General features: G+C 38.9%; 3 protein-coding genes and 1 long non-coding RNA gene across 10 annotated transcripts; 1 reads left to right on the top strand and 3 right to left on the bottom strand.

Moving 5' to 3' along the window:
- Window positions 1-148,447: 148,447 nt before the first annotated feature.
- Window positions 148,448-385,759, bottom strand: COMMD10 (COMM domain containing 10). Of its 6 annotated transcripts, none has more exons than XM_012528512.4 (8): window positions 385,666-385,759; window positions 383,739-383,829; window positions 368,745-368,855; window positions 367,310-367,465; window positions 318,686-318,796; window positions 243,752-243,847; window positions 152,167-152,226; window positions 148,448-150,922 (listed from the first exon to the last, which is right to left on the bottom strand). In XM_012528512.4, the coding sequence occupies exons 1-8, from the start codon at window positions 385,704-385,706 to the stop codon at window positions 150,884-150,886; spliced, it is 705 nt and encodes a 234-aa protein (XP_012383966.2). In that variant the 5' UTR covers window positions 385,707-385,759; the 3' UTR covers window positions 148,448-150,883. The 6 variants fall into 6 exon arrangements, with proteins under 6 accessions (XP_012383966.2, XP_023447131.2, XP_004467319.1 ...); XM_023591363.3 differs by lacking the exon at window positions 385,666-385,759 and adding an exon at window positions 385,271-385,463; XM_004467262.5 differs by lacking the exon at window positions 243,752-243,847.
- Window positions 385,543-388,866, top strand: LOC105746979 (uncharacterized). 2 transcript variants are annotated; one of them, XR_011646427.1, is made up of 3 exons: window positions 385,543-385,735; window positions 385,964-386,131; window positions 388,624-388,866. It is a non-coding gene; the product is annotated as an uncharacterized lncRNA (long non-coding RNA). The 2 variants fall into 2 exon arrangements; XR_011646428.1 differs by lacking the exons at window positions 385,543-385,735; window positions 385,964-386,131 and adding an exon at window positions 385,787-385,918.
- A 31,340-nt stretch (window positions 388,867-420,206) lies between these two features.
- LOC131280155 (small ribosomal subunit protein eS17) lies at window positions 420,207-420,696 on the bottom strand. Its single transcript, XM_058306255.2, has one exon. The coding sequence runs from the start codon at window positions 420,685-420,687 to the stop codon at window positions 420,280-420,282; it is 408 nt and encodes a 135-aa protein (XP_058162238.1). The 5' UTR covers window positions 420,688-420,696; the 3' UTR covers window positions 420,207-420,279.
- A 12,236-nt stretch (window positions 420,697-432,932) lies between these two features.
- ARL14EPL (ARF like GTPase 14 effector protein like) lies at window positions 432,933-439,090 on the bottom strand. The gene is made up of 3 exons (XM_004467261.1): window positions 438,995-439,090; window positions 437,283-437,422; window positions 432,933-433,155 (listed from the first exon to the last, which is right to left on the bottom strand). Exons 1-3 carry the CDS (start codon window positions 439,088-439,090, stop codon window positions 432,933-432,935), a joined length of 459 nt encoding a protein of 152 aa, XP_004467318.1.
- Between the last annotated feature and the right edge of the window lie 15,819 nt (window positions 439,091-454,909).

The raw sequence follows: 454,909 nt of genomic DNA, 5'->3' as shown, positions 1-454,909 counted from the left end.
ATTCAGGGAGAGACTGTGGGAAGGCAGAGTAATGTGCCAAATGGCATATCCGTTGGTAGGAGCAACACAAGTGAAAACTCCACTTCTATTTTGAGATTCAGTTCTGTGATTGCCCCCTCTTTTGCTAGTCAAAGGAGCTTCCTTCCCCTTTCATGACTGGCTGGTTTTCCCTGACCAGTTATACTCAATCATCTTATAGAACTGAGAGAATGGACAATGGCAAAACTGACCCTTTCAATTTAAAAAATGGGGGAACTTGAGGTCCGTTGAGTTAAAGGGATTTGCTCATGATCCCAAAGCTGGCTGTAGAGCAACTGTGTAGAAGACAAATGCATTGTCTCCTACCCCCAGTCATTCAGATCAGCACAGTTGAACTAGAAAGATTTGAACCCCAGCTTCCCCAGACAGCATCTCCCTCTCACTCAGTCATCTTCTTGCAGGAAGCCCCTCATATCACCTCACCCTTTCCCAGATGGGCAAATTCCTTCGTCTGGGCTGAGGCAGGGTGTGAAAGAGTCTCTGGGATTACATTGGATTGAAGCAGACAATCCCTGAAGTGCAATCTGATCCTCAAAAGTGGTCGCTTTTCCTGCAGTCAGCTTTGTTCTGGTCTGGTGGAGAGGTGACAGGAGTTGAACAGGTGCAGCCTGCATTTTAGCTGGTGCCCCAGGGATGTCCCTGCACAGATGTGAGAAGTGCCTCAGACAACCCAGATTTTTGGTTTTTGTGTTGGTTGGTTGGTGGGTTGGTTGGTTGGTTGGTTCATTTGTTGGTACAGAGTTGGAGGCTTCTATAGGGTGTTTTTAGACTTCTGGCCCAAAGAAGTAACTGACCCAGTATGGCCACCAGGCTCGGTGTTTCACTGAATAGGAACACCATGAGCTGGCAGATCCAAAGTCTTGGAACTGCCTGCTTTCCTTAAGTGCTATATCAAGTAAACACAAACTGGTCTCATTGTTCAGCCTTGTAATTTGGCAGAAGCTAAACCAAATGCCCCAGAACCACAGGGCCTAGGTTTTACTGCTTGAACAAAAGCTCTTTCAAAAAAAGTCATTCAGCAAGTGAAATAAAAGGTGTCAGAAAGTCACCCACAATTTCAGACACTAGTAGATTTTTCATGAGGGAAAGGAGTTAGGGGAATTTAAAAGAACCCTTCAGTAACAAAATAACATGATTAAGAGCATAATACTTCTCCTGGCTCAACACTGTGACAGCTGAGCGCTTGGACTCACTAACCCTTATAAACCCACATCTCACGCTTGTCTTAAAAACAGTTGGTGACGTGTCTCTTGTACAGAAGTGGGAAGGAAGGGTTCACATTTATTGATCAAGACTGCCAGACAGATGGGAATCTTCAGTATTCCATTTAGAGTATTATGTATCCTTAGCTCTAACACGGCCACCCCCCACCTTCCCTGGGATGCCTGGAAGTAGGGGGGGTTGACCTCACAGAGGCTTAGGGCTGAACTGATGTGCATTAAATGTGGCTGGGCAGAAAAATGTGCAGATGTCCTTCTAGCAAATGGAAATGAAATTTGAGCAAATCAAAAGAGACAGCTGAGCAGCGGGGTGCTCTCCCTTCCCCGCTCCCTGCAACCACATTCATGCACACATGTGCCCACACAAATGCAACATGGCAGCTTTTCCCTCTTGGCGTCTAATACAAAAAAATGTTGCAGAGGTCAAAACCCATGGCTGCTGAAGGTGGACGGTTTGGGAAGTCTTTCACCTCTTTTTCTGGTAGAATATGGATTTTGACTTTCTGGTTAAAAGTAAACTGTCATAAACTACCTTCTCAGAAATGGGACCCAAGACCTTTGCAGAGGAGCCTGGACACAAGCCCCTTACAGCCCCCTTGACCCTAGCCGAGGTGTCTAGCCACCTTTTTATTCTTCCTAATCACCTTCAGATAGAAGTCTCTCTTGAGAATCATTAACAGCATCCTCAGAGCAAGTTATCAGTCCTGCTAACGGGCTGCAATAATTGTCCAAGTAAGGGGAAGCTGTGAAGGAAAAAGTAGGCAACCATGAAATAAGAAGCATTTTCCATTGATGGTTTCCAGCTAAAAACAGTTGAAGGTGACATTGGACACAGTACTAAATGCCAGAAAACCAACGTGAAAAAAACACAGGCAGGATTCTCAGGGGTTTCCCAGGATAAGAAAGATGATGAAAAATCTCCCCAAGAGCCACACATTCCCTTTTTTCCTGTTCATCGTGAAAATGGCTCTTACCATGTATCTGACTGGCAAGAAAGTGGGCTGGTCTCAGGCAATCTTAATATTTCTCTGGTGTGGATACAGGACATCGTGTATGTCTAGTCCCATGTCTGTGCGACAGCATGCCTTTCAACAACGGGGCTAAGGTTTGCTTCATAAACATTGAAAACCAGAATGATACCATCCAGAGAGGGGCAGGGTTCCCAATGGGCAACAACAAAGACACTTCACACATGTAGAATTTTCCAGTTTGCAGGTAATAATCTTGTTCATTATAGTACTGGATCCTCATAATGGCCCAGAAGGGTGGACAATACATATGCGATTACCCCCATTTTACAGATAATGGAGTTTGGAGAAGAGGGATCCATTGGCACATTGATCAGCAGAAATAAGTAGTAAGGTTTCAAAAACCTATGTGTTGACATCATCCCCTCAGCTCTCTCGGGATCACCTCAAGTTACACAATTACTCTGCTTCACTGAAGGGGAAGAGCCTCTCATGGCCTTTCCCAGGAGAGGTAGTTACAACAATGAAGTCCCCAAAATAAAGGATAGGCACACACGTTCTATTTTAAGGACAGTGTAAGCTAATATTTTTCCATCATTAAAGAACACACTCTTCCTTCCTGTGTCTGCAAAAGCCCTGATGCCAGCAGTGTTATTAGGAAATGTCAACAAAGCAGGAAAAGACAGAGCTGGTGCCAAATCCAGTAAGCTCCCTTCTTGAAGCAAACCTGGCCGCTTGGGCGGCAGCCACACAGACTGCCACTGAGGAAGGCTCGACTTGTATAACTGCTTCTCACCCGAGCTGCACACATCACTAGAGAAGTCTGAGACATTTAAGAGAAGGCAGGGTTAATTGGGAATGGAGAAGAAATGCTCTATCCCTACAAGGGTGAAGAATTTACCACCTGTCCACGGAAAACTGAGAAATAAAATTTAGTGTGGAAGTAAGAGGTAAGTAAGAAATATTTACGTGTCTTTTCATGTGAACCCCATTGGCCACTTTGGCACCATGGGCACCAACTAAACAATTCAACTTCATCCCAGAAATCAGTAGTTGAATGATTTGGTTGAGGGTCTAGAAAAATCTTCCAGTGAACTGGTAAAAGACAGAAGGTTTTCACCTAGGAAGCTCTTTTCCTCCTCCACTTTGCTGCCCCACATTCTGTGCTGCCTCTGGCCCAAACTGCCCCCCTTAAATCAATAAGCTACTTGGTCGCCCCATGGTGGTGAGTGTGCATGGAGCAGGAGACACACGATCATCCTCTTGGGAGCACCAGGCAGGGCGGCATGGCCAGCGCCTTCCTCACAGCCTCTCCACTGACCCTCACACAGGTAGGTCCCACTCAGGCACAGAGGACGTGGGTGCTGCTCCTGAACCCCTTGTTCTCTTTCAGCTTTGTTGGTTGTTGCTATTGTTTTCATTTATTTGTTTGTTTAACCAAGTGAAGCAAGCAAACTTCAATTTGTTTCAACTTCAGTCCACAAAGTCTTTTCTCAATACAAGAATATCCTTTTTAGTAAACACAGAGGCTTGACTTGGTTACATCCAACTTCGATAACTCTGGTATAAATATATATACATACATATTTTTATATAATATATAAATTATATATATATCTCTCCAAGTGCCATTCAATGCTATTTACTTAAGTATGTGCTCAATAAAGATAGCAGCCTTTGAAACAGCAGTCCATGATCTAAAAGGTCAGAGCCAATAGTTGATGAAATATGAAAAGGAAGTTATCTATTCCAAAAGTGTGGATTCCGGTTCATTACCAAATGCTACAGTTGTTTTCAAGACCTGCCTTCCACATTCCTGGGAAGGGGATGCATTCATGTGTGTGTATGTGTGTGTGTGTAAATAAGTGATTTTTTGAAATTTAACATAGGTGTTGGCTGGTTTTGGTTCTTATTGGCATTTAACTTTGTTTAGGAACCAAAGATTTATTCCCCTTTGGTTTCCAGAGTGAAGAGAAGGACTGTGATCACATTTCTTGCTTAGGGAGAAAAGATAATGTGTTAGCCTTATATGTATGAATAGAAACAGGTAAATAGCCATATTTTCTTCTGGCTTTGTAATTTAAACAGTGTAAGTCAGTAGGGAAGGGCTGTAATTGGAGCCAAAGTAAGTGAGGTGAAAATTACTAGGTGTTGGAGCATCTGCCTCTCATTTTAATTAAGTGACTATAATAGCAAGATCAAAAACTTTTTCTTGTCATTCGATCTGTTGGGCTTTCTAATTGAGACGCCAAAGGATACAGTGTGTCCTCAGGTAAGAGTGACCCAAAATGATCCTCCCTAATTACCTGGCCAGAGCAGCAGACAGGTGCTGGTCGGAGCATGGCTCCGTGGGGTCAGAGACCTCAGGGCAAGGTGCCCAAGCCAATGCCACCCAGACCAGCCCAAGGACCCTGAGGGACAGGCATTGTTCCTTCGAAGGCTTGGAGTTTTCCCTAATAGGCCATGCCTGCTCACAAGGCAAAGTACCTTAGAAAGCCCGTGGCCCTGGGCTCTAATTGGAGCCTGCCTCACCATTTGTGGATCATTTGGGGGCAGTCATTCAAACTGTTGGTATCTCATTTTCCCCACCTGCAAAATAGACTCAATGCCTGCCTGTCTAACTCACAGGACTGTGTAAAAGTCAAATGAGATGGATATGTTTTATCGGTGCTTGCAAATCTCAGAACCCACGGTGTCCCACCGCTTCAACATGGCATTCAAAATGAGAGCCTGGTCTTTGGAACCTTCAAATTAAGTCACTTTGAGCCCCCATCCTGTTGATAATGAAAATGTTTTGTTTTGCTTTGCTTTTTCTCTCCCCTAGATACTCCTTGTCTGCTAACAAAAGCAGCCGGTTGATCTTGGTTAAACAAAGTTCTGCTTAGCCTGATAAAGAGTTCTGGTTCTTTTAGGCTGGTGTGGCCATCTCAGCAACTCGATGCCCCCACTGGGGCCCAGAGGTTTCTGAGCGCTTTAATACTGTCCTCCTCATTCCCAGATGAATGATCTGGCGCAACTGGTCAGACTCTGCTGAATCCTGCCTTCCCTGCCGTCTGGGGTTCTTCCTGTCTGCTTGGCAGGAACATTTGCTTCTGGACAGGCATCCCTGGCCTCAAGCATGGGATCCAGAAGGCACTGTGTGCACAGAGAGAGCACAGCTCTCAGCGTGTACTCGTGGACACAGGACGTTTGCCCAATGCCTTGGCTTGCCTCTGCTTTGGTGACTCACCCTTTGAGCTGGTACATTCATAGACATTTTCACTAAGTAGACCTGCAGGACTGGGCCCAAAAGTTTCCCACCTCAGCTTCAGATGCCTTGTATGGAAGAACCTTTCACTCAGGCCCAAGCCTATCCCTAGTTCCTGTCTCAAGAGGTTGTGACGTTCCTTTCCAGGGAAAAACCTCTACTTTGTTTTTACAGCTAAAAAACATTATACCAACCATGTACATGATAATCATTATTCCATATTAATGGTGATGAAAGATCTAGTTCAACACCCTCCTTTTAGAGAAAAATAAATCAAAACCTGAGAGGTTGCTCAATAACACTCCGTTAATTAGTGGCAGAGCTGGGGACAAGAAGCAGATGTCCCAATTCCTAACTCATTGCATGATACCAGATTCTATTAAGGTACAGAGTTAACTTGGAAGGGAGGGAGGAAGGCAGGCCAGAAAATGACAGCTGAAAAAAGATAGAAATTGATTATAACAGCCCAGAAAACCAAGATCCAGGACTGGTGGGGTGACTCTACAATCTCTAATATTGGCTTTCATCTTTGGATTCAAGAAGCTCTTCTAATTGTGCCGATTTCTCAGTCAACGGGACAGGAAAAAAATGGAGTGGGTAGGGCAAACGCAGTCAGTTTTCAAGGTTAGTCCCGATGGTTGCACAGGCCACATTAGCTCACATCCCTCTGGCAGGAACATAGTCAAAATACCCCACCTAGGAGTAAGAGGCTGGGAAATGCAGACTTCAGGGCCTGTGGTCTGCTAAAGGTCAGGGGTGTTCTATTGTTTAAAAAAAAAAAAGAAGGGAGAATGGAAACCGCAGAACTTAAAATCTATTGAACTGTGCATACACACACACACAAAGTAATAATAATAATAAAATGCAAATGACCACTAGGCATGCCCCCTTAACACCCAGTTTAGGCATCCTGTCCTCCACCAAGCCTTCCCTGAGCTCCCAGGCTGTTGTCTTCCCATCCCTCTTCCCCAAAAGCACTCCATACATAAAAAAGCACTCCATACCTAAAGGGTTCGAATAACCAGTACATTGTATTAGAAAGACTTGCTTCCCCAATAGAGTGTAAGCTTATCAAGGTCGGGAATTGTTTCTTTTCCACTTTTGTAAATACAGTCTATACTTTGCCTGACAAATTGTCACTGCACAATAAATCATTTGCTAAACTCTGCCATCGTTACCAGACATCAGATAGGAGGGGCTGAGACTGCACACACCTCAGAAATAAAATTACCGCCAGTGGTTGCCATGGTTGTCGAGATGGTAGCATTGACTGAGGAGAGCTCATGTGGGGCCAGGCTCTGAGCACTGTGATTCTTGAGCATGAGCTCGTTTAATTCTCACAACTCCGCTCAGGTAGGTACTCTTGGTTATTTCCATTTGACAGATATGGCAATTGAAGCACAGAGAAATTAAGGAATTTTCCCCAAAACACCAAGCTAGTAGTTGGTGAGTCCCAGATATATATGTGGGTGACCACATGGCCGGTGTTTTAATCATCCTGTGTTTTGGAAGGGGTTGTGAGATCAGGAATCCTTTTCTCACATGGTAAAGTATGCCTAGCAGAAACCACGAGACAGCCAAACCCATAGGAACGCAGGTGATCAATGACACAAGGGAGGGGAGTCAGAAGAATCCCTTAGCCACATTCTCCCAACAACACACAATCGACCTGACCCGCAGATGTTCCATATGTACACATCCATGTTGATAGTGGAGAGATACGCCGTCCTGTTTTCCAAAAGGCTTTAATATATAAGACAAAGTTAGCTGAAATTTAAGTTTTTTGTTTGTTTGTTTTTAACCTTCTAATACTCTAAACCCTTCATTCTCATCAGATCCCATCCCATCACACATTTTGTACCTCAATCTTTTGCAAAACCACAACAGCAAGTGACCAAGCATCAACAGTGGAACATAAATGAGAGATCATCCTGAGGGGATGGCAGAGTTGGCACAGAAGATTCAGAGCTGGGTAATGGCACTGGGAACTCACAATCCTATCGGCGATGGAAACTAAAAACAGGTATGCAGGTCTTGGCTGAGTACAAGCCCTGTTCAGGGATGGAGAAAAAGAGAGGGGGAGAGACAGAGTGAGAGCACACCCCACAATGCTGATTTCTCCCTTGTTTATGTTCTGCTGTGTAAGTACTGATAAGAATCTCTTAAAACTATTTTAGGAGGTTTCTTACTGCAACTTTGGTGTGTTGGGGTGGTGGGGGAGACTCACGATTTGGAGGGAAGAAAGACAAGAAGATTTGATTTCAGCGATGTTTCAGAAATAATGGCATAATCTTATCCGTTTTCAGCAAACACAATCTGAAGCATTCAAGTCTCTGATAAAGGTGTATCGCCTTCATTGGTGCAGCAAACTGCAGATTAAGCTTTTTTTAAATGCTGTTTAAATTGCTTGTGAAGCAACCTTTCATGAGATATGATGGTTCAAACAATTTTGCAAAGAGCAGAAGACAAAGAATACGTTTTACACTGAACTGGTTTCCTAGGAAACACTGAAAAAAAAATGTAATATGATATCTCATAGAGGTAGTTCAAGGACCAGGGCTCCTCTTAGTTAATTTTTTTCTGGACAATGTATAGTATCAGCCTCTTCCTCTCCCTGCAGTAGAAGCCGACAAGAGTTGAACAAGCTCTCTTGTATGGGGCTGCCCCACTGAATGTCCTCCGTTAATTGAATGCCCATTCTACACAAAGGGAAAATATTTGAGCCAAGTTGTGCCTTCGTTACTCACTGGAGCAATTTGAAGTTAAGAAATGAAAGGAAGAGGAATTTGTAACTTTTGCTCTACCATTAAAAAAAAACATCTCTAAATCCCAACTAAGAATATTTTATAAAGAAAAAACCAACCCACTCTTTTTCAGAGCACATCTAAATTAATCTGTTTCAAGGTCTTCAAATACCATTTATTTTAGGTTTATTTGTACTTTGGCTCCTCATCCGTCTCTGTGATATGCTGGCATATGTAGGCTGATAGAATGGTGTCTGAATTAGCACACTTACACATTTTCCCACGTTCAGCAAAAGAGCCCAGGACCTAGAGGTGGAAGAGGTTCAGGACGGGGGCTGGGGAGTCTGTGGGTCAGGAAACACTCGAGGAGCACGAGGTTGCTTGCGTTGCCACCTCCACTGGCCCTGATTGTCATTGTTCGTCTCTCTTGTCAAGAGGAAATCAAAACAGGAAAGTAAAGGAACATCTGGGCCGTGTGGGAAGGAGTTAAATTAGATTTTAAAATAAATAAGTTGTCAAAGCTTCAAATTTCACTTATCCAAAAACTTGGGATGAAAATCAAAATATTACTTTAAGGACTTTTGGGACCTCCTTGTGGGTGGGTGAGGGAGGAAGTGGGGGAGGGGTCTGTAGCCCCTACAGAGTTCTTCATTCTGCGGGTACTGTCACCCCACTTCTGTGCTAAGGACTGGCTAGGGCTGGGAGAAGGCAGCAGGGCTGAGAGGGCAGTGATGGTGGATCCCCCACATCCCCTTTCTTCCTTCACTGCCACTGAGGCCCGGTGTGTGTGGCATTCTGGGAGGAAGCAAGCTCTTTAAGCTGAAAACTACACCATTGTTTTTCGTTCGGGATCTTTGAGGAGGAGAATTGTTTGAGAGTCCTTAGGCTGCTCAAAACACAGGTATTGACTCCCTCTTTAGTTGGGATATTGTGTGAAGAGTTACCCAAGAAGAAGGAGGCACCCACTGTCTGTGGTCTTCACGAAGATAAAGGAACTGTGCCAGACCACGCCAGCAAAAGCAGATGGACATGCCCGATGGACAGCCTTAGGGCATCATGGGACTCAGGCTCCTGCTAGATGACATTTTACAGGCCTGGGAGGGGTCCCCAGCTCCACCCTACACATTTTTAGGCAGGGCACATAAGGAGGTGAGACGGGCAGTGTGGTATAGGCACTGCCAGAGCCCTCGGTCTAGAAGAGGTGGGGTTACTGGTAGCATCATTCAGGCAAATCACCCGAGGGCCTCCAGGAGAGCATGTCGCTTTAGGAGCAGTTGGCCTGGCATGAGGCAGCAGCGTTGGTGAATCACGGGCCTCCAGACAAAGGATACAACTTGGGGGCCAGACTAATAGTTCCTGTTCATTTGGTTACAAATAACAGACGCCTACTCAGATTAGTTTAAGTAAAATGGGGAGTTGTGATCAGAATATGGGGGTATGACAAAGAACACAAGTCAAGAGTTGAGGTGGGTCTCAAGAGGGCCTGGAACCCAGAACTGCAAAGTCATGAAGCAGGGCTTCTTTCTGTTTCTCTCTGGGACCTCTTGGCCTCTGGTGTCCTCTCTAAGTTCAGCTTCAGAGCCTATTGCTCTCTAGTTCTCTGCATGTATGTCTAAGGAGACTACTGCAGAAATTCAGCCTGAACCTCCAGAGTACACCTGGTTCAGATGCCTAGCAGAGATTTTTAGAGGGTCCCAGGGATTCAACCCAGGATCTCTCTCATGGGAAGCAGGTGCTCAACCACTGAGCTACGTCTGCTTCCCAGTGAAAGTTGGTTGTTTCATTTGTTTGTTTGTTTTGTTTTTAGGAGGTACCAGGGATCAAACCTGGGACCTCATATATGAAAAGCAGGTGCTCAACCACATGAGCTACATCTGTTCCCCTAGCAGAGATTTACCAGCTTCTCTGAACCCCAACCTTGGGACATGGGATTGTGCAGCCTTGGCAGCCTGTGTCAGTCGAAGCCATCCTGTCTGGCCAGTTCACAGCCTACCTGTGCTCCCCAGAGCCTCCAGGCAGATACGAGTGTTACTCAAGTGCCTCTAAGGATAGAAGGAGGTGCATTGTCTGATATGGAGTTCAAATAATTACCACTTATAAGTTGGACAGCGTGGGGGAGCCTCACCTTCCTCATTTAGAAAAATAAGAGACTGGTTCTCAATCAACACACACACACACCCCAACCCTGTCTTGCCTTGGCAGATAGGGGTCACTTGGGGTTAAAAGACAGGGAAACTCTCCTGTAATATTCACATGACCCTGTACCGATTTTTGTTAGCATTTCTGGATGTCCATTCTAGTCGCAAATACAAATTCACTGGGCTTGCTCTAACATACATACCCACCATGTGAAAGGGTTATGCTGAGTGACAACTCTGTAAGCAGTCCCTGAAGGCTGAATGTGTTTAAATTTGACAGAGATATTCATTTCCATGAACTACGTGGAAAATGTGACTCCATAGATGTTCAATATAATTTGTCCCTTAATGTTAAAATCAAAATGCTTTTTTTTTTCCCAGAAATCAGAGCATCATCTGTCAGGTAAGGAAGGAAAATCTCAATACATGCATTGTATTCACAGATATGGGGGGTGTGGAGCAGGTAGAAAAAGAAAATTTTAAGAATATATATAGAGGAGAGTCTCCCCTTTGATTAAGTCTTAGTCTGGTTGTTTTTAGCATTAGGCTGACAAGAATTGTGACATAATTGCAGTGACCACAAAAGAAGTGTGTTTTCCCAAAACGTCTTTTGGGAAATATGAAATGATTCATTTAGTCAGCAAACATTTATTGCACATCATACTTCATGCGCTGTCCTAGGGGCTGGAGAAGTGAACACATCAAGAGAGAAATGGGGTGCAGTGGGCCAAGTGCTCTGATAGGCCAGGTGTGGGTCCACTGATAAGCCAGAGGAGGAATCCCCACCCACACTGTAGGGATGGAGAAGGCTTCTGGGAAGGCTTCTTGGAGGAGGTGGACTCCAAGCTCATCTTAAAGGATTAGTGGAAATCAGCCACAGGAGTGGGGTTGAAGTTTGGGTTTAGGACTGGAGTGGCAAAAGTATTATTCTATGAGAAACAAACAGCCTGTGTAAATAAAGATCCAATCAAATATGGCTCCTGCAAGAAAGTGCAAGCACACAAAGTCTTCAAATCTAAGACAGACATGTATTTTCAGAGTTTAAGTTCTCTGAAACCAGCATACATTATACAATCAATACTTATACATACTGCTTTTCCCTGGGCAGTCTTCACACACATACACACATGCACAAATACATTGTAACCACTGCTGACAATTTGAGAAGTGCCCTTATATACTTTCTCTTTTGTAGTTTTTTCAAATATAGAATCTATCTTTATTTCCATTAAACATATATCATGAATCACATTTTTCCCCATTAACCAGGTAGCCAAGTAAATAGCAGTGATGTGTTTCATGATGGTATAAATAACCTAAGTATTTAGCATTGTGAATTTAGTCATTCCCCTATCAACAAGGCTATAATGCATAACCCTGAACCTCTGTCTTTAAGAAGAGTCCTATTATTTCTATTTGTTAGATGCCTAGAATTTGGATTACCATGAGAGAGAGTATGTGTGTTTCAGTTTTAGCAACATCTTCTGAAATTCATTCAAAAATGCTTCTATAATTCACAGTCATACCCATAACAAACGCAATTCATCTTTCCTCCACAGCCTGACCCCCCTTGGGGGAGGGTCTCCATCTTTTTAAGGTTGGCCAATTTTGTGGGTAAAAAGGCTCATTGTTGTTTCAGTTTTCATTTTCCTGAATTTTAATTAACTTGAGTGTCTTTTCATTCGCTTAGGAAAACAAAAATAAAACATTTTCTGCTTCCACTCAGGTAATTTCTTCATTGTTCGTAGTTTATTTGTGCATAAGGGAAGACTTTAAACATATTGTCTTCCAAACAGATACAAACTGCTCTAACCATATGTATTAAGTAAGCCATCCTTTCCCTGCTGTTTTTTTACTTATTTATTTTTAAGGTTTATTTTTTATTCCTCCCCACCCCCCCATCACCTCCCCCCCCCCCCCCCCCCCCCCCCGCTCCCTGTGTCCATTCGCTGCGTGTTCTTCTGTGACCGCTTCTATCCTTATCAGCGGCACCGGGAATCTGTGTTTCTTTTGGTTGCATCATCTTGTTGTGTCAGCTCTCCATGTGTGCGGCACCATTCTTGGGCAGGCTGCATTTTCTTTCACGCTGGGCAGTACGGGGGCGCACTCCTTGAGCGTGGGGCTCCCCTATCCCCTGCGTGGCAGGGCGCTCCTTCCGCACATCTGCGCTGTGCATGGGCCAACTCAACACGGGTCAAGGAGGCCAGGGATTTGAAGCGCAGACCTCCCATGTGGTAGACCAACGCCCTATCCATTGGGCCAAGTCCGCTTCCCTCCCTGCTGTTTTGCAATGTCAATGTGATGACTTTGAACTGTGTGAACTAAGCTAAGCTGGAACTACATTTCCCAGAATCCCCTTCTCTGCATGGTTCTGGTTTAAGAAATCTGAAATGTTAGAGATGCAGCAGCCATTGTGTTTGATGGTCATTGTACAGTACGAGATCTTGTTGCCAGAGCTTCATATTGTTGGCGTGAGGCAGCACCCAGGCCTGAGGCTTCTTCAGCACCCATTAGATCTCCTCCTTCAGCTTCTCTGAGTCCTGCGCCAGGTGCAGCTCCAGAGCATTGAGTCCCAGCCTCTCCTGCAAGTCATTCACATCACTGAGGCTAGAGACAGTGAGAGACAGACCCAGGTTCCAGTTTGTCTTCATGGATTCCAGTTTGCTCTCACTGGTTCACCCAGGTTTGTCAGTTCTCTTCCATATTCAGCCGTCCTTCTTGAACTGTTTGCCCAGCTAACAACCTCAGGCCCTAACCACGGAGGCAGAGGCAACAGCCTGGCATAGATTTCTCCACAAGCTCCCATGGTTGTTCAAGGTCTGATTCCTACAATAAATCGTCTTTGTCAGGATTTCTCAACCGTGACACTGTTGATATTTTGGGCAGGATGGTTCTTGTTGTGTGAGGCTGTTCTGAGGATTGTAGAATGTGTAGCAACATCTCTGGCTCTTCCCACGAGATACCAGTAGCCCACACCCTCCAATTGCGACTGTAAAACTTTTCTCCAGATATTGCCAGATGTTCCCCCTTCCCCTTGAAGGGTAAAATCACCCCCATTGAAAAGCACTGCTCTATTTTACTGCTAGTGCTTCTGCTTCTGAGATTGATTTCTAACTGATAACATCACCTGAATCATATATTGTTTCCATAATTACTTGGCTTCCTTTCCTTAATCTCTTCCATTGATCAATTTGTGTAATTTTGTCAGTACCATGGTTTTTTTTCTGGCTGTTCCAATAAACCTTTATTTACAAAAATAGGCAGTTTTAATGCAGATAAAGCAAAATCATCATGCTGTTTTCTGTTTAAAGATTTCCTTGGCATTTATCATGTGTGTATTCATCTGTATAGCAACATCCCTTTTGAGCCAGTCTGTGCAGAAAAGATTTTCAAAGTGGAGTCCCTGATCCCCTTGAAATTGTATGTAAAATTGCATTTGTTTCCAAGAGATATTATTTTAAGATGGTCACTCTGAGTCTTGGGGTTTTCTAATCTCCCTACTTTTCAGAACCTTCCACCTAAGGACCTAAAGGTCTGGTAGGCAAATCCAAGTAGTTCATCCACAATAAAGAGTAATCCGTTGCATGCAAAGAACCGCCTCCCTGCACTCTGTGAGAGGCCCTCTGGAGAAGAACCTGACCTAAGGACTCTTCTCAGGTCCAGCTAGGACTGATATGAACAATGACGGAGACTTCATTGCTACCTGAGAGTGACCTGGAATCAAGGATGTGTATCCCAGGGGGCCAGAGTGCACATCTGGCTATAGGGGGGGCAAACGCCTTGCCTTAGCAGGTGGTGAAATGTCAGAAGAGCACGATATTATATGTCTATCTCTCATTTATTATTTATATGTCACTTGCTTCCACAGCTTTCAATGGAAAGCACAGCTATAAAGAATTGTACAACCTCTAAACCTGATGTGCGAAAGCAAGGGCCAAGAAAGGGAAGAGGCAATGGGAGGAGGGTCTGTAAATAATTATACCTGCAAGCATTGACTTAGCTCTGAGCTTCCTGTTATCAAAGAGAAAAAAAGAAAGCACAATAGTATATCTTTTTTCTTTAGCTAGCAACAGGAAGCAGAACATTGGCGAGACAGTAAGAACCTCCAGGAAATTCTGGCCCCTTTCACCAGCAGAGCCAGGCAAGCAGAGAACATATGTGGGTTCCACCCCACCCCCACCCCCAAAAGTCCCTGCCTTGCAGGGACCCGTGTCATATAAAAGCTGCTAATTTCCTGATGACCAAGGGAGATGAGCATTCCCAGCTGAGGGCCCTGTAGATGTGAAGAAAGCATGTTGCTAGTTTGGGGGAAAGGAGCAATGTGCCTGGCATGTCTGAATGTGAAGTGCATGATCATAAGGGAACAAGTGGAATCTTGAGAATTTGGCTGGAGTTAAATCATTTAAGGCCTTTTGTGTAAGGCTGAAGAATCCTGGCCTTAGCATGGGAGCCAGCAAAGGTTATTAAGCAGGGGCATGATAATCTCAGGCTGGGATTTTGTGTATTTGCCTAAAATCCTCACATCTATACCCAGAATTGCCTCACTTAGAACAACCCAGAGCCAACTGAAAGGCATCTCAGGCAGAGCTGCATCCCCTTCTTCATCATAAAACACATAACAAGGACTTCTGGCTCAAGGATGCTACTTAGTCACAGTCAAGAAGAGAAGTAAAGTCAGCAGCAGGGGACTGCCTCCAAGAATAAATCTAGGAGTGCTGGAGGTAAAAAAAGAAAAGACGCATGTGCGCTATCTAAAAATACATTCCTTGGTGAAAGACACACAGGTACTTTCAACTTCTCTGTGTAGTTAACAGAACAAAATACGGCTGGCTCCCACTATTGCAAATGATTAAAGTGGATTTCTAGTGGGATAAAAAAGCCAAGGGCAGCACAGCAAGGGCTGAATGAGGGACAGGAGTCTGGAATGAATCGGGGGACCAAGGACAACAGTTCCAGGCAGTCTGATGGTTCGTGGATGATGTGGGCAAGAAAAACACCCACTGTAAATATTGGGGGCACAAGAAAACAGGGAAGGTAAACTAGGTGCTGAATGCTGTTCTCCCAGCTCTCTGCAACACAAAAGACCATGGCCTGGATCCCTGCTCAGGCAAAAACCCTTTACTCTCATCCTTGTTAACAAGCTTCAGCGGCTTCCTAACAGGACCCATAGCCCTTTGCTGGGGCTACCACTCTGAAAGTTTGCTCACTAGTTACATGTTTTCTGAGCATGAAGAATTGGATAGATAAAGGAAATATCCCTCACAGTCTGAACATGCAAGCAATTTATGGTGCCAGAAACCCTGAAGCAGGAGTGGGCTGCCATCCAGCTAGGACACTTTCATTTTATGACTCTCAAGACCTCGGCATGCTGATCCTGAGAGTTTGTTGTGACCTGCCGTTTGATGGAGTAAGTCCATTCCATAGGGCTGCGTGATGCCATAAGTTTGTTTGCTTGCTTTTCTGAGAGCCAGTTATGATTTATTTCCCTCTGATTTTTCTGAGAACCAAGCTTCTCATGGTCTCCCATGGTTTTTATGACTTCCCAGCAAATATTTCTCTGACTGGCTCTGCCTATGGCCATTCAACACCTCAGGTGTCCCAGGATCTATAGCAAAGATGTTCCTCAGAGCTTTAAACTCAGCTAGTAAAAGGAGAATTACTCTTTCTTGGAGCTTTTCCCCATTTCCTCTCTGGTCACACGTGGATTGGGTTGTCTTGAGAAAGTTTTGAAAATGGGCTTCGTTTAAAGAGTTGTACGTAGTTAATAGAGAAAGCCACAATCTGAAAGTCAGAGTCCTCCCTTGACAAAACTGTCAACTCAACACATTTTAAGGTCAAAACCTGTCACCATCCTTATAGCATCCCCAGCTCATGTGACACCAACTGAAGTTTGGATTCTTCTCCTTCTCTTGGATCTTCCACCCAGGTTGGTCTCATCACTTTCCACATTCCTAAGTGTTCCTGATGTGCGCCCTTCCATTGAATCACATCTGTCCCATCTCCTCATATCCTGCACTTTGTTACTGATTCTAATGACAAAGTGACACTGCCACAAAAGTCCTCCCAGATGGCAGGTTGTTAAGGAAGGCATGTCTACTCCTAGAGTGCATGTGAAAAATGTGTGCTGTCGTGCGCTTCTTCCCTACTCTTTGAAAGAACACTTGGATCCCTTGCAGAGCTTATCCCCTCCATAGCATGCCATCCTGAAGGCATTATGAGCCAGGGGCCCTGGGCTGTCACTAAGGGTGGACACATGACTCTAGCTGGCCAATCAGGCTTTTCTTCAGAGAAGTGACAAAGGATAACCAACAGCTCCAGTGAATGATTCAAAATGGGGGCTCTGAAAAAAAAATGCACATTAATTCCAACCACCTAGATCTCCAGACATGGCTTGCTTCCCATCTTGTCCTTTCTGATGTCTTAATTTCATCAGATCCTTTTTATCTGCCCAATGAAATGCCCCACTTTATTCCCCCTTAGATTAGTTAGCAGGATAAAAACCAATACCATTGCTTAATCTGAAAGAATAATAAATGTGGATATTTAAGAAAAGGAAGTCTTAGAAGAGATTCTTTTAGACAAAGTGGCCTTTGGGGAGTTTTGGATATGTTCCTTCAGAGAACAGAAAATACTGGTAAGTGCCTCTGGTATATCACAAGGTCTCCTTGTTTTACCAAGAGCCTCTGCTAAGGAGATGATGAAAGGCTAAGGGTAACATTTGATAAATGCCTACACTCCTGTCTGAGTAGCCCACTCATTTTAGGGTTAGGAGGCATGATGCCAGCCAAGCCGCCCCGACCATGCTCTCCATGGCACCCTCCCCTAGGGTGGGCTACGCTAACAGAACTAGTGGCCATGAGGGCAGGGCACCACCTCCTCTCCCATCACCCCATCCCTGACATGCGCAGTGCAGAGCAGCTGGAGGACAGCCCCAGAGGAAGGCTCTCCCTCTCCCCTTGAGGAGAGCTCTGGCTCCTGGCTGTCACCCTCCTAGACAAAAGGTGGAGAAAGAAAATCAAGTGTGGTCAGAAGTAGAAATACCCGGAGGCTAATAAAAACCTCACACTTAATATCCCTACGCTTGCACAGAACTCTTCCATTCTCATACTAAATAATTACCCATTTCTATACCTAATTTCATATTGTTATTTTTTTCATAAAGCAGGCCCTCCGACTTTGTATGTAAGCATTGGTCCCCACAAAATGTGGACCTATCCTTGAGGGTAATACAAACACAGGACAGAGAAGTAAAACAAGGAAACTCAGAGGTGGGTGTTCTCTGAATAAAATTAAAAGCTAGAAAGGATTTTTACTTTTGAAATAGCCTAGAATTGTCATCTGGGCGTGTCAGGATCTTGTTTCTGTCTCACAGGGTGACACTACCCAATATGGGAGAGGGTTAAATGTAATTTTAAAAAAGAAGAAGAAGAAAAAAACAACCTTATGGTCCCTCAGGCTTGGGAAATTGTCTACCAGTCTTTAATCCACTCCTAACACTCCAAAAGGGAAAAGCTGGTGGTTGCCAGTCGGTCAGGAAACAGCTGCTTCCTCTTAGGAAGAACCACCACACCCATCTTCCCCAAAAGGAGGCCACTTTGAACCCAGCAGGGTGTTTTACTGAAGGGTCAAGAAAGTATCCCAAAGCTGACAAAGTGGATGAGCCGGAAGATAGAGCTTTATTTAACTGGCATTGTTCCTTGCTCCATACAAGGTTGTGGGTGGGAGAACGAGGCCTCCCAGCTTAACTTCAGGGGATGTTCCACGTCCTTTGTTCTTGCCCAGAGTGCTGGTAGTTTGTACTATGCTTTGGTAAGAATTAGGAAAAGAAAGGAAGTTCCACCCTTTAAAGGGTGCTGTAGCAGACACAGCCTCGGGCCTGACACACGGTTTGGTCAGCGGAACACAGGCTGGATTTTGGTCTTTGCTCACGCTTCAGTCTGCCACTAATGCACAGTGCATGAACTGCCCAGCCAGCCCGGGAACCCCAGTGTCAACTAACTCTATGTCCTAGACTCTTCTTCATCCGCTTCCTGTAGTCTCTCTCTAAACACCACTTCTTTCAGTTTCTTTCCCCCATCTGTTAGGAAACTGCAACCCTCCCCATGGGAGAGAAGCCTGCAGGGTCAACGTGAATGATAGCTTCTGGAGCTCTGTAAGGAGCTGTGCCCTTCCCTCTGCTTTCCTGTGCTGGCTGCAAAGAGAGGCAGGCTCTGTCCCATGTATCATAAGGAAGCCATGGATGCTCCAAATCCACTGTAGTTTCCCCACCATTGATGGCTTTGGCTACTTTCTGATTACATAAGAGCTAACAATCACACCCAATGAGAATTAGTTTCTGTTGATGACAATATAATCTGGTTTCTTGTGAAGTGTGCCTATTTTTCCTATTAACCATAGTGGCCCTGCCATTATTAGTGTAGAGGAGATAGTCCCATTTCCAAAGTTTCATTCTGATATGAAACCTCCCACCCACAAATAAAGATGGAGGGGAAGTTTCAGTACATGGCACCAAAAAATGTTTTTAGGGTTGATAGAAGACTAAAGTTCTAGCTCCTTCAATGCACCAGCGATTTGCCTTCTTCTTGTTTCCCTGGAGCAGTTGCTTTCTCTATTGTTTAGTATATACAGCTATTGTTATTATAGATTTTAAAGATATAAGGTTTAGCTATGGATACAACAACACTACATGACAAGCTCAGAGACATATGACAATAAATATTTAGTTCTTCCTCATGCATCTGTAGGTCAGCTGGGGTTTGGCCGATATAGACTGGGCTCAGCTGGACTTGACTCCAAGCTGCCTACTGTAAGAAAGAAATCTTCTGGAAGAAAATAAGTCTCACTTGATTGTGGAGAAGAAAAGAATTTATTTTCAATCTTGCAAGAAGGGGCGCACAACCAGAAAACATGACTGGCATGCCGAACAAAGAAAAATGACACAATTTATACCCCTAAGCCTAGCATGCAAGCCCTTCCTCTGTTTCCCCATAGATTGGATACTTTAGAGGTTACAGCCTATCCAAGAAGTCTAACTTTCCTGTGCAAGTTTTCCAGTTTTTGATTAACTGCTTCCCCCATCACATTCCAACCATTTTAGTATTTACTTGCTCCTTTTGTCAAATAAGGAACGGAATTTAGTGCTGAACTGGTATTGACTTAGCTCTTCCTTGTGCATCCTTTTTACTGGCTGTAGGACTAGCTTAAGCTGGTTTCCTTTGTTTCTGCTTAACCTGGGAGTGGGAGATTGAGGCAGTAGGCTGCCAGGTTACATTAATTTATGTGAAAATTAAACTAATCTCTGTTTCTTACACTAGTGGGTCCAGGTCTCCTCTACCTGTCTATAAACCTCCTTGGGCCAGCAACTTCTTGAGACATGTTGTTTCTCATGGTAAGAGGTGCAAAAGAAAAGTCCCAACCAGACAAACATATCACGGTCATTTCTACTAAAATCCCACTTGTTGAAGTAAGTCACATAGCCAAACCCAACAGAAGAATAGACATTGCCTCTGGTGGAAGTATCTTCAAAGTTATATTGGCGAATGGTGCACAGGGATGGGTGAGGATTTGAGAACAAGGATGTCATCCACTACAGAGAAGGAGAAAAGAAAGGTGGCAAAATAAATCACGTATAGTAGGCACCTGCTTTTTTCCAGGTATTGTACTATGTGCTTCAGGCTCCCATTTTCATTTATTCTTCACTAGAACTCTATATGGTGGATGCAAAACTGACATTCAGATGGGGAAGCTGTTGATTCACAGGTAGTTCCAACAGAGTTTTAGAGCCTAAAACAGCAAACTCTGGAATGGTTTCTTGCTCTTTCAGAGCTAGAGATAAATATTGAGCCAGGAAAGGGGTAAATAAACTGTGATTCTTTCCAACGTAGTCTCCTCCCAAAGGGCCTGAAGCAGAGACACGCTTGAATTAAGTGTTGGAGGCCAGTGACCGAGTCCGTCATTTGGCAGACACGGCTTGCTCATTCCCAGTGCTCTTTCAGACATTTAAGCTAGTTGGTTGTATGATTCACACAATTCTGCCTTAATATCTGTATTATAATAGGATGAGGCCTATATATGGGCCATTTTCAAGACCAATATAACGACTATCGGTATTTACATTTCCTAATTGCTCTCCTGCATTTTGACCTACTGTGTGTTAATGCGGAATGAAAGTGCAGGAGAAAAAAGGAAATGTCATTAGACACTGCCCAAGTATGGCTGTGACTCTCTTAGCATCAAATTTTAGATTGACTAGGAGGCACTTAGGAAGGATAAAACAAGACTCAGAAGTGTGTGGCTCCAGTATTAAGTCAGGTGGTGAGTATCTGTCTAAAGAATGAACACATCAATAAAGGTTTTCCTCCCGAGCTGAGAAGCTATGCTGGGCTTTGGACCTGGGAGCATGATCAAGATCCTTCTAAATCACAACTGTGCCTCTATTGAGAGAAAACACCACCTCTGAGGTTTATTCCATTCTGCTCACCCTACTCCCTCCTTTTGGACACTTGCTGACAAGGCTGAGCACGTCCCCAGATTCACGGATGATTTGGGCTCGTATATTATGACCTTTCTTTGATCTGTTGGTCCCACCTCTATCCTGGGGAATGTGGGTGCCCCTGTGAATGGTTGGTGGAAAACCCAAGCCTTGCAATTCCTGACTTCCAACTCCAGCAGCCTAAATCTTCACCACATCCCCATTTCTATGGCCTGTTTTTTCACTCCAGGTCCTGTTTCCAAACTGCAGTTCAACACCACTGGTGAGTCACAAAATCAATCTAGCAAATTGCAACCAGCATTTTAACAAAATAAAATAGAAAAGAAAAAAATCCCAGAACGTTTCATGTAATAAGTTTTTGTGAAGCTTCTGTTTAAATTATGTCTTATTGTGTGCAGGGCTGTGATGTCAGATTTTTTTCCTGAGAGTTAAGGTAAAAAAAGTTAAAAGTACTTCTCTTGACTTTTTTATTTGCAAAAAGTGTTCCGTCTTTAAACATATCCCTTTCTTCTAGACACATAGGATTATATTGTCTCACTCTATATTCTTCATATACCCACTGTTCCTGCTTATCCAGTTCTAAGTGGGCCCATTAGTGACGCAGCTGACAAAATTTTCAGAATCAGAATATTGTGGCATTATAAACCTCTTACTCCACCCCCGTAGCTCCTGACACACATATATCCAGACAAACAGACAATATTGTAAATACTTTATATATACCTTAATTGTCTAGTATGGATGGTGTATGTGCATGCACACATCACATGTAGGCATGCTTGTGCTCACACTTTAATGGCGATTTAGACAGAAGCTCAGGTTCATATCTGAGCTGACATGGAAAAGAGACACCTCACGTGATAGAGTAAGATGACCAGGAGCTTGTGCCGGTTTGAGTCTTTTGTGGGCCCTCCAAAATCCTATTCTCACAGTGAATCCATTCCTGTGCCATAAATCCATTGTAGATGGAACCTTTTGATTAAATCACCAGTGATCAGATCACTTCTGATAAGGACCTTGGGGAAAAAAAAACCACAGAGACAGACAGAAGGAGCCCAAGGCATCAGAGAGGAACCTGGACAGAGAAAAGCCACAGGCAAAACAGCCCGAAGCAGAACTAGCAATGAAACCCAGGAAAGGGGAGAGATGAGCAGACCCTGCTGTGTGCCCGATTACCCACAGCTGAACTCAAGGGGGAAAGTGAGCCTGGAGGAGAAGGTAGAGACTGGCAGAGCCACCATTGTGCCTTGCCATGTGGCAGGAGTCCAGGATCACCAGCAATCGACCTTCAGAAGACAGCATCTCTGCTGATGCCTTCATTTGGAAATTTTTACAGCCTGAGTACTGTAAGCTTTTAACCTACTAATTCCCTTTGTAAAGGCCATTTCTGGTATATTGCACTGGCAACATTTTGCAAACTAAAATAGAGCTCAAACATGGAAATCTGCAGAAATCTTAACCCCAGATGCAGGGAGATTTCAGCTGTCATCTGGATTACAAAATCATAACCCAGAAAAGAAAGTCCAGCATTATAAACTCAAAATATATTCTAACCTTTGATTCAAAGCACATCACCAGGTTCAAACGTTCACTTTGGATGACAAAAAATAGCAGGGTTTCTCAACCACTATTGACACTTGGGTTGGATAATACCCTGTTGTTGGGAACTGTCCTGGGCTTTGTAGGTTGTTTAGCAGCATCCCTGGACTTTACCTACTAGATTCCAGAATAATCTCCTTTACCACTGGGTCATACTAAAAACAATGTCATGATGTCTCTTGGTTGGCAAGTTCCTCTCCATCCACTATTTTCTTTGACCAGCATAGCAGCCCCATGAGGTAAGACAGTCCCCATTATCCCTTCCTATTGTCCAGAGGCATCTTAGTGCTCTCGAGAATCATCCTCAGCCTTTCAACTCAGAGTAGACACTCTGATTCAAGGTACTAACTCAATCACTTAATGGCCACCTCTCACCCCATTCTCAGTCCTCTGGAAGTGTGAAGACAGGAATCAAAATACCAGGAGATAAGACATGGAAAATACTGTAGGAGGCCAAGCTTGTACTTTTCTACCCTGCATTAATTGACAGGAAAGTAAATTCATGCTCCTCATTTACAGTCCAGACAAAAGAAACACTAGATCAAGAACACAGAGATATCAGTGGTGCTCCCTGCACTGGACTTTATGTCTTTGAGACATAAATGTAAACCCCAGACAATTACAGTCCTAATCTGTCTGCATTCAAATTCCAAATTCCTGGAAGGATGTCACTGTCAAGGCTGGCAGCATTGCGACACTCCAGGGGGCACCGTTCACATAGAATATGGCAAAATCCCACAGTATCTGGCTTCATAGTATAAATAGGCCTTCAGAGGACATCCTACAGTTAAGTAGCAAATCTCAGAGAAGATGGTAATGAGTAGAGCAGGCTCTCAAAAGGAGTCACTGCAATGCTCCCAGACAAGGCATTATATTTCTTGGAGATTCAATTCCCTCGTCTCAATTTGGCCCCAAAATGCTTTGATACTCCTCCCATTGAGAGGTCTAGGTCTTTACCTCTTCCCCTTGCATCTCAGCTTGGTTTGTGACAGATCAACCAATAAAATAGGGTCCAAATTCTGCCATTCCAGTTTCCAGATGCAGGTCTGGAAATTGGATGTTTTCACTTCACATCCCTCGGGATGTTTGCTCTTGGAACCCAGCCACTACACAGCCAGGAAACCCAAGCAATCCATGGAGAAGCCTAAGTGGACAGCCAGAACCAACCTGACAGCCAGATAAGCAAGCCTCCTTGGAAAATGATCCTCCAGTCCCAAGTAAATTTGTCTCACCTTATCCCTCATGGAACAGAAATGAACCTTCCCAGTGGAGACCATCCCAAATTGCAAAACCGGGAGCTAAATAAAATATAGTTGTTGCTTCTGGCCACTAAGTGTTGGGGTGGGCTGTTAGGTAACAATGGACAAGCAAGATCGCTCATGTTCTCAGCCTTCTTCATGAAAGTAATCTGGCAGTCTCATGAAACAGAGAGTATGAAAAGTGAACACTCTTGGTAAACCAGAGAGAGTTCACTCAGCTTTATTTTTTATTACACCGTGGTTCTCCTAGCCAAGTCAGCAGCTGGCCTGTGTTCATGGGAGAGGAGGTGGTTGCTCCAGATGGAGACCAAAGGAGCCAGGCTGGAAGGGGGAGGCCCGAAGGAGGAACCTGGGACGGAATGCTGCAGTTTATCAAGGCTCAGGGCTAAAGGTGACCATGTGAGGCTGTCTGAGACCCTTCCTCCAGACAGATAGATGAAGAATATTGATTTTATTTTAAAGGTTCTACAAGGAAGCAAATGTCAGTGTCTAGCAGTAAGTTTGAATTATTGTATAGTCTCTGTCAGGAAATTATAAACCATGTTGTTTTGGTTTCCTATTTGGCCTGTATCATTGGGTTCATTGTCAAATAAACTAGGGAACAAAAGTAGAAAGTCTAAAGGGGAAACAATTTAGGGGAGTTGCCTGGATAGGAGCAACTGAAAAAAGAGAAGCCTGAAGAATGGGGCAGGTGCCAGGGATACTGGGAAGGCAAATTCACCAAGCACCTGCCTATGCTAGTACATGCTAGTAACTTTGGCTCAAAGGGTGTTTCCAAAAGTCTCAATCACTGTCAAGGGGTGTTGTGCTTTTTGTATTCAATCATATTTCCCCATATTTATTGTGTATATATTTTAAACTGAGTAGAAACCTGATAGTGTACATTCCAACTTGGTCATGGAAGTCAATAAGTTACTGTGCACCTCAAGGTACAAATACCACCAACAGGTCTTTCTGAACTAAGTTCAATGCCTGGACATTGTCCTCCAGGACTTTCTCTCTTTTGCAGTACAGAGCTAGCCCTGAATTTGGTGGAAATGACCTTTGGCCCTCCTGCTACACTGGATGTGCAGAAAAACTGAAGAGGCTAGTAGGAAAGGACTAGGTCTTTGAAACGAAAGACAATGTAGGGGCTGGTGATACTGCTACCATGTTAGTACTGTACAAAGCCAGAGCCTAGAAGGCAACGTAGTTTAAAAAATGGAGAGAAAGAAGTAGGGCAAGATGGCGTCTGAGTGAGTACACCTCATAGTCTCTCCTGCAAAGACGCGGCTGAGTAGGGTCAGAGTCCTGCTGGACCAGGATGTTTTGGGTGCATGCAGGCAGGAGGTGTCTGGATGTCGATTTGGTGAGACAGTGATGAAAGAGATTCTTGCAAGAAGTGTTGCAGGGGAACGCTTCACATTTCCTGTGTTTCTTCATCCTCCATTTACGCTTTTCTGTGTGTATTGATTTTGGCCACTGACACTATCCCCTTTCCCCTACATCTTTCTATCCTTCATCATCTACTGTTTCTCTTACATTCCACCTCCCTTTCTTTGGCCCCCAAATTGTCTGACTTTTTATTTCTAATATCTTTGTTCTGTTTTCTGTCTTTTATCCACTCTTGATATTATTGTCTTTCTTTTCTCTTTCCCTCTCTCATGAAAACACTGGCCTTTTAATTCATACTATATTCCTCCCCATATTCAGTTGACTGTCTCATTATAAGTACTCTACTTACTGTTATAACTGTACACAACTTACATGAGTCTAATATCCACTCTCCTAAATCTCACATTGTGCTCTGTTAACATTTATTACCAATACAACTTTATACATTTTCTTTTCTTATTCATTTTGCTTTCCCTGGCCCTGAAATTTTCCTTCAAAGTGAACTTAGCCAGCAACAAGAAAACAGAGTAAGAAGAACAAAGTGACAAAGAGAAGACATAACACTTATGCACAAACAACAACTAATTAATCTCCAAGATTAGACAAAGAAGCTAAGGAACTGATTAAACCCAACAAGATAAAATGATGACCAGACAGCAACAAAAAACTACAAACCAAACCAATAATCAGGAAAACATGGCCAAATCCAATGAACAAACTAAAAACTGGGAAGAGGAACACAACATCAGACAAGTAATTAAAGATCTCAAAACATATATTACAGACCAACTTAATGAAGTAAAGGAAAGGGAAGCCAGTGTGGTTCAGTGGTTGAGCATTGGCTTCCCACATATGAGGTCCCAGGTTCAATCCCTGACCCTGGAACTTAAAAAAAAAAAAGTATTTAAATGAAGTAAAGGAAGAGATTAACAATATGAAGAGAATACAGAATACTTGGAGAGAATACAGAAGAAATTGCAGACATACACAAAAAGATAACAGATATGATGGTGATGAACACCACAGTTCAAGAAATCAAAAATATACTCTAGCAAATAGCAGCAGTTTAGAAGAGGCAGAGGAGGGAATTAGAGACATGGAAGACAGTACATCTGAAATCAAACAGATAGTAGAACAGATCGATAAAAAGTTAGAAAAAACCCAGCTGGGACTTAGGGACATGAATGATAATGCAAAATGCACAAACATACGTATTATAGTCATCCCAGAAGGAGAAGAGAAGGGAATGGGGACAGAAGGGATGCTGGAGGAAATAATGGATGAAAACGTCCCAAATCTACTGAGGAAGATGGCTGTACATGTCCAGGAAGCACAACACACTCCAAACACCCTAAATCCCAACAGGCCTGCCCCAAGACATATACTTATCAAATTATCCAATTCTCAAGACAAGAGAAAATTCTAAAAGCAGCAAAAGAAAAGAGAACCATCACATACAAGGGATCCATAAGATTAAGTGCTAATTTCTCATCTAAAACCATGGAGGCAAGAAGGCAGTGGTATGATATAGTCAAGGTACTAAAAGAAAAAAATTTCCAACCAAGAATACTCTACCCAGCTAAACTAGCATTCAAAAATGATGGAGACTTCAAAATATTCACAAATAAACAGAAATTAAAAGAGGATGCCAACAAGAACCCTGCCCTTCAAGAAATACTAAAGGGAGTTCTGAAAGAAGAAAGAAAAAACCAGGAAAGGCAGAGTTGGAGAAGAGTGTAAGAACAACAAAAAAGACAAAAAGTGAAGGAAAAAAACAAACAAAATTTGACAAACACAAGTCCAAACAAAATATGGCTAACATAAATAATTCCTTGAAAGTAATAACACTGAATGTCAATGGATTAAACTCACCTGTCAAAAGATTCAGACTGGAAGACTGGATAAGGAAATATGACCCATCTATATGCTGTCTGCAAGAAACACATTTTAGACCTAGGGATTCAAGGAGGTTGAAAGTGAATGGCTGGAAAACAATCTTACAAGCAAACAATAACCAAAAGAAGGCAGGAGTAGCTATATTAATATCAGACAAAATAGACTTCAAATTCAAAACAATTGTGAGAGACAAAGATGGATGCTACATATTAGTGAAAGGGATAATCCTTCAAGAAGAATGAACAGTCATAAATATTTATGCTCCTAACAAGGGCATCTCCAAATACATGTGGCAAACACTGGAAAAGCTACATGAAAGAATAGATGCCTCTACAGTTATAGTGGGGGACTTTAATACACCACTATCAACTTTGGACAGAACATCTCAAAAGAGAATCAATAAAGAAACAAAAACCTTGAACAGTATATTAGAGGAGCTAGACCTAATAGACATATACAGATCATTACACCTGAATACAGCAGGATATACATTTTCCTCAAGTGCACATGGATCATTCTCCAAGATAGACCATATGCTAGGCCACAAAGAAAGGCTCAATGAATTCAGAAAGATCGAAATCATACAAAATAATATCTCTGACCACAGTGGAGTGAAGCTGGAAGTCTGCAAGGGGCAGAGGCCCAGATTTCACATCAAGATACGGAAATTAAACAGCACACTCTTAGAAAAACAGTGGGTCAAAGAGGAAATCTCAAAACAAATTAATAATTACCTTGAAGCTAATGAAAATGATAACACAACATACCAGAACTTATGGGATGCAGCAAAAGCAGTACTGAGAGGGAAATTTATAGCCATAAATTCATATATCAAAAAAGAAGAAAGAGCAAAAATTGAAGAACTAATTGCACATTTGGAGGAATTAGTAAAAAAACAACTAAGTAATCCTGCAGGAAGAAGAAAGAAAGAAATAACAAAGATAAGAGTAGAACTAAATGAAATAGAAAATAAGAAAGCACTTGAAAAGATAAACAAAACCAAGAGCTTGTTCTTTGAGAAGATCAATAAAATCGACAAACTCTTAGCTAGACTAACAGAAAAAAAGAGAGAAGATGCAAATACACAAAATAAGAAATGAGAAAGGAAATATCACTACTGACCCCCACAGAAATAAAGACTGTCATAAGAGGATACTTTGAAAAACTATATTCCAATAAAAATGACAATTCAGAGGAAATGGACAAATTCCTAGAAACACAAGCAGCCTGTATTGATGAAAGAAGAAATTGATGATCTCAACAAACCAATCACAAGTAAAGAGATAGAATCAGTCATTAAAACCTCCCAACTAAAAAGAGCCCCAGGCCAGATGGCTTCACAGGTGAATTCTACAAAACATTCCAGAAAGAACTGACACCAATCTTGCTGAAAGTCTTCCAAAAAATTGAAACAGAAGGAACATTGCCTAACTCATTCTATGATGTCAACATTACCCTAGTGCCAAAGCCAAACAAAGACACCACAAGAAAGGAAAATAACAGACCAATTTCTCTGATGAACCTAGAAGCAAAAATCCTCAACAAAATACTTGCTAACCATATTCAACAACACATTAAACAAATTATACACCATGACCAAGTGGAATTCCTTCCGGGTATGCAAGGATGGTTCAACATAAGAAAATCAATCAATGTAATGCACCATATAAACAGATTGAAGGAAGAAAATCACATCATTATATCTATAGATGCAGAAAAAGCATTTGACAAAATATAGCACCCTATCTTGATAAAAACACTGCAAAAGATTGGAATACAAGGAAATTTCTGAACATGATAAAAAGTATATATGAAAAACCCACAGCCAACATCGTTTACAATGGTGAAATCCTAAAATCTTTCCCTCTAAGATCAGGAACAAGACAAGGATGCCTACTATCACCTCTTCTATTTAACATTGTCTTAGAAGTACTTGCCCAAGCACTAAGGCAAGAACCAGATATAAAAGGCATTCGAATTGGAAATGAGGAAGTCGGAATTCCATTATTTGCAGATGACATGATCCTATACATGGAAAACCCTGAGAGGTCTACAACAAAGCTTCTAGAACTCATAAATGAGTTTAGTAAAGTCGCAGATTATAAGATCAATGCACAAAAATCACTAGCATTTCTGTACACCGATAATGAGCAAGTTCAAGAGGAAATCAAGAAACAAATACCATTAGTAAATTAAAAAATCAAATACCTAGGAATAAATTTACTAAAGATGCAAAAAAACTTATACCCAGAGAACTACACAACACTGTTCAAGGAAATCAAGGAAGACCTAAATAAATGGAAAAATAGTCCCTGTTAATGGATAGGAAGACTAAATATTATTAAGATGTCTATCCTACCAAAACTGATCTACACATTCAATGCAATCCCAATAAAAATCAACACAGCATTCTTTTAATGAACTAGAAAAACTAGCTATGAAATATATTTGGAAAGGAAAGAGGCCTCAAATAGCCAAAGACATATTGAAAAAGAATGAAAGAGGATTACCAACTCACACCTTATATAAAAATCAACTCAAGATGGATCAAAGACCTAAATATAAGAGCCAAGACCATAAAGACTTTGGAAAGCAGCATAGGGAAGCATCTACAGGACCTTGTAATAAGAAATGGCTTCATGAACTTCACACCCAAAGCTCAAGCAGCAAAAGAACAAATAGATAAATGGGACTTCCTCAAAATTAAAGCCTTACACACTTCAAAGGAGTTTGTCAAGAAAGTGAAAAGAGAGCCTACACAATGGGAGAAAATAAATGGTAGCTATATATCTGATAGGAGACTTATAACCTGCATATATAAAGAACTCCTATATCTTGAAAATAAAAAGACAAACAACCCATTTTAAAAATGGGAAAAAGATTTAAACATATTTAAAAGATTTAAACTTCTCCAAAGAAGAAATACAAATGGTTAAAAAGCACATGAAAAAATGCTCCAAATCTCTAGCTATTAGGGAAATGCAAATCAAAACTACAATGAGATACCATCTTATTCCCATAAGACTGGCCACTATGAGAAAAACAGAAGACTACAAATGCTGGAGAGAATGTGGAGGAATGGGAACACTCATCCACTGCTGGTGGGAATGCAGAAGGATCCAGCCATGCTGAAGGACAGTTTGGTAGTTTCTCAAAAACTAGCTATAGATTTGCCATATGACCCAGCAATTCCACTGCTGAGTATATACCCAATAGAACCGAAAACTAGGACACAAATCGATATATGCACACCAATGTTCATAGCAGCATTGTTCACTATTGCCAAAAGTTGGAACCAGCCCAAATGCCCATCAACAGATGAATGGATAAATACAATGTGGTATATACATACAATGGAATACTACTCAACTTTAAGAATGAATACACTACAAACACACGAGATAACATGGATGAATCTTGTGAACCTTATGTTGAGTGAAGCAACCCAGGCATTGAAGGACAATTACTACATAATCTCAATGATATGAAATAAGTAAACCAAGCTGCCTCAGAGAGCTAGAGACTGGATGATAGGCTTAAAGGAAATTGGGGGTAGAGGAAAGATTAAGCTGACACCGACATGGGTGAAATCTATGATAAGCTGGAGGTAAGTATTTGTATAAGGAAGGGATAAAATGGGGGAATAGGGTTACCTTTGGGTGGGGATTTGTGGGCTTCAGGGGGGCTAGGGATGGGAGGATGGGTAATATTGCCCAAGAAATTGGGGGGAGAGTGGGGAAACATGCAAACATAGGAGATTGTCAGGTATTTCATTGAGAGTATACTGCTGAGAAAACTTTTTCAAAAATATAATAAGGAAAGTTACCTGTTTAAGATGCTTAAAGGGGATAATCTGACACAGGACAGGCTCCTAGGGAGTATGTGAGTGCTCATTTTGCCATAGTGGGTTATATCATTGGATAGAGACCCATATGAGAGTGAAGGTATACCCACATCCTGGGGAGGACTGATGCCCTCAAATAGAGGGAATTGTATCTCTCAAGAGAAATGGTGACTCCCAGTGCATTAGAGCAGTTGAGCATGTCAAGCCCTCAACACAGTTGCAAGTATCACAGAACATGGCCCTTCAAGCAATGAAGATTGACTGTCACTGTGGGCCTTAAGGGGAGGGGGAAAGAGGTATTGAATAGATGGAATAATGTAACTGTGTGGGCAACAGAAATGTTCCATGAGATTATGCAAGGATTGATATAAGACATGTTAAATTACACCGAAAATATATATAGGAGCTGATAGGCTAAAATGTAAATCATAATGTAAAACATAAGATAACAAAAAATTTAGAAAATTGCATAGTCTAAAATATAAACTACAATGTAAACCCAAATGTTACTTTGTTTGAAATCTATTGTCTCAATATCTGTACATCAGTTTCAGTAAATATAGTATGAATATGTAAAAAGATTATTGCTGTGGAAGGGAAAAGGGTTTTATGTTGGATATGTGGGAGTACTGTATATTGTATATATGAATTACTGTGATCTAAAACTTTTGTGAAGATAAGCTTAATAATTAAGAAAAAAAAGAAAAAAAAAGATGTAGACACTGAAGAAAAGACGGAAGAAGTTGCCTTGTGAATTTGCATACAGGGCAACACTTATTGCAGTGATGCAAGGCAAAACATCAAAAACAAAGCTTTTGCATTTTTAAATTTTTTGATACCCCCATTTATTTTTACCTTAATTTTTCTAAATTAATATGTATTCTATATCTAACCTTTAAACTCATCACTATATTTCATTTTACTATTAATGAAACCTGGCAATATATTGGGCTTCATTTTTGAAGAAGTTTTGGATCACAGAGAGATTCAACAATGGCAGGAGAGGAATACTGGTGTGGGATGTTATTGACAGTGGACACATGGTTGGCAGGGATTTCTCCAGGGCATATATCCAGGGCACATAAAAATGACTGGATATTTTCATAGTGGTTACAATTAAAAACAACAACTGAGGGAGTGCTGAGTTCTTAGCCAGGGGAGCTCTATCACAGTCCCTAAAGGAACAGCAACAATCCCCCAAGTGCAATAGCAAAGAACAAAGAAAAAGGAAGGTCCAGTAATGAGCCCTTGATATTAATGACTATGCTTATAAGCCTGTGCACCTGAAATAAGACCAAGGCCTAGTGCTGCAGGGTGTCTAAGAATTACCTCCTGAGAGCCTCCATGTTGCTCAAATGTGGCCAGTCTCAAAGTCAAAATCAGCATTTAAATGTGTTGCCTTTCCCCCAGTGTGGGACATGACTCCTGGGGATGAGCCTCCGTGGCGCCAAGGGATTGCTACCAAGTACCAGCTGATGATGTAACTAGAAAATGACCTTGAATAAAAGGGTCAACTCGGACCAGTAGAATATCTCAATCTACATATAATACCAGGAGTTAAAAATACTTTTTGACCTGAATAAAAGGGGGAAATGGAAAGGACAAATGAGTTTATATGGCTATGAGTCTCCTAAAAGAGTGGGGAAGTTATCAGAGGGGTTGCCTTTATGCACACTTCATCAGAGTCCCAGAGACAGATAAAGTAGATACAACCCCAGGTATTGGTTCTTCTGAGGGCTACAGAGACTCACAGATTCTATGGTCATGGCAGATGGAGTACAGTGCCATGTCAGTTGGCCCTACTTTGGAGTTTGTGTTTCTGTGTGATGGAGCTGGACTCAGATGTGATCTTTGTCCAGAAGCCTCTCCTGTTACTTTTACTGGAGCTGTAGTTAGTGCTGGGGTTTAGTGTATACCCAGGGGACCTGAATCTCTGGACTGACCATGTGATAGCCAGGCCCTGAGCCTCAACAGACTTGCAACTCCTACACTCTGGTTTATTGGACTTACCCCTCTCAGCTAACATGGAGGTGAAGAAGGTCAGCCACCACACCAGGATGCCAAGAGTGCCTACAACTGGAAGCAGGAGAATTGCATCCAGCATCCTTGTGGAATCTAAGCCCCCTCTTGATATAGATGTGGAGTGGACACAACCATTCTAAGGTCCACAGGATGGAGGACTAGAGTATGGATTAGAGTGGACTACTGATATTCTATTCATGAGCCATTGTGATTAGTAATCGAAGAAAATGTGGCATTGGTGTGGAGAAAGTGGCCATGGTGGCTGCTGGAGGTAGGGAGTGGGAGGAAGAGATGTGATGTGGGGGTATTTTTAGGGTTTGGAGTTGTCCTGGGTGGTGTTGCAGGGACAGTTACCGGACATTGTATGTCCTCCCATGGTCCACTATAGACTGTGGGAGAGTGTGGGCTATGGTGTGGACCATTGACCATGAGATACAGCAGGGCTCAGAGATGTATTCACTAAGTGCAATGAATGTCTCATGATGATGAAAGAGGTTGTTGTTATGGGGGGAGGAGTGGGGTGAGGGGTTCGGGGGTATATGGGGACCTCATATTTTTTAATGTAACATTAAAAAAATAAAGACAAAAAAAATGGAGAGAAAATGAGTCCTGAGGACAGTATCTGAGTCCCACATCCAGCCAAACCTGAAGCCAGTCCTCTTCTTGTGCATCATAGCCTACATGTATCAATATATTCTGCTTTTGCTGCAGACATTTTGAGTTGGATCTTCTGTCACTTGCAACCAAGAGTCCTAACTGACAGACAAATATTAAAAAAATGTCCTCAGGTGGCTGAAGCAGGCAAAGCATATGGTTGGTGGCTCACTTTTTGTATCAATATTACAAAATATCACAAAACCCCAGCCCAGTGGGACTGCTTTTGTCTTCTCTTCTGGCCACCTAGCAGCCTTCACTGAGGCAGAAAAGGGCACAACTCCTGAGTATGCACATTTTCCTCCCTCTCAGGGTTGAGCCTGGTGATCCTTGCATCAACTCAGGTGACCTCTTCTCCTTCCTCCACCCACCCTTCCCCCCTCCCCCCGCTCCCCAAGGAATCTGCCTGTAGTACCAGTTGTCTCCAGGTGGGTCTGCATTGCCCCTAAGAACTAAGCCCAACAAAGGGTCAGAAGAACCTCCCCTCAGAACTTACTATATGACAAGAACCTCACTCTGGGACTGTGTCATTTTTATTTTTATTTTTTTTTAAGATTTATTTTTTTTATTTCTCTCCCCTTCCCCCTGCCCCCAGTTGTCTGCTCTCTGTGTCCATTTGCTGTGTGTTCTTCTGTGACCGCTTCTATTCTTATCAGCGGCACCGGGAATCTGTGTTTCTTTTTGTTGCGTCATCTTGTTGTGTCAGCTCTCCGTGTGTGCGGTGCCATTCCTGGGCAGGCTGCACTTCCTTTCGCACTGGGTGGCTCTCCTTACGGGGCGCACTCCTTGCACGTGGGGCTCCCCTATGCAGGGGACACCCTTGCATGGCAGGGCACTCCTTGCACGCATCAGCACTGCACATGTGTCAGATCCACAGGGGTCAAGGAGGCCCGGGGTTTGAACCGCGGACCTTACATGTGGTAGGTGGACGCCCTATCCATTGGGCCAAGTCCACTTCCCTGTGTCATTTTAAAATATTTGGTCCTGTACCTAAAGCATGTGTCCTGATTTGGGGTTCTCAAAATATGGCTACTATTCAGAAAGTAGTGACAAAGCTAGATTTTGTTCTCAGGAAATGCAGGTCCCGTTCCAGTGGATAGGAGCTGCCCAGTTGTAACTCAGAACCTGTCTGTACTGTCCAGGTCCCACACCAAGGAAGAGGGCAGGGAGAAGGTGGGAGCTGGCAGCCTGTAGCTCTTAGAGTCACCAAGTAGAGAGGGTCTCCCGGGACGTTGATTACCAAAGTATGGCTCTTTCGATGATTTTTAAGTGGTCCATAATTTATTTTATTTCAATTGTCATGTCTTTATGCAAGGGTGTTTTAGAAAAAATATCACTAGTAAGTAATTTCATAGATATTATTGCTTGAGATGAGGCAAAAACAAATTTTATTTTATTTTTTTTTTTTTTTTTTTAAAGATTTATTATTTTATTTAATTTCCCCCCCCCCTCCCCTGGTTGTCTGTTCTTGGTGTCTATTTGCTGTGTCTTGTTTCTTTGTCCGCTTCTGTTGTCGTCAGCAGCACGGGAAGTGTGGGCGGTGCCATTCCTGGGCAGGCTGCTCTTTCTTTTCACGCTGGGCGGCTCTCCTTACGGGGTGCACTCCTTGCGCGTGGGGCTCTCACGTGGGGGACACCCTTGCGTGGCAGGGCACGCCTTGCGCGCATCAGCACTGCGCATGGCCAGCTCCACACGGGTCAAGGAGGCCCGGGGTTTGAACCGCGGACCTCCCATATGGTAGACGGACGCCCTAACCACTGGGCCAAAGTCCGTTTCCCCAAAAACAAATTTTAAAAGTGAACCAGATTAAAAGATTAAACAAACAATGGCTTGGTGACAGATACATGTAAAGACAAAAACCACACAGATGGTAGAGAGGGAAAGAACATTTGTAACCTCTGCTCCTGGTTATTGATCTAATATCTTCAAAGGGGTCTGCTTCTCTGGGCCAAATTTCTTCATAATATCCAGTTTTCTTTCCTTGTCTTCACCTCTAACCTACCCTCCCGGCTGAACCCAGAAATGTCACATTTGATTATGTAAAAATAGTGACAACGCAGTTGGACTTAACAATAACTTCCCAAACCCTATGCTGTAAAGAACAATTGTTCCCTCTATTAAATAGACTAGAACGATGATGCAAGCGTTATGTGATTATAATGCAAACTTCACAGTAAGACATAAAAAGTTTGATCTGTTCACAACTTTATTTTGACTGCAGCTCAGTACTGTTTGGATTTGTACTGAAGGGAATTGCAGTGTTTGATGCTATCGAGGGGAGTGGGCTGGAGGGGAGAGGACTCTTCTCCATGAGCAGGAAGGGCCTGTCTCCTGGGGGAAGAGATGTCAAATCTACACAACCCACTTTATCTACAATTCTCTGGCCCTAGCTTGACCACCTGCCAGTTACTCATGCATAAAAACACTCGGTAGACTAGATATAGACGTCTCCCTATCTAAGCTAATTTCAAAAGCCATCCAAAAGGGTCTCGCAGACTACAAGAGTAAATTTTTTTTTAAAAAAAGTAGACTTAGACTTACAGTCTTCGAACAGGCTGCAACCCTGAAGGATCCATTATTTCAAAGTCAAAAAATCCAGATCCAAATCTTGATGGTCTCACTTATTGCTGTATGATTTTAGTTGATTTATTTCTTAGATCTTTAACTTTAATTTCCTCATTTTAAAAAGAAGACTAGCACAGCAATTTCCCAAAGTTCTTGTGAAGAACAGATTCAGACAGATTCTTTGATGTAAAACAATTGGCTCACACTTGACAAATACTAGCTGTTCATTCTCTAGTTTCCTCCTCCTTCCTCCTTCAAAAGTACAGTCCCGGCAGGGGAAAAGAGAGTTGGCGTCTGTCTGGAAGAGGCCGGGGGCTGGAAGTAGAAGGGATGGCAGGCAGCTTAGCTGTGGTTTCTGCAGGCAGAAAGCTCCAGCTATGCTACTGTTGTGCCTGTCCCTTCAGGCTTTAAAGGCACTTTGCTGTATTCTCAGGAAATCCTGCTACTTCCACACCATCTGCCTGGGAGCAGCAGACCTCTCAGTGGGAGGGTCAGGCAAGGACAAAGAAATTGGGCTAAAACAGGAAGCCAAGCCTTCAATTCCCAGCCTGCTCTGCCGGGCGCGTCTCCCCTGCTAGAGAACACATTTTGGATTTCCCTCCTACAGATGCTCTCCAATCCACAGGCCTGTTTGCCAACTAGAATCCAAGTGACTATTGCAGACCATGTGGCTCACATGCCATCCTGGGCTCCATGCATTTGGATACATGCTTTTTGGAGGAACTTGACTACAGCCACCATGCATGTCATCAGATTCCTGTGTACAAAGGAGACTTCTATGGGCTTTGTCTTTCCATCCCATCCCTCTTATTGTTGAGTATCCTTTTATTATTATTAGAAAGGGAATGTATGCCTATGCCAAAAAGTGGGGCAGTGAGCTGAAAAGTTGCCAGTAATCTCACCTCCCAGAAATAACCACTGTCAATAAATCTCATCTGTAAGCATTTCAATTTTCCCCTTGTTAAAACTAAATTTTTCTGACACTTCTACTTCTTCTTAAGCAGCTCTCATTCCATTTAACAAGACACTGGGTAAGTGGTTTCTATAAAGTATATTCCAAAACAATCAAAGGCTATTGGAGCTGAATGAACCCCTGCTTGGAGAGATGCAGGTGGAGCTTCTCTGGAGGGTGGGGCTAGACACCCTACGCACGTCCCACACCCAGGGGCCCCTGCAGGAGCCAATGCTGGGGAGGGTGTCTTATGCTGTTGGGAAGCCAAATCAGCTGGCCTTCCCGTGGACTCAAAAACTCAGCAGATGGGGAGCAGATGTGGCTCAAATGATAGGGCCTCTGCCTACCATATGGGAGGACCCAGTTTCGATCCCTGGGGCCTTTTGGTGAAAAAGAAGAAGAGAAAGCATGCCTGCATGGTAAGGCAATGCCTGTGTGGCAAGATGAGTGCCCATGTGGCGAGGCCAGTGCTCAAACAAGTGCCCATGTGGTGAGCCAGTGCCCGCAAGGTGAGCCGAGTGCCCATGCAGTGAGCCAGTGCCCACACAAGTAAGTCATGCAGCAAAATGATGATGCAACAAAAGAGAGACAAAGGGAAGAGACAAGGTGAAGCTCAGCAGAGACCAGGAACTGAGGTCCCCAGGATCAAATCCTGGTGAATCCTAGAGGAGAAAAATGAGAAGACAAAAAGTGAAATAGATACAGAAAATCACACAGTGAATGGACACAGACAGCAGAAACAGCAGGGTGGGGAAGGGGGAGGGGAAGAAAAAATACTCAGCAGAGAGGAGGAATATGGATTTGCTACTTCAGATTTCTGCTATCCCAAGAGGACAGGTAGAGAAAGACAGGGACAGAGAGGGACTAAAGAGCTTAAGCATTCCTCTCCTCACCCGGCCTCATATTCTATATGCTCTGGGCACTTTTCCCCACTGCAAGGTCTCTCAAGGGCAGTCCATTCTACTCGCCTCTGCGTTTCAAAAGGGGCCAGAGATAGGGCTTGTAATTACTCCAAATTGCTCTGAATTAAACTAGTATTCAATTAGTACACTGTGCATTTAAATGACTTATTTACAATGCATAATTGACAAAGTTTTATGCACCCAGCTTTGCTGACTCACTTTAAAAGTTTTGAGGTCTCAGATGGTAACTCAGCTTTCTCCTGGTATTTGGGTTCCTTGCCACCTGCTCTTTTGGGGCCTGTTCTACCGAAGAGGTGAGAGTCCTTGTAGCTCCCAGGTTTGCGACTTCAAAACAAAAACTGTTGCCTCTCAGCTGTTGAGAAACCAGCACAAGTCCTTGCATTTTCCCTGCCAACCCAGAAGGGAGAGACAGAGAAAACAGTGGTGTGGAAACCAGAAGGCACCCTCCAGGAGCTGCGGGGCAGCCATGGCAGGGGTGCAGGGAAGCCTCCCACCATGGCCCGTGCCTCCAGCCACGGCTTCAGGGAGGGGCTGAAACACCCGAGTGTGGATCAGCTCACCTGGCTTCCTGTCATGAAACCTCATTGGCTGTCTGCGTCAGTCACAAGTTTGCAGCCCAGTCAGGCTAAGCAAGCAGAAAAATTGGGCCCAGAGTGAAGGAACTCCTTGGGGGTCATTTCTCCTAGCCGTGTGGTTTCTGTGATTTCTGTGAACTCTGTGAACATCTCAGCCAGACGGCTCTCCCAGTTTCCTCCAGAATCCACACATCCCTCCCTCCCCCCACTCCAACCTATTTAACCCAGGGAATTTTTCATTGTCAGTCCTTGAAACTGATTTCATGACATTTAGTTCAATTTAGCAAATACTTTAAGCACCAACTGTATGGAACAAGGCAATCCTAGAATTGGTCCTTCTCTGTTGGGGACTGAATCATGCCCTCCACAAAAAGCATGTTTGGGTCCCAACCCCTGGTCCTGTGAGTGTGATCCCATTTCTAAATAGGACCTTTGAAATTATTATTAACTAAGGTGTGCCCAAACTGAGTGAGGGTGGCCTTGATCCAACATGGCTGAAGTCCCTATAAGGGAAAGAAATTGGACACAAAAGGCGAAGTCATGGGAAGCAGTCAGAAGGTGGGTCAGTGGAACCTGGAAGAGAAAGGAGAAGATGCTGCTTGTACATCGCTGTATGATGGAAAATTCAAGGGACCCCAAAGATTGCCAGCCAGTCACAAGATACTGACCCTGGGAGAAAGCAAGCCTTCTAGTCTCTGAAACCATGAGCCAATAAATCCTTGTTAAGCCAATCCATGGTATGGTATTGGTTTTAGCAGCTGGGAAACTAAAACACTCTCATAACCACTGATCAGTAAATGACCTAAGAAGTTCTTTGATCAGGCACTACACATGAATATAGGTGATAGACCCAGGGACACTTACCTGACCCAGGACAGCCAATCAAATGGTTGATGTGGTGGGAAAAGCTCTTCCCAACTGCAAATGATGACATTAACTAGGTCAATCTGATATTCTCTCTCTCCCTTTCAGTAATATAAACAGGAAATATGGAGAAAAGCAGTCCATTGGTAATGAGAAAAAGAAAAGACCCAAGAATAGAAATTGCTGGAGCACTCTAGATTGACAATTTGTTCTGAACCCACTGGCTGTTAGCCTTGGGGCTACCATGGACCTAGAAACACCTTCCAGTTTCAGTCACTGTGACCCACATTGGGGGTTTGGGTTCTGAGATTTCTGAGAGATTATACCAGGATACAGATAATAAGATCCCCTTATTTGAGCTGACCAAGCCATGTCTCTATCCTTTGCAATAGCAACAGACAAGATAAACCTCTAGGGCAACAGTTTGTGCAATAGAAATATAACACAAGCCACATATATATTTTTAGATTTTCTAGTTTAAATTTTAATTAAAAATGTTAAAAGGAATAGGAAATTAATATTAATAATTTATTTTATTTATCCAATATATCCCAAAATATTGTCATTTCAACATACAGATAAATGATTAATCGGATTTTTTTTTTGTACAAAGTCTTCAAAATCTGGTGTGTATCACTTACATTACATCTTAGTTTTGATCAGCCATACATTTCCAACTATTCAATCACCAATGGGGCTAGTGGCTACCATATCGGACAGCACAACTCTAGGGAACCAGCTCAGTGGGTGCCTCCTGTTAAAGTCGTTATCTGGATCATTCTGGTCTGAAGCTCACATTTTTCTTTGTTGTCTAAGTTGAGTGTTTTCTTTTCTCTTGACTCTAAACTCTGACTACCTCAGAGAACAAGGATGCACTTACTTACCTGGGAGCTTATAGAGAAACCTTCACTTTTAGATTTGGAAATAAGGGAAAGACTGGGGTGATTTTAAATCCTGGGAAAATCTGCCAATGGGTTCAAATCATGTGACTTGATCCATCCCCGGAGGTAGGGCCACCCAGGGATCTCCCGACAGTGCCCAAGCACTGTGTAAAGCACAATCTCAAATGCTATCTTGTCTAACTGTTAAGACAATCACTGCAGAGTTGGCACTGTTATTCCCTTGCCCCTGACAGATGAGGAAACATGCTGAGAGGGGATGTGACTTGCTGGAGGTCACTGGTGGTAGAGACAAGACTCAAACCTGAATCCCTCTAATTTCAAAACTGGTGCTTTACTTGGTGCTTCAAGGTTCCAGGGACTTGGGTTTAAAAATAACTACTCTAGAAAATACAATCTCAGGTGAAGTGGGAAGTGTTTTTGTTGTTATTGTTAAAACATATTTTCTAGGTCCCAAATTGGGTACTTTTTGTGGAGCGAGCCTCCAGGAAAACTGCATCTTCTTGCTCAGCCATGAGGCCTGAAGACAAACCCATCTATTCCTTGCTGGCTAGGGCATTGAAAGGGAAGAAAAAGCCTGTCCTCTCTGAGGGCTGGAGTGAGGTGAATAAGATGATATCTTTTAAGAACATCTTAAAACAGGGGAGCTCCCCCAACCTTTATTTATAAACTCCGCGGTCTGCCCTTAGCACACCAGGTTGCCTGCAGGATGAACTCTCTCGCTCCAGCCTCTGGAACTGCTCCTGCCTCAGCCCCAGCCCGGGCCTCTTGATCCCTTGGATGTACTAGAAGACTCACCTGTGTGGATCTGAGTTTAATTACACTCGTCAGGCAAGGGATTTGGGGAGCTTTAATTTAAGGCTGGTGCCAAATGCTTTTAAATTATTTTAAATTTTCTGAGGCACCCAGGTGCAACGCACGTCTTTTATAAATTACAGAGCAAATGCTGTGGAGGTTGGGTGTGCAGAAGGGCCAAGGATCAGAACAGCTCCCCAAAGGATGAAATATATTTCTGGCAATGAGACAGAGCTTAGCGCACACCTATCATTATTGTTAATGGGACCGGGTGTTCAGTTCACTCTAGAGGCGCAGCACAATGCAGATATGGCTCTCAGAATTCAGTTGCTCGCTGCTGCTCCCTGTCCACTCACTAGCACTGAGCCCTGGTGAAATGTGTGTCAAGTTCTCCAAAACAATTATTGCTGCTAGAGGAAAAATGATCAGCAAAGTACCACGAAGTTAACACCTCCTCAGAGCTAGAAATGGAAATGAATTCTGGAAATGTTTGCATTCTGTTGAATATGAATCTGCAGACATCTCAGCTGCTGTGTGTGAAACAGGAGAAGGAATTTCAACAGATGATGATGAGCTAAGGGAGTCAGCTTGCTAGGTCTATAGGCTAGAGAAATGGACTGGCAGTCACACTCCCAAGGTCCTATCATGTCTCTGCTTATGAGCTGGGAGATGCTTCCTAATCTCTCCAGGACCCCTTTCATGCGGCTGACTCACAAGGGAGCTTGAACCAATAATTTATGGTAGAATCCAAATAACAGTGCAAGACACCAGGTAAGAGTGACTGGAGGTCCCATCAGATGTCACTGGAATCCTCCCAAATGAGCATGGCAGCAAGGTGTCTGAATGAATACTCCTATGGAAAGGTAAACTTTCATTGCACTGACCGCTGTGGCCCAGATCCTGTTGATTCCTGGACAGAGTGACAGTTTAGGGAAAGGCCCAAGGATGGGATGGGAGACCCCTCCCACAACAAGAGGAAATTCTGACATGGTCAAGGCATTAAAATGGCACCCTTTCCCAGAGGCAGAGAATGAACCAGCAAACATGAAGAGCCAAGAAAATCCCCATCCAAAGTGAAGTGCTAGGCCATTTGTGCAGCCATTGCAAAAATTCATTCCCCGGCTATGTCTGCCTGGAGAATATAAAAGGGTTGAGGTTACAGAAGCTGAGAGACGTTTTTTGAGAGAGTTGAGAGTGTGCTGAAAGTCATGCAGGTGCTCCCTCCCTTCACGGAGGTTTGGGAAGGACAGCTGATTTCCCTCTTTTCCATACAGCTGAGATAGGCTTTATTTACTTATTTATTATTTATTTCTCCCCCCGTTGTTCCCCTGCCCCAGTTGTCTGTTCTCTGTGTCCATTTGCTGCATCTTTTGTTCACTTCTGTTGTTGTCAGCAGCGTGGGAATCTGAGTCTCTTTTTGTTGCGTCATCTTGTTGTGTCAGCTCTCCATGTGTGCAGCGCCATTCCTGGGCAGCCTGCACTTTCTTTCACGCTGGGCGGCTCTCCTTACGGGGCGCACTTCTTGAGCATGGGGCACCCCTACACGGGGGACACCCCTGCGTGGCAGGGCACTCCTTGTGCGTATCAGCACTGAGCATGAGCCAGCTCCACATGGGTCAAGGAAGCCCAGGGTTTGAACCACAGACCTCCCATGTGGTAGACGGATGCCCTTTCCACTGGGTCAAGTCTGCTTCCCTGAGATAGGCTTTAAAAGAATCACTGGGAGAGTCTGACCTATGTCCTCTGGAGGATGTTAAGTACAGAGACTTGGTTCAGACTCACACTTGAAAAAGTTCACAGGCCAGAGACTTGCTGAAGCAGCCAGGAATGGCTGAGTTGGGAGGGCAGACTGAGGGCGGACTGTTCTTCAACCATGGCAACTTCCCAAGAATTAGATGTGGACCCTGGAAGGGAACCGGCTTGGTGACATGTTAGACCCTACTCAAGTGGGCCCCTGGAGAGAGCCAGTGGACTGCTGGTGTTCAGAGACTAAAGGGATAAAGATGACACCCCTGTCAATGAAGTTGCAGTTGAGGAATCTCAAGAGGAGAGTGACCCCACAGAAACCCACAAATCTTGGCATATTTGGGAATCTGCCAGACCCGCAGGCACCAGCATGGGCTACAACTATTCCCCCTTATCTTTCTTCCCTCCACCCTCTTCAGCTCTGGAGGAGCCAGAAGCAGCCTGGTGGAATGGGGAGGGGAACAAAGATCAGGCAGGGAAAGAAGGAAGAAGAAATCAACCATTCTCCCTCCCCTACTGCTTAGGCTCAAGCTGGGAGGAGATAGAAGATTTAAATTTTAAATTAAGGTTGAAGTTTAATTATTACAGTAGACTGGGCATTTTAACTATGGAAATGAAACAATTATTGGAATTTAAAGTGACTAGAATACTTTTAATTGTCTAAGAATGATAGGAAAAGCCATGAGATTTTCTTAAGCATTTATCCAAGAGGTGAGGAAGAAATAGGCCACAGGATGAATTTCAAAGATAAACAGTAAGAAAGAATGAAACTGGTTTCTGCCTGCACCCCACCTAGTTCAGGTTGTTCAGTGTGTCAGTTACACACTCTTCAGGGACTGCAGTGTGTGAGCAGTTATTGAGTTACCACCCCCTTTTCCTGGGTCTGACTTGGTGAGAGCAGTTAGTCCATTCACCAGCCCCGCTAGACATCTGAGATGGCTCCGTGATGACAATGGAGCCACTATCCCTGGGTATGTAGTTTAGAAAGATTTGGAGAAGAGTCTTTCTGGTCCTGGAATATTTAGTTGATGTCATGGAATAAATACACCTCTAAAAATGCTTTGTTGCCTCCAGAATGTATATTAGAGTCATAGATATTCTTAGATAAAAGGGATCCCATTTCATCTCATTTTATTAATTTTAAACTGAAGCCCAGAGAGGTTAAGTCATTTGCTAAGGTCACTGTTCTTTCAGTTGCAAATAATAAAAACCAAGCCAGAGGAAGGAGGGAGGGGAGGGAGGAAAGAAGAAAGGAATAAACATACGAACTAAGAAAAAAAAAAGGTGTTGTATTAGTCAGCCGAAGGGATGCTGATGCAAAATACCAGAAATTGGTTTGTTTTCATAAAGGGTATTTATTTAGGGTAGGAGCTTACAGATACCAGGCCATAAAACCTATGTTACTTCCCTCACCAAAGTCTATTTTCACGTTTTGGAGCAAGATGGCTGCCAATGTCTGCAAGAGTTCAGGCTTCCTGGGTTCCTCCCTTCCTGGGGCTGGCTTTTCTTTCCTCTGTGAGCTTACTTTCCGGGGCTTCAGCTTAAGGCTTCGGCATCAATCTCCAACACCAAAACTCCAACATCAACCCCCCCCCCCAACTCTGTCCTTTTTCATATCTTTTATCTGAGAATCCCCACCCACCAAGGGGTAGGGACTCAATGCCCTACAGGCACAAGAGGTTTACCTGATAACTTAATCAAGTAAACCTCTGAATCCAATATAATCTAATATGCCCTGAGAAAAAGATCAGTTTACAAACATAATCCAATATTTCTTTTTGGAATTCATCAATAATATCCAACTGCCACAGGTGGGGAGGGGAAGAAACATTTACTAAGTTATTTATCTGAAAAGTCTTGGCATTACTTGTTGCAGAAATGGCTGGATGAAGGTGCTCAGGTAATATTGTACCAAATGTAGCTTTCTCCATTTCTTGACAATGCATCTGCCTTCCTATGTGAAAGTCACGGATGACATTTCATTGGCCTGGTTAAATTTCATGTCCAGCTCTCAACTAATCATTGTGATTCTTAATGGCCTGGCCTCGCAGATAAACTCCTTAAGACTGGAAGGTGGAATCAGCTCCATTAAGTGGGACAGAGCTGCTGTTACTTAATGACAGGGACACTGGTGACAGGGAGGCAAAAGCAACAGCTCTCACTGTCAATTTTGAGCCAGTAAGCAAACAGCAAAGCCAGAATTAGAACTCACATTTTTTTATTTCTAAACACCCTGCTTAGGCCCAAGGTGATTTCATCGATGTGTACCTCCTTTTAATTGTTTTAGCCTGTATTAATATGGTAAAATTTGGATCCAAGAGCTTAATTCACCCTGCACGCCTAGGTAAAGGACCTACTAAAAATAAATCCATGTAAACAATATAGTATTATATCTGAGATAGCAAATAGAACTATCAGACTCATTTTATTAGTATTATTCAAGAAAATCATTTTTGTTCTAATTTACTCTGACATTAGAGAAAGCCATAATTGGATAAACTCCTGATTCAGGATTACATTGTGCCATTGCTTTCACATGAGTGAGACAAAATTTAGTGCAAGCTGGCAGTGGAGTCAAATGTATTCTTCAACACTCTCTGGTGTTCTGTCAACCCTATCACAATTAATTCTAAAAGTTAAGAGAGCTTATTATGGCTTGTGGAAGTGACAAAGTTGTTAATTTGTCAGACAAGATCAAAAGCATAAATAAAATGTCTAATGTGAAGTTTGGGTTTTCTTTTGTTTATTTGCTTGCACAGAAGAACTGTAGAAAATTATTTCCCAGAGAAATCGCAACCAGAATTTAGGAGTCTACTCCTAAAGTCTTGCTACATAAAACTGTAGAAGCTTAAATGAAGTAAGAGCAGATTCTCTTGGTGGTTGGCCAGTTGCTAATTCTAATCATGGGGTGCTTTACCTGAAGTGCAGAAACATGGAAATGGGAGGCTCTGATACAAATGGAATGTTATGTCCAAAATCTGTTATTAACTCCTTGCTCAGTGCATATTGCATCCTGGATTAGAAAACCAGACCCTCTGCCACTGCTTGAGATTATGTGAGAGGTAGTTAGAAAGTGGAGGGCATGGGTTCTGCACAGGCTTTCAAGGGCCAAGGCCCGAAATGTGAGTTAGACAAATTAGAATGAAGCACACATATGGAGGGTGGGTTGGGCTGTTTGAAAGTTTAGGAATCAATGGACATAATTTTCAATACATTTTCCCATAAATCATTTATCCACACAAAGTCCCTGAGAAAGATAGGCGTGCTCTGACTTCCCCAGTGAGAATCTTGAGCCACGGCAGGGTAAGAACACACCCAGAATTTCTAGATTAGTGACAAAACCAGCACTAGAACCAAGTCTATCAATTATCAGTCCTTTATAGGGATTTGACCAGGACCAAGCATTCAATAAAGACCACTCGAAAACTTGACATGCTCCCATCCATCCACCCATCCACCCATCCACCCATCCATCCATCCATCCAACAAATATTCCCAAGTACCTACAAGTGCCAGATTGCAAAACTGAGGCACAATCTCTACCACCTCAGAGCATATAGCATCAGGGAAGCACACACTAAACAAACTGTTCTAAGTGATGAGTACTTTGGGAGTGCAGAACAAGAGGCCTGAACTAATCTAGGGGTCCTGCTTTTCAAGAAACACTGCTGCCCCAGGTGTGGGTCTCTGAGGGTATCACAGTCAACATGGGACAACAGCTGGAAGGCTGAGGCGGCCCAGGGCACCCCTGCACAGAAGGAAGGCTTTGTGCTAGCTCAGTGTGGAAACTCTGACTCAGGGCAGTGTGGGCTTTCAGATGGATTTCCTATCATTTATCTTCTTATCAAAAGGTTTAATCACTTTCCGCTCTCCTAATGTATGGGAATAATGAGCTTATTCTCTCCCTACCAATACAATGCACAATAGAAACAGTTCAGAGACGACTTGGCCTTCTAAAATGAATGTTTTTATTGTATAAACATCATTAAAACCACAGTAAAAGGAATGTTTAAAGAAGAAAAATAAATCTCAGTAATCCCACGCACAGCAATTCCGTCATTGCACATTGCCTGCTGGTCTTTGTGTGCACACCAAGATGAATTTTATGTGAAAATGAGTTGTCATCTCATTTCCCCAAAAAGATGAATATATTCTGACATGTAATGGACCTGTGGCTTTTGGAGAAGAAAGCAGACTCCTTCATGAGTTTCAACTTCTCTGTTTGGAATAAAAAAAGTACTTAGAAACTGAAAATTAATCAGGCTGGTTTCTGAACAAAGTGTGGTTGCTTAGGTCTTGTTCTGGAAACAGTTAAAAATTACTTTACATTCCTTGAGGGCAAGGTCTATATCCTATACCTTGATACCTCGATTAACCCCCTCCCCCTAAACAAAGCTCCTTTATATGAAGTCAGACATATTAAATAACAAAAGCTGTGTGAAACCTGAGCCATCCCGATGGCCTCTGTACTTGTTGGCAGGACCCCTGCAGATCGGTCAAGTCTTCAAAGTGAATCTGGCTTCCCCAATCTCCTTTTTCTGTTCACTCTCCCAGGACAAAGTTAGGTCCCTCATCCTCTCTACTCCTCCTACAAGGAGAATTCTTTGCTATTCACCAGTCATTTTGTTCCACAGAAATATTTATCACAGACACTTCTCCCAAAGAATCTATCACTTAGGCTGTGTTAAATCTTTTCCATAATTGTACAATAAGGAGGATTTTAGGCACTTACAAGTGGGTGAAGAGAAAATGAATGGGTGGGGAGGTAGATGGGTCCTAAAAGCACCCTAGAGCTTTGCTTCTCAAAGCGCTGTACATGGACGACCAGCAACTGTATCCCATGGGAAATTGTTAAAAATGCAGATTCTCAGGCCCAATCCAACCCTACTGAACCAGAATCTGCATTCAGATAACATCCTCCAAAGATGCTGATACTGCTGATCAGAGACCACATTTTGAGAACCGCTGCCCTGAAGCTATTTGGGAAATTCGCACATTGCCTGGGGTGTTTTCCAGGAGAGTTGGGGGAAGAAGAGGCAGTTGACTGGACTTTTATTCCTTTGCTGACAGAGGAGACCAACCAGTAAGGCTACTGGATATGGAAAAGCTGCTTCCCTTTACCACCAGCTGTTCCCCAGGTCCAGCCTACCCCTCACATCTTCTCAGGGCCTGTCTCTCTTCCTGGAGCATTTCCAGTATAAACTGTCAAGCACATGGGACTCCATTTAGTTATTAGAAAGTGGTCATGATCTATAAAATTGTTAATTGTAGAAACCTCATGTCATGTGATTTAAACTAGTATTGATAAAATCTTATGCTATACACAAAATTAGAAATAACATGAATCCTCCAAACCAAAAAAAAAAAATCCATGAAGAATTACACAAGTTCAAGATTGGCAGAGGGCCTTGGAAACAATTTACACTTTTCCCACATGTCAGCTGACAGAAACACCTGCCATTCTTTATCAGTATCTATATTCTACGTTTGTTCTCATTTATCAAAGAGCTTGCTTATGTCTTTGTGATTATTTTACTAATATTTTAATATTCGTGATTATAATTTATTATCTTTTAAAAATATATTAGAGCAGTGCAGTATCATCTAGAAGAGTTCTCAATGGGGCTGGTCATGCCAGGCTTACAGAAAGTGACCCCAATCAATAACTTTGCCAAGGATTAGATGTGGTAAAATGCCACCGTGAAGCCCAACTACGTGCTCTGTTACGCTGTTAAGTCAGGGAGAAGTTTTGCCAAATATTAAAGATAATGCTAAAAAAAAAAAGAAAAAGAAAAACAGCTTTGAAGCAAATAATACATCATAAGTACATATTTCTGCTCTCCTGGAACATATCACCCTGACTTTACATTTATTGCTGTGGAAAATTTGTCTTGAATGATGCAAGGTCTTCAAAAAAGAATCCTTTGCATAAAATATAACCATCATATACATGAGAATATTTTATTCATCAACTCATTGTAGTCAGAAATGTTTCCAGATGTGTCCAACATGATTTCTCTCTTGGTTACGAACATCTAAGAGATGGTCACAGGAACTCATCCCCTCAACTGAGTGAGCCTCACAGCCTCTCTTTGTCCCCAAGTGCTCGACACATCACATTGCAATAACATGATAAATATGCCATTACCAACCAGAGCTGGTTTTCATCTTTCTCCCTCCCTCCCTCCTTCTCTGCTCTGCCCCATGGTTTTTAACTCCTCAGGGCTTCATTTCTCCATCTGTGCAAAGAGATTTGCCCTCTGCCTAACAGACATTGCTTGGAGGGAGTTGTACAAGGATATAGAGCCTTGAACCGTGGTGCCCTATAGAAGCAAGGAAAGGCAGGGCCTCAGCTCTGTCGCCAGCAGTGGGAAAGATTTTGCAAGTCAGTCCATACCCCTGTGTCCATTCTCACTCTTGGGTGAGGGAGACTATTGGGATACAACCTTCACATTCTTTTCTCCTTTGCAAGACTTATTGTGGTACCTCTCAGGCAGTAGGAAACGAAGGGTTGTACCTCAGCAGAGAGAGCAGGGTTAGTTCTGGAATCTCTCTATGACATGGCTAGTCAAAGCTGTTAATGGGTGAGTTCTGAGTATTAAGAGGTAATAAAGAAATGACGTCAGAGCTGTGGGAAACACTCCCACTTGAGGAACCAAACGAGGAGAAGCTTGCAAAAGAGGAGTCAGTGGAGAAGATCACCTGAGAGATGGAGTGAGAGGGACACGAACAGCACGGGCCATTTGCCTCTTTTTTACAAACTCCTTCAAGGACAAGGAAGGGAATTAAATTAAACCACATGAAATTGCTACTTTTAGGGGTTTTTTGTTATAAAAAGGTTGACTATTGGTAATTTCATACGGTTTAACCTAAAAATTCATAGTGGAAAGTTTTGGAAGAGAAAGTGTGGGTCCCTGTGAAACCTGCCTGTGGTAGGAGATGGGCATGAGGAGGGTGGCAGTGAGAAACGCTGAGCCTCACAGAGAGAGCTCCGACTTCTGTCACTGTGGGGCACATGGTGTTGAGATGGGGAATGGGCTTCAAGAAGGAATCTGCCCTCTCCACCTGGTAGATGTCTACCAACATGAGAGATTATTTTTCCTGTGAGTTGCCTCCATACAGCTGTTTGTTCTCATCACACTGCCTTGTTTTCAGGTATGTCTCCTGTACTAGGGGATGAGTGCCTTAAGGCCTGGGACTGCCTCTATCTACTCTGTATTTCCAGCACCTAGCCTGGGTGCCGCACACATGGAGGCTCAAACAAATGGTGTCCGAATTGAAGGAGGAGCAGGTTAATAAAAAGGAAGAGTTGGCTTATTGTGAAATCCAAAGATGCAGCATCCCATGGACAGCCAGTATCCAGGAATCTTCAAGAGCAAAGAATAAGATATTGCATTTCCCAAAATTATTTGACCACAAAATGTTTTCTTAAGGGAGCATCTCCCAGGGTTTGGTGTTTCCCAGAATGTATTTTGTCATTCAGACAGATATTAGGCTGAAATGAGATATATCTATGTATGATATCTATGAATAAGAAATTCATAGTGTAAACCAGATTTCAAGGTAGAAAGATTTAAATACTTAGGAGGAAAAAAATTGTTTCCAAAGACCTGGAAGTATTTCAGAAGCACCAAGTATATATAAATAATTGATGTATTATTAATAATAATTTAATTATTCATTAAAATAGGTTCCCTAAAGTATGAATGGGGCAAGACTAAATCAGTCTAGTTGAAGACATATACTTGAAAGTAATATGAATACATTGCTTCAAATATATTCAAACTTTTCAATAATTCAAACTAGTTCCATCGTTTTATTTGGTACTTAAAAGATTTTAATCTATTCATTAAATTCACTAATTCATTTGAAAATATGTGAAAGGTACTGTGCTTGATATCATGGGACCACAAAGATGAATCAGGCAGGGGATTTGCCGTCAAGGAAACTTCTATGAGAAGAGGTGCTAAGACAGGTAGATTAGATTAAATGAATATGCTTCAAAGTAGAACGTGATAAGTGGGATATGAAAGACCAGACAAGTGCTAGGGGCTTCTGAGGGAGGGACGTTGCTTCCAGCTGTGGGATAAGAGATGGCTTTGCAGAAAGAGCTACCTTTGAAGAGGCAGAGTTGCTGGTGAGGAAGAGGACTGAGGATGGGGCTCAAGGCAGGAGGAAAGAAAGTCCTCCAGTGGGCATCACGGATAGCGTCTGGACACTCCAGTGTAATGTTTGTTACACTCTTACTAAACCAAATCAAAGATTTGGGACTTGATTCTGACCATGGCAAACCCAAAGAACAGAAGGTTGTAAGAAGCTTTAATGGAGAACTCTGAGTCAAAAGAAGTAACCAATATTTTGAAGACGTGAATCCTCAGCCTGGCTCTGTCTGCCTTGGTATTAACATATTCCACCAGCCCATGCCTTAGAGTAACCAAGAGGTTCTGGTTATAAGTAGAAGGGCCTGGATTCAAAGCACAGCAGAATTGTCCCCACTGGAGATATGGGTGGACCATTTAAAACAGTAGTCAAGGGCGGTGGTCTCACCAGAAGCCAGATGAGTTAAGGGCAAACTTCGCAAGCTCTCTAGTTTTGCCAAAGGTCGTCTTTGTGTCTCATTTAAGTGGGACAGGAAACCCCGCTCCACTGTCCTAGATGGCCTTGAGGCAGTGAGCTGTAACTCTAAAGGTGAGGCTAGGCCTGTGGACCCCCTTCCCTGATTTCCTGTCCCTTCAAGGTGTCTGTACAGTCCCCTTCCCTGCTGGTCAGGCTCTAGGCTTCTGGCCAGGTACTTGTGCTGATAGATAACCCAGAGCCAAGGCCGCCAGCAACATTGCCTAAGGGATTTGGTCCTGGTTCACGAAGCTTGTCCTACCGCTGAGAGAGAAATGTATCTAAAATGAAGTCAGGAAGCCTTCCTTTTTCTGCTAACGGGGGGGTCCATGGGTCCCCACAGTCTGAGTGATAAATCAATTCAAAGACATCAACTTGGAGGCCCTAGGGGGCTCCTGTTATCATGGGCCAAACTCAGAGTCAGTGCTGCAGGATTTATTTTCTAGTTCATAAATTCTGGTTGACTGTAGCATGCCCTCCCAGCTTTGCTGAATTGTCCCTAGCGGGAGCCGGCGCACAAACACACATGGCTGCTGTGCTCAGCCTTTGCCTCCTGTTCCCAGGCTGAGGGTGAGGGCCCTCAAAGAAGGTACCACTTTTCTAGCAAACAGCAAGCTTTTGGTTTGAATTCTGAATGTAAAAAATATTGCATGGGGGGAAGGGATGGAGGCAAGATTCTGCTTAAACTATCCTGAAAGCGGCCTCTGCCTTCTTGCGTGACTTAGGCCATGGAGGGCTGCTCTCTTCTGAAAGATATAGGTTCTAACCAGAAAATTTCCCTGGGCTCCAGACTCCCAGCTGGCCTTGACTGGGTGTCAGCAGGTCAATGAGCTTCCGGAAATTGCCTGAGACATGTGCAGGTGCCATGTGTTATCTGGCAATGAGAATTCTAATTGGACAGCATCTGTAGCTTTCTTAGTTCTGAAGAGATCCATGATAAAAAAACAAAATAGCTATGAATTGCAGTTCTTCCTCTCTCAGATCTTCCTCTTCTTCAGAGAGGCCTTCACGCCCAGACTTTTTTGAGCTCTTTTCACCTGCCTGGAAAATGAGCTGAGCGCAGGGTTCTGTGGCCTGGGCCTAGAATTGGTATTTAGCTTTTCAAAAATTAGCGGCACTTACTCACTGGCTCCTGAGGGAACACTGTTGCCTTCCTCAGCTTCACCCTTCCTGGTTCTTCTCCCTCCTTTTAAAGCAGGTTTCTAAAAGAGTAGAAACAGACGCTCAGTTAACTCCTTGATTAGGTTCCAAGGCAGCAAGGGTCTTCTCCGGGGGACAGCATGCAATCTGCAAAGAGACTCAGGGGGCCTCTTTGCTGTCTGAGGCCTTGCAAATCCAAGAAGCTGCTGACTAGCCCTAGGATGAGAATGTAACAGTTTGCACTGAGCTGAGTGTGCCACATAATCCTGTCTTAAAAGAAAGAATACCCCCTAGAGGTAAACAAGAACCATCGGAAGACTGGAGAGCAGCAGCAGCCACCCTAGCCAGGGAAGACCTGACAACAGAACTGCAGAGAGCCGGCTGAAAACAGCACAAGGATGGGTCTAGATGCAAAACATTTCCAGTGCCAAAAAAAAGAGAAAGAAAGTGCCACCGATACCCAAAGTCAGGGGTATTCAGGCAAAGGAGCACAAAAGAGTCCTCTGAGTGCCTCTCCTGTCTCTCAGGAAGAGATACCTTGGGGATCCTTGCAAACTGGTAGGGCTTGCCAGAGAGACAGGGAGGGTTGAATGCCACGCTCCAATTAAAGCCCAGAAACCGCAGCATCCTGGCTGTGCTGCTGCTGCTCTTGGGAATGCAAACCTGGAAAAGCTTTGCCATTATGAAAAGCTTCAATTCTGCATAATTCCCACGGTGCTCAGATGTAACAGAAAATCCTGAATCTGCCAGACCCTCTCTTCTCAGCAGTTCCACTTAGATTCACTGCTGTCCTTTGCTTCTACAGAGGGAGAGGAGAGGATGTAGAAACAACTTTTTCTATCACTTCTCTCTTTTTTTTAAAAGGTGAGCCCTGCTCCCAGCTCTGTTTCTCAAGGGGATGGAGGGGGGAGGGAAAGGAGATGAGAAGTCCGGCAGCAGTGGGCAGTGGGCACCTGACATTTGGGACCCATTTTATCATCCCGTCCATCTGGGGGCTCTGGCAGGTAAGTGGAGACTATGGCAAAATGGAAAACAGACTCAGTCCCAATAGCTGGTTACCATGAGGGCATGAGTCTCAGGCTAATTTTTTTAAGAGAAGCAGGAAATCTACATCTGTATTTGCAATGTCCTACTTTCAAATGCTGGTTCAAACTTTGAATGAATAGTTTTGTAGGTCAAATTCTGCCAGGGGTTTACTTTTTGCTCCATCTCCTATAGGCAGGAGTTCCCAGAGGCACAGCAGCCAGAGCTCCGCCAGCCCCACCAGCTCCTGTCCCCTCCAAGGTGAAATGAGCCAGGTATGGGAGCGGAGCGGGGCACAGCCTATGCCACTGTCCAGAGGAGCTGGCTTCAGTAAGTCTTGATGCTGAGGAAGAGATTTCCTCTTTCTGTGATGCAGAATCCACAGATCCACTGACCCACTGATCCAAGCAGTAATTCTGGCCCCTCCACAAGCACCATTTCTGGTCTGGAACAAGTTAGCACATTCTTGTCCACTGATGAATCTGAAACAAGAGATGGTGGAATGGCACATCCCACCTTCACATTGGGAAAATCATAGCCTTGAAGTAGTCAGAGCTCCTCTGAAAACAAATTAATATAATAGTTTCATCATAGCACTATTATACTAAGAATAGTTACTGGCATCATTATGAAGCCTCAGTACTCTTGCTGCATGATACCTTTGCCATATCTATGAAGTACCAGAAATAGTCACTATTTTCACTATTTTATGGATTGAAAATGATGCTTGAAAAGGCTAAGAGTTGCTCAGAGTCCATCTGCACAGTCCAGTTTAGGACTTGGACCGTGTGGTTTTCAACCTGACACTGCTACATGAGGCCTCCTCTAGGACTGTTCTTACAGCTCTTCCCAACTATTACAGACCAAAAAACCCAAAGAGATACACCCCATTTTCATATGATTCCTTGTGAAACATATATGACAGGTGGGTGAACCAGACAGCAATTAGAAGAGCCCATTAAACCGTCCCCTTTCAGGATATTGCTCTCTGGTTTCCTAAGGTATTGTATATATAAGCTGCACAAGGAAAAATGGGGAGGGGGGAATCCATCATTGATAGTTACTTTCTACATTCTTATATATTCCTGATTTGCTTTTGAGCACAGAAATATTGTTCATAGACTTGCTTTCTCAATCAATTAGCCAATCAATTAACAACTGATCATTTCTGCCCCCGTCCCTAAAAGGCATCTAGAAGGAGTATTTGTAATACTTAATGTATTAGTCAGCCAAAGGGGTGCTAATGCAAAATACCAGAAGCCTGTTGGTTTTTATAAAGGGTATTTATTTGGGGTGGGAGCTCACAGGTATCTACCAGGCCATAAAGCATAAGTTACTTCCCTCACCAAAGTCTATTTTCATGTGTTGGAGCAAGATGGCTGCCAACATCTGCCAGGGTTTAGGTTTCCTGGGTTCCTCTCTTCCCAGTTCTTGCTTCTTTCCAGGGTCAGGGTTCCTCTCTTCCTGGGGCTTGCTTCTCTTCTCTCTGTGTGCTTACTTCCTGGGGGTGCAGCTTCAGCATCAAACTCTAACATCAAAACGACAACATCAAAAACTCTCAACTCTGTCCTTTGCCATGTCTTTTATCTGTGAGTCCCCACAGGCGTGGGGACTCAGCACACTACTGACGTGACCCAATCAAAGCCCTAATCATAATTTAATCAAGCCCAGGTACAGACCAGATTACCAACATAATCTAATAACTATTTTTGGAATTCATAACTATATAAAACTGCTACACCTGGGTCCTTCATTGATCAGTGAAAAAAAAAAGTATATATAAATAAATAAAAGAATATATAGTTAAACTGCTAAAATATATGATAGAGACAGCAATTTCTCCAAGAGTTCAAAGAAAGGGTAAAAAGAGATCAATGCGAGCTGAAGAAATCAGGGCAACTCTTGGAGGAGATGAGATTTGAACTAGACCTTGAGAAATGGGAGCAAACGATATGAAGCCCTAGGGACCGGAATGACCTTGCTTCCGTTGGCCAGGAGAAATGCAATTTCCCATTGAGATGGGGTGGGAAGCAGGTGAAACCCAATAAACAACTGGGGAAAAAACCCTGGATGATGCAAGAGGGAAATAGCAGTTTCAAGAAAATAAACACTCTCTGAAAAAAATGAGCAAAGAACAATATCATGCATATTACAAAGGAAGAAAAACATGAGAATAGGCTCAACTTAACGAGAAAAAAAGAGGAAGCTAAAAAATATGATCTTGAAGAGATTAAAGAAAATGATAAACTCTCAATATTAATTGGCAAAGGGGTACTGTCATATCCTTCTAGGAAGAGTACAAAGTATACAGGCTCTGGATATTTACCTGATATCACATGCAGACCTTCAATCTAGCAAGTAAGTCCACCTTTTAGAACTTACCCTAAAGAAAGAAGTTACAGTTTATGCAAAGAATTTGCACAAGGATGTTTCATTACATCAAGATTATCATGATCAAAAATGAAAATATGTAAACGTGCTTTCATTTGGGAGCCAAGGGTATTGGATAAGAAATGTTTATTTACTTGGAAGGCTGTTGGAAACCTACCATAAAGGTCTTTAAAAGGTATAGCACAGATTACAAAACACTATGTGCAGTAGGATTCCATTTGTGTATAAAAGTGAAATGGACCAATAAAACTATCTAAACCTAAATACACACACATATAAATAAATAAGCATACATACATATGTACACACACACATTAAGATACATATATCTAGATCTATTTCTCTCTCCATCCATACAGGTATATATACATTCATATGAAATAAATAAATAGATGTCTATACACCTACATGTTCACATTGTATAGGGGGATTATGGACAATGCCTCTTTATTTCATTTGCTTATGTTATCAGATTTTGTCTAGGTTCTTAACTATGCTGCAAAAATGAATTTAAAGAACATGTTGGGTAAGTTAGGCCAGTAATTTATTCAGGTAGGGAGGGAAGAGACATGGGAAAAAATAACAGATCATGGGTCCCAGGTAGAGAGGAAGAGGCTGAAAAGTGATAAAGTGGGCTGATTTTCAGACTACAATTCCCCATTATAGATTATAAATGCCCAGGTTTTACTTGCATGGTCGTCATGACAAGGGAAAAATGATGAGAGCAGGATGCAGATGGCAGGAACAGGGGTCCAAAGGTGAGAGGGTGCAAGAGAGAGAATTCAGGCCTTGCTCCTGCTTTTTGAACTATAATTATCCTATCCTTTTGCTAATGGCAGGGGAGGAGTTCCAGCTGTTTGCTGTTTTGATTGATTACCCAACCCATCACTCCCCTAGGAGGGCCCAATGATAAAGTCCTTGGGGAATATCCAGACTTCTCCTGGTTTCTGGAGGGAGTCTTGTTCTGAATGGCAGAATCTTGGGGAGGGTCTTCCAGCAGCCATCTTGGGGGTCCACATGGTCCACTGATCTCCACATGGACTCTCTGCCAGGTTCCAGATTCATTTATTGATTACCTATCTTATTAGCCAGCCTCATTACCCACTCAGAGAGTTTATACCTTTATTCTTAAAGGGGTGCTGAAGGAGAAGATCATTCTTCTGTAGCTACTTCCTGCTGCTTTGGGGCAGTAGACCCTACCTGACAAGGTGTAAAACCCTCCTGCTATTCTATCTCAGTTGGAGGAAGACAGATCTGGCATCTTGGGCGAAGCTGGATGAAATTACCATATGGCTAACAAGAGGTTGATTTCTGGAAGAAATAATCTTATTAGAATTTTGAGAATATATGGTTCCACTAAGATGACACTGGACCACAGAAGTAGAAAAACCCAGGTGACTGCAAAGGCTGCATTTTCCCAAAGTTGAGGGGAAAGAGTATTTTTCCTTCAGTAAAATGGGAAGAAGCATTGCCCATTTTAGTGAAGTAAAGGAGATGAAAACAGACAAGGTTTTTTAAAGGAATGTCTGGTTTGCCCTCCCCCTAGCAATAGGCGTTTGGGCTAGAGTTAGAGGGAACAGTTGACTTTGACATAGATACAACTTAGCTTTTTCTCTTGAAGAGTATTTCAGGCCATCCAATGACTGGCATTTGTACATCCCATCAGGTGCTTCTGGTGAGCTGGTACTTTCTTGGGCAGCTGGCTTCACTTGGGATTAGTGCATCAAGCTGGAAATTCCTTTAACTTTAATAGCTGTGGGAGTGATCAGAACCTACAGAGTAAAGGTCCTTCCATTTTAGTGAGGCTTGTTTTCTTGCCAAGTTGTGACCAGAACCTAGTTTTCAAGTCCTGGGTGAGGAAAGGTTATTTATGGACCATCTCAAAGGGGCAAGCTGAAGTGGGTCTTAGCCACTTCATTTGCCATTTCCCCTCTGGTGGGAAAATGCTTAGCTCTGGTAGGATGGCATATGGGTTTGCCAGTCCTCTCCAGGGTATGAGTGAGACAGGTTTTTGAATAAGGGCTAGGAAAGAGACCTGGGCTAAGCACATTTATTAACTACTTAGAAAATGATGTTTACCAGGACTTTTAACATGTTCAATATTTCCCTGCATATGATCTAGAATAGAAAAGATATCACCATAATCATCAGGCATATATCTAGAATAGAATATAGGTACAGTATTTAATATTAATTAATGTATTACCCAATGCATAAGTTTCTCTTTGAGCTGCAATTAATAGATTCAAGTTCCAGGTTTGCAATGCCATACATGTTATCTCTTCATGGGAGCAGGCCATAATGTCAATTGTGTTTAAGTTCTACTCACAGTACTCTGGTGACCTTTGCTCCACTTGGTATGTTCTTCACACATTCAGCAAGCTACAGCACCATTGACCCTAGAGAAGCTAGAAAACTAATTTCCAGTATTCCACCAAGGGATACTGCCTAGCATCCTTCAGCACTATGAAACAGTGCCAGTCTGGAGGCAATATCCATTATGCATTCAGCTATATCGAGCCATCATTGGCTGCTATAGGAGTTTGAAACTGCAACATAGTCTCCATTGACTTCAGGAGCCCAACCAGAGATATAGTAGATACCTTTATGGTTTTAGGGGTCAGTGACTAACCTAGCCAATAACTCATATGGAGAGGTAACCTGCAGTGTATTGAAGACCTGGTTTGAAAACACAAGATAGTTTGACAATGCCAAAGTCTATCTCTTGAGCAACTTTGTGAAGTTTCTCTGCTTTTCTGGTAACTGAATCAATTCTACTTGTGATTTATGCATTAAATCCACTAGCAAGACAGTATTGACATTTAAAGACTCATTTTTAGGTTACCTTTCACCATTATCCAATTTTTAACAGGTGAACCCAAAATCTGATTTCCTAGGCACAAGCAAACTGACAAAGTTAAACACAGATTTCAAAGTTGAACATAAAGTTAAGCACAGATTAAAACAGAAGAGAGAATTCTATACCTTTAGCATTTCTAGCAACTCTTTGATCTTAATTGATGGCACATGAGGTTTCTTTACCTTGATCACTATTCATACATTTTATAGGCACAACCAAGTTTAAACTAATAGAAGTTTGAGGTTTATTTCCTCATTTCTCTAAGGAGACACAACATGAGGTTTCTGGGCCCCAGATCTATCTGTCTTCTTTCCTTACACTGGCTTAAATGGAATTCAGGGTCCTATACAGAGGCTTCTCTTGGCTATACTGTGGCCATGTAGACCAGCAGGAGGCAGAATTTCCTATTCTTGGGAAGACACTCCTATGGGAATTTTGCTGGTATGCGAGAGGCTGCACCCATTATTCTAGGAAGAATGAAGTAGCACCTTTTAGTCAACCAATCTGGCATCCCAGAGTTCTAGTTGGGCTAAAACATTCACCACTTCATATAATTTGGAGCTGATGCTCTGTTCTCAGCATCCTGAGAATTTTAATTTTCAGGGCCTGCCTGGCCTACAGGTGTCCCTATGAGTGTCCTAGGTCTTAGGGATATCTGATGATTCCAGCCATCAGATCAATGTGCCCAAGCTGAGGTGGTGGGAGACATCTGAGTAGTTATCCTGAATCAGAGTGTCTGAGATAAGTCTCAAGGGATATTTGGCTGCCCTTTGACTGGAAGGGCCCAAGGAATGGGGGCCGTTCAGAATTTACTGCTCTGGTTCTCAGCACCTCTGACATTTCAGGGTCTGAGACTGACTGCACGCTTACCCAAACAGAAGTTTCTGAGTTAAATCTCAGGAAACATTTGACTTCTCTGATTCCTTCTGCCCCAGGAATCACAGAGCCCTTGCCACTGGGCGTTCCCATGGCAGTTCTGGACTTAGAAGACAGACCAATAGATCAGATGCCTTTCAAGCTGAATATTGCTTCTTCCTCAGAGAAGGGGCAAAAAGCTTCTTCCTATTATTACAGAGGTCCTCAAAGCCATCCTAGTTTTATGACTTTACTGTCTAGGAGTTTCCTAGTTAGACCAGCCATCAAAAGGCCATTAGGTTTTCAATGTAACATTTATATAAACTAAAGCTTCTTTAAAAATAAAGAAAAAATGCACATACATTGCAGTTTGGTGCAAAAAAGAAAAGGCCATTAAGTGATTAGAGATTAATTGTTCTAGCTAAAGGCATTTCCATTTTACAATTTTTAAGACTTTCCAAAGAAAGGCTTATTTAACACAAACCTGTAATGAGAGATTCAGTAGCAAGAAGTAGGAAGGTAAAAACATGGGTAAACATTAAATATGCAAGGGTATCCTGGCCTGTGACTCCCCTGGGGAAGGGAACTCCCGGGGCATCCATTTTGGCCTCTCCTGGCCCTTCCTAGAAAAGCGGACCTACAAAGGCATGGACCCTCGAAGCCTCGCTCTCACTCACTGCCATGTGCCCCCTAGGGGAAAGGGCAGGAGAAGGCAATGGCCACCAGCCCTGAGGGCAGAGATGATGGCTGCTAAAAGGGAGTGAAAGAGCTGTGCAGGGAGCTCCTGCCCTGCACCCCAGCCCTCCCGTCAGGGTCAGATCTAATAAGCCTGGACTTGCAGCATGGATACAGGCCATTCCCGTGCCCCAGCCTCTTCCCTCCAGGATTATGTCCTGTGGGGCCTCATAGGTGAACCCATTTAAAATGAAGAAGCAAAGGAAGGCATTAAACAGGCCATAGGCCATAGTTTCTCATCAATAAGCTCTTGATATGGCTGACCAAATATGTTACCAGATTTTGTCTAGGTTCTTGGCTATGCTGCAGAAATGAATTTCAAGAGCATGTCGCGTGAGTTAGGCCAGTAATTTGTTCAGGTAGGGAAGGAAGAAAAATGGGAGAAAATAACAGATCATGGGTCCCAGGTAGAGAGGAAGGGGCTGAAAATTGATAAAGCGGTCTGATTTTCAGACTACAATTCCCCATTATAGTTATAAATTCCTAGGTTTTACTTGCATGGTCATCATGACAGAGGAAAAACAATGAAGGCAGGGTGCAGAGGGAAGAAAGAGGGGTCCAAAGGCAAGAGAGTGCAAGAGAACAAATTCAGGCCTTGTGCCTCCTTTTTGAACTATTAATTATTTCCCCCTTTGCTAATGGCAGGGGAGGAGTTCCAGCTGTTTGTTGTTTTGATTGATTACGGCACTCATCAATCCCCTATGAGAGCCCAATGATAAAGTCCTTGGGAAATATCCGGACTTCTCCTGGCTTCCGGAGGGAGTCTTGTTCTGGATGGCAGAATCTTGGGAAGGGTCTCCCAGCAGCTATCTTGGGGGTCACTAATCTCCACATGGACTGTCTGCCTTGTTACAGATCCATCTTACTAGCTGGCTAGTTTTATAACTTTTTTTGACAGTAAGCATATGTAATTTTTTTTCTTTAATTTAAAACCAAAAGGCTCAGATTCCTCTACCAAGAACTCATATTAGTAGGGTGGGCATATGTGATAGTAATTCACTGTGATATAAAATTATATCGAAGGACAAAGCACTTCATGGTTCTAAAAGGAGCATCCAAATGTTTATAGTCAAGAACTCAGCACTGGTGTGGACTAGCAAGAAAAAATCTTTTCTCTGCTTCCAAGACATGTTGCATTTCTCAGTGTGTATTTTAAAAACCTCAACCTAGATAGGGCAAGTGGTGAGAAAACAGGAAAGTCAAGTAACCAACATGAGGTCCAACAAGAAGACAGGGGAAACAGGACATACAATCCAGCGTCCCAAGCTGCCATTTTGTACCCAACACCCTGGATATTTAACCCACCTCACCACTTCTAAGTGGCTTCCATGTTTCTGAAGAAGTTGAGCAAAGAATCCACATTACAGAAGGGATATGTGTGTCCTAGAATTTCTCTCAATGGAGTACAGCTCAACAAATGTGTGTTGAGTGTCATCTATCGTGTTCTAAAAGAAAGACTCCCTCCCTCTCCTAGAAATGACAGTGTCAACAATGACAATACCTGCTTATGAAGCATTTCTTGTATCTGGTCAGTCACTCCTTACAACAGCATCATCACCTGTGTCCATACTCTAGATGGGGAAAGTGAAATTTAGCAGCACAAACAGGGTTTGACTTCAATGTATTGACTATTCCCTCCCTAGATAATTTGTAGGAGCATTGTTAAAACAAACCCATTCAAAGAAAGCCACTTATTCAAATATGCATTACAATGTTGGATATTTAAGCAAAGGAAAGGGCCCAGTCTTGCGAATCTTATTTATCTTCTTGGCTCATTACACAATCAAATTAAAGTCACTGATACACTGAAGTGGGAGCCCAAGTTTTTGTTTTGTTTTGTTTTGTTTTGTTAATCACACAATGGAATTTCTGGTCTACTAATCAACCTTACTCCTGGCCTTTCCTCCTCCTGAGCACTCTCTGGAAAGAGGAAACTCACTCTGCTGGCAGAAGGTGACCTGGCCTCTTTGGTTGACTGGGATTCTGAATGGGCCCCAGGATCTCTGCCCTTTTACCTCTTGCTGGCCAGGTTTGTGCTGCCACATTCCGGTCCCTTCCGGAGGAGAGTCTGTGGGTGCCGTGGGAGGAAGCAAGGGCACGAGTAATTTCCTCCCTCATTTCACATCCTTTCAGAAAGGCCAGTTCTGGCTTCCCCACAGTTCGCTTGCGGCCTCTTTCTCCTGCTTAGAAACACCCTGATGCTTTTAAAATCGAGGCTGCAATCTTCAAAACTCCCTCAGAGTGAAGCAGCCTTTATGAGGGTGCTGTATACACTCTCCGTTTCCTTTTATGCTGAAAAGTAACCAGGGAGGACAAAAGACTCTGCTGTTTAGGAGCAGAGGTGCCCCTGAGTGCTACGGCAGGTATGAGGAGAAGGCAGGCTCCCAGCCAGGAAGGGGGCCTTTGCTTGGTTTGAGGAAGAATTAATAGAGCAGAAGGTGTTGCTTGCTTGCTTGTTTTTGTTTAGTGGCTCCCTGGATGTCCCTTATTTTTGTTTACATATACCTTGGTACTCAACACTCCTTGTTTGTTTTGTACTCGAAGCACAAGCTAGAACTTGTCAGTGTCAGTTGTTTTGTGACTCCCTACCCAATCCAGCTGAAATAAAGGGTCACGCGTTAGTCATGCATTAGCTCTTCCCTGTGCACATCCCATTGCAGTCTTATCTTAGCTTGGGGTCATCTTGTGAATTTTTGCATTTTTTTTCTCATTGTGGATCCTAAGGAAATGAGCAGTGATAGTGCTGAGCAGAAAAGAAAATTACTTCACACCACTATTGAGCAAAAAGTGATAATAGGTAAATATAAGAGTGGTATCTGCATTACTGAACTTGCCAGGGAATACAGTATGCTTAGACCTACAGTCTCCACCATCATTAAGAATAAAAAAGACATTAAAAAGGCTGATGTTGCAAAAGGAGTTAAAGCAGTAACAAAGCAGCATTCCCAAACCCAGCAAGGGAAGTTGAAAAGCTGTTACTAATTTGGGTAAAGGAGAAGCAGTTAGCAGGCGACAGTGTATCAGAAGCCATGATATGTGAAAAAGCGAAAGTGTTGCATACCTATCTTTTGAAAAACAAACCAGAACCTTGTGATGAGAGCACTGAAGTTCTCAGGGCCAGCTATGCTGGTTTGATAATTTTAAAAAGGGGACAGGCATCCATAGTGTCGTGAGGCACGGCGAGGCAGCAAGTGCTAATCAAAAGGTTGCTGATGAATTTGTCAGTGAATTTCAAGACTATATAGAGGCTGAGAGTTTTATTTCCCACCAAGTGCTTAACTATGATGAGACCAGAGTTTTGGAAAAGAAATGCCAAGTAGAACCTACATCACAAAAGAGGAGAAGGTATTACCAGGCCACAACCTGATGAAGGACAGGCTCACCCTACTGTTGTATTAGTCAGCCAATACAAGGGGTGCTGATGCAAAGTACCAGAAGTCTGTTGGCTTTTATAAAAGTGTACTTATTCGGCGTAGAAGCTTACAGTCACAGGGCCCTAACAAGTCCAACTCAAGATAGCATAAGAGGTACTTTCTCACCCAGAGTCTGTTGCCACATGTTGATGCAAAATGGCTACAATCGTTCAGCCTCCCCCTACCTCTTAAGTCTCCATGGTCCCAGCTTCTTCCAATATCAGCTGCAGGTTGGGATAAATCGAGTCTCTCTCCTGGGACTCGTTTCTCTCCTGGGACTCGTTTCTCTCCTGGCTCAGTTGCTCTGCTCTTGCCACAAGGCCAGGTGTAAACTTTCAGGTGAACAGCCCCAGCTCTCTTTTGGGGCCTCTATTGTGTCTAATGAAGTCTTATGTCTTTCCTCAAGTATCTGGTTCTCTGTATATTTACTTCCTGGGGCATCAGGATCAAAAGCTCTCACCTCCCTTCTCTGTGGTGCAGGGCACTCAATGTCCTACTGACATGGCCCAATCAAAGCCTTAATCATTATTTAATCAAGTAAAAGTGAAACCTCTGAATCCAACATAATCTAATATGCCCAGAGGAACAGATTAGTTTACAAGCAGAATCCAATATCTATTTTTGGAATTCATAAACAATATCAAACTGCTACAATTGTGTGGGAATGCTGGTGGGGACTTAAAACTCAAACCTTTACTAGTCTATCATAATGAAAACCCATGAATTTTCAAGAAGTAAAATGTCATAAAAAGCAAACTCCATGTGATACGGAGGACAAATAACAAAATTTGGGTCATGAGACAATTGTTTCCTGAGTGCATAAATGAAGTATTTGGTCCCTCAGTGAAAAAAGTATTTGCTGGAGAAAGATTTGCCTCTGAAAGTCCTACTTTTGGGCAATGCACCTGCCCACCCTCCAGGCTTGGAGGATGACTTACTGGAGGAGTTCAGCTTCATCACTGTTAGGTTCCTGCTCCCCAACACTACTCCTCTCATCCAGCCCATGGACCAGCTGGCCATTTCAAACTTCAAAAAGTTGTACACCAAGGCACTTTTCCAGAGGTGCATTAGATCACCTCTGATATCTACAGAATTCTGGAAGGAGCATTTCAATATTCTGTGCTGTCTTAACCTTATTGATAAAACCTGGAATAAAGTCTCTTATAGGACAATGAATTTGGCATGGAAACATTTGTGGCTGTGACTCAGAGAGACTTTGAAGGGTTTGAGCCTTCAGGTACAGAAGGTAGATTTGTGCAGGATATTGTATCTTTGGGCCAATCCATGGGTCTGGAGGTTGAAGCTGCTGATGTTGAGGAGTCTGTGGAGAAACACTGTACAGAGCCCAGCACTGAGGAGCTGCAGGAGCTATAGAAGGAGCAGCAACAAGAGGAGGCTAGAGCGATTTCTTCAGGTGAGGAGAAGAGAAGGGAGGATGTCCCCAGTTCCTTGATAATAGAAATGTGTGCAAAATGGGCAGAAGTTCAGAACTTTGTGGAGAAGTGCCATCTGGACAAAGCTCTGAAGCAGAAATGTGAATTTATTTAATGACCAAACAATGTCTCACTTTTGAGGAATTTTGAAAAGAAGATAGAAGCAGTCTTCATTGGACAAGGTTTTAGTGAAAATGACAGAGTGTGTCAGAGCCTGCGATGCAAGTTGAAAAAAGGCAGAAAAGAGAAAGAACACCTGAAGTGCAAGTGCCTGATGTTCTATTGGAGGGGGACTCTTCTTCCAAGCAACCACTCCATGTGACATCCCTCCTCACCACTCTGCTCCCACCATCCCATTAGGTGATGGACCCTTTTCAGAAATGTGCATTGTCTTTAGTTTTGGGAATGCATGAAATTTATTTTATATTATTACTTTGGAAATTTGTTTGGTACTCATTGTTTTTGATACTCATAGCACCTCCCAGAACCAATTAATTACATGTACCAAGGTACCACTGTATTTGTTTGACTTTAGAAAAAGTGAATTTATATGTCCTTAAATTTTATTATGTTTTGAATAGGCAATACATTGGCATTGTTCAAAAATCAAAGTAATATAAAAAGGAATACATGGAGAAATCTTGGTCACTTTATGCCCCCATTCCCCTCTCCTCTTCTTACAGGCAATCATTTTACAATTCTTTTTTTTTTTAACTTTTTCTGTCTTTATTTTTTTAATATTACATTAAAAAAATATGAGGTCCCCATATACCCCTCACCCCTCTCACCCCACTCCTCCCTCCATAACAACAACCTCCTCCATCATCATGAGACAGTCATCACATTTTACAGTTTTCTTATGCATCCTTCCATTTTGTAACATAATATGCTTATTTTTTTTACCCAACATGTATTTTCAATGGAGGTGATATTCACCCCATGCCCAAGAGGGTGAAAATATTTGGCCTTTTTATATATAAAGCATAGACATACAGCACATAAGCAGATATACACTGTGTTGAAAAATATCAGGTGGAGGACAGCAAGGAAAAAAAATGTCTAAAGAAGCTAAAAAAAGACTCCTTAGGAGAGTGATAATGAAAACCAGGTTGAGAAACACTGTTACAGAAAGTACAATACAATATACACTGTTCTGCACACCTTGCTATTTTCAAACTTCACAATGTATCCTAGAGGTCTGTCCATATCAGTTAATCCAGATTTACCTCAATCTTTTTTGCAGCTGCATAATATTCTATAATGTAGACCTGCCATTGTTTATTTAACCAGTTTCCTATTCATGAATACTTGGATTGATTCTAGTCTTTAGCTATTGCAACATCACAGTAAATAGGTAGCCCATTGCAAAATCATTGAATATATCACAGGCATATCTACACTATAGATCCCAGCAAATTCCTCTGAAATGCTGATGAACATTCCTGATAGGTGCTCATATCACACACCCACCTGAGTCTACCATCCAGTAAGTCAGGAACAGTTAGATACCCTTTTAGTGACTTTGTCTCACACCTGCTGAGGGTCACATTAGTGGTAGGTGGGTGAAGGGAGGGTGGTCATTGAGGTTCTGGGGTCTCCTCACGGCTGGGCTGTGACCAGGCTTTCCCCAGCTCTGGGCTAAGCAGAGAGAGGGCACTTGATTTTACTACCTCAGGCAAAGAGACGCCACTGCATCGTGGATGAGGAGCTTTCAGGCCATCAGAGCATTGCTTGGGACAAGGCCACAGTGTGGGCCTTGGCACCCCTTCCCCAAAATCTGGAGCCTCCAATTTGTGAGACGCAGCTCCCTACAGCGCTAACACTTCCTAATGCCTGGAAGCAACAGGCGCGGCCACGTGGCTTATTTCCACTAGGCATCATCAGGCTGCCACACAGCTCGGCTCCTGACACAGTTCCCTTTGCACTGTGCTTTGTCTGCAGTGGCTGCACGGAAGAGGACCATGTGGGCAGCGAATCGCCTTCAACAGAAACCTCGTGGGACCTCGCTTCTGACTGCAAGCTCTGGCAGGAACGTACCAGGTGCAGCACCTCTGTGCAGCCCGCTGGCCCTTTGATCTGGGCGGCAATTAATTGCCAGCTGGAGAGACACTTGCGCTTATCACCTCAACTGACTCTGAGACTCTGCAAAGAGTTTATTTGGTTTTTAAATTATTCAAATCGATGTAATCATATTAGTTTTCAAAAGAAATCTGCTGTGTTTGAAGGAAGACCCCGGGGTGGCTCAGCTGCTGCCTTGGGCTCTGTGAATCACCTTGTGAAGGCAGAGTCAGCTCAGTAGGGGGCACGAGGGCCGTTTCCCTGGTGCTTGTTAACTGAGGTCGAATAAATCACAAAATACAGAAATTTCATGCTGCATTACAATCACGTCTAAACTATTGCTGTGTGGGATTTTGACCATTGTAATTTATTCAAAACTTCTTCTCTCCTTCCTCATTTTCCAATCAACCCTCTGCATCAAGACCCAAATCCCATTTTCTTGCACAGTTCTGTGAGCAACTTCGGACCCACACCCTGCTCAAAGAATACTTTGGCTGAAGGTCTGCGTAAATAAATTAACAACCTGTCCTAAACATGATTTCAGAGATGGCATGGGCCGCAGTGCCTCCACTCTTGCCTCTGCCACTTCATCGGAGTGGAATAAAGCTTCCTACCTGCGAGAAACACAGTAGAAGTGTCAAACTACATAAATTGTGAATCATAAGTCACGGTTCCATTTGCCCTGCCACAGTGTAAAAATTGCAGATTTTTCATCAGGAAAGAAAAGAACTGTGAGTGCTTCAGTATAATTCAGCTGCCAATGACTCCTCGGAATCACCCGCCTCCACCTGGCTGCTGTGCGTCTCCTCTGGCCCAGGAGCTGGCTTGTCGGTACCAGCAACTCCAGGGCTCATCTTCTCCGGCCACACGCAGTCCTTACTTTCTCCTCCAGTGTATCAATGTTTCAGACAGGTTCCATAACACGAGAGGGAAAAGATATTAAAATTTAAATCTCTCCTTTTGTTCCCTGATAATTTTCTCTTTGGCTCTTCCTTTCCAACAATGTCCTTTTATATCTCTCTCCCTCCCTCTTCTCTCTCTCTCCATGTCTCCACTCCATTCTTTTTCCCATAATATTTTCTTTCTTCTGCTCTAGAATTCCAAAGAGAGCTGGGATGGGAACGAGTAGGGTCCTAGGCTCAGGAGGAAATACCAGATTCTTTTACAAAATGCTCTCCACGACTATAGACAGCTGTGTTTGTGGGCCTGCTCTCCCCACACCCCAGAGGGGTCACACTGTGGGTATGACAGAAATTATCTGGTTTCCTTAAGGCCCTGCATAGGTCCAAGATGTGTCTGAATCTCCAACTTCTACTTCTAGATCCCACTTCTGGTCTTACTGAGCCAATCTCCACACAGTAGGCCAAGCACTACTGCCAGATGCCAGGTACTACTAGACAGGCATAGGCCCAGTGGTGTTTGTTTATTATTGGGTTGTGGTTAGAAGGCTTGGTTGGACTATGGACTCTTAAGGGCCAAGCCTGGCTTTACACCACCTTCCCACGATGGCACCCAGAGGGTCTCAGTATCACCTCTGGGCAATGATGGCATGAGATGACATTTTGTGATGGGAAGGTTGATCATCCAATGTGACACATGTGTTGATAATGTCATCCAAAATCTAAATCAGTTTTATCAAGTTCCCTTTAACTCAAAACTAATAGAAGAAAGTTGGATGAACTTGAAAGCAAAGGAAGTCAATAGATAATTTACTTTTTCATTTATTTATTCTTTGGCCTTCTACTTATTTATTTTACAAACATGTATCAACTCTTCAACATGCAAGGTGGTAGGTAGTAAAGTGGAAAGACAGACAAGATGGGTCCCTCCATCAGAAAGTTTAAAGGAAAGGGATAATAATTATAATTAATAAATAATAGTGATAACCACAAATAACATTGCTGAGCATTGCCAGGCACTCTCAGTGTAGACTAGCTCATTTGATCTGCACAACAGTCCTATGTGAAAGGTACTGTTATTAAGCCCACCTTACAAATCAAGAAACACAGAAAGGCTAAGTAATTTGCCCAAGGTCACACAGTCAATGACTAATTCGGAGACTGTGCCAGGAAACCTGCCTCGAGAATCCATTCTTAACCACTAAACCATGAAACTAAACAACCATGAAATGATGCAGAAATGAATGAAATCCATAAATTAGGCCAAAATAAAGAACTGTGGCTATGGGAATCCTGAAGAGAAGGAGATCATCTTTGGGTGAGAAGGGAGCTGGGGGGGGACTCAGCCAAGGCATCATAGAGGATGTGGCATTTGTACTTAACCTTAAGAATGGGTGGGTTTGGGAAATGGGAAATATCAGATAAGTTTCCTAGGTAGAAACAATATGGTCTTAGAAGCAAAGAGAAGCACACAGCTTGCACTAGGAATAGTAAGAAGTCCAGCTTTGCCAGAGCACAAAGGGGAATCATATGAGATAAAATTGAAAATGGTTTGGAGAGATGAGGTCATGCATTTTATATTGAAAAATAAATCTTTCTCAAACCTGATAGGGCCCACTTAGGTTTGATTCCCTTATAGAGAAGCCTCTAACCAGCAGGATGTAAGAGCATCTGCCTGGGGATGCTAGGAAAAATGAGGAGGCCAGGGGACACCGGGCAAAGGTGTATTAACTCAGGTACTCTCCCATTTGCTGTGGCTGCAAAACTCTCCTGTGGAAACATAACTTTTATTATCCGAGTTAGAATAGACCCAAACCAATGCCCCAGATTTCTTCAGGTCTCTTTTTAAGGGGAGGTATCATCAAGTTCCAGCAAGAAATGACTTGACCGTAGCGAATGGCTGCTCCTTGGCCATGTTCTCTCACCCTGAGTCTCAGTAAGATACATGCCTTGCTGGAGACGGGTGGTAGCTTCTCCCTCAAATTTAATGGCTTGTCTCATTGCTGAAAATACCATTCTCAGAACTGTGGCCTCCGGCGCTCTGCACAAGGCAGGCTGTGCTGCAGGACTGCAGGCCAGCATGAGCTGGTGGCAAGCAAGCCCTGGACGCGGGGCGAGGGGTGATGCAGGGCCCGCCTGGGCCCAGGGGCAGCTCCAGCCCAGTGGAAGGTTTTAGCGCCCCTGAGCTGAGGAGGCCTGGCCAGAACAGGGCAGTGAGGGGGAAGGAGGGAGATGCGTGAGGGAGAGCATCAGTCCCCTGGTTTACAGGACTGGTCAGTTGTTCATTTGGTTATAGAACTACCTTAGGAGACGGTAGGATAATAAGATAACAGCAAATGCTGCTTCTTCCTCTGGCATCGCCTTCCTTGTACTGTACTCAAAAGAGTTCCAGATTGTTTCTTTCTGTGTTTTTGGTATATGCATATAAACGGAAATTAGACAAAGCAGAACATAGAAATCTTTGGCACACTGTGTCTCAGGGCGAGGGGAGGTGTGTAGTCTCGGCAGAAGACAGGACTGGATTTTGTTTCTGTACTGCCAGATCAGTGGCAAAGGAAAGGAATCATAATAGCAAAGAGCAACAGGGTTTCAGTTCCTGGGCACATGAGCACATCAGGCGAACTAATTGGGCTTCTGCTCCCAGCTGAAATCTTTTGCAGGGCAGAGCACGATAGCACGGAGGAGGCAGCACTCTCAGAGACGCGCTTCCGGTAATAAATTCTTCACCCGTGCTGGGAAAAATAAAGCATCTTCTTACACGTTCGTTTGTCAGACATCTTGGGCATGCTGAGGTGAGAGAGGAAAAAAATAACAGAACCCAAAATAGCACAGCATTGCGTGGGAAGGATGATAAAATTATGGCACTTTGAATGGTGACAGACATTGAGGTTTCATTTTATCACTCTGTGAAAGAGTGCCTTGGGAGGTTCGCTGTTTCTATTCCTTTCCTTTCTCCACGTCTCCATGTTTTCCTCACATGAATATGTACATTGTCGCATATTTTACTTCAGTTTGGGATGTTTTGCCTCATCTCGTCCCGCCTCAGATCGGCGCAGCCTCGCTGCGTGGCACTGGCTGGGAGCCTCTGCTCCTTCGCCCCGCCCGGAACGCTCGCGTCTCGGCATCTCCAGCGGCCAAGGCTCGGGACCCACTTGCAGCCCCAGGGCCACATCCTCTAAGAGCCAGGTGTGGACGCTGCTCCCTGGGAGGCGAAAGCAGGCACTGAATCTGGGAAATGGAGATCCCTGGCATCCCTTCCCACAGCCAGTTCACAGAAGACAGGCAATAAATAGCTGCTGAACTGGAAGGAAACTGCTCTATCTCTCACTCCCAGGCATGGCTGCTCGCAGTGGCTTTTTAATCTTCATGGTTACAAATTTTGTGATGAATAGATTGTCCCTCCAGTCACGGTCATGTGCACAGTCGATCCCAGCATTTTTTACATCAGCCCCAGCCTCCACTGAACAGCTGAGCAGAGGCAGGGAGTGTGAGGACCTCAGACCCCACCTCTGGAATGGCAATTGAAAGGTTCCCATCACACACATGTGCATGTAAGTGAGACTACACATGACATAGTACCTGCATGTAATGAGGAGGCCACACATGTTAGCTGTTATGCTAATTGGGGCAGGAAGGGTTTGATCACAGAAGCAGAACCACTCTGGGTGATTTTTAAAAAAGGATTTGTTAGAGTTTGCAAGAGTTAGACATTCTGCAATTGTGGTTGCAGTCTAAGCTGATAGAGCAGTCTCTGCAGGTTTGGTCACTTGCGTGTCTAACACTGAGCCTGAAGTCACTAAAGGTCAGCCAGACCATCAGTTGCGCAGGGGAGCTGGATGTGGGTGAGAGCAAGGACAAACTGGAATCTGCAAAGATGAACTGGGATGCACAAGGACAAATGGAACCCACGAGGACAAACCGGAACCAGGCTCTGACTCTCATACTTCCAATCACGATGCTGTGGTGATCCGAAGGAGAAGCTGGTGTCCTTCACCGCAGAGCTGCACAGGACTTAGAAAAGCCAAAGGAAGAGCTAGGGTGGGATTTGGAAGAACTGTGGGACCAGGTGCTGCCCTCCCCAACCCCAGGTCAGTGATGATGTGTGCAAGCTGCTACCGTGCTTGGCACTCTGTGCCAACTTTCAGAGCTTAAGAAATATGTCTCCTGCATATTCCAAATTTCAAAATGTCTTTTGTGGCCAACGCTCACCCAGAACCATATGGGACAGGGAATTCTGGGAAATGTGGCTGTAGTTTAGCTAAGTTGATATGGCACAAGCTACCATAATACTAAGAAAATACTAAGGAGCTGAGATCTCCACATCCAGGCCCCTCAGACCTATCCACTGAAGAGGGTTCAGCAAATGCCAACTCCAGTGTGATGCAGTCATCCCCCTCAACACCTGTCAGGAGACTGCAAGGCCTGGGGAAAGCAGGCACTGTGAGGGTTTCATTCACTCTGTACTCCTGTACGTGCCTTGAAGTTGCTGAGTAAAGAGTTGAAGGAATCCATGCCAGAGATAATCAGAACAAACTCTAATCTTTGTTTAATGTTTAGCCCACTCAACTGTGTTTTTGCATCAGTCTATGAATTAATGTGTTTCTTGAGCAGCTATTATAAGCCAGGCACTGGGCTAGAGACTTAGGAAAATGCAAAGAAGTAGAAAAAGCCAACATGCCCTCAAAGTCATAATTGTTTGGTTTAAAAGTTGACATGGATTCACCTGGAGCTCAGTAAGATCTCAGTGTTACATTTGGTAAATTCTAGGTAGGGCCAATAAATACTCTTAAGAAATCATAAGGAGGTAGAGATCCTTATGGATAGCTTTAGGGAAGTCTTCGCAGAAGAGATGAGACTTCAAAAGGAGAGGAGGAGGTAAGAAGACAAGAGCCAAAGGCAGAAGTCAGAGCTCAAAAGGCCCATCCAGGGCAGCAGGAATGCCCCAACATGGCCGATTTTGTGTAGAGGATGAGAGGACTGAAAGTTGGGTTTACATCAAGGGTGCTACGGGGATGTAATCCTTCCACTGCCTGAGCTCTCCCAGCATGGTCAATGGGAAGACACATTCGTGTTGATCTCCACAGATGATTAAAAATAGCTAACACAGACTAAGCATCTACATAATGCCAGGTCCAGCACTAGGCACTTTACACCCCCCACTTCGCTTAACCCCCAGCGAACCACACGTCGTCATTATTATCTGCATTTATGGATGTGGAATCTGAAGCTTAGAGGAAAGAAGTTCCTTGGCCGAGAGCACCCAGCTGGGAAGTGGTCGAGCTGGGATCTGAATCCCCGCCGGGGTGATGACTGCTCCCCGCCTGCAAGCCCACAGTGATTCTTCCCGTATTTTCGAGGACTGCCCAATCAGGCCCAGAGCGCTCAATCCTAGTGACAAAGGTGTTGCTGCTAATTCTAAGCAGTCAACTGAATGTCAAACTCATGGGGGCCTTCATCTGTTGTTTTGTTTCAGTTTTGATTATGGACGGAAACATCTGGGAATTTAAAAGCAGCCAAATTAGGGGAGAATTCTGCTGCTTAAAAGGTGGCTGCTTCAACACAGAAGTCTGGACAAGGGAGAGAGCCTACATTGTGGTATAAATGCATTTATCTTGGAATGAGCCCTTGGTACCACCTTGCTTTTCATTTTACAGAGGTTTTCCCCCTGTGAATTATAGTTCCTTGTGTGAAAAATGTTTTCAGTTTTTAAGGTTAAAAAGCACTCGCTAATAGTGGTAAAGAAAAGATATATGTATATGTAAATCACCACCTGAACGCTGGGCCTGGGACCACCCTTCAGACAGATCAGACCCTGTCCTGTCCCATGCTGGGGGAGCCCACGCCCCTTGAGTTCTGCTCCAGTGAGGAGAGGCCTGGCTAAGGCAACGAAGCGGGAATGGAAAAGCAGCTTAAGTTAGTAAATGTGTCAATTTGTTTGGACTCCCTGCAATTTAGAAACTGATTTCAAAGAAAAATTGCTTCAGGCTTCAGACTCCTTCTGTTGCCAAATGTGGCCCATTTTTACAGCTGACTGCCCACCATCTAAAAATGAGGGTCCCTGATAGACAGTCATGGCAGGCCTTGATGGCCCCTCGTTGCCCCAGAGCAGAAGTCATCAACATAATTACAGCTAATGGAGACTGGGCTGGGGCAGGCCTGCCCCTCATGTCACCGCCACCTGCTTCCCCAGGGACTCGGCTGAGGCTTGCACACACAGCTGCTTGTTGCAAATCCCAAGTCAACAGCTGCCATGATTCATTAGACCTTCACGCTTCCTCCACTGTGATCCCCTCCTGCCTCTTGGAGCTGCTCTGCTATCCCTCACGCAGAGTCCCAATCCACTGGCTTCAAGCTCCTGTGGTCTTCTCTTCCACTCTCCCTGATGCGACCTGGAAGGTTAATTACGCTCCTGCAAGGCCTCCACCCAGGAGGAAAATAAACAGTCTGATTTGGCAGGGAGTGACTGGGCCAGGGTCAAGAAATCCAGCCCCCTCCATAAATCACAGAACAGACCTTTTCTTCAGCTGCCTAAATCTTGGTAGGTCTCATTTAAAATCCATCTCTCCCGTTGCCAGCCTGAGATGGGGGAGAAGGGGTTATCACACTGCTTGGTGGTCAAAAGGAATATTAACCTCAACCTAGTCTCCAGAGAGAGTCCTTTTATTTATTTATTTTTGGTTCAGAAAGGGCAGTTCTTTAAATAGGGTGGTTTGGAGGATGAGCCATTTATATGGCATCGCTCAACAAACCCTTCAAGACCCTATTAACAGAGCCTCGGTTGTTCAGAGTGGTTCTTCTGCATGGCTTATCGCGGAGCATGCGTTATATCTGCTCAAAGAGAGGCCTCTTCTGAGGAAACTGGCAATCTGGGGGAGAACTCCAGAATGGTACCTCAGCCAGCACGGCAGGGCTTCTTAACCAGGGGGTCCGTGAGCTTGAATTAAACATTCAGAAAAGCATTACTCTTGTGGGGATGTGTTGGTGCAGGTGGGATACATTTATTAAATAATACACAGTATAGTGTGGACTTGGTAAGGGGTCCGTGTTTATCACCTGACTGGCAAAGGGGTCTGTGGAACAAACAAGGTTAAGAAGCCCTGCAGCAGGGTTATTCTAGGTAAGCGTGTGATACAATGTGGGAGGTCAGAAGCAAATGGAAGTAGCCATCTGTAGGTGGAGCCCAGTGATGGAGGGGGCAGCCCAGGTGACTTTTCTACTCTGCTGCACCCCAGCCCTGGGCTCCTTGCCTGCACTTTCCCCTTTTGTGAAGGAAACCGTCTAGACAATGGAGATAACCTTTCCAGACCAATCATAATCTTTCGCAGGAGCATTTGCATGCAATTCTTATGGAAAGGTCACCCAGAAAACTCCTTGGTCAAAAAGCATCTTTCTAAACAACAAATGTGACAATTAAAACAAAGTACCCTTCTCATTTGATGGCAAGGAAGCAGCTGGGTTCCCGGACAGCTTGGCTGGCCTAGTCCGGTGGCATTTGTTACCTGAGGGAAACAATAGCAGCTCTGTAGACACTTCTGTCTGAAAGGGCAGGAGCGGTGCACTGGCTCGGCTCCTTAAGTTCAGGCCCACAAGAGAGTGGGGAGTTTCACATCTTCCCCAACAGTCTCTCCATGCCTGCCCTGCCCCCCACACATGCACACATGCACACATGCACGCAGAGACGCACACGCAGTAGTGAAGAAGATGCTCATTGTCATGATTCCAGAACAGGACTTGAAGCCGTTAGCATACAGCAGGTCAAGAGGCTGCGGGCATATCTCTTCCATACCTCTTTGAAATAATCAGATTCATTCATAGCTTTGTCCTTGAATTGAAAGATGTGTGTTGGACTTTTTGTTGAAGAGATTTGTTCCCTTCTCCCACTTTTTCCTACTTGGACAACACTCTATTCAGAGGGAAGCTGACCCACATAAAACCCTTGCTGCTTAGGTAGTCTAATTTTGACCCATTCTTCTCCACTCATGCCCCTCCTACATTGCTGATTGAACCAGATGTTAGACACTTAAGCCACAAACAACCAATTGATAACTCTCCAATGACCTATGACCTATGTGCTTAAAAAAAGGAGGAGAAGGAGAAGGAAATGAACCAATTAAATTCTTTCTTAAATTCTCTCTCTCCCCTTTTCTCTCTCTTGAATGTGAACTGTGAATCAGAGAGAAGATTCCTGTTGGTGGGAGAAATTGCTTCTGAAGAGTCATGAACTAGAGCTGGAGGGGCCAAAGTTAAGGGTAAGAAGGGCAGAGACATTCCCTAGTAAGGGACCATGAAATTATATTGGGCTTCAAATTTCGGGGAGTTCTGGATCACAGAGTGTTTCAACAATGGCAATGGAGGGATACTGGTATGGGGTACCAATGATAGGTGATGTATGGCTGACAGGGAGCTGTACAGAACATATGTCCAGGGTGCATGGTAATGTTTGGATATACTCATAGTGGCAACAATTAAAAACCACAGTAGGGGGGGTACTGGGTTCCTGGCCAGTGGTGCTCTGTCGTGGTCCCTAGGGGAGCAGCGACAGTCTCCCAGGTACAGTGGCGGGGACCGGGAGGGAGTGAGGGTTCAACAGTGAGCCCCTGATGCTAATGACTATGCTTGTGAGCTGATAAACCCAAAATAAGAACAAGGCCTAGAACAACCTTGTGCCTGGGAATTTCCTCCTGTCAGCCTTCATGTTACTCAAATGTGGCCAGTCTCGAAGCCAAACTCAGCATGTAAATGCAATGCCTTCCCCCCAGCGTGGGACATGACACCCGGGGATGAGCCTCCCTGGCAACGAGGGACCACTATCAACTACCAACTGATGCTGCAACTGGAAAATGACCTTATACGGAAGGTTCAATGCGGATCAGCAGAATATCCATGTCTACATAAAATACCATGACTTTAAAATGCTGTTTGACCTAAAGTAAGGGGGAAATGGAAAGGAGAAATGAGTTTATATGGCTACGAGTTTCTAAAAAAAGAGTCTGGAGGCTGGCAGAAGGATTGCCCTCATGCACAACTGAGCAGAGTCAGAGAGACAGATAAAGCAGATACAACCCCCAGATATTGGTTCCTTTGAGGGCTAAAGAGACCCACGTGAGTTATGGTCATGGCCGATGGGGTTAACTACCAGGGCAGATGGCCCCTCTTTGGAAATGGTGTTTATGTGTGATGAATCTGGACTCAGATGGGATCTCCCTTCATAAGACTTTCATGCCAATGTGCTGGAGGTGCAGTTAATGTTGGGGTTTAAGATATATTTAGGGGATTTGAATCTCTGGACTGACAATGTGATAGCCAGATCCTGAGCCTCAACAGACTCCAGCACCTACAATCTGATTTATTGGACTTACCACACTCAGCTAAGATGGAGTTGAAGAAGGACAACCACCACACCATGGAGCCTAGAGTGATTACAACTGAAAATGGGAGGATTGCATCCAGCATCCAGGTGGAATCTGACCCTCCTCTTGACATAGAGGTGCAATGGACACAACCAATCCAATGTCCACATAGAAGAGGTGGCATTGGAATGGGAAAAGTGGACATAGTGGACGAAGGGTATGGGGAAAGGCAGGAAGAGATGAGAGGTGGAGGCGTCTTTGGGACATGGAGCTGCCCTGGATGGTACTTCAGAGGCAACCACCGGACATTGTAAATCCTCACAGGGCCCACTGGATGGAATGGAGGAGAGTATGGGCTATGATGTGAACCAATGTATATGAGGTGCAGAGGTGCCCAAAGATGTACTTACAAAATCCAATGGATGTGTCATGATGATGGGAACGAGTGTTGTTGGGGGGGGGAAGGGGGGGGGGGGTGGGGGGATGGGGTTGAATGGGACCTCACATATATATTTTTAATGTAATATTATTACAAAGTCAATAAAAAATAAAAAAATTAAAAAAAAATAAAAAATAAATAAATAAATAAATAAATAAAAAAAAAGAAGGGCAGAGAACAAGCACAGTGAGAGTTGGAAGAAAGAGAGAAACTGTCACACAGAACATAGACATTTCATCTTTTTTTTTTAAATATTGGAGATATTCTATATTTTTATTTTATTTTATTTATCTTCTCCTCCCCCTCCCTGCCCTGCTGTTTTTGCTGTCTGTGTCCATTCTCTGTGTTATCTTCTGTATCTATTTCTCTTTTTGTCTTCTCATCTTTCTCCTAGGATTCCCTGGGATTTGATCCTGGGGACCTCTGATGTGGAGAGAGGTTCCCTGTCAATTGCATCACCTCAGTTCCTGGTTTCTGCTGTGCTTCACCTTGACTTTCCCCTCCGTCTCTCTTTTTGTTGCGTCATCATCTTGCTGTGTGACTCATTTGCACGGGCACTGGCTCACTGTGTGGACACTCGGCTCACCGTGTGGGCACTTGGCTCAAGGTGCAGGCACCCACATAGGCCCTTGGCTCACCATGAGGGCACTCGGCTCACTGCATGGGCACTTGGTTCATTGCACGGTCACTCGGCCCCCCTGAATCCTTCTGGTCCAGTTGCTGGCCACCCAGTTGTTCCTTGGTTTCTGTCCTAGAAGACCCAAGAAACTCTGATCTCCATTTCTCCACAAATACCCTAACATTAATCAATGCCCCTTTACTTGAGTTAGTTTAAAGAGGTCCTTTCCTGAAAACAAGACTGGAAAAAACAGATATCTTGAAGAGACTTATTTCCCAGGGACCACGGAGAAAAGTGTGATTGCACTAACAACACTTTTAATTGTTGCTGTTTTATTTGATTAAAGGAAGGGGGACAAAAGCTCTGATTTATGAGGCAATCACCAGACACAGAGAGGATGAACCAGGCAGCCAAAGGCAATGCCATTTATACAGAGTGAGTAAGCTGATTGCCTCAGAAGGAGAAAGATGTGCATCGGTCACCCCCACCAGAACAGCTGCTCATTTAGACACTGGAGGAACTGAAGTGGTGCCAGGCTGCTCTCGAGTCTCCATCTGGGCAGGGCCAGAAACCACAAATACAACAGACCTGGCCTAGGAAGACTCAAAGCCCTGTTTTGCTTGATTTGTCCACTGTAGAACCTGCTAGGAAATGGGAGAAATGCAGGAGGGTTAAATAGATTCCTATTCTAGGTTGGGCATCAGTCACTTAGGTGTTCTGGTTTTTTCTCATTTGATTTACAATAGAGACATTCTAGGTTAGGGAAAATGTGTGTTTATAAATACCAAGAAATTTCTATGCCAATAATACTTTTTCACAACTTAGTTGAGGAAGCTGGCAGGTCAAAGATAGAGTAGTTAAAATAACATGAAAAGACCTTGATTAACCAGAATTCAACTAACCCTGACTTCTCAATTAACCAGACATTTGACTCTACCTACATAAACATGAAGGGTCAAATGACTGAAAAAAATCAATAAAAATTTCACTCTACAGTATGCCTTCGCAGTTGCACACAGAGATCCCTAGGATGATCTAGGATGATGACCTTGAGATACTACCAGTATCTTGAATCATGCTAGAATGCTTCAGTTATGCTTACTAAACTCTCCTTAACTAAGTAAGGCAGGGACATGGCTTCAAATATTTTAGAAAAATTTGCAACAAGAGAAATTTCTGTTTTGTTCTTATGGAAGCAGGGACTTTGGTGTTTAAATGCCCATCCAGGAGATCCCAGACATTCTTTAAGACCTTTATGCACAAGTCTAAGCATCACAAGGGACCCTGAGGAAGAATTTGACCAAATGCGCCTGCACTAGATGAAAGTCTCAAGTACCCAAAAGCATGAGTAAGCCACTAAACATAAGCAACTCTTAGGATTTAGACAAGGGAGTCAAAAGATGTTAGGTTTAAGTCCCAGCTATGTCACTCAAGGAATGACTTTGGGAAAACCCTTGAGTCTCAGTTTCCTCAACTGTAAAATGAATAAATGAAAAGATTATATTAATATTAAATGATCTGTCTTCAAAATCTCTCAGTTCCAAAATTCTGCACCATTGTCTGGAAAAAAAACTTAGAGCCTTGTTTGTCTTAACTTTTAGCACTAAATTCCAGGCAAGTTGTAATGTTAGACACTTTGGGTGGAATTCCGTGTTGTGCAATGTCATTTTGCCCTTTGAGGGAAATTTACCTGGGACAATAATCCTGCATTCTAGTTCCCAAATACCTTTTCTGGCTATGGAAAGATCTTTAATTCTTCAGACATTCACCCAAGTGTGACATTTAAAGACATATTCCCACCACAGTGGGGAACCCTGATCAACCAAAATTACGAGCCCAGAAGATATCCTTTCTGTCCATCAGGCTCTTAACCCCAAACCAAACCCAGGAGCTCTTCTACATCTAAAGGAGAAGAGAGGAAGGGTCCATATGGAGAAATTATAGGTGCTTCCCTTTTCTTGGGGCTAAGTAAGTTACCTTTTCAGGACTCCCATAGCCTCAGAGGCCAAGGGTCAGGGACCTGAGAAATGGGGAGAATCAGTTTTCTCTTTAGGGCATAAACAGCTGGGGCTGATTTCAAACTCAATCCACTACAATGAATGCATGTAACCTAATAAATTAAAGTATGAGACAGAGTATTCCTAGTGGCTACCCTCTCAGGCTCTGGGGTCACATCTTAGGCATGTGGACTTGGATAAGTAATTTCATCTACTTAAGCCTTGGTCTCCTCATCTGTAAAATGGGATTAGAGAAAATCGCCACTTCACAAAGTCAGATTGATAATTCAATGAGGTAATCCATGCCAAGTATTATACTTGGTGTGTAAAAAGTGTTTAGTAATATATAGCCTTTATTTTTGTTGTGTTCCAAAGTTCATGAAAAACAAAAACCACTTTTTGTATTGTCCCCAAAAGGTTTCTCTGAGACAGGGTATCACAGGAGTTGACATTGCTATGACCTAAATGCCCTGCCTTGGAGAAGGCTGCAGAACCTTCTGGTTTGGGGTGGACATGAAGCAGTTCAGTGGCTATGAAGAAACATCCCACATGAGCCAAGACCCTTGATTCTGCATCTGTGATTTCACTTCACTCAATAACCCCCAAACCCCACCTCTACCATTTTTAGACAGAGGTGAGAAATTAGTCATTTTTGCCACCCTCCTCAAAGCCCTGATTATTTCAATCACACCTATGTTCATTAGTGTTCCATGTAAAATATAAAATAACTTTTAGTTGAGATTTGGACATTCAACTGCACCCAAGCTTAAATAGAAATTCCCACAACGAAAGATATCCAAAGCCTTAGAAGAGTATCTGTGTTGTGGTGTAGTGGGTGAACCAGTGGGATCAAGGGCAAAGTCATGGATTACACATCCTGGCTCTGACACTTGCAAGCTTCAAAACCATGGACAAGGCGTTGAACTTCCCCAAGTCCACATTTCCTCCTTTATGATGAAGAAATGGCATTAGCCTAGTAATAATCCCTTCCTAGAGTCATGATGGAGACAGTGTTCTGTAGTTAAGTATTTGTTCCTACAGAATCCACTGAGTTTCTCTCCCACATCCACAGAGGACTGGCAGGAAAGTCTGCAGTTTGGTATCTGTCTGTCATAGGAGGTTCCTGCTCCCTCTGGACTTGTCTCCAACTGGCTCACTCGGCTGTACCTCCCTGAGAGATGCCAAATCCAGTATGAGCAGAGGGACCATTTCCCAGTCATCTCACATGTGAACAGGCTGGGAACGAGTTGGAGTCAGTAGGACAGGGACCACCATCATGCTACTCCAACTGGAGATCTCTTAGCCCTGGAGAGCTCACTTCTAGATGGAATCTGGTGGGGACTTGATGACTCAGATTCTGGTCCCTTTGGGTTACAGAGAAAAGCCTCCTCCTCCTTCTCTTCTCCCTTTCACTACTGTTCCTCCTACGAAGCTACCCCTCTCCATCTGATGTCCTTCAAGTCTTGGTCAAAGCATTTCCCACCTCGACTTGCTGCTTACTTCATTTAATATTTCCTTACCGATGACCTTTTAACCAGTAATAGTATGGACTCTGGACTCAGATTACCTGAATTTAAACCTTGCTCTGTCACTTGCTACCTTGGCCAAGTGTCTTAACCTCTCTGTGTCATGTCTGTGAAATGGGGATAATAGTTCCTCCCTCACAGAGCAGTTGTGAGGATTAAAAGTGTTCATGCATGTAAAGCACTCAGAATGGTGTCTGGAACAGAGGAAGCACCATGTAAGGAGTGACAATTTTATTATTGTTTCCTTAGGCCTCAGTGGCATCTCACAATTAGCAGAGATAGTCAGCGGTTTCCGCTCTCGGGAAAGAGGGGCTAGAGGCTGCCGCATCAGCTCACCACTCGGGACAGGACATGTAGTTAATCCACTCATCTTGCAACACACAGGTGGAGTCTCTTTCTGCCCGTTTATTGTCCTTCCTGTTCTTGGGACAATTCCTCTTTTTCCGGAACTATCTGTTTACTCACAGTACCCCACTTACAAAGAGAGAAACATATATCTATAGTTTACAAACATACACATACTTAATAAAAGAAAGAAAACACCCAAACAGGTCATCCCCGTGACCACCACCACCATGCTCAAACCCACACCATAGCTCAGAGATGGGAGAAAAAGGGCAGCCATGCTATGTCCCAGCTCTCTCTAAATATGGATGGTGAATAGGAGCTTGCTTTGTTTTTCAAAATATTTCCCTTCAATAGAGGTTTTTGAAAGCTTGAAAAACAGGAGTTAAATTAAAGGCGGGTCCTCTAAAGTACATCTGTCTTTTTTTGGCCATCCGGGTAAAAATTATGGAAATAATTTTCTATTATAATAAAACACCAAACAATATCCTTTCCTACCTAGACCTCCAATCCCGACAGCTCACAGAGCATCTTTGTAACAAAATTCACCTTCACATAAAGCTCTGGTGGAGACATGGCAGAGAGAGTCTTAGTTTCCCAGGGCTACTACAAATTGGGTGGCTTAAAACAACAGAAATTTACAGTCTCATGGCTCTGGATACCAGAAGTCCACAGTCCGTAGGAATGAGTCCTCTCCTGCCTCATCCTAGCTTCTAATTGGGTTGCAATCCTTGGGCTTCAGTCTCCTCCTCCATCATCACGTAGTGTTCTCACCTCTGTCTGTCTGTCCGTCTCCAATTCCCCCCTTCTTGCCCCAGACACATTGAATTGGGCCCTCCCTAATCCAGTTTGACCTCATCTTAACTAATCACATCTTCAAAGACCCTGTTTCCAAATAAAGTCACATTCATAGGACTGGGGGTTAGGACTTGAGCATGTCTTTTTGGGGGGCACAAGTCAACCATCACACCCAGCTTTGCTGAGACACCTGTCTGTCTCCCAGGCCATCTTAAAGCGCTCCTTGTGCCTTCCCCAGTCTGTGTGGTACTCAACCATCCAGCCAAAAAACTTGCCCACCAGCTTCCTAGTAAAACAAAAGGTTAGTAATTTCTTTTCTTCCTCCACCCAAGCTATGCATGCAGAAAAAATATAATTTAGGTCTACATTGTGAAAAAGTCTTTTATTTTTTAAGCAACTACCCACATGAAAGGAAGACTGTTTAATTCTAGATCTACAGCTAGAAGATCAAAAATAGGAATAATTAAAGCCTGAGATGAAACTGTTAAGAAAGGCATTTTTCATCCTCTTTGCCAAGTACTTAAACAGGTAAACCATATATTTAAAGAAAGCACAAAGATCTGAAAGCCCCAATGGGAATTTTTTTTTTTTAAGACATAATGAATTCAGTCTTCAGAGACCATGGAATAGGGTTTGTTAAGTTCTCTGAACTGTCAGCTGAATAATTATCTATCAAAGGCTGTGGAGGTGACTCCCTGTGATTCAGCTTCTTTCCTGTTTTGAAATAGGTTACTAACCTCTGGAACAAAATTTGGCAAAGTCAGGGAATGTCAATTTTGTGCAAACAGCATTTCCTTTTTGTGACCTTCCTTTTGTTCTTATGCTATTTGATTTTTGAAAGTCTTCTAAATATACTGAATTCTACTCAAAAACCCTTTCCAAATGCCCCACAGAATATGTCGAACTTTATAACAAACAAAAAAATTCCCTTTTCCAGGCGGCTGTAGCCAAATGTCACGAATATTCTGACAATGTATATTCCAAGAAGAAGGTGAAGCAGGCATGTTAAGGTTGTATACAAAATAAGAATTCTGGGATAAAAAAAAATTCATTACTGCCAAACCTGTTGGTTCTTAACACGATTATAATTTTAAATTGTGGCTATAAGGTATCTGTCTGAGTGCTTGGATGTGGCTGTTTTAAAGTGTCCATGTGAGGGGTGGTGGCTATGGTTTCACTTTTACCAAAAAGTAACCCGGACAGCTTAATAATGGGCTTATCCTCTTATTGCAGAGACCTCAAAATCATATTTTGAATCTAACTTTTTCAGCCTTCTTCCCCACCGCAAGCAAGAATCTCAAGCAACGACAAGGCATGTTATTATCCTAACTTGACTAAAGCGAAGCAATTAATTCAAGGTCAGATGCAAAACCAGAAGTGGAGCAGAAAATAATACGGGGTTTGATGGTGTCCCCAAACGAACCTCGCTGGGTGTCAGTCAGGGTGTCATTTGGCTGCACCTCACCAGGCAGGAGATGTGGGATTTGCAGGCAGCAGAACACAAAAACACAGTTCATTGAGTGTAAAAGAGAAAACTCTGCAGCCCACCTGTTCCAAAAGCTCGCCAGCTTCCCTCAAGCTTAGTCAAACAGGATATGTTGTTCTTTGCTCTAAAAACAGAAAACTACCTACTGCTGCTGTTGCTGCTGCTGCGCCAGTGTCATCTCTCAGACACATACATGAGCTGAGCAAGCAGGGAGATTTGCTGCTTTGCTCTCAAGGCAGAGAGGGGTTGGGAAGACACTGAACAGGAATATTATCCTAGACTCCTGTCCCCAGCTGGAAATTACACAGTCTCCATTATCCCTGTTAGAGAAAGATGGTTGCAGAAATGGGCAAGTCCACAAAGCAGCTGTCAGCTGTAACCATTCCGGACAGTTCCTACAACACTTCTTCCAGGCCCTGTCCTCGAAAGGCAAGTCAAGGAGCAGGCAGCCTCATCAGCCTGGACTGTGCTTCCGAGATCGGAACAAGGTAGAGGCACCACCTATATTCACTGGACACACCAATAAATGAAGAAACAAGCAGCCACATGCTTGGTAGATTCCCCTGGAATCAGGAGTTAGGTTGCTAGAATATTTTATTTTACCCTGATTTTTTTCAGGCTACCCCAGCCAGCCCTGGAAAGGCACATCTTTTTGTGACTCTCTCTTATCTCAAGACAAATGGATAACTCCTCAGGAAACTTTTCTATACCGATACCTACACTTCCACCCCCAAATTTAAAGCTTTCATGAAAACTGACCTCCGAGGAATACTGTCCTGATGTCTTGGAGTTCCTGGCTTGGACTCCTAAATTAGGTCCTGAGTTAGTCTGCAAGGTCAGTTTCAAATGGGTGGCATGCCCACCAGAATACCACAAGAACTTGACAGCTGCCATTCTCAGTGTCAGCCTGCTTTCGTATGCAGAAAATGGCACGTGTACTCTGTCCACAAGAGCTGTTGGGAAAATATTGTGCATGACCAGTGTTGTGAATTGAATCATGTCCACACGTTCAAGTCCTAACCCTGTGTCCTGTGGGTGGTATAAACCATTTGTGAGGATCCCATTAAGATGGTGACACACTGAGCCAAAGTGGGTCTCAATCCAATAGAACTGGGGTCCTATAAGCAGAGGAAATTTGGACACAGGAGTAGGAGGCAGTAGGAGAAAGAAAGAGAGAGAATGCCATGGAATGGAGGCAAAGACTGAATTTGAGATGGATGGCAAACCACCGCCAGAAAGCGGCAGACTTCAGAGAACGTGCCATCTGTCAATACCTTGTTACTGGGTTTCTAGTCTCCAAAACTAGGAGGCAATAAATTCCTGTTGTTTAAGTCTACCAGTCTGTGGTGTTTGTTATAGCAGTCCTGGCAAACAGAGACAACCAGGTACAGGGGTTTACTGAAATACCTTGTATTCTTCAGTCATATTAACCCCTTGGCTCCCAAGATCACTGATGTTACCAAACCATTCTGCAGCCAATCCCAGTCCTTCTCTGCTGTCTAAAGACCAGGGAGGAGCTATCTCCATCCCTCTATTCACTTCACTTCATTATAGAAACTATAGTGATTATACGACATGCTTGAACTGACCAGTGAATAAATGACCAGAGGTAATTTGGGGGCATAGGGACCAGCTCTGCAAAACCTATAGATCAGATCCAAAACAACAACATGGAGTCTTCAGGCTGAGGGGCTAAAATAATAAATATCTCATTTGGGCAGGTGGTTGGAATTGTTACTTTAAATTCCAGCAAACCTATAGGAGAAAAATAAGTCCAGGGTTTTGATGGGGTCATTGGTCAAATATGACAACGTAGATCCATCTCACCCAGGCAAATCCATCATAACTCCCACTGCATTGATACCTAAGAAATTCTTCATGAGGTTTTCTTAAATTGTCTCAGGTTTTTTTTTATCATGTATGTCTTATATATTTCTCATTGTTTATTCTTAGATAACGTAGACTCTTCTAAATGCTACCTTATTTCTTGATTTATTTTTGCAACTGCTTATTATTGGGATATAGTATCTGCCCAATTTGATGACTTCTTTTATTAGTTCAAATCATTTTTCAGTTGATTTGCATGGATTTTCTAGATAGACAATTATATTGTCTGCAAGTAAAAATGGTTTTGTCTCCTCCTGTTCAATATTTATACATTTTATTTCTTTTTATTGCTTTATTCCATTAGCTAGGATGTTGAATAATAATAGCATTGGGACCTTCTTGTCTCTATTTCTGATTTCAAACTAATGATTCACCATTGAACATGATGTTTCTGTAGGATTTCTTTCCTTTAGTAAAGTGAAGATGTTTTCATTGTAATTTCCATTTTGTTGGGGTTTTTATTTTTATCAACACTTTTTCTAAATCTATCAAGATGATGTTATGATTATTCCCTCTTAATTTCTGACCAAATGAATCATAGTAACAGATTTCCCAATGTTGACATATCCTGGCAAATCCCTACTTAGTAAAAATGTATTATTCTTTTAATATACAAACAAATTTAATTTGCTAATTTTTACTTAGGATTTTTGTATGTGTATTGATATTTATAATTTATCTACAGTTTTCTTTTCCCACAATATTTTTGCTTAGTCTTGGTATATGGTTATAGAAGCTTCATTGATGGCTTGAGATGCTTCCAATTCAATCTATGTCCTGAAAGAAGTTAAATAACCCCAAAATTATCTTTGGGGATTGGAGCTTAATAACTAACTTTGACTAATTTGTCAATGTTTTCTGTAATTTTTTTGTCTCCTTACTCAATTTTAGAATTCATATTTGCCTAGAAAATCACCCACTTTTAATCTATTAATAGAAGTTCAAATTTATTTTAATGAAATTAAACATGCTATATTTTTATGTTTTAACTCTCCTGACGAGATACGTTGCCTTTTTATTTCTAATTTTATCTCATGATTTCCTCCTTTTTACAACTGAAGTTGCAAACACTTGATCAATTTTTTTCTTTTTACTTCATTAACCCATGCATTTTCACATGTTCATTCATTCATTCTTTCTACTTTCTTAGAGTTTACCTTATTATTTGTTATCTAGCTTCTTGAATCATTAGCTTAGTTCATTTTCTTAAATATTTATTATTGTCTATTTAGGACATTTAAAATTATATAATGACCTCTGAGTGTCATTTTGTATCTATCCTACTGATGCTTTGCTTGATACTATGCTCACCTTTTCATTTACCCCCAAACTGTTTGTAATTTCCATAAGATTTTTTCTTTAACCCAGAAGTTATTTTGAAGTCCATATAAAAACTCCCTAGTAACATTTCTCCAAAGAAGATATACAAATGGCCAAAAAAGCACATGAAAAGATGCTCAGCACCATTAGCCATAAGGGAAAAGAGAAATACAAATAAGCACTACAATGAGATACCATTTCACATCCACTAGAATGGCTACTACTAAAAACAAAAACAAAAACTGGAGTATTACAAGCGTTACTGAGGATGTGGAGAAATAGGGACATTCATTCATTGCATTCATTCATGGCAATGTAATATTGTGCAGCTGTTCCTCAGAAAGTTAAGTATAGAATTAATATTTGACCCAACATTTCCACTTCTAGGTAAATACCCAAAAGAATTGATAGCAGGGATTGAAACAGATATTTGCACACCAATGTTCATAGTGGCATTATTCACAATTGCCAAAAGAGGGAAGTAACCCAAGTGTCCATCAACTGATGATTGGATAAATAAAATGTGGCATAAAAATATAATGAAATATTATTCAGCCATAAAAAGGAATGAAGTTCTGATACATGTGATAACAGGGATGAACCTTAAAGATAACATGCTGAGGAGCAGATGTGGCTCAAGCAGTTGAGTGCCTGCTTCCCACCTGGGAAGTCCTGGGTTCGATTCCCCGTGTCTCCTGAAATAGCTCCTTAAATAGCTTAAATACCATCAGAATAGCTGATGTAGCTCGGTGGTTGAGCACTGGCTTCCCACAAGTCCCAGGTTCAATCCCTGGCCCCCAGTACCTAAAAAAAAAGCAACAAAAAAAGATAAAGAACATATTGAGTGAAATAAGCCAAACACAAAAGGACAAATATTATATGACTTCACTGATATGAAATAATTAGAATAAGCAGACTCATAGAGTCAGAATCTAGAATATAGGTTACCAGGGGATGGGGTGGGGGTAAGAAATAGGGAGTTAAGGCTTAAATGTACAGAGTTTCTATTTGGGACAATAGAAAAGTTTTGGTAGTGGATGATGGTGATGGTAGCACAACATTGTGAATGCAATTAACAACATTGAATTATATATTTAAATGTGGTTAAAGGAGAAATTTTAGGTTGTATATATGTTCTAGAATAAATTTTTTAAAAATCCATGGTTCTGCACAACACAAATAGTGAATCCTAAGTTAAATCATGAATTATAGTTAGTAGTATAACTATAAAAATGTGTTTTCATCAACTCTAATAAATGTACCATACCAATCCGAGGTGTTAATAATAGGATGGCAAATGGGAATTCTGTATTTTATGCATGATTATTATGTAAACTTACAATTTTTCTAATAAAAAATTTTATTAGATGTCTAGACTATATTATGAACTCCTACAAATTAATAATGAAAAGACAAACCTTTATAAAATTGTCAAAAATTTGGACAGCCACTTCACAAAAGATATCTGAGTGGCCAATAAGCATGTGAAAAGATGGCTAACACCAGCTAATCATCAAAGAAATGCAAATTAAAGGCATAATGAGATACCACTTTTCACCCACCAAAATGGCTGCCCTTTAAAAGAGGGACAATATAAAAAAAAAAGTTACCTCCTGAAAGCTTCCATGTTGCTCAAATGTGGCCACTCGCTAAGTCAAACTCAGCATGTAAATGCATTACCTGCCACCCAGCGTGGGACATGATTCCCAGGGATTAGCCTCCCTGGTGCTGAGGGATTACTACCAAGTACAAGTTGATGATGTAACTAGAAAAAGACCTTGAATAAAAGGGTCAACTCAGACCAGCAGAATATCTCAGCCTACATGTAATATCAGGAGTTAAAAACTCCTTTATGATTTTAGATGAAAGGGGGAAATGCGAGGGGGAAGCGGACTTGGCCCAGTGGTTAGGGCATCTGTCTACCACATGGGAGGCTGCGGTTTGAACCCTGGGCCTCCTTGACCCATGTGGAGCTGACCCATGTGCAGTGCTGATGCGTGCAAGGAGTGCCGTGCCACGCAGGGGTGTCCCCCACGTAGGGGAGCCCCATGCGCAAGGAGTGCATCCTGTAAGGAGAGCCACCCAGTGCAAAAGAAAGTGCAGCCTGCCTAAGAATGGTGCCGCCCACACACGGAGAGCTGGCAGAACAAGATGACACAACAAAAAGAAACACAGATTCCCGTGCCGCTGACCACAACAGAAGCAGACAAAGAGGACGACACAGCAAATACACATAGAGAACAGACAACCAGGGTGGGGGTGGGGAAGGGGAGAGAAATAAATAAATAAATAAATCTTTAAAAAAAAGGGGGGGGGAATGGAAAGGACAAATGACTTTATATGGCTATGAGTCTCGAAAAAAGAGCTGGGAGGTCATCAGAGGGGTAATGCTTATGCACACCTCAGCAAGGTCCCAGAGACAACCAAAGTAGATAGAAACCCAGATACTGGTTCTCCTGAGGGCTACAGAGACCCACAGGTTCTCAGGTCATGGCAGATGGCTCTGGAGTTCAGTGCCAAGTCGGTTGGCCCTACTTTGGAGTTTGTGTTCCTGAGTGTGATGGAGTTGGACTCAGATATGACCTTTCTACACATGCCTTTTCTGTTACTTTTACCAGACCAGTGGTTGGCACTGGGGTTGGTGCATACTCAGGAGACCTGAATCTCTGAAATGTCCATGTGACAGCCAGGTCCTGAGCTTCAGCAGACTTGCAACTCCTACCCTCTGGTTTATTGGACTTACCCTGACCAGCTAACAGGGAGGTGAAGAAGGTCACCTGGCCAGCTGACAGGGAGGTGAAGAAGGTCACCTGGCCAGCTGACAGGGAGGTGAAGAAGGTCAACCACCACACCAAGAGTGCCTACAATTGCAAGTAAGAGAATTGCACCCATCATCCATGTGGAATCTAAGACCCCTCTTGATATAGAGGTGGAGTGGACATAACCATCGCAGGGTCCACAGGCTGGAGGAATAGAGTGTAGTTTAGAGTTGACTTACTGATATTCAACTATGGAACTATTGTGATTAGTAATGGAAGAAATTGTAGCACTGATGTGGAGAAATTGGCCATGGTAGCTGGGTAGGGAAAAGAAAGAAGAGATATGATGTGGGGGCATTTTCAGGACTTGGGGTTGTCCTGGGTGGTACTGCAGGGACAGATGCTGGACATTGTACGTCCTGCCATGGCCCACTGGGTGGACTGGGGGAGAGTGTAAACTACAATGTAAACCACTCTCCACGTGGTGCAGCAGTGCTCCAAAATGTATTCACCAAATGCAATGAATGTGCCATGATGATGAAAGAGTTTGTTGATGTGGGAGGAGTGGGGTGAGGGGGATGGGGGGTATATGGGGCCCTTATATTTTTTTAATGTAACATTTTTTAAAAATTGTAAAAAAAAAAAATCAGGAAGTGGAGCAAATAAATAAGAAAAAAACCTCTCATACATTGCTGATGGAAGTGTAAAATGATATGACCAATCTGGAAAACAGTTTGGCTGTCTTAGTTTCCTAGGGCTACTGTAACACATTAACACAAACTTGGTGACTTAAAGTAACAGAAATTATTTTCTCCCAGTTCTGGAATCTAAAATTCCAAAACCAAGGTGTCAGTAGGGTCACGCTCCTGAGGAAACCTGAAGAGGAGTCTCCTTCCTTTCTTTTGTAACTTTTGGGTGCACCTTTGGTGTTCCTTGGCTTGCAGCACTTCCAAGTCCGCCTCAGTGTCACGTGGCATTCTTCTCCCTATGTCTGTCTGCATCTCTTCTCCTAGTTTTACAAGATACCTGCCATGTTAGATTAAGGGCTTACCCTACTCCATGGTGAACTTTCCTCTGTTAATTAAAAAATTTATTTTTTATATCAATGTTACAAGATAGTAAACACAAGATAATAGCTACAATTATAATAAATCTGCTTTTGTTCATTCCTGAAGCTTGAGGGATTTGGGACCATGTATGCTCTAACTGCTTCAGGCTGAGATGGGACATGAGATAGTGGAATGGAATTGATTTGCTTGCAGTTGAAGATATTCCTTGCTTTTGGGGCGGGGTTGGTCTTTCCTCATTGTTGTCCACGGTAAGCCTGAAGTAGTGGAGAGGAGAAGTTAGTCACTTGTCTGCTAGTTTTCAGGGCTCAATCAGTACAGGAGCAATCCAAAGGCTGTAACTCTCTTAGAAATATACTTAACAGGTAAATTGAAAAGTATAGGGTCAGTTAAAGGAGGAGAAGAATCATAATCAGGGTATTTATAAATGAGCATAACCATTATATTGGTGAAAATGATTTTCATATATTCCCAGATAGAGCCCGCTGAGGGGGTGCTGATTTCTTGAGGCTGTGTGACTTGCCTATGGTGCCTGTAACAGGCAATTTCTAATAGAAATTAAACAATGCCTACCCTGCAACCCAGCAATTCTATACTAGGTACGAACCCATGAGAAATCAATGTTCATGTCCAGTGTACAGGGATATACATCTGCCAAAATTCATTGAGTAGTATATTGAATTCTTGTGCATTTAAGTATGTAAATTATATCTTTAAAAAGAACAACAAAAAGTGTTCTTTGCCCTCCATCTGTTGTTAATTTATACAGCTATTGTTTTACAGCCAGTGTGTGCCAATAAATGTGTCTAAATATATTGAGCTTCTTAGACTTTATTGAGATGTTCTTTGAATCCTAGTAGATAGTAAATTTTTGTTACTGCTCTATGAGTGTTTGAAAGGACACATTATCTTGTTAGAAATTGTTTCAAACATTTTTATTAGATCAAGTGTGTAGTTTGCTATCGAAATACAACATTTCTCTTCTCTTTTTTTCCCCATAATCTTTCTATTTCTGAGAAAACCATGGTAAATTTTGTGCTGGTCATTCATTTCACTCTATAAACATTCATAAGCGCCTATCCTTTGGTAACATACATTAAGTATTGAGAGGAGAAGGTATAGAGCTGGACCACCTTAATTTGAATCCTGGCTCTGCTACCTACTAACTATGTGACACTGAACATGCTACTTAGCCTCTCTGTGCCCCAGTTTCTATATCTCTAAAATTTGGATAAAATTAGTACCTGCCTCATGTGTTTTTTTTGAGTATTAAATGAATTAATACATGTAAAGCCATAGAACAATGCCTGCATATACTAAGAACTTAATAAATATTAGTTATTTCATGTCAGGTGTTGTTTTTTAAGTCCTAGAAATATGAAGATAAGAGAAAGAATTTGGAAAAAGATCTGTGACCTCATGCAGCTTATCTTCTAGTGGAGGAGTCAGACTTTTCATCAAGTGGTCACACAAACAAGCATTGAATTACAGTGTGACAAGTGCAATAAAGGTGAGAACACAGTATCATAAGAGCATATATAACAATGGGACTGATCTCTTTTGAGAGGTCAGAGATGAGAACATAACTATGACCTTAGAGTAAAAAAAGATTTCTTAAGCAAGATACAATAATTATAATCCAAAAATTTGACAGCATTAAAATTGTATACTTCCCTTAAAATCTCAACCTGCGACACAGGCTTACCTGCAGGTAGTTTATATGGAGGTGTATAAATCAGGGTTCTCCAGAGAAACAGACCCAACAGTATATACACCTATGTAAACATTAACAGACTTATTGTAGGAATTGGTTCACATGACTATGGGATTGGAGAGTACAAATTCTATAGGGCAGGCTGTAAATTGGAAACTTCAATGAAGGCGAGGCTGAATTCAAAAGCAGGTTGGCTGAACTAGAGATAGAAACTCTTCCTTCCGACTGGTGAAATCTTCAGTTCTCCCTTTAAGGCCTCCAACTGATTACATGAGGACACTCCTCTCATTGCTGAAGCCAGTCTCCTTTGTTGATTGTAGATGTAAACAGACTTAAATACAATCAACTGACTGATGATTTAAACACATGGTATACCCTCACAGTAAGAATCAGGCCAGTGCTTGCTTGACCAAACAACTGGATGCCATAACCTAGCCAAGTTGACACAGAACTTAACCATAACAGGAAGGGATCCCAGGGATCCAGAGAGAGGACTCAAATTGCAAAACAGGAAAAGTGGGAAAGGCAGAGATACATAACTGAGTTGACTCCTCCCATGGGCAACCAATTTCTCCATCTAGGGAATGAAATGGACAAGCATTTATCATTAGACTCCCATCCTCCCTTGCTCAAGGGTGGCCCCTTAGCACTAACTCATATGCCCTATCCCATTTCCAGGTTGTCCTTGACTAATTGCCCAGCATTCCACGCAGCAGCCTCCGCTAAGCCCTGGGGCAAGCCCTCTCACATTGCTGCTGAGCAAGGCTGCTTTGAAGCTTATGCAGAACTGGTCCCTGCAACAGTTGGTAGAATAGGAAGTGTCCCTTGCATCTCTCATATCTGCCATAACTCCAAACTGAGAAGGCTGCAACCACTGCTGAGACTCAGTGAAAGAGGGTGAGTGTGGCAAGTTCTGGGTCTCTTGCCCCTGCTGATCCCAAGGGCATAACTGATATTTATCATCCCCCTTTTCTATCATCCATTCATTTCCCTCCTCCTCAGCCAGCACTTGGTTGGTCAAAGTTGCTTGTTTTGTGCAGTGACAAAGACCTTCATCCCCAGAAGTCTGATGCAGTATTGCCTTGCCCTAACACATCACGGCTGCTCAATTGTCCATTCACTACAGTTACTGAGAAGAAAGCTCTGTAAGTCACTCCTGTAGTCCACATTGGTCAGTTAGCTGCAATCCACCCCTCTTGGTAATGGGGGTCTAGGGCAACAGGAGGAGTCTGAGGGCATTGGCCTGGAAGAACAAAAGAGAGATGATCCAAAATTTTTGAGGAGACCGTCTCCGTTAACTTCACAAAGAAGGGTCTATCTTTTATTGAGTCCCTACTTCGTGCCAGGTGCTTTAGGTGACTTCTGTCACTTTCTTGTGAGAGTGGTAATGTTACCTCTGCTTTCATAAAGGGAAACTGAAGTTCAGAGAAGGGAACCAAGCTCTTGAGCCAAAGCCCTAGACAAGCTGCCTCCATCCTGGGCACAGTGAGGCCTATGAGGTGACACGTGAGAACCGGCCTTTCAAGGCCCAGACGACTCAACCTGACTAGACCTGCGTGTGAAGCACGTAAAGGATGGAGTACAAAGATGCACGCGGAGAATTAGACAGTGAAAGGCCAGCCCCACGCCAGGCCCGCTGCGGCCTCTCTCCCTCCCTCCCTCCTTTCTTCCTGCAGCTCTTGGATTCTTTCTCACTTTCCCTTCTCGGAGAGGAGCGGGGTCTTTTGGGCAGACCCGTAAGTGCGTTTCTTCCAAACCCCTCAGGAAACACGCCTGTCTCCTTCAGGTCTGCTAATGATTGCCCTCTCTTCCCACCGGCCCTGTTCACCCTCTGAGCACAGCGCCCGAGGTCCCCTTCCCCGGGGGTGGAGGAGCCGCGGGCCGCAGCGCTGAGCCGGGAGCGAGCCCGAGCGGCGGCCGCCTCCAGGAGGGCGACACCCGGAACCGCAGCGTGCGGGCAGGGCGCGGCGAGGGCGCGGCGAGGGCGCGGCGAGGGCGCGGCGAGGGCGCGGCGGGGCCCGAGTTAGAGCCTCCGGCTCCCCTCGGGGAGAGGCAGGAAGTCTGCCAAGGCCCCGGAGCGCGCCGCTCCCACTGGAAAGCGCCGGGCGCCTGCGGGAAGAGCCTTCGGCGGGGGAGGCCTAAATGTGGAGACGTTTCGAGAAGGCAGCGGCTCGCCCAAGGGCAAGCTGCCGGGGAAGCAGCCGCCGCCGGCAGATCGCGCCAGCCTGGTAGAGCCGGTCAGGACGCAGCCTGATCTCCAGAGCGCCGCCGGGGCGGCCTGGGCGCCTGCGGGCTCGGGCAGGCCTGGGGACGCGCAGCCCTTCCTGCCCCGGCCCCGCCTGCGCATTCCCGCGGTGACCGACTTCTGGGAGTGCGCCTCAGCGTCCCCGCCCTGACTCCGCCTCTCCTAGGGCTCAGTCGGGTCCTGTAAGCCGGCCTTCCAGGCCACTGTCCTTCCAGATGGGAGCCAGAGTAGCGCCCCGAGCAGCTCTAGGTGGTGAGAGTAGAACAGCGGTGCCTTCTCAGTCCCCGCTTGGAGCCAGAAGCTTCACAGTTTGACCAGAAGCAGGGAACACAAGAGCTCCAGTTATGCCGCTTAGTGGCTGTGAGACCATGCGCAAGTCACTTAACTTCTCTCTGCCTCAGTTTCCTCCTCCAGAAACAGGGATGATGATATTTCCTTCCTCCTCGGTGTGTTGTGTAGATGAAATGAATGACTATGTGGCAGTCCTTAGAGAGGGGCTTGGTGCAAAGCTGATGAGTGTTTTGCATTATTTCGTTTACTCCACAGAACAATATGTGATTTGTCACATTTTACAGATAGGGAAGCTGAGGCTCCAAAGGGAACAGGCACTTGCCAGATACATCCAGCAGGAACTGAGATTTAAAGCCCAAACCTTGAGACTCCAAGGCCCATGCTCTCTTCCGTCTCTCTAAGTCAGAGGCACAGACAGATAAGCAGGCAGGTAGACAGGAAGAGTATTTCTGCCCCCGTGCTACTGCGGGTCTTGGAACCCTGCCAAGAACAGGGATTCCAAGTGGTGCTGCTTTACTTTACATATACCCAGCATCCTGGAACCAGACCAGGGTCTGGAGCCAAAATTGCTGCTGCAGAACGAGAAGCCTGACTCCAAATGAGATGGGTACAAGAATAGAGACACGGGGGATCTTCCCAGCCCTTTCCTTTCACCCCCTCTCCACATCTCCTCTGGCCACCTGCCAAGAAGCCATGGGCCCTGTGGGAGATTCTTCTCTCCCCCCATGGTGTGGGACAACTGTGTGACTTATACTCAAGCAGGAGTTGCTACCTAATTTCAGAATCATATCAACGTCCTTCCTTCTAACTTCCTCCAGCCACTGAGATAACGATCTCCACCTTGACCTTCTTGGACAGAAACCTACGGGGGTGGACACCGAGGCTGTGGAGTTTTGGTACCATGCAAAGACTTCAACCCCATTCTCAAGTCCTCCCAGTCTTTCCCTTGCTCCTCTGTTTCCTTCTTACAGCCCCGTGCCAAGCATTCAATTTACTGCCCTGCTCCTGCCTCCTCCTCACCCAAATGGGTACCACATGCACCGTGTAGACCTTGGACAAAGTGGAGAAGAAAAACTTTACTCAGACAAATCAGCAGAGAAAACACAATTAGGCAAAGCAAACAGAACTGAGGATGCAGAAGTCAAGTCAAGTGTCCAGGAGCCCACCTGCAGTGCATTTCCAGGAGCCCCCCAGAAAGCCATCCTCTTCTAATGGGGGCCATATGGAAGACCCCTCCCAGCTGAGGGAGGCTCTGAGCATGGCAAATCAAGACAGCCACCATGCCAGGGGCTGGGGAAGTGGTGAGAGGTAAGTTTGCTTGTGTTCCACCCGAGAGTCTCCAGGAAGGATGCAGGGCTGTGGCTGCTGTAAAAACACAAGTGCTCAGTGCCAAGAAGTAACCAGAAAATTGGCCCAGCTTCTTCCTTATCTGACTATCTAAAACCCGGGCCAGAGCTGGGAATTGCAATCAGTAGAAGAGGGAGGGGCAAAGATCGAGTTTGCAATAACTTTCCTTGGGAGGCCTGTTCAGCTCACTAGGCTGGAAACCACAGCTCGCTCCCTGGGGGCTCCCTGATGGCCTGCTGGGAGTGTCACTGGAGCCTGGAGGAGCTTTTGCCCAGAGGCAAGCCCACAAACCCTCAGCAGTTTGGTCCTGCCACTCCCTGGGAACAGCAGCTAAGATGCAGTATTCATTCACCCCTCCAACAGCACAGACACTAAAGTGATAGAGAGCTCCCTCTTACCTCCCAGAGCAGCGCAGTGCCAGGAGGTAGCGCTAGGGGCACAGTCTTTGGGATCAGACAGACATAAACGCAAATCCCTGTTTCACCACTTATAATCTGTGTGACCTTAAGCTAGTTATTGAACTTCTCTGGGTCTCATTTGTAAATGGGAGATAATACACTTAAAAGGTAGATGTGCTAGAATGATTAAGTGAGATACATGCATGTATGGCGCTGAGCATATACCTGGCACATAGACAGTACTCAATAAATGGCAGAAACTTTGTACTGGGCTTATTAGAAGAACTGAAACACCTTCTAAATAGGAGAGATAGGAGAGAGAAATGGAGTGAATATGAAGAATAAAGCTGTAGCCAAAAGGTGTGAGGAGATGAGAAAAAGCTACAGTTGAAAAAAACGTAGCAAAGTGTCAAAAGAACTACGTCATCCACACCCTCTTATAAAAGAGCAGAACTCTGTTAGTTTATTAGCAGGGGAAATGTTCTATTTTAAAAATCAAAACAGCCCCAAGTACTGCAGCTACAAGGTGAAAATTATCTCCCAGTTCTGTTTCTTTTCCTTCTCCAAACCCTTGCATGCTCCATGAACCTGGCTCCCAAACACTTCTCCAAGCCTTTCACCCACTAAGGTTGCCTTTCCTCTTGCCTACCCACCTTTCCTTTGTTGCAGAAATGATGCCAGGTGAAAGCGGTGAGTTCCATCTGGAAAGGAAAGTGTCCCAGATCCCGCAGGAAACTCAGTTTTATGGCTCAGTCCCAGGAGCTGGTCCTGACAGCTGAGAGGTGTGGGTGACCTCCACAGTTGGGCCAGAGTTCACCACCTCTGCCCATAGGTCTGACACCCACTGGTTAGTTTCCCAGGCTTCCTAAGTCAATACATTGCAATGGGGTGAATTAAACAGTGGGAATTTAAAAGCTCATGGTTTTGAGACCAGGAAAAAGTCTAAATCAAGGTGTCATCAAGGCTATGCTTTCCTCCCAAAGACTGAGTGCTGGCGCTGGCGCTGGCTGCTGGCAGTTCTTGTCCTGGGCAATGTACATGGTGGCCTCTCCTGTCCTCTCCCTTCTCTTTTGGGTGTTGTTGTCTTTCAGCTTCGTGCTTTCCTTGGCTTTTTCTCTCTTTAAAAGACTCCAGTAATATGATTAAGACCCATCCTGATTGAATTGGGCCATATCTTAACTGAAGTAGCCTCATCAAAAGGTCCTACTTGCAATGGGTCCATACTCACAGGAATTTATTGTGTAAGAACATGTTTTTCTGGGGGGTACCTAGCTCCAAACCACCATACCCCATACCCTATGAGTGCAGCCGAGCAACTACTACCTACCCTTCCCCAGAGCCCACCGGCACTGCCAACCTCAGCACTCACAGGGTTGGCTGGAGAGCCACATGGCTGACTCCTGGACAAACAGGCCACGAGCTTGTATATTTAATTTGACTATGTGAGGCACTGGATCTAAAACTGAAAATTAACTTTATTTTTTTAATCTTAAAATCCAACTCAGAGTTGCCAATCGAGGTGGTCGGTAAGTGATTCAATCCAGTAACTGGCAGAGCTCTTCCCTTCCCAAGCTGCACTGGAATCTGGGAGACTTACTTATATTCAGAAAATGGGAGAAGAGCCTGTAGCTGCCCGAATACTGAAATTGTCTCTCACCCCTATAGCCACCACTGTGGTCCCTTGAAATCTGGTGGCTTTTGACTGAACGACAGAGTTGATGTTGTGCAGAGAGTGGGAGGGAGGGCCTTGGCTCCAGCCTGTAAAGATGTACCATGCAGCCATCCCCTCCACATTTCACCTCCGCCTTGGGACATGGCTGTCAAACGGTACTGAGGCTGCTCTCTCTCCCTCCCCGTATCTCCAACACCATTCAGTCAACAGGTAAATCTCGCCCACTCCTTCCTCATTGCCCACGTAGCCAATGAGTTTGGTTGATTGGCATCCCCCCAAAAGATATGTCCACCCAGAACCTCATAATATGATCTTATTTGCAATAAGCGTCTTTCAGATGTAATTAAGGTAAGGATCTCAAGAGATCATCTTTGATTAAGGGGGGGTTAAATCAAGTGACAGGTGCCCTCACAAGAGGCAGAAAACCCAGAGGCACAAAGAAGGTGACCATCTGAAGGTGGAGGCAGATGTGGAGTGATGCAGTTACAAGCCAAGGCAGGCCAAGGGCTGCCAGCAGCCCACAGAAGCCAGGGAAGAGGCACAGGCTGGACTCTGTCTCAGCGCCTCCAGAGGGACCCAGCATTGCTGACATCTTGATTTCAGATGTCTGACCTCCAGAACTGTGAGAGAATAAATTTCTGTTGTTTTAAGCCACCAAGTTTGTGGTAATTTGTTACGGCAGCCCTAGGAGACCAAGACAGGCCCTTAACATCCATTCTTTAATCACTTAGACTTTTACAAAGGACAGCCTTTTATCTCCAGTAGCTTTTCCCTTCTGCCCTACAAAAATGCCTAAGGCACACAGTTAGTAAGGCCCTCACTCCCTGTTAACAATGTGGGGGAAGGGGAAGGGGCTGATAAATACAAGAGGATGCACGCAAACTAAACTCTCAATACCTTATCCGGTCTCAACTTTTACTTGGAGCAAAGAACTGTGATCAGTGGGGTATGGGAGGATACAGAGGCAAACCAGGAAGCACCGGCTGTCTTGGGCTTCCAAAGAGGAACACTGAAGCTTGTGGGTTTGTAGGTCTGGCCCAGTGGCAGGGGCTGCAGTTAATCAATCTCCCAGGGAGGTCCAAGGCAGGGAGCCAGGCAAATTCTCCTGGTTCTGACTTTGCTCGTAATTCTTATAAAATGTTGCTTTGAAGAATCTAGGACCGTTGGCCTTGGTGGAAGCTTTTGCAGGCAGATAGAGTATAAGTGAGATGTATGAATACAGAAACCATAGCTAAGCCCTGTCCCTCATCCTCTTTATCTTGTCCCTGATTGATGTTAGGAAAAATATTCTCTCCCTTTCCCTCTGTCTCTCTCTCTGTCTCTTTCCCTTTCCGTCCTTTTGTCCTCCTTTATTCTGCAAGCTCTCTCCTGCTTATACAAGTCTTTATATTTGCAGATTCATGCTTTTAGGAAACTTGCTTAAACTTTTCACCAATCTTCTATGCATCTAAATGGTCCTGAGTGGTGGTCACAGGGCAAGGGAATGGGTGGTCAAGTGAGTTACCCAGGGTGGATTTTAATCCTCTTACTGGAGTTCATTACAAGAGAATGAAATTCAGATAAGAAAGAGAGCTCCAGAAGCAAGAAGCAAAAAGTAACAAAACCTAGAAAAGAAGGGAGAAACCAGCAGACACTGCTTTATGTCTTGCCATGTGGCAGAGGAGTCAAGGATCACTGGTAGCCAGGCTCAAGAAGAAAGCAATTGTCTCAAAGATGCCTTAATTTGCACACGTTTTGCAGCCTTCAAACTGTAAGCTAATAAATTCCCATTTTTAAGCAAATCCATTTCATAGTATCTTCTTTCAGCAGCCTAGGAAACAAAAACAACCCTAATTGAGGGAGTTATGAAAATAAAAAGAAGTACTCATGCCTCAGACAATGGGTTGTAAATTCTTTCCAGGCAGTTGACATTCAAAAGTGAGAGGTGACACTGACTTTGAGACTTTCCAGTAGAGTTAATTATCAACCAAGCCTCTCCCAGCCCTTCCAAACCAGCTGCTGGCAACAAAGAACAGCTGCCTGCTACTCCAGCACTACCCAGTATGCCAGTCCCTGGGCCCAGAGCACAGTAGTGTATTGTCCTACCTCATCCCTAGAATTACCTGCACCAGGACTTGGGTTTGACAACAAAGAGCAGTAGTTGTCAGAAAGGAATTCTCTCTGACTAGAAACTGTTTGGAAAGTGGAATGCCTTTGTTCTTGAAAGCTACTAAATAATTAGCACCCCAATTTGGCAGGAGAAGGCAGGTGATGAGGAGGAAACACTTAGGCCACAAAGCCAAGACAATGAATACCATGTCCCAGCAAGAAACTCCACAAGAACAATCCCTGCCAATGTCCAGCATGTGCAACATATCTGCAGAATGAGTAGCGGCCACCAAGGGGGCAGTGGTGTTAAAATCTGATTTATCTCACTTTTACTTCCAACAGTGCAGCATTTTCTAAATTAACCTCTTTCTAACAACTGTGATATAGATTAATGCTGATTTTAGTCTAAGTAGTGAGTGCATGGATATCCAGCAATGTTTAAAGAACTAATGATTCATAGCTACAAAAATGCTTTCTGACTAACTTAAATGGTTCTATTTATTTATTTATGGTTTTTAATGCATCATCTCAGAAAAGCTTATATTTTTAAATCCAGGCCCATTGTTTTTCATAGATATTTACAAATAAATTGTGGCTTCAGTATCAAAATTTCTGTGCAACATCCAAAGGCTCCATTAGCCGGTCTCTTCTGCCCTCATGAAATATAGGTGGCAAAATAAATTAAAAAAAAAAAGCAGAAGTGGGCTCTAACCATCTCTGATCTGTCATTCAATTGCTTTGACCCACTCTGCTCAAGAGAGTCTCACCTGCCTGTGTTCCCTGGCTGCTTTGACAGCTCAGTTTTAATGATCAACATAGACATGCTCCTCAGCACTGCCTGCCTCACTGCTTCCCTTCTATGTTTGGTAGAATAATAATGACTTGAAATGGCTTAGGCAAAAAGTAAAAATTTTGGAAGGGAAGGAACAGAGTGGGCCCTCAGGGCTAATGGAACAAAGGATTTGGATGCTACCAAGTACATCTTTCTCCATTTCCTTCTGTGGTTTCTAGTTCATTTTAAAAAAGATGTTTCCTTCACATTGTTGGAAATTGGCTATCAGCAACTCCCACAACTCACATCCTTTATCCAGAGAAGGATTAATCTCTTTCTACAGCATCAGTTCAAAAATATTCAAGGGAAGGATTCTGATTGGGCAACTTAGGTCCTTTACTAATTTCCATCACCATTGGGTTTTAGGATTGCCAGCACCAACAAAAGCATGTGAATGGAGGGGGGTAATTCCTCCAAAGAAGAGGGGAAATTCCCCCAAAGAAGAGGGGAGATATTCCAGATGAAAGGAGGGTGATTGCAGACAAAAATAAAATAATGATGTCTGCTATACCTTCCTTGACCACAGTCTTGTATCTCTAGATATGCTGCTTCAGATTGTTCTGACTCAAGGAATCCTTCAGACAACTTTCCTGTACCTGGTCTTCCCACCCAATAGGAATCATTCTCACCCTGTTGTCCCAGGTTACAGGAGAAGGGTGTTGTTAAGTCTTCATTTGTACATATGTGTGTTAGGGACAGCCGGAGTGTGGCTGCTGCCTTTCCCTGGGACCCACAAATAAGCCCTGTGCTTGGGGCTAGATGTGTTAGTCTGGCTCCTAGGAGAAGATGATAAATGTGAGCTGATTGCCCTCTTGGGAGTCCTGGAGATAAAACTCCTCCCCTAGCATACAGTGGCCTGCTGGCATATTCCTTCTCCTTTTGCTCGGAGCATTCGTAAACTTTCACTGGGACTGTTTTGCTAGGCACCCGGCCTAACCCCCACCCCTACTGATATATCTGTTCCCAGTAGGCAGGCAGCTGGGTCGTTTGCTTGCAGCACAAGAGGGGTGCCTGTAGACATTTCCGTCTCAGCCACAGATCAAATCCTGCTGGCGAGGGAGGACTGATGCCCCTATTGAGGTTGACCTTGCCTCATCTCTTCCCCAGGTGAATAAACGTTATTCCATCCAGTGCCTGTGTAAGTCACATCTGTTTTAGAGTGGTTGACAACTCTTTGCTATCCTCTATGCAGTAGGATTCCTCCCCTGGCAGTGGTAGCAGGGTCTTTCCCCTGACAATGTGTGTATCTGGACACACATGCACACACTCACAAACAAAATTGTATTTTAATTAATCCTCTGTTGTTTATAAAATCAGAGTTCATTTAGGTTTACATACATATTTCCACTTCAGTTGCTCTTAATTCCTTTTTACAACTCATACGTTCCTTCTGAGATCTCATTCTTTTTGCCTAAAGTGCGTCCTTTAGAATTTTCTTTGGTGGGAGTCTACCAGTGGTGAAATCTCTCCATCTTTTGTTTGGGTTTGAGATTCATTGTTTGTTCTTATTTCTTCTTTATTCTTGAAGAATATTTTAGTTGAGTATAGAATTTTGTGTTGGTAGATTTTTCCTTACAACATGTTAACTATAACATTCTACTACTCACTGGCTTCCTTTGTGGCAGTGGTGAGGTCAGCTGCCAGTCTAACTGCTGCTCCTTTGATGGTAATCTTTTTTCTCTGCCTGTTGTTAACAGTTGTCTCAAAAATTCTCAGCTAATCTCTTTAGGTGTGCCTCTGCCCCCATTCTCTAACTCTTCTTCTAAGACTCATATTAAGGTTATTTTAGGTCTTTTTACGCTATCATTTATTTCTTTCATACTTTGTATTTTTCTTTTCTCTTTCTAGCTCTTTTTTTTTTTTTTTTGTCTTTCTGTGCTGCAGTCTAGATAAATTTCTTTGATCTATTTTTGAATTACAATCAGTTGGGTCTAATTGCTAATTAATTCAGTTATTAAATTCTTAAATTAAGTTATATCATTGTAGCTGTTTGATATTATTGATTAATTCCAAAAAGAAATATTGGATTATGTTTGTAAACTGATCTTTTCCTCAGGGAATATTAGATTATAATGGATTCAGAGGTTTACTTGATTAGGTAATTACGTAAACCACTTGTGCCAGTAGGGCATTGAGTCCCCACCCTTTGGTGGATGGGGACTCACAGATAAAAGGCATGGCAAAGGACAGAGTTAGGGGCTTTTGATGTTGGAGTTTGATGCTGAAGCCTTAAGGTGGAGCCCCAGGAAGTAAGCACACACAGAGGAAGGAGAAGCAAGACCCTGGAAGGGAGGAACCCAGGAAGTCTGAACCCTCACAGCCATTGGCAGCCATCTTGCTCCAACATGTGAAATAGACTTTGGTGAGGGAAATAACTTATGCTTTATGGCCTGGTAACTGTATGCTCTTACCCCAAATAAACACCCTTTATGAAAACCAACCAATTTCTGTTATTTTTGCATCAGAACCCCTTTGGCTGACTAATATAATCATTGTTAGTTTTAGAAGTTCTATCTGGTTATTTTAAGTATATATTATTATATTTTTTTAATTGTATTTTTTTATTTTTTTAATTGATTTTGTAAAAATATTACATTAAAAAATATATATGAGGACCCCTTCAAGCCCACCACCCCCACCCCACCACTCCCCCCCCCCCCCCAGCAACATTCATTCCCATCATCATGACACATCCATTGCATTTGGTAAGTACGTCTCTGGGCACCTCTGCACCTCATGGTCAATGGTCCACATCATGGCCCATACTCTCCCCCATTCCATCCAGTGGGCCCTGTGAGGATTTACAATGTCTGGTGATTGCCCCTGAAGTACCATCCAGGGCAGCTCCAAGTCCCAAAGACGCCTCCACATCTCGTCTCTTCCTGCCATTCCCCATACCCATCAGCCACCATGTCCACTTTTCCCACTCCAATGCCACCTTTTCTCTGTGGACATTGGATTGGTTGTGTCCATTGCACCTCTATGTCAAGAGGAGGCTCAGATTCCACATGGATACTGGATGCAATCCTCCCGCTTTCAGTTGTAGGCACTCTAGGCTCCATGGTGTGGTGGTTGTCCTTCTTCAACTCCATCTTAGCTTAGTGAGATGAGTCCAATAAATCAGATTGTAGGTGCTGGAGTCTGTTGAGGCTCAGGGCCTGGCTATCACATTGTCAGTCCAGAGATTCAGATCCTCTAAATATATCTTAAACCCCAACACCAACTACAACTCCAGCACAGTAGCATGAAAGTCTTATGAAGAGAGATCCCATCTGAGTCCAGATTCATCACACATAAACACCAGCTCCAAAGAAGGGCCATCTGACATGGCAGTGAACCCCATCTGCCATGACCATAGCACCCATGGGCCTCTTTAGCCCTCAAAGGAACCAATACCTGGGGGTTGTAATTATTGATATAACATATCTTTAGTTTCCTGTTTTCTAAAGATTAAGCCTGACTTTTACACCAAGCTTAGCAGTTGTTTTTTTAAAGATTTATTTATTTCTCCCCCTCCCCCCGTTCCCTCATTATATGCTCTCTGTGATCATTTGCTATGTGTTCTTCTTTGTCTCCTTGTCTTCCCTTTAGGCAGCATGGGGAACTGATCCTGGGACCTTCCAAAGTGGGAGAGAGGTGCTTAATCTCTTGTGCCACCTCAGCTCCCTCATTTGCTGCATGCCTCATTGTCTCTCTTCTGTGTCTCTTTTTGTTGCATCATCTTGCTGTGCCAGCTCTCTGCTTGGGTCAGTGTGCCATGCAGGCCAGCATACCTGCACAGGCCAGCTTGGCTTCATCAGGCCCTGGGAATCGAACCCTGGACCTCCCCCATATGGTAGATAGGAGCACAATTGCTTGAGCCACATCCACTTCCTGAGAGGTTTAAAGTTGTATTTGACAATTCTAATCTTTTAAATCTTTTATGCTATCATGTCTTTGAATTGTTTCTTGCTCAAGATGTCTTTTTATTTTATGTCTGGTTATCTCAGAATGCATGATAGTCTTTGTTTTTGAAAATAAAATGTTTTTAGAAACAGCATGTAGTTTAAGATGAAGTTCCCTTCCTCCAGAGAGGATGTTTTTATTTGTTCTTGACGGGAACCTAGACTTATCACTAGTCTGGGACCACCTTAATTCAGTTCCAGGACTTGAAGTTCTCCATGTGACACAGGTGATGTTAACCTAGGCTGCAAGTCTGAGAAAAAAGTAATAGTAAAAACAACTGGGAAGCAGCTGTGGCTCAATCAGTTGGGCTCCCATCTACCATATGAGAAGCTCTGGGTTCGTGTCCCGGAGCCTCCTTGTGAAGGCAGGCTCGCCTGCATGCTGCAGAGCGCCACCCGGCCCACACGTGCTGCAGAGAGCCAACTCAGCAAGGTGACACAACAAAAGGGAGACAAGTAAAAACACAGAAGAGCGCACAATGAAAGGACACAGAGAGCAGACAACAAGCAAAAGAGGGGGGGAATAAATAAAAAAATAAATGCAGACACAGAGAAGAACATACAGCAAATGGACACAGAGAGCAGACAGCAAGCAAGCTGCGGGCGGGGGGGGGGGGGGGGGAGGGGATTAAAAAAAACGTCACCTGAGGAAAGATTGAATGGCTTCAAGTTTACCCTTACCCTGATAATGAAACCATTCAGAATATCCGCTTAATATGTATATGGGAGAATGAATATCAGACTCCCACCATGAGCTGCAAAACCCCAGGGTTTGATTTCTTCCCCCTCTGCTTCATGAGGGCACCAGAACTACAACTGTGTTTTACAGTTGTTTCTTATTATTAAATGTCCTCAGGGAAAGTGTGACTTTCAGTGAGGAATTTACCTAGTCCTAGATTTTGACTTGGTAACCCCTCCCCATCTGGTGCTTAAAGCACTCCTTAGTACTTTATGATTATGATTTTTATATTTCATCCAGCAAAAAAAAAAAAGGCCTAAATTTCCTACCTTGCCATTTAAGAAGTTATATTACATTATATATTAATGTAAAATATCAAGATGTCATAAAATTATAAACAAGAAATTTAAAATTACCTGAAATACCACCATCAGAGACATTCAGTGTTAAAATTACTACATCTTTCCAGTACTCTTTCTATGTATGCATTCACACATAAATTACATAAATGAAAAACTTTATTACTAGCTATTATGTCACATTTATTCAACATGAGCATTTTTCATGTTAATAATATAGATAGAATCATAACTTATAATGTTTGCACTATAATAATAAATCTGACAATTATTAAGTGCTTACTATGTGCCCGGCCTTTCAATGTATCAACTCCTTTAATCTTTGCAACAAATCTCTGAAGTAGATTTTATAGCTTTTGAAGCTACTTTGTAGATTTTATAGTTGTGTAACATTTTATAGATTAGAAATGTAAGCAAAGAGACACTAAATAACAGGATCAAAATAAAACAAGCAATAAGTGGTTGGGTCAGATTTAAACGCAGACAATCTGACTCCAAAGCCTGCGCTTTTAAGAACTACACAATACACAGTATTCCACAGTATGGATGTACTTAAATGATTAAACCAAGTCTCTTGATGAATTAAATTATTCACATTTTTTTCTATTACATGAAAATCACTTTTTAAAAAACTCTGCTGTATATCATCATGCACTTGTTTATTTATGTTCTCAGAGAAAATTCCTACAAAGAGAATTGCCAAGTCAAGGGTATATACATTTAAAATTTTAAATTTTGATAACATTTAAAATGTAATCCAGAAAGGTTTACCAATTCACACTCTCTCCACCAGTTTATAAAAGTGTCCATTCATTTTTTTTTCCTCCCCCACCCCTGCCCTGCTATTTTTGCTGTGTCCATTCACTGTGTGATCTTCTGTATCTGTTTGTCTTTTTGTCTTCTCATCTTTCCCTGCTAGTATTCAATCCCAGAGACCTCTGATGTGGAGAGAGGTTCCCTGTCAATTGCGCCTCCTCAGTTCCTGGTCTCTGCTGTGCTTCACCTTGACTCTCCCCTTCATTTCTCTTCTGTTGTGTCATCATCTTGCTGTGTGACTCACTTCCATGCGCACTCAGCTTGCCTCGCAGGCACTGGCTCACCACGTGGGCACTCATGCAGGCACTCACGCAGGCACTCGGCTCACTGAGCAGGCACTCAGCTTGCTGCATTGGCACTCGACTCGCCACATGGACACTGTCTCACCATGCGGACACTGGTGTGGGCACTCGGCTCACCACATGGGAACTCAGCTCACTGCATGGGCACTGGCTCACCATGAGGGCACTCAGTAAACCACGCAAAAGTGCCCATTCATTAACACCCACTTTAGTTCTGAGTTTTGTCAATATTTTTATTCTGATACTCTGAAAAATGGGTATATCATATTATTTGCATTTTTTAAAAAACTATGTTTATTGAACTGTTACCGCCTAATGAGCTGTCTGGATTTCCATTTGCTGTATTTCTTCTGTTCAGCTTTGGCTTTGACTCTGTTGTTGTTGTTGTTTTCCTTCTTCATCAATTTGCTGGGTTCATGCAGCTTTATGCTTAGGTTTTCTTTCAGAATTTAAAGCAGTCTTTGGGATTTAGAATCATTCAGATTCTCTCCTAAACTGTTTTCTGATTAGGATGTGGTTACCTGAGTGACCAAGATACTGATTTTAGAGTTGCTATTTCTGCTCTTTATGTTCCAGAATCTGCTCACTTCCTCTCTCTTCTCTTCAATGAGTCTCCAAATAAAGAAATTCCTTGATGACTTCACAAGTTTCTCCCCAAGCCTATGTGAGGTCGGGGACAGTCCTAGGGTGGTCTACAGCCTTCCCTGGGACCCACAAATACATCCTGTGTTCACGGCCAGGTGTGTCAGGCTGGTGGGATAAAGCACTATCCCCTAGCAGAGAAGGGGACTGTGGGTACATTCCTTCCCCGATTGTCCCAAGCACAGGTAAATGTTCACCAGAGATAGTCTAGCTCTGCAGGGCACATTTTACAACATCCAGCTCAGACCCTGGTAATACAGCCTGGCAGGGAGGGAGCGGGTCTCTGCACTGTGCAGCACACACTTAACAGAGGGTGCTGTGCTCAGAACACCTCCCTGCTTCAGCCACGATTGAGACCCTGATTGAGACCCTCTGGCATGGTGAACGGACACCCACCAGTGATGCTGCCCTTGCTCTGTCTCCTCCCTATGTGAGTAAAACGTCTTTCCATCAGAGCCCGCGTGGATCATGCTTTTGCTGGTGAATCTGATCCCTGTATTGGAATGGGCCAACATCTCTTTAGGTGCCTCTTTTTGACTGATATTATCTTCTACAATAATAGATTATTAATATTATTGTACTTCTACTTAGGATGTGTGGGCTTTTACAACTGTTACACTATTGAAGGTGACTCACATGGACCATCTAAGGTGTATACTTTGTTCAAAGGACTTCAGTTTTGCAACCAAAATAGAATTTTCAAGATAACAATAATTCCTCCCTCCTTTCCTTCCACATTTCTTTCTTTGGCATTTCTTGAACACCTTAAAGGCAATACCCTGCCTATAGTAACAATTCTTAAAATCATACTTTCTCTCTTCCTTCTACTTCTCTCATGTATTTCCTCCCTTGAGTTTCTCTTTCAAATTCTATTCAAAATTCCTCCCTACAGCTTGCCTTTCACCTCTTCTTCCTTCCCCTTTCTCCCAAATCTACATCACTAGAGTACAAAGAATACCACAGGAAACAGCAGAGCCTTCCTAGGAGAAGAAAAAAATGATCAGCCAAATCTGAAAACCCAGATCTCTCTACTAGAGGAAATAGAAATGATGGAAACATTTATATGCTAATAATTTTTGTCCCATCAGAAACAAAGTTTCATGGTGTGTTAATATGAATGCAAGTATTTTCTGGTATCTTTACTTCTGATATACTGATGGGAAGGAATGATCATGTACAGGTAAATCCCGCTATAGGGAGTGGGGGTGGTACTGGACAATGAAGTGATCAGGTCATGATTTCTTGTCTTGGGGAGAAGAGGAGAGAGTTAGGATAGACCTCGAGCTATAGATGTCACTGTAGTTGTCACTAGAGATGTTACAATAAGCCATGCCATAGAACCAAACATATTGAGATTGAGAAAAGGGTCTTAAAAAGTCCCGAGCATATTATGTCCTAAACTCTGTTCTTTGGAACACTAGGCCATAAGTAAGATGTTTAGAGAGGGGGAGGGCAAAAGAGAGAAAAACTGCAGGTTAAACAGTTAATGTTCCTTATTGTAGGATTACTCAGAAACTTTAATATGTTAGTAGTAACTTCATATCTCCAAGATATCTCCAAGAGGACAAGACCATGAAATAAAATTTTAACTCTAAAAGAGCACAGAACTCTTCTCTGGGTGGAACATCTACTTTTCACAACATAATTTGATGAGAGGATACAGTATATTATTTTTATTGTGGTAACACCTATGTAAAATAAAATTTGCCATTTTAACCATTTTTAAATGTACAACTCAAGAGCATTAATTACATTTACAATGTTGTGTTGCAATCACTATCATCTGTTACCAAAATTTTTCATCACCCCAAACAGAAACTCTGTACCAATTAAGCAAAACCTCCCATTCTCCTCTTGTCCTAGCACCTGGTAACCTCTGGTCTACTTTCTGTCTCTTTGAAACATATAGTGTATTTTGTATTCATTTTTATAGATCAGAGTTTTTTATAGATCCAGATGTTTTATTTGGTCAACAACATACAGAGTGATTGGGAAAAGACTGTACAAATATGATGCAAGGTCTTTCTTTTATGTGAAAGATGCTGTAAAGTATTAAGGATTTAATTTTTTTCTAAATCACCTTTTAAGTTGTCTTAAAAACAATACATGTTCTTCAGAGAAAAACTGTAAAATAAAGGTAATTATCAAGAAATTATTGAAAATCATATCAAGAAGATATTGAAATTCAATAATATTGAATTATCACCAAGAGATAATCCTCTTAAGATGTGGTGTATTTTTTGTGTGCATTGCATATGTTAATAATATTGCATGGATCTCATTCCATGTTAGCACATAAAGGATGTCCTCGTATATTTTTAAAGATGCTAGGCATTCCATTGTATAAAATGTGCTACCATTTTTTAAACCAATCCTCTGACAGACAGTTGTGCTAACAAAAAAATGCATGTAATTTCACAAATGTACAAGAACATCTAGGCCATATTCTTAGACATAGAATTGTTTCAAAAGTTGTGCACAATCAATAGCCTTGCTAGATATTAACAAAATACTTTGTGGACGCTATGCTACTTTATATTCAAAACAACAATGGTATAGAGGGCCTGTTTTCCTATACTCTTACCTGGTAGTATGCTAGTAATTGATTAACAACCTGCTTTCAGGAGGAAAAAGGCCTTGATTTGTGCATTTGCAAATTTCCATGATATAAATACTATCACAATAGCTGATTTTAAGGTATTAACATAAAGTCAATGTGTAGGGAACTGGAAAAAGATGTCCACAATCAGCCCTTGTAAACTGGCTCCAGCATACTATTGTCCTAACCCACAGAGTGTATTAGCAAACATTTTAATATTCATCAATCTGACAGGTAAAAAATGATTTTGTGCATGAGACTAAACATTCTTTCATATATTTAAGAACACTTAATCTCCCTTTATTTTTGTTTTATTTTTACTCCTTTGTTCACTTTACTGTGGCATAGGAACCCTTATATATTTGTAGAAGTACTTTATAAAATAAGATTAATTGCTTCTTATATGATTGGAATAGCAAATATTTTCTTTGATTTATTTGATTTTGACTTTGCTTACGATGGTTTTTGCCACAAGGAAATTTTAAATTTCATATCATTGTAGTTATATTTCTTTTATTTTATGCTTTTGTGTTGTGTGTTATAGTTAGGTATTCTCCACTCTAAGATAAAAAACATGATTTATTTTCATATTTTTGTGATTTTATTTTTTACACATAAAACCTTTGAAACATTTCTTTTCCTCTCTGTTTCATTTGTGTGGTACATTCTCTCAGTGTCAATTAGGTCAAGTTAGTTGATAGTGTTGCACAAGTCCCCTATATACTTACTGAATTTTTTTGTCTACTGATTCTATCAGTTGAAATCTTCAGCTACGTCTGTGGATTCTTTTTTTTTTTCTTTTTAGTTTTATCAGTTTTAGTTTTATGTTTTTGCTTGTCTGTAATTAGATGCATATATATATATGACTACTATCTCTTTTTAATGTTTTGACTCCTTTATCATTATGTAGTGGCCCTCTTCATTCCTGGAAATATTCCTTGTTCTGAAGTCCACTTTGTCTTCTATTGATATAGCCACTCTAGTTTTCTTTAATTTGTATTTATATTGTATATCTTTTTTCAGTCTTTTACTTTTAATCTTTCTCTGTGCTTATGTTGAAAGTGGATTTCTTGTACACTGTTACAAAGTCAGTTCTTTTTTATTCTGACAATCTGTCTTTTCATTGGTATGCTTAGAGCATTTATATTTAATGTAATTATCAATATAGTTTGGCTTATATCTACTATATTCCTGTTTGTGGTCTATTAATCAGTGTTCTTTTATTTCTTTGTTCACAATCTTTTCCTTCTCTTGGATTGAGTATTTTTAGTATTCAATTCTAGCTCTACTATTAGCTTATTTGCTGCATATTAATTTTTATTATATTTTAGTTGTTGCTCTATGGCTTACCATATATACCTCTAAATTATTAAAGTCTTCTTTCCCATAATATTATACAAATTTATATATAGTTAAAGAATCTTAAAACAGTATTCTTCTCATTCTTTCTTTCCATCCTTTGTGCTATTGTTGCCATATATTTTTCTACTACATATATCATAAACCTCACAGAATATTGTTACTATTTTTGTTTTAAACAATTATGTTTACAAGACAGCAAAAAGTAGAAAAAGTATTTATTTTATATTTACCCACATCTTTATCATTTCCAGCATTCTTCATTAGCATGTGTGTGTACATGTAATTCCAAATTTCCATCAGGAACTATCTACTTCAGCCTGAAAAGCTTCCTTTAGCATGTCTTTGCACTGCAGATCAAGTTGTAATGAATTCTTTTAGATTTGTTTGTTTGAAAGCCTTTATTTTGCCTTCATTTTTCAAGGATATTTTCATTATGTTAGAATTCTAGGTTGATAGCTTTCCCCCCTGCACTTTAAAAATACCATTCAAGTATATTCTTGAGAAGTCTGCTGTGATATTGATCCTTATTTCTCTGTAGGTAATATGTATTTTTACTCAGGATATTTTTTTAAGATTATTCTTAATCACTGGTTTCTAGCAATTTGCTTTATTTTTATGTTTCTTCTGCTTGTACTTCTTGGACCTATGGGTTAAAGTTTTTGTCTACTTTGAAAAATTTTAAACTATTGCTTCTTTAAATATTTTCTACCCCTCCCCACATCTTTTCCTTCTTAAATTCCAATCACACACGTTTGACCACTTGATATTGTCCCAGAGCTCGTTGATTGGTGTTCATTTTTTTTTCAGTCAATTTTCTGTCTTTGATTCATTTTGGATAATTTACTGATCCAGAGTTCACTGATGTTTCCTTTTGCAGTGTCTAATCTATTCTTAAACTCACTAAGTATTTTTCATTTCAGATACTGTATTTTTCATTGCTTGAATTTTCATTTAAATTCTCTTTATATCTTCCACATCTCTCTTCATTAAATTCATGTTTTTATTTAATTACTTGAGCAAACAGAACATATTTATAATAGCTGTTTTATCCACTATCTTGTAATTCTACCACCCCTGTAATTTCTGGGTTTGTTTGTATTGAAGGATTTTTCTCCCTATTATGTATTGTGTTTTCCTAATTCTTTGAATGTATAGTAAATATTTGTTGATTGTCCAGACACTGTGAATTTTATATTGTTGAGTGCTTCATTTTGTTGTATTCCTTTCCATAGTATTACATCTTTTCCAGTAGGCAGTTAGATTACTTTCAGATTAATTTGATCCATTTGAGATGTTTTTTTTTTTTAAGATTTATTTTTTATTTATTTCTCTCCCCTTCCCCACCACACTCTCCCCTGCTTGTCTGCTCTCTGTGTTCATTTGCTGTGTGTTCTTCTGTGTCCGCTTGTATTCTTGTCAGCGGCACCCAGAATCTGTGTCTTATTTGGTTGTGTCATCTTGCTGTGTCATCTTGCTGTGTCAGCTCTCCATGTGTGCGGCGCCATTCCTGGGCGGGTTGCACTTTTTTTCATGCTGGCAGCTCTCCTTATGGGGCACACTCCTTGCATGTGGGGCTCCCCTACACAGGGCCACCCCTGCATGGCACAGTACTCCTTGCACACAGCAGCACTGCACGTGGGCCAGCTCATCACATGGGTTTGAATCTTGGACTTCCCATGTGGTAGGCTGACGCCCTATCCATTGGGCCAAATCCACTTCCCTTGAGGTGTTTTTAAAAAAATGCTTTTAAAAGGGCCTGGAATAGCCTTTGTTTTAGGGCTATTTTGCCACACTTCTATGGCTTGGCCTTTCTGAGGGCTCTTAAGAATATTCCTGAATTCAATAATGTCTCCTCATTCTGGTTAATCAGTAGTCAAATGATTTCCAGCCCTGGGTGAATTCAAAAATTGTTTACCTTACAGTTTCTCAGAAATTCTTTACCTTGGAAGTTGTTCTTGCCTACCTTGGTGGATATCTTCCATTACTGTGCTCATTATTTTCATGTTTTCCTTTAATTCATTGAACAACAACAAAAAAGCATGCACAGATTAGTAATCAACCAAAGACTCAAGGGACGCTTATGTACATTTCTATGATAGTTATTACTGTATTGTTAGAAGCAGAAGTAGTACTATCCATGTTTAGTCAGGAAAGGGGGAGATGTGGAGATGTTGTACCATGTCCTTGCCCTTAAATACTCATATCCCCAAAGCTCAAGGGACCAAAGGCTATTTTTAATAAATGTTCTCCTACCAAATATTTATATGTTAATGGTTTAGATGCTATTCCTAGAAATGATCATTTAGGACCATATCTAAATTATTTTATATAACTAACAAAATTTCAGCTCTCTGGATCCCTGCTCTATATGAAGAAAGGGGAAGTGGATTAGTACTGAAGCAGAATAAATGGTCCAGCCTTATAAAGATTAAGTATAATCTATGGTGCCCTCTATACCTTTGTAAGTAGGGCTTAGACTTTAACCTCTATAAAGTAGCTGGGTAATTTCCCACCACCTCATGCCCCTGTAAAAACTTAGGCATAACAAAAGAGCATTGCCCATCCTCTCTCCTTGCATCCTATCACTATGAACAGATGCTCAGAGAGGATATGTTATTACAAAGACCTCTGAACATATCTCCAAATGTTCCCTGGTTTATCTGACCCTTCTTCTGCCAACACAACCTAACATCCCACTTTTCTTCAACCTGTGAATATCTCTGGCATAGGCATATCAGGATTATGGAAAGAGAATTCACTGCTAGAGGGAACTCAGCAGCAATTCTTACAGCTATTTTATCTAGTAAATGGCACGGAGTTGAATTCTGATAGCATACCCAGTTCTGATCTCCTTTCCACTGAAGATAGGGAAATTAGAAGGGAAAAAACCACGTATTTTATGAGATAAAATAGCAGAAGGGAAATAGATTGTACATAATCGCTTTAAATGTTGCTATCAGCAGAGCTGGAAAAATCCCTTGGCTAAATCCCATGGTAAAAATCCACTAATTTTGAGGGGATTAAATCAACTGAAAAATTTTGGTTGGGCAGATAATGGAAATAACCATTCCGACAGTTAAACAACTCCAGGGAAGGAAACTTAATTTTTAAGTCTCTGATAATATTTGAAAGTAGAGTGTTTGGTATTTTTTCAGTTACATAATAGGGACCATTTCTTATGATAGAATTTACATTTCTATAATCTCTGCATGCTAGTAGTATTAATATTTTATTCAGATACAAATATGCTGTTTAACTATTATCATCTGGAAATCAATAGGTAGTAATTGCTCCTAAAATTTACCTTGTCAGGAAAAGGACCCAGGTCTGATTGGATCTGATTGATATAACAATCTCCACAAAATATTTATTTTTCCCATTTTCAAAACAGTGACAGAACTCTGAGAATAATCTTAATGTATTTAGCAGAGGATTGTGACCTGTGGGGTCAGTTTCAGACTTTCAGAAGCATGAAATTTTCTCAGTTCCCTTGAGTACAACTTTCTGCATGATCAGTATTAACTGGAGCGATATAAATTTGGCAGGTGGAAAGGAAGAAACAAAGACATCTCATCGAGCACATTATTAGACTCTTCTTTCAGCAACTGTTAGGCCCTCACACATGCAGGAAAACCACTGATGAAGTCTGAAGCTCCTTTGGGGTAGAGATTTGTGTTTCAGTTTACTCTCATATCTGTAGTGCCTAACATACTGCCAGACACAAACAGCAGCTCAAGACTTGCCTGATGAACCAGCAGTGGCAGAACATTGGGCAGTCCCCTCTGTCTGAGATGGAATGCTCTTATTTCTTTCCATGCAGAAGCAGTGGTCAACAGAGGAAAATGAACCCACATGGGACTCATCCCCCAGCACTCCAAGAGCATGTCTTCCCAGATGAACTCATCCTTCACCCTTCTGACCAAAATGTGAGGTCTTACGGTTTTTACCTGTCCTTAAACTTGATTGTTAGGATATTTCCAGCAGAGTTGACATCATGTGATAAATGGGAAGACATGAGATTGTAAGCATGCTTGAGGAACTATGGACTATTTCTGGAATATTTAGAGCTAGGTGAATTGTGGGAAATTGAGGATGGAGATACAGGCCCTGGGCTCGTTAGGACCTTGGCACACACAGAACCTCTACCTTTGAAACACTCTTCCCATGTCCTTGTCTTTCCCTGGCTAGTTTATACTCATCTTTCATGTCTCAGTTCAAATGTTACTTCCTTAGAGATCTTCCCTGACCCCACCACATCCATATTAGATTCCCCCTGTTATTCGTTCCTATACATCCTGCTTTTTTTTTCCTCTTAGCTACCAGGGTCTTCTCATTATTTGTAATTACAAAGATATACATAGTTAGGTATATGACAATAGATCAGTATGGATGATAGATTGAGAGAGTTAGGAAATAGAAAAATAGAAGATTGTATTAGTTTGCTAAAGGGGTGCTGATGTAAAATACCAGAAACTGCTTGGTTTTTATAAAGGGTATTTATTTTGGGTAGGAGCTTACAGATACCAGGCCATAAAGCATAAGTTACTTCCCTCACCAAAGTCTATTTGGAGCAGGATGGCTGATGACGTCTGCGAGGGTTCAGACTTCCTGGGTTCCTACGTTCCTGGGACTTGCTTTTCTCTGGGTTCAAGTTTCCTTCTTTCCTGGTGCTGGCTTCTCTTTCCTTTGCTGACTTCCTGGGTCTTCAACATCAAACTCTAACATCAGAAATCCCCTACTCTGTTCTTTGCCATGCCTTTTATATGTGAGTCCCCACCCACTAAGGGGTGGGGATGCAATGCCCTAATCATAACTCAGTCATGCCAAGGTACAGATCAGATTACAAGCATAATCCAATATTTCTTTTTGGAATTCATCAATTAAATCAAACTGCTACAAAGACCAACTAATATTTGTGTTTACACGTTTGTATTCCCAGCAATAACATAGGTCTGGAACATAGGAAATACTCAACAAATGTTTAAAGAATGAAAGGATAAGTCTGTACACAGCTAAAGAATATCGGAACTCATACTAAAGTGATGTAGATGGATAAGGAATGTAAGTAGAATAAGGTGTGTCATAGTCGCAAAACACTTTCCCATAAGACATCACATACGGGCCTCACAATATCTTTGTGAAAATACACACTGAAAGACACATTTCAGAGTGTGTTATAGGTATGGATAAGCTATTTCAGCCTCAAACTGTATTCCAAATCCTGAAATTCTGAATTTCATGGTTGGAGGTTGAACTTCCAGAATAGTGGAGTGAGGATCTCCATAAATCTGGCCTTCTATAAAAGCAACAAAAGCAATGGAAAATATTTTAAATTCAACATTTTTAGAATTCTCTATATTAACCAAAGGCTTACAAAAATATGAGGAGTATTTAATCAAGAAAAACTGCTGAATCTTGGTGAGAAGAGCAGGATTTGTGGCATTGTAACTTAACCTGCTCCCATATCCCTGTTCTGGACTCTGAGGTAGTGTTGAGAACCAGCGAGTTTGCAACTGCTGGGATGGGGAAGACCAACTCTGGAGCCCCTTGAAAAGCCCCACTCCAGGAATTAATGTGTAATGGAGAAAGGGTCTCTGTTTGGGGAGATGGGAAATTGTTAGTAATAGAAAGTGATGAGAGTACTGCAACATTGTAAATATGAGTATTTCCACTGAATTTAGCTTGGGAGTGGTTGAAATAAGAAATTTTATGTTATATATATATATATGTGTGTGTGTGTTCCCACAATTAATTAAAAAAAAAGAGAGAGGCAAAAAAAAAGACAATGGCAATTAAATACCATGTATGATACTGGATAGACCCTATTGAGGGAAGAGAAAAGGCTCAAAAGGATACATTATTGGGACATAAAAATTGTAGTACAGACTACAATTTTAAATGTTAAATTGCTTAAACTTGATAACTGTATTAAGGTGCTTATATATGTGAATGTCCTTGTTCTTAAGAAGTGTACATGACAGTATTAATTATGCAAGGAGCATGATATATACAATCTACATGCAAGTGTTCAGAAAATGGATTGATATTTAGATAGTGTTTTAGTTTTGCTAAAGCTACCAAAAGCAATATACCAGAAATGGGTTGGCTCTTACAATGGGGATTTATGAGGCTGTAAGCTTACAGTTTTGAGGCTGAGAAAAATGTCCAAATCAAGGCATCTTCAGAAAATGCTTTCTCACTGAAGACAGGCTGCTGGCAATCCTGGATTTTTCTCTAATATGGTATAGCACACGATGGCATCTGCTGGTCTCTCCCTTCTCTTCTGGATTTTGTTGCTTTCAGCTTCTTGCTTCCTCCGTCTTTCTCTCTGCTCCTGTGACTTTCTCTCAGCTTTTGGGGCTCTTTTTTTCTCTCTCTCTCTCCACATTCATACCACTTATAAAGGCTCCAGTAAGAGGAGTAGGACCCACCTTGGGCCATGCCTTACTGAAGTAATCTTATCAAGAGGCCCTTAACTGCAGTAATCTAATCAAAAGCTCCCCCTATAGCAGGTTCTCACCTACAGGGATGGATTAGCTCTAAGGGCATGATTTTCTGGGGTCCATCACTTCAAACCATCAGAGATAGAAAGATAGAGGGACAGGTAGATTAACTGCTAGATTGATGGATAGATAGCATGATGTGGCATGTGTGGCAAAATGCTAAAATTGGTGGATCTGGGGTGGGTAGAGTCATGTTGGAATTCTCTGTATTGGGCCTATATTATTATTATTATTTTTTTACTTTTTAAAATTTTTTAATTTTAATTTTTTATTTAAGTATATCATTCATACATGAACACACATAAACAATGTGTATAGTAAAGATTGTGAACTTACATAATAAACATGTATAACATCACATGGGATCTCATACATCACCCCTCCACTAACACTTTGCATTGTTGTGAAACATTTGTTACAAACTATGCAAGAGCATCATCAAAATATTGCTATGAACTATAGTCCTTATCTTATATTTGGTATATATTTACCCCAACACATACTATTTTTTAAAAATATTTTTTGTTACAGATATTGTGACCCTGCAAAGCAATCATATAGATGTATAGATTTCCCATACAACTCCACACTATGGTGGAACATTTGTTACAGATTATAAGACAATATCATCGGACTATTACCACCAATCATGGTCCATAGCATACATTTGGCACACTTTTTCCACATACCTCTGTTATCAACACAGTACAGCTTTGGCATTGATGCAAGAATATCATAATATTGCTGTTAAAGGGTCTATATTATTTTCGTAACTGCCCTGTAAGTGTGAAAGTATTTGAAAATAAAAAGTTTTGTGGTTTTAAGTCCTACTCCCAGAGCACTTTCACTATTTGACCTGTCTCTGCTGCTCAGAAAAGTCCTATTCACAGGGCACTGTTATTTGGTCTGACTTGGAAATTGTTCACAGGAAAAGCCCTATCCCCAGGACATTTGTCAAAAATAATCAGCAGCAATTGTTTAACATAACCTGAGGCAGTGATTCTAGTTTGGCCAAACAAGAGCCTCGCCCAACACTAAAAAGGAAGTTCTAGGAATGAGATCCCACAAAGGGCTTTGAAAAGCACTGACATCTTTCTGGGGAATCTAGAAAGCCTTGTGCATGTGAGGGCCTGGGTGTATGCCCAGGAAAGACCTGAGAGGGTCTCAGTCTCCCACCTCTTGCTGACCATGAGGCCCTCCACAATCAGTAAATTAAACTAAGGCAGAGTTGTAAAATGTCTCAGGGTTGAAGGTATGCTCCCAACACACACAGAGACCCTTGGCAAAGGGTACAAGACTAATTGCTTCAAGGTATTTAAGGGAATATATGACAAATCATTTAGTGGTCACTAAGCAGAGACTTCAGAGGCTACACACCAAAGAAAATATAGACTTTATAGAATTAGCCCAGGAAAGTCACTAAACAAACAAAGAAAAGGAAAAAATTAACAATGACAAGTCATGGGGACAGGATCTCTGATTTCCAGAGTTGCCACGTATTTCCAGAGTGGCCACATTATATTATCTACAATGTCCAATCTTAAACAAAAATGACAAAAAAAAAAAAAAAAAAAGTAAAGAAATAGGAAAGAGAATCCATACAAAGAAAGTAAAAAAGAACGCAGTTGTAATGGAAACTATCCCAGAGAGGGCCAAGATGTTAGATTTTCTGGACAAGGGTTTTAAATCAGCTATGTTAAGTATGATTTAAAAAATAAAGAAAACAAGTCTAAAGAACTGAAGATAAGTATGAAAACAATGTTTTACGAATTAAAGAATATCAATAAAGAGAAAGACATTACAAACAGAAATTCTAGGTTAAACGGTAAAAAAAAAAAAGCAAATGAAAAAATTCACTAGAGGGATTTTATAGTAGATTTAAGCTAGCAGAAGAATCAGTAAGCTTGAAAACAGGTCAATTGAAATAACCTGCTCTGAGGAACAACAACAACAACAAAATAGTGGAGAAAAATGAACAGCACTCAGAGAGCTGTGGGACAACATCAAGTATATCAATATGTGCATAATGGAAGTTCCAGAAGGAGAGAAAGGTGCAGAAAGAATCTTTGAGAAATAATTATAAAAATGCCCCAAATTTGAGGAAAACATTAATCTATACATTCAAGAATTTCAACAAACTACAAGTAGGATAAGCCCAAGGAGATAACACACAGATATATCATAGACAAACTGTCAGAAAACAGAAACAAAGAGAGTATGTTGAAAGCAGATAGAGAAAAGAACTCATCATGCAAAAGGAATCCTCAATAAGAGTAACAGCTCACTTCTTATCAGAAACTATAGAGGCTAGAAGGCAGTGGGATAATATACTTGAAGTGGTGAAAGCAAAAAGACTGTCAACCAAGAATTCTATGTGCAGCAAACTATCCCTAGAAAATAAAGGAGAAATTAAGACATTCTCAGATGAACAATAACTGAGAGAATTATCACTAGCAGATCTGTACTACAAGAAATAATAAAGTGAGGCTGCAAGCAAGGGAAATTAGATAATAATCTGTATCCACATGAACAAATAAAAAGCACTAGTAAAGATAAATATATAAGTAAATGTAAAGAAAATATAAATGTATTTTTGAACTCTTTTCTTCTATCTGATTTAATAGACAACTGGATAAAGCAGCAATTTTAAACTGCATTATTTGTCTTATTTTGTGTCAATATGTAATTTGTATGACAATAATAGTGTTAAGGAGTGGGGAAGGAATGGGGCTAAATTGGAGCAAAGTTTCTGTGTACTGTTGAATTAAGTTAGTATTAATCTGAACTAGATGGTTTCATTTTATTTTATTTTTTTTAAACATTTATTTATTTATTTCTCTCCCCTCCCCACCTCAGTTGTCTGTTCTCTGTGTCTATTTGCTGCATCTTGTTTCTTTGTCCGCTTCTGTTGTTGTCAGTGGCACGGGAATCTGTGTCTCTTTTTGTTGCGTCATCTTGTTGTGTCAGCTCTCCATGTGGGCGGCGCCATTCTTAGGCAGGCTGAACTTTTCTTTTGTGCTGGGCGGCTCTCCTTACGGTGCGCACTCCTTGCGCATGGGGCTCCCCTACACAGGGGACACCCTTGCGTGGCAGGGCACTCCTTGCACGCACCAGCACTGCGCATGGGCCAGCTCCACACGGATCAAGGAGGCCCGGGGTTTGAATCATGGACTTCCCATATGGTAGATGGATGCCCTAACCACTGGGCCAAGTCCATTTCCCTAGATGGTTTTAAATTGTTAATTATAATCCCCAGGGCAGCCACTCATAAAACAACTGAGAGATAAAGTAAAAGAAACAAGAAGAGAATCTAAATGGTAGATAAAAATATGTATTTGAACACCAAAGAAGGCAGCAATGGAGAATTAGAGGAATAAAAAAATATGTAAGCCATATAAAAACAAATAAAAAAGGGCAGACACAAAATCCTACATTATTAGTAATTACATTAAATGTAATAAACACTCTGATTAAAAGTCCAAGATCTGTGGAATATACTAAAAAATCATCCAATTATATGCTGTCAAAAAAATCACCCAATTATATGCTGTCAACAAGAGACACTATAAGACAGAAATAGGTTGAAAGAAAAGGATGGGAAAAGCTATACCATGTAAAAAATAAAGAAAAGAGAGTTGGAGTAGCTATAATAATAGACAAAATAGACACTTAGACAAAAAATTGTTACAAGAGACAAAAAAGGAAACTTTATAATGATAAAAGTGTCAATCCATCAGAAAGCTAAAGCAATTATAAATATATATGCACCCCCAAAAAGATCCCTGAAATACATTAAGCAAAAACTGACAGAATTAAAAGAAGAAATAAACAATTCAATACTGATAGTTGGAGACTTAATCCCACTTTCAATAATTAATAGAACAACTAGATAGAAGATCAATAAGGAAATAGAGAATCTGGACAACACTATAACTAGATCTAATGTACATTTTAGAACACTCACCCAGTTACAAGAGAATAAATATTTTTTGCTGAAGTGTTCATGGAATATTCTCCAGAATTGACCATATGCTGAGCCATTACACAAGCCTCAACAAACTTAAAATATTGAAATCATACAAAGTTTGTTCTCTGACCACAAAGGAATTGAATTAAATCTCATAGTGTCCTCTATATTTGAAGTAAGACATCCTCAGGAAAAGAGAAAAGAGTTACCCTCAGGAAGCTACAGACTGGAAATCTGCAGGGACCCAGGATAGACTTGCACAAAGTCATCCAACATGTGGTAGATCACCTATTGATTTGCCTGACTAGCTTCATCTCCCCCATTCCTTTGGTAAATTCTCTTTCCTCCCACTACATTCAGACTTGGTGGAACTGTCAACAAAGGTGTCCTGTCCTCTCCAAATTATGGGTGGATATGTGAGCAAAGGCAGATCAAGCCAATCTCTTTCTCTGGAATTTGAATCTTGAGATGGAATATGGATAAAGAAGTTTCATTTCAATGGTTATGTACTAAGGAGCCCATCTATTAATTTCTGTTGTTAAATGGCTGAAACTATTCTGGCTTCTACTCCATCTAATGCCAGTGTATTCATTTTTTAATTTACTTTGATTTATTTAGTGAGATCATGTCCTTCCAACTAAGTCCCTTATTTCTGACCAAATTATTCAGAGTTGGTTGTTGTTGTATGTAGCCAAAAATCTTAACTTACTCAAGTGATCATTAACATATGAATAAGTAAAACTATATGGCCTTGGTGTCTCTATATAAGTTTCTGAAGGGATTCAAGGGTTCTATTCCCCTCACCTGACAAGTTATTTTATCTATTGGTCCCCTGCCCACATATATAAGAAGAGAGAGAGAAAGAGAAGATCTGCAATCAGGGGAGATGACCTTAGAAAAGAAAATAAGGAGGAAGAAGGAGCCAGCCTTCAAGTGACAGTGACGCAAGATGGCAGCCACCAAGGGCTCGGACAATTTATGAAAACTGAATATACAGCCTTAAAATAAAATGTGGACCTAAATACTCAGAAGCACCCCCTTTGTAATATTTGTAACAAAAATTAATATGAATGGAGTTAACAGTTCTAATGGAGTATCAGTGCTAGCAACATGGCAGAATTCATATAGCATCAAAGTTGTCCTGCAGGAGCTTCGGCACATAATAATGTCGAAAGAAAATATGAAACTCCCTCAGCCACCTGAAGGACAGTGTTACAGCAATTAATCAAAAAGAAAAACCACAGGCCCTTCCCCCACCCCATTCAATTTAAGCAGTCTTCATTTCCCACAGTAGTAAATTTTCTAGATACATCTTGTAGCCCTCAAAGTACTGGAAAGGAAGCTCCCATTCAAAAGCATTTTATCTTAAGATACTGTAAATGCTACTAATTTTTTGTCCATTTGAAATATGTAAGTTGTGCTATAACAAAAAAAAAAAAGAAAGAAAGTAATGACAAACATTTTGGCAAATGAATTAATGGCATTTTCTAGCAGGAGAGTACCTATAGAATATTTTTTAACAGAAATTATCAGGTTGTCTAATATTGATAAGTGCAAACAAATATGGAATCTATGGGTTTGCAGGACATAGCTCTCTGGGAAAATGTTGTATAAGCTAGTAACTATCTGAGGATAAAAGGAGATGATTCGTGCCTCAAATGCTCCATATTCATAAATTGTGTGACCACCCATACAGCTTAGAAATTTCCTTTGTTAATCTGCACCAGAGCATGTCCTGATGCAATAAGAAAGAAACCGAGATGCAATGTAGGCCACAGAAAATCTTGATACCAGGTATGATATCACTTATATGACTATTTGACAAATCTGATCATATGGCTGTGAGTGTATGTTTATTTTTAAAATTTTGGGTATCTAAAGAAAAGCCAACATGGTTATACTAGGTAAGAATGTATCAATAGGGAGGTGGATATGGCTCAAGTGATGAGGCTTCTGTCTATGGGAGACCTGGGTTTGATCCCTGGGGCCTCCTGGTAAAGGTGTGCCCATGCAGCAAGCCATGCAGCAAGGTGATGCAACAAAAGGAAAGACGAAGGGAAGAGTCAAGGCAAGATGCAGCAGAAACCAGGAAATGAGGTGGCGCAAGTGACAGGGAAACTCTCTCCACATCAGCGTTACCCAGGATCAAATCCTGGTAATTCTTACAGGAGAAAAAATGAGAAGATAAGACAAAAAGAGAAATAGATACAGAAGATGACACAATGAATGGACACACACAGCAAAAACAGCGGGGGGGGGGGGCAAAGTTTGTGTGATGGTTGTGAAATTGTTCTCTCTCTCTTTTTGTTTATCTTTCCTTATATTAGCTGTTGAAATCAGAGGTTAAAGTGAATCATACACCTTAGTTCATGGTATACTACCATAATTGGTCTATACAGGTTTCTCTCTTGTTTTATTTATGTATCTATTACTTTTCCCCACAGACTGTCCTCTAGCTTGTGAGAGACAAAGATTCCCATTGACAACATCTCTAAAAAGCCATGTATATTTTTAAAAAATCATTTGTATAGACACCTGAGGGTAATATAGGGGCCAACATTCTAGAGAGGCTGAAGAGAAGTGAACTGACCCGTTGCAACTTTTTCTTTAGAGTCATTTGTTGATTTGACCAAAGCACACGAGAATCAGGCTTTGCCTGAGCAGAGGAAGAAAAATCATTAGAACTCTTTCACAGTCTCACAGGGGCCTCAACACACGATTTTTTCCCCCTAAAATCATTTGCCAAATTCTGAACATGCACTGATTGGGAGCCTAAAAAGTTAAGTAAAAGATCTTTAAAAAGCAGAGTGAAGTTTGGAGCAGTCTAGTAGTGATGAGGAAAACAAAGAATAGAGTTCAGGACTTACCAAGAATGTTGGCCCCAAAGACCATACATACCAGGTTTTCAGTGGAAGGATCTGTAGGACTGTGCTTTAGGAGCAGGGATGAACCAGAGGTAGATGGACAAAAAATTACACTAAGCATTTTCTCAGCTCATGCCTTGATTGAATTAAGTTAGCAGCTCTACTCTATGTGCCTAGTAAAGGATGACTTAACTCTGGTGAAAAATATGATTATTTGAAGTCTCTGAAAAAAGTTTAAAAATCTACAGTGCTAGCATACAATAAAATAGAACTAGAGTTAAGAAGAAGCAGTTAAATGACTGTTAAGTAAGCGATAGAAGAGTTACTAGAGGCAGAATGAGAAATGAACTAGATGTCAAAGTTTGCAGAAAAAGGTTTAAAAATGAATAAGATTAATATAAAAAGAAAAGAAAGTATGGAACAAATTAAGAGGTAAAATGATGTATTATAACAGAGAATTTGAATCTATATTTTTTAAAAGTCAAATTGACATTACAGAACTGCAAATACAGTATCTGAGAGAATCTGTTTCTAGTCCTGAGAAGTGAGCTCTTAATAAACTGATTCTCCTTCAAATGTCAGCTATAAAACCTGGAAAATACAGAACAAATAAAAATTGTCTTAAGGATATGGAGACTGAAAGACACAGGATGCCTATGGGGGAGGGAGTTGAAAGCACAGAATCACTTTATCCAAAAGGTAGCCACAGGCATAGTATTTACCAGTGCTAGGTCACTAAAACTCTAATAGAAAAAAATCCACATGTGGGCCAGAGGAAGCAGGAAAAGGACTCTGGACAATCAGAGCCACCGAAGAATGAAGGGGAACCTTGGAAAGGACAGAGCTATAAAAAGTAAACCCTAATTCTCTGTGTAAGCTCAGCCCAAGTCTATGGCTCATCCATGAACCATGCATGCTTGAGAAAGAGTTCTTTGTGGAGTGGAATGACCCCAATCTTAATTTCTGAAGATTCTTCTGGTCTCTTCTTTGCTGGATTACAATAGTCCCCTATTTCCTTTGGACATGGTAATACAAAGAGGAGCCTAGAACAGCATCAGGAGTCTTCCCTGGCCTTTTACATGTCAGTCTCCCACTGTGGTCTTGATTGTAGCCTGTTGGCCACTAATACGAGAAGCTTGAAATACCCAAGTAAGTTCATGCTTCAGTTGGAGAAAATGTGTCCCTTGGTAGAAGCATACCCCACTTTGGTACTAAGCTTTCATAATCAGCAGAATTCAGAATGGAGAGAATGAGAAGGAAGCATTATGCACGAAGTTTATGTAGTCATGAAAAGTCTTCCCCCTTGGCTTCCAGACACGGGTATTTTGGCCACTGGAAGCACAGCATCATTTGTTGACAGTTGGGTTAGAGCTCATATATCACATTTTTCAAGGTGAGTGCCTCAGTTTTGCCAGGTGTGTCTCTCAACTGGCACCATGATTCAATCTTCAACAGGCTATTTTACCACTCATGGTATTGATGTCCATCAAAATATTTATGTGCTCCATTAATATCAGTACATTTCCTTATTCCTATGATTGTAAAGTGTGTTCCTTAGTCAGAACCAATGTTGGGTGAGATAGCATACAGAACTGGATAGTGTTGCCTTCAAATACATAACAGGTGGACGAGCAAATCCAAATCTATATTAACTGTTGAGTTTAGTGAAGACCAATACTCCATCTATGATGTAAGGGGATCCAATGTAAACCATTTGCCACCAAGGAGCAAGCTCATCCTTTCAAGATAAGATTGCTATCACAGAGAATGAGGATTGGATCCTTCTGTAGCTAAACTGGGCCTTCAGCAAGGATAGCCAGGTTGGCAATGTAGTTGAGCCATCATTACTTCTTTGTTCCTGAGTCTTCTGAGCTGGGTCTTGTTAGGAGATAAGGGTCACTGGTATCCACAGAGAAGATCATTCTGCCCATTTAGTTGCTCTGATATTTTTCTATAATAAGGGTCTTTGGGAGACTACTTCTACGGTGAGGTCTTTTATATACATTTTCCCACTCCCTTCCCTCAATATGTCCATATCCTAGTCCATCCAGACTGCTAGAATTAGGACAGATTGTATTTCAGGGTTCAGACCATCTTCATTTCTCAGCAAATGGAAAACAATATGTACTGATCAAAGTTCTGTCTATCAGGAGGATTTTGGCTCCCTAGTATCTTTCAAGGTGCCTGACCATTTCCCGCATTTTCAGCTGCCAATACACCATACAGAGCTATCTGTAATTAGGCCTGAATTTTAATTTTTGCCCCTTCAGGTTGCTGATCACAGGGAATTTCCCATGAGGCCTAATGGGTAAAAACAGGCCCTGTCCTCATAATCTCCATTTCCATCCAATAATGGCATGCATCTTGGCCTTCTCAACATTACAGACAGAGAGAACAGAGAGCAGTCATGGTAAGTAGCTTGGATCATATGATTACCTAGTGCTCCATGTCCAAACCAGAGCCCAGTTAAGAGCCAGGAGTAATGTCTCAAAGAAGAATAGTTACCTGTCAAAGGCTTTGCTCCGAAACCTTAAAAGCCTCATTACAGATCACAAGCCGATCTTAAAGGCCTCATTACAGATCATTACTCATCACAAGCCCTGTTGGAATCCACCAGATCATTAGCACTCGTGCTTGGACACAGTGCAGAGCCTTGCTTACCTTAAGACACACTCAAGTCTTGCACCATTTTTGCCACCTGGCTAGATTATCCAATAAAAAGAATACCTATGTGCTTGGAGAATACCTATGTACTTGTGTCAGGGTTGAGATCGATTCATTTTCAATGAACTTATCAAGATGTTTTGCAATTTGAAAAATCTAGAAAGAAATTATTTCCATAATACTATAAATTGTGCCTTTTAATAAACTAAAATTTTATTTTGAATTGCACATAGGGTAGCAAAATTGTTTCATTTACTTGGGTCATCTAAAGGTCTTAATTGAGTATTTGGCGAATGGGCCAAAGCTGCCACTGCAGTGAGAAATAGTTTGCCTCCAAATCCAAAAAAGCCCACAAGACATTATGCCCCTTCTTTATCAGATAAGAACAGAGCACAAGATTCAGCAATTTGTCTGGCATGTCCTTGACTACTGATCAGGTCACTACATATTTAACTGAGGTGAAATCTTCCTGTATTTTTACGGATGTGGCTCTTTCCTGTTGACATGTATATCTTTTCAATTCTTAAAGCTGTAAGCAACCTAGTTGAGGGTTCAAAATCTTCTACAGTTTACTTCAATGTGCAATACAAATATTTTCTGCGTGAACCATGTGAGAAAAAGTTTGGTAGGTACTGAGGTAAGGGATATATGACTACAGTGAAGTTTGTAAAACAAGTTCGTAACATTTCCTTAGGGATGATATTGAATTTTGCCTCAGCCTGTATATATGTTCTTCTGGGTGAAAATTAAATATTATAAAAACATATTTTAATTTAATAGTTAAAACTCTGTAGAAGATGTTTTAATAATAGCTCATCTTGGGAAGCAGACTTGGCCTAGTGGTTAGGGCATCTGCCTACCACATGGGAGGCCCACGGTTCAAGCCCTGGGCCTCCTTGACCCGTGTGGAGCTGGGTGTGCAGTGCTGATGCGCGCATGGAGTGCCCTGCCATAGGGATGTCCCCCGCATAGGGGAGCCCCACGCGCAAGGAGTGTGCCCTGTAAGGAGAGCCGCCCAGCGCTAAAGAAAGTTCAGTCTGCCCAGGAATGGCACCGCACACATGGAGAGCTAACACAACAAGATGATGCAACAAAAAGAAACACAGATTCCCATGCCGCTGACAACAAAAGAAGTGGACAAAGAAGAACACACAGCAAATAGACACAGAGAACAGACAACTGGGGTGGGAGTGGGGGAAGGGGAGAGAAATAAAGAAATCTTTAAAAAAAAATAATAGCTCATCTCATTTTTAAGAAAAGCTCTAAGTCCGGTCCCCATTTGGTCACCACAGCCATCACCAGACAGCTGGGACAGCAGACGAAATTCAATCCTAGTGCATAGGAAGAGTTAATCAGCCTTTATAAAGCTTGTCCCCATAACTCAAAAAGGAGAAAGGAAATCTTAACAAGGTACCCTAAAACCACCCTGGTCATGCAGCTCTGTGTTTTGAACCCAAAGTGTATCACCACTTGACTGTGAGAGGCCAGAAAGTGGAGACGGGACTTTTATCTCTGAACTGCCAGAATAGTGCCTGGAACCACAATGGTTTGTGGAATCCATGATCAAATCATAAACAAAGACTTTTGGCCTCCTTGTCCAGGGTCACTCCTTGGATCTCTAAGAAGATGGTTCTATTTTCAGTTAGCTCACTAGCATTGACACATAAAAGGTGTTTTTCCTTCTTTAGTCTTTTCTATTGCAAAGAATTAAAGGGAGGAAAGATCACAATGAGATCCATAGTGCTAAAGCAAGACAGCCAAATAACAAGAAATAACAAGAGACTGCACACATTCCTGTTCAAAACACAGCCTCCTGGGGTATGGGGGGGGGGGGGGGCGGGGGCTCTTCATCCCTCTGTGTGATTCACATAATGAAGCGAGGGATGAGTTGATTTATGAAGGCCAGAGAGAGGCTGACACCAAAGCACCATTCTCAGTTTCATCTTTTCCTCCCAGGTTCCTTTGGGGGAGGGGCAGTGGGGACTGGGAAAGTAAACCTGAGCACTTTCTCCAAAAGTGATACCTTTCGAAACCCAGACACTATCAAGTGGCCCAGGGTGATGGTTTTTTTAATGTACTGGTACCCTCAAAGGTAGGGCATGGTCAGCCCTGGGTACTCATTCTTGTGGGAACAAGCACCAGAATCTTTTTCAGAATTCAGATAAGAGCTAATAGGCCATCTTTTAAAATATCAAACTGTGCCTCGCTGAGGCTTTACTCACAGGTTCTGGGAAGTCTCTCATTTCTACAGGATGGAAAAACCTTTGTGAGGCCATGAGTATAGTCACACAGCCCTGCTGTTAGGAGACTCATTGCCCCAACCTCATGGCTCAGGTTAAGTGTGTGCTTTATTGATCTCTATCTAAAAAGGAAAATTCCAGAACGTTTTCATCCTAAATCTCTCTGCATGGATGTTAGAGATACTTATTTAAATATCATTTATTAAAATAACAAGATGGTAGATTTTAATCTAAGCATATGAATGATCACTATAAATGTGAGTAGTCTAATCACACCAGTTAAATGCAGAGAATGTCAGATGGAAACAAAGTTTGACCTAACTACATGTCATCAACAAGAAACTCACCTTAAATTTAAAAATACAAATAGGTTAAAAGTGAAGAATTAAGAAAGATATGCCATGCAAACCCTAAACAAACAAACAAAACTATTTCAATTTCAGGCAAAGTGGACTCCAGAATAAGAAATAATGTTAAGGATAAGGAAGAACATTACACAGTGATAAAATTTTCCAAAATTATAAAACAACCCTAAACGTGTTTGTACCTTACCTTAGTGTTTCCAAACACGTAAAGAAAAAATAAGTTTACAGCTCTGAAAGAAGAAATAGACAAAACCACAATCATTTTTGTAGACTTCAACGTGCCTCTCTCAGCATTTGATGGAACAAGTAGGCAGAAATCAGCAAGGTTGTAGACACTGAGCAACACTTCAACCAATTTACCTATTTGACATTTATAGGATGCTGTGCCAAAAATAGTAGAATGTACATTCTTCTGAAGTGCAATGTAACATTCTTCAAGACAGATCATTGTCTGGTCTATAAAACAAACTATCAAATACAAAAGAATAGAAATCATATAAAGTATATTCTTGGTCCATGCCAGAATTCAACTAAAAAACAGTAACAGAAAGAGTTCTTGAAATTCTCGAAATATTTGGAAATCAAACAGCACATTTCTAAATATGAATCAAAGAGGAAGTCTAAAATGAAATTTAAAAATATTTTTAACTGAGTGGAAATGAAAATTCAATTTATCAGTTTTGGGAGATTCAGCTAAAAAAGTCCTTTTGTAGAAATATATAGCATTAAATGCTTATATTAGAAAAGAAAGATCTAAAGATCTAAAAGCGGGAAACGGACTTTGGCCCAGTGGTTAGGGCGTCCGTCTACCACATGGGAGGTCCGCGGTTCAAGCCCCGGGCCTCCTTGACCCGTGTGGAGCTGGCCCATGCGCAGTGCTGATGCGCGCAAGGAGTGCCTGCCACACAGGGGAGTCCCCCGCGTAGGGGAGCCCCACGCGCAAGGAGTGCACCCATGAGAGCTGCCCAGCGCGAAGGAGGGAGCAGCCTGCCGAGGAATGGCGCCGCCCACGCTTCCCGTGCCGCTGTCAACAACAGAAGCGGACAAAGAAACAAGACGCAGCAAAAACACACAGAAAACAAACAACCGGGGGAGGGGAGGGTAATTAAATAAATAAAAATAATTAAAAAAATAAAATAAAATAAAGATCTAAAAGCTTCTACTTTAAGAAAAAAGTCAATGAACAAAGTAAGTCCAAAGAAGAGAAGGAAGGAGAAAGAAAGATTAGTGCAGAAATCAAGGAAATTGAAAATAGAAAAATAAGAGAAAATAAATAAAGCAAAAACTTACTTGCAAAGATCAATAAAACGAATAAACTTCTAGCCAAACTGACCAGAAAAAAAAGAGAGAAAAAGCAAACTGCTAATAACAGGAATAAAAGGGGCCATCACTGCTAATTCAACAGACAACAAGATAATAACCTAAGCCCTTCCAAATCCTGACAGCATCCTTCCTCACTGATTTCATTGGGCAATCCCAACTGTAGCAGATTTCCCAATGATGAAAATTTTATTCCCATGTACCTGCAATTTCCAATGATACCATTCTTTACCAGGACTCGTCTGCAAAGTACAGCTCTCATTGCATTGGAATTCCTTGCAGATCATCTGCTCTCTCCCAGGATGACCACACACAGGCCCATTTTCTCTGAACCTGTGAGTCTCTTGCTTCCCAACACAGAGGTGGATGCACATCCCACATCAATTAATCAGCATGGGCTCCTTCCATCGACAGTGAACAAAGACATTTTAAACATGGCTTGACACTTCACACGGCTCTTGCTACACTGATACCCCTCCTTGGCTCATGTGTGACCCATCTGTTGATGAACAGTTAATCACACATAATATGTCACATGTATGCACAGGTTCATTGTAGGATTCAAGCTAGAAGCCATACTTTTGGGAAGCTTCATAGTAGTATGTGGAACCAGGCTTGCTGTCTGTCTTTACCATGTAATAAAGGATTCCAGGCCTTGGCTCCTTGGAAAAACATCTGATCAGAAACAGCAAAATATTCTGCTAAAAAACCAAAATGATAAAAGAAAATTATTAGCATAAGCTTCAAATATTGGAGCAGCTTCATGAGGGGGATATAAGACCGTCTCAGAGAAACCAATGATATTTCAAGGACAAGAAGCATTTTGCCTTGCCCCAAAATCCAGAGATGCTGTGGGTTAGTAGGTAACCAATTATCTTGAAAAAGTCAATCCCCAAATTAAAAATATTTAACAGACTGCTAGTTCCCTTCCAAAAGGTAGGGGAAGGGGGAATTTGTTAGATTCCAAAATGGGCTCTTCAAGAACTGCTAAAAAAAGATGATAACATTTTGGGGTATTTTCCCCATTTCTTGGGATGGCAGTTTGTATCACCACCCCTACCTGATTTGGAAAAGCAGTGCAGTGTATTGGTGAGGATTTGGATTAAGGATCATGAGACTTGCTTTCTACTCCTGGCTCTGCCAAGAAAGGGCAATATGGCCTTGGAGAAGTCAGTTATCTTCTCTGAGCCTCAGGAGTGGTTAAAACATTTGACATTTCCCTAGTTCCTTCCACGTCTGTCCAAGTTGTCTGTTCTTTCCTCCAGAATATTTCCTTAGCTTATCCTCTACTAGAAACGATGTTACTTGGCCTTCCCACTGCGGCCCTTGCTGTGTGTGAACTGTCTTGCTGCTCCTAGTTGTCATTTCATCAACTTTGTTGAACAGATAATTAAATGCATGGATGAATTCCTGACTCCCTTCTGCATATTGGCTCTTTCTGTGGGTTGCTATTACTTTCCATCAAACAAGAGTGTTAAAAGGAACTTAAGTTGTGTTCAGCTGGTCAGTCCTTATTCAGCACATTTCATGTGTCAGGCATTAAAGTCAGCAGGTGCTTGAAGTGATCAAAGACAAGATCCTGACCCATAAGACACTTTCTTTCCTTTACCTGTGACACCACACCAAGAGGTGATGACTATATCATTTTGGGTCCAGTCGGGAGACAGAAACCACAAAGTGATTGAAATAGGGGAAGTCTGATATAAAGGATTATTAAGCTATGGTAACTATAAGATGTAAATAGAACTTTATTAGGGTACCATGGGGCTAGGAGTACCAAAGGTAAATGAACTTGGAAGGAGGTATCCCCTTCCTAAGGACGGGATTCTTATCTGGTTGGAGAAGGTATAGCTGTAGTCCATAGTTTGGAAAGGAAGTTCACTGCTGTGCCCAGGCCAGGGTTGGTCCACAGTCACTAGGCAAGCAGGAAGCAACCTTCTGGGGAGTAGGTGAACCACAGTTGGTGACCAAATGTGCACAGAGAATGTCACCGTGGTTGGAAGGCCTGAAGGGAAAACCTTGGGGGAGGGGAGCATGCAAGCAGAGGGTATCAGGGTGCAGGTGAGTCAGAGCCAGTGGGTGGGGTAACAGGTATGCATAAGAGCTATGAGTGCTGCTCCAGCTGAGAGACCAGGTGTGCAGTCCTGGGTTGGGAAAGCCATGGGAAGGTGTTCCCCAGGCTAGGCCAGTGCAAGGTGGCTGAGGGACTACATTCTGGACACATGGCTGGGGCAGAGCAACACTTGATACCTAATGCTCAATGACTGACAGATGCTGGAACTTGCAAGAAAAGCTCCTTCCCCCTGCAGAGTCTCTCCAGCACCCTCTACTTAGAAAGTTTAACATTGTGCTGACTGTAAAGGAGAAGGAACACAGCTTAAAGGAATTCCATTCATTATTGCAGAACAGATATTAAAGGGTGAATTTGAGGTGAAAGCCAAAAATCCATAATAGGCACAGTGAGATTTCAAGAGTCCAATACATAGACTCAGAAATTCTGAGCTCTAATCTGAGTTGGGCTGCCTGACGCTGGATATGGGTGTCTCATTTGCAGTTTGTTCATTTATAAAATGAAAATAATATTTGTTCAATTTACCAAACAAAACTATTGTGAGACTCAGATGAGCGCAAGAGTATGAAAGGGCTTTATAAATGCTAAAGTGCTGTACAAATGCAATGGGCCATTGTTGTAATAATTGTGTTACACACACTGCCCATCAAACTGGATGATGCTCAGCCTGGAATTAAGGCCACAGAGATGAGACCCTGCCTTATTTAGTTTGAATCTCTCTTACTTAGAGCACTATCTGAAACATAGTAGGCAGTTGATCAGTCTTTGTGGCCATAACTGCACTGTTTTACTTAGTTACAGGTGGATTGATAACCTCATTAACTTAGGAGCTGAAGCTGAAAGTAATGCTGCCGGATCAAGGACCAACCATAGCCCCTCAGAGGGGGCCCACACTGATGCCTGCCCCCGCCCCCCACCTTTCTTCCTATCACCAGAAAGCTGCAGGGAGAGCCTCTTTGCCCATTTTAGTTTTCTAGGCTGCCAAGACGCAATACACCAGAAGTGGGTTGGCTTTTACAATGGTGGTTTATTTGCTTGCAAGCTTACAGCTCTGATGTTGAGAAAAATGTCCAAATCAAGGCATCATCAGGCGATGCTTTCTCCCCTAGGACCAACTGCTGGCAATCCTGGACTCCCCTGTCATATGGCAAGGAGCTTGGCGATGTCTGCTGGTCTCTCCCTTCTCTTCTGGGTTTCCTTGCTTCAGCTTCTGGCTTCAGTGCCTTTCTCCATGTTTCTGTAACTTTCTCTGTCTCTCTCTCTCCGTATTCATGCCATTTATAAAGGACTCCAGTAAGAGAATTAAGACCCATATCCCAGGCAAGCCTCCTGCGCTATGCCTTACTGAAGTAACCTAATCAAAAGGTCCCACCAAACTAGATTAACACCCACAGGAATGGATTGGCTCTATGGACATGATTTTTCTGTGGGCCATAAAAACCTCAAGCTACTACACCCCCTGATCAGCCAGCACCCAAGACTCTGGAACAACACCTTTATTGTAGATCCTGAAAAGCAGAACAAGAGATTTCCACCAGGACCTCCCTTGCTGGACTATTAAATAGTTGGTAGATGAATAAATGTATAAATGAATGAATGAATGAATGAATGAATGAATAAGCACAGAGTTGCTCAGCTAAGTCCTTGGTTAGCATCCTATGTGGATGTGATAATCATAAGAGCACCAAAAAAAAACCAAACCCATTTTTCTTTAAATCCACACTCATCCCAAATCTCCTTCCTTTCTCTCTCTCCCTACCTCCCTTTTTAAAAAAATAAATGAAGAAACCTGAGTATATATGCAACGGCTGCTTTATTCATTTATTTATTGTACTTCAACAGCAGAAACCTCACAGTAGGACATGCCAGAGCTCTGTCTGAGCATCTTGGGCACTGCCAGGCTCTCTCTGTGTGAAGGTAAGTTCCTGGTGGTCTGCAGCTCCAGTTTGTCCTGGGACTGCTGATGACTCCTGCTGGGAGAAAAGCCAGGGGGGGGGGTAGGGGGGCAAAAAACTGAGGACATGCTGATTGGTTTGGGGGAGGAAACTCCTGCCATCTCCCCCACAATGGCAGTCCAGAAGGAGAAGCAGGAAGAGTCAAGCAAATTTCATTACTCCGAAACCTATCCTGGGACATTGCAGAGCTCCTTGTAGACAACTGAACTGTTGCATATTCTTTAGACCTAAACTTTGCTAATATAATTAGAAAATTCTTTTATACTGCCTGTAACACATTCTGTAGATGAAGTTCAGCCAACAAGCACTTACACTAATTTGGGCATGCTAGTGGTTAATTGTTTAAGGCTGAAACAGTTTGGCATTGCAGGATCAGTTTCCTCTGCTTTTGATGTACACTGGGATGGGTTAAATACATCAGGGTGAAAATAACATATGGAAGAAGCCTTTCATTCATTCATTCCCTTGCCCGAAGCAAATCCTATGGGTTTCATATGATGTGAATCAGCTCTACTTGCAGATGACCAAACACATTTAGAAAACCAGGCACAGAGGTAGCCCTGAAGTGGCTTGGACATCTGTTACTGGAGCACATAAGGGTAACTTGATCAGTCAGTTAAATTCCCTCCTTTTTCTCAGTTTCCTACTTAGCTGTGTTGCATTGTAAATGTTGTCTGGAAAGAGAGGAGCAGTGTTTTCTATTGTTCTTTTCCTTCCACAATTTCAGCAAATGGCCAAAAGAAATATTTATGTCAGGCTACCAAGGCACATTCCATCCCTCCTTAGCCTCCCAGGGAGCTGGAGAGAGGTTGAAGTTCAAGTTCTCACTCAGAAGTGCAGAGGAAGGTGAGTGTGAGGTCAATTTCTATACTGCCAGGAACTGGGAGCAAAGCCTCTCACTGGTCTATTGTGGCAGGTGGGTAGCCAGCACCTTTGAAATTGACCTAGCAATGTCTCCCCTCTGTTTTCAGAGAAGTGGATATTTTGCTTATTTAGAATGGAGGGTTAGAAGTGTCAAGCTAGTCTTCTTCAGAGGAGTCAGAATCACTGTTTTCAAAGCCATCTTCTCTTATTCAGTGCCCACTTCAGAGTTGAAAGCTATGAATGTTGCCTTTGATATTTTTATCCATAGCTCTTGACACATGTTTACCACTGAAAAATAAGATAGAAAGTCTGAGAAGAGCTATAAGAGACAGAGGTAAAATTTTGATTGCATTTAATGACACTTTACTAGAGAACCTCCAAATGCCCAAAATCTTGTTCTGCCAATCACTTCTCAACCCTTAAAATTCCCAAGGGAGCCATATACAGAAAGACTGAAAGCAAAGAGGAAACATTTTTGCCCTTTAGAGCTTCCTAAGGCAGGGTTTAGAGCATAGGGTTTGCTCTTAGGGCCTAAGAAGGGCACCCTGGGTGCGCATACATACACACACCTACCTCTGCCTCACTCAAGTTTTCATGTGTCACTAGCCCCTGCCACCAACATGGTATGAAGCTAAAGCTATGGCTTTGCTGAGGCAGAGGAAGATGGCCAGACCCGAAGGGATCACTGGTTGCACTGTGGCTGCAACGCATGGAGTGGAAGCAGGAAGTGCAAGGCAGGAGTGCCACGCATGGACATGGTTGTTTTATAGTTCCTCTGCCCCTAGTAAACCAGGCCAGCCAGTGTTCTATAACTGACCAAAGAAAATTGTAAGTCACTCTTGTTTGAGGCATGTGGGGGAATAGAAAGGAGGACAACAAGGAAGTAGGTGGAGAGGCAGAAGCATATCTTCCCCTATAAAACAGTCACCTTCTCCACAAAAGTGTCCTCTTTGAATACCTATACAGGGAAGCTTATGAAATACAGGTGACTTCCAAGAGTAAAACCTAAAATGCATATTTAGTCTTAGAAACTAGCAGATGAAATAAGGAGAAGTCATTCACATTATAGGAGAATTTTTCACTTCTCAAAAAATATGAGTCTATGGAAAGAAAAGCTGATTTGTAGTGGACACAACAGTTGATTTGTAGTGGGCCCAACCTTTCAAGCAGACTTTTGTAATCCTGGATTTCCCTGCATAGATTATGGAGCTAAATATAAGTATTAATTTAAATGGTTGCGAGATTATCTTGACAGGATTCAACTAACCCAAAGAGAAGGGATCCAAAAGTAGTGTAACCTGAAGAGAAGGGATCCAAAAGTAGAAATGCATTCATGGGAATGATATTAACTCAAGGAAAATGATCCAGGGAAATCAGAGAAGGGACTGCTTCTTGGGAGCCAGCAGAGCAGAACCACAGCAGTGTACAAAAAGTACACTTGGGCAAACACTCAAATGAGTGCCTGGAGGGATTATAACTGCACAGACGGTGAAGAAACCTGACTTTTACTGGTCCATCAGCTCAGGGCACCTGTCTACATACCTGAGCCTGTCCAGCACAACTTTACAATAACGCTGACCCAAACATATGAGAGAGGTTAATAGTATATTTGGCAAAGGTGGACACCCCAGAGTCCTCCAAGTCTGCTGTGTGAGGGAATATCCTGACTGGGTAACTTGCAAGTCTAGAAAGCTGCTGCACCCAAACTGGATTTTTTTAAAAACCTACTCCAGTTACATTAGATCGCACAAGCATAGGATTGAACACATTCTTCAGTAAGAAATACCTCTGACAAAGAGGGCCCTGGGTTTTAAGGGTTCATGGGGTTTTTTAGTTGGCTAAAAGCCACTGGAAGCAATATACCAGAAAAGAGTTGGCTTTTACAATGGAGATTTATTAGATTAAAAGCTCACAGTTCTGCCAGCCAAGGATTCTGTATCTGGCAAACTGTTCTTCAAAAATGAGGGTCAGTTCAAAGTCTTCACAGACAATCAAAAACTGTTAGAATATGTTACCAAAGGATGAGAATTACAAGAGATACTAAAGGGAGTGCTTCAGCTGAAAGGAAAAAAAAAACATGGTTAAAGCATATCATGATGTTTGTAACTAGCAGAGCTATTATATGGGTATGACAGTGGTTGAAAGGGAAAGTCTAAGGTCATATATATTACTAGAGGGAAAGCTAAAAAACTGTAACATGGGACTGTATTAGATAGTAAAACCTCATGTAAAACATGAATATGGGTGATACTGCATATATGAAACTCCTTTTACAAAATATAAATACAAATATGCTAGAGAGAAGAAAAGAGAATAGCAGCTATGTATGGCAGGTGAAGTATAGAGAGGTTGAGAGGTGATGTTTGTTCATTTGTTTATTATTATTGGAAAACTGAAAGTACTCTGGGAATTACTGGAGTGATGAATGCACAAATATGCAATTACACCGAAAACCATAGATTGTAATCTTTGGATGGATTTATGCTTTATTAATATGTTATCAATGAAATTGTTTTAAAAAAACAGAAAACTGCAAGTGTTGGAGATGTGGAGAGTCAGGAATATTTATTCACCGCTGGTGGAATGTGGAATGGTACAGTCACTGTGGAAGTCTGTTTGGCATTTCCTAAGGAAGTTAGATATAGATTTACCTGGCAATGCCACTAGGTACATACCCAGGAGAACTGAGAGCAGTGACACAGACAGACATAAGCACACCGATGTTCATAGCAGCATTATTCATGATTGCCAAAAGTTGGAAACAACCCATGTGTCCATCAGCCAATGAATGAATAAACAAATTGTGATGTATACACACAATGGAATATTATGCAGGTGTCATAAGAAATGAAGTAGTGAAGCATATGACAACATGGATGAACCATTATGTTGAGTGAAGCTAGCCAGGCACAATAGGACAATTATTGTATGATTTCATTATTATGAACTAAATATAATGAGCAATCTCATGGACTTAATAGCTAGAATATAAGCCACCAGAGAACAGAATGTTATTAGAGAAAGAAAAGCTGAGTTTTAATCTATGCAGAACTGATAAAAAGTTGTTTGTGAATATTTGGAAATGAAATAAATGGTGAAAGCACACCATAGGATTTGTAATCACTAGAGCTAACATATGGGTATGATAGTGGGTTTTGTTTTGTTTTTTTCTTTTTTGGAGTAATGAAAATTCTCTAATACTGATTGAAGTGATGAATGCACAACTCTGTGATTATACCAAATGCCATTGATTGTACATTTTAGATAAATTGTATGGTTTATGAACAAAAAAATAATAGGGTGATTTTGGGGAAAAACACAGCAAATGTAAGATATGGACTATATAGTTGTAGTAATACTTTGACACTGCTCTTTCATATTTGCTACAAATGTTTAAACAATGCAAAATATTGGTGGTGGGATGAGATATGGGAGCCCTGTATTATGTTATGTATTTTTGTTTTGTAAGTTCACAACTTTTACTATACTCTTATCGTTTATGTATGTTCATGTATAAACGATATACTTTAATAAATTTTTTAATGGAAGGAAAAAAGCTTACAGTTCTGAGGCCATAAAAGTGTCCGATATAAAGGCATCATCAGCTGTGGATGGTCAGACACACGGCAGGGCACAATGGCTGCATCAGCTCTTCTCTCCACGGGCTTGTTGCTTTTAGCTTCTAGCTGTTCCCTCTGTGGTTTCCTCTCAGCTACTGTGTCCATTGATTCAGCCTCTGACTCCCGGGGACTTCTCTCCCAGCTTCTGGAAGTTTTCTCTCTGTCTCTGGAGCTTTTTTCTGTCTGCAGCATTTTATTCCTCTGTTATAAAGGACTTTAGTAAGAGGATTAAGACTCACCCTGGGTCATGCAACCCAACCAAAGGCCCTTACCTGAAGTAATTTAATCAAAAGGTCCCACCTACAATAGATTTACATGCACAGGAATGGATTGGCTTTAAGAACATTCTTTTCTGGGATTCACAAAATGTCATACAGTATTCTGCCATGAGGTAGCAAAGTTTGATGTTGTAAATTGTTACTTTATCAAGAAAGAAACTTATTCCTTACAGTGACTTCTACATCTAAAAGCAGTCTTGATTGCATGGCTTTCTGCATCTTGCCTGCATTCTTTACTATCTATGTGAATTTTCAATATTTATTTATCCATCCTGTGATCACTTGGAATAATTTGTGCCATATAAAGGGAGACTAAAAAATGCTCTGTCATTGAAATGTCCCGTATCAGTGAGGAAAGCCTCTTTGGAGATGGTGTGTATACATGGGCATTATGTGTATATGTCTTTAATCCAACACCAGAATTTTCAGCAGGAAATTAAAATCTTCTGGATAATAAGCTCATGAAATCTATATACATATAATATGCATCTCAATTTAAGAACATTGCTGATGGTCTCTCTGGAGCACTTCCTTTGACCCTGTCATGTAAATCACCTTTGAATTTCATAGGAATGTAATTGTTTTTCAGTCTTTGCAGCATCAGTACTGGGAGCATGTCTAGGTCAACTTCATAACTATCATAAATCTCCTTACAGCCGTGGGAGAACTTCCTCTAGCCTTGTGGACAGGAGAAATCTGGGCCTCTAGCTGGCTTACTGCAATTTATCAGCTTTTATTCTCCTCATGTGTATCTCCTGCTCTATGAATGAAGGGCTCAGTGACTTCAGGAGGCCCTCTCCAGAGATGTGGCTATTCCCTAATGACATTACAATGTATTTGGCCTAAGCAGTTTGAAAACCTCTCATACAACTTAAGATTTACAATTGTTTTGCTTGTTTGAAGAATTCAGTTGATACTGTGCAAATAAAGGAAGAGAAGCCGAGGGAGAAAAACTATTTATATACCCCATTAAGTCTTACAGTCAATATTTCCTGAGTATCCTGACATTCATAGGACTACTGACATTGGCCTGTAATAGAATGAGAGGCTGGATCGCAAAGTAGAGTATGTGGTCTGGATTGCAGTTGTGACTTTATCCAATAGTTTGGAAAATTACTATGTACTCCTGTGCTGAAGCATAACCACATTCCTGGTTGGAAAGGGATGCTGGAGTTTCCAATGGTGAAGTGTTAGAGCAGTCTGTTTCTGGGGACAGCTTTTTGCTTTGTCCCTAGTTAAACATGCAGGACGAATTTGAATGTGAACCAGAAATAGAGCGCACTAGAAATAGAGCAGAAAGGAAATCTGGAGACATGAGGGAAAACGTTGAGAAATCACTGAACTCCATGCCTCACAGAAAATCTGCATTAACTATGGATGAGAAAAGTTTATTATTGACTTTTCCTTAAGGCAGGATCATTGTGGGCTTTAAAATCAATTTCAAAAATAAATGCAATTATTAAATTTACTATTAATTGCCTTCCTCTTCTTTTGAAAAGAACTCCTTTAAAGACAAATATTAACCAAGAAAATCAAGTTATTTCTAAAAAATGAGGTTCTCATATTTTCATTAAAGATGCCAAAAATGACTGAACTCTGGTTTCATTAGGGAAACATTATTATATATTCCTATTTTCTGCCTAGGAGATTAAAGCCATCTCCCCAATCCTATAGCATCTTCCTTATAGACTAGACTGGCTCCATCTTTCTTGTCCTTGCAGACAATTCTTTTTGAATAACTTTTTCTTTTCTTTTAAGATTTATTTCTCTCCCCTCCCCCCCACTCCAGTTGTCTGTTCTCTATTTGCTGCGTCTTCTTTGTCCACTTCTGTTGTTGTCAGTGGCACGGGAATCTGTGTTTCTCTTTGTTGCATCATCTTGTTGTGTCAGCTCTGTGTGGGCAGTGCCATTCTCAGGCAGGCTGCATTTTCTGTCGCGCTGGGCAGCTCTCCTTATGGGGCGCACTCCTTGCGCATGGGGCTCCCCTATGCAGGGGACACTCCTGCGTGGCAGGGCACTCCTTGAGCGCATCAGCACTGCGCATGGGCCAGCTCCACGTGGGTCAAGGAGGCCTGGGGTTTGAACTGCGGACCTCCCATGTGGTAGATAGATGCCCTAACCACTGGGCTAAGTCCGCCACCACTTTTTCTTTTAAATAAAAGAAAGAAAATAGGCCATGAAAATTGCCATCACTTGGATTTGGATCATAGCCATCCACGCCAGTTAGTACAACCTTTCATTCCAGAGAGAAGCAAAAGAATGTCAAAAAGATTCAAGAGTGTGTGTAAGGTGGGCTAAGGGTGGGGATGCAATGATAATTCTTTAAATTCTCCAAAATTATAAATGCCATTAAGTTTACTATAATATCCCTCAAATTAATGTGTTCCTAATTTTAGCATTAAATGATCTTGTCAATTGAGTAGAACTATTTGCATAATGATGGCAAAAATCGAAGTTTTAGGGAAGCAAAATTGATCTGAAACTTAAAATTCTAATTCCTGAGTGGCTCCTGACTAATGAGCCTGAACAAGTCAGAATTGTCTCAACCTTCTTTATCAGGGTTAAGGGGATTATGTGAACACTTCAAAGGAAATTTCCAATATACCCCTATAGTGTATAAACACCTAGTTTCTCAAAATTTTCCTACAAAGTAGCCACATTGGAGGAGGGGTGAATTATGCTTCCAGTAGCTCTGAGGGTTTTGTCTGAAGTTGCTAGCTATGCCATAAAATCATCAATCTTTAAAAATAAAAATGCTTTAAATTACATTACCTCTATATTAGTTAGGCTGTAAATTAAATTGTTGTATGAAGAAGACCCCAAATACAGCTGCTCAAACAAGGTATTTCCTTTCTCATGTAATGGTCTGGAGACAGCTATTTGTCAAGGGCATGTAGGCAGTACTGCTTTGTGAGATATTCAGGAACCCAGGCTCCTTCCATCTTGTTGCACACCCCCGAATACATTATCCTCATCTGCCCAGTCAAAGCTGACCTAGCTCCAAATTTGTGTTTCAGTCACAGAGAGGGGGAAAGAAAAGTGGAAGTGAATATCATATCCACTCACATTTCATTGGTGAGAACACAGTTACTAGGCTAAAGTAGCTGCAAAAGAGGCTGGAAATTATAATAGTTCTATGACCATGTGCCTGGAAAAACTAAAGTAAAAGTGATGCTAGAGTTATCTTGGGAATTCATGCATCTCCTACCAATTGATATATTCCTCTAGAGAAGTCTCAGTTTAAGAAGTATGGTGTAAAGCAGGGGTTGACTAACTTTTTCTGTAAAGGGCCAGGTAGTAAACATTTTAGGGTTTGCAGGTCATATGGTTTTTTGACAACTATTCAACCTGCTCTTTTGGTGTGAAAACAGCCATAGACACTGTGTAAGAGAATGACCACACATGTTGTTTTATATATTTCAGCACAACAAATTACTATAATTTTAGAGGTTTAAAACTACACACATTTATTATCTCACAATTACTCTGGGGTCAGCAGTCCAAGAATGGCTTAGGGTCCTCTGCTTAGGTCTCATAAGTCTGTTGGCTAGACTGCACTCAACTGGAGGCCTGACTGGGAAAGAAAGAATCCACTTCCAAGTTCACTCAGGTTGTTTGAAGAATTTATTTCCTTGTAGCTGCACGGCTGAGGCCCTCAGCTTTTTTTTTTTTTTAAAGATTTATTTATTTCTCTCCCCTTCCTCTCCCCCCTCCCAGGTTGTCTGCTCTCTGTGTCCATTCGCTGTGTGTTCTTCTGTGTCTGCTTGTATCATCTGGCGGCACTGGGAAACTGCATCTCTTTTTTTGTTGTATCATCTTGCTGGGTCAGCTCTCCATGTGTGAGGTGCCACTCCTGGGTGGGCTGTGCTTTTTTGTTTCAGGCAGGGTGGCTCTCCTTGTGAGGCACACTCTTTGCGCATAGGACACCCCTATGTGGAGGCGCCCTGTGTGGCATGGCACTCCTTGTGCACGGCTGAACTGCACAGGGCCAGCTCACCACACTGGTCAGGAGGCCCTGAGAATTGAACCCTGGACCCTCCATATGGTAGATGGATGCTCTATCAGTTGAGCCACATCCACTTCCCAGCCCTCAGCTTTTTTGATGGCTGTTGGTGACCTTCAGCAATTAGAGGCTGCCTGCAGTTCCTTGCCTGGTCCATAGTACCTCTCACAACACTGCAGTTTGCTTCTTTGAAGCCAACAAGGAAGAAAGTAGGTAGAGTGAATTTGCTAGCACAATCATAGGACTGATATCCCTCACCTTTGCCATATTCTATTGGTCAGAAAGAATGCACAGGTCCTAACCATCAAAGCTGTGTTCCAATAAAAATTCATAAAAACAAGTGGTAGGCTGCATTAAAACCCACACAGGCTGTAGTTTACTGACCCCTGGAATAACAAATTAAGCATAGAAAGAATTATTTAAGGAAGAAGATATCAAAATTCATTGAGTAGACTTAGAGAAAAAGTTATATTGCTCAGAGCCAGAAGGGTCATGTTAGAAGGTACTTACAGAAAAGAATATTTCTGTTTCTGGTCCTATAATATACCTAACACCTTATTTTGTCCAAAATAACAGTGGGAGAGATTGGATTTACATTAAAATCCAATAGTCATAAAACAGAATTGTTATTGGAATTCCAAATAAATTAAAAGCAAAGTGGCTTCACAGTAAGCTTTCTGCAATTCTAACTTTAAGTTAACCATGGAGGGAAGTGGACTTGGCCCAGTGGATAGGGTGTCTGTCTACCACATGGGAGGTCCGTGGTTCAAACCCTGGACCTCCTTGACCCATGTGGAGCTGGCCCACATGCATTGCTGATGCGCGCAAGGAGTGCCGTGCCACGCAGGGGTGTTCCCCATGTAGGGGAGAGCCCCACGCGCAAGGAGTATGCCTCGTAAGGAGAGCCACCCAGTGCGAAAGAAAGTGCAGCCTGCCCAGGAATGGTACCACACACACGGAGAGCTGATGCAGCAAGATAACACAACAAAAATAAATAGATTCCTGTGCCGCTGACAACAACAGAAGCAGACAAAAACAAGAACACGCAGCAAATGGACACAAAGAACAGACAACTGGGGGCGCGGAGGGGAGAGAAATAAATAAAAATAAAATCTTAAAAAAAAAAAGTTAACCATGAAACAATTTCAACAGAAAGCCTGCTCATTTTCTTATTGTTTATGAAAATGGCAGCTAACACTTACGATGAGATTACTGTAAATTAGGAAATATGCTAAATGTTTTATTATGAATTACCTCATTTAATCTTCACACACACTCCTGTACTACTTAGATTATTATTATTCCCATTACAAAGATGATGAAACTGCTTAATTTTAGCAAATAAAGTAACTTGCTCAACACACACAAAGTAGTAGAACTAGGATATGACTTTTGGTTTGTCCTGAGGAGAAAGATCATTGTACTTTTATTTGGATGTAACCAGAATCCTTTGAAAGATTTTAAGCAGTATGATTAATGTTTTAAAAATATTAGCTCTATGCGAAGACTGGACATGAGGAAGCTAGAGTAGAAGCAGGGTAGTCCAGGACAAAGATGATGGTGGTTTGGAAAGGATAGTGCTCTAGAGATAAATCTGAAATATATTTTGGTGGTAGAAATGAAAGGACTTGGTGAGAGAATGACTCCTTCTCCACCTCTCTAACTGTACTGCATTCCATTATCCCGCATTGTTTTCCATACTCTAGCCATGCTGATCTTCTTTTGGTTCTTGAAACACACTAAGTCTTTTCTAACCTCTAGGATGTTGAATGGCTTGTTTGCTCTGCTAGAATACTTTTCACTCTATTCTTTTATTACTTCATTCTAACTTGTCCTATAGGATGCAGCCCAAATCTCACTTTTTCAGAGACTCTTCCTTGATGTTCCAATCTAAGGTTCATCCCACCTTTTATTTTCTTTTAATAATCTAATTAAAATTCAATCCAAATATTTTTCATCCCAAACATATCACAAATTCTTACATACTTATTTGCTAACTTTTTATTGACTATCTAGATAATAAGCTTTAAGAGGCCAGGAACTATGTTTATTTTGTTTGTTACTCTTAAGATGGTGCCTAGCAGGAACACACAGTTCCTGGCACCACAGGGAGTTGGTAAATATTTGTTGAGGAAATAGATGTCTGAGTTCAATATCTTTAATTCTTGTTTTTAAAAAAATTTCTTTTTAGGAGGTACTGTAGATTATACCCAGGACCTCATACATGTGAAGCAGGCATTCAACCACTGAGCTACACCTGCTCCCCTGTAATTTTTCAATACAGTGCTGCAATGCCTCTCACATTTGCTGACTTTAGAGATTTTTTTCTTCAATCCTTCTGAGTCATCAACATGGCATATTCCAAGTAACTGGTGATGTTCTATTCAACCCACTCTCATTGGTCATTCTTCCCAAACTCTAATCCCAGGTTAAAAAGAATTTTGAGCATGAAAGGTATAGCAGGAAGAGTGGGCTGATGAAAGTAGCTTGAGGCAGTTCAATCTGCATTCATTGTTGGAGGGAGTATAAATTGATATATGGTCCTTAGGGAAATAATCCAGTAACATGCATCAAAGACCTTGAAATAAATGTAAGGAAAAACATACACAAAGATGTGTGGGGTATGTTGGTATTTATATAAGATGTCTGACAAGATAGAAACCAAAATGTAATAGTTAGATAGGTACTATTGAGGAGTGGGATGGCAGAACAGAGCAACATTAGTTTTTTATATATAGGCAATTATTTTAAACAAAAATCCATTAAAGATAAAAATAGAAAATTAATCTTCATACTTTTGACATATTAATTACACATTTAGGAATCTGTATGAATAAAATAGCTAGATATTTGGCCAAAGGTTTATGTATATTGGTGCTTACCACTGAGCTCTTTATTATGCTAAAAAATAGGAAATAATCTAAGTGTCCAACAATAAGGAGATAATGAAATAGTATGCAGCTCATTCAAATGATGGACTATTTAATATACATTAAAATATGTTTTGGGCAATACTGAAGGACATTAAAAACTCTCCGTGATATACAAACAAAGCCGAAGTATAAAACTGTGTTTATGGTATTACTATAATTTGTTAGGAAAGGAAATTAGAAAAAAAGAAAAAAGGGAAGAAGGAGAAAGATACATGGATGGAAAAAACCTACAATAATATCCACTGAAATATCATTAAGGGTCATTCCTGGATAATGGAACTATAATTTTAGGCTACTGCTTTATTAATTTTTAGGTGTTTCCTAATTTAAAATGATTATGATATTTTATAATCAGATAATTGTTATTTGTAATAGGTATAAAAATAGAACTGGTTTCTTCAACAATTAATTTTTTATCTATTCAATCCTGTCAAAAACTCATAGAAGTCATATTTATTTTCCAAGATAGTAGGTTCCAGTCCCCACTAACCCTCCCCGTTTTATTTTTATGAAGAAGTAACATGCATTTAACACTCTTTGGGAATGAATATTTTCTTTAACTTATGTATTGTAACAATGGTGGTGTCTTAAGGAATAAAATGATTTGTAATTACATATATTTCAGGAATAATTATGTTCTTAGCTGGAATTAGAGTATTTGTCCTTTCTTCAATGTCTTTGGCTAGTGGAGAGATAATTATTTACTATATTTTTGTGTAAGTATACTCTTAGAGAGTATGAAGCCAGCTCTATTAGGTGGCGTAAAATAAACTACTTTTAGAAAACTTAATTTCTAACTATCACATTTAATAATCACATTTAATTTAGATACCTATATTGGAAGTTATATCTGGCCATTAAATCAATGAAAACTCCCTGTCAGGAAAGCCTAACAAATTCAACTTGGGATAATGTATGTTTATATATATATATATATATTTATGATGTCTGAAAGAATAGTTACCAAAATATTTATAGTAGTCAGGTAGTTACCTCTGGGAGAGTGGCAGAATACAGTTCATAAAGAAATAAGAAATACCCTACAATATATAAACAAATATAATTACACTATAAACATGGGAGACATTTAACATTTATATTACCTAGATATTTCATATAAGGAATATGATTCAATTTCAATGGTTCTGTTTAATACAGATCACTTCTGAAATCAAAGTCCAGTCATGACACATGTTTGAATCAATCTCTCTCTCTCTGGAAAGAGGACAGAAGGACAGCTATTTCATCATAAACAATTCAACTTATATTATTTTCTTATAGGCAATCACATTATTTACATATATTCATAGCATAAGATACTTGTGAACCAATCCTAAGAAATAAAAATTTTATTTACTGGAATCAATGAACATGTATACAGAAAGGGAATGTAAAGTGTAACTGTTTTGAAATTTCCAGGATGCTCATTTAGCAATCATTACAACTGTTTTTATTCATGATTTGAATGTATCCCACACTATGAAGTGAATCATTATTAATTTGCAATATAAAGATAAGCACAAAAATCTGGACTATTAAATAATTAAATGCAGGAAAAAAATTAAAATGGACAGAGAAGCTCACACTCAAATTAAATGACATACTAATACTAGCTCTATTATAAATTTCTTTCCTTTATTATTTCCCAAGCAAAATACACTCATTATATCCAATGGACAATACCATAATGTATTAGATTGCATGTGGCTGCTTTCCTACTTTTACTAATGTAATTACTGAAATTCTGTATTCTGCTAAGATATACATTATGCCTTGTATCCTTGATGCATAAGGAATTATCAAGCATGTAAAAAATAAACAGATCCGGAAATAAAGCAACAACAGGACAGTAAAAACAATATGATAATCACTCTTGTTTCCTTTTGAGTGAAAGTGTTCTTAACAATTGTTGGCTCACAGAACTGGAGAAAGTGTATCAGAACCTCAACACTCTTAACAATGATCTCCCTTGGCTATATTTGTCTAAGAAGCGATAAGCCATATAATTTACAGGAAGAAAGCCACTGAATCCTTCAGGAAACACAACCTGGCAATCTGTCTTCAATGCAATATAATGAGCTGGCAGGAGTATGATGGAGAGATCAGTCTTGGAAAACATCATGTAAGGGAATCCAACTGTGCTTGAATGGTCTCTAGCTATTTACAAAGGAAAAAAAAGAAGAAAGTTAGTGAAGGGAGAGAAATTCACATAAAGTGTTGTTTAGAAACATGCAAATGAAAGGGAAAGAATGGCATTGTTAACAATGCATAATAAATTTATTCATATAGCAATAAAAATATCATTTAGAATGTTTTTAATGTGACGATATTAGAATTCATTTTTGCAATTAAGTTCTCAATTTTGTAAAAAAGGTTTTCTAAATACTACTGTTTTAAATGTACCCAGCTGTTTCATTTAAATATATAAAAATACATTTTAAATACATATAAAAAGAAATGAGCTATCTAGAGGAGGAACCTTAAACACACATTACTAAGTGAAAGAATTCAGTCTGAAAAGGCTACATACTGTATGGTTCCAACTATAACGTTGTGGAAAAGGCAAAACTACAGCGACAGTAAAAAGATTAGTGGCTGCCATGAATTATGCAGATAGAATGGAGGGCAGGGATACATGGGTGGAACACAGGGCATTTTTAGGGCAGTGAAACTATTCTGTATGATATTGTAATGGTGGATTTACGACACTACGCATCTGTTAAAATCCAGAAAATCATAAAACACAGTGAACCCTAAGGTAAACTATAGACTTTAGTAACTTACAATGTATCAATATTGGTTCATCGATCGTAACAAATGTGCCACACTATCACGAGATGCTAATAATAGGAGAAACTATGTTTGTGGGGTATATGGAAAGAAACTCTCTTTACTTTCTGTGCAATTTTTATGTAAACCTAAAACTGCTCTAAAAATGAAGTTTATTTAAAAATCACTACACAAGATTTTAAAAGTGGGGGGGCTGCATTTTACTGGATTAGGAAATCAGTATTTGGAAAGAAACATGAAATATGCTCAAAGATAAATCTTTAAAGGCTGGGCATTTTCCTTTCCATGTTTCTTTTTATTCTTGAGCCCAGTAATTAAAGTATTTAACATTTCCATCAAAAGGTCAGACTGGCTAGGTACAATATAGTTCACTACTTAAAGCTTTACAAGAAAGTAATGATCTTGCTGCTTTATTTAAAGCCATATCTGCTTTTTTTCCTGCTTTACTTCGTCAGATTCTCTTCATTTCAGTTATGCATCCTGAAACATAAGGTGTTTAAATGGGAAGTTTAAAGAATTTAGCTTCATGAGAGGGAATTTAAAATAAGAATTTATCATATGAAGGAAACATGAAGAAACCCACATCAGAAAATTATTTTAATAATAAAGACCTTGTTATAGAACTCAAACAACTCCTTGTGACTGAATTCCATAAGTACTTTCTCCAGGCTCTGTAAGGAAGAGGAAAAAAAAAAAAAAGAATTTAGTTATATAGAATTTATATTGCATTTTTTTTTCTCTCTAGCTAGCCTTAGAATAAGCTATATTATTCTCTGAGTGGTTTTAAAAGAATACTTACCTGTTTTACTCAATTCTACCATTCCTAGAACTCATAATGCACTTAGTAACACTTCACTTTAGCAAAAGGTTTTAACTCTACAGGGATATCTGTTCTTTAAATTGACTCCACCAAGGTTAATAAAATATATGCCAGCAAGAGAACAATTTCATTATCTATTTTTTTTCAAGGCAGAGATAATACATGAGATTATATTTCATCTTTCTCAGCAGTCCGTTTGAAATCTAGTAAATACCATTACACAAAGACACTGGAGGCAGCATATCTGATTGAACTCATCCAGCCATTAATGCCTCACATCAGTACAGCTACTGCCTCCAAGCTTTAATCTAACAGTTATGCTCTTAACATGCTGAGATTGTTACCTTCTTTAATGTAAAGACTCAGCAAAAGTTAACAACACAAGAGCTTCAAAGCCAGCTGTAAACACTCTTCTTCCTATTACCTCACATCTATTACAAAAACCTTTATGGATGTTACAGGTGCTAAGTAATATTGTGTCTATATATGTATGGTGGTGTAGTAAAGTACAACATTAAACTAAACCAAACTAACCAAACCAAAATTGCTTTTGGTTGATTTTGCAAAATGAGGAAATGCTCAAACTAGTTGTTGATTTCTCAAACATATTTATTTTTATTCAAGGTCCCTTTGGAGAAGTGAAAGTTAAGGAGAGAATGACATGAATGTACTACCTGCTCTAACCCCACTGTCTGTGCTCACATGACATGAAATGGACACCGTCAACTGAAAAGGTAGAAAGTTGCTACGAAACAGGCAGTGTAAATATTGAATGCAAACAAATTTTTATGGCTAAGAGATTTCAAAGTGAGTTGGGAGGTCATTCCAGAAGTTATGCTTATGCTCCTCTCAGAAGGATCTCACTGCTTGCCACAGTAAACAATGCTTCAAATAAGGGTGCTCCTGGGGGTTCTAGAGAGATCAAGACACTATCAGCAGGGCAGACAAGCTCAGGAAATCAGCACCCTGTCAATGGGCCTTCCCTTGAAATATATGAAACCCATCGCTCTCCCTATATCAGAGTTAGACTCATTTATAATTTTCCTACACATGGTTCTCCTGCCCCATTTATTTGAACCTATAATTAGCACTATACCCATTAAATATATGTCCCAGAGACTTAATCTTCTGGCTGTTCATGTGCTGGGTGAGCTCTAATCTCAGCAGAGTTATAGCCAATACCTACTCTCTAGTTTATCATATTCAACCAGGACAACTAACAAAAGGATGATGATGGACAACGCCCATCCTAGGAAGCAGGATTATCTGAAACTGCAAGCAAGACAGTTCCATTCATCAGTCCCATGGGATTTAAGCCCCTTCTCAATTGGAAACAGAGTGGGCATCACTACCCCCAAATCCTCAAGACAGAGGAATGAACAAACAAAAAGGGGGGGCGGGGAATGCAACTATGGACTAAGGTAGACATTACTATTCTAATAATGGAAGAACTTGTAACATTAATATAAAGACAATGGTCACCAGAGATTCTGAGAGGAGGGAGAGGGGAAAACAGGTGTAACATGGGGCATTTTTGATACACTAGAATCATTCTGCATGATATTGCAATGACAAATATAAGCCATTATACAACTTGTCAAAACCTATAAAATTGTGCAGTGCAAAGTGTAAAACATAACGGAAACTATAGACCATGTTTAGCAACAGTGCTTCTATATATGTTCATTAATTGTAACAAATGTACCACACTAATGGAAGATGTTGTTAATGGGGAAAAGTGTGTGTGTGTGGGGTATATGGGAAGCCCCTATAAAACTGATGTAACATTTATGTAATCTGAAGCTCCTTTAAAAATAAAGGGAAAAAATTAAAACAAAACAAAACAGGCATTGGTTCATGCACTTGATTGCCTGTGGTCATTTCCTACATCTTATTAATTCTAGTTCTCAGTTTCTATGTTAACTTGTTTGTTTAATCCATTTTAATGATTTCAATTTATAATTTCAAGGCAACATTTCCAAACCAAGTTATCTCCATCTAACTCCAGAAGCATCCAAGGTGTCACATTCAGAAACGTCATCTGCTTCCTTGAAGCCTAAGCACATAAGATCAAATCCCATACTTCATTTTCTCTCATAAACCCACCTAAGAACTTAAAGCTTTAAAATGAGTGAGAAAGCATATCTGCTGCTTTAAATTCTCATCCTTTAGGACTGACATTAAATTATGAAAATTTCAAAGTATATTAGAGAAATTGGTTAATTGGCACATATAATTAAACTATAGATTTAATCAACATTATAAAGCAGTACCATATTTCCTCCTAGCAATTAAAAGGTGGCGGTAGGCCTAGGTTTACTTCCAAGTTCTAGGGACAAGCCAAATTCATGACTTTCACCCCTATGCAAATTTTTGGATGGAATAGAGACTGAATTAGTGAGTGAGTAACTCTGATCTGCTGTATCTCCAGAGGTAGACAAGCCAGGTTCTTGTCTCCTGAATTTTGCTTTGTTTATTTCAAGGCAGTTTTTCCCAAAATGATACAAACTATAGTTGACCATGGCAAGGAATGTAATTTTGAAAACTCATAGCTTAAAATATCAATAGCTATCATATATGTGTGTGTGAGTGCACCTATGAGCCTGTGTGTATATATATGTATGTATACAATTTAAATATGCACACAAATGCACACAATTTAGTGTCTTGCTTTACTGAAATACTTAGCCATAAGAAGGGAAGATGCTGGAACCTGAGATAAAATGTATCAAAAACCTAGCCTAATCAATGGAATCTACTATTGTTGCCATTTCCCACAATGATTCAAAAAAGACCATGAGAATATGGGAATGGTCATGTTTCTGTTTAGAGAGTATATCCTCAGAATTTAAAAATCTACGTTTACCCAGGAGCCAATATGCACTGAAACCTGCTCTCTTTTCAATTTTATTTATTTTTCTACTTTGTGCACTCTCTCCTCTGCTATGGTAGTTTTCTTAGAGGGGATAAGATGAGAGAATAGACAGAAAGGTACCAGGTAACATATGGAGTCATTCATCTCTTATTGTGAAATATTTTATCAGTTGATCTGTTTTTATATTGGAAAGACCAGGAGAAAGGGAAATGAAGGTTAAGAAAAGCTTCCTCTTCAGAAATTTGCAGGACTATTAAACTGTGAAGTAAGTTACTGATATAAAATTGTGAATCAATTACGCATGTTGAAAAACCACTTTTCCCCCTTAAAGTGACTCTCTGTAAACATAAGAAGAGAAAAGAGGTGGAATGTAGAGATTAAGGGCACAGGAGTTGGAGTCAGGTAGATTTAGGTTCAAGTCTTGGCTCCACCACTTTCTAGAATGAGGGTAGGTTACATAACATCTATAAATATCATATCTCATCTGCATAATGGTCTATCCCATGAAGTCGTTATTAAAACAAATGAAGTAACATGGATGAAATGTTTAGCATACTGCCTTGCACCCTAATTTCTCAGTAATTACTAGTCAGTAAACTTAACTGAGATCCATTTTGATTAGTCAATAGTCATTCACTGGTTGGCTTACTTTCTGGTTGGCACCCTGAGGGGACTGCTCACTGGTAAAGTTTACAGTGCTCTGACTTGAATTATGATTTCCTTTACTTGAAGAATAATAGCAAAAAATTGGGCATATCTTTATTAACTTTATAGTTCTTTGCTAGCACTAACAGTAGCAAGAAAACATGCTGCTTTGCTTACATTTTATTTTTACATTTACAATATCTAGACCTTAGTCAACAGGGTGCTTCAATAAAGTCAATGATAACATTTTTATGAAATTTAAATTATGAAAATTAACTGCCTTGACAGTTTAGCAATTATTTACTATGTAAAAGTTTTTCTCCTCTGAGACTTTTCAAGAATTCAAGAAAACTCATTCTTAAAAACAAAATAAAAATGAAATAAGGAAAAAAAACCCCAAAATAACCATGGCATTTAAAAGGACTATTTATCAGACACATTTTTTTTTCAATTTTGTAAAAATAATAGTCATATCAAAACTGCTATTTAATGCTTCAGTATTCTAAATTAGTATTTTAGAGTTCAAACAGCTATTGTAGCATTTTACCCTCATATAAATTCCCAGTATAAAAATAAATAATGTTGCTGATATGACCAGAGAAAAGAGATTAAAAGTCACAGGTCTCAACTACTGAGAGAGTCTCATTCCTTTCCTGGTCATTAATTCCCTCAGCTAAGACGCCTACTGCTATTTCGATAAAAGGGAAAATTAACCTCTTGATCCTCAATTTAATTACTCTGAAAAGAGGTATATTACAGAGGAACCTTCCCTCAAGATACCTCAGTAAGAAATAAAGATTAAACTACGAACATATAATTTCACCATTTACATTCCTCATAGTTTTTGCAAATGAAGAATTCAAACAGTATATACCCCCTTTAGGTCTACAATTTGAACTTCTCCTATATTTTCTGTAGTCATTCACAAACTTTACCACAGGGATGATATTCTGTCATAAATAGGAGTGTGGAAGAATAATTGGAACACAGTAGAGGATTAATTTTTAAATTTCCAAAATTTTAACTCTTAGCATGATATTTTAAAAAAACCATAACTCTTCCTGGATATGCAATCAAATGTTGCAAAAACAAATTAACTATACACTACATATAAAATTGGACCAAATCTAACATAATTTCGTATTTCAGAGGTACTTCTCTTTGGATTATCTAGGCTCTACACATCTCTGCCTTTGCTTTATATACTTCCCTGGCCTCTGAGTCAACTTATGGGTCATTAGTATTTCTGTTAAGGAGAAAAGAAGAGAAAATGAACTGAAATTGAAACCTGTCATTTCAGCTATCAATTAGCAACTCTGCAGGATCAAGATATAATTTTTCTTAATCTCTTATTCTTGGCTTTAAACAATCTTCCCTAATCTAATGTTCTAGCTTTATTTCCCAGAAAAGCCACCAAAAATCTCTGTTCCAACCAAACTGCATTTCCCCGTCTCCCTAATATCCCACTTTCTTACATCTGTTTTTGCTTATGTGGTTTCCTATTTCCAGACTGAATGTTCCTAAATGGGACAGGTAAAATAAAACAAAACAAAATTGTAAAAGAAAATATAGGTGAATATCTCCATGATCTTGTGGTATAGAAAGATTTTGGACAAAGGACAAAAAGTACTAACTATAAAGGAAATGACTGATAAATACATTAAAATTCAGTATTTCCATTCATCAAAATACACCACTAAGGAAGTGAAAGGCTCACCACAGATACCCAGATCCAGAACACACAGAGAACTCCTACAAATACATAAAAACAAGACAAAATAGCAATTAAAAATGGCCAAGCAACTTAAACTTCATTTAACAAAGAGGGTGTCCAAATGGCCAATGCACATATGAAAATATAATAGTAAGCAGGGAAATGCAAATTTAAACCACAATGATCTATCACTACATGCTTGCATTAATGGCGAAAATAAAAAAGGATAATGACCACAAGCAGTAAGAAAGTGAAGCGTTAGCATGGAGGTGGAGTATGTTAGAATTCTGACACATGGCTAGAAAGAATGAAAAGTTGTACAATTACTTTGGGAGCTTGTTTATAATTATTTACTAAAGCTGAATACATGCACGCCCTATGACCCAGCAATTCACTCCTAATTATTATACTGTGCTCAATGAAAGTGTTCACATTTGGGTACCATGAGATATGTACAAGAATACTGATAGCACCATTATTCAAAATAACCAAAAAAATGGAAGTAACAAAAACTTCTTTCAAGAGAAGAATATATAAATAAATTATGGTATAGTACTGCAATGTAATGTTATACAGAAATGAAAGCAAATTAAAGCTAAATGTAATACCATGAATGACTCTCACATTCATAATATATGAACAAGGCAGACATAGAACAAACACTAATTTAATTTATATAAAGATTTTAAAACAAAACTAAACTAAAGCAAAAGTTTTAGAGACAAATGCTGTGGTGCACAATCTAAAAAAGCAATCAGGCAACAGAGATAGTACCAGAAGAGTGAGAATAGTGGTTCCCTTTGGGTAAATGGAGAGAGGAGGTAGTAATTGGGAAGATGCATACAAGAGGCTTCTGAGGTGCTGGCAATAATTTATTTCTAGATCTCAGTGGTGGGTAACCGATTGTTCTCTTTGTAATAGATCATTGTGCTCTCTTCTGTATGTGACTTATATTTCCCCAATAAAATAAGTCTTTTTTTTAAAGATGGCATTGCTGGTTGTTATGTTCCTTCATTCGTTGATATTCAATATATATTTATTAAATGCCTACCAGTCCTGTTCTAGGTAATGAGCAATAGAGATAAAAATTCCTCATATTCTATTTGAAGGAGACAGACAATAAACAAGTTCTGTTGCAATAATAAACATAAACTATGGAAATATGTTTGCTTGTGATAAAGAGAAAAGTAAAGCAAGAACAGGCAATGTGTTTGGGGAGTTCAGAATCAATGTTATGTCATCAAAGAAGGTCTCACTTATTAATAGATAGTGACATTTGAGTTAAGACCTAAGAAGTGAGGAAGCAAACCTGGAAGATAACTGAGGGAAGAGCATTCTAGGAAGTAAATTAAATATCTGTGATAAATACAACTTTTTTTCTGTGTACCCTTTCAGTCAGGAACTATGCTTATTATTCTGCTTCATATCTCCATGGGGCTAACATAATTTCACAAAGCAATTTCATATATTCATCCACTTACCCAGTTAATCCCATTCATTCTTTCATTCAACACATATTTATATAGCTCAGACCCTGTACTGGGCATTTTCTAGGTGTGCAGGATAGGGTAGTCCTGCCCTTGATGGTGGCCAGAGTTTAAGGTTTGGAGTGGATCTGGGAGCTGTCAGTCATCAAACTATAGGTCTGGGTGGTGGAGAAGGAAGGCAACTAGAGGAGAACAAGATAAAATATTGCTCCTCTGTCCTCCAGAGGGAGCAAATTTTCAATAATTATTTAAGATAATATATTGACATAACAGTAGTTAAGGTTTTGATGAAAAGATGTAGAGGAAGCAGAGTGAGAGCAAGTCCGTGAGGCACACAGATAAGTTACTCAGAGTAGTGCATTTTGTATGTGCTTACTCCTCCATCAACCCTCAGTTTAGGCCCTATCATCTCCTCTGGAATGGATAGAAGAGAACGTTTTCTAGAGCAATGGAAAGCCACTGAAGAGTTTTAAGGACAAGAGTGATATAATTATATATACATACTTAATAATTCACTCTAGCTCTTATCTGGAAATGGATTTGAGTTGGCCAAATTAGACGTAGAGAAATAAGGTAGGAGGCTACATTAGTCTAGGCAAGAGATAAAGAGGCTTGATCTAATGTGATAGTACTAGCAATAGAGAAAAGTGGAAACACTTGAGTTTTAAAGGCAGAAGAGATAGCAATTAGTGGCCGGTCTAACTTGGGGTGGTATGGGAAGTGAAGGAATGAAGGAATCAAGAATGATGCCCAGTTTCTGGCAAAAACAACTGGATGGCTGTAACTAAGATTGGAAACACCAGAGAAGCAGGTATGAAGGAGAAATGGAGAATAAAAATGCAGTTTCAGACATAATCAGTTTGATATGTTTGTAAGATATCCCTGAGAATACTTGAAATAATTCTGGACATCCAGAAGAGAGATCTAGATAAGAGAATCACTGAAACATTGTTGATATTTAAAACTGTAAGAGTGAATAAGAAGAATGTGCAGGAAAAGAATGCAGTATGAAGGAAGAGAGTAGCCTGGACTTCAGTCCAAAGAAACTCCAATATTTAGAGTAGGTAGGGTTCAAAAAATGTTGATTAACACCAGATTCACAAATGTTCTCTTCATAGTATTTCAAAATGAATGGTGGAAATGTGTTATGTGAATCAAAGTAATTCAATGAGTTACTATACAAGCAATAAAACTGGGTGGCTTTTCTTAACTATGCCTTCAATCTTCCATATTCTAATGCTAACTAAACCTACACAGAGTGGATGATTTATGCTTTTTCTTCTGCCTTATATATTTAAGATTATAAGCAAGAAGACACTTAGAAAATTCATTACTTTTATTGTCTAAGCCGATCTCAATTAGTACCAAACTGAGACTTTCTGCATTCGATCTCAAAACACTGCAAAGTGAAAATGAAAATGCAAGGATTAACCTTCTGTCAATTTCTTAAAAGATAAAAAAGATATATGTGTTCACACATTTATTTTTTAAATGTATTTTTTATTGAAGTATATCATACATGAACATGCAGAAACAATAAGTGTGTAGTAAAGATGGTGAACTTACAAAATAATAAGTTCACCCTTCCACCAACACTTTGCATTGTTGTGAAACATTTGTTACAACTATGCAAGAGCATCGTCAAAATATTACTAACTATAGTGCCTACCTTACATTTGGTGTATTTTCCCACAATCTACCCTAATTTTTAAAAATATATTTTTATTACAGAGGTTGTGAACTTACAAAACAATCATAAGCATGTGTAGAATTACCATAAAACCCCTCACCAACACAACACACTGTAGTAGAACATATGTTGCAGATTATGAGGTAATATCATCAGAGTATTACCACCAGTCATGGTCCATAGTGTACACTTAGCATGCATTATCAACATAGAACATCTCTGACACTGATGCAAGAAAATTATAGTATTGCTGTTAACCACAGTCTATAGGTCACATCAGTTGTAATTTTCCCATGCTTCTCCACATTCTCACCACTCTGCAATAGTGATGCACATGTGCTCTAGCATACTGAGGGACACTCTTGCATTTGTACCTCAACTATAATTCTCATCCACCTCTGAGTTTACTGTGTTATTCAGTCCCCAGATTATTCTTTAACTTTCTTTCAATTGACATTTCATTCCCCAGACTACCCTTTTCAGCCACAATCCCATTTATAAACCAGTTGCTACTCACTATACTGCATTACTGTTAACTTCTACACACATTATATACATACTATTGATGCTTACATCAGTAGTTCTTCTCAACTCTCCTTTTATCTCCTAATAACATATACTCTAGATTTTAACTCCATGTGTTTATTCTTCATATTTAGTTCATATTAATGAGACCATGCAATATTTGTCCTTTAGTGTCTGGCGTACTTTGCTTAGTATAAGGTCTTCAAGATTCATCCATGTTATGATATGTGTCCCAATTTCATTTCTTCTTACTGAAGCACTGTATTCCATTGTATGTACAGACCACATTTTGTTTATCCACTCATTGGCTGATGGAAACTTGGGTTGTTTCCATCTTTTGGCAATTGTGAATTACACTGCAATGAACTTTGGTGTGCAGATGTCTGTTCATGTCATAGTTTTTAGTTCCTAGTAGAGGAATTGCTGGATCATATGGCAGTTCTACATTTAGCTTCCTGAGTAACTGCCAAACTGTCTTCCACAGAGGCTGCACCATTTTACAATCCCACCAACAGTGAAGTAGTGTTCCCATTTCTCCACATCCTCTTCAGTACTTATTATTGTCTGTTTTTAAAATAATGGCCATTCTGTGTGGTGTTAGATGATAGCTTATTGTTGTTTTGATTTGTATTTCTCTAATAGCTAGTGATATGAACTTTTTTCATGTGCTTTTTTGGGCATTTGTATTTCCTCTTTGGAGAAATGTCTATTTAAATCTTCTGCACATTTTTTTAAACTGGATTGCCTGATATTTTATTATTGAGTTGTATGATCTCTTTATATAGAATGGAAATCAAACCCTTATCGGATAAGTGGTTTCCAAATATTTTTTCCCATTGAGTGGACTGCCTTTTCACCTTCTTGATGAAGTCCTTTGAATCACAGAAGTGTTTAAGTTTGAGGAGGTCCCATTTACCCATGCTTTTGTTCGTTGTTAGTGCTTTCAATGTAAGGTTTAAGAATCTCCCACCTACCACCAGGTCTTGAAGATGCTTCATTACATTTTCTTCTAGGAGTTTTATGGTACTTGCTTTTATATTTAGGTCTTTGCTTCATTTTGAGTTGATTTTTGTTTAAGGTGTGAGATAGGGGTCTTCTTTTTCAATTTGGCTATGGATATCCAGTTCTCCCAGCACCATTTGTTGAACAGACTGTTTGCCCCAGCTGAATGTGTTTGACAGGCTTGTCAAAAATCACTTGGACATAGATATGAGGGTCCATTTCTGAACCATCAATTCAGTTCCATTGGTCTATGTGTCTATCTTTATGCCAATATCATGCTGTTTTGTTTTTTTTCTCCCCTTCCCCCCTCCCCCCCGCCCCAGTTGTCTGCTCTCTGTGTCCATTTGCTGTGTGTGCTTCTGTGACTGCTTCTATCGTTACCAGTGGCACTGGGAATCTGTGTTTCTTTCTTTTGCGTCATCTCTCCATTGTGTCAGCTCTCCGTGTGTGCGGTGCCATTCTTGGGCAGGCTGCACTTTCTTTCACGTTGGGTGGCTCTCCTTACAGGGCACACTCCTTGCACATGGGGTTCCCCTATGCGGGGGACATCCCTGTGTGGCATGGCACTCCTTGTGCGCATCAGCACTGTGCATGGGCCAGTTCCACACGGGTCAAGGAGGTCCCGAGTTTGTAGCTAGGTAATATGATTTAAAGTCTGGAAGTGAGAATCCTCTCAACTTTATTTTTCCTTTTTAAGATATTTCTGGGTATTTGGGGCCTCTTAACCTTTCAGATAAATTTGATAATTGTGTCCTCTATTTGTTTAAAAAATGCTGGTGGAATCTTTATTGGGATGGCACTGAATCTGTACAGTGATTTGGGTAGAATTGACATCTTAATGATATTTTGTCTTCCAATCCATGAGCATGAAATGTTCTGCCAATTATTTAGATCTCTTTTGATTTCTTTTAGCAATGCATTATAGTTTTCTGAACACAAGTGCTTTATATCCTTGGTTAAGTTTATTCCTAAATATTTGATTCTTTTAGTTGCTATTGCAAATGGAATTTTTTTCCTGAATTCCTCCTCAGATTGCACATTACTAGTGTATAAAAACACCACTGATTTTTGCATATTGATCTTGTATCCTGGCTCTACTGAAATTTAATAGCTCTGGCAGCTTTGTTGTAGATTTTTCAGGACTTTCTAAATATAGGATATCATCTGTGACTAGTGAAGGTTTTACTTCTTCCTTTCGAATTTGGATGCTTTTTATTTCTTTTTCTTGCCTGATTGCTCTAGCTAGAACATTTAGCACTATATTGAACAACAGTGGTGACAATGGACATCCTTGTCTTGCCCCAGATCACAATGGGAAAGCTTTGAGTCTTTCACCATTGAGTACAATGTTAGCTGTGGGTTTTTCACATATGGCCTTATCATGTTGAGAAAATTTCCTTCAATTCCTATCTTTCTTGGTATTTTTATCAAGAAAGGATGCTATATTTTGTCAAATGGCTTTTCTGCAGCAATTGATAAAATTGTAGTATTTTTCTTCTTTGAATTATTAAAGTGATGTATTATGTCGATTGATTTTCTTGTGTTGGACCACCCTTGCATGCCTGGTATAAAACCCACTTGATCATGATGAATAATTCCTTTAATTTGTTGTTTGATTTGACTAGCAAGTATTTTATTGAGGATTTTTGCATCAGTATTCATTAGAGAAATGGGTCTGTAATTTTCTTTTTTCGTAATATCTTTATATCTGGCTTTGGTATTAGGGTGATAATGGCTTCATAGAATGGGTCTGGTAGCATTCCTTCTTGTTCAATTTTTTAGGAAGAGTTTGAGTAAGATTGGTATTAAATCTTTGAATGCTTGGTAGAACTCACCTGTGAAACCATCTGGTCCTGGGCTTTTGTTTTGGGGGAGCTGTTTGATGACTGTTTCAATCTCTTCACTTGTGATTGGTTTGTTGAGGTCTTCTATTTCTTCTAGGGTCAGTGTAGGTTGTTTTTATGTTCCTAGGAATTTTTCCATTTTGTGTACATTGTCTAGTTTTTTGGCATAAAGTTGTTCATAGTATCCTCTTACGAGCTGTCTTATTTCTGTGGGGTCGGTAGTAATGTTTCCACTTTCATTTTTTATTTCATTTATTTGCATCTTCTCTCTTTTTTTCTTAGTCAGTCTAGCTAAGGGTTTGTCGATATTGTTAATCTTCTTGAAGAGCCAACTTTTGTTCTCAATTTCATTTATTTCTGCTCTGATCTTTGTTATTTTACTTCTTCTACTTGTTTTGGGATTAGCTTGCTGTTCTTTTCCTAGTTCCTCCAGCTGTGTAGTTAGGTCATTGATTTTAACTTTCTTCCTTTTTAATATAAGCATTGAGAGCTATAGATTTTCCTCACAACACCATCTTTGCTACATCTCATAGGTGCTGATATGTTGTGTTCTCATTGTCATTGTCTTGGGATATTTATTGATTTCTCTTGAAGTTTCTTCTTTGACTCACTGATTATTTAAGAGTATGTTGTTTAATCTCCATATATATGTGAAATTTCCCCTTTTCTGCTGCTTACTTATTTCCAACTTTATTATGATCAGAGTAAGTGCTTTGTATAATTTCGATTTTGTTGAATTAACTGAGATCTGCTTTGTGACCCAATATATAGTTTATCCTGGAGGAAGAAGATCCATGAGACTTGAAAAGAATGTATATCCTGCTGTTTTGGGATGCAATGTTCTGAATATGACTATTAGGTTTAGTCCATTTATCATATTATGTAAGCTCTCTGTTTCTTTATTGATCCTCTGCCCAGATGTTCTATCTAATGCTGAGAGTAGTGTACTGAAGTCTCCAACTATTGTTATAGACATGTCTATTTCTCCCTTCAGTTTTGCCAGTGTTTGTCTCATGTATCTAGGGGCATCCTGATTAGGTCCCTATACATTTATGGTTGTTATTTCTTCCTGGTAAATCATGCCTTTTATTATTATGTAATATCCTTCCTTGTCTCTAACAACAGTTTTATTTTTAAAGTCTATATCATCTGATATAAGCACAGCTACCCCAGTTTTTTATTTGGTTTCTGCAAGCATGGAATAACTTTTTCCAACATTTCACTTTCAATCTATTGGTGTCCTTGGGTCTAAGGTGAGTCTCTTGCAGACAGCATATATATGGCTCATATTTTCTTATCCATTCCACCAGTCTGTGTCTTTTGAGTGGGGAGTTAATCCATTAACATTCAATGTTATTACTATAAAGGTAGCTTTTATTTCATGCATTTTGTTCTTTGTGTTTTATCTGTCATTTTATTTTTGACATTTTTAGTTACTGTTACTGATACAGTTGTCATTTCTAGACTCTCTTCCAGGCCTCTCTTTCATGTCTTTTCTTTTCAGGCTGTAACACTCCCTTTAATATTTCCTGTAAAGCTGGTATTTTTGTTATAAACTCTTTCAGTTTCTGTTTATCTTTGAATATTCTAATCTCACCCTCATTTTAAAAGATAATCTTGCTGGGTATAAAATTCTTGCCTGGCAGTTTTTCTCCTGCAGTATCTTAAATATATCATACCACTGTCTTCTTGCCTCCACGGTTTCCAATGAGAAATCGGAACTCAATCTTATTGGGTATCTCTTATATGTTATGCATTGCTTTTCTCTTGTTGCTCTCAGAATTCTCTGCCTTTCGTATTTGACATTCTGATTAGTATGTGTCTTGGGGTTTGTTTATTTGGATGGGAGTAAGTTGTGCTTCTTGGACACGGATATCTATGTCCTTCAAAAAGGGTGGGGAATTTTACACCATTATTTCTTCAACTATTCCTTCTGCCCCCTTTCCCCTCTCTTCTCCTTCTGGGACACCCATGACACATATGTTCGCATGTATCTTGCTGTCATTTAGTTCCCTGAGAGACTGTTCAATTTTTTCCATTCTTTTCTTCATCTGTTCTTTGGTATGTTTGCTTTCAGAGGCCATGTGTTCAAGCTTGCTGATCCTTTCATCTACTTCAAATTTGCTGTTATATGCCTCCAGTGTACTTCTAATTTCATTTATTGCAGCTTTCATTCCTATAAGGTCAGTTATTTCTCTATGTATGCTTTCAAATTCTTCGTTGTGCTCATCCAATGTCTTCTGAACATCCTTAATCTCTTCAGCCATCTCATTGAATTTATTAAGGAGATTTGTTTGAACATCTATGAATAGTTGTCTCAACTCCTTTGTGTCATCTATAGGACTACCCTTTTCCTTTAACTGGACCATATCTTCCTGTTTCTTGGTATGGATTGTAATTTTTTGTTGGTGTTTTCACATCTGGCTTGCTAGCTGTATTTATTCTGGGTGTAGTTTCTCCCTTTATTTTATTTTATTTGTGTGTGTGTGTGTTTTCTTGCTTGCTCATTTTGTAGTAAGAGTTGAGGATGTAGTTAGTGCTGTAAGCTATGGAGACTGAAGCTGCCCATGTTGCCCCAGGAATTGATGAAGTATCTCCCACCTTTCTCCTCTGTCAGGGATAGGGAGAGACCTGAAGCTGTGTATATTAATCCAAGTTGGGCAGAACAAGATTGTCTGTAATTGCCTGGAGAGAAGGATGAAACTTCATCACCGTCCTCCCCTACTTTGGGTGGGGATGGAGTTATAATTGTGGGCAGCAAACTATACCATGTGGGTCCAAAATTACCATAGTTTACCAGGTAAACTGATGTAGCTCCAGATCCTCTCCCTGCTGGGGTGAGAATGGACCCTCTGGAGTGCCCAACAATCTAATACATGTGGGTCAAGTATGCCTGTAGTTGCCCTGAGAGGCTGAGGGAGCACGGTCCCTTCTGCCCTTTAGGAGGTGGGAACAGAACCACCAACATCCAGCAGTTCGGTCCCTGTAGGCTGAAAGTACCCACTATTGTCCAAAGAGGCTGAGGAGGCACCAACCTCCTCCTATCATATTAGGGTGCAGGGTTGGATCCAAAGGCACCCAACGGTTCAGTCTCTGCAGGCCAGAAGGTATCTGCCATTGCCTGGAAAGGCTGTGGAAACACCAACCCACTCCTTTGCTATTGGGGGGTGAGGGTGGATCCACAAGTACCCACCAGCCCAGGCTATGTGAGCCAAAAGCACCTGCAGTTACCCAGAGAGGCTGGGCAAACTCAGTCCATCTCTTGTCCTACTGGGGATGGGGATGGAGCCTCGGGTGCCCAATGGTTGGGTATGTACAGGCCAAAAGAACCTGCAATTGTCCTGACAGATTGAGGGAACACCAGCCCCCTCCTATCCTATGGGGGAGCAGAGGTGGAGATGGATTTGAAGGCACTCAGCAAACCAGTTCTTGTGGGCTGAAAACTCCTGCCATTGCTCGGAGAGGCTGAGGATACCCAGCTCCTCTCCTATCCTACTGGGATGCTGGGATGCAGCCCCAGGTGACCCACTATTCATTTGTGCTGGTGGAGGGCACTTGCAGTTGCCTGGAGAGCCTGGTGTAGGTTGTGCCAGCTTCCTCTCTGCTGGAGGTAGGACTGTACCCTAGGCTTGGGCTGCAGTCCAGTCTTGGTGGAAAGAAACCAGTCCCTAACTTCACTGAATTTTCAGTCAGCCAGGTTTCCCCTCATATGGGGGGCAGACTCAAAATGGCAGCTGCTGGACTCTTTCCAACCAGCACAGGCTCAAACCCTAGCTGTTTCTAGGATTATACTTTAGCCAGCTGAGTTGACTACTCAGTAGGTGAAGTCTGTGGACAAGTGTCTTTTCCTTCACTATTTATGGGGAATGGAGCTTCTAACTCCAGCCACAGAATAGCTCCTAAGGCAGCGTGAACTGCTGGATCGGATGGCCACTGGCCTTTGTGGCATGGCTTGCAGTTTCCCAGAGAGGTAGTGCAGGTCCCCCCAGCTTCCTCCTTGCCAGAGGTGGGGCTGGGATTCAGGCTAGACCTGCAATCTGATCTGGGTGGAAAGAAGCCAGTTCCTACCAGCACTGTGATTTTCAATCAGCCCTGCTTCCCCTCATACCAGGGGCAGAGTCAATTTGGTGGGTTACCACATCCTTCTGACCTGGACAGGCTCAAAGTTTGGCTGTTCCTAGGATTATACTTGAGCCCACATAATTTACAAATCAATAGCTGAAGTTGGTGCCACACCATGTCTTCCTCCCATGTTTTTTGGGAAAGCTCCCAAGGCAGCTTGTGTCACTGGCACCAACCTCCGTGGCGTGGAGGGCTCTACTCACGAATCCTCTCTGCAGATGGGCAGTATCCTCCTTCCAAACTTTCAAGGATGTTGCAGGATACTCTTTTGGTCTCCTGGGTCCCCAAAGGTGCTTTTTTTTTTTTTTAAAGATTTATTTTTATTATTTCTCTCCCCTTACTCCCCCTCCCAGTTGTCTGCTCTCTGTATCCATTCGCTGTGTGTTCTTCTGTGACTGCTTCTATCCTTATCAGCAGCACTGGGAATCTGTGTTTCTTTTTGTTGTGTCAGCTCTCCGTGTGTGCGGTGCCATTCTTGGGTAGGCTGCACTTTCTTTCGTGCTGGGTGGCTCTCCATACGGGGCGCACTTCTTGCGCGTGGGGCTTCCCTATGCGGGGGACACTCCTGTGTGGCACAGCACTCCTTGAGCACATCAGCACTGTGCATGGGCTAGCTCCACATGGGTCAAGGAGGCCCAGGGTTTGAACCACGGACCTTCCATGTGGTAGGTGGACGCCCTATCCATTGGGCTAAGTCCGCTTCCCCCCAAAGGTGCTTTACATAGCCCTGGGTGAGTACTAAGTGCCCTGTAGCATGAGATGACTCTAGGAGCGCCTTACTCTGCTGCCATCTTGGCTTCCCCCTCTCACCCATTTATTTTTATTTTAATTTGTAATCTTGTTTATGAGCATCTGGATAATGTTGTACATACCATTAATAAAGTATCTTCAGAGGAGTCTGACTTGATGGAAGCTGACAATAAAAATATCCTGTTTTCCCAGTAGTTAGGAATTAGAAACATGAATACATTTTCCAAGAAAGAAATGCATTAACCTCTTCATAAATTATCTGAGTAGCTGTATTTTCTAAATAAGACAGATATGAAATGAAACAAACTGAATTTACATTGCTTAGCTTTTAAACTTAAATTGGCTATCAGAATTAGAACTGATACAATTATCCTTCCACTTAGAAATTCAAAAGGTAGAAGACTCTAGTTGAAGAAAAACTACTAATATCTCTTGTCTGAATTGAATCTAAAAATACTTTCCTAGGTATCTGAAGAGGAATTTTTCTCCTTTTTAGTTGCAGAAATGAAGGCAGAGATAATAATTTAAATAAAATCTCAGGTCTTGTTGAATGAGTTTATAGAACAAAAATCATTAGGTAGCCTTTACTAAATAACTACGTCTATAGAGTAAATATTTATTTTATAGTTATAGATAATTATAAATATATTTCAATATCTCTATTATTTGTTGACTATCTTTGCTAACTATTAGTGTTCAAAAAACTACAGCTCTAATTTCTTTTTTATTCTTTTTAAAGATTTATTTATTTATTTCTCTTCCCTTCCCCCCCCAACCCTCCACCCTGGTTGTCTGTTCTATGTGTCTATTTGCTGCATCTTTTTCTTTGTCCGTTTCTATTGTAGTCAGTGGCACGGGAATCTGTGTCTCTTTTTTGTTGTGTCATCTTGTTGTGTCAGCTCTCTGTGTGGGCGGGGCCATTCTTAGGCAGGCTGCACTTTCTTTTGCGCTGGACAGCTCTCCTTATGGGGCGCACTCCTTGTGCATGGGGCTCCCCTATGTGGGGGACACCCCTGGGTGGCACGGCACTCCTTGTGCGCATCAGCACTGCATATGCACCAGCTCCACAAGGGTCAAGGAGGCCCAGGGTTTGAACCGCAGACCTCCCATGTGGTAGACGGACGCCCTAACCACTGGGCCAAGTCTGCTTCCCTATAGCTCTAATTTCAGCTCCCACCACAGAATGATGAAAACATGAAACTCTACTCATATGTACAAGCTGTGCCATTTCTGTCACCCATAATACTCAGTCATTCAATAAACATTTAAGAGTACGAGGCACCCCGCTAGGTGCTCACGATATCAAGATGAATATGCCACAGGGAGGAGTATACTCTTGACCAGAGAATGGTCCTTCCCTCTAGAGGCAGGGTGCTCTTTACATCTAAGCTCCCAACTATAGGGGCCCTCTTCCCACCTGTCAGATCCTTGGAATCAAATCTGGCAACCAAAGGGATAATAAATGTTATAACCAGCTCTGAGTCAAAGGGCACCAGCTCGAGAAGGTTCAGGCAAAGGCATTCTAGGCAGAGGGAAAGAACAAATTGCTACTTTTCTTTAAGGCAAATAGACTAAATCATCTCCCAAGGTTCTTTTCAGTTCTATGATTCAGAATGTTGAAAGGCACACCAGTATATACAAATTAAACTGGTGAACTGAGGTAATTAGAGAATCACAAAATGTCAGTTTGAAAGAGCTGTAGCAATAAGGTAGTTCAGCCGTTTCACTTAATTGATGAGGAAACATGTAAAGTATACAAGGGTGGGACTAGTCAGTGATCTTTCCACTGCATTATTGTGATAACTCAAGATAAAATAAGACTTTCACCTGAATATTAAGGTAATTTGTAGAAGAAAAATTCTTCCTATGAATTTTCACAATTCCATTTTCTAACGCACTCTATACAAATACATAAATGCTATGCTGAATATAAATACTTAATAAATATGGCTGGGGAGATGCCAATATAATGTTTTAATAATAAGAGGTTTAAGTCACGGTGTAAGTCTACAATTTCTCAAAAATATTCAGGAAAACAACAAGAATGAGAAACAAATTTTGTGTTGGTTACATTAATTAAAAGGAAAAAACTGCCACATGAAAATTCTACAAAAGTTAAGAAGATACCATTGCTAACTTAAAAATTCTAATTCTAAAAAACAAACAAAAATGTTATACTCCATCATGCTGACTCAGGGCAAGAGAAATGATCATTTTCACCTGAATAAGGAGCAGGTTTTTGTTGCTCCATGAAGGCCTGTGATTCCAAAAGCTCATCATTAAAGTATTTCCCAGATGAGCAGGCTCCCAAAACTCACAAGCATAGCCCTATTCCCTGAGGGGTATAGCAGACAAACAGAAAATCCTGAGTTTACATCAAAATTAGATACAAGTTACAAAAGGACAACTGCAACAAATACGTGGAATACAATACACAAAAGGCATTTTCCCTGGGTTAAATCAGCCAATTTATAACTTTTCTTTTTTTAATCTTTGGAAAGTTAACAGTTTGACAAAATGCTTATCCACTTAAGAATATAAGCAACATATATATAGCAGAGGCCAATCCCAAGCTCATCAGGAAATCATTCAAAAGACTTCCAAAACCTGGTCCATAACTCTTTCTATGGCCTCGTTATTCCATCATCCTCTGTGTACCGCATGCACTAGCAGTACTGAGGAACCAACCGTGTCCCATATACTGCATTTCCAGTCTTTGTTCATGCTGTTTTATGTGTTCTCCCAGTACTACTTCCAACTGTATGCATGTACACATGCACACACACCAGCCATTTCACTTGGCTAGATTCTTTAAGACTTAGTTTCATTGTTACCCTAAGCAAATCGCTGTCATTGTCCTTACCCACTACACTATATGGAATTGTCTACCTATAGACTATACATGGTAGGCTCTTCAAGGGCGGGGGCTATGCTTTATTCTCTTTATTTTAAGTTTTTATTTTATTTATTTCTCTCTTCTCCCTGCCCCAGTTGTCTGTTCTCTGTGTCCATTTGCTGCGTGTTCTTTGTCTGCTTCTGTTGTTGTCAGTGGCGCAGGAATCTGTGTTTCTTTTAGTTGCGTCATCTTGCTGTGTCAGCTCTCTATGTGTGCAGCGCCATTCCTGGGAAGGCTGCACTTTCTTTCGTGCTGGGCGGCTCTCCTTACGGGGCACACTCCTTGCGCATGGGGCTCCCCTACGCGGGGGACACCCCTGCGTGGCAGGGCACTCCTTGCACACATCAGCACTGCGTGTGGGCCAGCTGCACATGGGTCAAGGAGGCCTGGGGTTTGAACCACAGACCTCCCATGTGGTAGACAGACACCCTAGCCAAGTCCGCTTCCCTTATTTTCTTTATGAAGCCCAATAGCCTAGTGTGGTGTCTGAATCACAGTAGTTAATACTGCTTATTCAGCTTAATTTTAAGATGATGAGACTGCTAAATTTAATTACCCTTTTCTCTGGCTTTTTTCCCCCCACAGGAAAAAATACCATATTTGGAGAATATGTGAATAAGAGGATTTTGTCTACATGATGACAATATTTTCTAATTATTTGACCCTAGTCAAATATTATATGTCAAATGTTATATTTGACCCTAGTGATGATAGTAGTCTTATAGTCTATAGTCTCTCAGAAACATGATAAAGGCTAAATAGTACAGTAAATAAACCCTATATATTCCCTAATCAGCTTGAAAAATGGCTTCTCACACTTGAAGGAGACCCCCTACTCCCTGCACCGCCCCCATTCCCTGACAAATTGGTAGAAATAGAAAACTTGAGGTTTTATATGTATTTAGCCAAAATACACAATAGTTTTGGCTGTTAACATACGAACAAGCCTTTTTTGCCAGAAACCTTTTTTTTTTTCAGCATAGAAATTGTATGAGTATGCATGAAACATTTTAATTAATGCTTAATTAGAGGTATCTATTTTTTGGCTGCTAGGACATTTTAACCCGTATCTGTATACTCCCTTTTCATTCTAGCTAAAACATTATTTTGTTCCTGAACAGATAAAACAAAACTTGACAGACATGTCATCACCATATTTTCCTTCTTTTAAAAATACAATATGCTATGCATGAACAAATCACAAACTTGGAGTAAATAAAAAAATGTACCTCCCAGAGCATTCATTAACTGTAATTTATTATGTGTGTGCTGATATGTCATTATGATTTTCAGCTTCGGTGCTGAAATATTTAGCTATGGTTGCTGAACATAATCAGCAAGATAAGAGGTTTTGAATATGATTACATGAAGCTCCTTAAACATAGGGAGAAATGTTTAGAAGAGCACTGATGCTTAAAAATGGAGACTTTTCTGTAATAAATGTTCTAGGTGATTTTATATTTTTCTGGAAATTATAATTTATTCTAATTATAAATCTTAAATACTTACCTGATTACCGAAGCATTTTCATTACCGATTTGGAATAGCAGCATTACTTCACAAAAACATATGTTTAGTATGCTAACTGAGGGATTCCTGGTGAACTGGAGATATCGAATTGAAACCATACTATGTTTACAGTGCATAGTTTTAAAGTCTGTGAACTGAATACCCAAATGTGGGTTTCTCCTTTGTTCATAATATCACTTTATTGTATTCATAGATCGAAATCTGGATGATGTGTACGTACTTTCAAGAGCTACCATGTATTTGGCATCCTAATTAAATAACCTAGTGTAATTCACAGTGTAAGAGAAAGGTAATTAAAAACATATGCTGGCTTGATTTTTTCTATCTTGGGCTGTCATGTCAGTCTTCAAGAAGAGAGGACCAATATGTGTACCTAAATGAATGTTAATTTCACAATTTAGTTACAACTTACACTTCTTAACTAATTGGAAGCTCTGTTTCTGGAAAATAAAAAGAGCAATTTCAGCTTGTTTCATGTGAGGAAGAGCACCGAATTTATCATATAATGGGCACCTGAAAATCCATTGCGAATCTGCAATATAGTAATTGGAAACCCTCTATTGCACTTTCAACACTTGTTCTCCCAAAGTCCTAAAGAGGGGCAGGCACAATAACTAATTTGATAGGGTATGGGGTTAATTGAAGGCAATAACTGCCCAGAGGACATTCTTAACCTGTAATGGTTCTGTTCCAAATATATGACAGATGAAAACTGAGCTCATTTTTCCATCCACATTAGTTCTCTCTTAACCTAATTACCTTATTATGATTTGTAAAATCCTCTTGGAATCATCAGGTTAACTAATGATATATATTCTAAAAACTAAATGGTTGTAACAATTTGATAGTTTCTATAATCCTCAGGATTTCTGAAGCTCATAAATAAGGCTTTTATTTTTCATTTGAACTGTAATGTCTAGTGTATACTACTGTGAACTCAATACAGTAAGTAATGGCAGATATTTCTAGCCTGTTTGAATAAAGACATTCAGTTCTAGTTGAATAAAGGAAGGAGCATGGATTTTTTTCTTTTTTAACTTAAGGAAAATAATAACATTGGAGAATTTAACTTGCTTTTTTGGGTAAAAGCTTTATTGTGATAGAATTTATTTACCATATAATTCACCCCCATTTAAAGTGTATAATTCTATGTTTTTTAGTGTAGTCATAGAGTTGTGTGATGATCACTGTAGATGTCTTTAGAATATTTTCATTACCTAAAAAGAAACCTGAACCCTTTAGCTATCACTCCCCAGTCCTATCCAATGCTAGGCAATCACTAACGTGCTTTCTGTCCTTACAGGTTTGCCCATTCTGGGCATTTCATATAAATGGATTCATAACAAGGGGTCTTTTGTGACCAGCTTCTTTCATTTAGCATGTTTTCAAGGCTCATCCATGTCAAAGTATCTATAACATAACTTCTACTTAGTGAAAATTGTACCTCAATCAACTGAATTGTTATAGTTAGGTCTTTCAATTAAGATAAAAAATCATGTATAATTACAAGCCTGTGTTTAAATATAATATATAAAAAAGTGCTACAAACATTTTCTTGTTTCTTCCTGGCAACCTTGTACTTATACTTTAAGACCTTCCTGAAATGCTACCTCCTCTGTGAAACCCTACCTGATTTCCTTCCTCCTCCCCTCCAACCTGTTTCCTTGCTTTGCTGCTCCAAAGAACCTAGTGCAGACTTCTATTAGCACTTATAAAGTTTTGCAAAAGTGGCTTCCAAAAGATGCTGTGTGTTCCTTGAGGTCAAGGTATTACCACAGTTGTAAATATTTTTGTCTCCAGTACCTAAAATACACATAGACAAAGTTGGTTTTCACAATACGTATCTTATCTATGTGAGACATTTTGATGTTTAATCAGTTCAAGTGATGAAAAAAATGCAACAAAAAGCAAAAATAATAATAATTTAATCAATAATAACAGCAAACATTTAGATATCACTTACTATGTGTCAGGCACTATTCAAAGTGATTTATATGTACTAATTTAATTCTCATTTCAATTCCATGAGGTTATGTACTATTATTATTCCATTAAAGACAAAGAATCTGAAGCACAGAGTATTAGGTAACTTGACAAATATCTAACAGCTAGTAAGTGGCAATGGAGTCCCAGGAGTCTGTATGCTTAACTGGATATCTGATGTATTTTAGATTTTGGAGGCACTGTGGTAGAGAATGAAGATTCTAGGGGTAGCAGAGACCTAGTTTGAATCCCAGTCACTATACTTCTCTAATCACTAACTAGTCCTCAATTATCAAACAGTAATAATAATACCTCTCCTGCCAGGCTTACTGAAAATGATGTAGTATTTAGCATAGTGTCTGGAATATTCATAAATGTTTATTTATCAACATGTATACATATCTAACAATAGTTAAGGCACTTGTGGTGGATTGAATTATGTACCCCAGTATGGACATGCTCTTGGTCTTGGTCCATATTCTGGTGGATACAGGCCCACTGTAAGTAGGATCACTTGAAGATGTGGCCCAGCTAGTCAGGTTAGGCTTTACTCCACATTATTGGAGTCTTTTAAAAGCAGAATGAAATTCAGACATAGAAAGAGAAAGACGTGGAAAGAAGCCAGAAGTAAACAAAACCCAGAGGAGAAAGAAGATGATACTGCCACATGCAATGCCATGCAGCAGAAAAGCCAATGACCAAGAATGGCTGGCAGCCAGCCTCTAAACACCAGTCTTCAAGGAGAAAGCATAGCCTTGATTTTGGACTTCTCCTAGCCTTAAAACTGTGAGCTAATAAATTCCCATTGGTATAGCCAAATCATTGCATGATATTTGTTTTAGCAGCCAGGAAACTAATACAGCACTAAACCTGGATTATAAGGACTGTGAGGCTGAGAACACTGACATACATTTCGAACTTCAGCAGGTATTCCTCAATCACTTTTAGGATTTTTCCTTTAATTTCTTTATAAGAAATATACTTTAAAAAATTACATTAGAAATTCTCAGTTGCCAGAAAAAGATTTGTAGTTTTATTCATTTCTACCACACCATGGATTTTTCAAAGTGATATAAACCTAGGACAAAAGGAGGTACATGACAATCTCTACTCTTTAGTTCATTCTATGTATGAAATTACAGAAAACTATAGAATATCTTTATGTTTATCAGATTAATGCTAATAGATTTTATGATGCTCATTACTAAAATGCTGTGTTGCTTTTATATACAACATATCCAGATTGAAAATGTATTTTAAAAATGACCTTTTAAGGGACAAACTCAAATAGATTTCATACTGAAATGGATTGCACTACAGAACAAATAGAAATTATTATTTTTTGAGATACTGGGGGCTGGGGGTTGAACCCAGGATCACATGTGGGAAACTGGCGCTCAACCACTGAGCCATATCTGCTTCCCTGAGTTGGTTTTATCATTTGTTTTGCTTGTTGTTTGTTTTTTCAGGGGCACTGGGAACTGAACCCAGGACCTCCCATGTGGGAGGCAGGACCTCCCATGTGTTTGAGCCACATCTGCTCCCTAGGCATTATTTTTTGTAAGATCAATGGAAAAGCAGATGGCTTTTATTGTGTTTTTACAAAACCAAACTTTACAATTAATCTCTGGTAATAAAAAATTCTAAAAGGCAGCTTTAACATAGTATCTAAGTCAAATTGGTTTATATTGCTACTTTTTGTCGAAAACCCAGAATTCGATACAAATACAGGATTCCTATATTATTGTTAAGCACAGCAACTCCATGATTGAACATTAACATAAAGGTCAAAGCAAATCTAGCCATTAGCAGAGTATGCTGTGGTCTAAAGTTCTACATAAAATAAAACACCTATGTGAGGTATGACCTCCTCTTTGTGATTATATATTTCTTTCAACTGACCCTGAAAATTAAGTCTTATTAGACATTTTCTAGTGCTTAAGTAGAAAACATTGCCTATTTTATGGCTATTCAGACTAATTTCATTTATTTTTTTCAATTTATACTTATGAGCCTTGGGCTAAGGATTACAGTAGTAAGAAAGACTATATATACAATCTTTGCTTTCCTTCAGTTTTAGATACAAGTAAATATCAAGTACAAAACAATGTAAGTGCCATAATAGGGAAAGTATAGAGCATGAAAAATAAGCACTAGACCCAGATTCTGGAGTCAATAGGATTTCTATTGGAAATATAGCTAATCTGAGGTCTGAAAGAAAAAATGTTGGGAATGTGGCAGACTAGAATAGTCTTATGAGGAGATGAAAACATGAGAGGGAGAAGCAGACTTCCGTAGTAGTAATCTAAGTTAGATATGATGGTAGCCTGAACTAGGGTTGAAGCAGTAGGAAATTAAAAGAAATATACGGGTTTAAGAGCTTTTTAGGAGGTAGGATTCACAAAACTCAGTGATTCTTTCAATGAAAGACATGAATGGGATAAGACTGAATAATTTAGGAACCAAAGATGAAACATAGGTAGGGCCATTCACTGAGATAGGATGGGGTGGGGAAGGCAGTCTTGGGAATGGAATGGAGGGTGGGAATTATGAGTTCAATTTAAAACATGTTGATTTTGAAGTATCTTTGGATACCCAAGTGGGAAAAGACCAGCAGGCCATTTTATTTATAAGCTCAGTATTCAGGTTAGAGATCTGAGCTATAGATAAGTATTTGAGAATCCTCAGGGAGGGAAAAAAGGTCAGGAATTCAAGTGATAGGAACACAAATGATTGCTTGGGGAGTATATGTACAGAAGGTAAAGAACGGATCCCAAATGGACACCAATATTTAAGGGATAGTCTGTTAAAATGGGGTTATGCAAAAATGAAAACAGAGGTATGTCTTTAGGATAAAAATCAGAAAAGGGCTCTCATGGACCTAAAGGAAAGAAAGTTTTAAGAAGGACAGAGAGATTAAATTGTACAAGACTTCCAACTAACTTAACCAACTGTGATAAGGAGTAAGTTTTTATTTATATTCAGTGACAAGGAAAATGTTGCTGACACTGACAAAAACATTTTTGGTGAACTGGAGGGGTAGTTCTCATAAGGTGAGGAAGGTGAGATGAGGAAGTCAAGTGAATGTAGACCAGGGGTTGACAAATTACAGTCTGCAGGCTAAATCCAGCCTGTCTGTTTTTGTAAATACAGGTCTATTAGAGGCACACTCATTCATCCATACACTGTTTATGGCTATGTTTGTGCTATAACGGCAGAGTCGTATAGTCTGCAAACTTAAAATACTTACTATTTGGCCCTTTACAAAAAAAGTCTCCAACCCCTATTTATAGTCAAACATCTCAAATTATTAATTCTATTTACCAAAAATGACCCAATATTATCTTCTATCTTTCATTTTATGTTCACCACTGCCAGTTAAAAAGGAACTGATATTTATGTGTAATTGGAATGTAAGTAAAATCAGCTGTATTTAATACTCATCTCAAGGTTGAAATTTCAGGCTGTCTTCACTACTATCTAATGCATTGCTGTTTTATAGGAAAGGCTGATGATAGTCGTGGAAACTGTTAGATTATATCCTTGGATAATAAGAATAAATCACTTAAAAGCTCACACTTATAAAAATTTTACAAGCATAAATAATGACTTACGTTATGCAAAGTTCCTTAAGAGAAAGCTAATGCAGTTTTAAGATTAATACTCTTAAAAAAGGATATTGTACTCAACTTTTCTCTTTTTTATAGTTTATTAATGCTTTTGGAGAATGATGAGTAGAATTTGTTCAAAGTATTTTATTTTAATGAGTCTCATATTAAGTCAAGAAAAATTTTGAGTATCACTTGTCCAGTGTATCTATAAAGAGGGAATCAAAGGTTTGGTTCAGAAACATTATAAACAGATTGTTCAGCTTTTGCTTGTTATATGTGGTCTTAGCCTGCCATGACTCACAGTTACAATAAAGTTATACAATTTGATTTAAAATTTTATATCTAGTTATGATTAGAGAGGCTAAAAGCCTCTCTACTCTAGTCACTAATATTAATGAGTCTTGCAGTGAAGGAACAAATCTTTAAAATAGAAAGATTGGTAAGATTTACCTAAATAGTTGTAAAAAAAAGTTTACTCATTTGTGTCATAAGTTGGAAAAAGTCAACGATTTAATGAAAATAGAATGTGTAGAGCAATGTTATTTGAGGTGGTAAAAATAACAGTTTACGGGTTTGTCTTTCAAATGTTTAAGAAGTGACAGGCTAATGATTTTTGACAAGGCAGTCAAGCCCTTCCAGCTGGGCCAGGACAGTCTATTCAACAAATGGTGCTGAGAGAATGGGACAACCATATCTAAAAGAAAGAGGACTCCTATCTCACACCTTACACAAAAATGAACTCAAAATGGATCAAGGAACTAAATGTAAAAGCAACAACCATAAAACTCCTAGAAGAAAATGTAGAAAATGTCTTCAAGATCTTGTCATAAGTGGTAGTTTCCTAAACCTTACATCCAAAGCACAAGCAACAAAAGAAAAAAAACAGATAAATGGGACCTCTTCAAAATTAATCACTTTTGTACCTCAAAGGACTTTGTCAAAAGGGTGAAAAGGCAGCCACCTCAAAGAGTGAAAATATTTGACAATCACATATCTGATGGGTTTAATAGCTATGATATATAAAGAGATCATATGACTCAACCATAAAAAGACAAACTACCCAATTAAAAAATGGGCAAAAGATTTAAAAAGACAATTATCCAAAGAAGACATACAAATGGCAAAGAAACATATGAAAAATGTTCAATATCACCAGTGATTACGGAAATGCAAATCAAAACTACAATGAGATATCATTTCACACCTATCAGACTGGTTACTATTAAAAAGTCAGAAAACTATAGACGTTGGAGAGGATGTGGGGAGAAAGGAACGCTCCCACTGCTGGAGGGAATGTAGAATGGTACAGTCACTGTGGAGGACTGTTAGGCAGTTCCTAAAGAAGTTGAATATAGAGTTGCCATGTGACCCAGCAATACAATTATAAACCCAGAAGAACTGAGAGCAGTGACACAAACAGACATCTGCACATTGATATTCATAGTGGTGCTATTCACGATTGCCAAAATTTGGAAACAACCTGGGTGTTCATCAGCTGATGAAGGGATAAATAAATTGTGTACAAACACGATGGAATATTATGCAGTGGTAAAAAGAAATGAAGCATATGATGAACCAGAAGGACATTATGTTGAACAAAGCAAGCCAGACACAAAAGGACCAAATACTGTATGACTGCACTATGATAAGCTAAATATGTTGTGTAAACTCGTGGAGTTAATAATTAGAATATAGGTCACCTGAGGAAAGTTCACCTCTTCCAAGACATTTACCCTTCACTGGACATAACATTTCTATATAATCCTGCTCAGTTTTCAGATGAAATGTGTATTTATAACACAACTGGTACTCTCTTAGGTGTTAAAATATTTTTAAAGACTAAAGTAAGTGGAGGACACAAATCATAAATGTCCAGTAGAAGAGCTTCAGGTACCATGGACAGGCTGGTAGGGGGTAATATTTTTACTCTGACTACTTATGGGGAATATTACCTTCTTTTGTCCATTCCTCTCTCTCAAATAAGGATAAAATGTCTTTTTGTTGGCTCCCAGGACAATTTAAAAGAAAAAGAGTAAATGAAGCAAAAAGTTAAAGTCTGCCACTCATCCTATCTCCTTCCCTATAGAATCAGGATAAAGTCTTATTGCAAATAAAAATATAAAGTAGGAAATGAGAGACAATGAATGAAAGACTTAAATATATAAAAATATAATTATTTATGTGAAGATTAGAAGAATGATTTTTAAATGCTGCCCACTTATTAACCTTAGATTAGAAAGTGGAAAACAATTAGAAATTATCAATAAAATGACAATATGTCTTTTGCCTAAATTTTAAAATTTGTGATGAATGTGAAATTAGAACCAGTCTTTGAAGAAGAGATGAGATTTGAATATGCAGAAATGGGGTAAAGAGTATTTCGTAATTTTCCCATCCCCATTATTTATTCCCCTAACAAAAGTAGAAAATCAAGCTGGCAAGACAGAAACCAGAGGGGTTAGAAGCCAAATATCTTTCAAAATAATCTTTATGAATGTAAACCAAAATAGTTTACAACCTAAAGAACCAAGATAATTGGTAAAAATCATTGCTCGGTACATAGTTACATTTAAGGAAAAACTGGGGGCAGAAATGGGCTTAAAAAGAAACTAAAATATCTGAAAAGAATTAATATGATATTTTTAGAAAAAGATAAAAGGGATAATCTTAAAATAAAAAAAAAATTTATAATTCTAAATCATTCAAAAAATAACATGAAAGTGCTTGAAAAAAAAAAATACCAGGTAAAACTATGGCTCAGACTAATCCAATTTTTTCGAACATGACCTAACATTTTTTATTTTAGTTACTGCCTGAAATCCAAAGTCAGTATGACCTATGATATAAGTGTGAAAGTCATAAGGAAGAATCACAGACTTCATAATAACCTAGTATAATTTGGTTCCTAAATTGGGTCAGGAAATCATAGGTTTGGTTCCCAAATTGGGTCAGGAAATCTTGGGTGGCCCAAGATTTCGCCAAGTGTATCAGCTTTCCTCTGACAGTCTTGGTTGGAAATTTTTCATCTAGAAAGATCTACAACGTTCAGAGCTATGCTTTCTGTTTATATTTTAAAAGTCTCAGGGTCTCCCTCCTCTTGCCCCTTTAATCCATACAACCCAGATCATGGACTGCTTTTTCTAGAGTCTAGATCCTTCAAAGGTTCTTCATTACTGGTAGAAGAAAATCCAAAATCCCTTAAGTGCCACTTCAAAACTTCCATAATTAAAGCCCAACTGCTTTTTCCCTATTACCTCTCCAAGGGTGCTACGCTAATTTGCTAATTACCACCCTTGCACACTCCCGCATTTTCTTAAGACAATGCCTTTGTTCACATTGCCTCCTTCAGTGAGAATGCTTTCCTTTAACTCATTTCCACATGGCAAAATCCTGTCCATTCTTCAAGGGTCAGCTAAAACCACCCTTCCTTGAGGTCTTCCCATCTCCCAACAGGAATGCCTCTCTCCTGAGCTCCACTGCCTTCCATATTTGAGTCAGTAGTATAGCATCTAATATGTTCTGCCTATATTGAATTTCTTTCTGAATTTATCATCCCTTTTCTCACAGGATGACAGCTTTTTGGGTGTAGGATCTTATCTTCATTTCAGTATAGCACAATGATTAAGAATGTGACCTCTGGTGACAAACTGCTTGTTTTGTTTTAAATCAGTCTTCCTAAGTCACTGGCTGTGTGACCTAGAGCAGATTATGAAATGTCTTATGCCTTAGTTTCCTTCTCTGTAGTATCTACCTGATAAGATATGAGGATTAAATAAGTCATCACATGTAAAAGATCTTAGAGCAGTAGTCTTGTCTGGTACCTAATAAGTAATGAATACTTAGTAAGTGCTTATAATTATTATCCTCCTCATCTTCATTTTTTAAGCTATACAAGGTACATAGCCCAGGACCCTGAAAACAGCAGAAGCTTAATAAATGTCTTTTTTTTCACTAGAATAGAATTTTTTTTGGCACTTCAAATTGGATGGAAAATACTGAGTAGTGAAAACAAAAATTCTTACAAATGCACAGTTTTAAATAAACAATGAGTGGATAAACAAATTTAAACACCTAGAATTGTGTAAATGTTGCCCCAATAAATTACTTTTTGGATAGGGTATAACAGCAATGCATGTAACCTAAATGTGATTACAATTCTGAAAGCTATTCTCAAACAAATAGGTGCCGGAGAAGCTCTCTACATCGAAAATCAAGGTCAAATTCAAAAGTACTAACAGAAATGCATGACTTTTTTGGAGAGTGAAAAAGAGACAATATGTAGAATATTATGCTTTGAGACCATCTAGGCAGAGAGCATGGGGAGGGCTGGCCTCCTTGGCATATGAATTGTCTCATGTTAAAAATGCAACTTATACCTATTTTTGGACATAATGTCTCTTGAAAACAGAGTGTTGAATCTCTTGAACACAGACTGTCAATATTGTGATACTGTGACTATTTTGCCAAAAAGACAAAATGTATGTAATGGAATGGTTTATGAAATTAATTTTTATTGGTGACTTAAGCTAGACATTAAGCCATAATATTAGTATCAGAAATATATCCCTCACTATTTTTAATGAACTCATGAAAACAAACAAACAAAAAAATGCCAGCTACTCTGAACATGGTATTTGAGATTTTCAGGATATGAACTTACTCATGGTAAGCACCATATAGTACTGATTGTGGTTTAAAGAAATGAATATTATTCTTAATAGCAAGACAAATAAATAAAATGGTGTCTTAGATTAAAAGAACTGGCCATATTTTGCATTTAGGTGACATGTATCTTTCAAGGAGCTCAGGACATTTTGCATATTCTTACAGGGATATGTAAGAATATCTTCCTTCATCAAGCTCCTAACTAGAGAAAAATACATTTAAAAAGGCAAGTGAGAAATTAGCAACATGAGCAGTGCACAGATAAAGGAGATCACAGCGCAGAGTCTGGTATGTAAACAGGGGACCTCAAAACTCCAGACTTCTATTACCAAATTAAGCCTTGATTTGTCTTTTACATGGCATTGTAGTTAATGTCCTCCCACCTTCTAATAAGAGATTGAGAGTTGCAGAAAATCAAATCTTTGCACACAAAGTACTATGACAAAGGTAACAGGAATGTTAGGTGCTGTGAAATGAATTGTCAAATTACAGACCTAGATTTTAGTGAAGGGATGTCCTGACTAGCTGAACTTTGAGTAAGCAGTAATTTTGTAACTACTAAGGGAATGAACTAGAATACTGAACAGCAATATGGCTTCATACATACCTTCAAAATTTGACCTGAATTAGAGTTGATCGAATCTGTAAAATAAAACCATCTTACTTCCCCCAGCACCATGTCTTGTGCTTCAATAACTAGGATTCATCTAAAGAAAATTTATATTTGGGAAAGCCTGGTGGATCCTATACAATAGGTAGTTGCGACCCAGAACAGCTTGAGTTTATTTGAGGGTCAGTCATTAGTTAAAGACTCTGACGTTTTGAATTCTAGGTTGCAGTATATCCAGTCTTTCTGTTTGACTCAATCTTCCCAGGAAGTGTGTTTGTACCAATTCAAATACATCTCTAGTATTTAGCAGATGTTAAAAAAAAGAAAATCCTACAAGAGCAATCTATGTACTATTCATTTTCTAAACTGTGTGTATAAAGAAATACTTGCTCATGTGTTAATGAAGAATTTTATAAAATCAAATTTTTTAGTTATTACAAACAAATAGCAAACCTTATTTCAGGTTTTATCCTTTGCTAGAATAAATATATCTGCTACAATGACTAAAAAGACAATCTCCAAGGTAATGTCTTCAAAATTTATACTCTTAAAGAAAAGGGAAACAATGGTGCCTATTAATACTCATTTACATTGGCCATTTTAAATGTAAGACTATAAAACATTTGTTTTATACTGTGCTGTCAACTACTGTGTAAATGGGCCTAAGTTGTACCTTAAATCATAATGGAAAAGTTTAATGAAGTTATAAAAAATTATTTTCATTTTGCTGGTACAAAATATAAAGAACAAAATGTTTAGACGGTTTCATTAGCTTACTTCAGAAAAAAAAGCTTGAGAATGCAAAGACTAGGACTTAAAAACCAATACTTAGACAGCAATCCATTTCAGAATTACATGTTTTCAAAGTAATTAACATACTTGAAAAAACTGGCCCAATTTGAGTCTTCAACTCTAAGAAAATCATTTTAATTGCTAATAATAAAATTTGGGCATTATAAGGACATACAATTAAGAAACTGAAGATTTATGGATAAAATAAAACATATCCATGACCTCTCTGAATTCTCATAGGTCTAATTTTGAACTTTGTAATGGCTGTTCTCTTTAGACTTAAATTTAAAGGGTAACACAATGAAATTTGCCCATGACATGTATTAAACTCCAACTCTGTTGAAAACTATATAAACTGGTATTTGGGCAGTTTTGAGGGATGTAATAGAATAGGTAGTTGTGGGCCAACTGAAAATACAAAAAGCTACATCAAATGAAAATAAGATGAGAGAAAACACTGGTGGGAAGTGCAGTATAGCACTTGGAGGTTATAAGTATTGGCTCTTGGGTCAGATTGCCTGTATCTGAATATTGGTTTCATTATGATGAACTAGTTGGGTGACCTCACACAAGGTAATTAACCAATCTGTGCCTTATAATTCTTATCTGTATGTGGGAATAATAATAGTAACTTATAAGATAGTTAGGAAGATTTAAGATATACAAAGTGCTTAGAATAGTGAATGACCCAAAGCATTGCTCAATGCATATTAGCTAATATAAAACTAAGGAGGAAAGAATATTTCTGAAGCCAAAACACTACGAATGGCTAGCCAGTAGTACCAGAGGTTGAAGAGAGACCTAAAAGATGCAGACCAGACATGGCAGCATTGAATCTACTGGTAACTCTGAAAAAAAATTTTTTAAGTTGATGTGAAAATAAAAGTTAGACCACTAAAACTTAGTGCTGGTTGATAGAAACAAACAAGCAAGAGATCGGTATATATGCAAAAGAATGCAAAATGTAATGGAGAATATGGATGTAAAGACAGAAGAGGCAGAAGTCATATATTTTGGAAAATCATAACCAGAAAGTTGTCAAATAAATGCACTGAAATAAAAACTTGTAGTCATGTTAACACGTTTTTGAGGTACCTAGCTGAAGGCTGTACTGATGATCAATTTGATATAAAGAGCTTTACTAAAATTTTATAAGACTACGTATCCAAATCACTCTATAAATAACTAATAAATAACTACAAGAAGCAACCCCCCAAGAAAGCTCTCCAAATACCTGCAAAAGAACTACTTAGTATTCTTAGCATGATTAGTAAAACCTTAAAAGGAAAGAGCAATTGTCATATCAAGATTTTCAAATTCAGTTATCGCCATGGGCGCAACTCTGATTTCTGATTGCATCTAGCTTTTCTGTTCAAAAAACATTCTGAACATTATAATCAACTTCTTTTTAATCAAAACTAGTCATATTGGCAAATTAGGTAGTACTAAGAAATGCCATTCATTATGGTAGTTTTCTTTTTAAGTATGTTTTTAATCAGTTTTGGATGCAGGTGCAGTTATAAAAGAAAAGCAACAAATTTCCACAGGCTACTGATGTCTCTAAAGTAGAAGTTAACTTTGCTAGAAAAAGGTAGAAGAGAAAAAAGAAATCAAATTTTGTAAGTCTCCATTAAGTAGTATAAGTACAAAAGCAATCTTACTGATATTAATAATATCTAACTTTACAAAGAGAACTTTAAATGGGATCATGCTGTTTCACAGCTTCCTATTTTTGAATAATGAAGAATATATAATACTTATTCTATAAATAAACCTAAATGTGTAAACCAAAATCTTTCCTTATTCTTTTCTAAACACCTATTAGCAAACTTTGTTTCAAAATACAATTACGAAAAATATGACAAAATTCACCCTGGGGTTTAATTTTAAATTGCATTCATTTCCCAAAAATGCAATTAATTAAAATGAGGTGATAAACAAATCAATCTGCCCATTTCAGAAGACAGTTAACTGCTTTGTACAACCATTAATATGATACACAATATTCTTTAATTTTCCTGAATTTGCCAACAGCAACACAGTGAGATTCTTTTATAATCCCTATTAAAGTACATAAGGTTTACTTCTTTTAATCTTGATAGATTAAAATTTACCAATCAAAATGCTGGATGTCATGTTTCTTTTGAAAATAACATGCCTACTTAATCAAAGGGGTCAAGACTGAGTACCGAATGCAATAAAATAATCCATTTTTTACCATGATACCACCTAAGCAAGTTCCTCTTAAGTAGCATGACTAACAATAAATCTTGCCTAAGAAATTTCTCCAAAGTCAGTAGTTTCCTCTATTTGTATTATTAGAATATAAAAAGTGAACTCATTAAGGAGGTTAATGCTAAGTAAATGGCTTTTATTAATTCATCAAGCACTATAAACATTCAACATATTTCCTCCTTTTAAAATGTTGATAAACCTCCACTAAAATGATTTCATTATCTTTTTAGTATCTCTTAATTTCAAAATCTGTATTTACATATTATTTTGAGGGAGTAGAACAGGATGGCAAATTAGGACACGCTTCTTTATCTCAAAGGTCCAGAGAAACTCAATATTCATGGTTACTAAATAACAAGAGCAGGAGTATATTCCCTCAAATGTGATTTCTGACTGGGGAGAGTCCCAAGTGGACAATGGGATTAGAGAAGTAGAGCACAGGCAGGCAATTTGAGGGAAGGGAGTCCTAAACCTAGACGATACACTCCTTTAGCAAGGTACACCCTTCTCAGTCATACCCCACTTTTGCCCTGTAGTTCTTGGGCAAAAGCTTCTGAAATGAAAACCTACCTACCCCAAGAAGTAATAGGGGATTCTCATTTAGACTGAGGAGTAAATACTCTCCAGCTACCAAGGCTGCTCAACCTAGACTCTCAACTACAAATATTAACAAACAACCAAGAATCATCTATCACTTAAGGAAATATTAGCAATAAAGTCACCAAACTTAACAACTAGAAACACTAACATACAGGCAGAGTAAAAGAAACAGAAGAAAACTGATCAATAAATATAATTGACATTCTTACTGAGATTTGAAAAGATAGTACATCACCAATTAAAAAAACAGGTTATTATGAGAAAGGCCTACAAAATTAAAAACATGACTGATAAAAATAACAAAACAAAGCATAAACAAATGGGCTGAAAATAAGACACCGACTAACGATCAAATTATTGAGCTAGAAGATAAAGCCAAGAGATTCTCCAGTAACCACTGCAAAATGAGAAAAAGAGGGAAGCAGATGTGGCTCAACTGATAGAGCTTCTACCTACCATATGGGAGGACCTGGGTTCAATCCCTGAGGCCTCCTGGTGAAAAAGAAAAAAGAGAAAGCATGCCCACACAGCAAACCAGTGGTCGCGCAAGTGCCCACATAGTGAGCCAATGCCCACCCAAGTGCCTACACGGTGAGCCAGTACCCCACTCAAGTGAATCATGCAGCAAGATGACTACACATCAAAAGAGAGACAAGGGGAGAGTCAAGGTGAAGCTTAGTAGAAACCAGGAACTGTGGTGTTGCAGCTGACAGGAAACCTCTCTCCCCATCAGAGGTCTCCAGGATTGAATCCCAGTGAATCCTAGAGGACAGAAAATGAAAAGGGAAGACAACATAGACAGCAAAAACAGCAGGGTGGGAGGAGGATAAGGGAGGAAAATAAAGAAATCTGTTTTTAAAAAATGAGAAAAAGAACAGAAAAGAAGGATAGAATTAGAAGTACTAGGAGCTAACTAATAGAAGAACTAAATAGCAAAGAATTGAGCGGAAAATGTAATCATGGAAATGAGAAGAAAATTTCCCTTAGCTAAAGACAGACCCAGTCTATCAGACAAAAGGGAGGCCACCTGAAGCAGAACACTAATAATAATAACCACTACCACTGACATTTAATCACATCCTGGTGTAATATCAAAATCCAAGGATAAAATTCCCAATCTTCCAGAAAGAGACTGGAAGAAGAAGTAATAGAGGGGACAAATAGGTTATCTAAAAAGGAATAAAAATTAAAATTGACATCAGAATTCTTTTTAGCAATATTAGGTAACAGAATAGAGCATGTCTTCAAACTTTTAAGGTAAATTATTTAAATGCGGATTTGTGTTAAGACTAACTAGTATTCAAGTGAGAGATTAAAATACACAGGTTCAGCCATAGAAAAACTCAGACTAGCTTAAAAACTTCAGGTGGAATCTAAAAGAATTGCTAAATGATTGATCCCCTCCAGTAAAACAATCAATCAGTCCAGAATGAGGAAAATATGAAGTAAAAAAAAAACAGTGGTGTCCAAAAAGCAGTAAAGCTAAATTTAAATAATTATACATGCACAATGTAAAAAAGAAATAAGCTAAAATTAAATACAAAGTATTTTAGAACGTGTAATGGGGAGGAGGAAAGTAAATGTGCTAGAGATCTTGTTTAGGGGAGGAGTATATACACAAACGCACATATACAATTTCTAGACACTGTTAGAAAAGAGTACCAATGTTCTTCAAGAGAAAAGCTTTCGGGTATCCTCAAAAAATTCCTGTTATTCAGTTATACTCTTTGGTATCTGTCATTGGAAAAGAGACTCAATTTCTGTACTTTTGGATTCGATGAGTTTGCTTTTCTCCAAATATATCCATATTAGATCAATAAATCCTGTTAGGTAAATATGGTTTGCTATTACACTGTTTCTGGAGCAGCCGAACTCTTTTAAAAATGATTAGACGGAATGTCCTAAATATAACAGACCAAATATAATGAAATCGTGGATATGAAACTGTGATTCAGAGAGTGTCAGTCTGTATTAGTTCTTGGAAAATTACTCTCAAAAGTCTCCAAAAGAAGACCACAGAATATTTATCTTGGAGCCACATTATACAAAATCAGCCTATTTAGAAGAATATTATCTATTGCTAATATGATGATTAGCTATTGTGTCAACTCGGTCAGGTAACTGTGCCCAGTTGTTTGGTCAAGCAAGCACTGGACGAACTGTAATACAAGGACATTTATGGACTTTAGTCACCATTGACTTTCCTGCAGTGGTAAATCCTAGTTAGCTAGTTATAATTACATCAGTCAGGGAGATTGCCATCAGCAGTGAATGATGCTTAACCCAATCAGTTGAATTCCTTAAAAGGGGAAGTGATTCCAGCATTGAGAGAGAATTTCCCAGCTCGTCTTTGGACAGTCAACATCTCCCAGAACTCGTCAAGAATCTTCACTGGACTTTCATCGGAGATGCCGGTTGCAGCCTGCCTGTGGAACCTGGATTTGTACATCCCCACCGCTGTGTGAGAAAGTCTGATAAATCTCTTACTATTGACAGATATCCCTTGTTGATTCTGTTTCTGTAGAGAACCCTGACTAATACAGCTAATGTTCCAGTTAAAATTGACCTGAATAATATTAATTTTGTTCAATAAGTAAGTTTGATTTCTTATTTTTTTTTCTGAAAAATGTGCCTTATTCTGAAAAGAACTGGTATTTAAAAACAAAAACACTGTGAACACAAAGTCCCTAATTGGAACCATGATTTCAGGTAGAGGGTTTGCTCCTAAAAAAGCACAAGGAAGCTAAATAAGTCTTCAATTTACTATGTACTCATTAAGAGCAGAACTGCCAAACTGTTTTGTCTTCATTGTCTTGCTAAAATACCTTCCTGAGCATTTTCCTTCCATACATTTGAAATGGAAAAAAAAAATTTCTACAGCACAAGAGATCTGGACATGGGTACTACAGAAGTTCAAATATTAAGCAGAAGAAAACCATAAGTTTATTTTTCTACTCAGTAGACAAAAAACTACATTTAAAAATATCTATAGAGGGCCTTTGCAAGAGTTGTTTGTATCTTGTTTCAAATCAAAGTGAGACAGACAAAAGAAACTCTTTTGCCAAAGATCCTTTTTTAAAAATGTCCATGGACTTCTTGAAACATCATTCCAAGGATCATTAGTCAAGACTTTTCAGGTGATCTCAACTGTCATCAGGATGCATAGGGAAAGGTAAGTTCTGTGGCACCCAAAGTACAAAACATAAAGTCTATTACAGATAAAAATCAACACCCAAATTACACATTAACATTATTATATCGATACTACTGACCTTCAGGAACTGGTATAATATTCTTCATATACTCAATAACCCCAAAATATTAATAAATAGAAGTGGGAAACATTATCCTTTGATGTTTCCATTGGTCTCCAAGGTCAGTCCCATTCAGTGATACAAGATCATTTTGGATTTTACAACAGCATGTTCAATTTTTATTATATTTTAAATCTTTTTTCTTCTGATCATATAGCCATTCAGATGCCAGGCAAAGCATTATAATAAAAGTAAAATACTTCGAACTTGCCACCCTTGGGATATTTTCCAAGTGCTTTTGTAATTTTTATAGAAGGTAATTTCAGTCATGCATGTTTGGGTTAATTATTTAACTGAAATATATTTTGCTAAGACTGAATACAAAAATAGCTCAATATTCATATCCATGAAAATTTAAGGAAATGAGAAAAATTAAGATTGTGTCTAACTGCAATGTTTCTGAACACTGTTCAATTCACATTACTAAACGTTTTACAGATAAGAAATACTTTCTTCTCTTCCACTTAATGAGATGAACATTTCTCTTTGGTTTAAAAAGTGCACTCAATAACTCTTCCAGGCATAAAAGATATAAATATCTTTTTTTATTTATGAGTAAATATGAGTAAATATGAGTAAATATGAGTAAATAAACATGAATCTGCACAGGTAGCATAAATGTACACTATTAAATATTAGCGTTAGTTTGTGCTATCATTAAATTCAAACTAAGATTATGAAATGTAAAGCCTATTTGTTCCTTAATCATATCTTATCAATGTATCAGCAAATGAAAAAGCCTTCAGAGGAAAAAGTAGTTTCTGGTAGATTCCTGAGACTGGGCTACTAAAAGTAAATACTCTTGAAAATAAAGTCTGCTTCAATTTGTGGAAACTCTGTAAAATGGAGAAAAAATACTTAATGAACAATAAACCTGAAGATAAGTTAACCAAAAATTAAGCATTTGGAATAATATGAAGGCTTTAGAAAACAATGGACAAGCATAATAATGGAAGTAGGACTCATCTGTCTTCTGTACACGGTAGCAGTAACAACTTTAGGTACAAAGAGGCAGATGTTTTAATTAACAGGTAGGAAATCAGCTTGTTGTAGGACTTATTTGTGGAGTGCGAAGATGCACAAAAGAAACCTTACCCCCTTCTCATGTGGTTCATTCCTTTCCTTCTGAGATGATGCTCTGCTTTCTGGTATAGTGGTATAGAAATGGGGGAGGAGAACCAATTGTCTTATTTTCACATATAGACTTTAAATTACTCCTGGTTTCTGCTCTACAACTTTCTCCTGCCTTTCTGCATCCCTGCAGATTCTAAGACCAGAACCTTTCCAGGATTCAAGCAGGCTGATCGGTTCTCTCTCACCTCCTTTGCAGCCTCAAAGTTTGTTTCATCAGCCAACTCATTCCCATCTTTCTTTTTCCCAGTAATTTCTTAAAAACTCACAAGTGCTAGTGAGTGACTCTGATTTACTTTGCTGGACAGATTTATTCCTTTATGTGCTTCTATGCTATTATTTAATGAGGTCTTGGGAGAGATAAGAAGTCAACTGTATGTTCAGTTTTCCATCTTAAACCAGGTAAGACTACTATATTTTTCCCTTTTAACCAGACTATTTCCATTTAGTGCCTGTAAATGTGTATAAAAATCTTGTCCACTAACCTGTAAAACAACTAACATTTCAAAAATCCAAACAAATTTTAAAAAACTTGAAATTTCCATTTAATATATATCATCTATGGATAGAAAACCAGCAGTTGTTTTCATACCTGAAGGATAATACATTATTATTAATATAACCAAAGGATAAGAAAATCTAATCTATCTAATGTACCTCAAAAAGATTTCTAGTTTAGTTTCAAAAGCACAAAGGAAAAAATACAATTTTTCCAGTTACTACAACAATTGAATAATTATCAAATTAGCTACAAGATAAGAAAACAAAATGTATGAAATAAAAATTCACATATTTTTCCAAAGAAGGCAATGAATACAAAGATTGACTATGATAGAATATGGAAGTTTGGGGGAACACAAATTATTAATATTCATAAAATCTCTTTTGAAAAAAAAAACAGCACTAAAGTATAAAATTCTGTAAACAGACAGGAGAGGAAAATAAACTGATTTTGGCTATCTCTTCTCATTTCTAAATTCTCTTGTCAATTTCATATTCTCAATAGTTTATTTACTAATGCTTTAATACTTTATTAAGATTATGAAAGAAAGTTACTTCTCATTTAGTATCACAGCAACCTCAATATCATTATACTGTAACAAATACATTTAAAATGAAAATCCTACACTAATGTAATATCTTCCCAAACTAGACTTTATAAATTGCCATGGCCAGGTCATTCGATTTTCCCAGATATCTGACAGATGAAAGATCTAAATGCTAACAATAATCACTGGCATGTTTGGGAAACTACCTAACTGTTGTCATGAAACAAAAAATGAAGAGTATTTCAATAAAAGTAAACTTTATTTGTAATCATTTACTTATCTGAAATCACTCCAACCACAGTAGTCCTCAATATACCAAGGTAAAGAGAATATGAGATGTAAAATTTGACTTTAAGGGAAGAATATGGTTGTAATTAATGATGTTTTGAAGTGAACCAAGAAAATATCCTAATAAATATTTTTTTCTTTCACTAAAAACATTAAAAATTGCTAAAGATAGCATCAGTGACATTTGACATCAGTTAAAATGGTAATGAGTATAGTATTATTATTGCCATTTACTGTTCCTTGGTTTTTCTCAAAGACACTTATCAAGGTATCAATAAATTAATTTTGTTTTCTTTCTAATAATACGCATGCTGAGAAACTGCTTTTTTTTCTTTCTGTGTCTGATCTTCCATTTCAACATTGTTAGTGCATTTTAGGATTCAAAGGACAGAGCCATATACAGTGTAGCAGTTTGATATTACTTATAAATTTAAAAAAAGATATTGATTATGTTTGTAAATTGGTCTATTCTTCTGGGCATGGTACTCTTTAACTGCATAAATCCAAAGGTTTTCTGTTTACTTGAGAAAATCAAGATTAGGGCTTTGATTCTACCAAGTCAGTAGGGTGTGATTTAGGGTTGAGTCCCCATTCCTTGGTATGCTATATGAATAGACACACAGAAACACAGAAGAAAGCATAGGAAGAAAGAGAGTTCCATTGTCACTGGAGAGAAGAGAACTTTGATCCTGTGGCCCAGGAAGAGAGATGAGCCATTTGCCTATTAGTTTGGAGCTAAAGAGAACAAAGCAGCTGAGCTGAGGAAGCCCAGAAAGAAACAAACCCTATGCCCGCCTACAGCTGAGATCAGAAGAACCTGGCCCTTACTTCAACACATGGCAACAGACTTGGGTGAGAAAATACCACTTACAGTACCTTGAGTTGGACTCTTTAGGGCCTTGTAACTTTAATAATAAATACCTTTTATAATAACCAACAGATTTCTGGTACTTTGCATCAGTACCCCTTTGGCTAATCATATGGGTTGCCTCAAACAATAGATTTTGAGTTTTATTTTAGTTTTGTTTCTAAGATTGGTGAAAAAATAAGGAAACAAAATTATCTATACAGACAGGCCACTGGAGCTCTCAACTTTGACTCTAACAGAACCAACATAGACTGCTACTGTAAAAAAATTCTAGGGAAGTGGACATGTTTCAACTGATAGAGCATCCACCTACCATATGGAGGGTCCAGGGTTCGATCCCCAGGGTCTCCTGACTTGTGTGGTAAGCTGACCCACATGCAGTGCTGCCACGTGCAAGGAGAGCCTTGCCACGCAGAGGTACCCCTGCATAGGGTTACCCCAAACACAAGGTGTGCACCCCGCAAGGAGAGCCGCCCCACGTGAAAAAAGTGCAGCCCGCCCAGCAGTGCCACCGCACACACAGAGAGCTGACACAGCAAGATGATGCAACAAAAAAGAGATACAGATTCCCAGTGCGCCTGATAATGCAAGAGGACGCAGAAGAACACACAGTGAATGGACATGGAGAGCAGACAATGGGGGGGAAGGGGAGAGAGATAAATAAAATAAATCTTAAAAAATAAAAAATCTATGCTCAGGGATGCCGCCAAAGAGTCTGTAAGTCTTTGTTTTAAAACAAAGCAAAACAAAACTACAACAAAAATAAAACTGCATAGGCTACTGTGATGCCTAACTAGGATCTGGCACACCTGGCATAGACTATGTCTAAGGGTTTTACTTTCTCTCAGTCTTCTGTAACCTTTCCCAAGTCTTTGTGGTAAAACCCTTAATTCTTTCTCTGTCTTCCAAGGTTATACCTCCTTTATATATGTCTAAATCCCACGTTATACTTTTACTTGTTATCCCTTCCAGGGCTGCAATGTAATTCATTTATGCTAGAACTGAAACTTTCAGTGCTGCCCCCAAAGCTATACTGAAGTCAATTCATGTATTCCAAAATTTTATTTAAGGGGAAGTAAAGGTCAGGGAAGGATGACTTCTTCATGAATATTCTGATGTGAATACATGGTATGAAGCTTAAGGAAAAATGCTCAGATTTTGAGCCTTTATGCATTTAAGAAAAGCAATACATGACAAAGAGCAGGTGAATTCATTGATATATTCCTTTCCACCTAGCAGTAGATATGATGTTGGTTTGTAACCAAGGAATATATGTTAGTTTGGAACTCAGCACTTGGGGGAAAAAGCTATGATAATCTTTTGTTCAAAGGCAATTTCTCTGTGATAAGGAACTCTTCATCAGGTATTATAGGAGATCTATTGTAGAGGCCAGTGCTTTGTACCGTCTTTTGGAGTTAAACAGATTATGTGGCCTAGAAATGGTTACATGTGCTTTGGTTCAGTTTCAAATTCATGTTTCCAAACACTTTACCTTTTATATTTTTAACTACATTTCTAATAATGCTTCTACCAGGCTTTACTTTGCTTTAAGAATTTCTAATTTCTTACTAATTCTGCAATTATTACGGTCATATGGTTATTATTATAATAACTATTGGTCTTATTATGACATTTACCATAACAATTTACCAGTGTTCAAACTACATATATGTATATTAATGAAATGCATTATACTTTAGGAGTTGCCCTGAGTAAATGTCAACTGTATCAGATTTTGTTTGCATTTGTTTATTACTCTTTATATCCAAATCTAAAACTTTTTACTAGTGCCCAGATGCATTAAAATTGCATCTCACTGAAATTCAATTTTCTGAGAACTATGTAATCACTTTTAGAAACTTATGGTGACATAGTGAAAGTTATTGGGAAGATGCTTAAATAATTTCAGGAAACCTACCTCATTTTTATTGGTTTGAAAACAAATTATTAATATTCTTTAAATTACTTTTTTTTTTTTTTACCTTACTCTCACATACAAATTAAAGAAAAAGTTAATAAGATTCTTATTTTTGAAGCAGGGGATGATTTTAATATTAAGAAGATAATGACTTAAGAGCCAAAATAACTCACCCCCCCCCAATTGGTAAAAATGCCAAATTCAGCTGCCCATATGAATAGATTAGAGAGGTAAATGAACCATTTTGAACTTTGGAGAGCTTTCTTTGAAAATATGTCAATTCTTGCAGAAAACAGATAATAATAATTGTGCTTTTGTTAAAAAAAAAAAATAGCATTTGTAAATGGTCTAATTTGGGGACTGCTGATCCCACATATAAGAAGCTATCTGATGCAGAACACTATATATCCCGCCATAACCCACTGAATGGACTGGGAGAAAGTGTAAACTACAATATAAACTATAATCCATGCAGCAATGCTCCAAAATGTACTCATCAAATGCAATGAATGTATCATACTAATGAAAGGAGTGGAAGTGGGAGGAGTGGCTACTATGGGGAGTGGGGTACATGGGAACCTCTTATAATTTTTTAATGTAACATTTTGTGTGATCCATGTATCTTTTTAAAGAAAGATATTTAAAAAAATAAAAATAAAAAAAGCTATCTGAGGACAGCAATTTAGAGGAAATTTATTACTTAGTCACTAAACTCAACACAAACTTAGTAGGGAAAAGAGAAAAATTCTTCTTAAAGATAGCCTCTGTACAGTTATTAAACAAACAAACAAGCCAGCAAACAAAAGGAAAAGCAAACCAGGCAGTTTTTTTTCCAAACTTTTCATGGTTAGGTTCAAGCCTATTGGCTTTCTGAGAAAATTTTATAAAAAGAAAATCCTTAAATGGGTATACAATGTGAGGAGCTATTTGGTGAATCATTTGAGGATTTAAAGTAAGGATTGAAATGATTAGAGCTGCATTTGAGAAAAATCAAGTATTGCTGAGTATCTGCCATATGCCTGATTAGAGATGGTGGTTCCTAAATTACAACATGTGAAAATCTGGGGACTAACTTCTGCCTTAAAGATAGAATATTTTCTCAAATTGACATCAAGGGAAAATTTCCAAATAAAAGATTTCTGGGTGGACTATCAATGAATCAAGTTTCCCACTTGACAGTTTAAATCACTTACTTGCTAACATTTAATCTACAAAGGTTGATAAAAAGTATGGTGTGCATAAACCAGGAAATGTATAAAACTGGGATATGGAAATAATATTAGAACATATATACATTTATCTAATTCTTTTCTTTTTTGTGTTATATATAAATGACTACACTGCACACATGATATATATATATACACACACACACACATATAAATTATACATAGAGGACGCATACTCCAAAATCTCCTATATTGTATATACAGTCAAGTAATGTTGGAGTAAAACAATAAAATTTTCAGATATTAACATTGGAGAATGTTTCATAACTTTGTGTGATGGTTAGGTTCACTTGTCAACTTAACTAGGTTATGATGCCCAATTTGGTGAAGCAAAGCACTGGCTTGATTGTTATTGTGAGGACATTTCTTGGACTTTAATTATCAGTAACTTGATTGCATCTATGGCTGATTACAACTACACAACTGAAGAGACTGCCTGCAACAGTGGGAGACACATCATCCAATCAAATGAAAGCTTTGAAAGGAGAAGTGATGATTTCAGCAGTCAGAAGAGAATTTTCATCTTGACTCTAGCCAGCAGCTTCTCTTGGGGAATCCATTGACAACCTTCATCACAGTTCCCAGCTTGAAGCCTGCCCTATGGAATTTGGACTTATCCCCACAGTCATGGGAGATAATTTTTATAAAAATGTCATAATATTTAAAAATATATCCTGCTGATTCTGTTTCCCTAGAGAATGCTGACTAATACACCTTGGACGATATATTGCTTAAATAAGGCATGGAAAGCAAGAACCATGAAGGAAAAGACTGAGAAATTAGATCACACTAAAAGTAAGAATATTTCTTCATCAAAAGCCAAAGCTATAGTGGTCAAAACTGTATGGTATTGGCACAGGGATAGACATACTGACCAATGAAATAGATTTCAGAGCTCTGATATAGATCCTTGCACGTGAGGTCAACTGGTATTCAATGAGAGAGGATCATCATCTCAAGCTCTATATAAAATTAACTCAAGATGGATCAAAGACTTAAATATAAGAGCCAAGACCATAAAGCTCCTAGAACATAGGAAAGCATCTACAGGATCTAGTATTAGGTAATGGTTTAAAAAAATTTACACCCAAAGCACAAGCAACAAAAGATGGCGAAGATAAATGGGACTTCCTCAAAATTAAAAACATTTGTGCTTCAAAGAAGTTTGTCAAGAAAGTGAAAAGGCAGCCTACTCAATGGGAGAAAATATTTGGTAACCAGTTATCTGATAAGGGCCTAGTATCCAGCAAATATAAAGATATCCTACATCTTGAAAATAAAAAAGACAAACAACCCATTTAAAAAATGGGCAGGAGATTTGAATAGACACTTCTCCAAAGGAGAAATAAAAATAGCTAAAAGCAATGAAAAGGTGCTCAACATCACTAGCTATTAGGGAAATGCAAATCAAAACTACAATGAGATATCGTCTTACACCTATTAGACTAGCAGCTATTAAAAAAACAGGACTACAACTGTTGGAGAAGATGTGGAGGAAAGGGAACACCCACGCACTGCTGGAGGGAAAGTAGAATGGCACAGCCTTTGTGGTGGACAGTTTAGCAGTTCCTCAGGAAGCTAACTATAGAACTCCCATATGATCCAGCAACCCTACTGCAGGGTATATACCCAGAAGAGCTGAAAGCAGAGACAGAAACAGATACATGTACAATAATGTTCACAGTGGCATTACTATGGCCAAAGTTGGAAGCAACCCAAATGTCCATCAAGAGATGAATGGATAAGCAAATTGTGATATAAACATACAATTGAATATTACTCAGCTGTAAGAAGGAATGCAGTAACATGGATGAATCTTGAAGATTTTATGTTGAGTGAAGTAAGCCAGTAACTGAAAGACAAATATTACATGATCTCACTTGTAAGACTTAAGTAAATATAGGAGACTCCAGATCTAGAGTCTGGAAGATAGGTTATTAGGAGACAGAAAGGGAGAAGAGGGTGGTGAGCCTATGCTCAGTATGGGCAAAATCTATGATAAGGTGGAAGAAGGTGGTTGGGCAGTGGAAGGGGGCAATAGTGATGCAGTAATGTGATTAGGTACAATAGTGCTGGAATGTGAGGAAGAAGGGGGTTGAGAGGTTGGGTTGAACTATCCATGGAACTTAGGGGAGGGCCAGAGGAAGGAATAGGTGAACTCCGGGGATCTGTGGATCTGTGGTTAAAACTATGATGATGGGAACATTCTTTTGGCAAAAAATGGCAGAGAAAGTTTACTGGTGCAGGGTGACAGGGTGGGGGATACGCAGGATAAGGCGCACCTACAGCATGCTTTTATGGAATATGAAAATGTTCATCTTGTCATAGTATGTTATCTCAGTGGGTGAAGACCCACACAATAAACAAGAAAATATTAAACTCCCATCCTGGGGAGTCCTGCTATGTTCTCAATTAGAAGGGCAAGAATCTCTCAAGAAGATAAGCAGTGCCTAATAAAAGAAAACAAACCAATATGTCAAGCCTTCAGTATTACTGCATGTAACTATGAACTTTATTCTTCAAAAACTGAAACTTAGCAGTAACCATAAGTTCTGAAGAGAGGGAAAGGAAAAACAGAATAGATGGAACATAAGGCATTTTTAGGGCACTGGAATTGTTCTGCATGATCTTGCAATGATGGATACAGGCCATTTTAAGTTTTGTCAAAACCTATAAAAGTGTACAGTGCAAAATATAAACAATAATGTAAATCACTGATAATAGTAGCAATGCTCCAATATTTGTACATCAATTGTAACAAATGTACCATACACATGTAAAATGTTATTATTAGGGGAGAGTGGGAAAGGAGGAGGGGGTTGGGTATGTAGGAATCCCTTATAATTTTTATGTGACCTTTCTATAACTAAAGCTTCTTTGAAGATAAAGCGAAAAAAGTAAGACACTGGGGAAACATGAAAGAAACTCTCCCTGTACATAAAGGATTATTGTTTATTTATTTATTTTTGGCTTTGTTTTTGGGAGGTTTTAGATCACAGAAAGGTCACAGCTGTGGCAGGGGAGGATCATTGGTGCCAGGTATTGGTGATGGGGGGACGTGTGGGGAGGGGTGCACTGGGACATGCCTCTAAGGCATATGAATATGTTCAAGTGGCCATGGGGTATTTTCTTGGTGGGAGGAGGCCCACACAATAACTGAAAGAATAATGGATTCCCATCCTAGGGAGTCCTGCTACATTCTCTAATAGAGTGGCAAGAATCCCTAGAGCACAGGGGCAATGCCTAGTGAAGGAAGACAGACCAATATGTCAGGCCCTTGATATTGATGGTTGTACTTATGAACTTTGTTCTTCTGAAATTGAAACTTAGCATAATATTATATATTGTCTAAGAGTTACCTCCTGAAAGCCTCCTTATTGCTCAAATGTGGCCTCTCTCTAAGTTAAACTCAGTCAAACACACTACCTCCCACCTGGCCCCCTGCCCAGCATAGGACATGACTCCCAGGGATGAACAGCCCTGGCACTGAGGGATTATTACCAAGCACCAACAAGCTATGCATTTGGGAAAAGACCCTGACCCAAAGGAGGAAATATTAAATACAAATGACTTTTTATGACTAAAAGATTTCAAAGTGAATTGGGAGGTCACTCCAGAGTTTACACTTATGCATGTCTCAGGAGGCCCTCATAGATGGTTACAGTAAACAGTGTCTCAAACAACAAGGCTCCAGAGACATTTTCACACTATAGGTAGGGCAGACAAGCTCAGGAATTTGGCACCCTGTCAGTGGGCTTTACCTTGGAATATATGCTCCCCAATGTATCACTGCTAGACTCATTTATAATTTCCCAACACACGACTCTTCGGCCCCTTTTATTTAAACCTTTAATTAGCACTATACTCATTAAATATATGTCCCAGAGATTTAAATCTTCCAGCTGTTCATATGCTAGGTGAGCCCTGAATCTCAGCAGAGTTGCAACACTACTCTCTAGTTGATTAGACTCACTCAGGACAACTAACAAAAGGATGGTGATGGACAATATTCAACCCAAGAAGCAGAGAGTATCTGAAACCGCAAGCAAGGCAGTTCAACCCATCTGCCCCATGGGATCTAACACCCTCTTAATCAAAAGCAGAATGAGCATTACCATCCCAAAATCCTCAAAAATTGAGGAATGAACAAACATAAGGAAGGAATGCAACTATGGACTAAAATAGACTTATGCTTATTTTAGCAATGGAAGAATTTGTATCATTGATATAAAGGCAGTGGCCACCAGAGGTTCTGAGGGGAATGAGAAATATAACGTGTGGGCAGTTTGGGGGCACTGGAATTGTCTTGCATGACATTGCCATGACAGATAAAGGCCATTACATATTTCATCAAAATTCATATTTCATCAAAATTGTGTGGTGCAAAGGGTAAACCGTAATATAAACTATAGACCAGGGTTTAGCAGCAATCTTTCAATTTGTGTTCATCAACTATAACAAATGTACCACACTAATGAAAGATGTTGTTAATGGGATATAGTGTGGGTTTGGAAAGGGGTAGTGTATATGGGAATCCCCTATATTTTTTATGTAATATTTATGTAATCTAAAGCTTCTTCAAAAATTAAAAAAAAATACACTATTAAGACAATTAAATGGCACACCAGAGGGAGGAAAAATAATTGCAACACATATAATCAACAAAGGGCTTGATCTAGAATTTCCACAAATCAATATAAAAAATAATAACTTGACAGATAAACAGATAAAAGACATTTGAAAAGGTACTTTATATAAGTGAATACACAAATAGCAAATAAACAAGTGAAAAGGTGCTCAACCCACTAATAATTAGAGAAATGCAACCTAAAAGTTCAATGTGACACGGCTGTATAAACTTGCCAGAATGGCCGAAGTTAAAAACACTGACAATACTAAGCGTTGGAGAAAATGTAGAGCAACCACAATTCTCAGAAACAGGTGGTAGGAAGTAAATTGGTACAAACACTTTGGGAAACTAGCATTATCTCCTAAAGTTGAATTTATGATGCAGTAATTCATATCTAAGCATATACTCAAGAGAAATGTAATCATATGTGAACTAATCATAGCACCAACTCAAATTTCATTTAAATGAAAAATGGCTGAATATAATGTGTAAGTTCATACAATGGAATACTATACAGATAAGAATATAAACAATGTAGTGCTTCACAAAATATGGATAAACCTCACAAATGTCAAGTAAAAGAACCAGAAATGATAGTAAATTTTTTTTTAAGATTTATTATTTTTAAAATTTCTCTTCCCTCCCCCACCTTGTCTGCTTTCTGTGTCCATTCATTGTGTGTGTTCTTCTGTGTCTACTTGGATTCTTGTCAGTGGCACCGGGAATCTATGTCTCTTTTTGTTGTGTTATCTTGCTGCGGCAGCTTTCTTGTATTAGTACCATACCTGGCAGGCTGCGATTTTTTCTCAGGGGCGGCTTTCCTTATGAGGCATGCTCCTTGAATGTGGGGCTCCCCTATGTGGGGGACACCCTGGTGTGGCATGGCACTCCTTGCGTACCCCAGCACTGCTGGGTTTGAATCCTGGACCTTCCATGTGGTAGGCAGATGCTCTATCAGTTCAGCCAAATCCGCTTCCCGAGAGTACATTTTGACTGATCTTATTTTACAAAGCTTAAAAACAAAACAAAGCAAAACAAAACAAAAAGACCAGGCGAAACTCCTCTTGTATTAGAACAGTCAAAACAGTGGTTAACTTTGGGAAGCAGAGAAGGAGTAATGGTTAAGAATCAGGAGGATGGCTTCTGGGGATGCAGGTAATATTTTATTACTTTAATTGGTGGTAGATACACAGATGTGTAAACCACTGAGCTATATGTATGTTATACTTCATTAAAACATATGAAAATCAAAGGTAAATCTAGCACCTTTGGTCTGAAAATAAATTCATCACTTTCTTAAAAAATAGGCAAACATTTCTTCTGACTTTTCAGATTACTACTGATGAAAGAGAAAGGTAAAAATTATCTTACTATTATAGCTAAAATGCTCTCACTTTTTAAAAAATTTAAAATAATACATTAGCAAGTGCATTGTTTTATCTTAGCTTTTATTTAACTGTCATTGGCAACTTAAAAGTCTTCAAAGAAACCAACTGGGAAGGAACAGTTGAACATGAATACTGAAGTAGTTACTTCAAGATAACCCAGAAAATCATAGTTAAGGAATATAAAACATTGTTTGTTAATGAAAAAGAAAAGTCAAGTTGTATTTAAAGAACAGGCTGAGACATGTATGAAAACAACTACTTCTGAACTGAACAATACTACTTTACACTCACTCTGAAGCAGAGAGATCATCTAAATCAGTTGCACTGAATTGTGCCAAGCTGAAGAACCACTTCACACTGAGCTGAATATTATACGGGAGGTGAGGAGAACCATAAAACTTCATTGCCACATTCTGAAGAACTGAAACCCTGCTCTTGGCACTAACAGCATGTCAAGAGTGCATATTATATTCATTTCAGAAATCCAGCTTATATCTGCATATTTTCTTCTTACCAGCAGCAAGCAAACTGTTTTTGTTATTTATCAATTGGCATACTGAGAATTAAACTGGGAAGAACCAAAACAGCTCTGATTAGAAATGGAGGGCTTTTCAATGTTACAAGTTGGAACACAGATGTAGGTATAATATTCCAGACAAGCCGAATATCACTGTTCTAAAGAAAGTTTTTAATATTGTTATCAAAATCATAATTTAAAAAATTAAACAAGTGAATTAGGACAAATTCAATCCATGATGTTGGGAACAGTACTCTGCCTCAAAAGATCCTTGGCATATATGCTCAGAAATATCACTGCTCAATAAGCTGCAAAAAAAGCCAAAAGCAAATTAGATGGCGTTAAATATTTCCTTAGATATAAAACTAGAGAGTATTTATGTGTGCCAGATACTGTTAAAACTGCTTTATATATTAACTTTTCAAATAACCTATGAGATAAACAATGAGACCAGAAGTTAAAAGTAACAATGTGAGGTCACATGGACAGCATTTGAATGAGGCAATCTGACTGTAATTTCATGGTCTAGCCTGAACGGACTGGTCAATTTGAGCTAAAAAAATATACACATAGAACCAGCAAGATGCGGATGGAGTAAGGAGCGCCTAGAGTCAGCTCCTGCTATAGAGCAGTTAGTAAACACCCAGAGCTATCTGGAGCTAGCTAAAGCACCTGTTTGGGGGGAATGAAATAAAGCACCTTGAAGGAATGAAAGGAGGCTGCCCATCTGCAGAGAAGATTCATAAGTAGAGTGCTGCATGCCATGGAGGCTGGCGGCCATCGTCCATGGGAGGCACAAGCCACTTCAGGAGCTGTTCCGCGACTGAAATTGAAAGCTCCACTTCCAAAAACGGGAGAGGAAGAGACAATTGGGCACCAACTTCAGCTACTGATGAGTAAATTCAGCAGGCTAAAGTATAATCCTAAGAACAGCTAAAGTTCGAGCCTTCCTAAATCAGAATTAGGACGGTAGCTGCCATCTTAACACCACTCCTGGCATGAGGGTAAACAGGGTGGAATAAAAATCATTGCTGCTGGGGACTGGCTTCTTTTCATCCAGATCAGACTGCAATTCTAGTCTAGGTCCCAATGCCACCTCCAGCAAGGAGGAAGCTGTGGGGACCTGCGCCAGCATCTCTGGGAAATTTCAGGCCAAGCCACAGAGGCCAGCGATTATCCTACTCTGGTGGTGCAAGCTGCCCCTGGAGCTATTCTGTGGCTGGAATTGGAAGCTCCATTTCCAAAAAATAGGGGAGGAGGAGACGGTTGGCTACTGATTTTGGTGACCGATTGGTAGACTTGGCTGGCTGGAGTGTGAGACTGTCTAAGTCAGAGAGAGGCTGATGGCTGCAATTTTGACTCCACCCCCAGCATGAGGGGAATTCCAGCTGACAGAAAATCACAGTGATGGTAGGAACTGGTTTCTTTCACCCAGATTGGCCTGCAGCCCTAGATTAGGCTTCAGCCCCACCTCTGGCAGGGAAGAGGCTGGTGGGCCCTGTACCAGCCTATCCAGGTAAACTGCAGGTACCCTTGGCTGGCACAGACGCAATAACTGGAAGTCTACCTGGGCAACTGCAGTCATCTTGGACCTGCACTGCATAGATTGCTGCCCACACCTGTAGCTCCATCCCCACCCGAGACAGGGGAAAAAGGGGCATGAAGTTTCATCAGTCTCTCTGGGCAACTACAGTCTAGGCCTGCACAGCTTGGATTATTCCACACAGCTGTGACTCTGTTCCTACCACTGGCAAAGGAAGAAGTTGGGAGAAACTTCATCGGTCCCTGGGGCACTGGGGACAGCTTGAGCCTCTACAGCTTATACCACCAATTACATCCTTGTCTCTTACTGCACACCAGCAAGGGAGAAAGGGCAGGAAGCCCTAAACTAAAGAGAAAAACTGCACCCAGAATACTCTTGTAAGCCAAATACCAAGACACCAACAAAAATTTACAATCCACACCAAGTAACAGGAAGATATGGCCCAGTTAAATGAACAAGATAAGCCTCCAGATGACATAAGGGAGTTGAGACAACTACTCATAGATGTTCAAACAAATCTCCTTAATAAATTCAACGACATGGCTAAAGAGATTAAGGAGTCATTGGATGAGCACAAAGAAGAATTTGAAAGCATACATAGAAAAATAGCAGATCTTATAGGAATGAAAGGTGCAATAAATGAAATTTTAAGAACGGTGGAATCGTACAATACCAGATTTGAGGAGGCAGAAGAAAGGATTGGTGAGCTTGAAGAAATCGCCTCTGAAAGTGAACATACGAAAGAACATATGGAGAATAAAAAAAATTGAACAAGGTCTCAGGGAACTAAATGACAGCAAAAAGCATGCAAACATACATCATGGGTATTCCAGAAGAAGAGAAGGGAAAAGGGGCAGAAGGAATATTTGAAAAAATAATGGTAGAAAATTTCCCATTCCTATTGAAGGACATATATATCTATGTCCAAGAAGCACAACGTACTCCCATCTGAAAAAATATGAACAGACCAACTCTGAGATGCATACTTATCAGAATGTCAAATGCCAAAGACAGAGAATTCTGAGAACAGCAGGAGAAAAGCAATGCATAACATATAAGGGATACCCAGTAAGATTAAGTGCTTATTTCTCACCAGAAACCATGGAGGCAAGAAGACAGTGGTCTGATATTTTAAATACTACAAGAGAAAAACTTCCAGCCAAGAATCTTATATCAAACAAGACTGTCTTTCAAAAATGAGGGTGAGATTAGAATATTCAGATAAACAGAAACTGAAAGAATTTGTAAGCAAGAGACCAGGTTTTCAGGAAATACTAAAGGGTTTACTAGAGCCTGAAAAGAAAAGACAGGAGAGATGGGCCTGGAAGAGAGTCTGGAAATGATGATTATATCAATAAAAGTAACTAAAAGTGTCAAAAGAGTGGTGAAAACAAAATATAATGGACAAAACTCAAATAGGAATAAACTTTATCAACGATGTAAATTGCTTGTATTCAGAAAACTGCAACTCAATGTTAAAAGAAATCAAAAAAGTCCTAAATACCTGGAAGAACAGTCCATGCTCATGGATTTTAAGACTAAGTATCATTAAGATGTCAATTCTACTCAAATTGATATACAGATTCAATGCAATCCTGATAAAAATTCCACCAGCATTTTTAAAAAAATTGAAAACATGATTATCAAATTTATTTGTAAGGGTAAGGGGTCCTGAATAGGCAGAAACATCATAAAAAAGAAAAGTGAACCCTCATCTCCAGACTTTAAATCATATTACCTAGCCATAGTGATAAAAACAGCATGGTACTGGCATAAAGACAGACACATAGACCAATGGAACCAAACTGATGGTTCACAAACAGTGATTTTTGACTAGCCTGTCAAACCCATACAACTCAGGCAGAACAGTCCATTCAACAAATGGTGCTGAAAGAACTGGATATCCATAGCGAAAAGAAGGAAAAAGGACCCCTATCTCACACCTTATCCAGAAATTAACTCAAAAGATCAAAAACCTAAAAATAAAAGCAAGAACAATAAAACTTCTAGAAGAAATTGTGGGAAAATGTCTTCAAGTCCTGGTGGTAGGTGGTAGATTCTTAAAGGAGATAAGAGGAGGACTGAGACTATTGATGTTTAATGTATGTAGAAGTTTTAATTAGCTTTACTGAAAAAGTGTGGAAATATATAGAGCGGATGGTAACAGCTAGTTTATAAATGCAGATATGGCTGAAAAAGGTAGTCTAGGTATGTAAACGCCAATTGACAGAATGCTAGAGAATATTATCTAGGACCTGAATAGCACAGTAAACCAAGAGGTAGATGAGAACTGTGGATGATGGTACAGATGCAAGAGTGTCCTTTGTGAGCTAGAGCAAATGTACATCACTACTGCAGGATGTTGGGAATATGGAGAAATATGGGAAAAATACAACTGGAGTGACCTATGGACTGTGGTTAGGAGTAATAATATAATATTCTTACATCTATGCCAAAGATGTACTGTACTGATAATGACGCAGTATGGAAAATGTGAGCCAAAGTACACTATGGACATGGTAACAATCAGATGATACTATTTATCTGTAGCAAATGACACACCACATTGTTTTGTGTTGATGGAGGGATGTTGTTTGGGATTTCTGCACATGTGCATGATTGTTTTATAAGTTTACAACTTCTGTCTTAATATATCTTAAAAATAATACTAGGGTGGGTTGGGGGAAAAATACACCAAATGTAAGATAAGGACTATAAATAGTAGCAAGAATTTGAAAAAATTTCATAATTTCTAACAAATATCTAACAACAATGCAAGGTATTGGTGGAGGGTTGATGTATGGGACCCTGTACGATGTTATGCATATTTGCTTTGTAAGTTCACAACTTTTACTATACACTTAATTGTTTATGTATGTTTATATATAAATGATATAAAGATAATAATAATGGGGTGGAGTGTGGGAAAATACTTTGGTTAGTAGTAATATTTGACAATGCTCTTTAATCATTAGTTAAAAAGCTTTAACAACAATGCAAGGTATTGGTAGTAGGGTGAGGTATTAGCATCCTGTATGATGTTAAATATATTTGTTTTTTAAGTTCACAACTATTACTATACACTTACTGTTTCTGTATGAGTGATATATTTCAATAAATTAATTAAAAATATATAAAATATATGGAGCACTATAGCATTTATAATATTCATTCATTCAACAAATATTTACTGAGTACTTATTATTCTATGTGCTCAGAATAAAACAGTTTATAAAACAAAAGCCTCCTGTTCTCCTGAAGTCTGCATTCTAGTGGATGCTGAGAGACAATAAGCAAGTAAAATACACAGCCTGTCTAAAGGCAATAAATGCTACTATGGGGATATGGGATGTGCTGGAGGTGTGTGGGATTGTAATTTCATGTAAGGTGGACATGGAAGGCCTCATTGATAAGGTGACTAAGCAAAGATCTGAAAGATGTAAGGGGCTAACCCATGAGGATATCTGGAAGCTGAAAATTCCAGATGGAAGAATCACCATGCCCAAAGTTCCTAAGGAGGAAACATACTTGTTATCTTCAAGAAACAATGAGTATGACTGGACAACAGCAAGCAAGAGGGCAAATAGTATACGGTAAATTAAGAGAGGTAGTAGTGGGACAGATTACAAGATTACATAAGATCCTTGTTAGGACTTTGGCTATTGTTTTGAGATGGGAAGCCATTTGAGGGATTTGCACAAAAAAATTAAAACTTCAAAATATTGGGGGTTTTAAGGGTTCTAGGAAAAGTGAGGTTTTACATTAACAGGAGAGGAGAAGAGTAATAAGCAAAAATAAGAGGATCTAATCAGTGATGGTAACATGTTGGAAGGTCACAGTTCATCCTGGTAACAAGAAAGGAAGTGAAAAGGTTAAATCTTCTTGAGTGCTGTGGTTGGGAAGACTGAGGTCTGAACTGACACCTGTTAAGGAAGCCACATGATAACTGAGGCAGGAGGTAACAAAGGAAGTTAGGGAAAATCTCAGCAGCATCAGAGAAATACAATGAGATTCCTCATGGAAATTCTGGCAGGGAAGGATAGAGAATGCCATTGGACAGCCATGGCAATCACCCAGGGTAGCTCTGCTAACTAACAGACACTCATAAGTCAGTATTTGAAAGACTATCTGCTTTAAAAAACAACCAAAACATTAGATAACACTAGAAGGAAAATGATTTTAATTTTATAATATTTATTAAAACAAGGTCACATAAGCAGGAAAAAATACCAATAGTTCACATATAAAATCCTATGGTAGCAATAATCTAATGCATATGGCTTCTTCCCCCCATTCTAATCCATATTTTATTCCTCCATCCCGAGGACCGTGGGATGATGATGTCCACTCCACCTCTAAATTGAGAGCAGATTTAGATCTCACATGGCTGATGGATGGAATTCTCCTGCTTGCAGCTGTAGACTCTCTCGGTTCCCTGGTGTGGTGGTTGACTATCCTCACCTCCCTGTTAGCCGACCTGGGTAAGTCCAATAAATCAGAGAGTAGGTGTTGCAACTCCACTGAGGCTCAGGGCCCAGCTGGCACACGGACAGTCCAGAGATTCAAGTCTCCTGAACATACACCAACCCCAGCACCAACCACAGGTTCAGTAAAAATGACAGAAGAAGCATGCATAGAAGGTCACATCTGAGCCCAACTCCATCACACTCAGGAACACAAATTACAATGTAGGGTCCTCTGAGAAGGCACTGAACTCCAGAGCTATCAGTCATGACCACTGGACCTGGGTATCTCCATAGCCCTTAGGAGCACCCCTACCTGGGGCTGTATCTACTTTGGCTGTCTCTGAGATTCTTAGGAGCACCCCTACCTGGGGTTGTATCTACTTTGGCTGTCTCTGAGATTCTGCTGAGATGTGCATAAGCGTAACCCCTCTGATGACCTCCCAACTCATTTTGAAGTCTCTTAGCCATTTAACTCATTTGTCTTTACCATGTCCCCCTTTCATTCAAGGTCTTATTCTAGTTGCCTCACCAGCTGGCACCAGGGAGGCTCATACCCAGGAGTCATGTCCCATGCTGGGGGGGGCAGGTAATGCATTTACATGCTGAGTTTGGCTCAGAGTGGCCACATATGAATATGAGCAACACAGTAAGCTCTTAAGAGGTAACTCTTAGGCACCCTGCAGCTCTAGGCCCAGTTGAAATTTCACACACATAGACTCATAAGCATAGTCATCAGTATTAAGGGCCTATCACTGGACCATCCTTCTTCATTGGTCTTTGCCCTTGTAATTTGGGAATTGTTGCTGCTCCGCTGGGGAGTGTGACAGAGTTTCCTGGAATTGGAACTCAGCACTCCCTCAGTTGTCGAGTCAAACTCTACCCCCTATGTCAATATGTCCAATGAACATATGAACATCACACCAGGGAACTGAGAGAGTCTATAGCTGCAAGCAGGAGAATTCCATAATTATGAGCATATCTATACACCCTATATGCATGCCTTGGAGAGCTCTCTCCCACCCATGCATCCCTCATCAATGATACCCCACATCAGTGCTCTTCCCCACTGTAATGCAAAACTTCTTGAAAAATGAAGTCTAATATATTGCCAAATTCAATTAATAGAAAAATGAAATAGTAATGATGGGTTTAAAGATTAGAAATAAAATACACAATAAGTTAGAAAAACTAAAATAAAGGAAAAAATAATTGGGGTATTAAAATAATGAAAAATAGTATAAAATTTTTTTGACATTTTGCCTTTCATCACTGTACTAGGTGCTGCCCTGTATGTACAGTGGCAAGGCAATCTCTTCCATTTCTTGCTCAGTGTCTATATCACAGGGTACACCTGGGGCAGGCTTTTAGGGAGTGTGTGAGTGAGTGCTCATCATGTCATAGTGTGATATATCAGTGGGTGGAGACCCATACAATGAGCGGGAAGGTGTTATGCCCCCATCCTGGGGGGAGGGTGTGCCTCGAGAGTATGGGTAGCTCCCAATGGGGGGAGGACAGAGTAGTGTGTCAAGCTCTCAGCATTGTTGCAAGTATCTACGAATCTTGGCCTTCAAGCAGTGAAGCTGAGTTGTTACTGTGGGCCCTGAGGGGAGGGGAAGAGGGGTTAACGGGGGGAGGGGGGGAGCAATGGAAGTGTTCTGCGTGATCCTGCAATGATGGATATGGGCCAAGTTAAATATCACCAAAAATTTATAAAGGTGTATATTCTAAAATGTAAACCATAATGTAACAATGGTTAATAGCTATGGTTCATATCTGTACATCAGTTGCAGCAAATGCAACATCCACATGTAAAAAGATCATTGCTGGGGAAAGAGGAAAAGGGTTTGATGTTGCCTATATGGGAGCTCCCTTTATTTTATATGTGACTTTACTTTTTTGAAGAGGTACTAACTTTCTTGAAGACATATTATAAAAAAAGGACGGGGAAGCAGACTTGGCCCAGCGGATAGGGTGCCCGTCTACCACATGGGAGGTCCGTGGTTCAAACCCCTGGCCTCCTTGACCCGTGTGGAGCAGGCCCACACGCAGTGCTGATATGGGCAAGGAGTGCTGTGCCACACAGGATGTTCTCTGCCTAGAGGAGCCCCACGTGCAAGGAGCGTGCCCTGTAAGGGGAGCTGCCCAGGGCAAAAGAAAGTGCAGCCTGCCCAGGAATGGCACTACACACACAGAGAGCTGACCCAACAAGATGACACAACAGAAAGAAACACAGATTCCCGTGCCGCTGACAAAAACAGAAGCGGACAAAGAAGAACACGTAGCAAATAGACACAGAACAGACAACTGGGGTGGGGGTGGGGGGGCGGATGGGGAGAGAAACAAATCTTTAAAAAAAAAAACAGGGTGCATATGGCTTTGAAGATCGGTAAAATCATTTCTTTAATATAGTAAAACCAACGAATCAGGAATGATTTAGAGTGCATATGGTAATACATTTGAAATAAAGTAAAATGCAGTGTTCTGATGGAGAAGGTACTGAAGTATCCAGTAATGAAGCATTTAAATATGGCAGTTTGGCTGGAACCAAATTCACATGTAAATAATTTACATGCAGATCAAGTTATGAGCTAGCTAAAAAATAGCATGAGTTCTACAAACATACCCAATAGGGTACTTTCATCTCTAAGGTTAAAGAGTAGTGATTTTAAATGCATCTTAGTATCCCTTCTGTGAAGAGATCCTTAAAGCATCAACGGTTGGCAGAGTATGGGAAACAGCTGACTTGGCATCCCTGGAGAGCTGAGGAAAAATGGTAACAGTTCTACTAATCAGCTGCTCAGAGAAGAATCCTGGTCAGAGCAGTACCTAAGGGGTCTGACACTTGTTCTTTTGCTGGAAAACCCTCATCATGTCTAACTGTCTACAGCCAATGATGAACTTATTCACCCTGAAGGGTATTATTTGTAAGAAATTAATCATTTATACAATAATTTCTGATCTTTTATACATATTTTTCAATATATTTTTTCTATTTGTGAAATATACCAGCACTTTTTAAAACAAACAATCAAACAAGCAAACAAAATACAAGGAACACTAATACAATTAAGAAGAAAGTGTGGGCTAATAATTAGAAGCTCACCATCAAAAGCAGATTAAATGGAAAACAGGTTGATAATGAATACTCTTCAGTTTCTTTGAGAATATTTGTGGTCTTTCAGGATTCAAAATTATAAAAGCTACAATTCCCTTTGGCTACTAATTTTAAGACCACTGCTTGTTTGTTAGATTTTTTGTTCCCAGTTGAATCAGTTGCTTTCTTGGACAGCTCCAAAACTGTCACGTTATATTTCAGGTACTTCACTTTCCTCTTACACTCCTGGGTTACAGTGCCTGTTTCTTGGTTCTCATATCTTCCTCTACTGTTTCCTCCTTGATTTAATTGGAGTATATCCCAAGGATCTTCCATAGAAAAGGCATTTTTTGAGATGTACTGTCAGAATTCTTGAATGTTGGAATTATCTTTGGTTTCCTCATATTTCATGTATAGTTTGAGTATCTTGACTTCTAGTTTCAAAATCATTCTCCAGCAGAACTCTAAAGTCATTTCTCCATTGTGCCCTAGAATTCAGGACTGCTGATGAGAAGGCTAATCCAAGTTTGACTCATGTTCTTTCTGTTGGTAATTTTTTTTTTTTCTCCTTGGTACTGTCAGGATTTTCTCCATTATCTTTGGTGGAATGAAACTTCAAGAATATGTCTGTTTAGATATGAATATTGCATTCATTTATTCTGCTTGATATCTGCTCAGCTCTTCCATCTGAAGATTAATAGTTTTTGTCATGGGATTTAAAAAATAATAGTTCCTTAATTTCTTTCTGTGGTGGACATACAATGTTTATACCCACCCACTATCTTTAAACACCAATTTATATGTATTAGTTTCAAAATTATGTTCTTAAAAATAATAAACATTTCATTATTTGTTAGAAAGTGACACACCATGGAAAATGAAAGAGTAGAGTAAGAGAGGTCAGAATTGGGAGTGGGTGGGGAATGCAGGCTGCAGTTTTTAAACAATATGATCAGGGTAGGCCTCACTAATAAGCTGACATGTGGCACTGAGAAAAGACTATGTGGATACTTGAGAGAAGACATTACGGTACACGTTACAACTATTACTAGTACTAAGACTGTAAAGCAGAATATCCTTGGCATGTTTGAGGAATAGAAGAAAGATTAGGGTGGCTGGAGTAAACTGAATGAGCGAAATGAGTCTGGGAAATAAGATCAGAGAAGTAACCTGAAGGGGAATGAGTCATTTAGGACTGAAGCTTTTGTAGCGACTTTTCAGTCTGAATGAAATGAGAAGTCTTTGCAGGAAAGAGCAGTAATGGTTAAATTTGAGCCTTTCCTCTCTGGTAATATTAAAACAGGTTTAATATTCCAGTTTTTAAAATTGCATGGTTTATTTACAATGTAGTTCTAAGGTCAGAAATTAGGGGTAAAAAACAAATACTATACCATGCTTTTATTCTAGAATGAAGACAAATGCTACAGAAAAATAATTTATGCAAGATAAAAGCTAAGTACTCAAAATATTTCAATCATGTAAGCAGTTATTATCTCCAATCTACTTTTTTATTATATGGTCAAATTTCTACTTAGAATTCATTTGGTTTATGTTTATTAAAGAAAAAAAATGCAGTGAATACATTCATTTCTTGTAAGCTAACAGCGCTGTTAAATTTTACATCCCCTGACTTGTATTATTACTATCAACTCCCACAGAAAAGAGTTAGAGTAACAGTAGAAACCTTGAAAAAGATATTAAATGACAATAAAACTAAGGGATCAGAATATAATGTCATTATTGTTTCAAAGAAATTTTCTTAGTTTTAATCAAGGTAAATTTAATAAAACTAAGAATAATCTCCTTCCAGAATGTTACAATCTCCTGTTTTAAATAAGTTCATATTATCTGGAAATCAATATGGCTCATATTGCACACAAACAAGGTCTGAAAATAGTAACAACCCAGAGCTCCAACAGGATGCCATATCCTTTAACTTTTTAGACCAGTATGAAAGGCTGTTTCCTGGAAGAAATGATGCTTCTGAGTAAGACATTTTTTAAAATACTATTTCCAGAATTAGTTGCAAGCTCTGTAATAAAATGTTCTGAGGAAATTGTCAGTCTGATTGTTCACAGCATTAGTGACAGAAAACCTGCTCATATTTACTAGACCACATGACAATCAAGAGCAGAACATTTTCATGATTAATAGGTTAAAAGGCAGGCATTTTCAACAGAATCTCTGATGATTTTATTATATATTGTCTTGAACACTTTAACTTTTAACTGGTTTAATGTAATTTTAAAATGTTTCCCTAAATGTTACATCTGTTAATAGTTAGACCCCAGTTTAAATTCCCATTAAATTTTCTTCAACAAACCTCAAGCTTCTGCTCTGAGAACCTCATAAGCAAGTGTCCTCTATATTACAGAAGGATTACTGCAGTAGCGTATTTCAACATTAATTTTACAGTTGGTTTTGAAAATAAAGAAACGTGTTGGTAACCCTGTTCACATTCTACTGAATACTACTAATTTTACTTAATCCATAAAAATTCATTTCTACTGGCAACAGTGTAAAAACCTAACCCTACAATCTTGATAGAGGGCAAACTCCCAGCAAAGCACAGAACTAGGCTTATGAGGGAGACTCAGTTTTGACATAGTACTACTGGATAATACTTAAAATAGTAATCATTTCTCTCATTTACAAATATGGATCTGTTTACCATTTTCAACTGTTCAGATTAACCATTTGGATGATCCTAAACTGTCTGAAGCCATTGCATTTAAGCTTCCAATACTTTTTTTTGCTTCAAATTTAAACTAATTCTAGCATCTTAGTAGTAACATATTGCAACAAGTTTATTTGTAACTAGTATAGATCTGTCCTTTAGATTGCAGACATCTATGACATTTTTAACTGGTGTCTGTTAGGGACCAGCAAGGCTTGTTTTGTTTTTCGGTTTTTTTTTTGAAAATGAAATTTTTTATTGTCTTTGTTTTTTTAAAGATACATAGATCACACAAAATGTTACATTAAAAATATAAGAGGTCAAAGCTTGGTTTTTAATGTCAGTCACAAAATACTCAATTTAAATCATGGCTCTGATCATTATACTAAAAAACTCTTTTCAAACTCTTAAGTTACCAGCAATTCTCATAAGATTGATCCAATCTGCTTTCCCTCCCCAAAATATCTCCAATCATAAATTACAGAAATTTCTAACACTTATTAGGATTATCATAATCAATGGATACTTCAGAAAAAAGATTAAACTTTTTTGGTTTTGTTTTGTCACTGAAGTCATGACAAGACTCCAGCTCATGATCTAGAGCTAGAAGCAGCTCACATGGGTAGTAGAGGTCATATAATTTTTCAGCTTTGCCTCTCTTTGAGTAATATATTTTGAAAGTCAGAAAGAAAGCAAAAGCTGACTATTTTGGAATTCAGAGCTATTTTAGAGCAGCATTTACTGGTACTGCCCCCACTTCTACTGCATTTAGAAGATTCATAAAGATTCAAAACAACGCAAACAATAACAGTGGTCATTTGATCAGAATTCAAGTGCAAACCAGTGAAAGATACCTGTAATAATAACTATTTGAAACATATAAGTTGATGAGTCGCTACAATATTTCATTAATTAATTCAACCAATATGAACAGGATGCTGCAACATTAAGTTATTCTGAGTTTACAGCTAGAAAAGCAAACAAGCACAATCCAATGTGATGAATGTCATAGTGGTTTGCTGTATATGATACTGGGAATGCTCCAGGTTTGCTGTGTTTAAAAGGTTCACAAAGCAAGAATTTTGTATTTTTCTTTAAACAATAATTGATCTGGTACTATCTACTGGTAACTGTTATGCTTCTCTGTCTATTTCTCCAGAAAAGAATTAGAGATTAAGATGGCAAGGGATGTTATCTAAGTAGAAGAGCTCAGGTGTCATATGGTCACCTGAATTTCTCTCCAGTTGAATTCCTCTCTACTTTGTTACATAAAAATGAGCATAAGGAAGGACAAGCAGAAAGTAAGAGGTCACTCTATAAGGTCAGGGCAAGTCCTCTTCTAGATATAATAAATGGAAGACAGAAGTAGCAAGTGAATAAGGTACATAAATATGGGAACATAAACATATAGGTGAATGCAGAAAAATAAGGGAGGAAATGGAAGAAGTAACATGGGAAAAGGAAGAAAGATAAGTGGAAAAAGAAATACGGAAAGAGAAAGGAAAGGCTAGGATGTCAAAACGAAAACAAGATGAAGAATGGAGAAAAGAATGGATGTACAGGAAGGAGGGGCAAACAAAGCATTCTCCCTCCCTGGAATCTTCCTATCTCAACCATAAAGATGGAATGCAGTACCTTAATTACAACTTAGCTCCTCCTGTTCATAAATATGACTCTTAAGTTGTAACATATTTGGAGTATTTAAAACACTTTCTAGTCTAACACTTAGGAGATCATCATGCCCCCCCAAACTAGCTAACCTGATAGAGCTGTTAGGGATTCTTCTGCAGAGCCACCACTCTAGCCATACAGAATGGAGAACTTCATGCAGATCTTGAGAAGTTCGACCTTTCTCAAGAGTGAATCCCACTAAGTCTTCTAAGGCAAAAATATCAGAAGACAGGAATGAGTAAGAACAATCAGTGGCAAAAACTGATGCATCAAACTTCAGTAAATCTGAATATTACTTAGGCCAACTTGGGAAATTCAATATAAAGGGTAATACTGTTAAGATTTTAAAAGCCAGCCACTATTTCAAACCTGTACTACTGAGCCAATAAGATGTGTGGTCACTTTCTGCATAATGAAACCTTTATTAAACTCTTGACTCACCAAAACGTATATAGAGAAAAATGATCCCACATGGCAAGATAAATTTTTCTCCTAATATTTAGTGTAAAGTAGGCCCAATCTATGTTAAAACAAATATTTTATATTCATTTAGTCAAATTTCCTCACATACAAAATGAGGAATCTGAGGCCTAGTAAGATTAAATGACTTGCTCAGGGTCTGTGGGCAGTGGCGGAGAGAAAGGGTTAGATCGGGGTCTCAACTTGTCAATTTCTAAGTCACCTCAGAATTACTATAAGTCAATAAGAAAGTGATATAGGGAAGCGGATGTGGCTCAAGTGAGAGAGCTTCTGCCTACCATATGGGAGGACCTGGGTTTGATCTCTGGGGCCTCCTGGTGAAAAAAGAGAAAGCATGACTGCGCAGCAAGCCAGTACCCACGTGAGTGCCCATGTGGTGAACCAGCATGTGCGTAAGTGCCCACGTGGTGAGTGCCAGTGCCCACATGGTCAGTGCAAGTGCCCGAATGGTCAGCACAAGTGCCCACATGGTCAGGGCAAGTGTCCACGTGGTGATCCAGTGCCCACACAAGTGGCGGCATGAGTGCTCACGTGGTGAGCCAGTGCCTGTGCAAGTGCCTGCATGGGGAGTCAGTACCTGCGCAAGTGAGTCACGCAACAAGATGATGACACAACAAAAGAGAAACAAGTGGAGAGTCAAGGTGAAATGCAGCAGAAACCAGGAACTGAGGTGGCACAATTGACAGGGAACCTTTCTCCTTATCAGGATTCTCCAGGATCGAATCCCAATGAATCCTAGAGGAGAAAATGAGAAAACAACACAGACAGCAAAAACAGCAGGGCGGGAGGAGGAGAAGGGGAAGAATAAATAAATAAATCTTTAAAAAAAAGAAAGTGATACAGAAAGAAGAAATAGGTCAAAGGAATTAGAATAAGCTGAGTACTATTGTGTATAGTAAAAGGGATAGTAACTATTAATACTTCCTCCTAACAGTGAAAAATGGTATACACATAGGAACACTTAAAAAAAATACATGGCCTCTACCCTTAAAAATAAGACTAAAGCCAGAGGACTAGGTTAGAGCCCAAAGTAAAATAAAAAGAGCTTATTTCAGTCTAAGAACTGATCAAAAGTAAGCAGCAAACAGGGAGCTGATGTGACTCAAGTGGTTAAGCTCCTGCTTCCCACATGAGAAGTCGCAGGTTTGGTTCCTGGCACCTCCTAAAAACAAAAAGACAAACAACAAGCAAACAAACCAAAAATCCTAATTCAAGGGAGCTGATGTAGCTCAGTAGTTGAGTGCTGGCTTCCTGCATATGAGGTCCTGGGTTCAATCCCCAGCCCGGTACCCGCCCCCCCCCCCCCAAAAAAAAAAAGTGGCAAACACTTAAAAAACCATGGGTCAAAGAGGAAGATGAAATAATAAGTATATCACAATAAACAAAAACAACGCAACATATCAAAACTTTTGAGATGAAGCAATGGTAGTGTTGAGAGGAAAATTTATAGCACTAAATGTCTACATTAGAAAGAAAGAAAGAGCTAAAGCCAAAGAACTAAATACACACCTGGAGGAACAGAAAAAGAACAGCAAATGAATTCCAAAGCAAGGAGAAGGGGGAAAAAAAAGATTAGGGCAGAAATAAATGAAATGGAGAACAACAAAAAAACAATGGAGAGAATTAACAAAACCAAAAGTTGGCTCTTTGAGAAGGTCAACAAAATTGGCAAACCCTTAGCTAGACTGTCAAAGAAAAAAAGAATATGCACATAAGTTAAATCAGAAATGAAAATGGGGATGTTACTATTGACCCCACAGAAATAAAAGACATCGTAAGAGGACATTATGAGCAACTATACGACAACAAACCAGACAACACAGATGAAATAAACAAATTCCTTGAAATACACGAATCACCTAAATTGACCCTAGAATAGAAGACCTCAACAAACCAATCACAAGTAAAAATATTAAGCAGTCATCAACAACCTCCCCAAAATGAAAGGCCCAACACTAGATGGCTTCACATGTGAATTCTACCAATCATTCCAAGACAATCTAATACCAATCATGCTCAAGTCCTTCCAAAAAATTGAACAGGAAAGTAGTCTACCAAATTCATTCTATGAAGCCAACATCATCCTAATACCAAAACCAGATAAAGATACTAAGTAAAAAGAAAATCACAGACCAATATCTCTAATGAACATAGATGTAAAAATCATGAACAAAATACTTGCTAATCGAACACAAAAGCACATTAAAAGAATTATACACCACATTCAAGTGGGTTTTATCCAAGGTATGCAAGGGTGGCTCAACACAAGCAAATCAATCAGTGTAATGCACTATATCAATAAATTAAAGGAAAAAATCATATGATCATCTTGATTGACATTGAAAAGCATTTGACAAAATAGAACATCCTTTCTTGATAAAAACACTCTGAAATACAGGAAGAGAAAGAAACTCTCTTAACACAAAAAAGGACATACATGAAAAGCAAACAGCAAACATTGTACTCAATGGTGAAAGACTGAAAGCATCACCACTGCTGAGGTAGTGATTTCTGAAAACTTACATTCAAAGTATGAACAATAAAAAATATATAGATAAATGGGACCTCCTCAAACCTAAATACTTTTGTGCTTCAAATGTCTTTATCAAAAAGGTGAAAAGGAGCATATTCAAGGGAGAAAATATTTGGAAACCACATATCACATAAGGCTTTGATTCCCACGTTATATAAAGAGATCATACAATTCAACAATAAAAAGACAAGCAACCCAATTACAAAATGGGCAAAAGACTTGAATAGACAGATTTTTAGAAACAGAAAATATAAATGGCAAAGAAAGCACATGAAAAAATGCACAACATCACTAGCTATTAGGTAAATGCAAATCAACACCATAATTAGAAGGAGTAGATGTACCTCAACTGGTTGAACACCTGTTTCCCATGTTCTGTTCCTAAGAACAGAAAAACGGACAAACATGCAAACAAATGAAGAAACCAACTCAGCAGAGCTGGTACTTGTGTGCTGGCTTCCCTCATACGAGGTCCTGGGTTCAATCCCTGGACCTGGTACTTCAAAACAACAACACCACCACCAATAAAACAAACAAACAAAAAACCCTAAAAACTACAATGAGAGGAGTTCCAGAAAGATGGCATCAGAGTCAGGAAGCAAGGCACAACTCTCTCACAAAAACAATGGAGAAAAGGCCAAAAACTGTCCAGGGGACCTGTGTTGGGGTTAAACAGATGAGGACAGTGCTACACAACCTGGGAGAGTGAAGGACAGAGAGACAAAGAAACCAAAACAACAAATATCCTGAAGATATTCAGGATTAAGACAATCAAAGATAATCATGCAACTCTCCTAAATCAGTTCAAAGAATTGAATGAAAATATGACAAAAAAGATAAAGGATATTAAGAAGACACTAAATGAGCATAAAGAACAATTTGAAAAGCTGGCAACAAAAAGTAATGGAGCTTATGCAAATGAAAGACACATTGATGAGATTAAAATTACATTAGAGCAGAGAAGGTATAGCTCAGTGGTTGAGCGGCTGCTTTGCAGGTCCCAGGTCCCAGGTTCAAGACCCTGTAAATCCTAAAAAAAAACCCCCAAAACTTCAGCGGCACATAAAAGCAGACATGAATTGCCTGAAGACAGAATTAGTGAATATTTGAACTGGAAAAGATAGGAGAACAAAAGTGAACAGAATGGAAAATATGGAGCAGGGACTTAGGGAACTGAATGACAACACAAAACACACAAACATAAGCATTATTGGTGTCCCAGAAGGAGAAGAGAATGGAAAGGGTCAGAAAGGATATTTGAGGAAATACTGAGTGAAAATTTCCCAATCCTTATGTAAGACATAAATATCCAAGGAGGACAACGCACCACAACTAGAATAAATCTGAATAGACCAAATCTGAGACTCCTACTATTCAGAATGACAAATATCAAAGATGAAGAGAAGATTCTGAAAGCAGCAAAAGAAAAGCATCACATACAAGGGAACCTCAATAAGATTAAATGCTGACCTCTCACCAAAAACCATGGAGAAGAGAAGAAATTGGTATGTAGTATTTAAGGTACTAAAAGAGAAAAACAGGTAAAAGAGAAAAACTGCCAGTCAGAATTCTGTATTCAGCAAAACTGTCCTTCAAAAATGAGGGTGACTGATTTACAGATTCAACACAACCTCAATAAAAATTCCATCAGCCTTTATTTCAGAATGGAAAAACCAACTATCAAATTTATTTGGAACGGTGAGTGGCCCCAAAAAGCCAAAAAGGTCTTTAAAAAGAAGAACGAAGTTGGAAGACTATCACTTCTGAACTTTAAAGCATATACCTAGCTACAGTGGTATAAAACAGCATGGTACTGGCATAAGGACAGACAAATTGACCAACGGAACCAAATCTAGAACTCAAAAATAGACCCTCACTTCTACAGTCAAGTGATTTTTGACAAAGCAATCAAGTCCTCCCAGCTGGGCCAGAACAGTCTATTTAACAAAGGGTGCTGGGAAAATTGGATATCCACATCCAAAAGAAAGAAAGAAGATCCCTATCTCACACTTTATACAAAAATCAACTCAAAATGGAACAAAGACCTAAATATAAAAGCAAGAACCATAATGCTCCTAGAAGAAAATGTACGAAAACATCTTTAAGACCCGGTGGTAGGTGGTGCATTCTTAAATCTTACACTGAAAGCACAAGCAACAAAAGAAAACATGGATAAATGGAACCGCCTCAAACTTTGTGATTCAAAGGACTTCATCAAGAAGGTGAAAAGGCAGTCTACTCAATGGGAGAAAATATTTGGAAATCACGTATCTGATAATGGTTTGATTTCTATTCTATATAAGAGCTCATACATCTCAACAATAACAGAGCAAGCAACCCAATTAAAACATGGGCAAAAGATTTAAATAGACATTTCTCCAAAGGGGAAAAAAAATGGCCAAAAAGCACATGAAAAAATATTCCATATCAATTGCTATTAAGGAATGCAAATCAAAATGACAATGAGGTATTATCTCACACCGCACAGAATGGCCATTATTTTAAGAAAAGAAACAACCAAGTGCTAGAGAGGATGTGGAGAAATGGGATCATTCCTTCATTGTTAGTGGGACTGTAAAATGGTGCAGCCTCTGTGGAAGACAGTTTGACTGTTCCTCAGGAAGTTAAATATAGAACTGCCATATGCTTCAGCATTTCTTCTTCTAAGAATATATCCAGAAGAACTAAAAACTGTCCTGCAAATGGACATTGGCACACCGATGTTCACAGCAGCATTATTCACAATTGCCAAAACATGGAAACAACCCAAAGGTCCATCAACCAATGAATGGATAAACAAAACATGGTATATATGTATGATGGAATACCATGTTGCAGTAAGAAGAAATGAAATTGGAACACATATAATAACATGAATGAATCTTGACAAATTGTGCTAAGTGAGGTAAGCCAGACACAAAATGGCAAATAATGTATAGTCTTATATATAGGAACTAAATGTGAAGAATAAACACATAGATTTAAAACCTAGAGTATATAGGTTATCAGGAGATAAGAGGAGAGAGGAAGGTTAAGAAGAACTATTGATGTTTAATGTATACAAAAGTTTTAATTAACTTGACTGTAAAAGTGTGGAAGCAGATAGAGTTGATGGTAACACATTATAGTGAGTAGCAGCTTGTTTATAAATAGGGTTGTGGCTGAAAAGGGTTCTCTCGGGATGTAAATGTCAACTGAAAGAAAGCTAGAGAATAATATAGGGACTGAATAACACGGTGAATTCAGAGGCGGATGAGAATTGTGGTTGATAGTACAGATACAAGAGTGTTCTTCTGTGAGCAAGAATGCATGAATGTCACTATTGCAGGGTGGTGGGAATGTGGCAAAGCATGGGAAAATTACAATTGGTGTGACCTATGGACTACAGTTAACAGCAATACTGTTATATTCTTACATCAATGCCAAGATGCACTGTGTTGATAATGGGGAGTGGGGTATGGAAAAAGTATGCCAAGTATACATATGGGCCATGGTTGGTGGTAATATTCTGAAGATATTATCTTATAACCTGTAACAAATATTCCATCACTTAATGGTGTGTTGGTGAAGGGGTGTTGTATGGGAATTTTAACACTGGCATGATTGTGTTCTAAGTTCACAACCTCTGTAATAAAAATTTATTTTAAAAAATAGGGTTTTTTTTTATAGGGGGAAAATACATGAAACATAGGATATGGATTATAGTTAGTAGCAATACTCTGACAATGCTCTTGTATACTTGGGAACAAATGTTTCCAAAAAATGCAAGGTGTTCATGGTGCGGTGAATGTACAGACCCTTATATGATGTTCTGTATGTTTATTCTGTAAGTTCACAGCTTTTTTACTATACATTTATTGCTTATGTATGTTCATATATGAATGATATACTTCAATTTAAAATTTTTAAATAAAAAAAATAACTCAAAATGGATCAGGGACCTAAATATAAAAGCAACAACCCATTAAACTCCTAGAAGAAAACGTAGGCACACACTTCAAGATCTTGTAGGTGGTAGGTACTTCTTTAAACGTTATACCCAAAGCAGGAGCAACAAAAGAAAAACAGATAAATGGGACCTCCTCAAAATTACACACTTTTGCATCTCAAAAGACTTTGTCAAAAGGGTGAAAAGGCAGTCAACTCAATGAGAGAAAATTTTGGCAACCACATATCTGATAAAGGTTTAATATCTGATAAGGGTTTAATACCCATGATATACAAAGAGATCACACAACTCAGCAATAAAAAGACAAACTACCCAATTTTAAAAAATCGGCAAAAGACTTGAAAAGACAATTGTCCAAAGAAAAGATACAAATGGTAAAGAAACACATGAAAAAATGTTCAAAATCACTAGCAATTAGGGAAATGCAAATCAAAATTACAATGGGATAACATTTCATACTATTAGACTGGCCACTATTAAAAAGTAAATAAACTGTAAATGTTGGAAAGGATGTGGAGAGGAACACTTATTCACTGTTGGTGGGTATGCAGAATGGTACAGCCACTGTGGAGGATTGTTTAGCAGTTCCTAAAGAAGTTAAATATAGACCAGTCATGGGACCCAGCAATATCATTGCTAGGTATATACCCAGAAGAACTGAGAGCAGTGACACAAACAGATACCTGCACAATGATATTCATAGTAGCATTATTCATGATAGCCAAAAGCTGGAAACAACCAGATGTCCATCAACCGATAAATGGATAAACAAATTGTGGAGCATACACATGATAGAATATTATGCAGCAGTAAGAAGAAATGAAGTCATGAACCATATGACAGCATGGATGAACCTGGAGGACATTATGTTGAGTCAAGTAAGCCAGACACAAAAGCACAAATAATGTATGATTGCCCTATTATGAATTAAATATATTATGTGAACTATAAATATATTATGAAATATATGGGTAGAATTGCTTGTAGAGTCATTTTTCTTTGAAGCTGAACAAATGTTAAGTTAATAGTACAAAAGGTTAATATCTGACAGAAAAACCCAAAAAACATTATACTAAGTGAGGGAGACCAGACACAGAGTATATATACTGCATGATTCCATTTATATAAAAGTTAAATATAAATTAATTTATAAAGATGAAAGGAGATTAGTAATTATGTAGGTCTGAAGAGGGAACACTAAGGAGATGAGTCTTTCTTTTTGGAGTAATAAAATTGTTCTGAAATTTTTGAGAAGATGAATATACAACAATGTGGTTATACTAGAAGTCATTAATCATACACTTGGGATATGTACGACAGCTATGTACACTGTGGAAAGCATACAGGGATTGAGAGGTGAGGAGTTTTCTTGTTTGTTTGTTTTATTATTATTACTGAAATAATGAAATTTCTCTAATAATGACAGAAATGATAAATGCACAACTATGTGATTATAGCAAATACCATTTATTGAACACTCTGGATGAATTGTACATTTATTAGTATGTGTTAATAAAATTGATTTGTTATAAAAAATTCAGTGAGATATCATTTCATACCTATTAGACTGGATACTATTAAAAAGTCAGAAAACTGTAAATTTTGGAGAGGATGCAGAGAGAGAGGAATGCTTATTCACTGTTGGTAGGAACACAGAATGGTATAGCCAATGTGGAGGATTGTCTGGCAGTTCCTAAGGAAGATGAATATAGATAGGCCATGTGAGTCAGCAATACCATACCAGACGAACTGAGAGCAGAGACACCAATAGACATCTGCACACCAGTGTTCACAGTGGCATTATTCACAATTGCCAAAAGTTGGAAACAACCCAGGTGTCCATAAACCAATGAATGGAAAAACAAACTGTGGGGTATACACATAATGGAATATCATGCAGCAGTAAGAAGAAATGAAGTCATGAAGCATATGACATGAATGAACTTGGAGGACATTATGTTGAGTGAAGCAAGCAGGACACAAAAGGACAAATACTCTAGGATTATGCTGTTATGAACTAAATATACTGTGTAAACTCATGGAGTTAATAATTAGAACATATTCACCAGAAAATAGGAGTGTAGAGAATGGAAAGCTGAGAGTAAACCTGTGCAGAATTCATTAAAAGTTGTTTGCAAACCTTTGGAAATGAATAGAAATGGCAAAATCATATCATAGTGTTTGTAAGTAGCAGAGCTATTATATATGGGTATGATAGTGGTGAAAGGGTTAGTCTAAGGTCATGTACATGACTAGAAAGAAAGCTAAAAAATGTAACATGGGACTGTATAACATACTGAAACCTCATGTAAAATATGAATATGGGTGATATTGCATATGTAAGACTGTTTTTACAAAATATAAATATAAATATACTAGAGAGAAAGAATAAGAGTACTAGCTATGTATGGTAGGCAAGGCATAGAGAGACTGAGAGGTGATGAGTTTTGTTTTGTTTGTTTCTTGTTTATTATTGGAATAATGACAGAGCTCCAGGAATGACTGGGATGATGAATGCACAAATATGTGATGACACCTAATACCAATGACTGTTCTTTGGATGAATTTATGCTTTATTAATATGTATCAATAAAACTGATTTGTTAAAAAAATGAGGGTGAGTTCAAAGTCTTCACAGACAAACAAAAACTGATAGAATATGATCAGAATTACAAGAGATACTAAAGGGAGTACTGTAGCGTAAAAGGAAAAAAATGGGCAAGAGACTTGGAGAAGAGTTTAGAAATGAAGATTATTAAGAAGGATAAATTAAAGGGTAAAAAGACAGACAATAGTAAGTTATGACAACAGAAAGCTAAAGGACAAATGGATGAAGTAAGTAGTGGTTTTACTGTACTAACATTGAATGTTAGTGGTTTGAACTCCCCAATCAAAAGACATAGACTGATAGAATGGATTAAAATAATAGGAGTCATCTATAAGCTATCTATAAGAGACTCACCTCAGATGTAAGAACACAGGTTAATAATGAAAGGAAGTAACCATGTAAATAGTAACCAAAAGAGACAAGGAGTAGCAATACTAATATCAGAAAAAATAGATTTTAAATGCAAAACTATTAAGAAGGAATGAAAAAGGTCATTATATATGTAAAAAAGGGGTAATTCACCTAGAAGAAATAAGTATAATAAATATTTATGCACTTAACCTGGGTGCCTCAAGATATATGAAGCACACACTGGCATAACTGCAGGGAGAAATAGATGTTTCTACAATAATAGTTGGAGACTTCAATACACCACTCCTAGTATTGGATAGAACATCTGGAAAGAGGGTTAACAGAGAAACAGAGAGCTTGAATAATATAATAAATGAATTAGACCTAACAAATATTTATAGAGCATTGCACCCAGAAACAGCAGGATATATACTCTTTTCAAGCGCTCATGGATCCTTCTCCAGAAGAGACCATATATTGGGTCACAGTACAAGACTCAATAAATTTTAAAAGATTGAAATTTTACAATACACTTCCTCTGATCTTAAAAGAATGAAGCTCGAAATCAATAATGGATGGAAAAAGGGAAAATTCATAAATATATGGAGATTAAGCAACACACTCTTAAATAATTAGTGGGTCAAAGAAGAAATTGCAAGAGAATTCAGTAAATGTCTTGAGACAAATGAAAATGAGAACACAACAAAAAAACCTGTGGAACACTGCAAAGGTAGTGCTGAGAGGGAAATTATAGTCTTCAATGCTTACATTAAAAAAGAAGAGGGAACAGATGTACCTCCAGTGGTTGAGTGCCCACTTCCCATGTATGAGGTACCAGGTTCAATCCCTGGTACTTCCTAAAAACAAACAAATGAAAAAATGAACTCTTATTGGGGAGCAGATGTAGGTCAGTGGTTGAGGGCCAGCTTCCCATGTACAAGGTCCTGGTTTCAATCCCTGGTATCTATTAAAAAAGGACAAATGAGTGTATACGGCTATGAGTCTCCAAAAAAGAGTTGGGAGGTCATCAGGGGGTGATGCTTATGCATGCCTCAGCAGGATACCAGAGACAGTCAGGATAGATGGAAACCCAGGTGCTGGTTCTCCTGAGGGCTGCAGCGACCCACAGGTTCTATGGTCAAGGCAGATGGCTCTGGAGTTCAGGGCCATGACAGTTGGCCCTACTTTGTAGTTTGTGTTCCTGAGTATGATGGAGTCGGACTCAGATATAACCTTTCTACACATGCCTCTTCTGTTACTTTTACCAGACCTGTGGTTGGCATTTGGGTTGGTGTATACTCAGGAGACCTGAATCTCTGGACTGTTCATGTCACAGCCAGGCCCTGGGCCTCAGCAGACTTGCAGCTCCTACCCTCTGGTTTCTTGGACTTACCCTGACCAGCTGACAGGGAGGTGAAGAGGGTCAACCACCACACCAGGGACCCAAGAGTGCCTACAGCTGCAAGCAGGAGAATTGCATCCATCATCCATGTGGAATCTAAACCCCGTCTTAATGTAGAGGGGGACTGGACATAGCCATCCCAGGTCCACAAGATGGAGGAATACAGTATAGATTAGAGTTGACTTACTGGTGTTCTGTTGGGGAAATATTGTGATTAGTAAGGGAAGAAATTGTAGTAATGACATGGAGAGGGTGGCTACGGTGGCTGCTGATGTTAGGAAGAGGGAAGAAGAGATATGGTATGGGGGCATTTTCAGGATTTGGAGTTGTCCTAGGTGGTGCTGCAGGGACGGATGCTGGATGTTGTATGTCCTGTCGTGGCCCACCCACTGGCTGGACTGGGGGAGAGTGTGGACTACAATGTGGACCACTGTCCACGTGCTGCAGCAGTTCTCCAGAATGTATTCACCAGTGCAGTGGATGTACCACAATGATGGAAGAGTTTGTTGATGTGGGAGGGGCGGCGTGGGTGGGGTGGGGGGTATATGGGGACCTCATCTTTTTTTAATGTAACATTTAAAAGAAAATGAAGGAAAAAAAGGGGGGAAAAAAAAAAAGAGTTACTTTGAAGGTCTAACCGCACATGTGAAGGAACTAGAAAAAGAACAGCAAACTAATCCCAACTCAAGCCAAAGGAAAGATATAGTAAAGATCAGAGCAGAAATAAATGAAATTGGGAACAAAAAGCAATAGAGAGAATCAACAAAATAAAAAATTGGTTCTTTCAGAAAATCAACAAAATCGACAAGCCCTTAGCTAGACTGACAATAAAAAAAGAAGACAAAAAAATAAAATCAGAAATGAGAGGGGGGACATTACCACTGACCCCACAGAAATAAAAGAGATCATAAGAGGATACTAACAAGTGTATGCCAAAAAAACTAGACAATGTAGACAAGATGGACAAATTCCTAGAAACACATAAATGACATATATGGACCCTAGGAGAAATAGAAGACCTCAACAAACCAATCAAAAGTGAAGAGACTGAAACAGTAATCAAAAACTTCCCAAAGACATGACAAGATAGTAAGACCTCATGTAAAATGCGAATATGGGTGATATTGCATATATAAGACTTTTTATTAATACAAAATATAAATACAAATATACTAGAGAAAAGGAAAAAGAATAACAGCTATGTACAGTAGGGGAAGCACAGAGAGGTTGAGTGGTGATGAGATTTGGTTCTTTGTTTTTTGGTTTATTATTATTATTATTATTGGAATAATGAAAGTCCCCGAAGTAGTGAATGCCCAAATACATGATTATATCAAATACCATTGATTATACACTTTGGATGGATTTATGCTTTACTAATATGAATCAATAAAACTGATTTGTTAAGAAAAATAAAAAACAGACCTCCCAAGATGAAAAGCCCAGGACCAGATGGTTTCACAGGTGAATTCTACCAGACATTCAAAGACAATTTAATACTAATCTTGCTCAAGCTCTTCCAAAAAACTGAACAGGAAAGAAAGCCACAAAATCATTCTATGAAGCCAACATTACCCTAATACCAAAATGACATAAAGATACTATGAAAAAAGAAAATTATAGACCAATATCTCTAATGAATATAGATGCAAAAATCTTCAACAAAATACTTGCTAATCGAATCCAAAAGCACATAATTAAAAGAATTATACACCAGTGCAGCAATCTGATATTGTTTATGAATTCCAAAAATAGATATTGGATTATGTTTGTAAACTGGTCTGTTCCTCTGGGCATATTAGCTTATATTGGATTCAGAGGTTTCACTTTTTCTTGATTAAATAATGATTAAGGTTTTGACTGGGCCAAGTCAGTAAGATGTTAAGTCCCTGTCCCCTTGGTGGGCAGGGACTCACAGAAAAACCACGTGCCAGAGAAGGGAGGTTGGAGTTTTGATCCTGGAGCCAAGAAGTAAACACTCAGAGAAGCAAATATGTGAGGAAGGAGAGAAGTCTCTTGAAAACACAGGCAGATGCCTCAGGAAGAGAGATGAGCCATTCACCTAATAGTCTACAGCTGGCCTTGTGGAGAAAGCAGAGCAGCTGAGTCTGAAGAGAAACGAGCCCAGGAAGAGAGGAACCCAGGAAACCTGAACCCTTGCAGACTTCGGCAGCCGTCTTGCTCCAACATGTGGCAAGAGACTTTGGTGAGGGAAGTAACTTATGCTTTATGGCCTGGTAACTGTAAGCTTCTACCCCAAATAAATACCCTTTATAAAAGCCAACAGATTTCTGGAATTTTGCATCAGCACACCTTTGGATGACTAATATAGCCATGATCAAATAAGTGGGTTTTATCCCAGATATACAAGAAACACAAAAAAGTCAATTAGTGTAATAAACTATATTGATAAATTGAAGAAGAAAATCACATGATCCTCTCAAATGATGCAGAAAAGGCATCTGACAAAATATAGTACACTTGATAAAAACATTCCAAAACATAGGAATAGAAGGAAGCTTTCTTAATATGGTAAAGTGCATATATGAAAAACCTATAGCTAGTACTATACGCAATGGTGAAAGACTGAAAACTTCCCTGTGAGATCAGTAACAAGGCAAGGATGCCCACTGTCACCACTATTATTCAATATTGTGCTAGACATTCTAGCTAGAGCAATTAGGCTAGATAAAGAAATAAAAGGCACCCAAAATAGGAAAGGAAGAACTAAAACTTGAATAGCAGACGGTATAATACTTTATCTAGAAAATTCTGAAAAATCCACAACAAGCTACTAGAACTAAGTGATGAGTTGAACAAAGTGGTGGGTTATAAGATTAATATACAAAAATCAATAGCATTTGTACACACTACTGATGTGCAATCTGAGGAGGAAATAAGAAAAAAAATTCCATTTATAATAGTGACTAAAATAATTAAATATTTAGGAATAAACTTAACCCAACACATAAAGAACCTGTATTCAGAAAACTACAAAACATTGCTAAAAGAAACTAAAGGGAGCTTAAATAAAGGTAAGGACATTCCATGTTCATGAACTGGAAGCCTAAATATCTTTAAGATGTCAATTCTTCCAAACTGATTTACAGATCAATGCTATCCCAATAAAAATTCCAACAACTCTTGTCTGCAGAAATGGAAAGCCAATCATCAAATTTATTTGGAAGGGTAAGGGGCCCTGAATAGCCGAAAATAACTTAAAAAGAAGAATGAGGTTGAAGGACTCTCACTTCGTGACTTTAAATCATATTACTTAGCTACAGTGGTAAAAACAGCATGGTTCTGGGACAGACATATTGACCAGGAGAACTGAATAGAGAACTCAGAAATAGATCCTCATATCTACAATGAAGTGATTTTTGATAAGGCTGTTAAGCCCTCCCAGCTGGGCCAGAACAGTCTATTCAACAAATAATACTAGGAGAACTGGAGAGCCACATCCAAAAGAAAGAAGAAGGACCCCTATGGCAGTATGATATTATTGATGAATTCCGAAAAGAAATATTGGATTATATTTGTACACTGGTCTTTTTCTCTGTGCATATGAGATTATATTGGGTTCATAGGTTTACTTGATTAAGTAATCATGTAAACCTTTTGTGCCAGTAGGGTGTTGAGTCCCAACCCCTTGGGGGCGGGGACTCACAGATAAAAGGCATGGCAAAGGACAGAGTTAGGGGGTTCTTAATGTTGGAGTTTTGATGTTGGAGTTTAATGCTGAAGCTGGAGTCCTGGGAAGAGAGGAACGCTGAGCCTGGAAAGAAGCAAGCCCTGGGAAGGGAGGAACCCTAAGCTCAGAGAGAAGTCCTGGGAAGAGAGAAAACCAGGAAGCCTGAACCCTGGTGGATGTTGGCAGCCATCTTGCTCCAACACTTCCCTTTGGTAAGGGAAGTAACATGCTTTATGGCCTGATATCTGTAAGCTCCTACCCCAAATAAATACCCTTTATAAAAACCAACTGATTTCTGGTATTTTGCATCAGCACCCCTTTGGTTGACTAATACAACCCCTATCTTACACCTTATATAAAAATTAACTCCAAATGGATCAAGGACCTCAATATAAAAGAGACAACCATAAAATCCTCAAAGAAAATGTAGGAAAACATCTTCAAGGTCTCGTTATAGGTGGTACACCCAAAGCATGAGCAACAAAAGAAAAAATAGATAAGGGAAGCGGATTTCGCCCAATGGATAGGGCATCCACCTACCACATGGGAGGTCCAGGGTTTAAACCCAGGGCCTCCTGACCCATGTGATGAGCTGGCCCACACACAGTGCTGATGTGTGCAAGAAGTACTGTGCCATACAGGGATGTCTCCACATAGGGGAGCCCCACATGCAAGGAATGCACCCCGTAAGGAGCGGTCCAGTGCAAAAAAAGTGCAGCCTGCCCAGGAATGGCACTGCACACACGGAGAGCTGATGCAGCAAGATAATGCAACAAAACAAGACACAGATTCTGGGTGCCTCTGACAAGAATACAAGTGGGCACAGAAGAACACGCAGCAAGTGGACACAGAGAGCAGACAACAGCAGGGGTGGGGAAGAGGAGAGAAATTTAAAAAAAAAAAGATAAATGGAACGTCCTCTAACACTTTTGTACCTCAAAGGACTTTGTCAAAAGGGTGAAAAGGCAGCCGACTCAATGGGAGAAAATATTTGGAAATTACACATCTCATAAGGGTTTAATATTCATGATTTATAAAGAGATCATACAACTTGGCAATAAAAAGACAAACTACCCAACTAAAAAATGGGCAAAAGACTTGAAAAGACAAATGCCCAAAGAAATACAAATGGTGACGAAACACAAGAAAATGCTCAACATCACTAGCAATTAGGGAATTACAAATCAAAAGTATGAGATATCATTTCACATCTATTAGACTGGCCACTATTAAAAAGTCGGAAAACTGTAAATGTTGCAGAGGATGTGGGAAAGAGGAACGCTTATTCACTGTTGGTGGGAATGCAGAATGGCATTTCCTAAGGAAGCTGAATATAGACTTGCCTTGTAATCCGGCAATTACTGAGTCTATACAGAAGAACCAAGAGCAGTGATATGAACAGACATTTGTACCCCATTGTTCATAGTGGCATTATTCTGATTTCTAAAAGTTTGAAACAACCCAGGTATCCATCAACTGATGAATGGATAAGCAAATTGTGGTATGTATACACTATGGAATATTATGCAGTGGTAAGAAGAAATGAAGTCATGAAGTATATGACCACATTGATGAATCTGAGGACATAATGTTGAGGAAACTCAAAAGGACAAAATACTGTATGATTGCATTATTATGAAATAATTTTATTGTGTAAATTCAGGGAAATAATAATTAAAATATAGTCACCAGAAAATAGAATAAGGATGAGAATGGAAAGCTGAGGGTTAATCTGTGCAGAACTGGTAAAAAGGTTGTTTGCAAATCTTTGGAAAAGACCAGAAATGGTGAAAGCACAAGTCTAAGGTCATGTACATTACTAGAAGGAAAGTTAAAAAATGTAACATGGGACTGTGTAACAGTGAAATCTCATGTAAAATATGAATACGGGTAATGTTGCATATGTAAGGCTGTTTTTATAGAAATATAAATACAGATAAGAGAGAAAAACAGAATAGCAGCTATGTATGTCAGGGGAAGCATAGAGAGATTGAGACTGAGGTATTTTTTGTTTTTTGTTTTTTATTATTCTTATCGGAATAATGAAAATGCTCTTAAAATGATTAAAGTGATGAATGAAGAAGTATGTGATTATACTAAATACCATATTGTACATGTTTGATGGATTTATGCTTTATTTTTTTATTTTTATTTTTTAAAGATTTATTTATTTATTTAATTCCCCCTCTCCCCCGGTTGTCTGTTCTCTGTGTCTATTTGCTGCATCTTGTTTCTTTGTCTGCTTCTGTTGTCATCAGCGGCACGGGAAGTGTGGGCGGCGCCATTCCTGGGCAGGCTGTACTTTCTTTCGGGCTGGGCGGCTCTCCTTACAGGGCGCACTCCTTGCGCATGGGGCTCCCCTACGCGGGGGACACCCGTGTGGCACGGCACTCCTTGCGCGCATCAGCACTGCGCATGGGCCAGCTCCACACGGGTCAAGGAGGCCCCGGGTTTGAACCGTGGACCTCCCATGTGGTAGACGGACGCCCTAACCACTGGGCCAAGTCCATTTCCCTGCTTTATTAATATTTATCAATAAAATTGATTTGTTAAAAAAATTATACTGAGATACCATTTCACACCTTATGGAATGGCCACATTAAAAAAAACAAAACAGAAAACTTCAAGTGCTGGACAGGATGTGGAGAAACAGGAACATCCTTCACCGTTGGTGGGAATGTAGAATAGTGCAGGGTCTGTGGAAGATAGTTTGGAGGCTCCTCAGAAAGCTAAATATAGAACTGCTGTGTGATCGAGCAATCCCAATACTAGACCATATCCAGAAGATCTGAAAGCAGGAATGCAAAGTGACACTTGCACACCAATGTTTATGGTGGCATTATTCACAATTACCAAAAGAAACCACCCAAGTGTCTATCAACCAATAAATGGATAAAGAAAATGTATTATATACATACAATGGAATATGATTCAGCTGTAAGAAGAAATGAATTTGGAATGCATATGACAACATGGATGAACCCTGAGGACATTATGTTGAATGAAATAAGCCAGATACAAAAGGACAAATAAAGAACGGTCTCACTAATATGAACTAAATACACTATATGAACTCAAGTTAAAATCCAGAGTATAGTTCTCTAGGAGATAGAATAAATGCTGAGAAGGGGGGGAGCTGATCCTTTATGTATATAAAATTTTTAAGAAAGCTGATTACCAATGTTAGGAAATGGACAGGGCTGGTGATATCACATTATAGTGAATATAACTAACACCTCTGATTTATATATGTGACTGTGGCTGAAAGGGGTAGTCTAGGGACAAAGACTTCAAAAGAGAGAAAGCTAGAGGAGAATACTGGGATTATATAACATAGTGAGCTCAGCAGTTGATAAGCATTGTGGATAATAGTACAAATACAAGAATGTTCTATGAACTACAACAAAAAAGTCACTATTACAAGCTGTTAAGAATATGGTTATAGTTAACAGCAAGATTGTAATATTGCCGCATGAAAGGCAATGAAGATACTATATCAATACCAAGGGTCAACACTAAAGGAGTAAAGAGGGTGGGAGAATTTGTATTTTTGAAGAAATGAAAATGTTCTAAAATTGTCTGAAGGAATGACAGCACAACTCTGCAAAGAAATTGAAAGCCACTGAGTATACATTTTGGATGGACTGTACAAGCATGGGACTGTATACCATAGTGAGTCCATGAAGTGGATGATGGACTGTGGTTAACAGCACAAAGATGAGAACATTCTTTCATGAACTACAACAAATGTACAAGACTAGTACATGGTATTAAAAATAGGGTGGTTTATAGGAAAATTCCTAATATATCGAATGCAAATTATGAACTATAGTAAACAGCCATATTTGGTTGCTTTTTTATCAATTTAAGAAACGTTCCACAAGAATACAAAGTTAACTTTATAGTATGGTTTAGGGAAAAAGTCATTAAAAAGTTTTAAGGTATATAAATGTATATCGATATGATCAGTGAATATGGTAGTCAAATTGCCCTGGTCAATTAGGTTTTAGTATTGACTCTGGCACTAACTCGCTATGGGGTTTGGACATTTAAATCTCTCCTCCGGAAATTGTCTTAACAAGCCTAAGAGGTTGATACTATTACTATCATCTTATAGGTAAGGGTAATAGGATTTAGACTGAGTTCTTTTGCAGAGTTCAATAGCTAGTGGCCTAATTCTAAATGTATTCTTTCTCACAATAGCCAGTTTTGAGAACTGTGTCCCTAACCAGTACTTTCAGGCCAGTAGGAGTGGAGCAGGAAGGTAAGAAGATAGGTGTATAGCATTCCAGCCCTGCTACCCCTACTTCAACCACAGAAGTTGCCAGTTATCTGTTTTTATATTGGGCTTCTAGGGTAAGTTTCTGTTGGAAAAGAGGGCTCTACAGCATAAATTCCTGGCACCACAATTATGCTTCACTAGAAGAGAGAGGCCAAAATGGTGCTAAGGGAAGATAAGGACAGTAAAGAATAATTCTAATGGGAAAGGCTTTGAAAAAGAAGTGGCATTTGAAGTGGACCTTGAAAAGGGGATAAAATTCTGCTATAGTTGTGGGAATCCGTATGGAGCCACATTAATGAAGATGCTTGAATTTTCAAATGCTAATTAATTAAAAGGTTTCTTTTAAAAATGTTTCCTTTAATTCTCCCATTTTTATTTATAAAATAATGTCCTGGACAGGAATTAAGAGCACAGCCTGAAGTGGTTGCCTAAGAAGTACTATTAATGGAAAAAGAAACTTGTCACATTTTAAAAATAGGATAAATACAGACCACACTATGAGTAAAGTGCAGTTGTAGCTACTATACTCTAAAGAATATCCCATGCCAGAAATGATTTAGTTTAAGACCACCAGACCATGTTAGAAGAAAGCCAAGACTAGATTTTCTCAATTTGCATGAGAAACAGATGTTGTTCCAGTTAACAAAAATTCAAATTTCACTCATTTAAACTGAATTGGAGAATTTCTTGTATATACTGCCAGAAAATATCACCTATAGATGTGATCACTTAGATGGCTTGATTTCTGAAATAATGACTTTGAAGAAAAATTTTTAAAATAATAAAATATAAGAATTGCATTTTGCCAGAGTAAGGTTCTCCAAATATCCTGGTGATTAAGCAATTAAATACAAAATATAGCTTAGCCAAAAATAAACTAGTTGTCTTTAAAAGCTACACTATGAAAAGCACAACATCAAAAATTCCAGGGGGTGTAGTCAGTAATTTTATTAACAAGGTATTCCTGAATTGATGATTTTATTTCATGTCAAAAACACTTGACCAAAGTGAAAGTACTAACACCTACCACAAATAAGATGTGAAATCAGCTTGACCTGAATTTAGAATATCTGAGAGGCTCTAAGAGCTGGCAAAACAATCTTGTATAGAGTGATAGCAGTAAATTGAATTTATTCTGGGTTTGAACCTTTCCAAGCCAGCCTCAGAAATTACCTTTAAAAAAGGGAGCCAGAGACTAACAACTCTTCCTTAAAAAATTGTTACATCCAATTTGAGCTATATCTAGAATCAAGTAGTCAGTGGAAAGCTGGAAGGGAATGGCAATCAACAGTTGAAAAGCTGTTTCTGTTAAATTTATACCTATACACACACACAAACTAGATGTCTTATCTTTATGAACATCTATATATGGATATTTTAGGACCCATTTTTTTTGACAACGATCAATTTGGGAATTGGCTACGGGATTTGTTCGTACGGATATTTGGACTGATTTAAAGAGACCATATGCCTGTCTAGGCAACTTTGAGAAGTATTGATGAGTGGGGAAATGGCTTTTCAGATCAATGTTCTTACAGAAAATTACACGGTATTAGAGATGGGGACTGATAAGAGGGTTCTTTTTTTTTGTTTTTCTTTTAAATAACCTCTCTAAACCACTAGGTCATAAAGATCCACACCCACTGGACTTGCAACTACAGGATGCAGCCAATGGTTACTGTGAGAACTAAATGCATAACAAATTTTCACTAGCATTATGACATACAACATAAATTCAGTATGTTTCGTTCATTTAATAATTATCTATTAAATGTTTATAATGTACCAAGAACTATGTGAGGTCCTGGTGATAGGGTAAAAAAGCCTGTCTAGTGAATGAGACAAACGAACTTATTAAAATATAATGACAGGGAAGTGGATTTGGCCCAATGGATAGGGCATCCATCTACCACATGGGAGGTCTGCGGTTCAAACCCCCAGCCTCTTTGACCCGTGTGGAACTGGCCCATGCGCAGTGCTGATGGACGCAAGGAGTGCCGTGCCACACAGGGGTGTACCCCGCGTAGGGGAGCCCCACGCGCAAGGAGTGCGCCCCATAACAAGAGCCGCCCAGCACGAAAGAAAGTGCAGCCTGCCCAGGAACGGTGCCGCACACACGGAGAACTGACGCAGCAAGATGATGCAACAAAAAGAAACACAGATACCTGTGCTGCTGACAACAACAGAAGTGGACAAAAAGAACATGCAACAAATGGACAGAGAGAACAGAGAACAGACAACTGGGATGGGGGGGAGGGAAGGGGAGAGAAATAAAATAAATCTTTTAAAAAATATATAATGACAAATGTCACGATAGAGATGCTCAGGGGTACAGAGAAGAGGAATAGGGGTACAGAGGAGAAACACTAAAGAAGGATAAAGAATAGGAGAAAGTTTCCCAGTCAAAGGTGAATCTTGAAAGTAAAGTATTTTAAGAATCTATTAGACCATTATCACTTGGCAAGTAATAGAGAAAAAAACAACAAAAACCAAAAGAAGAATGTAGTGAGGCTGCTTTGTAACATGGTCTCCTTAAACAAAAGAGCTAAGGAGATGATTGTGTTCTTTGAAGTCTACTTTTAGTACACAACTTTTTACACAATTCAGACAATCTGGAAATGGAAAAATAAACTGTATTTAGATTACACAGAAAATACTGAAAAATGAAGGAAACGAACCTTTGGTTCATTTGAAGCAAAGAAAGAATATTGGATAAAACCTAAAAAGTTTATATTCATTGGTTTGAGCCATTAAAATGGAACAACCACTACATTATAGAAACTTAACTTGAAGGATCACAAATGTGCTAGGGGAGGATCACTGGTGCAGGGTATTGGCCAGAGGTGCACCACGGGCATGCCTCTAAGGAATATCAATATGTTCAAGTAACCATGGGGTGTTGCCTTGATGGGTGGAGACTCATACAAAAACCGAAAGAATATTGAATTCCCATCCTGGTGAGTCCTGCTACATTCTCTGATAGAATGGCAAGAATTTCCCAGTAAATGGGCAGTGCCTAGTGAAGGAATACAGACCAATATGCCAGGCCCTTGATATTGATGAGTGCACTTACGAACCTTTTCTTGTGAAATTGAAGCTTAGCCTAGTATTATATACTGCCTAAGAGTTACCTCCTGAAAGCCTCCTTGTTGCTCAAATGTGGCCTCTCTCTAAGTCAAACACAGCATATAAATGTACTACCTTTTCCCCACCATGGGACATGACTCCCAGGAATGAGACTCTCTGCACCCAAGGATTATTACCAAGAGCCAACTAGCAATGCATCTCAAAAAAGGCCTTGACCGAAAGAGGGAAATAGTAAATACAAATGAGTTTTTATGACTAAGAGATTTCAGAGTGAGTGCGGAGGTCATTTCAGAGGTTACGCTTATGCACATCTCAGCAGGATCTCATTGACTACCACAGTGAACAATGCCTCAAACAAGAGGGCTCCTGAGGGCTCTAGAAACATCTAGATACTAGAAGCAGGGCAGACAAGCTCAGAAATTTGGCAACCTGTCCATGGGCTTTACTTTGGAATTTATGCTCCCAAGTATAACAGAGTCATTTATAGTTTTCCTACACATGGCTCTTCTGTCCCTTTTATTTGAGCCTATAATTAGCACTATACATGTTAAATATATGTCCAAGAAACTTAAATCTTTGGTCTGTTCATGTGCCAGTTGAGCCCTGAAACTCAGTAGAGTTGCAACACCTACTCTCCAGTTCATTGGACGCACCCAGGACAAATAACAAGGATATGATGATGAACAACAACCATTCCAGGGAACAGAGAATGTCTGCAACTGCAACCAAGATAGTGCTATCCATCTGTCCCATGGGATCTAAACCCCGTCTCAATTAGAAACAGAATGGGCATCATCATACCCAAATCCTCAAGGTTTGGGTAATGAACAATTGACTAGAGTAGACTTGTTATTATTCTATTATAGACATTATTATTCTAGCAGTGGAAGAACTTTTATCATTGATATAAAGGCAGTGGCCACCAAAGGTTCTGAGGGGAGGGATAGGGATAGGGATGAATAGGTGTAACGTGGGGGCATTTTCAGGGCATTGGAATTGTCCTGCATGACACTGCAATGGTGGATACAGGTCATTAAACATTTTGCATAACCTATAACATTGTGCAGGGCAGAGTGTAAACTATAATGTAAATTACAGTCCATGGCTAGTAGCAATGCTTCAATATGTGTTCATCAATTGTAACAAACATACCACACTAATGAAAGATGTTAATGTGGGCAAGTGTGGGAGGGGGAAGCAGTGGGACATATGGGAATCTCCTGTATTTTTATGTAACACTTATGTAATCTAATGGTTCTTTAAAAAGAAAAAGAAAAAACGAGACAAAAAAAGGGAATACGTTATTCTTGAATTTATTTCTATTTAGTATCATATGTATGAAGCAATCATGTTTCCAACTACCATTTAGAGAGTGGGTTAAAGGATATTTTAAATAAACATCTTTTACATTAATTATTATTTTTGAATGTTAAATAGCCGAAGATCTCAATTAATTCAGGTTATATTATTGTATACTGCAACACAAAACTGTATATAAAGCAAATATCTTTTCACTTACCAGACAAATAAATTGTGCTTATATTCTGTTGCCCAAACAATCCCACGCTCATTTATAAACCGTCACATTTAGTTCGTCAGTTATTTCATATGAGCCATTAGTTTCCCAAATAATATGATAAACTTCTTCAGGGTGAAATTATACTGTCTTCCCCTGTTGTATTTTTCAGCAGCTACCACACTGTTGAGCTATAGAACAGCTAAATAAATGCTTGTTGAATTGAACAGTACCCTTAATCATTGTCATTTCTTTTCACTTAAGTACAGTTGAATAGATTTAATGCTGTGGCACAGTCAACTTTTATACATTTGTCCTGCTTCTGTGACCACCTAGGTAGAAGGCAAATTCAAACTTTACATATATTCAATCATTGCTGCTTCTACCAGGATTGTCAACAACAATGACAATCAATACCTGCTCAATTACACATGAATACCTGTCACCTAGAGATTGAACCATAAATACGTACATCAGATTTAGTCATTATTAGTCCATGCTGGACTCCAAACAAATGATCAATCATAAATACAAGTTCACTGCCCATATCTTTCATTCTAAAAGAAGGAATAAAAAACTAGTAGAAAGGGAAATAGTAAAAAATAATTATTTTAAAAATAGATAACTTGTGAATGTTCTCTAGATACTGACTCTTTTATGCCTAAAGGTGAAGGTCAATCAGTTCCTTCTAAAGTGAAACAACTCTAAATTGTAATGGCCATGGGCAGATATTTATTTTACACTATTTTACAAGAAGATAAATAATCTATCTTACATAGAACAAACCTATCCCAAACTGGGAGTCAAAATAAAAAATATGATTCTCACAATAAGTAAGTTTCCATACAATAATATGTCTCAATGCTTATTTACTGCAGTGAAGTTCTCTGCCAAAGCAGAAAGAGTAAACTGAATTACAAAGTAGTAGTTAGTGCTTGTTTATAATCAGGGCTAAGTTATAGCATGGAATTGACAAGGAGATAGTCACAGTGCTCCTTAAAAGGTCCTGCTTTAATTAGCTTGAGAGGGAAAGGATTTAATTGCCATTTACAACCCTTCAATTCATGATAAGCCACTATTTACGTAACTATGAAAGCATTCATTTAAAACCACAGCAGGACTATAATATCTCTTGAGGTTTAATTGGAACTTTGAAAAATAAAACAGTGACTTATTAAAGGTTCTTTAACAAATTTACTTTATTATAAAAAATGAATTTTCTAACACCTCTTAAAACCTATACTTTTTCTTGAAATAAGAAAAACTTATATTTGAAAGTGATAAAACGTGATATTGACTTACTTTAATTACTTTGCCAAAATTAAATTAAATTAAAACTAACATCTAGCTTGTGTCATTGTGCAAAATTGACAAGAATAAAAATTTTGCTTTATTTTTTTTATTTAAAATTCCTCCTAGAGAATGAATGATGTTAGCTATTAAAATGGTGGTTTTGTGGCTGACACTACATTATAGTTCATTTCTCCTAACCCAATTTTTAAGGTGAATTGGAAGTAAATTTTTAAAATCAAACCATCACAATGACTTATCTACTTATCTGAAAAACTCTTATCTGTACCAACCTTCAATGACAAATTGAGATCTTTCTTCATTTTAGGAAAGGAGGGATGAAGCCAAAGGCTCACCTAAGAAAGGGTCATAGTGACACAGTAACCTTATTCACATTTATCATTAAAATGAACAAAAAACCTTTGAATCCTGTTTCTTGTAAAAGATTTTAAACTCCTTTGAAATGTAAGCATATGTGCATAACTCTGATGACATTTTATTTATTTTCTTTCCTTGTTGACATTTATAACATGACCTAGTTCAGCTAAAATTACCATAGTGAAAAAGCAGCTGAAGTGTGATAGTGATTTTACCTAGACATGATGTCTGGTTCCCACTGGTATACACAGACTGATGTCCCTGGGTGAGAAAAACTAATTCTTTCTAATTGTTTTTGCATGATGAAAGGCAAGGATAGTTACTGCTTAAAATTCCTTGCTTCTAACCCAAGAAATTGAAAAGCTGTGAATGCTCAGCATCACCTATGAAGTCAAAAAACTAAGCCCTATAATAAATATCATGAGGAAAAATATACCTTGAAGCCAATACCTTGGGAAATGAAGATAACAGGAATGAAATCACCCAGAAGGCTGGAGTATTTTTGTACATGTTCCCAACTCTCCACAGGTAAAAGTGAACTGGCAGCTGGGGATATACAGGACAAAATATAAATGTGAAATTTCAAGAAGTATGAATTGAACAAAAATCCCTTGCAAGTTATACCAGATTAAAGACATAAAGAAAGGGGTACTTTCAAAGATCCTGTGACAGATGGGAAAATAAAAGAGTACTGAAAATAAACTGATGGAGAATAAAGAGCATGGGTAATCATAATCAATTTACTGGAAATTTATTAGAATGACTGGTGATAATAATAACATTTCTCAAAAGAGCAACGCCATAAAAGAAGCTCAGGGCCCTGAAATCAGGGGAAAAGATCACCATGGAATTCACGATAGTGACAGTTTTTTAAGTGACCAACACTAATTTACGTCAAGGATGGCAACTCTGTGGTACAGATGGAAAAGGATCCTGCTTACCACTACTGTGAACAAGGAATGCAAAAGAGAGGAAGAGTGACTCAGATGAAGAGTGTACATTAGACCAGTAATCTTATCTACACCTCGAGCCTAGGGCAGAGGAATTATGTGAATAAGAGTAAGAAATTAAAGTAAGTTAGAAAAAGTCTGAAAAAAGTGTGGTCAATGTTTTCAAATGTCAAGCTCAGTAGTCTGAGTATATATAAAACCTATATAGTGCTTATCCACAGTTATATTACTGTTGTTATTATTAAATACGGAATGCAAGTGCTGCTGAAGCTAACCTAGGATTCAGAGGTGCCTGGTTGTCTGTAGTACGATGGCATGATAGAGCTGGTGACCTGTACAGGCTTGCTTGTATGAACTGACTTGCACAGGGAGTGGAAACCTGAGAGCAGCATACTTGTGGATGGGAGTTGTGGGGAGGGTATCAGAAGGACTAAAGCTGGACCTATGGTGAAGAGCTCTATAGATAAGAATTGTTTTTGGAAAGGTCTCTGAGACATGGAGTCCAAGCACTGCACTGATGACTAAAGTGAATCAATGCCATTTTGGAAGGTCCAGAATTTGCATCTATGTGGACATCAGGAGACAGCATCTCCAATAAAGAAGGAGCAGCATAGGGCATATATTACAAAGGTATTAGTGAGGGTCTGCCCTCACGTGACTGCATGAGATGACAAGAGCAGAGGATCATGTGCAACCTGTATACACTAGTGAAATAGCTACAGGGCTATCAGAATTAACTGGAGTACATTTTTGCAGGAGGGCAAAGCTCTGAATTATGCAGGTAGGACATGAACCAATATAACTGAGTTATTACCATTAATGTGACTGCATGTAAACTCCCAAATTGGTAAGGCCTGGGAAAACTCTGGGTAAGCATAATTTTTTTCCCTTGGGATTCCATTACCCTCCAGGGAAAGTAAGTATGGCCTCTGAGAAATGGTCTATTCAGACATACATGATGAAAGAAAAAAAATGGAGGTTAGATGGAGAGTACAGGGCATGGGATACACTTAGTATAGAATGCTTAGAAAAGGAGTCTTCTTTCCATGTCCCTCTTTATAATATCCTGAATGGCACTGTTAGGTGGTGGTAGTGGGGGTAAGTATAGACAATGATGATGAAAACCACAACTATTAGTTGTCTAGTACTGGCCACTGTGAAAAAACATTTTATTATTCATTAACTCATTTAATTCTTACAATCAAGTTATGAGGTAGGTGCCACTATTATTGTCATTTTATTAACAATAGAACGAGCCCTTGGCTAAAGACCTTATCTGAGATTACATGGAAATTAAGTTGTGACACAGCAGTTTAGGGAGATTTTGGCAAGACCTCTGCTCAAAAAGCATTATATTTGGCAGCGTCTCTGAGAGTGGAAACTTAAGAACATCACTAGCCAAGGCTAGAAGCAAATGAGAGCTGTGGCAATGAACTACATCATCAATCTCTGTCCTGGGGATGACCAGAGGAAAAGAATTCAGGTATTCTGAGTAGAGCTGTGTAGTACTTAAAGTGTTTCTCCAGTAGGCTGGAACTCTCCGTTTGTTCCATCCATATCAGGAAAAGTTATTCCTTTTCAGAATAAGGACAGAATATGAATTTCCTCAAATTTAAGTGGCTTGGGGTAAGGACAAGAAACAAAGATTCCTTAACTCTAATCAGGATAACCCATTGTCCACTTTCAAATCTTATGAACTCAGTATTTCACAGTTCATGAAAGAGCACAAATCCCACAACTCCAAGATCCTCCACACCAACTGAGCACATGAACTTATTATACACTATGGTCTGTATTCCACTTCAGACCCAACCACAACTCAGCTTCTTAAAGTTAAAGGAGGAAAAACTGTTCACCACTAGATCATAAAAATTCTCTATATATACTCCCAAGTTGAAATATACTACATAGATTCATCAAAATTAATAATAAATGATAAGCATATGTGACACAAAATGTCACAAATGAGAAGACCAAATATAAAATGGTCAAACTAGTTTATATATAATCATTTTTAAATGATAAATCTTTCACCTTTAAGCAACTTGAAATTTTAGTAGACAAGTAGTCTGGAACAAAAGCACCTAAATTTTTAAGACACATTTACAGTTTAATGTTACATACTGAATGCCATATTTAATAGCAGCAAAATAAATTTATGGTTACATTTAAAATGCAAGACTAGATAAAAATCAATTACATTTTAAAGGTTCTTTTCTCCCCCCAGACTCTCTGGCTTAAGCTGAACTATTTGCAGTGGGGGAAAAAAAAGGGTAAATTTGACTCAAGCATTTGAAAAGAAGGAAGGGAGAGAGGGAAAAAGGGAGGGAGGTAGGGAGGACGCCAATAACCCAAACTTATGATATTAGATAACATATGACACAACATTCCTAAGCTGACTCTTATTATTTATTTGCCCATCTTCAGACTTATTTTCCATATACTAGACAACTAAAATAATATCAGCATGCTCTAAATTTAAAACTCATGTTTGAATTAATCTTCAGTTGTTAGAAAAACCACACCTACATACTTATTGATAATATTTCATTTTAAGTACATTTTAAAAATATATACCTTAGTCTTGTAAACATTCTGAGACCTGAGAGGGGTTGGGGAAGCTAATGAAATCTAGACAGAATAAGAAAATTTTGTATTATAATTATTGGTGGAGATCGTTTCTTGAAAATTAAATGGAGTAATCTGAATCATTTGAAGTATCTTTGAGATTAGGAACAGAATAAGAGGTAGAGAGTAAGCAATGAGTCGAGGTTTAAAGACTGGGATCAGGGCAGCGGACTTGGCCCAGTGGTTAGGGCGTCCATCTACCACATGGGAGGTCCGCGGTTCAAATCCCGGGCCTCCTTGACCCGTGCGGAGCTGGCCCATGCGCAGTGCTGATGCATGCAAGGAGTGCCCTGCCACGCAGGGGTGTCCCCCGCATAGGGGAGCCCCCCGCGCAAGGAGTGCACCCCGTAAGGAGAGACACCCAGCGCGAAAGAAAGTGCAGCATGCCCAGGAATGGTGCCACACACATGGAGAACTGATATAACAAGATGACAAAACAAAAAGAAACACAGATTCCCGTGCCGCTGTCGACAACAGGAGTGGACAAAGAAGACACAGCAAATAGACACAGAGAACAGACAACCCGGGGCGGGGGTGGGGTGGGTGAGGAAGAGGCGAGAAATAAATAAATAAATAAATAAATCTTAAAAAAAAAAAAAGACTTGGGATCAAAAACTAGTTCTGATACTACAAATTAATACTTAACCAAGTAAAGTATTATTTCCCCTGGACTTTAGGTTTTTCTCACACACACACACATACACACATAAAAGTGGGTTTTAGTAATAATCACTTGTTACCTTCTAGCTCTGAAATGCAATATCTTCATGAAATTATATTTAGAATAATTAAAAATAGAGGCGTTAAAAAAACTGTAGAAGGAAAAGTTCCATTCTTATAATAGAAATCACATTTCCACATGTAAATAGGGGTACTATGCCACACGAAATACGAAGTACAACAATATATTGTTTTATTGGTTTAAACAATGAGCAATTCAGTGGCTTCTGGGTACATATTAGGTACAATGATAGGCATTGCCAGAAACATTAAAATGGATTCTTACAATAGAATGTCTAATAATAGTGTGATATAAAATATTTCTTTAAGAAAATCTAAATATTTTCAATTGCTTTTTAAATTCTAGGTTCCCCAATACCTACACTAAGCCCAAAACCAAACTATTTTCAAAACAAATGCCTAGAAATATGACAGCAGTGAAGAATGAATCATGACTTCAAATGCACTATTTTAAAAAAACGCAATTACAAGAAATTAAGAAGAGCCTATCAGCTAAAATGTAATTTTGTCCCTTTAAATAAAGAGGAATAAAAGCTATAAACATAAACTTGGAAGAGCTGAGGTATATCTAAAAACTTCAGTTAAATTTTACTGAATGTTTCAAGGTCTGTTTGTTGTTTTGTTTTTGCTTTATTTTAAATGTACTATTTAAAACCAATAGGGGTGAAGAAGTTCAACTTCTGGTAATGGCAGAGTACTAAAGTAGTTACATGAAATTCCAGCAGTAACAATGATAAAATACTAGATTAAAACAAACACACAAAAAACACACCAAATTTTAAAACAATGGAAAAAAATCTAACAGCAGGCATAGCCTTAACTGATTTTGAAAAATGAAAATGGGAGGGGTAAGAAATGATAGTTTGTCACTTACTGATCCAACGCTCCACAGCTAAAACTGCAGAAAATGGAGGAGGGGAAGAAATGCAGCATTACTGCCAACAGTACTAGAAATCAGAATTCGGTCTGAAAACCGTAGCTGAACATTTAAAGGGAAATCTTGGCAGCATGCCAACCACAGAAGGTATGAAACCCAAATTCAGAGCAAAAACTATACAAATCCCTTGCTAATTGCTAAATTATGCCTGAACAAGGGAGACTTGGGAATCCTGAAGAAGCACAGGTGAATCTGCAAAGACTGGGAAAGGAGTTTTCTTCTTTCTTCCTTTTCTTATTTACTCCTAACATTCAAGGAAAACTTAGTCATAACACTAGCCAGATACAAGCTTAAAGTACAGATACTGAAGAGGCTAAATTTCAGCAGTAACACATTAAAATAGCAAAATGTCCAGGTTTCAACAAAAGTCACAAACCATACAAAGAAACAGGAAGTAATGGCCTGGCTAAAAAAATATTAGAAACCATCAATGAAGAGGACCAGATCTAAGACATACCAAATAAAAACTTTTAAAAAATGGTCCTAAATATACTCAAAGAGCTAAGGAAAAACATGATAAACAAAAGAAAAGCAAGAAAACGACAGATGCACATAAAGAGAATATCAATAGAGAGACAGAAATTATGAAAAGGAAACAAAGAGAGCTTAAGACCATAGTAATGGAAATTAAAAATTCCCAAGAGGAGTTCAACAGCAGATTGGCACTGGCAGAAGAAAAACTCAGTAAACTTAAAGAATCTTTAAGTCATTCAGTCTGAAGTGCAGAAAGAAGAAAGAATGAAGAAAAGTGAACAGAGTCTGAGAAATATGTGGGAGTCCCAGTAGGAGAAAAAAGAAAGAAAGGGGCAGAGAGAATATTCAAAGAAATAACAGCTGACAACTTTACAAATTTAACCAAAGACATACACAAATAAGATACTCAATGAACTATATAAATGCAAATAGACCCATGCCATGGCATATTATAATCAAACTGTTGAATTCCAAAAATAAAGAGAGAAACAACCTGTTGTATACAAGGGAGCCTCAATAAGATTAAGTGCCAGTTTCTCATAGGAAACCCTATGGAGGCATGAATGCATTGGGATGGTATATTTAAAGTGCCGGGAAAAAATTGCCACACAAGAATTCTATATCTGGCAAAACTGTCTTTCAAAAATGAAGGGGAGAGAAGCAGATGTGGCTCAAGCAATTGGGCTCCCATCTACCATATTGGGGTGGGGGGGCCCAGGTTCAGTTCCCAGGACCTCCTGGTGAAGGCAGAGCTGGCCTGCACTGTGGAGAGTTGGCCTATGCCGCAAACTGACGGAACAAGATGATGCAATGAAAAAGAGACACAGAGGAAAGACAATGAGAGACACAACAAACCAGGGAGCTGAGGTGGCTAAAGTAATTGGGTGTCTCTCTCCCACATCGGAAGTTCCAGGATTGGTTCTGGTGCCTTCTAAAGAGAAGACAAGAAGAGAAGACAAGCAGACACATAAGAACATGCAGTGAATGGACACGGAGAGCAGGTGGTTGTGGGGGAAAGGGGAATAACTAAAATAAAATAAATCTTTAAAAAAAATGAAGTGGAAATTAAGACATTCTCAGACAAACAAAAGCTGAGGGAGTTTGTCATCATTTGATCAGCCCTACAAGAGACGCTAAAAAGAGCTAAAGAGAGTTCTGCAGGTTGAAAGAAAAGGACAATAGACAACAGAGAGAAGACATAAAGAAATAAAGATCTCTTGTGATAGCAATGACATAGGTAAATATAAATGCCAGTACTATTGTATTTTTGCTTTGTAACTCTACTTTCTACTTTTCCCCAGGATTTAAAAGGCAAACACATAAAATGTAATGATAAATCAGTGACTTTGAATGGATAATCTATAAACATGTAATTTATTATAAGAACTACATAAAAGTGAAGAGACAAAGGGATACAGGAACGTAGTTTGTATAGACTATTGAAGTTAAGTTGATATCAAAGCAAACGAGACTGTTAAAGATTTTGGATATTACATTTAAGCCCCATGGTAGCAACAACAAAAATATTAGAGAATATGCAATTTATAGAGACAGAAACTAAAGTACAGGTTGCCAGGGGTAGGCGGCAGGGAGAACAGGCAGTTAAAACATAAAGGATATAGAGTTTCTGTTTGAGGAGATAGGAAAGTTTGCAATGGAAGTAATGGAAGGTGGTAAGGTTACCGCAATATTGTGAATATCATTAATCCCATTGAATAGTATGCTTGGGAGCAAAGATGGGAAAGCACAGTTGGAAAAGACAATGACAATGAAATGAAATGCATAGTCATGGTCAGGATCTAGCAGGAGGAGAAAAGACTCAAAAGGACACTATTGGGACATGTGAAAAAATTGGAATATAGACTATAAGCTTTATATCAAGGCTAAATTGCTTGAACTTGATAACTGTACTGAAGGTGGTTACATAAGTAAATATCCTTGTTCTTAGGAAATGTACATGGCAGTATTAAATATTCAAGGAACTTGACATATATAACCTACACTTAAGTGTTCAAAAATGGACTAACAGACAGAATAGATAGAATAATGTGGCAAATGTGGCAAAAAGTTAAAATTAGTGTGTTTGGGTATTTGGGGACAGGTAGGCATCTGTTGGAGTTCTCTTTTTTGGGGTTTGTACTATTTTTTAACTGTCCTATAAGACTGAACATATTTCAAAATAAAAAGTAAAAAGAAAAATGATTAATGTACCTAAAACTATAAAACTTCTAGAATGAAACACAGGGAAAAAATCTTTCTGACTTTGGGTTAGGCAAAGATTTGTTAGATATGACAACAAAGGCACAATCTATAAAAGAAAATTTGATAAACTGGACTTCATCAAAATTAAAAATTTTTTATCTTCAAAAGACACCATAAAATAAAGGAAAAGAAAAGTCACTGACAGGGAGAAAACACTTGCAAACCTTTATCAAAATACCGGTATCCAGAATATATAAAGAACTTCACTAACTAATCGATAAGAAAAACCCCATAAAACATGGGCAAAAGATTAGAATAGACATTTCACCACAAAAGATATAAGAACAGCTGATAAGTGCATGAAAAGATGCTCAACACATCACCAGTTATTAGGTAAATGGAAATTAAAACCATAGTGAGTTACCATTATATATCTACTAGATTGGTTATAAGTAATAGGACTGACAGTATTAAGTGTTGCTGAGGATGTGGACAAACTGGGGAAGCCTCATACATTGCTGGTGGGAATGGAAAACAGTTCAGTAATAAGTTAAATATAACTAAACAATTTCATTCCTATGTGTTAGCATAAGTAACATGAAAACAGGTGTTCACACAAAGGCTTGTACATTAAGGTTCACAGGAGCATTACACATAACAGCCCCAAACTGGAAACAATGTAAATGCGTGCCCACTGGTGAATCGATAAACAAAACAGGATATAGTCATACAATGGAATACTATTCAGCAATAAAAAGGAAATATATTGTTTAGTGACATTACATAAATGTTAAAATAATATTCTTATCCATCCTTAAATTTGAAAAATATTTTTTAAGTCATACTGTAATATTTCATTTACCCTAGCAAGGCCTACATTTGATCACAGAACCATGGTACTATCAAATACCCAACAGGACTTAGAGCAAGAATATATTGGGAAGTGGACCTGGCCCAGTGGTTAGGGCATCGTCTACCACATGGGAGGTCCGCGGTTCAAACCCCGGGCCTCCTTGACCCGTGTGGAGCTGGCCCATGCGCAGTGCTGATGCGCGCAAGGAGTGCCGTGCCATGCAGGGGTGTGCCCCGCGTAGGGGAGCCCCATGCGCAAGGAGTGCACCCTGTAAGGAGAGCCGCCCAGCGCGAAAGAAAGTGCAGCCTGCCTAAGAATGGCGCCACCCACATGGAGAGCTGACAAAAGATGACGCAACAATGAGAGACAAAGATTCCCATGACGCTGACAACAATAGAGGCGGACAAAGAAACGAGATGCAGCAAGTAGACACAGAACAGACAACCGGGGTAGGGGGAGGGGAGGAGAGAGAAATAAATAAATAAATCTTTTTAAAAAATTTAGTATTAATTCAGGCCATAAATATTTATAGAGCATCAATGATACATTAGGCTCTGGCTTGGCAGTGGAGAGACAATGAGGAGTAAAAACAGAGAGGAATCCTACCTACATGTAGTTTGCTAATTCTAGTGAACAAACATAAAGGAACATCCCTACCAAAGTCTTCATAGATTAATGATTTATTTGGGCAGCAAGATTTATAGACTATCATTCAATTAAAAAGCACACTGGTTCAATTTGTAAAAAGAGATTAAGAGTTGAAGTTCAAAATTCAGAATTCCTGAGGGGGCTTGTTGGAGGGACAAAAAGATTATAATTAAGTTAAATGAGCAGACTTGGAGACAGAAGTTTTAAAAGCACTGTTCTTTAAAAACATAATAAAAGAAGAAACTAAGAGTAAAACCATTTCCATGGTCTTATGATAGTATTCCTAATACATGCTTTTCTTTTTAAATTATGTAAAATGAATTCAGTCATTAGAAACACAAAATTGCTTTTAAGCAATCAGGCAAGGAGTACCAACTGCAATACCTTTATTCTTAAGACCACATTTAGTATTTTATTTTAATCACATGACTTCAAGTGTTGCCTTTTGAATCACTCTAGTCTGGGTTTACTTTATCTTATCCTCTCCATTCCAGTTATAAACTTCTACAGTTCCTTACAATAATATATTATACTATATTATATTCAGGATGTTTATATACCCAATGCCCTCTCCCTGTAGCACACTTTGTAAATCCTTTCTCTCTCTCTGGCTCTGACTCAGCTTTACAGTTTCAGCTAATGGGCTCTGTCACATAAATCTTTCTCAAGATTTTCCAGGCTAGGTTCAAGTTTCCTAACCTGGATTAGGTTTCCTGGATTATGCTCTGTATTAGTCAGCCAAAGGGGTGCTGATGCAAAATACCAGAAATTGGTTGGTTTTTATAAAGGGTATTAATTTGGGGTAGGAGCTTACAGATACCAGGCCATAAAGCATAAGTTATTTCCCTCACCCAAGTCTATTTGGAGCAAGATGGCTGCTGACGTCTGTGAGAAATCAGGCTTCCTGGGTTTCTGCATTCCTGGAGCTTGCTGTTCTCTGGGTTCAAGGTTCCTTTCTTCCTGGGGCTGGCTTCTCTTTCCTCTGTGAGCTTACTTCCTGGGGCTCCAGCTTAATTCTTCAGCATCAAACTCCAACATCAAAACTCCAATATCAGAAACCCTCAACTCTGTTCTTTGCCAGGCCTTTTATCTGAGGGGTGGGGACTCAACACCCTAATCATAACTCAATCATGCCCAGGTACAGATCAGATTACAAAAATAATCCAGTATCTATTTTTGGAATTCATAACCATATCAAACTGCTACACGCTCCCAAAGCACTATGAACTTTCCCTTTTTAGAACTCCTAAAAATTCCAATTTTAAATTTAATGTGCAGTTCACCAGTATATTTACAAATATATTCCCAGAGCCTAGGACAGTGTCTAACCCCTGCTGTGCAGCTCAATAAGAATTTGTTAAATAAGTGGCATTTAGGCAAAATACAGAGAAGCATTCCTCATTACCTCTTGCCTCTGTATTACTTTGTAATGAAAATCCTTTTCTCTGGTATATAAGTTTAACTTAATGTACACTCCTCATGAAAAAACAGAAATCCACTTATGTTTCTAAAGTAGCTTTTACATCTCATTTACTCCTATTTTACCCTTCTATCCACTTTTTCCTTTCTAATAAAAATATCATTTACTATAGAAAAAATGATTCCTGTAAAGACTTGCAATTTATAATTTACAAGTTGATGGCAAAGATAAAATGAAAGACTTCAATGTCAAAAAAATAAGGAATATAGACAAATAAAACTGAAATAACACAAAATACTATTAAACATTTTATAGTCTTATCAAAGGCAACTTGAAGATACCAATCAACTAAAATAACCATACTGTAAAAAAAAAGTCTAAATGTTGTTTTCTTTTGAAGTCTAATTTCTTTTGTGAATAAAAGGTCAAAATAAAGAACTGAGATAATTTCTTGTAAGACTATAACTCTGTCCAGCCTCATGGTCATGAAAAGAATACTAAATTCCACCATAAAACATTGTTTTGACCTTATGACAAGTAGGTCTATTCTACTTCTAAAAGTTTATTTCTATTTAACTAGATAAGTAAATGAGTCAACTAAATATAATTTGGAATGTAAGAGTTTGATAAGCTAATGGGCATGGAAACTGTAATTGTTGAACAAAACAGTTGTCGCCCATATATTCTATGTTTTTACCAAGAGAGATTTCAGGATAAGTAGACTGCCAAATTAAGCACTAAAATTTAATTCCAACAATGAGATATCACTATGTACCTATTAAAATAACTAAAATCCCCAACAATGGCAACACCAAAACTGGGGAGGATGTGGAGCAACAAGAACTCTCACTCATTGCTAGTGGGAATGTAAAATGGTATAGCCACTTTGAAGGACAGTCTGACAGCAGTTTCTTAAAAAGCTACACATAAGCTTACCATACAATTCAGCAATTGTGCTTCAAGGTACATATTTACTCAAGTGAGTTGAAAACTTATATCCACACAAAAACCCACACACAGATATTTATAGCAACTTTATCTGTAATTGCCAAAAACTTGGAAGCAATCAAGATGTCATTCAACAGGTTAATGGATAAACAAATTGTGATACATCCATACAATGGAGTATTAGTAGGTGATAAAAAGAAATGAGCTATCAAGCTATGAAAAGACATGGAGCAACTTTAAATACATATGGGTAACTGAAATGAACCAATCTGAAGAAACAATATACTATATGATTCCAGCTATATGACATTCTGGGAAAGGCAAAACTATAGAGACAGTAAAGAGATCAATGGTTGCCAAGGGTCCAAGGTGGGGTAGGGTGAATGGGAGGGATGAACAGGTAAAGAACAAGGCATTTTTAGGGCAGTGAAACTTCTTTATATTGTAATGGTAGATACATGATATTATGCATTTGTCAAAACCCACAGACACTGTACAACATAAAGAATGAACCCTAATGTAAGCTATGGATTTTAGGTAATAGTAATGTATCAATATTGGTTCATCAATTCTAACATATGTACCACACTTATACAGGATGTTACTAATGGGAGAAACTGGGGTGGGACAAGGGGGGATAGTTATGGGAAGACTTTGTACTTTCTGTAAAACTAAAATTGTTCTAAAAAATAAAGACTTTTAAAATTTTTAATCCCAACAGCCAAAACCAACTTTTCCTTAAGATCCATACAACTTGTCTTATTATTTATTCTCCTCAATCCTTAGGGATATTTTCATGAAAGCAAAATAATAAGCTTAAAATGGGCATTTTATCACTAAATAGAGTAAGACATCTTCCTCTTTTTATCACATCTCTGTTTGGAACATATCAAGCACTTATCAATGTAGATGGGTGCACCAAAGTTTCCCAGATCCACTCTTGCTAAAAAGGAGACATACAGAATAATGGACTCAGTTCACCTCAAAAAAACTGCTACGCAGGTTTCATTTTCTTCTGGTTCATCTTTCTGTCTGTCTAGCTAGCTAACTAACTAGTTATCTCTTTTCTCTGGTAAGAAAAAGTGTGGGAAAATAAACATAGGACTCTAAAATCCACACTTATTTTCCTCTTGATCTATTACTCATTTAAGTAAAAACTGTGGTTAGAACTAAAGCTTAATATCCAAAACAATCAAAGGGACCATCTCAAAAATAGTTCACTAAATTGAAAGAAAAACAACAAAAAAATTTAAGAACAGTTTTATAAAAACAGGAGTTTCTTACAACTTCAAAGTCACAGTCAAGAGATATAGGGATCTATACTTTTTCTAAGGAAAACACCAGCAATTTGTACTGTAAACCTAAGATCTTTTCAAGTAAGTATTTCTATAGAACTCTGAAAACATGAGTTCTCAACAGGGTTCTGTGGCTAACCAGCTATGCAGCCAGTACTAACTATATAACCATGAGTATCCTCGAGAGTAAGATAAAGCGATTGGTATTGAGAAGGTGGTTCCTTTTAAATAATTAAAACAAAACAAAATAAAAACCCTTCCAGACTCCCAAGGGATAGGAATATTCATTGTCTGAAAACATTAACAACCAAAGTTACAAGATTCAGAAAGATAATTTTTCAGTTAGTGATTTAGATTAATTTATTAAATAACTAAGTATAGTTGCAAATCTAGAAAAATAGATGTGTTTGTGTTATGGATTGAGTAAAAAACACATGTCAAGTCTAACATGGGGTCTTATGAATGTGAACTCTTTGTAAATAAAAACTTTGAAAAGGTTATTAGTTAAGATGAGGCCAAAATGGATAAGGCTGGGCCCTACTCAATATGACTAATGTCCTTACAGGGAGAGAAAACTGAACAGAGAGACAGCCATGTTACAGACTTGCAGATTAAGTTAAGCAGTCATAAGGCCAAGCAACACCATGTGTCACTGGCCACCCACCAGAAGCCAAGGGAGAGGCATGGAATAGATTCTCACCTTTAAGAGGAAGCATAGTCCTACCAACATCCTGATTTCAGACTGCTAGCCTCCAGTACTGTGAGATGATAAACTTCTATTGTTTAAGGCAACTAGTCCATGGTACTTGGTTATAGAAGTGCTAGAAGACTAAAACAGTGGGTGTTACATTATTTTGTCAGTGTTTACATAATTCTTGGGGTGTAAATGGGTCCCTGGATCCTTAGTAATAACTTCATTCTTCCTCTTTCTCTCACAAAGAGTCCAAGGCCACAAGCTAAGAAACTCTGATCTACCTTTCCTATCTGAGAAACTTTGAGATACTTTCGTATCACTTCTGAATTCTATGATTCTATGATGTTCACTTCTTCCAAATAAGAACAAAATTGAACAAAAGAATCATGGGGAAATAGGGAGTTTTACTTCTTCCTTTCCAATTCTGATGCCTTTTATTCCTTTCTTCCCTTTTGGGGTGGGGGTGGGGGGATGACTAATTGCTCGGCTAGAACTTCCAATACAATGGTGCATAACAGCGGTGACAGTGGGCATCTCTTGTTTCTGATCTTGGAGGGAAAGCTTTCAGTCTTTCATCATTAACTAGTATATTAGCTGTGGGGGTTTCACATATGCTCTTTATCATGTTAAGGAAGTTTCCTTCTATTGATTGCTTTCTAAGTGTTTTTATCAAGAAGAGGTCCTGGATTTTGGCAAATGCCTTTCTGCATTAATTGAGATAATCATATATTTTTCCCTTTGTTCTGTTAATGTGGTATACTGCATTAATTGATTTTCTTATGTTGAACCACCCCTGTGTACTTGGGATAAATCCCACTTAAATATGGAACATATTTCTTAATGTGCTGTTGGATTCGATTTGCCAGTATTTTGTTGAGGATTTTTTATCTATGTTCATAAGAGAAATCAGCCTGTAATTTTCTTTTCTTGTGGTATCTCTATCTGGCTTTGGCACTTCTAGGTGTATCTAGGTATATACTCTAAAGAACTAAAAGCAAGTACTTGAACAGACACATGTACACTGATGTTCATAGTGGAAGTATTCACAGTCGTCCGAAGATGGAAGCAGATTCGTTCCAACAGATAGGGCATCCGCCTACCACATGGGAGGTCCAAGGTTCAAACCCAGGGCCTCCTGGCCTGTGTGGTGAGCTGGCCCATGCGCAGAGCTGATGTGTACAAGGAGTGCCGTGCCATGTGGGGTGTTCCCCCACATAGTGCAGTCCCACGTGCAAGAAGTTCACCCCGTAAGGAGAGCCGCCCAGCGCGAAAACAGTGCAGCCTGCCCAGGAGTGGCACTGCACACATGGAGAGCTGACACAGCAAGATGACACAACAAAAAGAGACACAGATTCCAGGTGCCGCTGACAAGAACAGAAGCGGGCACAGAAGAACACACAGCAAATGGACACAGAGAGCAGACAACTGGGGGGAAGCCGGGCAGGGGAGAGAAATAAATAAAAAATAAATCTTAAAAAAAAATAAGATGGAAGCAACCCAAGTGTCCATCAACTGATGGATAAAAAAAAATGTGTTCTATACTCACAATGGAATATTATTCAGCCACAAAAAGGAATGAAGTTCTGATACATGTGACAACATGGAAGCACTACTGTGTATAGAGAAATTTAAGGCAGACACACAAAAAAAATGTTGTATGATCTCACTGATATGAAATAATTAGAATAAGCAACTTTATAGAATCAGAAACTAGAATACAGGTGACCAGAGGCTAGGGTAGGGAAAGGGAATGGGGACTTAATGCTTTAATTGTACAGAGTTTCTATTTGGGATGATGGAAAAGTTTGATACTGTTTATGAATTCCAAAAATAGATTTTGGATTATGTTTGTAAACTGGTCTGTCCCTCTGGGCATATTAGAGTATATTGGATTCAGAGGTTTCACTTTTACTTGTTAAATAATGATTAAGGTCATGTCAGTAGGACATTCAGTTTCCATCCCCTTAGTGGGTAAGGACTCACAGAGAAAACTACATGGCAGTGAAGAGAGTTGGAGTTTTGGCTGGAGCCCAGTAAGTGACACACAGGAGAAGAACACAGAGCAATAGAGGTGGCTGCTTAGAAATGGCAGAAGCCACAGGGAGAGTGACAGAGCCATCTGCCTGACAATCTACAAGCCTGGCCTTGTAGAGAGAGCCCAGCAGCTGAGCCCAGAGAAAATCAGAGTCCTGGGAAGAGAAGAACCCAAGAAGCCTGAACTCTTGGCAGATGTTGGCAATCACCTTGTCCCAACACATGGCAATAGACTTTGATGAGGGAAATAACTTATGCTTTATGGCCTGATAACTATAAGCTTCTACCTCCAAATAAACACCCTTTATAAAAATCAACTGATTTCTGATATTTTGCATCAGCACCCTTTTGGCTGACTAATACATAAGGTAACATTGATGAGATTCAGGGATTAGGTCCTAATAATACCTTTGGGAGACCGTTATTCTACCTACCCCATATTGCCTTCAATCCCTTACTCCTCTTCAACTATCCATGATTGACAATGAAGGGTTCTCACAATGTCTACTCTCTCTTCCACCCTGCTTCACCAAGAGACTGCTCCATAGAGATATGGTCTCACTTTCCCTGTTTCTTGAAAGTTTGTGTCAAAAGTGCATCAGGGTACTAAAAGTCATTGATTATAAATGTTGGATTGAATAGCCAGAAACACCAGCTATGTACAGTGAGGGAAGCATAGAGATTGAGAAGTGAGGAATATTCTTGTTTGTTTTTTGTTTAACATTATTGAAATAATGAAAATGCTCTAATAAATGAAGTGATGAATGCACAACTATGTGATTATCCCAAATACCACCGATTATACACTTTGCATGAACTGTATGCTTTATAAATATGTATAAATAAAATCAATTTGTTATATATATATATAAAATGAATGGATAAATAAATGAATAAATGAATGGGAAAAAAAAGTGCATCAGGGAAGCTCGTATGGCTAGCCCATGTACCTGTTCTTCAAGTTTCAAATAAAGAAATGATGGTTTTGTTTATCAGGGTGGATTAATTTCTTAAGAAAACTGTCTTCTGCTGTCATTAGTAAGCACGCTTAGAAATTGTACAAGGAGACACTGTTTTTAATAGTGGAAAAAACCTAAACCTACACAACAGTCAATGTTTGTAAAGAGCTTATTAGAAGTAGCTGATTTGGTGATTTTTTTTCTTTATACTTGTTTAATTTTCCCTATCTTCCATAATGATAATTACTTTTAGAATTTAAGCATTCTTTCATAATATATAAATCTTTGCCTTTTTAAATAGCTATTTAATAATAAAGTTTCCCCTAAGTTATTCTCAAAAGTACCAATTAATATCTATCCCCTCCCAAAATCTTTCTAAACCCTAAGACCCTACTGAAAAGTTGTTCACTTTTTTATACTGAAGGAATACTGCAGGAGTGACAAAGGAGATTAATAACTAAATTACAATTTAGAACTGTTGTTCAATTTATATCCACTTCAGAAAGTTCCATGTTGGACATGAGTAACATTTACTGCAGATTAACTATGATGTTTGTAATAATTTTCATTAAGATATGGGACTTAAATAAAAACATAACCCAATATTAAGCAAATGCTTCTATGAGAACATCATATTCATCTTACGTTTCTACTGAAAGCACGAGAACATAACTTTCCAATCCATATAAAGATTATACATACTGTATGTTTCATGTGATTAGTTTTTCCTTCCTTTTGTTAATATAGATAATTGAGAGTTGAGAAAAATAAACTTCTGAATTAACAGAAACACAACAGGAAATATTACTAATAGGAACTCTGTAAAATCTCAAGATTTCTGATCAATTTGTTATCCATGCTTTTTTCCAATAATAAAAACCTTATGTGATGATTAAAAATATCAATCAAAGGAAAAAGAACTTCTTTGATGTTAAAAATGCTTCTATTGTATGCAAAAGAATTGGATACTGTGTTTTTTTAGAACATTGTATCTGCCTAATCGGAGAAAATTTGCAGTGCTGTTATGGTCTGAGTTTTCTAACTTCAAAACAACTGTCCCTTAATATCAAATTCTGTAAATGATAAGGCTTTTCCTTTCCCACAGAAGGCAACTTCAGAAGTAGCATTTCTATTCTGACCTCTAAATTAAGAAGGAAAGAAACTTGTTTTTCTTTCAGGCACTAAGCATATCTTCTACTAGTCATTCTAAAATTTTCTTCAGAAAGGAAACACATGAGAGAAAAGAAAAAAGCTATTTTCAAATTGAGTACTAACTTGTATAAACAAAAGATTTCATATAACCTTCACTAACAATTCTTTAAAATCTTATATTTCTTTTTTTTTTTTTAAAAGATTTATTTATTTCTCCCCCCTTCCCCCTCCACCCTGGTTGTCTGTTCTCTGTGTCTACTTGCTGCGTCTTTCTTCATCTGCTTCTGTTGTTGTCAGCAGCACGGGAATCTGTGTTTCTTTTTGTTGCGTCCGTCATCTTGTTGTGTCAGCTCTCTGTGTGTGAGGCACCATTCCTGGGCAGGCTGCACTTTCTTTCATGCTGGGTGGCTCTCCTTACAGGGCGCACTCCTTGCGCGGGGGGCTCCCCTATACAGAGGACACCCCTGCGTGGCAGGGCACTCCTTGCGCGCATCAGCACTGTGCATGGGCCAGCTCCACACGGGCCAAGGAGGCCCTGGCTTTGAACCACGGACCTCCCATGTGGTAGGCGGATGCCCTATCCATTGGGCCAAGTTTGCTTCCCCTATATTTCTTTAAAGTTAGATGTAGCAGGACATGACTTCATATTATTTTCTATCATAGTCAATTGACTAAATGAACTTGACCATAATGGACTAATACCAGTTAAAGCATTTTAAATATTTTCAGATATTATCTTTAATGTAAATAAAATAACTTTCTTTATATTCCTAGATCTTTATAAAATGCTGACTATACAATGTGATTTTTCACATTTCTATTTCTCCATTCTATAACACAAAATTTGATATCATTTTCAGAATTAACCACTACTTAAAAATGAGTCTAACACCTTAAAACAAAATGTGAGACAACAAAAGTATAATTGTGGTATATCCATAATATAGTCTCTCTTCTAAGAAACTAAATCAAAGTAATCAAGAATTATAGGTAAGGATTACTTGTTAGGGAAAGCAACACAAACTATTGAGAGAAACAAGCCATCTCTACTGGCATAGAAGGCTGTACAGAAGAGACCTCCAATATTTCAACCAATCTCTAGGTCACAAATTAGTGACTAATGAGTAGGAGAAGAGATACAGGAAATTTGCTTTATTTAGCTTTTATATAGGATTATAAAATGAGATTTTCTTTTAACTACTATGATAAAAGCTCATTATATATTGCTTTGATTATAAAAAGAAAATTACTGCAGGAAACAGGGTGGCATACATTTTACTGGGTATATTCCCATATGTTATCTGTATCAAGGTCAATAGGCCTGAGGTCATAAATGAGTCACAGAAAAATGGGGAAATGAAAAGGCTAAAAGAGGAAAGACCAGAGAATCACAAATTTTAATGCAATTCAATTTAACAAATTTTGAGTATCTATTACTTCCTGGTGCTGAAGGTAGCATAGAGCACCCTGAACAAATTACTTAATTTCTTCATGCTTCAGTTTCCCCATAGAAATGGCAATATTATTACTTACCTCACATAGTTGTGAAGATAAAGTGAGGTGCTATGTAAAATGTTTATTAAAAGTGTCTGTAATAAAATAAACACTCAATGAAAGGCTGTTAATTCCAGTATTTTTCTTAATTAACATAACTTATGTGCTTCCTTTCTTTAGTGACCACAGGAATTTACTTGTGTTCCCTCAAAAGATATGTTGAAGTCCTAACCACTGGTACCTGTGGGTATGACCTTTGGAAACAGGGTCCTTACAGGTGTAATCAAGTTAAAATGAGGTCATGTTAGATTAGGGTGGGCTCTAAATCCAATTACTGGTGTCCTTATAAGAAGAGTAGAGGACACACAAAGAAATACACAAGGAAGAAAGTAATACAAAGACAAAGGCAGAGTTTGGAGTGAAGCAGCTACAAGCCATGGAATGCCAAGGAAGAGGCAAGGAAGGATTCTTTCCTAGATCCTTGAGAGGGAGCATAGCCCTGCCGATAACTTGATTTTGGACTTCTAGCCTCCAGAACTGTGAAAGGATAAACTTCTGTTGTTTTAAGCCACTCACTTTTTAGTAATTAGTATGGCACCCTAAGAAATTAATAATAATGACCGAATAAACATTTTTTGTTTTCAAAAATTTATTTCCAAAGTTAACAAAGCAGCGCTACAGAAATGTATGTACTCTCCATTTGCTCATTAATGTAAGTGGTAAATTTCATGACAGTGGGTTTTATTGTAATTTAAAATAAATTACTCACTGTTTACTTCTAAAATATTAAGGTCAGATTGAAATTGTACCTTCTAATTCTTCCCTTGCTCATATTCAACTGTCTCTATAGTTCCTCTTTCTAGGAAGTTTGCTTCCCTTAGGCAACACAAGTGTCCAGGAAGCAATAGGTAAAGATTTTAAGATGTTTGACTCTAAAATAAAGTCCAGTTCAAAAAGAATAAAATATTCATATACACCCACAATAATCAACTATAGAGTATGCTACCCTTTATGTTGTAGTACTATTTTCCATATGATAAGACCCTATTTTTTAAAAATGTATTAGGGTTTTTTAGGAACGAAAAATAAAAATTCAATCTAAAATTTGTTTTAAAATATTTTATTCCATTGCAAGAGCTGAACATAAAATATGAGAAATTTCTTTAACCCTTTAATAAAGAATTCAGATATATAAAAATAAATTATATAAAGTATGATTCACATTTTATCAATGACATTCATTCACTAACATTGCATTTGCATTACAAAATAAATTTACATACAAAGAAATAATACTATTTTATAAAAAGATCACAAATTTTCTCTGGACTGTAAAATTAAAATAAAACTGCTTAACAAACATACATGGTATCTTCATTCCTCCAGAGGCATATGTTTTATATAAAGGAAATAGATGGCAAATGTTTACTCAACATAAAAGACCTCTGAAGAGACTACAAATCCATAGATACTTAACCTTTCTTGGGCTATGGACTTGATGGTACTTATATATGTTACAGACTCTTCTTAGAAAAAAAATGTGCATCACATATACACAAAATGTAGCAGACAAATTTCAGGAGCTTTATAGACCTTCTGAAGACAGAATCCACACAAGTCAAGAACCCTTACATAGGCCTCATATTCAATATCTAATTTCACCATGATCCAAAGATCTAGGCCCAGGCATAATTTGTTATTTTGCTAAAGCACACATTTGAACCACACTAATAAAAAACTGAAGGCTGAAGTGAAGTAGCATATCACTCAGCTAGTGAGGGAGCCTGGCATTCATACTTCAGTTTGACTCTGGCCTTTTTACAACTTATGTCATCAGTAAAATAATTATAAGGAAGTACTTTAGTGGTAATCATTAATATATTCAGAATCTTTGAATTCTCATATGGAAAAGAGTAGACTGTGCTCTAAGGTTCCTTGGCAAGTTATATCTTGATGGTTGCCTAAAAAAAGTAGGACTATAAAAGAAAACAAACCAACAAAAGAATGAAATTTAGCATGTATTATCTTCATAGATAGTCATTCATACATATATTTAATAAAACCCAATTTTGTAGAAGATACTTCCAAATCATTATGTAGATTACAGAGAAAAAAGATAAAAAGATACAGGCCCAATCTTCTAAGAGCATTCAATATTATGTGTCAAGCTTATTTCTGAACATACTGACCATAAAGAACCATGTAACAGAAATTTGGTTAAAGACTATATCAAGTTATAAATGTCAGATATATTTCCAATATTTTTCAATTTCTATAATCACTAAGGTTCTAACATGAGTTTGATGATAGTTTTTGATATCTGTCTACACTGTTATATAGCATCATCCTATTATTGTCATTGTTCATTTCCCTAAAACATTTTGAATTCCACCTCCCCTGATTCTTTTCCCTCCTGTGCTATTTTACATATATCACTTATATGGTAATGTCTAAAAGTAAAAAGCAATTTAGAAACAAAGCTGGATAAAACATTATTCTTAAATCTAAAACAATGACAATAATAGGAAACAAATATATAAGAGTACCAAGAAAACAAGGTTAAAAGCAAATCAATGTTAAAAATGTCTAAACCAAATTAAAAATCTCTAAGTTTTCTTAGATTCTGCAATGTTGCGATGAAAGAAATTGGGACAACTACTTCGTTTCCAAAAAGGAGCCATTTGACCTAATTTTTTGTTATTTTCTATTTTTTCAAGGTATGAAATAGAATACTATTTAGAAAGAAACATATGCTTGCACAAAATACACACAGACATATGTGGGGAATGGATATGTGTGATAGATACCCCTATACAAATATATCACATATGTATACACACATGAGACAATTTTCAGCAAATCATAAAACTGAAAGGAAGTCTCAAAAAATTACCTAGTAAAATGAGATGCTGGAGTCTCTTCCTCCAGGTAAGGAAAAATTACTGTACTGATTTTAAAGGTAGGTAAATTTTAGTGACGCCAGATGCTACTATAGGTAATGTGTCTAATTAAGATTTAATGTACCTTTCTGCTTCAACAATTAAATGGAAAGGGACTACAGGGAATTGTTTTATATTGGTAGGAAAATCATAGAATGGTTAGAAACGTGAAAATTAATTTCCATGAAAATTCATTTTGTGTCATTTGTTTGAGGAATGTTTTCACTTATAAAGAGGTCCTTCCTCCTTCGTAATTTAGTATTTAAAATTTATGTTGTAGGTTTTAGTATTTTCAGAGTAAGAAGGTATTGGACAAACCAGATGTCACAACTATCTAGGAAATCTATGTTTAATGAAATAAAAAGAATAGATGTTGGAGCTTGATAGTTATTTTATTATTGGCTAGTTTAGCAGCACCTAATAGAGACTGCAAGTTTTTATCATGCACCTTTAACTGCCAAATTCACAAAACAAACAGAAGGTTTACCATGGGAGGTAGACAGTGAATAGACTATATCCTCTAGTTTCTCTTCCAATAAAACATCATGTATTGTCTAAAATTGCTATGGGAACCTGGGAGCTCATCAGGAAAATCAAGTTCTAGTTGAACATCTTCTTTAATATCCTATACCATGACCTCCACAGTAAATAAAAAGGTTTACATGGAGAATCCCACCATAAGATAAAATATCATTAAAATAAAGTAGACTAATGTTAAACTTTGCAACTTAATTATGATTCTGAATTCTCAATGAGCACAAAAGTAGTTTCAATGCATGATTTTTGTTTGAGTATTACAATTGATTTTAACCTAGTATATAAATTCAAATTTGCAACTCTGGCTGAGACATCCCCACTAATTTTTAATGGATTAAAATGTATCATGTATTTCAGTTGTATTTATTACAAAATTCACACAACCTAGCCACTTGGTGCTCAGAAAAGATACTGAAGTTCTAAAACTTTACTGAAACTTATTTTTTTTAGCGACATCCTTATTGAAGAAAAACATAAATGTACCAAATCTTACGGTTTAGGTCTAACACTGCAAAATCACATTACATTGTTCAGCCACATCATGTGTGTGCAGCTAATGTGTTGTACCGAGAAATCATTTCATTCCCTTTGCCTATGTCTACACTATAAAGTAAAGATTTAAGAGAAGTTAATTTAAAATATACAGGCTGCGGACTCGGCCCAGTGGTTAGGACGTCCATCTACCACATGGGAGGTCTGCGGTTCAAACCCCGGGCCTCCTTGACCCGTGTGCAGCTGGCCCATGCGCAGTGCTGATGCACACAAGGAGTGCCCTGCCACGCAGGGGTGTCCCCCGCACAAGGAGTGTGACCCGTAAGGAGAACTGTCCAGCGCGAAAGAGAGTGCAGCCTGCCCAGGAATGGTGCAGCACACACTGAGAGCTGTCACAAAAAGATGATGCAACAAAAAGAAACACAGACTCCCGTGCCGCGGACAAAGGAGAAGACACAGCAAATGGACACAGAGAACAGACAAACCCAGCAAATGGACACAGAGAACAGACAACCGGGGTGGGGGGGGGGGAGGGGAAATAAATAAATAAATAAATCTTTAAAAAAATAACTAAATAAAAATAAAATATACAATAGGAAATAAAACTGGGAACAATTAATATAACTTTACTGTTTATAGCTGCACTTTCAAACATACATTAATAGATATGGAATATACTTTTAAATGTTTTTCTCCATTTGTTTTGCAAATACTTTTTGAAGGCAGAAACAGAATTCAAACACTTCGTTTTTCTGTTTCCATGCAATACCACAATTTGGGAAAGATATGAATTTAAATTTTAGAATAAATCCAGTTTGCTGAAAAAAATATTTCCAAAATAATCGAAACTGGATTTTAAATTCATTTTCTACTCTTCTAAAGGCTACATAATGCACAGGGCAAAAGCTTTTTCACTATTCATAAAGTCTAGTTGAAAATAATTTGTTGATTAAACTATAGGAAGGCAACTAGCAATTAATAAGCTTACGAATATTTATGACTAAGGTGCAATCATTTTATTGTAATAAGATAAAAAAAGAAGAATTCATGATAGTAGCTTAAAGAATACAGAAACATTGCCAAATATAAGTTCTAGAATGATATAGGTAACTCCTAAGGCAAAAGTAACAAAAAAGACAAAATATAATGCTAAATATAAAACTAAAGGTAGTAAAGTCCAAAGAGTAATGCCAACACAGTAGGCCTCTATATTAGGAAAAATAAGGAAGGCTGATATTTTAAAAATGTTACCAACTATTACTTATATTCTGGAAAATTACGGTGACCAGCCAAATTAATGTCTAGCTTCAAGAAGAGAAAGTCAAGAAGCATGTGCTTAAAAATCAAGTACAGTTAAAAAGACTCAGATAATCAGGTATAAGTATGGTCTTAGAAGGGGAACACAAATAGAAATACTCAAAAAAAGACAAGTTTATCTCCTAATTCCTCTTCTGCATAAAAAATAGAGAAAGAACATTATTAGACATTTCTTCCTCAAAAAATGGCAGGTATTCTTCTAATTCAGCACAATCAGGAACCAGACCTAAAAGGAAAAACAGCAAAGGAGATATGGAAAAATGGTGGGGAGAGGGCTGTATGGGAAGGAGAGGTAGAAAAAACACCTAAATGAATAAGAGATTAGAAACAATAATTTAAATCTCATTGTACCATTTCCCTATATGAACCATTCATTTACTTTTCAGAAAGGTGAAATTTAGTGGAATTGGAAGAATATTTGGCTGGGGGACCAAATATTATTATTTAGGTTCTAGTCCCAACTCTGCCATTATATGTTGTGAAACTCTGGGTAAATCAAAAAGCTTTCTGGCCTTTGCTTCACAAATGTAAAACCCAATAGCCACTTCTTATTTTCTCCCATTTAATGCTACAATGCAGCCAAGAAGATAAGTTTGTGACAATAAAATGATTTCTACAGCAACCAATTGATTTCAGTAATAGTATTGGGAATTCTTTATAGTATCAGTCAGAGGTAAGAAACTGGCTTCTGAAGCTGAACATCTACAAGAAAGTATGCACCTATAATATACAGCAAGAGGAAACCAAAATGTACTTGAAAGTTAAACTGCCACTATTAGATTTCCATCTCATTCTCCAGTTGTGACTAATATTAAAGTCTTTTACCTTAAGGCTAACAATGGATTTTACTGAAGTTCACTTGAATTAAGGCTCTAAAATTAGGTAAAAACAGTAACAATTAATCAAAACTGTATGTGGGCTATGTGTTTATGTGGTAGAAAAAAATCATCAAAGTCATCAAGATTGTATGCATGCGAGAGCGAGAGAGGATGAGGGAGAGAATGTACTCTTTACATCTTTATTTGTCAAGACGTCCAGGTAACTCCCTAGAAGGAAAGTGTCCATCTTTCTGGGCTGAACTGAGTTTTGAATCAGGGTCTATTATTTCAATTCTGCCTCTGCTACTGACCCAATATATTACCTAGGCAAGGTGTATAATCTCCCTGTGCTGCAATACTGCACTACTGTGGTAGTCTGAGACTATGTATCCCAGAAAAGATCAACCAAGTCCTTAGATAGCTAATCCATTCTGGTGGGAATGATCCTATTGTAGGTTGAAACTTCTGATTAAATTACTTCAGTTAAGGCCTTTCATTAGGTTACTTAAGTAAGGTGCAAGCAGGGTGGGTCTTAATCCTCTTACTGGAGTCCTTTATAAACAGGATGAAGACAGAGAGGAAAAAAAAAATCACACAGGAATAGAGAAGAACCCACAGAAACTAAGACAGAAAGTCACAGACAGAGCAGCCACAAGCTGAAAGCCAACGGAGTCCAGAGGAGTAAGCAGAGACTGGCAGATCTGCCATGTGTGGAGGATTCCAGGATAGTCCGCAGCTGTCTTTGAGGAGAAAGTTTTGCTTCATGCCTTGATTTGGACATTATTCTCAGCCTCAGAACTGTAAGCTTATAAGTTAAAAAAAAAAAAAAAAAAAAAACATTTTAAAAGCCAGCCCATTTCTGGTGTATTGCCTTGGCAGCCTTTTGCAAATCAAAACAACTGGATTATACTCAAAGGATAATTAGAGCCCCATCCAGTTATTTGCACTTTTTCTTTTTTTAAAAAAGATTTATTTATCCCCCCGCCCCCTTCCCCTTCTCCCGCCCTGTTGTTTTTGCTGTCTGTGTTGTCTTCTCTTCCTCATTTTCTCTCCTCTAGGATTCACCAGGACCTCATCCTGGAAACCTCTGATGGGGAGAGAAGTTTGCTGTCAATTGCACGGTTTCTGCTGTGCTTCACCTTGACTCTCCCCTTGTCTCTTTTCTGATGTGTCACCATCCTGCTGCGGGGCTCACTTGCATAGGGCACTGGCTCACCACGCGGGCACTCAGGTAGGCACTGGCTCACTATGTGGGCACTCATGCAGGCACTGGCTTGCCACACAGGCATGCTTTCTTTTCTCCTTTTTCACCAGGAGGCCACAGAGATTAAACCCAGGTCCTCCCATATGGTAGGCAGAAGCGCTATTACTTGAGCCACATCCACATCCCTATTTGCACTTTTTATGCATTTTTAGAAAGGCAGAAAAAGTAGCTGGGTCTTTCCATGACTTTTCTATTTCTATAAAAATAAAATTCTGTTCTCAACTCTACTTGTAAATTCTTATTGGCAATAAAATATAAAAAACAATTTGTTTACATGAAATACAATGACATTCTAGAAAGTAAAAAATTTTGCCTAAGGTGTTATTTTCACATTAAGTTTGCAAAGCACACTATCATCAAATGGATGAGGGATGAATGAAATGACCTTTACGGGCTCTTCCAAGACTGAAGATTCTATGATTGTGAACTAGACATGAAATGTGAAAGACAACTTCACATTAAAAAATGTCAAAAGTGTTTACTGCATAAAATACAAAAAAGGATTGGTATTTCTTTAGCACAAACAGCTATCCTTTCTTGATTATATACATCTGATATGGATTACTGATAATCTATAAAGGGAAAATACTTATTATCGAGATGTTATTTTTAAGTAAGCACATATTGAAAGACAGGAAAATAGGTATAGCAATACTCCTAAGCTTTATTTAGTAAATCATCTGTCACACTAAAACAATACTTATTACTTTTTAGGGCATTCTAAAAGATTTTTATTTTCTTGATCAATTTGGAAATAATACGCTATGCTTCATACATGAAGATAAAAAGCTATTATTTAGAACACACTATATTAGCCATTTTTCCAATTCTATTAGATGATGACAAAGATTCCACACACACATATTTAGTATTTCTGTGATAATGGCATAATGGATGCTTGAATGGAAGTACGCATTGTCAGTAGCCATAAATAGTAAACTCTCTTTCTCAAAAGTAAGCCAGCACAATTCAATTCCATAGCACTGATACCTTAATATCATGTGAAAATCAGCTATTTTAATTAAAGCAGGCTTAGGAGTGTTAATAGATTTGGCTATTAAGTTTTGCATACTAAAAAATCATCATTATACTTCCATGTGTTGAAGACTATTCATCCACGAATTTATTCTCATTGACAGCAAAACAGTTAAAAATGGTAAAAGATTTTTTTTCAAATATGTTTAAGTAAAATTACTACAAATCTTCTACATATGAATAGCCTTTACCATATATATTTGTATGATATATTATTGATAAAACCATGGAAAACAGACTCACTCACCCACAATATGGCTATATATATTTTTGCTAAAATATTTGTGTAACTTCCATTGAGATCAGTTCTCTTAACAATGAATAGCCTCACATTCAGAACTCTTAGTCCTGCTGAGTATAACCACACTTCCTCATACTAAGTCAATCAGCCCACCACTCCAAGGCACTACAACTTATAGGCCTCTTAAAGTGAAATGTTAAACATCTGAAAACAAAAACAAAATGAAAAACTTGAAATTCCATTTGTAACTTAGTTTCTAAGTCAAGCAGACCCTAAAGCAAGCCACATGATCATAACACAACTTCTTATAGCAGTAAGTAGCTTCTGAGAATATACTTTATTCTGCTAGAATATACTTTAATTTCTAGCATTTTTGTTAAAGGGAATATTTGGATTGATTCTGACTTTTACTTACCTGACTGCCTGCCTCTTATAAAGAGAAACAACAGCAGCAAATAGAAGCAAATCCCACTGAAGAATGAGTTATCTTACAAAAATGTACTTTCGAGTTAAAGAAAACTTGAAATCCATTTTCCCATAGAACCAATGTGATTAACAGTGGATATCCAGATTAGTTCATAAAATTTGATATGAGCCTTAATGTAGTTTAAGTATAGAACTGTTTTGCACTCTTTAGCCTAGGTAGTTGGGGGTCATTTGGGAATTGGGTTAACAAAAGGGCAGTATTTATTATGACAGTTATTTGAAGTGGGAAAAATAATATCAACTGTCCTCTACTGGGCATCTATAATGTGCTAGGCATTGTGCTAAATACTTAACATATTTTACCTACCTTAATTTTCATAACCGCTCTAAGATACAGGTATTTTTATTTTCATTTTACAAATTAGAAAATCAGGCTTGGCAAAATTAAGTGATTTGCCTAGTTCACACAGCTAGGAAATGGCAGAATTCCAGTCCAAATAACTTTCAAACTTCATGTTATCTACCATTGTGCTATACTGCCAACCTTCAAAACAGATCCTTTCCTTTCCTTAGCCCAAATTCCCAATCCTTCAATACATGTAATCTCAGGCTCACTTTGGAAGAAACCATTATGATCTAATGGTTTTAATTTACAGAGAATGTCAATGACTCAAGCCTGCCAGCAGTATTTTCATTTTCAAAAAGCAGGCAACAACTCAACTGAATTCAATTATGGTATAAATAGGTAGTGAAACAAAAATAAGCAGAACAACTTGTAATGGGAAACAGGATCAGCACTACTGAAGAGGAAATCTGTACTTGTCTGGCCGTTATCTTTTCTTTTTGAAAATATTTCTATATATAATAAGTCCTCAATAAATAGAACTTATTATTCTTATAAAACTATAGTTTAAGTAATTAAGTAGCAAATATTGTTTTCACAATATTATGTGACTGATAGCATCATCTTCACTGGAAACAACACAAGAAAGATATTTCCAAAATTACAGGTGAATCTTACTCCTTTGAATTAACCCTTCTGGCTGGAATTCTAGCAGAAAGAATACATTAACAATAAACTCCACCCTGGCCCCTACACACACATTTATCCTGCCTATGGTATATATATCAATTGAAATGGGCTTAATAAACCAAACAATAAGCCTGGGAGGCAATAAAAATTTGACACTATTGGGTAGATGGCAGGTTGTGGACACACTACTTTTCTCTCCACCATAACTGGCAAAGTCAGTCATTTACTACAAAGTAGGTACCAACATTCATCTAGGTTGATTTCTGTCAAAGCTGCTGAAAACAAAGCTATCTGTCACAAACTGACAGAATGATGTGTTCTATTTATTGCTAAAGATTCCAGTCCAGACTGTGGGTCAATCTATGTGAAAGGGAAAAGCTGTCACTTAACCCCTATATTATAATACCAGACTGCTTTAAAGTCCATTATTATTCTCTAAGAATGCTACCCAAAACACAGAGCTAAAATGTGAGGAAAATAAAGTATAGGATATTAAGAAAGTATTTAATGCCTACAACATACAGCTGCTTTAATTAAAGTACAAGTACTTGGAATTCAGCAACTGTATTTATAAAATGCTTTTGGTTAAAAAAAAAAAAGATGGAATTGAAATTTCTGAACTTCAACTGGGTTAAACACAAATTCACTTCCACATTTCTGCTGTATTTAAATTAGAATATGCTAGGTATATATTTACATGTAAATGTTAATACACAAAGTAATTAAGAGATCACTTAATTTACTTTGTAGCAGTAGTCCAAATTCTGTTACCCTTCTTTGTCACATTCACATGTAGACAGGTTGTTGGGGATTTTTAACATCTGTAAAGCATGCAAATACTATAAAGGTTACTTTTAAATGCTAAAATATCTTCAGAAGTCAACTATTTACTAATCTATAAAATATGCAGCAATTTCTGGACATGTGCAACATTCAATTATATTAAAATACACATTATTTTGGTATAAATAACAATTCTACAAAACAAATACACTTGTCATTGCCATCTGTCTTTTATATATTCATTAATTTATTCTATGTTCTTAGCTGTGTTTTCAGCTGATGAATAGTTGATAATTAAAAAGATTTTTAAAAACTATTTTCTAAAGCATTAGATGTTGAGAAGAGTCTAATATATTTAGGTAGTGAAGAGAAAACAAAATATTGGGGGTCTTATGGACACATTTACGCTTACACTGTTTTTAAATTGTACTTTTTAAAGAAACTTGAATCATTTATCTGAAAAATATTTTTTACTTCAGTAACATACACTGAACAGTACTCAATAAATATGTTTTGATTAATTCAAACTGTTCTAAGAAACAACATACTCAACTTTCTACTAAAAAGTTTGAAATTATTACTTATTTCTAGTTCTCTTAAAAGCAAAAAAAGACAGAGGACATAAGGAAAAAATACATATGCTATGCAGTTATTATGAACTATTGGTGACACTGTTTAATAACTCTTGTGAAATAACTAAATGTTTTATCTCCACTTAAAACTAATTAAACAGGCAAGGAAAAGAAGCTCTGATAAGGTCATAGATACAACTAATCTGCAGAACTAGAGAAGGATAAAATTTTTCTTGCTTTATTCAGTCATTTCTTCAACAATTATGTATTGCTATGTGTCAGGCCCTGCAAGAAATGTTGTCCTTACTCTCAAAACGCTAACATTAAAAGACATGGGAAGAAAGACATTAAATTATTACAAATGTGATGAACACTATAAAGAGGAAGCATACATAAAATAGGAGGGCCCAGCTAGGTCAGGTCAGGGAAAACCTTCCTCAGGAGATGGCATTTGATTAACTGAACAATAAGTGGAAGGAACTAGGAAAGGAGGAAAGTGTTTTCCAGGTAGAGGAAATTGAATCTGTTTAAAAGCAAAAACAAACAACAGAGAAGAGGAAAAACAAGTATATTTGATGAAATGAAGGAAATGTTTATGGCTAGAGTATAAAAGGAAGAATAGAATGGTATGAATATAAGGTTAGGGATATAAGACTCATTAGGTTCAAGTAAAGTGGTTAAAAGTTTTTATGTAGGGACATAATTTACAATCAAATTTACAAAAGCAGTTGTAGCTCAGTATTGGAGTGGGCTAAAGACCATGAAAATAATGTTTTATTTTTTTTGTCTTTATTTACTTTTTTAATATTACATTCAAAAAATATTAGGTCCCCATATACCCCCCACCCCTCTCACCCTACTCCTCCCCCCACAGCAACAATCTCCTCCATCATCATAAGACATTCATTGCATTTGGTGAATACATCTCTGAGCACCGCTGTAGCTCATGGTCAATGGTCCACATCATAGCCCACACCCTCCCACGTTCCATCCAGTGGACCATGGGAGGACATTCAATGTCCGGTAACTGTCCCTGCAGCATCACCCAGGACAACTCCAAGCCCCGAAAACACCTCCACATCTCATCTCTTCCTCCCATTCTCCACACCCAGCAGCCATACGTCTTAAAAGTTTGCCTTGTGGGGTGGGAGAGAGGGTTGTAGCCAAAACAACAGATGGATTTCTTTCTTTCATTTGATACTTATTTCTTAAGAGGAAGTCCATCTGAGTGAGGCAGTTTAGTATAGGAAACAGGGAAGGCCACTGGTCTGACCACAGACATGTGACCCTGCCCAGGAATGCACTGAGCAAAAGCTGCTGATTGAGAACAAAGCCATAACCATTACAGTCAAAAAGCCCAACAAGAACCCTGGACACAAGGCCCCATTTGAAATTCCTGGGCTCAAAAAAGCCCCAGATAACTCCAAACAATGAAGGCATGCCTACTGGTCCTGAAAGCTAACAGGTGATGGTAGAAAGGCAACCAATCAGGACAGCAAATAATTGAGATCAGTTCTTAATATGGGGAAAGAGGAGGAGGAAGGGACTTAAAAAGGCCAACCTGGGGCCCCAGATTGGGGCCTGTGTCTCACCCTGTAGTACGGCCCATGCCCTTGTCTCAAGTGAGTTCTTTTTCTTTTTCTAGCTTCTTAATAAACTCTTTATTTCCTTGCCTACCATATGGTGTGGCCTTAAATTCCTTTATGCAACATAGCCAAGAGCCTAGACACCAAGAACCCAGAGCGTTCTGCCAACGTTACGTGTTGATGGTAAGAGGTCAACAGAGAGGGGGGAGTTGAAGGAGGAGAAGTTACTCAGATGACTGGAGAAGATGAAACACAGAGCTCATGAATTTACTGGCAACTATAAACATAGTTGTATTATTTTCTCCAACCATGCTTGATGGCAGACAAATTCATCTGGTCAGAAAAATTTATTCAAAGTAAGCAAGTGGGAAAAAATGTTAGGACACTGAAGAGAGTAAAGTGATGAATTGTAAAGTCTGAGATGGATAAAGAAGAAAATGAAAATAGGGAGGTTCTAATAAAAAGACCTCAATAGGAGATAGTAATTAGATGGCAAGATGTCTATATTATTTCAAAGCTGGAAAATTTCTGATGATGACTCAAGATGTGGCTCTGCATGGGTGAAAATAAATGCTAGTGCTAAGAAGGTCAATGAACTTTACTGCCAAGAGTATCCCCTTTGCATATTGCCTTTGTCCTTCTGTGATGATTTACTGTCTGAGAATTTCATGAAATAAAACAGCCTGGAGCTCCTCAAATTTAGGATGATCTCCTCCCCCCACCTGCTCCCAAAACTTCAAGAGGCCAAGAAACAGGAAGTAAAGGATTAGATAGCTTGAGACCACTTTTAATCTAGGTATTGGTTTTTCAAACTTTTTGTAAGACACAAACACCTTTGCTCAACTAGTATCAGACATGGAAACGTAAAAGGCTAAACTTCTAAAGTGTGTCCGCTCTGCTGTAAGTAAGCACTGGAGACCTATTAAACTCCCTTGCTCGCTCCCTCCTCCTCACACCCCCATATCTAGTAGCCATCTAGGACCTTTTGTTCAGAGTGAACAAAAAAGTAAAAATGTCATGCCTTCTTAAAACATACTTCCTAACTGGTGCCATTTTGAATCAAAATAGAGAAATCTATGGCCATAAAGCTTCAGCAAGCAATAAGAAATTTTATTTACATCTCTCTTTCTATATCTAGCAGTAGAACCTACTTCTCTTTGGAGAAAAATCTACATGGGCCAAAAGTTTGATTAGACATTTCATTTTGCGTACGTATTTATATTCAATTCTTACAAAATTCTTGTCAGGAAATAATTTTATCCTCATTTTGCAAAATAGGAAACTGAGGCCCATAGAGGTCAAGTAACCGACATGACTGATGAGATATATCCTAGGAGTTAGTGTTAACCAATACTGTTAACCCAGAAAGGTTAGCTGGAGGTAAAGCATAAACACTAAAATGTGTCCCTATACAAGTAATGAAAAGTTAAGGAAACAAACAGAAAACTATCACTGAATAACAGGATCAGGAAAAAAAGAGCCCAAGTCACTTCAAATAATTCTAGAGGAAAGCTGATTTTAATCAAAAGCTTCAGGAAAAAAAAAAAAACAACAATAAAGAAGGAAAGATGGATAGATAAGAAAAATAAAGGAAAGAAAGGTTGATACAAAATGAGTGAATACAAAGGAACTGACACTCTAGATTGCCTTATAAGAAAGGTCTGTCATTTTCCTACAAGTGACTATGGTAATAAGAAAGTCTACTGACTTCCAGAAATAAATCCAAGTAAAATCAGGTCTGAAGATAACTCATGCATCACCCAAAAAACATCTTTCAATAGTCATTAGTACATTTGCTGTCAAAAATATTATGAATTCTGTAATCAAAATTTAGGAACAATATAGTCAATTTTAGATTACTAACCTTCAAGAGGAGATTGATTAAAACACAAAATCTAACAATAATTTCTATTTGGCTTAAAATAAGACCACTATTCTCTGTAATAAATGGAAACACAAAAATCTCAATAACATTCTATCCCACTTCTGTCAGCATATAATTCTATTCAGGTGGAACTGTACTACCATACAGTACTGGAATGAAATCATGGTTGGGAAATCTCTTACGGCACCACAAATGAACTGTTTTATAGATTTTCAGCATTCTAGATAACCCAAAACTGAAGGTGAAATGTTCGTTCATTCATTCAACAAGTATTTATTAAATGTTTACTATGTATCTGGCAGTATGATGAATATATTTGTAAACAAAGGAGCAATGGTCTATTTCTCTCAAGTATAAAGAAACAGTATTCTCTCAGAATCCAAAGTCACAAGTTTAAACTGAATACTACTTGAAAAGTCTTTACTTATTTTCGTTTCAAAAAGGCCTATAATTCATGAAGATACAGATTATTTAAGTCCTTCCAACAGTCCCTTTGGAGAAATGGGAAATAACACATTAAAAATAAAAATAAGATTAACTTTCATTTTAATGAGTTCATAGTCTTTGTAGTCATTGAACCTCTAGGGCATGAGTTAGCTAAACCTAAGTTTTCAAAAATACTTAGGCATTAAATTTTACTCTCAAGGAACTTGCAAAGATCTTTAGTTTTAGAAACTGCTTCCTCCCCCCACCTCCCCCAATTCTGGCATCAACTCTCTAGTCTCCCCAAGAAAACTAGCAACTCACTTCATATTTCAAATACAATATTAGATATTCTATGCCTACAGTAATTAATTTATTTTCTAAATTCTATATTTTCTGTATTATTTTCACTTTACTTCTGGACAATCTGCTTTTTCCATTTGGTTAGTATTTTAATCACTTTTTATTGGCTTTCCAACTTTTTCATCTTTGTGGATGGCTATACTCCTTTAAATTTTCAGTAATAAATTACATTGATATAGGCTGTATGTGTTTTCAAGAATGATATGGGTTGTGTGTGTATTCAAGCTTACCTAGCTTCCAGAAAGCCCCCAAGCCCCGAGAAACTGAAACTTAAACCTTTCGTGCCAAATGCTCCTTAACCCCTCCTGTACTCTCTGTATAAAAGCAACCTAAAAGACTGGTTGGGGGCTCGGTTTTTGGACTCAAGTCCTCTGGGCCTGGCCAGCTGTAATAAACTTCCTTCCCACGAAGGTCTTGAGTCCTGGCTTTCAATATCATGATCACAGAATCCTTCTTGATGCTACAACATTTCTGGGGGCTCATTCAGAATCGCTGAGAAAGTCAGAGACGGTAACATTTAGTTGCCCCTCTCAGACCCCCTGCAGAAACCGGGAGGGTCCAGGTGACCCCTCTGCCTGAGACGCCCCTGGACTCTCTTAGTCCAGTATAAGGTAGCGGACTCTGCTGAGGCCCTCCCGGGGAACTGGAGGGTTCTGGAGGAGACCCTGGAAATGAAGTAGAGGAACTCCATGCATCGGACGGGTAAGTCCCCTGGGTACATAGTGTAGGAAAAGCCTGACACTGGAAGTCAGAAGGAGACCCTGATCACCTCCCAGGAAGACCCGAGTACTCCCAGGAGGTGAGGAAACCATCTTCTCCAGGTCTGAGAAATGAGGGAAAGAGGGTGGTTGTATGTGTGTGATTGAGAAGTGAGAACGTGTGAGACGCAAAGAACCTTTGTGGGGTGAGTGCAGAGTTCTAATCTGCAGTTCCGTAGCTACTTCATACGGTGAGAGGCAGTGGAAGAGCTCTGTTAAAGGTCCTTCATCCAAGACGGGGGCTTATACCATCCTGCCATACTAAGAGGCACTCTAAGTCCCCGCAAGGGGAGCAGCCAGAGACAAACGAAGTGAAAGACTGAACGTGTGTTGCATAGTGCGGACACAAGGCAAAAACATGGGAAACACACAAAGCAGGGCCCTGCTAGGTTGCATGCTGAAAAACTTTCCCCAAGCATTCTACGGGGATGTATATGGCATAACGTTCCAACCAGGAAGACTCAGAACCCTTTGTGAGCTAGAATGGACAACTTTCAGTGTGGGCTGGCCCCTGGAGGGCACCTTCAACCCCCAGGTTTACAGCGTGGTGACCAGAAAACCAGGGCACTCTGACCAGTTCCCATACATCAACGTTTGGCAGGACACTGTGGGCCAAAGCCCACCCTGGCTGAAGAAATGTAGGCCAAAAAAAGCCAGGATTTGCCTAATACAGATGCCCAGGGGCACTGTCCAGAGGCCTGGGTCAAATAAGCACCTTGTGAAGGCTCATAAAAAGTGAGCTCAAAATCTAGTCCCGACCCACCCATTCTGAAGGGGCCAGATGAAGATTATTTCCCACCACCTTATGCAGTTACTCCTACTACATCAGTGCCGAGGAGTGAGGACAAGACACTTTCTCCAAGTATCACGGCCCCATCATCCCTGCAGGTGCCTTCTCCAAGTAGCACAGTCTCATCATCCCCAGAGCCTCATGACCTTACTCAACTTTGAAGAGAATATGTGGGTCACACAAAGAGCTCTAACCTGGCTCAAAGAGCACCCACCTGTGGGAAACCTGGACAGTAACCAATATGCCTGTACACAGTTCCCAGATGAGGATCCCCACGGGGATCCCAATGACATGACCAGTCTAATCCAACTAGAAACCTTCCACAAGGCATTAGTTGAAGGGTTCAGAGTTGGGATCCAAAAGGCAATAAAGATAGCTAAGACCACCCAAGTCCTGCAGACTCTTAATGAAAGTCCTGCTCAGTTCTATGAGCAATTATGTGAGGCATTTCGTGTATATACACCCTTCAACCCAGACGCACCCTAGAGCCAAACAATGGTCAACACGGCATTTGTCACCCAATCACAGGCTGACATCCAAAGGAAACTACAAAAGATGGATGGGTTCGCCAGTATGAACATCTCCCAACTCATGGAGGTTGCCACCAAGGTCTATGTCAGCCGTGATGTAGAGATCAAGAGGGAGGAAAACTGGAAAATTAAAAAGAGAGCTGACCTTCTTGCAGTGGCAATAGTCGAAAGAAGCAATCCCATGCCAGGAGTGTGAACCAGGATGCCTGTGCTCCCACCCCGGGACAAAATCAATGTGCGTACTGCAAGGAGGAAGGGCACTGGAAACGGGAATGTCCCAACATACTGCTCGACCTATCGTTTCCAAGAAGGCAGTCAAAACATTGGCCAGGAAAACAAATGAGGTACCGCAAACTGAACCATGGGCTCAAAGGAATTCGGAAGGAAAACCTATGAATCAACTCATGGGACTTGCAGGAATAAAGGGCTATTAGGACAGACCAGGCTCCTACTCTCTCGGCCCCATGGAGCCTATGGTCAGAGTCTGAATTGGGGGCCACACCATACATACGATGGTCAACACTGGATCCCAACACTCTGTGATGACCAGGCCAGTCAGGTCATTGTCAAAAAGACAGGTCACTATACTAGGTGCAACTTGTAAAAGCACCCAGTGGCCCTTCCTCCAAGCCAGAACCTATAATATTGGGGGTAAAGAAGTCACACACAAGTTCCTGTATCTCCCAGAATGTCCAGGCCCCTCCCGGGTTGGGACCTGCTGTCTAAACTACAAGCTCGGATTTCCTTTGATGCCACAGGCCAATCCACACTAACACTTGGACCACAGAGGCTTCCAATGGTGGCACTAACCCTTCTGCTACAGGAAGAATGGAGACTGTTCTACCTCACTGAAGCTGGCCAATCCACACCCATATTGCTCCCCTTTGAGGATGTGCCCAAAGTATGGGCAGAAGGCAACCCAAGAGCGATGGCACATGCCATTCCCCCAATTATTGTTGAAATAAAGCCCACTGCCAGTCCAATAAGCATAAAACAATATCCTGTCCCAGGGGGGCTCACAAGAAAATCCAGCTACATATTCAAAGGTTGCTGAATGAAGGCTCACTGATGCTGTGCCACTCCCCATGGAATATCCCACTCTTCCCAGTCAAAAAGTCCAGTGGAGATGACCACGCCGTTCAGGACCTGCAAGTGGTCAACTCAGCGGTAGGAACCCTACATCCAGCGGTCCCCAACCCTTACACTCTCCTCAGCTTTATAACCCCAACGATGGCCTACTTTTCATGCCTGGATCTCAAAGATGCTTTCTTCTGTATTCGAGTAGCACGCTGGAGCCAACCTATCTTCACCTTTACGTGGGATAATCCGAGCTCCGGCGAAAAGCAACAACTCATCTGGACACGGTTTCCTCAAAGATTCAAAAATGTGCCCACTATTTTTGGACAAGCCCTGGCCAGTGATATTAAGTCCTTTGAACCAGAAAGCCATAATTGTTTCCTCCTCCAATAGGTAGATGAACGCATCCTTGGAAGTCCCACCTATCAAGACTGTGCCAAAGGAACACAGGCCCTCTTAAAGCATCTGCAACAAAAGGGTTACTGGGTATCCAAAAAGAAGGCCCAAATCTGCCTGCCTCAGGTCAAATATCTGGGTTACAGGATAGCACAGGGGCCTCACGAATTGGGGCCTGAAAGAAAAAAAGCAATCTGCAGTCTCCCTGAACCCAACATCCGCCAAAAGCTATGAGAATTCCTTGGAGCAGCCAGATTTTGCAGCATTTGGATCCTTAATTTTGGAATCCTCACACGCTGTTTGTATGAGGCCACAAAGCAGGGAGATCATGAACCCCTGCTTTGGGAGAGCACACAGTAAGACACTTTCACCACTCGTAAGTAGGCCCTAATGGAAGCACCAAGCCTTGGGCTTCCAGATATCAGTAAACCATTCTACCTCTACATCCATAATTGCCAGGGCATCTCAGTAGGAGTACTCACTCAGTACCAGGGTTCCTGGCATAGACCTGTAGCCTACCTGTCCAAACAACTGGACACTGTGGCCCAAGGATAGCCCTTGTGCCTGCAAGCTATAGTTACTGCAGAAATGCTAACAACAGAAACCATAAAATTTAACGCTTGGGCAACCCCTGATTGTTTGAGTTCTGCATGCAGTAGTTACAATCTTAGACGCCAAAGGAACATACTGGCTCAGCAACACTACCCTGGTCAGATACAAAACCTTACTATATGAAAACCCATCTGTTCAACTGGAACTCGTGAAGTCCCTGACTTAAGGTGGCAGAAATCACCCCATGGATACACCATAGCTGGGTGAAATGAGCTGCCCCAGAATCTTGGCCCTGAATTCTGAATACCCACAACTCAACCAAACTCATCTTGAGAAAGGCCAAGACACCAAGCCTTCTACAGTCACACCCCAGAAGCTGACTGGTCTATGCATAGCCGAAAATCAGGAATCCAGTCCAACCTTGGTTAAAAATGCCCCATCACCTACTCCCCTTAATTCTGACCCTGACCTTCCCTTGGTCCCAGATAGATGCCCAGAGTGTGGGCCATGTATCCAACAGGTGCGAATAATACATTAATATACCATAGTCATTACACTTGTAAGGGCCACACAACCACCTGCCAGTTTCAGGGAATCTCCTATAGTGTCTGTAACATATCTGGCCAAATAACCTGCTTTGAACCCAAAACCCCAGCAGTCTCCCATCAGTGGGAAATAAGAGTGTCTAATCAATACAGGAAGTTGCTTAATTCTACCCCAGTCACTAGCCCAAAACAACAAGTGTCCCTCCTATTCGATGCCTGTCAAGCTATAAACTCCAGTAAATGAAGCAATTGTGGAGGCTCAGCTGGGAGCAAGAGTTTACTTACAGCAATAAGTATTTGTGTCACCCAAACAGTATCCACTCCCAAGAAATCAAACAGACTTGTCAAATGCTAAGCCATTTCTATTGTCCTTACTGGACTTGTGTCACATGGGCAACCTGGCACCCAAATGGGGATACCTGGTACGTGCCCAGCAAAGGGCGTAAAGCCATCCTCAGGAAAGGAACACTATTCAACTACCGCCTCAGACAATGTAACCCTTAAACCTTACCATCTTAAAAACCTCCACCAAACTCAAGGGAGGAATTCAGATGGGATTCCTCATTTACAGTAAAGGAGTAGACCTAGGAGTCTACATCTGGGTCAGGTATCGGGAACATTCACTGACAAGTAAAGCCCACTCTGTGTTCCACTCCTTCTATGAAGAGATAAAAAAGCCCTTTTCCATTCCACAGGTGGGAAAAATTCTCTTCATAAGCTTAGCTGAAACTGTAGGAGCAACCCTAAATGTCTCCTCATGCTATATATGTGGAGACACTAATATGCAAGATCAACGGCCCTGGGAAACTAGGGAATACAACTACAGCCAACCACATAATGAAACTGGCCTCCTGGTAGTCCCTCAAGATAGTGTGTGGCCCCTGCAAACTTCTGTCATAGAAAGATATTGCACTTCAAGGGTATGCCTAAACTCCTCTATACCTGTCAGAAACCTAACAAGTACAGGGGGAGATTTTCAAAATCACACCACCAATAGAATGGAGCCCTGGGGAAAGTGGAATGAATCTAACTTCAATCTCATAAACTGTACTTTTCCCAAATTAATTGCAGTATGGAACTCCACCACATGGACCTCTTTACTGCCCCAAACGGTCTATACTGTATTTGTGAAAAGGTTGCATTCCGAGAGCTTCCCCACCCCAAAACTGGGGTGGCACATGCATGCTCAATACAATAAAGCCTTCCTTCTTCCTAATTCTCTTAAAGGAGGGAGAAATGTTAAGCCAACCTGTGTACCTGGAAATGAAAAGGGAAAAGAGAGACATTATCTTCTGGGCAGATAATGAATGGCCCCCAAACGTATAATCCAATACTATGGGCCAGCAACCTGGGCAACTGATTTATCCACTTGCAGGCCATGGTGGAAATAATTAATGAGACTGCCCGTGTTCCAACCTTGCTAGCCCAACAACAAACTAAATTCAGAAATGCCATCTACCAAAACCACCATGTCCTAGACTTTCTTTTAGCAACTGAAGGAGGGGTCTGTGGAAAACTCAATCTCTCTAACTGCTGCCTTGAACTAGATAATACTGGAAAAGTTATCAAAGAAATTGAAAACAAAATGGTAAAGGTTGCCCATGTTCTGGTGCAAACTTGGAATGGTTGGAACCCAGGTAATCTTTTTGGGGGGTGGCAGTCAATAGCAGAAAATTTCAAGCTTCTAGTGGGGATAACTGCCTTCCTCATAGAAGGATGCACCATATTCCCTTGTCTTCTCCCCCTCATCATAAACAGGATATGCATCCTAATAAACAGTGCGGTAAAAACACAACAGCCGCCCACCTCATGGCCCTGTATACATACCAACCAGTCCAGAAGGACTCCGACAATAGTGGTGCCAAAGCTTAATGAATTTAAGCAGGCATCAAAGGGGGAAATGATATGGGCTGTATGTGTATTCAAGAATGATATGGGCTGTGTGTGTATTCAAGCTTACCTAGTTTCTGGAAAAAGCCGCGAAGTCCTGAGAAACTGAAACTTAAATCTTTCACACCACGTGCTCCTTAACCCCACCCTTCCCATACTCTCTGTATAAAAGCAACCTAAAAAAAAGACTGGCTCAGGGCTTGGTTTTTGGACTTAAGTCTGCCGGCCCAGCCAGTTGTAATAAACTTCCTTTCCACAAAGGTCTTGAGTCTTGGCTTTCAATACCGCGATCACAGAATCCTCCTTGATCCCGCAACAGCATTCCCTTTAATCCTTCAGAATCTTGCTGATTTCCCCAAAACACTGTTTTGTTTCCCTAAATTCTGCTAATAATCTCCTACATTTCTTAGCAATAATTCTTCTCTGTGGATTTTTATTTTAATGTAGCAACAATGTTAGCCATCTCACTGACCTATTCCTTGCCTATTCTCTCTGAAAACATAGCTGAGCTCCCCCATCCACACTTTTCCCCATTTCAGTAAATAAATACTCCATTTATCCATTTACATAAGCAGAAAATGGGTTTTCCTTGATTTCTCAGCTTTTCCTTGCTATCACCCCCAGTCTCCAAATCCCAACCAAGCTAGCTAGCATGCTAGTCTCTCAGTTCCTAGATTAAAGAAATTCTTTCTTGCCTCAAGGTCTATGCATGTTCAATTGTTTCTACTAAAATTATGCTCTACCCTCCTCTTACCACAGCTAGTTCCTTCTCTTCTTTGGGTCTCAACTTCAGAGTCATCTCTTCAGAGACTACCTTGCTTAATACAGGTTCCCCTTGATCCTCTCAATCATCTCCCCTTGTTTGTGTCTTCATGATATATGCCAACTGGCAACGACCATTTCCTGTTACATTTTTTTTTGGTCTATAGATCTCCCCAAGAGAATTTAAAGTTCATAAGGGCAGGAGTGTATCTGTCTCACTTTTTATGCGAGTCCTAAAGATGCCCAGCACATATCAGATGTTTGATAAACACTTACTGAATAAATGAATGAATATGGTGAAAAGCTTATACTAAGAAATGATGAGCTTTGACCAGTTTTTTAGCACATATACCAGCATGGTTAGCACATGGATTCATGGTTTTGTAAAAGCACAGTCCTTGGATTAGCAGCAACAGCATCACAGAGTTCTTTCAAAATTAATCATTGAATTCAACTGAACAGACTTCCAAGTACTATTATTTCCATCTTTTTATGAGAATTTTTTTATGATTAGCTATGCTTTATGCTTTTTCAAGTCTGTGACTAAGAAAACTAAGGGGCAATACTTTATAAGGATTTAAACTACTTTTACCAAATTTCTTTTACATTAGCTACAAATACTAGCTTAATTTTAATTTACTTCATAATATTATTTCATATCATTTCAGAAAATGATAGATAAATATAAAACAATCTTGGTCAATAATAAGGACATTGGTAACACTTCATCAGCATGTAAGTTAGTTTTCAGAAATCACGTATTGAAAATCTAGATAATATTCCCACATGCTATTACGTTTCCATAGATGTTAACTTAATCCAACAGAGTACACCTGAGAAACAAAACACATTTGTACTTTAAATGGGAGCAAGGCAAGAATAAAAAAGTTTTTAAGCAAATATTTCTCCATTTTCTTCACAAAATGACAATTAAAAAATATTTAATATGGCCAGGATAAATATGTAGTCAGTAGCTGATATGATCCTACATTATACATAATACCCCATGTCAAAAGAGCTGAGTTTATAAATATTCTCAAAAATACATTTTTTAACCAGGAAATTTTTTTTCTTTTTCTTTTGGTTTTACTAGATTTGTTTCCCAAACAAGCTTCAATATTAAAGATTACAAAAAGATAAAAGTTAATGATTGCTGAAACATTTATGAATAAGTTGCTATTAGAAAATTTCATAAGTTGCACTCTCATGAAGCCAAGTATTTATTGAAAATATGAAGCATGAGAATCTTGTATGAAAAAGAAAATCAACAATGCCAAGACTAAAATGGGGAAAAACAGAACCGGAAAAAAAAATACCCACTTCTATTTTACTCTATTTCAGTAGCTTAGGGCCTAAACAAACAAACAAATGAATAACGTTATTAGAGAAGGAAACTGATAAAGATGCTAAAAAAAAAAAAAAGCAGGAAGTGGACTTGGCCCAGTGGTTAGGGCATCCGTCTACCACATGGGAGGTCTGCGGTTCAAACCCCGGGCCTCCTTGACCCGTGTGGAGCTGGCCCAAGCACAATGCTGATGAGCGCAAGGAGAGCCCTGCCACGCAGGGGTGTCCCCTGCATAGGGGAGCCCCACGCACAAGGAGTGCGCCCCATAAGGAGAGCCACCCAGCACGAAAGAAAATGCAGCCTGCCTAAGAATGGCGCCGCCCACACAGACAGCTGACACAACAAGATGATGCAACAAAAAGAAACACAGATTCCCATGTCGCTGACAACAACAGAAGTGGACAAAGAAGAAAGATGAAGCAAATAGACACAGAGAAACAGACAACCGGGGTGGGGGGTGGGGAAGGGGAGAGGAATAAATAAATAAATAAATAAATCTTATTTAAAAAAAAACAGCATTCTAAACAACAGTGACAATTAGGAAATCAAGATATTACTGCTAATTACTTTTAAACTATATCCAAAGTGGTTAAAAACCTGAATACTAAGGTACATTCCTATTAAAAAATGTCTGGACATAAAACTTTAAAATGTACAGAGATGACCTACTGTCAGTCTACACAACAGGAACAAATGATTAACCTATATTCAAATTTTAAAATGTATTGTTGACTGTCCAAGGATACGAGCAACTCTCAAATGAAAACCACAAATCCTATATTTTACAGTTAGTCTTTATTAATACTCAATAGCAAACCTTTCAATATCAAGAAAAATAATAAAGGCTTCCTTGGTGCTTATTACTTGAATTGGAATCTATTCAATTCTACCTCACAGTTGACTCACCACTGCATAACCCACATATAAATATGCATCTGATTTAATGGTATTATGACAATATTACACTGCCTTTCCCAAAACCCATGTCTCAGATATTACCAATTAGTGTGTGTGTGTTTAGAGCCAGTGACATTTCTTTATCATTTGTAGATTTTACGGCCCTTACATGCCATTGAGTACACTTACGTGCCAAGAACTAAGCCAAGCTCTTTATGGGCTTTATTTTATTTAATGCTCAGAGTAACCCTTACCCATAATGTAGGTACTATTACCATTTCCATTTTATACATTATAAAAACAAAGCTTAAAAAAGATAACTGTGGGGAAGTGGACTTGGCCCAATGGATAGGGCATTCACCTACCACATGGGAGGTCCGCAGTTCAAACCCCAGCCCTCCTTGACCCGTGTGGAGTTGGCCCATGCACAGTGCTGATGCGCACAAGGAGTGCCGCGCCATGCAGGGGTGTCCCCCGCGTAGGGGAGCCCCACACGCAAGGAGTGCACCTGTAAGGAGAGCCGCCCAGCGTGAAAGAAAGTGCAGCCTGCCCAGGAATGGCGCCGCACACACTTCCTGTGCCGCTGACGACAACAGAAGTGGACAAAGAAACAAGACCCAGTAAGCAGACAAAGAGAACAGACAACTGGGGGAGGCGGGAGAATTAAATAAATAAATAAATCTTTAAAAAAAAAAAGAAGTTGGATCAATGAAACCTGGAGAGAAGGGGGAGCCCAGAAGATGCCACCATGTGACAGAGGAGTCCAGGATCACCAGCAGCTGGTTTTTGGGGAGAAAGCATCACCTGATGATGCCTTGTTCTGGACATTTTCACTGCCTCAGAACTGTAGGCTTTCAAGCAAATAAATCCCCATTGTAAAAGCCAACCCATTTCTGGTATATTGCATTTTAGCAGCCTAGGAAACTAAAAATATAACTCATCCAAAGTTACAAAGTTAATTGGAGGTAAAGGATAGACTCCACCCTAGGTCTATCTGGGACCAAAGTGCACAGTGCTCTTAACAATTCTCCTGCCATATGTATATTTTTAATTCATTCTTTTCTATCTCTTTTTCAGTTCCTATACTTCTCCCTTTACCCTTCAAATGTAGGTAACATCTCCAAGACTTTATCGTATACTCTTTTTTTAAATAATTTTTTTCTTTTTAAAAAGATACTTAGATTACATAAATGTTACATAGAATATATAGGGGATTCCCATATATCCCACTCCCCACACCTCCCACGTTTTCCCACATTGGCAACATCTTTCATTAGTGTGGTACATTCACTGCAATTGATAAACACAGTGGAGCATTGCCACTAAGCATGGATTATAGTTTACACTGCAGTTTACACTCATTCCCACTCAACTCTGTAGGTTATTTATCACTCTTATTCTTTTAGTATGCTGATATACCCTGATAATTTCAACATGATCACATAGACAAAATACCAAAATCTATATTTTGACCCCTTCATTTCAATTCTATATTTCCAAATCCCCAAGGGACATATTCAGTTGAATGAACTAATAGTATCCCCAAATTATGAATGGATTAGATGAATGCCAAATCCTTTAAAACTTCAAACAATCTTAATTTCACACACAAAACTCAATCTCAATCCTTCTTCCAAATGATTTTATTTCTGTCCATGGGAATACCATTCTTTACACTATTCTTCCCTATGTTCTCTATATACAACTGCCACCTATTCCCATATTATTTTCCCTGGAAATGTCTTGTGGATTTATTTGCATTTTCTACTTCATTCCGGGTAATATAATCATAGGTTTATAACTGGACAACCTAATCTACCTTATCTTCCTATCCCTGGCTTTCCTAGATGCCCCTTGTTTTCCTGTTCCTGAGTCCTTCATGCACACCAATATAATGATATTTCAAAAATACAAATTTTAGCAAGTCATTCTCAAGAAATCTATATTAGGACCAGGGTACCTGGCACATACAATCTACCTGGTTTGCAAGAGCTTTCCTTATTATGACCTAGCTTACTAAGTAACATTAATTCCTATGGTGTCCTTTCACTCTCATTAGGCCATTCCCTTTTTTTCTTCCCCAGATTTTCTAAGCTTCCACACTGTCCCCTCCATCATGAATCATGAGTTCTTCTCCACACCATTCTTCAAAATCTCATCTCCTCCATATGCTTTGAATCAAGCCCACTCCATACAGGCTCATGGGTGCTTACAAATGGAAAGAGTAGTAAGCTAAAGGCAAGAAATCTGGGTTCTAACTCTGGTTATGACATTATCTAGTATTATGACTCTAGTCAGAATTTTAAGATAACAATTAGTCCAAACTTCTGTTTCCTCATCAGTAAAATAAGACATTAGATTATCTCTAAAATCACTTTCACTGAAAAGTTTTTAACTCCTGGAACATTTATTGCCTTAATGCTTTATCATCTAATCATATATTAAAGGTTTATGGGTAATCTTTGTTCCCAAGTTACAAACTTCTTGGAGAACAAAAGCTATGTGTTAAATGTTTTTGCAAACTCAACATAGTATAGTGTTTGATGAATACATCCTTAATAAATACCTGCAGTTGATTAACACTGAAAAGTCTTGTTTTTATCAAGCAAGAGAAATAAAGCATTCTATTTAAGCAATAAATCAGTATCATAGTTTTCAAAATCATGAAGTTATGTGCAGGGACATTTTTTCTTTCTTTTTAAAAACTCTCTTCCCTTTTCTTTCATTTTTCTTCAATTAATTGAAAAAGATAAGCAGTGGGAAGCAGCTGTGGCTCAATCAGTTGGGCTCCCGTCTACCATATGGGAGGTCCTGGGTTCACACACCGGGGCCTCCTTGTGAAGGCAGGCTCACCTGCATGCTGCAGAGAGCCGCCGGGCCGCAAGCGCTGTGGAGTGCCGACTCAGCAAGGTGACATGACAAAATAAGGGAGACAAGCAAAAACGCAGAAGAACGTGCAACGAATGGACACAGAGAGCGGGCAGCAAGCAAGCCATGGGGGGGTGGAGGGGGCGTGAATAAATTAAAAAAAATAAATACAGACACAGAAGAACGCGCAGCGAATGGACACAGAAAGCAGACAGCAAGCAAAAAGCCACGAGGGGGGAATTTAAAAAAAAAAAACCTAAGTAAATGTACTAAAAGAACAAAGAAACATTAAAAAAAAAAAGATAAGAGCAGAACCTGAGGATTTTTCTTCCCCTCCCCCTCCCTGCTGTTTTTGCCATCTGTGTCCATTCTCTGTGTGATCTTCTGTATCTATTTCTCTTTTTTTTTGGTCTCTTCTTCTCATCTTTCTCTTCTAGGATTCTCCGGGATTCAATTCTGGGGACCTCTGAGGTGGAGAGAGGTTCCCTGTCAGTTGTGCCACCTCACTTCCTGGTCTCTGCTGTGTATCACCAAGACTCTTCCCTTCACCTCTCTTTTACTGCATCATCATCTTGTTGCGTGACTCACTTGTGCAGGCACTGGCTCACTGCAAAGGCACTCGGCTTGCTGCGCAGGCAATCAGCTCACCACGCGGGCACTGGCTCACTGTGCAAGTACTGGTTCTCCACATGGGCCCTCACATAGGCACTCAGCTTACTGCGCAGATACTGGCTCACATTGTGGGCACTCGGCTCGCCATGTGGGCACTGGTCCAGCATGCAGGCACACTTTCTCTTCTTCTTTTTTACCAGGAGGCCCCAGGGATTGAACCTGGGTCCTCCCATATGGTAGGTGGAGGCCTTATCACTTGAGCCACATCCGCTTCCCTGAGGATTTATTTTTCAGGAAGCTCATGTATTTGCTAATAGTCTATTATAATCAGTATTTCAGAAAATTATTTGTGGAAAGAATGGCAAATTTTAGCTCACCTCTTTTAGGAACTTTAATAGGGAAGTAACTGTTCATTTTAAATTGGTTCTCCTCTAGCTATTTTGTTCTGGGACCATAAAATTACATAGATAAACATGGAGCCAAAATCATGTTTATATTATATAAAGAAAAATGCTTACTTTGTACCCTTTTAAAATAGAGTATTTAAAATCCATACATTTCTGATGGGTACATTATAGAATAAAATACATCCACTGCAACTGAATGGTTAAGACATATAATATTATGTTTTCTAACTCTTTGGAATGGAAGATGATTATATGAATACATTCTAGTGGTTATTTTCACCAACTGTAGCTAACCATTCCTGAGACTATGTCAGGGCATCATACTTTGTGTTCAAGCCTTACTATCAAACCAATTTGCTTAAGGTTACTAGGAAAATCAGAATCACCTGCAAAAGGCTTAAGCCAGGCTAGAAAGCAAACTTTGCCAAAGAGGCTGTATTTCTTGGTACCATAATTTTAAGTGCTTTTTCTAAAAAATTTTTCAAAGATTTATTTTTTATTTATTTCTCTCCCCTTCCCGGCCCCCCGCCCCCCCAGTTGTCTGCTGTCTCTGTCCATTCGCTGTGTGTTCTTTTGTGTCCGCTTGTATTCTTGTCAGAGGCACTGGGAATCTGTGTCTCTTTGTTGCGTCATCTTGCTGCATCAGCTCTCTGTGTTTGCAACCCCACTCCTGGGCAGGCTGCACTTTTTTTTGTACTGGGTGGCTCTCCTTACAGGGAGCACTCCCTGCACGTAAGGCTCCCCTACACAGGGGACACTCCTGCATGGCACGGCACTCCTTGCATGCATGAGCACTGCATGTGGGCCACTCACCACACGGGTCAGGAGGACCTGAGTTTAAACCCTGGACCTCCCATGTGATAGGCAGATGCTCTATCCATTGAGCCAAATCCACTTCCCTTAAATGTTTTTTAGGAATTAGAATGATTCAGTTTTTTCAGAGACAGGAAGTAAAAAAAGGGGCATCACCCATATTACAGCTATGTATCAATCTTTCAAATTTTAAATATGCATGCATGTGTATGTGAGTACAAGTGTACATGTGTAGACCTACATACAGACATATTTTTGGTATCCTCATGGGATGCAGCATAGAAGTCATAGAATATTTTATAATTTTTTTAATTTAATATGTGATAATTTAACAATTTATAATAAATTCATATATTTAATATAATCACCTACTTTAGAACAATTTTTCTGTTTGTTTAAGGCTTAAATCTTACTAATTAATCACAGAATCTTAAAGTTGGAAGAGAATCTAGAGTCAAGGGTCTCATAATGTTTTTTATACAGTAGGACTCAATAACTAAATATTTCTCTACTTGATTTTATAATAATGGAAAGAGTAAAGAAAGACAATAAAAAAAAGTGATTTCTAATTTCAACTCCATCATTCATTTGAAGGACACTTGATTAAGCAGTTGTCTCATTTTCACCTCACTTTCCTTATCTCTAACTTGTTCTACCTATCACAGCAATATTAAAGCATTAGGAAAATGGAGGAATTATACAAAGTAAGCTCTTATTTCTTTTACAGGCATAAAACACACAGAGTTTCAATAATTTTCTACTGTAATGTGTATCCTTGTAAACTCTTTTTAAGCTATGGCAAGTAATAATCATGTTATCTGAATAATAAATCACTAAAGATAAGTATGCATGGATAATTTATTCATTAACCCAAAAACATGTACTGGGCACCCACTATGTGCTATTTGGCAAAAAGATGACTAAGGTAACAAAATTCTGTTCCACTGTGGGATGAGAGATATATAAATAAATAGAAGCATGGTCAAAGTCTAATGCTCTCATAGCACTAAGGAAGGCATGGGGAATTAGGGAAAGAATAGGAAGCTCTGAAGTTTTAAAAGATGTGTAGATATTTTCAAAATGGCAAGGTGATGAAGGAACAGTAGAAGGAAGAAAATATACAATGGAGAAGAAAATGATGTTTGGAGATCTTTGAGAAATTAGTACAGAAGGTACTTCAGATAGCGGGGGTGGGGCAGTGGATAAAATGGAACTAGTATAGTGGGCATAGGTCTGACCTATAGGTTCTCATATGCCATCACAAAGCATTTGGAGTTATTCAGCAGTGGGAAACCACTAAGGGATTTTAGGCAGCCAAATGTCATGCCAGATATCTGTTTTAGAAACATAGCACTAGATAGGAAGAGGAAGTTAAATTAAGAGTATAGTACAGTCCCCTAGGATGGAGTTGATGAAAGCCTAGGATAAGGCAATGGGGAATGGGAAGATGATAGTAATGGAAATAGTATTTATAGTACTTGGTATGTATTTTAAATAAATGAGGATTAGAGGAAAGAGAAAAATAAAGCTGATTCCTAAGTCTCTTTCCTTCCTCCTATCCTATTCCAAATGTCTCAGCTTCTTTCTGTTCCATTTAATACCATCAACCCTTCCCAGGTTTCCCATCTCTCTAGGATTCTTCATCCACAGGATCCCTGTTCTGAACATCTTGCCATCACCCTTCTAACACAGGCACTGTGCCCTCTAGGCTTCATGCTGCAGTGGCATCCTGATTCCCTTTGCATGCCCACCCACCAGCCTCAGCTCGACTGTGCCCTGGATGCGTGATTTCTGCTTGCTCAGTGACCGTGGACCAACTCTGGCCCCAGTAACTTGGCCACAAACCAGCAGCCTTCAATCACACCTTCTCTTACGAGGTCTGTACCCCAGTCCTGCTTCCAAGTTGTCCCTTCCTTGAGTATTCTCCCTAGCCTTAGGGTACCTGTTATAGTTCTCTTTACACCTTTATAGTTACTCTTATATCATAGCTTAGTAATTCTTCATATTAAACTCCCCTGTTTACATTACCTTGTGGGATCTATCTCCCTATTGGACCCGTACAGATCCTGACAACAATGTTCAAAAATAACCTATTTCTTGAGAATGAATAACATAAGAACTAATGAATAGGAATATTTCTTACAAATAATAACATGAGGAATGAAAGTAAACCACTTATTAAAAGTACAACCTTAGGACCTAAATTCAGAAAACATAGAACCTAAGTCTTAAGGATAAGAATTTGATATACATAATTAAGTAAAAATAATTATAGGAAAATAGTCATTAGTAATATGAGCTTAAGTACACAGAAATGAGAAAATATAAAACTAAAGGCCTCAGAAAGTGAACTCCCATCTCAGCAAATGTTAGGTTAAATACTTAAGATTGCATTTGTTAAAGCCTGCAGCAAAACTGTGATCAAGTTCAGAGCGTCAACAAGGATGGGAGAGATTCAAACTCAGAAGAGACTGCTTTCAGGCCCATTTTCTTTTCATGCTGCTATTTAATAAATATCTATCAGGTGTCACATATTGTGCTAAGTGTGCATCTACTTAAAACCATTCAATTGATGGAACAGTCATTTACTGAGTAACTACATATCTTAAGTACTAATCTAGCCATTGGGTCTAAGGCAGTGAAAACAAAAGTCTTTTCCCTTGAGGTATGTAGGTGAGTGGGGTGATATAAACACAGAAAATTCAAAACAAATATATGTCAGATGAAGAGAAATACTGTGAAGAAAAAACAAGGTAAGGTTATAAAGATAATGGGGGAGAAGGGGTTGTTTTGACTACAGTGATCAAAGTTCTCTTTGAATGGTGACTTTTAAGGAGAGGTCTGACAGAAGTGAAGGAACTAGCTATAAGAGACCAAAAAAAAGTGAAACAGACTTGCTCTACACCAAACTAGTTCTCTCTCTCTACCAGTTAGTAGGTTTTATTTGGTCATATCCACCATAAGGTACAATTTTAGCTTATGGGCTCTTTCAAAAAGGTATTTAGAGAACAACAAAAATGTTAATCTATTTTTGTCTAGGTGTCCTGGGTGAGTCTGATGAATAGGAGAGTAGGTGTTAAAATCCTGCTGAGATTCAGGGCTCAACCAGCATATGAACAGACCAAAGATTTAATATTTAACCAGTATAGTCCTAATTATAGGTTCAGATAAAAAGAGCAGAAAAGCCATGTGTAGAGAAATTATAAATGAATCTAACTTTGTTACATTGGGGAGCGTAAATTTCAAAGTAAAGCACATTGACAGGGTGCCGAATTCCTGAGCTTGTCTGCCTTGCCTGGAAGTGTCTAGATGTCTCTAGAGCCCTCAGGAGCACCTCTGCTTGAGACACTCTACTATGGCAGTCAATGAGATCCTCTTGAGACATGCATAATCCTAACCTCTTGAATGACTTCCCAACTCACTTTAAAATCTCCTAGCCATAAAAATATTTGATATTTTCCCATTTGGGTCAGGGTCTTTTTCCAGATACATCATTAGTTGGTGCTTGGTAACAATCCTTCAGTGCCAGGGAGGCTCATCCCCAGGAGTCATGTACCATGCCAGGGGGAAGGGAGTGCATTTATACAGAGTTTAGCTTAAAGAGAGGCCACATTTGAGCAACAAGGAGGCTTTCAGGAAGTAACTCTTAGGCAATATATAATACTAGGATAAGTTTCAATATCACAAGAACAAGGTTCATAAGTACAACCATCAATGTCAAGGGCCTGGAGTATTAGTCTGTCTTCTTTGCTAGGCACTGCCCATGTTCTCTAGGGATTCTTGCCGCTCCTTTAGATAATGAAGCAGGACTTCCCCAGATGGAAATTCAATATTCTTTTGGTTGTGTGGGTCTCCTTCACCCACCAAGTAAACGTCCCATGACTACTTGAACTTATTCATGGGACACAGAGGCATGCCCCAGGCGCATCACTCCCACACATCAATCACCGACACCCCGCAACAGTGATCCTCCCCTGCCACAGGTGACACTTCTGCAATCCAAAATCTCCCCAAAAACAAAGACAAAAATAAATAATAATAAACTAAAATACAAAAATAAAAGAATTTTTTCATTGTGTCTTTCATCACCCTAAGATATGTTATCTTATATGCACAGTGACAGTTTCTCCTGTATGTTCCCACAGAGTCTTATTGTTTTTGTTTTATCTTCAAAGATGATTTAGGTTACAGAAAAGCCACACAGAAAATACAGGGAATTTCTCTATACCACACCCCCTCACCTTCTCACATTTTCCTCTATTAATAATATCTTATGAGTATGGCACATTTGCTACAACTGATGAACAAATACTGAAGCACTGCTACTAACTATGGTCAATGGTTTACATTACAGATTACATTTTGCACCAAACCTTCATAGGTTTTGACAAAATTTAGAATGAACTGTATCTGTCATTTCAAGATCATATAGAACAATCCCAATGCCCTAAAAATGCCCCTTGTGCCATCTATTCTATTCTTCCCTTTCCCTCCCCTCGGAAACTATAGTAACCACTAAGTTTCAATTTTTGGTGAATAAGGTTCATAGTTAGATGCAATAATACTGAGGGCTTGACATATTGGTTATGTTTTCTTTTATTAGGCACTGCCTATGTTCTCAAGAGACTCTTGCTCCTCTAATTGAAACCAAAGCAGGACTCCCCAGGATGAGAGTTTAATAGTATCTTGTTTATTATATGGGTCTCCACCCACTGAGACAACACACTATGACAAGATGAACATTTTCATATTCCATAGACGCATATCCCAGGTGCGCCCTATCCCACATATCCTCCTACCCCTGACATCCTGCACCAATGACCCTCCTCTGCTATATTTGCCAAAAAAAAAAATCCCACCATTGTAGTTTTAACCACAGACCTACAAATCCCTAGAGTTCACCTGCTCTCTTCTTCAGCCCTCCCCCCCAGTTCCATGATAGTTCAACCCAAACCTCCCTTCCTTCTTCCCCTCATGTAAGCAAGACAGTTCCAACCATCTGCTCCATGGGATCCAAGCCTCTTCTCAATCAGAAACAAAGTAGGCATTACCATCCTAAAAGCCTCTAGATTGAGGAATGAACAAACATAAGGAGGGAATGCAACTATGGCCTGAGGGAGACATTATTATTCTATTAACAGAAATGGAAGAACTTGAACAGTGATATAAAGGCAGTAGTCACCAGAGGTTCTTAGGGGAGGAAGGGGGAAGAATAGGTGTAACATGGGACATTTTTGGGGATATTGGAATTGTTTTGAGTGACATTGTAATGATGGATAAAGGCCATTATACACTTTGTCAACACCTATAAAAATGTGCAGTACAAAGTATAAACTATAATGTAGTTTAGTTACATTAGTTACAGGACTAGTAGCAATATTTCAATATGTGTTCATCAATTCTAACAAATATACCACACTAATGAAAGATGTTGTTAATGGGGAAAGTGTGGGAGAGGAAAGAAAGGGATGGGGTACATGGGAATCCCCCTATATTTTTGATGTATCATTTTTGTAATCTACGCCTTCTTTAAAAATAAAATAAAATAAAGGGGGGGGGGAGGATAATTGCTGACTAAAGCAGACTTATTGTTATTGTAGTTACTATTTTGTGTTAACTGAGTAACTTGTAATATTGATATGAAAATAAATTTTAAAAATACATTAAGGGAAGCAGATCTGACTCAACAGATAGAACATTTGCCTACCACACGGGAGGTCTAGGGTACAAACCCAGGGCCTCCTGACCCATGTGATGAGTTGGCCCATGCGCAGTGCTGATGCATACAAGGAGTGCCATGCCACGCAGGGGTGTCCCCCACATAGGGGAGCCCCATGCGCAAGGAGTGCACCCCATAAGGAGAGCCATCCAGCGCAAAAAAAACGCAGCCTGCCCAGGAGTGGCACCACATACATGGAGAGCTGATGCAGCAAGATGGCACAACAAAAAAGAGACACAGATTCCCTATGCTGCCTGACAAGAATACAAGCAGACATAGAAGAACACACAGTGAATGGACACAGAAAGCAGACAACTGGGGGGGGGGGGGGTAGGGGAAGAGGAGAGAAATAAATAAAAATTTTTTTAAAAAATTTAAAAGTTGATATACTATTTAAAATTGTTTTAAAGAGTTTCAAACATTTAGTAAACATTTGGAATTTGACCATTTCTTTATAAGGAAGTTAAAGAGGCACATCAACAAACAAAGGAAGATTACTAGCTTTGAAAAACAATGAGTTACAGTGGCTTCTGTTCAGAAAACCATACTGGAGAGTAAAGTGTTTCTGCGAACATAGCTACAGGGAAGTGAGAGAGACATGTTATCTAGGTAAACTTTGGAGTCATCCTTAAATGACTCACTTTCTTTCACATCTTATAGCTAACCTCTAACAAATCCTACCATCTTTAACTTCAATGCTTAATCCAAATCCCGCTTTTCCCACCTCAACCACCCCACTCTAGTCAAACCACTATCACTACTTGCCTGAATTATTGTAACAGCAACTAATTCATTGCCCCGCTTCTATCATTGCTCCCCTGCAATCTATTCTCCATGTAGTAGCCTTAGTGATCATTTTAGACTAAAGTTCAGTTCCCACCTCTCTCCTGCTTAAAATCTTCCACTCAGGGAAACATATGTGGCTCAAGCACCTGGACTCCCATCTAACATATAGGAGGCCCAGGGCTCAATACCCAGAGACTCCTGGTGAAGGCAAGCTGGCCCATGTGGTGAGCTGGCCCGGGCAGAATGCTGACCCATGCGAGGAGTGCTGCTCTGTGCAAGAGTGCTGCCCCACGCAGGAGTGCTGGCCCAAATGGAGAGATGATATAGCAAGATGATGCAACAAAAAGAGACACAGAGGAGAGACAATAAGAGATGCAACAGATCAGGGAGCTGAGGTGGCACAAGAGAATGGTTGCCTCTCTCCCACTCCAGAAGGTTCCAGGATCAGTTCCCAGAGCCACCTAATGAGAATACAAGCAGACACAGAAAAACACACAGCAAATGGAGACAGAGAGCAGACAATGGAGGGAAGGGAGAGAAATAAATAAATAAATCTTAAAAAAAAAATCTTCCATTCAGAATAAAATCCAAAGTCCTTACCAAGGCCCGTAAGGCACTACAGGAGTCCATGACACACACACACCCTCATCTTTACTCTCACCTTATCATCTTCCCATACACTCTCTACTCCTGTCACACCAACCTCCTTGTTATTCTGGGAATACTGAAAACACACTCCCCTCTCAGAGGCTTTGCACTTGCTATTCCTACTTATTGGAATGTTCTTCACCAAGATATCCAATACCTCTTTCTCCAGTTAAATATTACCTTGTCAGAGAGAAAGACCATCCCTGACCACTTTATCTAAAATAGACATGGTGCGCCCTATTACTTTCTTTCCTCATATTCAACAAACCATGACAGTTAGCTTTTACAATTAGTACCAAAAAGCTAGGCAGATATTGTTTTAATTTATCATTTTAATTTCATTAGCAGTAATGGCATGAAGATTTGACAACACGGGCACGCTCACCGAGAGCACTTATTCTAAACTGATGAAAATTTCATCATAGATCTATCCGAAGCTTTGTACGAACAATTGTCAACTACTCATAGATACTGGGCATAGGGAATAAGTTAACCAGTAATTCAAAACAGAAATTAATCCAGAGTTTTTTCTACTGGTTAAGAAAAATAGTTACACAAAGTACCTTTTTTATTTTAAAGATTTATTTCATTTATTTCTCACCCCACCTCCTTGTTTGTACTCACTGTGCCTATTCGTGGTGTGCTCTCTGTGGCTGCTTGCCTACTCTTTTTTTTTTTTTTGGAGGCACCAGAAGCTGAAGCCAGGACCTCTCATGTGGCAAACAGGTCCCAATTGCTTAAGCCACATACCCTTCCCGACACAAAGCATCTTAATCATTCCTTTAAAGCTAAACCCATAATCTCAGTGGGGAATGGAAGAAACTCTATTTACTCATAAATATGACTTAATCAAAAAGTTATACATAAATTCACTCAAATGCAAATTAGGTGGGTTTTGTGCACATCATTTAGTTTTTTTAAATTAAAATAGATGCATCATTTAAACTTTTTAGAAAACAGAAAAAGTTCTAAGCAAAAAATGGTTTTAAAAGTAAAATATCACAGCCTGGTACTTTATACTATAACAACAAAAGAGCAGTCTCTTATTAATTCAACCATAAACTATGAACTATTTACAAAATAATCAAAAGACTTGCCTCTTGTTGGTTTTTGAGTTTTGAGGGTTTTTTTTTTTCAATTTTAAGATTTTTTTCAAAGAACAAAAAGCCATCTTTTAAATAAATTTTAGGGAGATGCTTTAAAAAGATTTAAGCAGATCTAGATAATAAGTACTATCTTTATGCTTTACATTTTTATCTTAAAAAGTATTTGCACAATGGATATGTCATGATGATGGGAAGGAGTGTTGCTGGGGGCGGGGAGAGGTGGGGTGGGGGTGGTAGGGTTCAAAGGGACCTCATATATATATATTTTTAATGTAATATTATTACAAAATCAATAAAAAATAAATTAAAAAAAAGTATTTGCACACATCTATTTAAGTGCTATATTATTTTAAAATTTCTCACTGAGAAAAATAATTATTTGCCCTTAGCTCATTTTTTTAAGTCAAGACTCTTCTTATTTGAACTTGTAAAGAATTAGAGCCCTAAGGGTGGCAGAAAGATTTCTAAGAATTGAGGGAAATATTAGTAGGTCTAATACTGCCTAGCTCATTCACTCCTATTTACCAAAAAAGAGTTGCCTAACTTTGTCACATAAATACATTGGAACTATGAATATTTGACCTATTTGAAAAAAGAGTTCTACATCTAAAATAGCTCCAAAATTACTGCTCCATAGTAGATCCTATATGGTGTTCTCTTTATGATCATCAAACACAACACTGAAGGAGCAGGTGAAGCTCAGTGGTTCATTGCTTTTCCTATGTATGAGGTTCCAGGTTGAATCCCCAGTAACTCCTAAACACACACACAAACACAAACTGACTTTGGTTTCTCAACTTGATCACACAAAGTTGACAAAACAGTATACAATAAGGTACACACTTTTGATGTTCCTTATAGTGTTGAATTACCCATACTTTAAAGCCTTCAAGAAAAATTAGTTCTGAATTATCCAAGTTCATAATGTGGAATAATGAATGTACATAATTCACCCAGATAGGATGGGGTGGGGCTTGATGACCCTCTAACCCTAACACATACATTCTTTCTTAAACCAAAGATATTTACCAGAAGCTCCTGGGTTAGATTACAACCCAACCTGATGTCCAGATAGCTAATTATAAAGATATGAGTTTGGTTTTAGTCCATAAGCAACCAAAATTTTATCTATCTTTCTACCTAGCCAACTACCTACCTAAACACACACACAAACGCACACACACACACATATAAAACACTAAATGGGAGTTGATGTGCACATTTGGTCCAGCTGAATTACTGTACATGGAAATCTCCGTGTGTTAAAAGAAATTTGAAAAAGATTGTCTGAAATATGTAAATCCAAAAAATGTGTTGCTAATAAATTTGGGAAAAAGTATCTGGGTCATCTACTCCAACTGTTTACACCAAGAAAGATTTCATTTGTCTCATTTTATCCAACTGCCATGGTAACAATTCTTGACGTATTTCAGTGCAAACAAGGGAGTTTAATGATTAGATATATTATGCTTCAGAATTATAAGATCATTAATGTGACCTTGGGGAAATCATTGTCTTCTATAAAATTCCCAAATTATAAGAATACAGATTAAAATGTTTTATAGGCAGCAAGAAAGAAAAGTAAAATGTTTAAAATGTACATTACTCTAATAAAGTTGTCTTTGTCATAAATAATAGCAACAGAAACAAAAGACAACTATACTAGCTACCATAATATCTGATTCTGTTTGTCACTAACTGTGACTAACTATGCTAGTCACTTAACCATCTTTGCTTTAGTTTTGTCTCATCTGCAAAAGGGAAATATCAATATTCAAAGCACATATCACGCCTAGTTAGAAGAATCAATGGTACAATGTGTGAAAACACTGTAAAATCATAAAGAACCCAAATTTGGATCATTATATAAGTAATAAGACCGGGAAAATGTACTTTCAATACTTCGAAAAATGATTTATTAGTGAAAAATGGTGGGTTCATCACCACAGTATTTTGTTCATTGTCTGATTCACTTCACTGCAACAGTAAAATTTTAAATCTTAAAAAACTTTTCTCTAAATTTGACTTATTTTTCTTAAGTAACTCCAACATCATATTAACTACCTTATCCAACATTTTCAAATAATTTTAACTAATACATATTTATTAAATTTAAAATATGTACAAGACACTATTGCCATGTCCCTTTACTAAGAAACTGGATTATCAAGGACCCTTTCTTTCTTCATTTGTCCTCTTGGGTTTACATGATAACCTTACCTGGGATTCCCTCCGCCCCAAACCACTATTATATCACTCACAGAAGAAAGAAGAAAGGAAACAGCTCCTCTTACATGCCTGGCACTACACAATTATACATAGATTATACCAGTCAATCCTCACAACAATCCTAGAAGATATTCACATCCCCATTTTAGGACGAGAAAGCTAAGAACCATAGCAGAGAAATAAATTAAACCAGGTTTCCTGAATCCAAAGCCTTATAATCTTTCCACCAAATCAGTAGTTTCTAGAATTTTGGATTTCACAAAGCAGCATACACAATTGGTGGATCTCATAGGATGGCCAACATTTATATCTAGGGATTGATATATATTTCCAAAAGCCCTACTATTTAGCAGGATTATTTTACACAACAAAAGGAAAGGGTGTTAAAAGGGTATTAACCCAAAAAAGAATAGAATAGAATCTCAAAATACAAAACAAACCTCTGAAGAAAAACAGTTGGCAGCCTTGGTACCAGATTGAATTATGTACCCCAGCAAAAACATGTTCTTAATCTTAATTTACATTCCTATGGATGTGAACCCATTATAACAAGAACCTTCTGAAAATGTCGTTTTTGGTAAAGATCTAGCCAATTGAATCAGGATAGGTCTTAACTGGCAGAGGCCTTATGAGGAAAAAGCTATAGGAAGGAGTCAGAAATTTGACATCAACAGAAACAGAGGAGAAAGGAGAAGACACTACCATGTGATAAGAAAGCCAAAGAACCCAAGGATTACCAGCCAGCCAGAACACTACTAATCCCAGGAGGTTAACCTCTGAAACTGTGAGTCAATAAATTCCTGTTGTTAAACCAGCCCATTGCATGGCATTGTCATAGCAGCCTGAAAACGAAGATAGCCTCATGCTAATATTTTCACCAGAGAACAACATAGGTCCTCCAATCAGCAAGTGAGAACCATTACACTGAAACACAATTTACCATAAGAGAGAAGTAGAACGTAGCACCTAAAATGCTCCCCTACATACTATTCCTAACTTCAGTACAAAGGGGATGAGAATGTATGCTATCTTTTCTAAAGCCATGCGTTTTCAAAAAGTTTTACATGCCAAGGTTCTGAGGTCAAGGAAAATTATAGAAAATTTTTAACTTAACAAGATAAGTTAAAGAAGTTTATGGTATCAACAGATGTGATAATTTTTGGTATTAATGTGTATTTTCACAGACAGTTCTTCCTTATGCTTTTCATCAAATAAAATGTTTATAGTTGATGCGAATCAAAACAGCTATTAAAGAGTACAGAACTACAACATACTATTGAAGAGATTCACCCATATTCAGGTGCTTTTCTCTCTTTCTAGCCCTACCTATCACATATAATTAAGAGGAGCAAGGAACTTATATTTTAATGTAGCACTTGAAATTAAGATGCTAAGTTAATACTTGAGGGTCAATATACAACTGGATTTAGTTCATTGCCAATGCTAGAACAAAGGTTAAGTGTTAATAAATGAATCTGAGCTCAATTTCCAGTAACATATTTGTAGTTTTCCAGGAAACACAAGGTGACTTTATGTTAGAGCAGAGTGAGCATGGGAATTAAGGGAAGAGATGAGGTCAAACAGTCAGCATGGGGTTAGATCATACAGGATCTTATATACTATGCTAAGGGTTTTGGGTCTTAATTTGAGTCAGGAGGGAGGCCGTTTAGAGTAGGGTAAACAGAGAAATAACATAACCTGAATAATGTTTTAAAAGTATGGCTCCTAATTGGGGGTTAACAAGATGGTTGTGTAAACTACTCCAGCATGCTGTTCCCCCGCAGAATCTTTGAACTAGCAAAAACTGGCAAAGCCATCTTCCTCAGAACTCTGGCAACAGTTAAAGTGTTAGAGTAACTGGATGAGTGCCAAATCAAGAAAACACAGCTTGAAAAAAACAGTAGGAGAAGCTCATGGCATTACTGGCCCCGCCCATCTACCCTGTGGTGTATGGAGTCAGCCTGTACTCTCTTTGTGAGTCACTGGCCCTGTTCCAGAGGGAGCAGAGTAAACCCCATGCACATGCTGTGGTGCCTGTATCTCAGTGTCAATCTACTGGGTGACAACCAAGAAGACTGAACCAGGACACATCTCTGGCTTGTCCTCTCAGAACCTTCCCTAAAGGCAGAAGGAGCTTATAGACAGCTAAAGCAGAGCAAGAAACAGGTAAGTTGAAGCAGCCTGGAACAAAGGATTATCTACTCTAAGTCATATATCAGAGCACCCAAGATGGGAAAAAGTCTATTTCATAGGGAATAGACAGGGCATTCAAATTCTTATTAATGGGGGAATTCCTAAGCACATGAGCAAGCACAAGCCCAAGACAAGCCACAGGCTCAGGAAAGACAGAGAGGACACTGCACGTCACATTCATCTCAGGCTGATCTCCTCGATAGGCTAAAACACATCTCAAGGGCCAGCTTTTTTTTTTTTTTTTTAAGACTTATTTATTTATGCCCCCTACCCATCCCCATTGTTTTGCGCTTGCTGTCTGTTCTGTGTCCATTCGCTGTGTGTTTTCTGTGTCTGCTTGTCTTCTCTTTAGGCAACACCGGAAATCAATCCCAGAACCTTCCGGAGTGGGAGGGAGGTGCTCAGTCTCTTGTGCCACCTCAGCTCCTTGGTCTGCAGCATCTCTTACTGTCACTCCTCTGTGTTTCCCTTTGTTGCGTCATCTTGCTGCACCAGCTCTCCATGTGGGTCAGCACTCCACATAGGCCATCTCTCCGCTCAGGCCAGCTTGCCACACAGGCCAGCGTGCCTTCACCAGAAGGCTCCAGAAATCGAACCCTGGAAATACGGTAGATGGGAGCCCAATCACTTGAGCCACATCTACTTCCCACACTCAGTCTTCATGTAGATGATTCTGGACTTCAGTGTGATACCATGATTAGATATATACAACTTAGCGTGTGGTAGGGATATGAAAAACAGGCACCACAGGAAAGATAGCAGTAGCCAAAGAAATAAGAATAAGCCCAGGTTATTTTAAGCAGTTTGGAACATAATTGTTTAAAAATGGATATGTCATAGAGAAATTGCATTCAATCCATATAATCAAAATACTGTTAGTTTATTCTTAGTAAAGTAAAACTACATTTAAGACTTAAAGTAGAAAAAGGATTCCATGTTTTCTTAATCATTCAGTAAAATCTAGCAGGTACTACATTATGAAACAAACTTTAATAACTGTTTATTGTGAAGTGTATTCAACCACAATCCAGAAAGCCCTAATAAAATATGATTCCCTCATTATTTATCTGGTTGCTCTCCAGAAGTTCTCTCTGAAATTTTACTAAGGCAGAAAATATTTGAATAGAATTCCCTATTACTCCCATTAATAGTTGAAAGCAAAAGATTCCTTTCCACCAGGGAAAGATGCAAAGATGAGAGAGCCCACATGAATTTACTTCATTCAAGACTTTGGTACTATATCCCAGATATCAGCCTGGTCTAGGTAATAAGAGACACATACAGCACAAGAAAATGACATTATATCATACTATCTAGCTTATCTATCTTCCACTAGACCACTCAAAAAAAAAAAAAAAGACACCACAGTAAAACAAATGCTGTAAATTCATACATTATAAGTCATCAGTCACTGCAAATTCTATTACCGCACAGTTCTTGAAATCTGTAACAGCATAAAATGCTAGACATTGATTCATTTAAGAATATATTTTAATGTAAACATTAAGAAAGAATGCTTAAATTAACACTTATGACCAATAACTTCAATTAAATTTTAAATTCAGGAACAGCTGACTGATGACAAAGTACTGAATATAAAGCACTGGATATACCACAAAGACTATGGTAAATATATCCTCATATTTTCTTATGAATCTATAATTGTGAAATGGGTTATATGGCTAGCAGCATTACATTTTGAAAGAGTATTACAAATTTGACAAAATTCAATTTTAAAATACAATTAAAACACTGAGATCTTGTGGCAGATTTAGTTCTCCAAATATGGATACAATATTATTTATCCCAAAGACTTTTTTTTTTTAAAGATTTATTTATTTATTTAATTTCCCCCCCTCCCCTGGTTGTCTGTTCTTGGTGTCTGTTTGCTGCATCTTGTTTCTTTGTCCGCTTCTGTTGTCAGCAGCACGGGAAGTGTGGGCGGCGCCATTCCTGGGCAGGCTGCTCTTTCTTTTCACGCTGGGCGGCTTTCCTCACGGGCGCACTCCTTGCGCGTGGGGCTCCCCCATGCGGGGGACACCCTTGCGTGGCAGGGCACTCCTTGCGCGCATCAGCACTGCGCATGGCCAGCTCCACACGGGTCAAGGAGGCCGGGGTTTGAACCGCCGACCTCCCATATGGTAGAGGGACGCCCTAACCACTGGGCCAAAGTCCGTTTCCCAGACTTTTCTATCAATATGACCTTATCACTTCTTTCCCACTTCTCTCCCACTTCTCTCTTGAACCTGGTAGACCTCTGTGACTGCCTCAACCATCAGAGGACAACAGAAATTAAGCTATGTAACTTCTGAGGCTGGATCATGCACTTCTGTTTTGGAATGCTCACTCTTGGAACTTAAATCTCATCATGCTCCAAGGAAGTTCAAACTAGTTCACACAGAGAGACCACATGTATAGGTGTACTGGTGACAGCCCAACTGAGGTCCTAATCAAGAGCCATGTGAGTGACATATGAGTGAACCCAAATCCAGATGATTCCAGCCCCTAATCTTAAAGTAATTCATGCTTTAGAATCTTCTTCTACTCAGACCCCAGCCAACTCCACTATGCCCTGACTAAATTCCTGACCAAAAGAATTTTGAGTATGATTTTTAAATGAAAATTTGAGCCCTAATCTGATAAGTAATCTGCTTCAGATCATCCAGCTACTTACAAAGTGGCAGACAATGTGATTCTAAAGCCTATCCTGTTTTTACTATATATAATGCCACCATCAGAGTTCTTCATCTTATTCTCTATTATCTTTCAAAAAAGTAGAGTTTTGGTTTTTTGGTAGGTTTTTTTTTTGAGCTGTATGGAACAGATCACTCAACTCAAATCCTTTATTATGTACATGAAAGTACTAAGATCAGAGAGGTGAAATGCTTTGTCCTGGGACACACAGCTATTAGTGCTCTCTAAATTAAATGTTCCAGTTCTTCTAAAATTTTTTAGAAAAAAAAAATTTTAGGATATTTGACATTTATAATTCTTATATTAATGAATGTGATATGTTTTAGTGACCTGACATGAAGAAAAATTAATGGATGCTACTAATATAAATAAAAGCAAGCCCCTACTCTCTAAAGCTATATACATGAAGTCTACAAATGTGGAAACCATGGGAGATAGTCATATCTGAATCTAAATCCAACTAAAATAACTAGGCTGGTAGCAAGAGAACTCAGTTAATATATTTTTGGGGGAAAAAACCCAGAATCATGTAATTAGAATTTTTCAAATCAGACATTTATTAGATCAATATACTCAAATTCCTCCCTCTGACAATCTAAAAGATAGCTCCTACTACCTATTCTATCTTTACCTCCTCCTTTTCTCAGTAGGACACACAGAATATCTATCTGCAAGATTTTTTATACGAACAGACTTATCTAATAAATACAGAATACCAATGAGTTTATATTTAAGAACTTTTTCTCAATGCCAATAGGCTCTGATCCTATAAATCAGTAGGATATTAGTAACAGGCAGAAGACTTCCTTATGAACTAAGGAGTACTTTTAGATTCTAAGAAAGAAAGAGTGGGAAGCAGACTTGGCTCAGTGGTTAAGACATCCATCTACCACATGGGAGGTCCACGGTTCAAACCCCGGGCCTCCTTGACCCGTGTGGAGCTGGCCCATGCGTAGTGCTCATGCACGCAAGGAGTGCCGTACCACACAGGGGTGTCCCCATGTAGGGGAGCCCCACACACAAGGAGTGCACCCCATAAGGAGAGCCACCCAGCACAAAAGAAAGTACAGCCTGCCCAGGAATGGCACCGTACACACGGAGAGCTGACAGCAAGATGACACAACAAAAAGAAACACAGATTCCCATGCTGCTGACAACAACAGAAGCAGACAAAGAACATGCAGCAAATACACACAGAGAATAGACAACTAGGGCAGGAGGGGGGAAGGGGAGAGAAATAAATAAAACAAATCTTAAAAAAAAAAGGAAAGAAAGAGAAGCTGAAGATTCTGAAGGCATAAATAAGTAAAACATAAGAGGGGCAAAGCACAAACATTACAAATCATCAGTTAATACATCAGATTAACAAGATATTTAATTTATTTGAATTCAAGAATGATTCTCGTATGAATTCAAGTATACACTTTGCAAACAGAAATAGAACAAATAATGTAGGCAATTAAGTACACATAGCAAGTATGAGATGAAAAAGGTGAATCTGCTGTTTCCTCGTCAATGCTAGTTCTCATGTATGCCAAGAGTGAATCTTGCATTAAGACATGTGTGTATTTCAAATACCCAAGGAAAGAAAAGCATACTGTTCCAGCAAACTGCTAAAGGAAAAGAATATGGTTGTACTGGACTTACTTAGAAATATTATGTTTGGTTCCAAGGTTCCGTCCTAAGAATCCTTCCACCTTCAAGAGCAGTCTTGTGTCTATGAGAATATCACCTCTGTACTTATGTTAAACTCCAAATCCCACCCTCCATAAGACGAGTCTCCACTATATGTGAAAAAAAAAAAAAGGCCATCACTTTAACATTAAAGTGCAAAAAGAAAAATAAGTTTTGTGGGAGTGGTTTACTGAAATGAGAAACCTATTTGGGAGCAATAAAGATGGCCTTTAAATGTAGATTTGGGCCAATTTGCTATATGAATCTCTTAATGTATATTAATAAATTATAAACTCTTACCTAAACTCTCTGACAGAATTTTTACATCAAAGCTCCAAAAATTACCTGAAACTGTTAAGGAAACCAAACTTCACCAAGAGGAATATCAAAGATAGGTAAAAAGCACACTCAGAACAGGTCAAATTTGCCTTCTGTATCAAACACCACAATAGACAAGTGGAGACTCACAGGTCAGGAAATGTGTATACATTTACACAAGTTGCTGCTGTTAACTTCAGAGATCACTAACAATAAAAACACAAACCAATTTCAAGCTGTGTTCATGATGAGCATTTTCTACATTCCACCCACAATTAAACCGTGGGAGAATTAGATTTTTTTTAAAAAAAGGCAAAATACTTTACGATTTCTACTTCTTTCCATTTCTGAGAGAAATAATATTTCCCAAACCTAACTCACATTTGGAAACTAACAGGAAATGATAATTTTTGAACTCTACACCATGATTAATCAACAAGGCAGCTTGCAGCTAGATGACTGGCTGGGAACGCCAAGTTCCCTCAGACACTGTCCTGAGGGCTTCAAAGCTGACCTGTAACCTACTTGTAACTCAGATTATTAGCTATGCTCTAGAAAACTCCAGTACAGATTCTATTCTATTCCCCCAAATTCTCTATTCACTAGTACTGTAAGTACTCCATCACCCAAACAGCTCCATCAGAAAACAACAGGAATCATTCTCAATTCAATTCTCCATCAGGTCATTCTCTCACTCCTTACACTTGGCAAATGGTAATAAATCATCCACCCTCAGGAAAGTTTCATGGCTATCATAACAAAATATTTACAAACAAGATAATACCATAAAGATTATGAGAACAAGGTTTACTGGACAAGCCATGGACCTCACTTAAGACAGGTGGCAAAGTAATCACTATGGAAACATGATGGCTACTTTATTAAGTTAATACTTTCTTTTCACTCCAGGGTCAATAAAAGGAGGGACTCATTGCTTATTAATTTCAAAGATCCAATGAGATAAAACATGAAAGCACATGAAATAATGTCTGGTACACATCAAGTGGTTAATAAATGTTATTACCATTACCTACTTTATCATTTGAATGAGGTACTACCAGGCATAGTGGTTACTTTTTGTGCACTGCAGCTATGAAGGCACTCAGCTTTGATCAGCCCCATCCACCCAATTAGACTAGAAATCAGAAAGCGACAAGGTGGTAGCATTTATACACAGTAGAGACACTGAGATATCACAACCACCTGCAAATTCTACAGAATATATGAAGAGAATAGATGTCCCCTCAGTCTCCAAATGGGTTCTAAATGACCCAAGGCAACTGGGGGTTTACTTCTTGACAAATAAAATTTCCTCATGGGAAATGTTTATCTTTTTTAAGAATTACTAGTAATTAGGTTCCATTTTAAATTGTTCTTTTAAACTTGTTCTGTGTCCTAACCTGCTCAATATCTGTGCATCTCCAAATATTACCCCTCTTAAGAAAACACATAACCAAAATATATAGAATTAGGTAGTACTTTATTAATAAAGGATATATGTGCCATCAAAAAGTAGCATGAACAAACTGTTATGTGGCAGCAGCCTTATTATTAAATAGTCATTATCATGCCAACCTAAAATATCTGAATAGGTAATCCTTATATAACTTTTTGGATATATTATACCTACTCTCGAAGCTAAGAAATCTATAAAATACTCATCTGTCTTCAACAAAAAGTCTTGATAAATTTAATTTAAACAATTCAATCAAACTACTTTAGGTACATGCAATTTTCATATTCTCTTGGGCAATAGAATCAACACAGGTCAATATACATTACAGTCTATCAAAAAGTAAAGAGAACACCCAAAATATAGAAGAATGAAATTTTCACCAACTTATCCTTCACATGAAATGGAAGAATTTTTGTTTTCTCATTTTAAAATAAAACCATGCTAAACCTAGTAGCATATTTTTATTAGACTATTTTTTCTCTTATAATAATATTAACAATAAAGTAATACCATCCTCTTCCTCTTCTCTTAACAATATGATTATAGTATCCCTGCCTCAAAGGGGTGCTTTGAGGCTCAGTATTTGTCAAATTTTGAGCCCTGTAGCAGAAAGCTGTTAAGTAAATACAAAGTTATTAAAATTGAGGATGGTGATATGAAAGCAAAGATGTTTTAATATAATAGAAAACTACATTTATAATTGGCACACTGCCATACTACTGTGATTTTCTTCTTTCAGATCACATACTCAATGCAAGGTCACTGTGAAGAGGAAAAATAAATCTCACAGGGAGTTTAAGTAGCCTACAATACAATATTAATAATTAAGGAAGTAGAATTCTTCCATATTCATTTGGGAATCATTTCTACCAATTAGAAGAAAAGGAGCAATGATTTGTTAAAAGTGATGGCTACAGACAACTCTGCCTCAATTCTAATAGCCTGGTTACAAGGCGATTGTACAACTGAATAATTTTTTCTAAAGAGCAAACTACTGTTAAGAACCACCAAGTCAGTGCTCAACTATCGTCCAAGATAACATATACTAAAAAGATATTTTCAAGAGTAATTTATGCTACATATGTTAAACTATCACATTGCAAATTCAAATTCAATTAACCTACTATATAAGAGTCTTTGGAAAAGGCATTTCACAGTCTGCATCATAAGGTAATACTGAAAACATGCTTAAAATATGTAAACTATGACAGGTATGAAAAGTGTATCAACTCTTTTTTCACTAAAGGACCAGATTCAAAATTCAACAATGAAATTTACTCACAAGAAAACTAAATCTAGCCATCTTTACTTTGTCTTGAATGTAAAATGTACATAATACTGCACCAAAATCAGAATACTAGATTCAGGAAAGCAATTCAGAGAACCTATCAATGATGTCCAAAGGCTAACAGAATTCAACTGAGATATAAAATTCTCACATTTTAATTGGCTTCTGGACTTAGTATCATTGATATAGTGGGCTCATTATGAAATACTCCAATATTTCCTATTTTCCAGCAGATGCTAGTATATTAATTATCAAGGAAGCAAGAGATCAAGCAGTAGTCATTGACTACATATTGAGGAATCCCAGTATATGACATAAAACTTCATATACTTAGAATCCTTCAATTTCCATGCTCATGCAATGGTTACAGTTTAGACCAGGAGACACCAGGTTCTCCTTGGATCCACTTATCTATTTTACAGGATACACCGTACACCTGACAAAGACAAAGAGGTCTGAAGAAAACAAAACAAAATTCACTGAGTGATCCTGGAACTATTGTGCCACCTGAAGCTCCTCTGAACCACAAACTACTCTAGGGAAGCTATGGCTAGGGTTCCAGTTCTGTCTCCAGTTAGTTTCTCATTCTCCATCATGACCCCTACCCGCCATAACCTCACTTTCCACATGACTCAATTTAGATCCCATGCCCAATCACTAAAATTGCTCCCTTGTGTATCTAGCCAATCCCCTTGACCCTTGATCTCTTCATCTAACATACCTGGCAAAAATGAAACGCAGATTAAAGTCAATTATTCATCTATTCCACATCTGCACCAAAGCAACTAAAAATGGATTATAAAAAAATACACAACCTTCTGATAGTTCTCATTGCAAATTCATAGTCACAAATCTCAAACAAGCAATTAGCACTGTTCAGTAACAGGGTTAACACCTTTAAATACCTGGATTCTTCATTAGTCCAATCTCCAAAACGACTATTTCACACTTTCTCCTCTCTCCTCAAACTTCTTGAAACTCTCCACTGCACCAAACTAAGGACTACATTGGAAAAATAGAAGTAATCAGACACAACTTTCTCTTCCTACCAACAAAACTACCTACTTAACCCATGCTCTTTGTTCTCTCGACTATGACAACAGATTGTACTCTGGATCTCGTATCTTCTCATTTTCAAGGAACTTACATCCCTCTCCTTCCTGCATCAATCTCTCCCCCAACTGGTTCAGTGGCATCAGCATATAAACCACTTCTAATATCTCCAGTCACTTAAACCACATTCCCCTATGCCTGCTGTCCTGTTTCCTTGCTTCTTGAAAGAGTTGTCTGTATGGTTGCTTCCACTTTCTTTCCTCAGATTCTTTTCCTCAATGTACTCCAATCAGGCTTCTTTCTAACTTGACATTGAGATTATAACTGTTATGGTCATCAAAGAAACCCCATTTTACCAAATCCAAAAGTCGCATGCCTTTCTTTTTCCTGACCCCTCAATAGCATCCAATACTGCCCTCCATCTCGTAACACTTCCTTCTGCCCCACACAGTAATCACCAACGACCTCGATGCTCTCAAATTCATTTGTTACCACTATATAGTGATGATAAACTTTGGTTGAGTCAGACAGACCTGGACTCAAATCTTGGCACCATCTCTTTACAGTATCAATTTAGAGCCAAATATACTTAATCACTGCACCTCTGTTTCTTGATCTACAAAATAGGGAAAATACTAGTAACTAATTTATAGCTGTAAGGGTTAAATTAGTATTTTCTTATTTTCTTCTTTACGCCTTTTAACAGCATTTGATACGATTCACTTTCAAGAAACTCTTGCTTCCCTTGGTCCCTGCTGTTCCTTCCCAATCGCCATCATAGGCTCTTCCAACTCTACTTGCCTTTGAAATGTATAGTAGGAGTTCATAGGGTTCTGCTCTGTCCCTTAGTGAGCTCTTGTATCTCCTGACTGAAATTATAATCTAAGTCTCACGATTTCCAAATCTCAATTTTTACCCTGTAATTTCCTCCCAAGCCCCAGAATGCCAATCAGACAATCACCACCTGGATATCTCATGTACCTCCTAGTCAACATGCCGAAAGATAAACTTATTAAATAGACAAAATGATACAGTATGCTACCAACGAATATAGTATATGTCTCTGAAATAAAATTGTCTGGTTTCAAATCCTAACTCTGTTGCTTACTAGTTGTATAACCTGGGAAAATTATTTAATCTCTCTGTTTCACCATTTCTCCATCTATCAATAAAATAAGGATCATAATATTCCTACCTGGAATATTAAAGATTAAAGAAGTTAATGCCATGCCCAGAAGATAGTACCAAATACCAGGGCTGTTTTCCTTTTTCTCATTCTAAATAGAATTTTTTGATAATATTTGAAATAAGAATGAAGATTTCTAACTCAGGAAATTGGTAATAAAAATTCCTAATTCATTCAAAATCATAATTTACCTGCTAATAAAGTAACTTCTATAACCTGAGTATTATCCAACTTAACACTGAGATAAATGAAAAGTTCTCAAGGTGAGTTTTATCCCAGTTATTAAAAAAAATAATAATAAAAGAAAAACAAGAATTCTTTACTAAAATCATCTGGGGGATGATTTTTTTCTCTTTTCTCATAAGGAAATTAATACAAGTGACAGAATATAATGAAAAATTCAATAGTAGAGAATGCTTTTTAATAGATTTCATTTTGGCAAACAATCATATACAAAGTAACAAAAGCCAAAATGATGACTTCATTTATTTGTTCTGCACTTATCTGATTAATAGGCACTAATTCTGTTGATGTAAACAAGGGAACTCTATTGTTATATACAGATTAGAAATGTAAACACTTAGTATTTCCTACAACTACTGCCTTCACAAACTATTTTCAATGTAACAACGAATACCAAAGAAGCTTAAGTAAGCAAAGAGCTCTACTGCCCCCTAATGAAATAAGCCAAGAAAAAGAAGAAGAAAGTTCATTTTAAGCTATCTGTGGAGCAGGAAAATAATCTTGCTTTGCTAAATGCAGTAGACAAACACTAAGACAATTAACTGGAAACAACTAGGATACATATCAAAATACTGTAGGAAAAGCTACAGCCACCCAGTTTTCATGATAAAATTAGTAGCAAAAACAGGAAAGCCTTGAGACAGAAATATTCTAAGGGAAAGGAGAACAAAGTCAAACAATGTTATCTAAAGCGATAGCAATTAAAACTTCACTGCAGGCTACACCTTTCATGTGTATGTTGGAAATGAAAGAGAAGAAAAGAGAGCTTCCTACAAAACACGCTCCTCAGTGAATTACACTAAAGTTTTCAGTCAGCAGTTCAAATGTAAATACCATCAAAATATTCTGTCTCAATTTACATTGACTCTAATCTTCTCAGTATTATATGTACATTTTCAGGATAGCTACCCTATAAAATAAACATTTAAAAGAATTTTACCTAATGCTTCTAATTCTATAAGTATGACAACTGTATCAAACCTTCTTTTATGTAATATTCCAATCTGTCAAGAATTCTTGGATTCTCATTTCTGAATAGAGGAAATATTGGGGCTGGCAGTAGTTTGTAGTTTTTTTTGTTTTGTTTTGTGTTTTTAATAACATAAAAGTTAACATTAAGAAACTAGATGAAGTAAGAATACAAAGAATAGAATACCAGGTCATAAAAACGTTTGGGAAGAAAGTAAAACAAAAAAAGCAGTAATTTCAGGTTCACTGGAAGGAATAGGGGTAAATCTCTTTACAACTGGGACTGCATCACTTGGAAATGGCATGTTTTTACGGTTGTATATGCCATTACATATTTATTGTTCAGAAGAAAAAAGAAATAGAGACTGAATCCACACAATGCTATATATATGAAATACAGAGAGAAGTTCACTTAACTTTGCCTACAAGATAAAAAATATGTACTTTACATTTGTATGCTGCCACTTTTTTACTTGAGTGCCTGTTTGTGAATGAAAATATTGCTCTAGCTCTCCCAAGTTACAAGCCTAACAAATGTGCTTATGTGTTTTTCGTGTGTGTGTCTACACACATAAAGACACAATGTCAAAATGTCAAAAAGCAACACAAACACAAAAAACACAAAGGTACTAAGGCCCATGCCTCGAATGGGATGGATTTTTATACCTGTACTGACTTCTTAAATTAAAACAGGAATTTTAAGCATGGCTGTTTTACTAGAGGCATTACTCAATTCTATTCCTTAAAACTATAATAAACGTGTATTTCGAAGACATAATCATGGAGCTGGGAGGACTTAAGCATCCCAAAGTCAAGCAATGCCAAAGTCATGATGTTTAAAGTATATCTGATATATGGTCAAAATTGTAACCTTCCAATCTATAAACTGCTTTTAGCTACTCAAACTTAATACATGGTAGTCATGAGAAATACAACAGGAATGTGTAGGTAGGTAGGTAGGTAAGTAGGCAGGCACATATGTATGTGTTCATACTCATGGAATAGTCCCAGCTAACACCAGGGAATTCTAGATTATTATGCTAATCTTAAGGATGCCTTCCTTAGTTTCTGGGAAGAATAAAAAGGTTTTACAGGCTATCCTTTCCTTTCCCCATTCTCAGTAAGCAATATATAGAAAATATGGCCAAGAAGTAAAATGAAGAGGGAATGCAAGGAAAGGGGGGAAAAAAGTCAATTTCAACAGAAAATAAATTTCTTGACATTTTGGTTTAAAACAAAGGTATTTTTTTATGCAATAGCCCCAAAGAGTTTTGTTGATAATGATGATGACGGTAACAGCTAATATTTATTGAGTATTTTATTAAAATAATAGGCATTGGACTAAGTACTTTACATATAAACTTCATAAAAACCTTGTGAGATAGTACTATTATTGCCATTTTACTGATGAAGACGTTGAGACTCATAAATATTAAATAAATGGCCCAAGATTACATAGCTACTAAATTCAGAGAATAGATAAAATACCAGTCAGTTTAACTCAGTCACTAAGTTTATATTATTTTCCAGTGAAAATTAAATGAAATAATAATTTTAATTTATTAGTAACAAACTGATAAATTATATACAATAAAATCTAAGTCAATTATAAAATTTTGTGGATGTGTAATCTGGGCTAGGCACTGACCCTGGTCCTCAAACAAGAAAGAAATGTGCATGGTATAACAAATAACAGTAAAAGAACAAAAAAGTAATAATATTGCCATCCTTCAATGCCCAGTATAAATAATAACATTTCTTTGTTATCCTGATTTCATTCAGCCTAATAATCCTATGTTCCTCAGATCTTCCACAGTACCTCATTTACAACTCTATTTTAGTTGTCTTAAAATGAGATAAAGTCTCATCTATTTGGTTTTCTATTTCTACAGCAACCCTTTGATCACTGATGACCATGTTCAAACTGTTCTGAAATTAATACTAAAGGAAAAAATCAACATATGGTATAAAGCTAATATAAAATCTACTTTGCAAGAGCAGGGATTTAAAGACATACTCACACACTACATACAAAACAGTTGTCACCATTATATTCCAGGCTGGACAACAAACATTTCTTCTACCATTTTATGCAACTTAAAACACAAATCATACTAGAATATCCACAGATATCTAAAGCATTAAAATTGCAATTTTATATGACCTCCATCAATTTTTTCCACTGTTGAATGTAAAAGAAGACAATGAAATTCCTTTCAGAAAAGGCACTTTGCAAAACAAACTAATTCAACAGAAAAATAAATAGCGGATATTTAAATCTGACATCAAAACCCGTCACAACTAAAGATTTTTCAATTTGTTAATCCTTGTTTCTTAATTTTAATTCAATTATGTTTAAATTTTCAATCTAGAGAGCAAAGATTCTACAAGGCCTAATATACAAAACACATAATTTTAATGGGATAACATTTCTTACCTTTGAATCTTCATTGCTCACTTCTAGTTGTAACACAGCTTGAGGAGATTTTAGATTTGCTTGAGCAGAGTGAGCCATGTGAAGGTTAAGCTGCCATCCAACTGTCTCTAGCTATAAAAGACAAGCGCAGATTGAAATCAGATGGAACAGAAGGAAAAAACAGTCAACCTGAAGCAAATCTCCACTCAACAAGAATGAACATGGATAGCCTGGACTTCATGGAAAGTCAGTCTTGTGGCTCCTTTAACCTTCATACTCTGCAACTTCTCCCTTTGGGCTCATTACATTGGCCTTTTGCCATGACTGTCAAATTCAACAGTATAACTTGTCTTTAAATATACTTAATTGTAAAAATAAAAATTCCAAGACTAAGCAATAAAGCATATCACCAGAGACAAAGGGTTTTAAATTGTAAATTACTATTTTTAAAATAGTATTTTTAAAGCCAATGATTATTAAATACTTACAAATTTTAACTACTAAATAGCATATATTTTGTGAACAGCAGCTTTTATGACCTATTATTTTTCAAAGGCTTTACATTAAGCAGAACTCAGGTAAGACCTTTTATTTATTTGTTTGTTTGTTTGGCTGGTTATTTCTATTTAGAGGGAAACTAACTACCTAGGTGGTAAAGAGGTTCTTAGATACAGTGACACTGCATCAGACACGGGCAAAGAATTGATTTCTACTAGGGAGCAGGTGCTACCCAATAGAATACCATGCTTTCCAAAGTCTAGTTTTCTATAGATTCTAGTTACAACAAAAACTAATGAACACATTTCTTCTGAATTTATTAATACAACAGAAAAAATTTAATCAGGTAATACAAAAAGCAGTAGTAAGGAAGACTAAGGCAGTTTAATTTTTCTTTTAAAATATCAAACAGGATAAATGCAGCTTGATTGCATTTGACACTTACTGGTCCCTCCAACCTTAGAACTATGAGTATAAGGTTTTAGATTTAATTTTCTGTAAATCTCAAGTATCAGTATTTAAGGAAGTTTTGTAAAATACAATTGTCATATGCCTCTGACAACATGACCATAATAATGATTCAGTAAGACTACCTTAGCTATACTGGCTAAGAATGGCAACCTCATAACATTATTTTGTTTGACCAGAATACTAATTGCTCAACTTGAAAGACTGTTCAACAGCTAGAATCACAGCAGTGACTCAAAGCCAAGTTGGAAAGAGAGCAATGAAACTATTATCTCTTCGAGAGAGGATGTGATGAGAAAATAAAGATACAGTTCAGTTCTGTCTGGCACTGATCCTTTTAGAGGTTATGGTAAAAAGGGGGAAATGTTGCAGAGACATAATCCATAACACCACAAGTAAAAAATCAACTTAATGAGGCTTGCTAAGTAAGAAACCCTGATGTACTGATCATTAACTGAATACAGTGAGCATAGTCTCTGATACCAGGTCACCACTATTTTCAAAAGTCACATGCAATAGAATCTTCAATAAAATAAATAAATGTCTTAACCATATGTGACTATCTCAATTGAAAAGTACCTTCCAGGTATTCAGATGGACCTGTAATACACTGTATTGCCCTTATTTAATTGAGCCTATACCTGTTCTTTAGGTACTTAAGATAACTAATGAAGACAAATATTAATTATATAAATTAAAACATACCACCATTGTGGTCAGGTCTTTGCATAAACCAATATATGATAAGGCATTGCATAAACAATGGTATGGAGGAATTTTTAAAAACACTGAAATGGGGGAGGGGGGAGGCAGGGAAGCCAAGATGGTAGAGGAGTGAGGTGCTCCAAGAGGTCAGCTCATCCTACAGGGCAATTAGTAATCACCCAGAGCTATCTAAAGCACCTGTGTGAGGGCCCCAGAAGACCAGAAGACTATCCTGCAACATCCTTGAAAGAATGGAAGGAGGAGACTGCTCATCTGCAAAGAAGATTCATGAGTAGAACCATTCACACTGTAGAGGCCAGTGCCTGTGGCAAAAGCGGCCTAGGGAGCTATTCTGTGGCTGGAGTTGGAAATTCCATTTCTCAAAAATGGGGGAGGAAGACACAGTGTGGCACCACTTCAGCTACTGATTAAAATGGCACCAGGGCCATTTTAACTTCACCCCTGGTATGAGGGGAGGAAAAGCTGACCGAAAATCACAGTGTAGGTAAGGACTGGCTTCCTTCCACTCAGATCAGATTGCAGCTCTAGTCTAAATACCAGCCCTACCTCCAGCAGAGAGGAAGCTGGGGGGACCTGCACCACCTCTGGGAAACTGCAAGATGCCACAGAGGCCGGTGCCCATGCTACTATAGCAGCACAAGCTGCCTGAGGAGCTGCCGTGGCTAGAGCTGGAAGCTCCATTTCCCATAAATGGAAGAGGAAGAGATGGGTGCCCACCAACTACAGCTACAATAATAGTTGGAGACTTCAATACACCACTCTTAGCATTGGACAGAACATATGGGCAGAGGATGAATAAAGAAACAGAGAGCTTGAATAATATGATAAATAGACTAAATCTAATACACATATACCGAACACTGTACCCGACAGCAGGATATATATATTGCTTTTCAAGTACTCATAGATCTTTCTCCAGGATAGACCATATATTCAGTCACAAAGCAGTTCTCAATAAATTAAACAAGATAAAAATTATACAAAGCACTTTCTCTGATCATAATGGATTAAAGTTGGAAATCAACAAGTAGCAGAAAAAGGGAAAATTCACATATATATACAGATTAAACAACACACTCTTAAATAATCACTAGGTCAAAGAAGAAATTTCAAGAGAAATCAATAAATAACTCAAGATGAATGACAGTGAGAATACAATATATCAGAAACCATGGGATACAATGAAGGCAGTCCTGAGAGGGAAATTTATACCCATTAAGGCTTACATTAAAAAAAAGAAAGAGCTAAAATCAATGAACAAACTACAATGCTGGAAGATCTAGAAAAAGAACAGCAACCTAAACCAAAAGCAAGTAGAAGGAATGAAATAACAAAGATCAGAGCAGAAATAAATGAAATTGAGAACAAAAAAAAACAATAGAGAGAATGAACAAAACCAAAAGTTGGCTCTTTGAGAAGATTAACAATATCAACAAACTCTTAGCAAGACTAAGAAAAAAAGAGAGAATATTACAAATAAATGAAATAAAAAATAACAATGGGAACATTACTACTGACCCCATAGAAATAAGAGACCATAAGAGGATACTATGAACAACTTTATGCCAAAAAACTAGACAATGTAGACTAAACTGAAAAATTCCTAGGAATGTACAAATAACCTACACTGACCCTAGAAGAAATAAAAGACCTCAACAAACCAATCATAAGTAAAGAGATTGAAACAGTCATCAAACAGCTCCCCAAAATGAAAAGCCCAGGACCAGATGGTTTCACAGGTGAGTTCTACCAAACATTTGAAGAAGATGTAATACCAATCTTACTCAAGCTCTTCCAAAATATTGAACAAGGAACACTACCAAACTCATTTTATGAAGCCAATATCATACTAATACCTAAGCCAGATAAAGACATTACTAAAAAAGAAAATTAGGGATGCATATCTCTAATGAATATGGACGCAAAAATCCTCAATAAAATACTTGCTAATCAAACCCAACAACACTATAAAAGAATTATTCATCATGATCAAGTGGTTTTATACCAGGCATGCAAAGGTGACTCAACTTAAAATCAATCAGCATAATACACCACATTAATAAATCAAAAAAGAAAATCCACATGATCTTATCAATTGACACAGAAAAGGCATTTGACAAAATACAGCATCCTTTCTTCATAAAAATACTACAAAAGAAAGGAATTGAAGGAAACTTTCTCAACATGATAAAGACCATATATGAAAAGCCCATAGCTAACATTGTACTCAATGGTGAAACACTGAAAACTTTCCTGTTGAGATTAGGGGCAAGACAAGGATGCCCATTGTCACCACCATTGTTCAATATAGTGCTAGGGGTTCTAGCTAGAGCAATTAGGCAAGAAAAAGAAATAACAGACATCCAAATTGGAAAGGAAGAAGTAAAGCTTTCACTATTCGCAGATGATATGATCCTATATCTAGAAAGCCCCAAAAAGTCTATAAAAGGCTGCTAGAGCTAATAAATGATTTCAGTAGAGTGTCAGGATACAAGATCAATATGCAAAAATCAATGGTGTTTCTATACAATTGTAATGTGCAATCTTAGGAAGAAGTCAGGAAAAAAACTCCATTTATAATAGCAACTAAAGGAATCAAATATTTAGGCAAAAACTTAACCAAGGATGTAAAGCACTTCTATTCAGAAAACTACAATGCATTGCTAAAAGAAATTAAAAAAACACCTACATAATTGGAAAAACATTCCATGCTCATGGATTGGGAAACTAAATATCATTAAGATGTCAATTCTACCCAAATTGATACACAGATTCAATGCAATCCCAATAAAAATTCCACCATGATTTTTTTTAAACAAATGGAAAATACAATTATCAAATTTATCTGGAAGGGTAAGAGGTCCCAAATAGCCAGAAATATCTTAAAAAGGAAAAGTGAAGTTGGAGGACTCTCATTTCAAGACTTAAAATCATATTACCTAGCTATAGTGGTAAAAACAGCATGGTACTGGAATAAAGATAGACACATAGATCAATGGAACCAAACTGATGTTTCAGAAACAGACCCTCACATCTATTCAACAAATGGTGCTGGGAGAACTGGATATCCATGGCCAAAAGAAAAAAAGAAGACCTCCGTCTCACACCCTATACAAAAATTAACTCAAGATGGATCAAAGACCTAAATATAAAAGCAAATACCATAAAGCTCCTAGAAGAAAATGTAGAGAATCATCTTCAAGACCTGGTGGTAGGTGGTGGATTCTTAACCTTACATCAAAAGCAGGAGCAATGAAAGAAAACATGAATAAATGGGACCTTCTCAAACTTAAATACTTTTTTGATTCAAAGAACTTCATCAAGAAGGTGAAAAGGCAGTCCACTCAATGGGGTAAATATTTGGAAACCATATATCTGATAAGGGTTTGACTTCCATTCTATATAAAGAGATCATACAACTCAACAATAAAAGAGAAGGCAATCAAATTTAAAAATGGGCAAAAGACTACACAGACATTTTCTCCAGAGAGGAAATACAAATGATCAAAAAGCACATGAAAAATATTCCATATCATTATTAGGGAAATGAAAATCAAAATAACAAGATACCTTCTAACACCATTTGGAACGGCCATTATTTTAAAAACAGACAACAATAAGTGCTGGAGAGGATATGGAGAAATAGGAACATTCTTTCACTATTGGTGGGAATGTAAAATGGTGCAACCTCTGTGGAAGATAGTTTGGCAATTCCCCAGGAAGTTAAATATAGAACTGTCATATGATCCAGCAATTCCTGTACTAAGAATATATCCAGAAGAACTAAAAACTATGACACACATAGACATCTGCTCACCAATATACATAGCAGCATTATTCACAATTGCCAAAAGATGGAAACAACCCAAATGTCCATCAACCAATGAGTGGATGCACAAAATGTGGTATATACATATGATGGAATATTATGCTGCAGTAAGAAGAAATGAAATTGGGACATATATGATAACATGAATGAATCTTAAAGACATAATGCGAAGTGAAGTAAGTCAGACACAAAAAGACAAATATTGCAAAGTCTTATTAACATGAACTAAATGTGAAGAATAAACAGACGGAGTTAAAACCTAGAGTATAGGTTATTAGGAGATAAGAGGAAGGTTAAAGAACAACTGATGCTTAATGTATGTAGCAGTTTTAATTAATTTGACTGTAAAAGTATGGAAATGCATAGGGCTGATGGTAACACATTATAGTGATTAGCAGCTGAAAAGGGTAGTCTGGGGAAGTAAATGTCCACTGAATGAAAGCTAGAGATGTCTAGGGATTGAATAACACAGTGAACCCAGAGGTGGATGAGAATTGGGGTTGATGGTACAGATACAAGAGTGTCCTGTGAGCTAGAGTAGATGTACATCACTATTGTAGGATGATGGGAATGTGGAAAAGCATGGGAAAAATACAACTGGTGTGACCTAAGGACTATGTTCAACAGCAACACTATAATATTCTTGCATCAATGCCAAGATGTACTGTGTTGAACATGGGACAGTATGGAAAAAGTGTGCCAAATGTACACTATGGACCATGGCTGGTGGTAATATTCTGATGATATTATCTCATAATCTGTAACAAATATTCCACCATGGTGAGATGTATTGGTGAAAGTGTATTACATAGGAATTCTACACATGTGCGTGATTATTTTATAAGTTCACAACCTCTGTAATAAAAATATATTTTTAAAAAATAGGGTGGGTTGGGGGGAAAACACACTAAATGTAATTTAGGGACTACAGTTAGTAGTAAAATTTTACGATGCTCTTGCATACTTTATAACAAATGTTTCTGAAAAACGCAAGCTATTTGTGGAGCAGAGATGTATGGGACCCCTGTATGATGCTATGCATGTTTATTTTGCTAAGTTCACAACCTTTACTATAAACTTATTGTTTATGCATGCTCATGTATGAATGATATACTTCAATAAAAAAAATATATTTTTAAAAAGCAGTGAACTTAAAACTTATTCTTGGATGATGCTGGAGCTGTTGCTCACTTAGTTATGTAACCCTGGTTAAGTCATGTTGGGAAATGAATCATGTCCCCCACAAGATATGTTCAAGTCATAACCTCCAGCCCTGTGGATGTGAACTCATTTGTAAACAAGATCTTTGAAGATTCTATTAAGATAAGTCAAAATTAAATGAGGATGGACCTTAAGCCTGTATGACTAGAATTCCCATAAGCAAAGAAAGCTTGGATATAGTGTTAGATGCCACTGGAGAACACAGAAAGAAACAGATAAGAGAATCCGGGACTGATTGCCAACAAGCCACCAAAGGAAAGTTATAGACTTTGGAGAAGGTAGGATCTGCCAATACCTTGATTTTGGACTTCCAGCCTCCAAACTGTGAGTCAATAATCCCTGATATTTAAACCAAACAGTGTTTGGTATCTGTCATAGCAACCCTGGAAAACTAAGACAAATCACATTCTTTCAAGATATCAACTTCCTCATATAAAATGGAAATAAATCTATCCTAACTATCTACTTTCCTAAGTTACTGATAATGAAAAAATACAAATTCAAAGTGTTTTGGAAACTGTAAAGCATTATAAACATAAGATATTTTGGTCACCTAATTTTTCATAGTGTCTTTTAAATATTTTTTCAAATATTTGCCAATATTCAGTTAAAACCAATTCAGACCAGAGCCATTCAATCTCCAATTCAGTCCCTCATTGTCCCTCTCTTTCCAGGCTAATTCATTCTAATCCCATCCCATTATTCATTTTCCTCCTTAAAATTCTCCAATGACTCTATCTACAGAATAAAGCACAGATCTCTTCATTTGGTAAACAGAGCTCCTCTGAATATGATACCTTTCCAGTTTTATGTTCCAACACACTCTATTCATAGTCTATAAACTAGCCACACTAAACCAACTGTGAGTTCCTGAACACACTATGCTGGTTCATATATCTTTTCCTTTACTCCAATGTTTCTTCTTCTGTGACTCTTCCCTTCTCTTCTTAGTTTGCCTCTCTTTTTATTCCCTTAGTACTCTGTACTTCCCTACTATATTTAGCTCAGTGCATTGGAATAATTTGCCTGCATGTTCATCTCCTCAGGATAGGCTGTAGTCTCTGTCAGGCAAGGATGTTATTCATCTTTATATCCCTGTGATCTACAATAGTCCTTTTCACAGAATAAATACTAAAAGAGTCTTCTCAAATAAACAATTAAATATATGAGCATTTGAGAAGGAATAGTTACATGAAAAGTAATATCAGAAAGGGGAGGAAAGAATGATTATATTGCCACTTGTAAGGTAGGATTTCAACCTATAGAGCAAACATTTGATTAGTTCTTTACATACATACATACATACATACACACATATGCCACGTACACACAATTTAATTCTGGTATCTGGAGACCAAAGCATGTCCAGAAATTCTTTGTTCCCAACTACCCCACTTCAGTATTCTTTCCAATTTGACTATTCTTTCCCCAAATAGATACTTGGGTTATCAGGCATCCTTCTTTGCTAATACAATTACTTGTCATATATTCTCTTTTTAAAAATATAACTTAGAATCTATATCATCATCAATGCCAGAAACAATGAAGCATTTTGATTTTAAAACTATAAAACCGAAATTCTGTATTTTAAACTATGTTTATAATAGCATTATATTTATATTTTACTCATTTTAGAAAAGTATTAAAAAGCAACACAAGTCATTTGGCAAAGAGGTACAACACTAACTTTAAAATTTACTAATTGGAGATAAGAAAAAATGGCCAGTCTGCAAACCTCATTTTAATCAATATTTTGTTCTTCATTCACAAAAGTATTTAACACCATATAAGGTTAGAAGAAATGACTGATTAAAATCATCATTTAATTATTTTGAATCACAGACTCCTCTGATAAATGATGAAAGCTATAGAATATTTCCTCAGGAAAAAATGCACACACATTGATAATTGTATCCAATTTCAGAGGCCTCATGCAATGCTCACTTCCCAAGTTTAACCAAGTTAAAAACTCCTGGGTGAGACTTTCTTTTGAAGAAGATGAATGATATAACTAAGTCCAGAAAACAGAGAAGCAGGGTCATCAAATGAATAATATAATGCCTGGATAACAGAAAACTTGGGTTTTGTTTTTTTTTTTTGTTATTGCTTTTTACTATCTGTTATATGGTGTGTATTATTTATTTGCTTGGTGACTCTCTCCTATTACTTTAAACTCCTTGAGAACAGAGGTTTTTGTCTATTTTCTCATTTCTGTATTCCCAGCACCTAGAATAATATCCAGCATACTGTAGACTCTGTATCTATCTGTTAAATTGAATTGAAATAAATTGAAAAGTAGAAGGAAAGATAATCTTAAAGAGTCACGACTAAGAAGAGTTTATGAGTTGGCTTTAATTTCTAGAATCTTTTCTGTGGAATTTTGCTATTTAAAAATATTTTTACCTTGCCCATGTAAAAGAGTAATAAGAAAAGTAAATAAAATTCCCACAAGTATTATATATGTGGGTACATATGCATACACACAGCACACAAAAAGTTCCACTGAAAATAATCGGTATTCAGAAACCTTAAATGAAGAAGAAATACAGAAAGGATAAGCAGAATTATAACAGAATGTTATGATTATACAGAGCAACAAGGAAACAAAACAAGCAAAACTCTTTTCCATGTAACTGAGAGACGAAGAAAACCAACACTTCTATGAGATAGGTATTCTTATTATTCCCATTTTACTGATTAAAATTTGTATATAATTGTCCACAGTCACACAGCTAAAATGCCTTATTCCAGAGCCAGTATGCTTAAACACATCATTCACCCTCCCCTTTTCACTGTCTCACTAAGTAAGCATGAATTAGAAATAAAAAGCCAAGTCGAAAATAGGAAAAAAGATCTTGAAAACACACATATCCAAAAAGCAATTATCCAGTATATATTAAAAACACCTACAAATCAATGAGAGGAAGACCAACTAGTAGTGGAAAAAACAAAAGTCTTGAACAGGCACTTCAAAAAAAGGAAAATTTAAATGTGCAATAAATATAGAGTGAAATTCAATCTTATTAGTAATCAGAAAAATACAAATTAATACCATAAGGAAATAATATTTCCTAACTACTGGATTATCATATAGTAAGAGTCTTACAATTGTAGAGATAATGTCAAGGATATTATCTAGCTGAATAATATATACAATATAAACAACCACTCTGGAAAACAACTGGTTATTTCCTAGTAAAGTAAAAGTGTGCATCCTTTATCACTCAGCAAACTAACTCCTAGGATCTACTCTTAGAGACCTGAAAACTTTATTACACACATGCAACAATATATATGCAAAAAACATGGTCATAGTAGTACTGGTTGTAATAGCAGAAAACCATAAACCATAAAGCCAAATATCCACCAACCAAAAAAATGGGTAAATAAATCACGGTATATTCATATAATAGATTACTACAGCAGAGAAAGAACAAACTACAACAACAGGAAAGAACTGCAGGTAAACAGAATTGGGAGAATGAAAAAAGGCCCAAAGGATTACATAAAAAAATTATGCTGTTCTCCGAAAATACAAAAACGTGCAAACCTGAATGACAAATTCTTTAGAGCTACAAATATAGGTGATAAAACTGCAAAGAGTATCAAAAGAATGAAAAAAATTAAAATTCAAGCTAGTGATTTTCCCTGAAGTGGAAAGAAAGAATGGAACTAATGAAGGGCAGAGAGAGGTTTCAATAGTAATGACAATATTCTACATCTACATGGATGTTTGCATACTGTTGTTATCCTTTATGTCTTCTATCTATTTCAAATAAGCTTTTCTTATCTGCTCCATATTCAATAAAATAACTTCAAATGCTCACTTCTGCAGCACAACCATGACACACAAATTCCTAGTGTTTCACTGTTTGTTTGTTTTGAGTTTACTTTTATGCATAATTTTGATTTTTGGAGTCATGTTAATGTTATATAAATTCCAAAACATAAACTTATATCAAAAAGAACAGAGAGGGGGAAGCAGATTTGGCTCAACGGATAGAGCATCCGCCTACCACATGGGAGGTCCAGGGTTCAAACCCAGGGCCTCCTGACTCATGTGGTGAGCTGGCCCACATGCAGTGCTGATGCGCACAAGGAGTGCTGTGCCACACAGGGGTGTCCCCCGTGTAGGGGAGCCCCACATGCAAGGAGTGTGCCCGGTAAGGAGAGCCGCCCCGTGTGAAAAAAGTGCATCCTGCCCAGGAGTGGCACTGCACACATGGAGAGCCGACGCAGCAAGATGATGCAACAAAAAGAGACACAGGTTCCTGGTGCCAATGATGAGAATGCAGGCAGACACAGAAAAGCACACAGTGAATGGACACAAGAGAGCAGACAGGGGAGGGGAGAGAAATAAACAAAAAATAAATCTTAAAAAAAAAAGAGAGGAAACACAACTGCAATTCAAGTAAATGAGGGAAAGAAAGGGAAAAGAAGAAAAGAACTAATCCAAGTAATTTTTGAACATAGTACTTTACATATTCTAAAGAAAAAATATGAACTACAAACCGATTTTGAACTCTTCTTGGTAAGTTTGTTCTTCATACTCAAAGGATCTAGCAATTCTGAAACAATTTTGCCCATATTTTAGGACTGAAGAGAAGTAAATACATTGATATCAATGAGAAATTGAGTTCCCACCATGAAAGAAGAGATACATACAAATACAGAATTAGTAAGGGCAAGGAAGAATGCTATGGCACCAGGCTGCAATTGGCGTTAAAAACTTTTGATTATTATGTGTACACAGTATTTCCTCTACTTAAAGAGGCCTCAAAGAATTTATACCTCAGTACCTTTAAACATACCTTGGTTTCTAAATATCATTCTCCGGTAAAAGACAAGAGCCTCCTGAAAAAATGGTTGATACAGGTAGGCAGAAAAATACAAGGTAAGTCATATGGGAAATTAAAAAATGTCTTTAATGGAATGAAAATGAAAACACAACACATTGAAATTTGTGTTGTACTACTTAGAGGAAAATTTATAGCATTAGCTTCTTACATTGGATAATAAAGGTTTCAGATTGAGTAGTTAAGCTTCTACCTTAAAAAACAGTAAAAAGAAAAGAATATTAAATCCAAAGCAAACAAAAGGAAGAAAATAATTAAAAAATGAAAACTAATGGAATTGAAAATAGAAAAATCAGGGTAAAATTAAAAGGGGCAAAGGCTAGCTTTTTCAAGTGATCAATAAAATTAATATACCTCTAGCCAGACTCCAGGAAAAGGAGAAGACACAAACAATATCAGAATGAGAGAGAGACCAACCCTTCAGATACCACAGATATTAAAAGGATAATAAGAAAATATTATGAACAAATTTATGCCCATTAATTTCCTAACTTAGATATAGGAAACAAAGTCTCTGGAAGACAAAAAGTACCAAAGCTCACTCAAGGAAAAAGATGTAATATTAATTGTGCTATATCTATTCAAGTAATTGAATTTGAAGTTCAAAACTTCCTCACAAAGAAAACTCCGATAAAAATAGCTTCATTGGTTAAGTTCTACCAAACATTAAAAAAGATACAATAGCAACTCTATATAAACTTTTCCAGAAAAATCAAAGATGAGAGAACACTCCCTAACTCATTTTCTGAGGCCAGCAGTACCGTAAAGACCAAAATCAAACAAAGACAAAGTTTTATTTAAAAAAAGTACAGATTAACTGTGTTCATGAATAAAAATGCAAAAATGGAAATTATATATAAATATAAATATGTATATATATAAAAGGATAATACATCATGAACAACAGTGGATTATACTAGGAATGCAAAGCTGGTTAAAGGGACTGAACGTAAAGAGAGGGGACTGAGTACAAATGCATATGATGGAAACTGAGGAGGTAAGGATAGAAAAGTTCTGTATCTTGATGGTAGTGTTGGTTAGATGACTGCATAAGTTTATCAAAACACATCAAACTATATACCAAAAAAGGGTGGATTTTACTGTATATATTAAATTTCAATATGCCTGACAAATATAAATTTATAAATAAAAATTATTACTTGTAATGGGTATAGCATCTTTAATAAAATAACAATCTGTGAGTGGATACTGACATAAGAATAAATAAAAGCTATTCCTCACAGATTACCAAATAATAAACGTAGAAGGAATGACAGAGTGAGAAAATCATCAATGAATGGTAAAATTGTGGGTAAAAGTTTGATTAGTATTGAAAGTATGTGTATTGTTTCAAAATATCTCCCCAAAACTGCTTATTATTTATAAAGGGTTAGAGTAACTCCATGGTAGAAAAACCTGGCAGACACTACCTTATCTAAGTCATCAAACCTCACCAATATTTGAGCAAAATGACATCATTAGCCAATTAATGAATATAACACAATATCACTTTAGTGGTATTCCTGCCAAAATATGCAAACCCTCATTGATCACGAGGAAACATCAGACAAGTCCAAATTGAAGAACATTATTTTAAATAACTCAAAAATGCTGAGGTCAAGAAACACAAAGAAAGGCTAAGGAACTGCTGCATATTAAAAGTTAGCTAAAGAGATATTTTATTGTGTTAAAATTTAAAATTTAAAAAAGGTAAAACATGTTTGGAGCAACTGATAAAACTTGAATACGTACTATAGGTGAGACAATTGTCTAATTATCTTGTATCATGTTATATTTCCTAATATTGATATCTGTGTTCTGGTAACACATGAAAATACCCTGGTTCTTGGGAGTACCTTAAACTAAAGTAGTCTTAGTTGTCTTAAACTAAACTATAGTGGTAAAAGGTTACAATGTTTCCAACTTACTCTAAAACTATTCAGAAAAAAATGCATAAAAATGTATTTGTGTATGTGTAAAGAGAAAAAGAGAGAGAGAATGAAAAAGTAAGTGAGGCACAACGCAAACAATTGGTGAATCAGGGTAAAGGGTAAATTGTTAAACTATATTTGCTTCTGCTTAATATAAAATTCTGTCCCATGTACATCATCTATTTAAACATTAAAATACCCAGAAATGGAAAGCAGACTTGGCCCAGTGGATAGGACATCCGTCTACCACATGGGAAGTCCGCGGTTCAAACCTCGTGTGGAATTGGCCCATGTGGAGCTGGCCCATGTGCAGTGCTGATGCGCGCAAGGAGTGCCCTGCCACGCAGGGGTGTTCCCGTGTAGGGGAGCCCCATGCACAAGGAGTGCACCCCGTAAAGAGGGCCACCCAGCGTGAAAGAAAGTTCAGCCTGCCCAGGAATGGCACGCACATACAGAGAGCTGACACAACATGATGCAACAAAAAGAAACACAGGTTCCCGTGCCGCTGACAACAACAGAAGCGAACAAAGAAGAACACGCAGCAAAACGGACCCAGAAAGCAGCCAATAGGGGGGTTGGGAGGGAAGAGAAATAAATTTTTAAAAAATAATAAAAAAATAAATAAAACATTAATCTAAAAAAAAAAACATTAAAAAATATAAAATACCCAGAAACAATTTTAATATAATTTATTATTTCATATTCAAATTTAAACTGAGGCTCCTAATGTCTTAATATACATCCTATGTTTAAATATCACCAAAAAAAACATAAAACACAAGGAAAATGAGCCATTATATTTTTAATATTTTAACCCATGTCAAAATCATTTATATAATAGTCTTCGATATCTCACTTGCTTTACTTCTTACCTGGGAATGTCACTAAGATGTCAATTCAAAGTTTAATAACTTTATTCCCCCTCTAACTTATATTTAGCAACATCAACATAAGCTTAAAATCTCATAATTGTTTTGTAAATCACAAATCCAAACACATACAAAACTAGCCAAAATTACTAAAATATTAAGTCTTTAAAACTAAAAAAGGAAACATAAAGGTATCACCCTAATTTTAAACAGTGGCTCTCTAAAAATAGTAGCATTAAAGTTTTTTGGAGTACCACAGTAAAATACTTTTTTAGGCTGCAAACTTATCCATATATACAAAACATCCTTACTCCAATCAGTGTTCTCTGATAATTTCTATTATGTTCCTTTTTTTACATGCTATTTCTGAACTCTCTAAGTTGATTTCATTACCCACTAAACCACTAACAGGACAGGGCATCTACAGTTTGAAAAACACTTTTTAGTAATAACGAGTGAGTTTTAGGAATCTATGAGTGTATTCATGAAATAACCTATTATAATAAATCATGACAAAACAAAGAGCTATAACTACTAAAACTCAAAATCCTTTAACTGTTCTTTTGCTATAATTCATCATTTATTTTATAACTGGCAAATACCAGGACCAGAAATTCTACATATGTGTATAATTCATTACAGAAACTATATACCACTATTTCCTCTTATGAAATGTAAAACTTAGGAAGTTGCTTAAATGCTCAATACAAGAACATGAACCTACCCATTTTAATACCTGATCCACAATTTTTTTTCCTAAACTACTTCTCTTGACCTCACTGAACTCTTCCTATATAATCTACCAATTAATTATAGGATATTTCCAACTTTAAAAAAAACAGTATGTTCTAGAATTGAGGAAAGAGCACCAAAAAGAAAAAAAATCAATCTTATAAACAACAGCTGGAGGCCTTAGTTGCCTGGGCTCCTCCCTTCCACTGGAAAGATGGCAGGCTCATAGTTTTAGTTGCTCTTCACACCAGTGTCTCAGTGACTATGACTATCTCATAGCAAAGACATAAAAAATGGGGAACTCTGTGCCAGTATCTTCCCTAGGGTTTGATTTTCCTTCAAAATCCTATTTTGTTCTATGTGTAGTACTTTAAATAATTAGAAGGGTTGGATTTACTTCACCTAAAAATCTAATATCTATTTTAAAACAATGTATTGCATCATTTGGAAGTAACCCCAAAATGGAGAGCATGTCCATAAAGTAAGTGAAAGCTTTTTGCCCAAAGATACATTTTATTAATATATTACCTTTGAAAAAGTAAAAAGTATATTTTAAATTTTAACATGAAAGAATTTTTAGAAAAAATGTTGTAATTCTTCTACTGGGTTTCTTTAAATATGAAATAATCCTGAAAAGATTTTAATATATTCTCAAAATATCTGCATTTTTAAAAATCAAATCTTCTTTTAGCCACAAACAAAATAAAAATACAAAATTTAGGTGAAAATCATTTCATTGTTACTGCCTTACAAATTTCAACATTAAGTCCATACAACTGTCATATACAATATTATTGTACTGACACAAGTTAAGATCTCTTCTCTTGCAAATCGATGTTCAATAGCTGTTGATAACTTAATATAGAAAAGTAATGTATTGTAAGGTCTGAAATTAGATACAATATTAAAGTGCTCTTTGACATCTTTAAGCCTCACAGGGCCCCAGATGCCTAGCCAACTAGTTCCCCTATCACCCAGGACCAGCTCTACTCCACCTGATCCTCAACTTAATGAGCTTCAGTTCCCTACCAGCCCAAGAAATTTTTCAAGCAAATCAATCACATCCTCCCATGGGGACCAGAGGGATCTCACCCCACCCTCTTGTCATTACAAAGCCAGCCTTCCACAGTTCCTGCTGGTTCATTCTACTCCCAAGTGCAAACTATATGTAGCCCTGCACGGCATGTGATACTCTCCTTCCCCAAGTTGTAAGTATATGTGACCAATAAACCACTGCCAGTCTCAACTGTCCAATGTCAGATGTCACGTTTTCAACCATCTATTATTTAGGGCAGGGCATCCCTTCTTCACCAGAGGGTGAATAGGAGATAGTCAGAACAAATAATAATGGGGGAAACAAGCAAGTCAAAATTATATATATATATATATATATATATATATATAATGATGTAGGCACATTCCTAATCACAAAGATTTCAGATATCCAAAATGCTCACCCACATCAGATAGCAGTAAACCCCAAAGTATCCAAAAGCCCCTATGCCTCTTTTGTTACAATAATAAAAATTATGGAGATAAATTTTAAAAATTAACAAATTCCCTGTATGCAACCTTGTCATTTGTGTGTGAGCTTTACTTTTATATTTTCTTATTAATAGCATGCCTCCTACATCTTTTATTTTTAGGTAATTTATGAGGAAAATTAAACAAGAATTGTTCTAAAGGCAAAATAACCATTAGGACCCCATTTTAAAATACCAAAAGTCATATCTAACCTTTTCTTTTTTCTTTCAAGATGGGCATAATTTAATGTAAGTGAAAGAGCAGAGATCTATGTAAACTTACATCAAGCCATTGCTCAAAATTATCAAGTATAACTCCATGGTATAGAATAACTATATTTTCTGGATCCCAGGTTCAAGTTTCCACTGAGTGTTTTTTTTTCTTTTTTTCCAAAGATTTATTTATTTATTTATTTCTCTCCCCTTGCGCCCCCACCCCGGTTGTCTGTTCTGTGTCTATTTGCTGCATCTTCTTTGTCTGCTTCTGTTGTTGTCAGCAGCACGGGAATCTGTGTTTCTTTTGTTGTTGTTGTTGCATCATCTTGTTGTATCAGCTCTCCATGTGTGTGGCGCCATTCCTGGGCAGGCTGCACTTTCTTTCGCGCTGGGTAGTTCTCCTTTCAAGGAACACTCCTAGCCCGTGGGGCTCCCCTATGCGGGGAATACCCCTGCATGGCACGGCACTCCTTGCGCGCATCAGCACTGGGCATGGGCCAGCTCCACATGGGTCAAGGAGGCACATGGGCCAGCTCCACACTGGTCAAGGAGGCCCGGGGTTTGAACCGCAGACCTCCCATGTGGTAGACAGATGCCATAACCACTGGACCAAGTCTACCGCCTCCCTCCACTAAGTGTTAATTAAGCAAGCCATTTGACACTGTTTTTTTTGTTGTTTGTTTTTTCTTTACTTTTTACTTCAAATGTTTTGTGTAGGAATCTTCTTAAAAGGACAGTCTTCAATTTCTTAAATAAATTTTACCAATGATAAATTAATCTTGATTGTTTAGTATCAATACTGTAAACAGTTAAGTATTATATTATGTTGTAGTATATGAATGTGTTTACACTTCTTTTCATTGAAAACAACATTCTATATAGCAGTCAACAGTAAGATCATAGTACTGTAGCACAAATTATTGCACCTCAATTTTTTACCTTTCTTCTTCAAAGAGAAAAAGTGCTGTTAAATATGAAGGTACTTTTAATCAGATTAAACAGATTCTTTAATCAAATCAGCAAAATTTTAAACAGTATGTCATGTGGAGGCCCTTCAAGAAATCCTAATTTTAAGATGTCATTTAATACAGTATACAAAGTTGCATTATAAAAATCTAGTTATTTGGAACTTAGAACAAATCTGCAAATAAAATAACATTGTAAGTGGTAATTAAATTACCAAATAATTTTACAGAAGGAATACAGGTGATTCCCTACTTCTGTACATAATAAAATCCTTGCCAAACGAATGTCTAAAATTGAAAAAATAATGTAAGGGGTTCCATCCTACAACAGCTACAAACAAATTATATCTTGGCATTAAGACAAATCTTTAATTTCCAGCATTTTAAATATGTGGATTTCTTATACTATGTACATAGATATCTTAAATATTATATACATAATCTTAAGGTAACAAGTATCTAATTTGACACAAAGCCCTAGTGCACTCAGGATACTAATGATTCCCACTTTTATATAAATTGTATTGTTTATCAAACCTATACTTTAAATCAGTAATATCAGCACTTATATGATAGTTTTCAACTCATTTCAACTCAGCACTAGTTTTCAACTCATTTTTAAATGACAATGAATATGATTATCAAGAATTATATTAGGGAAGCGGACATGGCTCAAACTGATAGAGCGTCCGTCTACCATATGGAGGGTCCAGGGTTCGATCCCCAGGGCCTCCTGACCTGTGTGGTAAGCTGGCCCACGTGCAGTGCTGCGGTGTACAAGGAGTGCCGTGCCACTCAGGGGCGTTCCTGCGTAGGGGTGCCCCGCGCACCAGGAGTGCGCCCCCCAAGAAGAGCCCCTCCACATGAACAAAGCACAGCCTGCCCAGGATGGAGCCACACACATGGAGAGCTGACATAGCAAGATGGCACAACAAAAAAGAGATGCAGTTTCCCAGTGTCCCTGGATAATGCAAGCAAATGCAGAAGAACACACAGCAAAATGGACACAGACAGCACACAATGGAGGGAGAAGGGGAAGAAATAAATAAAAAATAAATCTTAAAAAAAAAAATTCTATCAATCAACATGGCAGCGTAAAATTGGCAATGATGCAAAAGCTTAGGTCTGCACTGCAAGAAACAGATGCAGCTACATTTCAAAATGTCCATTAGCTGATGAATGGAAGTCTGCATTTAACACAGTAAAAGAATTCTCGTGGTACTGATGGAGAATGTACAAAAATAAAAATTAGTATAGAAGCCAAAAACTACCTATGTAAATAGACTCACTCCTAGTCTGACACCTCCATCTCCTTTCACCTTTGGGAGAAAGGAAGGCATTGGCATAAAGGTACTGCCCTTTGTATCAAAGGATTTAGAGAGTAGGAGAGTAGAAACAGGCATTGAGAATGACCCAAAGACTAATCAGACACAGGCAGCTGTAAAGTCAGTCAGGATAAAGCCACAGGTTTGTCTCTATACTCTGTAAGTTTGGAATAGCCCTGTAAATTTGGTAATCCCTTTCACACTTGTCACAGCTGTAATAAGTCATGCTGCTCATCACATAGACATCAGAATATCAACCTAGACTGATAATATGTTACCATGTCACTTCCCACTGTTGGTCAGCAATACTCTGAAATTACTACTTTGTGTGCAACTGTTCTAGGGATTTATTTAACAAGGAATTTTTTTTTAAAGACTCTGACACTAGATTTCAATTTTTTTTTAAAGATTTATTTTTTGTTTTTCTCTCCCCTTCCCCACCCCACCCCCCAATTGTCTGCTCTCTGTGTCCATTCACTGTGTGTTCTTCTGTGTCCGCTTGTATTCTTGTCAGCGGCACCCAGAGTCTGTGTCTCTTTTTGTTGCATCATCTTGCTGCCTAAGCTCTCCGTGTGTGTGGTGCCATTCCTGGGCAGGCTGCACTTTTTTCACACTGGGCAGCTCTCCTTACGGGGGCGCGTTCCTTGAGCGTGGGGCTCCCCTACGCGGGGGACACTCTGAGTGGCATAGCACTCCTTGTGCCCATCAGCGCTGCATGTGGCCAGCTTATCACACAGGTCAGGAGGCCCTGGGTTTGAATCTTGGACCTCCCATGTGGTAGGCGGACGCCCTATCCATTGGGCCAAGTCCACTTCCCTAAAACTACTTGGTGAATGTAAAGGATTACAGCACACAAAATCAATATGAAAAGATCAACAGCATCTCAATATACTAGAAACAAACCATTGGCCAGTATCAAAAATGCAATTCTACTTATAGCAGCATCTAAAAACATGCAAATGCATAGGGACAAATTTAACAAAATTTTTGATAGTCCTGGTCACTGAAAACTACAAACATTACTGGAAGAAATTAAAGAACACATCAATAAATGGAGAGATAAATTATGTTCATGGGCTAAATATTGTTAAGATGTCAGTTCTCTTGAAAGTGACCTATAGATTTAGGGCAATCTCAATAAAAAGTCCAGCAAGCTTTTTTTCCCCACAGAAATTGGCAAGCTGATTCTAAAAATTTAATGGAAATTCAAATAACCTAAACAAGTCAAAGCAACTTTAAAAAAACAAAACCAAAGTTGGAGTAGTTACACTAACTTCAAAACTTACTGTACTATAAAGCTACAGCAATGAAGACAACGTGGCAATAGCGAAAGGACAGACATATAGACCCATTCAAATGATTTCTGACAAAGATCCCTAGGTAACGATGGAAAACTGGATATTTGTAAAACAAAAAAAAAAAGAAAAACAATTTCTACTTCACACAAAAGACAAAATGAACTCAGTGGATTACAGACCTCAGTTACAAATTAAAACTATCAAACTTCTAGGAGAAAACACACAGAAAATCTTTGTGATCTTGGGGTAGGCAAAGAGTTTTTAAAAGCACAAAACATAAAAGAAAAAAGTGATAAAATGGACCTCATCAAAATTAAAAACATCTGCTCTTCAAAAGTCACTATGAAGAGAAAGGAAAGGCAAGCCACAGACTAACCAAATATTCATAATACATATGACAAAGGATTGTATCCAAAACGTACGAAGACTTCTTACTGCTCAACAGTAAGACAAACAAGACTATTAAAAAATGGGCAAAGATTCAAACAGATAATACACATAAGAAAATATACAAATAACCAATAAACACATATAATGATGTTAAATATTCTTAGTTATCAGAAAAATGAAAATCACAATGACATACCACTCCACATCCATTAGAATAAGTAAAATTAAAAAGACCAGCAATACTAAGTATTGGCCAGGATGGAGAGCATTTATAGGTTAGAATGTAAAATGGTATAATGACTTTGGAAAATTGTTTGGCAGTTTCTTATAAAGTTAAACACATAGCTACCATACAACCCAGTGAAAATATACATCCATATTAAAACCTGCACATAAATGTTAACAGATTTAGTCATAACGGCCAAAAACTGGAAATATTCCAAATGTCTATCAATAGGTGAATGAACAAACAATGTGTGGTATATTCACACAATGGATTACTATTCCACAGTTAAAAAACAAACTACTAATACATGCAATAACATGCATGAATCTCAAAATCCTTACGCCCAGTGGAAGATATAGACACATGAAAAAAGTATATCTATATGATTCTATTTTCATAAAATCCTAGAAAATGCAGTGAAAGAAAGCAGATCAGTAGTTGCCTGAGGCCAGGAATAGGGGAGGAATTGACACCAAATGGGCATGAGGAAACTTTTTGGGGTGAAGGAAATGCTCTGTATCTTGCTAAAGAAAATAGAACAAGTTTGAGGACACTGAAATGTCATTAAACTAATGCTCTCACAATTGGCAATACTCTACATCAACCCTACTTAGCAAATGTGCATCTTTGAATACCATGACATAATAAGAGTAATTTTGCTAACAGCACAGTTCTTTGGCATTAGCAACATGTTTGATTTGTTAATGGATCTGCTTTTAGTCAATTACTCATGAAACAGAGAACACATTTCTCTGTTTTAAATAAGACTGATTAAGGGACTTTTAGATCTAAAGCTCTTTAAATTGATTACTGCATCAATAGCTAAATCCATCACCTTTTTTTCCTGGAGAATTTCCATCTTTCCAAGCTAAAACAATTCTTTCTCTCTATATTTCCACTTTCAAAGAGGAAAAATGTAAATTATTGCAGCCTAATAGTCTAGCAAAACTCAATACCCATAAAGCAAATGAACCACAAAAAGTCTTAAAGTACAAACAAAATGAAAACTACGTAAGAATTCTAGGAAATAAAAATAGTATCCACACCCTCTCTGTTCTTTTCTCTATCAGTAAGTACAAATAGCCCTCTTTCTGAGAAAATCTAACAGACTAAACTTCAAAATAGCACAAATTTTAAGGCAGAGATATTGTGCATTTATTTGCTCAACGATTATTGAGAACAATTATTGAGAACAAGTATTTATTGAGAACATGCTGTCTTCCAAGAACTGTTTAAAGTCATGAAAATATAGCAATAAACAAAACAATTCAAAACAAAACAAAAATTCCTGCCCTTGTGGAGCTTATATTCTTGTGGTAGAGACAGGCAATAAAAAAGTAAACAAATAAAATACATAGTGGGCCATTTTTACAGAGAAAAATGAGTTAAGAAAGGACCTGAGGAGGGACACTTTTTAACTCTGGTGATCAGAGAAGAACTCACTGATAAAGTGACATTTCAATAAAGATATGAAAAAGATAAGCCCAGCCATGTGGACATCCTGGAGAAGAGCTTTTGAGGTGAAGGAATTAGCAGGGAGCCAGGTGGAAGACAGTTAAGAGGTGAGGGTCAACAAGATAAGTAGGGGAGCTAGGCAGATTACAGATCATATAGGGCCTCGAAGGCGACTGTAAGAAATATGACTCCTATTATGAGCGACATGGAAAGGCGATGGTGAATCTGGAGCAGACGAGGGATAGAATAAGGTAGACAGTTTAAAACGATCACTTTTGGAATTTTTAATCTGGTAGTAGTAAAAAGTAGTTTATATCAAAGTCACCTCCTTGTGGATAAAAATTATAAATTCTAGACAAAATACTGAAAAACAACTATTTAAAGGCACTGGTGAATGACCAAAGCCAGGCAGACATTAAAGGGCATTCAACTCGTTAAAGAAGGCAACCACATAGAAAAAGAGATTCACATCTATACAACTCATCCCCACACTATACAGCGTGGAGTGGCTAAAACGCAAAAAGCCTCAGTCTTTTGGCTTGAGCAGTCAGAGGAAGGAGTTCATAGATACCACAGTACCTGGAAAATAAAAGGATGTCCTGGAACTAAGGGAGCTAACGGCAGGGGAACCCCAAAGATCCATAAAAACTCCCCTCAAATAGGCCAATCCTGGAATTATGGGAGAACTCAGGAGAAAACACGAGCAAGAAAGCTTAAAGAGCTAAGCAGACATTTCAGCCAGTGTCCCCACAAGAAAGAAAATATTTGAAGTTTGAGTCCTGTCAAATTAGAGAGACTGGGTAAACATCTCCGGTTTACCACTAAACCCAAGAAGGCCTGCTATAGATAAAGACTGTCTCAGGACTAAGGGAGCTGCCCTAAGACTAAGAACAAAACCAAAACAGACCCACCTTAATAAAATGGAAACCCAAGCCCTCAAAAGTTTAAGATTTCAGACTAATTTAACTGCCTGCTAGCCAATACTCTTCAGAGACTGAATAATATCACTCATAGAGACAATATTGATCCAGAAGATATGAAGAACTAAACCCTAGGGCACTCTACCATACAGAAGTCATTAAGATATAAAGAAAGCAACAAAGACAACTAAGAAAGAAAAGCCAGAGAGATAGGGGAAAAACTCCAGTGTGATATTCCTATAGCTAGGTGAAGAAAGTGTTTCAGGAAGAAAGGAATGGTCAACAGTATCAAATGCTGATTATGGGGGTTAAGTCAAATGAGGACTGAGAATTTAATAGCACTGCGGTCCTAGTGATCTTAGAAGAACAGTGTTAGGTAAGAAAGCTACACAGCAGTGCTTAAAATATGCTTTACACGTATTTCTCATAATCCTATCTTTATTAACTGAAGAATATCTGTAATTTGGAAATGAAAAAATATTTTAGAAAAAATGTGATACAAAAAGAACCCATTTATTTCCCTTAAGGACTCCAAAAAAAAGGTATACATCAAAAATATTTGACATGTAAGTTTTTATATATAGTATAACAGAATTATATGTAAAGGAATTCCAAACAGAATTTCAGAAGTAAAATTTAACAAATTATTCCATTTCTGACTGAAAGAGGATTCATAATTTAATAAATGTTATGAACACCAGACATTATAACAAAAATCAAACAGAAAACCTTGTTAGAAAAATACTGCTGATAGTCAACAGTGATTAAAAAAAAAAAAAAGGGAAGAATACAAATTTTAAAAAGTGGTGGTGACATTTCAGTCTCAAGCCACCAAATAAGTTAAAATAAAGTGGGGGGAAGGAGGAGACTGAGATGGGATAAAATTTTAAAATCCCTTCTACCCTATATTGCAAAAAGCTGTCTTTAGGATTATTTTTCAGTCTGCCTATCTCACTTGCTAGATATAAATAGGAGACAGAGTGGTTTTTAAAAACTGAATTCATAAAAATAAGCACCTTTTGATTTTTTTAAGTTATTTGATTAATACATTTTAAAAACAGAATTATTCACAGATGTCCCAATGGAAGAGAGAGTTCACATGGGTGAGTCCCTAAATCACTAAACAGCAGTTACAGTGTAGGTGAGTATGTGTCCGAAGTCAGTGCCACATGCTTTTGTTTCAATTTAAATATGATCTATATTACACACACCTATTTTAACTATAATATTCTACCACATTCTAAATAGTTATCATGATTAAAAAAAAAAAAAAAAGACCGTGGCTGGCATTCTAATCTTCCATTTCTTTTCACCGAAATTCCTGCCCAAAGGTAACATGGAATGAGTAGAAAGAACAGGGCTTAAGAGATATACAATCTGATCCCTATCTCAGCTTCATCCTGGACTACCTGGGATAACACGGTACAGTTACAGTTTCTAAAGTTTTTATTCCCTTATTTTTCAGATATGAACCACACACACACAAACACACACTAACTACATAAATCATCCTGCATACTGTCTGACAGGAAACTCCCAGACAATCTTTAAGTGGCAGCATAGTATAACAGCTCAGGAGCATGACCATCAGTGTCAAATCACAACCCTGCCACTTAGCAGCTGCATGACAAAGGATATAATAATTTATCTTTCTAAGCATCAATTTCCTAAGTATAAACTAGAACTATAGTTGGGTTTTGCAAGATATAAAGCACTTAGGACAGTATTTGGCCCACAATAAACATAATACATACTTACTGTTATTTTATTATTTAATTAAGCACATTGGGGATAAAATAATATATTATACCTTGAATTAGAAAAAGATAATTTCTAGTATATTAAAAAAAAAAACCTCAAAGGGCCAATGATAAAATTAATCATGCCCTCCTACTTTCATATCATAAGTGATTAAACCATTTCTTAAACAGAAGCTAGTGCAATGCAACCTATGGGAAAAAAATATTATTTTAAAAAAGAAACAAACCATCATCAAGAAGACACTGAAGGGAAGTCCATTTGGCCCAATGGATCGAGCATCTGCCTACCACATGGGAGGTCTGCGGTTCAAAACCTGGACCTCCTTGACCCATGTGAAGCTGGCCCATGCTCAGTGCTGATGCGCACAAGGAGTGCCCTGCCACCAGGGTGTCCCCCGCATAGGGGAGCCCCACGCACAAGGAGCGCACCCCATAAGGAGAGCCACCCAGCGTGAAAGAAAGTGCAGCCTGCCCAAGAATGGCACCATACACACGGAGAGCTGACACAACAAGATGACACAACAAAAAGAAACAGAGATTCCTGGTGCCACTGATAAGGATAGAAGCGGTCATGGAAGAACATACAGTGGATGGACACAGAGAGCAGACAACTGGGGGGTGGGAAGGGGAGAGAAATAAATAAAAAACAAACCTTTAAAAAAAATTGTAACTGCATTAAAAAAAAAAGAAGACACTGAAAAATGACTTACTAATGGAAGTAGAAAAAATATTTTTAACTGTACAGCATGATTATTAAAATGCAAGAAAAAATGGATCACATAAAGAAAAATTACAGAGAAGTATAATATTTTGTTTTAAGAAATTTTTTGAATAATATAATCATCCTTTATTTTGGGCAGTGGTCTACATTCTTAAGAAAGAAAACTTTAAGTGAAAGGTTTAACAGACTACTGAAATAATAGCTTCAGGCTTAATATAAGAACTAAAGAAATATGAAGAAAAGGTACTGATCTTCAGAAGCACTGGCATTATAATTATTCTGTGCATCCTTTCTTGACAATTTTTCCCTCAGCTGCCTCTCTGCTCACTCCTTTTTTTTTAACAAATCAATTTTACTGATACATATTAATAAAGCATAAATCCATCTAAAGTGTACAATCAATGGTATTCGCTGTAATCACATATTTGTGCATTCATCACTTCAACCATTCTTAAAGCACTTTTATTTCAATATTAATAACAAGTAAAAAATAACAGAACTCATCACCTCAATCTCTCTATGCTTCCCCTATCATACACAGCTGCTGTTGTTTCCTTCTCTCTAGTATATTTGTATTTATATTTTGTAAACAGTCTTATATTTGCAATATCACCCATATTCATGTTTTATATGAGATTTTACTTATACAGTCTCATGTTACAGGTATTAGTTTTCCTTCTAGTCATATAAAAGTTCTTAGACTTTCCCTTTCAACCACTGTCATACCCATATAATAGCATTGCTAGTTACAAACACCATGATATGCTTTAGCCATTTCTATTCATTTCCAAAGATTTACAAACAACCTTAAAAAAGAAATTTTTTAAAGGAGGAGATGGAGAGATGAAAGAATGTCAGTGAAAAGAAATAGAAGACTAGAAGCCTATGTTGGATGCAGTAAAAAAAAAAAAAAAGTAGTGAGATAGTGATACAGGGGACACTTTAGAGCTCACAGAATACATAGTGGGGGGGGGGGGGGAGGCAAGAGATGAAAACAATGAAAGAGAAGACAGAGATCATACCTAGGAATTATAAGAGCTCTTAAGGAAGATATCAGAATACCTGAAAATAAGACAAAAATAACAACAAAATCAAAATACAGGTAAAAAAGAAAAAATGTTTGTCAGCTAAAAAGCAAAAAACAAACCAACCTGAGTATCAACAATGGAAGGGTTCATGCTCTGTAGATGAAAATCAATTTAAAAACCACAACAAAGGGGATCTGAGAAGATGGCATTGGAGTGGGTAGGCAGAACTAAACTCTCTCACTAAGACAATGGAGAAAGGGCCAAAAGCAGTCCAGAGAATCTTCTTTGGGGGTTAACAGACCAGGACAGTGCTATGCAACATCCAGGAAGGCAAAGGACAGACAGACAAAGACCCAAAATAACAAACCTGTGTTACTAAATCCCCAAGTCAAGAAGGGCTGAGATCTTCCACCCTCAAGACATTAAGCGTGAATAATAAGTTGACTAAGAGGGGAAAGAGACATCTTTCTCCCTGTCAGCTCTTACAAGAGAAGAGGGAGGATGAGTGAGAGGGTTTCTCTTCAGTAAATCTGACCAACAGGGATAGCTTTGAATCTCAGCTCTGGCCAGACTGGAAACAGGATAGCAAAGCTGAAAGAAACACTTCTGTGGAATGGTTCACTAAAGGGTGCCATCTGCTGGCCAGCCAGGAAACCGCAAGAAGAAAAAGTGCTTTTAGGTCTCTCATTAGCCATACCCCTGGGAGAAAATCTGCACCTATGAGTGAGCCCCTGACCTGATTTTGATAATTTAATCTGGACAATTTTAAAGACACAGAGTAAGGTGAACCAAAAATCAAAGAAGAGCTGTGGGGGAGAAGAGGAGGGGAGGGGAGGGGAGGGGAGGGGAGGAGAGGAGAGAAATACTAGGCAAGAGAGAAATTGAATATCAAAGTAAATTCATTAATGTATTCAGATGCCTGAACATCAGCAAAAAATGACATGCCATAATAGGAAACAGAAAGAGATGGCCCAGCCAAAGGAACAAACAAAATATCCTGACAAGATACAGGATTTAAAATAACTAATCAATGATAAACACACAAATCTCCTAAATCAATGCAAAGAACTGAAGAAAAACATGGCTAAAGAAATAAAGGATATTGAGAAGACACTGGGGGAGCATACAGAACAATTTGAAAGCCTCAAAGAAAAGTAACAGAGCTTAAGGGAATGAAAGACATGACAGATGAGATTAAAAATACATAAGAGGCATATTAGAGCAAATCTGAATTGCTCGAAGACAGTGATTTCAAGGACAGAACATCAGAACTGGAAAAGACAGGAGAACAGAAAGAGATGAAAAAAATGGAACAGGGTCTCAGTGAATTGAAAGACAACACAAAATGCATAAACATACACATTATCAGTATCCCAGAAGGAGAAGAGAATGAGAAAGGGACAGAATTTTTGAGGAAATAATGACTGAAAACTACCCAACTGTTATGAAAGACATAAATATCAATACCCAAAAGGACAATGTACTCCAAACAGAATGAATCTGAATAAACCTACTCCAAGACACCTACTGTTCAGAATGACAAATATCAGAGATAAAGACAGGATTCTAAAAGCAGCAAAAGAGAAGAAAAGCATCACATAGAAGGGAACCTCAATAAGATTAAGTGCCATGGAGGCAAGAAAGTGGCATGATGTATTTAAGATACTGAAAGAGAAAAGCTGCCAACCAAGAACTCTGTATCTGGCAAAACTATCCTTTAAAAATGAGGGTGAGTTTAAAATTTAGAAAAACAAAAACTGGGAGAATATGAATTATAAGAGACCAGAATTACAAAAGGTATTAAAGGGAGTGCTGAGGTCTGAAAGGAAAACACAAGTGGAGAAAAGTGGAGAAATGAAGATTATTAGGAAGGGTAAACTAAAGGGGTAAAAAAAGAGACAAAAGTAAAATATAACAACAGAAAGCCAAGGGACAAAATGGATAAAGTAAGTAAAGCCTTTACAGTTAGTGTTCATTAACTGTAAATGTTAATGGCATGAACTCCCCAACCAAAAGATAGGTTCATGGATAGTATTAAAAAATATGAGCCATCTATATGCTGTCTAAAAGACTCACCTCAGATATAAGGACACAACTAGGTTGAAAGTAAAAGGTTGGAAAAAGATATTCTACATAAATAGTAACCAAAAAAGAGATGGAATAATGATACTAATATCAAACAAGATAGATTTTAAGCACAAAAACTGTTATAAAGGATGAAGAAGTCAGTATATATTAATAAAAGGGGCAATTAACCAAGAAGAAATAACCATAATAAATATTTATGCACCTAACCTGGGTGTCCCAAGATACATGAGGCACACACTGGCAAAACTAAAGGGAGAAATAAATGTCTCTACAATAATAGTTGGAGACTTCAATATACCACTCACAGTTTCAGACAGAATATCTGAACAGGATAAATACAGAAACAGAGCTTAAATAATACGATAAGTGAATTAGACTTAGAGACATTTATAGAGCATTGCACCTCAAAACAGCAGGATATACATTCTTTTCAAGTATTCATGACTAGTTCTCCAGAATAGGTTATATGTTGATGTTGGGTCACAAGACAAGTCTCAATAAATTTAAAAAGACTGAAATTATACAAAGACTTTCTCTGATCATAATAAAGCTAGAAATCAATAATAGACAGAAAAAGGGAAAATTCATAAATATACAGAGATTAAATAATACTTTTAAATAATCACTGGGTCAAAAAAGAAACTGCAAGAGAATTCAGTAAATATCTTGACATGAATGAAAATGAGAACACAATATATCAAAACCTATGGGACACTGCAAAGGCAGTGGTGAGAGGGAAATTTATAGCCCTCAATGCTTACATTAAAAAAGAAGAGTTAAAATTGAAGATCTAGCTGCATACCTGGAGGAACTAGAAAAAGAGAAGCCAACAAATTCCAAACAAAGTCAAAGGAAAGAAATTATAAAGATAAGAACAAAAATAAATGAAATCAGGAACAAAAAAAAACAATAAAGGGAATAAACAACACCAAAATTTGGTTCTTTGAGAAGATCAACAAAATCGAAAAACTTTCAGCTAGACTGACCAAGAAAAAAAAGGAGAGAAGATGTAAATAAATAAAATCAGAAATGAGATGGGGGACATTACCACTGACCCTGAAGAAATAAGAGAGATCTTAAGAGGATACTATGAACAACTATATGCCAAAAAACTAGACAATGCAGATGAGACAAATTGCTAGAAACACCTGAACAACCTACACTGGTCCTAGAAAAGATAGAAGATCTCAACAAACCAATCACAAGTAAAGAGACTGAAACAGTAATCAAAAACCTCCCAAAGATGAAAAGCCCAGGACCAGATGGCTTCACAGGTGAATTCTATCAATTATTCAAAGATGATCTAATACCAATCTTGCTCAAGCTCATCCAAAAAACTGAAAAGGAAAGAATACTACCAAACTCATTCAAAGAAGCCAAATCACCCTAATACCAAAACCAAATAAAGATACCAGAAAAAAAGAAAATTACAGACCAGTATCTCTAATGAATATAGATGCAAAAATCTTGAAGAAATATTTGCAAACCAAATCCAAAAGCACATTAAAGAATTATACACCACAATCAAGTGGGTTTTATCCCAGGTATGCAAAGGTGATTAAACACAAGAAATTCAATTAGTGTAATAAACCATATTAATAAATTGTAGAAGAAAAAGCACATGATCCTCTCAATTGATGCAGAAAAGGCATTTGACAAAATTCAGCACCTTTCTTGATTTTAAAAAAAAAAACCTCCAAAAAAAAAAAAATAGAAGCTTTCTCAATATGATAAAATACATACATGAAAAACGTTTAGCTAGCACTGTAATCAATGGTGAAAGACTGAAAACTTTCCACTGAGATCAGTAACAAGACAAGGATGCCCACTGTCACCACTGTTACTCAATATTGTGCTAGATGTTCTAGGTAGAGCAATAAAGGCTAGATAAAGAAATAAAAGGCACCCAAATAGGAGAGAAAGAAGTAAAACTTGCACTATTTACTGATGATATTATCCTATATCTAGAAAATCCTGAAAAACCACAACAAAGCTAGTAAAACTAATAGATGAGTTCAGCAAAGTAGCAGTATACAAGATTAATATGCAAAAAGCATTAATAGCATTTCTACACACTACTGATGTGCAATCTAAGGTGGAAATCAGAAAAAAAAATTCCATTTATAGCAGCAACTAAAACAAATATTTAGGAGTAAACTTAACCAAGGAAATAAAGGACCTGTATTCTGAAAACTACAAAACATTGATAAAAGAAACCAAAGAAGACTTAAATAAACGGAAGGACATTCCGTGTTCATGGACTGGAAGACTAAATATCATTAAGACATCAGTTCTACCCAAACTGATTTACAGATTGAATGCAATCCCAATAAAAATCCCAAAAGCCGTTTTTGCAGAAATGGAAAAGCCAATTATCAAATTAATTTGGAAGGGTAAGGGGCACCAAATAGTAAAAAATGTCTTAAAAGAAGAACAATTTTGGAGGACTCTCACTTTCTGACTCAGCAATATGCTACAGAGTTAAAAACAGCATGGTACTGGCATAAAGACAGACTAAACAATGAAATGAATCAAGAACTCAGAAACAGACCCTCACATCTATAGTCAAGTGATTTTGACAAGGCTGTTAAGCCCACCCAGCTAGGCCTGAACAGTCTGGTCATCAAATGGTGGATAGCCATATCCAAAGAAAGAGTACCTCTATTCACACCTTTTAGAAAAATTAACTCAAAATGGATCAAGGATCTAAATATGAAAGTGACAACCATAGGAGAACATCTTCGAGATCTTGTGGTAAGTAGCAGTTTCTTAAACCTTACAAGCAAAGCATGAGCAACAAAAGAAAAAATGGATAAATGAGGCCTCCTCAAAATTAATCACTTTTGCACATCAAAGAACTGTCAAAAGAGTGAAAAGACAGATGACTCAATGGGAGAAAATACTTGGAAATCACATATCCAATAAGGATTTAATATCCATGATACATAAGGAGATACTACATCTCAACAATAAAAAGACAAACTACTGAATTAAAGAATGGGCAAAAGACTTGAATAGACAATTGTGCAAAGAAGAAATAAAAACAGCAAATAAACACATGAAAAAATGTTCACTATCACTAGCAATTAGGGAAATACAAATCAAAACTACAACGAGGTATCATTTCACACCTATTAGAATGGGCACTATTAAAAACTCAGAAAACTACATGTGTTGGAGAGGATGTGGAAAGAAAGGAATGCTTAGTCACTGTTGGTGGGAATGTAGAATGGCAAAACCACTGTGCAGGACTATTTGGTAGGTCCTAAGGAAGGTGAGTATGGCTTGCCATGTGATCTGGTATACACCCAGAAAAAATGAGAGCAGTGACACGAACAGATATTTGTACACCAATGTTCATAGCAGCAATATTCACAATTGCCAAAAGATGGAAATAACCCAGGTGTCCATCAACTGATGAATGTATAAAGAAACTGGTGTATACACACAATGGAATATTATGCATCTGTAAGAAGAAACGAAGTCGTGAAGCATATGACAACATTGATGAACCTGGAGGACATTATGTTGAGTGAAGCAAGCCCGACACAAAAGAGCAAATATTGTATGATTGTGCTATTATGAACTAAATATATTGTGTAAACTCATGGAGTTAATAAGTAGAATATGGGTCACCAGAAAACAAGGTAGAGAATAGAAGGCTGAGAGTTTAGAAGTAAATAGAAATGGTGAAAGCACATCACAGTGTTTGTAACGAGCAGGGCTATTATATGGGTATGTCTGGTTGAAAGGGAAAGTCTAAGGGCATGTATATTATTATTAGCAGGAAAGTTTAAAAATGTAACATGGGACTGTATAACATAGTAAAACCTTGTGTGATATACAAATATGGGCATATATAAAGCTGTTTTTACAAAACATAAATACAAATAAACTAGAGAGACAGAAACACAGTAACAGCTATGTACAGCAAGAGAAGCATAAAGAGATAGAGAAGTGATGAGGGTTTTTTGTTTTTTATTATATTGGAATAATGAAAATGTTCTAATAAATGAAGTGATAAATGCACAACTATGTGATTATACCAAATACCACTGATTGCACACTTTTTTTTTTAAATTCATTTTTTAAAAAAATATTACATTCAAAAAATATGAGGTTCCATTCAACCCCACTGCCCCCACCCCCCACTCCCCACTCCCCCCACAGTAACACTCTCTCCCATCATCATGACACATCCATTGCACCTGGTAAGTACATCTCTGGGCATCGCTGCACCCCATAGTCTATGGTCCACATCATAGCCCACACTCTCCCACGTTCCATCCAGTGGGCCCTGGGGGGATCTACAATGTCCCGTAGTTGTCCGTGAAGCACCACCCAGGACAACTCCACGTCCCGAAAACGCCTCCCCATCTCATCTCTTCCTCCCATTCCCCGCACCCAGCAGCTACCATGGCCACCCTTCCCACACCAATGCCACATTTTCTCTGTGGACATTGGATTGGTTGTGTCCATTGCACATCTATGTCAAGTGGGGGCTTAGATTCCACATGGATACTGGATGCAATCCTCCTGCTTTCAGTTGTAGGCATTCTAGGCTCCATGGTGTGGTGGTTGACCTTCTTCAACTCCATGTTAGCTGAGTGGGGTAAGTCCAATAAATCAGAGTGTAGGAGCTGAAGTCTGTTGAGGCTCAGGGCCTGGCTATCATATTGTCAGTCCAGAGATTCAAATCCCCTAGATATATCTTAAACCCCAGCACCAACTACAATTCCAGTAAAGTAGCATGAAAGGCTTGTGAAAAGAGATCCCATCTGAGTCCAGTTCCATCACGCAGAAACACCAGCTCCAAAGAAGGGCCATCTGACATGGCAGTGAACCCCATCTGCCATAACCATAGAACCCGTGGGTCTCTTTATCCCTCAAAAGAACCAATACCTGGGGTTGTATCTACTTTATCTGTCTCTTAGACTCTGCTCAGTTGTGCATAAGGGCAATCCTTCTGACAACCTCCAGACTCTTTTTTAGAGACTCGTAGCCATATAAACTCATTTCTCCTTTCCATTTCCCCCTTACATTAGGTCAAACAGCATTTTAAAGTCATGTTATTATATGTAGACAGGGATATTCTGCTGATCCGCATTGAACCTTTAATTCAAGGTCATTTTCTAGTTGCATCTTCAGCTGGTATTTGGTAGTGATCCCTCGGTGCCAGGGAGGCTCATCCCCGGGTGTCATGTCCCATGCTGGGGGGAATGCACTGCATCTACATGCTGAGTTTGGCTTCGAGACTGGCCACATTTGAGTAACATGAAGGCTGTCAGGAGGAAACTCCCAGGCACAATGCTGCTCTAGGCCTTGTTCTTATTGCAGGCGTATAGGCTCACAAGCATAGCCATTAGTATCAGGAGCCCATTGTTGGACCCTCATTCCTTCCTGGTTCTTACCGTTGCACCTGGGGGACTGCCGCTGCTCCCCTAGGGACTACGACAGAGCCCCCCTGGCCAGGAACCCAGTACCCCACCAGCTGTTGTTTTTAATTGTTTCCACTATGAGTATATCTAAACATTACCATGCACCCTGGACATATGCCCTGTATAACTCCCTGTCAACCATATATAGCCTGTCAATAACATCCCATACCAGTATTCCTCCGCCGCTATTGTCGAACCACTCTGTGATCCAAAACTTCCTGTAAAGTGAATCCCAATATAATGTCAGTTTCCCTTACTAGTAAAATGGAATATAGTAATGAGTTTAAAGGTTAGATCTAGAGTATATATTGATTTGGAAAAATTTCTACATCCTATCTTTTTCTTTTCTTTTTTCCTAATTATTGAGCTTCTCTTCACAAGAGTCTTAGATCACAGTAATTCATATATACAATATACAGTACTCCCACACATCCACCATAAAACCTTTTCCCTTCCACAGTGATAATCTTTTAACTTATTCATATTATATTTCCTGAAACTGATGTACAGACTCCGAAACAATAGCTTTCAAACAAGGTGACATCTGTGCTTACAATGTGGTCCATACTTTAGGATATACAGTTTTCTAAATTCTTTAGTTATCCTATGTTTTACATTATGGTTTACATTATTAGTCTGTCATCCCCTATATGTTTTTGGTGTAATATTACATGTTTTATATTCATCCTCGCGTACTCTCGCAAAACTCCTCTCTTGCCCCCACATTTACCTTGGTTCCATCCATTCCACATCCATTTTCCCCTCCCCTTGGGGCCCACAGCGACAGCCAATCTCCATTTCCCGAGGAGCCACATCCAGAGATACTTGCAGCAGTGTTCAGGGCCTGACTTTCTCAACTGCCCTAATGCCCTGGGAGCCACCCTTTCTCTCGAGAGATACAGTTCTCTCTATTTAATGGTATTAGTCCTCCCCAGGATGTGGGTCCACCCCAACTCTCACTTCCTGGGTCTCTACCCAACGGTACAACCCACCCTGGCAAAATGAGCCTTCAGCCATTCCCCAGGAGTCCGTCCCGCATCAGACCATCCCCTCCAAGCATCCTAAACAGGTAACCCTCCTAATTATATTTTGATACGATTTTCTCAGCATTTTACTCTCAACCAACACCTGACACTCTCCTATGTTCGTATGTTGCCCCTCCCTCCCCCCAATTTTTTGGGCAATATTACCCCTCCGCCCATCCCCAGCCCCTCTCAAACCTGCAAAGCCCCACCCGAAGGCAACCCCTTGCCCCCATTTTATCTCTTCTTTGTGCTCATACTTACCGCCAGCTCATCATAAATTCCACCCCTGCAGATGTCAGCTCACATCCTTCCTCCACCCCCCCCGATTTCCTGTAAGCCTATTTTCCAGTCTCTAGCTCTCTGAGGCAGGTTGCTTATTTCATATCATTGAGGTCATGTAGTATTTGTCCTTCAATGCCTGGGTTGCTTCACTCAACATAAGGTTCTCAAGATTCATCCATATTATCACGTGTGTTTGTAGTGTATTTGTTCTTACAGCCGAGTAGTATTCCATTGTGTGTATATACCACATTTTATTGATCCACTCATCTGTTGATGGGCATTTGGGTTGATTCCAACTTTTGGCAATAGTGAACAATGCTGCTATGAACATTGGTGTACATATATTGGTTTGTGTCCTTGTTTTCAGTTCTGATGGGTATATACCCAGCAGTGGTATTGCTGGGTCATATGGCAAATCTATGGTTAGTTTTTTGAGAAACCGCCAAACTGTCCTCCAGAATGGTTGGATCCTTCTGCATTCCCACCAGCAGTGGATGAGTGTTCCCCTTTCTTCACATCCTCTCCAGCATTTGTAGTCTTCTGTTTTTTTCATAGCTGCCAATCTTATGGGAGTAAGATGGTATCTCATTGTAGTTTTGATTTGCATTTCCCTGATAGCTAGAGATTTGGAGCATTTTTTCATGTGCTTTTTAGCCATTTGTATTTCTTCTTTGGAGAAGTGTCTGTTTAAATCTTTTTCCCATTTTTTAAATGGGTTGTTTATCTTTTTATCTTCAAGATATAGGAGTTCTTTATATATGCAAGTTATAAGTCTCTTATCAGATATATGGTTGCCCAATATTTTCTCCCATTGTGTGGGTTCCCTTTTTACTTTCTTGACAAACTCCTTTGAGGTGCAGAAGGCTTTAATTTTGAGGAAGTCCCATTTATCTATTTGCTCTTTTGCTGCTCGTGCTTTTGGTGTGAAGTTCATGAAGCCATTTCCTATTACAAGGTCCTGCAGATGTTTCCCTACACTGCTTTCCAAGATCGTTATGGTCTTGGCTCTTATATTTAGGTCTTTGATCCATCTTGAGTTGATCTTTCTATAAGATGTGAGATGGTAATCCTCTTTCATTCTTCTACATATGGCTATCCAGTTCTCCAGGCACCATTTGTTGAATAGGCCATTCTCTCCCAGTTGAGAGGGTTTGGTGGCTTTATCGAATATTATATGGCTATATATGAGGTTCTATATCAGAACTTTCAATTCGATTCCATTGGTCTGTGTGTCTCTCCTTATGCCAATACCATGCTGTTTTCACTACTGTAGCTTTGTAGTATGTTTTGAAGTCAGGAAGTGTGATTCCTCCAATTTCGTTTGATTGCACACTTTGGATGAATTGTTTGCTTTATTAGTATGTATCAAAAAAATTCATTTTTTTTAAAAAAAAAAAGCAAGGTGAAGAACATATAATATGCTTTCTTTTTTTAAATTTTAATTATAATAATAAGGTTTCTTGTGTGTAAAGCAGAAGGAATATTATATACTCAAATTGTCTTAGGTATACATAAACAAATTCTGGGAAGATATAGAAGAAGCTAATAACAGTGGTTTCCTGAGGTGGGGTGGAGTCGGGTAGATGGGGATCAGGAAAACAAAGGAGACTTTCCATTACATACATTTTACGTTTTTTGAACTATGTGAATATAACACTTCTTTGAAAAATTAAATATAAATTAAAATATGCATTGTGAAAAAATTAGGAAACCGATAAAAGAAAAGTCACCCAAAATTGTACTCCCAGTTACAATCACTGTTAGAATTTTGCTTCTTGCCATTCCAGAGAAATCATGTACATGCTCAAATATCATATACTTTATAATCTGCAATTTCATTTAACAATATGACAATGCTCTATTTCCATGACAATAGGTATGGATCTATGAGATCATTTCAAGTGCCTGAATAGCATTTTGTTGTATAAATATACCATTATCTATTCAGCCCAATCTCCCATTGATGATCATTTAAATTGTTCACCACTTTTTACTATTTAACAATAAAAGAATAGCAGCAAAACAAAAAACAAACAAACAAACAAAAAAATCCAGCATACTACCAACAAATATCTTGGCAAATGTTTTGAATCACAACTATAAAATTCCACAGAAAGCCAGACCAAAGATCTAGGTTTCACATAAATATACAGAAACCAAATCATCTTCCTGTTTCTTTATCACAACTCAAAATGCCAAGCAGACTTTAAATATACACATATAGAAAAAAAAAAATCTTGAGCAGCCGAAACTTCTGAAGGAAAAAAAGGGAGAAGAACTTAGATGAGTGAAAGAATCATTATTAAGTTACAGTACAGATAAAGTAGATACAACCCCAGGTACTGGTTCTTCTGAGGGCTACAGAAAACCACAAGTTCTATGGTCATGGCAGATGGAGTTCAGTGCCATGTCAGCTGGCCCTTCTTTGGAGTTTGTGTTTCTGTGTGATGAAGCTGGACTCAGATGTGATCTTGGTCCACAAGTTTCTCCTGTTACTTTTACCGAAACTGTAGTTGGTGCTGGGGTTTAATGTATACCCAGGGGACCTGAATCTCTGGACTGACCGTGTGATAGCCAGCCCCTGAGCCTCAACAGACTTCAGCTCCTATACTCTGGTTTATTGGACTTACCCCACTCAGCTAACATGGAGGTGAAGAAGGTCAACCACCACACCAGGGAGCCAAGAGTGCCTACAACTGAAAGCATCCATGTGGAATGTAAGCCCCCTCTGGATATAGATATGGAGTGCACACAACCATTCCAAGGTCCACAGGGTGGAGGAATAGAGTATGGATTAGAGTGAACTTACTGATATTCTATTCATGAACTATCGTGATTAGTAATCGAAGAAAATGTGGCGTTGGTGTGGAGAAAGTGGCCATGGTGGCTGCTGGGAGTAGGGAGTGGGAGGAAGAGATGAGATGTGGGGGTGTTTCTGGGACTTGGAGTTGTCCTGGGTGGTGCTGCAGGGCCAGTTACCAGACATTGTATGTCCTCCCATGGCCCACTGGGTGGACTGTGGGAGAGTGTGGGCTATGATGTGGACCATTGACCATGAGGTGCAGCGGTGCTCAGAGATGTATTCACCAAATGCAATGAATGTCTCATGATGATGGAGGAGATTGTTGTTATGGGGGGAGGAGTGGTGTCAGGGGGATGGGAGGTATATGGGGACCTCATATTTTTTAATGTAATATTAAAAAATAAAGACCAAAAAAAATTAAGTTACAGTAATCAAGACAAAAGGGAATTAGAGCAAGGATAAAAATAAAACTCAATGGAAGAGAAGAGAGAGTCCAGAAACTAATCCACGCAATAAAGTTTCTACAAACACGCCAAGTAAATGCAACAGCAAAAGGAAAGTATGCAGCAAATGAATAGCCACCTGAAAAAATAAATAAATAAAAAAACCTTGATCTATCTCATACCATGCACAATTCAGCTGAAAAGTATTTATTCTAATAATGAACAGAGGAATGACTTAAGTTAAACAGAGTAAAGGTAGAGTGAAGAAAAACAAAAAACAATATTTAAAAGATAGTAGCTACATAAGATAAAGTTGCTCCAAAATCAGGATAATTGGTATTCCCAGAAGTTGAATACCAAATATATGCAACAGAAAACATCTAATAGAAGACATAAACTAAAGCCTAGGGAGAAATGTCACCAAATATTGGATACCAGAACCCACTGACAAATGCTTGAACATCAAAGAAATGAAAGATTCTTCAGATATTAATTCAGAAAAATCAAGTCACCTACAAAGGGGATTAAAAAAAAAAATCAGCCCATTCTCAGATTTCAAACAACAATCACTGGCAATGACAAAGGAGAAGGGTCCACTAAGCACTAGGGGAAAAAATGAAAATAATAAAAATATACCTGAAAAAGATGTCATATAAACACAGGAGCCAGGCATTTCAAGCATGAAAGAAAACAGGGAATTCAATATCCACAAGCCTTTCTTGGAAGAAACTATCTAACACTGAATACAACCAATCAATAATTTAATCAAAATTTTATACACTAAAGAATGTAGCAGCCATGGAAAAAATGATGGCAGTAAGTATTAAACATATTTATATACAGAAGTAAAACTAAATAAATGTGATAATTATAGTAACGAAATAAAATAAATTGATACAAATCAGGCAACATGAAAATAATACAACTAATCCAAACTGGGAAGTATGGATAGGAGAAATTGACAATAGGGAATGCTTATTGTCATCTTTTTAGTTTTTAAAATGGAGGATGAAACAGCTGGTATCTTTGTAAAAATAAAGAAGGGGAATCTTTACCTTTTTAATTTTCATCTTTTATAGCAGGGAATCAATGCTATCTAAAATTTAAACATATTTTTTAAAAATAATCTATTATTTATTACCTTGTGTCCTTAACCATAGAGGATATCTGAAAAATTAATCACTACTTTGGTCAAAAAAATAATAAGTATGGTTATCTGAAGTTGAATAATTGATTCAGTTTTACTAAATTTTCCACCTCTTAATTTCAAATAAAATTTAACTATGCTTTATTAAAATAATATAAAATAGTATGAATAACATGATCCCCCTTTTTTAAAAAAGTGCTTTTTAAAATATCTCATTTTAGCTATATATATGCCTGCAGAAATACCTAAAATAGTGTCTGCCTAATATTAACAGTAGTATTTGATGAGTGTTAGGGTGCTTGAAGATTTTTAATTTTCTTTGTTCTTTCCAGCAACACATAAATTCTTTATAATGGGTAAGAAACATTTCACAAAGCATTATACTAAACAAAAAGCAACTCCTGTAAACAAGGCCAGGTCATTTATAAAGATGGAAAAGTTCCATCTCCGGACATATTATAGAACCACAAAAATACTGGGAGATGAGCCAAACAGGTCACAAAACTAAAGAAAAACATCAGAAGATAATTTGGAAAAATAAAGTGAAAACATTTCACAAGAAAAATGAAAATACTCATGTATATTTAAAACTTCATCTCAAAAAGTTAAATGTGCTATAATGTTTGAATCCAGAGACTTTTGGACAATAAAAGATAAATGTATTGTAAGCAGAAAGTATTCTTATTCTACTTTATGAGCTAGTGAACAATTACTATATTGTCAAAGCATTTTAAGTTTATTTTTAAAAAAGTGTATTTCAAAAAGAAAAATGTGATTAACACTATTTGTGTTAGTAAATTTTCTTCCAACTTATTTGTAAACTACTTGAGGTCAAAATGCCCAGATTCTATTTATCCAATACAGAGATCAGCAATCTATGCCCTGAGACTCAAAAACTGACCTACAACCTGGTTTTGTAAATAAAGTTTTATTGGACTATACCCCCATTTGTTTATGTATTGTCTATGCCTGCTTCCACTTAATAGCCATTTCGAGTAGTTGTGACAGAGACCACATGGCCCACAACACCAGAAATATTTACTACCTGGCCATTTACAAAAAGTTTTCTAATCCCTGGTCTAGAGCAATGGATCAGAAGACTCTTGAGGTTCCCAGGCTGGTTTCAGGGGGTCTGCAAAGTCAAATCATTTTCATAAAAATAACACATTACAAACACTTTTCACTGTAATGACATTTGCACTGATGATACAAAAGCAATGGTGGATGAAACTACTGGTGCCTTTGCAAATATAAAGACAGTAGCACCAATGGCTAAAGTCATCATATTCATCTTCACAAAGTCAAAGTAAAAAAGGAAATAAAAAGGATAGTTTCACTTAATAATGTCCTTGATGAAGCAGTAAAAATCCTTACTTGTACTAAATTTCAACCCTTGAGTACACATCTTCTTTCTATCCTGTCTGATGAAATAGGAAGTACACAGAGAGGATTTTGCTGCACCAAAGTACTATGGCTGCCCAGACAGAAAAAAAGTTTGTCAAATTTTATAGCTGCAAGCTAAATTAGCTGTCTTTTTTTTTTTTTAACAAAACACTATTTTTACTGACAAACTACTTATTTATACTTGAATATCTGGCAGACCTTAATCTCAAAAATAAATGAAATAAGCCTCTCACTTGAAGGAAAATGAACAATTCTTGTGTTAATAATAAAATTCAAGCTTTCAAGAAACTATAAGAACTTTTGAAAATTTTCACCTACCATTGTGAATTTGACAGCTTCCCAATTAAAGACTTTTCTTGAGACTGGTCATATGTTAACGAATGTTGTTTTTTGATATTATAAAATGAAAAGTGTCAACATTTGGAAGATCTCCATAACCCAGTGAATCAATATTTTCAAAATGATCAATGCATGATGCTACAAAAATATGCATGGGTAAAAGATCAATTCACAGTACAAGACAAACCACTGCATTTTAATGTAACAGCATACAAAAAGTTCACTGACATGATTTCAGACTCCACAGTGAATTTGACTTTTAAGAAACTACTGACAAGAATGCCAAGAAAATTCAATGGGGAAAGAACAATCTTTTTAATAAAGGATGCTGCGACAACTAGATATCTACATGTAAAAGAATGAATTTGAAATCCTTTACACATACACGAACACGTCACAGACCTAAATGTAAGAGCTATAACAATAAAACTCTTAGAAGCAAATTTAAGAGTAAATCTTTGTGACCTTGGGTTAGACAGAGCCTTCTTAGTTATGAAACCAAAAGCACAAGCTACCAAAGAAAAATGAAATGAATTAAATGTCATCAAAAATCAAAATGTTGGGGTTTCAAAGGACACCATCAAGAAATTCAAAATATAACACAAAGAATGGGAAAAAATATTTACAAATGATATATCATTTGAAAATGATGGACTGACATTTAGAATATATAAAGAACTCTTAAGACACAACAATAAATATATATATATATATTTAACCTGATTTTATAACAAGCAAAGGATTTGAATAGACATTTCTCCAAAAATGATAGGCAAATGGGTCAATGAGCACATGAAAAGATGCTCAACATCTTTATATAGTAGAGAAATGGAAATCAAAACCCCAATGAGACACCATTTCACACCAACTAGGATGGCTATAATCAAACAGATAATAACAAGTGTTGACAAGCATATGGATAAATTAGAATCATCACACACTGCTGATAAGAATGTAAGATGATGCAACTGCTTTGGAGACAGTTTGGCAGTTCCTCAAAAACTTAAAGCATAGACTTACTACATTACCTGGGAATTCCACTCTGTTATATACCCCAAAGAATTTAAAAGAAATACTTGCACAAATATGTTCATAGAAGCACTCTTCATAGTAGCTAAAGGGTAGAAATAGCCCAATGTCAATCAAGGATAGATGGACTTTTAAAAAAATGATAAATTCATACATGGGAATATTATTCAGCCATAAAAAAAAAAGAAATGAAGTACTTTTACAAGCTACAACGTGGATAAACCCCAAAACATTATGCTAAGTGAAAGAAGCCAGATATGAAAGACCATATATTATATAAATTCCATTTATGTGAAATATCCAGGAATAGGTAAATCTATGCAGATTTAAAAATCTATGTAGATTAGTGGTTGCCAGGGGCTGGGGTAGAGGAGACTGGGGAGCCACTGCTTATGGGTCAGCAGCAATAAAAATGTTTGGAACTAAACAGAGGTGATGGTTACATAACATTGTTAATGTACTTATGCTATTAAATTGTACACTTTAAAATGGTTAATTTTATGTTATGTGAATAGTACCTCAATAAAAAAAAATTTTTTTAATTAAAAAGAAACAAGCAAAGGATATAAACAAACATTTCTCTGAAGAGATATCCAAATCACCAAAAGTACGTGAAAAGATGCCCAACTTCAATAGCCTTCACAGAAATGCAAATCAAAGTCACAATAAGATACCACTTCACACCCACCAGGATGGCTATAATTTTTAAAAAATTTAGTTAACGTGTATTGGCAATGATGTGCATAAATTCAAAACATCATGCACTGATGGTGGAAATAAAAGTAATGCAGCTGCCTCAGAAAACAGTCTGGCAGTTTTTCAAAAGGTTAAATAAGGAGTTATCATAAGACCCAGCAATTCTCCTCCTAGGTATATACTCAAGAGAAATTAAAATAATATGTCCACAAAAACTTTTACACAAATGTTCTCAAAAGCTTATTCAAAATAGCCAAAAAGTGAAAACAACCCAAATGCCCATCAATTGATGAAGAGATAAATAAAATGTGGTATGTGTGCAATAAAAAGGATTACAGTATTATACATGCTACAATATGGATGAACCTTGAAAATATTATGAAAGAGAATATTATGAAAGAAACCAATAACAAAAGACAAAATATTGTATAATCCTATTTATATGAAATTTCAGAAAAGGCAAATCTATAGAGAAAAAAAATGTAGGTTAGTGATTACCCAGGGCTTGAGGAGAGGATGGTGGGAGGAAATGGGGAATGACTGCAAATGGACACAGGATTTCTTTTGGGGGTAATAAAAATTTTCTAAATTTCATTAGTGAATTGTACATGTTTAGTGGTTGAATTTTATGATATATGAATAAGATCTCAATAAAACTGTAATAAAAAAGGGAAACTACGGACCTCCACATTCAGCAACAATGGAGTAAGTACGCTACCATAGCTTTCCCACTAATTACAACTGAAAACATTCACTAGAATACTTAAGGCAAGTATCTGAGGACTCTAAAGAGTAAATAATGCAGATGGATTGGAGAATGAAATCAAAACAGGGAGAATGATCCATATAGCCACGATTCCCCTGGATTTTGTTCCCTTCCCATATCTCCCAGTTTAGACTATATGGCAGCCCAAATGCTGAAATTGTACAGAAGAAAAGAAAGAAAGGAAGAAAGGGAGGGAGGGAGAAAGGGAGGGAGAGAGGTTAAAAAAAAACTGAGAGAAAGAGCGAGAGTGCGCACACCACCCTTTCTGGCCAAAGATATGAAAATGGAAGGCTCTGCAGAATAGAGAAGAGAAAATCCCCACTTTTCCCCCTTGTTTTATTCCCCCAACGCTGCAGAAAGGCAAGCTATAGTCACAAAGCTACATTCCCATGGTGGCAGAGGTAGCAGGGGTAGCAGGAACAACAATGGTCCTGCAGATACCTCAAACTCTCTTTCTGACCACAGGAAGTGGAAATAGAGCCCATGTTATTTTTTAAGCCCTCCTTTATCTTCCTGCTTTATCCTGGATATGCAATGCTGGTTCAATATTTGAAAAGCAGTCAATATAATCCACCATCTAACTGACTAAAGGACAAAACCACGTGATCATACCAATAGATAGATACAGAAAAGGCATTTGACAAAATTAAACATCCATTTAAGATAAAAATTCTCAGCAGACCAGGAATAGAATGGAACTTCTTTACCTGACAAAGAGCATTTTCTAAAAACCTACAGCTAACATCCTTCTCAAATGGTGAGAGATGTAATACCTTCCCTCTAACATCAGGTACTAGACAAGGATGTTCACACTCACTGCTCCTATTCAACATCATACTGGAAGACTTAATGCAATAAGGCAAGAAAAAGAAATAAAGGCTGCACTGATTGGAAAGGAAGAAATAAAACAGTCTCTATTCACAGATGATATGACTGTGTACAAAGAAAATTCCAAGAAAACTACAAAAAAACTACTATAGGCAATTAATGAGTTTACCAAGGTTATAACATACAAGGTCAACATATATAAATCAATCATATTTCTATATACTAGCAATAAACAATTGGGGGAAGTGGATGTGACTCAAGTGATTGGGCTCCCTTCTACCTTATAGGAGGTCCTGGGTTTAGTTCCCAGGGCCTCCTAGTGAAGGCAAGCTGGCCTGCGCGGAGAGCCGACCTGCATGGAAAGCTGATACAACAAGATGACACAACAACAACAACAACAACAAAAAGAGACACAGAGGAAAGACAATGAGAGACAAACCAAAAAAGGGAGCTGAGGTGGCTCAAGCAATTGAGTGCCCCTCTCCCATGTCAGAAGGTCCCAGGATCAGTTCCCAGTGCCTCCTAAAGAGAAGATGAGAAGACAAAGCAGACACAGAAGAATGCACAGCGAATGGACAGAGAGAACAGACAGTGAGCTGAGCACAAGCAGCAATGGAGGCATAAATAAATAAAATTAATCTTTAAAAGATAAAAAATTTTTTAAATAAACAACTGGAAGACAAAATGTAAAAAAACAGAACCATTTACAATAGTTCAAAAAAAGGAATACTCAGGAACAATTCTAACAAAATATGTGCAGAATCTACATACTGAAAATGGAAAACAAGGCTCAAAAAATCAGAAAATCTAAACAAATGTAGAGATATACTCAATACTGTTAAGTCAAACCTCCATAAAGTAATCTATAGATTTAACATACTTACAATCAAAATCCCAGCAAGATTTTTTATAGATATAGGAAAGTTGATTTTCATGACTTACATAGAAAGTCAAAGGAACTAGAATAATCAAAACAATTTTGAAAAGAAGAACAAAGTTAGGAGATTCACACTACCTGATTTTAAGACTTATAAAGCAACAGTAATTAAGGCAGTGTGTGGTGTTGGCACAGTCCATAAATAGATCAACACAATTATGGTCATTTGATTTTTGACAAAGGGGCAAAGGCAATTCAATGACAAAAGGATAACAACAAATGTTGTTGAAACAATGAAAGAAATGAAATTGATGTGCAAAAAAACTGAACTTTGATTTACACTTTACATGTTACGTAAAATTAACTCAAAATTGACTGCAGACTTAAATGCAAAACATAAACCTATAAAACATTTGGAAGAAAACATAAGAGAAAATCTAAGTGACATTAGATTAGGCTACACAATCTTAGATACAAAACCAAGAGTAGGAACAAGAAAAGAAAAAAAAATAATAACCTGGACTTAAAGTTAAAAACTCTCACTCTGAAAAGACACTGTTAAGAGAATGAAAAGAAAAGCAACAGACTGGGAGAAAGTATTTGTAAATCGTATTTCTGACCAAGAATTTACACCCAAAATATATAAAGAACTCACAAAACTTAACAGTAAGAAAACAGCCCTATTTTTTAAAAAAGTTTGCAAAAGCTGGAACTGACACTTCACCTAAGAAGACATACATGGATGGCAAGAAAGCATATTTAAAGGTCATCATCAGGGAAGCGGTTTGGCCCAGTGGTTAGGGCATCCGTCTACCACATGGGAGGTATGCGGTTCAAACCCCGGGCCTCCCTGACCCATGTGGAGCTAGCCCATGCACAGTGCTGATGCACGCAAAGAGTGCCCTGCCATGCAGGTCCCCACGTAGGGAAGCCCCACGCACAAGGAGTGTGCCACATAAGGAGAGCCGCCCAGCGCGAAAGAAAATGCAGCCTGCCTAAGAATGGCACTGCCCACACAGAGAGCTGACACAACAAGATGACAAAACAAAAAGAAACACAGATTTCCATGCCTCTGACAACAACAGAAGCGGACAAAGAAGATGACGCAGCAAATAGACACAAAGAACAGACAACCAGGGCGGGAGCAGGGGAAAGGGGAGAGAAATAAATAAATAAGTAAATCTTAGAAAATAAATAAATAAATAAAGATCATCATCAGCATTCATTTTTCAGTTTAGCAAATCAAAACTGAAAATACCAACTGATAACAAAGTTTTGGAACTATTGGAATTCTTATGTACTGCTGTTGGGAGTGCATAATAACCAACCTCTTCCAGAAAACAGAGGAAGGAAGAACACTTTCCAACTCATGCTATGAGGCCAGTATTACCCTGGTATGAAAGCAAAGACATAACCAGAAAACAATAGACCAATATTCCCCAAGAACATAAGACTCAAAAATCTTTAACCCACAGGAAGCGGACTTGGCCCAATGGATAGGGCATCTGCTTACCACATGGGAGGTCTGCAGTTCAAACCCCGGGCTTCCTTGACCCGTGTGCAGCTGGCCCATGTGCAGTGCTGATGCGTGCAAGGAGTGTGCCCCATAAGGAGAACTGCCCACCGCAAAAGAAAGTGCAGCCTGCCCAAAAATGGCACCGCACACACAGAGAGCTGACACAACAAGATGACACAAAAAAAAGAAACACAGATTCCCAGTGCCGCTGATAAGGATAGAAGCGGTCACAGAAGAACACACAGCGAATGGACACAGAGAGCAGACAACTTGGGGGGGAAGGGTAGAGAAATAAATAAAAAATAAGTCTTAAAAAAAAAAAAAATCTTTCACCTACATTTATATTATATACCACGACCAAGAAAGATTTATCCCAGAATTACTAAGTTGGTTGAACATCTGCAAATCAATTAATATAATACAACATATTAAAAGAACAAAAGATAAAATCTATATGGTCGTCTCAATCTCTATTAAGAGTAACTTACATTTAGTGACTAAAGTTTACTGAACAATCTTCAACACAGCTGTTATTTTATATTGTTTCCGAAGTATTCATTGCATTCACTGTTTACTACTCAAGAAATATTACTTGAGAACCTAAAGCATGCAAGACATCCTGCTAGGCACTAATACAGACAACACAAAAACAAATTATTATATGGTTCAGTAAAAATTATAACAAAGAGAGATAAAAAGTCTTATGCATAGGTACACAGATAAAAGAAAAACCAACTCGGCCAAAGGACTTAGAAAAAGAAAAGAGTGCCTCATTCCTACTTTTCAATTATGGAAGCATATTTTAAACTAGTAATTAAAATTAAATTACACTGTGGTAGCAAATACATAAATATATAGAAATAATTTTAAAGAAATATTGTATATATACATTTTCTTTTGCCTGACTCTGCCTCTCAGCAAAATATTACCTAAAATCTCTTCAGGTATAATAATTTATACCACACATTATTGAAAAATATCTTTGGGGTAGTATATCATATACCTACCTTGTGAGGAGCCAGAATCCTCTGCCTGAACTTTTCAACTGTTTCTTGACCCATGGTAGACCAAGCATTGACAAATGCTTCTGCTTTGTCTTGTCTAAGATGAATGTTTTCCAATTGTTGCTGCAAAGCTGCTGGCTTCACGTTGTGATATACTGCCTATTAAAGAGAAAAAAAAATTACATAAAGTCCTAATATTCATAAAGACCTTGAGCTATAATCAGATACAAAATTATTTTCAAATTATTTAAATCTAAGAATCTTTCATATTTCTATTTCAGAAAATTTGGTATTTTTATAAATAATGATACACACAAGCTAGAGCTGGAAGATTCTGAATTAAATGGCCTAAATTTTTCAAGCTAAACTTTCCATTTTTGCCTGTGTTAAAGTAATCCTAAATCCACTTACCCTCCTCCACTAAGTTCCTAAATGGATACTATCTAGTCTCTTCTCTAGCTAATATATAATAAAAAATTGGGGAAAAAAACCTTTTACCAGTGATAGCTTAAGTTTTGTTTGCTACATTATTCTGGAACAGCTTTCCCATAAACCCCATGCTGCTTGGTCCTATTCAATTATCTGTTTTGTCTGCTGAAGGCCCACCAAGAGTAAGAACCACAGTCACCTCTATGAGGCTGTTTGTAGTAGACTCCCAGCAACTCATAATAGTATCTGTTCATTAAAATGCTCATCAAGGTACAGTACTATTTACACTTTTATTTCACAAGTATTCTATTTGATCAATCAACAGGAATTTATTTAGGGTTTATTATTTTATGCCAAGCAATAGTCTAGGCTTATACAAGATATACAGAAAATATGATCCTGGCCCCTAAATTCAAATCTAGCTTTAGGAGATATAATTGACATATATGAAATAATGAAAGAATATATCCTATGAGAAGCTAAGGATAACAGGAATCAAAATAAAGGGAAGACTACAAGTATAAGGAGTTCTACAATGGAGGAGATGTGATTTGAAGAGGATCATTAATCATGTATTGAATTCAGATGCAAAAAAGGAATGGAGACGGGCAGTTCAGGAGAAAGAAACAGGACAACAAAAGGTAAATTCACCCCAATCAAAATTAAATTTCTTAAACAAAACATGTTCATTTTTCTAAATTATTACACCAAGTAACAATGAATTCACGTCTTTATAACTGTCTCAAGTCAATGAAGATTTTGATTCATATTGTCAAATGTTTTAGTCATGCTCCTCAACATTAAGATTGGGTTGTAGAATGCAACTTTGTGGGGAAAAAAAGCATATATATCCAGATATTTTTTGTTCTACACTTAAATTCTTGGTTAAAATATTTCCAAGCTTCCCTCATGCACAATACTTTATTTTTAAGTGGAATGTTATAGATATCATAGCAATACCCTATGTGGTAAACAAACCATGGACAGGAAATTTGGGGCAATAAAATACCTGTTCTAAAATGAATGATATTATCTCAAGAACTAGCTGAAGATCTTGCTTCTCTAGAGAAAATGCAGCTTGAAGTTTTTCTTCTTCTTCTTCACTGAAACTGCTCTCAGCCTACAACACAAATGGTCATCTATTAGCAAAAATCAGGTATTCAAAATTCAGACACTTGACCAAAGATTCATTTCTTCATATGTGGAATGACAATTTGACAGAAAAGGTGAATTCAGTGGTTGTAAATTTCAACGTCTCAAAAATCAAAGTGCAGTTCAATTTCTCGGACTTGCCAAATAAAGTTGATTTTAAATAACAATATTTTAAATTCTGTGTTACAGAAGGTAAAAAATAACAATAAATAGCATAACAAATGGACATTTAGAATAAAATACTAGAAGGTAAAACCCTAAAATGTTAACAGTTGTTAACAGTAATTTCCATCCTTCCTCATTCAAAAATTTACTCGCTGTTATGTACTCTATATACAAATAGTTCATGTCCTCAAGTATCCTCTGGTCTAGGCAGAAAGACACAAATAATTATTCAAATAATTTCCATTTTGACAAGTTTTTCAAAGTACAGGTTGTTATAAAAGCATATATAAAGTAGGAAATAGTCTTTTTTTTTAAAGATTTATTTATTTATTTATTTCTCTCCCCTTCCCTCCCACCCCGGTTGTCTGTTCTCTATTTGCTGCGTCTTCTTTGCTTCTGTTGTTGTCAGCAGCACAGGAATCTGTGTTTCTTTTTGCTGCGTCATCTTGTTGTGTCAGCTCTCCGTGTGTGTGGCGCCATTCCTGGGCAGGCTGCGCTTTCTTTCATGCTAGGCTGCTCTCCTTACGGGGCGCACTCCTTGCGCGTGGGGCTCCCCTATGTGGGGGACATCCCTGGGTGGCACAGCACTCCTTGCGTGCATCAACACTGCGTATGGGCCAGCTCCACATGGGTCAAGGAGGCCCAGGGTTTGAAGTGTGGACCTCCCATGTGGTAGACAGACGCCCTAACAGCTGGGCCAAGTCCGCTTCCCAATAGTCTTTTTTATAATTGCAATAGTTTCCAAAATTTGCACATTAAGCACATTTTACTGTTATTACCAATTTATTAAAGAAAGAACACAGTTAGCCATCTGAGTATAACCCCTGGCTAGTCTCCTTTCTTTCATTTCAAAAATATTTCCTTGATCTAAAGATAACTGGTTTGTGAAGTATGAAAAATATTCACTTTGAGAACAACTTTTAAGTAAAAACTAAATAGTTCATCCACAAATAAAACTTTCCCTGCTGCTGCCTCTCCACAAAAGCAAAAAGCTCTGAGTAAAAAGTCTTAGAATAGCTTAGAATAATGCACAATGGCACAGTCTCCCAAGTGAAGCAACATTAGAACTGTATGAGCCCCTGATACTAATGACTATGCTTGTGAGCTGATAAACCCAAAATAATAACAAGGCCTAGAGCAACTTTGTGCCTGGGAATTTCCTTCTGTCAGCCTTCATGTTACTCAAATGTGGCCAGTCTCGAAGCCAAACTCAGCATGTAAATGCAATGCCTTCCCCCCAGCGTGGGACATGACACCCGGGGATGAGCCTCCCTGGCAACGAGGGACCACTATCAACTACCAACTGATGATGCAACTGGAAAATGACCTTATACAGAAGGTTCAATGCGGATCAGCAGAATATCCATGTCTACATAAAATACCATGACTTTAAAATGCTGTTTGACCTAAAGTAAGGGGGAAATGGAAAGGAGAAATGAGTTTATATGGCTACGAGTTTCTAAAAAAGAGTCTGGAGGCTGGCAGAAGGTTTGCCCTCATGCACAACTGAGCAGAGTCAGAGAGACAGATAAAGCAGATACAACCCCCAGATATTAGTTCCTTTGAGGGCTAAAGAGACCCATGGGAGTTATGGTCATGGCCGATGGGGTTAACTACCAGGGCAGATGGCCCCTCTTTGGAAATGGTGTTTATGTGTGATGAATCTGGACTCAGATGGGATTTCCCTTCATAAGACTTTCATGCTAATGTGCTGGAGGTGCAGTTAATGTTGGGGTTTAAGATATATTTACGGGATTTGAATCTCTGGACTGACAATGTGATAGCCAGATCCTGAGCCTCAACAGACTCCAGCACCTACAATCTGATTTATTGGACTTACCACACTCAGCTAAGATGGAGGTGAAGAAGGACAACCACCACACCATAGAGCCTAGAGTGATTACAACTGAAAATGGGAGGATTGCATCCAGCATCCAGGTGGAATCTGAGCCTCCTCTTGACATAAAGGTGCAATGGACACAACCAATCCAGTGTCCACATAGAAGAGGTGGCATTGGATTGGGAAAAGTGGACATAATGGACAAAGGGTATGGGGAAAGGCAGGAAGAGATGAGAGGTGGAGGCGTCTTCGGGACATGGAGCTGCCCTGGATGGTGCTTCAGAGGTAATCACCGGACATTGTAAATCCTCACAGGGCCTACATGATGGAATAGAGGAGAGTATGGGCCATGATGTGAACCAATGTATATGAGGTGCAGAGGTGCCCAAAGATGTACTTACCAAATCCAATGGATGTGTCATGATGATGGGAACGAGTGTTATTGGGGGGGGGGGAGAGGGGGGGTGGGGGGGTGGGGTTGAATGGGACCTCACATATATATTTTTAATGTAATATTATTACAAAGTCAATAAAAAATAAAAAAATTATAAAAAAAAAAAACAAAAAAAAAAAAAACATTAGAACTGTAAACTAGTACATTTTTGGTTTTGTGGAGGCTGGACACCAAAACTTCCAGTCTCAACTAGCCAACTACTAAGTAAGCCAACAAGCCAATCACTTACCTCAAAAACAATGTTCTGATGTTAAATTTTTCCAAATTTTGTGAATACCACACACCTCCTTGCAATAATGAGCTACATACAATACCAGGTTTTATAATAATGAGGAATGCACTATTATTATTACTTATATATAATCACTGAACCACACATCGCATTAAATTCAATGGATATTTATAGTTTCAGTTCCATGTGGGTCCATCTGATGCCTTTAATAAAGAGCAAATGAGCTGTTTTAATAAAATAAAATGAGTGATCAAGCAAGCAGACCAACAAACTTCAGTATCCCCAATGCGTATAGGGAAGTGAGATTAAAAAAAAAAAAAAAAAGACAAAAACCCCCTCACTGTTTGTCCTTGGTGTGTGCTATGCCTTTAGAAGGCACCCGGAACTGAACCTGGAAGCTCTGCTGTGGGAGGGAGGAGTCTAATTGCTTGAGCCACCTTTATTCCCTGACTTGTGTATCTCTCATTATGTTTTCCCTTCTTGTGTCTCTTGTTGTATCATCTTATTGTGTTAGCTTGCCGTGCCTGCCCATCATGTTAGCTCCTTGTCTTGTTTTCTTTAGGAGGCATACAGGAACCTCTGCTCCCTGATTTGTTGTATCTCTATGATTTTCTTCTTGTGTCTCTTGTTGCATCATTTTGTTGTGTCACTTGCCACACCTGCCCGTCATGCCAGCTTGCTGTCTTCTTTAGAAGGTACCAGGAACTTAACAAAAGACTTCCCACATGATAGGTGGGAGCTCAGTCACCTAAGCCACAAAAAGGGATATTCTTGAGATCTGTCTAGTGCGTTATATTAATAAAGTGGTTTGGAGTAGAGGGGAACAGGGGGAACATTTATCTCCCTCCCATCCATTGATATAGCAGTAGACATGAGCCCTTAAAATAAGGCAGAGGCTGAAATATGCGAGCAGAACAACAAATGGAGAATACATTTATACAGGAAAGTTCCAAACACAAATTCAACAGCTTGCTCCAATTGTGACCCTGGTTGGAGAAATATTAAATGTAAGTCCCTCTATTTGCCTTCATCAATTTACCTTCTATTTACCAAAAGTGGCCCACATATATATGGAAGTTAAAGAAAAGGTAAAGGAAATGCATTCTTCTTTATCCCCTCAGTGAAGGAAAATTAAGGCCCAGGGTTACAAAATCAGAGAGAAACCATCCAAGAAACTTGAGCTTTCAAATGGACCATGGCTGCTAACTTTTTTTTTTTTTTAAAGATTTATTTATTTATTTAATTTCCCCATCCCCTGGTTGTCTGTTCTTGGTGTCTATTTGTTGCATCTTGTTTCTTTGTCTGCTTTTGTTTCTTTGTCCGCTTCTGTTGTCGTCAGCGGCACAGGAAGTGTGGGCGGCGCCATTCCTGGGCAGGCTGCACTTTCTTTTCACGCTGGGCGGCTTTCCTCACCGGCGCACTCCTTGCGCGTGGGGGCTCCCCCACGCAGGGGACACCCTTGCGTGGCACGGCACTCCTTGCGCGCATCAGCACTGCGCATGGCCAGCTCCACATGGGTCGAGGAGGCCCGGGGTTTGAACCGCGGACCTCCCATATGGTAGACGGACGCCCTAACCACTGGGCCAAAGTCCGTTTCCCCTAACTTTTTAATATATGCCATAAACATACATATATAGGCAGAAAGGAAAAACAACACTTAAAGGGAAAAAGGTAGTTCTAGATGGGCTGAGATGAAAAGATCTCTGATAATAGTGATAAATGAAAAAGATAAGTGTCAGGACAACATATACAGTATGATGCCATTTATATATATATATATATATATATGCATATATATTATATACATATATATATGCAAACAAAAACTATGCACGTCTATGCGTATATACATGCACATGTGTGGGCACATCTGTATTTATTAATGCCTGTAAAAAGATCTGGAAGGATATATACCATATTGGTAACAAAGGCTACCTCTAGGAAGATGCAGTGCTGTTATTATGTCCACATATTCTTTAACACTCCTCCCCTTCAAAAGATGGAACCTAATTTTCTTTCCCTTGAATATGAGCTAGACTAGTGACTTACTTTTAACAAACGTTATGGCAAAAGTGATGCTATGTGAGACACAAGATTCAGTCATAAAAAAGACTGCATTCTCATGACTCTCAGTTTCTTGTATCATTGATTCTAGAAGAAGCCAACCTCCATGTCCTGAAGAGAGGTCCATGTGGAGAGGAACTGAGGCCTCCGACGAACAGCCAGCACCAACTAGCCATCTTTGAGGAAACCCTTCATCCCTGTCAAACTCAGATGACAGCAGCCTCAAACAACATCTGACAGCAACTTCATGAGAAACTCCAAGCCAGATACTTAGCCAAGTCACACTCAAATTTGCTAAATTTTAGGGGTAATACACGATTCAATAATCTCTAATTAATATAGGAAACTAAGATAGGGAGGGGGCAGGTGTTAGCCAAGAGGATATTTCAGTCTGTCCATATTGTTTGACTTTTTTATAAACAAAAACTTATTCACATAAACTATTTGTGAAATTTAAAATGTCATTAAAATTCTCAAGCTTTTCATTTGTGTGTGTTGTGTATATACAAATTCATTTTCTTGAAATGCATGATGATGGAATTAATCTAAATTAAACTATAGCTGAAATCAGATCACACTCCTCAGAAAATAATAGAAGTCTTCTACTCTATCATGACGGTACATTATCTAAATAAATAATTTACAAAGGCAATTAAGTATAAAAATATCAGAGCATGGATTTAGAGTCCAGAGTCCAACCTCTGACACTCTCTCTCTCTCCTACATACACACACACACAAATACCATACAATGGAAGAATACTTGATACAAGTACTCTTCATATAGTATAATTGGGACTGAGAAAATACTACTCTTATCCAGTAAACCAATCTGGTAAAAGCCATTTACTTTATATTAACTATAAAATAAATACATTCCCAGAGATAATATACTCTCAGGAATTAAACCATGTGTCTCATAAAAGGCATGTTCAGGTCCCAATTGCTGGTCCTGTGGGTATAAACTCATTTGTAAACAGAACCTTTAAGGTGTTAGTAGTTAAGGTGTGCCCAAATTGAATGAGGGTGGGCCTTAATTCAATATAGCTGAGGTCTTAGGAAACTGGACACCGAAAGAGAAGCCACAGGGAGTAGCTGGAAGGTGGAAGTCAAGAGAACCCGTAGGAGAAAGGAGATGATATTGCTGTGTGCATTTCCATGTGACAGTAAAGCAAGGACCGAGGACTGCCAGCAGCCAACCCCAGAATGCCACAGTCTTCGGTGAGAAAGCACTGGCTTGCTGGTGCCTCAATTCTGGACTTCTCCTGGCCTCAAAACTATGAGCCAAAAAATTCCCTTTGTTTAAGAGAACCCTTCTATGGTATTTGTTTTAGCAGATGAGAAACTAAAACATATACCGTTTCCTTTTTTGTCCATACAGATGAGGCCAATTATTCTTTGTGTAGAAACAAGGACTGTAATGATCACGATTATTTCTTCTTTGTTTTTTTATGACTATGTGTGTAGAAGTACTTAAAACAATATCTTTGTTTTCTTCCCTAATGTTTTCCCTTATCATATGATACAAATTGTATTAGTTTCATGTTGCAGTATTTAAAGATGTCAAGTTTAACAGTGACTATTACCCAAGGACATGCATCCTATACCCTATTCTGGAGGGAATTAGTGCACTTCCGGTTGTATTGAGGACAGATGAATACTATTAGGCAGAAACATATATTATTTAGAGACTAAGTATGATTTAAGGTGATGTGCATGGCTGCCAAGTTGACAAGGGGTGGACTGTGATGGTTAGGCTAATGTGTCAACTCAGCCAGATAAAGGTGCCCAGTTGTTTAGTTAAGGAAGCACTGGGCTAATTGTAATAAAAGGGCATTTCATGGACTTTAATCATCAGCTAGTTGATTGCATAGATGGCTGATTACATCTACAATCAACTAAGGAGAGTGCCATCAGCAATGAGTGATGCCTCATCCAATCAGCTGAAGGCCTCAAAAGGGGAAGTGATTACAGCATTCAGAGAGAGAATTCCAAACTCTACTTCAGACAGACAGCACCTTCTGGGATCTCATCAAAGACCTTCATTGGAGCCCCTAATTTGCAGCCTGCCCTACAGAATTTGGACTTGTGCATCCCCACAGTCGTGTGAGACAGTTTCATAAAATCTATTTACATGTATCTCCTGATGGTTCTGTTTCCCTAGAGAACTGTGACTAATACAATGTCCATTCCTGGACTTTTATAAACAAAGAACATTTGATTAAACTAATTTTTTGGGTTGACACAGGTTGTGGTTACAAGCATCAGAGGTCTATGCTACAGTACCACCCCTCAAAAATTGCTGAGATATACTCATAACTTTTTACTTTAATAAAACTTTTAAGAAATTCTCAAACTTTTGCTTTTGTATTTCTTGGGTCTGATATTCATAATTCTTCCATTTCATTCCATGAACAGCAGTCAATCTTTGAAACTGCCTATATGCCCCAGTGTAGTGGCATTTTCATCCCCTAATTTGCTTTTTCTAGTCTGCCATGATCAGGAACTGAGAGAACTGGCCTCTCAAAACTGGACATACAGTAGTTACACCAATCAACAAGCTTTGCATGAGGGCCTGAAAAGTTCTCCTAATTAACAAAGTATATGAGTGTTGTTTAGTGTGTAAGTTGTGACAGCTATTTTTTAAGCTGAGGCAATAATTTTTTCTAAATTCCCATGCAGACCCTACTGGCAAGCCCTATGAGACAATTCTTTGTGCAGGACAGTCCTACACATTGCAAGACATTTAAAGCCCCTGGGCATTAAATGCCAGTGGCATCCTCCACCCATTGTAAAACCAAAATAATATTAATAGCCCATGCATTCCTATATGCTGGGCTGGGCAGGAAGATGGCCTGTACAAAGATGACTCCAGGACCCATGTTCATGCATGCCCATGTTCTATACCTAAAGTATCTTAGTCTCCCCTTGTTTATTCCTACTAGGAATTCCTAGGAAACAGTCTGAACAATAACAGATATCCTGTGCCCATAAGGAGATTCTTCTGCATTCAATTCAAAGTGCCAAGATGAGGAAATTTAGAATGGCAACCAAATTCCTAAACCTCTTGACCAATACACCTGCAGCAGGTTTCATTTTTCCAAGGGCTCTGCTTATCTCAATACATAATAAAAAGCTGACTGGTCTTGAAATTCACTGCACTTTACTTGATAAAAGTCCTTATCACAAAAGGAGGCCTTCTGATAGAACATTCTTTGAAACTGTCCAGAAAAAAAAAAAATTACACCTTTCTCGACTTTCTTTTATAGTAGGGCAAGTATTAGCACACAAATTCATTATATAATTGCTTCAGCTTTCAACCACCACTCTCTCTTAACTCCACTCCCCTACCTCTCTAAGCACAGAATTCAAGCACCTCGGAGGAATGCTTTGGTCACTCAGTTACTCTAAGATAGATATTAACTTATTCTCAATTCCAGAAGGGACTCAGAGGGTCAAAGACAAACTACACTTCACAATTTTCCCTACATATCTATCCTCCCTCAGTATGAAATTCTGTTTTATCTCCCCCCAAAGATATGTTTAAGTCCTAATTCCTGGTCCCCTAAATATGAACTTACTTGGAAATAGGGTCTTTGAAGATGTGATTAGTTAGGAGGAGACCAAACAGATTATGGTGGGCCCAAATTCAATATAACTAATAAGGAGGGGAAATTTTGGACACACCCACAGGAGTACCAGGGATAAAGCCACAAGAAGATGGTGGAGGCAGAGATGGCAGTGATGCACCTACAAATCAAGGAATACCAAGGACTGACAGCAAACATCAAAAGCTAGAAGAGTCACGGAAGGATTCTCCTCTATGGGTTTTACATGAGCATGGCCCTGCTGACACCTTGATTTCCAGCTTCTAGCCTCCAGAATGGTAAGAAAATTAATTTCTATTGTTTAAAGCCATTCAGTTTGTGACTCTTACAGTAGCCCTAGGAAACTAAGACAATGTGTAGAAAAGCTTTTTGTTCCATATTGTTTTATATATTTAAGAAGACAGCCAACAGATCATGAAAACAGAGTTTCTGTATCTATCGCTTGCATTGTTCATTTTCAGACTGATTTAGATGCTTCGCATATAATTTAAACCTTTCCTGGGATTTAGTGTAACAGGTTAAGGGAATGGAATCTGGAGCCAGAATGCCTTACTACTTAGCTGTGTGGTCCTGGGCAAGTTACTTAATTGGTTTGTACCTCAGTTTCCTCACAGATAAAAAGAGTATGACAGTGTCTACTTCATAAAGTTGCTGTAAAGATTAGATGAATAACATGAAGCCATTAGAACAGTACCAAGAAAAGAAGGAAGTTAGAGGATCTACAATTGCATTGAGTTTCACATGGCAAGAAAAAAAATTAAATTCCAGGGAAAATAGTTCCTGAATGCCAACCATATAAATAGCAATGTATTAAGTATGGAAAATATAAAGACGAATAAGCCATGATCCTTGCACTCGTTGTCAAGGCCAGAGAAAGACCTACTAATTATAAAACAAAACGATGCAGTACTAGCACAGAAGTGAGAAAGAATGAAATGTTCTACAAATGCAAACGAGAGCACAGGAACCCTGCTGAGAGTAGAATTGCAAAATTCTTAAAGGATGAATAATTTCCTCAGCAAAGAAGAAATGAATGGCATTTGTAAGTAAGGCAAAAAGTATATGAGCAGGCACAGAGTGAAAAAAGTTCATACATGTTCTAGTACAAGAGCACAGTCAAATGTGACTGCCGCACTGGCCGAGGAGGAAGAATGTAGGTTGCAACCAAATTATAATGGGCCTTATACACAATTTGAAGGAGTTTGAACTTTTCTCCATGGGGCAACGGAAAGTCAGGAATGAGTTTTGAACGATGAAAAGAGATGATCAACTCTTTTTTATAGGAAAGATATATTTAGGAAGATAATCAGAACAGCATTACAAAGAAGTGATAGGCAGGAAGAAAACTATAGGCAGGGATTCCAGTTTCAAGGTGATTCTTGTAGTCCATGAAAGAGATAATGAGGGTCTGAACTAAGACTGTGAGAAGAATTTGGATTTGAGGGACACTTCAGAGGGAGAAAGAGCAAAGCTCTGGGACCAGCTCCTGGCCAAGGAAGAAATACAAATGGCTAAAAGGGACATGAAAAGATGCTCAAAATCACTAGCTATTAGGGAAATGCAAATCAAAACTACATGAGATACCATCTTACACCCATTAGACTGGTGGTTATTAAAAAACAAACAGAAGACTACAAGTGTTGGAAAAGAACGGGAACACTCATTCACTGCTGCTGGGAATTAAGAAGGATCCAGCCCTTCTGGAGGACAGTTTGGAAGTTTCTCAAAAAACTAACTATAGATTTGCCATATGACCCTGCAATTCCACTGCTGAGTACCAGAAGAACTGAAAACAAGGACACAAACCTATATATGCACACCAATAATGTTCATAGCAGCATTATTCACTATTGCCAAAAGTTGGAATCAACCCAAATGCCCATCAACAGATGAATGGATAAACAAAATGTGGCATATACATACAATGGAATACTGTAATAAGGAATACACTAAAAACACATGGGATAACATGGATGAATCTTGAGGACCTTATGTTGGTGAAGCAAGCCAGGCATTGAAGGACAAACACAACATGACCTCTCTGATATGAAATAAGCAAACCAAGCTATCTCAGAGAGCTATAGACTGGATGATAGGCTTATAGGAAACTGGGGGAGGGGGGGAGAGGAAGGTTGTGAGCTGATGTTTACATGGCTGAAATCTATGATAAAGTGGAGGTAAGTGGTTGTACAAGGAAGGGATAAGATGGGGGCATAAGGATACTATTGGGTGGGGCTTTGCAGGTGTGAAGGGGGCTAGGGAGGATGGGTCAGATGGCCCAAGGAATTGCGGGGAGGGTTGGGAAGAGATGAACATGGAAGATTGTTAGGTATGTGGTTGAAACTATAATGTTGAGAAAACTCTTTGGAAAATATAAGGAAAGCTTACCTGTTTAAGGTGCTTAATGGGGGGCGTCTGGCACAGGGGCAGGCTTCTACAGAGTGTGTGAGTGTTCATCTTGTAATAATGTGTCATATCATTGGGTGGAGACCCATACAATGAGTGGGAAGGTGTACTCCCATCCTGGGGAGGCCTGATGTTCTCAAACATAGGAATTGTGCCTCTTGAGAGAATTGATGGCTCCCAATGGGGGAGGACAGTCTAGTGTTTTAAGCCCTCAGCATTGCTTCAAGTACCTGTGAGTCTTGTCCTTCAAGCAGTGAAGCTTGGTTGTCACTGTGGGCCATGAGGGAAGGGGAAGAGAAGAATAGAATAGATGGAAGCAGGGTAACTGGGGGGGGCAATAAAGTGTTCCACAAGATCACGCAATGATGGGTATAGGACATGTTAAATTTCACCGAAAAATGTATGAAAGTCTATAGGCTACAATGTAAACCATAATGTAACTAAAAATTTAGAACACTGTACAGTCTAAAATACAAACCATAATGTAAACCAAAATGCAACCATGTTTGGTAGCTATGTTTCAATATGTGTACATCAGCTGCAGCAAATATAACATGAACGTGTAAAAAGATCATTGCTTGGGAAGGGGGAAAAGGGTTTGATGTTGGATATATGGGAGTCCCCTATATTGTACAGGCGACTTTACTGTGATCTAAAACTTTTTTGAAGACAAAATTAAAATTTTTGTTTAGAAAAAGGATGTAGACACTAGGAAGAAACGAAAGAAATTGCTTGCCATTGTACATACAGGACAATACCTATTATAGTGAAAAAAGGCAAAACGTCAAAAACAAAGTTTTATGATATTTTTCATTTTTTAATTCCCCAAATTATTTTTTACTTTATTTTAGTTTTTCTAAACTAGTATGTATTCTATTTCTAATCTTTATCATTACTATTTCATTTTCCTACCAATTGAATTTGGCAATATATTAGGCTTCAATTTTGAAAAAGTTTTGGACCACAGAGAGGTTCAAATATGGCAGGGAAGGAACATTGGTGTGGGGTGTTATTGATGGGGGACACATGGTTGAGAGGGAGTTCTCCCAGGTATGTATATAGAGTGTATAAAAATATTTGGATATTTGTTGGTTATTTTCATAGTAGCTACACTTAGAAACAACAACTGAAGGAGTGCTGAGTTCCTAGCCAGGGGAGCGCTGTCACATTCCCCAATGGAACAGCAACAATCCCCTAAGTGCAAGGGCAAAGACCAGTGAAAAAGGATGGTCCAATGATGAGCTCTTGATACTGATGATTATGCTTATGAGCTATGTGCCTGAAATTTCAACTAGGCCTAGAGCTGCAGGGTGCCTAAGACTTACCTCCTGAGGGCCTCCATGTTTCCCAAATGTGGCCACTCTCTAAGCCAAACTCAGCATGTAAATGCATTACCTTTCTCCCAGCATGGGACATGACTCCCAGGGAGGAGCCTTTCTGGTGTCGAGGGATTACTACCAATCACTAGCTTGTGATTCAACTATAAAAAGACCTTGAATAAAAGGAGGATAATGGTAAAGACAAATGAGTTTATATGGCTAAGAGTCTTCAAAAAAGAGTCAGGAGTTCATCAGAGGGGACGTGCTTACACATATCTCAGGAGGATCCAAGAGAAAGCCAAAGTAGATACAGCCCCAGGTACTGGTGCTCCCATGGGCTATGGAGACACAAAGGTTCTATGGTCATGGCAGATGGCTCTGGAGTGCAGTGCCTTGTCAGTGGGCCCTACATTGTAATCTGTGTTCCTGAGTGTGATGGAGTTGGACTCAGATGTGACCTTTCTACATAAGCCTCTTTTGTCACTTTTTCTGAACCTATGGTTGATGTTGGGGTTGGTGTATACTCAGGAAACTTGAATCTCTGGACTGGCCATGTGCCAGCTGGGCCCTGAGCCTCAGCAGAGTTACAACACCTACTCTCCGGTTCATTGGACTTACCAAGGTCAGCTAACAGGGAGGTGAAGATGGTCATCCACCACACAAGGGAACCAAGAGTGCCTACAACTGCAAGCAGGAGAATCACATCCATCAACCATATGGGATCTAAGCCCCCTCTTGATTTAGAGGTGGAGTGGACATCACCATCCCAGGGTCCACAGGATGGAGGAATAAAATATGGATTACAGTGGACTTACTGGTATTCTACTATAGAACTACTGGAACTCTAGCAATGGAAGAAATGGTATCATTGTTGTGGAGACAGTGGCCATGGTAGTTGTTGAGGGCAGGGGGAGGGAAGAAGAGATGTGATTTGGGGGCATTTTCAGGTTTGAAGCTGTCCTAAATGATTTTCGGGGACAGATGCAGGACATTATATATCCTGCCATAACCCACTGAATGGACTGGGGGACAGCGTAAAGGACAATGTAAGCTATAATCCATATGGTGCAGCAGTGTTCCAAAATATATTCACCAAATGCAATGAATGTGGCACAATGATGAAAGAGGTTATTGATGTGGGAGGAGTGGGGTAGGGTGGGTATGGGGTATATGTGAACCTCTTATATTTTTTTAATTTTTTTTTGTGATCTATGTATCTTTTAAAAAAAGGCAATTAAATAAAAATGAAAAATAAAATAAAACAAAAGAAGTGATAGGAAGGATGAAGACTATAGGTAGGGATTCCAGTCAAGGTAATTTTTGTAGTCTGTGAAAGAGATCATGAGGATTTGAACTAAGACTGTGAGAAGAATTTGGATTTGAGGGACACTTCAGAGGGAGAAAGAGCAAGACTCTGGGACCAGCTCCTGGCCGGGAAAAAAAAAAAAAGAGTAAGAGCCCCGGTTTTCATTGGACTGTGACTGTAAACATGTTATCTCGAATTAAATTTTTATAAACTGGTAATGATAGTGAATTTGATTGGTAATAAAGTAGTGAATTAATAAACATTAGCATGTCCAAAACAACCACATCTTTGAAATAAAAGTGAAAGAAAAACAAAATTAAGTGAAAGATTAAATGCCGGTTAATAACAGTTACCACAGAATTATTTTTAAGAGGAAGAATGAAACCATGAAATCAGAATATTCCCCAAGCATATTCCAAGACCATTAGTACCAAAATATATTCCATGATAAAACAGCTCCAAAGTCAAATACATTTAGAAATGTGTTGCTACTATATTCACCCTTAAATATTCAGCACCAACACTAGTATATAAAATATTCTTTAAAGTTCCATAGTTTTTTCTTAAAGTTAACTTAAGACAGAGTTTTCCAAACTTTTTGACCATGGAACATTATCAAATCTTTACAGATCCAGTGTTTCAGATAACATTTTGGGGCACAGTACTTCACAAAATGTTCTCCAAGTAAAAACAGTTTTGGTAGAATTAAAAGTATTATACTTTCGGCTGTTCATGTGTCATTTGGGCCCTGAATCTCAGTAGAGTTGCAATATACCTACTCTCCAGTTCATTGAACTCCCCCAGGACAACTAACAAGGAGATGATGATAGACAACAAACATCCCAAGGAACAGAGTTTGCAAGCAAGTTAGTCCCATTCATATGCCCCATGGGCTCGAAGACCCCTCTCAATTAGAGGCGGAGTGGGCATCACCATCCCAGAATCCTCAGGATTGGGAAATGAACGATGGACTAGTATACACTTACTGTTATTTTACTATAGACTTATTGTGATTCTAGCAATGGAAAAACTTTTATCATTGATGTGGAAGCAGTTGCCACCATAGGTTCTGAGGGGATGGAGAGAGTAAAATAGGTGTAATATGGGGGCATTTTCAGGACATTGGAATTGTCCTGAATGACACTGGAATGACAGATACAGGCCATTATATATCTTATCATAACTTACAAAACTGGACAGGAGAAGTGTAAACTACAATGTAAAGTATAATCCATGCTCAGTGGCAATGCTCCAAAATCTGTTCATCGATTGTAACAAACATAGCACACTAATGAAGCATGTTGTTAATGTGGGAAAGTGTGGGAGGGATAGGGCATATGGGAATCCCCTATATTTTTTATGTAACATTTATGTAATCTAAATATCTTTTAAAAAAATAAAAAGGTATATATTTTTTAAAAATAAGTATTATAAGCTACAGAAACAAAAAGTACAAACCTTCAGGTGAAGTTTTTGAAGAATTCGGGTAAGCAATCGTGGAAATCTTCCTATATCAATTGCATTTATCAGCAACACTGCTTTTTTCATGCTAAATAAATTTGAAAACAAAATTTTAAAATGAGTTTTCCAAGTTGAGCTACACTTGTTATAGCTGTCTCTAAGTCTTCATTTCAACAATTCTGATTGCTATAAGGTAAGACTGAGTGAAATAAAGAAAAATAGATGGCTGCCAGCAAAGGAGGTAGGACAATCTTGAACATTTCCAAAATGATGCCCTATTAAATACTTCCATTATAAAAAAAAAAGGTCCGTTTGGGAAATTTCCTTCAGGCAAAGCAAACTACTAGGGTAAGCTTATACTCTGGGAGCATTAATTTAGCAAAGGTAGCTAGGGTTTCTCTTAACCCAAAAAAGAACTCTGAAAGGAAAGGAGGACGGGAGTGGGATTGAAGACAATTACACCAAAACATAAAGAATATTGCATGGCAAACAGTGAGGGGGGAAATACTCATACAAAATTGTGAGGGGATCACTGAGTAAATACCTGCTTTAAAATCTGGCCTCAATTATAATAATCAATCTTTAAATTGTGTCATAAGAACAATTCTACTGCTCCATATTAGATATGGTTCATTCATGCAGTACCCACAACACTGATGTGAAGAAAGGACTGGCTGTCATAAATCAAGGAGTCCAGGAAGAAGGAAAAGTTTTAAAATGACAAAAACAAAAAACCCTCTCAATCAGAGGCAAAGTGGGCATCATCATCCCCAAATCCTCAAGACTGAGGAATGAACAAACAAAAAGGCTGGAATGCAACTACGGGCTAAAGTACACATTATTACTCTAGCAATGGAAGAACTTTCAACACTGATATAAAGGCAGTGGTCACTAAAGGTACTGAAGGGAGAGAGAGGGAAAAATAGGTGTAATATGGGGCATCTTGGGGACACTGGAATTGTTCCATATGACATTGCTAAAATACAGGCTACTATACATTTTGTCAAAACCTATAAAATTGTGCAATGCAAAGTGTAAACCATAAGGTATTCTATAGACCATGATTAGTAGCAATACTTCAACGTGTATTCATCAACCATAACAAATGTCCCACATTAATGAAAGATGATAATGGGGAAAGTGTGGGAGGGGGAGGCGGGAGGATATATGGGAAGCCCCTATATTTTCGATGTAACATTTATGTAATCTAAAGCTTGTTCAAAAATAAAACTTGCCTATATACTTCAATGCGTTTTATCTATACACCACTGCACTATTATACATTTTTCATTAAATCGAGTTATTTTTACTTAATCAAAAAGTAAACGTTACACCACGGATAGCCAATCTTACCCACCATAAACAGAAATTAACAAAAAATAAATGGAAACAAACGTAATGTTACCAAATTCTGCTAGATACTGTGACCAGCTAAAAACTTCCAAGGCCTATTCTATCTAGATTTAAAAGGAATATGCACACGTGTTAGGTACTCAAGACCCTCTGGTATCAACGTGATCTTCTCTTACAATCAAAAGGTCTGGAAGAGACTTGAAAAGGGAATATCTTTCCACGTGATCCATCCTTACTCAATGCAGTGTTTGGGTACTTCTGATACCACAGTCTCGGAACAGTGACACCGACCAAACACTTTCATTATGACCCTGGCTTCCAGGCGCATTGTGAACCCCACGTAGGACGAGCTGCAGCGGCCACACGCTCCCGGCACTCCCGCCCGGCACGAACGGGGGCCCCCGGCGAGCGCGGCCGCCCCCAGCCCACCTGGCTCCGCCCGGGCCCGCCCCGCCTCCGGATCTCGGCCCCGCCTCGGAGCCAAGGCGACAGCCCGCCTGGGCACCCGAGCACCGGCACGGTCCGCGCCACCCGGGAGGCGATTACTGCAAATGCCCATCCAGGCGGCTACCTGGGGCTCTCGCGCAGGATCAGGGGAGCGGCCGCCGCCATCCTCGCAGCTTCGGCGCCGGACAACCAATGTGAGCTGCGCGGAGCCCAGCCAATGGCGGCCTCCGCAAACGGAAACCCGGAAGGCCCAAAGCGCGCAGCCCAGCCTTAAGGCTTCTGCGGAAGGGGTGCTCCGACTGACCTTTGTTCTCCCCGTCCCTCTGTGTCGGAGTTACGGCTTTACGTATATACTAACTTATTTATATAATTACTATGTAAGTATATTCATACAGAAATATATATATATTTTTTTTTAATAGTAAGAAAGCCCCCACCACGTCCGGCCTGCAGTGAGGAGAGCGGTAAACCACGCTCGCCGGCGGGTGCACGGGGCGCTGCGCGTGGAACCACGGGAGAGAGAGTGCAGCCGGCCTCTCCTGTATCTGCATTCCGGAGGTCTACGAGGCGCGTCTTGGGACTTCCATTATGTGCGTTCTTTCCTTTGAAAATATTTATTGAACACCTATGTGCGAGGCACTGTGCCAGGCGCTGGGGATACAAAAGACCTAAATCCCTGCCCTCTGGTATTTGCCCGCAGTTCAGATGGACAGGGGTTCTCTTTGGGGTCCGGCACAAAGCTTGGTACTGTATAGTAAGGAAGATGAATCGCCGCAGAGACTGCCATTAAGGTATCACAGCAGAGTAGGGAAAACAACACGGGGTAACTATTACAATTACCTTAATGCACTTGAGAGAGAAGCATGTTGTGCATTAAGGGGATTCGGAGATGGGAGCATGAGAACTTTCTGAGGCAGGTGGCATGAGCTATGCGCCTGCAGAGATAAAGAGGATGAGGGGATGAGTTTCAGAGTAAGGAAAGAGAATGAACAAAGGCTGGGGAGTGGAAAGAAGGTTTAAATGGAGTTTGGAGAGGAGTCAGAAAAAAGAGCTAGAAGAAACTTGAATGATAGGCTTTGGCATGTGTATTTAATCTGGTGAGAAATGGGGAAGCATTTACTGTTTTAAAGCAAAAAAAATTGTGATGGAAGTTGGGGGTTTTCTTTATAGTTTTTGTTCTAGTAACATACCTATATAACCTAAAATTTCCCCCTTTAGCCACATTCAACTATATAATTCAGTGCCGTTAATTAGATTCACAGTGTTGTGCTGCCATTAAGATTACTGTCAGTATCATTGCAATAATCTCTGAAAAGTGATAAAACCTGGTGGTAGTAAAAAAGGAATTGGGGAACGAAAAGATAGAGGATGGATTAGATTTATATTTCAGTGGTAGAATCTTCGGGAGTTGGCAAAGGATTGAATTTAATTTTCCTTCCAATTATGTTTTACTTAAATTATTATTTAAATTAGTTGGCATTTCTAGAGCAACCCAAAAACATCCTAACTGAAAGGAGAAGCCAGATTGCAAATTAAAAGTGAATAATCCCCACATGGATAATTGAGTCAATTATACAGTGTGTTGAACACATACAAATGCATTTAGTTCCCACAACACTCCACACACTCCCCCAATTTATGCAGTATCTGAAAAGATGTGTGTGAATCTACATAAATTATAGGTCTCTGATCCAAACACAGATTACCTTGCCTGGCACAATTTAACAAGGGTCCCAGTTCCCTCAAACTTTGAATCTTTTCCCTTTTGTCTTGATTAATTACGTGAAGTAGACCCACTAACCAGCAAATCTCTAATGAAGTTTGCCTTCTCCTCTGCATCCTTCAAAGATAGAACTGGGATTTTAAGCAAAAGAGCAGTGAGGTCGTGCAAATGTTCAATCAGTCTAACTTTGGACAAAGCTCTTAACCTCACTAAGCCTCCCATTCTTGATCTGCAAAATGGGGGTAAGAATAATGCCTACTCCTCTGGGCTGTGGTGAGAATTAAAATTTTTAAAAAAACAAACGAACATAAGTGTACCTAGTACAAGAAATACCTCACTTATCAAAGCACAGAATACCCAATGTTTTGCAAAAGCAAGTCTTGGGTGGATAGAACCTTCTCACCCTAATTCTCTTTCATTTTGATTGCTGAGGTGATTATTTCCTATTAACACCTATTGCTAGAAAGCTTTGATGGAATGAATAATTTTACCCATCAAATGAGATTTTCACTCAAAATATTTCTGTGGTCTCCAGGGTATATGCATATACAGTATGTCCATGAAAAAGTCCTTGTTATTACCTATCTGTTGCCAACTGCTAGAGAACAGGAAATCTACCCCTGAAGACAATTCCATAACCACATAACCATAAACCACCCCCAAACATGTAATCTCATCTTTATGATGGATCCAGAGTCCAGATCTGTTGCCCCTCATCTATTATGGCTATTAATATCAAGGCTCAAAAGTGAGTCCTTGCCTGATGTGTAGAGTCAATCAGTAGACACTAGGATTTTGAGAAGAGAAAAAGGTTAACAAAGGCTAGCTTCAGAAAGACAGGAGGACAGTCCTCAAACTCATCTCCCTGAACTGGAGAAACTTTCAGTGTTTTATAGCATTCAAACACAGGCAGGCAGACTTAAGATAACAAGCAAGGTGGTCAAAGATGAGGAGGTCAGAGGTATTCTAATTATCGAATATGTGCAGAGTGATTACATGCTTTGGCTACTACACATGTCAGGTGGGCCAACTCTGATTAGAACTGGATTGGTCCAGTGTGGTAACTTGAGATTATTTATGAATTCCAAAAAGAAAGATAACTAGTCTGTTCCTCTGGGCATGATACCTTTTGATTGTATTAGATTCAGCTGAGATGTCTTTGATTAAATTATGCTAAGATTAGGGCTTTGATTCAACCACATTAGTAGGGTATAACTCAGTTTAAGTCCCTTCCTCTTTGATGGGTTATATAAACAGACACTCACTCAAGAAGAAAGAGAGCTCCATAGACAGGGCAGAGAGAACTTTGATCCTGGCACCCTGGGAAGAGAGATGAGCCATTTGCTTGATTGTTTGCAGCAGAAGACAACAGAGCAGCTGAGCTGAGGAAGCCTGGAAAGAAACAAACCCTATGCCAGCCTGCAGCTGAGAGAGAGGAAGGCTAAACCCTCAAGCCCTCCTAAAGATCAGCAATCATCATGCTTCAACATGTGGCAGCTGACTTGGATGAGAAGGTACCTCTTATGGTACCTTGAGTTGGACTCTTTAGGACTTTGTAACTATAAGCTTTTACCCCAAATAAATACTCTTTATAAAAGCAAACAGATTTCTGGTACTTTGTATCAGCACCCCTTTGGCCGACTAATACATCTAGCAAGATAGCTTAGGAATTTGGGATGTTCAGTTCTGGGCTGACTCATGCTAATCAACAAGGGGGCTGTGCAAGAGCATCCGACCTCAGGAGCCTCTGTGCAAGAGCACCCTCCTTCAGGATTGCAAATAAGATAAGGAGGTACAAGTTCTCACAATTTCTGTCATTACTGTCCAGTTACAGGGTAAAAATTGTGCAGTTTCAAAACATAGTACCAGGAAAGCAGATGTGGCTCTAGAGATTGAAGTCCCACCTACCACATGTTAGGTCTGTGGTTCAGTTCCCAGTGTGTCCTAAAGAAGACAGAGAGCTGGTGTGATGGGCAGATGCAGCAAGCTGACACAACAAGAGATACAAAAAGAAAAACATAATGAGAGACACAACAAAGCAGGGAGCAGAAGTTCCCCATGCCTCCCAAAGAAGATGAGCAAGACAGTGAGCTGATGCATCTGGCTGGCATGGCATGCTGACTCAACAAGATGATGCAACAGGAGACACAAGAAGAGAGCCACCCAGTGTGAAAGAAAGTGCAGCCTGCCTAAGAATGGCGCCACACACACAGAGCTGACGCAACAAGATGACACAACAAAAAGAGACACAGATTCCCATGCCGCTGACAACAACAGAAGCAGACAAAGAAGACAATGCAGCAAAATAGACACAGAGAACAGACAACCAGGTTGGGGGGGGAGGGGAGAGAAATAAATAAATTAAATCTTTAAAAAAAAAAAAGCAGGGAATAGAGGTGGCTCAAGCAATTAATTGCTTCCCTTCTACATTGGAGGTCCCGGGTTCAGTTCCCAGTACCTCCTAAAAGAAACAAGGAAGATGAACAGATAACACCAAGTGCCAACAACTAAGGGGTGGGGAGAAATAAATTAAATCTTTAAAGCAAACAAACATAGTACCAGCAAAGAAACGTGACATCTAGGTGACAGTTCAGTGAATATGATTCTTCCTGTTAAAATTAGGCAAAGTTTTCTCCTAGGTCAACCTTCTTTTAACTGTGTATGTTTCTGCAGTTCAGGCCAGCTAAGGCTGTCTGGTTGGAACAGTTAAAAACAAGAACTTATCTATGGTCATCTATGGGTGTCCAAGTGGGGGCTTTTGAGGGGGTGGGGGGTAATGAAAAGTGGGTCATGGCCCACCACACTAAGCCATGCAGAATACAGTCAAATTTCCTTTAAGACCCTTGCCTTCACCACCGACTTCCACTGACTCCACCCCTTTTACATTCTGTCTTAGCCCAGGTTCTCAGAAAATATAACCTGAGTTACATGGTAGTACTTCATTGGAGGCTGTAATTGCAAGGAAGTAATAGGGTGAAAAGGAAGTAAGCAGTATTTCCTCTGAAAGCATATACAAGATGGCACATTGTCTAACTGGTTATAGCTTCAAAACCCAGCTTATGTCTCAGTACTGCAAGGTATTTCCATTGAGGCTGGAGCCACTGTATCGAGGTGTGGTGAGTGGGACAAGAAGTTTGTCGGCAGACACTTTCTAATCTCTCTCTTATTGGTCAGAATTTGCCCTCTGCTGCATTATCTGCCTATACTTCTAAGGTGTGTCACCTAGTGCCTCCAGGCAGCCACTGGGAATCTAGAACGTCTATGAGCCTGATAGAGTAGGTACTGGATCCTGGAACTGTGAGCGAGGGAAGCCTGTGGTCCAAGCCCATCCTACTCTCACCAAGGGTGACCCTGAGTGGCACTTTATCAGCAAAGCAGAGCAACTGCTGAAGCCTAGGCGACAAGTGAGGCTGAGCGTATTTGGGGAGATACATGTCTTGGGGACAGTTGTGCTCCATTAATGGAATCTCAAAACAAGACTTGCTTGAGACCTCAGTGCTTTTTATTGATGCAGACTTTTCAATTCACACACACCCAATTGTTTTTCCAAAACACAGCCCAGTTTTCTCCCTTCCCACACACCTTCCCCTCTCCTCACCATCACTCAGCCACAGTTTCTAGCCCCATTTTTAGCTCTGTAATCAGCACTTGCCTCATAGGTGTGAGAGAATCAACTGGGGTATAATTTAAGAACACCCTTCTAGATGATAAACATGTTATTGTTCATTCTGTGTTTTCTACCCAGGTTCCCAGGGGATGCAGTTTTTAAGTGACATTTTTACTTATGAGTTGGTTTTATGAATGTTCCTGTGAGTGTGAGATACATGAGGAATAAAGAATGCTGGGACATAACTTATTGTCTGAGCATTTTATACCAGCTTGTGATATGGGGAGGAAGCAAGAAGCTCACAACAGAAGTCAGTGCTTTAATAAAGAATAGCATCAAGATTACAGGCCACATTTTCCCATTTAAAAACGGTATTTGTTTCATCCACCCTTAACCCAATGGGAGAGGGAAACTTTTATTAAAATGCAGCAAAAATAGGCCTTGTGGTATATGGGTTGATGCCTTTCTAATCTATTCTCAAATTCAAAGTTGAAAACCATCTCAAATTATCACCCCTCCCTTTTAATTTGCACCTAGTTGCCTCCCTTCTCACTGCCAGAAGCCTGTATCATTAACAGCACAGATATTTGTGGATAGGACATGTGAACAACTGAATGGTTCCTTCTGGGATTTTCATCAGTGAACGGTCTGAGAGGTATTACGCGGTGTTTCCCATGTACACATGTTTAGAGTGAAGCAAGATTACGGATTCCCTTTTACCCGGTGATTACAAAAGAGAATAAAAAAACAATAAACACCACAAATAGGCAAACAAAAACAAAAATCCCCTCCCCCACCAGCAAAGAAGCCAGAAAAGAAACATAACACACTTGAAATACTGCATGCCAAGAAAAGAAACAGAAGCATCTGACTTAGCTAAACTGGTTCCAAAGGTGTCCCCCAACCTGCTCAAACAGTGCTAGGGAAAGAAGGCAAGCACAGAATCATGAGAACTCTCTTTCTGTGCCACAGAAAATTCCAGGAAAACCTTGGAGAATATAAGTCCCTGGGGGCTCAGTGGAGACTAGAGGAACCTTCTGGCCTTGCTTTTTTGATCTCTATGGGAGAAAAAAGCAGAGTTTTCTAAGATAGAAAAAAATGAACCATGTCTAATTATCCTAAAGATGAATAGGGAGTTGGGAAATTTGAAGAGAAAAAGAAGACCCCCTGAGGCAAAAAGACAGTGGAAAAGGTGCATTGAAGTCCCATGGAAAACAGCCTTCCCTCAGTCCCCTCTCTCTTTGTTAACATCCCCCAGGCACCCTAATCCTTCCCCTGCAATGAATTCGGGCTGGGAGAGTGGAAGTGAAAGAGTGAAATGGGGAAGTGAACACCAAGGCTGACTGAGAGGAATCAGAGCCTGGGGCTCCACAATGAATGAAGGGTAGATCAGGAGCCTGGGGCTCTGGGTCAGGGGTTGGCCATACCCCTACCAAGTGGAGTGAATCCTGATACAGGACAATTAAATCTCAGAGCCAAGACTGGAGATTAAGCCCACCCAACAAAGGCTACTGCCAGCCCCAGCCAAGCTCTATCTTTCCTTCCACTTAATCTTTTATTAAAAAGTAGACAGAAAGCAATATTGAGGATTCAAGCTGGCATCCCGGATGGAAAGACAAACATCTTACAGTAACAGGCAAAGAAAATAAGGAAACTTCATTCACACAAAGTCAGAGAAAATAGAGATCTGGGCAGAGCCTCTCATGCTAAACACAAGCAGGATGATAACTAATAAATAGCATGACATCTACATGGTCATCCTGATGTGGGCTATGGGTGGAAGGCTCTTTGTCTCTTCAGAGATAAATAAGTTGTTTGACTTGTGGGTGTGAAACGGTAAGAGGCTGCAGTCCTGCTCTTAGGGACCAGCAGGCTCCAGTCCCAGGAAATGTTTAACAAAGCAAGGGCTATAAACTTTAAGTATTTAGGGGAAATGCAAAAACCAAGGCTTATCTAAAATGTCTGGAGTCCTTGCTAAAAGCTTACCTAAGATGTGAAAGAGATATATGCTAATTGAAGCCTATTGAGAACTGAAACAAAGGGACCTTTGGCCTTTCCTCTCTGTATAAAAGACGTTTGAAAATCTTGTTCGGGGCTCGGGATTCAAACAGAAAACTCCCGAGTCCGGCCGGCCGTCAATAAACCATTTTTCCTTCTCAAAATCATTCCTGAGTCCTGGCCTCTCTATTCTCAAATAATTGAACTTCTCTTAAATTCCACAACATTAATGGCGACCACGAAGGGACAATAAATGAAGGCCAGAGACGGTAGCATTTTGCTGCCCCTTCCAAATCCCCGAGGAAGCCGGGAGGACTCGGGTGAACCCCAAATCTGGGCGCCCCTGGATTAAATTTAATCCAGAAAAGATGTGGGCTCCACCAGAATCTTCCCGACAAAATCGAGGGCAATGGAAGGTCTGAAGAGAAAGATTCTGGGAACGAAAAAGAACTCCGAACATGGAAAAAGGTAAGACTCCCCGGGTGAGCAGAGTCTGGAAGGCCCTAGCTTTAATTGCTAGGAAGGGGAGGCTGATCACCTCCCGAGAGAACCCTAGTAGCCCCAGAAGGCTGGGGGGAAGCCGTTCTCTCTAGGCTTGGGAAAAGGAGGAAAACCGGGGAAAAGCCCTGGTGTTTTGGGTTTGTCTAACTGCATGTTAGAATCTGGTACTGGTCTTATATCCACTAAAGGAGTGGAGTCTCGATTTTAATAGGAAGGGTATTTATAGGTTCGAGTCCTAATATCCTGGAAATTGGTCTAGATTAAGGAAAACAAAACTTGGTTACAGGAAAATGGATCGGCTTTTCTGGTGGAGCTTGGTCTGGGTGTAAAGTTTAAACAGTGGAAAAGTCTAGCTGGAATCTTTTGTTATGGTGCTAATTTGTGAATGAATTTGCTTTATACCAAATGTTAAGTGTTCTGAGGTTTGTGATGGCTGTGGGGGCAGCCGTGGTGAAAATAAATATATAAACTTGTGAGTCAGATTAGTGACCTTTGTGCTTCTGTCTGTGTCAGCTCAATGTTAGTGTTGGAGTTGTGTCCTTACATGAAGTAGAATTACAGCTGAGCTGGAGCCCTCCCTTGCCATTGGCAAGGGGGTGAAATGATTCAGGGGCAAAAGCTGAGGAGTCTAGATGTTTGTGCATGTTCTGGTGTCTTGTCTCTGGTCTGGCCCTTTGCCGGGGCTTGGAGGCCATCTGTGTCCGCGCCAAGGACCCAAGTCTGTTGGGAATGTCCCAGTCAGGGCGGCTGGGTTCCTGGGAGAGTTGCCAAATTTGAGTAGGTTCTGTCTGCCCATTTTGGCTGAAAGCTGGAAAGGGGGGAGCGGCTTGCCCCTTTCCAGTGAGTCCACCCTTCTATTCATAAGCCGCATTCTTGTTTGTTGTGCACCCGACTGCCTGGAAGGGGGGGAAGTGAAGGAGGTGAAAAGCAGAATCAGAATAAATGCAGTAAAGTTCCCTCCTTAGGGTGTCAAAGCCAAAATACGTTTGCATTCTGCTCAGGTTCTTAGAAGGTATTGTAGTAACCTTAAGTAAGAGAATGTTCTGTGAAGGTAAACTTTGTGTTAAGGGTATAAATATAAAAGTTTTACAAAGCATTGTTTAAGGTATTTAAGTGGCTAATTGCAGAAAGTCATTATTTAACAAAACTGAATTGATAATAATAATAATAAAAGGCAATTTTATAACAAACTTATTCGGCAGCCAATCTCCCCTGCCAACTTGCTTCCAAAAAAACTGTTTCTGGTATTACATGCTACTAAGTATTTAAAGTGAAGAAAAGTTCATTATTTTAACAAACTTGTTTAGTATTAATGGCAATTATATGTTGCAAGAAGTTTGCCTGGTAACTTAGTATGTGGGATATATGGAGTGTGTTTTTATTGTTAAGGTAACAGAAGGTGATTTTGTCCTAAGATAAAATGATTGATTATTGGAAAGAGTAGAGTGTGGGACAGAACCTGAATGAATACTGAAAGTGTAGAAGGTTTGTGGAAGGGAAATTTTTATGATTAAATTGAGTAAGATCAATATACAAAGAAAATATTTTATCAATAGCTTCTTGTGCTTTAACCTCATCATATCCTCAATGTTTGAAGAAGAGTCTTACCTCTTTTAAAAGAACATTTTATGTTCTAGAAATCAAATCCTGAAAAGTAGCCTTTTATTTCAAACTAACTGCAAGAGATTTATTCTTTCACTTTAAAGGAAAAATTAAAGTAATGGTTAAGTTCATTTAATATGTTATAAGTTGAATGAAAGGTATTTAAAGGTGTTATAAAATTAATAGGTTTTAAAAAATTAATAAAAACTGTAACTAAGAGTTAAAATCATTTATAAATGCATTTATATTGTAAAACAGTGGAAAGACAATAACTGAGATTATAGCTGGGTGAATTTAGCCTGAAACTATTATTTAAGTGTAAATTCTACACTAACCTTTCCTTTGTTTATGGTTGCTTCAGGCCTAACCTCGCCCTTTGCCTTTGCCTGTGGTTATTTCATAATTGAGAAGAGCTGGGACATCACTGTCTCCTCTTCTGGTATTAGTAACCCTTTCTCTCATGAATTCAAGTGTAAACTAAATAAATTGCTGCCTGATAGAATAAGGTTAAATGGCCACTGGAGTTTTATTATCTCCAAAACCAAAAGGGGGGTGGAGGGGGAGAAGTCTCCTGCCTTGACGGTCAGTGTTCCTAAGAGTGGCAATTCATGAGAGAAAGCAGTCTGTCTCCCTGAGGCTTCAAATAGCCTCAGTAAATATATATAAAACTAATCTTGTTGCTTATCCAAAATTCTGCTAATTTCAAGGTAAAATATAAAGTTCTAAAACAAAATGGTGCTAAGGCATTGAGAACATTTTGGTTATTACAATCCATTAAGTAAGAAAGAAAATTCTTGTGGTAAACTGCATGGTCATAGTGCAAATTAAGAAGAGTTTCAAAAGTCTTTGAAAAGTTTAAAGTAACTAAAGTCATGTTGTTGTGTCAAACTATTCATGTCTGCCTATTTGCTCAAATTGTTAAAAATTAAATATGCAGTTATATTTATAAATATTCTTAAAGCCCAAATTGAACTAAGCAGGATGGAAAAGTCATAGAAATCTGATTATGGAAACAATTGGGAAAGGGCCTCCTCTTTGCAAGAGCTTTTAAGGCAAGACTAGGTGTGGCAGATTAAACCTATCTACTAGGCTAGGGAATTAAGAATCAGTTTGCCTGGTAATTTCCCAGTTTAAACCTTTGTCAGCCATAAATTGAAAAAAAAAAAAACAAAACAAAGATTAGGTTAATTTTCACAGAAGAAAAATGTTGATGTAACCCGGCGGCCTGCGGCCTCAGTCTCCCACTCCCGGGTTGGACAGCAGTGGAGGAGACCAGTTTAGGCCAGTCCTATGGGCAGTGGAAGGATGCCCAAGAAGGAGCTAACTAAGTCGGTGCCATTTCAGCACTAAATTCTATTCCTTATTTGACAAAGGGGGGAGCAGGTAAAAACTAAAATGGTTGGAATGTGATAGAGGAAGTAGTTAAATCAAACTTTTGCGTGGGAAAGTTAAATCTCAGATAAGCTGTAACTTCTGAAGTATCCAATCTATGGAAAAACAGGAAGAGCTTGCATGCTAGGCTTAGGGGTATAAATTGTGTCATTTTTCTTTGTTCGGGGCACCAGCCATATCTGGCTCTGCGCCCCTTCTTGCAAGATTGAGAATAAAGTATTTTCTTCTCCACAATCTGGTGAGCCTTATTTTCTTCCAGAAGATTTCTTTCCAACAAAATAAGGTAATTAGTGGCTCTATTAACAAATTTCAGTAAGTAAAGGAAAGTCCATAAAAACTATGGAGAGATCTTTCCTGGGTTATGATTTTTTAAAAATTAAGTAATTGTGTAATGTGTTTTGAAACCTGGTAGTCAGTATGCATGTGTTTTAAAACCTGGTAGTCAGTTATGCTTTTAAATTAATAATTTTCATAACTTAAAGAAAAGAAGTTTTTAGCTTCCTGTAAGGGAAAAAGAGAACATTCCTTGCATAAACTATTATGGTTTCAATTTTATTTAACTTGAGTGTAATCTCCCATAGTTAATTTATAAACTAAATTAACATATGTACAAAATCTTTACAGTAATGAAAATTGTAAGTTCACATTGGTGAAATTAGGCTAAAGGAAAAAGATTGTAGATATGCTCTCTTAAATAAAGAGTAAATTTCTTTCATTGGTAATTGTAATTTAGTAAGTTTATTTAAACATGAGGTGTCTAGTCAATGCGGTTATAGTCAATTATAAAGAGTTTGTGAAACATCTTCCAAACTGAAAATGTTTAAATAGTTCTAGTTGTAGAAGTCATTGTTAACTAAAGAAACTTAGATTGGTATTGGTAGCAGAAATAACTTCATGATAATAAACCTGTCTGAAGGCCACTGCAAAATACACATTTAAGTAAATGGTAATAAAAAGTTGTCTTGATTCTATTGGAAAAATTGTTTTCATTCTAACAATGAAAAATAATATTTTTCCTCTATTACTAAAGTAAAGCACCTACTGTTATCTTCATAGTAAAATTGTGTAAGTAAATAGTCATTTGATATATGTATTGCGTTAAGTTGTTTAAAATATATATAAAACAAGGAATAAACTTTAACATTGTCAAACTCTTGTGCATTCGAACCAGGCCTTGTATACATTACAGGTGGCCTCTCCATGTGAGTTATTGGCTAGGCTGGTCACTGACCCCTCAATTAAAAATATGTGCTATATCAGTCTCTGGTTCTGCTCCTGAAGTCGATGGAAACTATATTGCAGTTTCAAGCTCCTGCAGCCAATAATGACTCGGTACAGCCAAGTGTACAGTGGATATCGCTTCCAGACTGGCACTGTTCCATGGTGCCAGAGAGCGCTATGCACCAGGCTAGTAGAATACTGGAAAATCTCTGGAATACTGGAAGGATGCTGCAACTTGCTCACTGCGTTGAAGAACATGCTAAGTGGAGCCATGATACCAGGAGACTGTAAGTAAAACTTAAACACAATTGGCATTATGGCCTGCTCTCATGGAGAGATAACATGTAAAGTATTACAAACCTGAAACTCAAAACTAATAATGGCAACTCTGAATCCTTATGCATTAAGTAATACATTAGTTAATATTAAGTGCTGTACTTTTATCCTGTACTAAATATATGCCTAATAATTGTAATGTTATCTTTTCTATTTTGGATCAAGTGCAGAAGTATATTAGACATGTTAAATTCCTGGTAAAATCATTTTCTAAACAGTTAATAACATGTCTATAGAATAAGGTGGCAGTCTCAGCCAGTCTCAAGTTAGCAAAAGTGAGGCTTGCTTGCTGATGGTGAGTCACCTATTGAACAAGTCAAAATTGCTAGAAATTGTACAATGAAAACCAAGGTGTAAAAATCTTTATTCTGTAGTTCTGATCACTCCCACAGGTGAAAACTAAGAGTATTTCCAAATTAGTGTTCTAATCCTGCGTGAAGCCAGTTGCCCAAGGAGTGCCAGTTCACCAGGAGCATCTGACAGAGCGAATGAGTGTCAATCATTGAACAGCTTGGAATGTGTCTTCAGACAAAGCTAAGTGTCTGTTGCAATTTCTCTCTAAAGATGGATAACTTAAAAAAGAATATATGCTGTTCCCACCAGCTTTTAAGGAGTGCCATCTTTATAGGCACCTAACCTTGTCTACCTCTGTAATCCAATGTGTCCTCTTTTAAAAACAGGTATTCCAAAATTTTAATTAAGTTTGTTTCTTTCAGAGTGAACATCTTATTAACCATATGAAAACTTCATCCAACTTCGTACAGAATGCCAGATCCATCTTCCTCCAGTTAGAATAAATTAAAGAGTTTTACACCTTATTAGGCAATGACTACAGCCCATGGCCAGCAGGAAGCAGTTACAGAAAAGAGATCGTCTCCCTTCAGCACCCCTTTTAAATTAAAGGTGTAAACTCTTTAAGAGTAAAATAAAAGTAATAGATGGATCTGGAACCTGACTGGAAATCCACGTGAGCGCCAGTGGCAGCAGAATAACTGCGGGAGGCCCCTGCCCAAGATTCTGCTGTCCAGAATGAAAAGTTCTAAACTTCTAAAAACGGTCCTTGATGCTGTACTAAAGACTGATAAATAATCAGTCAAGACAACAAACAGTCATCCACCTCATAGCTACAACAATAATTATGCCAAAGCTTAGCAAGTTAATCTTTGGCAGAAAGGGGGGAATGATGTGGGCTATGGGTGGAAGGCTCTTTGTCTCTTCAGAGATAACTAAGTTGTTTGACTTGTGGGTGTGAAACGGTAAGAGGCTGCAGTCCTGCTCTTAGGGACCAGCAGGCTCCAGTCCCAGGAAATGTTTAACAAAGCAAGGGCTATAAACTTTAAGTATTTAGGGGAAATGCAAAAACCAAGGCTTATCTAAAATGTCTGGAGTCCTTGCTAAAAGCTTACCTAAGATGTGAAAGAGATATATGCTAATTGAAGCCTATTGAGAACTGAAACAAAGGGACCTTTGGCCTTTCCTCTCTGTATAAAAGACGTTTGAAAATCTTGTTCGGGGCTCGGGATTCAAACAGAAAACTCCCGAGTCCGGCCGGCCGTCAATAAACCATTTTTCCTTCTCAAAATCATTCCTGAGTCCTGGCCTCTCTATTCTCAAATAATTGAACTTCTCTTAAATTCCACAACAATCCTACAGGAAAAATATATTAAAGAAAGGTATACAATATGCAAAACAAACAAACAAAAACAGGTGAAAGTTCAATCTGGAAAGGGTAAGCATAACCTAAGAGATAGAGGAAAATTCCACATGCATGCTCCTTGAGAAAATAGTTAATAAGAGGGAAATAGATGTGGCTCAACCAATTGGGCTCCCATCTACCATGTAGGGGGTCCAGGGTTCGATGCCCAGGACCTACCTGTGAGGACAAGCTAGCCCACATGGTGAGCCGGCCCAGATGGAGTGCCAGCCCATGCTGGAATGCCGCCCTGTGCAGGAGTGCCCCCCTGCATGGGAATACCGCCCAGCATGAGAAAGTCACCCTGCACAGGAGTGCCAGCAGACACTGATAGCTGGCACAGCAAGATGACACAAGAGACACAGTGGAGAGAAAATAAGAAGAACAGGAAGTTGAGGTGGCACAAGAGTAATCGCCTCTCTGCCACTCTGGAAGGTCCCAGGATCAGTTCCCGGAGCCACCTAATGAGAATACAAACAGGCACAGAAGAACACAAAGAGAATACACACAGAGAGCAGACAACAGGGGGAAAGGGGAGGGGTGAGGGGAGAAATTTTTTAAAATCTTAAAAAAAAAGAGTTAATAAAATTAATTCAGTAAAACAAGAGCTAAATGACAACTGGTTTAAAAAACCAACAGAATTAGATGTGAATGGCATTACTAAACCGAAGAAAGAAATTGAGGCCTAAAAACACACCATTTTCTAACAATACACAAATTAGAAATGACAAGAAACATGCTAGACACAATTGCAAATTCAATTATTGACAGAGATGAAGGGCTAATCACAGTGAATGCAAAGGAAAGAGACAAACAAGGTTGATACTGAAAACAAAGAATAGTCAATTTAAGAATAACTTGTGTCCCCAGGGCAAAGAACCCAACAAATAGGGAAGCTGATTTGGCTCAACAGTTAGAACGTCCACATACCACATGGGAAAAAAGTGCAGCCCACCCAGGATTCCCGGTGCTGCTGACAAGAATACAAGTGGACACAGAAGAACACACAGCAAATGGACAGAGAGAGCAGGCAATGGGGCAGGGAGGGTGAGAAATAAAATAAATAAAAAACTTAAAAAGAACCCAACAAATAGACAAAAATATACATTCTAGAATTGTAATAGAGTCTGAATTCATTTTTATTGTTTGACTGCTGCAGTTTTCAAGCCCCGCCATGCCCTCTTCCCCATCTGCCCTATATCTGGGCAGGCTGATGAGAAAGCCTGGCTACCCCTTCCTTTGGGGCCAGCAGTTAGTGGACATGAGGGAACTCTCACTTCAGCCACCAGTAAGCCCCAATCTGTCACCCCTCCCTGAACTCTCGAGCCTGCCCCGCTCTCTCTAGAAATCATCCTGTGTGAGTAATGAACCTTCCATACTGCCTTTGTGTGTGTATGTATGGCGTCAACTGTCTCCACATCCAAATCAAATTTTGAGAGAAAGGAGTCTGTCCTGCTCAAGTGGATAACCTCAATAAATCCAGTATAGAGACAGTTTAAGTGTTGGAAAAATGGAATCTGCAGTTTGATTAAAGTTGTTTTCTGGGAAAAAACTGATATAGAATGTTGTCACTGGGACAATTTCTGGTAAAATTATTAAATTCCAAGGTTAAAGAAAGAATTATTCGGGCATCTAAGTCTTGTTTTATGTTGTTTTTTTGTTTGTATGTTTTGTTTTAAAGCAAGTCATTTACTACAAGGAAAAAACAAGCCTCGAGCCTCAGATTTCTCCATAACAATGTCTAACAAAGTTTTAAGAAAAATATATCTGGCTGAGATGTTATTTGATTATTAAAGCAACAGCGAGATTTTCTCAAAGATTGCATTCATAGTTTTCAGAAGATCTTTTTGGAAAAACTGATAGATGAAAACAAGCCAACCAAGAGATTAATAAAAATAAAGAACTCACGAATGGATATATTATGACCAGGTGGCAAATCTTAAATTATATAGAATTAAGACAATAAAAATGGAAACAATGTTTATAAAAGTAAATATAAGTGTGATAATATTTGATAATGTAAAATTAATATATAACTAAGAGACCCAATAAAAGATAGAATAGGGAGGGTAAAATTGTGTGTTTTTAAAATTTTCATTATGGTAACATACACACCTCAACATTTCCCATTTTAACCACTTTCAAGGGTACAATTCAGTGGTTTTAATTACATTCACAATATTGTGATACCATCACTAACATCCATTACCCCAACTTTTTCATTACCTCAAACAGAAACTCTGCATTCATTTGATATTCTAATAGAACTAATTTCTTAATCTTTCATGGCAGAGAAACAATACTATCTTAAAAAGAAATAAATTACTTTAAAAAAATTGACCATAACCTCTTAAAGTTTTTTTTTTAAACCATTGCAAAAGTAACAAATTGGAGAACTATAGTCAAAATATGGCTCATGGGCTATGAAGTATTTTGTTTGCGCTTATTTTGTTTGACCTACTCAATGATTAAACAAGCACTATAACCAGAGAGATTTCTTTATAGAATACAAGCAACTTAGCATTTATTGTCTTATGATTCACAAAGCAAGCTGAGTAAAAGAGTATATTATATTACTGGCTACTAAAGACACTTGAGTTTACAACCCCTGCCTACGAGGAAAATTTTACGAACAAACATCTCTATTTTTTTAAACAAATCAATTATATTGATACATATTAATAAAGCATAACTTCATCCAAAGTGTACAATTAATGATATTATATTTGGTATAGTCATATAATTGTGCAGTCATCATTTCAATCACAATCAGAACATTTTCATTATTTTAATAATAATAAACAAAAAACAGACAAGAAAATTCTTCACCTCTCAATATGTTCCCCCCTCTGTACATAGCTGCTATTTCTGGCTATTCTTGCAGTTATTTATTTATTTATTTAGCAGTTTTACTGAGATATATTCATATACCATATAATTTATCAAAAGTGTATAATCAATGGGTTTAGTATAATCACAATGTTGTGCATTCATCACCACAAAATATTTTAGAACAATTTCATTACTCCAAAAAGAAAAACTCCAAACGCTTTAGCATTCCTTCCTCAGCCCTACATAACCACTAATATAATTTCATCTTAATAAATTGATTTATATATACATTTTATATAAATGGAATCATGCAATACATAGTACTTTGTGTCTAGTTTCTTTCACTTTAACATAATGGGGTTTTTTGACCTGATATTAACATATTATATTATTTACATACATTTATATATGTTCAAAGAAAAATGGTCTTTTATATGCAATATTACCCATATTCATATTTCACATGTGGTTTTACTCTGCTGTACAGTTCCATGTTACATTTTTTTAGCTTTCCTGTTAGTAATAAACATAACCTTATACTTTCCTTTTAAACCAATTTCATACACACCTAATCTAGTTACAAACACTGTCAGGCTTTCACCTTTTCTATTCATTTCCAAAGATTAACACACATCCTTTTTACCAATTCTGTTCAGTTAATCCTCAGCTTTCAATTCTCTAAATTCATTCTATTTTCTGGTGACCCATATTCAAATTAGTAACTCCACGAGATTACACAATATATTTAGTAACACAATCATACAGTATTTGTCCTTTTGTGTTTGGCCTGCTTCACTCAACATAATGTCCTCCAGGTTCATCCATGTTGTCATATGCTTTATAATTCCATTTCTTCTATAGCTGCATAATATTCCACCATGTGAATACACCCTGGTTTGTTTATTTATTAATCGGTAGATGGATACCTGGGTTGTTACCAACTTTTGGCAGTCGTCAATAACACCACTATGAACACTGGTATGCAGATATCTGTTGGTGTCACTGCTCTCAGTTCTTCTGGGTATATACCCAGTAGTGGTATTGCAGGTCACATGGCAAGTCTATACTCAACTTCTTTAGGAACTGCCAGACACTCCTCCACAGTGACTGAACCATTCTACATTCCCACCTACAGTGAATAAATGTTCTTATCTCTTCACATTCTCTCCAACCCTTGTAGTTCCCTGTCTTTTTAATAGTGGCCATTTTAATATTTGTGAAATGATACCACATTGTAGTTTTGATTTGCATTTCCTGAATCACTAGTGATGTTGACCATTTTTTCATGTGTTTTTTTTTTTTCCTTCCCTTCCCTCTTCCCCGCCCGGCTGTTTTTGCTGTCTGTGTACATTCATTGTGTGATCTTCTGTATCTATTTCTCTTTTTGTCTTCTCTTTTTTTCCTTCTCCTCTGGGACTCACTGGGATTTGATCCTGTGGACCTCTGATGTGGAGAAAGGTTCCCTGTTAAACGTGCCACCTCAGTTCCTGTTCTCTGCTATGCTTCCTTAACTCTCCCCTTTGTTTCTCTTTTGTTGCATCATCATCTTGCTGCATGACTCACTTGTGTGGGCACTGGCTCACCATGTGGGCACTTGGCTTGCTGTGTGGGCACTCAGCTCACCACGCAGGTACTGGCTCACTGTGCAGGCACTGGCTCACCACATGGCACTCACACAGGCACTCGGCTTGCCATGCTGACACTCAGCTCACCACGTGGGCACTCGGCTTGCTGCATGGGCACTCAGCTTGCCATGCAGGCACTCACATGGGCACTCAACTCACTGTGCGTGGCACTTGGCTTACCACATGGGCACTGGCTCACCAATCAGGCACACTTTCTCTTCTTCTTTTTCACCAGGAGTCCCCAGGGATTGAACCTGTGTCCTCTCATATGGTAGGCAGAGGCCTTATCGCTTGATCCACATACACTTCCCTCATGAGTTTTTTTTTTTTTTTGCCACTTGAATTTCTTCTTTGGACAAATGTCTATTCAAGACTCTTGGCCATTTTTAATTGGGTATTTTGTCTTTTTATTGTTGAGTTGTATGATTTCTGTGTATATCATGAATATTAAACCCTTGTCAGACGTGATTTCCAAATATTTTCTCTCATTAAGTTGGTTGCCTTTTTACCCTATTGACAAAGTCCTGTGAAGTACAAAAGTGATTAATTTTGAGGAGGTCCCATTTATCTATTTTGTTGTTGTTGGGCATGATTTGTGTGTAAGGCCCAAGAAACCACCACATACCACAAGGTCTTTAAGAGGTTTCCCTACATTTTCTTCTAGCAGTTTTATGGTCCTGGCTTTTATATTTAGATCTTTGATCCATTTTGAGTTGATCCTTGTGAAAAGAATGAGATAGGGGTCCTCTTTCATTCTTTTGGTTATGGACATCCAGTTCTTCCAGCACCATTTGCTGAGCAGACCGTTTTGTCCCATTAACATGGCTTTGGTAGGTTTGTCAAAAACCAGTTGACCATAGAGGTAGGGGGTTATTTCTGGACTCTCAGTTCTATTCCCCTGATCAATGTGTCTGTCTTTACAGCAGTTCCATGCTGTTTTGACTACTGTAGCTTTTTAATATGTTTCATGGTCAGGCAGTGAAATTCCTCCCATGTTGCTTTTCTTTTTTAGAATGCTTTTGCTATTCAGGTGCACTTTCCCTTCTAAATGAATTTGGTAATTGCCTTTTCTATTTCTGTGAAGTTTGCATTTGGAATTTTGATTGGTATTGCAATGAATATATTAATCAGTTTGGGTAGGATTGACATCTTCATGATATTTAGTTTTCCAATCCATGAATACAGAATGTCTTCCTATTTGTTTAGGTCTTCATTGATTTCTTTTAGCATTGTTTTGCAGTTTTTGCACATAGGTCCTGTACTTCTTTGGTTAAATTGGTTTCTAGGTATTTGAGTCTTTTTATTGCTATTGTAAATGGAAATTTTCCCTAATTTCCTCATTAAATTGTTTCATATTAGTGTACAGAAATATTACTGATATTTGCATGTTGATCTTGTAAACTGCCACTTTGCTGAACTCATTTATCAGCTAAAATAGCTTTGCTGTAGACATTTCAGAATTTTCTAAATATAGGATCATGTCATTCGCAAATAGAGTTTAATTTCCTCTTTTCCTATTTGGATACCTTTTTTGTTTTTCTTGTCTAATTGCTCTAGCTAGAACTTCTAGCACAATGTTGAATAACAATAGTGACAGTGGGTATCCTTTTCTTGTTCCCAATCTTAGAGGGAAAGCTTTCAACCTTTCCCAACTGAGTATGATGTTGGCTGTGGGTTTTTAATATATGCCTTTCTAACATTTTAAGGAATTTTCCTTCTGTTCCTATCTTTTGAAGTGTTTTTATCAAAAAAAGATGCTGGATTTTATCGAATGCCTTGTCTGCATCGATGGAGATGATCATGTGGTTTTTTCCTTCAATTTGTTAATGTGGTATATTACATTGATTGATTTTCTTATGCTGAACCACCCTTGAAGAAATCCCACTTGGTCATGACGTATAAGTCTTTTGATATGCTGTTGGATTCTCCTTAAAAGTATTTTGTTGAGAATGTTTACATCTGTGTTTATTAGGGAGATTGGGCTGTAATTTTCTTTTCTTGTAGTGTCTTTACCTGTCTTTGGTATTAGGGTGATGTTGACATCATAAAATGTGTTGGGCAATTTTCCCTCCTCTTCAATTTTTTGGAAGAGTTTAAACAGGATTGGTGTTAATTCTTCTCAATGTGCTTGGTAGAATTCACCTGTCAAGTTATTTGGTCCTGGACTTTTCTTCACGGGCAGATTTTTAATGACTGATTCAATCTCTTTAAATGTGATTGGTTTGTTACATTCTTACATTTCTTGTAGCATCAGTGTAGGTTGCTTGTGCATTTCTAAGATTTTGTCCATTTCATCTAGGTTGTCTAGTTTGTTGACATATAGTTTCTTATAATATCCTTTTATGATCCTTTTATTTCTGTGGGGTCATTTGTAACTTCACCCCTTTTATTTCTGATTTTATTTATTTGCATCATCTCTCTTTTTTTCTTTGTTAGTCTAGCTAGGGGTTTGCCAATTTTTAAAAAAATCTTCTCAAAGAACCAGCTTTTGGTTTTGTTGATTTTCTCTATTGTTTTTTCTGTTATTGTTTCAATGTCATTTATTTCTGCTCTAATCTTTATTATTTCTTTCCTTCTGATTGCTTTGGGAATGGTTTGCTCTTCTTTTTCTAGTTTCTTCAGTTGTTCAGTTAAATCTTTCAGATCTTTTTAAATAGTGGCATTTAGGGCCATAAATTCCCCTCTCAGCACTGCCTTTGCAATATCCCATAAGTTCTAATAAGTTATGTTCTTGTTTTTGTTTGTCACAATAAATTTACTGATTTCAATTGCAATTTCTTCTTTGACCCACTAATTATTTAGGAGAGTTTGTTTAGCCTCTTTTGCATTTGTGGATTTACCACTTTCCTATTATTGATTTCCAGTTTCATTTCATTATGATCTGAGAAGGTGCTTTGTATAATTATGATCTTTTTATTATTTATTTATTTATTTATTTATTTCTCTCCCCTTCCCTGGCCCTCCTCCCCAGTTGTCTGCTTTCTGTGTCCATTTGCTGTGTGTTCTTCTGTGTCCACTTGTATTCTTATCAAAAGCACTGGGAATCTGTGTCTCTTTTTGTTGCATCATCTTGCTGCATCAGCTCTCTGTGTGTGTGGCCTCACTCCTGCGCAGGCTGCACTTTTTTCGTGCAGGGCATCTCTCCTTACGGGGTGCACTCCTTGCACATGGGACTTCCCTACGTGGGGGACACCCCTGCATGGCAGGGCACTCCTTCTGTGCATCAACACTGCATGTGGGCCAGCCTCACCACATGGGTCAGGAGGCCCTGGGTTTGAACCTTGGACCTCCCTGTGGTAGGCAGATGCTCTATCCTTTGAGCCAAATCTGCTTCCCAATTATGATCTTTTTATATTTATTGAGAGCTGCATTGTGACTTAACGTGATCTATCCTGGAAAAAGATCCATGGGCACTTGAGAGGAATGTATAATCTGCTGAGTTTATGTCAGTATATGTGTTAGGTCTAGCTCGTTTATCATATTGTTCAAGTTTTCTGTTTCCTTGTTGATCATCTCTGTAATTATTTTATCTAATGATGTGAGTGGTGTGTTGAACTCTCCAACAATTATTGTAGAGATGTCTATTTTTCCCTTCAGTTTTCCCAGAGTTTGCCTCATGTATTTTGGGGCACCCTGGTTAGGTGCGTAGATATTTATGACTGTTATTTCTTCTGGATGGATTTTCCCTTTTATTAGTATATAATGGTTTCTGTATCTCTTATAACTTTTTTGCATTTAAAGTCTGTTTTGTCCGATATCAGTATAGCTACCCTACTTTTTTTTGTTACTCTTTGCATTGAGTAGCTTTTTCCAATCTTTCACTTTAGCTGATTTGTTTCCCTGTGTCTAAAGTGAGTCTCTTATAGGCAGCATATGACTGGCTCATGTTTTTTATCCATTCAGCCAGTCTATATGTTTGATAGGGGAGTTTAATTCATTCACATTCAATGATTTTACTATTAATGCATTATTTATTTCCATTTCATTCTTTGATTTTCATATGTCATATCTTATTTTCATCTGTCTTTTTAGTCTTTTGGCTACCCTTTCTGCTATTCTTTCTTCTGTACTCTCCTCCAAGTCTCTCTCTCCTTACTTTTTCTTTCAGCCTTTATGGCTTCTTTTAATATTTCCTGCACAGGTGGCTTCTTTTTTATGAACTCTCTTAGTTTCTGTTTGTTTGTTAATGTTTTACACTCACCTTCATATTTTAAGGACACTTTTGCTGGATAAAGATTCTCAGCTGGAAGGTTTTCTCTTTTGGTATCCTAATTGTATCATGTCACTGTCCTCTCAACCTCCATGGTTTCTGATGAGAAATCCATGCTAAGTTTAACTGGGTATCCCTTGTATATGATGGTTTGCTTCTACCTTGCTGCTCTCAGAATTTTCTCTTTATCTTTGACATTTGAAATTCTGAGTAGTATGTATCTTGGAGTAGGTCTATTCACATTTATTTTGATTGGGTATGCTGGACTTCTTGGTCAAGTAAGTTCATTTCTTCTGTGAGAGTTGGGAAATCTTCAGCTATTATTTTGTCAAATACTCTTTCTGTCCCTTTGTCCTTATCTTTTCCTTCTGGAACTCTCATGAAATGTATGTGGTTGTGTTTGGTATTATCATTCATTCCCTGAGCCCCTGCTCAATTTTTTCCATTCTTTTCTCTCTTGTTACAGCAATTCTGTCTTCTCCATCACTTGTTCTTTCTTCTATCATTTCAAGTCTGCTGTTGTATGCTTCTAATGTATCTTGTTTTTTTAATTTTCTTTTGAGGTACCTGGGCTGGGGATTGAACTCAGGGCTTTGTATGTGGGATGCCAGCTCTCAACCACTGAGCCACATTAGCTCCCTCTAATGTGCTTTTTTCCTCTCCTGTTCCCCCCCCCCCAGGTGTCTGCTCTCTGTGTCCATTCGCTGTGTGTTCTTCTGTGACGGCTTCTATCCTTATCAGTGGCACTGGGAATCTGTGTTTCTATTTGTTGCGTCATCTTGTTGTGTCAGTTCTCCATGTGTGCAGCGCCATTCCTGGGCAGGCTGCACTTTCTTTCACACTGGATGGCTCTCCTTACAGGGCACACTCCTTGCACATGGGGCTCCCCTATGCAGGGGACACCCTTGCATGGCAGGGCACTCCTTGAGCACATCAGCACTGCGCATGGGCCAGCTCCACACAGGTCAAGGAGGCCCAGGGTTTGAACTGTGGACCTCCCATGTGGTAGGTGGACGCCCTATCCATTGGGCCAAGTCTGCTTCCCTCTTATGTGTTTTTTATTTCACCTATTGTGTTTTTCATCCCCATGAGGTCTGTCACTTTTTTATTCATGTTTTCAAATTCTTCTTTGTCCTCACTCAGAGTCTTTTTGATATCCCTTATCTCTCTCTTTTTTTTAGATGTAGGGTTTTTTTACACTTTTTAGATTAAAGCTAATAGATCACAATGAACATTACATTAGAAAACATAAAAAATAAAAATAAAAAACATAAGAGGTTCCCATATACCCCACTCCCCACCCCCCACCCCATCATTTTTGTAAATTGTATTTTTTGAAGATATATAATCACACACAAAAATTACATTAAAAAATATAAGAGGTTCCCATATACCCCCCCACCCCCCATCCCACTCCTCCCACACCACCAATCTCCCCCATCATTGCAGCACACTCATTGCACTCAGTGAACACGTTTTGGAGCACTGCTGCTCCACACAGATAATAGTTTACCCTGAGGTTCACACACTCCCCCAGTACTCTTTAGCCATATTATCTTTCAGCTCATTATTTTGATTTTGGAAATTTGTGTGCCTCTCATTGACTGTTTGTCTCAAATCTTGCATCTCTTTTGGGTCTTTGATAAGTGCTTTTTCTTGGGTCATTTCTCCATTTTCTTAGTATGGCTTGTAATTTTTTGCTGATGTCTAGGCATCTGATTAGGGTGGTGAGTTTCACTCAGATGCTTGATTTCTCTCTCTTTCATAGTGGAGGGAAGCTGTGTGTTACTGCTATTCTTTCATTCTTGGTACAACCTGTTCTGGGATTGTCTTTGTGAGTTGCTCAAATCTGGTTCCTGGCCCCAGCAATGGGTTGCAGACCTGCTTCCTGGGGCATTGGGGAGGGAAGCTATAAAGGCCTGAAAAAGTCTCTCATTTATTTACTTTTAATTTCCTCACATGCAGTTCTTTTTCTGCCAGCAGATGGCGCTCTTTGCAGGCCTCTTTTTCAATGCCTGGCCTGTGTATATTTGCTGCAACTTGGATAGAATCAATGTGACAGAGGTTCCTGCCTCAAGGTTAAGAGCTTCATAATTCAAACTTTCTCACAAGCAGTTCTCTAATCTTTGCTGGCAGCCCCCTCCCTTTTCCTGAGTAGGAAGTAATTCCACTCCCCTCTATGTCCTCAACAACCAGTCCCAGTCAGTAGAGAGGGAGATTGAAAGGGTGGAATCTAGGCGCCCCGCGACCTGCGAGGGCCGCACCTCGGTGGGCGGACGGGATGGCCTCAGCGCTGGCGCTGACGGTGGTGGTAGGGCTGGCGCCGCGGCGCTGGCAACCCTGCTCTTGGAGCACTACAGCCCGGCCCGCACGCCCGCGCCGCTGCAGAAGCCCCGCGTCCCCTGAAGCCAGCAGCCCGCTCCGGGCCCGGGAGACAACAATATCTTCTGGGGTCTGCAGATATCCGACCTTCACCTGAGCAGGTTTCAGGATCGAGGCAGAGCAACAGACTTAGAGAAGTTCTGTTCTGAAACTATTGACATCGTTCAACCAGCTGTCATCCTAGTAACAGGAGACCTGACAGATGCCAAAACAAAGGACAAGCTGGGATCCAGGCAGCGTGAAGTAGAACGGCAAACTTACCAGGGTATTCTAAAGAGGACAAGAGTCATGGAAAAAACCAAGTGGCTAGATATTAGAGGAAATCATGATGCATTCAATATTCCAAGTCTGGAGAGTGTTGAGAACTATTACAGGTACTGTAATGAACAGAAGATGGACCACTATGTAGAGTCTGCTACAAGGAGAGTATAGTTAATACAATGAATGGTGAAAACATTTTTTTTAACAGGTCAGATTTCTACATAAAGAATCTCTGGTAAATTAAAAAAAAAAAAAAAAAAAAGAAAGGGTTGAATCTCTTTAGCCCCTTGCCGGCTCCCAAAGCAAACAGGCCCCACCTGGCCTGGAAGGGCTTGTGGGAGACAGCAGACCAAATCTGTGGGTCAAACCTGAGTCAGCCTTAAGCTGTGTCCCTCTCTTCCCTTTCCTGGAGAGGTGGATCCCTGGGGCCCACTTTGTCTCTTAGCCATCGGTCCTGAGGCCTGAGAATTCAAAAATTTCTAGTGTATTTCTGTTGTCGCAATACTTTTCCTTTGTCCCTCTCTCCTCTGGGCAGTGTCCAGTCTTCCCCTGGTGTCCTAAACCCTAGAAGACTTTTTTCCAGGCTGTTTCTGCCTATCTTCTAGCTATTTTTCTGGGAGTGAAGAGAGTCTCATGTCTTTCTAGTCCACCATCTTTCTAGAAGTCTCAAACATCTCTTGGTTAAAGAAATGTCTATCTAAGCATAGTCATTCCTTCTTTTCTTCTCCTCTCATCCACTTTTGGAAAGCAATTTCTATATATATATATAAATATCATATATAAATCTAGATTGACTAAGGTTCACAATATTGTTTCTGGTTGGTAAGATAGTCTGTAATTTTTTCCTTCGACATTGTACTTCTCTTCATTGCTTAAATTTCTAAGAACAAGAATGTGTTTTTTTTACAAAAACAGTAAAGGGGAGCAGATGTAGCTCAGTGTTTGAGTGCCTGTTTTGAGTGCCCTTGGTTCAATGCCTAGTACCTAAAAAAACAAAAGAAACAAACCAGTAAAATCATATTAAAATCATTATTCAAAACTTAATGAAAGCAAAGTGACATATATCCAGATCTCTTTATAGTAGGGGTTAAAGTAGTTACATATTAATAAAAATCTCGGGGGTAATCCAAGCATTAACATCATTCTCATAGTAATCTATATAACATTAATGCATTAATCAGTATCATAAAGAGCCTTTAACTTACTTAAGGCTTTTTGCATGTGTGTGTGTTTAAGGAAAGAAAGATCCTAAGTAAATTATTAATGTTATTTATATACATTTGAAAAGAATGTAATCTCTTCAAAATAATGGCCTATCTATTGTTTACACTGGATTTTAAAAGAATTTTTTTTCTGTTGTTTGCTTAGATTAGTGAATTGACTAAACGGGCACAATTACTTTCCTCTAGAATCAATGTGTGTCAGCACAGCCTTACTAAAGATAAAGTTATGCTTCTAACAAGCAGAGGGTCAGAGAGGTCCTAATATGCCTCTTTACAGCCCCAGGTACTATATGGGATTAGCTTAGCTCTTTACTCAGCCAGAGGAATCCCTTATTGTTCCAATAACATGCCATGCCCACTCTCACTTCTGTGTCTAGTCTTGAAGTTTCTCCTTTGTGGTATAGCCTCCCAAGGGTCTTCATCAGGTGGAGACACTGCACCACTTCTCCAGAAGGAATTCTGTAGCAGTGTTTTGAGTGTCACAATACCTGGAACACCACTGCTACTTACATGGCAGGAATGCACAGTATAGTATCACACAACACTGAATGGGCCACCCAAAGTGGCACTAGCACCTGTGTGGAGAAATGCCAAGATCTAACTCAGTTCCTACAATATTCTATCCAAACCACCTCATCGCCCTCTTCCCTGGGCTTCCTGAGGGTTGACCGTTTTTGCAAGTAATCATATGTGACTGAGTTTCCTCATTAGCCAAACTGTAGGAGAAGGCATAGGTCCATTCTTCTTTTCCTTGGAGACCTCACAATGCCTAGTATTGCCCTGGTACCTTATAGATAGCTAAAGTTAAACTAATTCAGACCCTTTTGCAAAGAAGATATAACATCTCAGCTGAAAGGTTAATTTAATTAAGTAGTGTGTCTAAGAGTATACAAATTTGTGAACATTCAACTTCAAGAGGAAGAATGTATGTCCCTAAAGAAATGACATTCTTTTGTTTGTTTGTTTCATTATGCAATGAGTGAGTTTTATTGGGGCTCTGAAAAATAAGTGAAAATATTGCACTTTCTTAGTAGCTGCCTTTCCAGAACTCAAGAAACTTTATAAAACCCATGCTGCAATGAGAGTAATGTACAAATACTTTATTTCAAATGTGTCTAAAATATTCTTTTGATTCTATGATGACTTTTTCCATAGTTTTGTTCATCAAGATAAAACTTTGTAAACAGGAAATTGTGTAGCATTTGGTCTGAGGCATAACTTAAGTTTAAAAATCTCATACTTCAAGATCACTCAGCACCCAGATCTTGGCTTCTAATACTGTTCTCCAATAAAAGGAACCAGGGCTTCTTGGAGAAATGTCTGATTCTAGAACTGGGGCAGGAAATATACAAAGAGCCTGGAATATCTTGTAGTATCAGAAAGTAAAGATTTCTGTGCCAGGTTCTGTTAGGGGTCTGACACTAAAACAAAAACCAAAACATTCCCTTTAAGTAACTTACAAATTAGTATAAGGCAAAAAAAAAAAAAAAAAAAAAAAAAGAAGAAGAAAAGGAAAAAGAAAAGGTTACAAAGTGCTATGACTGATTTGATATGATTAGGCCCCAAATGCATAATGCGCAGTCAACATTTATCAAGCTGGGCGACTCTCTGCCCAGCATTGTTTTAAATGATTTACGAACATTTTAAAATAAAATCTCACAATAAGCAGATAAGGAAGCTCTCCCCATGACAGCTTGAGTAGCTCTCCCAAGATCACAGGGTTGGCCAATGGTGGATGGAGCCAGGATGTGAGCTCATTTACCCACTGTAGACCTAGCCCCTTCCCCCCTGTCCTGCCCAGAGATGGATAGTGAATGGGAAAGATAAGAAGTGGCAAGGAGGGAAATGGCCCAGTGGTTAGGGCGTCCGTCTACCACATGGGAGGTCCGCGGTTCAAACCCCGGGCCTCCTTGACCCGTGTGGAGCTGGCCATGCGCAGCGCTGATGCGCGCAAGGAGTGCCGTGCTACTCAAGGGTGTCCCCCGCGTGGGGGAGCCCCACGCGCAAGAAGTGCGCCCGTGAGGAAAAGCCGCCCAGCGTGAAAAGAAAGAGCAGCCTGCCCAGGAATGGCGCCGCCCACACTTCCCGTGCCGCTGACGACAACAGAAGCGGACAAAGAAACAAGACGCAGCAAATAGACACCAAGACCAGACAACCGGGGGAGGGGGGGAAATTAAATAAATAAATAAATCTTTAAAAAAAAAAAAAAAAGAAGTGGCAAGGAGAAAAGGATCAGGCTCAGGACAAAAACCTGAGAAACACCAAACTCCTTGACTGAGCAGAGAATAAAAACCAACCAGGGGGATTGGGAAGGGATGAGGAAAGCAGGAGGGAAATCAAAGTTTGAGAAGGTTTCAAATGGCATAGCACAGCCAGCAGAGTCAAGTATGAGCAGGTCAACCAAAATAAGGCTGGCCTTGGGCTTTAGCAACAGTGAGTTCCTTGGGGATCTTGGCAAGGGCAGCTTTGGTGGATTAGGGGGTGGCGGAAGATGCAGTCTCACAGTGCATTAAGAAATGAATAAGCAAGTGATCAGGGAGTGGAGCGAAGGAGTTTAGAACATTATTTTTTAAAGGGGGAGGGAGCAGCAATCAGCATGGAGGTCAAAGAGTGAGTTTTTCTACAATTGCTTTTGCAAGATGAAACTTGAGAATCAGCAGTGCAGTGGGTTACTTGCCGAGCATCTTTCCCACTTTTTGGCAACAGGTCCTGATATGACTTGGACAAATCCTCTTTTCCACTCTCTGCTGTCTTGGTGGGACTGCTAATCTGGTGGGTTTCTGACCCAAACCAGGATCATTTTACACTTTCCCGGGGGACTTTAAATTTTGAGTGATTGATATCAGGACAAAAATAAAATAAAAATAAAACACGGTTAGAGCTGATGGACCCCAGTGCAGTGTTCTGAGAATTCTGTCTCTGAGTGCTGCTACCCCACCCATGGAATTGCCTTGATACCTGTTCTTCCCTAGGCCTGGCTCAGCCGCATTTCTTTAGATTTGGTGGGACTTTTTCTTTCTTTTCTTTTTTTTTGGCCTAAGTTAGAACTGTTTGGAATTGAAAAACCCCAGTTGACATAAATATGATTATATTCTGAAAATGAAAAACCAACAAAGAGGAAGAGAGCAATAATATAAAAAATAAAGAGGAAAATGATATTGGACTGTGGCAATGGGGTTTCTGAAGAGTCAAGAACATATGATATTCAGAGGTCTTTCTAGTCACCTGTTCTTTGACAGAGAGAAATGTGCTTCACTGGAACTATAGGCTAGAAGAGGTAGGATAGAGATTCTTATCAGGATTTGTGGGAGAGGACAATCGGGGAGTTAAAGTTATCTGGGTCAGATGACCTCTATCATCTTTAAGAAGACAACATAAGTAATTTGCTGAGAAGATGAAGAAGTTGAAGGTGGTAAAAGCTTAAATAGCTCTTGTGAAAACTAGCTGGGAGCTGACTAGACTGAGGGAGGGATTCCCAGGCAGCCCTGAGAGCCCAGCTGAGAGTGAGGTGGAGCTAGAATTACAGGTAATTTCACCAAAGGCTTCTTGAGAAAAGGCATAGTGGGAGTCAGGTATTTTATCTGAAATCTGCCCTCATTTTCTTTCAAAAAGTATCCTTTGTTTTTCAGTCATAATGTTAAGGCAAAAAAAGTACCAAAAATAAAAATAAATTTTCCAGATTGAAAAGCTCATCATATATTTAAAAACATTAAGATGAAAATTAAAATAAACATTTGAAAAAATTATCTCCAAATAACCTTTTTTAAAAATCCCAAATTTATTTCAGCAATATCTGTCTGGACTTTACTCTGCATAAAATTTTAAGTTCATCTTAATGGCCAGAAGAGGGAGACCAAACCATATGAGTAATTTTTCCCTTTTTTTTTTTTTTAACAGCTTTTATGAAAACGTTTATTAAAACTACAAAACTGACTCTCATCTTCCAAGAATATATGCAAAAATCATAGAAATCATATAATTTAATGCTAGTTTACTGCCAGATGCTCTATGTAGAAAAAAATTTTAAATGGAAATTAAAATTTGAATCTGAAGCAGTTCAAAGAAAAACATTCCTCCAACTTTCTTCTCTCTCCCTCCTTCCATTCTCTCTTCTCCTTTGCCTCAGACTTATTTAAAGTAACTTCCAGAAAGTTAGGTAATTTATATTCTATTTTCAGTTGAAAATTTCTGCATGGTGTAAACATTTTTCAGTTTTTGCTGCAGAGATCATACTAGTACCAGATATGTTGAAAAAAAACAGGAGGGTCTTTAACTCATTTTGAAAAGAAATTTGCTGCAACTAAATATAAATGCCTCTTCATTTGTGGCTGATACCTGTGTTAGAATGTTGTTTTTTTTAAAAGATTTCTTTCTTTCTTTTATTTCTCTCCCCACCCCTACTCCAGTTGTCTGTTCTGTGTCTATCTGCCACATGTTCTTCTTTGTCTGCTTCTGTTGTTGTCAGTAGCACGGGAATCTGTTTCTTTTTGTTGCGTCATCTTGTTGTGTTAGCTCTCTGTGTGTGCAGTGCCATTCTTGGGCAGGCTGAACTTTCTTTTGCGCTGGGCGGCTCTCCTTACGGGGTACACTCTTTGCACGTGGGGCTCCCCTACGTGGAGACACCCTTGCGTGGCAAGGCACTCGTTGCGTGCATCAGCACTGCGCATGGGCCAGCTGCACACGGGTCAAGGAGGCCCAGGGTTTGAACCGCAGACCTCCCATGTGGTAGACGGACGCCTTACCCACTGGGCCAAGTCTGCTTCCCAGAATGTTTTGTTAATAAGCAAGAGAAGCCAACTCTACCTTAAGGGGATAAGGGATTTATTGAAAGGATACTGGTTTTTGTTTTATTTTGTTTTGTTTTTTCACAGAAATACAGGAGGAAGTGAAAAACTATTGCCTATTCCAAGACTAAAAAGCTTTACACTTACGTAAAAATACACTTATGTAAAAATAGATAAATTAAACTTCACCAAAATAAAAAACATTTATGCATCAATGGACATTATCAAGAAAGTGGAAAGGCAATCTACGGATTGGAAAAAAAAATTGCCAATCATATATCTGAAAAAAAAATTTAAATAAACAGAGCTTCAAAGATATATGGAGCTAAAACAAAAGATATTTCATGTCATTGGAGTCCTACAGTGAGAGAAAAAAGGAAGTGGGATTGATAAAGTATTTGAAGAAATAAAGGCTGAAATTTTTCACAGTCTGGCAAAAGACATAAAACTACAGGAACAAGAGGTGGGTTTAAAATTAGAAAATCACTGTCACTGACCTCGTTAACAGATTGCATCAGTAAAAAAGGGGTCATCTTAATAAAAATAGAAAAAGATTTTCTTAAAGTCCAATATCCATTCATGATTAATATTATTTTTTAACAAACTATGAATAGAAGGTAACAGTATTTATTTGATATTCATTATATAGATATGTATTAATCTGCTATGTACCAAAAGCCTACATTTATCGATCTATTCTTTATTCAGGTGATCTACCCCCTGCTTTTAATTATGCTGAAGACTCACAGTATATCTCCTATACAACCATCTGCCTGTTTAGACTCAGCCAACTCCCAGCTGAACTCTCCTCTCCTTCTCCCTCAGGGCCCTCTGCTGGCATCCCCCAGCTCCGAATTGGCTGAACCATCTATGTAGTGACAAAACCAGAAACCTAGGGGCCATATTTGGCTTCTCCCTCTCCCTCATCCCAAATATTGCTTTCATTACAAAGGCTCCCCATCTGTTTTTCTCACTGCAACCAGAGTGGTCTTTTAAATAGGCAAGTAAAATGGTGTCATCCACTGGCTTAAAGTGCTTCAGTGGTTTTCCTTTGTTTTTAGACATAGAACAAATTCCTTAATGATGTATTAGTGAAAAGCGTGTTGATGCAAAGTAGCAGAAATCTGTTGGCTTTCATCACGGGCATTTATTTGGGGTTAAAACTTATAGTTACAAGGCCCTAAAGAGTCCAACTCAAGGTACCATAAGAGATACGTCCTTACCCAAAGTCTGTTGCCACGTGTTGAAGCAAGATGGCAGGAGACATCTGTGAGGATTCAGCCTTCCTCTTCCTCTTAAGGCTCCATGGTCCCAGCTTCTCCTGATCTCAGCCATACACTGACATTGGGCTTGTCTGTCTTCTGGGGCTCTTTTTTTTGACTCAGCTGATTGAGCTCTACACAAGATCAGCTGTAGATTATCAGGCAAATGGCTCATTTCTCTTCCCGGGGCCTCTGCCATGTCGGGGGAGCTGTCTCTCTTCCTCTGTCTATCTACTTCCATGTTCTTGATTGAGCGTCCATTTATGTAGTCCACCAAGGGGACGGAATTCAACCTGCAGGTTCTAATGTCATGGCCGAATCAAAGCCCTTAACATAATTTAATCAAAGACATCTCACCTGAACCTAATACAGTCAAAGGGGATCACACTCAGAGGAACAGACCAGTTTACAAGCCTAATCAATATCTCCTTTTGGAATTCATAAATAATCTCAAACTACCACACATGATGTGACAGCCACTGCTCTCCAGCAGCTCCTCATTCTTTCCTCTCCACCCACTGTGGTTTCTTTCATTCTCTGGAGCATGCTCTATCCTTTCCTAATACAGATTGAGCATGTTCTTTACTCTGCCTGAAATATGCTTGCCCCTTCATCCTCATCTTCTATTTATTTATTTATTTCTCTCCCCTTTCCCCACCCCGGTTGTCTGTTCTCTGTGTCTACTTGCTGCGTCTTCTTTGTTTGCTTCTGTTGTTGTCAGCGGCACAGGAATCTGTGTTTCTTTTTGCTGCGTCATCTTGTGTCATCTCTCCATGTGGGCAGTGTCATTCTTAGGCAGGCTGCACTCTCTTTGGCGCTGGGCAGCTCTCCTTACCAGACGCACTCCTTGCGCATGGGGCTCCCCTACGGGGGGACACCCCTACGTGGGGGACACCCCTGAGTGGCACAGCACTCCTTGCGCACATCGGCATTGCCCATGGGCCAGCTCCACACGGGTCAAGGAGGCCTGGGGTTTGAACCGCAGACCTCCCATGTGGTAGATGGATGCCCTAACAACTGGGCCAAGTCTGCTTCCCCATCCTCATCTTCTTATATGTAACTTCTCACCTGCCCAACTCTGGGTCTGTGATCACTTCCTCAGGGAAGCCTTAGGTGACCACAGGGACTATGTAAAGTCTCCCTTGTAGCGCATAATTCCTATCACCCATTACTCTGTTCACATTCATTTTGTGATCATTTGATTCATTCCCCCACCCCAACACACACACTACACTGTAAGTTCCACAGGGATGAAAACCATGTTTGAGATTTTTTTTTTCTTATCCATTTGTGTCCTTAGTGTCTAGTAAAACATCTGACACATAAGAGGGGCTTGAAAAATGAATGAATGAACAATAAGTGATTACTAAGTAGCATATCTACTAGGCATGTAGGATACAGAATGTACTATTGAAGAAAAAATAATAGACTCAGTCATTGATCTCTCTGAATTCGTCTGACCACTTTAAAAAGAACATACAACAGGGAGCAGAAGGCAGGGCAAGATGGCATCTGAATGAGTGCACCTCATAATCTCTTTTGCAAAGACGCGGCTGAGTAGGGTTGGAGTCCTGTTGGACCGGGCTGTTTCGGGTGTTTGTAGGGCAGGAGGTGTCTGGACGTTGATTTAGTGGGACAGTGACAGAGGAGATTTTTGCAAAATGTCCTTTTTCATTTATTTAGCTTTTTTTCTCTTTTTCTTTTTGTTGCTTGTTTCCCCCCCTTTTCTTTGCCCCTCCTTTTTCTCTTTTTTTCTTTTCTCTCTTTTTCTTCCTTTTTTATTTTATATTCTTTATATAATAGGTGCTACAGGGAGCACTTCATGCTTGCTGTGTTTCCTCATCCTCCATTTCCTCTTTTCTGTGTGTATTGATTTTGGCCACCTACACTATCCCCTTTCCCCCACATCTTTCTATCCTCCATCATCTACTTTTTCTCTTACATTCCACTTCCCTTTTTTTGGCCCCCAAATTGTCTGACTTTTATTTCTAATAACTTTGTTCTGTTTTCTGTCTTTTTTTTTTTTTTTTTTTTTTTTTTTGATGTCCTCAGGTTTATTGAAAATATTACAGCATAGCAGAAAGATTCAAACGGCTCCACGTGGTGTTTTGAAATTCATCCCAACTGTGGGCTGAGTGACCTGCAGGTTGGAGAGGCTGCCGAAGTCCAAGAGCTTCAGCATTTCCTTAGTGTCAGGATCTACTTCAATGATTTCCTGATCCAGGGCTGAAACCTCAGGAACATAATTATCTCTCCTTTCTCTCTCCTCCTCCTGCAGCTTGATGGAGATACCCCGCACGGGACCTCTCTGGATCCGCTTCATCAGATGCGTGACATAGCCTGCTATCTTGTTCCGCAGCTTTTTGCTGGGAATGATGGCGATCTCCTCGCACACGCGCTTGTTCGTGTGGAAGTCGTTGCCTAGGCGCGTGTAGTACTTCTCAATGATGACCCGAGCCGCCTTCTTCACGGTTTTGGTGCGAACGCGGCCCATGTCGGCGGGTCTCTCTGTTTTCTGTCTTTTATCCACTCTTGATATTACTGTCTTTCTTTTCTCTTTCCCTCTCTCATGAAAACACTGGCCTTTTAATTCATACTATATTCCTCCCCATAATCAGTTGACTGTCTCATTGTAGGTACTCTACTTACTGCTATAACTCTACACAACTTACATGAGTCTAATATCCATTCTCCTAGATCTCACATTGTTGTTCTTTTAACATTTATTACCAATACTACTTTATACATTTTCTTTTCTTACTCATTTTGCTTTCCCTGGCCCTAATATTTCCTTCAAAGTGAACTTAGCCAGCAACAAGGAAACAGAGTAAGAAGAACAAAGTGACAAAGAGAAGACATAACACTTATGCACAAACAACAACTAATTAATCCCTAAGACTATACAAAGAAGCTAAGGAACTGATTAAACCCATCAAGATAAAATGATGAACAGACAGCAACAAAAAACTACAAACCAAACCAATAATCAGGAAAACGTGGCTGAATCCAATGAACAAACTAAAAACCAGGAAGGGGAACAGAACATCGGACAAGTAATTAAAGATCTCAAAACATATATTAGAGACCAACTTAATGAAGTAAAGGAAGAGATTAACAATATGAAGGAAACCCTTGGAGAGGAAATTGCAGACATACGCAAAGATAACTGATATCATGGTGATGAACACCACAGTTCAAGAAATCAAAAATACACTCACAGCAAATAGCAGCAGATTAGAAGAGGCAGAGAAGAGAATTAGTGACGTGGAAGACATTACATGTGAAATCAAACAGATAGTAGAACTGATCGATAAAAAGATAGAAAAAATCCAGCTTAGACTTAGGGACCTGAATGACAATGCAAAACGCACAAACATATGTATTATAGGCATCCCAGAAGGAGAAGAGAAGGGAAAGGGGACAGAAAGGGTGTTGGAGGAAATAATGGCTGAAAACTTCCCAAATCTACTGAGGGAGATGGATGTACATGTCCAGGAAGCACAACTCACCCCAAAAACCATATATCCCAACAGGCCCACCCCAAAACATATACTTGTCAAATTATCCAATGCTCAAGACAAAGAGAAAATTCTAAAAGCATCAAGAGAAAAGAGAACCATCACATACAAGGGAGGCTCCATAAGATTAAGTGCTGATTTCTCATCTGAAACCATGGAGGCAAGAAGGCAGTGGTATGATATAGTCAAGGTACTAAAAGAAAAAAATTTCCAACCAAGAAAACTCTACCCAGCTAAACTAGCATTCAAAAATGATGGAGAGTTCAAAATATTCACTGATAAACAGAAATTAAAAGAGTATGCCAACAAGAACCCTGCCCTTCAAGAAATACTAAAGGGAGTTCTGCAGGAAGAAAGAAAAAAACAGGAGAGGCAGAGTTGGAGAAGATTGTAAGAACAACAAAAAAGACAAAAAGTGAAGGAAAAAACAAACAAAATGTGACAAACACAAGTCCAAACAAAATATGGCTAACATAAATAATTCCTTGAAAGTAGTAACACTGAATGTCAATGGATTAAACTCACCTGTCAAAAGATTCAGACTGGAAGATTGGACATGCTGTCTACAAGAAACACATCTTATACCCAGGGATTCAAGGAGGTTGAAAGTGAATGGCTGGAAAACAATCTTACAAGCAAACAATAACCAAAAAAAGGCAGGAGTAGCTATATTAATATCAGACAAAATAGACTTTAAATGAGAAACAATTGTGAGAGACAAAGATGGATATTACACATTAGTGAAAGGGATAATCTTTCAAGAAGAACGAATAATCATAAATATTTATGCTCCTAACAAGGGCATTTCCAAATACATGAGGCAAACACTGGAAAAACTAGGTGAAGGAATAGATGCCTCTACAATTATAGTGGGAGACTATAATACACCACTATCAACTTTGGACAGAACATCTCAAAAGAGAATCAATAAAGAAACAAAAAACTTTGAAGAGTATATTAGAGGAGCTGGATCTAATAGACATATACAGATCATTACACCCAAATACAGCAGGATATACATTTTTCTCAAGGGCACATGGATCACTCTCCAAGATAGACCATATGCTAGGCCACAAAGAAAGGCTTGATGAATTCAGAAAGATCGAAATCATATAAAATAATTTCTCTGACCACAGTGGAGTGAAGCTGGAAATCTGCAAGGGACAGAGGCCCAGATTTCACACCAAGATATGGAAATTAAATAGCACACTCTTAGAAAAACAGTGGGTCAAAGAGGAAATCTCAAAAGAAATTAATAAGTACCTTGAAACTAATAAAAATAATAACACAACATACCAAAACTTATGGGATGCAGCAAAAGCAGTACTGAGAGGGAAAATCATAGCCATAAATTCATACATCAAAAAAGAAGAAAGAGCAAAAATTGAAGAACTAACTGCTCATTTGGAGGAATTAGTAAAAAAACAACAAAGTAACCCCACAGGAAGAAGAAAGAAAGAAAGAAAAAAGACAAGAGCAGAACTAAATGAAATAGAAAATAAGAAAGCACTTGAAAAGATAAACAAAACCAAGAGCTGGTTCTTTGAGAAGATCAATAAAATTGACAAGCCCTTAGCTAGATTAACAAAGGAAAAAAGAGAGAAGATGCAAATACACAAAATAAGAAATGAGAAAGGAGATATCACCACTGTCCCCATAGAAATAAAGACTATCATAAGAGGATACTTTGAAAATCTATATTCCAACAAAAATGACAATTCAGAGGAAATGGACAAATTTCTAGAAACACATAAACAGCCTGTATTGATGAAAGAAGAAATTGATGATCTCAACAAACCAATCACAAGTAAAGAGATAGAATCAGTCATTAAAAACCTCCCAACTAAGAAGAGCCCTGGGCCAGATGGCTTCACAGGTGAATTCTACAAAACATTCCAGAAAGAACTGACACCAATCTTGCTGAAACTATTCCAAAAAATCAAAACAGAAGGAGCATTGCCTAACTCATTCTATGATGCCAACATTACCCTAGTACCAAAGCCAAACAAAGACACAACAAGAAAGGAAAATTACATATCGATTTCTCTAATGAACCTAAATGCAAAAATCCTCAACAAAATACTTGCTAACCGTATTCAACAATGCATTAAAGGAATTACACACCAGGACCAAGTGGGATTCATTCTGGGTATGCAAGGATGGTTCAACATAAGAAAATCAACCAATGTAATACACCATATAAACAGATCGAAGGAAAAAAATCACATCATTATATCTATAGATTCAGAAAAAGCTTTTGACAAAATACAGCACACTTTCTTGATAAAAACACTGCAAAAACTTGGAATACAAGGAAATTTTCTGAACATGATAAAGAGTATATATGAAAAACCCACAGCCAATATCGTTTACAATGGTGAAATCCTAAAATCTTTCTCTCTAAGATCAGGAACAAGACAAGGATGCCCACTATCACTTCTTCTATTTAACATTGTCTTAGAAGTACTTGCTCAAGCACTGAGGCAAGAACCAGATATAAAAGGCATTCAAATTGGAAAGGAAGAAGTCAAAATTTCATTATTTGCAGATGACATGATCCTATACGTAGAAAACCCTGAGAAGTCTACAACAAAGCTTCTAGAACTCATAAATGAGTTTAATAAAGTCGCAGGTTATAAGATCAATGTGCAAAAATCAGTAGCATTTCTGTACACCAACAATGAGCAAGCTCAGGAGGAAATCAAGGAACAAATACCATTTACAATAGTCAATAAAAAAATCAAATACCTAAGAATAAATTTAACTAAAGATATAAAAAACTTATACACAGAGAACTGTTCAAGGAAATCAAAGAAGACCTAAATAAATGGAAGAATATTCCCTGTTCATGAATAGGAAGACTAAATATTATTAAGAGGTCTATCCTACCAAAACTGATCTACACATTCAATGCAATCCCAATAAAAATCAACACACCATTCTTTAAAAACTAGAAAAACTAGCTATGAAATTTATTTGGAAAGAAAAGAGGCCCCGAATAGCCAAAGATATATTGAAAAAGAAAAACAAAATTGGAGGAATCACACTACCTGACTTCAAAACATACTACAAAGCTACATTAGTGAAAACAACATGGTATTGGCACAAGGAGAGACACACAGACCAATGGAACCGAATTGAGAGTTCTGATATAGATCCTCATATATATAGTCATATAATATTTGATAAAGCCACCAAACCCTCTCAAATGGGAGAGAATGGCCTATTCAACAAATGGTGCATAGAGAACTGGATATACATTTATAAAAGAATGAAAGAGGATTACCATCTCACACCTTATACAAAAATCAACTCAAGATGGATCAAAGACCTCAATGTAAGAGCCAAGACCATAAAGACTTTGGAAAGCAGTATAGGGAAGCATCTACAAGACCTTGTAATAGGAAATGGCTTCATGAACTTCACACCAAAAGCACGAGCAGCAAAAGAACAAATAGATAAATGGGACTTCCTCAAAATTAAAGCCTTCTGCACCTCAAAGGTTGTTGTCAAGAAAGTGAAAAGAGAACCTGCACAGTGGGAGAAAATATTTGGTAACCATATATCTGATAGGAGACTTATAACCTGCATATATAAAGAACTCCTATATCTCAAAAATAAAAAGACAAACAACCCATTTAAAAAATGGGAAAAAGATTTAAACAGACACTTCTCCAAAGAAGAAATACAAATGGCTAAAAAGCACATGAAAAAATGCTCCAAATCTCTAGCTATCAGGGAAATGCAAATCAAAACTACAATGAGATACCATCTTACTCCCATAAGATTGGCAGCTATGAAAAAAACAGAAGACTACAAATGCTGGAGAGGATGTGGAGGAATGGGAACACTCATCCACTGCTGGTGGGAATGCAGAAGGATCTAGCCATTCTGGAGGACAGTTTGGCGGTTTCTCAAAAACTAGCTATAGATTTGCCATATGACCCAGCAATTCCACTGCTGGGTATATATCCAGTAGAACTGAAAACAAGGACACAAACTGATATATGCACACCAATGTCCATAGAAGCATTGTTCACTATTGCCAAAAGTTGGAATCAACCCAAATGCCCATCAACAGATGAATGAATAAGTAAAATGTGATATATACATACAATGGAATACTACTCAGCTTTAAGAACGAATACACTACAAACACACAAGATAACATGGATGAATCTTGAGAACCTTATGTTGAGTGAAGCAACCCAGGCATTGAAGGACGAATACTACATGACCTCAATGATATGAAATAAGTAAACCAAGTTGTCTCAGAGAGCTAGAGACTGGATGGTAGGCTTAAAGGAAATTGAGAGGTAGAGGAATGATGCAAGCTTACACCTACATGGGTGAAATCTATGATAAACTGGAGGTAAGTATTTGTACAAGGAAGGGATAAAATGGGGGTATAGGGTTACCTTTGGGTGGAGCTTTGTGGGCTTGAGGGGGGCTAGGGATGGGAGGATGGATAGTATTGCCCAAGAAATTGGGGGGAGGGTGGGGAAACATACAAACGTAGGAGATTGTTAGGTATTTGGTTGAGAGTATAATGCTGAGAAAACTTTTTCAATAATGTAATAAGGAAAGTTACCTATTTAAGATGCTTAAAGGGGATAATCCAACACAGGACAGGCTCCTAGGGAGTATGTGAGTGCTCATTTTGCCATAGTGGGTTATATCATTGGATAGAGACCCATATAATGAGAGTGAAGGTATACCCACATCCTGGGGAGGACTGATGTTCTCGAATAGAGGAAATTGTATCTCTCGAGAGAAATGGTGGCTCCCAATGCATTAGGGCAGTTGAGCATGTCAAGCCTCAATATTGTTACAAGTATCTCAGAACAAGGCCCTTCAAGCAATGAAGATTGACTGTCACTGTGGGCTCTAAGGGGAGGGGGAAAGAGGTATTGAATAGATGGAACCAATGTAACTGTGTGGGCAATAGAAGTATTCCACAAGATTATGCAAGGATGGATATAAGACATGTTAAATTTCACCAAAAATATATAAGGGCTGATAGGCTAAAGTGTAAATCATATTGTAAAACATAAGATAACTAAAAATTTAGAAAATTGTATAGGGTAAAATATAAACCACAATGTAAACCCAAATGTTACCTTGTTTGAAAGCTATTGTCTCAATATCTGTACATCAGTTTCAGTAAATATAATATGAATATGTAAAAAGATCATTGCTGTGGAAGGGAAAAGGGTTTTATGTTGGATATGTGGAACTACTGTATATATATATAAATTACTGTGATCTAAGACTTTTGTGAAGATAAGCTTAATAACTAGGAAAAAAAAGAGAAAAAGAAAGAACGTAGACACTGAGGAAAAGACAGAAGTAGTTGCCTTGCCAATTGGCATACAGGGCAACGCTTATTGCAATGATGGAAGGCAAAACATCAAAAACAAAGCTTTTGCATTTTTTAATTTTTTGATACCCCCATTTATTTTTACCTTAATTTTTCTAAATTAATACAAATTCTATATCAAACCTTTAAACTCATCACTATATTCCATTTTACTATTAATGGAACCTGGCAATATATTGGGCTTCACTTTTGCAGAAGTTTTGGATCACAGAGAGGTTCAACAATAGCAGGGGAGAAATACTGGTGTGGGATGTTATTGACAGGGGACACATGGTTGGCAGGGAGTTCTACAGGGCATATATCCAGGGTACATATAAATGTTTGGATATTTTCATAGTGGTTACAATAAAAAACAACAACTCAGGGAGTGCTGAGTTCTTAGCCAGGGGAGCTCTATCACAGTCCCTGAAGGAACAGCAACAATCCCCCAAGTGCAACGGCAAAGACCAAAAAAGAAGGAAGGTCCAACAATGAGCCCTTGATACTAATGATTATGCTTGTGAACCTGTGCACCTGAAATAAGAACAAGGCCTAGAGCTGCAGGGTGCCTAAGAGTTACCTTCTGAGAGCCTCCATGTTGCTCAAATGTGGTCAGTCTCGAAGCCAAACTCAGAATGTAAATGTGTTGCCTTTCCCCCAGCATGGGACATGACTACCGGGGATGAGCCTCCCTGGTGCCAAGGGATTATTACCAAGTACCAGCTGATGATGTAACTAGAAAATGACCTTGAATAAAAGGGTCAACTCAGACCAGCAGAATATCTCAGTCTACATATAAAACCAGGAGTTAAAAATGCTTTTTGACCTGAATCAAAGGGGGAAATGGAAAGGACAAATGAGTTTATATGGCTATGAGTCTCCAAAAAGAGCCGGGAGGTTATCGGAGGGGTTGCCCTTATGCACACCTGAGCAGAGTCCCAGAGACAGATAAAGTAGCTACAACCCCAGGTATTGGTTCTTCTGAGGGCTACAAAGACCCACAGTTTCTATGGTCATGGCAGATGGAGTCCAGTGCCATGTCAGTTGGCCCTACTTTGGAGTTTGTGTTTCTGTGTGATGGAGCTGGACTCAGATCTGATCTTTGTCCACAAGTCTCTCCTGTTACTTTTACCAGAACTGTAGTTGGTGCTGGGGTTTAATATATACCCAGGGAACCTGAATCTCTGGACTGACCATGTGATAGCCAGGCTCTGAGCCTCAACAGACTTGCAACTCCTACACTCTGGTTTATTGGACTTACCCCACTCAGCTAACATGGAGGTGAAGAAGGTCAACCACCACACCAGGGAGCCAAGAGTGCCTACAACTGAAAGCAGGAGAATTGCATCCAGCAATTCTTGATATAGATGTGGAGTGGACACAACCATTCTAAGGTCCACAGGATGGAGGAATAGAGTATGGATTAAAGTGGACTTACTGATATTCTATTCATGAACTATTGTGATTAGTAATCGAAGAAAATGTGGCATTGGTGTGGAGAAAGTGGCCATGGTGGCTGCTGGGGGTAGAGTGTGGGAAGAAGAGATGTAATGTGGGGGTATTTTCGGGGGCTGGAGTTGTCCTGGGTGGTGCTGCAGGGACAGTTACCAGACATTGTATGTCCTCCCATGGCCCACTGAGTGGACTGTGGGAGAGTGTGGGCTATGGTGTGGACCATTGACCATGAGGTGCAGCAGTGCTCAGAGATTTATTCACCAAGTGCAATGAATGTCTCATGATGATGGAGGAGGTTGTTGTTATGGGGGGAGGAGTGGGGTGAGGGGGGTGTGGGGTATATCATATTTTTTGAATGTAACGTTAAAAAAGTAAAGACAAAAAAAGGAAAAAAAACACAAAAAACAGGGAGCAGATTTGGCTCAAGTGGTTGAGCACCTGCCTCCCATATGGTAGGTCCCAAGTTTGATTTCTGGTGCTTCCTAAAAGCAAAACAAAAACAAAAAAACAAACAAAAATCCAACTCAGGGAAGCTAATGTGTCTCAGTGGTTGAGCTCCAGCTTCCCACATACAAGGTCCCAGGCCCCTGGTACCTAAAATAGAAAAAAAACACAAACAAACAAAAACATACCAACAACCATGCAATGACAAAGAAAAAACATTCTGCTGAGCTACAAACTAAAAACACAAAATAAACATTTCGCAAATTGAGTGAGACTTAACTAGTTAAAAATATGTTGCTCATCAAATATGGATAGTGTTGACAAGAGAGTCATTTCCCTTCCACAGAATAAAGAAGAATACTGTGGACAAAGCAGAATTTTAGAGAATATGTGAATATAAACAGACTATTCCAAAAATGGGATTAAAATGTAGATTCTGAAAAAGAAGCAGAATAAGAAAACTTATTAGGCTAGCTCATCTATTATACACAGAACATTGTCCTAAATAACTTCAAAATGATGTTCTGCTATATAGATGCCATGGAGAATGAAGGAAAATGAAAGAAGTAGAATGGGAAGAAACAAGAATTGAGGATTTCCTTTTAATAATTTTATACAAAAATATGAGCTCATCAAAAGTACTTAGCACATAGTAAGTTGTCGATAAATACTAGATAATCAAGGAATTCACATATCAAATGGCACCTGTTTACTGGGTCATTTAGTTGCACTACTCAAGGGGGCAGGATTGACACTGTCATCTATGTGAAAGACAGCTCCTGGAGTTGTGCAGTGAACAGCCTCAATGGCCAAACACTGTAGCCCAGCTCACAGAATCAATGAAAAGTGTCCAAGGCATTCTAGAACTACAATCTGTGATAGCCACAAAATATCCATCAGCATCGTTCATTTTCCAGAAAAGCAAATAAATATGTAAAAGAAGAGGTTAAATGATTTTTTTCTAAGTTAACATCGCAAGTTCCATAGCTGTAATGGATCCAGCATATTGTATTTGGGTGGGAAAGAGGGATGATGCAGAAAGATTGTTTCAGATACTGTATAGATATTAACTCTTACAAATTAGACTCAGAAAAATTTTTATGCAAATTGATGTGATATGATCTTCTAATTGGAAATCCTTGCATAAATATGCACCGGCTGACTGTCTAAGTGAATGTGCCAGTTTATATTTAAATGACCTTCTGTGAAATAGCTTTCTTTACAATTTTTATACATATTCATTAAGACACACTGTCAGCATTGAAAGATAGCAAGCAGAAAGAAAAAAAATCCTATTACACTGACAAAACAATTTCCTTGGTTAATGTAATTAGATAGTACAGCTGCATTCCTTGTTAATTTGAATTTAGCCTGAATAACCAAAGAGTTTTATTCACAATTGTAATGAAAATTAGACACTTGCAAAATAGTTTCTGACAATTCACACAAATTTATTATTGTGGCAATCTTTTAGTGAAGGAAGCTTTTTAAAATGCATCAAGTAGGCATTTGATTAAGAAAAAATACGCTAATTTCTAAAAATGTACTTTATCAGATGTTTTCTTAGGCTTCTGTGTAAGTAGTATAAGAGGTCTGCTTAGTAATTCTACAACTTTTTACTGTATTTGAGAACTTCCCATCATATTTTTTTTTGGAGGTACCAAGTTTGAACCCAGACCTCTGCCTGCTAAGCAGGTGCTCAACTACTGAGTTATACCTGCTCCCAACATATTTTTAAAACCAGATTATTTCATCTAATGTTTAAGACTGAATGACAAGCGGAGACAGAAAGCAAAGGTATTTTAATGTTAATTTGCCTATGAATATTTTTGGTATGAAACTAGGACAACTGATCATATCAGGTGATTTTTCTCAAACTTCCCTGATCATGAAACTTGGCTGAGCGGCTTCTTTAAGAAATGCAGGCTCCCAGGCGTCATCCCTAAAGATTCAGATTCCTGAGGTTTGGGGTGCACCTCAGGAATGTGTATTATTCAGGCCAGCATAGGAAATACTTGGTATCGGAAAAAAGACCCAAGCTTAGGGTTCAAAACTCCAATGTTCTCAGCTCTTCTGTGTGTCCTTAACTAAGTCATTTTATCTCACTCTTTCCTTGTTTGTTTAAAAAAAAGAAAGAAAAGAAAAATAAATAAATAAAAACTTTGGTTTTGACCCCTAAGCCTCATGAAGACGAGAACCAGGTGCTTTTGCTTAGTGCTCTGCCCACCCTGGCTAACCCGGGGCCTGGCATGTGGCAGCCTCCGGGTTAACATTTGTTGGCTAACTCACTATTTAGATAAGCTATTCCAGTCTAACACTATAAAAATAATATAAAAAGGGCTAAACACAAAAATACATAAAACAAATAACAAAACTTCATTGAGTCAATCACTTACAAAATAGTAATTATCCCAAAAATAAAACATTTTTTAAAAAGCCCCTTTTGTACTTGTTTCAGGGCTGCACTTTCCAGGTGAACATTTCAAAGGATCTGATTTGGGTAATTTAACTTCCTGTCTTTCTCACAGGGCTGTTGACGACTAAAGGTCTTGAATTTGAAGCAGTTAGCACAAGGTTTGGCTCATAGCTGATGGTCAGTGAAAGTGGATTGGATCTGGAAAACCCAGTAAATTCTGTGGAAACAACACAGTAGCAGGTACATTCTCTGTCTACACAGAGAGGAGCGCAGTAGTCAGTCATAGGCTCAGGACATGTGGTAGGTCAGTCTTAAAACCTACTGTTGAGTATCAAGTCCAGAATTATCAGAAATCTTCCCTGGTATGTGCAGATTGTGCAGAAATAAGTGCTTCTGAATCTGATTGTGGAAGAAAAGTAAACTCTGAAAATTCCATTTATAACATTTCAAGTTTACTTTAAAACCAAAATGCTCTAGTTAGTTTTCTGTTTTTATTTTTTTCTCATCAACTTTTTATAATTTGTCAAATTACTTTTTTCAAATACTTCCTAATGTTATGCACCTACTATAACTTAAAGAGGTGATTCTCAAACTGTGGACCCTATCCCAGCAGAGTCAGCATCACCTGGACACTTAATATTACAAAGGTAGGTTCATGAGCCCCACCCCAGACCTGATGAATCAGTAACTCTGGGGGTGGATCGCTCCCCCCATCTGTGTTTTAACAAGTCTTCTAGGTGATTCTGATGCACGCTGAAGTATGAGAAGTACTGACTTAGAGTAAACAAGACTGCCTAAAAAACAAATTCAAAGAAGGCCGAGTTCAATTTTCTATAAAACCTACCACAATGTGTTGGAATTGAAAGGATCACATCATGTAACCAGGCCATTGCTTATTAATATACTCAACAAATATACAACACATTTTTATATAATTTAAGTATCTGCCTTTTAAAAAAAATCTTGAAATACTGATCCTGATCCTGAAATGAAAAAATTTAAGCCTCTGGCTTTTAGTACATTCAAGTAAATACACATTTTAAACAATAAAAATAATACCCAAATTTAATTTCAATGTTAAGAAAACATTAACAATAAAAATGAGACTATGGATATACAGTACAAAGTCACAAGGCATTTGTTTGTTTTTTTAATCCAAAGGGCAATTCTGATTTAGAATTTGTAAGGTTCTAGGCACCTGGATACTATAAATGTTAAGATTCTGTGCTCTCTGTGAGAAAAACTCTCAGTTACAGCAAAGAGGGAAGAGATTTCTAATTTGAGGGCAGAGTAGGGCTGGGGTAGAGACTGATGAGAGATCCTAGATCCGTCTACTGTCTTATTCTTCTATCACAAACTATGGAATTTGAGAAAATACAGAAGAAGTTTACCAAATTACTGCCCATTGTATATCCATCTACTTTTTGAGAGAGAATGACTTCATACCTTTGGCAACCTTTTCACCAAGACCTAAAATTCACCCAAGGGAAAGAGGTCAACTTAAATGTACAAAAAGAAGAAAAAAATCAGTCCACTCATAACAGTTCCTAATCAGGAACATTAAATGGAAGCGTGCTGATAACCTCTCCAGCTTCTGTGACGATGGCATCGTAAACCCAACGTCGGTTGCAGCGGCACTCAGGCCCACACTTGTTGGAGTTACACTTGGGACAGGGGTAGAAACAACCCAGGCAGTTCTTCTCCAGGCAATCACACAGATCAACGTCGTTACAAATTAGCCTGCCACTTTTGTCATACTTCCTCATAACTCTGCAATGAAAAATAATGACAATAACATGACAGTGCAATTTTCCTTGACATTGAGAATATATAACTATACAGCAAATTTCATAAATATGATCCTTTTACTCTGAGTCAACAGCACCCTAGAGATTACCTTGCAACACTTCAGAATATTATACAAGAGTGACATAGTGCAAAATTCAGTCAATATGCTATCAGACAATTTCCAATGCAACCAGGCTCATCATGGACAGTAACACTTCATTTCTCCCAGCATTGCTGGGGAATAAAATATTTCACCCAATTAATCATCAGGAATGGCTGATTAAAGCTTCCTCCTACAAATGCTCCCAATCTTGATAGAATTCTTCGCTAAAGATTTGCACTCTATTTTTTCCCTAAAAGCACTATACTGAATACAGCTACATTTTTTAAACAATTCAAGATAAGCATTAGATCCATCCATCAATACACCATAATTATCATTTTTTAAAAAATCTCCACTAAGTTTGCAGGTGCCACTGCTTCTGTTCCTTTCTGATTCTGGTTTTAACCCAGGGTGTAGTGAAATATCAGATAACCAAGATGGTAGAGCCATACATTGTAAGCCCTGAATGAAGGCAAGATGTTCTGTGTCAGTGGAGAGCACAAGAGCCTGGAGCCTTGCTTTGGGTCCCTACAGTTTCTCTGTCAACCCCTACAGCATGTATGCTTTTCCAAGAATTTTCCAAGAATTCTGCCATCCTCTCAAAACCAAACAATTTTGAAAAAAATCCTCCAAGACTGAGCTGCATGAAAGGCTTAGAGTGGCACAAATACCTCTCTGTACAGTTTTTATCCATTATCACCAGATGAAGAAACAAAAATAAAAGACCCTAAGCTAGTGTGTTAAAATTATGAACTTCTGCACCCTTTGTTCCCAAGCAAGCATAGCACCTCTTCTTGTCCTGCTTCAGTTAAGTAAAAGCATTCTATGTGCTTTCCTTTCCTAAAAAGAGCAGGGAAGGTTCAAGGATCATTACGCATACTCACCTTCAGTTTATCCCACTTGAGCAGGAATGCCTTCTAAGGTGTTGATCAGTGAGTATTTATGCTTGAAGTGCTTATCGTTTGGACTGAGAACATTACTGCTACACTTACCACCATCACCACCACCACCAAGTCCACCTGGAAATTCAAGTGTCAGCTGGCAGGGAGATTTTAAATCTATTCTGGGAAAGCTGGGAGTGAGTGCCCCTGAAACCAACTCAGAGCACAGGACAAATCCTGCCCATTTCCTTTCGTCTTAACCCAAAACACTCCTTTGTCTTGACTCTGAGACACTGAGACACAGAGTTGATGGTTCTCTACCCATCTAATGCAATTAGTAAAATTATGATCTATCATATGTATAAATGTGCACCAAACATACAAGCACAATTAAAGAATAATAGACCAAACCTGTGTGCCCACTGCCCAGCTTAATAGCAGAAGCATTACACCTTTGAAGTCTTCTTCATGACCCTCCTATCACACTCCTTTGCCCTCCACTCCAAGAGGAACCACACCTTGAATTTATTTATTTATTTTTTTAAAGATTTATTTTTATTTCTCTCCCCACCCCCATTGTTTGGTCTCTGTGTCAACTCGTTGTGTGTTCTTCTGTGTCCGCTTGCACCCTTGGTGGCACTGGGAAACTGCGTCTCTTTTTTGTTAGGTCATCTTGCTGCATCAGCTCTCCATGTGTGCAGCACCACTCCTGGGCGGGCTGCACTCTTTTCACGTGGGGTGGCTCTCCTTGTGGGGCGAACTTCTTGTACGTGGGGCAACCCCACGTAGTGGTGCCCCTGTGTGGCATGGTATTCCTTGCATGCAGTAGCTCTGTGCATGGGCCAGCTCATCACATGGGTCAGGAGGCCCTGGGGATCGAACCCCAGACTCTTCCATATAGTAGGCAGAAACTCTATCAGCTGAGCCATGTCCGTTTCCCAACACACCTTGATTTTATAAGAATCATTTCCCTGTTTTATCTTTAGTTATGCCACATGTGTAACATATGTATGTATCCCCAACATACTGCATTTTTTCTTTTGTAATTTGCTTTTTATTTTACGATGTACTTTGTGATTCATCCCTAATGGTGCATGTAGCTAGATTCAAATAGTTTTACTTCTGTACGTGTTCTACTAAATGGACATACCACAAGTTATTTATCTTTTCCATCATTGATGACCATTTAGGTTACTGCCATGTTGTGTGTGTGTTGCTATTTTTCTCTTTTGCTATTGCAACCAATGATGTTATCAACCTTCTTGAACATATCTCCTGTTATATATGTGCAGGAGTTTTTCCAGTGTATATACATACCCAGAGTGGTATTGCTAGGTCATAAGGCACATAGGTAATGTCAAGTTGTTTTTAAAAGTAGTTGTACTATTTAATTTCAATTTATGGCCCATAGCTTCATCAACTTTTATATCATCAAGCTTAACTCTTTGTCTCTCTGGGGTGTCTGCCCTGCCCTGCCCTGCCCTGCCCTGCCCTGCCCTGCCCTGCCCTGTCCTGTCCTGTCCTGTCCTGTCCTATCCCATCCTATCCTTGATAAGTTTTGGTAGCCTGAATGCATATTAGCGTTTTCTTCTATAAAATGTCTGTTCATTGTTCTATTGATTTTTTTTTTTTTTTAGGAAGTACCAGGGATAGAACCCTGGACCTCACATGTGGGAAGCAAGCACTCAACCACTTGAGCTATATCCACTCCCCTCTATTCATTTTTCTTTCAAAAGATTTATTTTATTTATTCCCCCTCCTCCCCCCATAGTTTGAACTCACTGTCTGCTCATCTTTTTATTTTATTTATTTATTATTTATTTATTTATTTTTAATGGCTATTGGGGTTTTTATTGAGATTGTGTTGAATCTTTTTATTTGTTTGTTTCTCTCCCCTCCCCACCAGCCCCATTTGTCTGTTCTCTGTGTCCATTTGCTGCGTGTTCTTGTTTTGTCTGCTTCTGTTGTTGTCAGAGGCACAGGAATCCGTGTTTCTTTATGTTGCATCATCTTATTGTGTCAGCTCTCCCATGTGTGCAGTGCCATTCTTGGGCAGGCTGTACTTTCTTTCACACTGGGTGGCTCTCCTTATGGGGCGAACTCCTTGGGAGTGGGGCTCCCCTACGTGGGGGCACCCCTGTATGGCATGGCACTCCTTGTGCGCATCAGCACTGTGCATGGGCCAGCTCCACACGGGTCAGGGAGGCCCGGGGTTTGAACTGTGGACCTCCCATGTGGCAGATGGACCCCCTAACCCTGGGCCAAGTCTGCTTCCCCTGCTCATCTTTTTAGGATGCACTAGGAACTGAACCCGAGGCCCCCCATGTGGGAGGGAGGCGCCTAATCACTTGAGCCACCTCTGCTCCCTGCTTGTTGTGTCTCTCATTGTGTTCACTGTGACTCTTGGTTGTGTCAGCTTGCTGTCTTATCTTTTTTAGGAGGCACTGGGAATCGAACCCAGGATCTCCCATGTGGTAGGCGGGCACCCAGCTGCTTGAGCCACATCCATTTACCTCATTTTTCTATTAGGATGTTTATCTTTATATTATTGACTTGCTGTACTTATTTTGGTATATTTTGGATACTAATATTTTATGCTATAAATGCCTTTTCCCACTTTGTGATTTGTTTTTAGCATGTCTTTTATTGTATATAATTTTTTAATTTGTATTTCTTATTTTAATATAGTCAAAATACCAGCATTTTCCTTCATGATTTGTGCAATTTATTCTTCTGATTTGCTAATAATGAGTGCCTTTAATTATGGATCTGCACCCATTTTATATTCTTAATCCATTCCCATGCTTATATTATTTCTTCTTCTGTTGATACATCTTTGCTACTTTTAATCATCTTTCTTACTAAAGCCATTACACTAGTTCAAGGATCTCTGAAGCCTTTTCTCTTTCTTTTATTTTACAAAAAAAACCAAAACAAAACGATTCTTAGTTAAGGATTTAGACTTGAAGTTTGATAACGTCCAGACACATGGGGTGCTATTGTAATTTATAATGAAGTTTCTAAAAATCAAGAAAAAGAAGCAACCTATAATTACTGAGTTTTGTCAAGGAGAACTCATGCATTTTATAATCCCATAAATCATATATAATAAATCATGATCTTACTTGTATTTCACAGAAAAATACTCATTCATCTTTGACATTCGTGCTTTCTTTTTCTGCTGTCTTGTTTCAGGATTGAAGTCAGCTACCTGTGGTCCAGGGTTTTGGAATGCCAAGCATTTTAACTGCCGCTCTATTTGTTGCTATAAAGCAAATAAAATATACTAGTGGTAAGAAATGGATAGTTTTACCTATTTTGCCTTGATCCAATAAACATTCCGTAAGTTTTATAATAATGGCTAAAAGCATAGATGCTTTACATAGGGAAATAAAAGATTTAATCTGATCAAACTACAAAAGATGATGTAAGTTTTCTCATTAGGTCATTCTGAGTAAAGAAATACAGAGTATAAAATTCATATAAATATTTTAAAAATCAAAAGAATTCCTTTTATACTTGTAAAACACTGGTTAGCTTCTTAAATTTAAGGATGGGGATGGATGTCAGAATAAGTATTTCAGGTTGGATAAGGACAAAGGAATCAAAGTCCTCCCCCAGTGGCTAGTTGAAGAAGCCTGGGTTAAGAGAACCCAAAGCACCCATGCCCAACACCCCACACATGCTTCCGCACTCTGGGATGTTTTCTAAAACTGCTCTCTACCTTGGGAGTGAGAACTCAGTCAGAGCTCTGATTCAGAATGCAGTCAACTGAAGGATTCACCCTGAGTCAAAGCCAGTCATTCTTGCAAGAATGACTTCAGAATGTTAGGAGAAAGCTTCAAAAGTCTCCATTTTGAGGCTTTTGTAATTTGAAACTAAATAGAGCATGGTTGGGAAGATAAGCAACAAACACACTTCGATCAAATACTGATAAATTATTTTAGATGAGTAGTACATAAATCATGAGGCAAGGAAGTGCTCTTGATGAATTTTAGAAGAAAATAATCTGATTGGCCCAATAAAATATAGGCTGACATAAACATGAAATATTACACCTTGAAACAAAAGGGAAATTTCCAATGCATGAAATTCACATCAATGTAACAAATTAGTAATGGAATCTCATAGGCTTTTCTGCAGTTTATTTAGTTCAATAATAATTTAGTTAGTCTAAAGTTTTGGTTTTTAAAATTTTCATTTTAGCATGTTTATATATACACTTGTTTTATAAACTTAACCTCATAATGGGTGAAACAGTTCCACATTTATATACAGTACACCTAAGAAATAAGTGTATCTTAGTATGATGTATTACTATGCTTAGTAGCAGAGCAAAGATTTAAGAAGTGCCAGCCTAATTGAGTTCAAGGCTTGCCTTGGCCACTTGTTAGGGTGTGTCTTGGGCAAGTTCCAACTTCTCAAAGCCTCAGTTCCTCATTTTATAAAATGGAATTAACAACAGTATCTACTTCATAGGGTTATGGAAAAGATTAAATGAGTTAATATAAACATGACTAACACATAATAAGGATGAAGTAGGAGTTGTTCAATAAAAACGTTTGAATATATTCTCCACAAATACTGTATCTGAGGGCAGGATTTTATCAAACAGAACACAGGACCAAAAATCAGGGAGCACAACTGGCAACGAGGAGGATTGTGAGGTGAGATCAGCCCAGTGTGAGCAGTGTGGAGAGGAAGCCAGGGAGAGGAGAGTTCCTTCTGAGCAGTCCTGGCTGGACCCACGTTCCCACCCACATGCAGGGGCATCACGGAGATCCCCAAGTTGGGAACTCCCCAAGTAACATGGAATCATATAATCTGTTTGCCATACCAGTTGTTTCTGTCCAATTTGACAGTTTCTCTCAGGAGAATTTCGATCCGTGTGTCCCTCTTGAGTGGAATTGTTTTTTTCTGATTGTTCACTCATTTCTGATCACTAGAACGTTAAATGAAAAAAAAAATAAAGCACGTTAATATCGTACATCCCCAATAATTTAATCCTGTGAAAGACTGAATATACAGACAATGGCCAGACCATATATGAAATTAGAACTCTGATCCACCACCCCTGCTGTAACTAGCCTGGCAAGCCAAACCACCACTGCTGCAGCCATCATTCCCAAACAAGCAGGACTTGGTCAAAGACTTAAAGCTTCCCTAATTTTTCTCCTGCTTCCAATTTAGAACCAACCAGAGAAAGCAAAATATGCTCCTCTAACCAATCCCATGGGATGCCTTGCTTCTAGTTAGCCTGTCATCAGCTTCCCCATGCCAACGGCCTCCAGTTAGGGCATACCTGAGGCTTCTCTTTTTCTACTATAAAGGTTTCTGACTCCACCGCCTGCGTGACGGTCTATGCCAAATGCAAATGACAGTGGTTGACACCCTTACTATAATACGTTCCAGATGAATAGACTCTGCTCATTCTTATGTGGGTCTTCATTTACTTGGACATCTGTGACTTTTCCTATTCTCTCCCACCATCTTACTTTCATTCAAAGCCAGACATCCTGAAAAATCCATCTGCATTCCTGGCATCTGTTTCTTAACACTTACTCACTCTTACATCCTGCAACTGTGCATTCTGACACGATTCTCTGCCAGGTGTTCCATCAGCAAATCAATTGTGCTTTATACAGTTCTTAGCACCATGAGAGGCGCAGGCAACAACTGGAGACCGCCGGCTCCTGCTTAAGAGGACCATGAATTCTCAGTCCTCTGTCTTCCCCATTTATACTTATTCCCTTGAAAAAAGCACATTTAATGTCATACATTTCCAGGAAATTGCTAAAATTCTCACCCATTCCCATGGTTTCAGCTGTCATCTGTTCAGAGATCTTTCCTAAGTCTCCCTCTAAAAACCGTGATTTCCTCACTCAAGTGTTTTGACAAATTTCCAATGCAAATTGTGCTAAATGAAACTCATGCTACAGCTGCTATGATGCATGTAATTTCCTTCAAGATACTTCAGTATAACAGGATAAGTGTGTATGTGTGTGTGTGTGTGTTGCTTAGATGAGGCCAATACAAGATGCTAATTGTGAATGCACAGTCCAGGGCTGATCCACTGTTCTATCAGAAAGGACCTAACTTCAGAGGAAGCTTCCACAGCTTTCTTCTTTCCCTATCTCTGATCAACCATTAATGCTCACTGTAGGGCACCGTTTCTACCAAAGGAACCAAAGCGTGCTTTACCAAATTGGCGTGGATTATTTGGCACCAGGAACCCTCACTGCCCACTGGGAATTCTACTTTCATCAAGGCACCATCAATCTCCCAACACTTAGGTTCCACACTTCAGAATGCTCACTCCCCTGGATCCCCCTTTCCATTCCCACGATTAGGTTAGAAAATAATGATTTTCTTTCCTAATATTCCTTAGATTCTTCCTTTCCGTTCTCTACCTGGTAGAGTTTATCCTAATTAGAATGGTAGTTAGTAGTAGTGATTGTCATATTAGTCATAATAATACCTTACCTGTCGCATGCAATTTTACACCTGATCAGCCAAACTACAAACAATCCAGTGGAGTATCTCCCAACTTGTCTGAAGATAAAAATCACTGGGTCTCTTGTAAAAACCACAAAATCCCTGCCAAATCCCAAACCTGTGCAGTCATAATGGGGGGGGGGGGGGGGGAAGGGGGTGAGGAGAGGGTGAAATCCTGGTGTTCTATAGAATTAATAAGCTTTCCAGGTGAATCCTATCCTCGGGCAATTCTAGGAAACCTAACAGTATGAAAAGGAGTATGGTAATTTTCTCCATCCAGTCTTGTCATCTGATCCCAAAACAATTACTCACATTCTCCTTCCATCTCCAATTCATTGAGTACACTGCCACCTAGTTAACATTCCTAAATCAGAAAAGTCTGTATCTCTTTCCTGCTGAAAGACTTCAATGACTGCGCTCTGCCATTCCTGGCACCTCAGTGACAATTGGTCTACACCTCCAGGTCCAGGCTCTTCCTCCAGCCTGCCTTCACTTGGGGCAAATGACCTGACCCCCCCACCCCACTTACCCAACTCCCACGTCATACCTAACTCCGCCTCCTCCTTTCTCCTGCTTCTCCCAGAAGCCTTCTCTGATCTCTGTAGCCCATGAAGATTCCTTTTTCTCTGGGACACTGTTTGGGACTTCCTCAAGAATATCTCCCCAATAGGTCCTAAACCCTCTAGCTTCTTCATGTAACAAATTTTCCTTCTCATGAAAATAGATGGGGTCAATAGATTATGATCATCTTTTTGCAAGCAGGAACTGCACCAGAGGAAGTTAATATCTTATGCAAATCCTGCGCCTGAAGCCTCTTTGTTTAAGTCCTTTGTGAAATGTGTGTTTCTACAAATAGACATGGGGAGAAAACTTTCTCCTTTTATTCCAAATAATGCAAAAGGGATTATTGTAGAATTTCTCCAGGGGCGGAAATTGTAATTGGATTTTATTAAGGGCTCAAGATATCTGTCCCAGTAAAAGAAATAAAAAGATTCAGAACACCCCATTTTTCCCTGCTTGGCATTCCCAAGGCAGGAGTGCTTAACCAGGGAATGCAGGGAATCTTTGAATTCTAGCATTTTCTTGTATCACAATGTAAACAACAAACCACAACAGTGGTAGCAGTACTTGTGACTTTGTTACCAGTTAAAAAAACACAGATGTTTTCATAATCCATTAGAGGTGTAAATATATCAGTAGGTCACTTATGTTCATCGCTACTTCAAAATAATGGTAGTTCTTCGATGTGCTGCTAGATTTATTATTTAATATACTAATAATGAAGTGCCTGGGTTGCTATCACAAATTGTTTTAACATTTGCTAAGTGTCTTTCAGTATAATTAGTGCCCTTCATAACTTTAAAGTATTTTATTTTATACAATTGGAAATATTCTGAGAAAGGGCTTATAGATGTCATGGACTGCGGAACAGGACGATGGCACCCACACACACACACAGGTTAAGAACCCCTGCAAAGAAGCGGGAAAACCCGCTGCCACCACCTCCACCAGCCTGCAAGAGAAGCAACAGGCCTGGGCTCGGACTGTTTAGATATAGAGAAGATTCTCCGTTTTTTGAGCACAATGCCAGAAGCAGTGTGGTATATGCTGGGTTATTGCATTTGATAGGAATACAACATGTTTGAAATCAATTTAACAAATTCTCTATTTTGTCCGAACTTTTTCAGATTTCCTTGAAAGCACCAAGAGGAGAGGCTTCCCCAAAAGACAGGAGTAAGCAGTCGTGTAAATGTAGTTGTTGTAACAAACCGAAAACCGGTAAAAGTAAAGTAAATTTAGGGCCTAAAAGCAGATCCCACATAAGTCTACTTTGAATGCACAGTGCAATCGACTTGCTTGTTAATCATAGGCTCCCAGGCTCCCAACGCACAACGACCAGGTCCGGGACACACCACATGTTAAAAGGTGGAGGACACAGAGCTGCTGGACTGCGGGTTTTAACCCTTCACCAGTGGGCACGGGAGGCAGGTACAACAGGGTGTTTAGTGGAGGATCCCCAGCCCCAGGCGGGAGATGCAGGTCCTAGTGCTGCAGCGAGAGCCGCTGTGAGCTTCTTCGCAGCACAGTCCAGGCAGCAAAGTCAAGAGTCAGAGTGAACCTCAGCCCGATGCTCCCTGACGTGCTGTCTGCTCTGGGCTTTTATAAGTGCCCATTCGGCTGGATCACGCCAATCCGTATCATTTCTCCACACAAACGTCAGGTTATCACTTACTACAAAAACAAGTTTTTCTCAATTTGTTTACATCCTATTTGTGGTCAACATGTTTACAATGTTTTGGGGGATTCAAGATCATTAATATAATTTCAATGCACAATGAACAGACTCTTAGAGCAGGGTGAGTCCAAGTGTGGCCCCATAATGAGGGACTGTATAGCACTAGTACGGGGAAAGCCAACAGGCTTGGGCCAGAATGTCAGTCAAGCACCTCACTAAGCGCACTCGGGAGTTGAGCTGACCATTTCGTCATAACAAGTTTTCTTCCCAAAGGAAGCAGTTCATTTGTTTACATTCTGGCATGTGCTCCTTAGCCATTGTGAACAGGAAACTTGAGGAGCAGTGGATTACGTGTTGCATGTAACACTCACTTTCCTTCTAGTGCCAGTTCAATTCTTCCATGTGAGTTCCTGTTGCTATTTGGTCTCGAGGTCTGTGAGTGCAGCCTTGTACCTTTCCTTACACCCATCAAGCCTAGAACAAGTACATAGTCAGTGCTCAGTAAAAATCTCATCAATGGGTATCTAATATGTGCCGAGCACTTTGCTGAGCATTTTACATATATTACCTCATTTAATTTCCGTAACACTGTGAACTAGATATTATTGTCTCTATTTTAAAGATGAGGAGACTGAGACCCAGAAAGATCATTATGGTCACAGAGTTACTTACAGGCTGCATGGGTTTGGAAACCAGGTTTGTCTAATCCCAGACCATGGTTAATTTCATGTGTCAACTTGGCTAGGTTACTGTCTAGGTGTTTGGTCAATGACCTGATTGTTACTGTCAGGGTATTTTGTAGATGGGTTTTCATCTAGAGTCAGTTGATTACACTAGGGCAAATTGCCTGTGCAATCAACAAAGGAGATTACTCTAAGCAATAAGGAGAGCCTCCTCATCCTATCAGTTGGAGGTCCTAAAAGTCAGAGGATTTCAGGAGTCAGAAAGAATTATCTGCCTCCATGTCTCTGCTTCCCCTGGGGAATCTACTCAACTTTAGCCTCCTTTATCAAAGTTTCCAGCTTGTAGCATGCTCTACAGAGTTTGGGCTTGCCAGCCTCCATGGTCTCATGAAAGCTGATTCCTTATAATAAATTTCTTGATATATATCCTGTTACTTTTATTTCTGCAGAGAACCCTGACTAATATACCCCAAATCCTATGTCCTATACAGAATGCTATGATCCTTCAAGATTTGCTTTCATTACAATCACCATCTCTACTCAGGATATGCCCATGGGACGGGATGTTAATCAATGCCAGCCACACAGAGCCTTTATACAAAACCTGCAGAAGAAATAGGGGAGGATGCACTTGAGATAATCTTGAGTTTGCCTCTTTTCCTTTGCTCTTTTGTAGTGGCACATATCTCAAAGGGTGTGTGAGGAAAAGACTCCCTTCTCAGGCACATGAGTCACATCTGATCGGATTTGAAGTCAGTGTAAAAGAAGAAAGCCATGTAGAAAACTTTACCCTTGAAAATCCCTTCAGAAAAGGCCACATCAAAATAGATCTACAGAGTTTAGATGTTCTCCAGCATGGGAATAGATTACCTATTTCTTAGGTTGAGCATCAAATGAAAGTGGTGCTTATCCATAGGAGCCATGATGTGTAAAATATATTTAAGTATATAAGGGTATATTTACCCTTAAACCTGGCGAACTGCCCACTCCGTGGAGGCCCTTGGGAGTGAAATCACCTAAGGAAACAGCACCAGGTCCTGGTCTCCCTCTTCACACTCATTCCAAGGGAAAGGTCATGGAGGGAACAGCAGGCTCATACTTTCATCACTTACACTTATCTTGCTCCCAGTATGTGTTGTTGAATTTATGTAAGTTGTTTGAGAGCGTCTTGCTAAGGGAGAATAAGTATTTTTCCTATCTTTCCCCCTAAAGACACTAGCAAATTCTCAAAGCAAGAAAAGTGTTCAGTTTAAATTCTAGCCCAAAACTTGATCTCTATTTTTATTTAGTAACAGATGAAGTCATTTATTCAGAGACTCAATCTATAAGACATCCCTTGAGAAATCTTACACACATACATATACACACAGAGAACATTTAAATGTGTCCAGTAGTAGTGACTTTGTCAAGAGGTTTCCATTAAAAACAATCACAGCATGGAAGTCAAGCTGTTTTAATCTCATTCTGTCTCTAATCTTAGTTCCTATACTTGTTAAAAATGACAGGTCTCTGAGATAATTGAGAAGTGAGTCAAATCCCATTAGGGACATATTTGGTAAAGAGAACTGATTACAGAGCAGGTGATCAATTAAGTCAGTCCCTCGCCTCTCCCTCCCAGCTGATTCAGCTGTTTTCAAAGCCACGAAACTACTCAATACCTTCTAAAAATAAATCTCCTTTGCCATCTATTCTTAAGAATTAAAAGTAATTTTTAATCTGAGCCTTTGAGAGTATTGTTAGATAAACAATGTGACTGTTTTAACTTGACAATATATAAAGATGCCTAGAAATACTTCTATGTTATAATTTTTTACACACACTTCTGTGGCTCTATATAAAAATGAGAAAACGAATACAGTATATTTAAAATGACTTGAAAATGCACTTGGCAGAGAATTTGCTAATTTGCAGACCACAACACAACCCCAAAGTTGTCAGTTCTGAGCCAGGAACACTGCCATGTGGCATCGTTCTAAAATCAACCCCCTCAAGGGCCTTTCTGGGCCAGTTACGGGTCAACATCCACAAGGGCCTTCTACCCACAACTTATTTATAATCTGGATCTCTTCAACTACACATACAAATTCTTCTACACAGTCATAAAGATTATAAAAAACAGTAACCTGTCTGTTTACTCTGCCCCATCAATGGAAAGCAGAGGAGGGACAAAAAACACTTTTATAAGACCAGAAGACTGGACCATTTTCAGCAAGATCCAGACAAACATACTTCACGAACTCATTTCAAGTATTTAATTGGAGGTTCTTTCTCCCAGATCCCCACAGTCCTTTCAAGCATATTTCATAGCTTTCATTTTTTATTTCTGCCACAGAGAAACCCCAATTTTCTTCCACTCTTGACTACAGCACATTCATATGGCAACATATAGTAAGAGACAACAATCTACGGCTTACTCTTTGCCTCTTCTTTCTCTACCAGCCTCAGAGGGAATCCAGTTTAAAATGCATCATTTGAAAAGGAGCACCTTTCAAAGGATGAACTTCCACAGTTCAATTACTACCTACTTAGTGACAGTTGCTTTGTCAAGCACAAGTGGTAGGGGGATAAAGAGAAAGTACACATACCTTTAATTTGGATGAAAAAGAAGGAAAGAATACTGGAAAGAAAGAGAAACTGTACCGCTTTGTTTCCTTTGTTTCACTGAGAAACCACAGAACCCCCTTGGGGAAAAAATCATAAGGTCTCTAAGGTGTTCTACAGTGTAATATTTTTATAATAGTGGCTGGGAGGAGGAGAGAGAGAAAAAAACAGGGTGGGGAGGGAATGGATGTAAATGTTTTCAACTGTGAGTCTCTTTAAAACCATAAACTAGACCAGGGGTTCTTAATCATTTTTATTACACTGACCCCTTTGCCAGTCAGGTGAAATGAATACTACTGTAATTTATGTATTGCATATATTCATAAGTGAAGGAAATGGGACATTTCAGTTAGAGAAAATAAAGAATCCAATAAGTTGATTTTTTAAAATTCAAGCTTATGGACCCCATGAAATCTTTCCACAGATTCCTTGGGGGTCTGTGGACCCCTAGAGAAGAAGTCCTGAACTAAACAATGATAGTTCATCTTTTCATCTAACTTCCATTTTACTAAGCTGTGAATCTAGAGTTTTGACTCTATTGCTCAGTCTCATATCTTGACTTCAAGTGTTTGACAAATACTAACATCAACTTGCCCCTGGTTATTTTTGTATTTCAGTGTAAAAACGTATATATATCATATACCATATATACCATTTTTTAAAAAAACTGTGTTGTTCCAAGAGAAAATGAAACTATACTTTTAAAGTCTAAGAAACATATTAAACTCTAAATAACAAGCTCTAAATATTGTCCTTTGTCACAAGGATCAGATATTGTGTTGTGAGTCATTAAAACCACTTCACTAGCAGGTTAATACCCACACTGCTCATTTGTTGAATTATAGGGTGAAAACTGCCATTCCATTCCTAACTGCTTTTTTAAAAAATTAATTAATTTTTCCTCTTCCCCTCCCCCACCCTGCTGTTTTTGCTGTCTGTGTCCATTCACTCTGTGATCTTCTGTATCTGTTTCTCTTTTTGTCTTTTCTTCTTGTCTTTCTCCTCTATGATTCAGCGGGATTTGATCCTGGGGACCTCTGATGTGGAGAGAGGTTTCCTGTCACCTGTGCTCCCTCAGTTTCTGGTCTCTGCTGTGGCTCGCCACACGGGCACTTGGCTTGCTGCATGGGCACTCAGCTCACCACGTGGGCACTGGCTCACCATGTGGGCACTCACATGGGCACTTGGCTTGCCATGTGGCCACTTGGCTTGTCATGCAAGTACTCGGCTTGCTGCACGGGCACCAGCTTGCCGCATGGGCACTTGTTCACCACACGGGCACTGGCTTGCCACACAGGCATGCTTTTCTCTTCTTTTTCACAAGGAGGCCCCTGGGATTAAACCCAGATCCTCCCTTATGATAGGGGGAGGCCCTATCTCTTGAGCCACTTCCTGTTTCCCCTAATTGCTTTTGCTTCAAAGAACAAGAAAAAGAAACAAAATCTTCAGTTATCAGAGCTTGCAACCCATCTGGCAGTGATGCAAAGCCTTGAGGTACTACCAGAATGAAATATTATATATTTGGCCTGGACTCTATACTTATTAGGAAAGTGCTATGATTTTGAGATTTCACATTAAGTTTTGCATAATCAAAAATGTGTTTCATCTTGATTCCCTCCAAAGAAGGTAAAATCCTACCAGACTTTCCCAAAATCAATCACATCCTACAAATATATATTATTTGGCCAACATATAGATTGGTTTTTTGTTTGTTTGTTTTTTGTAAAAGATTTATTTATTTGTTGACACCCCTCTCCCATTGTCTGCTCTCTGTGTCCATTCGCTGTGTGTTCTGCGTCTGCCTGCATTCTCATCAGGAGTCACTGGCGATCTGTGTCTCCTTTTGTTGTGTCATCTTGCCCTGTCAGCCCTCTGCACGTGCAGCGCCACTCCTGGGTGAGCTGCGGTTTCACATGGGGTGGCTCTCCTTGCACAGGGGCCACACCTTGCAAGGGGGGGCACCTCTATGTGGGGGCATCCCTGTGTGCACCAGCACTCCTTGCACACAGCAGCACTGCGCATGGGCCAGCTCACCAAACGAGCCAGGAGGCTCTAGGTTTGAACCCTGGACCTCCCATATGGTAGGCAGACGCCCCATCCGATGAGCCACATCTGTTTCCCTAGATTTGTTTTTACACAGTCAGCAAGAGAAGCCACTCTTCATTGATCTTACTAATGTTAAAAGGTAACATAGTAACACTGAGAAATAACATATCAATGGCCAAGTGCAAGGATAGAAATCCTTTTAAAACTAGACAGAGGTTAATGTAACGTTCTGTGTGATCTATTACTTTAATTTTAATTTAAAGTTTTATTAAAAAATAAAAAACAAACAAAGGAATTTAGTCAAACAGAAAAAAAAAAACTAGACAGGGAAATCTTCTAAAGGATAAAGACTGTAACCATCAGGAAACATCTTAACTGAAAAGATTTTTTAAAATTGCTGAAGTACTAAAAAGTAACATTATTCACAGGAAAGTTGGTCATTCCTCATATTTCTTCAATTTAAAGAGCAAAATAAATCATACAAATAATTATTCTGTATCTTTTCTAAGTTTTTGAACTTCATATTTTTCTTTAAAGATAGCAATGTAATTTTAAAAGATGGAAGAGTATTTTTCAAATATAATCATATCTCACTAAATTTACTAATCCAGAATCTTTTGCTCTTTGACATGAGTTTATTTAAAAAAATATTTTCTTTCTCTTCACAGTCTCAGGTTTCCTCAAGAATAAGTTAAATCTAATTTAAAAGTGGTTGATTTTCCAAATGAATAATTCATATATAAATCATTCAGTTTACCTTTTAATTCCTGGAGAATAAAGGTCTTTATGCTTGTGCATAATAATAACTAATTTTATCAGTTTGTAGCCATATATATATTAATTTATAATATACATTGTACTCAAAAGAAACAAAACTTGCAAGTTCATTCACCATAACATTGTTTATAATTTTAAATATTGGAAAAGACCTAAATGACCATACATATGATAGTAGTTGAATAAACTATGGTACATCCACATGTACCATAAACATGGAATATTATGCATATGTGAAAAAAGAATAAGAAGCCTCTCTATGAAGTGATATAGGGATATTTCCAGAATATATTATATTGTTAATTGAAAGAAACAAAGTGCAAAAGAGTATATAGATTATACTACACTTCAGTACAAAAGAAGGGGATATAAGAAGATCCATATATATCTGCTTATTTGTGCAAAAGAAATACAAAAAGGATAAAGCAGAAACTAAAGAGATTGGTTATTATAACAGTTTAATGCTGGATGGACCCCAGAAAATCATGTCCTTAGAGCTAATCTATTCCTGTGGGTGCGAACCTATTATGGGTGACCTTTGATCAAATTACTTCAGTTAAGGGCATTTGATCAGATTATCTCAGTAAGGCATGACCCAGGGTGGATCTTAATCCTCTTGCTGCAGTCCTTTAGAAAAGGGGTGAATAGGGAGAGACCCAGAGCTCAGAGAAGACCCCACAGAAGCTGAGAAAGAAAGCCACAGATGGAACAGTCAGAAGCTGAAAACAATGGAACCCAGAGGAGAAGGCAGAGACAAGCAGATACCACCATGTGCCTTGACGTGCAACAGAAGATTCGAAGATAGCCTGGTCTTCAGGGAGAGAGCATTGCCTCATGATACCTTGATTTGGACACTTTTCTCTGCCTTGGAACTGTAAGCTTGCAAGCCAATAACCCCCCATTGTAAAAGCCAACCCATTTCTGGTTTATTGCTTTGGGCAGCTTTTAGTAGGTACTTATTGGGATAGGTGATAAAAGGGTAGAAAGAGGTGAGTAATGGCAACAGGGTAGTAGAGGTGACAGGGGAGGATACTTCTCTGATACCTTTTCATATAGTTCTTGCTCTTAAAACCACATTAATGTTTCACACACCCAAACCACAAATAATTAATTAAAATCAACCAAGATATGGGGAGAACCCAAAGTAGAATAAAAAAGGAGCAAATGAATCTAACTGTATTATAGATGAGTAACACAGTTACACTGAAGGAAGTGGGCAAGAAAAGAACTAACCTATGTAACTTAAAAAACAAAATTTTGACCACATACTACAAGGCTAAAGATAAAATGAACCATGTATAAATATTGTACTTTGGTTAGTAAAGTTATTTCTCACTGGGATATAATTTAGCAATTTTAAAACTACTTTTTATGTATTCTAGGAGCAAACAAATAAGTAAATGCATCTTGGATAACAAGAGCCAGATTTCTTGTAGTCAGAGAAAGAAATTACAAATAAAGAAAGGCAGCAGGTTACAATCAATCTAGTAGTGTTGCATTAGAAGCAGAGGTATTGGTATGAACTCAGGGCATATATTTATAGATTCAAACGGGTAGATATTGAAGTAATTACAGATGTGTGGGTACACATGTGTTAGTATACATTTGCATATTTTCTAGCTTTACCTGATGACAGGGTCTAGAAGCAATGACATTCTCAGTAGCAATGAATACACATGGCACCCAGATATTAGTTTCTAAATACCACTCTCCAACAAAAGGAACCAAGGCTTCCTTGGGAAAACAGTTAATTACAGGACTAGGGCTGGGAAAATTCAAAATAAGCCCAGAACATCTCATCGTGCCAGAATACAGGAGCCAATTTGAAAAACTCTGAATGGCCAAAGTTGGAACAATTTGAGCAAAAAATAAATAATGATAGCATTAAAGTATAACCTGCAGAATTAAATGAATATTGTAAGTCCATATTGGTATAAATAAGTTAATAAATTAATGGTGGGAAGCTCTTTCTAACAGTAGAATTCTAATTAATGAATGTAGAAAGAATGATGAGAATAAAATATCCTCATTATGCCAACACTATGGTAATAATTGTTGCAGGTAAGTATCATCAATGAATGCTAAAATTAATAAGTGAAAGTAGGATGAGAAACATAATATTTGCATAGTCTCAAAGTATCTCCCCATGAAATACTTATTAGCACCAAGGAAAATATAGTAACTATACCTGCTTTACTGTTATACAAACAGTAACATTACTGGCAGATATCATCGTAGCTAAATGTTCAATGTTAATGCCCCTATTAGAAGACTTATCATCATCAAGCACCCCTGATAAGATATACGGAGAAGGCCACAGCATCATTTCTCTGATAGTCTTACCAAAAAGGCAAAACCTCAATTTAATCATGTGGAAACACCAGATAAACCTGATCGGCTTTTATACCAAATAACCATGGCAGATAGTCTCTAAGAAGCGGTTATGATCCCCGCTTTCAGGAGTTCACATCTTTCCCTCGAGTATGGGCAGGATCTGTGATTTGCTTCTAACCAATAGCAAAGGTGACAGGAGGCATGTGATTCCGTTACATAAGACTGAAATGCCTGTCTTGCTAAGAGACCCTCTCTTGCTGGCCTTGAAGAGACAAGTACCATCTAGTAGCCTGCCAGTGGAGATGGTGGCCTGTGGCCAACAGCCAGCAAGAAATCGAGGCTCTCAATATGACAGGCTGTCAAGAACTGAGTGCTTCCAACAACCATACGGGCCTGGGGGTGGATCTTTTCCCCAGTCAAACGACACCATAGTCCCAGCCGACACCTCTCTTGGTGCCTTGCGAGAGCCTGAAGCAGAGGACCCAGCTAATCTGTGTCCAGACTCCTGAGCAACAAAAACTGTGATGGAATAAATATGTATTATTTTAAGCAGGTAGATCTGTGGTAAAACTATTATGTAGCAATAAAATACAAATACAATAAGACTTTTCAAAAGCATCAAAGTCATGAGAGAAAACGAAACAGTGAGGAACTGCCACAGACTGGAGGAGACAAAGGACACAAGACGACTAAATTCAGTGTGGGATCCTGAGCCAGGAAAAGGACATTAATGGGAAAACTGGCAAAATTCTCAACAGGTCTGTAGATTAGATTGTTAACTGTATTGCATAAATAGTTTCCTGATTCTGTATTATGGTGTTTTAATTTGCTAAAAGCTGCTGGGAGCAATATACCAGAAATGGGTTGCTTTTCACAATGGGGATTTACTAGGTTAAAACCTTATAGTTCTGAGGTCATGAAAGTATCTGAACCCGGGCATCATCACGAGGCCCTTTCTCTCCGAGCTGCAGCTGTGGGCCATCAGGCCCATGGCAGTATCCACTAGATTTTCCCCTCTACCCGGGCCCTCACTTCTTTCAGCTTCTGGCTAAAGGGGCTTCCTCTCAGCTTCTGAGTTCCATTGACTTCAGCTTCTGGGTTCCTCTCTGATTCTGCAGGTTCTTTCCGTATCTGCAGCTTTTTTTTCTCTCTCTCTGTTTATAAAGGACTCTAGTAAAAGGATTAAGACCCACCCTGGACCACTCAATTTAATCAAAGGCCCTTAACTGAAGTAATTTAATCAGATTTATATGCACAGGAATGGATTAGCTTTAAGAATAGAATTTTCTGGAGTCCACAAAAGCTTCAAACTGCCACATATGGGTTATGTAAGATATTTACCTTAGGAGAGGTTGAGAATTCTCTGTACTATTTCTGCAACTTGTCTTTAAATCTAAAATTATTTCAAAATAAACATTTTTTTTAAAGAAAAACAAAACTGAATTTCTTTCTGTGCTACTTCTTATATCTTAGAAACCATAACTGGTTTTCCCCATCCCCCTCTATGACAGGTTCATCACCTAAGATCAACTGGCCAGGTGATGGTGCCCAGTTGTTTGGTCAAGCAAGCACTGGTCTAATTGTTACTGTGAGGATATTTCATGGAATTAAATCTTGATTGAATCTTTGGCTGATTATATCTACAATCAATGAGGAGATTAGATTCAGCAATGAGAAACATCTCATCTAGTCACTTGAAGGCTTTAAAAGAAGTGGTGATTTCAGAAGGAAGAATTTCCACCTCTACTTCAGCCAGCCAGCTTCTCCTGGGGAGTTCTTCAAAACCTTCACTGGAGTTCCCAGCTTGCAGCCTGCTCTATGGAATTTGGACTTATGCATCCCCACAGTTACGTGAGATAATTTTAGAAAATCTCATATTACTTATAGATGCCTCCTGTTGCTTCTGTTTCCCTAGAGTACCCTGACTAATACACCTTCTATCCCATAACCTGCTCCATTCTCTCCAAGGCTATATGATTCCCTTTAGATATGCTTCCCTCTACATTCTATTTGTACTTTGTCATGACTACCCCTTTTGAAATCAACTCACTTTCCCAAACAGAGCTTCTGATTATTTTTTTTTTCCTTTTTTTTTTAAGTCCAAACCTTCTATCTGCCCATTTAATTAGAGAAGTTGGTTTACAGAAAAATCATGTAGAAATACAAATTCCCACATAACCTTACCCCCTTCAACATCAACACTTTCATTAGTGTGCCCACTTCATTTTTTAAAAAATTTTAATTATTTTTTTGTCTTTATTTATTTTTTAATGTTACATTAAAAAAATATGAGGTCCCCATACACCCCTCCTTCCCCCTCACCCCACTCCTCCCACAACAACAACCTCCTTCAACATCATGGGACACTCACTGCACTTGGTGAACATCTCTCTGAGCACTGCTGTACCACATGGTCAATGGTCCACATTTAAGTTTACACACTCCCCCAGTCCACCCAGTGGGCCATGGGAGGACACACAATGTCCAGTAACTGTCCCCGTAGTAGCACCCAGGACAACTCCAAGTCCTGAAAATGCCCCCACATCACATCTCTTCTTCCCACTCCCCACCCCCAGCAGTCATCATGGCCACTTTCTCCACCTCAATGCCACATTTATTTCCATCACTAATCACAACAATTCCAGAAGAGAGCATCAGCAAGTCCACTCCAATCCATACTCCTCTCCTCCATTCTGTGGACCCTGGCATGGCTATGTCCACTCCACCTCTGAATCAAAAGGGTGCTTAGATTCCACTTGGATGATGGATGCAATTCTCCTGTGTGCAGTTGTAGGCACTCTTGGCTCCCTAGTATGGTGGTTGACCTTCTTCACCTCCCTGTTAGCTGGCTGGGGTAAGTCCAATAAACCAGAGGGTAAGAGCTGCAAGTCTGTTGAGGCTCAGGGCCTGGCTATCACATGGACAGTCCAGAGATTCAGGTCCCCTGAGTATACACTAAACCTAGGTGTCAACCACAGGTCCGGTAAAAGTGACAGAAGAGGCTTGTGAACAAAGATCATATCTGAGTTCAACTCCATCACGCTCAGGAACACAAACTCCAAAGTAGGGCCAACTGATATGGCACTGAAGTCCATCTGCCATGATGATTCTAAGGTCTCACCTGAAGGTGAGAAAAGGAAGGAGAATTTGGATCCCAGGAAAATTCCTGATTCCAAGTATCTCACAGACTTCAGTGGGCTTCCCTGCTCTGCATGGGTCCAGACTAGGAGGGGTTTCTGGGGCAGCCTTCAGGTCAGAGCGTTAAGGAGGCTGGGAGAGGGCTTAGGGCCACCCGTGAGTGACTGTCCTCCACACAGGAAGAAGGAGACCTTCCTGGGGAATTGAAACATTCTTGTGGAAAGACCAAGAGGTTCCTAGTATTTATCAAATTCAAAACTATCACAGACATTTATTTGAATGGCCAAAGACTGAAGTAACTTTTACAGATCCAGCCCTACCCTTTTAGACTATAATGACCACAATTTATAAACATGGGGGGAATCAACATGAATAATTCTCTTTGTAATTAAGCTTTTATTTTTCCAGTATTTTACTTAGCAAACATTATCTTTCAGGGATT

This window comes from Dasypus novemcinctus, chromosome 2 (genome assembly GCF_030445035.2).
Source record: "Dasypus novemcinctus isolate mDasNov1 chromosome 2, mDasNov1.1.hap2, whole genome shotgun sequence".
Classification (NCBI taxonomy): Eukaryota; Metazoa; Chordata; class Mammalia; order Cingulata; family Dasypodidae; genus Dasypus; species Dasypus novemcinctus.
The sequence above is the reverse complement of the archived record's forward strand: the minus strand, read 5'-3'. Positions and strand labels throughout refer to the sequence as shown.

Excerpts from the sequence above, each read along its gene's own strand:
- COMMD10 (XM_012528512.4), bottom strand. The coding sequence starts at position 385,706 with ATGGCGGCGGCCGCTCCCCTGATCCTGCGCGAGAGCCCCAG. Across the intron at positions 318,797-367,309 it reads GGATTCTGGCTCCTCACAAG|CTAGAGACAGTTGGATGGCA; the intron begins GTAGGTATATGA and ends TGTCTTTTATAG. Across the intron at positions 243,848-318,685 it reads TGAGCAATGAAGATTCAAAG|CTGCCAGTTCACTTTTACCT; the intron begins GTAAGAAATGTT and ends GTATATCCCCAG.
- LOC131280155 (XM_058306255.2), bottom strand. The coding sequence starts at position 420,687 with ATGGGCCGCGTTCGCACCAAAACCGTGAAGAAGGCGGCTCGGGTCATC.
- ARL14EPL (XM_004467261.1), bottom strand. The coding sequence starts at position 439,090 with ATGAGTGAACAATCAGAAAAAAACAATTCCACTCAAGAGGGACACACG. Across the intron at positions 437,423-438,994 it reads AAATTGGACAGAAACAACTG|CAACAAATAGAGCGGCAGTT; the intron begins GTATGGCAAACA and ends TTTGCTTTATAG. Across the intron at positions 433,156-437,282 it reads TATTTTTCTGTGAAATACAA|AGTTATGAGGAAGTATGACA; the intron begins GTAAGATCATGA and ends TTTTCATTGCAG.